At 32.7% G+C, this 541,317-nt stretch overlaps 5 protein-coding genes across 7 annotated transcripts; 2 read left to right on the top strand and 3 right to left on the bottom strand.

The window, feature by feature from the left end:
• Positions 1–1,862: 1,862 nt before the first annotated feature.
• Positions 1,863–65,409, bottom strand: LOC114332812 (protein takeout). 3 transcript variants are annotated; one of them, XM_050657431.1, is made up of 5 exons: positions 65,281–65,409; positions 18,547–18,778; positions 9,214–9,347; positions 8,979–9,131; positions 1,863–2,069 (listed from the first exon to the last, which is right to left on the bottom strand). In XM_050657431.1, the coding sequence occupies exons 1-5, from the start codon at positions 65,336–65,338 to the stop codon at positions 1,918–1,920; spliced, it is 729 nt and encodes a 242-aa protein (XP_050513388.1). In that variant the 5' UTR covers positions 65,339–65,409; the 3' UTR covers positions 1,863–1,917. The 3 variants fall into 3 exon arrangements, with proteins under 3 accessions (XP_050513388.1, XP_050513387.1, XP_050513386.1); XM_050657430.1 differs by lacking the exon at positions 65,281–65,409 and adding an exon at positions 63,121–63,243; XM_050657429.1 differs by lacking the exon at positions 65,281–65,409 and adding an exon at positions 39,647–39,879.
• A 37,687-nt stretch (positions 65,410–103,096) lies between these two features.
• Positions 103,097–159,848, top strand: LOC114332813 (uncharacterized). Its single transcript, XM_028282591.2, has 6 exons — positions 103,097–103,191; positions 126,632–126,721; positions 131,262–131,400; positions 136,480–136,613; positions 141,884–142,033; positions 156,581–159,848. Exons 1-6 carry the CDS (start codon positions 103,122–103,124, stop codon positions 156,730–156,732), a joined length of 735 nt encoding a protein of 244 aa, XP_028138392.1. The 5' UTR covers positions 103,097–103,121; the 3' UTR covers positions 156,733–159,848.
• Positions 159,849–166,618: 6,770 nt separating this feature from the next.
• Positions 166,619–197,908, bottom strand: LOC114332814 (tetraspanin-1). The gene is made up of 5 exons (XM_028282593.2): positions 197,525–197,908; positions 184,222–184,446; positions 182,894–183,070; positions 175,270–175,494; positions 166,619–167,132 (listed from the first exon to the last, which is right to left on the bottom strand). The coding sequence occupies exons 1-5, from the start codon at positions 197,585–197,587 to the stop codon at positions 166,827–166,829; spliced, it is 996 nt and encodes a 331-aa protein (XP_028138394.1). The 5' UTR covers positions 197,588–197,908; the 3' UTR covers positions 166,619–166,826.
• Positions 197,909–227,573: 29,665 nt separating this feature from the next.
• On the bottom strand, positions 227,574–228,100 carry LOC114332815 (bolA-like protein DDB_G0274169). The gene has a single exon (XM_028282594.2). It carries the CDS (start codon positions 228,021–228,023, stop codon positions 227,667–227,669), a length of 357 nt encoding a protein of 118 aa, XP_028138395.1. The 5' UTR covers positions 228,024–228,100; the 3' UTR covers positions 227,574–227,666.
• Positions 228,101–228,861: 761 nt separating this feature from the next.
• LOC114344508 (neurogenic protein mastermind-like) lies at positions 228,862–457,904 on the top strand. Its single transcript, XM_050659776.1, has 12 exons — positions 228,862–229,629; positions 271,886–272,093; positions 332,512–332,800; positions 343,341–343,624; positions 355,515–355,826; positions 358,245–358,526; positions 441,283–441,607; positions 441,693–441,962; positions 445,178–445,501; positions 447,497–447,709; positions 453,510–453,763; positions 457,431–457,904. Exons 2-12 carry the CDS (start codon positions 271,899–271,901, stop codon positions 457,725–457,727), a joined length of 3,045 nt encoding a protein of 1,014 aa, XP_050515733.1. The 5' UTR covers positions 228,862–229,629; positions 271,886–271,898; the 3' UTR covers positions 457,728–457,904.
• Positions 457,905–541,317: the final 83,413 nt, after the last annotated feature.

Raw genomic sequence — 541,317 nt, forward strand, 5'->3', positions numbered from 1 at the left:
AAATTTTACAAGATGGACATGAAAGAAGAATAATTAAGCTATCTTATGGTTATACTAAAAAGAAATAAAATGTATGGACCTAAGTACGGTGTGGGCGGAAAGTGAGACTTACATGAATTTTATTTAAAAGTGATTTAAACATGTGTAACTAATACAATTTTCCTTATAAGATGCTCAATTTTGCACAACTTACCTTTCAAACTTCTTACTAAACGATGTTTCATTCAAAAAAAATCTCAAAAATTTAATTCAAATGCTACGAAGTCTTAAAAAATGTAATTTTTGAAAATTTCGTAGGTTTACAGAATTACCACCACTTTAAGACGGTATTACTCAGGATTAAACAGAGTTATTACAGTTTTATAGATGATTTTTTAAAGCTTAGGATGTAATCTTTAAAATGTACTAATCATTTTACTTTAGAAATGAAATAAACTATTTCTTTTTGAGAAATTTTAGAAAGACAACAAAAATGTAATACAAAAACCGAAAATTTCAAGCTAAAAAAATGTTTATACAAAGTGATCAAAACTTTTTTCTGTAAAACTTACCTAAAATACATTTAATAATAAGCTTCAACAATAATAAATGTTTAACAAAAAAAAAATTTTTTAGCTCTAATACAGTATGTCTGCCTAACTTGAAACCTATTGATAACTTTTTTATTATCAGTTTTATGAAAAAAAGTTATTCTTTATAAAATACTCTGCTTCATATATACTCCAAGACGAAATTATCAAATATAAAATTTTATTAATTTGATACGAGATATATAAAAAAAATATGAATTTCACTCAAGAGTAAAGTACCTTTATATTTCACAATATCGAAAATTTTTGTTAAGAAAAGTTGTTTAGAATTAAAAAATATGTTTCAGTGTTCAATTACATCCTTCTAATTAAAATATTGTGAAAAATAAAGGCACTTGAAAATTCATATTTTTTACATACCTCGTATAAAATTGAAAAAGTTTGATATCTGATGGTTGTATCTTATATTTTAGACCAGGTAGAGTATTTTATGAAAAATACCTTTTTATCGTGAAAGTGATAATAAAGTAGTTATCATAATTGTAATAAAATGATGATGGGTATCGGTAATTTGAGAAAAAATTGAAAAACAATTTTTTTCGATTAGAATGATGTAATTGTATATTAAAACATAGTTTTTAATTTCAAACAACTTTTCATAATAGCAAATGATATTGTGGAATATAAAGTTACATTACTCTTTAACGAAATTCATATTTTTGACATAACTCGTATAAAATTGATAAAATTTGATATCTGATGGTTGAGTTTTAGATTTTTAATTATCCAAAGCATTTTATGAGGAATAACTTTTTTTCGTAAAATTGATAATAAAAAAGTTTTCCATGTGGTTCGTAGCTACGCAGACATACACTGTATTACTGTATAACAGCTTCTGTATAAGAATTGTCAAATTGCAATGCCATATTTGGATTCAGCATAATCAAAAACAAAATAGAAACATATTTGATCAAAGTAAAATGATGAATTCAACGATATTTTTAAAATATTTATACAAAACATTTGTTATTGTTTAAACAATTAATAAACAATTAGCGGCAAAATCTGTGAGTAGAACTTTTTACTTTAGCATGTATACGCTAGTATAAACTAACAAAAAAAGTTTTAGAAAAATATAAGCTTGTTTGAATTTTTCCGAAGCAATGAATGTTTTCGTTCTAATTGCACTCCAATATAATAGATCTTTTAAATAATGCTTCCATCTCTTTCTCTCTTTCGTAGGCATACATGGTTATTCTTCAGAAAGTAAGTCTTCACAAGTTGAGGCTATCGGAAAATTAAATTCTTAAAGGTAGAAAAGAAAGTCGAATATATTTTTTATTGCTTATCTAATTATTTAATAAAACTACACCTCTACAAACAGCAATTAGTCTAATATCAACTGGTGGTATGGAATCCTCTTGAAGATCGCAGACGCTATGGAACGACCAATAGAACGAACTGTCTCGCTAATGGCAGGTCCGAATTCTTTTATCACAGCTTCCCAATTTTCGTTAAGAAATTTATTCATTTGGTCACCTACAACATTAATACAAGTAAATCAAACAATACAAAATTCAACGACAAGAAGCAAGGATGAGTGTCTGTGGATTACCTATTCACTTTAGAACAAAAAGTATACTTAGAACGCACACTTCCACTTAGTATTTAAAGATCTACAGAAAGCATATGACAACGTTTTGTGTGATAAAACTATGGAGAGCAATGGGAAGGACAAATATAACACCTATAAGTGCGTTCGCGGATACATGTCGGCGACTACCCAAGTAGCACAATAAAAACATTTTAGTTTTATTTAGGGTTTATAAAGGTCTTATTGTGGTAAATAAGAAGATAAGGGTTTTAAAGTTACCTTGTAGATATACTGCCAGAACTTTAAAACAGTTAAGTATTTGTCACTAGTTTTAAAGTATCTAATAAGAATATCAAATAAAACTAATTATTCTTAATAGATAATGTATCTTATTGTAGTTTTAAAATGGTTTATTCTCAGTTCACTTTAAAACTAATCAGTTTTATGAAGAACTTCTGGACTATTTGGTTTTATTAGATTCTAGTTTGTGACCTTTTAGTTTTATTGCAGTTTTAAAGATTCTCCTAATATGGCTAATAAAACCTATTATTAAAACTACTTGATCTCAAGACTATTATGTCAGTAAATCATATGCCATAAAACTATTTTTTAGTTTTCTTTAAAGTTGCTTTCTTAAAAGCCATTATTAGGCTATATTAAAACCAAACGCTCTTAACTGAATCAATTTGGTTATCGTAAAGACTAAACTATGCTCTATGCTTCTTGTTAGAAACAATAAAACTAAACTCATCCCCTCTTCTTTCATGTCCAGAATGGTCGGCTGTTTGTTTTTGAGCGAAACAGTGGTGTAGTTTGTTGTAAAAAGTGGAAGTACAGTTAGTATGGAAAAAATAAGTCGCAAGTACTTAAAATATAAACTAACTGGTCATTACGGTTTATTTTTCAAAGAATACAACACACACAGCACTACAACGCCTCGATTTTAAGGTTAGATTAAAACCAAACGGTTTTAATTCCAATGCAACCTTGCTTTTATGTAGGATATATGCTCTTGCAAAGGTATAAAATAAAACCATTTGATCTTAACAATTCTTTGTCGATAGACTAAATAGTTTTATTTGGCTTTCGGCTATATTGCTTTCTGGAGATGCTGAAAGCTCTGATAAATTACAACATAAGGCTTATATAAAAATTATAAATAAGCGACTTAAAGACATAAATTCGATTGATTTTAACATTAAAACATTAAAATTGTAGATAAAATTATGTTTCTTTCAAATTAATATTTTTCGGATTTCAATTGTTTTATTATTATTATGTTTTAATCGCCAAAAGTCAGAAATTTTATGGCGCTTGAGTTATTTAGACCTATTTTTGCTATACCCTATTCCACGAACATACGCCTGTTTTGGATTACTTCGACAACGAATATTTTACTGTGCACAATAAGAAGAACGAAAGTAAATTGCAAATTACATTGTTGTTTATTGGAATAATTATTAGCGCCATTTACTTTCGTACTTCTTATGTTGCACAGTAAAATATTCGTTGTCGAAGTAATCCAAAACAGGCGTATGTTCGTGGAATGGCCCATAACATTATCAATTAAGTTGGGTGCGCAAGTGTTTTTCTACCTTGACAGTCCGAAATAACCAAGTATGTACCTAGTTTTTATTATTTTATGGTTACAAATACGTATCTACCTACCATAACACATGTAACAATTTGTTGGCTTATTTGGAGTATATGGGTTTAAAGTTTAAAGAATCATTTAATATGGTAAATTGTCTTTAAAAGTATCCATTTAAGAAACTTGTTTAAGTTTGCAATAAAACTGCCTGCACTTAAAGTGGCAAGTTTGGCCAGGTGGTTTCTGGGAGAATTCAAAAGCAGCCTTAAATATACTTAATAACGTAGATTAGATGGCCAAACAAGGCTTATCAATGCCATTCGTTGGACCGGAACCCTTTCGAGGCATTGCAAAGGCAGTAATAAGAATGGCTACAATGAAGTAGCTAACTTAAAAATATCTGAAATAGTGAAGGAAGTCACCAGGACAAAGACAAGCGAAACAGTTTATTACAGAACATTTGTCAAAATTTACGGCAGACCAATAAGAAAGATGGAAGGATTTCAAAAACCTCATGGATGGATAAAATTACTAACGTGGAAGTGTTAAGAAAAAGAATAAAGAATGAAAATAGGCAAAAAGAACAAATGAAGGAAAATATACATAAGATACATAATGTATACCATTGATATTAACATTTGTAGACTTTGGAAAAGCGTTTGACTCAGTCCAGCATATATCCATATTAAGAGCTCTAAGAAGGTGCAGTATTGGTCATATGTTCACATAGGTACATATTCTTCTTCGGAATATATAATAGCACACCAGCTGCAGTGAGAATGTACTAAGGCGACACAAATACATTTCCCTTAGAGAGGAGTATTAGGCAAGGAGACACCATCTCTTATTAACTATTCACCGCTTTATGACCCAGGTGGAATCTTGGAAAAGCAAACTGGGAGAAGTTATCTGAACAACTAGACCAGACCTTGAGCTGGGTCCCTCAAACCAGCAAACATTACGAGAGGTTTGTGGGTGCAGTAATAAGCGCTGCCAAGGAAACCATCCCTAGGGGGTATCGCAAAGAATATGTGCCTGGATGGACTGAAACATGCGAAGACTTATACGCGAAGTTTCTCGAAAGTGGTGACCGAGAAATAGCCGACGAGCTTTTACACATCATCGATACAGCTAGACGCCAAAAATGGATAAAGACTGTCGAAAACCTTGACTTCAAAAAATCAAGCCGGCAGGCATGGTCCCTGTTGCGGAAAATTGGAGGAGCTAACCAGCTGGAATCCAGAGAGTCTAAAATGTCTCCTAACAAGGTTGCCCCCCAAATAGTATTTCTATTCAGAACTCCACGAGATCGAACACATACTACCAACGTGAAAAGAGACTTAAGGGCATTAAAACAAATGAACAGAACGAACTCCGAATATTCAACAAGAATACTTATTTCTGAAATCACACATGCGCTGCAAGAAATGAAATCAGGTAAAGCACCTGGGTTTGATGATATCCATCCTGAGTTCTTGATACACAGTGGTGCATACACGAAACAATGGCTTGCAATGTTCTTTAATGATATACTTCAGTCAGATTCCTTTCTCACTTAAGCGAACAAAGATAATTGCAATTCCGAAACCGGGCAAATCAAACGATAAGCTAGAAAACTACCGCCCCATAGCTCTACTCAGCATGGTATATAAACTATTAGAAAAGCTTCTCCTCAACAGAATTAGTCACAGGATACTAGAAAATGTCCCCACTGAACAAGCTGGCTTCCGCCCTCATCGAAGCTGTACGGACCAAGTGGTTTAACATTAATTTTAATCATTAACAACTTTTATAGAAGCTAGTTTTCAAAAGAAACAAAAGACAGCAACAGTATTTATAGATCTAACAGCAGCATATGATACTGTTTGGAGACAGGGATTAATATATAAACTGGCCCGTATTATCCCCTGCAGAAAGATAATTAACCTCATTGACAACATGCTGACAAACAGAGCCTTACAGGTTATGATGGGAAAGGAGACGAGTAGACAGATGAAACTTAACAATGGCATTCCACAGGGTTCTGTCCTTGCCCCTTTACTTTTCAGCCTCTATATTGCTGACATGCCTGAAACCGAATCTCGAAAGTTTGGATATGCTGACGACTGGACCCTTGCAACAAGCCACCAATCTTTAGAAACTACAGAAATCACTCTCACGAATGACTTATCCATCCTCAGCGAATACCTTAAGAAATGGAGACTACAACCAAGTACTACAAAAACTGAAGTATCACCTTTTCATCTCAACAACAAGCTGGCAACCAGAGAATTGCGAGTGTATTTTAATAAGAAGCTGTTGAAACACAATAAATACCCGAAATACCTTGGGGTTACTCTAGATAGAACGCTCACATTCAGAGAACACCTGACGAAAACAGCAGCAAAATTGAAAACACGCAACAATATAATACAGAAACTCTGCGGCACTACATGGGGGTCCACAGCATCAACTTGAAGATCCTCTGCTCTTGGCCTGATATATCCGGTGGCAGAATACTGTGCACCAGTGTGGCTAAATAGCAGGCACACCCACCTGGTCGACACCCAACTAAACCGTGCTATGCGTATGATAACAGGCACAATTAAGCCCACTCCTACAATGTGGCTACCTACCCTTAGTAATATAGCACCACCCAACCTACGCCGCGAACATGCATTGGTTAAAGAACATAACAAAGTAATGGACAGTCGCCAGCTTCTAGTCCACAACGACATCCTCGATATTATTGGAAACCGTCTCCGATCCAGGTTACTCCCTCTACAATCTGCTCAAGCGCTGCATCAATCCAACTTTGACATAGATACCCGATGGAGAGAAGATTGGGAAAGTAAGACAGATCCGCATTACCATAGTCTACCGGACATCATAGGAAAACCTAGCGAATTTCGTCCCCGTAAGATTTGGGCAGCCCTTAATCGAATTAGAACAAACTGTGGAAGATGCGCCGACTTCCTCTACAGATGGGGTAAACTTCCCTCGCCTTCTTGTGACTGCGGCGCTGCAAGACATATGATCAGTCACATTGTTCAGGACTGCCCACGCAGAGCATTCACAGGCAACCCTATAGACTTTGTAATGGTTGGGAAAATATTAGGGAGAATATGCAGTAACATAACTGAGGAGTTTCTGAACAACTTGTCCTTATTGCAGATGGGGTAGATCATGCTTGCCACGCCAATTTCTTCAAGATATTCAGAGCTCGTGTGCACGAATTAGCCTTAAAATGAACTTTTCCAAAACACAATACATGACCAACCAATCTTGTAATTGCCAAAAACATCTCAACTAATGGTACGCAAATTGAACAAGTGTGTACGTGTAAATATCTGGGCCACGGCATTAAATTAGGAAGAGACAATCAAACAACAGAGTTAAACAGAAGGATAGAAGTAACATGGACAACTTACGGATAATTGAGGGAAATCTTTAGATCAGATATTCCCATGTGCTTGAAAAGGAACGTTTTTAATCAGTATGTACTTCCAGTTCTAACATATGGAGCAGAAACATTGACCCTTACCAGAAAAGTAATTAATAAAATACAAGTGCGACAGAGAACAATGGAGAGGTCTGGTATATCCCTCATAGATCATCACCATCAGGGGCGTTACAGCTCTTTATGAGCCAAAGCCTTCTTCAGAACAATCCTCCATTCGCCCCTGTCTCTGGCAACTTTTCTCCATGCTCTAATTCTAATAGATATCGGTCTTCCTCTTGTTCGTTGTAATATCGGTCCTCTTCGGTAAAAACTTTTCTGACTATGGCATCTTCCTCTCTCCTGATTACATGCCAAATCCATCTAAGACGTACTACCTTAATGAATTTTACAACGTCAGGTTCTCCAAAACTTGTATACAACTCTAAGTTGTAAGGCCTGCGCAACAAACCTTGTTCTTTTATTCCTTCATATATTCTTCTTAGGATTTTTCTCTCAAAACGTTTGAGCAGTTCTTGGTCATTCTGTGTAAGTGATTAAGTTTCTGAACCATAGGTCAGCAGTGGTCTTATTAGTGTTTTGTGGACAGTCAATTTAATTTTTCTAGATATTTTTGAGGCCACCTGTTTTCCTAAGCCATAGTAACATTTATTGGCAAGCAGTATTCTTCTTTTAATTTCTTCACTGACATTGTTGTGTTTAGTTAGCAGCGAGCCTAATTATCTGAAGGTGTCGGCACCTTCCAGTTCTAGGTGGTCAATTATCATTCTTGTCGTTGTCGGGTTACCCTACATTACATATTAAGCGGGCTCCACACTCTCGGCGAAGTTACTTCGCCAAAGTTGACCGAAGTCCGAAGTACCTCTCTACACACTCGTTATACTTCGCGAGGAAGTGCGATACCGACAAAGAGCGGTGCGATACCGACAAAGATCCCTTTGACTCGGACGCGCCAGACCGACAGAGAATGGAAGTAGAACGAAGTGAGGCAAAGTTACACAAGGTGGCCGTCTACACTCTCGTACTTGTTGAACCTCGATCGACTTCGGCGTGAGTGTGGTAAAAATTTGGAAAGGTTCAACCATTCACTTTCCCCCGTCGTACGCCTCTAGTAATTGACAGAAACGTCTGTTTAACATAATTTAGTAGTTTGTACAGTACCTGTACTTCCTGCCAAGTATGAAAAGGATACATCGAATAGTTTTAAAATGCTGGGCAAAAATAGTATTTAAATTTTTAGATAAAACACCCTGTAATTCAGTAAGGAACCAAATTTTATTTAAGTGTTTTAGGTTAAATCTTCGTATTTTGTGCTAAGGTTTCTCCAGTTACTATATGGACAATTATTAATGAAACACCCTGTATAGTCTACATAATATATAAATATATAGTATAAATTAGAGAAGATTATCTATCTAGAAGTCTGTCGTTATAGTGTATTATATAAATTGTGTTTAGCAGTAAATGGTTGACTTCAATTAGTACGGTCGTAAATATTATTAAATTTATTTGACTTGGCCCATTGTTAAGACCGGTCCGGAGCGATAAGCGAACGAGGTAGACAGAGTTGGTCTTTTGACAATTAACACTGACTAGACGGTACTCCTATAATAAAACAAAGGATATTTTACCAGGAAACATATTTAAATTTTACCTGAAATTGAGCCTTTTATACTATTATCGCTTAAACCCAGGATGTTTATAGTCTTACTAATTGAAGTTAACCATTTACTGCTAAACAAACTTTACACGAAATGTTCCGAAAAGTGTTGAAAAAATTACACAATTTTTCCATGAAGACAGTTAAAGGAGTTGATTACTAACCCAATGCTTTATCCCCGTTAAAGAGGTTATCCAAGTGAACTTTTAAGTCTTTTACAACGAAGTCTAAAGTGTCTTTATCTGCCAAGTCAAAAAAGTCTTCTCCGCCAATGTTATGTAGAAGAAAGTTTGCATTGTATTCATATTCACCATTAACTAAAACAAAATTTGATGTAGGTAAACTATAATACTAAGCAATTTTTCGTAACTAATAAATGAGAAGAAAAAGAATATTTACATGCTACAATGTTAAAATCTCCATTTCCTTCAATTCTCAGTACCAGAATTTTTCCTTCGATGTCATATTTTCCTAAAAGTTTTAACTCTGGGATTTTAATTCTGATGGAAAGTTTTTGGGCTTTGGTATCAATTCTGAAATAAAAATGCAATAAAATAGTAAGGTTGACATTGTTTTAGTATTAAAATAAACAAAATTGATATAACTCTTTTATGTTGTACAGTGTGTCCACGGAAGGGGTGCCCAAGAGGAAAAAAAATTTTTATTTTCAATGCTAGCGAAAAATGTTATTCTTAATAAAAAGTTTTGCTTGTTCTAAAACCCCATAAAACTAAATAAAATCAAGTTTATCAAAACCTGCTTAATTTTGTAGCCAATTATATGACCCGTGTTGAGCTGCCCCCCCCCCACTTGCAAAAATTAAAAAACTAATAGTCCTGTTTTTGAGCTATTTATGAGCTCTCATATTCCGCAAACTAAAAATTTTGAGCTCGTTCCACTGAGCAGGAATTTAATACTTTATTGGGGAGGCTGAGTCAGCCCCCCCCCACTACTTAAAAATAGGAATATTGAATCGTTTTTTGCGACAGAATTACGAGCTATTTATGAGCTCTTGAAATTATATAGTTTCGATTTTTGAGCTCATCCCCTTCACCCCCCAAACAACCCTTTAATTGATTTAACTTAAGAGAAAAATGCTGAGAAAACTTAAAATATATCGTATTGCGGATTTAATTCCTATAGCGTATATACTCTAAGAATAAACTATTAAATCACGTGCATTTCGATTATTGAGCTACAACCCCTTCGCAAGAAAACCACCCTATCTTCCCGGCTTAAGAGAAAGTTGTACTTAAAATGCATTAAATTAATTATTTGGCGACTACATTCATTTAATAATTTATAAGCTTTCAAATTACGCACATTTAAATCAGTAAATTGCAATTTATTTTATATAGTGCAGTCACTGAAAGTAAAAATCAACGATTATCTTCAATTTCGGTGAACCTTCATCGATTTTTACGAAAATTGGTCAGTGGTTAGAGGATACCTCAAGAAACAAAGGTGACATGGTACCACCTTGCGCCTTTACCCTGAGGGTGGATACTGGGGGTGGATACCCTGGGTTGAAAAATTATTTTATAAAAAAATAACTGCACAAATCTATAAAAGAACAAATTATAAGCAAAATTTATTATATAAAGTTATTAAAATAAGTCAATACTTATTAAGTTATTAAAGATCAAAAATTTTAATTATTCGTGAAAAAAAATGCATGTTTTGAAGCGGTTTTTTCGTAAATCACTGAAAAACTTTAAGTTTTTACAAAAAAGTTATTAGTAGTTTATTCGTATAGCTTATATTCTAAGAATAAACTCTTAAATCACGCGCCTTTCGATTATTGAGCTACAACCCCTTCGCAAGAAAAACATACCATATTCCCGGCTTAAGAGAGAGTTGTACTTAAAATAATTTAAATTAATTATTTGTCGACTAGATATCGTTTAATAATTTATGAGCGCGCAAAATATACGCATCTCAATTATTGAATTGCCATTTTTTTTCTATAGTGCAGTCACTGAAGGTAAAAATCAACTATGACCTTCGATTTCGGTAAATCTGCATTCATTTTCACGGAAATTTGAATAAAAAAATTGAATGAAATTGCTCATTTTTGATAGGTATTTCTAAGTACTTTGACAAGTATTTAATACCTAAGTGTTATAAAATGCATATCTTTCCCGTTATTTAAGCTTGAATCCTTAAATTTGAAAAGTCGCAGAAAAAATTATACATTTAATTAGCAATAACTTACTTTAAATTAACATTAAAGGATTTTTCAAGTAATCAATTTATTATATTTTTTATTAGCTTCAATTTTAGTGATGAACACTTTTCTGTAAAAACTTACAGTTTTTGAGTTATTTATGAAAAATCGCTTTAAAGCATGCATTTTCTTTCACAAAAATTAAAATATTTGATCTTTAATAACTCAAAAAGTATTGATTTATTTTAATCACATTATATAACAAATTTTGCTTACAATTTGTCCCTCTCTCGATTTGTGGGGTTATTTTTAATAAAGTAATTTTCACCCCCGAGAAGAGGTGACATATACCCCAGGTTAAAACCCCAAGTTGTTATTGTTAATTCGTGAAAATGAATGGAGATTTACCGAAATCGAAGGTCATAGTTGATTTTTACCTTCAGTGACTGTACTATAGAAAGAAAATGGCAATTCAATAATTGAGATGCGTATATTTTGCAAGCTCATAAATTATTAAACGATATGTAGTCGCCAAATAATAAATTTAAATTATTTTAAGTACAACTCTCTCTTAAGCTGGGAATATGGGATGGTTTTCTTACGAAGGGGTTGTAGCTCTATAATCGAAAGGCGCGTGATTTAAGAGTTTATTCTTAGAATATAAGCTATACGAATTAAACTACTATTAACTTTTTTGTAAAAACTTACAGTTTTTCAGTGATTTACGAAACCGCTTCATAACATGAATTTTTTTCACGAATAATTAAAATCTTTGATCTTTAATAACTTAAAAAGTATTGACTTATTTTATTAACTTTAAATAATAAATTTTGCTTTTAATTTGTTCTTTTATTGATTTGTGCAGTTATTTTTAATAAAATAATTTTCACCCGCGAGAGGGGGCGGTATCCACCCTCAGGGTAAAGGCGCAAGGTGGTACCATGTCACCTTTGTTCCTTGACGTATCCTCTAACCACTGACCAATTTTCGTGAAAATCGATGAAGGTTCACCGAAATTGAAGGTAGTCGTTGATTTTTACCTTCAGTGACTGCACTATACAAAATAAATTGAAATTTACTGATCTAAATGCGCGTAATTTGGAAGCTTATAAATAATTCAATGATATGTAGTCGCCAAATAATTAGTTTAATGCATTTTAAGTACAACTTTCTCTTAAGCCGGGAAGATAGGGTGGTTTTCTTGCGAAGGGGTTGTAGCTCAATAATCGAAATGCACGTGATTTAATAGTTTATTCTTAGAGTGTATAAGTTATAGGAATTATATCCGCAATACTATATATTTTAGGTTTTCTCAGCATTTTTCTCTTAAGTTAAATCAATTAAAGGGTTGTTTGGGTGTGAAGGGGATGAGCTCAAAAATCGAAACTATATAATTTCATGACCTCATAAATAGCTCGTAATTCTGCCGCAGAAACCGATTCAATATTCCTATTTTTAAGTGGTGGGGGGGGCTGAGTCAGCCCCCTCCACTAAAGTATCAAATTCCTGCTCAGTGGAACGAGCTCAAAATTTTTAGTTTGCGGAATATGAGAGCTCATAAATAGCTCATAAATCAGGGCTATTTGTTTTTTGATTTTTGCAAGTGGGGGGGCCAGCTCAACACGGGTAATTATATGTAAATCCCTATAAATTTTTGCACTAAGTTCGAAATTGTAACAATAATCTAGTGTTACTGAGCTACAATGTAGTTTAGTAACTGTCAACTCCAATGAATAATATGCGAATTGTCATTCTTTTCGACAAGACAATGTTAAGCATCCAACAAGTAATTACACTTTTATAAAAAAGAACTTTTTATAATAAAACGTTTTTATTATTTATAGGAGAGAATACATATAAAATAATTTGTAGGCAGCCGATATGTGAAACAGTTGTGCATTTAATGATAGAAGTATATAATTTGGACCACATATACTACACATATAAAGGTACAAATTTAGATATGAGGCCATCTCAGATTTTGCCTTTTACAAAAATGGCGGGCATTCAAAATGGCGGCTATACATATGTGACTAAAAGCACCATAACTTTTAAACGAAAAGTCCAACTTCAACCAAATTTGGTATATGGGTTTTTTTTTTATGAATAAGATCAAAGTCTTGAACCGGAAGAATCGGTTTACCAGAAGTGTGTTTTTCCTGATTTTTAAGTAAAAATATGTTGTTTTTTTTTCAATTTTTCACCCTGTATGTATTAATTATTCAAAAAGTTAATACCGTCATTGAAAAGACCGTAAAAATATTTTTTGGGAAATATTTTGAACTTTTTAGTTATGTTAATTACCATTTAATAAATGCATAACGTATCTTCACATGTACCCATGTGCGGCAGATTCGTGCAAATATTATAAGAATTATTGTGCATTTAACGGTAGAAGCATATAATTTGGACCACATATACTACACATATAAAGGTTCAAATTTAGATATGAGGCCATCTCAGTTTTTGTTCCTTTTACAAAAATGGCGGGCATTCAAAATGGCGACTATACATATATGTCTAATAGCACGATAACTTTTGAACGAGACGTTAGATTTCAACCAAATTTGGTATATAGGTTCTTTTTTTGATAAATAAAATCAAGATCTTGAACCGGAAGAATCGGTTTACCAGAAGTTGTGTTTTTACTGTTTTCTGATGTAAATTCTTTCACACTGTATATATATAAATTTTTCAAAAAGGTAATACCGCCACTGAAGTATGTAAAAATATTTTTTAGGAAATATTTTGAACTTTTTATTTATTTTAATTACCATTTAATAAATGCATAACGTATGTTCACATGTACCTATGGGCGGCAGATTCATTTTGAATGCCCGCCATATTTGTAAAAGACAAAATCCGAGATGGCCTCATATCTAAATTTGAATCTTTGTAAGTGTAGTATGTGTGGTCCAAATTATATGCTTCTACCATTAAATGCACAATAATTCTTATATTATTATTTGCACGAATCTACCGCACATAGGTACCTACATGTGAAGATACGTTATGCATTTATTAAATGGTAATTAATATAACTAAAGAGCTCAAAATATTTTCTCAAAATATTTTTACGCTCTTTTCGAAGCCAGTATTACCTTTTTGAAAAATTAATATATACAGATCCGTCGACGCATCATAATGGCCAAATCGGCCACAGTCTAACTCGCAGAAATATGGAAGAACACTGATATAAAAAAACATAAAATTACTCCTAGTTCGAACATTGACATTTATTATCGTCACCTACGCTTCAGAAACATGGACAATCAGAAAAGCCAATTCAAAGAGTATAATGACATTTGAAATGTGGTCCACTGTAGAATCGTGTGCATACCATGGACCGAACATCGCAACAATAATTCAATGCTAAATTATTCCAATAAACAACAATGTAATTTGCAATTTACTTTCGTTCTTCATATTTTGCATAGTAAAATATTCGTTGTCGAGATAATCCAAAACAGTCGTATATTCGTGGAATAGGGTATGAAACTTAACATAAAAACCAGACTTACCACAACTATCAGTCAAATAGTCCATTCTTTCACGGTTTTTGCTCTAAATTTTAAAGAACCGCTTGGATTGACATGAAATTTGGCGTACACATAGGTAACAACTTAAAGAAAAAAAGTGAGATTGTGCCGATGTGTGCTTTTGCCCTGGGGGTGACTTTCACCCCCTCTTGGGGGTGAAAAAATATATGTCCAAAATAAGTCCGGAAATGAGTAAACTGACTAATTTTAAGTAACTTTTGTTCTATAGAGCTTTTTCGCCAAGTCAACACTTTTCGAGTTATTTGCGAGTGAATATGTTCATTTTTCAACAAAATAACCACATTTTTAGACGGTTTTTCGCAAATAACTCAAAAAGTAAGTACTTTGTCGAAAAAAAAACGTTCTTAGCAAAAATATATCCTATAAAAAAGTGAAAAAAATGGTGTACACGTTAGGTCCCTGGATCTCGTAGAACCAGAGTTATAGCCAATGAAAAATAGATTCATATTCACCAAATTTCAAATAGAATATTTCGACGTGAATTATCCAAAAAATTAAGCACTTTTTGGGAAAACCCATTATAACTTTTTTAAAGTGTTTAAAAAAAAGCTTTATTTCTGTTTTTAAAAAAAGTTTCTAGCATTAAATTTAAGCAAGTTACGCTCAAAATAAAGTTGGTCCCTTTTGTTTTTGCAAAAAAAAAAATCGGGAAGACCACCCCCTAATTAGCAACTTAAATGAAATTAATCGTTACCGCTCCACAAATTATTTTACTTATGTTGTGTTTATATGATCTGTAAATTTCATCGATTTCAAGTGCTTATTTTTGAAAAAATTTGGTTTCAAAAAAAATTTTTTAAAAATTTAAATTTTGAAAAATATGCTTTTTTCCAAAATAACTTAAAAATTGATAGAGATACCAAAAATCTGGAAAAACAAAAAAAGTCAGATTTGCTTTTCTGAATATCATGTATTTTTTTGTTTTTCTGTTAGACAAAAATTGATTGAGATTTGGTGTTTCTAAATTTACACACATTCGTAATCAGTGACTCGTTCAACCCCTTTTAACTACAGCCGTTTCAATAATAAGGACTTTGAACCGATGAAACTTACAGATCATATAAACAATATATACACGAGTCAAGAAACTTGTGAAGTCGTAACGATTCAGTTCATTTAAGATACTAATTAGGGGATGATTTTCTCGATTTTTTTACCAAAACCAAAAGGTACTAACTTTATTTTGAGCGTAACTTGTTTAATTTTGATGCTAGAATTTTTTTTATAAAACAAAAATGAAGCTTTTTTAAACACTTTAAATAAGTTGTAATGAGTTTTCCCCGAAATGTGCTTCATTTTTGGTTATTTCACGTTAAAGTATTCCATTTGGAATTTGACGAATATGAACCTATTTTTTATTAGCTATAACTCTGCTTCTACTAGGTGTAGAGACGTGATATATACACCATTTTTTAAATTTTTTACAGGCTATATTTCTGCTAAAAATGTTTTTTCGACAAAATACTTACTATTTGAGTTATTTGCGAAAAACCGTCTAAAAGCGTGGTTATTTTATTGAAAAAATGAACATATTCACTGCCAAATAACTCGAAAAGTATTGACTTAGTGAAAAAACTCTATAGAACAAAAGTTACTTAAAATTAGCCAGTTTATCCATTTCCGGACTTTGTTTGGACGAATATTTTTTCACCCCCAAGAGGGGGTAAAAACCACCCTCAGGGCAAAAGCACATATCGGCACAATATCACTTTTTTTCTTTGACTTGTTAGCTATGTGTATGCCAAATTTCATGTCAATCCAAGCGGTTCTTTAAAATTTAGAGGTTTTGCAATATTTTACCGTTAAAGAACGGACTAAAAATATACTAAGATATTTTGTGTCATGGAACTAGAAAAAACGGTTGAACGAATGATAGTTAAAGGCAACGTACCGGGCAAAAGACGATGGTCAGACCAAATAAACGGCATGAGCGGTTACTCATTATCCGAAGCAAAACAACATGCACACGGAAGAAAAAATTGAACAGAAAGAGTCAAGCTAATTAAATGAATCCACTACCTCCTTCTTTCCTCTTTTTCTCGTAGCTCTACAACCCGGAGTGGACCTTGGCTGACTGCACCACTAGTTTTCATGATAGTTGGATCAGTAGGTAGCCCCATTGTTCTTAAATCTGACCATATGCTATCTCTCCATCGCATTCGAGGGCGTCCTAAGGGCCTTCTGCCTGTCGGGGCTTCCTCACAGATTAGCTTGATAAGGCGGTTATTAGAGAGTCTATGGACATGGCCTGCTCATATTAGACGTTGGAATTATTTAATCTCTTGGACTACGTCGCTAGCTCTATGCATTTGTTTAACCTCGGCATTTGTTCACTTTACTACATCCTTGCGAAGGAGAAAAGATAGAGGAGGAGGATGTTAAATATTATAAAATTGTGGTCTCTGTATCACAAATGCTTCAAATTTCTCATGTTTTTCATATCATTGTGTTACTTGATTTGATCAGACGAATGGAGAAGCAGTATACTGGTACCTGTTTACAAAAACAAGGGACGTATACAACAATGTACAAACTACAGGGCTATAAAACTGCTTAGCCACACTATAAAAAATATGGGAAAGAGTAATTGATAGACGGATACGTGAAGAGACCGAAATATCCGAGAATCAATTTGGCTTTATGCAGGGCAGATCAACAACAGATGCAATTTTCATTATAAGGCAGTTGATCTAAAAATACAGGAGTAAAGAAACAAACGCTCATATGGTATTAATTGATCTTGAGAAAGCATGTGATAGAGTTCCTCGAGAGATTCTGTGGTGGGCACTCAATAAGAAAGGAGTCCCTGGTGAATATGTAAATATTGTGAGCGATATGTATGAGGGAGTAACGACTAGTGTTAGGACAGGTGTGGGAGAGAGTGATAAATTTCATGTGAAAGTAGGATTGCACCAAAGCTCTGTGCTTAGTCCGTATTTATTCTCATTAGTTTTGGACCAGATAACAGCGAAACTACAGGATAACATTCCATGGTGCTTAATGTACGCTGATGATGTCGTGTTAGTAGCAAATAGTGAAAGAGACTTAGAACAAAAACTGGAACAGTGGAGGCAAGCTCTCGAGGAAAAAGGTTTAAAACTTAGTAGGACAAAACAGAGTATTTGGAATATTCATTTAAAGATGGAGTTACTACAAATTAAATGGTATCTTTGCATGGTGAACTAATTGTAAAAAGCAATAGTTTTAAGTACCTGGGATCGGTATTACAGAGTAACGGAGAAATAGATGGAGATGCATGCAGTAGAATTAGGGCTGGATGGATGAAGTGGAAAGAAGCGAGTGGTGTGTTGTGTGACAGAAAAATTCCAATGAAGCTGAAGGGAAAATTCTATAAAACAGCCATAAGACCGGCTATGATGTACGGAACTGAATGTTGGGCAGTGAAGAAGAAAGAGGAACAACGAATGCATGTGGCGGAAATGAGAATGCTTAGAAGGATTGGTAAATGGGATTGACATTGATATGACCCAAGATAGAATTGTGTGGAGAAATGCAATTAGGGAAGCCGACCCCGCATAGGGATAAGACAAAGAGAATGATGATGTGTTATTTGATTTGATCATAATTTTTTTTCATTTACTTTAAATGTTTTGGAAAATGCGGAGATGATAGTTATAAATGAAAATATCAACTGCTAATAATTTATCAGATGTGTACAAATGTCGGTGAATTTATTGTTACAATTTCCAGCCACACCTATATCAGGTCGGCCCCGGTTGTCACTACCGAACGCAGAGAATGATCGAGAGAATCCGCGTTGTTTGGAGGGATTACTGGAATTTTCTACAAGGACAGAGTCGGATCGTATTTAAGTAGAATTGCTCAGATGTTGTATTTGTTAGGTGAAAGCTTTGTAAAACAAATATTTATAAATTAAATTTTTAGTAAAATGTTTGTAGATAAATTAAAAATAAAAACTAATAAATTAAGTATTTAAATTAAAATAAAGACTAATAAATTCAGTAAAAAAAATTTAATACTCACTTGACTTTTATTAGTTCCGTTGTATCCAGTCCATGGACTTGTACATCTTTCAAAAATATTCTGAGTCCCTGTCCAGCATTAACATTGATCTGTGGAATTAATAGTGGTATCATATTAGGTATACCAAATTTCCGGTCACCTTTTAGAATACGTGGTAGGGCCTCTTTTCCATGTTCCAGACAGCATTTCTCAAAATTTGGGGCACTAATCGAACATGGTTTTATATAGGAAGCTAAAATCAAACTAACATGAATGCCTATATCTTTCTAACATGTAGGTATTTCTCATAAAATCACAATGCCATCTGATGATTCATACACCAATTCCAGAAGCTAAATATAGAATTCTGGAAGAACAATTTGAAGAAATCGAGGTATTATAAGATAAATACAATTCGTTTAACCTCCACAAAAATATCAAAGATGCAGCAGGCCTCTATAAATCAAAAAGGCCGGGACACTTAACAGACGCTCAAGGAAATCCAAAAGTTTATATTGAAGGAATAAAAGCAACTTGGATATAAACTACGTGAAAATGACAGTTAAAGTAAGTAAAAAGGCAATAGTAGTGTATGAGAAAAACGATGGTACCCGACCACCTATTCTCGAAGCGGAGGTAGAAGCTGATATAAACAACATTAATAAGGAAAAAGCCGCAGGGATAGACGACTTCTTCACAAAATTTTTGAAAATTAGGGACAAAGACGTAGTAAAAAGACACCTTGATGTTCAGCAATATAACCAATATCCAAGAAAAGTGGAAAAATATACCAAGCAGTGACTCAACTTTCATAACAATATTTCATAAAAGCCCAATGTGAAGAAATGTGAAGACTATCGAATAATAATCCTTACAAGCCATCTGCTGAAAACTTTTTTAAAATTAAACATAAAAGAATATACAGGGTGTAACAAAAAGGCAAGTCATAAATTAAATCACATATTTTGGGACCAACAATAGTTCAACTGAACCTAACTTACCTTAGCAAAAATGTGCAAATAAAAAAGTCACAGCTCTTTCAAGTTACAAAATAAAAATTGATTTTTTCAAAACTATGTCAAACTGAAAACTATTAGAGATTCTTTATTGAAAATGGACATGTGGCATTTTTATAGCAAGAATATCTTAAAAAAGAAATAACAGTGAAATTTGGGCACCTCAAAAAAATTTTATGGGGGTTTTGTTCACTTAAACCACCCAAACTTATGTATACGTTCCAATTAAATTAATTTTGTGGTGCCATTAGTTAAACACATTGTTTTAAAACTTTCTTTGCCTCTTAGTATTTCTTCGATAAGCGAGTTTTTATCGAAATGCGGCTTCTTTTTAATATGATTACATAAAAATTTTATGGAGGTTTTGTTCCCTTAAACCCCCCAAACTTTTATGTACGTTCCAATTATATTATTATTGTTACCATTAGTTAAACACAATATTTTAAAAACTTTTTTGCCTCTTACCATATTTTTGATAAGTTAGTTTTTATTGAGACGTAGCTTCTTTTTCATCATGTGTCAAAATAAACCTACAAAATGTAAATGATAAATAAATTTTACGCCCTCCGTGGCTCAGTGGTAAGGGCGGCTACCTTTGGTTCGAAAAATCCGAAAGGTCGTGAGTTCGAATCTCACCAGGGTCAGAGATTTTTCGTTTATTATAAATTAATAAATGAAAATAGTTTCTGTCCTTGTGGGATCGGTACTCACCGAAGGGACCGCAGACGTTCGGATACAATTAGCATCTCTTTGCAAAGACAATGACGTCGACTTTGCAAAGTAACAAGACACTTACTCAACACACACACTACACATGACACTAGGTACCTAACTGTAAAAATTTACCGTACCTACCATGCCAATGGCCATTAGTTGTTGAGGCATTAGCTAAATAAAAAAAATATATAAAAAATAAATTTTCATAATATTATAACCCGGTCTCTATAATTTTACTTTGCTATTTACAAATCTGTTGTGGATGTTACAAATGTTCAAAACATTTCAATAAAAACTGGCTTATCGAAAAAAAAACTAAAAGGCAAAAAGTTTTAAAAGCATTGTGTTTAACTAATGGTACCACAATAATGGAACAAAAAGTTTGGGGGGTTTAACGGAACAAAACCACCATAAAATGTTTATGGGTTGCTAAAATTTCACTGTTATTTCTTTTTTAAGATATTATTGCTATAAGAATGCCACATATCTATTTTCAATAAAAAATCTATAATAGTTTTCGATATGTCGGAAAAAATCGATTTTCATTCTGTAACTTCAAAGGTCTGTAACATTTTTTATGTTCACATCTGTACTCAGTGCCGCGCCAGCACGTGTTAGCGCCTGTGTGCAAAACATTTAATGGCGCCCAAAAATACAAATTTTTTTTTAAAATCGTCTCGTTAACGCTCGATTTCATAATATGGTGTTAAAGTGGACTTTAAATTTTAAGTTGGTACCTTTATCAATGGAATTGTAGTGAACTTTAGTTAATGTTCACTTTAAGTTGATTATGAAATCATTTATGTGAATAAAAATGAAAAATTATTTAGATATTGTACTAAACATTCTCATACATGCAACAGGAATATAAACTAAGTTAAAATAATTAAGTAAAAATAAATCTCTGGCGTAACAACATAAAAAACTAAAGATACATAACAGGTACATACATAACAGGTAAACATGAAAATAAATATCTATTTCAGAAAAATAAATATTGACTATAGAGATGACAGATAAATTATTTGTCAACCGCTCTTGACTGATGGTCGAACTTAAATAATGTTAAGTTTTAGTTTAGAAAGAGATCGTTCAGCAGTGGCAACAGATATGGGCAGAATGCGAAGAGCTATGTTAAATTTGGGTAAACTTAAATTAATTCAAGTATTATTTCAGTTCTCAATACAAGTACTATTCCAAAGATGCAGAGACGTCAATTGTCAATTGTGACAATAGGTAGGGTAGGTGGGGTAAAGGTAACCATTTTCAAAATTTTCATCTCTAGTGAATCTCCTAATGCTTGAATTGGCACAGAGTATAGATGAAAGTGAAATTGATACATTTTGTAATCATATTAGGCAAATGGAAATTCTTCAATATTATTTTTGTAGTGTTGATAACTTTTTGAAAAAAAAAATGTAAATGCGTACCTTTGCCCCACCCAATGGGGCAAAAGTACGTATGTGCGTACTTTTGCGGATTTGAGACATTTTGCAATTGAGACAAAATTAGCTGATAGAATGTCAAGCTCAACTTGATATTCACTTTGAAGATTGACTTGAAACATGCATTTGCCAAGTCTACCTCACTGAGGGCAAAGGTACGCACTGCGAACGTTTGCCCCATTTCAACGTTGGCAGTGCGTACCTTTGCCCCATTTGTGTGAGTACTTTCAACATGCCTAACCAATATTAATATCTGAGTTTGAAAGATTAAGAATTAGAATCAATTAATTTTTAAGAAAAATTAGATCAAAAGGTACAAAAATAATTTTTACCTCATTTTTGTTGTTGTGTTCGCCCTGATTGCGCCAAAGTTTCTCATCCAATGCTACTGAGTAGTACAAACATATGTCACAAGATGTTGTCGCCAACATATAAGAAGTTACTGAAAAATGTAAGTGCGTACCTTTGCCCCGTGCGTACTTTTGCCCCCACCTACCTACGCATGTCTGGTTGTTAATGAGATAGCGTTTGATCAACTACAGAACTCCAAAAATAATGTAAATACTAAAACAAGCAGAAATTAACAACCAAGATCTGAAATTAATTAGAAACATTTACTGGAATCAGACTACAAACCTCAGAGTTGAAGGTGAACACACCGAATACGTGAAAATCATGCGTGGAGTGAGACAAGGCTGTATTTTGTACCCACTAATTTTTAATCTCTATCCTGAAAGAATATTTATCGAAGCTTTGAACGAAACTGAAAAATAAATATCTACTAAACGAGTACCTGCTAAATAACATCAGGTATGCAGATGACACCAGAATATTTGCGGACAACCTAGAAGACCTGCAAGACAAAGGCTATGATCATTAGCAAGAAAAAGATAACAGAAGGGCAACTCTAAATCAACCAAACCCCTGTAGAAAGAGTGACGCACACAACTACTTCGGCACCATAATAAATGAAGAATGGACTATCAACCAAGAAATAAGAGCGCGCATTGGAAAATCTAAATCCACCTTCAACTTCAACTGTATGGGGGCCTTAAACCGTAGGGAGGACTCTGTCCATTTTTATGGTATTGAATCGTGGACCTTGAACGAAGATATGTACAGAAAATTGGAAGCTTTGTGATGTGGCTATACCGTAGAAATCTTGAAATCCCGTGGACTGACCGGGTCACAAATGAGGAAGTCCTCAGATTAATGAAGAAGTACCGAGAAGTACTGGCCACCATCAAATCTCGAAGTTAGAATACCTTGCTTGATATTCTGAATCACGATCTTTATCCGAATGTGTTATATCACATAAAGCATAACTAATTTCTGACAAATTTTTTTATAGTGGATTTAAAGCATCAATTCTGCTGGACCAGCGTGCATTAAATAAATGCTTTAAAGCCAGACTTGCACAGTGTTTTTATGATATCCTAACGTTTGGTAGAAGCTGAAAAAAAAATGGGTAAGTGTTATTTTGACCCGCATAAAATTTTTGTGAAAACTCTAGTGGCGCCCCTTAATTGCTGGCGACTGTGTGCGCCGCACACATTGCACACGTGGAGCCCTGTCTGTACTAAGGTAAGTTAGGTTCACTCAAACTATTTTTGTTTCCAAAATATGTGATTTAATTTATAACCTGCCTTGTTGTTACACCCTGTATAAAAGTGAGAAGAATACACGATAAACTCATAAGAGAAAAAGATAAAAGGCAACTGAAAACAACTTAGCAAAATCAGACAAGCAATGGATAAGATGAGAGACAATAAATTACTAGGAGATGATGGACTAGTTATCAAATCGCTCAAGAACGACAAATAGCCCAGTCGGGATAGCATTTGACCTTGCATGCTGAGCTGCCCCAAATTTTATTTTTCTAATCTTTAGGAAGGGTCAATATTAGTATAAATTTAAAATCTCGACTGAATTCCGCTGTTGCGTTAGCCGCCATCTTGATTTTAAACGAGAACAGTTTTTGCTCAATATCTCCGCCATTTTCAATTTTTGACAAAAAGTGTAGAAACTGAAATTGTTGAAAATGCGATTTTCTATAATTTCATATATTATAATTTTTTTCGTGTGGTCGATATTTTCCGAGTTATGAGGGGAAAATAGCGACAGTTGTAGCATAATTATTGAATTATTAAATTATCTCGTTTATTATTAGTTTTACAACAAATATAATATACCTATACAAAAATGAAGAGAATTAAATTTTGTACAATTTTGACGCCGTACTTTTTTTGATAAAATCAATATTTAAGGTAGTACGTATGTGATAAAGGTGCGAGCGTAAGACTTGATTGATTTTGTAGCAATTGTTTTTGTTCAATATCTCCGCCATTTTCAACTTTTCGACAAAAAGTATAAGAACTGAAATTGTTGCAATTACGATTTACTACAATTTTTCGAGAGAACCAGTGGCGGGTCTACAAGAGGGGAAATGGGAAAATTCCCCCCAACAGGGTCCAAAATTTAAAAAAAAATTGATGAAACATCACGATATATTAGCTGACATAAAACTTAAAATATCGACAGACAAATTCAACCAATAAAACCCGCTAGTTAATAAAATTAAGTGAACTTAATGCATATAATGTCTTTTATGTCTTTTATATATTTAGTTTGGTTGATGTTTCATTGGAAGTTGCAAAAATTGTATAAAATATAATTCTCTTTATTTTTGTTTATGTACAATTATGTCGTAAAGTTAATAATAAATGAGACAATTCAATAATTATGCTTCCCCTCCGCTTCCATTATTTTCCCCCTTAACTCGGAGAATATTGATCGTATAAAAAAATTGTGCCAAAAAATTGTAAGAAATTGCATTTCCAACAATTTTCTTACCCACAATTTATGTCGAAAAGTTGAAAATATCGGTGATATGAAGCAACAACAGTTCTCATTTAAAATCAATATGGCGGCTAATGCAACCGCGGAATTCAGTCGAGATTTTAAATTTACACTACTATTGATCTCTCCTAAAGGATAGAATTATAAAATTTGGGGCAGCTCGGAAACAAAATTTAATTCAATAATTATGCTCCCCCCACCACTTTTTACTATTTTCCCATGTAACTCGGAAAATATCAACTGCATGAAAAAAATTGTTAAAAAGAAATTGTAGGAAATTATATTTTGAACAATTTTAGTTGAAAATGGCGTAGATATTGAACAAAATCAATTGCTATAAAATCAATCCGGTCTTACGCTCGCGCCATTCCCGCATACGTACTACCTTAAATATTAATTTTAGCAAAAAAATTAAAGAAACCAAAATTGTGTAGAATTTAATTCTCTTCATTTTCGTATAGGTACATATTTGTTGTAGTACTAATAATAAACGAGATAATTCAATAAGTCAATAATTATGCTCCAACTCTCACTATTTTCCCCTCATAACTCGGAAAATATCGACCGCACGAAAAAAATTGTAATAAATGAAATTATAGAAAATCGCATTTTCAACAATTTCAGTTTCTACACTTTTTGTCAAAAAATTGAAAATGGCGGAGATATTGAGCAAAAACGGTTCTCGTTTAAAATCAAGATGGCGGCTAACGCAACAGTGGAATTCAGTCGAGATTTTAAATTTATACTAATATTGACTCTCCCTAAATACTAGAAAAATAAAATTTGGGGCAGCTCCTAATGCAAGGTTAGGCCTGTTATTCGTCTAACCCGACTGGACTAAAAAAGGAAAGCCCAAAAGGAGATGGTTGGATGACGTGGAAGACGACCTGAAAACCATGAATATAAGACAATGAAGGAGAAGGGTACAAAAAAGATCTGAATAGAAGGACGAAGGACATTGCCAGACAGGCAAAGACCCATCCAGAGGTTATGATGCCTAAAGAAGAGATATTAATTAAATATATAATATTAAGTTACGAATTTTAATTACAGATGGTAAGCAGGAAACCCATTAAGAACGCCCGGCACGGCACAGCCCGGCACAGCACAGGCCGGCACGTTCAAAAACCCATTTGTAACGGCCGGCACGGCACGGCACGGCACCGGAAAAATGATCATTTGCCATGGAGACCTCGTCGGAAGAAGAGGTTATAATAGTAAGTGAAATTTGTACTGAGATTGAAACAGATGAAAATGCAAAATTACGATGGAAACATCGGCTTTGGGTTCACGATATATTAAAAAAAGAAGAGAATATGGCGATTTTTATCATCTTTTCCCGCATAAAGATGATCCGAAATTTCTCAAATATTTTCGAATGTCTCAAACCAAATTTTATATTTCCATAAGTATTTCAAAACAATCAACGCGCTTTCAATTAAAAAATCAACAATATATCTGCTTACTACTAACAATTATGACGCACTGGCGCCGACTGGCCGTTCGACTGACCGCCGAGCTGGCCGCTCATAATAGTCGGAGGGATAGAAGCGGATTTTGTGCGTGATAAGTAATATGGAAAAACTATACGGGGATATGTTGAATTGGTTGTGTACATGACTTTCACCAACGGCCGGAAACCAGAGTTGGGGCCGAAGGTAGTTATAAGGGGTCAAAGTCGCGGATTTTATTATTTTTTTATGATGCTCATGATCGAGATAGTGCACCAAAATTTGGGAATAAGTAGGTCATGACGTAACTAAGTAAAATCTCTAGGGGCGTAACGCTGCGTGGCCGACAAAGAGGTTGGGGGTAGGGGTGAATATAAAAATTATAAAGGGTTTTTTGCGACGTTCGTGATAGAGATAGTGGACCAAAATTTGGGAATAAGTAGATCATGACATTACTAAGTAAAATCCCCAGAGCCGGAAACCAGAGTTAAGGATGAGGGTAGTTATAAGGGGTCAAATTCGCCGTTTTTATTATTTTTTTTGTGACGCTCATGATCGAGAGAATGCACCAAAATTTGGGAATAAGTAGGTCATGACATAATTAAGTAAAATCTCCAGGGGTAGCACGCTGCGTGGCCGACAAAGGGGTGGGGCAGGGGTGAATACAAAAAATATTAGGGGTTTTTTTGCGACGTTCGTGATTGAGAGAGTACACCAAAATTTGGGAATAAGTAGACCATGACATAACTAAGTAAAATCCTCAGAGCCGGAAACCAGAGTTGGGCATGACGGTAGTTATAAGGGGTCAAAACCGCCGTTTTTATTATTTTTTTTTGTGACGCTCATAATCGAGATAGTGCACCAAAATTTGAGAATAAGTAGGTCATGAGGTAACTAAGTACAATCTCCAGGGGTGGAACGCTGCGTGACCGGCAAAGGGGTGGGGGTAGGTGTGAATATAAAAAATATAATGGGTTTTTTGCGACGTGCTAGATTGAGATAGTGCACCAAAATTTGGAAATAAGTAGACCATGACTTAGCTAAGTAAAATCCCCAGAGCCGGAAACCAGAGTTGGGGATGAGGGTAGTTTTAATGGGCCAAAGTCGCAGTGTGTATTATTTATTTTTGGGACTCGGCACAACATTTGTCCCCCACGCAGCATTCCGCCCCTGGAGATTTTACTTAGTAATGTCATGATCTACTTATTCCCAAATTTTGGTGCACTCGATCACGAACGGCAAAAAAAACCCCATATATTTTTATACTCACCCCTTCCTACCACCCCTTTGTACCCCAAGCAGCGTTCCGCCCCTGAAGATTTTACTTAGTTACGTTATAACCTACTTATTCCCAAATTTTGGTGCACTATCTCCATCATGAGCACCACAAAAAAAATAATAAAAACCGCGATTTTACCCCTTATAACTACCCTCGTCCGCCACTCTGGTTTCCGCCTCTGGGGATATTACTTAGTTATATCATGGTCTACTTATTCCCAAATTTTGGTGCACTATCTCAATCACGAACGTCGCAAAAAACCCCTTACATTTTTTTATATTCATCCCTGCCCCACCTCTTTGTCGGCCACGCAGCGTTCCACTCCTGGAGATTTTACTTAGTTACGTCATGACCTACTTAATCCCAAATTTTGGCGCGCTATCTCGATCATGAGCGTCACAAAAAAAATAATAAAAAACGGAACTTTGACCCCTTATAACTACCTTCCTTCCCCATTCTGGTTTCCGGCCCTGGGGATTTTAATTGTTTATGCCATGGTCTACTTATACCCAAATTTTGGTGCACTATCTCAATCACGAACGTCGCAAAAAACCCCTTATATTTTTTATATTCACCCCTACCCCTACCCCTTTGTCGGCCACGCAGCGTTGAGCCCCTAGAGATTTGTACTTAGGTACGTCATGACCTACTTATTCCCAAATTTTGGTGCACTATCTCGAACATGAGCGTCATAAAAAAAATAATAAATTCCACGACTTTGACCCCTTATAACTACCCTCGGCCCCAACTCTGGTTTCCGGCCGTTGGTGAAAGTCATGTATACAACTAGTTCAACATATCCCCGTATAGTTTTTCCATATTACTTATCACGCACAAAATCCGCTCCCAGCTCTTAGACTATAATGGGTTACGTTGCATTTAAAACTATACAAATGAATTTGGACTGTCATGTGCCGTGCCGGGCGTTCATAATGGGTTTCCTGCTTTAAGCAGGAAACTCAGTCCAAATTCATTTGTACAGTACTATCCGTTGCAAGATAATTCGGATGGAATTCCCCAGATTAAGAGACTGGGCCGATATCAAGCACAAAATGACTGTAGTCACTTAATGCTGTAACGAATAGTCACCCTTCGTCTTTCGTTACATTAGGTTTAATTTTATTAAATTAAATTAAATCAAAATTAAAATTAAATTCAAATTAAGATTAAATTCGAAATATCTTGCAACTCATCATCATCAGTAGCTCGACAACCCTTTTTGGGTCCTGGCTTGTTCTAGGATTTTCCGCCATTCTGTTCTGTTCCTTGCTTTGTTCTTCCAGTGGGTAATCTCAAGTGTTTTCAGATCTTGTTCCACTTGTTCCATGTATCTAAGTTTGGGTCTTCCCTTTGACTTTCTCCCTACTGGTGTTTGCTTCATTATGTGTTTTGGTGTTTCGGTCTCCAACATTCGTTCAACATGGCCCGTCCAGCGCAGACGTCCGATCTTTATGGATGTTATGACGTCGGGTTCGTTGTATGCTGCGTATAGTTCAAAATTATATCTTCTGCGCCATACGTCATTTTCTTTCACCCCCTTATATATGTGTCTAAGGATTTTTCGTTCAAACGTACATACCTAATAAGTTCTCATCGCTTTTCGTCAGTGTCCATGTCTCTGATCCATATATAAGACCGGTTTTATCAGGGTTTTGTATATTTTGCATTTGGTTTTTCTCGTGATGTTGTTAGATCTTAGATGTTTAATGAGTCCATTATATGTTTTATTAGCAATATGTATTCTTCTCTTAACTTCTTCGCTGACATTGTTATCTGCGGTAACTAGTGAACCTAGATATGTAAAATTTTTTACGCTTTTCTTGCAACGAATAGTAGTTTTAAATGTAACGTAACCCATTATGAGCGGCCAGCTCGGTCAGGCACAGTCCAGCACGCAAAACGGAACTGCCAAAATTCTCCGAGGAGAGTAAAATCCGTTGAAGTCGAACGGCCTGAACGGCCAGTCGGCGCCAGTGCGTCATAATAGTTGGTAGTAAGCAGGTTAATTTTTTAATTGAAAGCGCGTTGTTTGTTTTGAAATATGGAAATATAAAATTTGGTTTGAGACATTCGAAAATATTTGAGAAATTTTGGATCATCTTTATGCGCGAAAAGATGATAAAAATCGCCATATTCTCTTCTTTTTTTAATATTTCGTGAACCCAAAACCGATGTTTCCGTAGTAATTTTGCATTTTCGTCTGTTTCAATCTCAGCACAAATTTCACTTACTATTATAACCTCTTCTTCTGACGAGATCTCCATGACAAATGATCATTTTTCCAGTGCCGTGCCGTGCCGGCCGTTACAAATGGGTTTTTGGACGTGCCGGCCTGTGCTGTGCCGTGCCGGGCGTTCATAATGGGTTTCCTGCTTAATTGTTATAGAATAAGAGCCGCTATAGGTGAAATTTCTTAATCATTTTAGGCACGATGGGACCCTATAACTTAAATAGTAGAACCTAAAAACAAACGTTTGAACACTGTGCCGTCACTTTTCAGTGGCACATGCGTCGACAGTGGCGCATCAAATTTTCCATTTATGGACGGGAAAAATAAATTAAAAGTTACCCTCCCTTACTAACAGAATTAATTTTTTTTACTTTTTAAGTTCTATGTGATTAAGACATAAGATTCATCGTAATTTTAACCCACCACCCCCTTCCCCCTGCCCCCACCATCAAAACTTCATTTTTCGTTTTTATTTTTTTTTGGTGAGTTGCAATGAATTTTAAAATTTCAAAAAATTCACACGCACAGCTGAGGCTTTTATAAAACATGTCTATTTTTTATAGACCTATAGGTAGAGTGTACATAACCTCAAAAAATTAAAAGACATTTTTTTTTTCAAAAAAGCGTATAACTTTTTTTGAGAAATAGCTGCAGGTCTAATTTTTTCTTAATCTTGTGTGTTTTATCAAACACTATATTTTTAATTTTTTTCAGATTTTTCCGTAAGGCTCCCCACCTTCAAGAATCCGAAAAACTGTTTTTTGGGAGATTTTGGGGGATTTTCCGTATTTTATAGACTTCATAATATATCAAATCAATTTTGTTTTTTGAGGTTATATGTAACTTGAAGTAACTGAGTCCTTTAGAATATTTAAAAATCAGAAAAACACGTTCAAACCCCCCAAAACCCCCTTAAAAAACAGTTTTGTGGATTTTTGAAGGTGACCAGCGTTACAGAAAAATCTGAAAAAAATTAAAAATATAGTGTTTGATAAAATACACAAGACTAAGAAAAAATTAGATCTACAGCTATCCCCAAAAAAGAGTTATATACTTTTTTCGAAAAACAAAATTTAAAAAAATTTTTGAGGTTATGTACACTCAACCTACAGGTCTATAAAAAATAGACGTGTTTTATAAAAGCCTTAACTATGCGTGACAATTTTTTGAAATTTTAAAATTGATTGCATTCCACCAAAAAAAAAATAAAATCGAAAAATAAAGTTTTTGATGGTGGGGGCAGGGAGAAGGGGGTGGTGGGTTAAAATTACGATGAATCTTATGTCTTAATCACAAAGAACTTTAAAAATGAAAAAAATTAAATTCTGGTAATGAGGGAGGGTATTTTTTAATTTATGTATCCCGTCCATAAGTGGAAAGTTTGATGCGCCACTGTAGATGGCAGTAGATGCATGTGCCACTGAAAAGTGACGGCACAGTGCTCAAACGTTTTCTTTTAGGTTCTACTATTTAAGTTATAGGGTCCCGTCGTGCCTAAAATGATTAAGAAATTTCACCTATAGCGGCTCTTAGTCTATTAGTATACAGAAACACGAATAAGTATTATTAATCATTAATAATGTTTGTATTTTGACAACGGCATCCGATTTGGACGCCAAAACGCTAATAAAATCATTTTTTTAGTAAATTTGTGGCGTATTTCCCATTAAAAATAGTTAATATGAATAAGTCACTTTAATTGTTTGTTCGTTACACAATATCTTTGGATATGAGATTGAAAAAGTGACATCACTAAACCAAATTTATTATTATGGTTGACTCCTTTAACGCATATACAATTAATCACACGTTAATTTATATTATAATGACGCAACAAAGGTGCCATCACAGGATATAACATAATTCATAACTACTAAGTAATTATTTTAACAAATGGTAAAGGATTTATGAATTCGCTGTAGTTTAATCTAACTTATATAGGCCTGGATCCCCCGTAGTTGATTAATAGCAAGCTGAAAATTTGTTAATAGCTTAACGGTGTCTAGTCGGACAAACTTTGAAGTACAGGAACACTGGAACAGGAGAAGTTTTAAGTGAGGAACATGATTTTAATTGTGGAACGTGTCATCCTCAAAAGTTTATGTTTGTGAAAACAAGCAGGTTGTTTTTACGTTTATTCAATTGCAAACTTTATATAATATATGAAAAAATGTTTGTCCGACACATATTGTCCGATAAAAATTGTCCGACTAGACACCCTTAAGCTATTAACAAATTTTCAGCTGGTTATTAATCAACTTTTTGGGTACGCGGGATTCAGGCCTATAGATATTTGAGGTAAAATAATTACAAAACTTTATCTTTTTAAAACATAAAAAAACTTTAAAATAACGATCGCAAAAAGTTTTAAAATTAATTTGTCTCTTTGAAAACTGCAAAATAAAGCAAAATCGTTCATGTAATTGTTTATACACTAGTAAAAATGAAAGAATACCCATGAACGATCACATCAATCACTTATTTTGTATTTGCTATCTCTTTCTATAACAAATGGTTGTTATTTATAGAAAAAGACAGCAAAAACAAAATAAGTGATTGATGTGATCGTTCATGGGTATTCTTTCATTTTTCCGACTGTAACTATTGTCAAAATTAACCTAAGTATTTGTTATGGCCCCCAAGGGTGTGTATTTTCTGTAACAAACTTTCATCCCATCTTTCCCTCAATTATTTTAAAAGTTATTCTATTTGTTTCACCAAGAGATAAGACCTTTTTTGCAATACAGCCAGAAAAACATGTAGACCAGGGCGCATCTGTAAAAATATTAGTACATTAGGAAGTTGAGAGGTGACTCAATTTTTTTTGCAGAAATTGCTTGAAAATAACTCAAATAATAATATATGAGTTATCCTCCCTCTCAAAATGGTCCGGAACATTGTTTAAATAATCAAAATGTCAAAAAATGAAGGGAAAGTTCGATTTTTCTCTTCGTTTTTTGATTATAACTTTAAAAGTATTCATTTCAAAGAAAAGTTGTACTGAGATAAAAGTCGCATAATTAAATTTCCTATAATATAGAATTGATTAAAAATTTAGAAAATAGTCACCCTTTTTGCAAAATAGCAATAATTGCGAAAAAACATACAAAAACAAGTATTCGCATTTTACGTTTTTCAACCATTTGTGTTACACTTAGGACCTTCATATTTAACCCAGAAAAACTTTATGATACAGTTAAATAATACTGTAAATTTTATTAAGATCGGTTTAATAGATTTTGCAATATAAATTTTGCAATCCAGCTTTCGCAAAAAAAATTCATTTTTTCAAAATGTTACATGACTAAAAATAAAGCAGATAGTTGAAAGTTGAAATTTTTTTTTGTTTATAGAAGTGTACTGTACCTTTCATTTGCAATTTGCAAAATTAAAATAGATTAACTACCACGGCGTCAGGAATTTTTTTAAATAAACATTAATTATTGTGATACGCGCAGGACAGCGGATAGTTTGCTCTGATTGGGCATTCCAATGACCTTTGGTAATGATTGATACATTTTAATTTTTATTACATTTCGATGTAAATTAATAAATTTGTTTTTTGCAAAATAAAAACACATACTTTATCCTTTGAAATAACACTTTTTTCAGCAAAAACTTTCTTTGTTCATATATTTTAACTTAAAGAATAAAAATTTATTATTTTTAAACATATGCAATTGTTTAAACAATATTTCACAAACAATAATAAAATTAGTTTGATTTTTGTGGAATTAAAATATTAAAATACAACAAAATATAGAGTAAGAAAATAATATATTAGATAAAGATTGGAAAAAATTTTAGTGGAAATCAATTTAGTGTGAATCGAACACCTCTGTCCTGCGCGTAGCACCAAAAATTAATGTTTATTTAAAAAATTTCCTGACGCCGGCCGTGGTAATTATTCGATTTTAATTTTGCAAATTGCAAATGAAAGGTACAGTACACTTCTATAAGCAAAAAAAATTCAACTTTCTATCTGCTTTATTTTCAGTCCTGCAACATTTAAAAAAAATGATTTTTTTTGCGAAAGCTGGATTGCAAAATTTATTTTGAAAAATCTATTAAACCGATCTTAATGAAATTTACAGTGTTTTACTATATCATAAAGTTTTTCTGGGTAAAATATGAAGGTCCTAAGTGTAGCATAAATGGTTGAAAAACGTAAAATGCGAATACTTGTTTTTGTATGTTTTTTTTTTCGCAATTATTGCTATTTTACAACAAGGGTGACTATTTTTTAAATTCTTAACCAATTCTATATTGTAGTAAATTTAATTACGCTTTTGTTATGTCAGTACAACTTTTCTCAGAAATGAATAGTTTTAAAGTAATAATCAAAAAACCAATAAAAAATCGAATTTTTCCTTCATATTTTGACATTTTGATAATTTAAACAATGTTCCGGACCATTTTGAGTGGGAGGATAACTCAAATATTATTATTTGAGTTATTTTCAAGCAATTTCTGCAAAAAAATTTGAGTCACCTCTCAACGTCCATCTCAAAACAGATGCGCCCTGGATTAATGAACAAGTGGTAATTCTACGCATACCACAAGTTTAGGAGTTAGATTATCAACATGCATAAAAAAAAGTGAACAAAAATTTTTTACATTGCAAAACCTTTCTACAAAATTATGGTTAGGTACTTTTGATTTATAATAGTCCAGGATGTATCGTCGCCCCCGTTAGGTAAATTATTTCGATTAGTTCTTTTTTGCAAAAACTTACTCAAAAATAGGTCCTTGTTTAGTTTAAACAGTTTTTTTTAAACAAATTCAAAGAATCAATATTTTCACTTTGGACAATTTTTTAGATTCTTTGGGTCATTCTGAGCAAAATAAGGTCTTTTGAGCGAAATTTATATTTTTTGACATACCTACCTCGTATACTATTAATAAAATTTTATATCTGATGATTGTTTTTAGAATATGCAGAACTTTTTATGAAGAATAATTTTTTTCGAAAGATTAATAATAAAAAGGTTTCCCATAATATGTAAAAAAACATATTATGGTTCGAACCATAATATGTCCCCTAAGTTGGTACCATAATATGGTTTTTTACATATGGGGGACATATTGTACATATATATACTCGTTAATGTGAGTAAAAATATAACTTCTACTATTTTGCCACAAAAAGATCCCATTTCCTATCTCCCCAATTCAGGAGTGTTCTCGAATTCATTCTTTTTAAGACCAATCGATATATCTGAACTGATCCAAACTATCAATAGTATCAAAAGCAAATCATCCTGTAGTACTGATGGACTATCCATAAAAATCTTCTCAAATCTCACAGAAAATGTGTTGGAAATCCTCGTCTCACTAATTAATGATTCCTTTGAAAGAGGCAAATTCCCAGAGTGCCTAAAGATAGCCATTATTATTCCCCTTCATAAGGGTGGTGAAAAATCTAATGCTTGCAACTATAGACCTATTGCCTTACTACCGGTACTTTCAAAAATTATTGAGAGACTCTTAAAAACCCTGTCTTATGTCCTTTCTCATTGATAACAACATCTTATCACAAAATCAGTTCGGCTTTTTAACTAATAAATGTACCACGGATGCCTTGTTTTCTGTGCTTCATGAGGTTTACCAAGCACTAAACAATAATCTTTATACTGCCACTGTTTTCTGTGACTATGCCAAAGATTTTGATTGTGTAAATCACGACATTTTGATTAAAAAACTAAATTTCTATGGGAGTCGAGGTATTTCTTTGAATTGGTTCCAATCTTACTTGAATAATAGGAAACAACTAGTTAGAGCAAATGATACTGACTCTAGTCTCAAAAACATTGTATGTGGAGTACCACAAGGTTCAGTATTGGGTCCTCTACTGTTCCTTATCTTTATAAATGACATCACTAACTTAAAAATCGATGGAAAAATTTTTCTTTTTGCTGATGATACCAGTATCACTTGGAGCAACTCAACTATTGCATCTCTTCATGCAACTATAACTTCTGATTTGCTTACGATAAAAGCCTGGTCTGACTCTAATTTACTCTCTTTTAACGTGGATAAGACAGTAGCATTATCCTATAAAAGTGCTCTTCAACCCCTGCTTGTTAATAACAGCCAGATCTCTACCGTTGATTCTGTAAAATTTCTTGGTATTTTTTTAGACAGCAACCTCAAATGGTCCCTTCATATCGATTTGCGCCTCAGCCTGCTATGCTATAAGATCTGTTTCGAAAGAACTCAATTTATCATCTTCTAAACTAACATATTTTTCTTTGTTCGAGTCTCATCTTCGATATGGTCTTCCTTTTTGGGGTTCTAGTACAGCTGCCCAGTTAGATGTTATTTTTAAATTACAAAAAACAGCAATAAGGTATCTGTTTGGCCTCAGAAGAACAACACATTGTAGAAGTTACTTCAAAGATCACGGCATTTTAACCCTTACATTTTTATATATTTTAGAAACTGTTTGCTTAATTCGTAAACACATGCATGTCTTTGCAGCAAGGCCTCGTCATGACTACTCCACCAGAAATTCAAATTTTGATGTCTATTTACCGATCCCGTCCTCTGAGTTAGTAAAGAAATCTATATTATATTCCGCAAAAAAACTATACAACTATCTTCCTTTACAACTCAAATCTGCAACATCTTTCCCCAAGTTCCGTAAAATGACAAAAGCTCATCTATCTAAAAGACCATATTATTCAGTAGAAGAGATTCTTAATGACTAACTAAGAAATTACAGTAATGTACAAATAACCAAACTTATCTATATTTGGGTGTCACATGCAGCAGCTTAAACTTATTAGTTCCTATGTCTATAAATAGTTTACTTTGTTGTATATTCACTTTGCAATTTCTATAAATTGTTGCAATATATCGATTTTGTTTTTTTTTCTTTACTTTATTAACTTATATTTTGTATTTATGTATATATTTTTTATATTGACGATTTATCAAATTTCAGAAAATTGTATTTATTATTGTTATTGTTAGATGTTATTTATTTATTTTTTTCTGACTTTAATTAAGCTTTATCCATAAAATTTGTATTTTCAGTGACAATAAAGCATATTTCTATTCTATTCTATTCTATATACAATATGTCCCCCTAAGTTGGAACCATAATAATATGATTTTTTACATATTATGGAAAACTTTTTTATTATTAATCTTACGAAAAAAAATTATTTTTTATAAAAAGTTCTGCATGTTCTAAAATCTAAAATACAATCATCAGATATTAAATTTTATCAATAGTATACGAGGTATGTCAAAAAATATTAATTTCGTTGAAAAGTAAAGTAACTTTATATTTCACAATATCGAAAATTCTTATATATATAATTATGCACAAATGTATAATAAATCAACTTACGTATACTGAACTTATGTGAAATCACCCCTGCCAAGAAAAAATCCAGGAGAAAACAACCGAAAAAACCTTGCAAATTACTTGAAAAGCAAACTGTGTCGCTCTTTTTATTTTTTTTTTTTTTTTTAACAGAAATGAACTTAAAATGTAAATGAAAGCCTCTCAGTCAAACTATTGTCCACAACCACAAGGTGATATGATCCGTATGCACGCCAATAGTGAATATAAAATTCTTAATTGTATGTCAAAAAATGCGCAATACCTATCTCTTAAAACCTACCAAATTTCATTTGCCTATCTCAACCGGTTTTAGAGCAATACATAAATTATCAGTTTGTAAGAAAACATTCAACATCCCCTATCTCGGAAACGAAGCATTTGTGGATATATGTTTTTAAAGCAAACGGTCATTATTTTTTCACTCAGAATTACCCCTTAAAGTTTGTCGCACTTATTTAGAAACACCCTGTATTGGTGAAGCATTGCTAGTTGTTAAAGTAGGTATCTAACTTTTTTATTATCCGTCATAAGCGAATGAATAAAAAAACAGAATGTTAAGAAAACCTGAGGCTATAGTTGGGTTTTAATTTCAGTATTTTATAAATGCTAGAATATTCCACAGAGTGTGGTGAATATTATTACAGGGATATTGTTAAAGAATAAGGCTATAAAATATTAAAAAACTCACTTAAATCGGACAACATTGTAGGAAATTCGAGACATCAAAACTGACCCATTTCATAGGGTGTCCGTTTCTCTGAACGTGCAGTGTATATACAGGGTGCACCAAACCTCTGGTTTTCTTTGATTACGGCTAAACTATGGGATATACAAAAAAATGTTTTTTACAAAACTAATGTATGTCAAAACCGTCTATAATTTAAAATTATTTTCGATTATACAGGGTGAGTCAGAACGACGGTATGAACCAAAGTTATATTTTTTTAGATGGAACACCCTATACTATGTTAAATCATTTTTGAATATAGTTTTTGAAAATATGAAAAATTTTTTTATAAGGTCTTATAGGCCTAAAGTTAATAATTTTCGAAATATTTACATTTTTATTGAAAAAAATGGTAATATTACAACCTTTCTTCTGGTATAAGGTTGTATGTAATACATAGCATGTTTGGTTTTGTAAATATTTAAAAAAGAACTATAGATTTTACGTTTGGTGGATATTTTATATCGGTGATAGTTTTAATTAAATTTTTTTGCAAAAAAATATAATCTGATTTTAGAGACAAACACTAAAATATCAAAGATAAAAATAAAAACGTAATTTAAGATTAAAATAAAAGGTATGCAAGTGCAACTTAATTGAATTTAATAACTTTAAAATTATGTTACAAACAATCTTTTACCATACTAATAAGTAATTAATGTGGAAAAATTAATTATTAAATTAAACAACCAATTTTAAAATCTACCCTAGAAACTTTTCTACCCTAGTAACTTTATTGTACCCAATTTTGTTAGTTAAATTGTATTTAAGAGTAAGATCAGTTAATTTTTTAAACTTTTAAACTTACTAATAATTTTAAACTTTTTAAACTTTTAAACTTTTTAATTTACCTACATCATGAGAACGTATAAAGTATGCTTTGAAACAAATGAACTTTATAGAAGTATATTATGAAGTAAATAGTATCTATGTAGTCGTCTCACAAAAGCTGGTAATAATTTCTCATGGTTTTAATAAATAATTGGCTGATACATCATTTAACATTAATTTGTTTCAAAGCATACTTTATAATAATTATATTCTCAAGATGTAAGTAAATTTAAAAGGTAAATTATAAGTTTAACTGATCTTACTCGTAAATACAATATAACTAACAATTAATTTGGTATAGGAAAGTGTGTGGTAGAAAAGTAGATATCAAATTTGGTTGTTTATTTAATTTATAACTAAGTTATAGTAACTAATTTATGCATTCATTAGTATGGTAAAATATTTTTTGTAAAATAATTTTAAGTTATTAAATTCAATTGAATTGTACTAGTATACCTACGATTTATTTTAATCTTTAATTACGTTTCTATTTTCATATTTGATATTTTGATGTATGTTTCTAAAATCAGATTATAATTATTTTTTTTGCAAAAAAATTTTTTAATAAAAAATCCGCAAAAACCTAAAATTTATAGTTTTTTTTTAAATATCTACAAAACGAAACATGCTAGTTACATACAACCTTATACCAAAAGAAAGGTTGTAATGTTTACTACAAAAAGCAATACTAATATACATGGTATCCCATTTAAAAAAAAAATGAGAAAATTTTGTATTTGCAAATAGTGATCACACTGTATATTTTATGGCTATATGTTAATTTATTTAAAAATAACAGTATACTAAAAAAACTTTGACAATGTCATTTAAATTTTTAATACCTTGAAAGCCTAATTTACAGCCTTTTGAATATTACCATTTTTTTCAATAAAAGTAAATATTTCGAAAATTGTAAACTTTAGGCCTATAATACCTTATATAAATTCTTAATATTTTTAAAAAAATATTCAAAAATAATTTAATATATATAGGGTTTCCATTTAAAAAAACCAAATTTTGGTTCGTACCGTCGTTCTGACTCACCTTGTATAATCGAAAATAATTTTAAATTATAGACGGCTTCGATATACATTAATTTTGTTAAAAACATTTTTTGTATATCTCATAATTTAGCCGTAATCAAAGAAAACCAGAGGTTTGGCGCACCCGGTATATTTGATAATGCACATAATGTATAATAAATCAACTTACGTATAGTAAACTTGTGGGAAATCACCCCTGCCACGAAAAGATTCAGAAGAAAACAGAAGAAGAATTTCCCGTTCATGTTCGTCGATAAAACCTTGCAAATTACTTGAAAAACAAACCGTGTCGCTCTTTTTATAGGAAACAGAGATGAACGTAAAATGTAAATGGAAGCCTCTGAGTCAAACTATTGTTTTGTTTTACCTGATAAATATTTCATTACCTCAACTGGATTGTGGTCGACTACAAGGAAAATAATATAATCGGATATTTTTAATCTATATGCTAATTAGGAAAATTGGTTAGACGATTATTAGAACCTGTAGAATCTTATGGCTTAATGAAAACTCATACAGAGCGGTACATTTTTTTTGTTAGATATATAATATCGTACATCCCGTTCAAAAGTCTCAAAAAGTTTCATTTTTGTGTTTATCTCACCAACAAAATGCACGATGCATCATTAGTCCAGGAACCGAAGCTTTTCACCTCGCAATTGTTACAGAATGGATCGATTTGCTTGAACATTTGAGAATAAGTAGTGGATAGTCCAGGGATTAAAATCTATATGATGCCGAATGGCGCTTTTACTATGGGGATGGTTGCCACCCCATCTCGGGGGTGGAAATTTTTTATTATATTTTGACTACAAAAGTTGATAAAAACGTTCATTCTAAGCAAAAAATGTTCTATACATTTTTTTGATAAAGTTAATAGTTTTTGATTTATTCGCTATCGAAAGCGTTAGTTTTATATCGACAAAATCAATGTTTTTCGATAATACTCATTTACGGTTCACTCAATTTTTGACGTAGAAAAATTTTTTTCAAACCAAGTTCTTGGGAATTAAAATACCTACAATTTCATATTTAAACATTTTTTCGTATTTCTGATGCTAATCTTTCTATTCTGAAGAAAATGGCATTTTTTACCAAACTACAAAAACTCCAGTTATTTTAAAACTAATCATTGTAAGCCAGCCAAACTTCTAGAATTTATTAATAATACATAAATAAAGAAGAATTAATAAGGCCAATGACTAAAAACACCGCTAACTTACATTATTATGCTTCCAATTGGATTTCTCCTTTTTCTTTCAAAAAAATATATTGATTTTTTAACCGAAAATGTTTTAGAACGTCTTAGAAACGTCTTAGAACGTTTGGTAAAAAATAATTTTGTAGGTTTTTACAAGATCTATAAACCTATTAATAATAAATCTTTTTAAAATCCTCAGTCACAAAAGAGATGACTTTGAAAGGGTTGGTAAAGGTGGTTTTTGCATGTTATTACAAGATTTAATTGTCAATAGCTCACTCAATTTTTGCCGTAGAAAAAAATTTTTGCAAACCAGGCTCTTGGAAATTAAACAAGCTACAATTTCATATTTAAACATTTTTTAGTATCTCTGATGCTAATCTTTCTATTCTGAAGAAAAGTCCACTTTTTCCAAACTACAAAAATTTGTTATTCGCTTTTAACTCCATTTTTTTAAAACCTAATCATTTTATGCCGATCAAACTTCTAGAACCTATTAATAATACATAAATAAAGAAGTCCAAATAAGGTCAATGAATAATTTTAATTAGGGTGGTGATTAGGAGGTGGCTTCCGATCACTTTTTCGCTGAAAAAAATAGGGACTGACATTCTTTTCATTATAAATCACTTAATTTTTGAGCTAGAGACTTTTTTTTATTTCTGGAGATAGATATTTTTAAATACTTTAAATTAGTTTTAACAAGTTATCCTCGAAAAATGCATAGTTTTCCCGTCTTTTGACTTTGAAACTACAATATTTAGCATTTGACGAAGAAGAGCTAACATATAATAAAGTATAGCTCGATTACTATTGGTCTTAAAGAAAATTAAAAAACGGTTTTGTTTATTTTTTTAAAATGTACATTTTTGTTAAGTAAAGTTGTTTTGATAAAAACTTTTTGAATTATTAGCAGAAAACCTATTAAAAACATTGATTTTTTCGATATAAAACTAACACTTTCGATAGCAAATAAATTGAAAACTATTAATTTTATCAAAGAAATGTATAGAACGTTTTTTGCTTAGAATGAATGTTTTTACCAACTTTTGCGGTCAAAATATAATAAAAATTTCCACCTCCAAGATGGGGTGGCAACCACCCCCATGGTAAAAGCGCCTCTCAGCATCATATAGATTTTGATCCTTGGACTATTCACTACTTCTCAAATTTTCAAGCAATTCGATTCATTCTGCAAAAATTGCGATGTTTTGTCCTATTTGAAGCTTCATTACTTGGACTACATCTTTTTCCTCAAAAAACTGTAATATCACAACCTTTAAAATATTTCAGAAGATGGAGCAAACCGATGTCACAATTAAAATTTAAAGCTCATGGTCCGGTAAAAACGGCGTAGAATAGGTTACACCCCAGACGAGCGACTGTGCCAGCCACTCTACATAAGAACCCACAGTAAATCATCGAAAACTACTTTTGTGGATCCACAGCGTAGCGCTGCAGCGTGGTCCGTTTGGTTTTGCCCTAATAAGCACAGTATTATCACACAAAAGGTGCGCTAGGGGAGGGACAACACTTGGAACATACTGATAGGTCAAAATATCTTGGAGTCATACTAAACCGGTCAGTAACATAATATGAATTCAACTGTCAGGGTACAATACAAAAGATTACTACGAGAAACAACCTTCTCCGAAAACTTGCAAGGAGCATGTGGGGTGCAAACCTATAGGTCTTAAAGTCCCTGCTTGTCCCGTGTGGGGTAGATCTAGACACGCCCAACAAGTCACCACTAACCGCTACATTAAATGAAACATGTAACATGAAACACTATTCCTCTATCGCCACCGTACCGGGCAACCGGATTCGCATCGTCAGAAGACCAGAGGTGCATCTCGCAATATGTGGAGAAGTTCAGGTACTCTCCATATCTAAAAGGCACCAATTATGTATACGGGTTTAACGAACGGCCAGGAACCAGCCGGCTTAAATCAAAGAACAGTTTATGAGAAACGTCAGCATCGAAACACCAGAACTGTTCCCCCTACACCCACAACCTAATCGAATGAACCTGGACTGGAGAACCTGGCGAACGCTCAACCGCGTACGCACCAGCGTTGCCCCTGTAAAACAAAACCTCATTAAATGGGGTATAAAGTCAGATAACGACACACTTTATGAATGTGGGAAGATACAGAATGTGGAGCACTGGAGAATATGCAGACTTTGCTCATCATAGTGCACCCTCAATGATTTATGGCTCGCAAATACAAAGGGTGTAGACGTAGCCCGATACTGGGTAGAAAAACTGTAGTCGGATCCAGACTCGAAAAAGAAAAAAGAAAAGTATGTTTTCGATATTGATGAGCGAGACTGGTCTTGGTCTTGCGGTCTTGGTCTTGGTCTTGCAGCAAAACCAAGACCCAGACCAAGACCAAGACCAAGACCGCCTTTTGGTTGCAAGACCAAGACCAAGACCAAGCTTGCAAGAACAATACCAAGACCAAGACCGAACCTTGCAAGACCACGCAAGACCAAGACCAACCTGCAAGACTCTTGCACTTTTTTGAGAAAAATTGGTTTTTATTATTTAACTTTATTTTTTTAGTTCAATAATATATATACTGACATTGTAAGAAACCTTAAACAATATCGAATTTTTAAAATACATAATATTTTGGTTATATTTTTAAGTCGTTTTGATTAAGTCAAACGGTTTGCATTTTCTCAACCTTCAAAGTGTCCAGAAGGCAAGTTTTCAAACGGCGATAGTTCAAGGACAATTGAAATTACTTGTAAGACAAAAAATGTAATTATAGATAGGGTAATCCATTAAAAAAAATGTAATTAAAAACGGTTTTTATGTACCAGTAGTTTTCGCTTTTTTGTCTAATAAAAATACTGACGCTTATTTCAATTCTTTTCGCATAATCGAGGAAAAATGTAGGTTAAAATTAATACAAAAAATATCATAATAGATTTTGAAAAGGGATTCACAATGCTGTGAAAGCATTGTGGCCTGAATAAAAAATAACTGGTTGTAGATTGTAATGTGTCAAGCTTGGTATCGCAAAATCCAAAGCTTAGGTTCAGTTTCTGAATATAATGACAAAAATTCCGATACTGCGAAATTTTTAAAATTATTTTTTGGATTAATTTTTTACAATCAACGAAAGCTGGAAGTTGAATTATTTGTGAAAATCCCGGATGACAAACGTGTAAAGAATTTTACTGATTTCATAGTTGAAAACTATTTGGAAGAATCTAGGTTTTTCCCAGAAAGGGCCAGTAGTACAAATAGTATGTGCCGCACTTAAAATGCATGCGCATCATTTCAGTGTGTTTTAAATTCTAGTTTTTACTACCCACATCCGAATATTTTCAACTTTTTAAATGTCATAATGGGTATTCAACCCAAAAATATGTGAAAATAAAAAGTGCGAATACCTCGTGTTACGAGAGCAATGTAGTTTAAATAAAATTAAAGAACTGCAAGATAACAAATTACAGAATTAAGCGTTTATAACTCCCCATTAGGTTTAGTTATTATGTTATAGTATTAGGTCTATAAATAGGTATGGTAAATATGTACGTATTTACTAAAAAGTATGTTTTAGTTAGTTTATAAAAAAAGTTAATTATATTAAATAATGATTAAATAGAGTAAAAAATATTTGATTTTTGTATTCTCTTAAAAAAATTTAATTTATGTTCTTAAATTTGACCCTCGTAGGATAAATACTACAGTGTTCGAATGAAACGAGCAGATCATTATCTGTTAACAACTATAAACCGTTTATCCCTTTTCGTAAAATCCGTGAATTGAAGGTCCCCGACCATTTGTGGCACCTTTAAGAAGCTCTTTTTCTTTAACATTTTATTAAAATACAGGGGCAATAAACAGTAATCCAGACTCAAGACGTGGTCTGAAGGCAGGCGGCAGGTATCCACAGCATGCAAAACACAGCGTGACACAACCGAAGGCCGGTAATTGCAACAAGGGTTGTAAATGCAGGTTTTTCCTACTGATAAACATTACCATTATAAAAATATACTCTAATCTCTTTATGTAGAGAGAAATAATTAGGTCATTAGGTGAATGTATAATGTTAAAATTGGTATCCGTTTGAAACTACATTCTAGATTCTGTTAAAATTTTAAAGCAAAAAATATAGTTTCATTCTTCACATCTTTATTTATTTCAATGTACATTTTATTCGAAATTGTTTGGTTCAAATTATTACTACCAAAAAAGCAAGACCAGCAAGACTCTTACAGCAAGACCAAGACCAAGAACAAGACCGGGTAGTGCAAGACCAAGACCAAGACTGCCTTTTAGCTGCAAGACCAAGACCAAGACCAAGCTTGCAAGAACAAGACCAAGACCAAGACTAGCCTGGTCTTGGTCTTGTTTTGCTCATCACTAGTTTTCGGTGAGAAACGTATTAAAAAAAAATAATTTAAAAAGCGACCACACACCATTAATATTTTTTAACGTTTCTATTTCCGCTTCTTTTTTCAGGGCATCTTTTTCCACTTGCATTCTTCTCCTTATGTCTTCATTTGTTATTCTGTCTCTTCTGGTGAGACCACATCTTCTCCAGTATTCCATTTCGGTTGCCAGAATGCTCTTTTGGGTTTTTTTGTTTATGACCCAAATTTCTTTTGCATATGTCATGATGCTTCGTACTATTTTGTGGTATATCATTTTTTTTTGTTTTTCCCTTGATGTTCTTATTCCAGATTACATTATGGAGTTGTCTGATGCAAGATCTTGTTTGTCCCAATCTACTTTTTATTTCTGCTTCTGTTATTTCGTTTTTCGACATTATAAAACCCAGATATTTAAAATTCTTCGTTCCTTTTATTTCTATTTGTTCTTCTATTTCCAAATTTTTGACGCCTTTTTCCGATATTGCTAAGTATTCAGTTTTCTTCATATTTATTTCTAGTCCCACCTTTTTGTATTCCTCTTTTAGTTTTCTTACCATGTAACTGATATCCTCTTCATCTTGAGCTATCACCACCTGATCGTCTGCGAAACGTAATGTGTAGAGATAATCGTCCCTTATCGGTATTCCCATACCCCTACAAGCCCTACATTTTGTCTTCCAAGTTGTTAGTGCCTGTTCTAAAAATTATGGAGAAATCTTACGACTAGGTCGAAGCGCGTGAAGCGACATTCTGAGTGAAATAAAAAAATGTAACAGAAAAAGATAAGAACTGAAGACGCGATTTAACCCTACGTGAACTACAGTAAACGCAATTTGAAATAGAGAAACTCCTCTCAAAATTTTGTGTTTACGATCCTTGAACAAATAAATATGGTTATTTATGGTGAGCGTTGAGTGACATGGATTGGTGGTACAGGTATACATTTCAAAAACCCTTTCAGCTGGGCAAACCAGGGAATACATCAGTGTCGTCGTAATTTTGTGGTCTAATTACGTTGGGTTTTAATCTTTATCATTGTGTGAATTAACCAACTACTAATATTTTTAACGGCCCCACTGGCGCGGTGTAATAAATATTCTTGAAAGTAGGATGTCCAACCATGTGTCTGACCCATCTTATCACAAAGTAAATATTACTAATTTTACAGCCCTGTGGAGTTGTACTGTGCTCTCTGTCATTCTCACTATTATATATGTTACAGTTCAAGTTGATTATCCAGTTGGAGTTGACTCCAACTAGTTGGAGTCGACTCTAACGGCTGGTTTCAGTAAAGGTTGATTATAAATATAAAATGAAGATTTATATTCAACATTTACTAGTAAAAGTAGACTCCAACTAGGAAAAGTATACTCTTCCCAATGCCATTTAGTAAAAGTTGATTCTGATTCACACAAACAGCCGATTCTAGAAATTAAATTAATGTTACTGAATATGTTCAAGTTAGTCTAGGCTGTATCGTCGTCCCCGTTAGTGAAATTACCGATTCGAATTTTTTGCACAAACTTACTCAAAAAGAGGTCCTTATAACAATCTACTGGGTGCCAGGCAGTACCTTGATCGATAAATTGTTTAAACAATTTTTTTTAGACAAATTCACAAAAATAATTTTTTCACTTCGAACAATTTTTCTTTAGATCATTTGAGTTATTCTGAGCAAAAAATGGTATTTTGTGATTTTTCTCTAAAATTGATTGTTGTCGAGTTATACGCGATTTAAAATTTGAAAAATGCAAAAATAGCCATTTTCAAGGCTTAATAACTCAGTTAAAAATTATATTAGTCACCGAAATTGACGAGAAAGTCACCGAAAGTCACGAGAAAGTCTGAAAGTCACCAAATAAAATTTTAACGACCCCCCTACAAGATACTGAAGAAATTTTTGACAACAATGAGCGCTAGGAGCGTATTGACGCAGCTATCAATGTGAGTGCGAGTGAGATGCACCATTGCACCATTTTGACATTTAAAAATTCAAACTTCTGTCAAACCACAAAAACACTTTTTTTGTAATTTATTGCTCACATGTCATCACCATGACAAGGCGAAAGTTCTTCTTGTGGTGCTTTCTCCTTTAGTGGAGGTTAGCGACTACACTGGCAAATCTGTCTCTGTCCAATGCGGCTCTAAACAAAGATGTTGAATCAAGGCCGGTCCAGTCTCTGATATTTCTAAGCCATGAAATCTGGCGCCTACCGGGACCCCGTTTTTCTTCAATCTTACCCTGGATGATCAGTTGCGTGGGGCGGTACTTTTCGTTTCTCATTATGTGTCCCAGGTAGCTAACTTTTCTGACTTTAATGATTTTTAGCAGTTCCCTACCTGTACCTATTCTCCTCAGAACATATTCGTTGGTGGTGTGGGTTGTCCAAGGTATTTTCAAGTCACTTCTATAAAGCCAGAGTTCAAAGGCGTCCAACTTGTTCATCAGTATTGTGTTGTGTCCAGGCCTCCGTTCCATACAAAAGTATTGACCACACATAGCAATGCAGAAAACGACATCTAAGGCTGATATTAATGCTACTGTTACAAAATAAGCTTTTCATTTTGATAAACCTCTGTCGGGCTACCTGTATTTTCGCTCTTGACTTCTTGTTTATAATCAAGTTGATTGTTGAACCAGCAAGCAAGATATTTGTACTGGCTTACGTATTCAAGCTGTTGGTGTTTCACATATTTATTGGAAGAGGTAAATTTTTGTTCCTTGATATTTTTATAACTTTGGTTTTCGCAGTATTGATCTTCATCCCCATTTTTTCACAACTCTCAGTATCCCTATCCAACAGTATCTGCAGACTATGGTCCGAATCAGTCATTAATACTGTGTCATCTGCATAGCGGATGTTATTTACTCTCTGACCGTTTATCCTGATTCCTTCTGAAGAGTGCGATAAAGAGTTCGCAAATATTACCTAAGAGTAGATGTTAAAAGTATGGGTGATAGCACACAACCCTGTCTAACACCTCGTTGTATTTCAATTGGCCTTGACGTATTACCATTGGTCTTTACGATTGCTGCCTGATTCAATTAAATAGCCTCTATAATTTTAGAATCTCTTTTGTCGACTCCGATGTTGTTCAATCTTTCTATCAAGGTCTTGTGCGTCACCCTATCGAACGCTTTTTCAAAATCTATGAAACAGATAAAAAGGTGTGCTTGCTGATCTTTGTATCTTTGTGCCAGAGTTTGAAGACAGAATATTGCTTCTCGTGTCCCCATACCTTTCCTGAACCCAAATTGTTCTTGACCGGTGACCTCATCACATTTTTTATAATACAGTAGAATCTCGGTTATCCGCCATAAACAGGCCGACGGAAGGACGAATAAGCAAAAATGGCGGATAATAGGGAGCGTTAAATGAAACACAAGTTGAGCCCTTGATGATTTCCAGTCTCCGATAGGAGTGGCACAAGAAGAAGAAGAAGAGAATCAGTTTAATTTTGACTGACATTGGACATTGTACATAGAATGATTTAGGATGAACGAAAAAAACTAGCGATTTTCATCTGCCTTGCTGATGTATCTCGTTTTGTTGCTGCCAATACTCGCCCTCTTGTAGCATCATAATATCGACAGTTCTTTCTTCTTGTTGCTCGGAATGCTCGGCTTATTTTATATCATCTTAAAAAATTTTTACTCATTCTTTAATATTTTCAAAGTTATATAAATTTGAAAAAAAAATTATTACTTAAATGGAGCGGCGGATAAAACGGAACGGCGGATAAATGAAGGGCGGATAACCGAGACTCTACTGTATATTCTGTTCTGTATGATACGCAAGAAAAGCTTTAGAATGTTATTTAATAGACTTATAAGGCGGAATACCTGGCATAATTTGGCATTCTTCTTTTTAGGTAGTAGTATGAAGACTGACTGATTCAAGCCATATTTTAGGGATAGTCCCTGTATTGTAAACATTATTAAATATAGGCTATTGATTATATTCAAAATAAGATAGCTAAAAGGAACTACAACGTTAACGGGGTTTTATTATTTGATATGGTCAATGGACATCTATATATGAAAAAACCGCGGAGTGCTACTATTTAAAGGGGTGCGTTTTTGAGAAATGGGTGAATTAGTCCCTGGGCACAGGTTACATTAGGGTGAGTTCTATGCACTTTTGGTACAAATACGTCTACATAAAAATTGTTCCTCGTTAAATTTTCTATCTAAATATAACTTTTTAAAGTCAAAGATACTTTTCTTTTACAAAAATATATTCAAAAGAAAAAGCACAAAGAAATCCAAAAGAAAGAAATTTTGTTTCTTGTCCCATAACTTTTGTCCACGGGGATATAGGTATAGACATTGCTTCACAGAAAAAAAACTTACATATTTTTTCTTTAAAATGATGTTTTGTAGAGGTCATTAGGATTTACAGTTTTCGAAATATGATTTTTTAAAGTTCGCCACTCACAGCAATTTTGGGCAATTTTCCTTGTTATTTCGCAAATATTGTTCTGTAACTTTTTTCTACGTAACTTTAGGTATATGCAATGGTACACGTAATAGGAATAGAAATCCATTACCTTTAAAATGGTCTACTGTATAACGTTGTACGACTTTTTTTTAAAGAGATTATGGTTTTTCAAGGTTTTATTTATATTATATTATTACTTTTAACGATTTTTTTATAATATAATATAAAAATAAAATAAAATTATTATATAATATATTATATATTATATAATACCTAATATAAAAAATATTATCTTTTACATTTTTTTACGATTGTTTTTGAAATTTCTCATTATAATTTTTTTTGTACATGAATATACTATCTATATATTGCGCAACAAAGAGGGCTTACTTTCTGTTCTTTAAAATGGTGTATCATCTATATTTAAATACATAATGGAAACCGAGTGATTCTTTGATATTTTCTTCCCTGTATTATTTAAAATTATTTCTTTTCCAAAAATTTCATAAACATTAGTTTTAAAAAACATCACTTTAGTTAAAATTATTATTACGTTGACATTTAAAAATTTTTCAAAATCAAAGTCCATCTCTTCGTTAGCATTAGCTTCAATATCTTCCTCTGACACCTCAGTTATCTTAGAGTTCCCACAATTAGTACCCATGCACATGCACCCTTTGCAGAATATTGAACAACTTATTCCTATCTTCCTACAACCGCAGTTTTTTGTACATCCTTTGGTACATTTACATGCTATTTTTTCAAGCAAAGCTTGTGGTGCAGGAGCTTTGACAGTAAATATTGGAATTAATCCATATTTTGAAGTTTGCCCTGCCGAGTCAAGTGGATCCAAAGTATTACCTATAAAAAATAAGATTCAATCATAACACACAATCACATAAAAAAGTTATAATGAGGAATTTAAAAAATAATCCTAAAATCAAAAATCGTTGCAAGTACTTATTACAATTTGAAAAAGCATATCTTATTCAAAAAAACCCTAGAATTTTTTATAATACACCATTTTAAAGTAAACAGAATAAGCTTTTCTTTATTATATAATATATACCATATAGAAAAAAAAGTTATAGTGGGAAATTTAAAAAATAATCGTAAAAAATATAAAACTCGTTAAAAGTATAAAGTCTTGAAAAAGATAACTTCTTTAAAAGAAGTCGTACAACATTATACTGTAGACCATTTTAAAGGTAATTGATTTTTATTCCTCTTACATGTATCATTGCATATACGTAAAGTTACGTAGAAAAAAGTTACAGAACAATATTTGCGAAATAACAAGGAAAATTGCCCAAAATTGCTGTGAGTGGCGAAATTTGAAAAATCATATTTTAAAAACTGTAAATCCTAATGACCTCTATCAAACATCATTTTAAAGAGAAAATATGTAAGTTTTTTTTCTGTGAAGCAATGTCTATACCTATATCCCCGTGGACAAAAGTTATGGGACAAAAAACAAAATTTCTTTCTTTTGGGTTTCTTTGTGCTTTTTCTTTTGAATATATTTTTGTAAAAAAAATTTTAAAAAGTTATATTTAGATAGCAAATTTAACCAGGAACAATTTTTATGTAGACGTGTTTGTACCAAAAGTGCATAGAACTCACCCTTATGTAACCTGTGCCCAGGGACTAATTCACCCATTTCTCAAAAACGCACCCCTTTAAATGGTAGCACTCCGCGGTTTTTTCATATATAGAGATTCATTGACCATATGAAATAATAAAACCCCGTTAACGTTGTAGTTCCTTTCTATAGTACATAATCAATAGCCTAATAGTCCAAGAAGAAGGTCTAAGTTTTCTCGTTGATTAACTTCAACAGCTCAGCTGGTTTTTCATCTTTTCCTACAGATTTGTTGTTTTTTAGTTGACGTAGAGCATATTCCAGTTCGGACTTCAGTATTGGAAGACCTTCGTCGTTTTCGGTATTTAATGTAGGAGGTTCTCTGATGTGATAGAAGAGTTCCTTTATATAGTCTTCTCACATGTTTATTTGTTCTTCAGGGCTTGAAATCAGTTTTCCTTCTGCGTTGATTAGATTATTTAGTCCTTGTGAATATGTCGTGCCTGTGAATTCCTGAGTTTCTTATACAGATGGAAGTCATCATGTTTTTTATATAAGTTTTCGATTTCTTCACATTGTTCTGTTATCCATTTTTCTTTTGCAATTTTAATTTTTTGTTTAATGGTTCTATTTAATGCTTTGTACATTGCTTTGTGCTGTTTGAATTTTCTTCTTTTATCCATTAAATCGAATATTTCCTCTGTCATCCATCTTTGCTTCCGTGGTCGCTGTTTTGTGAGCATTTCAGTTGCCGTTGCAAGGGCGAGTCTGATTTCCTCCCGAAGGCGAAAGTTAAGGATGTTTAATTATATGAAAGTGTGCTAAAAAACAGTGCGAAAAATTAAAAGCCGTTTAAAATACATTGTTACTTCAGACACACTTTAAGCCCTTCATGTACTGCTATCTATATTTACAATTTTCACACAATAAAACCTTTACTTACATAATATGAGATAAAGTAGATAAAATTTATTTTTGTGAATTTAACAAAAATTGGTTAAACAATTTTTCGACCGCGGTACCGCGTGACACCCTGTGTATTTGTTATAAGGATTGTTATACGGATGTATTTCTTTGAGTAAGTTTGTGGAAAAAATCGAATCAGAATAATTAACCTAACGGGGACGACGTTACAGACTCTACTAATAAGTAGTTAAAACGGTCAAACAAAGAAACGCACACTCATCAAAAATACACTTGAGATTCTCGTGTAATCAACATTTACTGAATTGGTCCAGGAAGAGTCAACTCCAACTAGTACAAGTTGATTTAAATTTTTAAAATCAACTTTTACTGCTCGTTTCAGTTGGAGTTGACTCCAACTAGTTGGAGTCGACTCTAACTGAGAATCAACTTGAACTGTAACATATATATTATTATCTATTTTTGCCGACGTCTAAATTTTTAAATACCTGAAGCTCGTATCAACACGCGCTTCGACCTAGTCGTCAGATTTCTCCATTAAAATGGAGAAATAAGTTGGTTACGTTGGGCATCGCTGTAGTAATCCTTTTGTTGTTTTGAAGTTAGCAACTAAGTACAGTGGAACCTCGATAACTCGGATTAATCGGGACCGCGGCCGATCCGGGTTATCGAAAATCCGGGTTAGCCGGAGAATATGGTAAAAATTAATAAAATACGGTATACTTACAGATAAACTCTGTTAGAATTGAAATAACATGAGATATATATAAATATGCACAGTACCTACAGATTTTAATTACTAAAAACACGCAAACACAAACCTAAGCAAACGGAAGCGACCAATACTACAATACTGTATTCATACAGTCACAATCGGAACGATGTTTTGTTATTATGTATTAAGAACAGTGAAAACTAAGACCATTGATTAAAAAAGAATTTTTTAAATAGTCTTTCTTAAACAATGCTAACACAGTTTGAAATAAAAAATAAAGGAATAATACAGACAGGTGCCTGTTGTTTCTGCCGGCTTGTGCCATGAGCCATTTTTACTATCGTATAGTTCAAATTACACAAATACACATTATCTCTCAAATATTATATTACATACATACATTTTTATTGTTGAAATGTTTATCTGATAATTATCTATTTTGATGGAAAATAAGCCACAATTAAATTGAAAAAATAATTTTATTAACATTTCGACGCCCAGAACGGGTGTCATTGTCAAAATACAAAATATGTACTGAAAATCAAAATGTTTATCTGATGAAAATCGGTCCGGGATAGCCGGACTTCCGGGTTATCGGGGGCCGACTTATCGGGGTTCCACTGTACCTTGTTTGCGATTTTTATATTTACTTCATTTCCACTGTATATGTGGTAGCAGATATACATAGTATATACATAGTATATACATAGTAGCAGATTTGGTTAACAGAATTAGCAGAGAATTAGCATTGTATTACTAGTATTAGCTAAATGAAATTTACTTATTCGTTAAATCGATATATTAGTTTCTTTGTTCTTTGTGGAGCTGTGCCACCCGCTAGTAATATTTGCAAGTATTTTCAAAATTTACCAAATATTTGGAAAAATTTTAACGGAAATATAAAATAGTCCATTACGGAAAAAAACGTATAGCGTCGGTATATTAAAAATCTATCACAATTAAAGAAATTTTAAGAAACTTACTCAAATTAGCCTAACAGCTAAACAGTTAGATTACGTAATTATTTTGTTTATATGACTTGTTTTTGTCTCATTTGTAATTTTCAGTTCAAGTTTTTGTGACCAAAGGCGATTTATTTGTAAGAAATATCCATTTCTTTTTCTTCTTTTTATACACTGGCATTTGTACATAGCTTTAATAAGATTCAGTGTCACCATTAATAAACTGTACTCAGATTATAAAATACAAGTATTTTAGGAATCAAGAAAGATGTAAATTAACAATAGAACAATATATTATTCAGAAAGTCAAGACAGCAGGCACGAATATGAATATAATTTATGAATATAAAAAAATTGATGAAGCTGTAGTAAATTTCACCCCACACCCCAACAGAATTATACTCCCGCCCACGGATAAACCAGAACATCCTCAACATAAACTTTATACAAGTTTATGCTCTAACTGCGGACAAACCAGGTAGCGATATTAAAAATTTCTACGAAGATATAGACAACATTTTAATACTCATTAAAACGCAGGAGGTTACAATTATAATGGGAGATTTAAACGCAAAGTTTGCAGAAGAAAAAGTAAAAGAATGTTGAGGATGGCACAGTCTTGGAAACAGAAACGAAAGAACTGCAAAAGAGAAGACCATACACATGGAAGTTACCAGCAGATCAAAAAGAGATAATTGTAAGAGACCAAATAGACTACCTATGTATTAGTTAGACAAAGATAGAGAAACGCAATTATATCAGCAAAAGCATATCCGAGTCCCGACATAGAATCAGATCACACACAACCCTGTAGTGACCAAAATAATCGATACAAGTAAAAATTAAGGAACCCACTCATAGGACAACAGAACAAATTCTGCAAGATACTGATACGGATAAAAAATGGTTACTAATAAAGACAGAGTTAGATCTAGAAATTCTTACACCAATCAGATACAAAAGGAAACAATGTATGACGTAGGAAATTTTAGATTTAGTGGAAAACAGACGTCAACAACACAGAGATACTATCAGATGTATAAAAAAGTACATAAACAGACAGAATAAAAAAAGAGTGTGTGTACTTTGTACGCACGTAAAAAGTTATACTTCTATTATATGATTTCAACGAAATCAAAATACTTTAAACAGTTTCTCTACTACTTTCCAAAAATTTTTATTAAAACAATACCAAAAATTAAAAAAATAAAAGAATAAAACACACACAAACACATTGAAAAATGCCACAAATGATTTCTGAACAATAATTGTTGCCAAAAATTTTAATTAAATACGTATTTTCTGAAAAAAATTATATAATTAATAATATACTTACAATCATAAAATCTATAAAAAAAATAAAAAAAACAACTTGCTTGGGGCTTGAACCCACTTCACGTCTATCGCGCCGTACGAATGTCGAAGCGATTTTCCACTGGACCACCTTTGCGTTTACGTCATGTGGGAATATACACAAACTAAACGTTTACACCATAAACTTTTTGACATTTTGTTTATTTAAATGAATTTAATTAAATTATTAGTTTGATTTTTGTCGAATTAAAATACAACAAAGTATATAGTAAGAAAACGATATATTAGATGAAGATCTGTAGAAAGTTTGTTCGTAATCAGATTATGTAAATTAAAGCATTGTCTACTAATAGGTAACTACATTATTTTTTTACATTTTCCAAATAGATAGGTATGAAGATAATTTTTTATTGGAATACAACTAAAACATTTAGAATTACGTACCTGCGGCTTTTCAAAACTATTTAAAAAGTCACTATAATTATAAATTTGATTTTATTTCTGTCCTCACAACAATAAAAACTAATATATACAATATTTTTGTTTACCGATAACCTCCATATTGACAGATCATTTCAACACCCAATCAGAGCCCGTATAACGACTAATACCATACTGTCGGTGTGCGCATGAGCCCAAATTATTAAAATTTCACCCTCAATGAAATCGTGCCTAAAGAAGTATAAATTCAAAAATTTAGCAAGCCAAAGCAGAATGGTAAACGAACAATGCGCAGAAATATGTGAATGCCGTAATAGACTTAGAGATTGAACACTCACAAAAAATTCAAATAAGTAACTCACAACAATAGAAAAAAACCGGGAATACTGAAAGATACAAATAAGAAACTAGAGTTGAATACTAACGAAAAATTAAAGATATGGACAGAATATATCAATTATTATTTTTTCAAAGATAATAAAATAGAACAGATGGAAGTAGAAGTAGAAGATGGTGTGGTTTTAATGATATTAAAAGAGGAATTTAAAATCGTATTAAAAAACAGCAACAATGACAAAGCAGTAGGTCTAGACCAAGTTCCACTTGAAAGCATAAAACTTAGATGATGAAACCTTAGACAGTGTAGTAGACTTAATTAACGCAATATTCAAAGCAGGACATTATACCGAAACTACTTTCAGTGGAGATTCTCTCCAACTTTTGCGCTATCCCCAAAAATACAGTGACTGCACTAAAAACATTAAAGACTGCACTAAAAACATTAAAGACTGCAGTGAATATAGAACAATATCAATAATAAGTCATGTTTTCAAATTATTTTGAAAAGAACGCATGGTCCTTTAGTACTTTAAATAAAAAACGAAATACCAGCCAATGAGATAATATACATTTTAGGAGACATGAACGCAAGAGTCGGTAACGTAATTATACCAGGAATAAAGCAACGATTGAATGAAGACAACAAAAATGAAAATGGAGAACTACTTGTTAACTTTTGCTCTCAGAACGAATTTCGGATAAACAATACGTTCGTCAGACACAAAGATTAACAAAAATATACATTCCAAAATACAAGAGAACACAGATCCGTTACCTATTGATTATATATTGACAAACAGAAACATCCACCACTCTCAAGTACTAGACATACGATATTTAAGTGCAGCTAATATTGGAAGCGATCACAACCTAGTACTTGGAAAAATCAGAATATAGCTACAAAGAAACAGGAAAGAAGACCCTGTTGAATGTGAGACAAGAATAAAGGTGGAACAGCTACGAGACTTGTCAACACGAGATCTATACCAGAGAAGACTGCAAAAAGTACTGATTGAAAACTACATAACACCGAATGAAGATATAGAAGAGAGTTGGATTAAGATCAGAGATAATATCAAAATGGCAGCAACGGAAGCACTTGGAGAACGTAAGATAAGTAAACATATACGAAAGAAAAGGGGAACACCATGGTTCTGTGGAGAAATAAAAATAAAATGCCAAGAAAAAAAGAAAATCTACCTAGAATACAAGTCCAAAAGAACGAGACAAACATATGGAGAATATAAAAGAGTACGAAATGAGTTAAAGTCAATAGTAAGAAGGAAGAAAACAGAACAGTGGGCAGCATTTTCAAAGAAGATGGAGCACGACTTTTATGGGATGCAAAAGAAAATGTGGAAAATGATAAGAGGTCAAAGAGCAGAGATGAAGGAATTGATAGAAGTAAAATATATTGATACAAATACATGGACAACTTACCTAAAAAACCTCTATCAAACAGCTAATCACGAAGAACTGGAAACACCCGGATTAGAATCGAATGAGCAAACAGAAATTAAAGAGGAAGATATAAAGAACGCCTTAAAAAAGATGAAAAATGAAAAAAACTTCTGGGAAAGATGGAATAGCTAATAAACTTTTAAAATACGGAGAAGATAGACTTCACAAAAGAACTGAATATCCTTATAAGTAAAATAATAAATACAGGAAGAATTCCAGAAGAATGGAGAACCACTCAAATGATAGCGTTATTTAAGAAAGGTGATAGGGCAGACCCCAGTAACTAAAGAGGGATAAATTTACTGAGCATTATACTGAAACTCACATCAAAAATACTTATGGAGAAAATAATGGCGTGCATAAATATATCGGATGAACAACAAGGATTTAGAAGTGGAAGATCATGTAACGAGTAACGATGCAGTTTTTGTGATAAGGCAAAAAGCGGAGAAATGAAAGTCAATGGAATAATAACCGAACCCAGAGAAACAAACACAGTTTGACATATTATGTCATGTTACTGTTTAACATAGTGTTGGATGCAATAATAAAACAAGTGAAGAAAAAAAGAGGGTACAAAATGGGCAATAGAGTGATAAAAATACTCTGTAACGCTGATGACACCGTGTTAGTAGCAGAGTGCGAAGACGACCTACAAAGATTATCGCACGAGTTCAACATTAACGCAAAAGAAATGAATATGAAAATATCAGCCCAAAAAAACAAAAAGCTTAGTAATTGCCAAAGAACCAATATGATGCAAATTGCAGTTATACAATCAAATTATACAACAAGTAATGACTTTCAAATATCTGGGAATTAATCTATCAGCCGACAACAATATCGAAGAAGAGATAAAAGACCAAATAATTAAAGCCAGTAGAACGGCTGGATGCCTAAACGACACAATTTGGAAAAACAAACACCTAAGATTGGAAACAAAGGCCCGAATATATAAGTCAGTTACTAGGTCAGTTATGACTTACACGGCCGAAACAAGACCAGATACAAGCAAAACACGAAGACATCTGGAAACCAACGAAATGAAGATCTTAAGAAGGATTGCTGGAAAAGGACTACAGGATAGGGCAAGAAATAAGGAAATCAGACGCATGTGTGGGGTAGACAATATAAATACCTGGGTAAAGAACAGAAAAGAAGAGTGGAATGAGAACACAAGCAGGATGTCTGAATCAAGGATAGTAAGAATAGTAAGGGACAAGTCACCGTTAGGCAGGAGAAGTAGAGGACGCCTAAGGAATAGATGGAATGACAACTTAGGGGCAGAATCAAAGGCACCGTTGAAAAAAAAACAGGCAGTACTGCCTATATAAAAGAAGAAGAAGAAGAAGAAATAAAAAACTGAAAGAAGGTATGGTACTCAGTTTGGATTCAGAAACAGACTAAGAACCAGACAGGCGTTATTTGCTCTTAATGTGATAACTCAAGATGCATGGATGTGAATGCGGATGGTGCATATTTGTTACGTTGATTTTGACAAAGTAAGACATGAAAAATGAGTCCAAATTCTATACACAAAAACATAGACAAAAGAGACTTAAGAATAATAACATACCATTACTGAAATCAAAAAGCATAAAGAGCTCTTTGTAAAAAAAGGGGCAAGTTTCCACGATTTTGCTGGGTTATGGAAAAATCATCAATACTGTATGATCAATGGTATAATCATTTGTGTGCTAGAAGTGATTGATTATTTCTGCAAAAATCACTTGGAATCGTTGCATCCTCTTGCATCAGTCTAATGTCAGCTTTTTAGCCAATTCACTCAGCGATTTTTGCATTAAAATCACCCATAAATATGGAAACACAAGCAAAGACCAATTGTCCCATCTATAATAACATATTCGACTATGAATTTCTGTTTATTTTACATAACAATATTTCTGAAAACATTGTTGCTCATTCGTTATATTTATTTATAAAATATCCTTACTACTTCTGATGCAATTTTTATGCATTGCGCATACCTAATAGAATGCAAAATAAAAATTCTTCCGTCGTACAAATTCATTTTAGATGTATTCTTGAAAACGTATTCATGACAGAAAAATCTAATTAATTTTTATACATATTATATGAGTCCCTTATTATATGAAACCCTAGGTCCAGGGTTTCGCAGATGATATCGTAATAGTAACTAGAGGAAAATTTCCCAGCACTGTTGCGTATCAGATGCGATATGCCCTTCACTACATAGAGAACTGGTGTCTGAAAGAGAACCTCTCCGTGAACCCTTCTAAAACTAAACTGGTAGCCTTTACAAATAAGAGGAAGCTTACTGGACTGAGTGAGCTGAAATTATTTGGAGAGGTACTGGAAAGAACCAATGAGGTTAAGTATCTAGGGGTAACCCTGGACTCGAAACTCAATTGGAATATTTATATTACCAATATAACCAATAGGGCTAAGCGACTCTTCTGGAACTGCAGACGAGTTGTAGGTAAAACCTGGGGATTGAAACCAAAGGTGATATGTTGGTTGTACACATCATTGATACGACCGACAGTTACTTATGGGTCAGTACTCTGGTGGAGAAAGACGGCTTTGCAATCTTGTGTGACCACTCTCACCACCCTACAAAGACAAGCGCTTCTAAATATAACAGGAGCCTTGAATAGTACAGGAACGGCTTCATTAGAGGCTATCACAGGTCTCCCTCCGCTGGAATTGTATATTTCGGCGGTAGCCTTTATGACCATTCTGAGGCTCAAAGCAAACAATACTTGGAGGCCAAATTATGTATTGAATAGCCACACAAACATTACTGGGGCTATACTTGAGGAATCCATCTTTATGATGAACTTAGATATGATGACACCAGAACTAATCTTCACTGAGAAGATTAACACAATTATACCATCTAGAGAACAAAAAGTCCCAAACATTAATGGAGACTTAATATGGTTCACTGATGGATCTAAAACTGCCCATGGTACTGGATCAGGAGTCTTTGGGCAAACATGTAACTATAATAAATCTTACAGCCTAGGTCAACATACAACGGTGTTCCAGGCTGAAGTTTTTGCTTTGGTGGCATGCATTGATGAAATCATTGTTGAGGACCCTAAAGCTAAGAGAATCAACATTTACACAGATCTGGCTGTATAGAACCCTCTCACCAAATCAAAACTGGTGAGAAACTGCAAAGTTCCCCTCAATAACCTGGCAAATGACAATAAAGTGTCTTTAATATGGGTGCCGGGTCATGAAGGGGTGCATGCGAACGAACGAGCAGATATGTTAGCGAAACAAGTCTCGAGAAAAACTTTTGAAGGCCCAGAACCTTTCTGTGGCATCACTAAAGATGCTATGAAAAACGAGATTCAGAAATGGCTGATAAAGAATCATCAAAATAAATGGAGAACCACTCAAAGGCAAATCCAGACTAAAAAACTAATCAAGAATATTGATAAAAAAACTCTCGAACAGTTTGATGAACCTCAATAAACGAGAGATCAAAACGGTCACTGAAATGGTGACTGGACATTGCCGTTTAAGAAATCACCTATACAAACTAGGTAAGGTGAATGAACCATGGTGGAGAAAGTGCGAAATGGAAGAAGAAACTGCCATACACATACTATGCCATTGCAGTGCGCTAGGTTATGTAAGGCAAAACTTCACTGGTCAAATGAGGTTTGAACCAGAAGAGATCCTAAAACAACCAATAAGAAAACTGTTGGCCTTCGTTGAGGCCACAGGACTTATTAAAGTTTAAGGAGAATAACAGGGTTTGGTACAAAGGTCTTATGACCAAGTGCCAGAGACTAACGAGTCTCGCCTGAGTTAAGAAGAAGAAGAAGAGAAGATACATATTATATGAGAAAAAAAGTGTTTGCCACACATGTTTATATCCTGTTGAAAAATACAGACATGTTTTAGATGTCACCCAAAATTAACTTTTATGTAACTAGTTCAGAGAAATAAGGAAAAAATATCCTGTTGGTGACACAATCCCCTCCAGGCCGAGACCAAATTTTTTTATTAGTATGGACATCTACAATAATAACCTGTATGTTTCCTGCAGCCGATTTTGATGATATACATAGTTATAAATAAATGAAAATCAAAAACGGTAAATTTTCGCTTTTTTCTTCTATTACCAAAAAGTTAAGCATTTTAAACAAATTTGAGAGTAAGAAACTCATAAATCGCATAAAAAAACTTTAATATGGCGTTCGCTCAATATGTCTATCCTTATTGGTTGCTTGGAAAATTGAAAAATAAATCATAAATTTTGAATTTTTATAAATATTCATAACTTATGTAAAAATTAACTTAGAACCTTCTTATTATACGGAATGCTGAGACTTCTGGTGCTTAAATCATACCCTAAATTTTAAAGCAATTGGTAAAATAATTTAAAAGTTAATTAATTTGTTTATCCCAAATCAATTTTATTTGCAACACTATCAGACACAAAATAATGAGGTTACAGTAATACTTTGGATAGTTTACGAAAGAAGAAGATTTACACTATTAATTTAATTAAAAAAATTATATACTGTTATTAAAAACAAAAAATAATTCTAAATAATGCAAAATTATTTTGCAAGAACATGTGAATTACAAAAAGGGGGGCTAAGTTCGTTCTTAATTGCCATAGGACAATCATTTTTCTTTCTAAATGTGTATAAAAATTCAGTCTTTCTAAATATGAAAAAATAATTTTTCTACGGGTGACGGTTAAAAAGTTATTCTAATTGTTTATAAGTAAGCAAAAAATCGACATGTTTTTGCAAAATAATTTTACACTGTTTAAAATTAATTTTTGTCATTTCTTTTAATTAAGTTAATAGTATAAATGTTCTTCTTTCATAAACTGTCCGAAGTATTACTGTAACCTTATAATTTTCTGACTTATAGTGTTGTAAAAAAAATGAATTTGGGATAAACAAATTAAATAACTTTTAAACTATTTTACCAATTGCTTTGAAATTTAGGGTATAATTTAAGCACCACAAGTCTCAGCATTCTATGTAATAAGAAGGTTCTAAGTTAACTTTTACATAAGTTGTGAATATTTAAAAAAATTCGAAATTTATGATTTAATTTGCAATTTTCTAAGCGACCAATAAGGATAGACGTATTCAACGAACGCCATATTGAAGTTTTTTAGACGATTTATGAGTTTCTTACTCTCAAATTTGTTCAAAATGCTCAACTTTTTGGTAATAGACGAAAAAAACGAAAATTTACGGTTTTTATCTTTACTTGTTTACAAGTATGTATATCATCAAAATGGGCTGCAGGAAACATATAGGTTATTATTATAGATATCCATACTACTCAAAAAATTTGGTTTCCACCTGGAGGGAGAGGGATGTGTCACGAGAAAAATCTTATTTCTCTGAACTATATAGGTTATTCTTTATATCTATATATGTATATACAATTTATTGTCTGACGTAACTGAGGTTTTGAAACACGCTTAAAACTATTGAGTAATCATTAAGTTGCTTTAATAATGAATAAATATTAATCATTTATACTTAGTAAACTGTAAGTTAAATTGTTGTTGAAGATAGAAAAAGAAAAGTGTTAGGAAACAAAAGATTATAAATAAATATCGATTATTAAAAATGAAGCACTACATCTAGAAAATAAAGAATATCTGAATAACATGAAATAAATTGTTAAAAAGAATGAAATAATTAAAAAAGAAAAGCATTATATTAAAGGATGAAATTAAATTTATAAATTAAAGGATAGAAATTATAGAAAACAGAAATCGGAGAATGCATATTTCTCTTACATCATAAATGACAATGCATTTATAATAATAACTAATCTCCCTATGAATAGCAAATAAATAAAATAATAATAATAATAATAAAAACAAAACTTACGAATTTTTGCATAACTATGAGCAAACAAAATACAAGATACAAATGTGATGCTTTGAATATTCATCTTTAAACAGGAAAGCTTATCTAATAAGCCTAATATCACAGCTTCTTTATATACCAATAAAATTAATAAAAAAAATCATAATGAACATTACCACCGTGGGTTTTTAATTATTTTGGCGCAAGGCACAATTAGTCAATGTTCTGAAGCCGCTCCCGTATGAAAAAAATCCGATTCAGTTTCTTTGCGAATTCCTGTTGTCCCCTTTTACTTTGGACAAATTAGGAAAAAACAAGGAAATGTTATGTAACAGCTATTTTATTGCTTGAATCGAATCTTAAGATTGCATATGTTATTAATATAGGTATGTAAAGTCCGTAGAAAGTGTGCTATTTTATTTATAAACAAATTAGCGCTGCCAATTTTTTTTCAATTATTACTCTGTAACTCAGAATTATTAACTTTAAACCAAAACACCCAAATAAAAATTCACTATAATTTAATTCTGTACGGAAATATTTTTTCCGATTTCCTTTGATAAAAATGTTCCTCGAAAAATCCGGGTTCTCCCAACAAAATCTTTAATTTGTAAACTAAAAGTGTAGGAAAGTAATTATTTATTAGTAATTAAATATTTTGATGACATATAAGTATTTTTGGAGTAGAATATATTTCCGGAAGCCGGCGACAATCTAACAACTAGTTTAGCAACAATTAAATTGTTAATTACAAATTTACGGTCACAATAATTACCATAATAATTATGATACACCACAGTAACTCTGATTTTTGTATAAAAAGGCACTATACCTATTTAACGCACTTTAAGGCACTATACCTATTTAATGCTCTTACACAATTGAAATTGCACTATTTGAGCGGCCTCAGGAATGTTTTAAAGTTATAAATAATTTTTTGGCTTATAAACAAATATCTCGGCAACTGGCAACTACTCAATTAAATTAAGAAAATGGTATGACGCGGCAAGACGCTTCTTTTAAAAGAAAAAAAATTGAATGACGAGGAGTGGTTTCTGAAATACAACCGATTTGCGACGAAGTTATAAACAATAGTATGGTAATCTTCGAACCATTACCTTTTTATTTCGGTCCTCTTTCTACGTACAAATTTTTATTTCTTCGCGAGACTCTTCGCGTGTTGATAATAAATTATAAAATTTTAATATGTATAATATATGTAGGTATATAATAGTATATAATATTATGTGTAAGTGCGACAGAGACGTATCATATAGTGCGAAGCTCGGTAGCAATCATTAACTGAATTAAATATTAACACTTCAGATGCAGAAATATTTTATTGCTATAAAATACAGTAATGCTTAAAGTAATAGTTCTCCTAATAAAACAAACATTTATGCCTGGTTGCACCAACAGATCTTAAGCTTAAGACATGCCTTAAGCTCAGCTCTTAGATCAATTTTCAGCTTGTCACAATGGATTGCCACGTGGATGGCATCTTAAAATTCGTCTCAGTTAAGACGTGTTTAGATAAGAATCGAAAATTATGGTGCAAAGTAAGTGAGACTTAAAACACTCCTATCTATAAGCTGAGCTCGGATAAGCTGGAGCTTAAGATTTGTTGGTGCAACCAGGCATTATTCTCCAATGACCATTGGTCATCTGGGGGGTTGGCCAGAATATGAAACATTTTTTTTTCTTATAAAAAATATTAAATAAATGTTGAAACTTCAATTTAGGTACTCGGCAAACTCAAAAATAATAATTTACATATGAGTTTTCGCATTTTTCATATTTTAAATCGCTTATAACTCGAAAACCATCAACTTTGAAGAAAAATGAGACTTTTTTATTTATAATGATCCAAAAAACTTAAAATATATTTTCTGACTTGTTTAGAGGGGACATTTTTGAGTAGGAATCCGTAAGGAAAACGAATTTTTTTTTCATACAGGAGCGGTCTCACAACATAAACTAATTATAATAATTCAGTAACAAACTATTTTATGGATTTGCATTTATCTTGAAATGATTTTTATAGCCGTCTATTGAATATTTTATATGCACTATTAGAATAATTATTGCTATAAAAGCAACACGTGAAGTATCGTTTAGCTTCTTTACACAATTTCGTTGTTTTGCCAACATTCAAAATTATTTTTAATTATTTATACTTACGCAGACTTAGGCCGTAATCGAAGACACTGACAAACAAAATAACCAAAACTGACTTCATAGTGATAGAAATGTCACAAAATGTTCAATTGTCTTTCAGTTTTATTTATATAAGAAAAATGCCATAAAAACTCAACTTACAATGAATAATTGGGCCATAATTGATACCAAGGTGCTAGATTCAGGTCCATGTGACCACTTATTTCAATTAAATTATTACTTGAATTACCTAAATTATGATATATTATAAAATTATTGCTACTTTATATATCGATAGTATACTATTATCGTGACAATTATATCCAGGCAAGATTCTTTATTGCCATAATTTAAAAATAGAACAATTTCACTACTTTTTATAGTCAACAGAACACAAGTTGTTTCTTCGTGAAAATTTCTATTTTTTTGAAAACATTTTTGGGAGTAAAAACTCTTCCTATTCCTCAGCTTTCCCTTTTCATGGGTTGTGTTCCTTACTCTGTGAGGATCACAGACTCATTAGCATGATGAGTCACACTTTAAAGAAATTCTTAAGGCCATCGGTACATAATTCGCAAATATTTTACGGGTATCCCTACTTTTTTTGTCTTTACACGGCAAATTATGTGTAGTAAAATTCACACTGGTATGGATATGTAAACATTACTAGAATGTCATTCTATAGTATTTTTACTACAAAAGCGATATTACGTAGGTCAAAATTTTTGACGTAAGAGAACTGTCAAAACATTAGAATGTGATTTTTCTTTATTGCCATGTTTATAATAAACATGGCAATAATGAAAAGTCACATTCTAATGTTTTGACAGTTCTCTTACGTCAAAAATTTTGACCTACGTAATATCGCTTTTGTAGTATAAATACTATACTTGAAAATGTCATCATTAATTTAAAGAAATGGTTTTTGAATGTTCTTGGATAACTGTTATTTTTATAATTGCAAATTATTAATTCAGTTAATAAATGTGATAATTTTTTCACTAACTATGTATTCAGTGATTGTAATAATTTATATGTACAACAAAAACTAATACTCAATCGAGAAAAGAGGAAAAGTGTTAAAGTGATTTTTTAATAATATATTGTTACTATGGAACGCTTACAATTTTGAACATCTTTTGAACACAGAATATATTACCCTGATGTATTCTCTCCTTGGATCTTGCACAAATAATACACAATAAATAACTTTTTATTAAGTTCACGTCTTAAATCAATTATTTATCAAATACACTATATATCAATATTATTTAATCAACAACTCAAAATATTCCCGATGCCATGTCAAATATTTAAAATTGTCACTGATTGTCACTGTCTGACTGACAGTATGCTGATAATATTCTATTCGACTGAGTGCGTTGTATGACAAAGATAGATATGGAAATATTACCACGGACATTAATTTTTTTCGAATCCTGAAAAAACCAATAAATATTTTTGAAAAATTTAAACGCAGAATGAAAGACTATATTATTACCGAGGGCCGAAAGTCCCTTAGAATAAATAAAAAGTTTATTTTGAATGAGATATTTTAAATTTAATATCACACTAAATTTTCTCTTAGTTTTTCACCGCTGTAACTTATTAAAATAAACATTATAGAAGTTCTCCGGGACTTTCGGCCCTCGCCAATAACGTAATCTTTCATTCTGCGTTTAAATTTTTCAAAAATACTTCTTAGTTTTCTCAGGATTCGAAAAAAATGAATCCCCATTTGAATAGCATTGCAGCCGAAAATACGTACCCATCCTCTTAAAAATACTACATCAAAGAGTATACAAAAAATGTGAATGGGACATCAGCAGTGATTCTCGGTTCGGGTTTATGCAAGGTTTAGGAACAAGAGAAGCAATAGTAGCAACACCGGTGTCGGAAAGTTGGTCGAGAACACTTCGTCGACTGAAAATTGAAGAGCTTGGGACCAGAAGGGGACAAACCACAATTTCGTCAAAAATGAGTTAAAGTGGAAATCGCATACTTTAAGATCATATTAATATTCCAAACAGAAAATTTCAGCTGTTTTCTCATAGATGGCGCCGCTGTAGTAAGTCCCGTTGTGTCACCATTACTCTATATATTGCAACAGAAGGAGACAAGCCACAGTAGTAATCAACATGGCGGCAGAACATTCCCGTGCATGTAAATGGAAAATAGACTTTTCTAAGTTTGATTCTGAACACAGTTACCAAGATCCGTTTTTAAATGAAAGCGAAGATGACAAAGACTATACAGTACGGAAGTAGCAGCGATTCGGAAAATATAAACTCAGGAACAGTAAGTTTATTAAATGTGTGGCTTGTCTCCTTATGTTATATTCTTCGGACCTAAAAATATTAGGATTGTTGTAAAGGTTTTTTGTGGGTTATCCCTTTTTAGTAAAACACCTACTTTATTGTAGGAAAATGAATGGGTTTATACCCCACAGACTTCTGGGGGTCTTTTGCCAACTCCAGAAAAGAAGGCGCCTCCTAGATGTAGACACAAGGATACCCAACGACATAAAAAAATTAAGCGAAAGACTAAAAGAAATCTAGGTTACGCATGTATAAATACAAAAGGAAAGAAAATAGAACCACAAAAATTAGATGCACCTTGCGGTTGCACAAAACACTGTAGGCAGAAAACGGTGCTTGTCAATAGATTCTACCAGATACTGAGAATACTGAACCACTGGAAGACATTGAACATTTGGACGACTTTTCAGATATTAAAAATATTGACAACTGAATTATTTTATTGTTGGGCTTTATGTTCATTTTTTAGAATATAATCTTTTATACAAAAGGAAATAAGCCTCATCTTTTTTCAAAAAATGTTCAAAAGCTCGAAAACCATTATAGTCTAGTAAAATAAAATTACACTACATGTAAATCAAAATGTAAATTCGTACAAGTTGAAACAAATTTTATATTAAAGTTTAGGTGGGTACCAAAGATATTTTCAAGAAAGTATCCAAATCATACAAGGGGATCATTGTTTAAATAATTAAAAAGGGGTCATTTTTGCAAAAACTTACTTTTTTAACTGCTGAGGTCATTAAATTACTAATGAAGATGTACAGGATTGTTTTCTGCAAAGTTGAAGGGTAAATTCTTCACATAAGACTTACAAAATTAAATTTGACCGCCTATTTATTTAAATAATTATACATAAAACTTTAAAAACAAATTTGCAAAAAATTATTTTTAGCGTTTTAAATAAGCACTATAAAATATCTTATTTTACAGAAGAAGTTGCGCTATGTTATCAGTATTAATAAAAAAAAATGGTCCAAAAATATTTAATATTTTTTGAAATACCTATTGAATTTGTTTTTAAATGTTACTCTATTTTCAATTGCAAAAACGCGGATGCTGTCAAAGAAATATTCACCTGTATTAAATCTTATTATTTTTATCTTTTTGTATATTTTCGACAAATGTATTGATAAATTCAAATTTCAATTAAACTTCCCCCTAAAATGGCATTTGAAAATTATTCAAATTTGTTTATAATTTGTTTTTTTAATAACGTCGCGGGGATTAAATATTTTGAAATACCGTTTCGATAATTGGATTCCTGGGAATTTTTCACTAATTAACAAATTTTTTTGTCTTTTTTCCCTCTTCTTTTTTTTTCTTGGAGTTATATTACTACGGGCCCATTTAGGGTTAAATTTTATTAAGAATGTCGAATCTCTGAGTTGTAGATTCTAGATCTAAAAATATTAAGATTTAACTAAAATCTCTTAAATAAAATGTGGCTACTTACTGAGTTACAGGGTGTTTTATTTAAAAATTTAAAAATTAATTTTACCAAGTATTTTCAAACTATTTGACGTATCCTTATCATACTTGGCAGAAAGTGTGGGTACTATACAGTCTACTAAATTGTGATAAACAAAAGTTTCTAGCTACTACCAGAGGCGTACGACAGGGGATAAATAATGGTTGACCCTTCCCAAATTCTACACCACTGAGGGAGTTACTATTTTAGCGAAATTTTTCGATTCTCTAATACTTTCTATGTAAATAATATACTCTTTACTGGTAACGATTAAGTCATTAGTTTTCGAGATATAGGACGTTAAAAATGAAACGGCATAGTTATTTTGATTCATTCATTCATTCGTTTTAAGCTTCCAATATTTCTTAAACTGATGACTTTATCGATACCAATAAAGTTATTTACATACAAAGTATTGGAGAATCGAAAAATTTCGCTAAAATAGTAATTCACTCAGTGGCGTAGAATTTGGGAAAGGTCAATCATTCACTATCCCCTGTCGTACGCCTCTGGCACTAGCTAGAAACGTTTATTAATCACAATTTAGTAGGGTGTATAATAGCTACACTTTCTGCCAAGTAGGATAAGGATACGTCAAATAGTTTTAAAGTACTTGGTAAAAATAATTTTTAAATTTTTAAATAAAACACCCTGTAACTCAGTAAGTAGCCACATTTTATTCAAGAGATTTTAGTTAAATCTTAATATTTTTAGATCTAGAATCTACAACTCAGAGATTCGACATTCTTAATAAAATTTAACCCTAAAAGGGCCCGTAGTAATATAACTCCAAGAAAAAAAAGAAGAAAAGACGACAAAAAAATTTGTTAATTAGTAAAAAATTCCCAGGAACCCAATTATCGAAACGGCATTTCAAAATACTTAATTCCTGCGACGTTATTAAAAAAACAAATTATAAACTAATTTGAATAATTTTCAAATGCCATTTTAGGGAGGAGTTTAATTGAAATTTGAATTTATCAATACATTTATCGAAAACATACGTAAAAATAAAAATAATGAGATCTTAAGCAGGTGAATATTTCTTTAGCAACAACCGCGTTTTTGCAATTGAAAATATAGTAACATTTAATAAACAAATTGAATATCTCAAAAAATATTAAATATTTTTCAACCAACTTTTTTTTACTTAATACTGGTAACATAGCGCAACTTATTCTGTAAAAAAAGATATTTTATAGTGCTTATTTAAAAAGCTAAAAATATTTTTTTGCAAATTTGTTTTTAAAGTTTTATATACAATTATTTAAATAAATAGGGGGTCAAATTTAATTTAGTAAGACTTAATTTTTTCTTCAAATTTGCATAAAAAAAATCCCATAGACCTTCACTAATAAGTGAATTACCTCAGCAGTTAAAAAAGTATTTTTTTTGCAAAAATAACCCCTTTTTAATTATTTAAACAATGATCATCTTGTATGATTTGGATACTTTCTTGAAAATATCTTTTGTACCCACCTAAACTTTGACTTTTTTTATTTTATTAGGCTATTAAATAAACATTTGTGTTACTTTTCTTGTGTATTTAATAACCTATTTCCAAACGATTATGGGCCTTACTTCCGGGAAAGATGTAAAAATTGGATTTCAGGATTTGAAAATAAGTTTAAAATAATGTTTTCTCCAAAATATTGTTTGGTGGCATGTCCCCTTCTGGTCCCAAGGTCTTCAATTAGTCGACAACATTTGGTCGACAAATAGTTGGTCGAATGCACAATTCATCGAATGTACAATTCGTCGACGAACATTTGATCGAATGGATTTTTCGTCGACAAAGACCCAAAGGGAATACATGGTGGAAACACGCCAATGTATAAAGTCATTTTCTTTATACCATATCAAAAAAAATTATTTTATAAATTGCCAGTCCTATGCCTTGGATAAAGTGTGAAGGGAAGTTTATTCTCACGATTTCTTTACTTTTTTATTGATATTGACTGATTATTGCACTCGAAAACATTGTACGGAAATGCCTCGATTCCCTAACAATTTATTTACCTCAGCATCTCGCATATTTCATCTTGTCCGCAAGTGCCTCCTAATTTGACTTGTCCGGAAATGCTCCGTTCGCAAGTGCGCCGACACCAAAAATAAGACCGGTACAACATCACTAATTAAAATATCGGTTTATATTTGCTGTCTACTCTCCCACCGCAGCCAATTTTTTCATTAAATTAAAAATAATTAAGATTTAAAAAAAATAACAAAACCCCAAAAAAATAAATTCAGATATTAGTCTGGGCTGATTATCGGAGAATAGGCCATTTTTGGGAAAAGTTATTTACCAGCAATTTTATTGCTGGAATCGAAACTTATAATTGTATATATTAATAATATAGATATGCAAAGTCCGCAGATAGTGTGCTACTTTTTTTATAAACAAAATGGCGCCCGAAAATCGCGTTTTTTTCAATTTTTGCTCTATAACTCCAAATATTTTATCTTTAGACCAAAAACACCCAAATAAAAATTCACGGCAATTAAATTCTGCATAGAGACGTGTTTTTTCCGATCTACTGCGACGAAAACTTTCCCCGGAAAAAGCGGGGTTTTCCAACAAAATCTTTAATTTTCAACTAAACTTTTAACTAAGTAGTTGTTAATCAATAATTAAATAACTTGGTAACGTAAAAGCCCTTTCCGAATATATTATAATTCCAGGAGCCGATGGAAATATAATGAACAGTTTAGCAACAAATGAAATGTTAATTAAAAATTTACAGTCGCTATAATAACGACAATAATTATGATACATAAGAATAACTATGATTTTTTCATAAAAAGACACTATACCTATCGAATATATTTTACAGAATTGAAATTGGACTATTTAAGCGGCCTCAGGAATATTTTAAAATTATAAACAATTTTTTGGCTTATAAACAAATAGAATATCTCGAGAAATATTAAACTAAATTAAATTATGAAAACGGTGGTCGAAAAAAAAAGTTTAATTATGACGAGTGGTTACTGAGACACAACCGGTCAAAGTTGACCGAAATTTACGGCAAAGATATAAACAATAGGATCATAATTTTCAAACCATCACCTTTTTATTTTTGTCCTCTTTCTCCACACCAATTTTCATATCTTTAAAATCCTCATAACATATATTATTATAATAAAAACTATCGATAATACGCGTGAAAATTGCCAAAAATAGCAAAATTCCAATCAAAAATTAGGTTGGAGAAGATGTAACCCTCAAAGTTCAAAATCGGTATACGTTAAAAAAAATGCATTTTCTCGGCTTCCCATGGAGCAATTTCCTTCATTCTTTTTTTGTTCCCAAGTAACTCGAGTAGAGCCATCGAACTAACGCATTATTAAATGTCAAACTTGCTTTTTTTTGTTATAATAAGTTAATTTATTTATTATAATACAATATTTTAATTTGTTTAAATAAAAATTGTTTAAATAATTATACAGCTTTCAAATGAGAATATTTATGTTTTTAACTTTAAAAGGTACACTTGTAGTAAGTTTATCTAAAAAAAAGCCTACAACTGGCAAAAATATGTAATTTTCTGTTCTTATAAATAAATTAATCTATTATAACAAAACAAAAGCAAGTTTGGCCTTTAATAATGCGTTAGTTCGATGGCTCTACTCGAGTTATTAGGGAACAAAAAAAGAATGAAGGAAATTGCTCCATGGGAAGCCGAGAAAATGCATTTTGTTAACGTATACCGATTTTGAACTTTGAGGGTTACATTTTCTCCAACCTAATTTTTGATTGGAATTTTGCTATTTTTGGCAATTTTCACACGTATTATCGAGAGTTTTTATTATAATAATATATGTTATGAGAATTTTAAAGATATGAAAATTGGTGTGGAGAAAGAGGACAAAAATAAAAAGGTGAAGATTTGAAAATTATGGTCCTACTGTTTATATCTTTGCCGTAAATTCTGGTCAACTTTGACCGATTGTATCTCAGGAACCACTCGTCATAATTAAACATTTTTTCTTTTAAAAGAAGCGTCCTGCCACTGCCTTTCGAATACCGTTTTCACAATTTAATTTAGTTTAATATTTCCCGAGATATTCTATTTGTTTATAAGCCAAAAAATTGTTTATAATTTTAAAATATTCCTGAGGCCGCTTAAATAGTCCAATTTCAATTCTGTAAAGTACATTAGATAGGTATAGTGTCTTTTTATGAAAAAATCATAGTTATTCTTATGCATCATAATTATTGTCGTTATTATAACGACCGTAAATTTTTAATTAACATTTTAATTGTTGCTAAACTTTTTATTCAATTTCCATAGTCTTCTGTAATTATAATATATACGGAAAGGGCTTTTACGTTACCAAGTTATTTAATTATTAATTAACAACTACTTATCTAAAAGTTTAGTTGAAAATTAAAGATTTTGTTGGAAAAACCCGCTTTTTCCGGGGAAAGTTTTCGTCGAAGTAAATCGAAAAAAAAACACGTTTCTATGCAGAATTTAATTGCGGTGAATTTTTATTTGGTTGTTTTTGGTCTAAAGTTAAAATCTTTGGAGTTATAGAGCAAAAATTGAAAAAACACGATTTTCGGGCGCCATTTTGTTTATAAAAAAAGTAGCACACTATCTGCGGACTTTGCATATCTATATTATTAATACATACAATAATAAGATTCGATTCCAGCAATAAAATTGCTGGTAAATAACTTTTCCTTGTATTTTGCTAATTAGCCCAGAGTATATGTATAATACAATATTCCAGTTAACAAACTAAAAACCAATAATCCGTCCTTTGTCACCATTAATCCCTTTATCCTAAACATAAATAACAGGTTGTCGACGAAAAATCCATTCGAACACATGTTCGTCGACGACCACATGTACATTCGATGCATTGTGCTTTCGACCAACTGTTTGTCGACCAAATGTTGTCGACTAATTTTCTGTCGACGAAGTGTTCTCGACCAACTTTCCTAGACCCTAGCAACACAGGTACTTGTCCAAAATTGTTACGATCAGAGGAAGGACGTGTTCCTATGCTTTTTAAATTACGAAAAGCGTTTGATCGTGTCCAACACCACAAATTAATGCAGATCCTCAAGAAACTTGATATAGACCAAAAAGACATAAGATGCATTAAAAACTTGTACTGGTATTAAACGGCACAAATAAATATAGACAATTCTATATCCAAACCCATACATATAAGAAGGGGTGTTCGACGGGATGTATGCTTTCCCCTCTTTTATTTAACATTTACTCGGAAGCCATATTTCAAAAGTCTTTGGAAGATGCAGAGATGGGAATCAAAGTGAATGGAGTATTGATCAACAACATGATGGTGTCTTAATTTGTGACAACATAGTCGATCTTCAACAACTTGTCACTGTAATCGGAGGATACAGTAAGCGAATGAGATTAGAGATTAATACCAAAAAGACCAAATTCATGATCATCTCCAGAAACTTGGATGCACTTGAAAACTCCACCATAACACTGAATACCAAGTCCATTGAAAGAGTGAGAAAATTTAAATACCTGCGAACGTGGCTTTTTGAAGACTGAACATCAGACAGGGAAGTAAAATGTCGCATTGAGCAAGCTTGACAAGCTGTCGTAAAATTCAGCTGCCATGACCTTAGTTAGAATGAGTTAGTTAGATGGCTCTACTCGAGTTACTTGGGAACAAAAAATTAAAGAATGAAGAAAATTGCTTCCTAGGAAACCGAGAAAATGCATTTTTTTAACATACCGATTTTGAACTTTGAGATTACATTTTGAAGATGAAGCGCTCGGCACAGTGGAAAGGAACAAAAAAGAATACTCCATTGTGGTGGACAAATGACATTGCTAATGCAGTAAATAACAAGAAACAAGCGTATCAAAAATGGCTGCAAAAAAATGACCCAGATGATAGACGAACGTATGCAAGATCAAACAGAGAAGTAAAAAATCTAGTAACGAAAGCAAAAAATAATTCCTGGGAAAGTAAATGCGAAGAGCTCAACAAATATATAGGGTCAACAAGATCAAGAGAAGCATGGAAAACGATAAAAAATCTGAGAACAAACAGAAAAGAGACTAGTAGAATAGATTTAATAGAAGAAAGATCTTGGATCGAACATTACTCGCAACTTTTGACTGAAACAAGACCGCAATTCACGAACATCAGTACAACAACATATGAAGTAGAATACGATGAAGACGATGAAATAACAGTACAGGAAGTCGAGAATGCAATACGAACTCTAAAAAATCGAAAGTCATGCGGACCACAAGGAATACCGAACGAATTACTAAAACACAGCCCACAGTATTACGAGAATTACTTGCGTATGTTTTCACCTTATTCTATAAAGGTCATGATTTACCACATGAGTGGACAAAAGCACACATTAACAATATATACAAAAAAGGAGATAGAAAAAATTGTTCAAACTACAGGGGGCTTGGTGTCATAAACTCACTCTCAAGACTCTATGGAAAAATAATAAAAAATAAAATTGAAAAAGAGATGACAGATGTAGAAGAACAAAATGGCTTTCGTGCAGGCAGATCCTGTATGGACAGCATATTTTCTCTAAAGCAAGTTATTGAGAAAATATTAGCCCACAACCTTTCCACCCATATAGTTTTTATTGATCTGACAAAGGTATACGATAGTGTACCCTTTCAATGCTCTGGATAGCAATGGAAAAACAAGGAATAAGCAAAAAAATATACAAGCAGTACAACAGCTTTACAAAAATATGACGGTAAACATTAAAACTAGAAACAAATTAACGAGAGAAATTCCTATTAGTAAGGGCCTAAAGCAAGGCTGCTGCATAGCACCTACATTCTTTAAAATATATTTAAATGAGGCACTCTCACTGTGGAGAAGAAAGTTCTGCAATATGGGCATCCCAATCGATGACGATAGAACAATACACTTCGCTGACGACCAAGCCATTCTAGCTGAAGACGAGAGTGATATAGACTATATGCTCAGAAAACTGGAAGAGGAGTACACTAAGTGGGGCCTTACAATTAATATACAAAAAACCGAGTACTTAGTTGTAGGAGAAACACCTGAACGCCTACAAATTGAAATGGGAACTATAAATCCAACAAAAGTCTTCAAATACTTAGGAGTCCAAATATCTTCAAAAGCAGGGAGTAACGACGAAATACATTCCAGGATTGGCCAAGCAAGATCAGCCACCAGACAGCTACACGGACTATTGTGGAGTAATAAAATAACAAAAGAAAATAAAAGAAGAATGTATAAAACAATAATAGAAAGTATTGGGTTGTACGGCGCTGAACTCTGGGAAATCAACCAAAGAAACAAGTCAAAAATCAAGGCGATGGAAATGAACTATTGGAGACGATGTTGCCGACTCACTAGACTTGATAGGGTGAGAAACGAAGATATTAGGAGACAAATGGAAATCGATCTAGATATAATAGACACGATCGAAGCCAAAAAGACTTAACTGGTATGGACACCTTCAGAGAATGCCTGAAAATAGATGGCCGAAAAAAATAGAAAAATGGACTCCACCCACAAGAAGAAAACGAGGTAGACCAAGATGATCCTGGAGAGAAGATGTCGAAGATGCAATGACCGCCAGAGACTTAAAAACTGAAGATTGCTTCGACAGAAATCGCTGGAGATTAGGATGCGAGAAGCGGCGACAGCTGTAGAAGACTCGCTTATTATATTTATTATAGATTACATTTTCTCCAACCTAATTTTTGATTGGAATTTTGTTATTTTTGGCTATTTTCACTCGGAATATCGATAGTTTTTATTATAATAATATATGTTATGAGTATTTTAAAGATATAAAAATTGATATGGAAAAAGAGGATAAAAATACAAAGGTGATGGTTCGAAAATTATGATCCTATTGTTTATATCTTTGCCGTAAATGCCGGTCAAATTTGACTGATTGTATCTCAGGAACCACTTATCACAATTAAACTTTTCTTCTTTTAAAAGAAGCATCCTACCGCTTTTTTTCCAATTCTGTTTTCATAATTTAATTTAATTTAATATTTTCCGAGATATTCTATTTGTTTATAAGCCAAAAAATTGTTTATAATTTTAAAATATTCCTGAGGCCGTTTAAATAGTCCAATTTCAATTCTGTAAAGTACATTAGATAGGTACAGTGTCTTTTTATACAAAAATCATAGTTATTCTTATATATCTTAATTATTGTGGTTATGATAGCGACCGTGAATTTTTAATTAACAATTCAATTGTTGCTAAACTGTTCATTCAATTTCGATCGGCTTCTGTAATTATAATCTATACAAAAATTGCTTTTATATCACTAAGTTATTTAATTATTGATAAGCAATTACTTGTCTAAAATTTTAGTTGAACATTAAAGAATTTGTTGGAAAAACCCGCATTTTCCTGGGAAAATTTTCGTTGAAGTAAATCGGGAAAAACAATTCTCTATGGAGATTTTAATTACGGTGAATTTTTATTTGAGTGCTTTTAGTGTAAAGTTAAAATCTTTGGAGTTATTGGGACCGTGCAAGTTCGGCAAAGCGACCCCTATTTCTACGCTCTGTACTTTTATTCGCACTGTTAATTATATTGGCCAATTATATTAGTCCTGGTTATTGGATAATTGTCAAGGCCATAGTCCAAAAAAATAATAAGAAGAAAAAATAAGATGCAGGTTATGTTATGCAAACGAAAACAATTGTATGTAGTAAATAAAATTAGTTATTAAAATGCAGTACTGCAAGCAAAATGCAATTAATTAAATTTACCTTTATATAATAATTGCATAGGTATCATATCAATATTGTGGAGCAATATATAATTTTTCTGCTTCAATGACAGAAGGTATGAAATATACGTCAATTTGACAATTTCAATTCGTATTGTGGATTCGTAATTGTGTATTTAAGATAGTTGCAATATTTCTCCGCGACTCGAGCACGGTCGTTTCTCGTTTCCCCTTCCAAGTACTTGCACACCGCGAATAGAGCAAAAATTGAACAAAACACGATTTTCGGGCGCTATTTTGTTTATAAAAAATGTAAAACACTATCTGCGGATTTTGTATACCTATATTATTAACATATACAGTGAGCACGTAAATGTTGGAATAAATTCATTTTCTCGAGAATGGACGATTTGGGAAAAAAATCCCGAAACAGGTCAATTTTTATTTTTAAATTACGACTTTTTGGCATATATGTCATACTAGTGACGTCACCCATCTGGGCGTGATGACGTCATCGATCATTTTTTTAAATAGGAATAGGGGTCGTGTGATAGTTCATTTGAAAGGTAATTTAATTCTCTATTCAGTAATATAAACATTTACATAACTATTTACACAGGGTGTCTAAAAAAAAATTTTTAAATTAATTTTATTGACATAAAAAGAAGAATGCATGTAATTTTTATTTAGTCCAAAATACATTTTAAGGTTCTTAGAACACAGAAAAAATGTTTATTTAAAAAATAATCATTGCTTTTCCCTTAGATCAAATGTTCAAATGTAAAAAAATTAAATGTTCAAAAAGAGGAAGGTGAGTGGGCGGCTAAAATGCTAAAACGATATTTATTTGTTAAATAAACTTTATTTTCTGTTTTCTGATAGCAGTAAAATGTATTTTGAGATAAATAAATTACACACATTCTTCTTTTTATGTCAATAAATTTAACTTAAATAATTTTTTTTGGACACGCTGTATAAATAATTATGTTAATGTTTATATTACTGAATAGAGAATTAAATTACCTTTCAAATAAGCTATCACACGACCCCTATTCTCATTTAAAAAAATTATAGATGACGTCATCACGCCCAGATGGGTGACGTCACTAGTATGGCACATATGTCAAAACGTCGCAATTTAAAAATAAAAATTGACCTGTTTTGGGATTTCTTTCCAAAATCGTCCATTCTCGAGAAAATGAATTTATTCCAACCTTTACGTGCTCACTGTATAATCGTAAGATTCGATTCCAGCAATAAAATTGCTGGTAAATAACTTTTCCCAAAAATGGCCTATTCTCAGATAATCTGCCCAGACTATATATTCTTAAAGTAATAAATGTCCCCTGTATCTCTGTACAATGATACCATCACACTCTCTCTCCATGCATTGGGTATCCTTTTTTCCTCATAATATATCATACTTATCATTTGCAACAAAATGTCAACCGCTTCCTCTCCTAGAACTCATCCTATACCCGCTCTTTCTCTGCCAATGTGACCATTCAAATATTCGTCTCCGATAAAACACTTTTCGTCTAAAGTAATCTCAAGCATCTCATAATCCAGAGCACTCTAAAATTCTTCCTTTTCCTGTTCCTCACATCCTACCTATGGGGCGTAGGCTAGGCACATATGATGTTCACGTTAGCATTGCCTGCATTCAGTTAGAGTTGGACACTCATTATATTATCACTTCTTTTGGTTACCCTTACAAGATGATCCTTCCACTCGTTGTCCAAAATAATACCTACTCCATTTCTGCCATGACCTTGGTTTTTTTAACAATCTTAATTGTTTTTTTTTAATGGCATAGGCATTAGTCATTCAGCCAGTTGCAATGGATTCTTCAGTCAAACAAATACAAAATCCTATCCCTAATACAAAATTAAGGGATAACTAATAGAAGAAAATACGATAAGAGGTCACTTACTCCTCGTCTAGGGACCCATCAGTACATTGAATGGTGCATACCTACATATTAAATTTGATTAATTTTTTATAGATGAAGTTTGAATGCTGTTGAAACTTAGTGCATTAAAAAAATATATTATCAAGATCACCCAGTTTTCCGCAATGTTTGCAATTATCGTCTTCAATCATTTTTATTTTAAACAGATGACTTGGATAGCACGCACATCATAATTGTTAATAACTTTGTTATTTGCATGCAATAAAACTATTTGAAATTATGACAACAACTAATGAGTGTACTAAATCTCAACTAGATCAGATCAAATAGTTTGTTGTTCAATTAGTTTATCCCGAACAGCGATTATTTTTTAAACAACTGCAGCACTCGTCCATAAAGTTATTATGATGGCCCATAAATTATGAAATCAGAGGTAGAACACGCCATAAAAAATGCTAAAATTAGGAAAGTTTGTGTGTTTGAAAGCTTACTTACTTACTTAGTCCTAAGCCTTTCTACTTTTAGGTGTAAGGCTGGTGGAGTTGAGTTTGGAATTGTAGTCTCCATGCTTTCCGATCTTGCTTTAGGTTTCTTGCACTTTTCAATGTCAATCCTTTATTCTCGAATTCTTTCCTCATTTCATCTACCCACATAGCTCTTGGTCTTCCACTTTTGTTTTTCCCCTGCACTCTCGTTTCGAAAACTCGTTTTGTTAGTCTCTCGTTCGACATTCTACACACATGCCCGGACGATCTAAGTTGTCCCTCTACTATTTTTCATTGATTGGTTCTAGTTATATTGTCTGATTGTTTCGTTTCGTATTTTGTCTGTCCTCTTTCTGTGTTGCTAAAGCTAATAGATGAAAATAAAAAAATGTAAAAAAAAATTTTTTAGGAAACGCTTTTATTTAGTTACGAGTGACTAAAATTAAAAATATTATAAAAAAAATCAACTAAAAAGCAAAAAATAAAAAAAATTCAAACACATTCGTCAAAGAAAAGCGTGGGGCGGAAACCGTTTATTCGATGAAGATGCGCCCCACGCTTTTCTTTAACGAATGTGTTTGAATTTTTTTTATTTTTTGCTTTTTAGTTGATTTTTTTTATAATATTTTTAATTTTAGTCACTCGTAACTAAATAAAAGCGTTTCCTAAAAAATTTTTTTTATATTTTTTTATTTTTTACTTTTTAGTCTAAAGGCCGCGTCCCACCATCAAATAATTTGATCAAACTGGTTTGAGCAAACTGAAAGTGACAGTTAGTGACGTCACATCCTGAGTGTTCATTGTGGATAATAATGAAACATTTTAATTTTAAATAAAGTACAAACAAGTTAGACAACTCAATACAAAAAATTTGATCAAACTAGACTGATAGTGAGAGCACAGATTTTTAGAATTTCAAAAAAACTGCAATTGTGACGTCACTTTGACGTACTTCCCGAGTTTGCTCAAACTGTTTGATCAACATATTTGATGGTGAGACGCGGCCTTAACAGTTTTCAAACATTAAAATATATCATGTTTATTAAAATATATGTATAAAACATAACATGATTAACAAACATGAAAATTAGTCGGAATCGGCAAAAAAATTTAATCTCTATTGTTTATTTATGAAGCATAATGTAAACAATTAACGTAAAAAGCGAAATTATGTATAGTTCGTATAACTAGCTACAATCTCTAAAACTTTCAAGTTTCTTCATTGTAAAAAACAAGGGAATTTAAGCATTTTCCATTAAAATCGTGTTTTTTATTTAAACAATTTTTTATTTAAACATAACATTTTTTTATTGACTATTCGTGTATTGTTCCTGCGAATGCATATGTCTGCAAATTTTCATTCATTTTCATTGAAGAAAAGGCAGTCAAATTAACGTCTAAATATTTGACACAAACGATTGAACTAGAGAAAAGTGTTTAATAATAAATTACATACATTCTTCTTTTTTGTCAAATAATTTAATTAAAAAATTATTTTTGGACACCCTGTACAACTATTTATATAAATTTTTATATTACTGAATAAAGAATTGAAATGATCTTTCAAATGAGCTATCGCATATCCCCTATTCTCATTTAAAGAAATCATCGATTACGTCATCACGCCCAGATGGATGACGTCACTAGTATGACATATATGCCAAAATATCGTAATTTAAAAATAAAAATCGACCTCTTTCGGGATTTTTCCTTAAAGTCGCCTTTTTACGAAAAAACGAATTTATTCCTTTTATTTGCATCGTACTGTACAAACAAATATACAGTAGGAAAAATGAAAGAATACCCATGAACGAACATATAAAACACGCTGTATTTTCCTGTCACCGTGTCACAAAGAAAATTGTCCAACGCAAGTACATGTAATAATAATTCTTACATGTACTTGCGCTGGACAATTTTTTGTGTGACACGGCGACAGGAAAATACAGCGTGTTTTATATGTTCGTTCATGGGTATTCTTTCATTTTTTCTACTGTATGAGTGTTCAAAATTTAAAACATTATTGTTTATTTATGACGCATAACGTAAACAATTAACGTAAAAATTGAAATTATGTATAGGTGATCTCATTAGCTACAATCCGTAAAAGTTTCAAGTTTCTGCATTGTAAAAAACAAGTGAATTTAGGCCTTTTTCCATTAAAATCGTTTTTTTTTTATTTAAACAATTAATAAACATAAACAAAAATTTTTTGTTGTCTATTCGTGTATTGTCACCGCGAATGCATATGTCTGCAAATTTTCATTCATTTGCATGGAATAAAAGGTAGTCAAATTAACATCCAAAGATTTGACGCAATCTATTGAACTAAATAAAAGCGTTTAATAACATAAAAGTAGTAGTAAAACTTTTTAATGCAACATATAACACTGGAGTAATTCCCACAGACTGGCTCAACTCCATTTTTGTCGCAATACCTACCTAAAAACACAAATGCTCAAATTAATTAGCCTAATGAGCCACACTCTTAACCCTTTAATCGGCAAAATAGAAATAGGGGGTTCAACTATCTGAAAATTTTGGTTCGGAGCAATTTTCCATTCGTGAAACACGAATGGAAAGTTAATTTTTTGATATCGTTATTGACTCAGCCACAAAGTGAAAAAGAAGAATGTACGGCCGGTATATCGTTCTACAGGAAAAAATTAACTAGTGCTTTTTTATTGCTTATAAAAACATTTAAATTGTTATTAATATAAACTTAAATTAGAGAAATTAGAAAGAAATACATTAACGACGGACGTAGTAGTCTTTCCAACAATTCTTGGCACCGGAATGACATAAATGTAGTTGACATTTCAGGCAGAAAGTGTGTGTTTCTGATTTCTTGCAGTATTTGTAAGCCTTTTTACTACCTGGAATCCATTCAGGAACATGATCTACTCCATCGTAACATACGTCTTCAACAGGATGCGCTGCCTTTATACCAGCTTTAGTACTATTAGTAGTGAGCGGTGAATTTGAATGTCGACCAATGGGTCTTTTCTGAACAGAAGAGCACAGAGCTTGAGCAATTTTTACACGAAATTGGAATAGTCTCATGTTTTTTCTTGTGAAGCTCCTTCTCTTTTGAAATCTGTTTTCGCAGCATCTTCATTATATGATCTGATACAAAATGAACGCATTTGTGACAGCCATATCCAGAAAATGGTAAAGGATGCGTTTTATTACATCCATTGTTTTAATGCGCAATTCACTTCGCCCCATATGAGATTCAATGAGGTCAACTCCAAGAAAGAAAAAAAAATAGTATTACATTGTGACTTTTCGTGTTTGATTAGCATGCCTGTGCCAGTGAAGCCCCCCGCACTATTTGTGGTCCCGTAGCTTCTACAGTTGGTAACGGGGATCTGGGTCTTTTCTTTGGTTTGAATTTAGTGGTTGTTGCTAGTTGTGTGGAAGTTGATGCAAATTTCTTCTTTTACTGTTGCAATTTCTAGATCGCGTCTAATAATATTATTTGCAACATACCATGGGGCATTTGTGATTATTCGAAGAACCTTCGACTGGAACCTCTCCAAGATTTCGATATTGGAGTTTGATGCAGTACCCCAAAGTTGGATCCCGTAACTCCATATTGGCTTCAAAATTGCTTTGTAGACAAGTACTTTATTTTTCATCGAAAGTGATGATTTGTGACCAATCAGCCAATAAAGATTGTGTAATTTGAGTACCTGGTACATGTTATGCGTAATGAGAGATTCAACATACTTCAGTTGATTATACAGGGGAAAATCCAGGGCAAGAGAAGTGTAGGAAGGAGACGAATCTCGTGGTTGCGTAACTTGAGGGAATGGTACGGATGCACATCAACCGAACTATTCAGAGCAGCAGCATCTAAGATCAGAATAGCCATGATGATTGCCAACCTCCGTCGCGGAGATGGCACATGAAGAAGAATTTGAGACCAAGTTGTTTACGCTTCATAAAAATGTGTGTTCTCCAGTTTAATCTTTGGTCCAGGTGCATTCCAAGGTATTTGACTGTTGCTTACTGTTTTAGTTGGTGGTTGTTGATATATACAGGCGGGCAGTGACCTTTACGGTTTGTGAAGGTAATATGAATCGTTTTTTTTTCATTTGTTTGAAAACGCCACCGTTTTAGCCAAGTTTGCATTTTGTTGAGGCTGGTTTTCAAAAGTTCAGAAGCTATCAGTGGGTCCTGATGTACTGACATCACTGCTGTGCCATCTGCATATGTAGCTGTTGTGGTTTGAAAGTTTGTTGGTAAGTCCGCTGTGTACAATAGGTATAAAACTGGCCCCAGAACACTGCCCTGTGGAACTCAGGATCCAACTGGAAATAGAGACGTGCGCTCATCTCTATGTTGTACAAAAAAGTAACGGTTATGGAGGTAGAATTTTAAAATTGGGAAGTAAGTGAGAGGAAGCATTTTTTAAATTTGTATAGAAGGCCTGTGTGTCAGACTTTATCGAATGCTTGAGAGATGTCTAGAAAGGCGGCAGTACAGTACATTTTGTCTTCCAATGCTCGATTAACAGTTCTGCATATCCGATGAACCTGTACTATGGTTGCGTGTTGGGATCTGAATCCAAACTGGTGTGCAGAAATTAGTTCTCGATCTGATATGAGTGGTTGAATTCTTGAGAGTATCAGTTTTTCTAGGATCTTTGACACTATCGGCAGTAAGCTTATGGGTCGATATGATTTGACATCTTCCAGAGGCTTACCTGGTTTGGGAATTAGCATAATTTTTGCGACTTTCCAGAGGAGAGGGAAATAGGCAGTTCTTAATACTGCATTGAATAATTGAGTGAGCTACACAATTCCTTTCCTGGGTAGTTGTTTAATAATTTTACTGGTTATAAGATCGAAGCCTGGGGACTTTTTCGATTTAAGATTTTGTATTATTTTGATCACTTCATTTACCTTAAACTTTTCCGGTGGAAGTTCTAACTGGTATGGAAATTCTAAAAATTGTTGGATGGATGCTTCAAAGTTTTGATTATTCTCAGCAGGGAAAGGTTGAAAGACGTTTGTGAGATATTTTGCAAACAATTCTGATTTTTCTTTATTGCTTTTGGCCCATTCGCCGTTTTCTGCGCGAATAGGAGGGTTGGTTGATTGAGGTCGTTTAAACTTTTTCGTAGCCTTCCATAGATAATAGTATGTACTTTCTGTTGCTGATAGATTGCTAAGATATTCTTTAATCCCATCGTTTTTGTATTATTTAGGAGAGTTTTGAGTTGAAGTGTAGCCTGGTTGAGTCTAGTTTTGTCCTGAGGCGCGTGCGTTCTTTGCCATGTTTTTCTTAAATTTCGTTTCTCTATGATTTTTTGTCTGATTATGCGTGGTAGCTCTTGTTTATTTATAGATTGCTATTAATCTACTTTTTTTTGGTACTCGGGATCCAGGCCTATAACTACACCGACAAAATATCGATATAACGATAGTATTAAAATTAATTCGCAATTCAAAAGTTCTTAGGAATGGAAATTATAAAAATGTTTCTGTTGCGAGTGATCGCACTCCGCGTCAAATTACACATTAAAAAAAATTAAAAGAGGAACTTATTGTAAAAAATTCGGACGGCCAACAAAACTTCCGAATAAAGTATATTAATGGTGTGCCAAGAATAGTCCAAAATTTAAACTGAACAATCCCAACAGCTTTTCAACTTGTAAAGAAGATTTATTATGCTACTATCAAAATGTGCGTGGAGTGAACAGTAAATTGAAGACTTTTTTGGCTGCTGTTGTGTTTCTGAATTTGATATAATTGCTATAAGTGAAACTTGGTTAAATGAGGAAGTATCCAGTAATGAATTATTTACTGATGATTACGATGTACATCGAAAAGATCGTAAATTTGATTTAGTGGATAAAACAAAAGGCGGTGGCATTTTGCTTGCAATAAAAAATTTTATAAAGTCCGAGGTAATGGATACTTCACCATTTGATCTTCAGTTTCCATTAATTGATATGTTAGTTATTAAATGCAGCATAAGGTATATCGTTTTTTATGTAATGGTATTATATATTCCTGATAAGTTAAGTTTATTAGATTTTGAATTTTTCTTTGAATCTTTAGAGCAACTTGATTATTTGAATGATAATTTTGTGATTATTTTGGGAGATTTTAATGCGCCTAAATTTATTGAGAATGACATATCGGATAGAAAAACTGCAGCAATTTTAAATTTATTTAATACTAATAACTTGGATCAATATAATAATATAAAAAATACACTTGAACGAATACTTGATTTGATAGCATCCAATATAAAATGTACTGTGTCTCACGATGATTTGCCTCTTGTAGCTGAGGATGATCATCATCCGGCTCTACTAATAAATTTTAACAACATATTTTCTAAAGAAGTAACGTTTATTCCAAATTCACTTGATAAAGCTTATAATTTTAGGAATGCAGATTTTGTTAACTTATATTCAAGTATCCTACAGAGTGATTGGAGTTTTATCGAATGCTGCGACGAAGTAGATATTGCTGTACAAACTTTTTATAATAAAATTTATGACATTTTTGATAAGCATATTCCGGTTTACAAAAATCATGCTCATAAATATCCACCTTGGTTTGATTCCGAGATTATAAAAAACATCAAACTAAAAGTTAAATTCCGACGCAAATATAAAAAATCTAAGATTCATTCCGATTTTATTGAGTTTAAAAGATTACGACGACTAATAAAATATCAGGTCAAGGTGGCATATGACAATTACTTGGAGGATATTCAAACAAATATTTCTCAAGACAAAACTAAGTTCTGGTCTTACATTCACTCTAGAAATAAATCATCACGAATTCCTGGAAACATGAGTTTTGAGGGAAGTGATTACAAAGATCCGCAAGCCATAGTGAATGCTTTTGCGGAATTTTTCAGTAGTGTTTATTTAGTTTCTGATGATGAAGGTGGTTGCAATTATCCAATAAACCCATATATGACATCAATTAATTTTCAATCGGTTACAGAGGATGAAATAAATGCTGCTATCAGAAAGTTAAAAGATAAGATGACATCAGGCCCTGACAAGATTCCCTCGTTTCTTATTAAAGATTGCGCTGGTGCATTTGTCATACCTTTAACCAAGATTATAAACTTATCTATACAACAAATGAAGTATCCAGAACTATGGAAGGAAGCAAGGGTGTGTCCGATATTTAAGGCTGGGGTGAAGTCAGAAATAGAAAACTATAGGGCTGTCTCTATTTTATCTAATTTTTCAAAGGTTTTCGAAATCGTATTATATAATAGGATCTTATCTTCTGTTCAACTTTATATTTCATCTCATCAGCATGGGTTTGTTAATAAAAGATCAACTGTAACCAACTTGGTTTTTTTTACCCAATATCTTTCTGAAGTTATTGACGATAATGGCCAAGTTGATGTTATATATACCGATTTTTCGAAGGCTTTTGACAGAATTGATCATGAAGTATTACTTAGCAAGCTCTCAACATTTGGTTTTACTGACAGTGCTCTTTTATTGTTAAAATCGTATCTTCAAGGAAGGATGCAGTTTGTAGCATATAATGGTTATGTCTCAGAAAAATATCTTGCTGCGTCTGCTGTGCCTCAAGGTTCCAATCTCGGTCCATTGCTCTTTCTACTATTTATTAATGACCTTCTTGAAAATATTTCATGCGAAAAATTGGGCTTTGCTGACGATTTGAAAATATTTTCTACTATTAGGGAGCTGGATGATTGTAACCAACTTCAGCAGAATATAGAAATATTGGAAAATTGGTGCAACAGCAACAAATTACAACTTAACACAAAAAAATGTAAAGTAGTCACTTTTTCTAGGAAATCAAGTTTATTTGTATTTAACTATAGTTGTCACGATAGAATATTAGAAAGGCAGAACACGGTTAAGGATTTGGGTGTAATTTTTGACACAAAACTCACTTTTGTGGAACATATGTGTGTTAAAGTTTCTGAAGCGTTGAAGGCTTATGGGTTTTTAATTCGCAATTGTAAGTCATTTAATAATATAAAGTCATTAACATTGCTATATTATACTTATGTCCGCTCTAAACTTGAATATGCCAGTATTGTATGGAGTCCTTTCTATGATTGTCATAACATTGCAATTGAAAGCGTTCAGAGAAAATTTCTAAAATTTTTAATGTTTAAAGTAAATGGTCTTTATCCGGCTAGAGGTATAGATAATAATTACTTGTGTGATCGTTTTAGTATGTGTAGTTTAGAATTAAGAAGAAAAGTTGCATCTTTAATTTTTTTGTACAAACTTGTTAATAATGCAATTGATTGTATTTCAATATTACAAAACATTAATTTTAATATTCCAAGGTCAAATTTAAGAACAAATGTATTATTTAGGTGTACAAGAGCTCGTACAAATATTCTATGTAAGGCTCCTATTAATGTAATGTGTAGAAATTTTAATGTTATTGGTAAGCATTGTGACATTTTTTCATGTTCTCAAAGGAACTTTATAAAAGTAGCTATTGAGTGTCTGAAATAAGCACTAATTTTTTATTTTATTTTATTTTATTTTTTTTTTATTAATTTATTTTCTTTTTCGGTTTGAATTTATATTAATTTTAGTCTAACTTGTATTATTAATGTTATTTTTTTTGGTACTACTGCTTAAATCTTACCTATAGGTGTTATAAATTATGTAATATTTTTATCATTGTCCTGTAAATGGGAAACTGTTGGGCAATAAAGCTATTATTATTATTATTATTAAAGCTATTATTATAACGAGAAGTCAGACAAGGTTGATCCCCAACACTGTTCAATATTTACTCCGACCAGTTATTTAAAACGGCACTTGAGCGCCAGCTATATGGAATAAAAATCAACGGAGGACTAAAACAGACAGAAAATATTGAAGGTTTCCACATTCTGCTTGATTGTATTCACGAAGTAGGAGAGGAAATGGGCATTAAAACAAACTCAAACAAAACCAAATTTTTAGTATTTAGCCGTAACCCACATCCAGATGCAGAGCTTCAATTAAATGGGGTCTACCCCAAAATCCCGACAGCCAAAATCCCGACGGCCAAAATCCCGAAGGGCCAGAGTCCCGACAGGCCAAATTCCCGACACGCCAGGATCCAGACATGCCAAAATCCCGACAACAAAAATCCCGACACATGTTGGAGTGTACCAGTGGCGACGCGTGACTTTTTCTGAATTGTTACCAAAACCAGATGCAAAAAATCTTATTTAAAAAAATGAAGATATGGCTAAATGTATATATACACTCACCGGCACAAAATTCCGCCACCCAAAATTTTTGATTAAGTTTGACAATCTATAACTTTATTATTTGTACTTCTATTTTCAAGATTATTGCTCGAGTTTGTAGGTACATGTATTGATGTCAATTGCTATTATTCCGGTAACAAAAAAATTTTGCTTAGATGGCATTATACGGGGGTGAATGTAAGCGTTGTTTTTTCTCCTAACTTTAAAAAATTCTGTGGAAAAATTGGAGGGCTGATTTTGTTTCATACTCCTTTTGTATCATCCTGGAGGTATCACTAAGTTCTTGTTTTTTGAATTATCTGAATATCTCTTTTCTTGTAAGAGCTGTAATTAAAAACACTGCTTTGAAGGTTTATTTAATTAAAAATATCAAACGCACTAAAATTAAAAAAACAAAACAAATTTAACAACAAAACAAAACAATTCAATAGCGGTTATGTCCACCTCTTGCAGCAACTACTGCTCACAATATGTTTAGCATCTAATAAAGATGTGTTTTCCTTGCCTGGGAAATGGCACGATATTCCTCTACCAGGGCCATAACTGTACCAAATTTTCTGGAGGCCTAGGATGACGGCATTTATTCATCCCATAAATGCTCAATATGATTGAGGTCTGGGCTGCATGCGGGCCATTCTAATCTTATCAATCCAACCTCAATTGTATGAGTCAATCAGTGCTTTTATTTACAAAAAATGGTACAGCTCTTACAAGTAAAAAGATATTCGGATAATTCAAAAAACAAAATGTTGATGATGCCTCCGGAAAAATATGACAGGACTATGAAACAAAATCAGCTATTCCATTTTTCCACAGAATTTTTTAAAAATTAGGAGAAAATACAACGCTTCCTTTCACCCCTGAACAATGGCATGCAAGCAAATTTTTTGTTACCGGAATAATACCAAACAATATGAATACATGTACCTACAACTGGTGCAAGAATCTTAAAAATCGGAGCACAAATAATAAAGTTATAAATTGTCAAACTTAATCAAAAATTTTGGGTGGCGGAATTTTGTGCCGGTGAGTGTAGCTTCAATAATATCATTTTGTATATCACTTAAAACTCTCGAAAAAAAAACAGATGTTTCTAGATGTTGACAAAACATCTAGAAACATCGATTGTCAGAGTCGTCGCACTCAAAATGACCACGAAACTCTAGTTCTTGTTTGGCCCAAAAACATACAGTATCTATTATAAGTGTGCTAAGGATATCATATCTATTTTTTTTAACAAATTCATTATGTTTAGCAATATTTGCTTTAAAAGCTTGGTTAAGAGAACTTTTGATTTTTGTTTTGCCAAACTGAATCAAATTGGGTATACATCTTACATGTAGGTAACGGAGAAATTTCATGTATCCTTTTTAAAAATCTAACACTATTTAAATCGTGAACCTGGTCCATTCATTTTTCTGTAGAAACCAGAAGACATGGCCAACAATACAGTATATTTTTCTTGCAACCATAATATAACCAAGGATTTTCATTGTACCAACTAAATTTAAAATATCGAACTACTTTTGTGGATTCCTTTTTTAAATTGTTTAAGAGAATTACTTTTCAAGTATTTGATCGATTAAGAAGCGACACTCATCCATGGTTAACTGCACGCACACTTTTTATAGGTACTGTCACCAATTTTAAATTTGGTAACAGCGCTACTGATACACAGCGCGCTTATGCCGTCGCTTCTTCAAAATTTTCAGTCACTAGCCGGTCCAGAGCTCCAGCGTGGGTATATAACCATTCTAACCAGAAATGAGTCTGGTAACAGAGTATAATAAAGTGCAACTGAGTCACATAAACTCGCCAATATTTTCATGTCTACGAGTAGTTGGCTATTTACTGAGCTAGGTACTATTACCACATAATATAATAATATATTTCTATTGGTAAAAATATTGGTAAATAGAATTATTCATCGTCATAAAATATTTATTTACAAGATTTTTAACTGTTACCAATGGTAACAGTGGTTACATGGACGCTTCGCCAGTGGAGTGTACAGAATAATTTCAGAATTTCAAAAAGAATAACAACAAACCGATTATCAAGTGGAATATGTACATCTTGGGGAACCTGCACCAAAACAGAAAAAAAACAATTGGAAGAGAAAACACAATAATGACTGTTTTTAATAATCGTCCAAATAGACCGTTTTACATTTTCTTTTAGTAACTGTATAGTATTATAATACGATACAACTTAATTGTATTTTTTAACATAATTAGATTTAATACACAAATTGTTTGGCAGCTCACTGTAAGCTTTAATCCAATAAAAAATACTTTGTTTTGGTCAAGGTTTAATAATTTCTTTTTTAACATTATTTATGTAATTATTACATTAATTTCTCGTTTTTTATTTGTGGACATGTGTTTTTATTTTTTATTACTAAACGAAAGTATTCAGGTACCGTTTAATATGAACTAATTTTCTAAATAAAATTTCTTAACATATATTAAACTATTTTTCTTTTTTGCCAATATATAGTTCAATATATAAATCCTCAATTCAAGTTTACTTTCATATAATAGATATTAACAAGTCGCTACAAATGTCCATTTCAGTAAGTATAGCTTTTAAATTATAAAACGAAGCGTTTAATAATTTTTTCTTTTAAAATACATATTAATTAATACCCGTACTTATTAGTAAATAATTAATTTTTCAATTCATTACTCTATGTATGATTTGGTACTGCATTTGAAAAGGGAACAATTAATATTCAAAATGTGGTGGTCGGGATTTTTACTTTGCGAGGATTGTAGGATGTCGAGATTTTGTTATTAATATGTCGGGATTTTGGCGTGTCGGGATTCTGGCATGTCGGGATTTTGGCCGTCGGGATTTTGGCTGTCGGGATTTTGGCTGTCGGGATTTTGGGTGCCACCGAATTAAATGGAGTCCAAGTTGAAAAAGTTCACAAAATGACACATTTGGGGACTGTCATAGGGACGGACCAACTAGATCCCGACATAGAAATAATATGCAGAATAGCAATGACTAAAACTACTTTTATGAAAATGAAGTAATTTCTTTGCAATAGTCATCTCAGTTTCAAGAGTATCAATCATGAACAGAATTGAAGCATTGGAAATGTTGATTGATATACGGATGCTGAAGATATCTTGGACAATAAGAAAAACTAAAGAGGAATTACTAAGGAGGGTCAACAAAGATAGAGAATTGCTAAAGAGTGTTAATCATCGGAAAATATCTTAAATAGGACATATTATTATGTGAGGGGAAATCGATATATAATACTGCAGCTGATCCTTAAAGGCAAAATAGAGGGCCGTAGAAGCTAAGGAAGAATAGAAGTTTCTTGGTTAAAACACATTCGTGAATGAACTTAGATATCAAATGCAGGACAATTATTCCAACGTCGGATAATTCTGATATGGCACGTGAAGAAGAAGAATGTTGTCTAATTTTTTTGTATTTATGGCAATCCTTTTATGCGTTAAAAAAGTAAAAAATACCTTTTGTTTTCAACGAAAAGAAGAAACGATTAAGGAATGACGTTTCACTGTATTTTTGAGTAGAATGGAATTTTATAATGTTCACTTCTGCCTAATGAAAAGTAATTAAACGCAGGTTTCGTTTCCACAAACTTTATATTTTAACTTGATCCCAATCTGGCCCAAAACACTCCAGAGACCTGTTCTGAAAATTTCATTCTTTCTTTGAATTTCTGTAACACTGAATATTAAGAAATGTATTCTTTCATTTCGCAAGATAATTATCCAGTCTACATTTTTTGATAGAACTAATTTTATGATAAAACTTACCGTTTCACTGAAAATCACTAAAAACTATATTTGGTGACCTTTGACCCCGCGTAAATTTTTTAGCTCGAGTCGGATTTATGAGGACTTTTTAGATTTTATTTATGATGGTATTTTGAACAATCCTGCCAATTTTCAGCTTGATGGTAATTTTTGTAGCCTCGGATGTGTAAGTTGACCGTAGTAATATTATAGTCTCACGGATTTCAAATTTGCAACCCTCGGGAAGATCTACAGTCTTTGGGTGTCGGCAAGGTTTGTATTGTTTGACATTTTATTCACTTTGTCCACTTTTTGCTTTTTGCAAAACTGACTTTAGTTTTTAGTCCAGGGTAATAAGGTTTTTTCCATGACACTTCAACAGCCAGGGTACTGAAGCGTTTTTTCGACAGGTAATACCTATAAGAATAAATTGTAACTGTTTCCTGCGTATAATATGGCGGCCATTTTTATTTATAGAAAATTTAGTGTTAAAAAACAGCCTTTTTTCCTTTTTTCAAATCAATGGAAAACAGTGAAACTTATGGTTTTTTTAGCACACACTTCGTAGGCTATTAATTACGTATTTTAGAAAGGAACTACAACGTTAACGGGGTTTTATTAATCTCTAACCTCTAAATATAAAAAACCGCGGAGTGCTACCATTTAAAGGGGTGCTTTTTTGATAAAGGGGTGAATTAGTCCCTAGGCACAGGGCGAATTAGGGTGAGTTCTTTGCACTTTTGGTACAAACACGTCTACAGAAAATTTGTTCCAGGTTAAATTTACTATCGAAATATCATATCTGAAGGTCAAAAATATATTCAAAAGAAAAGCAAGAAAAAACACGAAATATAGGTATTAGCATTTCTCTAGAGAAAAAATACTTCCATCCTTCCTCTTTAAAATGACGTTTGGTAGAAATCTCTAAGATTTATAGTTTCCAATAGATGATTTTTCAAATTTCGCCACTCACAGCGATTTTGGCCCATTTTCCTTGTTATTTCGCAAACATTGTTCTGTAACTTTTTTCTACGCAGATTTAGGCATATGCAATGTTGAAATTTATCAATATTGTACGAGGTAAGTTAAAAAATATGAATTTCGCTCAGGAGTAAAGTACCTTTATATTTCACAATATCGAAAAGTGTTATTAAAAAAAGTTCTTTGGAATTAACAATTATGTTACAATATTCAAAAACATTCTTTTAATTGAAACAAATAAAAAATTTTAAAATTTTTCTCAAATTATGGATATCCTTGGATATCCTACGGATATCTTGTTTAAAAATAGTCCTAGAACATTGTGCAATACACCATGTTAAAGTAAAGAAAATAAGCTTTTTTTTGTTATTTCACAATGTATTTACCTAAATGTACAAGAAAAAAGTCATAATGGGAAATTAAAAAAATAATCATAAAAAATATCAAAAATCATTAAAAGTATAAAACCTTGAAAAGCATAACTTGCTTAACAATAGTCGTACAACCTTATACAATAGACCGTTTTAAAGGCAATTAACTTCTTTTTCTACTAAATGTGTGATTGCATATAATACCTAGAAATGCGTAGCAAAAAGTTACAGAACAATGTTTCCGAAATAATGGGGAAAATGACCCAAAAATGCTGTGAGCGGCGAAGTTTAAAAAATCCTATTTCGGAAACTTTAGATCCCAAAGACTTCTACTAAACGTCATTTTAAAAAGGAGGGATGAAGGTTATTTTTTGCTACAGCAATACCTATACCTATATTTCTGTGGAAAAAAGTTATGGGGCAGAAAACAAAATTGCTGTCTTTCGTGTTTTTTTCTTGCTATTCTTTTGACTATATTTTTGTAAAAAAAAATATTTTTGACTTTAAGATGTGATATTTCGATAGTAAATTTAACCTGAAACAATTTTTCTGTAGACGTGTTTGTACCAAAAGTGCATAGAACTCACCCTAATTCACCCTGTGCCTAGGGACTAATTCACCTCTTTCATAAAAACGCACCCATCTAAATGGTAGCACTCCACGGTTTTTTCAAACTTAAAGGTTCATTGACCATATGAGACAATAAAATCCCTTTAACGTTGTAGTTCCTTTTAGCTCTCTTATTTTGAACATAATCAATAGCCTATCGAGAGCATATTAAAAGCTTTAGAATGGCGTATTACAAAGTTTGATATACTCATTAATATAATTGCGACAAAAGGTCAAAATTGCAAAAAAAAATTATTTCGCAATAACTATTGTAAAAATCAGTGTACAGCTTTAAAATTTTTGTCAAATGAGGGTTCTTTGGTGCTTAATATGTGACAAAAATTTCAAGGCGATTCATTCAATTGTTTAAATTTTATTCGAATTGCTTATCCCAGAGAGCTTTTCCTTATAAACTTTTTATTTTTTTATATAACAAATTATTTATATTTATTACAATTTTTTATCAATTATTATATATGCTACGGACAATGATGTAAATTGGCCATTGACGTTAAAGACCGGGCATTGTCGTGAATGTCCATTTCCCCTGGTTATTAGCGACAATGCCCGGCCATTAACGACAATAACATTAGTTATTGACATAGATATGGCCATCTCTGTCAATAATGACAGAATGGCCAAAAGCAAATGGCCAATGTTGATAAATAAATAAAATTAAGTATGATGTCCTATTATTTTTATTTTATCGTACTACATACGTAGTATAGTATAATAGATAAAGTTATAGGATCGTGCAAACATTTTTTTTTCAGATTTCACTTTTTTTCAAAAAGCAAATAAAAAAAACATGTCGGAAGTATGTACGTACGTATGTACGTACGTATGTACGTACGTACGTATGTCGCCACCTCCCAGCAAAATCTACCAGACCGATTTCGATGAAATTCGGTATGAGTAAGTTTAAGAGAATTTTGTCGAGAAACTAAGCTTTTAAAAAAAACCTTTCAAAGGGGGGCCGAAATAGGGGGGTTATTTAGGGCCCATTTTTGCAAATTTTGACCGAAACGAATGAAATTTAACTCAAAGTTAGCTCATCGATAGGTAAATAGAAATACAGAATTTGACATTTCCAAATTCAAAATGGCGGCCAAGATGGCCGAACGCCCACCCGACACATTTCCCTACCTATCCAAAAACTTGTTTAAGATAAGTTTAAGTTGAAAAAGCCGTTATATAACCTAAAGATGGGGCTATAAGAAGAATATTATCGTCTTTCAGAAAAAGTTATGGGTTGCCTATATTTAAGGGATCAAAATTTGACATAACTTTGAACTAGATTTTCTCAAAAATAGCTCCAAGGAATTTGAATGACATTAGTCAAATTTCTTAATTCCCCATAGGAGGGGAGTTATGAATTTTTTATAAAAAAATATTCGAGTGCCCGTAACTTCCTTTGTAATAGAAACTAAAATTTTAAATTGTGCAGAAATATATGGTACTTTATTATCTATTATTACAATAAATTTTACCCAAAATATGGCTTCCGGTTGAACCGGAAATGAAAAAAAATCTTAATTTTTTTAGATATGCTTTATATATTTTTACATATTTTGAAAGAATGCAAAATTACCTTTCCAATGACATAAAACTAGTTGCTGTAGCTCAAAAACACGAAAAGTTACAGTAAATAGAAATTTTGCTATAATCGTGTGTGTGTCCTCTCTCACGCGATCATAGTAGAACATTATTATAGGGCAGTCAATGAGGGTATTTGGCTCCGAATTCCATCCTACTACATCAATGTACTTGATATTTTCGCAGCAAGTAGGGAATAGCTCAAGAAACAAAATCTAATCTATATACTATGGCGCTTTTATCTTGGGGCAGTTCCCACCCCTTCAAGGGGGTAGAAAATTTGTTGGTCTAGTCAAAATAAGCACGGAAGTGGCTAGAGAACCTCTATACTTTTTTTTGAGAACTCAATACTTTTTGAGTTATGCGTAGTTGAAAATTGGCCATTTTCATTGAAAAATGACACCTTTTCGGACGGTTTTTTGTGAAAATCTTAAAAACTATGCATAGAACTAAAAACACTATATAAAACATTTTTTAGATTATAAATAACAAAGAGATTCGTTTCTTCGTAAATGTTCTATTTATAATACAAAAAGAGATATGGTAGGTGAAAAGAGTTTGTTTTTTGGTGCATGCTCAAGTTGGTGTATTAAACTTGAAATAACAGAGGAACGGTAGGTTTTAGGTGTATAATGCTACCAACGCCTTTTGTAGAGTTTGAAAAGGCCTTTAAAGTGAGCACCGTTAAATGTCGGTGACATTCAATCTAAGCGAGATATGGTGCAAAAAAATATATGACTAATGTACTTTAAGGAAAAATGAGAAGTACATACATTTAACCCCTCATCCACCAGAATTTAAATGCATTATTTTTCTTCTGCAATACCTTTTAATATAGTGTTATTTCTACTTTCAAAAAGTTGAACGGGTTTAAAATGAATGGTTTTTGTAAAAAATGTGATAAAATTATAGAATGCATTTTTAAATTTTTTAAAAAATCTTCCTTTTTCTCCATGTAATTCGAAAATAACAATGTTCCATCCCCGAAAAGTGGTGGGAACCGCCCCCATGATAAAAGCGCCGTAGTATATAGGATAGACTTTGAATTAGGAGATTGGGCTACTCCCAAAATTTCATTAAATTCCATGCAGTAGGATAGAATTAGGAGGTAATATCTTGTCCTTAATCTCGCACATTGACTGGCGTAATAGAAATAGAATGAAATGCAAATATTGTAAACTATTAATTTCTCAGAAAAATGAACTTATTTGAAATGAAAGTAAGGCTATAATATTCTACTGATTTATGCAATAATCTATATATATCTAGTGTGTCCCCGAAATATGGCATCGAACATTTTCTCAAATGCAGGAATTAATGATGCGTAGAACCATAAAATATTTTCAAGTATACAAGGTGTTTCTAAAATATCAAAATAACGAGTAACTTTGTTCTTTTTATAGAATGCCAGTATCTTGTACGATAACGATAATAGATCGGTGGTACGATAAAGTTCTCGGGTGACCCTTCCGTCCACCATTTTTTTTTTTATATATATAAGATAGCTTTTGAAGGATAATCATTTTTATTTTAACAAGATATTGAACCATGGCATTTTGTAACACTTTTACATAAATTTACTACGAGTAATTTTAGCACGAGCACAGAAATGAAGCAAATAATAAACATAAACTATCTTTTAGTCTAAATTTCAACATTGACCGATTTACAACGGGCATTGTTGACATTGACCGGGCAATGATTAAAATGTTATCAAGAATTTAAAATTATCATCAATGTCCAGTTTCTATGGACAATAATTTTAATATCCGGCCATTGTCAGCAATGACTAATTCAACAGACCATTGTCGATATTGACCGGTTATTAACGTTATTGGCTGGATTTACGTTATTGCCCGTAACATACATATATACATAACATTATTTTGGTAGTTGTGCACCTAAAACATTATAAAAAATAGATTTTTTTGAAAAAAGTTATTCAAAAAGCTTATAACGAAAAATTAGCAATACTTTAGCATAATTATTTATTACTAATAAATGCATTTTTTATTCACTTTTTTAAACCAATTTGAAAATTTAGCTCATGCTCTTTCATTTGACACCAGTAGAATGGTTCTAAAATATTTTTTTCTGACTTGTTATTGCAAAAAAAAGCTCTCTGGGATAAACAATTTGAATAAAGTTTAAATAATTGAATGAATCTGAATTGAATGAGAAATTTTTATCACATATTAAGCGCCAAAGAACCCTTATTTACAGAAATTTTAAAGCTGTTCACTAATTTTTAAAATAGTTATTGCAAAAATAATTGTTTTGCAATTTCGACATTTTTTCGCAATTATATTAACAATAAATGAATCCCTTATTTATGAAAGGCCTCATGTCACTTTTTTTCAAATTTTCGTTTAACTTATATATAAAATGATAACCCATATATTCTCACATCGTTTGCTTATGAAAAGCCTCATGTCTTGTTGTTGTTCCTTTATCAGATATATTAGTTTAAAATTTTTGTTTATTTATGAAAAGCCTCATGTCAATGACAAGGGGCTTTTCATAATAGGTCTGGATCCCGCGTATGAAAAAAAATTTGATTAATAGCAAGCTGAAAATTTGTTAATAGCTTAAGGGTGTCTAGTCGGATAAACTTTGATATATGGGAACACTGGAACAGGGGCAGTTTTAATTGTGGAACAGGTTAAAATTTTGGAACGGTCAGACCACGAAAACGGCACATGTATTTTGTCCGACAGAACAGATTTAAACTCTCCGAACAGAGATTAAACTCTCATGCAAAAATCAGACTGCTATTTATCACCTGTCATAATTCCTGTCATTTGACATATTCTACATGTTCCACTCATTAAAACGCCCATTTGGTGATTATTGTTTATTTATGAAAAGACTCATGTCAATGATAATTTGGTATAATTGCTGATAGTGAAATGAAAGATAACGTAGTAGATGTTGTAAGAACGAGTGATAGAATGATGTCAGTGAAATTTGTAATTGATAAAGAGGTATTGAATGTTGTGTGTGTGTATGCTCCTCAAACAGGTCTGGGTGAGAATGAAAGAAGAGCTTTCTATGATCAATTGGGAGACATACTGAGTGATATTCCAGCGGAGGAGAAAGTTATAATAGGAGGTGATTTCAATGCACATGTGGGCCAAGCCAAGACAGGATATGAAACAATACATGGGGGATTAGGCTTTGGAACTAGAAATGAAGCTGGAGATGACATGCTAGAATTAGCAACAGCATTGGATATGGCGATTGTTAACACATTCTTTAAAAAGAGAGAAACTCAACTTATTACCTACAAAAGTGGACAACATCAATCCCAAATAGACTACTTCATGATAAGGAAAGAAGACATACGTGAATGCAAGGACTGCAAGGTAATAGTTAGTGAGACAGTAAGCCAACAACATAAGCTGCTTGTTCTGGACATCGAAGTAAAAAGCGAAACTAAACAAAAATATCGGAGAGGACCACAAAAAATCAAGTGGTGGATGCTAAAAGATGAGAAGGAAGGTCTATTCAGGGAAAGAATAGTAGAAAAAATATGTTGGAACATGAAAGGAAGCCCTAACACAATTTGGAGAAAAATGGCCAATATTATTAGAGAGACGGCTATTGAAATACTTGGGAAAACGTCAGGAAAGAAGTTTGAAGATAAAGAGACTTGGTGGTGGTCAAATGAAGTACAAGGAAACATAAAAGAGAAGAGAAAATTATATAAAAAGTGGCAAGAAACCAGATCGGACATAGATCTTCAAAACTATATGGTCGCCAAAAAGGAAGCGAAAGTAGCAGTAGCAAAAGCTAAAGCAGAAGCGTATTCAAACCTATACGATCAACTTGATACCAGGGAAGGCGAAACGAAGATATATAAAATAGCCAAACAGAGAGCAAAGAAAGCAAAAGATTTTAATCAGATTAGATGTATCCGAGATGAAAATAATAAAATACTAGTTCACGAAAGGGATGTCAAAAAGAGATGGAGAAAGTACTTTGACAGCTTATTAAATGAAGAATTTGACAGACAGCCTGTAGAGTCAACGGAGACAGTAGCAGCAATGGTCACCAAAATAACCAACAAGGAAGTGGCTCAAGCGCTTCAAAAAATAAAGAAAGGAAAAGCGGTAGGACCAGATGATATTCCTGGGGAAGTATGGAGAGCATTGGGAGAGACAGGAACAAGGTGGCTAGCAGGTCTATTTAATAGAATTATGGAAGTTGGACAAATGCCAGACGAATGGAGAAGCAGTATACTGGTACCTGTTTACAAAAACAAGGGAGATATACAACAATGTACAAACTACAGGGCTATAAAACTGCTTAGCCACACCATGAAAATATGGGAAAGAGTAATTGATAGACGGATACGTGAAGAAACCGAAATATCCGAGAATCAATTTGGCTTTATGCAGGGTAGATCAACAACAGATGCAATTTTCATTATAAGGCAGTTGATGGAAAAATACAGGAGTAAAGAAACAAACGCTCATATGGTATTCATTGATCTTGAGAAAGCATATGATAGAGTTCCTCGAGAGATTCTGTGGTGGGCACTCAATAAGAAAGGAGTCCCTGGTGAATATGTAAAGATTGTGAGGGATATGTATGAGGGAGTAACGACTAGTGTTAGGACAGGTGTGGGAGAGACTGATAAATTTCATGTGAAAGTAGGATTGCATCAAGGTTCTGTGCTTAGTCCGTATTTATTCTCATTAGTTTTGGACCAGATAACAGCGAAAATACAGGGTAACATTCCATGGTGCTTAATGTATGCTGATGATGTCGTGTTAGTAGGAAATAGTGAAAGAGACTTAGAACAAAAACTGGAACAGTGGAGACAAGCTCTGGAGGAAAAAGGTTTAAAACTTAGTAGGACAAAAACAGAGTATTTGGAATGTTCATTTAAAGATGGAGCTACTACAAATAAAATGGTATCTTTGGATGGTGAAATGATTGTAAAAAGCAATAGTTTTAAGTACCTAGGATCGGTATTACAGAGTAATGGAGAAATAGATGGAGATGCATGCAGTAGAATTAGGGCTGGATGGATGAAGTGGAAAGAAGCGAGTGGTGTGTTGTGTGACAGAAAAATTCCAATGAAGCTGAAGGGAAAATTCTATAAAACAGCCATAAGACCAGCTATGATGTACGGAACTGAATGTTGGGCAGTGAAAAAGAAAGAGGAACAGCGAATGCATGTGGCGGAAATGAGAATGCTTAGATGGATGAGTGGAGTGACAAAGAAGGATAAAATTAGAAATGAGTATATTAGGGGAAGTCTAGGTGTGGCACCAATTGATGCCAAAATGAGAGAGCATAGGTTAAGATGGTTTGGTCATGTTCAACGTCGAGACGTTAACCACCCAATACGAAGAATAGCTGAAGTGCAGATTCCTGGAAGGAGTAGGAGAGGAAGACCAAAGAAGAGCTGGGGGGAGACGATAAGGCAGGACATGTTGGTAAAGGGGATTAACATTGATATGGCCCAAGATAGAATTGTGTGGAGAAATGCAATTAGGGAAGCCGACCCCGCATAGGGATAAGGCAAAGAGAATGATGATGACTCATGTCAATGATAAGGGGCTTTTCATAATGTATAAAATGGCAATTAATTTTAGCTAATTGTATTGTCTTGAAATGTTTTAATAAAGTAATATTAATAATAAATAAACACGGTGTAAATTCATCCAACAATCAAAACTTTCCCCGTAAAACAACACTTTTTTATGAAAGGCCTTTTGTCAGCTATTTTCAATAATAAAAAAAAATAATATTTATTTTAAAAAGTGTAACTAACATGATTTATTTTGAGTTTTAAGGTCCTTAAAATGTTTCGAAAAATCAGAAAAGTATAAAATCGTTTTTTATAAAACTTATACAGTTTCTTCTTGTTTCTCAAAATTTACATTTTGTGACAAGAGGCCTTTCATAAATAAGCGATTCAAATGAGTATATCAAACTTTGTAATACACCATTTTAAAGATTTTCCATGCTCTCAAAGATGTGTGTACTAAAAAAACCATAACTTTCCTGCCTTATGTTGCACAGTAAAATATTCGTTGTCGCCATAATCCAAAACGTATATTGATGGAAAAAACTCTTTCTTTTCTTTTTGTCCTTTTGATAATCCTTTTATGCATTAAAAAAGTAAAAAATGGCTTTCATTCACAACGAAAATGACCAAGAAATCATTAAGGAATGACGTTTCCCTGTATTTTTAGGAAGAATGGAATTTTCTAATGTTCACTTTTGCCTAATGAAAATGCAATTAAAGGCAGTTTTAACTTCCACAGAACTCGTCATACTAATAGCTAAAGTCCTTAAATATAAATTTGAGAAATTTCCAATAAATTTTTCAGTCATTGTCACGGTTTTGCCATTCACACAACAATCGTTAAAATGTTTACCGTGTTTTTGGCTTTGTTTGTTTTTTCACAATCGGCTTCCTTTATTGAAGCTGTCCATATACGTAAGTAGAAAAAATATGTGTGTTTTACTAAGTGAAATCTAAAACTTTTTACTTAATATTTTTTATTACATATTATATTTTAATTTACAATCTGCTTCATCGAAGCTCTAAGTAAATAATTTAAGTAATTAATACGTGAGGGAGAAGCTGCCCTATGGCAACGGTTCTATTATATTTTTACATTAGATCATAATATACTTAATTTATTATTGCCCGGTTGCACCAACAGATCTTAAGCTAAAGTCGAGAATACCATAAGAATTAATATAATATAATTATAATATATTACAATAATACACTAAGCACCAAAATTAACGCACCACCTTAAAAATGGGACATTTTTGATGTCTCGTATTTCCTAAACCTGTTGTCCGATTTTAGTGAGTTTTTTGGTATATTATAGCTTTGCTTTTCAGGAATATCAGTGTAATAATATTATTGCTAAAGAGGTAAGTGTCATTGTATACCGGGTGTAACAATGATAGTGTGTTTTTCCCGCAAAGTTTGGAACACCCTGTGGATAATTCTAGCGTATATAAAATATTGAAATTAAAACTCAACTGTAGCCCTAGGCTTTCTTAACATTTTTCTTTTTGACTCATTCGCTTATGTTGGATAATAAAAAAGTTAGGTACTTTAACAACTAGCAATGTTATTCATCAATACAGGGTGTTTCTAAATAAGTGCGACAAACTTTAAGGGGTAATCCTGCTTGAAAAAATAATGACTGTTTGCTTTATAAACATATGTCCGCAAATGCTTTGTTTCCGAGATACGGGATGTTGAATTTTTTTCTTAAAAACTGACGATTTATTTATTGCTCTAAAACTGGTTGATATATGCCTATGAAATTTGGTAGGTTTTAAAAGGTAGTTATTGCGCATTTTTTGACATGCAATTAAGAATTTGATATTCACCATTGGCGTGTATACGGGTATAAACATTTTAGATACATCCCGTATGCACACCAATGGTGAATATAAAATTCTTAACTTCTAGTCCTTACAGCTAGTCCAGAAAGCCACTGCGCATCCGATAGGAAAAATATTCTGATTCGGATTTTTTGCACAATCTTACTCAAAAAATCTTACCTTTTAACAAATTTGCATGTTGCCAGGGCCAAAAGGTGGTCAACAATTTTTTAAACCGTTTTTTTTTTGTTTTTTTCTTAAAATTATGTTTTTTCTATGGAAAAAGTTTTTTAAGTTTTTTGGATCATTCCAAACAGAAAAGGTCTTGGTGACTTTTCTTTAAAAATGATAGTTTTTGACATATAAGCGATTAAAAATTGAAAAATTGCGAAATCGGCAATTTTTAACCCTCAAAAACTATGTGAAAAGCTGAAAATTTGAATATTGCCAAGGTAAGTAGATATTCTTTAAACATCGATTGATGAAATCCCGAAGAGTTTTTTGCAATACAATATTCAAAACTCCTTTGTTTTTTAATTGCTAATCAAGCGTGCGCGACACTATTTTCCACCGACAGTATGGTGCAAATGAAAGGAATAAATTCGTTATCTCGTAAACCGGCACTGAGGAAAAATCCCGAAACAGGTCGATTTTTATTTTTAAGTCATGATATTGTGGCATATATGGTATACTAGTGACGTCATCCGTCTGGGCGTGATGACGTAATCGATGATTTTTTTAAATGAGAATAGGGGTCGTGTGGTAGCTCATTTGAAAGGTTCTTCAATTCTCTATTCAGTAATGTAAACATTTACATAATTATTTATACAGAGTGTCCTTCTACTTCTTTTTTTGTCAAATAATTTAATTTAATGAAAATTTTTTGGACACCCTGTATAAATAATTATGTAAATGTTTATATTACTGAATATAGAATTGAAGAGCCTTTCAAATGAGCTAGCACACGACCCCTATTCTCATTTAAAAAAATCATCGATTACGTCATCACGTCCAGATGGATGACGTCACTAGTATACCATATATGCCACAATATTATAACTTAAAAATAAAAATCGACCTATTTCGGGATTTTTCCTTAAAGTCGCCGGTTTACGAAATCACGAATTTATTCCTTTCATTTGCACCATACTGTCGGTGGAAAATAGTGTCGCGCACGCTTGATTAGCAATTAAAAAACAGAGGAGTTTTGAATACTGTATTGCAAAAAACTCTTCGGGATTTCATCAATCGATGTTTGAAGAATATCTACCTACCTTGGCAACATTCAAATTTTCAGTTTTTCACATAGTTTTTGAGGGTTAAAAATGGCCGATTTCGCAATTTTTTGAGTTACTAAAGACCTTTTCTCTTTGGAATGATCCAAAAAACCTAAAAAAACTTTTTCCATGCAAAAAAATTATTTTAGGAAAAAAACAAAAAAAAACGTTTAAAAAATTTTTGTCCACCTTTTGGTCCTGGCAACATGCAAATTTGTTAAAAGGAGTCCTTTTTGAGTAAGATTGTGCAAAAAATCAGAATCAGAATATTTTTCATAGCGGATGCGCAGTGGCTTTCTGGACTAAGCTGGATCCTAAAAAAACTGATACGACTCTTAGTAAGTTTCGATCATTTTGAGCAGTGTATTTGATTGGTCTGACATTATTTTATACATATTTATTATGGCAGACAAATAATAAAATAAACAAGCAACAAACAACTGATGTTAATTCATAAATTGTAATAATTATTATTAAGTAGTCCAAGTAATGAAGCTTAAAATAGGAAAAAACCTCGCAATTTTTACAGAATGGATCGATTGCGATTGGATTGAAAATTTGAGAATAAGTAGTGGATAATCCAAGGATCAGAATCTATATGAGGCCGAAAGGCGCTTTTACCATGGGGGTGGTTGCTACCCCATCTCGGGGGTGGAAATTTTTTTATTTTATTTTGACCCCACAAGTTGGTAAAAACATTCATTCTAAGCAAAAAACGTTCTATACATTTTTTTGATAAAATTAATAGTTTTCGATTTATTCGCTATCGAAAGTGTTAGTTTTATATCGAAAAAATCAATGTTTTTAATCAGTTTTCTGCTAATAACTCAAAAAGTTTTCAACAACTTTGCTAAACAAAAATGTATCTTTTGAAAAAAATAAACAAAACCTATTTTTTAAATTTTCATTACGACCAATAGTAATCGCGCTATACTTTATTATATGTTAGCTCTTCTTCGTAAAATGCTAAATATTGTAGTTTCAAAGTCAAAAGACGGAAAAACTATGCATTTTTCGAGAATAACTTGGTCAAACTAATTTAAAGTATTTAAAAATATCTATCTTTAGAAATAAAAGAATAGTCCCTAGCTTAAAAATTAAGTGACTTATAATGAAAAGAATGTCAGTCCCTATTTTTTCAGCGAAAAAGTGATCGGAAACTTCCTTCTACTCACCACTCTAATTAAAAATAGTCATTGACCTTATTCGGTCTTCTTTATTTGTGTATTATTAATAGGTTCTAGAAGTTTGACCGGCTTAGAATGATTAGTTTTTTAAAAAAAATGGAGTTAAAATCGAATAACTAACGAATTTTTGTAGTTTGGTAAATAAAGCACATTTCTTCAGAATAGAAAAATTAGGACAAAAGATACGAAAAAATATTTAAATATAAAATTATAGCTTATTTAATTCCCAAGAACTTGGTTTGCAAAAATTTTTTTACGGCAAAAATATTCAAAATATAATAAAAAATTTCCACGCCGAGATGGGGTGTCAACCACCCCCATGGTAAAAACGCCTTTCGTCATCATATAGATTTTGCCCCTTTCCACTAGTGGACTATCCACTACTTATTATCAAATTTTCAAGCAAATTGATCTATTCTCTAAAAATTGCGGGGTGAAAAGCTTCTGTTCCTGGACTATAAGGTCTAAATTTTGATATTACATATTTTGAATTCCTGCATTTTGTGAAGAATATATAAATAATAGTTTTTGCATAAAATAGGGTTGCTGTTATTATTTTTATTATTATTAAGGAATAAAACAAACGACTTAACTTAATCTGACAAATTTTAAGATTTGGCAGTGACAGTGACAGAATGTAAATAATAATAAATATTTATCCTTCAAAATACACTGTTCAATTTTCTACAAAATACGCTTTAAGAGGATCGGTACGTATTTTCGGCTGCAATGCTATTCAAATGGGGATTTATTTTTTTCGAATCCTGAGAAAACTAATAAGTATTTTTGAAAAATTTAAACGCAGAATGAAAGATTACGTTATTAGCGAGGGCCGAAAGTCCCTGAGAACTTCTATAATGTTTATTTTAATAAGTTACACGGGTGAAAAAACTAAGAGAAAATTTAGTGTGATATTTAATTTCAAATATCTCATTCAAAATAAACTTTTTATTTATTCTAAGGGACTTTCGGCCCTCGGTAATAATTTAGTCTTTCATTCTGCGTTTAAATTTTTCAAAAATATTTATTGGTTTTTTCAGGATTTGAAAAAAATGAACACAATGCCGTGGTAATATTTTCCAAATCTGTCTTTGTCTTACAACGCACTCAACCGAATATAATATTGTCAGCATATATTGTCAGTCAGACACTGACAATCAGTGACAATTTTAAATATTTGACATTGCATCGGGAATATTTTGAGAAATTGATTAAATAATATAGTGTATTTGATAAATAATTGATTTAAGACGTGAACTTAATAAAAAGTTATTTATTGTGTATTATTTGTGGAAGATCCAAGCAGAGAATACATCAGATATATCCTGTGATCCAAGTATTTTGTTGTTAGAGATGTTCAAAATTGTAAGCGTTCCAAAATAACAACATATTATTAAAAAATCACTTTAACACTTTTCCTCTTTTCTCGATTGATTATTAGTTTTTGTTGTACAAATAAATTATTACAATAACTGAAAACATAGTTAGTGAAAAAATTATCACATTTATTAACTGAATTAATAATTTGCAATTATAAAAATAACAGTTATCCAAGAACATTCAAAAGCCATCTCTTTAACTTAATTATGACATTTTCTAGTAGAATGACATTCTAGTAATGTTTACATATCCACACCAGTGTGAATTTTACTACACGTAATTTGCCGTGTAAAGACAGAAAAAGTAGGGATACACGTAAAATATTTGCGAATTACGTACCCATAGCCTTAAGAGTAAACAGTAGCAATCAACAGGTAGCAACAAAATATAACTTCGGGAGATAGTATCATAAACTTTGGCAACAGTGGTAATCTTTGACATTATCTAAGATTAATATTTTGATAATATCATAGTCGCGCTAAATGGAAGTAATAGAAAACGATTTTATTATTAATAAATAGATATTTATAAAAATAAACCAAAATGGGTGAAAATTTTATGTTAAGATAGGTATTTAGAAAGGTATTTGCATGAAATATCTAATAATAAAACAATAATAAATAATCATTTTTTGTTGTGAAGCGAAACAAATTTCGATTTTCGCATAATTTTGGCACGGTTTTTAATGGACTTTTTTTTCTTGAAAGGTTTCACTTTATTTTTCGTTTGATTTACTTTTTCCATTTTGTTGAACTATTGATAATATTTTTAGAATAAAAAAACCTCCTAAAATTTTATATACTCGCATTAGAATTCGAAATATTTTTACGTAAAATATACTTACCTACCTACATGTAACTAAAACTCACAATTAACAACAATCTATTCTTTCAAAGAGGCCAACAACTTATACAACAACAAATATATAATAAATTAACTATCAATAAACACTACTTTCCTATGAAACAACAATAACGAATTCTTAAATTAACACACTACTGCGCTGAACAGATATCGATAAAGATGACAGAACAGATTAAAGAAAATCTGACGCAGGTTTGTTAAAATGACAGTGATAATTTCTCTATGTTGCCTAATTAGTTATTTAGTTATAATATGTTCGATTTCTTGTTAGAAATAAAAAATTTTAGTAGTTCCAAGATTACACAAAATCTAGGCATGGGATAAAAAAGTTTATTTGAAGAAACTTTTTTTTTCTTCCTAATGGCGGTACAGGCTCCTTTTTTCAATATTTTATTTAGTTATAGAGTAATTTCCACGTACTAAAATATTTCTGAAATTGGGCTCTGTACCGCCATTCTTTATTATATTACGAATATGTGTGCCAAATATCTCGACAAAATATTCAAAATTAGAGCCGCAATCTTGGAACGCGTTGTTGCTACCTGTTGATCGCTACTGTAGCCTCTAAGAGTCGTATCAGTTTTTTTACGAACCAGCTGTACACTGTACATCCCTCCAGTTTGTCAAAGTAATTTGGGTTACTTTCATTTAATTTCACCTTCCATTTGTTGAGCCATGTTTCCAATTGGTCAAGGTGGTTTTGCAGTTGTGCAAACACGATAATTGGGTCCTCATTGACAGTGATTATGGTGGTGTCATCGGCGAATGTTGAGATTTGGGTTGTTTCAGTGCTTGAGATATCTGCAGTAAATAATATGTAAAGGAGAGAACCCAGGACTCTCTTAAGTTGTGCTCACTACGGAGAGCAATGGATTGTATCCTCGCTCCGACCCTTGCTCCCTGGTATTTATATTCGTAATTTTTGTGATTTCTCGCATTTAAAAAAATATATTTATTTTACATAGCGATCGATAATATAGTTTCGATCGCTATGTAAAATACATACATTATTTTAAATGCGAGAATTCACGAATATAAATACCAGGGAGCAAGGGTCGGAGCGAGATACACTCCATTGCTCTCCGTAGTGAGCAAACCCTTACCCTTACCTGCGGTAAGCCTGATTTAATGGGAAAACATGTGGAAGTTGCTATGTTATATTTTACTTGAACATAGGTAACGATCTTCAATGTAGGATTTCATAATTAGGTAGTAGGGGGTTGTAAGAATGCTTTTGAGTTTGTATAAGAGTCCAGTATGCCATACTCTGTCAATTACCTTTTCTATATCTAAGAATTATTCCACTCTGCATATTTTTTTCCTCAAAAGCGGTAAGACTTTTTGTTATAATTCTATGAGTCTGTTGTGTTGTGGAGTATCTCTCTCTAAAACCAAACTCGTGTATGGATATTTCTACATATATACTCCATCTAATTTACTTACCGTTGCACGTCATCCGCGTCATATCCCGTGACGTCACATGATACCAACACGAAATATTTAGGCGGTAGGTGTGTTCTTTTTTAGAATCACTTTGCAGAGTACACTGGCATTACAGCCACTAGACATATTTTATTATATACGCGTAGAAATAATATTTAAAGAAATACACAATAATATGTTTCATTTAATTTGTATAAATGGCTTATAAAGCGTTTTTTATGAAGCACATTTGTTTGGAATACACTGTAACTATAATCGAACGAAGGTGTTATTTTGGCATAAATTGGTAACATTTATTTGACAGTTGCAGTGATGACACTTCATATTTGTTTATATTCTTTACTATAAGTATTTGTTTCATTATATTTACTGTTTTTATTATGTACTTTAACGTAAGATTATAACTTAATTCTTGTTTTCTATTTCTAAAGTTTTTATTTATTTACATGGAATATTAATTTGTTTTGCTGTATAATCTACTTCCGCAAAAATTGTGTGATGTATTTGATTTAAAATGAATTCAAGAATTTTTTGTAATTGGGCAACAATGTCAACTTAAATCTCTAACGTAGATAATGACGTGCAACGGTAAGTAAATTAGACGGACTGTATGTTAATGTCCTTCTTTAGTCTATCAAGTAGTGATTTTGGACATTGTCAGCAACAGGCTGATTGGTTGATAGGATCATGTTTTATTTGGAGGTTTTCCCGGTTTGTGCATCATTATTATTTGCGCAAATTTCCATGTGATTGGAGAATATGTCAGTCTGAGTGCACTATTGTATATTGTAGAGTTAACATGAGCAATGCTCTTGTCGTAAGATTTTTCAGTATTAATCCTGTTATTAGGTCAAACCTTCTCACACACCTTATGGAAATTAGGTCCCAGTGGATTTCGTTCATACTTTGGGGAAATACTCTTTGATGCATCCTGATAAAAAGTTCTCATGGGCACAACTCAATCGTATGAAGGATTTTCAAGGTATATAGGCACAAACTTGGAAAATTATAAAAAATACTGGGTATTCCAATTCCCTGAGTTACTGGTTATCTGGCAACATGTAGAAGTTTGGATCAAGGAAAATTACTAGTAGTCTAGGATTTTTTCCTGGCTATCCAATGGCGACCTTTACTTTGATCTTGACCTTCAACGGACGTCATCTTCTAGAGTTTCGAGGGTTTTCGGCATTAAACCGGAGCACCTGGTTTCCAAGGTCAATGATAGGCGCTCCTGGAGTTTAGTGGCTCTTTGGTACTACATTAATGCAAACGGATTAGTTATAGGTTTTTGGGGTTGCTGAACACGAATACGTGATCAGGACAGACACAGGAGCACCTGGTGCCTAAGATAGATTATCTTCTGAAGTTTCGGAGAAATCAAATGGATTACTCTTAGGTTTTTAACTCCAGAAGATAACCTGTCTTAGGCACCAGGTGCTCCTGTGTCTGTGCTGATCACGTATTCGTGTTCAGCAAATCCAGAAAACTATAACTAATCCGTTTGCATTAATGTAGTACCAAAGACCCTCGAAACTCCAGGAGACCCTTTCATTGACATTGGAAACCAGGTGCTCCGGGAGTCGGTTCTGGTGGCATATGCGTGTTTAGCGACCCTCCAGTAATTCATATGCATTAATTACATGCCGAAAAGCATCAAAACTCTAGAAGATGACGTCCCTTGCAGTGGCCCTGGCCACCACGTCCTCCGAGGTCAATTCTGATGGCATATTCGTGTTTAGCGATCCCAAACACCCATGAGTAATCTGTTTTATATCAATTTAATGCCGAAAACCCTAAAAATTCTAGAAGATGACGTACGTTGAAGGTCAAGGTCAAAGTAAAGGTCGCCATTGGATAGCCAGAAAAAAATCCTAGACTACTAGTACTTTTCTTTGATCCAAACTTCTACACATGTTGCCAGATAACCAGTAACTCAGGGAATTTGAATACCCAGTAAATCTTATAATTTTCCGAGTTTGTGCCTCTATATCTTGAAAATCCTTCATACGATTGAGTTGTGCCCTTGAGAACTTTTTATCAGGATGCTTCAAAGAGTATTTTCCCAAAGTATCAACGAAATCCACTGGGACCTAATTTCCATAAGGTTTGTGCGGGGTACTTTAGGTGCTTTGTGGTTATTGCATTTTTATATTTCTTCTTTCACTTCTAATGGAATAAATTATCTTATTGGATGCATCATAGGACAAGCACTATCCAGGAAGTCTCAAGTTTCCATCGTTATTATTATCTGGTTGGTGTTCTTTAAAAATATCAGCTAAGTATTCTGCAAATGTTGACGCTTTTTTTTGTGTGATATTCTTTAAAACCCGTTACCTTTCTTAATTGGTGGGTGGTGTTCTTTAGGTCTCTTTAAGTGTTTTGTTGCCTTCCATATTGAATGATCTTCTTTAGACAAGGTACTAATATAGTGTTCAAATGTGGCACAGCGTGCATCGTGTAGCGCTGATCTTAATTGTCTGGTTAGTAGATTATATTCGCGTTTGTTATTAAGATTTCGGCTTCTTTGCCATGTACCTATTGCTCTTCTTTTTTCGTCTATTAGTTGTCTGATATAATTCGGAGTTAATATTAAACACGTTACTTTATTTTGTTGTTTCACTTTTATTTCTTCGTAAATTTCTCTCTATTTTATTTTTTGGGTAAAACTTTTGATTAATTATATTTATATTTCAATCTATATATTCAAGGGCGGATCCATGGAGGGGGCTAAGGGGGCCATGGCCCCCTCCGATAATTTAAAAAAATATAAATTTAAATACTTATTTTCAGTTCAAATGTTTTTTTATTTCAAACGCATATAAGTATATGTACAAAACAGGGGATAAATATGTTTTCTGGACTAGAATTGAACAAAGGCAGTAACGGAAGCTTCAAGAATGACATAGGATGTTTTATAAATCAAAATGTCGATAATTTTACAAAGTGCCAATTGTTAGAATGACCTTGACAGCCTTGAAAAATTCGTATCAATTGTCATATTCTATACACACAAAGAATAAAAAAGAAATGAAGCGTTACTTGGGTCACTAGCACTTAGAACAAAGGAGTTGGTTGATATTTTCGCACAGTCAAAAGGAATTGTTTTACAAGTATTGCGTTTTATTTTTGTAATGAAAAATATGGTCACAATAAAGGGATGACAGCCTAAAGCCTTGTCACGAAACCTTTAACATCTTTCGCCAAACTCATGAGCAAAGACGGAGCCATACAAACCCATGAAAGAACATCATACCGCAAGGAGTGCATTCAGGTTGAGCTGGATTTTCTACAAAGTTATCGCAGCACTCAAAAGTCAGTCATTAACCAGATAGACTCTCAGAGGTCTAAACAGATACAGAAAAAATAAAGAAAGATTACGACCAATAGTAGGGTCTATAGTGTTCTTGGCTCGACAAAATATTCCTCTAAGACTAAGAGACCATCGTCATGATAGGCTTCTGCTTCTGGACGTAGATGCTGTACCTAGCAATGAGGGGAATTGTTAAGGTTTAAAATCGCATCAGGAGATAAGCCACAGCATCTTCCTGAGCAACTTACACTATAGCACCAATCAAAATCAATCAGGTTCAACGTGCAAATTATTTACTCTGTCATATTTGACCAAACGACCGACGTATCCCACGTGGAACAGCTTTCTTTAAATTTGAGATGCATACACAATAACAACATTTGTGAAGACTTTGTCAAGTTCATTGACGCTTATGTGAACCTAAAAATAATTAGGACAAATCAAGAAAGAGGGAAATAACGAAGCCTGACCGGAGAAGCATTGGAAAAAGTAGTATTAAACTTGTTGAAAGAACTGCACTTGGACCCGAAGAAATGTGTAGGAATCGGTACTATGGCAGGAAAGGTGAGCTTTCAGCCACTTCTCACACACGGTAAAAGTGTGTGAAAAGTGTCTTAAAACTCACTATTGTAAATAAAAGATATATTTATATTTATAGGACCTTCATATTTCTCCTAGAAAAATTTTATGATATAGTAAAACAATACTATAAATTATACAGAAAAACTTTATGATATAGTAAAACAATATTATAAATTTCATTAAAATCGGATTAATATATTTTGCAAAATAAATTTTGCAATCCAGCTTTCTCAAAAATAATCATTTTTTAAAAATGTTGCAGGACTGAAAATAAAGCAGACAGCTAGTTGATTTTTTTTACATTATTCTATATTATAGAAGAATACTGTACCTTTCATTTGCAATTTGCAAATTTAAAATGGGTTAACTACCACGGCGTCAGGAATTTTTTTAAATTAACATTAATTTTTGGTGCATCGCGCAGGAAAGCTGAAACGTTTGCTCTGATTGGGCATTCCAATGACCTTTGATAATGATTGATAAATTTTTATTTTTACTACATTTATTTATTTACTACATAAGTTTATTTATTGCAAAATAAAAACACATACTCTGTCCTTTGAAATACCACTTCTTTTAGCAAAAACTTTCTTTGTTCGTATATTTTAACTTAGAGAATAAAAGTGTATTATTTTTAAACATTGCAATTGTTTAAACAATATTTGACATACAATAATACAATTAGCTTGATTTTTGTGGAATTAAAATATTAAAATACAACAAAATATAGAGTAAGAAAATAATACATTAGATAAATATTGGAAGAAATTTTGGTGGAAATCAACTTGTGTGAATCGAACACCGCTCTCCTACGCGTAGAACCAAAAATTCGCTAATGTTTATTTAAAAAAAATCGTGACCTGTAGTTAACCGATTTTAATTTTGCAAATTGAAAATGAAAGGTACAGTATTCTTCTATATGCAAAAAAAAATTTAACTAGCTATCTGCTTTATTTTCAGTCGTGCAACATTTTGAAAAAATGATTTTTTTTGCGAAAGCTGGATTGCAAAATTTATTTTGCAAAATCTGTTACACCGATCTTAATAAAATTTACAGTATTGTTTTATTATATTATAAAGTTTTTCTGGGTAAAATACGAAGGCCCTAAGTATAGCATAAATGGTTGAAAACCGTAAAATGCGAATACTTGTTTTTTATGTTTTTTTCGAAATTATTGCTATTTTTCCACAAGGGTGACAATTTTTTAAATTTTTAACCAATCCTAATGGTAGGAAATTTAATTACGTAACTTTTATGTCAGTACAACTTTTCTCTAAAGTAAATACATTTAAAGTTATAATCAAAAAACGAGGAAAAAAATCGAATTTTTCCTTCATTTTTTGACATTTCGATTATTTAAACGATGGTCCGGACCTTTTTGAGTGGGAGGATAACTCAGTTATTATTATCTGAGTTAATTCCAAGCAATTTGTGCAAAAAAATATGAGTCACCTCTCAACGTCCATCTCAAAACAGATGCGCCCTGGACTATTTAGGATTTCAAGGTTTGTCTATTAGTTCAGTTCATTCTGTCAGTATTTTTCGTGATTTTTCTCCGTTTTAGTTCATGTACATTTTTATTTCATTTTCTCAGTTGACTCAGATTGTGAGTACACGGAACCAACTTTCGTTGGATTTTTTCCTAGACGAGTAGACGACATGTAACTGCATATTGTATGGTCCCTTTCATTTTCTTGATTCGTCGTCTCCTTGCCTTTTAAATTGTAAAAGGCAGAGATAAAGGAAGTAACCAGAAATTGGTACCACGGAACGGAATGTTTCAGATTTATGGATCTGGGACTTCTCATGTCTTTATATTTCTATTGTTATGTTGCCTGCCCACGGTGTTCAAGAGAAAATCTAAATAAAAGTTGATTGAACCCCCTATTTTTTTACTGTTATGCTAGCAGTATCCCTTGTAGATCAAAAATACGTCAAAATTAAAATCGGCTACGGGGCACTTTTTTGCGCATGCGTAAAAGAAGATTTTTTCCATTTCTTTTTCTGTTTTTTTATTTTTCTTTATCTGTATAATCGGATCTTCATATATTTTAATATGGGTGAGTATGTATATGATACGTGTACACACTCACACATATACATACAGACATACACACACAAATATACGGGGTGTTGAATAGTCAAACGGACCAAAGGAAACAATGGGGAATTCTTAACTGTTGAATTCCTGCTTCCCTAATTATTTTAAATCAAAAGTCATGAGAAACTATTTGTAGAGAGGACTGAAATCTGTATTAAAAACAAATGTTAAAATTATTCTACGAATTAAACACATTCTAAAATTTTTTCAAAAATGTAAAACAATTGTCAGAGTATTATTAGTCCAATCGACCTCTAAAAGTCAGATTTGACCTCTAAAAACCATACGAACTAGCTGAATTTTGCTAAGAATATGAATTTTGGTACCCCAAAAAAGCTGTAAAAAATTGCCACTCCTACTCCCGGGCTTCCCCCTAAAACCACCCGTCGTAGAGGGGGAAATCGAAAACTTCATAATACCAAGAATATGTTTACGCCGTATAAAAAAATTATAAACAAAGTATTGGATTTTGAACAAAAATGTTTGTTAACATTTTTTGTGCAGAATGAACCGTTCTTTCAGAAACAACGCTTGAAGCGACCGGCGATTTTAAATGTCAGTTACGCCCGCGAACTCAATTTTTTAAATAGAATTTGTATCAACTGGACGGTCAAAATTGGATATCTTGTGATCAGAGCGTCCTTTTGACAAAAATCCAAATGCGTTTTAAAGATAAAATATGTTCAGCTTTGGTGTCTAATTTTTGCATTTTGTAGCAAATGAAGTCAGTTTCTGTATAGCTGTTAAAGAAATAAACATTACTTTTTTTGCCACATTTTTTATTATTCTCATGAGATCAATATAATTTATTATTTCCATTGGCTGGTCGCTTTGTATTTTTCATTATTAGAGCACAATCTGCAAACCTTTAAAAATTCTATTTTGAGTTTTGGCAACGAATATGAGGCATTTTAAATATGCCCTTCTTCTTCTTCTTCTTAGCCTTCTATCGTCCACGTTTGGACATAGGCCTCTCCCAACTCCTTCCATCGGTCTCTATCCTGAGCAACATATTTCCAATTCGTTCCGGCTACTCTTTTAATATCATCAACCCATCTCATCTGTGGTCTTCCTCTCGGTCGTTTACTTTGGTAAGGTCTCCAATGTTGTATCGTGGCATTCCAACGTTGGTCTTTTTGTCTAACAGTGTGGCCTGCAAAGCTCCATTTAAGTTTGGCAACTTTTGTTGTTATGTCCTCGACTTTTGTTTTTGATCTTACCCAGTCGCTCCTCTTTTTATCTGACAGTCGTATACCTAACATTGCTCTTTCCATAGCTCTTTCTGTTGTAGCTAGTTTATTCATATTTGCCTTGGTTAGGGTCCAGGTTTGACACCCATATGTCATGATAGGAAGGATGCACTGGTTGAACACTTTGGTCCTCAAATATTGATGTATTTTGCGGTTCTTAAGTATCCAACCAAGTTTTCCAAATCCTGCCCATGCTAGTCTTGCTCTCCTATTAATTTCCGCACTTTGGTTTTCTTTGTCAAGTTTCAGGATTTGGCCTAGGTAGATATATTCCTGGACTTTTTCTATCTCACTGCCATTTATAGTTATGCGTCTGGGGTCATCTGTGTTTGTCATTATTTTTGTTTTCATCATGTTCATTTTTAGACCGACGTATTGGGAGCTGCCTGCGAGTTCCTCTATCATAATTTGCAGTTCCTCGAATGAGCTCGCTATAATCACAATGTCGTCAGCGAATCTGAGGTGATTTAGCTTCTTGCCATTAACGTTAATGCCATAGGTTGACCAATTTGTCGTTTTGAAGACGTCTTCTAGTGCTAGGTTGAAAAGCTTTGGCGATATTACGTCTCCTTGTCTCACGCCTCTCTTAATAGGGATGGGCCCTAAATATGCCCAAACACGCTGAATTTAAACTTTCACGTTACAAGCGATCTAAAACGTTGAAAACTGCTTCTGTTCGATGACACAAGTAAGTTTCTAGAAATTAAACAACTTTAGATACAAATACCACTCACGTCTTTCTTCGTGAAAGCATTTTCCCTGGCGTGAGATAATTTGTAATGTTATAATTTAAATTTAGCGTGTTTTAGGCATATTTCAAATGCCTCATAGTGCTCTACTCTAATAATGGAAACTCCATAGCGACCAGTTAATGAAAATAATAAATTATCTAGATCTCATGAGAATCTTAAAAAATGGCAAAAATCGCATAACATTTATTTATTTAACATTTATATAGAAACTGACTTTATTTTCTCAAAATGCAACAATTGGATATCAAAGCTGCAATTTTTTTTATATTTAAAACGTATTTTTATTTTTGGTAATAGGACACTCTGATCAAAAGATATCTAATTTTTACCCTCGATTTGATACAAATTATATTTAAAAAATTGAGTTCGGGCGCTTAACTGACATTCAAAATCGCCGGTTGTTTCCAAAGGGTTGTTTCCAAAAGAATGGTTCATTCTGCACAAAAAATGCTAATATTTTTGTACAAAATCTGACATTTGTTGTTTAAAACATTTCTTTTATACGACATAAACATATTTTTGCTAATATGAAGTTTTCGGTTTCCCCCTCTACGAGGGGTGGTTTTAGAAGGAAGCCCGGAGGTAGCAGTGGCAAACAGGTCTGAATCTTTTTGGGGTCCCAAAATTGATATTCTTAGCAAAAAAACAGCTTGTTCATAAGATTTTTAGAGGTCAAATCTGACTTTTAGAGGTCGATTGGACTAAAAATACTCTGACAATTGTTTTATATTTTTGCAAAATTTTGGAATGTGTTTAATTCGTAGAAAATTTTAACATTTGTTTTTAATACACATTTCAGTCCTCTACAATTTAGACCAGGGCGCATCTGTAAAAATCTTAGTACATTTGGACGTTGAGAGGTGACTCAAATTTTTTTGCAGAAATTGCTTGAAAATAAATCAAATAATAATATTTGAGTTATCCTCCCTCTCAAAAAGGTCCGGAACATTGTTTAAATAATCAAAATGTCAAAAAATTAAGGAAAGATTCGATTTTTTTCTTGGTTTTTTGATTATAACTTTAAAAGTATTCATTTCCGAGAAAAGTTGTACTGACATAAAAGTTGCGTAATTAAATTTCCTACCATATAGAATTGGTTAAAAATTTAAAAAATAGTCACCATTGTTGCAAAATAGCAATAATTGTGAAAAAAAACATACAAAAACAAGTATTCGCATTTTACGTTTTTCAACCATTTATGCTACACTTAGGACCTTCATATTTCACCATGAAAAACATTATGATACAGTAAAATAATACTATAAATTTCGTTAAGATCGGTTCAATAGATTTTCCAAAATAAATTTTGCAATCCAGCTTTCGTAAAAAAAATTCATTTTTTCAAAATGTTACAGGACTGAAAATAAAGCAGATAGCAAGTTGAAAATTTTTTTGCTTATAGAAGTGTACTGTACCTTTCATTTGCAATTTTGCAAAATTAAAATCGATTAACACCACGGCGTCAGGAATTTTTTTAAATAAACATTAATTATTGGTGCTACGCGCAGGACAGCGGATAGTTTGCTCTGATTGGGCATTCCAATGACCTTTGATAATGATTGATATATTTTAATTTTTATTACATTTCGATATAAATAAATAAATTTGTTTATTGCAAAATAAAAACACATACTCTATCCTTTGAAATAACACTTTTATTAGCAAAAACTTTCTTTGTTCATATATTTTAACTTAAATAATAAAAGTTTATTATTTTTAAACATATGCAATTGTTTAAACAATATTTCACAAACAATAATAAAATAGTTTGATTTTTGTGGAATTAAAATATTAAAATACAACAAAATATTGAGTAAGAAAATAATATATTAGATATAGATTGGAAAAAATTTTGGTGGAAATCAACTTGTGTGAATCGAACACCGCTGTCTTGCGCGTAGCACCAAAAATTATTGTTTATTTCAAAAATTTTCTGACGCCGTGGTAATTAATCGATTTTAATTTTGAAAATTGTAAATGAGAAGTACAGTACACTTCTATAAGCAAAAAAAATTTCAACTTGCTATCTGCTTTATTTTCAGTCCTGTAACATTTTGAAAAAATGAATTTTTTTGCGAAACCTGGATTGCAAAATTTATTTTGCAAAATATATTGAACCAATCTTAATGAAATTTACAGAATTGTTTTACTGTATCATAAAGTTTTTCTGGGTGAAATATGAAGGTCATAAGTGTAGCATAAATGGTTGAAAAACGTAAAATGCGAATACTTGTTTTTGTATGGTTTTTTCGCAATTATTGCTATTTTGTAAGTAGGGTGACTATTTTTTAAATTTTTAACCAATTCTATATTGTAGGAAATTAAATTACGCAACTTTGATGTCAGTACAACTTTTCTCGAAAATGAATACTTTTAAAGTTATAATCAAAAAACGAAGAAAAAAATCGAATTTTTCCTTCAATTTTTGACATTTTGATTATTTAAACAATGTTCCGGACCCTTTTGAGAAGGAGAATAACTCAAATATTATTATTTGAGTTATTTTCAAGCAATTTCTGCAAAAAAATTTGAGTCACCTCTCAACGTCCATCTCAAAACAGATGCGCCCTGGACTAATTAGTTTCTTACGACTTTTGATTTAAAATAATTAGGGAAGCAGGAATTCAACAGTTTAGAATTCCCCATTGTTTCTTATGACCCGTTTGACTACTCAACACCCGGTATATTTGTGTGTGTATGTGTATGTCTGTTTGTATATGTGTGAGTGTATATACATATCATATATATAATAGTCACACATATTAAAATATATGAAAATCTGATTATACAGATTAAAACAAATAAAAAAACAGAAAAATAAATAGAAAAAATCTTCTTTTACGCATGTGCAAAAAAGTGCCCCGTAGCGGATTTTAATTTTGACGTATTTTTGGTCTACAAGGGATACTGCTAGCATAACAGCAAAAAAAATAGGGGGTTCAATCAACTTTTATTTAGATTTTCTCTTGAACACCGTGATGCCGTTTATAATTCTTCTATTTTCTGTTTTGGTGTTAATTGTTATTAGTTTTCTTAGCATTACGTGATTGCTTCCTGTGTTTATCGTGTTTAACAATACAGTCGAACCCGGTTATTAGAGTACCGCTTATAGGAATATCCCGGTTTATGGAATATAAATTCGAGGTCCCGAAACGTTTCCATTTACTCCTTATTAAATTTATCCGTTTATTGGAATATGATTTAGTAAGATCGTACCGCTTTATAGAATATTCTTCGTGTCAACGAATAAATTTTTACCTACAATTTCCTAAAACTTTAAATTACGTCTGGTATTATGGATTGTCGACAAAGACCTCGAAGGCCTATAGTGCTGTTTAATATATTTTTAGGGTTTGTCAAGTAATAAACTTTATTACTTTGTTATGAGTACGAATTCAATCTTTCGCCGACACAGGTGATAAAATAATTTCATTTGTCTGAAAATTTTACATATAATAAATATATACAGGGTGTTTCATTGGGAAAGTAACATACGTTGACTGTAGAAAGAGGACACTTAGGCGGTCTCAAAAATACCATACTTAATGGGTCTTACTCCGTTACTAACAGAGATACTGGGTGTTTTATCTATTTTGCCATTTTCTTATTTGGTTCATAACCTTTTAACCACACCGTATATTTATTTTATATTTGGCACGCAAATATCATTTAAGATGTACAATAAATTAATTTATTTACAAATGTAAAAAATTCAGGCCCGGATTAAAAAATATTAGAAAAATTTTCCGACCCAGAAACAACACCCTGTACATTAAATTTTTTTAAAATGGATTTTTTAGTTGAAAAGAGGATGAAAAACTAAATTTAGTAGTATACTTTTAATGTTGTTCTGAAGCTATTTCCTTGTGGCATTTTTATGATTAATTATTTATATGGGAAATAAGCCACAATTAAAATGAAAAAAATTATTTTATTAACGTTTCTTATTTATATACTTTTAAAAAATTTATTTATATACTTTTAATTTTCGGCAAAATGATTTTTCTCGTCAAATTTTGAATTTGAATTCTGAAATTATGTGAATTGCGAGAGCTCTAAGTAGAAAAAAAATTAAATACAACTTACAACTTGTTAACCGTACTGTATATTTATTTTATATTTAACACGAGAATATTTTTTTAGGTGTCCAATCAATTATTTTATTTACAATTATAAAAAATCCAGGTCCGGATTAAAAAACATTGTAAAAATGTTCCAACCCCAAAAAACACCCTGTATATTAAATTTTTTTAAAATGAATTTTGCATTTGAAAAGAGGATGAAAAGCTAAATTTAGTGGTATACTTTGAATTTTCGGCAAAATGATTTTTCTGATAAAATTTTGAATTTGAATTCTGAAATTATGTCAATAGCGAGAGCTCTAAGTAGAAAAAATTAAAATGCTACTTAATTGTAATTAATACCATTATTTAATCTAAATTGGTAAAATTTTAAAACATTTCAGTGTTTTTTTATTATTTGTGACAAATAGTTTATGGCGAACATTAATCTTTAAATAATGAATAAATAATAAAAAGTCAATAAAGAATACATCACTTTAATCAACAAAGTATCTAAAAATTATAACAAAACAGAGAAAATGTGCAGCATAACTATTCAAAACTAAAGTACTTATTCAAAATTACCACCATTAAAAATTATCGTTATGTGTCAAAATGTTAATATTTTACCAATTTAGATTAAATAATGGTATTAATTAAAATTAAATCATATTTTAATTTTTTTTACTTTGAGCTTCACAATTCACATAATTTCAGCATTCAAATTCAAAATTTTACCAGAAAAATTATTTTGCCGAAAATTCAAAGTATACCATTAAATTTAGTTTTTCAGCTTCTCTTTAAATGCAAAATCCATTTTAAAAAAATTTATTATACAGGGTGTTTTTTGGGTCGGAACATTTATACAATATTTTTTAATCCGAACCTGGATTTTTTTTATTTGTAAATAAATTAATTGATTGGACACCTAAAAGAATATTCGCGTGGTAAATATAAAATAAATATACAGTGCGGTTGACAAGTTGTAAGCTGTATTTCAATTTTTTTCTACTTAGAGCTCTCGAAATTCACATAATTTCAGAATTTAAATTCAAAATTTGACCAAAAAAATCATTTTGCCAAAAATTCAAAGTATACCACTAAATTTAGTTTTTCATCCTCTTTTCAACTGAAAAATCCATTTTAAAAAAATTTAATGTACAGGGTGTTCTTTTTGGGTTGGAATATTTTTCCATTTTTTTTTATCCGGACCTGAATTTTTTACAAAATTGTAAATAATTTAATTTATTGTACACCTTAAACAATATTTGTGTGCCAAATATAAAATAAATATACAGTGTGGTTAAGAAGTTATGAACCAATTAAGAAAATGGCAAAATAGATAAAACACTCAGTATCTTTGTTATTAATGGAGTAAGACCCATTAAGTATGGTATTTTTGAGACCGCCTAAGTGTCCTCTTTCTGCACTTAACATATGTTACTTTCCCAATGAAACACCCTGTATATAAAAAATTTTTAGAAACAGCTAATCGGCTATCCTAACCGCTCGTAGGTAAGAAGTTTTCTGAAGGGTCAATCCAATGGAAATTTTTCTAATTTTTATAATTTAGGGCCACAACTGATTAGTAGTTTATGTAACAAAAAAAAACAAGTACAATTACCTATTATTTTTCAAGACAAAATAAGTAACTCTTTTATATGTATTTTAATAAGAAAATATTTACACATCTATATATTGTATACATTTCATATTAATTCCTGTATGCATCTACATTATATAATGCAATTTGGTTTTTAATAAATAAGTAGGTACCTAATAGTTACACTACTGTATTATTGACATAAAAAGACCTAAAACCATATACCATATACATGTTAACATAGTATGTACTATCATTACGTATATTCGGTACATTTATTTCGGCTAGCCACCAACTATCGGTTATTAGAATGTCCCGGTTATAAGAATATTTTTGCTTGGCACGAAGGCTATTCCAATAAGCGGGTTCGACTGTACTGTATCTAATATTAGGAATATTTCGTTTTTATCGTTGCTTAATATATAGACTTTTTCATTCTTTGTGGTCCCATTTGGGCTTTGCCAAGTCCATGTTCTCTTTTCTGGTTTTTTTTAAGAACATATGGATTATATATAGGTTGTCTTCTCTATTATTTCTTTCTCCTAATCCAAAGAGTCCGATTAAAATTTCGTTTTGGTTTCCTTCTTTCCCTATTTTTGCCTTGAAATCAGCCGTTAAGATAACATACATAACTCCATAGGTCTAAATAATTTTACATGTAAAACGTTGGTTAATTTAAATTTCTATAAATTACTCTTTTCGATATATCCTTATATCCTGCATCATTTTGCAGGATTTGCATCTCCTTTGTAAAATAGTTGGTGACCACTTTTAGTTCCATGCATTGCTCACCTTTTTGTCGTACTTATGACAGTACATACTGTCATTGTCCACTTTATTTCCTTAATTTCTTCTGTCATAGGGAACTTGCATAAATTTTTAAATATTAAAATAATATTAAAAAACATAAGGTAACATGATCTTAAAACGCTTGCATGCGAAAAAAACAAATATTTTTAACCCGTACGCTAATTACGGCGCTTTGAAAATGCTATAAAATTCAAATATCTTAGGAGGCTCTTGAACGTCCTTCTATTGGTCTGACGTCAGAGGCCACAGTCATCTACGTCTACGATTAGGTATTACGGGTGTATTACATTTTAATCGTATTTAAATGGATATTACCAGCTATTATTTGTATTCTTGCATAGTTCTACAATCAGTTTATTTACTTTAAAGTGAATTTTATAAATCTTTAGAAATAACTAATGTGTTTATAACGTATAAGTATTATTACTCACGAGGGGTTTTCAAAAGAAAGCGATTAAGTACAACAGTTCATTTTAATCGACTTTAATTGAAAATTCCTACGTATTATTTATGTTCATCTTATATATTGTAAGTAGTTCCCCAATGAGCTTAGTTTCAAACTGAAATTGGTACCATTATATGTATTATAGTAAACGGTTTTCCCCGTGGGTTTCATCTACCTAACTCTAATCGAAGGATTTCGTATATCCTGGAAAAGATTACGGTGTAATTTGCATAATAATAAAGAAACTAAATTTTTATGAAGTTTATTATATTTGATTGTAATGTTTATTAGTACCTACTGGAGCCTTTCATTATTGTGTTCAAAGCCTTCTGAGAAAAGATTATGGTGATTAGCAGACGTACCGATAGCCAACAAAACCCTTCTTTACAAAGTTAATAATACGCATAAATAAGAAGAATCATTATTGTAATTTTACAAGTTAATATCTTTATCATCTCAGCTTATAATACTCACACAGCATCCCTCGGTAGACCGCAAGCTATAGTAGAAACATGACTGTAGACCGCATACTATAGTAGCACCAATACTTTTTAGTTACTCTTACTTTTATTACTAAGTCTTGTGTATTTTTAAGTTACTTGTTTCTTTTTTCAACACAAGAAACGACAAAAGTAATTTCATAAAAAAAGAACTTTTTGATGCATCCAGGTGCATACAGGCACTATACAGTACTTATATTGCGCAGATTTGTTTTCCATTTTGATAAAGTATATTACACACTAAATACACTAAACTACACTAAATACAATAACATAAATACCGAGCAAACGTCACAGTTATTCGACACGCACAACTGGCAATGGCAAACTGCATTCAAAGCAAACGGGTGAAAACGATAAATGTGGCCTGTGACGTCAGACCCAAGCTCGCGCTTTTGAAGTTTTTTGAAACGAAAATTTTAGGCGCGGAACTTTGATCAGATGTTGTACGTACACTATTCATTGTTAAGACGTAATATTTTGAATATAACATTTTTAAACATAAATTAACAATTTTATGCAAAAAAATTTTTAGTGCAAGTTCCCTATTCCAACAACTTTTCTTCTAAACTTAGTGTACGTATATTGAATGTGGATGGTTTATGTGTAAGTTTCTATTGTTTCTTATCGAACTTCTGTCTCTTCAAAACTCACGATATATAATACAGCATATTGCAGTGTTAAATGTTTTTCAGTCATATAGAATATTATGAATTTACCACACTTCGCCTAACAAAGTGGAGATATTTGAAATGTTATGCAACAGGTAAAAGAGTTAAAAAGTATGATAGATTATGAACATAGCATAACAAAAATTTACAGTAAATAAAATAATAAAAAAGAAACAATATCAGTTATTTACGTTACCTACAAAAGTGTATTCTTGATCCACGTCCTTATGACTCACATAATTAATATATTCAATATTTTAAGTTTTTATATTCATATCTGTTTATTTTTTAGCACCCTATCTGAAGCCATGTCATAAATCGTATAATTTTAGCGCTTGTGCCATGGAAAATGCCAACTACGCCATTCCATTTTTACTTAAAGGTAAGCATGGTTATATACCTACATCATCAAAAGTAATAGGCTTCCACTATGTTGTTGAGCTGATTTGATTTATTTATTTATTTTTTAACTTTATTTTAATTGAAAACACTCAATTTATTAGTATTTATTTTATTTTATAAAATATAAATTTTAAAAGTCCGTTCCACAAAAATTCTCTCTTATATACCAGTACGCCTCTGTTCTGCAACCTTTGATTGGAGGGCGACGAACTCTCTGATACGGGTTCCAGACAGATGCAAAATAGTTTTCCAAAATGCATTTCAAAGTGATGAAAAATGATCAATTTGTAGTTCAGAAATTCGAAAAATAAAATATAAAATATAAAAATAAAAAAATAAAAACGAATGGGATAATTCCCCTCAAGCAAGACGTCTCTATCAGTTTATTCCAAATTTAAATAATATACCAAACTATTTTAACCCAAAAAAAGGATTAATACATTTCCTTACAGGGCACGGTCCGTACCCTACATACCTGCATAGATTTAATTGAAAAAATGATGAATACTGTGAATGTGGAGAAATAGGCACACCAGAACACATATTATTTAATTGCGAAAGCCAAACAAATACCTACACAAGAATTACAAAGAATGAGAAGAGACCTTGTTGGCATAAATATAGAACATATAATACAAAATGAAGAATTATATAATACAATAAATAATTTAGCGGACATAATATCAAAGAAACAATTAGAATTATATAATACCAGACGAAGAAGAAATTATAAAATAAAAAATTCAAATTATATATACAAATATGGAATAAAATAATGGTATAACTAAATAAATATTTATATAATAAAAAATAAAAAATTTAAACTTAAGAATTAAAATTAAAAAATAAAAATTAAAAATTAAAAATTAAAAATTAAAAATTAAAAATTAAAAATTAAAAATTAAAAATTAAAAATTAAAAATTAAAAATTAAAAATTAAAAATTAAAAATTAAAAATTAAAAATTAAAAATTAAAAATTAATAATTAAAAATTAAAAATTAAAAATTAAAAATTAAAAATTTAAAATTAAAAATTAAAAATTAAAAATTAAAAATTAAAAATTAAAAATTAAAAATTAAAAATTAAAAATTGGAAATTAAAAATTAAAAATTAAAAATTAAAAATTAAAAATTAAAAATTAAAAATTAAAAATTAAAAATTAAAAATTAAAAACTAAAAATTAAAAATTAAAAATTAAAAATTAAAAATTAAAAATTAAAAATTAAAAATTAAAAATTAAAAATTAAAAATTAAAAATTAAAAATTAAAAATTAAAAATTAAAAATTAAAAATTAAAATTGTTCTGAAGCTATTAAATATTTTCTTGTGGCATTTTTATAATGAACTATTTTAAATGGGAAATAAGCCACAATTTTACCAAAAACATGAATTTATTAACGTTTCGACGCCCAATTCGGGTGTCGTTGTCAAAATACAAAATAATTTTATTATTTTTTACTTTTCTTTACTTCAATAGTTTGCATCAAATCTTTAGAAGTTAATTTGACTGACTCTTCTTTAATGCAAATGAGTGAAAGTTTGCAGACATATGCATTCGCGGGAACAATACACGAATAGTCAATAAAAAAAATTTTAAGTTTATTAATTGTTTAAATAAAAAAAACGACTTTAATGGAAAATGCTTAAATTATTTTGTTTTTTGCAATGTAGAAACTTGAAACTTTTACGGATTGTAGCTAATGATATGAACTATACGTAATTTCAATTTTTACGTTAATTGTTTATATTATGCTTCATAAATAAACAATAAAGTTTCAAATTTTGAACGCTCATATTATATTTGTTTATACATAAATCGGCGTTTATACGTGTCAAATTTCAATACGATACGAAACAAAACTTCAACCAAAACTCGAATTAAGAAAATTCGTGATTTTATCGTAGTCTTATAAAAACCACCGGTAGAGACGTTTTGTGCTACAATTAACATTAGAATTTGTTTTGTCGTATTAATTAATTAAACGCTTTTCTTTAGTTCAATCGTTTGGGTCAAATCTTTTGACGTTAATTTGACTGCCTTTTCTTGACTTACTCGGGCGCCATTGTAACGGGTAGGTCTTTCAGGATGACAGATTCCGTAAAACACAAATTAAAAATAAAGTAAACATCAGGTAAACATTAAAACTGGAAACAAATTAACGAGAGAAATTCCTATTAGTAAGGGCCTAAAGCAAGGCTGCTGCATAGCACCTACACTCTTTAAAATATATTTAAATGAGGCACTCTCACTGTGGAGAAGAAAGTGCTGCAATATGGGCATCCCAATCGATGACGATAGATTGTACACAATACACTTCGCTGACGACCAAGCCATTCTAGCTGAAGACGAGAGTGATATAGACTATATGCTCAGAAAACTGGAAGAGGAGTACACTAAGTGGGGCCTTACAATTAATATACAAAAAACCGAGTACTTAGTTGTAGGAGAAACACCAGAACGTCTACAAATTGAAATGGGAACTATAAATCCAACAGAAGTCTTCAAATACTTAGGAGTCCAAATATCTTCAAAAGCAGGGAGTAACGACGAAATACATTCCAGGATTGGCCAAGCAAGATCAGCCACCAGACAGCTACACGGACTATTGTGGAGTAATAAAATAACAAAAGAAAATAAAAGAAGAATGTATAAAACAATAATAGAAAGTATTGGGTTGTACGGCGCTGAACTCTGGGAAATCAACCAAAGAAACAAGTCAAAAATCAAGGCGATGGAAATAAACTATTGGAGACGATGTTGCCGACTCACTAGACTTGATAGGGTGAGAAACGAAGATATTAGGAGACAAATGGAAATCGATCTAGATATAATAGACACAATCGAAGCCAAAAGACTTAACTGGTATGGACACCTTCAGAGAATGCCTGAAAATAGATGGCCGAAAAAAATAGAAAAATGGACTCCACCCACAAGAAGAAAACGAAGTAGACCAAGACGATCCTGGAGAGAAGATGTCGAAGATGCAATGACCGCCAGAGACTTAAAAACTGAAGATTGCTTCGACAGAAATCGCTGGAAATTAGGATGCGAGAAGCGGCGACAGCTGTAGAAGACTCGCTTATTATATATATAAAAATAAAGTAAATACATTTAAGATAATTATATACAGTTTAAAACAAATAAAATAAAATACGATTCCATCTTCTGCACAGGAAAAACAATGTAAAAGTTTATTACAGTCGTCCGATCATAATAACAACATTAAAACAATACGATAAACAATATATACAATAACAATCTCGCTACGTTAAATCAACGTAGCCTGGAGACACCACATTTCACTGCAATGCAGTCACTCGTTCCTCGCTACTACCGCTTACTGCGATAACGGCCGTGGCAAGACTCCACGTCACTACTGTGGTGTCCGCCTAAGCATAGTTCCACCTCAATATACGGTGCATCTTTGCCAAGCCAGCTAATGCTAGTTCAACACGCTAGCAGCAGCTGTCGAGCCATTGTTAGTTCAATACGCTAGCAATGACTGATTTTCTCATTCTCCTGGCTCGCCTTAAATATGCTCTCGATACCACTACTCCTTCGATTTCCCCCAGCGGTGATGGCGGAAATGATTTCCAACACGGATACTCCTCCGGTCGTCTCTGGTAGATCAGCTCATCGCTTGCCGTTGGCATCATATCGTTACATTCTTCTTCTTCTTGTGCCACTCCTATCGGAGATTGGAAATCATCAAGGCTACGCTGACTTTGTTTACAGCTGACCTAAAAAGTTAATTAGTGGTGCAGCCAAACCACTCTCTCAAATTCCGCATCCACGACATTCTTCTACGGCCTGGATTCCGTCTTCCTTCTATTTTTCCTTGCATTATATTTTGAAGTAATGCTTATTTATGACCTCTCATCAGGTGACCCAAATACTCGAGTTTTCTTCGTTTTATCGTTACATGGTACATCCTTAATCTCTGACTTTTACAATTTATAAGACAAGAGACGACGAATAAAGAAAGCGAAAAGACTCTACAATATGCAATCACATTCCGCTTTCATTCGTCTAGGAAAAACAGTCCGAAAAAAAGTTACTAGTACTCAAATCTGAGTAAAGATAAAAGTGAAAAGTTTATTCGTCGTCTCTTGTCTTATAGATTGTAAAAGTCAGGGATTAAGGATGTACCAGAAAGAAGTTCCAACAAGAAAAGTTTTCAGATTGAAATAATTATTTATTATTATTTTAATAAATTTTGTACCTGGGACTTTTCGCTTTTCTTTAAGAGATGTCGCTGCAGCGCCCCAAAAGTAGATTTTAAACTATTTTTGAAATTCCACATAAATAGACGATTTGGTTTCGTTTCGATTCAGAGGTGTGCACGCAGCCCCACCGATGACGTCGTAAGACAGAAACAGCTGTCTAGAGATTGTGCATCGCCTCTGAATCGAAGGGAAACATAAACTATCTTTTTTCAATTCACTTTTAGTTATTCTCGATTGTTTAATAAGAAATCTACAAATTTTATTTATTGAAGCTAACAAAACATTATTTTAGGCGATAGAAAACTAGGCTTGCCTCCATTTTCTCCAATGGAAATACCGCTAATCGAAATTAAAGGAAGCGGTGATTTTAAAGTATCTTTAATAAATATTAAAGTATATGGACTGGAAAACGTCAAGCCTTTGGTTATAGAGTAAGTAGTATTTCTGACATAAAAACTAGATTTTATATATGTTACAGTTCAAGTTGATTATCCAGTTGGAGTTGACTCCAACTAGTTGGAGTCAACTCTAACGGCTGGTTTCAGTAAAAGTTGATTATAAATATAAAATGAAGACTTATATTCAACATTTACTAGTAAAAGTAGACTCCAACTAGGAAAAGTATACTCTTCCCAATGCCATTTAGTAAAAGTTGATTCTGATTCACACAAACAGCCGATTCTAGAAATTAAATGTTACTGAATATGTTCAAATTAGTCTAGGCTGTATCGTCGCGCGCGTTAGGTAAATTACTCCGATTCGAATTTTTTGCACAAACTTACTCAAAAAGAGGTCCTTATAACAAATCTACTGGGTGCCAGGCAGTACCTTGATCGATAAATTGTTTAAACAATTTTTTTTTAGACAAATTCACAAAAATAATTTTTTCACTTCGAACAATTTTTTTTAGATCATTTGGGTTATTCTGAGCAAAAATAGTTATTTTCCTAACAAGTGCAGAAAGTCATACTTTTCCACACGCGACTGCAGTTTGCCGAACGACGCGAAGCGGGAGTTCGGCAAGCAATCGAGTGCGGAAAAGAGACTTTCTGCAAGCGTTAGGAACAATATTTTTCTACGAGTCTTTAAAAAATGACCAAATCTTAATCAATTAATTTAATTAATATGAAAACACATACACAAATTAATTCTTTGACAAGGTTGTCAAAACCAAACTTTCAGCATAATTGGTTAGCATGACGACGATCTTGGTTTCCATGACGACGATTCAAAACCACTGTTATTGTCTACTGATTTGACTTTCGAATATTATGTCAAAATTATTTTATTTCAACGAATTATCGGGTTAATTTCATTAAAACATGAACACAATAAGATATATTTGAAATAAATTAGTAAATAATATCTCAATATGAGTTTATTGTATGTATTATAATTACTTTAAGGCCGTATTAACATGTCTAAATTAACACGCGTGCGGAAAAGTAAAACGTGTGCGGAAAAGTAAAACGCGTGCGGAAAAGTAACACGCGTGCGGAAAAGTAAAACTTTCTAAACTAAAACGCGTTCGCGAAAGTAGACATTTTTGCACGCTCGTAGAAAAAAGGTATTTTGTGATTTTTCTCTAAAATTGATTGTCGAGTTATACGCGATTTAAAATTTGAAAAATGCGCAAATAGCCATTTTCAAGGCTTAATAACTCAGTTAAAATCCATTATTATGAAAGTCATAAAGTGACCAAATCAAAGTTTATAGCCCCCTCTACAAGATCCAGCAGAAATTTTTGTCACTATTTTATTACTAAGCTTTATCTTTAATTATTAACAATAAGCGCCAAGTGCGTATTAGGCGGCCGTCAATGGTGAGTGCTAAAGAGATGCACCATTCCAGCCGTCCAATGGTGAATCTCACTCGCACTCACATTGACGGCCGCCTCAATACACGGTTAGCGCTCATTGTTGATAATTAAAAATAATATCTTATTAATGAAATAATGACAAAAATTTCTTCAGGATCTTATAGAGGTAGCTTTAATCTTTGATTTTTTTTAGTTTCTGACTTTCATAATATATATCGTATGGCATTTTTGCCTTTCGGACAGTTCCGGCGCCAATTACATCTTTAACCCTGTTTCAAGTAACTAGTGTCGATGTACACTAGCCCAGGGGGACCGACGGCTTAACGTGCTCTCCGAGGCACGGTGAGACGGCTCGTATCATTTTTAGAAATGAAAAATTGTTTGTCTTTGGCTTGGCTCGAACCCACGTGCACTGGCGTATGAGGCCAGCGATTATGCCGTTACTCCACGGCCGCTCGCTAGACTTTCACAATAATTATCTTTAACCGAGTTATTAAACCTTGAAAATGGTTATTTTGGCGTTTTTCAAATTTTAAGTCGCTAATAACTCGACAACAATCAATTTTAGAGAAAAAAAGGCCCAAAGGATCTAAAAAAAAATTGTACAAAGTGAAAAAATTACATATTTTTGCGAATTTGTTTAAAATCATTGTTTATCGCCAAAAGTCACTAAAATCATTCATTATTGTACTCATTTGCCCTCATTTTCGGTAGTAAAGTAACACTTTGTTGTATTGAAAGAAGAATGTTACTTTACCTGCCGCGATAATTAATCAAATTAACCGAGATTGAATGTAAGTGGTTAATGGCAGCAATCGATTATTTATTTGAGTGAAATTAAAATGTATTTACTTTAATTATTAAAAATATTGTACAAAATTTATCTTATTATTAATAAAATTTATGTCAAAAAGTAAAATTCTGTAGTGTTTCGCAATTATATTCATACAAAATAAATCAAAACTTTACAGATTTAGTAATTAGGTAGGTATTATACAATATTGATAACTATCGATTAAACATCAATACCGGCCATCGTGCAAAAGTCATCTGTCATTACTGTCATTACTGTCATACGAATTTTTTATTTCGTCTAAAATAAAAAAAATTCCTCAAAGTTGTAAGTAAGTGTTAAGAGGAAACATTAGCGATCAACAGGTAGCGAAAATGCGTTCCAAGATTGCGGCTGTAATTTTGAATATTTTTTCGAGGTATTTGGAACTTCCAAAATCAAGAATCTAATCACCAACATATATTTTTCTAAAATACCCAGACAGGTCTGCTTCCACGCGCGGTCAAGACAGAACTACAAGTCCGATTTGGTTGAGATTTTGACATATGTCATCTAGAAGAATGTATTATACCATAGTATATTTTTTCATAGAGGTATATATTAACATAGAGTGAGCCTACCTTCCGCGCTTCCTGACGACAAGATCTCATGGACTGGTTTGCGGCATCTCTTTCTAACACATTGTATCGAGAAACTAAGATGGCACTAAGTGTGAGTATAGGTACGGAAGGGGAGGACAACTGTCGCTGCTTTACTATGCGTAAGAGTGAAACAGCACTAATCCAAATAAAAAAGATGGTGTCCTCACTTCGCTCTGAATGACACTCTCTCTATGCTTATACAGAGTGGCCCAAAAGTCTGGAAACGGCCAATTATCTCGTAAATTGTTAGTCATAATTGTACAAAATTTGAGGTACACCTATTTTGGGATACGGAGTTTGCATATTTGATATTTGCAATGTTGCCAGATTTGCCGTTTCTCTTATATTATTAGTAACTTTGGTTTTTCAAATTCATCACCCTGTATATTCAGTCATAATTGGAATCTCCTATTCAATACGAGTTCAACCATATGTAACACTTATGATTTTATGTAGTCTGGAAGGTCTTAAATACATAAAACAGTGCAAAATATGTAGATTTTAATAAATTTAAATATTTAAATGTAGAATGCTGTGATTTTGACATTTGTTCAACATTTACATTATTAACTAAAACTGACAGTTGTTGTGTTTTGAAAAGTTCTTGCAAGATAAATTGCTTCTCCAAAATGGCTCTTAATGAAAAAGAACGAATTACTATTCTAATGATGAGAGGATACGGTGACAGAAAAAGATTCTGTGACAGCTTATTGTGAAGTAGACAACTTGTTCAATGATACTTTCCCACACCGTTCTCCTATTCATAAGGTGACGGTACAAAAAACTGTAAAGCGATTTGATGAATCTGGAGAAATAAAAGATGGATACCGATCAGGTAGACCGAAAAGAGTTATGAATGACAACAAAACTTTAGATATAATGCAAAGTTTTATTGAAGATTCACATACATCCTCACGCAGGGGTGCATAAGTACCTACGACCTACATGATGTAGGTTGTTCTTCAGTCTTACGTGAATTACGTAAGAATAAATTTAAACCATACAACATTAACTTACTGCAAGATTTAAGTGAAGATGACTTCGATCGTAGATTACAGTTTACTGAGGTAATGATGGATAAAATTGAAAATGATGAGAATTTCGTTAACAGAATATATCTTTCCGATGAAGCAACCTTTACACTGTGTGGAAGTGTAACACTTTAAGGTGCTGGAACGACGTAAATCCACAATGGATGCGTGAAAACCATATTCAAAGACCACAAAAATTAAATGTATGGTCAGGTATAGTAGGTAGGTACTCAATTAATTGGGCCATTTTTTATCGAAGGAATAACGTCAGATAGTTACGAAATGTTACTTAAAAATGAAATTGTACCTACACTGAGAAACTTGTTTGGGGCCAATTTTAATCAGACATAGTTTCAGCAAGATGGAGCTCCAGCTCATTTTTATGTAAATGTTCGGCGTTATTTAGATGAGATATTTCCCGGACGATGGATTGGTAGACGAAGTAGAATTGAATGGCCTCCACGTTCACCTGATTTCAATCCTAAAGATTATTTTTATTGGGGATACTTGAAAAATTCAGTTTAAAAAACTAAACCATCAAGTCTTGCAGAGCTAAAGCAACGAATTATCGATGAATCTCGAATAATTTCTAGAAAATCATGGAGAAATGTGGTAGACGCATTCTTCCATCGATTGGGGTACTGTCAACTCACAAATGGAGCACATTTTGAAAACTTGATAAAGTAACCATTATGTTAAAAAATGTTGTAATCTATCAATTGTTACGTTTTTGTAGTTGAAAATAGTTAGTATTAAAAAATTTATTGGGACAATTAGGCGTTGCCAGACTTCTGTTTTATGTATTTAAGACCTTCCAGACTACATAAAATCATAAGTGTTACATATGGTTGAACTCGTATTAAATAGGAGATTCCAATAATGACTGAATATATAGGGTGATGAATTTGAAAAACCAAAGTTACTAATAATATAAGAGAAACGGCAAATCTGATAACATTGCAAATATCAAATATGGAATCTCCGTATCCCGAAATAGGTGTACCTCAAATTGTGTACAATTATTACTAGCAATTTACGAGATAATTGGACGTTTCTAGACTTTTGGTCCACTCTGTATATAACTCTATGAGTATATTTCTGTTGCGATAGTTGCGCCATATGGCGGAGAGGCTAAGTACTTATCGGACCACATATTTTAATTTTAAATGATACTTAACAAACACAAATTCATGTTATCTTTATATTTATTTTTAAATAATTTTCAGTGTCGACTTTGAAAAACGTAAAGCACACGTTCTAAGCACGATACCAACGTTAATCATCATAGGAGAATACAAAATTGAAGGCCACATTCTTATTTTTAGTCTTAACGGAGCAGGACCTGCAAACCTAACTTTAAGTAAGTACTAGTTCAAATAATCATCATCAGCAACGGGGTTACAACTCTTCGTGAGTCTTTGCCGCATTTACTGTGCTTCTTCTTCTTCTACGGCACTACAGCCCAAATTGAGCCTTGGCCTCCTTTATTTTTTGCCTCCATCCTTGCCTGTCTGTGGCTGCTCTTCTCCATACACGGACTCCTAAAAGGGCTTGTGCGTCGCTGTTTACTGTGTCTTCCCAGCGCTTTCGTGGCTTCCCAACTGGTCTCTTTCCTTGCATTCTAGCATTCAGTGCTCGTTTTGGTAGCCTATCCTCTCCCATTCTTATCACATGTCCGGCCCATTGCAATCTTTGTAATCTAATGAAGTTTGACAGGGGAGTTTCCTTATAAAGTTGATAAAGCTCGTTGTTGTATCGACTTCTGAAGATTCCGTTTTCCCTCACAGGTCCTAGTATTCTCCTAAGTACTTTCCTTTCGAATGTGTCGAGTTTGTTTTTGGATGTTTCTTTCAGCACCCAGGCTTCACTGCCATAGCATGTTATTGGTCGTATTAAGGTTTTATAGATTCTCATCTTTGTATTTCGGTGGACACTTTTAGACCGAAATATATGGGAGAGGGCAAAATAAGCTCTGTTTGCCTGCGTTATTCTCTTCCGTATTTCTCCATCTTCTGATCCGTCGGCATATATTTCTACTCCCAGGTATGTAAACTTTTCAACCGTTTCAATGTCATCTTCATGTATGTTTTCTGGGACTATATTTCTTCTCGTCTGAGTCATTATTTTTGTTTTTTCTGTGTTAATTTCCAGACCTAGTATTTTTGTTTGTGTTTTTAACTCTGCATATGTTTCCTGTGCTCCTGTTGATGTTCTACTCATAATATTAATATCATCAGCATAAGCGGCCAGTTGAACCGTTCGGTTGGTCAGTAGATTTCCTCGTCCAGTTTGCATTTGCCTAACCGCATACTCCAGTGCCAGGTTAAACAATGTTGGGGTCAGCCCATCTCCCTGTTTTAGTCCCTGCGAAATGTTAAAAAAGTCTGTCCGGTGGTTTTGTATTCGTACACATGCCTGAGTTTCATCCATTGTGGCTTTAATGAGTCTTATTAACTTGTGTGGTATTGCCAATTCAGCCAATATATAGTATAGTTTGTTCCTTTTGACTGAGTCGTATGCCTGTTTGAAGTCTACAAACACGTTGTGAACATCAACATCGTGTTCCCATGCTTTGCTCAAGATCTGTTTCACTGTGAATATCTGATCCAGTGTCGATCTTCCCCGTCGGAAGCCCGCCTGATACTCTCCAATAATATTTTCTGCTAGTGGTTGGAGCCGCTGGTTTATAATATACGTGAGGACTTTATATGCTGTACATAGTAGAGAGATTCCACGGTAGTTTTTGCACTGGAGTTTGTCTCCTTTTTTATAGATCGGGCATACTATACTTTTCTTCCAGTCGTCGGGTATTTTCTCTTCTTGCCATACGTCTTTGATGAGCGCGTGGATGTGACTTGCTAGATGGTCGCCACCTACCTTATATAGTTCTGCTGGTATTTCATCAACTCCCGGAGCTTTATTGTTTTTCTGGGCCTTAATGGCTTCGAAAACTTCCTCTATGGTTGGAGCTTCTACTCCATTCTCTTCTACGTAGATCATACCCATTTCATCTTCCATGTCTACTTGAGTTCCAAGTAGTGTCTGAAAATAATGCTTCCAGGTTTCTGTGACTTTCTGTTGGTCACTGATTATTTGCCCACTTTCATCTTTACATAGACTTGTTTGAGGTTTATACCCACTTTTTATCTTTTTTAGGTATGCGTAAGCCCCTCTAATTTCGTTGTTTTTGAAATTTTCTTCCATTTTTTCTATTTGTCCATTTTCATAGGCTCTCTTTTTATTTCTACATGTCTTGTCCGCTTTCCGTCTTGCAACTTCAAATAATGTTCGTCTTTCCCGTGTTCTTCTTGTTATGTACATTTTGTGTGCTTCATTTCTTTCCTCTATTGCTTGTCTGCACTCGTCATCAAACCATGCTGCTCTTCTCTCCCTTTTCTTGTTTCCCAGGGTGGACGCTGCTGCTGTCAGTACTGCTGTTTTGATATTTGTCCATTTGCCTTCTATGGAGTGCAGTTCTAGCGTCCTTAACTCATTTGCGACTTCTTGTTCGAACTTCTCTTTACATTCCTGAACCTTCAGTTTTTCCAGGTCCAGTTTGTTTGTTCTTTGTTGTCTTTCGTTTCTTTTCCTGTTAACTCTGCATCTAAATTTGGTTTGTACTAAAAGATGGTCTGATCCACAGCATGCTCCTCGTCGTGTTCTCACATCGGAGATACTACTGGCTGCCCTTTTGTCTATCAGCACATGGTCAATTTGATTGGTTGTGGTTCCATCTGGTGAAATCCATTGCATTTTGTGTATGCCTTTATGTGGGAAGCATGTGGAACTTATAACCATGTTTTTACTGGTGGCAAAATTTATCAAAAACTCCCCATTCTCGCTTGTTTCATTGTGCAGAGAGTGTTTTCCTATTGTGCCATAGAACTGCGGTTCCTTGCCTATTTTAGCATTTATATCACCCATTATAATCTTGATGTCATTTTTTGGCGCATTATCATATACTATCTCCAGCTGTTGGTAAAAGCTTTCCTTTGTATGTTGCTCTTGATCTTCTGTTGGACAGTGAATGTTTATCATTGTTACGTTGAAGAAATGGGTGCGAATTCTCAACTTACATATCCTTTTACTGACTGTGCTACTGCATTTACTGTGCTACTATTTCAAATTGTCTCACTCCCATTTTCTCCAGATCTTCTCTGATTGCATATTTCCGCATTTTTCCAGGCCATCCTATAGACCTTCTCCCATCTGGCTTTCCCAAAACACATTGTTTATAAGGTATAGTCGGTTCGCTAAACTCAGATGCAACTGACTAGATATTTTAGTCGATATTTTTTTGTTTTCTGCCAATTTTGCAAAAATTTTCAAAATTACTAACTATTTAGTGATTATTAACTATTTAGTAATTATTTTTTGCCAATTTTACTAAAATTGGCAAAATTACCGACTAAAATATCTAGAAAGTTGCGTCTGAGTTTAGCGAACAGACTATAATTGTCGTTACTGTGTGCCACATGCCCTGCCAATCTGAGTGTATTGGCCTTTATATAATATGAGTGAAAATAATTTCGACCACGAGTCAGTATTCTGTTAACCAAGATACAGTAGTACCAAGCGGCGCCGCTAGGAGAACACTCCAATAATGCGTCGCAGATTACTTTAATGAAACGTGGTCATTTTGTACTCTAAATCGAGTAAGGTATGAAAAATAGAAGAAAATAATCGTTTTCGTTTTGATTCAATTCGAGTCTCTTGGCATCCACTGACACAGTGTTTCGGGGTCTACCCTTTTTCAAAGAGGCTTTCCAAGGAGACTGAATTGAACCATAACGAAACGAAGAAGAACTGCATATATTAAAATATTTACAACGGAGTGTGGTTGGACTGAGACTGTTCTCAAACGGGGAATGACGAAATGAGTGAAAATAATTTCGACCACCAGTCAGTATTCTGTTAACCGGGATACAATAGTACCAAGCGGCGCCGCTAGGAGAACACTCCAATAATGCGTCTCAAATTACTTTAATGAAATGTGGTCATTTTGTACTCTAAACCGAGTAAGGTATGAAAAAGAAAAGAAAATAATCGTTTTCCTTTTTGTTGGATGCCAAGAGACTCGAATTGAATCAAAACGAAAACGATTATTTTCTTTTATTTTTCATACCTTACTCGGTTTAGAGTACAAAATGACCACGTTTCATTAAAGTAATCTGAGACGCATTATTGGAGCGTTCTCCTAGCGGCGCCGCTTGGTACTATTGTATCTCGGTTAACAGAATACTGACTCGTGGTCGAAATTATTTTCACTCATTTCGTCATTCCCCGTTAGAGGACAGTCTAACCACACTCCGCTGCAAATATTTTAATATATGCAGTTCTTCTTCGTTTCCTTATGGTTCAATTCAGTCTCCTTGGAAAGCCTCTTTGAAAAAGGGTAGACCCCGAAACACGGTGTCAGAGGATGCCAAGAGACTCGAATTGAATCAAAACGAAAACGATTATTTTCTTTTCTTTTTATATAATATCTTATTATATTTTCCTTTCCGAAGAGCTAACCTAGCTAATTATTATATTTGGGCCTCCATTCGTTTGTCACGCTGTCTCTGCAAGGACCATATACCATTCAAAGGATTTTACGTTCCCACACCAGCAATTTATTAAAATGTCTTAAAATTATCTAAAGAATCTCCTGTCTTCTTTTGTCGGCAGAGTTTTTGGACACCCTGTATATAGCAATTGAATCGTGTATTTCAGAAAGGGGTCAAGTGACAAATCTTGATAAAATGAGTGCAAAAAAATATTTTTTTCTTAAGCAAATTAACAAAATACATTTTTAAAAAATACAACCCTTTTTGACAAATACTCCAGGTTGTTAGGTATAATTTTTATTTTATATAAAGTGATTGTTTGTTGAATGTAAATAGTGTGTAAACTTGATTTTCTCAAAAGTAGATAGTTGTGACTCCTTTCTGAAATAAACGATTCAATTGATGGCAATTTAAAAACTAAAGTTGATGTGTTTTAAATTTTTTTTAAAAGTCGCCTGTTTCTGAAATAATGAATTTATTCCATATTTTTGCATCAAACCTTATAGACCTGGCTCCCGCGTACCAAAAAAAGTTAATTAATAGCAAGCTGAAAATTTGTTAATAGCTTAACGGTGTCTAGTCGGACAAATTTTGATGTACGGGAACACTGGAATAGGGGAAGTTTTAATTGTGTATGTGTCCCATGTATTTTGTCGGACAGAACATCTAATTGATTTGTTACCCTTTCATTAAACTCTCATGCTAAAATCAGACTGCTATTACTAACCAACATGATTCCTGTCATTTGACATGTTCTTCTTGTTCCACTCATTAAAATGCCCAGTTGGTGATAAACACCAGTCTGATTTTTGCATGAGAGTTTAATGAAATGGTAACAAAGCAATTGGAAGTTCTGTCCGACAATATACATGAAACGTTTTCGTAGTCTGACTTTCCAAATTTTTAACCTGTTCCACAATTAAAACTTCCCCTGATCCAGTGTTCCCATACATCAAAGTTTGTCCGACTAGATACCGTTAAACAATTAACAAATTTTCAGCTTGCTATTAATCAATTTTTTTTTGGTTCGCGAGATCCAGGTCTATTATATTTACATGTTTTTATAGACATTTAATTTCAGCTGATGGTCTCTACACGTACGATTTCGAATGGATTTTAGTAAAAAGACACGGTGTAGATCACGCCAAAATAGTTAAAAGCAATTTCGACTACAAACTAAAACATATCAAATACTACTTTAAAGATATCATAAAAGGAGATAGTGCTCTTAGTAAGTAAAAAATTTACATTCTAAAGTTATTTCTATGTCCATATTTTAATACTAGGGTCATTTGTAAAATAAAATTTCTTATACCGCGCCGCTGAGAAAGAGTGCGTCATGCTGGGAGAAATCTGGCAACACTGCCTTACACATCAACTCTCCCTCTCTATCACCCCATCACTTTCGTCTCGCTGTATTGCTCTGTATCGGCCTAGCAGCCTTTGAAAATGGAGGTCTTAGTCGCTGTTACAGCCAATGTCATTGAATGGGGTGTGAAAGTTAATGGAATTCTGATAAATACAATCAGATATGCAGACGATACAGTTATTCTAAGTGATGATATGAATGGATTACAACACCTTTTAAATGCTATTGACACAGTGGGAAGAGAGTTTGGCCTAAACATAAAATGTTCAAAAACAAAATACATGGTATTTAGCCGTTTGGCCCATCAAGATTCACGGTTATATGTTGATGGTCATATAATTCAAAGAGTATCCAGATACAGAGATAAAATGTAGAATCGAGATAGCCCGCACGACATTTTTAAAAAAGAGGTCATTCTTCTGTAATGATAACTGGCAACTTCAACTTCGAAAACGCATGATTAAATGTTACATTTGGTCAGTCCTCTTGTATGGTGTCGAAGCATGGACATTAAAAATATCCACCATTAATTAATCGTTTGGAGGCCTTTGAAATGTGGCTGCACAGACGTACACTGAAAATACCATGGACGGCTATGCTGACAAATGTGGCAGTCCTTAAGAGAGCAAATGCTGCCCGCGAGCTGCTTAATAACATCAAATATAGAAAGATGGCCTATTTTGGAACGTAGTAAGGGGAGACCGGTATAATATTCTTCAACTTATTATGATGGGTAAAATCGAAGGACGCAGAGGAATTGGTAGAAAGCAAGCCTCTTGGTTGAAGAATATCCGGGAGTGAACAGGAATAAAGAAAGCAGAACAACTATTTAGAGTAGCTCGAGACAGAGACAGTTTCGCCATGTTATTCGCCAACGTCAAGGGGACTTGATAGGGCACGTTAAGAAGAAGAAGAATAATAATTGTGGTTTAGTCCCACATAAACAATATTTAAATTAGGCATGCCACAACAAAACATTTTCAGAACCTTTTGTGTTAACTCTACATACAATTGTTTCTTCTGAGTGATCGCTCTTTAATAGACACATTTTAGACGTCTTTAGACGTCTTTAGACGTCTTTGCCTGTCTGGCTATGTTTCATAGATATCATTCAGATATCTCTTGTTACTCCAGGGAAATAAGGCAAAAAAATACAGTAAAACCTGTGTTAACGGCCACCTGCCAACATCGGCCACCTGTCCTAACAGCCAGTTTAAAAATTTCCCATACCAATTATATGTAGACTACAAAAACTGGCAATAGCGGCCACCTTTCTATATCGGCCAATAGTTCTTTCATTTTTAGTGGCCGTTACTGACAGGTTTTACTGTACCATGTTCGGGACACTTGAGCAGCCAGGTTGCAAATGGGTTTTTTGGGTACTATATACCTAATACATTATACATACAAAAATGCCCGTCACAGTTCGGACGAGAAATTTAGTTATTAACAAATAAGTGTCAAAAATAGCAGTTTTTTCGTTTAAATCGTTACGGGTAAAAATAGGGTAATTATCTTATTTATACCGTTATTCTTTTAGTAGATGAGCCAAGGTTTAAAATGGCAGTTTTTGAATTTCGGTTCGATCATTTGTTGCTTCAGAAATTGCAAAATAAGACTAAAATTTTGAAAATAAAAAATTGCTATAACTTTTGTGAAAATGACCTTAAGACTTTCATATTGCACAAAAAGTTGAGACAAACAGTCCATATAATGCACAAAAAATTTTAAGACGATTCGTCAATTAGTTTAAATCTTATTCAATTTGTTTATCCCAATGAGCTTTTTCTTCGCAATATTGTTGTTCAGAAAATAGTAATGGAATTAAATTCTGTAAAAACCACATGAAAGAAGAAAAGTCATGTTTTCAAATTATTTTAAAAAATCATTAAAAAGTTATTTTTATCATTCCGAAAACATTTTACTAAAGTAGGGTCATTTTTAGTTCACAATTTGAATAACTTTGTTAATATTGACTGTAGATTAAAACTACTTTGGAATTTGAAAATCTGGTATTTTTATACGAATTTTCAAAAAAACACTTTTTGCCTACGTTAATTACAGTCAAAGTTAGCCACTTTTTTTTTAATTGACAGCTACTTTGTTTATAACAATTAAGTAACCCAACTAGCGCCATTTAGAAGTTGAAGGTATATAGTTTATGTGTAAAAGTTTAAGTAAACTTTAAACTTCAACAGAGTTGTTAATAAAGCTTTAAAAATAACGTTCTAACGAAATCGATTTGTGGTCGGTGGAAATGAATTATGTATTAAAATCCGTGCACTCAAAAAATGAAACTGATTCTTCAAACATATGCTGCGGTTAACATCTCCAGAGCTTATTGATGGATGTTGATCATAATTTTTTTAAATTGTATGTACTCGTAGTCTTGTAGAGTACGTTATGTACGTAAATCCCCAACTAACATTTCAAAATGTTAGGGGGGCTTCCCCTTATCACTCAGGGATATGAAAAATAGATTACGGCCGATTCTAAGACCTACCGAATATACATATATAATTTCATAAAAATCGGTCAAGCGGTCTCGGAGGAGTATGACAACTAACACTGTGACAGGAGAATTTTATAGATGTAAATATATAGATGGGTATTAACAAATAGGGGTTGGTGATGGAAAAGTGTAAATTAAGGGTTGTATGTATTTTTTAATCCTACATCATATAAAATTAAGATAGACAATTTTGTCCAAAAAAATTTAAAAAAATGTCAGGGGGGCAACCACCCTTATAACTTATGGGTATGAAAAATAGATTAAAACCTATTCTCAGTCCCATAGGATATACTTGTAAAATGTCATAAATATCGGCCAAGCCGTTTCGGAGTAGTATGGTAACTAACACTGTTACAGGAGAATTTTATGTATATTGAAGTAACTGTGAATTAAATAATAAAAGTGGCTAACTTTGACCGTAATTAACATAGGTGAAAAGTTTTTTTTAATTTGTGTAAAAATACCAGCTTTTGAAATTCCAAGGTAAATTTACTCTACAGTCAATATTAACAAAGCTATTCCAATTGTTTCCAGCCAAAAATTTCTCTACTTTAGTAAAATGTTTTCGTAGTGACAAAAATTACTTTTTAATGATTTTCTTCGATAATTTGAAAACAAGACCATTGTTCTTTCATGTGGTTTACACAGAATTTCTATATACCTAATTATTATTTTCTGAACAATAACATTACAAAAAAAAGCTCTTTGGGATAAACAAATTGAATAAAATTTAAACTAATTGACGAATCGTCTTAAAATTTTTTGTGTAGTATATGGACTCTTTGACTCAACTTTTTGTGAAATATAAAAGTCGTAAGGTCACTTTCGCGAAAGTTATAGCAAATTTTTTATTTTCAAAATTTTAGTTTTATTTTGCAATTTTCGAAGCAACAGATTATCGGACCAAAATTAAAAAACTGCCGTTTTAAACATTGGCTCATCTACTAAAAGAAGAATACTATAAACAAGATATTTAATTATCCTATTTTTACCTGTAGCGATTTAAACGAACAAACTGCCATTTTTGACACTTATTTGTTAATAACTAAAATTCTCGTCCGAACTGTGACGGGCATTTTTGTATGTACTATAATGTATTAGGTATATAGTAACCAAAAAACCCATTTGGAACCTGGCTGCTCAAGTGTCCCGACAAAAACCTTATTTCCCTGGAGTATGTGTCCTTCTTCTCCGTGTTGTAGGGCCTTCCTTTTTTTCGACTTCGTATAGTCTTCCATTGTAATATTTTCTTTGTTGTTTTTGCATCATCTTATCTCTGGACATATCCCAGCCATGACAGTCTTTGACTTTTCACAAATCTTACAGTATCATGACCCTCATTTAATTCATTAACCTCGTCGTTTCTCCTGATTCTCCATGTGCCGCCTTCATCTTGCACCGGACTTTATATATACTTTTCTCAGTATTTTTCGCTCGAATGTTCTGAGTTGGGATTCATATTTTTTCGTCATTACCCAGGTTTCACAACAATAGGTTACTATGGGTCTAATCAATGTTTTGTATGATTCATGTTCGTAAAATTATGTGGTTTCCTTTACTGGTTCGTACAGTGGTGACTGTATACAGGGTGATTGATTAGTAGGGTAAAGCTCAATAGCTTCGCTATAGTAATAGATAGCAATAAAAGTTAATAACAAAACTTGTATTCAACTTTGAGCTTCACATTACAAAATTAGTTAGAATGTTACAGGATGTTCGATAACACAGTGGCAGACCTAACTTATGTTTTTCTAAATGGAACACCCTATATGTTATTTTATATTCGAAATCCTGTTAACTTCTCCATCACAAAAATATAAAGGTTTCTAATGTTATACAGGGTATTTATTTATAACCCATTTTGAATGAAAATCGTAACAAGTTCAACACCCTGTATAAATAAAAATAAGCACAACAGCAATGGTTTATTAATGCCATATTTTTTATTTATTGTCAAAATTTTTAAAAATTATTGATATTGCTAATTTTCTTTATATCAAATACAGGGTGAGTCAAAAGGCAAGTACATTATTTTCTCAGTAATGTTAAATGGAACACCCTGTATTTTATATCATTATTGAAAAGTAACATTAACGTACTTTAATCTTTATGTAACATTCCCTATGCCCAAATTTATTAGTTTTCGAGATATTTTCATTTTTCAGAGCAAATTATTTTAGGTGTTTAAATTTATCTAAATTTTAAGTAAGCCATGACTGAATTGACAATTGAAGATTACCGATTATCAATCCGGTAATCAATGTAACACTGCAGCAAATAAAGAAATAAAAATAATTTATTAGTAATACATTTTACAAACAAAAACACAACCACTACATGCAACATTTTTGAAACAATTAAAAACTATCTTTTTATGTAAATGTAACAAATAAACAAAGAAAATTAGTAATAAATTTTACAAAAAAAACACACAAACACAAAATACAATATTTTGTGAAGACAATTAAACACTATTTTTGTATGTAAATGTAACAATGTAACAAATAAAGAACGAAACATAATTTATCAGTAATACATTTTGCAAAAAAACATGGTTGAAAAAATTAGAAGCTACTTTTAATAAAATATTTTTAATATTTAATTACATAAGGTGTTCAAAAGTATCTCCTAACACATTTATGTACGCCTAAAAACGATCATTGAATGAGCTACTTACTCTACGAAGCATTTGTAAATTAACACATCGAAATACACTTTGTATTCTATTTTTCATCTCATCCCTTGTTGTTGGAGGTATTTTATAAACTTCATTATTAACGTAACACCAAAAAAATCAGTCCAGTTTATTAAATTCTGGTGATTTGGGTCCGCTACTGGTCCATTGAAAAATGAAAATATCTCGAAAACTAATAAATTTAGACATAGGGAATGTTATCTAAAAATTAAAGTACGGTAATGGTAGTTTTCAATAGTGATTAAAATACAGGGTGTTCCATTTAAAATTACTGAGAAAATAATGTACTTGCGTTTTGTAAATATGGCATTAATAAACCATTGTTGTTTTGCTTATTTTTATTTATACAGGGAGTTGAACTTTGAAAAGGGTCCATTGAAAAATGAAAATATCTCGAAAACTAATAAATTTAGACATAGGGAATGTTATCTAAAAATTAAAGTACGGTAATGGTACTTTTCAACAGGGTGTTCCATTTAAAATTACTGAGAAAATAATGTACTTGCGTTTTGACTCACTCTGTATTTGATATAAAGAAAATTAGCAATATCGACCATTCTTGAAAATTTTGACAATACGTTAAAAAATATGGCATTAATAAACCATTGTTGTTTTGCTTATTTTTATTTATACAGGGAGTTGAACTTGTTACGATTTTCATATAAAATTGGTTATAACTTTGTAAATACTCTGTATAACGTACTAAACCTTTATATTTTTGTGATGGAGAAGTTAACGGGATTTCGAATTTAAAGTAAAATATAGGGTGTTCCATTTAAAAAAAAAAACATAAGTTTGGTCTGCCACTGTGTTATCGAACACCCTGTAACATTCTAACTAATTTTGTAATGTGAAGCTCAAAGGTGGGTAAAATTTTTGTTATTAACTTTTATTGCTTTTATTACTATAGCGGAGCTATTGAGCTTTACCCTACTAATCAATCACCCTGTATATACTTTTCTCAGTATTTTTTTCTCGAATGTTCTGAGTTGGGATTCATCTTTTTTCGTCATTAGCCAGGTTTCACAACAATAGGGTTACTATGGGTCTAATCAATGTTTTGTATGATTCATGTTCGTAAAATTATGTGGTTTCTTAATACCTATACTCGTCCAATTTACTTACCGTTGCACGTCATCCGCGCCATAGCCTGTGACACGATACCAACAAGAAATATTTAGGCGGTGGGTGTGTTCTTTTTTAGAATCAAAATGATTCTAAAGGGGAACACACCTACCGCCTAGATATTTCGTGTTGGTATCGTGTCACAGGCTATGGCGCGGATGACGTGCAACGGCAAGTAAATTGGACGAGGTATATTTGTCGTTCGGTGCGTAATAGGCGCCATCAGTGGTGACTGTATAATAGCCACTTTACACGATGCAAGTACAGTGGAACCCCGTTAACTCGGATTAATCGGGACCGCGGCCGATCCGGGTTATCGAAAATTCGGGTTAGCCGGAGAAAATGGTAAAAATTATTAAAATATGGTATGCTTACAGATAAACTCCGTTATAATTGGCACACAGACACCAGACACTTGTAAACCACGTTCGCGTTCCACACATACAAAGCGTCGTCGAGAGTCTCATTTTTAGCTTTCTTAGCTTTGCACCGATTGTCCAAACTGTCTTTTGTTATCATTTTGAAACAAAAACAACATTTTAAGTTTTATTGCCATTACGTAGACAAAAAATCCAAACACAAAATCTGAATATATTTACGCGGAACGAACAATGAGACTTTACTACACACACACAATACCGTCTCGCAACGAGAACGAACTTATGTTATTTAATAAGAGTGAAGACTAAGGCCATTGTTTGAAAAATAATTTTTTAATAGTCTTTTCTAAACAATGCTAGACAGTTTCAAGTAAATAAAGGATACTACAGATGCCTATTGGTTTCGATAACACGAGAATGAGCGTTGTCTGTCATGCCAGTTATATTATGTATCAAATTACACAAATACGCATTATCTCTCATTGTATAATGTGTTTGACATTGAAAATTGAAACGAATGAACTACATAGGAATTCGCTAAAACGACAAATTTTTACGAAGTTTATTATGATAAATAAAATTAGCCTGAAAAATATAAGATATTATAGTATTCGAACAATATGTTTATAAGGAAAGATAAAAGAAAATATTTTAAGATGTTGAAAAGAAATTGGAAAATCCAGCATAAAGGACATACATTTTTATTGTTGTAATGTTTGTCTGATAAAAATCGGTCCGGGTTAGCCGGACTTCCGGGTTATCGGGGGCCGACTTATCGGGGTTCCACTGTAATTGCGAAATTTATTGCACAAGTTCTTGCAGCAAGAACTTCTGCAATAAGTTGCAACTAGCTTTCTGCAATAAAGTGATTACACGGTGCAAGTAATTACATAAACTGACCAGTGGCGGCTCGTCAGAGAAGGCAAGGGAGGCTCAGCCTCCCCATAAATTTTTTACACACTCTACACTGTTTTGTTTATCATGAATCGCGAAAACAACAAGTACAACTCTCACTATTATACAACGTGTAAATTCCATATTATCACTAATAGTCCAGGGTAATAAGGTTTTTTCCATGACACTCGAGCAGCCAGGGTACTGAAGCGTTTTTTCGACAGGTAGTACCTATAAGAGCAAATTGTAACTATTTCCTGCGTAGGATCTGGCGGCCATTTTTATTTATAAACAATTAAGTGTCAAAAAATGGCATTTCTTCCTTTTTTTTTCAAATCAATGGAAAACAGTGAAAGTTATGGTTTTTTTAGTACAAATATCTTTGAGATTATGGGAAAAGCTTTAAAATGAGGTATTACAAAGTTTGATATACTCATTTATTGTTAATATAATTGCGAAAAAAGGTCGGAATTGCAAAAAAAATTAATTTTGCAATATCTATTGTAAAAATTAGTGTACAGCTTTGAAATTTTTGTCATATAAGGGTTCTTTGGTGCTTAATATGTGACAAAAATTTTAAAGCGATTCATTCAATTGTTTAAATTTTATTCAAATTGTTTATCCCAGAGAGCATTTTTTTACAATAACATAAGTCAGAAAAAAATGACGTTAGAACCATTCCACAGGTGTCAAATAAAATAACATGAGCTATATTTTCAACTTGGTTTAAAAAAAGCGAATAAAAAATACATTTATTAGTAATAAATAATTATGCAAAAGTATCGTAAATCTTTCCTTATAAACTTTTTATTTTGTTATATAAGAAATTATACATATTTATTACAATTTTTTATCAATTATGATATAAATAACATTACTTGGTAGTTGTGCACTTAAAACAGGGTAAAAAAGGTACTTTTTTGGAAAAAGTTATTCAAAAAGTTTATAAGGAAAGATTTACGATACTTTTGCACAATTATTTATTACTAATAAATGCATTATTTATTCGCTTTTTTTAAACCAAGTTGAAAATACAGTTCATGCTCTTCCATTTGACACCTGTGGAATGGTTCTAACGTCATTTTTTTCTGACTTATGTTAGTGCAAAAAAAATGCTCACTGAGATAAACAATTCGAATAAAATTTAAACAATTGAATGAATCGCTTTGAAATTTTTATCACATATTAAGCACCAAAGAGCCCTCATTTGACAAAAATTTCAAACCTGTACACTAATTTTTACAGCAGTTATTGCGAAAATAATTTTTTTTTGCAATTCCGACCTTTTTTCGCAATTATATTAACAATAAATGAGTATATCAAACTTTGTAATATGTATGTCATTTTAAAGCTTTTTCCATAATCTGGAAGATATTTGTACTAAAAAAATCATAAGTTTCACTGTTTTCTATTGATTTGAAAAAAAAGGGAAAAATGCCATTTTTTGACAGTTAATTGTTTATAAATAAGAATGGCCGCCAGATCCTACGCAGGAAATAGTTACAATTTGTTCCTATAGGTATTACTTGTCGAAAAAACGCTTCAGTACCCTGGCTGCTCGAGTGTCACGAACAGGGTATATTTTTGTCTTATTACCCTGGCCTATAATTATCCATACGTACGGAGCATTAGCATTAGAACGCATGATCGCGTCTCAGTTTTATTACATATTATTGTAGGCAGGACCCTGGGTTATCCTGAGATGCATGAACGGAGCACGGAGCCGAGAAGCCCAGCAGTCTCCGTTGCTAATGCTCCGTGCAGCGCAGCAGGCGTTTAAGGAGACCCGGTCTCCTAACAGTGGCATCTACGGTGCCATCACATGCTGCCCGGAGATATACCAAGGGAGGCAGAATAGCTTCTCGGCTCCGTTGCGTGGTTGCGTGCGTCTCGGGACAACGAATTTTAGGGTCCTGACTAAAAATACATAATGAAAAATCTAAAAGTGCGAATTTTGTTATGAAATTTGGTATGTGGGGTTATAATAATATTTGGAACAACTTGCTCAAATAACTTTTTCCGATATCTCTAACTCAAAGCAAAATATCGGTAATTTATGGTGTTTTTGAATTCGCAGTAGGCCGCGGTTAGAATTAAAAAAATTCAGTTGAGTATCTTAAAAAATTTGAAGCTTCATTATGTATGGACTGCAAAACTTCCAATCTGTATTTATTTTTATATGCGAGGTATTTATTTACAAATAGATGGAATTGTTAACAAATAAACGACACAAACTTTGGTATTAAACTTTTACAATTAGACTAACTATTTTTAAAATGATATGATATCATGAAATTATGAATTAGGATGATATTATGAAATGTAAATAAAAAATGGTCAAAAAATGGGGCCTTAAATTACATTTTTTGGCGCAATTTTTTGTTAGTGCAAATTTGTCTAGATCTTTTACAGTTAGGTATAGCCTCCCCTTTTTACTTAGGTTATGTTGTTTTTATAAATTAAAAATGTAATTTTTTGAGTAGAGTTATCAGATATATTAGATTAAAAATGTTAGATTATAATTTGAGAAAATTATAATATGTATTATCTATAACAAAATCAATTAATACCTAATGCAAGTATACCTATAATACATTAGTCATTTACAAAAGGAAACAAGTTGTTAAATACAAAAGAAATAAAAATAGAATAGTTTCTTTATCCCTATGTTGCATAATTAAAGTTATCCACCAGAATAATGTTATCTGTGAAGCGTGAAATTGGTAAAAAGTTCCTCTAGTTTTGTCAAAAATTGTTTAGTTTGAAATTTAGGATGACAGAATGTCAAAACAAACAGTGTAGCCTTAAAAGTTACTAAAAATATAACCAAATTGCAGAAAAAATTGCATGAAAAATAGGACATGTTCTATTTAGCTGCAACTTCTTGCAGCAAGAAATTGCTGCAAGAAGTTGCAGCTTTTCTGTGCAATTCGCGTATGACACGATGCAATTTCTATTGCTGCAAGAAATTGTGCAATTAATTGCGCAATTAGTTGCATCGTGTAAAGTGGCTATATGGGTGGACAGAAATATCTGAAACCGCCAAGGTAAAGCCGATCAAAATTTTGGTTACGCAATGTTGTCAGATCAATCGGGTTTCAAAGGTTTTTCGGTTTTTTATTTGTTACCTGTTTCACAGTAAAATTTATAACAATTCTATAATGCTTCTACTTTTTTATTATGAATCGAAATATTAGACGTAAAAAATAACAGTGTATAATGGTGAAATTCCTGTTGTCAATTATGTCAGTTAAATACAAATAAGGAATACTAGGTAATCATTGTTTATTGATAACTTCAACCAACAATCGTCTATTAATGTAGAAAGCTAAAGTTCTTACATATACCTAGTATTTTTACTGCAAAAGCAAGATTACGTAGGTCAAAATTTTTGACGTATGAGCACTGTCAAAACATTAGAATGTGACTTTTCATCATGGCCACATTTATGTTATTACTTGTCACAGATAATTTTCTTTGTTTTTGTTTACTATAAAAATATTATCTATAATTATTTATTCTAATTAATGATGTCAATTGGTTTTCATCACTTGCCGAAATATATTAATTAGCAACAATATTATCATAATGTAGGTATCATCATTAAAGTAGATTATTTCACAGCTCACAGCATAATAATTGACCGCAACCAGCAACACTGAACTGTCATTTAGTCCATTCTTTCACGGTTTTTGCTCTTAATTTTAAAGAACCGCTTGGATTGACATGAAATTTGGCATACGCATAGCTTACATGTCAAAGAAAAAAAGTGATATTGTGCCGATGTGTGCTTTTTCCCTGGGGTGACTTTCACCCCCTCTTGGGGGGAAAAAATATAAGTCTAAAATAAGTCCGGAAATGGATAAACTGACTAATTTTAAGTAACTTTTGTTCTCTAGAGCTTTTTCGCCAAGTCAACACTTTTCGAGTTATTTGCGAGTGAATATGTTCATTTTTCAACAAAATAACTACATTTTTAGACGGTTTTTTGCAAATAACTCAAAAAGTAAGTATTTTGTCGAAAAAAACGTTCTTAGCAAAAATATAACCTGTAAAAAAGTAAAAAAAATGGCCTACGCGTTAGGTCTCTGGACCTCGTAAAACCAGAGTTATTGCCAATGAAAAATAGATTCATATTCATCAAATTTCAAATAGAATACTTCGAAGTGAAATGTCCAAAAAATTAAGCACTTTTTGGGGAAAACCCATTATAACTTTTTTAAAGTGTTTAAAAAAAGCTTTATTTCTGTTTTCTGTAAAAAGTTTCTAGCATTAAATATAAGCAAGTTACGCTCAAAATAAAGTTGGTCGCTTTTGTTTTGGCAAAATAAATCGGGAAGGCCACCCCCTAATTAGCAACTTAAATGAAATTAATCATTACCGCTCCACAAATTATTTTACTTATGTTGTTTTTATATGATCTGTAAAGTTTCATCGATTCAAAGTGCTCATTTTGGAAAAAATTTGGTTTTAAATTAAAATTTTTAAAAATATTAATTTTGAAAAATATGCTTTTTTCAAAATAACTTAAAAATTGTTAGAGATACCAAAAATCTCGAAAAACAAAAAAAGTCAGCATTGCTTTTCTGAATATCATGTATTTTTTTGTTTTTCTGTTAGACAAAAATTGATTGAGATTTGGCGTTTCTAAATTTGAATACATTCGTGATGAGTGACTCGTTCAACCCCTTTTAACTACAGCCCTTTCAAAAATAAGGACTTTGAACCGATGAAACTTACAGATCATATAAACAATACATACACCGGTCAAGAAACTTGTGAAATCGTAACGATTAAGTTCATTTGAGATACTAATTAGGGGTGATTTACCCGATTTTTTTACCAAAAAAAAAGGGACTAACTTTATTTTGAGCGTAACTTGTTTACTTTTGATGCTAGAAATTTTTTTTATAAAACAAAAATGAAGCTTTTTTTCATTTTTGGTTATTTCACGTTAAAGTATTCCATTTGGAATTTGACGAATATGAAACTATTTTTAATTAGCTATAACTCTGCTTCTACTAGGTATAGAAACGTGATATATACACCATTTTTTTAAATTTTTTACAGGCTATATTTTTGCTAGGAATGTTTTTTCGACAAAATACGTACTATTTGAGTTATTTGCAAAAAACCGTCTAAAAGTGTGGTTATTTTGTTGAAAAAATGAACATGTTCACCGGCAAATAACTCGAAAAGTATTGACTTAGTGAAAAAACTCTATAGAACAAAAGTTACTTAAAATTAGTCAGTTTATCAATTTCCGGACTTAGTTTGGACAAATACTTTTTCACCACCAAGAGGGGGTGAAAAGCACCCCCAGGGCAAAAGCACATATCGGCACAATATCACTTTTTTTCTTTGACTTGTTAGCTATGTGTATGCCAAATTTCATGTCAATCCAAGCGGTTCTTTAAAATTTAGAGGTTTTGCAATATTTTCCCGTTAAAGAACGGACTAATTTGCGTTTGAATGTATGAGTAGCGTACGAATGTCTAAAATATTTAATTAAAATTATTATTTTTTGGAATATTGAACTTAAATATGTCTTTTAGAAAATTTATATTATTGATATTAATATCTAAATGTTTTTGGATATTTAATTAATATATGTAATTCTAAAATTCTCAATGTAATCGCGATTAAGTTTTTCTCATTAAAATACCATGTGGACGCTTATATACAAGATCGGGCAGTTCCGTGTTGGTGTCGTATTTTACCTGTGCTACACAAATTTCAATTCTAGAGTTGATGTTATGGAATATCATTATTTTCGTTAACATTAACAAATATTTTGGCATATGATTAATATATTTCGGCAATTGATGAAATCCTATTGACATCATTAATTAGAATAAAGAATTATAGATATTATTTTTATAGTAAACAAAACCAGAGAAAAATATCTGACAAGTAATGACATTAACGTGGCCATGATGAAAAGTCACATTCTAATGTGTTGACAGTGCTTTTACGTCAGAAATTTTGACCTACGTAATCTTGCTTTTGTAGTAAAAATACTATATGTATACATAATTGATTAATAAATTGTTTTGGATTATATTTGTAATACGATTTTAATCTATATCTAATAATAATTAAACGCAAGTTATCATTGATCTGATGACTGTTTTTTAAATGCTGCCTTTAATTTCCTCTCCGATATTTTTATTTCTCCATATTGTTTCAACTTGCGGCTCTGTTTGCTCTGTTTACTTGATCTTCCACTTCTGTTTTGAGCCTGTCGTAGCTAGATTGTGCGATACCTAGATATTTAAACTCCATTACTTGTTCTATTATCTGATCCTCAAGCTCTTATTTACATCTTTGTAGATTTGCTGTTATAACCATGCATTGTGTTTTTCGGGGCAATTATCGGGGCATGCATCGGGGAAATTATGATATTAAATTTTCTGGTGGTTATATGAAATTGGTACAGCATACGTTGTAAACCATCTTCACTTTAAGAGATTAGAAATGCTTGGTCTGCATGGCAGATTATTTTAAGTTGTTTTTCTTCCATTTGGTATCCTTTTTACTTTTTTATTTTTCCATGATCTGGTTGAATAATAGAGGACTATTATTCATCTTGATCAGATACGATAGGGGGATAAAATAGGGCACCAATCCCCCTATTTTATCCCATTACCAGCTTCAATTGGGTGAGTTAATTCTCCTTCTACTTTTATTTTTATTGTGTTGTTCTGGTAGATGTATTCTGCTAATGATATCTATAATTTCATTCAGTTTGTTTGTTATGTTATTACATTGGATGCTAAGTTTAATGTTGATGTTGTTTTTAGGTGATAAAATAAATAAGGTGTTCAACGAAAACTGGGAAGTTGTCGACGAAGATCTGAGAGACTCTATTAAAAAGACTCTGTTGATTATTCACAATGATCTCTTTGCAAAAGTATTCACCAGAATACCCATACATCAATTATTTTTAGAATGATTAAACTAACAACATGTTTTGTGTAATAAACAATACATTAAGCGAAAGTAGAATGATAACAATTCATTGTGAAAAACCTTTTTGTATCTACTTATAAGGAATTTGCCCAGTTTATATTATTATATTGTATTAGTAAAACGAATTAACTGCTTGTTCCCACATAACAATGATGTTCGCATCATGTTCAAAGCATATACTACCAACATTCGACGGAGTATATTCTTTTTAGAATATTCATAGTACAAGCATAGCATGTACCATAAAAAACATTCTAAATTTCATGTTCTTTGCATATACTTCAAAGAATATTCTCGTACCGAATATACTGAGCACATTCGTGTACGTAGTATCTTGGAATATTCGTAAAAGTATATTCTTGGGATGTTCTTAACACATACTTGTAAGTACCTACCTATGTACCTACTTTTAAAATATCTTAAAAAGAATATGTATATATATATATATATATATATATATATATATATATAGGAAGAATAATGTTAGCCTTACAGATTATCAACTTCGTTATTTTTAGAATAATTAATAAAATGTATGTATGTAGGTATCCTCGATGAATTCATTTCTTAAAATTGTTTTTCTACAACCGTGTTAAAAATGCAATTTTTAGCACTTCATACGAGCGTTAAAAATGCTACTTTAAGGCACTAGTGCTTTAAAATTTTTATGGCACTGCAGTTTGTATTGACCGTATAGGCAATTTTGATGTAATGTCAAAAAAATGTAGAAATGGAATGTCAGTCAAGTTCAAGTTTTTGTAGATATTGTCCTGTAATTACGTTTGTAGAAAAAATATTGTATGATATGCGTGTTAAAAAGTACATTTTTAAGGCACTCATGTGAATTGCAGAACTCGCTTCGCTCATTCTGCAAGCTTTCACATGCGTGCCTTAAACGTGTACTTTTAACACTTATATCATAAATACCTATTTAATTGTATGGTAAAAAAGTTTAAACATTATTTTGTATTAAATGAGAAAAAATTTCGTTTTCATAAATTTGCCATAGTAAAAGTTTTTACATCGTTGGAATTTAGGTAGTACATTCAATTGCTGTTTATAAAAGGATATATAGTATTTTTACTACAAAAGCGATATTACGTAGGTCAAAATTTTTGACGTAAGAGAACTGTCAAAACATTAGAATGTGACTTTTCATTATTGTCATGTTTATTATAAACATGGCAATAATGAAAAGTCACAATCTAATGTTTTGACAGTTCTCTTATGTCAAAAATTTTGACCTACGTAATATCGCTTTTGTAGTAAAAATACTATACCACCCACCATGTTAATCACCAGATCGTAAAAGATTGGAATAGTGCAAACGGAAATGACCCTTCTCATTCTACTTGCATAAGAATAGGAACAAAGGTTTTATGAAAACGCAAACATTAAACAGCCACAGTGCAGAGGAATTTTGTATCTAATATATGCTGTGCTGTGTTAGGATGAAGACGAACGACAAAATATACTAAGAACTAGGACTAGGAACATACATAATCCCTTTATTTTGTTTGCGGTGCTTGAAAATATTAAATTCATTTTGGTAACTCAATATTACTTAAATAGTAGGTAAGTACATAATATATAAATTTTAGTTATAGTTTAGTTCAGCTAAATATTATATAATATTTATATTTAGGTATTATTTACAGCATGTTTATTTTGATATGCACATAATACCTAAATATAATAATCTATACCTATATAATATTTATATAACTAAAATGTATAATATGAACCTACTTACTTTTTAAGTAATATTGTAAAAAGTACCTACTAACTACATTCTCGTATGCAATTTGAATATGTAAATATGATAGTTGGTAGAACCTAGGATGAGATTAGGTGATGCTGAAAACATACTTCTGAGCAATATAGCTTGGAATATTCTTAAAAGTATATTCTTCCCTTATACTAAAAAGATGTGCGGTAGTATATTCTAAGTATATAAATAGAAGGTTTATAGCACTTCCTTGGAATATTCTAAAAAGTATATTCTTGGTATATACTAAAAAGAAGTGCGGTAGTACATTCTAAGTATATACATATATAGAACGTTTAAGTACTGTAATGTAGTATATACTCAGCATCTGCTCTGCACATTCCTAATGGTAATTCTCAGCATATACTTTTTTTGAAAAGTATGTTCTATGAATCTACTAAGAACATGAAATTGTTATGTGGGTTATGGTAGGGGAGCCCAAGCAGGGATCCCTTTTTTGCAGTTACTCGAGCGCGTCAGGTTATTAGATGGGTAGAATCCTTGTACCCTGAAAATGTACATCTACCATATATTGGCTCTTAATGCAGGGAAGTTCGTTAAGGAGGAGGCCGAAAAAAAAATTATATCCTTAGAAAAACTTGAAATCGTCAGATTAAGATAAGGTAAGTTAAGTACACGCAAAACAGTGTTTATTTAAAAAATCTGACGATTTGAGCAGGGCGTAAGGAAATAGGTGAGTCCCAAAGTTTCACAAGAAAAAAGCGAATATTTCGCGAAATGAAAGACAGATCGAAAATCTAAAAAATACGTACTCAATATTTTTCAAAAATCTATCGAATGATACCAAACACGGCTTCCCACGGAGAGGTGTGGGGAGTAAATTTAATATTTTAAATACGAATCCCGCGATATTTCGCGAAATGAATGAACATCAGATCGAAAAACTGAAAAATACACTTACATATTCAATATTTTTGAAAAATCTATCAAATGGCACCAAACACGACTCCCCACGGAGGTGGGGTGGGGGGTTACTTGAAAATCTAAAATGGGATTTATTGGGATTTGGATCCCTTACGTAAAAATAACTAACTTTTATTCGAGACATTTGTTCGAATTATGGATAGATATATAAAATTACGTTACAATCTAAAAAAACGATTGTTGGAAATGGAAAATTAAATTAAAAATGGACAAGTCCCCACTAAAATGCAAAACTTTACTTAACTTTTTTTAACTTTTCACACCCCAATAGGTTCCCAAAGCGCTCGAGTGACTGCATATTTAGCATACTTTGCTCCTCTACCATTAGTTTTTATTAGAAATTGTAACAACCGAAAATATTTATTATAATAAAATTCCAAATGAGTCCATAATGTCGTTTTAATTCCTGCTCAATTCTTATCTTTGCATCAAAGTTAGCAAAACCACCACTGTAGATATACTGTTGCATCACTGGTTTCATAACTAATAGGTTCCAAGATGTGCGTGAATACTTTCTTAAATTTGAACAAAAATATGGAATAAAATGTAACTACACTTACCCAAAAAGTAAAACAGCCTACATACGTCCCGGCCTGACAACCTGATACGACAGGTCGCCTCGACCATTCTTGTTGGGTTTACCTCTACACACGTCTTTACTTAGAAATCCACGAGGAAAAAATTTTCCTGTAGTTGGCTGTATATCATTTATTTTTATTACATAAAAACATAAAATCCTTTATAAAAGGTACATTTGTTAAAATCCCTATGCAGGACTACATCACAGAACAGAACTAGTTTTCGATCGGATGACCGATCATCATCAGTGTTTACGTGAATCTAACATGCTAACCAATAAAGTTAGAGACAGCGGCGGCCTGCCAGGTGAAGTAGGTGAAGGTGATCTTCACCAAAAAATATAATCAAATTGAGACAAAAAAAATAAAAAATATAAGTAGCATTATTATATCTAAATACTGAAATTAATTATAAACCTATTTTTTTAATTAATCCAAAAATTAAAAAAGAATTTTAATATGTAATCCAAAAATTAAAAAAGAATTTCAATATGTAATCCAAAAATTAAAACTGTAGGTCCTTGACGGTCAGATACTGACCTGTGTCATTTGACTTCTATGACTCGAGCAGTTAGATGAAGACGTAGATGAAATTTCGGTTCCCGGCTGCACAAGCGTCAACGGTTGTCATGGCAACGTGACGTCATCATATCGGCACTGGTAGTACCCAAATTAGCAAGTGCAGATGAATTTAAAAATAAGTCCACCGTATTCACCTAGTGAAATTTTAGTTGGATGCGTGCTATGATGGGCAGTATTCCTTTTTTCTTTTCGGAAGATGGAAGACCGCAAATCAGTTCAGCTGGCTAAAGGCTTTTTATGAGATTTAAATGATTTTGAGTTTACATTTTTAGCAGTTTTTATCGACATTTTTCATATTATAACAGATATTTTATATGACGTTCTTAAAAAAAACGTCCCTAGATATTCATTTTTGTTTAAACTAGATAAAAAGGACTCATCAATTAATACGTCATAAAAGAAACGAATAATTTTTTAATTCTGTTTTTGACAAAGCAAGCACAATGACCGTTATTAATACTTTGAAAAGATCTATAGGTGTGATGATGGTATGAGCACGAATGCAAATTCTACCCAATTTTTCTATTTAATATATATATATATATATATATATATATATATTTTAATAAAAATGGATGTACATTTTCAGGATTGTGATGAATTAAAATTCTTTGTGAATTGTGATTGTGATGAATAAGCTTAGCAGATACAACAAAGTTTGGGTCATACAGTTTGATCATTCCTTCCGACACTTTTCAAAATTTATTTTGAGTTTTTGGCAAATATTTACTAAAATTCAAAGACTTAAAAGAGAGCTCTGCCTTTTTTATGCTGACGGAAATTTAAAAAATGGTAATTTGCAAGAAATGGCTATAAAATTACAACCAATTAAAGACATTGTTACAGAAGCCTATAATTTGTTTTGTTTAATTCAGACAATTCCATCGAATACCGTATCTGTAGAAAGAGAAGTTTTTCGTGCTTAAAAAGGCTAAAAACTTTTAGTTTGACTGTTATCGCACTCATAGAGAACTATTATATAAACTTTGCACAAGCATCCTTTCTACGAAGATATATCATTGATAGATTTGCTTCCATAAACGATCAAAAACTCGACTTGATTTATAAAAATTAATTAAGTCAGTTTTATTATTCTATCTAATACATACACTGCTTTTTTGTTTAAGTATCTCTTCATCCTCGTCTCTAATATAAGTGCCATAAAAAAATTTTCAAGTTGTTAGGGCCCTAAACTCTAAACATTTTTTAAAGCATTTTTAATGAGATTTGGGCGCGTCATAGGTATAAGTATACCGAAATTTCTTTTGGGTCCGGCAGACTTTCCTCATCTTCACCACTTTTTTAGGCCACGAGCCGCCGCTGGTAGAGATGGTACAGAATAGCATTTTTCGGTAATAGGTTGGAACCAAACCTATTGCAAACAAATACCTATTCCAGAAATCTAATGCGAGTTTCTGATTCCGAGGTGAAAATACGATATATTGATCGCTCTAGCTTGTTCCTAGTTGTGCCACTATTGTTTGCGCTGCATCAAATTTAAACGATGAAACTAGTGGGTACCTATAATTTTGTATTTTTAATCTAGAGGATGTATTTAATTTGATTTTTAAATATATTTATATTTCTTACCGTGTTTTTCCTACAATTCGTAAATATATATAACAACTATTAAAACAAATTTTTCTTACATGTAATTATGGGTTTTTAAATTACCTACAGTCGAGGTTTATTCAGAATTAGTTTATGCAAATGGAAAATGAAGACACTAAGTTATTACAGAAGATAGGATCGATTAGATTATAGTCATATAAATAAAAACATAATGCGAAAGAGTCAAAATTTTAACAGTTTTAAATGACAACTATACCCGCCATAAATTATAAATCTGTTACAGCCGTATCGACCTGAAATTCTTTTGAACCCATCACATTAAACAGATGTGAGATGTTGGAATCGAAACAGATGCCGCCGATTCGTTTCTCTATGGTACCTATTCCGAGAGATCAGTTCAAGTTTCATTTCAAATCTCTTGCCCGGTCGTTCCGGAAAGTGTAAACTACGAACGGCCGACGCTAAAATCGAAACCGATGCCGTCAAAGTTTTGTCACTTGTAATACGTGGAATAGTCGATTGAAACATATTCCGACGTACCCGCTCCAGTTCCATCATGCCATCCTTAATCGAAACGAACGTAACCGATGCGTTCTAAGTGGATTACTACGCTACGGTCCGGTGGCTCTTTCGATGTCTAAATGGCTGTGCTAGTGCTAAAACCTATTCCGAGCGAGAATCCAGTTCGAGTTTATTGTAAATTGCGGATTGCGGTCGATGCGACGCCCGCCGTTGGAATCGAAACCGATGCCGTCGACTATTTGTCACTGGTGCGTGGAATAGACGATTGGAACCTATTCCGTGGTACCTGCTCCAGTTCCATCGTGTCATTTTTACACCAAAGTAAAAAATATTTCGGTAAAAACCCGAGCTCAATGGTACCTAGAGCATGAAACATTGGATATTTTAAAGATCCATGTTTAATTTCACATTTTCTTTCTATGTTCCTATGACGGCTTAATTGTAAAGGGTTTTTACCCAAATATTTTTTACTTTGATGGTTAGCATGTTAGATTCATGTAAACACTGATGATGATCCTTCATCCGATCTAAAACTAGTTCTGTTCTGTGATGTAGCCCTGTATAGGGATTTTTAACAAATACATATACCTTTTATAAAGGATTTTATGGTGTTTAATTAGATCACTAAAATTTATAGTCCGACACGACGGGCTGTTCGAATACCACTGCTACCCGATCCAATCAATGCAATTTTCAAGCCAAGCGGTCAGTCTGACTGACCGTTTTTTGTCGTGTGACAAACCTACACACGCTCCAACGGTCACACCCAACGTTATCAGACCCACAGTCAGGTGCTCAGGTCGGGACGTGTGTAGGCGCTTTAACCAGATACGTGAAAATTTATAGTTTTCTCCTTTTAGTTTTGTTGAATTACTGTGTATAATAATTAAATCTATTTATCAGAATATAAGCTGCTTTTATCCCTTCGTTTGTTATTTTAAACAGTTAAAAAATTGCCAGTTGCCAGTTGCCAGATGACGCTAGTCACCTACTCCATAAACGTGGCACTTCGGTCAGAGAGCAGCAGGCCTACGCCTTTCTGATGATGACTCCAAATAGACTCGAAAATCGTCGATTTAGAGTGCTGGTCTGCGCTCCCTGTTCTAAGTGAAAAATAGTACAGTTTTGCCTTCGCATTGCAACTGAATAAAAATGGAATTTTTATTTTATAGTTAAAAAATTTGTCATTTTTTGTGGATGAAAAGTCGATAAATTGAATATTTACTTAAAATATTGCTTGTTAAATTGATTGTAAGTATCTACATATGTACCACTGGATAAGGAAATAAGTCAATACTCGCAATCTTATAGTTTGTATGTTATTTATTAGATGTTACAATCATGGGGCAACCGGTTTCGAAGCTTACATTTTATGCTTCATCTTCAGGCCCAGTACATATATAGTCTTCACATATACAAACTACTAGCTAAAATTAACAAAAAGACAAAATGTACATACATATAAAACATAAAAACAACTATGTCTAGGTTGTGACTAAAAACATACAATAAAGCAAACCAACTGTGGAGTATTGAACTTAGTGTTCCATAGATTGTATATTGGGACTTTCTGTTATTGGGAGTCACCAGTCTGATGGAAATTGCTTGGTATATAATTTAATATATACTACCATCAATCCTTAAGGGTTGATGGAGTCTAGACAAGAGGGTATAAATGATCAAAATACACATAAGGTTTTTTTGGTAACAGGTATGTACTTACATATCAGTATTTGGAACTGTTCTACAGCCAACGATATTATTCCGGAAGTCACCAGCCCCATCAAAAAGCAGACTAGTTTAATTTTAGAATCTTGTGTTGCAAATGATGGATTTTTTGTAGCTACAGTTGGTTTTTTGTCTCAAAAATTTTTTCAATGCAGTTGTTTTTATTTTGTGTTTAATTTTTGCGGTTTTATTTTGTTTAAAACACAAAAAAAACACACAACACAAAATTAAACACAAAAAAAATTAAACACAAAATAAAAACAACTGCATTGAAAAAATTTTTGAGACAAAAAACCAACTGTAGCTACAAAAATCCATCATTTGCAACACAAGATTCTAAAATTAAACTAGTCTGCTTTTTGATGGGGCTGGTGACTTCCGGAATAATATCTTTGGCTGTAGAACAGTTCCAAATACTGATATGTAAGTACATACCTGTTACCAAAAAAACCTTATGTGTATTTTGATCATTTATACCCTCTTGTCTAGATTCCATCAACCCTTAAACACGTAAGGATTGATGGTAGTATATATTAAATTATATACCAAGCAATTTCCATCAGACTGGTCACTCCAAATAACAGAAAGTCCCAATATACACTCTATGGAACACTAAGTTCAAGACTCCACAGTTGGTTTGCTTTATTGTATGTTTTTAGTCACAACCTAGACATAGTTGTTTTTATGTTTTATATGTATGTACATTTTGTCTTTTTGTTAATTTTAGCTAGTAGTTTGTATATGTGAAGACTATATGTACTGGGCCTGAAGATGAAGCATAAAATGTAAGCTTCGAAACCGGTTTCCCCATGATTGTAACAACTAATAAATAACATACAAACTATAAGATTGCGAGTATTGACTCATTGCCTTATCCAGTGGTATAATGGACTCGCATTGGCAACCCTTTTATCATCTACATATTTCTTTTTGGTGTATGTTAGCTGCTTTGGGAAAGAAAAGTGTTTTTAATAACAAAGAATAATTTGTAATGAAGCCAGATCAAGCTGTTGAAGCATTGAAGCTGTTGTTCTTCATAATGATGGGCGTTCCATTCGATATATCGAAGATATGCTTGGCATTCCGCAAAATACATATCTGATGCTTTACAAAGATTTGAAAAAAACTGGTTCTTACTCAAGAAAATCCATACAGGGAAGACCAAGGTCAAAAAACGCTGTGTAAGATCGATTTCTTAGACTGGAAACTGATAGATGTTCACGGTACCATAATTTTAACTGATACCGTACGTCGAAAATTAAGGATTCTACATATTATCATCACTCATCGTTTCCGGCACGTAGCGTAGTCTCCGAAAAACCTGATTTTACAAAGAGATGTCTGATACCATACGCTCCGGACAGTATGAATTGTTCATATTTAAAACCATTAAAATCAATATTTTCGGAAACTAAACGCTACGTGCCTGAAACGGTGAGTGCATGATAATATGTAGAATCCTTCAGTGAACAAAATTTATCATCTTATTTACCTGCTTCAGGCCCTTTATTAGACGGGCTCTTAAATTCTGTCGTGTCATGCAGATTAGCATATGGAAGATTCTAGAAACGTTCTGTTGCTTATTGCTTAGCTCCTCGAGTACAGTTTGGTGGTGGAGGTATACTGATATCGGGCAGCATTTCTTTGGAAGCACATACTGATCTTGTTATGCTAGGGGCAGGTAGCCTTAATGCTGATAGGTATAGGTACATTAGGGAATATTTGTAAGAACATGTGTTACCTTATATGCATTTTGTAGGCGAAATATTTTTCCTAATGCAGGATAATGCTCGGCTGAGACTGATAATTTGTGGAACGACTTAGGAAGTTTGAAACTGTGGTAGCGTTAGAACATGCGCTGATAAACGAATGGGAAGAAATACTGCAAAACGAGATTGTTGCTTTGGCCAGTCTATGCCAGACAGAATGAGAGCTGTTATTGGAGCTTGAGGAGGAAATACTCTATTTTAGTATCGATATTATAGAAATATTTTATGGTTTTGGATATAAAATATCTCACTCCAGAATAAAAAAAATTGTAAATTTTTGTGTGTTGTTACACTAGTCAATATTTTGATTTTTTTATGGATTGATATTTAATGTACAATAAAAATAATTTATCTTGGAGTTTAGCGTATATTATACAGATAGCGACGAATCAATAATTACAACATTCTTAAGATATTTTTTATTTTACAAAAGTCAATAGTATAAAATAAAATACTTGTCCTAAAACTAAAAATAGTCGTATAAAACAACACAGTTAGTAGTTTATTCATAGTCTCTTTTACTTTAAAGCGTTAATTCGCATTATCGCCTTTACCACAACATTGAATCTACAGCATAGATTTGATCGGGTCTCAAGTACCCAATAAACTGCCATCATACCCTCTCACTCAGCTTATAATTCTGAGAAAAATTACCAGTAAGGGCATAAGTTTCATTACTGTACGCCCCTGTATCAGAGTTAGATCTTTTGAAGGTTGTAGTGGCCGATGTTGTAATATCTGGATCTTGCTCGGCGTTGCGGGCGTTGTCGCGGCTTTCTTGATTATGATGGTATATTCTTGTGCACGTCACTATGGAGCTTAGAAGAACTGAAAACTCCACGAGGACTACTACCAGCCCGATGCCCAGGAAAGCGATGTAATGGTCGCGGTACCAGCGCTCAAGAGGCTCTTTACAACCCTAGAGGAAAACAAAAATAACGTCAGAGGTAAAAATAAATATATTACAAGATAAATATTTACAAAGGTAAAAGAAAAACACAGACATCAAAACACCTAGAATTAATCTAAGAATACTAAAAGAAGCTGATATGTGACAGCAGTTCAAAGAACAAATACACAAGGAAGTCCAGAAAGTAGAATAACAAGAACAACTTAACGCTACAGAAAAATGGAGAGTGTTAGAGAAGATCCTGAGCAACATCATACAACAACTGAAGGGCGATACATGCCCTAAAAGCAAACAATCGATAACACAAGAAATAAAGTCATTGATATCAGAAAGAAGGAAATACAAGAATAAAAACGAACAACAATACAAAGACGTAAATAAAACAATCAAACAAAAAATCAAAGAAGCGAAGGAACTGTGCAGAAATAGAAAGATTAGAAAAACAACATGACAGCTTGAACATATAGAAAAAACTTGAAGAACCAGCTGACATATTTGTTCCGGGTGTCCTAATAAGAATGGCTCTCGGCTATATCATAGGAATCGTTTATAGTACCACTTTGAGAAAAAAATATTTATAACAAAAGTTGCCTCGGGAAAAGCCTGGAAATTATTTTCATAATTGTAGGTCCACCGCTAGAGGGCGTAATTGATTATCAAAAATTAAAAAATCAAAATATTACAAAATTTACCTAACGAAAGGGCACTGGAAATCCAATCATCGTATTCATCATAAAATTCTGCGCATATTTGATTTCACAAGTTTAAGTCTACCTTTGCAAATAAGAGGTGGGGGTGAGTGGGAACCTTCTTATGAAAAAATGGCTGTAAGTCCGGTTCTGCTAAATAGAATTTTGCATACTTGGTCTTATTGAAAAGAGCTCTTTTTAGCATAGTTTTCTTTGAAGAATATTAAGTAAAAGTATGCATTTTTAACCCTGTATTACAAAATTAGACTAAATTAGCAACATAATACCGAAAACCGCATGTCGATACCTTTTTTCTATCTCGAGATATCTTAAGAAACGTGTAAATTTTAAACAACTGTTAATGTCACCGGTAAACGAAGTTAAGGAAAAGTAGTGTGCTATGGAAAAAACAAAGAAACATTTTCCAGATGTAAACGTATATAATTAATTAAAACAACAATAAGACAAACAACGCTATAAAATATAATAAAGAAATAAAAGCAACTACTTATACTTAGTGACGACCTAAATGTTCAAATTGTTGCCCATCATATTCGATGCAAGCATGTACTCGTTCAAGAGTAGATTGAACAGCATTCTCAATGTCTGCTTTCGCAATGCTTTTAACGGCGTTTCGTATTCTCTAGATTCTAATCTAGATCATGATTTCTCGAGTAGTGGGCCTAGCGGCACAAACAACGTCTTTAATCCGTCTAAATATCCGTTAATAAAAGTTTAAAACAGTTAAATATGTTGCTATTTAATCTACTCTTGAAAGAGTAAATGCTTGCATCGAAAATGATGGGCCACAATTTGAACATTTATGCAGTCACTAAGACTAAGTAAGTAGTTGCTTTTATTTCTTTGTTATATTTTATAGTGTTGTTTGTCTTATTGTTGTTTTAATTAATTATATACGTTTACATCTGGAAAATGTTTATTTGTTTTTTCCATAGCACACTACTTTTCCTTAACCTGGTTTACCGGTGACAGTTAAGATATCTCGAGATATAAAAAAGGTATCGATATGCGATATTTCGGTATTATGTTACTAATTTGGTCTAATTTTGTTATACATTATTAAAAATGCATACTTCTATTTAATATTTTCCAAAGAAAACTAGATTTCTGAAAACAATCAAATAACACTTGCTAGCTTGCATATTACTTACTAGGCTATTTCTAAAATAAGACACTTACATTGAAGAAAAAGAGCTGTTTTTAACAAGACCAAGTATGCAAAATTCTATTCAGCAGAACCGGACTTACAGCCATTTTTTCATAAAAAGGTTCCCACTTACCCCCACCTCTTATTTGCAAAGGTAGATTTAAACTTGTGAAATCAAATATGCTCAGAACTTTATGAAGAATACGATGATTAGATTTCCAGTGGCCTTTCATTAGGTAAATTTTGTAAAATTTTGTTTTTTTTTTAACTTTTGATATTCAATTACGCCCTCTAGCGGTGGTCCTACAATTATGAAAATAATTTCCAGGCTTTTCCCGAAGCAACTTTTGTTATAAATATTTTTTTCTCAAAGCTGTACTATAAAAGGTTCCTGAGATATGGCCGAGAGCCGTTCTTATTGGGACACCCGGTACAAAAAAGGAGTACCTATTGGAAACACAGGGCCTATTTTACCACTAGGCCCATGAGGCACCTGCCTCGGGCACGTATTTTAATGGGGCCCGTAAAATCACAAAAAAAAACATTTTTATTACAATAACAAAATAAATTTTCAAAATTATTTCATTTTACGAACAGGAAATGGTAAAAAATGTTTAAAATAAGAGTTAAAATTAAACGATGTTTAATTGTTTAAAATATAAATTTTATTTATTGTTAATAAAAATTTAAATTTCTGATGCAACTATATTTCTATTAAATAATTAATAAAGTTTTTTTTAATTTCTATTTAAGAAAGTTATTATTATTAAATTATATTCAGGTGTCCGAAAAATTGTGAAGTGCTTCGGGCCTGATTTGAAGTAAAATAGGCTCTGTGGAAACATAATGGACAAAAACAACAAAATAATAATTGAAAGTGCAGAGGAAATAAATGTGAAGTGCATAGATAAGAAGAATTTAATATAAAAAGAGCTATTTGAAGACGACCAAAGAATGGAGGTCGAGGTAGAAACGGACCTACAATTCCGAAAGGGGAAATTGAAAAAGCCTTAATACGTTTAAAAAATGATAAAGGGACCGGATCTTCTTCTTCTTCTTCCTTCTTGTATGTAGGCTTTAAAGCCTGTTTCTTCTTCAATATTAGCCTCCTAAATTATTTAAGTTATCGCACCATCTTTTTCTTGGTCTGCCAATACTTCTTCATCCATTTGGTGACTTATCTCGTGCTATTCGTACTATTATCCTCTGCCATTCTACTAATGTGTTCGTTCCACTCCTGTTTCCATTTATGTCTTCTGCATTGCATGATCTTCTTATGTTTTCGCTTCTCTCCCTATCCAACAGACTTTTCCCTAATATTCGTCGAAGTATTTTCATCTCTGTTGTTTCTAGTAGTCGTCTCGTTTTAGATGTGCCAGGTCTTGTCTCCGCCGTGTATGTCAATATAGGTCTAATTGCTGCATTATAGATTCTTGCTTTTGTGTCTTGTCTTAGGTGTTTATTCTTCCAGATTGTGTCATTAAGGGATCCCGCCGCTTTACTTGCTTCTAAGCTTTGTTGTCGTACTTCCTCTTCAACATCTCCGTAACTGGTTATATCTATTCCCAGATATCTAAACCTTGCTTCCTGCTTTATTATTTTCCCATCAATTTCGATTTTACATCGTAGTGGGTATTTAGATGTTGTCATACATTTGGTCTTTTCTGCTGATATTATCATATTGTATTTCTTGGCTGTTGTATTGAAGATGTGAGTTAATCTTTGGAGATCGTCTTCTGTCTCGGCGATTATTGCGGCATCGTCTGCATAACATAATATTTGGATTTCTTTGTTCCCCATTCTGTAACCATGACCTTTACGTACTGCTTCTATTATTTCGTCCATTATTATATTAAAAAGCAGCGGGCTTAATGCGTCACCTTGCCTAACTCCGCTTTGTACTGGTATAAACTGCGTTAGTTTTCCATTTATCTTTGCCTGTATTCGATTATGAAAATAGATGTTTTTGATGGTTTGTATAATATTGACTGGTATGTTTCTTCTATACAGTAAATGTAAGAGGTCTTCGACTTGGATGCGATCGAAAGCATTTGTCAGGTTTTTAAAATATAGATATGCTGGTTTATTGTACTCAATGGCCTTTTCTGTGATTTGTCTCAGTACAAATACGGCGTCTACGCAGGATCTTCCGGATCTGATTCCTTGTTATTCATCTGATAAAGTTGTTAGTTTATTGATTTTGTTGGTTAGGACTTTTGTGGGTAGCTTAAGTGCAGTGTTCAGTAGATTTATACCTCTATAATTGTTGGGGTCTTTTTTGTCTCCTTTCGTGAACATTGGTCTCATTATGCTGTTTCTCCATGTGTCTGGTATCTTGCAGTGCAATATTAGTTTTTGTATAAGTTTTGTCATCTCTAGTAAAGTAAGTATCAACTAATGTGGAAAATATCATGGATAAAATACGTAACAAATACGGATACATTAAGGAAGGTGAAAAAAGAGAAAGAAATATTCACTGAAAGAAAAACGTGCGACTTTGGTCACATACTAAGAAATGTAAAATATGAGTTGATGCGATTGGTTATACAAGGAAAAGTGAAAGGAAAAAAGAGGACTGGGGAGACGACACACGTCCTGTTTGACAAATTTGCAGCTGTAGCGGTAGTACTGTACCAGTAGTACTGTAGTATTTACAAATGTTTCATATAATGTAAGTGTTCCAGTGTAAGTTAACCGAAGAAATTGAGATTCGTCGAGGTGTGCGTCAGTACTGTACCGGTAGTACTGTAGTATTTACAAATGTTTCATATAATGTAAGTGTTCCAGTGTAAGTTAACCGAAGAAATTGAGATTCGTCGAGGTGTGCGTCAGTACTGTACCGGTAGTACTGTAGTATTTACAAATGTTTCATATAATGTAAGTGTTCCAGTGTAAGTTAACCGAAGAAATTGAGATTCGTCGAGGTGTGCGTCAGTACTGTACCGGTAGTACTGTAGTATTTACAAATGTTTCATATAATGTAAGTGTTCCAGTGTAAGTTAACCGAAGAAATTGAGATTCGTCGAGGTGTGCGTCAGTACTGTACCGGTAGTACTGTAGTATTTAAAAATGTTTCATATAATGTAAGTGTTCCAGTGTAAGTTAACCGAAGAAATTGAGATTCGTCGAGGTGTGCGTCAGTACTGTACCGGTAGTACTGTAGTATTTACAAATGTTTCATATAATGTAAGTGTTCCAGTGTAAGTTAACCGAAGAAATTGAGATTCGTCGAGGTGTGCGTCAGTACTGTACCGGTAGTGCTGTAGTATTTACAAATGTTTAATATAATGTAAGTGTTCCAGTGTAAGTTAACCGAAGAAATTGAGATTCGTCGAGGTGTGCGTCAGGGTTGCGTGCTTTCTCCACTACTATTCAATATATATAGCGAAACAATATGTCAGGAAGCGCTCCTAGAGCAAAACATTGGTATGAACATTAACGGAGAGTTAATTAACAATATACGATACGCTGATGACACGCTAATAGTAACAGATAACCTAGCAAATTTACAGTATTTGATGGAAAACGTAAACACTCATACCAATAAGTATGGTCTAAAACTGAACATCAAAAAGACTAAATTCATGATTGTAACAAAGAAGCTATAAGTACACCAATGTGAATTTAACCATAAATAATCAGCCAGTTCAAAGAGTTACGTCCTACACATATTTAGGGGGTTGGTTCACTGATACTAATGACCAGACAAGATAAATCAAGAGGCGAATAGAGATAGCGAGACAATCGTTGGTCAAAATGAAAAAGTTCCTATGCAGCCGGGACATAAATGTAAACTTAAGAACGAGAATGTTAAGGTGCTATGTTTCCTCCTTTCTGCTGTACGGCATGGAAGCTTGGACACTGAAAACGATAAACATCAAAAACATTGAGGCATTCGAGATGTGGTGCTACAGGAGACTGTGGAAAATACCATGGACAGAAAGAGTAACAAATCAAGATGTTTTGCTGAAGACGGGGAAGGAATGCGAAGTCACTAAAACCATACAAACGAAAAAACTGGAATATCTAGGCCACATAATGAGAGGAGAAAAGTACTCTCTGCTAAGACTCATAATCCAAGGAAAAATCTCGGGAAAGAGAAATGTGGGACGTAGGAGGATTTCCTGGTTGCGAAATTTAAGGGAGTGGTATGGGTGCAATTCAATGCAGTTATTCAGAGCTGCAGCCAACAAAGTTAAGATTGCTGTGATGGTAGCCAACCTCCGATAGGAGACGGTACTGCAAGAAGAAGAAGTGTTCCATGACTGGACTGACAGAGATGACATGCCATTGATGGATGACATCTATCTGCAACACACAAGACCGGACACCATTGTTGTCATGATGTATCTTAAGTGATTTAATAAACCTTTAACATCCATCCCATTTTTTACTGTATATAGACCAGGGCACATCTGTAAAAATATGAGTACATTTGGACGTTGAGAGATGATTTTGCAGAAATTGCTTGAAAATAACTGATATAATAATATTTGAGTTATCCTCTCACTCAAAAAGGTCCGGAACATTGTTTAAATAGGTAATCAAAATGTCAAAAAATGAAGGAAAAATTCGATTTTTTCTTCGTTTTTTGATTATAACTTTGAAAGTATTCATTTCTGAGAAAAGTTGTACTGACATAAAAGTTGCGCAATTAAATTTCCTACAATATAAAACTCGTTAACTATTTTAAAAATTGTCACCCTTGTTGCAAAATAGCAATAGTTGCGAAAGAACGATAAAAAAACAAGTATTCGCATTTTACGTTTTTCAACCATTTATGCTACACTTAGGACCTTCATATTTTAAAAAGAAAAACTTTATGATAGAAGAAAACAATACTGTGAATTTCATTAAGATCGGTTGAATATATTTTGCAAAATAAATTTTGCAATCCAGCTTTCGCAAAAAAAGTTAATTTTTCAAAATATTGCAGGACTGAATATAAAGCAGACAGCAAGTTTATTTTTTTTACATATAAAAGAATACCGTACCTTTCATTTGCAATTTGCAAAATTAAAATCGGTTAACCAGTACGGCGCGTCGGGAATTTTTTTAAATACACATGTTTTTTGGTGCTCCGCGCAGGACAGCGGATAGTTTGCTCTGATTGGGCATTCCAATGACCTTTGATAATGATTGACAAATTTTAATTTTTAGTTCATTTCGATATAACTAAATAAATTTGTTTATTGCAAAATAAAAACACATGATCTGTCCTTTGAAATAACACTTTTTTGGCAAAAAATTTCTTTGTTCATATATTTTAAGTTAGATAATAAAAGTTTATTATTTTTAAACATATGTAACTGTTTAAACAATATTTCACAAACAATAATCAAATTAGTTTGATTTTTGTGAAATTAAAATATTAAAATACAACAAAATATATTGTAAGAAAATAATATATTAGATAAAGATTAGAAGAAATTTTGCTGTAAATCAAATTGTGTGATTCAAGCACCGCTGTCCTGCGCGTAGCACCAAAAATTAATGGTTATTTAAAAAAATTCCTGACGCCGTGGTAGTTAATGGATTTTAATTTTAAAAATTGCAAATGAAAGGTACGGTATTCTTCTATACGTAAAAAAATTTCAACTTGCTATCTGCTTTATTTTTAGTCCTGCACCATTTTGAAAAAATGAATTTTTTTTGCAAAACTTGGATTGCAAAATTTATTTTGCAAAATCTATTGCACTCGTATTAATAAAATTTACAGTATTGTTTTACTATATTATATAGTTTCTCTGGGTAAAATACGAAGGTCCTATGTGTAGCATAAATGGTTGAAAAACGTTAAATGCAAATACTTGCTTTTTATGGATTTTTCGCAATTATTGCTATTCTGCAACAAGGGTGACAATTTTTAAAATTTGTAGCCAATCCTATATTGTAGCAAATTTAATTACGCAACTTTTATATCAGTGCAACTTTTCTAGAAAGTGAATACTGTGAAAGTTATAATCAAAAAACGAAGAAAATAATCGAATTTTTCCTCCATTTTTTGACATTTTGATTATTTAAACAATGTTCCGGACATTTTTGAGTGGGAGGATAACCCAATTATTATTATAGGAGTTAATTCCAAGAAATTTCTACAAAAGACTATGAGTCACCTCTCAACGTCCATCTCAAAACAGATGCGCCCTGGACTAATAGAGTAAAATGAGCCTTCATGATCGCCAAGGTCTTTAATGGACGCAGACGAAGAAAAATAAAAGAAAAACTGAAAGCAATATTCTAATTATAGATGACACTCAAAAAGTCAGTAAACTTAATAAAAACTTACCATAGTGTATCTAAATCCTTCGTGTCTGTTTCTATCCAGAGCCTGGCATAATGCTTGGCTTACAGGTTCTGGGTTTAAATAAGAATCGCTTTTGTTTTCGTTGGAGAGTTTACAGCAACTCAGAGGAACCGCCAGTCGAGGGAGCAACTCAGAGGGACCCAGCAACTTCATTCTCCAGAAAGAAGTGTCGTATTCTTCGGAATATTGAACACCACAGCAGTGGAACTAAAACCAGCATTTTAGGGTGAGGCAATAGTTAAATTATTGGCAAAAAAACACATATTAAATTTGTATATGGTTAAGTAGAGATCTGGTAATAGTACATAATATGAAAAATGTATAATTTACATTTTTATGATATGAAAAAATACTCAGAAGCAAAAAAGTTTTAAAAACACTGTATCTAACTAATGGTACCACAAGAAAAGTTTAATTGGAACGTACCTAAACATTTGGGGGGTTTAAAGAAACGAAACCCCCATAAAATTTATATGTAAACATATTAAAAAAGAAGCCGCATCTCGATAAAAACTGGCTTATCGAAAAAATATTAAGAGGCAAAAAAGTTTTAAAAATATTGTGGTTAACTAATGGTACCACATTAATAATTTAATTGGAACGTACACAAAAGTTTGGGGGGGGGGGTTTAAGGTAACAAGAACCCCATAAAATTTTTATGGGGTGTACAAGTTTCACTATAATTTTTTTTTTCGTAGTTGTTAATGCCGTAAGAATGCCACATGTCCATTTTCAATAAAAAATCTCTAACAGTTTTTGATATATATTGGAAAAAAATAATTTTAATTTTGTAACTTCAAAGGGCTGTAACTTTTTTTATGTGCACATTTGTACTAAGATAAGTTAGGTTAAATCAACCTATTTTTGACCCCAGAATCTGTGGTATAATTTATAACCAATATTTTCGGGACACCCTGTATATTATATATTTTACAATATTTACAGTCGGAAAAATGAAAGAATGCCCATGAACGATCACATCAATTACTTATTTTGTATTTGCTATCTTCTTTTATAACAAAAGTTTGTTATTTATAGAAAAAGACAGCAAATACAAAATATGTGATTGATGTGATCGTTCATGGGTATTCTTTCATTTTTCCGACTGTAAGTTATTTTAAATCCTTATAAGGTTAAAATCACAGCAATTTAAAGTACTTTTATTTAATTAATAAAGATTGTCGATCTCTTGTTCATTTTGGAAAGAAAGGTTTTCGATATTATAAACCAAACCAAAGTAAAAATAAAATACCATACAAAGTAAAAAAACCTTATTTTAAACCTCTAAGAATGAGTAAAATTTAGTGAAGTTAAAACAGTAGGTATAAAAGCAGTTATAGTCCATGGGCCATGGCTGTTAAGTGCTCAAAGTCCACAGAATTTCAGAGTGTATTCCTATGTATCTTGATCCGCTGAATTCGAATTTCAAACTTGGTTTGACGTAGGAAGTAACGGAAATTTGGTATGGCCATTCCACGAACATACGCCTGTTTTGGATTACTTCGACAACGAATATTTTACTGTGCAACATAAGAAGTACGAAAGTAAATGGCGCTAATAATTATTCCAATAAACAACAATGTAATTTGCAATTTACTTTCGTTCTTCTTATTTTGCACAGTAAATTATTCGTTGTCGAAGTAATCCAAAACAGGCGTAAGTTCGTGGAATAGGGTATATAAACAATTTGGTATAATGCATTAAATTCTTCGTCTTGGATCCTACAATACGACTGTCACTTGTTTTGCTATAATATAAAGTTTTACTAGCTAAAAAATTTATAAACAAAATTATATGTACCTATAGTACGTTCTTTAACAGTAAAATATTGCAAAACCTGTAAATTTTAAAGAACCGCTTGGATTGACATGGAATTTGGCATACACATAGCTTACATCTCAAAGAAAAAAAGTGATAGTGTGTCGATGTGTGCTTTTAGCCTAGGGGTGAATTTCACCGCCTCTTGGGGGTGAAAAAATATATGTCCAAAATAAGTCCGGAAATGGATAAACTGACTAATTCTAAGCACCTTTTGTGCCACAAAGTTTTTTCACGAAGTCAATACTTTTAGAGTTATTTGCGAGTGAATATGTTCATTTTTCAACAAAATTACTACGTTTTTAGACGGTTTTTCGCAAATAACTCAAAAGGTAACTATTTTGTCGAAAAAACCATTCGTAGCAAAAATATATCCTGTGAAAAAGTGAGAAAAAAAATGGTGTATAATATATTAGGTCTTTATACCGAGTAGAAGCAGAGTTGTAGCTAATGAAAAATAGATTCATATTCGTCAAATTTCAAATCGAATGTTTTAACGTGAAATAAAAAAAAATAAAGCACTTTTTGGGGAAAACTCATTACAACTTTTTTAAAGTGTTTAAAAAAGCTTTATTTTGTTTTATAAAAAATTCTAGCATTAAATGTAAACAAGTTACGCTCAAAAGAAAGTTGGTCTCTTTTTCCTTGGTAAACAAATCGGGAAAATCAACCCTTAATTAGCATTTCAAATGAACCACTTCACAAGTTTCTTTACTCGTGTATGTATTGTTTATATCGGAATGGGACGTTTCGATGCCGCCGGTTCATCGCCGGCCGTTTCGATGCCGCCGGTTCATCGCCAGTCCATTTCATCGCCGTCATATCTCGCATTTGATAGAATTCCTAATTAATACTAAAAATAACTAATAATTGTAACTGTCGAAAATTCGGAAATATATCAGATAGCGATTAATTGACTGGCTATGAATCGGCCGGCATCGGCATCGAACCGGCGGCATCGAAACGGCGGCGATGAAACGTCCTAGACCCGTTTATATGATCTGTAAGTTTCATCGGTTCAAAGTCCTTATTTTTGAATGGGCTGTAGTTAGAAGGGCTTGAACGAGTCACTAATCACGAGTGTATGCAAATTTAGAAACACCAAATTTTAACCAATTTTTGTCATACAGAAAAATAAAAAAATACAGAATATTCAGAAAAGCAAAGCTGACTTTTTTATTCTTTGAGATTTTTGGTAGGTATCTAACAATTTTTAAGTTATTTTAAAAAAAAACAGTAAAATTAAAAATTTTAAAAATTTTACTTTAAAACAGATCATATAAACACAGCAGTAATTAAAGTAACTTGTGAAGAGGTAACGATTAATTTTATTTAAGTTGCTAATTAGGAAGTGATCTTCCCGACTTTTTTTGTCAAAACAAAAGGAACCAACTTTATTTTGAGCGTAACTTGCTTATATTTGATGCTAGAAACTTTTTTTATAAAAACAGAAATAAAGCTTTTTTAAGCACTTCAAAAAATTTGTAATGAATTTACCCCAATTTTTTGAATATTTCACGTTGAAATATTCCATTTGGAATTTGACGAATATGAACCTATTTTTGATTAGCTATAACTCTTCTTCTACTAGGTGTAGAGACCACACGTATACACCATTTTTTGGCTTTTTTACAGGCCATATTTTTGCTAAGAACATTTCTTTCGATAAAATACTTACTTTTTGAATTATTTGCGAAAAACCGTCTAAAAACGTAGTTTATTTATTGAAAAATGAACATGTTCACTCGCAAATAACTCGAAAAGTATTAACTTGGTGAAAAACAGAACCAAAGTTGCTTAAAATTAGTCAGTTTATCCATTTCCGGACTTATTTTGGACATATATTTTTTGGTCAAAATTTTGGACATATATTTTTTGGTATTTTGGACCCCAGATCAAAAGCACACATAGGCACAATATTACTTTTTTCTTTGATATGTTAGCTATGCGTATACCAAATTTTATGTCAATCCAAGCGGTTCTTTAAAATATACAGCAAAAACCGTGAAAAAATGTATTAATAATATGCCTTTTTTAATAAAGAATATCCGATTAAAATTATTATAACTTTGCTATAAATAATATGTATTTTGATTAAAATTAATATAAGGTTTAATTTTAATGTTAGTAGTTTTTCCTTTAATTTGAGCTATTATCATTGGATAAATTTCTGTAAGAACTTTATTCAAGTATTGCTAGTCACTGGTAGCAAAAGAATTTCTACTTTCATAAAACTTACCGAGTAACTTTTCCGAGCAAATTCCCAAGAAATCCCGTACATAATGCATTCAAAATATGTTTTTACCAACCGAAAACTTGTACCCAGGAAATCTCGGGTGGCAAACATTCAAAAGGTGTGGTTTTATCTACCTAATAGAAACTTCGCAGTTATCCCCGCCAACGCCCTGGAATTGGCTTCTTCTTCTTCTTCTTCTAATGCTGACTCCATTAATGAAGGTTGGCTATACCCATTGTAAATTCGTCTCTATCTTCTTCTTCTTCTTAGGGTGCCTGTCCGTTCCGAACGTTGGCGATCATTCTGGCTATGATGACTTTGTTAGTTGCTATACGGAATAGTTGTGTTGAGGTCTTTCTATACCATGCTCTCAGGTTAGCATCAAGGATAGCAAGCCAGGATATTCTTCTTCGTCCTGGGGCCCTTATTCCTTCAATTTTACCTTGTAAAATGCACTGGAGTAGCTCGTATCTGCCTTGATTTCTCATTATATGCCCCAAGTACTGCAGCTTACGGCCCTTCACTAAATCTGCGGTTGTGTTCATCCTCCGTAGTACTTCTTTATTGGTGACTTTGTCTGTCCATGGTATCTTCAGGATCCTTCTGTACAACCATAGCTCAAAAGCTTGAAGTTTCGATAGAGTTTCCGCCTTCAATGTCCACGTTTCTACTCCGTATAGAAGCACTGAGTGCATGTAACGTTTAAGGAGCCTTATTTTTGTTTTTAGAGTGATGGCATGGCTCTTGAACACAGAGCTCATAGTCAAGAATGCACTCTTTGCCTTTCCGATGTGACATATAATCTCTTGAGTATTGTCCCACGACTCATTGATTCCCAAATAGTTGTATTATGAGACACGTTCAATTCTCATTTGGTTCACATACAGATTTACTCCAGTTATGTTTTGCTTGCTGATGATCATTAGCTTGGTTTTGCTGGTGTTTATATCTAGTCCATATGTTCTACTGGTTTCAGATATTTTATTCATTAAGTTTTGCAGCCCTTCTATTGTATTGGAAAACACTATTGTATCATCTGCATATCGCAGGTTACTGAGCTTGACTCCACTTATTGAGATGCCTTCATCAATATCTTTTAGAGCCTCTATCTTCTGCTTTTCTAAAAAGCATCTGTGTATTTAACCCGGTCCAGTCGCGAATGTTTTTTAGCCAGGATATTTGTCGTCTACCAGGACCCCTGTTGGGGTCTACCAGGATCCAGGATCAAAATACAGAAGAGTACACTTTGAAACTCCGCGGATTTTGATCGGCCACGAAACAGCACTGGCGGCTGGACTATTAGACAAAATAAATATTGTATTTGATGATCAGGTTATGTATTAATGAGTGATGAATAAATGACACTGTGTATAATAGGGGAGTGCATTTAGAATTTCACTTCGGAAAAAATCAAACAAGATAAAACTTTTTGTAATTTCATTAAGAAATGTTTAATAAACAACATATCAAAAAGTTCTACTCGAGAAGTGGGTGCTTCATTTTTTATTAAACAAATGAACAGCGAAATTAGATGTTTTTTTAAATAACTACAAAAATATAATTTTTAGAAAAAAACTGACTTGAAAAATTCAGAAAATTTTACAAAAAAAAACCTTATATAAAGATTTTTCTAAAATTAAATCTCTAGCTTCTGTAATTTTTTATTTATAACGCTAAAGTCACCCTTCTCACACACATTGGCGCAGTGTAAATTAGCGTTGGAAGAATTGCACGGTTGAGTTTTTTTAACGTAATTCTTTAACTAATGGATCAAAAGAAATTTTACAAATTGGACATGAAAGAAGATGAAATAAGCTATCTTATGGTTGTAATATAAAGAAATAAAATCTATGGACATAAGTACGGTGTGGGCGGAAAGTGAGCCTTACATGAATTTTGTTTAAAAATGATTTAAAAATGTGTAACTAATACAATTTTACTTATAAAACTCTCAAATTTGCACAACTTACCTCTCAATAATCTTACTAAACGATGTGTTATTCAAAAAAAATCTCAAAAATATAATTCAAATAATACGATGTCTCAAAAAATGTAATTTTTGAAAATTTCATAGTTTTACAGAATTCCCACCACTTTAAGACGGTATTACTCAAGTTTGAATAAATTTAATAAAATTTTTTTGCTATTTTTTTAAAGCTTGGGATGTAATCTTTAAAAATCACTAAATTATTTTAGTTTAAAAATGAAATAAACAATTTCTTTTTGAGAAAACTAAGAAAGATAACAAAAATGTAATACAAAAACCGAAAATTACCAGCTGAAAAAATGTATATTCAGAGTGATCAAAACTTTTTTCTGTAAAACTTACCTAAAATACATTTAATAACAAGCTTCAACAATAATAAATGTTCAACAAAAAAATTTTTTTCTTTAGCTCTTATACAGTATGTCTGCGTAACTTGGAACCTATTGATAACTTTTTTAATATCAGTTTTACGAAAAAAAGTTATTCTTTATAAAATGCTCTGCTTCGTATATAACATAAGATGCAACCATCAAATATCAAATTTTGTTAATTTTGTACGAGGTATGTCAAAAAATATGAATTTCACTCAAGAGTAAAGTACCTTTATATTTCACAATATCGAAAATTTTTATAAAAAAAAGTTGTTTGGAATTAAAAACTATGTTCCAATATGTAATTATATCGTTCTAATCGAAAATTTGTTTTTTTTTTAATATTCTTTCTAATACATTTTAATTTTTAATATTATTGTGAAAATTATTTGTTTATCTTTTTTCTTAAGAATGAAATTTCATATTTGTTTGATTTGACTCTACTTGTTTTTCATTTAAATATCCGCTATTTTGGATACGCCATTTTGAAATTTAAATTTTTAATCTTTAATTCAGATTCAACAACCTGTTAAAAATAAAGACAATAAATGTTTTAGAAAAATGTTCTTTTTTATGTTCTTTTTAGAAAATCCGCATTTTTGATCCGTCATTTTATAGTTTATAATGTTAACATTTAAGTTAGGTTTATCAAAGCTCTCAAAAATAAATATATGTAGAAATAAATGCATTTTGTAAAGAAATTATGATTTTACAACTATTTTTTCAGTTATCCGCCATTTTTTACCTGCCATTTTATAATTTAAATTATCAAAATTTGGTCCAGGTTCAGAAATCTCTCAAAAATATCCACATATATGTAAACAAACACGTTTTATAAAAAAATCGGATTTTACAACTACTTTTTAAGAATTGTTAGGAAAAAATCCGCCATTTTTAATCCGCCATTTTGAAGTTGCAAATTGTATTGTCAGATTCGGGTTCAGCATAATCAAAACTAAAATAAAAACATTTTTATCAAAATAAAATATTGAATTCACCCATATTCTTAACATTGTTTATACAAAACAATTGTTATTGTTTAAACAATTAATAAACAATTAGCGGCGAAATTGGTGAGTAGAACTTTTTACTTTAACATATTTATAAACTAACAAAAAAAGTTTAAGAAAAATATAACCTTGTTTGATTTTTTAGGTGAAAGGTGAATCATACCATACAAAAAATAAATCTTACCGAGGCCTGTGCCAAGTCTACTGCGTTAGTAAAGTCTTCATTGATTCCATAATTTCTCTGTATCGCTTGCGTTAATTCGTCTATCTCGACTCCAAGTCCCATACAACTGGGCCATATCGAGGCTATGGCAAAAATGGCACATTCTCCTACTAGAACTATCATCACGAGGCAGAAATACTAAAAATCAAGAAAAAAATAATTCTCAGAAGAGAACACTGAAAACTTTTGTTTTCTAGACGTCCACAAAATTTATTATAGTTGTTCCATTATATCTTTGTGCAAACGTCATGATTCAGTTACATACAAGTTAAATCGAAACATCATTAATATTTACTGTCAATGTAATAATTAGGAAATGGCTATTATCGGTGGACGTATTTTATAAAGATATATTGTACATTTATGTTTAACTGTGTTATAATATATTTAACAAAACATAACTTTATAAAATTAATACAACATAAGTTATAAATTCCAATAAACACAACAAATGCGCTAGTGTCGCTGTCACTGAAAATGGTAAACGTCAAAATTCATAATAAACAAGGTATCAAAGACGTGCCGTATTGTTTATCCTTGTTTAAATTATTGTGGTTTCTATGGACAAGCGGTTTAATTTTGCGATACTAGTTTCTCTGAGTAAAAAAGGGACATAGTAAAAACAGTAAGTCATTCGTGAATAATTTCATGAATTTATTTTTACAGCGGCTGTAAAAATAAATAAAACCCTTATACATCCATTGTTAACATATGTATCGGACACATGGACCATCTCCAAGGCAGATGAAAATCTTCTACTTATATTTAAACGAAGGATCCTGAGAGGAATATTCGGTAGCATTTGTGAAAATGGTGTTTGGAAGAGGAGGTACAACTACGAAATGTACCATAGATACAAACATATAATTGGTGGTAAAGACGTAGAGTCTCTTATAAAAATAGGAAGACTAAGATGGGCAGGACATCTAGCAAGATCACAGCAGAACAACCCTCCTAGAAGAATCCTTATGTCACAACCTGTGGGAAGTAGAAATAGGGGTAGGCCAAAACTCAGATCGAAGGATGGTGTAGATGAGGATGGTAGAAAAATAGGCGCAGCAAACTGGCAACAGTTGGCAATGGATAGAGCTAGCGTAATAGACTTGGAAAGGTCGAGGCTCTTTTATAGGGCTGTAGCATTATTGATAATGATTGATGATGATGACAAAAGGTATTGGGTTATTCTTTGGTGGTGGAAACACCAATGGTTATTCTTTGGTGGCTGTCTTATACAGATTTTAGGTAAAACAAAGAAACGGATACAATAAAAACATAAATAATTCACTTACCACACTTAACAAATAATAATTGTGGAAACACGATGCCCAACACCCTAATATGCCAGCAGACGCTATGACTACCCCAACTAAAGCAGCTCCTAGAGCGATATAGTGTAGTAAGGGGTACGGAAATGTGGAAAATGGTCCTGTGGGAGCTAGAAGTCTCGACAACAGTACACGCTCGTTGTCAAACAGTACTAGCGTCCCTCCTACTATAAGAGTAAAGCCACAAATCTAAAAAAAAAAAAATTTATTACAGTACAATCATCTGAAAAGTATATCTGAAAAATATATAATTTTTCCCAGTATACAGTCTTGTTTTGAAAATGATTACAAAAGTCTTAAAAATGGTTTGGAACTATTTCCAAATGAATGAACGTTTAGTATCTATTAATGAGAATTTACCCTTGACAGGTAAAGAAAGGATTAACAACTGTCGTCTGTAAATACAAAGTACGATTGAGATCGAGCTGTGCCGAGCGTAAGTTGCAATACGTGGCGTCAATGCTGTGTCGTTCAGAGAACTAAATTTAATAATAAAATATATGTACGTGCTGCCATCCATTCAAAGAATTGTTAAACGTTAGTTTACACAATCGCCACCTATTTTGACTGCGGCGGCGGCGTGCTAATACCCCCTTAACTGCTTCGTTTGAGCGAGTGCATGATGGACGCGTTTCTGTGCGCACAGCACCCAAATTTATAGCTCTAGTACGCATATGTTTTCTTATTGCAAAACTATAATTTTTAAAATATATAAACATTTTCAATTTCTTTGCAACACGAAAATGCAGCAGCTGCATAATACTCTGGTTAAATCGGAGAGTGCAGGAAGAGTCTATACCGGTTTCGGAGGTTTTCCCCCTCATCAGTAGTCCCATATCCTCATCTCTCCGATTTCCCCTGGTATCATACTTCGGGCCTTTCCGAATTGCAAAGAACGAAATGTCACGGATGTACTAGAGCCATCTACCGAAAAAAAAGTAAGTTATCAATCGAAGTAGCACAGAAAACGAAAATAAATATCGTTTCCATACCACCAGATTGACAACAGGTGGAATACTTTCTTTGCATTTTATTATGCAGCTGCTGCATTTTCGTGTTGCAAAAAATTGAAAATGTTTATACATTTTAATTAATTTACTCTTTTGTTGAGTACTAAGGAATCTTTCTTGTTGGAACTGTGACCACGCTGAGCAGATGGGTTGTGAAATATTTAAAATTCTCTCATCTTAATTTCCTCGGCATCCTATCCTGTATGATTTATAAATTTTGAAAATCTCAGGATGTGTAACCAAAGAAAGTATTCCACCTGTTATCAATCTCTGGTGGTATAGAGACGATATTTATTGTCGTTTTCTGTGCTACTTCGATTGATAACTTACTTTGTTCTATAATTTTTAATTTTAATTAAAACATTATACGTTAAAATAAAATTATTTAGGGATTAAAATAAAAAGGACTTAGACAAGGTGACCCTCGATCAACTGAGTTATTTAATCTAGTTTTGGAAACAACTGTAAGGAACAGCAGAATAGAAACACAATAAACGATCTACCGTAACGAGCATCAATGCATGGCCTACGCTGACAACCTTACACTGCTAGCAAAAACTAATACCGAATTAAAGAAAATCATGAGAAGATTAGTCAGAGAGGCAAAAAAATTCGGCCTAGAAATAAATGAAGAAAAGACGAAGTATATGGTGCTAGGCAACACAGAAAGAGAACCTGAAGAAATGCTAAAGTTAACAGCGTTCGATGGAAAAGAATATAAATTTAAACGAGTAAAGCAGGTTACATATCTAGGTGACATAATAGATGAAAAAGGACACGAGCAAAATGAACTAAAGCACAGGATAGCTAAAGGTAACCGAAAGGTCGGCAGTTTAAAAAAATTATTAAAGTCAAACTACGTATCAAGAAAGACGAAAATCAGAATATACCAAACTGTAATAAGAGCAACAGTCACCTAGGGATGTGAGACATGGGTACTAAACAAAACAGAAGAAGAAATAATAGAGAGGTGGGAACGCAAGGTACTGAGGACTATTATTTTTGGGGGGAAAATACGACAGACAGTTAGCAAATAAGAACTAATCAAGAATTAAGGAAGCTTTACAAGGAACCAAGTATAACAAGATACACATCTATATTATATTCTGCAAAAACACTATATAACCATCTCCCGCTACAACTTAAATCTGCAACATCTTTCCCCAAGTTCCGTAAAATGACAAAAGCCTATCTATCTGAAAGACCATATTATTCAGTAGCCTTATGTATAATACCCCAGGCTGTGGGTGAAAAATAGGTCGATTTCAGGATAGAATTCAGGAATTTTTGAAACCTATCATGTGTTGTAAAGGACGATGCCAGGAATAACTTCTACTAAAATGTAACCAAAAATATTTTGCGCTTTTTTTTAAAAACGCAAAAACCTACAATTTGAGCTATGATAAGTTTAATTTCGTTTATTGGTTATTGCAAAACAGCCTGCGAAAGGTCCAAAATGGCCGTTTTTTACAATTGCATTATTTAGTGTACAAATAATTTTTTTATTTTTTAAAGCTTTGAAATGAAGATCTTTTAATTCCAAACATAAAAAAATTGTAAAGCCAGATTAACGAATTTGTTGCTTATATATTAAACAAATACAGTGGTAAATAGACTGTATATTATAATGGTAATATTATTAAATTGTTTTCTGTCAAAATGTAATACAAGTTACGTAAAAACTTTCCGAGCGCGCGGATTTGAAGCGAGCCGGGCGATTTGCAAAATTCGGCCGCTCGCAAAAGCACCGATTTTAAAAATAATTTTTAATAATTAAATGTAATTATATTTTATAATAATTTTTATTTTAAGATAATATAAGTCTTTCTTTAGTCAATGACTGTAAAATAATTTCTTAATTTTTATAAATAAAGGCACTACGATTTAAGAAAAAAAAAACAATTTGCAGAAAATTTTTATTTTTTTATAAATCTTCGTTTCGTCTTCATCAACAATAATCTGTAAGTTAGAAACTCAAAGGATGTACAGGGCCGCTTCAGCTCTAAATGTTTATAACGAAATTTGCCCCCTTATTTTCAAACCCGACATTTAGCCCGGCTTCAGTTGGTCGTAGAAATTTTTTATTTTTTTATAAATCTTCATTTCATCTTCAGGAACAATAATCTGTAAGTCCAAACTCATAGGATGTCCAGGGCCGCTTCAGCTCTAAATGTTTATAACGAAATTTGCCCCCTTATTTTCAAACCCAAAAATTAGAGGTTTAAAAATGTTTTACGCATTTATTTACATCAGAATATGAAAATTTAACTCTTTAGACGGAGATTGGATGTTTTACCAACTCTCTTTTTTTTTTCAAAAAGTTATAGCCTTCGACATTTGACCTCTTGGGATAAACAATTTATAATATCTAAGCAACAAATTCGTTAATCTGGTTTTACAAATTTTTTTGTGTTTGGAATTGAAAGATCTTCATTTTAAAGCTTTAAAAAATAAAAAAAAATATTTGTACAATAAATAATGTAATTGTAAAAAACGGCCATTTTGGACCTTTCGCAGGCTGTTTTGCAATAACTAATAAACGAACTTAAACTTACCATAGCTCAAACTGTAGGTGTTTTAATTTACTACAACTTTCAATCAATATCCTAAGCTGCAAAATTAAAAATCTTTAAAAATTGCAAATTTAACAAATGAAAATAGCAATAGAAAAAAAGCGCACAATATTTTTGGTTACATTTTAGTAGAAGTTATTCCTGGCATCGTCCTTTACAACACCTGATAGGTTTCAAAAATTCCTGAATTATATCACGTGTTTTCACCCACAGCCTGGGGTATAAGTAGAAAATTTTGACCTATATTTGATTGTCATATATGCAGCAGCTTAACTTATTAAATTTCTTAAGGTAGATTATGCAATTTGAAATTTTGTTAAATTTTGCAATAGATTGTTATTGTTTTTTGTTTCACTTCATTATTTTTTATTTATATTGACGATTTATATAATTTTAGTAAATTATTAGTTTATTGTTTTTATTTATGACTCTTGTAATCTTTTTCTATAAAATTGTTAAATTTTCCATGACAATAAAGCATATTTCTATTCTATTCTATTCTAAGTATTTTTGGAAAATTTAAACGCAGAATGAAAGGTTACATCATTACTCATTACCGAGGGCCGAAAGTCTCTTAGAATAACCAGTTTGTTTTGAATAAGATATTTGAAATTAAAAATCACACTAATTTTTTTTTCACCCCTGTAACATATTAAAATAAAGATTATAAAAGTTTTCACAGACTTTCGGTACTCGGTAATAATGACTGCGTTCACCAGATGCAAACACATTCACAAATGTTTGCGCTTTGATTCTAAACTTGTTGACAGCGAACTGAACGGATGGTTGTTTAGGTTAAAATTTGACATTTTGCTTGCTTGGTTTGAACGTAACCTAAAATAAATTTTCTCAATAAATACGTTTTTGAATTTATTTTTTTTATTAAAGGAAAAAAGAAAATTTATTTAATAGATAATAACGTAGCAGAATGTCTTCAGTAGCCTTTATTTTATATATAAAACCCTTATCAATATATTTTACAATATATACAATTTAAATTCCCGTCATATTTCAACACGTTTGCAAAGTTCAACTTAAATATCTTATGTTTGCAAAAATGGCGACCGCTTTCCAAACATGTTTGACGTTAGCAAGTCGTTCAGAACCATAAAGCGCAAACTGATTGCCAACGTTTGCATCTGGTGAACGCGCCCAATGTAATCATTCATTATGCGTTTAAATTTTTCAAAAATACTTAGGTATGTCTCAGAATTCAAAATAAATGAATGCGTTAGGACCGAAATTTTGAGCTTACGCCCTTAAGTAATTAGTAAAGCGGTAATGATGAGTTTCATTTGGGGTGCTAAATAGGGGGAGATTTTCACAATGTTTTTACCAAAAATTTAACTGTATTTTGAGCGTAACTCGCTTAGTTTTAATGCTAAAAACTTTTATAAAAATATGATTTTTCGACCAAAAAGTGACTTTTCACGTTGAAATAATATTCGATTTGGAATTTAATGAATAAGAACAACTTTACATGGGCTACAACTTTGATTTTACTGGGTCGATAGGTTTCACTTTTTTTATAAGCTACGTACATTTTTGCTAAGAATATTTTTTTCGAACAAATATTTACTTTTTGAGTTATTTGTGAACAGCTGCCTGAAAACGTGTTTGTTTTTGTTCGGTAAACAAAAACAGTAAACATTTCCACTCATAAATAACTCAAAAAGTATTGACGACTACTTCGGTGGTGACACTGGAAATTACACGGTATCGCCGTACATATTAAATATGAAATTTTCATGTTTATTTACCGGGCTATAAACATAACACACATAGGTTTTTGTTACATATGTCGCATTTAGTAATTTTTTAAAGGAGGCCCCATTTCCCATTCTGCAAGGGGGGGCGACGGAGTTTGTTACGCCACTGCAAACCTATACAGGATGTTTGGTAAAGAATGGGCCATACCTTAACCTTAGATTCCTGAGCATAAACTAAGTTGATTTAAGCTAACTTACCTTAGTACGAAAGTTGATAATAACCGAAATACAGGGTGTCAAAGTTAAACTTTAATTTTATTTATTCTTGAATATTTTCTGACAGACATGGGATAATACGAAATTTGGTAAGCAGGGGTTTTTGGCATGAGAAATCTAAATTTTCCACCAAAAATGATGTATTACCCAGAGGGCGCCACATACGTCTTTCAGCGCTCATTTAATACGTTCAATTTTTTTTCTCCCACTCTACATACTTTTTGAATCAAAATTTTTATTCTCCTAATATTTTTTTAATATTTTAAATATGCGATCCAACATAATTTTGCATAATATCATTGTAGTTAGACCCGAAAAATAAACTTGAAACCATAATAATTGTTCCAGTTCTCATATTTTTGTCATTGCACATATCGTAAATTACATTGCAATCGTAAATTACATTTAAAGAAATTTGCGATATATTTTTGTAGATTTTTATGGTTTTAAGTTATTTTTCGGGTGTAACTACAATGATATTATGCAAAAAATGATATTGCCTCGCAGATTTAAAATGTGTTTATTATTAGAAATAGTAGATAATAAAAGGTACAAATAATAGTAAACAAACTATTTATTTTAACCGAAAAACCGTAATATTACAATATACAAAGAAATTAAGATACGTGTTTCTACAACGAGATATTCTTCTAGACTACTGTATCGAACGCAGAACTAACACTAACGTACAGTTCTGGCATTCACATCCCTTGTAACATGTGCAATTTTAGGTAAAAGTTTATCGCCCTAATGCATTCGGAGAATTGGCCCAGCCATGAAGAGAGACCCCACATGTGTATTCTAACACTTAACAAAAATAATAAAGTTGAATTCCAACATCCCCTCGCAACTAAAATTATTTTTGAATTAGTCAAACAGACCCCCTTTACTACTTAAGTACTCTAACTTAACCCTATTCAGCGGTTTAGTCAACATATCGGCTATCATATCCTCGGTAGGACAATACCTAAAGTTAACAACCCCTTTTTCTATATAACTAATTCCGGCTCTAAACCCACAAATTCGTTTATAACCTGTTTTAAGCAAATTGCTTCCTGACATCCTTCAGCCAATCCTATGTACTCTGCTTCAGTTGATGATAGAGACACGCAATTCTGTTTTCTACATCCCCAATTTATAGGCGAACCCCGTAATAAAAATATATACCCGCTATTTGATTTTCCGTTCCCCTTGTCTTCTGCCCAGTCAGCGTCTGCATAGCCGTATAATGCACTATCTGTCCCTTCTTGTCCTAAATTAAGCTTTTTATATTTACTTTTCTTTAAATATCTTAACACCCTCTTTGCTTCGTTCCAATCTACTTCATTTGGATTTTTATTCTGTTGGCTTAGTATGGTGACGCTTGCCAATATATCCGGTCTAGTATTTACCGCAATGTATAATAAACCATCAATCAGTTGTTGATATATTTCACTGTTTTTCACCGGCTTTTCTCTGCTAGGCTTATAGTATCCAACATCCAGCGGTATATTGAACTCTTTTCCATCTTTCATCATAAACTTGTTCAGCAATTTGTCAATATAACTGGCCTGATTTAAACTACATATCCCTTTATCGCACATTTCAATCTTCATACCTAAATAATCTTGTAATAATCCCAAACTCCTTATATAAAAATTACATTTTAGTTTCTCTTCAAATATATCAATTATTTCCTGTGAATCCTTTGCTGCTATTAAAATGTCATCCACGTATATAAGTACGTAAACCCTTTCATGATTTATTACCTTGATATATAAATATATATCAATATTGCTTTTACAAAAAATTTTCCGTAATGACGTGATTTTCTCTTGCATAGCTTGCTTCCCTTTTTCACTATCACTTCTTTCAAGCGCTTCTTTAAAGTTTCTTGGTTCTTCTTCTTGGAATTTTGTCAACTTTGCTACGTAGCGCTCAGGTGGGATACCTTTATTTATTCTGCTAGATCTACGATCACCTGAATTCTCTATATCGAGATCTGTATCTAATTGATAGTTAGAATCACCGTCATCGTCATGGGATTCTTCCCAACTTAAGCTCTCATACGTGTTAGATGTGTCCGTAGAATTTTCTATTTCCTCCGTGTTTTCAAAATTTGCAACCTCTCTGTCTTCTACGTCGTTTGGCTCTATTTTTTCCCGTTCCATCATGGACCCAATGGATATTTCCTCACTTTTTGCCTCCTTTTTCTCGACGCATATATTTCTCTTGGAAAACACCACACTACGGCTAATTGTAATACGTTCTGTATCTACATTTAACAATCTATACGCTTTTGATTCATCAGAGTAACCTACAAATATCAGTGACTCACCTTTTGGATCAAATTTATCCTTCATTTTTTCTTTGGGAATGTGGCTATAAACCGTAGACCCAAATATTTGCAAATTCGACACATTCGGTGTTACTTTATGCCACAATTCATAGGGCGTTTTTTCTTTCGACTTAGTAGGTAATCGATTTTGCAAATAATTGGCTGTCACTATCGCTTCCCCCCAAAATTTCTTTGCTAAACCCGCATCGATTAACATGCACCTAGCCATTTCAACTAGAGATCGATTCTTTCTTTCTGCAACCCCGTTTTGTTCTGGAGAGTACCCCGCTGTATATTGAATTTTTATACCTTTACCCTTTAAAAATTCCCTTAAATTATTATTTACGTACTCGCCACCCCTATCCGACCTAATTACTTTTGGAACCCTACCTAACTGATTACTCGCAAATTCTATAAACTCTTTTATACATTTTACCGCTTCATTTTTATGATTTAATAAATATATAGTTGTATATCTAGAAAAATCATCAATTAAAGTCAAAATATAACGTTTACCCCCTGGAGTAACAGTCTTCATGGGCCCGCAAATATCCGAATGTAATAAGTCAAGAATATTAAATGTATTGCTATGAGAAAATTTTGGAAAACTCTTACGTAAAATTTTACCTTTCATACAGCATTCACAAGTTTCCCTAATCCTACAGTCTGTCATATCAATCCCGACTGCCATTTTCTTTTCCATTAAGTGTTTGACTGCATCCATGTCCCTGTGTCCAAACCGTCTATGCCATGCATGTTGACAGTTGCTGGAGTGCTCCACAGCACTCAATCCATGGTCCACAGTTGAAAGCTTGTATAAGTCCGGTGAAGGCACCGCACTCGCGACGACTTTTCCCTGTAAAGCGATTTTACACTCGTTTTTATCGAATTGCACATTATGTCCCGCACTTGTTAGCTTTTTCACCGAAAGCAGATTTGAGTCTAATCCCGGCACATACAACACTTCGTCGATTTTTAAATTTTCCACTCCCGATCCAGTCACGCACTCAATAAGTCCTGTTCCTATACCCTGAACCTCGGAGTATTGCCCTTTCTCCGCCAAACTTACAACACCTTTTCTGCTACCGTCAAATTGGGTATAGAATCCTTTGTAATTAACCATGTGGCTCGAAGCTCCTGAGTCCACATACCACGAAGCAGAATCCCTTTTTCCGTCCCTTGAGCTATAATTGACCATAAAACATGCATCATCAGTACCTTCAGTGACTTTATTGGCCTTTTCCTTCTTAAACGCTTTGTACTTAAAGCAATCTCGTTTAAAATGGCCCTTACGGTTACAAAAATAACACTGCCTTGCTTCTGCCCTTGGAGTACCATTATTTTTGTTACCCTCGTATACTGACTTCATCACCGACTCCTCCTGATTTCTTCCCAAAGCTCCCTGACGTCTCCTGTACTCATCTATTAATTTACTCGTAACAAATTCTAGAGTAAATTCATTCGATGGCCTACTTTCCAGCGCTGTAATCAAAAAACTGTATGAGTCTGGAAGACTTCCCAGCAAAATTCCTGCTGAGAACCTGTCCTTAATTTCTTCCCCTAAGGCGGCCAGTTTATTCAACGATTCTAGGAATAAACTAATGTGTGCTTCCATATCACCATTCTCCTCTAGCGATAGCCTACAGATTTGCTTTAACAAAAACACCATACTAGACAAACTTGATTTCTGATGATACTCCCTTAGCGCTATCCACGCATCGCGCGCGAATTCCCTGTTCCGGATATGCACTAATTGATTAACGTCAACAAGTAAGGCTATAGTTGACAAAGCCTTATCATTTTGTTTTTTCCAAGAACTGCTTCGATCTGCTTCTAATGGTAACTCACTCGAAACTATTTCCCATAGATCAGCATTGATGAGTAACATTTTCACTAAATAACTCCAAGATTGATAGTTCTTGCCGTTCAACTTTTCGACGTTATATTTCGCACTCTCCGCCATTATGTATTCGGTTAACAGGAAAATTTCGCGACTGTACACTTTTAATTATTATCTTAATACAGGTGAGCTAACAACGTAACTGAGCCCAGAACCTATTAGAAATAGTAGATAATAAAATGTACAAATAATAGTAAACAAACTATTTATTTTAACCGAAAAACCGTAATATTACAATATACAAAGAAATTAAGATACGTGTTTCTACAACGAGATATTCTTCTAGACTACTGTATCGAACGCAGAACTAACACTAACATACAGTTCTGGCATTCACATCCCTTGTAACATGTGCAATTTTAGGTAAAAGTTTATCGCCCTAATGCATTCGGAGAATTGGCCCAGCCATGAAGAGAGACCCCACATGTGTATTCTAACACTTAACAAAAATAATAAAGTTGAATTCCAACATTTATCTCTAAAACGGTTGAGTTTAGCGAGATGAATGTAGTATATATGTTACAGTTTAAGTTGATTATCCAGTTGGAGTTGACTCCAACTAGTTGGAGTCAACTCTAACGGCTGCTTTCAGTAAAAGTTGATTATAAATATAAAATGAAGATTTATATTCAACATTTACTAGTAAAAGTAGACTCCAACTAGGAAAAGTATACTCTTCCCAATGCCATCTAGTAAAAGTTGATTCTGATTCACACAAACAGCCGATTCTAGAAATTAAATGTTACTGAATATGTTCAAATTAGTCTAGCCTGTATCGTCGCCCCCGTTAGGTAAATTACTCCGATTCGAATTTTTTGCACAAACTTACTCAAAAAGAGGTCCTTATAACAAATCTACTGGGTGCCAAGCAGACCTTAATCGATAAATTGTTTAAACAATTTTTTTAGACAAATTTACAAAAATAATTTTTTCACTTCGAACAATTTTTTTTAGATCATTTGGGTTATTCTGAGCAAAAATAGTTATTTTCCTAACAAGTGCAGAAAGTCATACTTTTCCGCACGCGACTGCAGTTTGCCGAACGACGCGAAGCGGGAGTTCGGCAAGCAGTCGAGTGCGGAAAAGAGACTTTCTGCAAGCGTTAGGAACAATATTTTTTCTACGAGTCCTTAAAAAAGTAACACGCGTGCGGAAAAGTAAAACTTTCTAAACTAAAATGCGTTCGCGAAAGTAGACATTTTTGCACGCTCGTAGAAAAAAGGTATTTTGTGATTTTTCTCTAAAATTGATTGTTGTCGAGTTATACGCGATTTAAAATTTGAAAAATGCGAAAATAGCGATTTTCAAGGCTTAATAACTCGGTTAAAATCCATTATTATGAAAGTTGGAAAGTGACCAAATCAAAGTTTATAGCCCCCTCTATAAGATCCAGCAGAAATTTTTGTCAATATTTTATTACTAAGCTTTATCTTTAATTATTAACAATGAGCGCTAAGTGCGTATTAGGCGGTCGTAAATGGTGGGTGCTAAAGAGATGCACCATTCCAGCCGTCCAATGGTGAATCTCACTCGCACTCACATTGACGGCCGCCTCAATACACGGTTAGCGCTCATTGTTGATAATTAAAAATAATATCTTATTAATGAAATAATGACAAAAATTTCTACAGGGTCTTATAGAGGTAGCTTTAATCTTTAATTTTTTTTAGTTTCTGACTTTCATAATATATAATATCGTATGGCATTTTTGCCTTTCGGACAGTTCCGGCGCCAATTACATCTTTAACCCTGTTTCAAGTAACTAGTGTCGATGTACACTAGCCCAGGGGGACCGACGGTTTAACGTGCTCTCCGAGGCACGGTGAGACGGCTCGTGTCATTATTGGAAATGATAATGGTTTGTCTTTAGCAGGGCTCGAACCCACGTGCATTTTTGTATGAGGCCAGCGATTATGCCGTTACTCCACGGCCGTTCGCTCGACTTTCACAATAATTATCTTTAACCGAGTTATTAAACCTTGAAAATGGTTATTTTGGCGTTTTTCAAATTTTAAGTCGCTAATAACTCGACAACAGTCAATTTTAGAGAAAAAAAGGCCCAAAGGATCTAAAAAAAAATTTGTACGAAGTGAAAAAAATTATTTTTGCGAATTTGTTTAAAATTATTGTTTATCGCCAAACGTCACTAAAATCATTCATTATTGTACTCATTTGCCCTCATTTTCGGCAGTATTGTACTCATTTGCCCTCACTTTGTTGTATTGAAAGAAGAATGTTACTTTACCTGCCGCGATAATTAATCAAATTAACAGAGATTGAATGTAAGTGGTCAATGGCAGCAATCGATTATTTATTTGAGTGAAATTAAAATTTATTTACTTTAATTATTAAAAATAGTTTACAAAATTTATCTTATTATTAATAAAATTTATGTCAAAAAGTAAAATTCTGTAGTGTTTCGCAATTGTATTCATACAAAATAAATCAAGACTTTATAGATTTAGTAATTAGGTAGGTATACAATATTGATAACTATCGATTAAACATCAAAACCGGCCATCATGCAAAAGTCATCTGTCATTACTGTCATTACTCTCATTCGAATTTTTTATTTCGTCTAAAATTAAAAAAAATTCCTCAAAGTTGTAAGTAAGTGTTAATGTTTTTTATGATTGACGATACAATTTTGTACGCACCACCTCAATACTCTTTATCGAACGCGTCTGTTCCTCTGCTCGTAATATCAGACTCGTTCGATAAAGAGTCACTTTACTGACTGACTTTACTGAAATTGGTTAAACAATTTTTCGACCGCGGTACCGCGTGACACCCTATGTATTTGTTATAAGGATTGTTATACGGATGTATTTCTTTGAGTAAGTTTCTGCAAAAAATCGAATCGGAATAATTTACCTAACGGGGGCGACGTTACAGACTATACTAATAAGTAGTTGAAACGGTCAAAACAAAGAAACGCACACTCATCAAAAATGCACTTGAGATTCTCGTATAATCAACATTTACTGAATTGATCCAGGAAGAGTCAACTCCAACTAGTAAAAGTTGATTTAAATTTTTAAAATCAACTTTTACTGCTCGTTTCAGTTGGAGTTGACTCCAACTAGTTGGAGTCAACTCTAACTGAGAATCAACTTGAACTGTAACATATATACCTTTTTTAAGTAAAAATATTAATAGAATAAAAGTTTTGATTCAAAAAGTATGTAGAGTGGGTAATAAAAAAAATTTAGCCTTCTAAATAAGCGCTGAAAGGCGTATGTGGCGCCCTCTGGGTAATACATCATTTTGGTGGCGAATTTAGATTTCTCGTCCCAAAAATCCCCCTCTTACCAAATTTTGTGTTATTATCCCATGCCTGTTAGGAAATATTCATGAATAAATAAAATAAAAGTTTAATTTTAACACCCAGTATTTCGGTTATTATCAACTTTCGGTTACTATCAAACACCCTGTATATACCTACCTATGTAAATATAGATTTTAATAAAAAAAATACTTACCAATAACAGAAAATTAAAAAAAGCTAAAAGAATTTTACTGCCAACCAGGGATAAAACAGCCATTTTTCTTCGATTATCTTCACCGATATCGTCCACAAAACCTCCCCGAAACAATGCACCGACTATTTCCACTACATTCGTCCACCTTTCTACCGAGAAAAACAACGCGTATTGCAGTCAATGAATCAAACGGATTAAAGTGATTAAATGACACATATCTTTATTAACGTATCGCCCTAAGTTTATTGTCGTTATTAATGGGACTAATTCGTCATTTATTAGTAAGTCGAATCAGAAGTGGTTCATAACAACGAGGAGACACTTGCACTTGCATCCTGGACTTTCCCAGCGATGTACCTACTTCACTCAAGATTTCCTGTCTTTCTCCAGACGTCTCTAAATACTCTGGGCTAATTAGCAAAATACAAGGAAAAGTTATTTACCAGTAATTTTATTGCTGGAATCGAGTCTTATTATTGTATGTATTAATAATATAGGTATACAAAGTCCGCAGATAGTGTGCTACTTTTTTTATAAACAAAATGGCGCCCGAAAATCGTGTTTTTCAAAAACACTCAAATAAAAATTCACTGCAATTAAATTCTGCATAGAGACGTGTTTTTTCCGATTTACTTCAACGAAAACTTTCCCCGGAAAAAGCGGGTTTTTCCAACAAGATCTTTAATTTTCAACTAAAATTTTAGATAAGTAATTGTTAATCAATAATTAAATAACTTGGTAATCTAAAAGCCCTTTTCATATAGATTATAATTCCAGAAGCCGATGGAAATTGAATGAACAGTTTAGCAACAATTGAATTGTTAATAAAAAATTTACGGTCGCTATAATAACGACAATAATTATGATGCATAATAATAACTATGATTTTTTCATAAAATGATACTATACCTACTTAATGTATATTACAGAATTGAAATTGGACTATTTAAGCGACCTCAGGAATATTTTAAAGTTATAAACAATTTTTTGGCTTATAAACAAATAGAATATCTCGGGAAATATTAAACTAAATTAAATTGTGAAAACGTTATTCGAAAAACAGTGGCAGGACGCTTCTTTTAAAAGAAAAAACGTTTAATTAGGACGAGTGGTTCCTGAGATACAATCGGTGAAAGTTGACCGGAATTCACGGCAAAGATATAAACAATAGTATCATAATTTTCAAAACATCACCTTTTTATTTTTGTCCTCTTTCTCCTCACCAATTTTCATATCTTTAAAATACTCATAACATATATTATTATAATAAAAACTATCGATAATACGTGTGAAAATTGCCAAAAATAGCAAAATTCCAATCAAAAATTAGGTTGGAAAAGATGTAACCCTCAAAGTTCAAAACCGGTATACGTTAAAAAAATGCATTTTCTCGGCTTCCCATGGAGCAATTTCCTTCATTCTTTTTTTGTTCTCTAATAACTCGAGTAGAGCCATCGAACTAACTCATCATTCAATGTCAAACTTGCTTGTGTTTTGTTATAATAGATTAATTTATTTATAAGAACAGAAAACTCCATATTTTTTCCAGTTGTAGGATTTTTTTAGATAAACTTACTACAAGTGTACCTTTTAAAGCTAAAAACATAAATATTTTCATTTGAAAGCTGTATAATTATTTAAACAATTTTTATTTAAACAAATTAAAATTTTGTGTTTTAATAAATAAATTAATTTATTATAACAAAACAAAAGCAAGTCTGACATTTAATAATGCGTTAGTTCGATGGCTCTACTCGAGTTACTTGGGAACAAAAAAAGAATGAAGGAAATTGCTCCATGGGAAGCCGAGAAAATGCATTTTTTTTAACGTATACCGATTTTGAACTTTGAGGGTTACATTTGCTGCAACCTAATTTTTGATTGTAATTTTGCTATTTTTGGCAATTTTCACATGTATTATCGATAGTTTTTATTATAATAATATATGTTATGAGTATTTTAAGGATATGAAAATTGGTGTGGAGAAAGAGGACAAAAATAAAAGGGTGACGGTTTGAAAATTATGATCCTATTGTATATATCTTTGCCGTAAATTCCGGTCAACTTTGACCGGTTGTGTCTCAGAAACTACTCATCATAATTAAACGTTTTTTCTTTTAATAGAAGCGTCCTGGCGCTGTTTTTCGAATACCGTTTTTACAATTTAATTTAGTTTAATATTTTCCGAGATATTCTATTTGTTTATAAGCCAAAAAATTCTTTATAATTTTAAAATATTCCTGAGGCCGCTTAAATAGTCAAATTTCAATTCTGTAAAGTTCATTAGATAGGTATAGTGTCTTTTTATGAAAAATCATAATTATTCTTATGCATAATAATTATTGTCGTTATTATAGCGACCGTAAATTTTTAATTAACAATTCAATTGTTGCTAAATTGTTCATTCAATTTTAATCAGCTTTTGAAATTATAATCTATACATAAAGGGCTTTTACATTACCAAGTTATTTAATTTATTAAATTTATTGATTAACAATTACTTACCTAAAAGTTTAGTTGAAAATTAAAGATTTTGTTGGAAAAACCCGCTTTTTCCGGGGAAAGTTTTCGTCGAAGTAAATCGGAAAAAACACGTCTCTATGCAGAATTTAATTGCAGTGAATTTTTATTTGAGTGTTTTTGGTGTAAAGTTAAAATCTTTGGAGTTATAGAGCAAAAATTGAAAAAAGCACGATTTTCGGGCGCCATTTTGTTTATAAAAAAAGTAGCACACTATCTGCGGACTTTGCATACCTATATTATTAATATATACAATCATAAGATTCAATTCCAGCAATAAAATTGCTGGTAAATAACTTTTCCCAAAAATGGCCTATTCTCCGATAATCAGCCCAGACTAAAAGTATAACATAAATATAGGTTTGTGCATTTAAAAAATATGAGAAAATCGTAATGTTTTTTGTAGTTCGCCCTGTAAACAAGTATTCGTCACGACCATCAAGTTAGCAGAGCAAAGTCAACAGAACACAATTATTCTTATACCATAATTAAGTGTAAACTAAATGCAAATTTAATGTTCCAAGAAAAAATTTATTGCTCTTCTTCTTTAAAATTTATCGCATGTTCTACTAACTTGATAATCAAGCTAGCAGAACACTAGTTCAAAAATTTGATAAATCATTTATAATTGAATGCCAAAGTATTCTCTGAATTAAATGCTAATTTAATGTTCCAAGAAAAAATGTATTTCTCTTCCTTTTTAAAAGTTATCGCATGTTCTGCTATATTGATAATCAAGCTAGCAGAACAGTAGTTCAAAAATCTATTGCTCTTCTTCTTTAAAAGTTATGACATGTTCTGCTAACTTGATAATCAAGCTAGCAGAACACTAGTTCAAAAATTTGATAAATCATTTATAATTGAATGCCAAATTATTCTCTGAATTAACATCTAATTTAATGTTCCAAGAAAAAATTAATTGCTCTTCTTCTTTAAAAGTTATCGCATGTTCTGCTAACTTGATAATCAAGCTAGCAGAACACTAGTTCAAAAATTTGATAAATCATTTATAATTGAATGCCAAAGTATTCTCTGAATTAAATGCTAATTTAATGTTCCAAGAAAAAATTGATTGCTCTTCTTCTTTAAAATTTATCGTATGATAATCAAGCTAGCAGAACAGTAGTTCAAAAATCTATTGCTCTTCTTCTTTAAAAGTTATGACATGTTCTGCTAACTTGATAATCAAGCTAGCAGAACACTAGTTCAAAAATTTGATAAATCATTTATAATTGAATGCCAAATTATTCTCTGAATTAACATCTAATTTAATGTTCCAAGAAAAAATTAATTGCTCTTCTTCTTTAAAAGTTATCGCATGTTCTGCTAACTTGATAATCAAGCTAGCAGAACACTAGTTCAAAAATTGATAAATAATTTATAATTGAATGCCAAAGTATTCTCTGAATTAAATGCAAATTTAATGTTTCGAGAAAAAATTTATTGCTCCTCTTCTTTTAAAGTTATCGCATGTTCTGCTAACTTGATAATCAAGCAAGCAGAACACTAATTGTTCAGCTAATTGTTCTGCTAGTTTGAAATCAAGTTAGCAGAACATGCGATAACTTTTTAAAAAACAGCAATAATTTTTTTCTTGGAATACTATTTTTGTATTTAATTCAGAGAATACTCTTGTATTCAATTATAAATGATTTATCAATTTTTGAACTAGTGTTCTGCTAGCTGGATTATCAAGTTAGCTGAACATGTGATAACTTTCGAAGAAGAAGAGCAATAAATTTTTTCTTGGAACATTAAATTTGCATTTAATTCAGAGAATACTTTGGCATTCAATTATAAATGATTTATCAAATTTTTGAACTACTGTTCTAATAGCTTGATTATCAATTTAGCAGAACATGCGATAAATTTTAAAGAAGAAAAGCAATAAATTTTTTCTTGGAACATTAAATTAGCATTTAATTCAGAGAATACTTTGGCGTTCAATTATAAATGATTTAGTAGAACATGCGATAAATTTTAAAGAAGGGCAATCAATTTTTTCTTGGAACATTAAATTAGCATTTAATTCAGAGAATACTTTGGCATTCAATTATAAATGATTTATCAAATTTTTGAACTAGTGTTCTGCTAGCTTGATTATCAAGTTAGCAGAACATGCGATAACTTTTAAAGAAGAAGAGCATTAAATTTTTTTCTTGGAACATTAAATTTGCATTTAATTTACACTTAATTATGGTATAAGAATAACTGTGTTCTGCTGACTTTGTTCTGCTAACTTGATGTACGTATATTCGTCAGTGGTTTCTCTTAAACTCTATTTGAAAACTGGGACATATTTTTTAATTTATTGTGTAAAACGAATAGTTATTTCAAAACCCGTAAACCATTATACAGCTGCATCATTATGCTAGTTCAATCAGAGAGTGCAGCAAGCACCTCTACCGGTTTCGAAGCTTATTAGTCTCTCATCAGGAGGCAGATATGCTGCTCTTTCTGACCCAACTAGGACAAACCCCGGCGTGCAGTCACGGATTGCAACGAACGAAATGGCAGGGATGTCCTAGCGGCAACTGCTAGCAAAAAACTAAGTTTTCAATCTAATAGCACATAAAACAACATCTAAAAATGTTATTCTACATTCTACCAGACTGAAAACAATGGTAACCTTCTCTGGTAAAACCTTCGAGGCTTCTACAATTTGCAAGCCATAACGGATGCTGAGACTAAGGAAGATGAGGGAATTTTACAATTTATAATTCACGTCCCATCTGCTCAGCGCGGTAAAGTTCCAACGAGAATGGTTCCCTTCGTACTCCAATCAGAGTAAACATGTAAATCAAAAATGAGTAACCATTTTCAATTTCGTTGCAACACGAAACTACAGCCGCATCATTATGCTAGTTCAATCAGAGAGTGCAGCAAGCACCTCTACCGGTTTCGAAACTTATTAGTCTCTCATCAGGAGGCACATATGTTGCTCTTTCTGACCCAACTAGGACAAACCCCGGCGTGCAGTCACGGATTGCAACGAACGAAATGGCAGGGATGTCCTAGCGGCAACTGATAGCAAAAAACTAAGTTTTCAATCTAATAGCACATAAAACAACATCCAAAAATGTTATTGTACATCCTACCAGACTGAAAACAATGTGCCTAATGATGAGAGACTAATAAGTTTCGAAACCGGTAGAGGTGCTTGCGGCACTCTCTGATTGAACTGGAAATAATGATGCGGCTGTAGTTTCGTGTTGCAACGAAATTGGAAATGGTTACTCATTTTTGGAACCTTACCGCGCTGAGCAAATGGGACGTGAATTATAAATTGTAAAATTCCCTTATCTTCCTTAGTCTCAGCATCCGTTATGGCTTGCAAATTGTAGAAGCCTCGGAGATGTTACCAGAGAAGGTTACCATTGTTTTCAGTCTGGTGGGATGTAGAATAACATTTTTGGATGTTGTTTTATGTGCTATTAGTTTGAAAACTTTTTTTTCGAATAGTTATTTATATATTCGTTCTTTATATACAGTGTGTTTATTTCATGAATGTCGGATAACAGATGGACAAAGCGAATAATACACTGGAGACCAAGACAAGAAGCATATCGAAGTAGAGGTCGTCCGCCAACCCGATGGACTGATGACATAAAATGGATCGACAAAAATTGGATACAAACAGCACAAACCAGAAATGCATGGAAAATATTGAGGGAGACCTATATCCAGCAGTGGATAGATCCGGGTTGAATGACAACGATGATGATGTTTATTTCATAGCAATTCGAAAATAGAAGTAAGCATAACTTGTTATATACCTTGTATAATAGTAATGTGAAGTATTGTAAGAACAGCGATTATAAGAGGAATTTAAATATGTGAAAACATATAGGGTGTCCCATTTAAAAAAAATGTATGTTTGCTTTACCACGTAGTTATTAATCACCTTCCACGTAGAATTCGGCATATTATCCAAACCTGGATATTGCCTCCATTTTTTCTAAATAATTTTTTGGATATTCTGTACCATAATAAATTATAAAAATAAAGACCTTAGTTTGTAAAAGTTATATTTAAAATCCCTAAAAAAAGGGGTTACGTCACAACACAACGTTTTCGGAATCAATATTCCATCATCAGTGTTATCACCTTGAGCTTACAATTCAGGAATTTTAAAAGGAGATTTGTAACCATTACAGTAAGTTTAATTTCCTGAATTGTAAGCTCAAGGTGATAACACTGACGATGGAATATTGATTCCGAAAACCTACTGCTGTGATGTAACTCCTTTTTTAGGGATTTTAAATATACCTTTTACAAGATAATGTTTTATTTTTGTGATTTATGGTATACAGCCAGTTACAGGAAATTTTCACAGAAGAAGACGTACAAAAACAAATATTAAAAATCTAGGAAACGGAAAAGTAACAGTGGAATTAATAAAATACGGAGGAAGACAAAGAACTACATAAAAAAATTAACCAGCTAATACAACAAAAATGGACAAAACAGGGTACCAGTCGATTGGAACACAGGTATTATAGTACCTAAAAAAGGAGATCGGGAGCACCACAATATAATATTCTGGTAAATATATTAAACAGGAGACTTAAATCATGCGCTGAACGAAGATTACGAGCATACCAGAACGGTTGCAGACCGGGAAGATCGACGATTAATTCCATACATACAGTGGAGCAAATAATTCAAAAATCGAGAGAATACAACAAGCACAAGAAATGCACCTAATATTCATAGATTTCAAAACACTTTTGATACAATCAATCGGACTAAAATGATGAAGGAGTTAGAGAATGTTGCAATCCCAGAAAAATTAAGACATAACTAACAGTGAGCCTAAAGAACACCAGAGCAAGGATCAGTTTCAACGGAACAACTTCTAAGGAGATCAATGTAAACAAAGGCGTCAAACAAGGTGACTCTTTCTCCCCAACACTATTTAATCTGATCTTGAAAGTAATCCATAAGGACAAACTTTGCAAACAAAAACATTATTAAGTAGAGATCAACTTCAACTAGTAGCATATGCAGATGATCAAGTCATCATAGCGAAGACGAAGATGACACTTATAAAAACAGTTGGAAAGTTAGATAACGAAGCGAAGAGAATAGAACTAGAGATAAACCACCAGCACAAAACAAAATACATAACGATAGGGAAGGATGACACAACAATTCAGAAATATCTAATAACACAGAACCATAAATTATTTTATAATTTAACAATAGAAATCTGCTGAGAAGCAAGACTCCTGAGTATAATATGAACCTATATAAGACCTTAATAAGAACTGTTGTTACATACAGCGCCGCTTTATCCATTAGGCAATATAGGCAGTGGCCTAGGGCGTCAAAAGCAAAAATATACAAAAAGGTACATGTTGAAGGGCGGCTACTAAAGAATTGCCTAGGGCGGCAATTGACCTAAATGTGGTTCTGGTTACATATGGGATGGAAACAACGACGATTAACAAGAAAGTGGAAGATAGACTTCTTAAATCTGGAAGAAGAATAATGAGAACGATACTTGGCCACAACGTAACAAGAGAGGGAGAATGAAACTGAGAATAAGAATGAAAACAAATGCCGAAATTGAAGAAAAATTAAAGAGAGATAATTAGTTACATACATAAAATCAACCCAACGCAAATACGGGACATTTAGACGTCCAGAGAGACTTTTTCGGGACCCCGGGACAAACCGTTAAAAAATGGGGCAATCCCGTTTTGATACGGGACGTTTGGTCACCCTACTCTATAGACACATATAAAATTGGCCTGGTTTTTTGTTGAGCAGCGAAAAACACCGGATTATATTTTCTACACCTATCTTATCAAGTCCATTAAACGTGCGGACAAGTGTACCATAAAATTAATAATCCAAACGAGCCGCATTATTAGCACTTTCTAAAAAATTGACACGATCAACGACCCGCCAAATCCATTACATCCACAATCCTTCACACCATTCACAGATTCGCCGTACCACACGACTACACAGGAACAACGAGCTACCACTCGAAACGGACACAATAGAATGAAATGTTGTAAAGTTTCCAAGTATGAAAAACGTGAAAAAGCATGAAAGAGCCAAAACAGGAAGGAAACGGCAATTAGTGGGACCAGAACCAGAGCACAACGAGTCGAGTGGGGTTGGAATTATTGAAGCTAGTGTATGGTATGATGGATACCTACCTACGTGTGTGATGGTGCGATGGTCGGTGGTCAGCCTAGACATGGTTTCCAAAATATTAGAGAGGGGACCAATGGTAGCGGTTACTGTTACCATTGATGAAAAACTACCTACACGTGTAGGTAGTTATTAATCAATGCTGTTACCGAAAAATGTTATTAATTAATGAATAATATGTATTTATTATTGAAAAATCAGTTAATAAATGGACCAAGAGTCGAAAAAAAAATCATTTTAAGACGGCTGATTCTTTCATATATTGTTCCCTATGCTTCCTCGAACACCGTACCGGCCATCTGGCTACTGATACAGGTTGCGTTCATTACTGCGCAGCACACTTGTACAGCCTAAACATATCGAATTTAAAATTATTGTAAGACGAAATTTTATTTTTGTCATTACTTTTTAAACAATATTAGAAATATGAACTGTAATTGCCAGACATTTCTGTGGTTTAAAAAGCAATGACAAAAAAATTTTTCTTCCTAAAATAATTTAAATTCAATATACAGGGTGATTGATGAGTGTGATAAAGCTCAGTAGATCCGCTATAGTAATAGATAGCAATAAAAGTTAATAATAAAAATTGTGGCCAACTTTCAGCTTCACATTACGAAATTAGTTAAATTGTTACAGGGTGTTCGATAACATAGTGGCAAACCAAACTTATGTTTTTTTAAATAGAACACCCTATATTTTATTTTATATTCGAAATCCTCTTAACTTCACCATCACAAAAATATAAAGGTTGTTATGTTATATAGGGCTTTTACAAAGTTATCAATTTTTTTTATGAAAATCGTAACAAGTTCAACTCCCTGTATAAATAAAAAAAGCACAACAGCGATGGTTTATTGGTGGCATATTTTTTTGTTGATTGTGAAAATTTTTAACAATTGTTGATATTGCTAATTTTCCTTATATCGAATACAGGGTGAGTCAAAACGCAAGTAAATTCTTTTCTCATAAATTTTAAATGGAACACCCTGTATTTTATATTACTATCGAAAAATATCATTACCGTACTTTAATTTTTGTGCTTTTTGTATAAAATAGCCTTCTGAAATTTGAAAGAAACATTATGAGAACGATACTGGGCCACAATGTAACACGTGAGGGAGAATGAAACTGAGAATAAGAATGAAAACAAATGCCGAAATTGAAGAAAAATTAAAGAGAGATAATATAGTCAGATACATAAAATCAACCCAACGCAAATACGGCACATTTAGACGTCCCGAGAGACTTTTTCGGGACCCCGGGACAAACCGTTAAAAAACGGGGCAATCCCGTTTTTATACGAGACGTTTGGTGACCCTACTCTATAGGCACATATAAAATTGGCCTGGTTTTTTATTGAGCAGCGAAAAACACCGGATTATATTTTATACACCTATCTTATCAAGTCCATTAAACGTGCGGACAAGTGTACCATAAAATTAATAATCCAAACGAGCCGCATTATTAGCACTTTCTAATATTCCCTATGCCTAAATTTGTCAGTTTTCGAGATATTTTCATTTTTTCAGAGCAAGTTATTAATTAGGGCGTTCTATTTAAAATTACTGTGAAAATAATAGGTTTGTTCTAGCATCAGTTTCAAACGGTTTGAAACCATCAGCGAATAGTGGACCAGCGCGAGTAGAGGGGATAGCACTGGTGACTGTATTATGTTCGATATAAAGAAAATTAGCAATATCAACCATTTTTATAAATGTTGACAATCAACAAAAAAATATGGCACCAATAAAATATTGCTGTTGTGCTTATTTTTGTTTATACAGGGAACTGAACTTATTACGATTTTCATAGAACATTGGTTATAACTTTGTAAATACCCTGTATAACATAACAAACCTTTATATTTTTGTGATGGGGAAGTTAAGAAGATTTCGAATATAAAATAAAATATGGGGTTTTCCATTTAAAAAAACAAAAGTTTGGTCTGCCACTATGTTATCGAACACGCTGTAACATTCTAACTAATTTTGTAATGTGAAGGGCAAAGTTAGCTACAATTTTTGTTATTAACTTTTATTGCTATCTATTACTATAGCGGATCTACTAAGCTTTTTCACACTAATCAATCACCCTGATTTTGTGTTTACCTGTACAGGTGTGCTGCGCAGTAATGAACGCAGCCTGTATCAGCAGCCAGATGGCCGGTACGGTGTTCGAGGAAGCATAGGGAACAATATATGAAAGAATCAGCCATCTTAAAATGATTTCTCGAAAACGTTGCTAGTAGACCAAAAGTACCTACTCTAGTACAAATGGTTGTATCCCCTTGTTGTTTTTGAATTGTCCATGCCTATGTGTCTCCGTCATTAGACCAGATAGAATGACAAAAAATGAGGTATCGAATGAAAGCCTATAATACAAGGATGGTATTAGAGGTGAGAAAGACCTCAGACTTCCGGTTTTAGAATTTGCAGCAGGAAGTTCAGTCTTATAGTCGCTGAAATAGTACAAGCGATATATTATTCGACGCAAGTTAGTAAGACGAGAATTTTTTCTACTTTCTTTGCTTATAACTTTAAAACGATTTATTTTGGAACAAAGTCATATAGAAATTAAATAAAGATAATTAAATTTTGTATGACATACGACTGGTTAAAAATGTCTTAAATTATTACCCTTTCTGCAAAATAGCAATAAATACAAAATAAGGGGGCAAAATAAACCTGATTTTGTTCAACGTTTTTCAATCACTTTAGAACCTTCGTAATTCGCAAAAAAAAATACTTATAACATATTTAAACTGTCCACCAAATTTCACTAAAATCGACCTAACAGATTTTGCATAATAATTTTGCAATCTAATTTTTTTAAAAAAGATTAAATTTTTTAAAAACTTTCTGAACAAAATGTAGATCATTTAAAAGTTTCCTAATTTTTTTTTTTTCAAATAAACAAGCGCTCTACCTATCTAATACACCTTACAGAATTAAAATCGGATTATTTAAACAGCCTCAGCAATGTTTTAAAGTTATAAACAATTTTTTGGCTTATAAACAAATTATAGTCCATTCTTTAACGGTAAAATATTGCAAAACCTCTAAATTTTAAAGAACCGCTTGGATTGACATGAAATTTGGCATACACATAGCTAACAAGTCAAAGAAAAAAAGTGATATTGTGCCGATATGTGCTTTTGCCCTGGGGGTGGTTTTCACCCCCTCTTGGGGGTGAAAAAATATTCGTCCAAATAAAGTCAGGACATGGATAAACTGACTAATTTTAAGTAACTTTTGTTCTATAGAGTTTTTTCACCAAGTCAATACTTTTCGAGTTATTTGGAAGTGAATATGTTCATTTTTTCAACAAAATAACCATGCTTTTAGACGGTATTTCGCAAATAACTCAAATAGTAAGTATTTTGTCGAAAAAACATTCTCAGCAAAAATATAGCTTGTAAGAAATTTAAAAAAATTGTGTATATATCACGTCTCTACACCCAGTAGAAGCAGAGTTATAGCTAATGAAAAATAGGTTCATATTCGTCAAATTCCAAATGGAATACTTTAACGTGAAATAACCAAAAATTAAGCACATTTCGGGGAAAACTCATTACAACAAGTGTTTAAAAAAGGCTTCATTTTTTTTATAAAAAAAATTTTTAGCATCAAAATTAAACAAGTTACGCTCAAAATAAAGTTAGTCCCTTTTGGTTTTGGTAAAAAAATCGAGAAAATCACCCCCTAATTAGTATCTTAAATAAACTTAATCGTTACGACTTCACAAGTTTCTTGACTCATGTATATATTGTTTATATGATCTGTAAGTTTCATCGGTTCAAAGTCCTTATTATTGAAAGGGCTGTAGTTAAAAGGGGTTGAACGAGTCACTGATCACGAATGTATGCAAATTTAGAAACACCAAATCTTAATCAATTTTTGTCTAACAGAAAAACAAAAAAATACATGATATTCAGAAGAGCAAATCTGACTTTTTTTGTTTTTTGAGATTTTTGGTATCTGTAACAATTTTTACGTTATTTTGAAAAAAAAAAAGGATATTTTTCAAAATTTAAATTTTTAAAAATTTTACTTTGAAACCAAATTTTTTCAAAAATAAGCACTTTGAATCGATGAAACTTACAGATCATAATATAAACACAACATACACAACGTAAAATAATTTGTGGAGCGGTAACGATTAATTTCATTTAAGTTGCTAATTAGGGGGTGGTCTTCCGGATTTTTTTTTCAAAAACAAAAGGGACCAACTTTATTTTGAGCGTAACTTGCTTAAATTTAATGCTAGAAACTTTTTGTAAAAACAAAAATAAAGCTTTTTTTAAACACTTTAAAAAATATATAATATATTTTCCCCAAAAAGTTCATAATTTTTTGGATATTTCACGTCGAAATATTCTATTTGAAATTTGGTGAATATGAATCTATTTTTCATTGACTATAACTCTGGTTCTACGAGATCCAGAGATCTAACGCGTACACCATTTTTTTTTTTACTTTTTTATGGGCTATATTTTTGCTAAGAATGTTTTTTCGACAGAATACTTACTTTTTGAGTTATTTGCGAAAAACCATCTAAAAATGTGGTTATTTTGTTGAAAAATGAACATATTCACTTGCAAATAACTCGAAAAGTGTTGACTTGGCTAAAAAGCTCTATAGAACAAAAGTTACTTAAAATTAGTCAGTATACCCATTTCCGGACTTATTTTGGACATATATTTTTTCACCCCCAAAAGGGGGTGAAAGTCACCCCCAGGGTAAAAGCACACATCGGCACAATATCACTTTTTTTCTTTGACATGTAAGCTATATGTATGCCAAATTTCATGTCAATCCAAGCGGTTCTTTAAAATTTAGAGCAAAAACCGTGAAAGAATGGACTATTAGGGCTGTCGCCAGGGAGAGGGTACAACGGCCTCCTTTATTTAGATGGTCTTACCCAAGATTTTATAATATATTTTGACCCGTAGAAAATTTTTTGGGTAACAGTTGATCCGGATGTCGATAAGATTATTACAAACAAAGAACTTGAGGCCATAACAGAAATTTTTCGCAAAATAAAACATTTTTTTGTATTTCTTGGTTAATTCTAAGCAAAAAATGTTTTTACAAGTTTTTTCGTAGGATACATAGTTTTCGAGATAAAACTCTCTAAAAATCGAAAAATTGCAATTTTTGATCCAGAATAACTTTTGATTAAAAAATAAAATAGCAATTCTGCTTGCAACATTTGAAAGCTTAAGTAAAATTATACCGGTTTTAATTATTTGCATTGCTAAAAATTAATTTTTTGATTGTTAAACAAAGCTATTTGTTTATAAGCCAAAAAATTGTTTATAATTTTAAAACATTGCTGAGGCCGCTTAAATAATCCGAAATTAATTCTGTAAAGTGTATAATAGTGTATAGGCTATTGATTATGTACTATAGAAAGGAACTACAACGTTAACGGGGTTTTATTATTTCATATGGTCAATGAACCTCTATATATGAAAAAACCGCGGAGTGCTACCATTTAAAGGGGTGCGTTTTTGAGAAATTTGTGAATTAGTCCCTGGGCACAGGTTACATTAGGGTGAGTTCTATGCACTTTTGGTACAAACACGTCTACATAAAAATTCTTCCTCGTTAAATTTTCTATCTAAATATAACTTTTTAAAGTCAAAGATACTTTTTTTTACAAAAATATATTCAAAAGAAAAAGCACAAAGAAACCCAAAAGAAAGAAATTTTGTTTTTTGTCCCGTAACTTTTGTCCACGGAGATATAGGTATAGACATTGCTTCACAGAAAAAAAACTTGCATATTTTCTCTTTAAAATGATGTTTAGTAGAGGTCATTAGGATCTACAGTTTTCGAAATATGATTTTTCAAAGTTCGCCACTCACAGCAATTTTGGGCAATTTTCCTTGTTATTTCGCAAATATTGTTCTGTAACTTTTTTCTACGTAGCTTTAGGCATATGCAATGGTACATGTAAGAGGAATAGAAATCAATTACCTTTAAAATGTTCTACTGTATAATGTTGTACAACTTCTTTTAAAGAGGTTATCTTTTTCAAAATTTTATACTTTTAACGAGTTTTTATATTTTTTACGATTATTTTTTAAATTTTCCATTATAACTTTTGTTTCCACATTTTGTTATATATTATAAATAATAAAAAAGAAACCTTATTCTGTTTTCTTTAAAATGGGGTATTATAAAAAATTCTAGGATTATTTTTGAATAAGATATGCTTTTTCAAAATGTAATAAGTACTTGCAACGATTTTTGATTTTAGGATTATTTTTTAAATTTCTCATTATAACTTTTTTATGTGATTGTGTGTTATGATTAAATCTTATTGTTTATAGGTAATACTTTGGATCCACTTGACTCGGCCGGGCAAACTTCAAAATATGGATTAATACCAATATTTAGGTACTGTCAAAGCTCCAGCACCACAAGCTTTGCTTGAAAAAATAGCATGTAAATGTAAGGATGTACAAAAAACTGCGGTTGTAGGAAGATAGGAATTAGTTGTTCAATTTTCTGCCAAGGGTGCATGTGCATGGGTACTAATTGTGGGAACTCTAAGGTAACTGAGGTGTTAGAGGATGATATTGAAGCTAATACTAACGAAGAGATGAACTTTGATTTTAAAATTTTTTTAAATGTTAACGTTTAAATAATTTTAACTAAAGTGATGTTTTCTAAGACTAATGTTTATGTAATTTTTGTAAAAGAAATAATTTTAAATAATACAGGTAAAAAAATATCAAAGAATCACTCGGTTTCGATCATTTAAATATAGAGGATACACCATTTTAAAGAACAGAAAGTAAGCCCTCTTTATTGAGCAATATATAGTATATTCCTGTAAAAGAAAGAAAAAGTTATAATAAGAAATTTCAAAAATAATCGTAAAAAATGTAAAAAAATAATATTTTTTTATATTAGGTACGAATTATATAATATATAATATATAATATATAATATATAATATAATATTATATTATATATACTATATATAATATATAATATATAATATATTATATAATAATATTATTTTATTTTTATATTATATTATAAAAAATCGTTAAAAGTATAAAACCTTAAAAACTTGAAAAACCATAGTCTCTTTAAAAAAAGTCGTACAACGCTATACAGTAGACCATCTTAAAGGTAATTGATTTTCATTCCTATTACGTGTACCATTGCATATACCTAAAGTTACGTAGAAAAAAGTTACAGGACAATATTTGCGAAATAACAAGGAAAATTGCCCAAAATTGCTGTGAGTGGTGAATTTTGAAAAATCAGATTTCGAAAACTATAAATCCTAATTACCTCTACTAAACAACATTTTAAAGAAGAAATATGTAGGTTTTTTTTCTGTAAAGCAATGTCTATACCTATATCCTCGTGGACAAAAGTTATGGGGCAAAAAACAAAATTTCTTTCTTTTGGGTTTCTTTGTGCTTTTTCTTTTGAATATATTTTTGTAAAAAAAAAGTATCACTGACTTTAAAAAGTGATACTTAGATAGGAAATTTAACCAGGAAGAATTTTTATGTAGATATATTTGTACCAGAAGTGCATAGAACTCGCCCTAATGAAACCTGTGCCCAGGGACTAATTCACCCATTTCTCAAAAACGCACCCCTTTAAATGGTAGCACTCCGCGGTTTTTTCATATATAGATGTCCACTGACCATATGAATAATAAAACCCCGTTAACGTTGTAGTTCCTTTTAGCTATCTTATTTTGAATATAATCAATAGCCTATAGATAGGTAGAGCGCCTCTTTATAATGTAAAAAATTAGCCAACTTATAAATGGTCTACTTCTTGTTCAGAAAGTTTTTAAAAAATTCGAACTTTTTTAAAAAAATTTAGATTGCAAATTTATTATGCAAAATCTATTAAGTCGATTTTAATGAAATTTGGTAGACGGTTTAAGTATACTATAAGAATTTTCTAAGCGAATTATTAAGTTTCTAAATGCCACCAAAGTGGTTAAAAAACATTGAAACACAGTAGGCTTATTTTGCCCCCTTATTTTGTATTTATTGCTATTTTGCAGAAAGGGTAATACTTTAAGACATTTTTAACCAGTCGTATATCATCCAAAATTCAATTATCTTTATTTTATTTTTGTACAACTTTGTTCCAAAACGAATCGTTTTAAACTTATAAGCAAAGAAAGTAGAAAAAAATCGATGTTTTTCGAAATTTTTAAATGTTTAAATTGTTTTATTAATTTTCCGGGCATATTTAAGAAGGAGCATAAGTCAATTATTATTATTGAAGTGTTGTCACCTAACTTTATCTGCAAAAATCCGAATGCCACCTCTCACATCCAAAAATAGACGTTTTTTCACAGATCAACCCTGGTCTGGTCTAAAACTGTTAGTACAGATTGGTCGGCTTTTTCTTTGCTGTATGTATTGAGCGTGCTAATGGGCTATGTATCTACATATTAATGTGGAATTATAAAGGTGGAATCATAATTAAGATCTTTCCTATCTCTCTTTGTTTGCTATTGTATGTATGACAATATATTTAAGATATTCCACCTTTACGCACTATATACCAGTTTTTCAACACTACAATCTTGAGAAGGTTTTTGCCTTCTTAATGGCCCTTTATCATTTCAAATGTACCGACACTCCTTTGATTCCTACGTGTTACTAAATTGCCGTCTGAAATAACGCGCCCAACTCTAATCACTGAAAATTATGTTAAATTCTTAATTCCTCATGCATGAAAATAAAGGGGAAATGTGCATAGTGAATAATTTTTAGCTCATGAGTGGACAATTTGTTCTACTTAGAGCATAGTAATTTTATCACTCACCGGCAGCATTAGTGGCACATCTCAAAAATCAATTGTATCAATTTTTATAATTGAATTTGAAATATCTTGTAACACGACTGGCATAACATTAAGCCTCATATTTTTTATTAAATTACGGATGTCTGACTATACGGATTTCATTTAATTTTATTCACAAGTTGCAGCAATAGTGGCACTTCTCAGTTATGTCAGTATAGAAAAGTGATTCCCAAAGTGGTCTATATCGACCCCCAGGGTTCGATAAAAACCTGCAAAAGTGGTCTACGCGGGCAAAAAAATTGGGGGTCTATAAAATGAAAATGGGGTAAATGGCAACAAATTTCAACAATTGTAGACCAAGTAATGAAGCTTAAAATAGGACAAAACCTCGCAATTTGTACAGAATGGATCGATTTGCTTGAAAATTTGAGAATAAGTAGTGGATAATCCAAGGATCAAAATTTATATCATGCCAAAAGACGCTTTTACCATGGGGGTGGTTGCCACCCCATCTCGGGAGTGGAAATTTTTATTATATTTTAACCGCAACAGTTGGTACAACATTCATTATAAGCAAAAAACGTTCTATACATTTTTTTGATAAAATTAATAGTTTATTATTTAATATTAGATTTATTCGCTATCAAAAGTGTCAGTTTTCTGCTAATAACAAAAAGTTTTGGTTTTATCAAAACAACTTTACTTAACAAAAATGTACCTTTTGAAAAAATAAACAAAACCGTTTTTTTATTTTCTTTAAGACCGATAGTAATCGAGCTATACTTTGTTATATGTTGGCTCTTCTTCCTCAAATGCTAAATAGACCAGAGCGCATCTGTAAAAATATTAGTACATTTGGACGTTGAGAGGTGACTCAAATTTTTTTGCAGAAATTGCTTGAAAATAAATCAAATAATAATATTTGAATTATCCTCCCTCTCAAAAAGGTCCGGAACATTGTTTAAATAATCAAAATGTCAAAAAATGAAGGTAAAATTCGATTTTTTTCTTCGTTTTTTGATTATAACTTTAATAGTGTTCATTTCCGAGAAAAGTTGTACTGACATAAAAGTTGCGTAATTAAATTTCCTATAATATAGAATTGGATAAAAATTTAAAAAATAGTCGCCCTTGTTGCAAAATAGCAATAATTGCGAAAAAACCATAAAAAAACAAGTATTCGCATTTTACGTTTTTCAACCATTAATGCTACACTTAGGACCTTTATGTTTCACCCAGAGAAACTCTATGTTACAGTAAAACAATACTGTAAATTTCATTAAGATCGGTTTAATAGATTTTGCAAAATAAATTTAGCAATCCAGCTTTCATTTTCATCAATTCATTTTTTCAAAATGTTACAGAACTGAAAATAAAGCAGATAGCAAGTTGAAATTTTTTTGGCATATAAAAGTATACTTTACCTTTTATTTGCAATTTGTAAAATTAAAATCGATAAACTACCACGGCGTCAGGAATTTTTTTAAATAAACATTAATTATTGGTGCTACGCGCAGGACAGCGGATAGTTTGCTCTGATTGGGCATTCCAATGACCTTTGATAATGATTAATACATTTTAATTTTTATTACATTTCGATATAAATAAATTTGTTTATTGCAAAATAAAAACACATACTTTATCCCTTGAAGTAACACTTTTTTTAGCAAAAACTTTCTTTGTTCATATATTTTAACTTAGAGAATAAAAGTTTATTATTTTTAAACATATGCAATTGTTTAAACAATATTTCACAAACAATAATAAAATTAGTTTGATTTTTGTGGAATTAAAATAATAAAATACAACAAAATATAGAGTAAGAAAATAATATATTAGATAAAAATTGGAAGAAATTTTGGTGGAAATTCAATTTGTGTAAATCGAACACCGCTGTCCTGCGCGTAGCACCAAAAATTAATGTTAATTTAAAAAATTTCCTGACGCCGTGGTAATTAATCGATTTTAATTTTGCAAATTGCAAATGAAAGGTGCAGTACACTTCTATAAGCAAAAAAAAATTCAACTTGCTATCTGCTTTATTTTCAGTCCTGCAACATTTTTAAAAAATGAATTTTTGTTGCGAAAGCTAGATTGCAAAATTTCTTTTGCAAAATCTATTAAACCAATCTTAATTAAATTTACAGTGTTGTTTTACTATATTATAAAGTTTTTCTGGGTAAAATATGAAGGTCCTAGATGTAGCATAAATGATTAAAAAACGTACAATGCGAATACTTGTTTTTGTATGTTTTTTTTTGCAATTATTGCTATTTTGCAACAAGGGTGACTATTTTTTAAATTTTTAACCAATTCTATATTGTAGGAAATTTAATTACGCAACTTTTATGTTAGTGTAACTTTTCTGAGAAATAAATATTTTTAAAGTTATAATCAAAAAAACCAATAAAAAAATCGAAGCTTTCCTTCATATTTTGACATTTTGATTATTTAAACAATGTTCCGGACCATTTTGAGTGGGAGGATAACTCAAATATTATTATTTAATTTATTTTTAAGCAATTCCTGCAAAAAAATTTGAGTCGCCTCTCAACGTCCATCTCAAAACAGATGCGCCCTGGATTAAAATATTGTAGTTTCAAAGTCAAAGGACGGGAAACCTATGCATTTTTTTGAGGATAACTTGTTGAAACTAATTTAAAGTAATTAAAAATATGTATCTCTAGAAAAAAAATCTTTAACTAAAAAATTAAGTGACTTATAATGAAAAGAATGTCAGTCCCTATTTTTTTCAGCAAAAAAGTGATCGTAAACAACCCCCTAATCACCACCCTAATTAAAATTTATCACTGACCTGATTTGGTTTTCTTGATTTATGTATTGTTAATAGGTTCTAGAAGTTTGATCGGCTTAGAATGATTATTTCTAAAAAAAATGGAGTTAAAAGCGAATAACGAGTTTTTGTAGTTTGGTAAAAAATGCCATTTTCTTATTTAATTCCCAAGAACTTGGTTTGCAAACATTTTTTTGCGGCAAAAGTTGAGTGAGCTATTGACAATTAAAACTTGTAATATCATGTAAAACCCACCTTTACCAACCCTTTCAATGCACCTCTTTTTGTGGCTGAGAATTTTAAAAGGATTTAATATTAATAGCCTTATAGATCTTGTACCTACAAAATTTAAAAATAAAAAAGTTACGGTTAAAAAATCAATATATTTTTTTGAAAAAAAAAAGAGAAATCCAATTGGAAGCATAATATCTAATGTAAGTTAGCGGTCTTTTTAGTCATTGGATTTATTTATTCTACTTTATTTATGTATTATTAATAGATTCTAGAAGTGTGACTCGCTTAGAATGATTAGTTTAAAAAAAACTGAAGTTTAAAGCGAATAACGAATGTTCTCAATTTTTTTTTTTAGCTCCATTTAATTTACAATCTGTTATCACTCGTAACAATAAGTAAATTTTATGACAATAATTAGAAGAAAAAATGACTTATAGGAATTCTCTCCAGTGGGAGGCTTCCTTTAACATATAATTAACAAAGTTAATAATGTAGTGGTAAATGTTAATTAATTTTATTTAAATCTGTTTATTAAGTCTGTAGGCTTAAAACGCTTTAGTCGACGGACTTCATCGTTGACATTAAACAGTTCGCGCACTAAGTCATTAGAGTGAGCACTAGTTTTGTTTTTGTATTTTTCACTGTACTTTGTGACTTCAGTTTTTATGGATTGAACTTGGAGGTCTTTTTCTATTATGTTGTTCGAAACATACCACGGAGCATTGGTTATAATTCGAAGAACTTTGTTCTGGAATCTTTGTAGGATTTCTAGGTTTGAATTGCTAGCAGAACCCCAGAACCCCATAATTGAATTCCATACGTCCCTATTGGTTTCAGTACGGCTTTATATATTAAGATCTTATTTGTGAGATTTAATTGTGATTTCCTGCCAATAAGCCAGTAAAGTTGTCTTAGTTTGAGACCCAATTGTTTTCGTTTTGTAAATATATGTGTTCTCCATGTTAATCTTCTGTCAAGATGTAAACCTAAATATTTGACTTCATTTCTCTGAGTAATCATTTGATTATTTAATAACACTGCTGGACATATACCTCTTCTTAGTGTAAAGGTAACATGGATTGATTTGGTCTCATTAACTCGAATTTTCCATTTTTTAACCATGCTTGGATATTATTAAGGCTGGCTTGTACATAAGTTTCTTGAGGCAGTTACTGGATCATGATGTGAGGCGAGTATTGCAGTGTCATCTGCGAAGGTTGCTGTTATTGTAGTTCTTGAAGTTGGTAGATCTGCAGTAAAAAGCTGGTACAACATTGGTCCTAACACGCTACCTTGCGGTACTCCTGATTTTATTTGGTATAATTCTGAATATTCTGAATGGTATTTAACTGAATAGAATCTGTCAGATAAGTAAGACTTTAGAAGTTCATAATATGGATGAGGCAATAGGTTTTTTAGTTTATAGAGTAGACCTTTGTGCCAGACTTTATCGAACGCTTGGCTTATGTCAAGAAACGCTGCTGAGCAATATCGCTTATTTTCAAAGTCGTTGCTGATATGTTTTACTAATCTATGGACTTGCTCTATGGTTCCATGTTCTTGTCTAAACCCAAACTGATGTTCTGGTATGAAATTTTTGCTATCTAGTATTGGCTTGATGCTTTTCATTATTAATTTTTTCTGCACTTTGGAAAGCACAGGCAGTAAACTTATTGGCCTATATGATGTTAATTCCTCTAGTTTTTTTCCTGGTTTTGGGATCATAATTATAACTGCCATTTTCAGTTGTTGCGGAAAATAATTTAATCTTATTATTGCATTAAAAATTTGTAATATTGCCTTTATTCCTTTCTTTGTTAATTTTTGTAGTACCTATCCTACCCGTTATCAGATCATAACCAGGAGCCTTTTTTAGGATTAATTTCTTTCATTATTACATCCTTAACTTCATTGTACTTAAATTTCGGTATGGGCAGCTCCATTTGGTAAGGTTCATTTAGTACTCTATTTATTTCGTCCAATTCTTCAGGTGTTGATTCCAAGCTGTTTGGTTGAAAGAATTGTGAGAGATAGCCACCAAAGGCATCTGCCTTCTCCATCTTATTTCTTGCCCATTTGCCATTGTTTTTTCTTATTGGTGGTATTGGTGTCTGAGGACTTTTTAGTTTCCTTGTGGCTTTCCATAGTGAGTAGTCGGTGGCTTCTGTTGGTGTAAGCTCTTCTAAGTATCTTTGTATAGAATCATTTTTTACTTCAAGTATTATTTTTTTTAGTTCCCTTGCTGCTTTATCAAATTTATTTGTATTGCTCACTGTTCTGTTTTGTTGCCAATTTCTTCTTAGCCTTCTTTTCTCTGAAATTTTTTCTTTTGTAGTTTTATAGTTCTCAATTTGGTAAAAAATGCCATTTGCTTCAGAATAGAAAGATTAGCATCAGAGATACGAAAAAATGTTTAAATATGAAATTGTAGGTAATTTAATTCCCAAGAACTTGGTTTGCTAAAATTTGTTCTACGGAAAAAATTGAATGAATCGTAAATGAGTATACCATCGAAAAACATTGATTTTTTAGATATAAAACTAACACTTTCGATAGCGAATAAATCAAAAACTATTCATTTTATCAAAAAAATGTATAGAACATTTTCTGCTTAGAATGAATGTCTTTATTAACTTTTGCAGTCAAAATATAATAAAAAAATGCCACCCCCGAGATGGGGTGGCAACCACCCCCATGGTAAAAGCGCCTGTCTGCATCGTATAGATTTTGATCCATGGACTATCCACTACTTATTCTCAAATTTTCAAGCAAATTGATCCATTCTGTACAAATTGCGAGGTGAAAAGCTTTGGTTCCTGGACTATTGTAAGAAACAGTTTCCTTTAGGAAATTTTGACATTAAAAAATTACAGAAACATATTGTACCTATTATTAATATAATTAATATCGTCGGTCTACAACTGCTTTCACTTGATCTCTGATCATTTTATAAGCGTCTCACACGTTCTACAGTGTGCGTCTCGCTCACTCCAGAGCTGTGAGTCATCTAAGTTCGCCACTCACACCATTTTTGAGTCAATTTTCCTTATATTGTTCTATGCAGTTCTAGGTATATGCAATGGTGCGTTTAATAGAAAGAAAAATCAATTATCTTTAAAATAGTATATTGTAGTAGATTCTAGGACTAATTTTAGATAATATGCCTCTTCAAAATTTTCTACTTTTAACGATTTTTGATAACTTTTACAATTTTTTTAAATTCCTCGTTTTAACTTCGTTCCTTATACATTTAGGTCTATATGTTACCGGCCAAACCCGATTTCAGGACAAACTAGTTTGGCCTAGCCTAGGCCAAACTAGTTTGTCCTGAACGCGTTAGAATAAACTAGTTTGACCTAGGCCAAACTAGTTTGTCCTAAAGGCGATAGGATAAACTAGTTTGGCCTAGGCCAAACTGGTTTATCGTGATATTAATTAATACGGGCACTGCAGGACCCACTACTAGTACGGCCTAGTACATAAACATTAACCGGCCATAAACATTATAGTATACCTACAAAGCCAAAATAAATAGATAAACTGAATAAAATACTCTGTAAATGGAAAATAATCGTTTTTATTAAAACGATAATGATATGTCGTTAAAACTAATGGACAATTGGTAATACAAACAATCATATAAAAAATAATCAGTGTTTTTTATAAAAGCAATATGGGATAAATACCTCAATACCTACAATACCTACAATACCTACAATAAATACCTCAACTGTAAAAATATTTATTTTTCCATGTAGCTACGAGAGGTTCAGTTGGATCAGGACAACGTTTTGTCAAATGTAGCTGCAACAAGAACTCTTCCACAAACAGATGCAAGAGCAAGGAGGCAATGATAATCCGCAATTATAAGTGTCACCAAAACACTCTATGGAAAAATAAATAATTTTTACAATTAAGGTATAATTATTGCTTTTATAAAAACACTGATTATTTTTTATAATATGATTATGTACTTGTATTACCAATTGTCCGTAATTTTAACGACGAGTCATTATCTTTTAATAAAAATGATTATTTTCCAGTTACAGAGTATATTATATATTATAAAGGCCTTATTAGTTTATCCTGCAGTGTTCGTATTAATATCAAAATAAACTAGTTTGGCCTAGGCCAAACTAGTTTGTCCTGAAATCGGGTTTGGAGGGTAGGTAACATCATCATCAGTGGCGTTACAGCTCTTTATGAGCCAAAGCCTTCTTCAGAACAATCCTCCATTCGCCCCTGTCTCTGGCAACTTTTCTCCATGCTCTAATTCCAATAGATATCGGTCTTCCTCTTGCTCGTTGTCCTATCGGCCCTCTTCGATCAAAAACTTTTCTGACTATGACCCTTGAAGGGTAACATAGGTACATTGCTAAATAAGAAAGAAAACTTATTTCTGTAAGTACTTTAAAAGAAGTTTAACCAGAAATAAAAAAAAATATCCGTAAAAGTTAGTGAAAGTCGTTGTAAGCATCGCACTTGGATGAACCATATCTTGGTTACCGTTAGTGTAATATGTTGATTTTTACCCTTTTTTGCAAAATAATTCGTTATTTTGAGTTCTGAGTGATACCAAAAAGTCAAAAATCGTTAAAACTAAAAAAAATGAGAACGCTGCCTCGAGAAACTCATAATAGACAGTATCGTCGCCCCCGCTAGCGAAATTTTCGAGATTTTTTTGCACAAACTTACTCAAAAAGAGGACCTTATAACATATCCACAGGGTGCCGGGCGGTGCCGTGGTCGAAAAATTGTTTAAACATTTTTTTTTTAAACAAATTTGCAAAAATAATTTTTTCATTTCGAACAATTTTTTTTATATAATTTGGGTCATTCTGAGCAAAAAAGGTCTCCTGTCATTTCTCTCTAAAATTGATTGTTGTCGAGTTATATGCGATTAAAAATTTGAAAAATGCGAAAATGGCTATTTTAAAAGCTTAATAACTCGATTAAAAATTGTTATTTTGAAATTCAAAATGTGACTAAATCAAGTCCCAAACCCCTTCTTCAAGGTCCTGAAGAGATTTTTGTCATTATTTTATTGCAAAGCTGCTATTTTTAATTATTAACAATTAACGCTATAGTCCAACTGTATCGTAGCCCCCGTTAGCGAAACTATTTCGATTAGATTTTTTTGCACAAACTTACTCAAAAAGAGGTCCTTATAACACATCTACAGGGTGCCGTGCGGTGCCGTGGTCCAAAAATTGTTTAAACAATTTTTTTAAACAAATTCACAAAAATAATTTTTTCATTGCGAACGATTTTTTTAGATAATTTGGGTTATTCTGAGCAAAAAAGGTCTCTTGTGATTTTTCTCTAAAATTGATTTTTGTCGAGTTATATGGCCATTTTCGCATTTTTCAAATTTTATATCGCGTATAACTCGACAACAATCAATTTTAAACTATCTAAAAAAAATTTCTCGAAGTGAAAAAAATATTTCTGTGAATTTGTTTAAAAAAAATTATTTAAACAATTTTTCGACCACGGCACCGCCCGGCACCCTGTGGATATGTTATAAGTAAAGACCGGATTATATGTTCCTGTTTTGACTGAAATATGTGCATATATATGTCTGAAATATGAGTAAAATATGTTGAAAATATTCCCTAAAAGTTTAAAATATGTTCCAAATATGTGGAATATGTGAAAAATATTTTAAATTAAGAAGAAAATGTGCATTAAAAAATGTATAAAAGTTTTATTAAATAACGGTAAGTACATATGACAAAATTAACCTAAATATACGAATGTATACCTATCTAGTACCTATTACTATTACTTACGTTTCTACATTTTATTCCTTCTTATAAAAACAATTCACAATTTTTTAAAATATTTTCAATAGTAAAATTATGTCGCCTATCCGTTAGTAGTAATTTGTATGTTGAAAATCTTTGTTTAACATCAACTGATGTGATTGATGCAAATTTTATAACTTTAACAATCTCCGCATTTAAATTGGTAGTGACATCAAAATCGTCACAAATAATTTGGTTTGCTTCCTGTAATAATAATTTTAAATCACTATTTTTCTGTAAAGTTTCAATCCATTTTTTATTTATTGATTGTCCAATTTTTCCAGAAACTTCTTCAGCGTTTTCCTTAAATTTCTGAATTAAATTAAGGGACTCTTGTAGTGGAAACGATTCTGTTTTCTAAAATTGATTTGCATTTTAAAATCGCACCAATATTTGTTTCTTCAAAACATAAAATTAGTTCTTTTATGGGGAGAAAATGTTCCGCATAAAAACAGGCAGCTTTTAAATATGTTCCCCAACTTGTGATTATAGGCTCCGGTGGCAAAGGAGTATTTGGAAATTTTTCTTTATATATCTGAATCCTTAAAGGCGATTTTAAAAATATTTTCTTCACGTTACTAATTAAACTATTAAATGTAGGAAATGAATTTCGAATTTCTTCCGCCACTCTGTCTAAAAGTCTAAACCATGCGCCAAACACGTCACATGAATTAAATTGGGATATAAAACTTTTAGTTGTTGGCAAGATTTGACCATGTATGACGCAGCATCGGAAACCATAAGCAAGATTTTGTTAGCTGGAACAATGTCGGGAAGGAAAAAGTTCATGATTGCATCATTTAAAAACCTAACCATTGTTACATGGTTAACTGTGTCAAGCTGTTTACAGCCAAAAATATGTCAAAATATGCCAAAATATGTTAAAAATATGCCAAAATATGTTAAAAATATGCCAAAATATGTCAAACGGTCGAAAATATGTTCAAACCATCAAAATATGTTAAAAAACCGAAAATATTCTAAATATGTAAAATTAAGTTAGTGTCAAACGCCTTTAATTATCATAATTCGTCCACATCCTGAAGCGTTTGATTGTATCTTTGATGGTTTTCGATATGCAAAAAACATATAATCCGGTCTTTAGTTATAAGTACCTCTTTTTGAGAAAGTTTGTGCAAAAAAATAGAATCGGAATAATTTCACTAACTGGGGCGACGATACATCCTAGACTATAGCGCTAATTGTTAATAATTAAAAATAACAGCTTTGTAATAAAATAATGACAAAAATCTCTTCAAGACCTTGAAGAAGGGGTTTGAAAAGTGATTTGGTTACTTTTTGAATTCCATAATAATAATTTTTAATCGAGTTAGGTATTAAGACTTGAAAATGGCCATTTTCGCATTTTTCAAATTTTTAATCGCATATAACTCGACAACAGTCAATTTTAGAGAAAAATAACAAGAGACCTATTTTGCTCAGAATGACCCAAATTATCTAAAAAAAAGATTGTTCGAAATGAAAAAATTATTTTTGTGAATTCGTTTAAAAAAAATTGTTTAATAGTAGTTATTTTCCTAACAAGTGCAGAAAGTCATTCTTTTCCGCACGCGACTGCAGTTTGCCGAACGACGCGAAGCGGGAGTTTGGCAAGCAGTCGAGTGCGGAAAAGAAACTTTCTGCAAGAGTTAGGAACAATATTTTTTCTAAGAGTCTTTAAAAAATTACCAAATCTTAATCAATTAATTTAATTAATATAAAAATACATACACAAATTAATTCTTGGACAAGGTTGTCAAAACCAAACTTTCAATATAATTAGTTAGCATGACGACGATCTTGGTTTCCATGACGATGATTCAAAACGACTGTTATTGTCTACCGATTTGACTTTCGAATATTATGTCAAAATAATTTTATTTCATCGAATTGTCGCGTTAATATTATTAAAACAGGAACACAATAAGATATATTTGAAATAAATTAGTAAATAATATCTAAATATTAGTTTATTGCATGTATTATAATTACTTTAAGGCCATATTAACATATCTAAATTAACACGCGTGTGGAAAAGTAAAAACCGCGTGCGGAAAAGTAACACGCGTGCGGAAAAGTAACACGCGTGCGGAAAAGTGAAACTTTCTAAACTAAAATGCGTGCGCGAAAGTAGACATTTTTGCACGCTCGTAGAAAAACAATTTTTCGACCACAGCACCCTGTGGATATATATTATAAGGACCTCTTTTTGAGTAAGATTTTTCCCAATTATACCACCATCTATCCACAGTTCGAAAAAATGTCTTGAATAAATGTTGCGTACTTTTACGTAAGGAATCCAAATCTGCAATCAAGACTGGGGGTTTCCGTTTAAGGTTTTAAAGTTACCCCCACCCCACCTCTAGAGGGTGGAGTGGGGGGGGTCATGTTTAGTGTCATTCGATAGATTTTTGAAAATTATTGAAAACGTATTTTTAAGTTTTTCATTCAGATGTTTATTTCGTGGGGCAACCGCGCTATATTTGCTCTTAATGGGTTGTTAAGAAGTAAAAATATATCACGAAGAGCAAAACTAAGAACTTACAAGACCGTAATAAGGCCGATAGTAACGTATGCTTCTGAAACATGGGTCACAACAAAAAAACATCAAGAGTTGTTATTAGTTTGGGAGAGGAAAATACTGCGCAAAATCTTCGGTGGGAAAAACTTAAATGGACAATGGGTAAGAAGAACAAATAAGGAACTAACTGAGCTCTATCAAGATCCTAACATACTAGCAGTAATTAAGGCGCAAAGACTTAGATGGTTGGGCCATGTGCAGAGGATGATTCCATCTAGAATTCCCAGAATGGTACTATCTAGTGCATTGGCAGGGAAAAGACGAAGAGGAAGACCGAGGTCACGATGGAGTAATGGAGTTAGAGAAAATATGAGAATTAACATAAGGAACTGGGAAAGAAAAGCGACTGACAAAAGGGAGTGGAAAAGAATAGTACATCAAGCCATGGGCCTACTAGGCTCGTAGTGCTTACATATTATTATTCAGATGTTTATTTCGTGAACTATTATAATGAACTGTTACGATGCTGTATAATGTATACAGTATCATAACAGGTACCACAAGTTTGTTGTATGATAGGTACACTTGGATATCAGTTAAATTGTAACCCAGACAGTCAAGGTGAAATTCGATCCAGAATCAGAGCCGCTTTTAGAATGATGTCAAAGGTATTATGTAACAGAGACCTAAAATTGGCATTAAGGATCTATCTACTTCGCTTTACATGTTCTCAGTCTTACTTTATGGTGTCGAGTCTTGCACTGTGAATAAAACTGATCTAAATTGAATCTTAAAACTTGACTGAATTGTCTTGAGGCTTTCGAAATGTGTTGCTATAGAAAAATTTTAAAAGTTTATTGGGTGGAGATGATTTGAAACTTTACAATACTAGAATGTCTCAGCAAGACTACTCTAATTATAAAAAGTGTCAAGAAGAGTAAGTTGGAGTATTTTGGACATATAATGAGAGGTCCCAAATATAGTTTATGACAAAATATTAAGCAATGAAAAATAGCAGGCAAACACAGTCCGGGACAAAGAAGGACTTCATCGTTAAAGAACTTTGGAGGTAGATTGGTATGGTATTGATACAAGCATGCTATTTAGGGTGGCAGTGAATACAATTAAGATAGCTATGATGATAACCAACATTCTAAAAGGACAAGGTACATAAAGAAGAGTACATTACAGATAAGAAAGATAACTATTAAGAAACTTTATTTACAAATCAACAGAATAACACATTTATACCATAATTTACTCTTTTCCACAAATATTCAAATTTATACCAATTTTATTTGCCAAAACCTCCAAGGCATCGAGGACTAGGTTCTACAATCTTTTTACTCTTCTCCCATTCTTCAGGTGTTCTAGCTTCTATAGACAATGCATGTACTCCTCCATTCAACTCTTCCTTTAAAACACTCGTTACTGCTCTGTGTCTCTTGATCAAGGGAAGATCTTTGAACTTTTCAGAGACCACCACAACTTTAAAATGGGTTTCGGCCCCTTTCGGGACGTTGTGCATGTAGGATTCGTTGATTATTTGTAAATGAACGGTTTCTAGCTGTTTTTCTAGTTTATTCTGAATTGAAGTGGCTATTTTGTTACCGGTACTCATCTTTCGAACCGTTGTCAACAATTTTAACATCTCATTTAATAATAATTTTTGTTTTGTAACTTCAAATCAAAACTAAGAAACTAACCTAAAATTACATTATCAGATTTCAAAAGTCAAATCAATAATGTATTACTGTTTGCATAAGTAATAGTCGACTTGAATTTAAATATTTCAAACTGTCAAATCTATATTACTGGTTGCATATCTAACAGTAAAGTAGATTAGTAGATTTGTTCGCTAAAAGCTTGCATAATATTTTGCATTTTGTTTTCTTTTTTTTTTTATATTTTAAACACATTAATGAACAACAACGTTATAAATCAAGTTAAAATGCGACAAATTAGGTTTGAATCATTAGGACATCTTTCAGAAACTCGATATTATAGATTTTTTGCCGACTTCTACTCCGTAAATTCTGCAACCTGCAAATTCGATCGGTATCAAAATCAAAAATCTACAAAATTATTATCAGTAAAATTTAATAAAAAAATTTTGTCCTGGGAAAAGTACAAAATGTCAAAAGGTAAATCCTGGTAAAAGGACAAAATTTTTGTCGTGGAAAATTATTATCAATACCCAACTATAATCTAAAGGTTATAAAAATTTCAAACATAAGTTAATTAAAAATCTAATTTTCAGTACACCAATAATTGCGCCTCAATCCTTTATAAACATCATAATGAAATAGAAAATTATTGTTAAATAATTATTATAATAATTAATATTTTGTTGATCAGTCCACAGTAAATGTATATAATTAAAAATACAGTTATTAGTATTGGTGGTTGCTAGCGCTCATTTAAAAAATTTGTTTTCTTTCTGTCTGTTTATAATTTGACAGGTGGCTGCACTGGCACGCTATGAAGATGGCCGCGATCTCCCAAAGACGAAAGTTGTGATGTCTGTTCTGCTATTAAAAAAGTGATTGTGAAACTTCATTGAGAAATTTTATTGCATTATTAAAGCATTGTTAGCAAGAGAACGTATGCAGATTAGCTGAAGGATACAGAAGTTTCATTTAACATTATGTGTAAAATCTAGGGAACAGTGTCTCAGTGACAAAACACTGTTTATAACCTGTTTACAAAAAAATAAATATATTCGAATTCTCATATCAGTTTGTGAGTTAAAAATAAAGATAGTTAATTGTGGAGCCGTACGTTGATTTAGTGCGAAATGCGAATGATATTGGGTTTGCGTCAAACAACCTGTTAAATAGTGCACTGAACTTATTGTTTACAATTTTTTTCAAAAATCCTGATCCCACTTGGCAATCAGAATACACAATTCCAGTTGAAATGAAGACTAGAAAAACTCACTTGGATAACGTTCAATGACCAAGTCGATCTTATAGACTTCGTGTTGACGAATTAATTGTTTTAAACGACTTTTATGAAAGATTTTTCGTTGAGGTTATGTGCAGTTACGGGGTACTGTGAATTGTCGGGATTTTGTGCGATGTGATGGGACAGTGACTGGTCGGCAGCGACACGCTGGATCGAGGGATCCCTGGTCCAGGGGGTTGCTTAGACGGCGGTGGGAACGTTCCCCCGGGGCCCCCCGTCGTCCCCCAGCCCCCAGGACTGTCCGGTCTTCATAACAGTGAAGTTACTCCTAAGCAGGCCTTAGTGGAAAGGTAAGCCAAATAATATTGTACTCTCATTCATTATGTAGAAAAAATCATAAAATATCCTCTAAATCAGGGGTTCTCAATCTGTGGTACCTATATGCTACCAGCAAAAACGCCGTATCTGCAGAGACATCACATTTGAGTAAAATCGATTTTAGTTTAAGAATTCGTATACATTTACACAGGATAAGGCATAAGACGAGGTGTGTTTAATGTGTTTTGGCTTAACTTACGTCATTTTTACTAAGCAAATAAGATAGATAGGCACATTTGGGTTAGAAAAAAGTAAAAATTTCATTTTTTTAGATTTTTGCAGATACGGCGTTTTTGCTAAGCACGGCAGTATGTACCACTGATGGTACCTATGTATCATGTGCGGTGGTACACAAAACGCAGAAACACAGCCAAAATCCAGCATATTTGTATTAATTAGATTACCTACATCCATAGGTACTTCAGTTAGGTGGTACCAAAAATAATTCCAGTCGAACCGACTTATTAGAATACGGCTTACAGGAATATCCCGCTTTGAGGAATAGAAATTTGAGGTCCCGAATCTTTTCTACTAGCCAACAATGATCGGTTATTAGAATATCCCGGTTATAGGAATACTTTTGCTTGACAAGAAGGCTATTCCAATAAGCAGGTTCTACTGTATAATAATTTTGTGGTACATGACTCAAAAACATTGAAAACCACTGCTCTAAATAATAGTATCGCCTACTTTCTCTATAACAAACACTGGTATTACGAGATTTTGCTTATAAGAACCTAACATTCGTTTTCGCACCTAACATTAGGTGTCCCATGAAATTCCTATTGAACTATAACCAGGGGCGGTTTCTCCATTGGTTCACTTGTGCAGTGAACACCCAATCAAATTTCATTAAAATACATATTTTTAAAAATCTCATAAATATCATTAAAATATTTTTTCTTATTAAATCTCATAAATATCATAGTATCATTAAAATATAACTGTATTTATTAATCACATAATATATTTGCACAACACCGCTACGCTAGATGCACGTGGTAAGTGCAGAATTCAAATTGAACCCAGCCACTATACAGTAACCCTATAGAAAAACGAAAGCTCTTAAATCCGTGAACCAGCGATTCTCCTATCTTAAAACATTGAGGATTTGTGCACTGCACACAGAGACCGGGGCGCCAGGAGGAGCGTTTCGATTCACAGTTTGGCATTTTCTATTGTGGGAATTTATTAAATACAATATTGGTAGGTAGTTTTTTTAGGATGGAGCCTTTTTCAGTGAAGTTTATAAAAGAAAATGCAAATAGTTTTGAAAATCGACTTCTTATAAAAAGAATGTACTAACTTAGCCGGAGATAAACTTGGTACAAGAATGTGCAATAAGAAACAAAAAGTTTAAACATTGTTTTAAAGTTGAACAATATAGAAAAACTTCGTGATTATGCGGGTGTGATAAACTACATTCTTTATTTTGTTTTCCATGTTTAGTGTTTTCAAAGAATAAAACTATAATTTCAATCTCGGTCTTTGGATGCTGTTAAAATAAACGGATTTTTAAACAGTTTTGACAAAGCCATTTCAATATTCATAACTTCTGCGTCCACCTTCACCACCGAAGAAGCGCCATCATTCAGTAGGTATCATATTCTGCACAAAACAAAAAAAGTGTGTGACATCCTGACTAATCGGGTCAAAGATAGGTTTCATTTTAAAGAACATCTTTTGGCGAGGCCCCAAAATTTTTTCGCCTGCGGCGCTTATTCACCATTTGTATAATTACATTCTTTAATTGAACACCCTCCTTAAATTACCACGAGCCGCCACTGACTATAACCCTCTATAATGATGCATATTTGATGCACTAAAATGATTAAATGACTAAAATCTGTGAACACAGGTATTATGACCTAACATTCATTTTCGCACCTAACATTAGGTGTCCCATGAAATTCCTATTGAACTATAACCCTCTATAATGTAATGAGACATATTTAGTCATAAAAAGGGACAATGAAATCAAAGAACATGTTTCTTTACATGTTTTTGGAGGTGTCCCATGAAATTCCTATTGAACTATAACCCTCTATAATGTAATGAGGCATATTTGGTCATAAAAAGGGACAATGACATCAAAGAACATGTTTCTTTACCTGTTTTTGCTGAGGGCCAAAAACATGGTAATGGCTGTAAATAAATACCCCCAGCTGCCTGTATACAGAAATGACTAAAATCTGTGTGCTTATCGAGGCCAGTGATGTAATAAACTCCACAGACTATCAGCTTTTTCCTGTTTATCCACCTACTCTTTTTCAAAAGCACCATTCAAACAATGTTGAGCATCTTATATTGCTCGGAATGACTTCACTATAGGAAGTTAATGTCTTAGAAAACTACATATTCATATGTATGCACAATATTATTATAGTCTGATATAACGAGATCAACTTATAACGAGGTAATTAGTCTGCCATTTCAGTTCTTGTTTTAGAGGGAGTCTACTGTAAGTACTAGTCTTTTTCTCATTTGTTCTGGTATTTACGAACCCTTTCCCATATCAGTTGGCCTACCACAGATTGAAAAGAAAATCCAATTTTAGAGAACAAAAACAAAAGTTCAGCATAAACTTCAAAGGTTTTAATTCATCAAACAATCATTTTAGATTTCCATAATTATAGAAAATATTTTTTAAATCAATAAAAACGATTAATTAAAAATAATAAAAACAAATTAAAAAAAAATGTATAAAATATCGTCGGTGATATGACAATACCTCCTATCTGCTTTTTCGTGAGTTTTTTAAGAGAGACGAAAAACCTTTTTTAGGGTCACCTCCTGTTTTCATATTATGTAAGTTTTGACTTATTATACAGGGTGTTTCATTGGGAAACTAACATACGTTGACTGTAGAAAGAGGACACTTAGGCGGTCTCAAAAATACCATACTTAATGGGTCTTACTCCATTAATAACAGAGATACTGGGTGTTTTATCTATTTTGCCATTTTCTTATTTGGTTCATAACTTTTTAACCACACCGTATATTTATTTTATATTTGGCACGCAAATATCCTTTAAGGTGTACAATAAATTAATTTATTTACAAATGTAAAAAATTCAGGCCCGGATTAAAAAATATTAGAAAAATGTTCCGACCAAAAAACAATACCCTGTAGTTTTTTTTTAAAAGGATTTTTTAGTTGAAAAGAGGATGAAAAACTAAATTTAGTGGTATACTTTGAATTTTCGGCAAAATGATTTTTCTGGTCAAATTTTGAATTTGAATTCTGAAATTATGTGAATTGCGAGAGCTCTAAGTAGAAAAAAAATTAAATACAACTTACAACTTGTTAACCGCACTGTATATTTATTTTATATTTAACACGCGAATATTCTTTTAGGTGTCCAATCAATTATTTTATTTACAATTATAAAAAATCCAGGTCTGGATTAAAAAATATTGTAAAAATGTTCCGACCCCAAAAAACGCCCTGTATATTAAATTTTTTAAAATGGATTTTTTAGTTTAAAAGAGGATGAAAAACTAAATTTAGTGGTATACTTTGAATTTTCGGCAAAATGATTTTTCTGGTCAAATTTTGAATTTGAATTCTGAAATTATGTATGTGAATTGCGAGAGCACTAAGTAGAAAAAAAAATGAAATACAACTTACAACTTGTTAACCACACTGTATATTTATTTTATATTTAACACGCGAATATTCTTTTAGGTGTCAAATTAATTATTTTATTTAAAATTATAAAATATCCAGGTCTGGATTAAAAAATATTGTAAAAGTGTTCCGATCCAAAAAACACCCTGTATATTAAATTTTTTTTAAAATGGATTTTGCATCTGAAAAGAGGATGAAAAACTAAATTTAGTGGTATACTTTGAATTTTCGGCAAAATGATTTTTCTGATAAAATTTTGAATTTGAATTCTGAAATTATGTCAATTGCGAGAGCTCTAAGTAGAAAAAATTAAAATGCGACTTAATTTTAATCAATACCATTATTTAATCTAAATTGGTAAAATGTAAAAACATTTCAGTGTTTTTTTATTATCTGTGACAAATAGTTTGTGGCGAATATTCATCTTTAAATAATGAATAAATAATAAAGAGTCAATAAAGAATACATCACTTTAATCAACAAAGTTTCTAAAAATTATAACAAAACAGAGAAAATGTGCAGCATAACTATTCAAAACTAAAGTACTTATTCAAAATTACCACCATCAAAAATTACTGTTATGTGTCAAAATGTTAATATTTTACCAATTTAGATTAAATAATGGTATTAATTAAAATTAAACCATATTTTAATTTTTTTTTACTTTGAGCTTCGCAATTCACATAATTTCAGAATTCAAATTCAAAATTTTACCAGAAAAATTATTTTGCCGAAAATTCAAAGTATACCATTAAATTTAGTTTTTGTCATCTTTTCAAATGCAAAATCCATTTTAAAAAAATTTAATATACAGGGTGTTTTTTTGGGTCGGAACATTTATACAATATTTTTTAATCCGGACCTGGATTTTTTTATTTGTAAATAAATTAATTGATTGGACACCTAAAAGAATATTCGCGTGTTAAATATAAAATGAATATACAGTGCGGTTGACAAGTTGTAAGCTGTATTTCAATTTTTTTCTACTTAGAGCTCTCGAAATTCACATAATTTGAGAATTTAAATTCAAAATTTGACCAGAAAAATCATTTTTCCAAAAATTAAAAGTATACCACTAAATTTAGTTTTTCATCCTCTTTTCAACTGAAAAATCCATTTTAAAAAAATTTAATGTTGTTTTTGGATTGGAATATTTTTCCAATTTTTTTTAATCCGGACCTGGATTTTTTACAATTGTAATAAATTACTTTATTGTACACCTTAAACTATATTTGCGTGCCAAATATAAAATAAATATACAGTGTGGTTAAAAAGTTATGAACCAATTAAGAAAATGGCAAAATAGATAAAACACTCAGTATCTTTGTTATTAATAGAGTAAGACCCATTAAGTATGGTATTTTTGAGACCGCCTAAGTGTCCTCTTTCTGTAGTTAACGTATGTTACTTTCCCAATGAAACACCCTGTATAGTAAATACATAGTAGAATTTACTACAAAACAAGTCAAAAAATATCTTATAAAAACAGGAGGTGGCCCTAAAAAATTTTTCGTCTCTCCTAAGAAACTCACGAAAAAGCAGATAGGAGGATTGTCACACCACCGAGGATATGTCACATTAATAAAAGAAAAAATGTGAAATATACTACTTACTGAGTGACATCTCATTTATTTTTAATTATATCCAAAATTCTTCAAGGCATAGTTTTTACAGGGCTCTGACAAAATTTGTGTGTAAATAACTCCCATATTTCTTGCAAGTTTTGCTTCAATTGCTTCACAAAGTTCCTGTCATACTTTATTGATACAATGTACCAAAAGGCCATTGACCGAAGTCTTTCAGCCAATTTACACAATTAATATACATTAATACAGTATATGTTTTTTGTTAATATTAATACAATACAATAATTAAAAAAAATATATTTGTATGTGGCAGTAATCACAATATCACTGACAATTAGTTACAATACAGATGATGATTTAAATTGAGTTGTTTATTGTCTTGATGTGTAGCAGATTTCTTCAAAAAGAGTTCTTCCTGGACATCTACGGGCACTGTCCTCTGGTATCTTCACAATGTGGGGCTCAATCAAATTTTTGTTATTGTCATTAATAAAGAGATATTTAAACAGCTTATTGAGTCTCTCATTAATAGGTTCAATTTCAGTTTTCTCGTACAGCATTCTGTTTGATGGATTATGAAGTGGATTATCAGGATGACGCATTCTAATAATTTGTCGAAGGCTAGTTGTTTCAGCCACTTTTATATTATTTTTGGCAGGACCTTTAGAATTATAGAAAATTGCAGAACCATACTCCAGCATGGGCCTGCAAATCATTTTATAAATATTGGCTGCTGTTTCAATCGTAATTCCCTCATTCTTGTATGTTAAACTTCTGAAGTGTTTAAGGTTTTGTATTTTTTTTGGTTTTTATGTCATTTTTCCTCTGGTTTTAACTTTTAAGATAATTATGAAAAAATCAATGTATCAACCTTAACACGTTTAATTGCCGTGTGAATCACGCTTGCTTCGCAGAGACTGTTATACTGTATGGACCATGGCTCAATCGGCCCAGAGACTCTTTAATATTATATACATTACAGCATTCAATTTGTTAAACTGAAACCTCATAAGTCAAAATCTACAACATTTTAGGAAAACAAGAAAACTTCGCTACTTAGTATGTACATGTTTTTTCTTTCTCTTCTTTCTTTTTTGTTATGAATGGAGACAAATGGCCAAAGAAAATGATGAAGAATGATAAAGAAGCAATAAATAAATAAAATTATTCTACATAAAAAGATGAACAATATTATTAAGTACCGGGTGTCCACTTATATTTTCCCCCATTTTAACTGCCAATAACTTCTAAACAGCCATTTAAATATTTTCCATCTATATAAACAAAAGAAAGTCGTGTTAGTTACCAACACATAACTCGAGAACGACTGAATAGATTTTTATTAAATTTTCCACGTATATTCGATTGGACTGAGAATAGGTTGTTATTTATTTTTCATATCCGTACGTCATAACAGGGGCTGCCCCCCTAATATATTTTTTTATTTTTTTGGTCAAACTGTTTTTTCTTAATTTTGTGTGATGTGGAAGGGAGAGGTAAATACAACCCTAAATTTTCACTTTTCTATCTTCAACCGTTATTTTTTAATAGCCATCTAAATTTTTGCATCTTATATATAAAAATCAATTGCTGTTCGTGTGTCTCGCTAAAACTCGAGAATGGCTGGACCGATTTGGCTAATTTTGATGTTGAATTATTTGTAGAAGTTCAGGGAAGGTTTATATGGTTTTATATAGTGACTTTAGTTGCTACCAAAATTTTTACATCTATATGTATGCTCTTTTTACAGTGTTTGTTGCCATACTCCTCCGAAACGACTTTACCGATTTTTATAAAATTTGGCAGGTATATTCGACCGGACTGGGAGTAGGTTGTTATCTATATTGCATACCCGTACCTGATAAGGGGATTACCCATGACGCCATAACTCTCACAATAATGACGTGAAAATACGAAATTAAGTAGGTAGACAATTCCGAACAGAACCGTACTAAAATTTTTTCTCTGGCGCAATCAGTGTTCAAAATGTGTTTTATATTAGTAAAAGTTTTGTCTGAATGGATTGAATTATTATATCGCTTTCAAATACGAAAAGGAAAATGGCGGATTTTTGAAAAAAACGTTGACTTTTTTTTAATGGAACACCCAGTATATTTTTTTGTAAATTGATAGAAAGGTCATTCACCTATCCAGCGATATAAATTTTTTCAAAATCGGTTGTCAAATCACTGAGTAATTAATTTTTAAAATAAGAGGTGCAACGTGGATATCACATACCTAAATAACATAACTAAGCAAATTCATATTCTGTATGTGATTTCCACATTGCATCTCTCATTTTAAAAATTAATTGCTCAGTCATTTGACAACCGATTTTAAAAAAATTTATATCGTTGGATAGGTAAATGACCGTTTTTTTCAAGTTTTTTAGGTAAATGACCATTTTTTATATCGCTTTTAAATAAAAATGGCGGATTTTTGAACAAAAATCGTTGACTTTTTTTATTCAAACGCCCAGTATATTTTTTTGTAGCTTAAAAAACGGTCATTTACCTATCCAGCGATATAAAAATTTTTTAAATCGGTTGTTAAATGACTGAGCAAATAATTTTTAAAATGAGAGATGCAATGTGGAAATCACATAACATAATATTATTATCATTTTCAAATAAATAAAAAAAATAAATAAATTTTGCTTAGTTATATTATTTAGATATGTGATATCCACATTGCACCCCTCATTTTAAAAATTAATTACTCAGTGATTTGACAACCGATTTTGAAAAACTTTATATCGCTGGATAGGTGAATGACCTTTCTTTCAATTTACAAAAAAATATACTGGGTGTTCCATTAAAAAAAAAGGCAACAACGTTTTTTTCCAAAAATCCGCCATTTTTTTTTCGTATTTGAAAGTGATATAAAAAATTCAATACATTCAGACAAAACTTTTACTAAAATAAAACATTTCAGCGAAAACCGCATTTTTCTATCTTAAGCCGTTTACAAGTTATAGGCAGTTAAAATGGGGGAAAATATAAGTGGACACCCGGTACATAAGGCAGAGGTGTTTCTAGTTATAAAAATTAAAAGTACAGTAAACCCTCAATCGAACGGACCTCTATTTAACGGACTTCGTATATAACGTACAAAAAATCTAATCAAATGTAAAAAAAATTTTGAATGCAAAAAATATGCGAAGTCCAATTCGGGAAGAGAAATCAGCAAGGACAGGATCTCAGCATTACGTTGTGCTAACGCCGATGGATTGCATGGATTGACTGCTATAATTTTGGCAAATCTTGTAAACCTAGAGTTGTCAAAGATATAATGCATCATCTGCCCATTTCATATTATAGCTCTGATAAGGCATGGTTCACCACAGACATTTTCAAAAATTGTTTTTTTAAGAATTTGTACCTGTAGTGAGAAAATTTCAAATTGAGAAGAATTTGTACCTGTAGTTAGAAGAAATTGAAAATACCGCCGAAAGAGGTGAAATGTTTATCGATTTTAGACAATGCTCCTGCTTATTCTCCTGCCAATATTTGACATTCAGAAGATGGCAACTTTAATTGTATGTCTTTGTCAAAAAATATATTGCTTATTCAACCCATGGATCAGTGAATAATTTTGGCAACCAAACGAGTACCTATATTGCAGAAAACTTTTAGATGAAGTAGAAAAGTAAAAAAAGTAACAAACAAAATGTGATTCCTTTTTTAACTTACAGATTTGTACACTGTATCTAAATACAATTCATATTTTCAAAAAGAAATTTTTGATTGATTTTAAACCTATTTTTATATAACGGACTTTCGGCTTTAACGGATATCTCGTCCCCCCAATTAGTCCGTTATATCGAGGTTTTACTGTACTCTCGAAATATTAAGAAAATTAAAAATATCTCAGAAAGGAATGAATTTAGGTACTTAGAGGGAGAACTTTATAAAAATGAAAGAATATCATATAAGTAAATGAAATACTTATTTTGAAAAATAAAGTCTAGGGTTGTAGGTAAGTTTAAAGAATATGGGAAAATTGTAATTTTTTTTTAATGAATACTTATTTAGTTTGGAAATGTTTATTCATTTTTAACTTATTTAGTCCTTCTTTATATACTGTTGTGATCTTGATTATTGATATGAGATAATATTCTTATATGTCACTTAATTTAATCAATGTATTAATACTAATCCAATTAATTAACCAGATCACATATCAATATGTTTTCAATCTCAGGGCGAATTATAAATTAATTACTTACTTTCGTGGATTCTAAATATTTCTTAATGGTTCCTAATCGGGATAGAAAAGAAAAGAGTAAAAAAAATACACATATGGGTTACAATTATAATCAAAATATTTTTTATTTTATTTAAAAGGCAATCAATGCTTAATATTTGCTATTTCTTATTATTCTTAAAACATAACATTTACAAATGGGAATCTTATTTCCTTTTGGTTTTCAATTGAAAGTTTTTATTAACATTTAACTATTAGGAGTTATTAGGAACAACTCTATTTAAGTTTGATGAAGCTTTTCTGATATTATTGATTATGTTATTCAATTTTTTATGTGGAATTTAATGCGAAAAACCCATACATTCATGTCCAAACAAATGAGACTGACCTTTTCCTGGTGAACTGAAAATGTCCTCACACAAGACCCGTTTCCTGCTATCCTTGGCTGCGATCAAACCTCGTCCTGGCTTCCAGTAGTGTTCTCCTTTGAAAAACTAGCTCGAATAGCTCTCGTTCCTGCTTTTGTCGTGATGCTGTGTTCTACCTTTTTTGAAACTGCTATCAGCTACCGGGACACTCTTGGCTCAAGGAGGTTCTTTTAATCTCGACCTGGCCTACTTCTCGTTCCACGATAGATACTCCACACTCACGGAACTATACCGGCTTTCTCACTCTCCGTACACTACCGTCTACTACTCGACTTCACTTATCGACAGCTCAAAACATTCTGCCCTCACTTTCTCATTCATTCACCTACTTTCTAAATATCCCTTCCAGATTCACAAATCAATCTTCCACCACCAACTCTCATTCGTAATATTCCTCAAAACCAATTTTTAATCTTTCTAAATATGCTTAATGGATTTCAAAAGAAAATATTTAATTCCCATTCTAAAATACTTTCTAACTATTTACAAATTTTAATGACCTATTCTCTCTTTCAAATGAGTCTTATTTAGCATAGGCTAATGATCGAAACCTTCCGCGAAAAACGATAATGAACTATCATCTATTTCAATGAGTTTTATTTAGCATAGGCTAATGATCGACCTTCCGAGAAGAACGATAATGGTACGCGTCATTCACTTTGTTTATCTAAGCACATTGTTCCGAGTTTCGTACGCTTATTCTAATCACTTCTTAAAATTAAATATAACAATTTGTTGTATACAGGTTGTTCTAAATTTATATGCCCGTGGTTGAGAAAATTGAAAATATTTTATATTAAATTGAATTCTGTTTATAATTATCAAATTTTAATTTTCATATCACATAGAAATATAACAAATTCCCGCCTTGTATTCGATAAAATTTATCTGCATTTTTAAATAAATTTTCTCGAGGCAAAACCAACTCCCTGTATATTTCCTTACTTTAATCTACGTCTTATACCCCTTCTTCTTGTATTACTCTAATTAGTCCCACCTGTAGAGTAATTGTTTCCTTATTTTCAGTGTCCTCATCCTGTGTTAGAGTGTCGGCTATTATGTTGTCTTTCCCTTTTTCCCATATCAATCTTCTGTCTTTTTCCTCAGATTTTTCACATACTTTTGCCGTGTATTCTGCATCCTCGTTTTCATATGCCTCCTCTTCAAATGCCACTGTTTCGATCATATCTTTTTCGCTTTCATTTGTTATCTTTATTTCTTCTTCTCCTGAGCTCATCTCTTCTTTTGAGGAATCCCAGTTTTCTTTTGCTTTTGATACTCTCAATTTTTCTTCTTCTGGGCTCAACTCTTCTTTTGAGGAGCCACAGGTTTCATTTTCTTTTGTCTTTTTCTGACTTTTTCTCCCTTTTCTTCTTTGTCCTTGCTTCGTTGCCAAATTAATTTCCACTGTTTGTTCTTTACCTGATTCGTCCGTATTTTGTTTCTCCTGTTCCTTGTCCTGTTCTTCTTCTTTTTCTTCTGTTAGATTCATCGTATTATTTTTAAAATCTATCACTACATGTTTTTCTGCCAATTCGTCAACTCCTACTATCATGTCATGTGACATGTTTGGCATTATTACACATTGTAGTGCATACATCTTCTTACCCAGTCGTACTATTACTCGTATGCCTTCATTTATAGTTGCCAATGTCCGTTTGTTTGCGCCCACTAAATTTACCCTAGGTATTTTGTAAATTAAATTTGTTAAGTTAACTTCTTCTATTAGTTTTCTGTTGACCAATGTTATTTCAGATCCAGTGTCTATCATAATTTTAATTGGTTTCTCGTTGATAAATCCATCCACAAATTTTAAATTAACTCCATTTTTCTTTTCGTTGTTCCTTGCCAATTTAATAAACTCCTTGGGGTTACAAAAGATTCCTGTTTGATTTTTGGTTTTTAGTGAGCGCCGTCGTGAAAAAACGCCGGTTGCTCATCGTTGTTTATATTTTCGTCATAATGTCTCTCTCCGTCATATTCATCTGTCTGGGTATTATTTACTTCTCTTCTATTTTCTCTTGGTCTGTCGGATCTGTTTCGGTTTTCTCGATATCCCTGTTCATTTTGTCTACCATTATTTCTGTTTTCTTGATTTGAGCGTGTGATGTTTCTATTCTGGTATTCTCGATTTCTGTCCTCATTCCATTGCCTATTTCTTTGTTCATAATTTCCTCTTCCGTTGTCTCTATTTTCGTTTTCCCTTCTGGGATTAAAATCTCGTCTTGTATAGTCCCTCCTATTTTGATTTCTATCTCTGTAATCCTGTGTTTCTCGGGGCCTGTAATCTTCTCGTGACCTTCTTGATTTTCTTTCTCTTAAACGTGATTCTCTTATTTGTAGGAATTGGCATAAACTATCTATGTCTTTGTAGTTTTGCAATGTGATATGGTCTTCCAGCGTTTCTTCGAAATGTCTTGCAATCAGTTCGACTAATTGTTCCGATGAGTAATTATATTGTAAATGTTTTGCGTTATAGTAAATTTGTAATGCATATGTCCTTTCTGATATACCCATCCTATCATTGTATTTCCCATTTTGCAATTCCTTGTTAATTTCCAATTGTTGGACTTTTCCCCAGAAATAATTCAAAAATTTTTGTTCAAATTGTTGCCAACTGTCAAATTCTTCTTCTTTGCAATCGAACCATAGGCTTGCTTCATATTTTAGATGGTTTCTGATAGTTTCTTTTGCTGTTTCGAAATTTCCGATGTGCTGTATTTTCTTTTTCAGGCTATTTATGAACGGCACTGGGTGTAATCTTCTTACATCCCCGCCAAACCTTATCTTCACGTCATCTGTGCTATGTATAACCATTTCTCTTCTTTCTCCGACATTTTGTTGAGTATTGATTTCCGCAATCTTTCTTTCCACTTCTTCTATGTCTGCTTGAATAGCGTTTTGCAACTTGTTTTCCAAACTTTCCATTTCTTTTTTCTGGCAATTCGTTATCTCCTTTATTTTATTTTGAATTTTCATTTCTTGTTCTTTCATGTGATCCTTAATTTTCATTTCATACTTTTCTATGCGTTCCTCCATTTTCTTGTTGTTCTCTTCTATGGCTTGTTTTGTTTCCTTCAGATTTTCTTGCATTATTCTTTTTGTTTCATCCATTTTCTGTTGTGTTTCATCCATTTTTTGATCCATTTTTTGTTGTGATTCATCCATTTTTCGATCCACTTTTCGTTGTGATTCATCTATTGCTTGTTTTGTTTCTCTTTGATTGTCATCCATTTTTTGTGACTGGAGTTGCATAAGTTGTAATATCTTTTCTAATTCTGATGGTTCTTTTTTTTCTGTTTCCATGATTGTCGTGTCTAAAATATCTTCTTGGTCTGAATGTTCTTTTTGTTTTTTGTTGTCTTTGCTTTGGCTTCTTGTCACAGACATTTGTTTTCAAGAAGTACTGTCCCCGCCAAATATGAAATTTTACTAGTATGTTACCAAGACGACTTTTTCTCACCCAAATATTATAAATTGTCAATAAATATATCAAATGTAAATATCGTAAAAATAAAATATTAAATCATTTATGTAAAATTTGTACCTAAAGAGATCTAAAATTTTATGTTATCAAATGTAAGTATCTCACTTTTTACCACAGGCATATAAATTTTCAAATACCGGCTTTACTCTTTCTATCCTTCAAATTTGCCACTAGAAATACTTTACAATGCCCCACGTTGGGCGCCAGTTGTTGTGATCTTGATTATTGATATGAGATAATATTCTTATATGTCACTTAATTTAATCAATGTATTAATACTAATCCAATTAATTAACCAGATCACATATCAATATGTTTTCAATCTCAGGGCGAATTATAAATTAATTACTTACTTTCGTGGATTCTAAATATTTCTTAATGGTTCCTAATCGGGATAGAAAAGAAAAGAGTAAAAAAAATACACATATGGGTTACAATTATAATCAAAATATTTTTTATTTTATTTAAAAGGCAATCAATGCTTAATATTTGCTATTTCTTATTATTCTTAAAACATAACATTTACAAATGGGAATCTTATTTCCTTTTGGTTTTCAATTGAAAGTTTTTATTAACATTTAACTATTAGGAGTTATTAGGAACAACTCTATTTAAGTTTGATGAAGCTTTTCTGATATTATTGATTATGTTATTCAATTTTTTATGTGGAATTTAATGCGAAAAACCCATACATTCATGTCCAAACAAATGAGACTGACCTTTTCCTGGTGAACTGAAAATGTCCTCACACAAGACCCGTTTCCTGCTATCCTTGGCTGCGATCAAACCTCGTCCTGGCTTCCAGTAGTGTTCTCCTTTGAAAAACTAGCTCGAATAGCTCTCGTTCCTGCTTTTGTCGTGATGCTGTGTTCTACCTTTTTTGAAACTGCTATCAGCTACCGGGACACTCTTGGCTCAAGGAGGTTCTTTTACTCTCGACCTGGCCTACTTCTCGTTCCACGATAGATACTCCACACTCACGGAACTATACCGGCTTTCTCACTCTCCGTACACTACCGTCTACTACTCGACTTCACTTATCGACAGCTCAAAACATTCTGCCCTCACTTTCTCATTCATTCACCTACTTTCTAAATATCCCTTCCAGATTCACAAATCAATCTTCCACCACCAACTCTCATTCGTAATATTCCTCAAAACCAATTTTTAATCTTTCTAAATATGCTTAATGGATTTCAAAAGAAAATATTTAATTCCCATTCTAAAATACTTTCTCACTATTTACAAATTTTAATGACCTATTCTCTCTTTCAAATGAGTTTTATTTAGCATAGGCTAATGATCGAAACCTTCCGCGAAAAACGATAATGAACTATCATCTATTTCACTGAGTTTTATTTAGCATAGGCTAATGATCGACCTTCCGAGAAGAACGATAATGGTACGCGTCATTCACTTTGTTTATCTAAGCACATTGTTCCGAGTTTCGTACGCTTATTCTAATCACTTCTTAAAATTAAATATAACAATTTGTTGTATACAGGTTGTTCTAAATTTATATGCCCGTGGTTGAGAAAATTGAAAATATTTTATATTAAATTGAATTCTGTTTATAATTATCAAATTTTAATTTTCATATCAAATAGAAATATAACAATACAGTGTGTTTATTTTATACTGTAAGATCAGCGATTATGACAGAAATCTAAATGTGGGAAAATATAAGTACAGGGTGTCCTATTTAAAGAATTATATTTGCTCTACCACATAGTTATTAATTACCCTGTAGAATTCGGCATATTATCCAAGCCTGGACAATATTATTTTCTCTAAATAACTTTTTTGGATGTTCTGTACCTAAATGAAATTATCAACCTACTAACACTAAAAACTCACCCTATATAGATTTCATTTTACTTTAATTTAGTGATGGGTTAATTTTTATTTTCTTTGTTGTTTTCTTAATATCTACTTATGGATGGTATACTAAAAATATTTCAGTGGTTTTTCAATTTCTTGTTTTCATAAGAGTTTTGCAAATAGTCCTCAAATAAAAACATTTTTTAATCACCAAATTTTGACATTGCTTTAATAAACAATATTGATATCAAAAAACTTTTGAGGACAATTATTTTATCATTAAATTTAATTTTTATTTTGGTGTTACTGTCTCCTTGTTTACGTTTTAATTAAAACAAAGATAAGGCCTGTGAATGAACTGGCAATAAAATTGATTTATCAACACATATCCATTTTATGTGTAGATTATATTTTAATATTGAAGTAAACTTTTAAAGAGAGCCAATTTTGGCACCTTAAATTAATTAAAACCTCTGTTTATGTATAACTGCCATTTTTATATAAAAATAGCTGTTATAGTCCAGTCGTCACAGATTTGACGTAGAAAAATCGTAGAAACGAGCAGAATTTTGTTGAGAATATCGATTTTGGGACCCCAAAAAAGATGCAACAAAGTTTGCCACTACCAACCAGTGGCAGCTCGTACCACTTTAAGAAGGTAGTGCCAGAATTCGGACTGCCGCCAAAATTTTTAGTCACGGGTTCACGATATTGTCGAAAAAGTTATAAAACAAAAATTAAAAAAAAATAGGCGCTGATACTTTTACCTTATGTATCTTATGTATTGTTATGGTCTGCTTCTTATTAATTTTATATTAATTATTATTTATTTGATTATTTATTTAATTTTCGCAAATCATACATTAAAAATGAATAAAAAATCTCAGGGTGCCTTTTTATAATATTAAAAAAATGTCTAAATTATCTTACGTTATACTTATCTTCTCTCGTGGTTTCAGTATCTCTTAGTTGATCCTAATCGGGATAAAATAGGGAAAAAAAATAAAGCAAAATATAAAATAAACATACAGAATTTTGTCTTTTATTTATCAAAATCAATACTCTAAAAATCTATCAAATCTAAAACCTGTGGACACAGATGTCCGAATGAAATTTTTACCACTTAAATTTATTATAGTTAAAAAAAAAACAATTTATCGGTTTGTTCCCGATGACTTTGGTAAAACAAACTAAACAAAACAAATTTATGTATTCGCAAGATTACCTATATTTCCTATTTACTTTTTGAAATATTGGAATTTTAATTCATATGCTTTTTACTCAAACTTTTAGTTTCCGAACATAAAAATATCTTTCACATAAATTGACTGACCTTTTTCTTCACTCACTCTGATGTCTCCTCGTGACCCAAAACAGCTCTCCCTCGTTGACTATGTTAAAGGCTACTCATCAAAGCCCTCTCCGTTCTCCAGCTTCAAAACTATCAGCATACCAGCACCAATTCTCCAACAAGCCAGGCCTCTTTTGACCAATACTCGATTCAAACAGAACTCCAAAAATTCTCTGCTCTCCTTCTCACAATAATACAGAATCAAAGAGGTATTTCGTCTCATTTTGATCTGTCTCTCGTTCCACTTTTCAGCACTATTCTCCACTATCAAACAACCACCGGTACTTGCTAACTATCTATCCACGAAAACGTCGAACTGCTCCTCAGCGATGCCAATAACATACTGCCTTCTTTTTCAAATTCACTCAACATTCAAACCACTTTTCCCCTTCCAAATTGCCAAGAATCAGAAACATTTCTCTTTTCCATTCGACAAACAAACAGTCATTTTCAAAATTATTCCGACCATCCTAATTACTTTCGGGGAACTCTTCAACATTTACTCGGGGTGAAACAAAGATATTAAAATTCCAAACTTTCTTTTAAACCATTTTTCTAGAAAATGATAATTACCTCTACCTGTGGATTCTATAGTTCCCGTAATAAACAATCTTTTTCCATTTTAAATCTAAATACATCGTCCTTTTCACTTTAATTATTCACAAAAGTCTTTAATGGTTCATCGGAAAACTCATTAAAAAAGAAATCCACTTACATCCAAACTAAATTCTAATAAATATTTACAGATCAATATACAGGGTGTATCAAATTTATGTGCCCGCGTTATTTAAAAAAAAATAATTTAATTTTCATTTTGCCTTTGATTGATAAATTGAAAACACAATAGTATATTTATCTGAGGTGCCAAGAAATTGTTCAAAATTTATCAAAACAGTTCCGTAAATTCATTAACAATAAAAAACTCTCAACTTACAACCATTATTTACTGCTAAAATTACTAAAAGGGCCGGTATTTCAACAGCTACTTAAGCTTTTGCTTAGCTAAGCCTGTGTCAAAAGTTAAGGAAAAGCTTAAGGTGGGTGCCGTATTTCCATCATTTCCTTAACTAAACTCGTCCTCAACTGTCAAGTTAATTGGATTGGTACCTCTGAATACGTCAAAATGCCAGAACTAACTGTTCTGAGGTAAAAACCACTACTGTCGACATTTAATTTTATCTTGTCATCTCTATCTGTCTCGTTCATTTTTACTTCACTTAATTTTGTGTACATGGTACATGTGTTGTTAGTATATTGTCTATATTTTCTCTGGTTATGGTTATATTATGTTTTATTGTTATTTTGCATAAGCAATAGAAGATCCGTCTTTGTAATTTTGTTTATTGGATATATTTCTTAAAATGTCAAATTGGAATGTAAGTTTACTTTTGTAAAATAAATATACCAAGCATTGTAGAAATAAATAGATACTTTTCATGTGCTGCAACCTTTCAAATGGAGTAACAATTTTATTTTAATAATCGTTAATAATCCAATAATAACGTTATTACGCAAAAGTTGGTTTTTAGAATAGCTCTAGAATTATTAATCTATAGAAATAATCTTAAAAAAAAACAGAAAACTAATTTTAAGCAAAGGCTTAAACCAACTCCCGCGCGGGCTTAAAATTATTTGGTTTAAGCTTATGCTTAAGCCTGAAATTGAAGTGGAAATACAGGCATCTAAGCTTAAGCTCAGGCTTAAAGTAAGCTTTGGCTTAAGTGCGGTTGGAAATACCGGGCCTTTGTATTATTTTTATAATTTTGTAAATAGAGACTAAATCGTAATACAAGCTACCTATTTCATTATTTACAGACATGCACAAAGTTACCACTTTTAAATGATTAATTGTCATAAATGTCACTGAATGTTCATTTTTGCGTAGTAAGGAAGGGCATCTGACGTAATGCTTGACGGGATATTATTAAAAATTATCGGGTATAATATCACAAGAGAGTGAGAATAAATTGAAAATAATGCGACAGTTTTTCGAAAATTTGTTGTCTGGCAATAGACACGAGAGCCCGCAGGGCTTGAGTGGCTATTGCCCAATGACAACAAAGGGCCTAGCCGGGTAAGATGATGAAAAGTGCCCCCAACTCGATACGAATTCCATATAGGTCACCATTTAGCATATGTAGTGAAATTCACTTTCTGAAATTTTTAGCCCCCTAGGTGGTCATGTGACCCACCTAGAGCCTAATTAGGGTTTTTATGTTTTTATTTTTTATCTTAGCCGCATCGAGAACTGAAGAAAAATAACTGAGAGATGGAAAGAACTAGCATTGGACAGGAGGAGATGGTGAGAGGTGGTGAAGGAGTGTATTATAAAAAGACTGAAGGGTAATTAAATAAAATGTATAAGTTTTATAAGTTATGTAAGTTATATTAAGTTATTTATTAAATTATTTATGTAGTCAGAAATGTAAACATTTTAGCCCTAGGCCTACAAGGCCTGTTGCGCTTAATAAATAAGCATCGAGAACTAGCGAAAAACTTTAAATAAAAAAGTTGTAAGATTTAAAAAGTTATGTCCGAAAATTTTTTTTTAATTTTTGGAGGGAAATTTAAATTTTAGAACGATTTTAATATTTTAAATGAGTATAAAAAAATAACTAAGACATTCGTTTTCACGAAAAAAATATATAACTTGTATTTTTGCATAATGTTTCACCCTGAATTCTTTTAAATTTTTAAAATTGGTGAAACGCACCTTTAAAAATAAAAAACCGCATTTTTTCGGATTTTTTTTTTCGTTTTTTGATATAATTTTATACATATTTTTCAAAGAAGGTAACACCGTCACTAGAATAGGTAAAAAACTGAAAAATAATTGGGGTTTGTTTAATAAAAATTTTTTGTAACGCCATGCATTTTCAAGATACAGGGCGTTGAAGAAAACAAAATTTTACACATTTTTTACGATTTTGCCGAAACTACTGGCAACATTGTAATAAAACTTGGCGGGTTTTAAGAGGTAGTTATTGTGCATGTTTTGACATACAATTAAGGATTTGACATTCATCATTGGCGCGCATAAGGGTAATGGTCTGAACTTTTCAAAGAAAAAAAGATAGTACGCCACTGACATATTTCAAATTAACAATCATTTTTGAATTCCTCTTTCAATTTGCGATAAAAAAACGATGTTCTAATTTTTTCATAAAACATTTTTCGTAAGTTTTGCTGTAAAAAATAAAATATCTTAACGCTTCCAAAGTATTTGAATTAGTTTTTATAATGGATGTACGAGTTTATGTAGATGTAGAAACTTCGAATACTTTGTAATGAGTTAAGCTGTTTTATTTTTTGAATAAAAATGGCGCGTCGTATGAAAAAATAGGTAGATAAATTTTTTGTCACAAATTGAACGAAGAATTTAAAAACGATTGTTAATTTGAAATATGTCAGTGGCGTACTATCTTTTTTCTTTAAAAAGTTCAGACCATTACCCCTATGCGCGCCAATGACAAATATAAAATTATTAATTGTATGTGAAAAATTGAACAACAACTACCTCTTAATACTGGCCAAATTTTATTACAATGTTGCCAGTAGTTTTGGCAAAATCGTAAAAAATGTGTAAAATTTTGTTTTCTTCAACGCCCTGTATGTTGAAAATGGATGGCATTACAAAAAAATTTATTAAACAAACCCCAATTATTTTTCAGTTTTTTACCTATTCTAGTGACGGTGTTACCTTTTTTGGAAAATATGTATCAAATTGTATTAAAAAACGAAAAAAAAACCGAAAAAATGCGGTTTTTTATTTTTAAAGGTGCGTTTCACCAATTTTAAAAATTTGAAAAAATTCAGAGTGAAATATTATGCAAAAATACACGTTATATATTTTTTTCGTGAAAACGAATGTTTTAGTTATTTTTTTATACTCATTTAAAATTTTAAAATCGTTCTAAAATTTAAATTTCCCGCCAAAAATTAAAAAAAAAATTCGGGCATAACTTTTAAATCTTACAACTTTTTTATTTAAAGTTTTTCGCTAGTTCTTGATGCCGCTGAGATAAAAAAAATAAAAACCCTAATTAGGCTCTAGGTGGGTCACATGACCACCTAGGGGGCTAAAAATTTCAGAAAGTGAATTTGACTACCTAGGCTACCATCTTACCCGGCTAGGCCCTTTGAGTAAAAATGAAGCATTATTTTCTTATTTATTCTTACTGTCGTGTGATATTCGTAAGATTATTTTTTAATACGTATATTGTGGATATTTCTTAAATGTGACAGTTGTCAAAAGTAGGAAACTGGTTGCCATTAAACAGAAACAATCTACTTCTTCTTCTTCTTGTAGTTTCATGACCTCCACCTCTTAGGTACTTGGCCAGTCCTCGTATTTAGACTAACTGGAAGGGAATCCTCTTTTCAAAGGGTCTGGATTTTTCCATATTCCCTTCTTTAAATTCATTGTGATATGATTTTCAAATAACTATTTTTATTTTATATTTTAATTTGAAATATTGTTAAAAATTGATTGATCTTTCTTAAGGTTTGGTCATTAATATTATGTAGGAGATTCTGTATTGAAATGGTTAAAAAAATTCTATCAGTAATTTTTTATAGTAGATAATTACACAGGTTTACAAAAAATAAATAAATTATGGACTATTTGACGAAACCATATGACAAGGGGGTTTTTGGGGTCGCTGATCACGAATCCGGGGTCCGTTGATCTCTATCACATCAGGTAAAGGTCATTTCAAGGCCAAATCAAGATAAATCGACAGTCGCTCTGAAAAAGTATATTAGGGGGTTTTTGGGGTCGCTGATCACGAATCGGCGATCCGCTGACCTCTCTCACGTCTAGCTCAAGGTCGAATCAAGATGAATGGACACAATCGCTCTGAAAATGTATATTAGGGTTTTTTTGGGGTCGCTGATCACAAAACTGATTTGACCTTGAAATGACCTTTACCTGACACGGTAGAGCTCAACTGACCCCAGTTTTGTGATCAGCGACCCCAAAACCCCCCTAATATACTTTTTCAAAGCGATTGTGTCGATTTATCTTGATTTAACCTTTAAATGACCTTGAGCTAGACGTGAGAGAAGGTAGCGGACCCCGGATTCGTGATCAGCGACCCTAAAAACTTCCTAATATACTTTTTCAGCGCGATTATCGATATATCTTGATTTGACCTTGAAATGACCTTTACCTGATGTGATAGAGATCAGCGGATCCCGGATTCGTGATCAGCCACCCCAAAAACCCCCTTGTCGTATGGTTTCGTCAAATAGTCCACAGTTTATTTTTTTTTTGTAAACCTGTGTTATTCTCAGTATAATTTTAATCTGATTGGACAGAATTAAGCACGTGATCAAAAATCTTACTATTAATTGGAAGTTAAAATCATTAAAAAATAATCGCTGTTACTTTTTATTTCTGTAGCTTTCTATTGGTCAGAATCTCCTATGAATGAAATAATCATCATAATTGTAGCTTGTTGGTATGATTTTTAGATGTTTAGTGGCATGTTAGGCTCTGACGACTAGAATACATTTTGAAAACAATTTTTACTTTTTCACAAATTTTTTAACACCAAAAAATATTTGTAGTTGTTATTCTTCTATAGATAAATATTAGTTGTATGGTGCCTGTCCTCGCTAGTACAAGAAAAAAAACAGCAAAAAACAACGATTACTTGGCACATGTACGTTTTTTTTAATTGTAAAAAGGTATACATTCGAAGACAAGTAACAATTGGATGTAATTAATAATTCATAAATGGTCGAGTCACGTGACACGTGAGTGACATTCATTTCCTTCAGCTTTGCTTGGTTCTGGCTGTGGTGACTGCCTATGTTTGTGGATGTATGTGTATATCTACATGTATGTTACGTTAGATACTCTAAATTAAAATACTAAGGACAGTCAGATCATAAACGTGCTGCGGAAGGGGTATTTTTTATCAATTTATCGAATTCCAAGATAAATCGTAATAGTCTGGGCAGATTATCGAAAAAAGGCCATTTTTGGGAAAAGTTATTTAAGTACCAGCAATTTTATGGCTGGAATCGAACCTTAAGATTGCATAATATATTAGTAACATAGGTAGGTATGCAAAGTCCTCAGATAGTGTGCTATGTTGTTTATAAACAAATAAGCGCTCCGAAATCTTCTTTTTTTCAATTATTGCTCTTAATCCAGGGTAATAAGGATTTTCTCGGGACACTCAAAGATCCAGGTAGCTGACTACTTTTTTAGTTATTGTAGACCTATAGGCTGTAGCCCTATAAGCCAATGTATTGTTGCGGGATACGGGCAACAATACATTGGCTTATAGGGCAGTCCTTACAGTAGGGATCCTGGCCTATACAGAAAAATGCAGGCGGGTGTGGGGTAATACTGCACTTTGGTTGCATTGGTGGTGTATTGGCTAAACGTGCAGGAGAGGGCAGGGTATGGTGCTGATAGAAAAGGCATTCAGGCATCAAATATCCAAAAATCTTTTCAGGCCATAATAATGAAAAGACCTTCTCCAAACGAAATAAAAACTTATACTGAAATGATGGCATCTCCTGAGGTAAAATGTTCCGGAAGTAAAATGAGCCTCCATTCGGATCTCCGGGTGAGGACTATCTCAGGGGGAACACCATTGCAGGTTAGAAAAATCAGGATAGGGTCTTGGAATCTTGGTAGTCTTACAGGTAAGAGTCTGGAGTTAGTGGATGCGCTCAAACGAAGAGGAGTTCAAATTGCTTGTATTCAAGAAACTAGGTGGAAAGGACAAAGGGCGAAAGAACTAGGTGATGGATATAAATTGTGGTATGTAGGGAGTAGTAACACTAGAAATGGAGTTGGTATAATTGCTGATAGTGAAATGAAAGATAACGTAGTAGATGTTGTAAGAACGAGTGATAGAATGATGTCAGTGAAATTTGTAATTGATAAAGAAGTATTGAATGTTGTGTGTGTGTATGCTCCTCAAACAGGTCTGGGTGAGAATGAAAGAAGAGCTTTCTATGATCAATTGGGAGACATACTGAGTGATATTCCAGCGGAGGAGAAAGTTATAATAGGAGGTGATTTCAATGCACATGTGGGCCAAGCCAAGACAGGATATGAAACAATACATGGGGGATTAGGCTTTGGAACTAGAAATGAAGCTGGAGATGACATGCTAGAATTAGCAACAGCATTGGATATGGCGATTGTTAACACATTCTTTAAAAAGAAAGAAACTCAACTTATTACCTACAAAAGTGGACAACATCAATCCCAAATAGACTACTTCATGATAAGGAAAGAAGACATACGTGAATGCAAGGACTGCAAGGTAATAGTTAGTGAGACAGTAAGCCAACAACATAAGCTGCTTGTTCTGGACATCGAAGTAAAAAGCGAAACTAAACAAAAATATCGGAGAGGACCACAAAAAATCAAGTGGTGGATGCTAAAAGATGAGAAGGAAGGTCTATTCAGGGAAAGAATAGTAGAAAAAATATATTGGAACATGAAAGGAAGCCCTAACACAATTTGGAGAAAAATGGCCAATATTATTAGAGAGACGGCTATTGAAATACTTGGGAAAACGTCAGGAAAGAAGTTTGAAGATAAAGAGACTTGGTGGTGGTCAAATGAAGTACAAGGAAACATAAAAGAGAAGAGAAAATTATATAAAAAGTGGCAAGAAACCAGATCGGACATAGATCTTCAAAACTATATGGTCGCCAAAAAGGAAGCGAAAGTAGCAGTAGCAAAAGCTAAAGCAGAAGCGTATTCAAACCTATACGATCAACTTGATACCAGGGAAGGCGAAACGAAGATATATAAAATAGCCAAACAGAGAGCAAAGAAAGCAAAAGATTTTAATCAGATTAGATGTATCCGAGATGAAAATAATAAAATACTAGTTCACGAAAGGGATGTCAAAAAGAGATGGAGAAAGTACTTTGACAGCTTATTAAATGAAGAATTTGACAGACAGCCTGTAGAGTCAACGGAGACAGTAGCAGCAATGGTCACCAAAATAACCAACGAGGAAGTGGCTCAAGCGCTTCAAAAAATAAAGAAAGGAAAAGCGGTAGGACCAGATGATATTCCTGGGGAAGTATGGAGAGCATTGGGAGAGACAGGAACAAGGTGGCTAGCAGGTCTATTTAATAGAATTATGGAAGTTGGACAAATGCCAGACGAATGGAGAAGCAGTATACTGGTACCTGTTTACAAAAACAAGGGAGATATACAACAATGTACAAACTACAGGGCTATAAAACTGCTTAGCCACACCATGAAAATATGGGAAAGAGTAATTGATAGACGGATACGTGAAGAAACCGAAATATCCGAGAATCAATTTGGCTTTATGCAGGGTAGATCAACAACAGATGCAATTTTCATTATAAGGCAGTTGATGGAAAAATACAGGAGTAAAGAAACAAACGCTCATATGGTATTCATTGATCTTGAGAAAGCATATGATAGAGTTCCTCGAGAGATTCTGTGGTGGGCACTCAATAAGAAAGGAGTCCCTGGTGAATATGTAAAGATTGTGAGGGATATGTATGAGGGAGTAACGACTAGTGTTAGGACAGGTGTGGGAGAGACTGATAAATTTCATGTGAAAGTAGGATTGCATCAAGGTTCTGTGCTTAGTCCGTATTTATTCTCATTAGTTTTGGACCAGATAACAGCGAAAATACAGGGTAACATTCCATGGTGCTTAATGTATGCTGATGATGTCGTGTTAGTAGGAAATAGTGAAAGAGACTTAGAACAAAAACTGGAACAGTGGAGACAAGCTCTGGAGGAAAAAGGTTTAAAACTTAGTAGGACAAAAACAGAGTATTTGGAATGTTCATTTAAAGATGGAGCTACTACAAATAAAATGGTATCTTTGGATGGTGAAATGATTGTAAAAAGCAATAGTTTTAAGTACCTAGGATCGGTATTACAGAGTAATGGAGAAATAGATGGAGATGCATGCAGTAGAATTAGGGCTGGATGGATGAAGTGGAAAGAAGCGAGTGGTGTGTTGTGTGACAGAAAAATTCCAATGAAGCTGAAGGGAAAATTCTATAAAACAGCCATAAGACCAGCTATGATGTACGGAACTGAATGTTGGGCAGTGAAAAAGAAAGAGGAACAGCGAATGCATGTGGCGGAAATGAGAATGCTTAGATGGATGAGTGGAGTGACAAAGAAGGATAAAATTAGAAATGAGTATATTAGGGGAAGTCTAGGTGTGGCACCAATTGATGCCAAAATGAGAGAGCATAGGTTAAGATGGTTTGGTCATGTTCAACGTCGAGACGTTAACCACCCAATACGAAGAATAGCTGAAGTGCAGATTCCTGGAAGGAGTAGGAGAGGAAGACCAAAGAAGAGCTGGGGGGAGACGATAAGGCAGGACATGTTGGTAAAGGGGATTAACATTGATATGGCCCAAGATAGAATTGTGTGGAGAAATGCAATTAGGGAAGCCGACCCCGCATAGGGATAAGGCAAAGAGAATGATGATGTAGACCTATAGGCTGTTTCCTGCCTAGAGTTCGCGTCCGTTTTTTAATTATTAACAATTTATTGCAAAAGTCGCGATTTTTTCGATTTTTTGCACTCCATTCAAAAACTAAATGGTTGACATAAAATTATAAAATTCAGTTTTTTAGAACATTGAAAAACCTTCAAAATGTCGGTTTTTGAAAGTTAAAAAGTTAATTTGTTGCTACGCAAACTGCAAGATAAGTGAAAATCGTTATTTGTTAATAACTTTTACTAAAACTACCTTAAAACTTTAGTGTTTCACTCAAAGTTGGATATTGGGGTACTTAACAAACCCTCAAAATTTGAGGCTGATCCATTAATTAGTTTAAGAGTTATTCTATTTGTTTATCCCAGACACCTTTATTTTGCAATAAGATAAGACAGAAAATAATGAAGATAGAGCAATTCTGAGTATGCCAAATGAAAGTAGAAGAGTATCAAAGTGTATTAAAAAAAGATAAAAAAAATGATTAACATATTCAAAAATCATAATGCCAAATTTTTAAAATTTTGTAGTTTATAAACATTTAGAATAACTTTAAAAATGTTGTCCGTAGGAACAATCTTTTTATATATTCGAAAAGATAGTATTTTAACACGAATTTTCACTAGTAATACCACTAGAGGTCAAATTATTTCCGGAAATTTTCTAAAAATATTCATGATCAAAAAAAAATTTCCGGATATTAATTTGACTTCGCGTGGTATTCGGTAAGAAAATTCCACACCAAATTTGCATTTGATAATCCAAAGCTGCATGAACAGATTAATAGCGCGCCATAGCTTTGTCAGCAATTATTTAGGCTTTCAAATTCGTAATTTCTACTCATTGTAGTTGCATGGGAATACCATTTCAAGATAGAAAATAGTATATTCTTCAATTTTACATAAGTTTTGAGTAACTACAAGTGATAGAAAATTATTTTTTGGCGTTTTATTTTAAATTATGTAAACAAATAAAAACCAGTCTGTCAAAAATGTTCTGTTATTGTAAACGTCAAAAAATTTCCACTATAATTCGCTGTTGGGTACCCCACGAGCAAAAAATTTCCGATAAAATACCTCCGTTGCCATGGTGATCTGTCAAAATAACGTATTTTGATTGGTTCAAAATTACAGGTGTGGAATTTTCAAATAAAAAAATTTAGCCTGAGCTCATTTGGGACAAAGTTATATGTTTTTTTAATTCACAGCTAATTTGTTTATAATAATTAAGGAATCTCATGAATGCCATTTTAAAGAAGGGGATTTGTATTTTTTCTTAAAAAATTTGCACAAACATTATACCTTCACAGCACCCTCTACGATTTTTCAAACATGTAGTGCAAACGATTACTAGGGGAACTTACAAATCCAGCGAGTTAAAATACCGAAAAAGCTATTTTAAACGAATATAATTTACTGTAGCTCCGGATCCACTAAGTGGATTTTGATCTTTCTTTTTTTAATTGGTATGTAATTTTTACGTACATTACAAATATGAAATTTGTTTGCAAATTTATTAATTAATAAACAGTCTAATTTGTTTAAACAATTCTTGAAAAAATATTTTTTTTACAAAAATCTATTTTTTTAATCATAGTATCATTAATGATCACAGAAAAAGTTAAAGTACACTTTAATAAATAAATGATTTTTATTAGATAATTATTTATTGAAGATAATTTATTTATTAAAGTATACCGTAACTTTTTTTATGATTAATAGGGATAGTATGATTAAAATCATGGATTTTTGGGAAAAAATTATTTTTTCAAAAATTGTTTAAACAAATTAGACTGTTTATTAATTAATAAATGTCTAGACAAATTACATATTTGTAATGTACAAAAAAATTACATACAAATTAAAAAAAGAACGATCAAAATATATTCAGTAGATCCCGAGATATAGAAAATGATAGTAGTTTTAAGTTGCTTTTTTTAGTTTTTGAACTCGTGCATTTGTCGGCTCCCAGCTCCCTCTTCACTTACCACGACTAGTCACCAATTAAACTACATTTTTAAAAATTCGTGTAAAATACCAGCTTTTCTAATATGTAAAATGGCTTTTTCTACAGACAATATGTTTAAAGTTATTCTAAATGTTTTTAAACTACAAAATTTCACAAATTTGGCATTAGGATTTTTGACTATATTAGATAATCTTTTTATCGTTTTTTAGTACATTTTGATAGTATCAGTTTTCTACTTTCATTTGGCATACTCAGAATTGCCCTATCTTCATTATTTTCTGTCTTATATTATTGCAAAATAAAGGTCTCTGGGATAAGCAATTAGAATAACTCTTAAACTAATTAATGGATCAGTCTCAAATTTTGAGGGGTTGTTAAGTACTCAAGTACGCGAACTCTAGGCAGAAAACAGGTAGGTTTTCATCCTATAGGTCTACAATAACTAAAAAAGTAGTCAGCTACCTGGATCTTTGAGTGTCCCGAACATGGTCTATTTCTAAGTTATTACCCTGGTCTATCTGTACCTCCGAAGATTTTAAACTTTAAACCAAAAACACCCAAATAAAAATTCACTGTAATTTAATTCTGCACAGAGATATTTTTGTTCTGAGTTCCTTCGACGAAAATTTTCCTCGGAAAATCCGGGTTTTCACAACAAAATCTTTAATTTTTAACTAAAACTTTAAAGAAGTAATTATTTATCAATAATTTAAATGCCTTGGTGACATAATAGTTATTAAAGTACCAAGGGTATTATAAGGATAATAACGCTTGAGGTCAATGGTGTATATACCGAGGTCCTTTGGCCCGAGGGATATACGTTGACCGAAAGCGTTATTATCTATAATACCCGTGGTGCCTTCAACGTTTAATGTCCGACTAAATTGATATACCTGGCTGATACCTTTTCTCGCTCAGGTGGTGATGATACTAATTTTGAAATTGTAGAGCAAGACATGCATTCTTAAGTAGATTTAATCGATTACTATGAGATAAGTCCAAATAAATTTGAAAAAGTCCGTATTGAATCAGAACAGGATTTGGAATTAAGAGAGTTGTCAAGGGTATTATAAGGATAATAACGCTTGAGGTCAATGGTGTATATACCGAGGTCCTTTGGCCCGAGGGATATACGTTGACCGAAAGCGTTATTATCTATAATACCCGTGGTGCCTTCAACGTTTAATGTCCGACTAAATTGATATACCTGGCTGATACCTTATCTCGCTCAGGTTGTGATGATACTAATTTTGAAATTGTAGAGCAAGACATGCATTCTTAAGTAGATTTAATCGATTACTATGAGATAAGTCCAAATAAATTAGAAAAAGTACGTATTGAATCAGAACAGGATTTGGAATTAAGAGAGTTGTCAAAAGTGGTTAAATCAGGATGGCCATTAGAAAAGCATAAACTTCATGAAATCATAAAACCATATTGGAATTTTAGAGACCAAATATCAGAAATGAAAGGGGTACTGTTTAGAGGAGAACAAATTATAATTCCCAAAAATATGTCTAGGGAGATGTTGGACAGGTTACATTACAACCATTTAGGAATTGAAAAAACTATTTTAAGAGCAAGAGACCATGTAGTTTGGTCATTTATTAATAAAGAGATAACAGATCTGATAAAGAATTGTCCAGCTTGTTTAACTTATCAAAATTCCAATAATGTTAATGTTAATACCCAAAGAAATTGCAAGAAGACCATGGGAAATAGTGGCTGTTGATTTTTTTTATTTTGATAACAAACAGTATTTGTTACTTGTCGATAGTTTTTCAAAGTACCCAGAAGTAAGTTGTTTGCATAATAATACCACCAATGAAATGGTTATTCATAATCTTAAAACAATTTTTGCAAGACATGGCAGGCCAGATGTTATCTTTTCGGATGGTGGTCCTCAGTTCACCAATGGGTACATTCAAAAGTTTTTTAAGGAATGGGAAATTATTCACAAAACTAGTTCACCTAGATACCCACAATCAAATGGGTTTATTGAAAGATATGTGCAAACCTACAAAAAGATGTTTAAAAAGATTTTGTTTGATCAAAAAGATATGTATGTTGCTTTATTAGAAATTCGTAATACACCTATCAGTCATTGTATACCATCTCCTGCAGAGCTGTTATTTGGCCGTAAGTTAAAAGGTTTTGTCCCTGTAAGTGATTCACAGCTGCAGCCAAAATTTGATGTAGAGAATGTAGAACATGCCTTCAAAAGGAGTCAGATGAAAAGTGAAAAATATTTCAATAAGACGGCTAAGCATTTACCGTTGCTATCACCTAATGATAAGGTTATGGTGCAATTAAACTCAAGGAACTGGGAACCTTGGGTACTACTCGATATTGATAAAAAGAGACCAAGATCATATTTAGTTAGGATTGATAGGAATGGTAAATGTTACAGTAGAAACCGAAAGTATTTACACAAATTTACGAAAAATAATTTTATATCAGATTCACTCTTTGATGAATTGCTGGAGGACTCCTTATCTAAAGGGGGCCCTCCAACTGTTCAAAACCAAGAACAGCTAACCATTGATGAGGGAGCACTCGACAAATCTGAGTTAAAAAATGATCAGGTAGAACCAGATTTGGTTGAGGAAAGAGAACATAATATTGGAGGTGATCAATATGTAACGAGAAGTGGTAGGATGGTTAAAGCCAAGCGTCCACAGACCCGCATCGTACGCAACGGATTTTAGTTTGCCTTACAATGATTGCCGATAATACGATCCGTTCGATGCGGATCAGTGGACGCGGTTACATAAGTTTCTGTACAAGGCAAACTAAAATCCGTTGCGTCCGATGCGGGTCTGTGGACGCTTGGCTTAAAAAACCACAATATTTGAAATAGGTATTATTGTCAACAATAACAATAAGTTTGATTAGGTTAGAAAGTATAAACATAAATATATTACACTTATATAGTAATTAATTATTAAGCAATTATATTACGAAAGGATGTTAATTAACTAAAACTACGTTCAATCTTTATGATTGTTGTTTATTGAATGAATTGACAAGCTCTCCCTAGCCCCTGATGCCTATGCAACTTACTATATTCTAAGGTGCAAAGTGGTGTGCATAGTCAACTCACAACATAAATTATTCTTTATTAAAAAAAATTGAATGGATTTTGAATTAATTAGTTTTCAAATAAGTACATTTACCAGCAATAGTCGTAACGTAATTATGATAACTATAGTTTTACTTAGGCCCGGTTTTTCAGTGAACGGTTAAAATTTTGGTTAGCTAACCTAGTTTAAATTTTAACCAGTATTTTAACCCTCATAGCTTTTTTCAGTGCTTTAAATCAAGTTAAGAAAATCTCGGTTAGCTAACCACTTTTTTTCTTCTGTTGGCAGTAGTAACTGTACGTGAGCATGTGCAATTCGAGAAATAATGAACAATTTGACAGAAAAATAAATACTTAAAAGGCAATTTCATAACCAAATTAAAAAAATGATTAATGCAATGCAATATCAAGTTCGGAATCTTTGTTTAGTTCATAACGTCTACCTCGGTTTCATAACAGAAGAGAATTAGAATTACTGGGACGATTTAGACTTTTCTTCCGATTTTGTTTGTCAAAGACCACGGTCTTATCACTATTAGAACAGATTGACCAGGGGCCTGATTCTAATTCATTTCGACAGTCGCAATTTCATTTCGACACCGCCATGACAGCCGGAGAGTATAGCGATTCTTGGGGATATTAACCTTATCATGTTGAGACTGCTCAGAATTTGGGTTGGCGCTTCGGTTTCTTGGATTTTGTTGATAGTCTGGGAAAATTATCGAAAAAATACCATTTTTGGGAAAAATTATTTACCAGCTATTTTATTGCTAAAATCGAATCTTAAGATTGCATATATTAGTAATATGGGGTATGACAAGTCCGCAGAAAGTGTGTTATTTTATTTATAAACAAATTAGCACTCCTAAATCTTCTTTTTTTTTTCAATTAGTGGTCTGTAACTCCTATAATTTTTCCTTTGAGCCAAAAACACTCAAATAAAAATTCACCGTACTTTAGTTCTGCACAAAGTTATTTTTTTTTCCGATTTCCTTCAACAAAAATTTTACTCAGAAAATCCGAGTTTTCCCAAAAAATCTGCCATTTTCAATTAAAATTTTAGGGAAGTACCTAATTATTTATCAATAATTAAATAATTGAAGACATGAAAGATTTATTATAGTAGATTATACAGAGGGGCTAAATTATGGAATAAATTCATTTCTTTAAAACGGACGATTTTGGAGCAAAATCCCGAAAGAGGTCGATTTTTATTTTTAAATTACAATTTTTTGGCATATATTTCATACTAGTGACGTCATCCATCTGAGCGTGATGACGTAATCGATAATTTTGTTAATGGGAATAGGGGTCGTGTGGTAGGTCATTTGAAAGGGCGTTTAATTCTCTATTCAGTAATATAAACATTAATATCATTAGGTATTTATACAGGGTTGCCAAAAAAAATTTTGAATTAAATTAATTGGCGCAACAAGAAGAATGTATGTAATTTATTTAACTCAAAATACATTGTACTGCTGTCAGAAAATAGAAAAAAAGGTTTATTTCACAAATAAACATTTCTTTTCGCTTAAATTAAATCACAAACAGCCTCCCTCCTACCTATTGGCAGTTTGAACTTTTAATTTAAGCTAAAAGCAATGTTTATTTGCAAAATAAACATTTTTTTCTATTTTCTGACAGCAATAGAATGTATTTTGAGTTAAATAAATTACATGCATTCTTCTTCTTGCGTCAATTAATTTAATTCAAAATTTTTTTTGGCCTCCCTGTATAAATAATGATATTAATGTTTATAATACTGAATAGAGCATTGAACGCCTTTGTAAATGAGCTACAACACGAACCCATATTCCTATTTAAAAAAATAATTACGTCATCACGCTCGGATGGATGACGTCACTAGTTTGAAATATATGCCAAGAAATTTAATTTAAAAATAAAAATCGACCTGTTTTGGGATTTTTCTCTAAAATCGTCCATTTTAGAGAAAATGAATTTATTCCATAATTTAGCCCCTCTCTGTATATCAGGAGACCGGCGACAATCTAACCAATAGTTTAACAATAATTAAAATGTTAATTAAAAAATTTCGGTCGAAATAATAACCAGAAAGATTATGATACACCAGAATAACTATGATTTTCATATAAAAAAGCACTATACCTATTCAACGTACCTTACAGGATTGAAATTGGACCATTTGAGCGGTCTCAGGAATGTTATAAAGAAACAATTTTTTGGCTTATAAACAAATAGAACCCCTCAGAAAATATTAGATTAAATTAAATTAAGTTAACGCTGTTGAAAAGAGCACGGCTTCTGTGTCCTTTTCGAAGAAAAACAAATTGAATTGCAAGGAGTGATTCCAGGTATAACCGGTCAAATTTGACCGGCATTTGCGACAGAGTTATAAACAACAGGATTTTAATCTTTGAACCATTAGATACCTTTTAATTCCGGTCCTCTTTGTACATACAAATTTTCATATCTTCAAGACACTCATAACAAAAAAGATTTATGTCACTGTCACCAAATTATTTAATTATTGATAAATAATTACTTCCCTCAAATTTTAGTTGAAAATTAAAGATTTTGTTTGGAAAACCCGAATTTTCCGAAGAAAATTTCCGTCGAAGGAAATTGGAATAAATTATCAATGTGCAGAATTAAATTACTGTCAATTTTTATGTGAGTGTTTTGGTTTAAAGTTAAAATTTTCGGAGTTATAGAGCAATAATAAAAAAAAAAGATTTCGGAGTGCTAATTTGTTTATAAACAAAATAGCACACTTTCTGTGGACTTTGCACAGCTATATTATAGTGTAGGAAACAAAGGTTGAACCTTGCAAAATGGACACAAGTCCGGTTTTATTTTTTTTCTGGTATATCAAGGGGTGCTTATTATAAGACTAACTTTTTCTGAAAAAATTTCGCCCCGGAACCTCCCTTTTCACCCCTTTAAAGGGGGTAATTTGTGGTTTTTGCGGAACGTAGCCCTTCCTGTAACTTTTACAAAAAAATTCTTTTATAGAAATATGAAGAGGACTATATTTTCTACGATTTATTTCCAACACCATCTCTCTATCATCCACCGTTTAGCGGCGGTGGCGCCCTAAAGTTGACAAGTTTTTAAAAAAGATGTTTTTAAAAAAAAATATATTTTTCCCTAACTATAACGGAAATTAAGAAGAAATCCTGCGGCAATTATTCACAAATAATTGACTGATTTTTTGGTATAGGTTTTACTTAAGGATAATTGCCCTTTTTTTAATTACAGGGTGTTACATTTTAAAAAACCTCTTTTTATACCATCTGAACCGTTTATGCTAGAGTAAAAAGGCTTTCAGCGATTACCCATGTACTGGTGCTATTTACAAATTTGTATAATGCACCCCCATTTTTCCCCGGAACCACCCCAAAAAAAAGAAGAATTAATAAATAAATTGATTTTCTTGGAATCCTTCACACACAATGCCCTTTATTAATATGCTTCATACATCATTTTGTGGACGTTATTATTACCCATGCATGGACACTAAAAGCAATTTCCTAGTGCAACCCCTTAAGCAAAAAAAAAATAAATAAAATGGGGGGCTGAAAATTTTTTTTGTTTTTTGCTTTTTGATCCATATGGGCATATGCTTCATCAATAGTGCTTTTCAAAAATATATATGGTTATTGCAACATCTCTGCGAAAACCACCCCTATCCTTGAAAATGTACTGCAGAAACTACCCCTATCCCTTGGCGAGCATGTTTTTACGATTTTCTCATTACCTATGTATTATTTTTAAACAAAACTTATACAAGGTTAAAGACCACTATTTACTCTAAAAATTATGTCCTATTCATTTTTTCGTATAAGCAACGGTTACGGCACAGTGGCGCCGTAAACCTCATATATGCTTTGGCGGGCTCCAGTTTTTGTTTTTTTTCGTCATCTGTTCGTTTTATTGATAAAGTACTTATGCAAAATAAAACAACACAGTGTAACCTACAAATTATGACTTATGCACATTTTACATTCTTTGCTCCCCAAAGCCACAGTGGTGGCCCAAAATAAATTTTTGCATATTTTCGCCACCTACATGCATTTTATTGCATTAATGCTACCTTAACAGCACAATATTTACCCTTAGGTGGTCGCTACGCAGTGGCGGATCCAGGGAGGGGTGATGGGGGTGAACACCTCCCCCCCTCTCAAACCAAGTCATATTATATTCAAAGATTATAAAAATATTCATTTATTTTTATAGAAATTTAACCAGTTGGCACCCCCCTCTTAACGATGCTGGATCCGCTACTGTCGCTAAAGCATAAAAAGTCATTCTTATAAAAATAATATTAATATTATATAAGTATTTCTATAAAAAAAATGAATATTTTTATAATCTTCAAATATAATATCACTTGGTTTGAGAGGGGTGGGGGTGATCGCCCCCATCACCCCTCCCTGGATCCGCCACTGCTTAGCGACCACTTAGGGGTGAATAATGTGCTATTAAGGTAGCATTAACGCAATAAAATGCGTGTAGGTGGCGAAAATATGGAAAAATTTATTTTGGGCCACCACTGTAGCTTTGGGGAGCAAAGAATGTAAAATGTGCATAGGTCATGATTTGTAGGTTACACTGTGTTGTTTTATTTTACATAAGTACTTTATCAATAAAACAAACAGATGACGAAAAAATAAACAAAAACTGGAGCCCGTCAAAGCATATATGAGGTTTACGGCGCCACTGTGCCGTAACGGTTGCTTAAACGAAAAAAATGAATAGGAACTAATTTTTAGAGTAAATAGTGGTCTTTAACCTTGTATAAGTTTTGTTTAAAAAAAATGAATAGGTAATGAGAAAATCGTAAAAACATGCTGGATAAGGTATAGGGGTAGTTTCTGCAGTATATTTTCAAGGATAGGGGCGGTTTGCGCAGGGATGTTGCAATAACCATATATATTTTTGAAAAGCACTATTGATGAAGCATATGCCCATATGGATCAAAAAGCAAAAAACAAAAAAAAAATTTTAACCCCCCATTTTATTTATTGTTTTTGGCTACAAGGGTTGCACTAGGAAATCGCGTTTGGTGTCCATGCATGGGTAATAATAACTTGCACAAAATGATATATGAAGCATATTAATGAAGGGCATTGTGTGTGAAGGATTCCAAGAAAATCACTTTATTTATTAATTCTTCTTCTTTTTTGGGTGGTTCCGGGGAAAAAATGGGGGTGCATTATACAAATTTGTAAATAACACCAGTACATGGGTAATCGCTGAAAGTCTTTTTACTCTAGCATAAACGGTTCAGATGGTATAAAAAGGGGTTTTTTAAAATGTAACACCCTGTAATTAAGAAAAGGGCAATTATCCTTAAGTGAAACCTATACGAAAAAATCAATCATATATTTGTGAATAATCTCCGTAGCATTTCTTTTTAATTTCCGTTACAGTTAGCGAAAAATATATTTTTTCTAAAAACATCTTTTTTAAAAACTTGTCAACTTTGGGGCGCCACCCTTGCTAAACGGTGGATGATAGAGAGATGCTGTCGGAAATAAATCGTAGAAAATATAGTCCTCTTCATATTTCTATAAAAGAAATTTTTTGTAAAAGGTACAGGAAGGGCTACGTTCTGCAAAAACCATAAATTACCCCCTTTAAAGGGGTGAAAAGGGGGGTTCCGGGGCGAAATTTTTTCAGAAAAAGTTAGTCTGATAATAAGCACCCCTTGATATGCCAGAAAAAAAATAAAACCGGACTTGTGTCCATTTTGCAAGGTTCAACCTCTGTTTCCTACACTATTACTAATATAGGAAATCTTAAGATTTGATTTCAGCATGTCCAGCAATAAAATAGCTGGTAATTAATTTTCCTTGTTTTTTACTAATTTTCCCAGATTATTACCTCACATCTTTCATTGAGTTATGATTCATGTTGTGGACATTCTCAATTATTATATTTCTAATTTAATACTATTCTATCTAATTCCTCAAAACAAGCAAATTTCAATTAAACCCAGCTATATTATAATACCTTTTGATTTAGTTTTCCTTGCAAGAAATAAACAAAACACATCTAAACTAAACCTAACCTCGCTTTTGGCCATTCATTCGTCTCCGTGTCAAATAATTTCGACAGTCGCCATATTGAAAGCGACTTGTTTTTGGTCGAAATTTGATTTAGAATCAGGGCCCTGGAAATAAGAAGTCAGACTCTTTGGCAAATAATTAAGTATTTTGCTGTGTAGACAAATATAAAATAATCTTCTTAAAATATTACTAGGAATCATGCATTAAATCCTGTTACAGTAAGTGTAAACATAGGTACCTGTTACAGTTATATTTAAATATATTTCCTTATAATTCCTTCCTACATAATAACGATAATAATTTATAATTTCAATAATAATAATTTTCTTATAATAATAAGGAGGTATTAAAATACTTCCCGCGATGAAAGAAAATAACATAACCCAACTAATCCCTTCTGTCAGGCAGGTACTCAAAAAAATAAACATATGATTCATTCACTGCACCAATGCGCAAGCGTAACCGCAAAATTCGGAGTTAAACCATCTAACGAGGATCGGTTAAAATCTGGTTAACTTAAACGAGTTTAAGCTCTAACCTAGTACTGAAAAACTGATTATCCATGAATATTTCGGTGACCAAAAAATAAATAGGTTAACCCAGCACTGAAAAACCGGCCCTTAGGTTGTTATTTGTCAACTTGACAGTATTTAACTAGTTATTTAAATTTAATACCCTAGGGCGTTATTTTTCAAAATAATGCCCTAGGGCGTTATATCATATTTAACTGACTTCGAAATCATGTCATTATTTGTCAAATAATATACCAGTCGGACATTAAAGCTTTTTTGTAGTAGATTATTTTTCCGGAAGCCGGCGACAATCTAACAAATAGTTTAGAAACTGTTAAATTGTTAATTAAAATTTGATGGTCGCAATAATAACCAGAATAATTATGATACAACAGAATAGTTATGTTTTTCGTATAAAAGACCACTATACCAGTCTAACGTACTTTACAGCATTGAACTTGGACTATTTGAGCGGCCTCAGGTATGTTTTAAAATTATATAAACAATTTTTGGCTTATAAACAAATAGAATATGTCGGCAACTATTAGATTAAATTAAATTAAAAAAACGGTGTTGAAAAGTATTCGTCAAGACACTTCTTTTAGAAAGAAGAAAAAAAGTTGAATTGCGAGAAGTGATTCCTGAGATACAACCGGTCACAGTTGACCAGCATTTGCAAAGAAGGTATCAACAATAGAATGATAATCTTGAACCATTACTTTTTTACTTAGGTCCTCTTTCTACATAGGTACAAATTTTCATATCTTCAAGAGACTCATAACATATACAATTATAATAAATTAATGATCGGTATTACGCGTGGAAAATACCAAAATCCTAATAAAAAACTGGCATTTCGAACATTTGAACATATGAACATTTTAATGTTCAACCTTTCAAATGCCAAAGATCTAATTAAAATTTTTAATTTGTTTCAACAAATATTGTTTCAATAATTATGCAGCTTTAAAATGAGAATATTTAGTCCAGAAAGCCACTGCGCATCCGCTAGGAAAAATATTCTAATTCGGATTTTTTGCACAATCTTACTCAAAAAGGACTCCTTTTAACAAATTTGCATGTTGCCAGGACCAAAAGGTGGTCAAAAATTTTTTAAACGTTTTTTTTAGGTTTTTTGGATCATTCCAAACAGAAAAGGTCTTTAGTGACTTTTCTCTAAAAATAATAGTTTTTGACATATAAGCGATTAAAAATTGAAAAATTGCGAAATCGGCCATTTTTAACCCTCAAAAACTATGTGAAAAACTGAAAATTTGAATGTTGCCAAGGTAGGTAGATATTCTTTAAACATCAATTGATGAAATCCCGAAGAGTTTTTTGCAATATAATATTCAAAACTCCTTTGTTTTTTAATTGATAATCAAGTACCGACAGTATGGTGCAAATGAAAGGAATAAATTCGTTATTTCGTAAACCGGCGACTTTAAGGAAAAATCCCGAAACAGGTCGATTTGTATTTTTAAGTTATGATATTATGGCATATTATATGGTATACTAGTGACGTCATCCATCTGGGCGTGATGACGTAATCGATGATTTTTTAAATGAGAATAGGGGTCGTGTGCTAGCTCATTTAAAAGGTTCTTCAATTCTCTATTCAGTAATATAAACATTTATATAATTATTTATAAAGGGTGTCCTTCTACTTCTTTTTTGTCAAATAATTTAATTTAATAAAAAATTTTTGGACACCCTGTATAAATAATTATGTAAATGTTTACATTACTGAATAGAGAATTGAAGAACCTTTCAAATGAGCTACCACACGACCCCTATTCTCATTTAAAAAAATAATCTATTACGTCATCACTCCCAGACGGATGACGTCACTAGTATACCATACATGCCACAATATCATAACTTAAAAATAAAAATCGACCTGTTTCGGGTTTTTTCTTAAAGTAGTCAGTTTACGAAATAACTAATTTATTCCTTTCATTTGCACCATACTGTATACACATGCAACAGTGGAAAATATTGCCGCGCACGCGTGATTAGAAATTAAAAACAAAGAAGTTTTAAATATCATATTGCAAAAAACTCTTCGGGATTTCATCAATCGATGTTTAAAGAATATCTACCTTACCTTGGCAACATTCAAGTTTTCAGTTTTTCACATAGTTTTTGAGGGTTAAAAATGGCCGATTTCGCAATTTTTCAATTTTTAATCGCTTATATGTCAAAAACTATCATTTTTAGAGAAAAGTCACTAAAGACCTTTTCTGTTTGGAATGATCCAAAAAACCTAAAAAAACTTTGTTCCATGCAAAAAAAAATAATTTTAGGAAAAAAACAAAAAAAAAACGCTTAAAAAATTTTTGACCACCTTTTGGTCCTGGAAACATGCAAATTTGTTAAAAGGAGTTCTTTTTGAGTAAGATTGTGCAAAAAATCCGAATCAGAATATTTTTCCTAGCGGATGCGCAGTTGCTTTCTGCACTAATTTGTATTTTGAACGTTAAATGGTACACGTGTGGGAAATTTTTCTAAAAAAAAGTCCATGCTTGACAGGAAAAAATATGTATGTAGTTTTATTTTGTTAATAAATATATTTTCATTCGGATTTTGAGTCTTGCGCAATACTAGCTTATGATAGCTTCCTATAGCCCGGATTACACGTGGCTAGCTTTTCAAGCTAGGATAGCAAGCTACACACCTGGCCAAAAAAATCCGGACACCTTAAAAATGGGTCATTTTTGATGTCTCGAATCTCCTAAACCTGTTGTCCGATTTTAGTGATTTTTTAGTATGTTATAGCCTTTTTCTCTAAGAATATCGATGTAGTTTGCTGTAGAGGTAAATGTCATTGTATACCGGGTGCAACAATAATATTGTGTTCTTTCCTCAAAGTTCCGAACACCGTGTGGAATATTCTAGCATTTAAAAAATATTGAAATTTAAACTCAATTGTAGCCTTAGCCTTTCTTAACATTCTGCTTTGTGGCTCATTCACTTATGTTGGTTAATGAAAAAGTTAGGTACTTTGACAACTAGCCATGTTCTTCATCAATACAGGGTGTTTCTAAATAAGCGCGACAAACTTTAAGGGGTAATTCTGCATGAAAAAATAATGACCGTTTGAATTATGAACGCAAAATATGCTGCAAATATCTGCAAATGTTTCGTTTCAGAGATACGGGATGTTGAGTTTTTTCTTACACACTGACGATTTATTTATTGCTCTAAAACCGGTTGAGATATGCAAATGAAATTTGGTGGGTTTTAAGAGGTAGTTATTGCGCATTTTTTGACGTACAATTATATATTTTATATTCACCATTGGCGTGCATACGGGTCATATACCCCGGTCATATACCCTGTATGCACGCCAATGGTGAATATAAAATTTTTAGTTGTATGTCAAAAAATGTAAAATAACTATCTCTTAAAACCTACCAAATTTCATATGCATACCTTTACCGGTTTTAGAGCAATAAATAAATCGTCAGTTTGTAAGAAAAGATTCAACATCCCGTATTTCGAAAACGAAGCATTTGCGGACATATGTTTATAAGCAAACTGTCATTATTTTTTCATGTAGAATAAATCCTTAAAGTTGGTCGGACTTATTTAGAAACATCCTGTATTCAACCACTCTTCAACTTTTTCTATAACTTTGTCGTTTATTATTGTCACGGTTTCTTCGGAGTGCATGACTTTTGTTTTGTTTAAATTCATTTTCAGTCCTATTTTAGAAGATTCTGTGTGTAGTTCTAAAAGCATGGTTTGCAGTTCTTGTAGGTCAGTAGCTATCAGGATTATGTCATCCGCAAATCGTAGATTACAGAGTTAGCGGCCATTGATGTTTATTCCCTTATATTTCCAATTTAGATTTTTAAACACGTCCTCCAAAACTAAGGTGAACAGTTTGGGTGATAGAGTGTCTCCCTGTTTGACTCCCCTGTTTAATGGTACAGGGTTCGTGTATTCATTTTCATTTAGGTAGTATGTAGCTGTAGCTTGGTTCATAGTTTCTTTTATTAAGTTAATATATCTGCTGTCTATTCTACAATTTTGCATTGCGTTTATTACGGCCGTGTGTTCTATAGTGTCGAAAGCTTTTTCGTAGTCTACAAATGCTATAAAAACTGGAAACTTGTATTCGTTACTATTAAGCTACTTGTCAGGATCTAATTACAAAGATAAATTACAGTAAGTTTTTTTTGGGAAGTGGGAATCTTCTCAAGACCGTATGGGAAGGTGTCCCAGGTATGTCGGATTCAGTCCGTCCTATCTGTATATTGACGGGCCGCCTACGGACTCAACCCACCCCCTCTTTCTTCAACCGACGGGTCTGGAACCTTTCTTAGCGAGCATATCTGACCCGTCGACCCTACGCATAGCTTCCCTCTGGCACTCCCAGCGTGCATTCCATGGATTGGTTGCCCCCCTCTCCCGAGGTCAGTTTCATCTTCTTTTTCTTGGATATGCATACGGTTCTTTCAGATAGGTAGTCCTTTAATTATGTTGGACATATATCCCGGAGCCCCACATTCGACTATTTTGTCTACAGTAAGTTACCGAAGGATCTCTAAAAGAAAAGTTTCTGGTTTTCTGTTGTAGTGTTAGTCTAAAAAGTGTATTTTTTTATTTCCAGACTTCGTCGTCGCATGGAGGGCTACCGTAGAAGACAGAGCGACTGTATGCCGCGGTTCGACCAATCGTTCACCGGCCACTGTGAGCAAAATATGCAAGACACGCTGCAGCTGAAGCAGCGCTACTTGGACGCAAAGGCGAAGAGAGTACCTAAGACCAAAGCCGAGAAGAAGCACCAGGATTCGTCGATTCAAAGTAGTGTACATGTGGTGAGTACTTTAAGATTATTCAGTAGATTGAAAATACTTGACTGAGTTTTCATCTCATATCTTTTTTTAATTCGATGTCCAATCTATTGAAAAATTGTGTTTTTTCGTCATTTTCAACGAAAACTTCGTTTATAAATTTGCAAAGTCTGTGTGTTATTGCGTTGCCGCCCCTGCAATACTTAGAGCAGATTTATCGATGGATTCATATGTAGTTTTTTCTTTTGAATCCAAATCTGAAAACGGCATTTCGATATCTCTAACCGTCTTCGAGATAATCGACCTCAAAGTCTAAAATGTGACGTCACAATCCTTTTATTTTCTGCCGACACACTAAACGTCAGCTGAAATCGTTGCTAGTAAGTAGGCTAGTTTTTTAATCTGAATTTGTTAAGCAAAGCATAGGTTATTTACATTATTTGAGTTTGACACTTCGTGAATGCCAAACTAAATTTTAAATAAAGTATTAATAAAATATCAACGACATTTGATAGTGAATTTAATTATTATATAAAAAAAATGCGATGTTCAAAAATACAATTTGAGTATATTTTGAAAGCAATCATTTATTAACAATTTTAAAAAGGTTTATACGAGTAGACGGCCTCCCCTTTAATGGGAGTACCTAATGATAAATGGACTGTTCTATTTGTTATGAAATGAAAATTGTTATTATAGTCGGTTTACGCACAGGTAAAGATTCCCGGACTAAACTGTACTTATATGAAATGTTGTTTGGAATAAAAAATTATGGTCTGATATGTACAATTACATCCTTCTAATAGAAAAAAATATTTGAACATTTTTCTCAAATTATGGATACTAACAACATTTTCATTTATAACTCTTTTATTTTTAATTTGACGAAGAAAAGTTATTCTTCATAAAAAGCTCTTCATGGTCTAAGATTTATGATGCAACCATCATAATATATAAAATTTTATTAATTTTATACGAGGTATATAAAAAATATGAATTTCGATCAAGAGTAAAGTACATTTATAGTTCACAACATTTAAATTAGAATGATATAATTGCACATTAAAACATAATTTTTAATTCTAAACAACTTTTCATAATAGCAATTTTCCATATTATGAATTAAAATACGTAAATAAACAAAGTTTTCGTTATGATAATGCTCGCATTTTTAGCTTGTTATTTGTTTATTTGCAGTGTACGCTTAAAGTAAGCATTTTACGAATAAACCACAAGAATAACTTTCGTCTTCAATAAATAATCCAAATTATTATAAACATTGATTTCGAAACGAAATAAAGGAATTTTTTATAATTTGTTTAAAAATTTTTCAGTTTCTTTTGGATTACTAACTAACAACTCGAGCGCGCTAAACTACCCAAACTGTGCACACTCTAGTTAATTCGAGCGGCGTTGTACTTTATGTTGATATAATTTTTCACACTCGAATGCAATCGATAATTGAAAATAGTAATGTGAAAGCAAAAAAACAATCGTTTTATTGATATTTATCATTTACATGGGATTGTAAGCTATCTCTCTCTCTCTCTCTTGTCGTTTCCCCATTACTGAGGATCGTGATTTCTTCCAATATTCCTAACAATGTTTCTCCATTGGTCTCTATCTTCAGCTGTTCTAAGAGTTTCGCAGAATGAGTTTCCAGCTGAATGCTTTATTTGGTCGGACCATCTAGTTGGTGATCGTCCTCTTGATCTTCTCCCCGGAACGTTTCCAGAAACAATTAATCTCTCCAAACTGTCGTCACCTCTGCGAACCACGTGACCAAAGAATTGCAGTATTCGTTGCAGACATATTGTGGACAGCCCTTTTTTAATCTTGAGTTGGTTTAGAATGGAAACGTTTGTCCTATGAGCTTTTCAAGGTATGCGCAGCATTCTTCTCCAGCACCACATCTCAAAGGCATCAATTTTTTGACGCTCGCATGCGCGAAGAGTCCAAGTCTCTGCTCCGTATAGGAATATGGAGAATACAAGGGCATTCACCAGTCTCATCTTGATATTTTGAGAGATACTTATATCTGTGTTTCCAAACTTTAGTTAGGCGACTCATCGCATTTTTTGCCATACCAATACGTCTCCAAACTTCTGCTTCACAGTTACCATCGTTAGTTATACTAGACCCGAGATAGACAAAGGTGTTTACTATCTGGTATTCTTGTAACATGTTAGTCAGTTGAATAGTGTCGAATCTGTCAACCACCATTATTTTTGTCTTAGCTTTATTGATTTTTAGACCAACTTTATTGCTTTCGTACTCAACTCTTCGCAGGAGATCAAACATTTCTTGCTCATTAGCTGCTATAAGTGTAGTGTCATCAGCAAATCTTAAATTGGAGATTTTCCTACCAGCTACTGTTACTCCATCGGCCCATCCTTCTAAAACCATCCTCATGATATGTTCACCATAAATGTTAAATAGGTCAGGTGACAACACGCATCCTTGTCGAACACCTGTCTCGGTCTTGAATTGGTTTGAGAACTTATGATCTAGCCGTACTGTCGCTATATTGGACTGGTACAGATTTTTAATAAGTGTCACCAGGTGCATTGGTGCGCCGATTTTTATTAAAATTGACCACAGATTTATTCAGCTTACACAATCAAATGCATATAATCATAGGTACTTGAAATTCTCTAGACTTTTCAATGAGTTGTCTCAGGTTCAGGATTTGTTACCTTGTACCTTTACCTTTTACAAACCCCGCTTGTTCCTGAGGTATTTGGTAATGTAGATAGGTTTTTAATCTGTTTTTGACGATGTGTAACAAGATTTTACTAGCAATGTGTTATTATTTGTAAGCTATAACACTTACTTATTCAACTATAAAATATAATCCTTTTCCTACTTATCTCTTCCTTGTGAGCCGCTTTCTGACAAATTTGCGTATTCATATTCTGATTCGCTCATTTTTCAATACAATGTAAGTATAAAAGTATATCACGCTTCTGCGCAGTAATAGTCCATTCTTTCACGGTTTTTGCTCTAAATTTTAAAGAACCGCTTGGATTGACATGAAATTTGGCATGCGTATAGCTTACATGTCAAAGAAAAAAAGTGATATTGTGCCGATGTGTGCTTTTGCCCTGGGGGTGACTTTCACCCCCTCTTGGGGGTGAAAAAATATATGTCCAAAATAAGTCTGGAAGTGGGTAAAATGACTAATTTTAAGTAACTTTTGTTCTATAGAGCTTTTTCGCCAAGTCAACACTTTTCGAGTTATTTGCGAGTGAATATGTTCATTTTTCAACAAAATAACCACATTTTTAGACGATTTTTCTCAAATAACTCAAAAATTAAGTATTTTGTCGTAAAAAACGTTCTTAGCAAAAATATAGCTTATAAAAAAGTAAAAAAAAATGGTGTACGCTTTAGGTCTCTGGATCTCGTAGAACCAGAGTTATAGCCAATGAAAAATAGATTCATATTCACTAAATATCAAATAGAACATTTCGACGTGAAATATCCAAAAAATTAAGCACTTTTTGGGGAAAACCCATTATAACTTTTTTAAAGTGTTTAAAAAAAGCTTTATTTCTGTTTTTACAAAAAGTTTCTAGCATTAAATTTAAGCAAGTTACGCTCAAAATAAAGTTGGTCCCTTTTGTTTTTGCAAAAAAAAATCGGGAAGACCAACCCCTAATTAGCAACTTAAATGAAATTAATCGTTACAGCTCCACAAATTATTTTACTTATGTTGTGTTTATATGATCTGTAAGTTTCATCAATTCAAAGTGCTTATTTTTGAAAAAATTTGGTTTCAAAATAAAATTTTTTAAAATTTAAATTTTGAAAAATATGTTTTTTTTTTTCAAAATAACTTAAAAATTATTAGAGATACCAAAAATCTCGAAAAACAAAAAAAGTCAGATTTGCTTTTCTGAATATCATGTATTTTTTTGTTTTTCTGTTAGACAAAAATTGATTAAGATTTGGTGTTTCTAAATTTGCATACATTCGTGATCAGTGACTCGTTCAACCCCTTTTAACTACAGTTCTTTCAATAATAAGGACTTTGAACCGATGAAACTTGCAGATCATATAAACAATATATACACGAGTCAAGAAACTTGTGAAGTCGTAACGATTAAGTTCATTTAAGATACTAATTAAGGGGTGATTGTCTCGATTTTTTTACCAAAACCAAAAGGTACTAACTTTATTTTGAGCGTAACTTGTTTAATTTCGATGCTAGAATTTTTTTTTTATAAAACAAAAATGAAGCTTTTTTTTAAACACTTTAAATAAGTTGTAATGAGTTTTCCCCGAAATGTGCTTCATTTTTGGTTATTTCACGTTAAAGTATTCCATTTGGAATTTGACGAATATGAACCTATATTTCATTAGGTATATCTCTGCTTCTACTAGGTGTAGAGACGTGATGTATACACTATTTTTTTAAATTTTTTGAAGGCTATATTTTTGCTAAGAATGTTTTTTCGTCAAAATACGTACTATTTGAGTTATTTGCGAAAAACCGTCTAAAAGCGTGGTTATTTTGTTGAAAAAATGAACATATTCACTGCCAAATAACTCGAAAAGTATTGACTTAGTGAAAAAACTCTATAGAACAAAAGTTACTTAAAATTAGCTAGTTTATCCATTTCCTGACTTTCTTTGGACGAATATTTTTTCACCCCCAAGAAGGGGTGAAAACCACCCCCAGGGCAAAAGCACATATCGGCACAATATCACTTTTTTTCTTTGACTTGTTAGCTATGTGTATGCCAAATTTCATGTCACTCCTAGCGGTTCTTTAAAATTTAGAGGTTTTGCAATATTTTACCGTTAAAGAACGGACTATAAACAAAATACGTTCCAACAAAAAAATGATCGTTCATCACATCGTCCTTCCGATTATTCCAACAAAAATTGTGATCGTCCAGTGACAGTCTTGTGACGATTAATTCGGTAATCTGATAAATGCAAGTACATACTACTTGGGCTGACCTATGCACTTAGATCGCTATTTACATTAAAAATAAATTGATTTTTTTTGCCCGGCCTTTTTCAAAAAAATTGTGAATTAATGGGTTAATAACAAAAAAAATGTTACGGGGCAAAATGGGAATGTATTTTAGTCAAGCTGTCAAGACACTACACACTACCCATCCTTCAGTTTACTGCAAATATAAGTATCCACAGTAGATGCAACCACAATATTCATCATCTTCTGATGAGTCAGTGTCCATCTCGTTTTCTTCTTGAGTTTTCTTTGATTTTTTTTATTAGTTTCAGTTTTAGTCAGATTCTTCTTACAAAGTTTTAATGCTGTAAAATAGTGGCAATTTAGGGGAGCGGGGCAAGATGGGATAATATCCCGTCTTGCTCAGCCGCTTTGCCCCAACAGACATCATTTCAAATAAAATTAGTAATTTCTAACGTAAAAGCTATAAAACGGTTCGCACCACGCAATATTAAAATTCAGTAACATATCTGTCATATTTGAATGAAAAACGTGATAAAACTTGCTTACTCATCTTATAGCACTTCTATACTATTAATATCACCAAAATTTTTAACAAAAGAAAAGAAAACGGATTTTATGTCTTTAAAGAAGCAAACTACATGATTAAAAGTTTCCTTCTGTTGACTGAAGTGAGTCAACCCACGTTCGTTCGAATGGCGCTATTGCCGATATTATGACGACTGTAAGTGATGCACACCAATGCCTTTCCCGTTCTGCCCCAAGCCTCGTTTTGCCCCGGTCTCCCCTACAGCCATTTGAAAGTGACCTTTTTCTCAAATGTGATAAGCAAATAGAATTATTTTAAAACTACTCGACCAATCGGGTCCATCTTTTGCAAATAAGTATAGTAACTACATAAAAACTCACATTGTGAAATATGTTTTAAATATTTGTATTGTTTATTTTAATAATTATTATAAACAATTGAGATATGTCAGTTAAAAAATAGCGGCGAGTAATTTTTAGAATTTTCAATGGCTTTTTCGACTTCGTTTCCAGAGTTAAAGTTTTTTTGTCGAGTTTCATTCATTTCCTAACAAATTTTTCAAATTTTTCTGATGTAGCCCACCGCCCCAGCCATTTATTATCATCGTAACGACTCCCCCGATGGGTGATTCGCCGCGCAGCCCCTGGCCATGACTCGATTACACCTAATAGAATTTCGACCTGGATCAACAACACACACACATACACACATACTCTCGCAACAACTACGAGTCCGGTATTGATCCCGGTCCTGGTGTATAACCAACCGTTTCCAGGAGGAAGCGGTGGCAAAGCCGGGATGCGTTCCACTCGGAGCGTAATGAGGGGAGAAAAGACTTTCTTTGAGTATAAATCGAGAAGAAAAGGGATGTATAAACAGCGGAGTGATTTTCATCCATTCTTTTAATCCACTGTTCGAAAAAAGGAGGTTGATACTCGAATCAATAGTAAGCAAGTTACGCTCAAAATACAGAAGATCCTTTTTTTGTAAAAAAATCGGGAAAATCACCCCCTAATTAATTAGCATCTCAAATGAAATTAATCGTTACTGTTTCACAAGTTGCTTTACTCATGTTTTATTTAAATGATCTGTAAGTTTCATCGGTTCATAGTACTAATTAATTTATTTATTTTAATTTAATATAATTTTAATTAATTTTGAAAAAAAAAGAATGTGTGTGTGTACTTTGTACGCACGTAAGAAGTTATACTTCTATTATATGATTTCAACGAAATCAATATACTTTAAACAGTTTATTTATATTTTATTTAAATATTAAACTAATTTTAATACTCACTACTTTCCAAAAATTTTTATTAAAACAATATCGAAAATTAAAAAAATAATAGAATAAAACACACCCAAACACATTGAAAAATGAAACAAAGAAATGATTTCTGAACAATAATGTTGACAAAAATTTTAACTAAATACGTATTTTCTGGAAAAAAATATATAATAAATATACTTACAATCATAAAATGTATAAAAAAAAATTAAAAAAATAAAAATTTGCATTGGGAATTGAATCTGCGTCTATAAGGTTGTTAGATTTTGAACTAAACGTTTTAAACTTTTTTGACAGTTGCTTATTCTCTTAGTTTAATTAAATAAGTTTGTTTCTTGCGGAATTAAGATATTAAAAAACAACAAAATATAGACTAAAAAAGCAATTTATTAGATATGAAGATTGGTAGAAATTGTATTGGTAATCAAATTATGTAAATCAAAGCATGTAGGTCCTAATATTTTATTACAATACTGAAACATTTAATATTACGTACCTGTTGCTTTTACAAACTATTTAAAAAGTCACTACAATTATAAACTTGCTTTTTGTGTCTGTCCTCACAACAATAAAAACTAATATACTACATACAATTTGTTTACCCATAACCATTGACGTATTAATAAAATAATCGACATATTGAACAATTGTTGACAGGTCATTGTAATTACCCAATCAGAGGACGTATAACATTTAAGCTGCGCCGGGTACTAAGATTTTGATGATTTCGCGCACATATAAATTTACTCCCAACGCGCCTAAAGAAGTATAACTTCAAAAAAATGCTTTTCATTATAATAATAACTTAAAAATTATTAGTGATACCAATAATCTCAAAAGATTAAAGAAATGTAGGTTTGGTTTTTATGAATATTTGGGATTTTTTGTTTTTGTGTATGTCAAAAATTGGTTAAGATATGGCTGTTCAAAATTTGCCCTTTCAACTACAGCCCGTTCAAAAATAAGCGCTTTGAACCGATGAAACCCACAAGTTACCTATATAAACAATACATACACGAGTAAAGCAACTTGTGAAGCGGTAAGAAGCTAGGACAAATAATCCCGGACAAAAAATCCCAACAAATTATCCCTGGACAAAAAATCCCCACAAATAATCCCCGGACAAATTTAATAATCCCCGGACAAAGAATCCCCACAAAAATCCCGGACAAATAATCTCCACAAATTTTTTTGGACAAATTATCCCCACAAAAAATTCCGGACAAAAAATCCCCAAGAAATATTTGCTACCGAATAGTTCTATAAAAGTTTTTGCCTATAAAATGTTTTTCAGCCTGTGAAACCGCTTTTCGACAGGAAAATAATGATTAGCAATGAAGATTAAGCATGAATTGTAATTTCGATTACCAAATTTTGAATTTCAATTCCATGCCGAAAACTTCAAATTTTACGTGACAAAAGAGACTGATGTTTTTTCAAAAATCGTGGAAGATATGGAGAATGAGCTAAGGCTGTTGGAATCATGTTGAAATTATTCTCTTAAATCTTTTGCTCACTCTGCTTTGAATAACTGTGTTCAAAACATTGCCTATTAGTGATGATAACTTTGGTCCTGAAAACGATAATCTTGATTGTAATGCAAAAAAATGTTCCTTTTTGTAAAGGACACCGCACACATCTTATGGAAAATATAATGTCACTCAAATGCAATAAAATTTCTCTACTACTAAATATCATTGCGCCAAGTCTGAATTGTTTATAATAAAGGAGTAAATTGTAAATTTCGATAAACTTTAAATCCAATTTACGCCGTTATTATAATTATCGGCATGGAATTGGAACTATTGCTTAATGTTAATTGCTAATCATTATTTTCTTGACAAAAAGCGGTTTCATGGCGATTGGAAAATTTTTACAGAACTATTCGGCAGCAAATCTTTCTTTGGGATTTTTTGTGGGAATATTTTGTCCAAAAAAATTGTGGGGATTATTTGTCCGGGATTTTTTGTGGGGACTATTGATCCTGGTCCTGGTGTATAACCAACCGTTTTGAGGAGGAAGCGGTGGCAAAGCCGGGATGCGTTCCACTCGGAGCGTAATGAGGTGAGAAAAGACTTTCTTTGAGTATAAATCGAGAAGAAAAGGAATGTATAAACAGCGGAGCGATTTTCGTTCATTCTTTTATTTCACTGTTCGAAAAAAGGAGGTTGATACTCGAATCAATAGTAAGCAAGTTACGCTCAAAATACAGATGGTCCTTATTTTTGTAAAAAAAAATCGGGAAAATCACTCCCTAATTAGCATCTCAAATGAAATTAATCGTTACTGCTTCACAAGTTGCTTTACTCATATTTTATTTAAATGATCTGTAAGTTTCATCGGTTCATAGTACTAATTTATTTATTTATTTTAATATAATATTATTTTAATTAATTTTGAAAAAGATGCTTTTTTTATAATATAATTTATAAATTGTTAGTTATATTAAAATCCCAAAAGATTAAAGAAGTGTAGGTTTTGTTGTTATGAATATTTTGGATTTTTTGTTTTTGCGTAATATTAAAATCCCAAAAGATTAAAGAAATGTAGGTTTTGTTGTTATGAATATTTTGGATTTTTTGTTTTTGCGTATGACAAAAATTGGTTAAGATATGGCTGTTCAAAATTTGCACACTCGTGATTTGTGACTCGTTTGCTGGTATGTTATTGTATTCCTTCAATTCTGCCATTTCTTTCCGTTGGTTTCTTATGAATCTCCGTATTTGTTTTTGTGTTCCGTAGAAGTCGTATTATAAATAAATAATTTTAAAAACTTTATAATTATTCGAGCTCTTTTTTAGATAAACGATTAGTATTTGCTTTAATCCACATTACCTCCTTCTTATTATAGCTATCATTTTATTTACGAAAAAGAAACCTTCGAAAAATATTGTTCTAATTTCACGTCTGCCTATTAATGATAAAATTGTTTTTAAACCTTGAAAAGTTTATCGCTGCTTTACGGTAGAACATCGGCTATTTAAAGAGGTGTATAAGGAACGATATATTTATATGTAATACATATTCATTTTTCTATACAATAAGGGGCTGTCCATTAATCACGTGATGCTCAAAAGGGGTGGGAGGGGTTCATAAAAAATCACGAAATGTCACAATACACGTGATATAGTGGGTCTTAAACCTCACCATGTATCACCGAGGGAGTGGGGGGGGGGGTTAAAAAATGCCAAAAAAACCACGTGATTAATGGACGACTCCTAAGCTGTTCTTACTTACTAACGAGCTCATTTTTCAATTTCCAAACTCTTTCAAAACAAAATTTGAGTCTGTTCTTAACTAGTACTACCAGACTTCAGCTATAGTATGTTTTTAAACCAAAAGGGAGTAATTTCCCGCGCCGTAAAGCTTGTTTGTAATTGGTTCAACCTCAGGCAAGTTTACTCCACTGTTATCAAATTTTGACACTAATGACATTTTTAAAATTCTGACACTATTGGCATTTCATAGGTTAATTAAGTTCAGCGATTTTTTGTATTTTCTGCGTTATTCCTTTAATGTTTAGATTTTTAGTCTGTTTTTATATAAAAAACATTTGTTTTTAGATTAGAACTCTTTAGCGACGTATTAGTATAATATAACATCTATGGATTACCGTCAAAGGCCGATATGATCAACCAAAAAAGAAGATGTATTTGGTAATATTTCTAGTTACTTTCTTAGGTGTGAATCTGTCTTTTTAGTTTACTCCTCTTGGTTTAAAAACAAAGCTTAGTAAAGAAAAAAGTGGCACTTATAAATTTTTCATAATCCTACAATCTATCGTTTTTTTATTTTATGAGTTTTTTGAAGTGGGCCTGCTTTGGGTCTTCCACTGTTCTCCATTCCAGTGTTATTTTACTATAGTGTTAAGGGACACTATACTTTTTAAAAGACATTGCAATCCATTCTAGTCATGCTCAATATAGCTGTGCCATGTACTTACGTGTCTGATGGTATCTATCAGTTTTCCATTGATTTTTACATCATATTCCAAGTTGTGCAAAGCACGTTTAAATATTATATCAGATTATAAATTAAACAACAGTGGGAACAGCACACAACCCTGTCTGGCTCCCTTTAGAATTTTACAATGTTCTGTCGACTTCCCATTAATACGAATGGTTGATGTTTGATGTCAATATAATAATTTTTCAATGATCCTGACGGAACTTCCAATTCGTATCCTGGGGATTAATGTTAACAAGAGATTGTGTTAAATTTGTGGAATAAAAAATACTACTTTTCATACATCAACTTTGGTGTACCCATACGAGTCACAAAATCTATGAAACCACGATAAATTGTTGCGTTAGAAATATTCTAATTCCGCAGACAATGTTCGTGGAATCTCAGGTAAATGACGACATTTTTTACCTTTAACTACCTGCTACGATTTATGTCGAAGAAAAGAACGTTATTATTATTATTGTATGTGGTTATAGCAGTGTGGCGAATGCGGAATAGAAACTTGAGGAAAGTGCAAGATGCAAAATTTGTTTCAATCTTGGTACGTTCTCCTCCAGTTGCCATCAAACGAGTTTACTATAATCTCGCGAGGAAAAGGTCAATTGCACTGTAGTTCGTCGTTAAAGAATCACTGAGCTCCAGTAAATCCCGGGTTTTATTATAGGCCAGGGTAATAAGACAAAAATATACCCTGTTCGTGACTTCAGCAGCCAGGGTACTGAAGCGTTTTTTCGACAGGTAATACCTTCTTCTTAACGTGCCCTATCAAGTCCCCTTGAGGTTGGCGATTAACATGGCGAAACTGTCTCTGTCTCGAGCTATTCTAAATAGGTGTTCTGCTTTCTTTATTCCTGTCCACTCCCGGATATTCTTCAACCAAGAGGCCTGCTTTCTACCAATTCCTCTGCGTCCTTCGATTTTACCCATCATAATAAGTTGAAGAATATTATACCGGTCTCCCCTTACTACGTGTCCAAAATAGGCCATCTTTCTATATTTGATGTTATCAAGCAGCTCACGGGTAGCATTTGCTCTCTTAAGGACTGCCACATTTGTCAGCATAGCCGTCCATGGTATTTTTAGAATACGTCTGTGCAGCCACATTTCAAAGGCCTCCAAACGGTTAATGGTGGATATTTTTAATGTCCATGCTTCGACACCATACAAGAGGACTGACCAAATGTAGCATTTAATCATGCGCTTTCGAAGTTGAAGTTGCAAGGTATCATTACAGAAGAATGACCTCATTTTTAAAAATGTCGTGCGGGCTATCTCGATTCTACATTTTATCTCTTTATCTGGATCTAGTTGTTCAGTAATATGGCAACCAAGATATTTAAAACTGGGTACTCTTTGAATCATATGACCATCAACATATAACCGTGAATCTTGATGGGCCAAACGGCTAAATACCATGTACTTTGTTTTTGAACAGTTTATATTTAGGCCAAACTCTCTTCCCACTCTGTCAATGGCATTTAAAAGGTGTTGTAATCCATTCATATCATCACTTAAAATAACTGTATCGTCTGCATATCTGATTGTATTTATCAGAATTCCATTAACCTTCACACCCCATTCCAAATTATGCAGCGCTTCCTTAAATATTCTATCTGAATACAAATTGAACAACAGTGGGGACAGTATACAACCCTGTCTGACGCCTCTTTGTATTTTGCATATTTCTGTTGATTTTCCATTTATGCAAGCTGTCGCTGTTTGACGCCAGTATAATTTTTCTATGATTCGTACATCTTGACTATCAACTCCTTTATCCTTTAGTATTTTAATTAATTTGTGATGTTGTACTCGATCAAAGGCCTGCTCATAGTCAATAAATACAGCAAAGACGTCTTTCCTTTGATCTCGGCATTTCTGCAATAACACATTTAGTGCAAAGAGTGCGTCCCGGGTTCCCAGTCCATTTCTGAAGCCAAATTGTGTTTCATCCTGGTCTTCTTCACATTTATCTCTGATTCTACTGTGGATGATACGTAGAAAGATTTTCAAGGTGTGGCTCATAAGGCTTATCATTCTATAGTCGCTACAGTTTTTCGGACGTTGTTTTTTTGGTAGGGTTATGAATTCGGACTTTAACCAATCTTCAGGGATATCACCAGTCGAATAAACATCAATGAAAAGTTTGACTAGTATTCCAATGTTTTCCTCATTTATGAGCTTTAACATTTCTGTAGGTATGTTGTCGGGACCAACGGCTTTATTGTTTTTTGCCAATTTTATAGCATGTTGTATTTCTGATTTTAGTATTTCTGGTCCTTCACCTTCATCTAAAGTGTCCAGTTCTTCGGGTCTATCATCATTATACAGTTCATTTATATAATTATACCAGGTAGTTCGGATTTCGTGTTCGTCTATTATCATTTTTCCCGACGAATCGGTTATAGTATGTGGAGTTTTCTTATAATAAAGACCAGCTACTTCTCTAACTTTTTTAAACATATTAAACGTATCATGTTTTTCATTCAACTTTTCTAATTCCTTGCATTTATCCTCCATCCATTTTTCTTTAGCTACCTTTATTTTTTGTTTAATTAGTTTTTGTTTTTCTTTGTATTCTGTTTTGTTATCTTTCAGTTTTCTTCTCTGCTCCATCAATTCCAGGATTTCATCAGTCATCCATTGTTGTTTTTTGTGCCTCTGCATCGTTGTCGTATATTTTTCCATTACTTTCCAGGTAAGATCTTTAAACGTGTTCCATATTTCTGTATTGTTTTCATTTGTTGAATTCTTTAGCTGCTTATTCAGGTTATTTTCTATTAGCGTTTTGTTGGATGCTGATATATGTAATTTTGGTGTTTTGGGGTTTTCTTCGACTTTTTTGAGCTTCACTTGGATGTCAGCTATTAGAGGGTTATGGTCTGAACCGATATCTGCACCAGGATATGTCGTTGATCTCTTGACACCATTCTTAAATCTCTTGTTTACTAGAATATAATCTATCTGATTTCTAATTATATGAAGCGAGTTATCTCCTGGTCCCTTCCATGTATATAATCTTCTTTTGTGTAATTTGAACCATGTATTTGCGATTATCATGTCATGTTCTTGACAGAACTGGTATAATCTATCTCCTCTTTCATTGCTCTCCCCTAGTCCATATCCACCTATCAGGTCAGATCTTCGTCCTTGACCAATTTTCGCGTTAAAATCTCCAATAATATATGTGATTTCGTTCCTTTTTAGATCGTTAAGTGTCTGTTTTAATTGACTATAGAATGATTCAACATCATTGTCATATTTCTTTTTTGAAGTAGGGGCATATATCTGGATAACATTGACATTAAATGGTTTACTATTTAATTGGAGTATCGCTAGTCTGTCATTTACAGGTACAAAATTTTTTACATATTTCTTGAATTTAGATGTTATAAATATGCCAACTCCATTCCTATGATGTACGTCATCTTCTACACTTCCAGAATAGTATAGTGTGCCTTCATTTTGTTCACATGTTCCCGCTCCAGGCCAGCGGAGCTCACTGATGCCCATTATATCAATTTTTAAGCGTTTAACCTCTTGAACTAAGTTACTGAGCTTGCCTGCTGCATAGAGGCTTTTAACATTCCATGTGCCTAATCTGATTGTACTGCTAGACATCTTTAAAGTTGTCGTACTTTTTAAATTGTAGGGGTTTCGTGTGGTGACGACCGGGAAGGCCCTACAGTCTGGTGCGCACCCTTCCCTGCCGGATCTTGGTTTCCGAGATCCATGATCAGTAATACTCTGATTATGTTTGGATTGCGCCATGTTAACTTTACTCGGGAGTAATACCTATAGGAACAAATTATAACTATTTCCTGCGTAGGATCTGGCGGGCATTTTTATTTATAAACCATTAACTGTCAAAAAATGGCATTTTCCCGTTTTTTTTCAAATCAACGGAAAACAGTGAAGCTTATGATTTTTTAGTACAAATATCTTCGAGATTATGGAAAAAGCTTTAAAATGACGTATTAGAACGTTTGATATACGCATTTATTGCTAATATAATTGCGAAAAAAGGTCAGAATTGCAAAAAAAATATTTTCTCAATAACTGTTGTAAAAATTAGTGTACAGCTTTGACATTTTTGTCAAATGAGAGTTCTTTGGTGCTTAATATGTGATAAAAATTTCAAATCGATTCATTCAATTGTTTAAATTTTATTTAAATTGTTTATCCTAGAGAGCATTTTTTTGCAATAACATAAGTCAAAAAAAATGACCTTAGAACCATTCAACAGGTGTCAAATGAAAGGGCATGAGCTACATTTTCAACATGGTTTAAAAAAGTGAATAAAAAATGCATTTATTGACACCTGTGGAATGGTTCTAACGTTATTTTCTTCTGACTTATGTTACTCTAGGATAAACAATTTGAATAAAATTTAAACAATTGAATGAATCTCTTTGAAATTTTTATCACATATTAAGCACCAAAGAACCCTTATTTGACAAAAATTTCAAAGTTGTACACTAATGTTTACAACAGTTATTGCGAAAATAATTTTTTTGCAATTCCGACCATGTTTCGCTATTACATTAACAATAAATGAGTATATCAAACTTTGTAAAACGTCATTTTAAAGCTTTTTCCATAATCTCGAAGATATTTGTACTAAAAAGACCATAAGTTTTCCTGTTTTCCATTGATTTAAAAAAAAAGTCAAATGCCATTTTTTGACACTTAATTGTTTATAAATAAAAATGACCGCCAGATCCTACGCAGGAAATAGTTACAATTTGCTCTTATAGGTATTATCTGTCGAAAAAACGCTTCAGTACCCTGGCTGTTCAAGTGTCATGGAAAAAACCTTATTACCCTGGACTATTAGTCCAAGTAATGAAGCTTAAAATAGGACAAAACCTCGCAATTTTTACAGAATGGATCGATTTGCTTGAAAATTTGGGAATAAGTAGTGGATACTCCAAGGATCAAAATCTATATCATGCCGAAAGGCGCTTTTACCATGGGGGTGGTTGCCACCCCATCTCGGGGGTGGAAATTTTTCATTATATTTTAGTCGCAAAAGTTGGTAAAAACGTTCATTCTGAGCAAAAAACGTTCTATATATATTTTTGATAAAATTGATAGTTTTCAATTTATTCGCTATCGAAAATGTTAGTTTTATATCGAAAAAATCAATGTTTTTAATAAATTTTCTGCTAATAACTCCAAAAGTTTTCGTTTTATCAAAACAACTTTACTTAACAAAAATGTACCTTTTCAAAAAATAAACAAAACCGTTTTCTTAAATTTTCTTTAAGACCAATAGTAATCGAGCTATACTTTATTATATGTTGGCTCTTCTTAGTCAAATGCTAATACAGTAAAACCTCCGTTAACCGAAACATCGTTTAACCGAAATGGCTAAGAGTTTCGATAATTTCGTCAATAAAAATGAATTTAAAAAAAGCTATACAATTAAGGAAAATTAACATGTTTAGAGTGTTTTTTTTAAGAAATCTTCTATTTTCTTTTTTGTTTTCTTTTGACAGCGATGTTTTGCAGCTATATCTCTCCAATACCATGTAATTTGATACAAATAGAATACAAAAAACAATGTTATTTTTAACCGAAATTCTTGTTTTCCGAAACGGCCTTCCCCCCAATTGTTTCGGTTAACGGAGGTTTTACTGTATTGTAGTTTTAAAGTCAAAATACGGGAAAACTATGCATTTTTCGAGGACAACTTGTTCAAACTAGTTTAAAGTACTTAAAGATACCTATCTCCAGAAATAAAAAAATTCTCTTGCTCAATAATTAAGTGACTTACAATGAAAATAATGTCAGTCCCTATTTTTTTCAGCGAAAAAGTGATCGCAAGCAACCCCCTAATCACCACCCTAATTAAAATTAGTCATTGACTTTATTTGGTCTTTTTTATTTATGTATTATTATGTAATAGGTTGAAGAAGTTTGACCGGCTTAGAATGATCAGTTTTAAAAAAAAATGGAGTTAAAAGCGAATAACGAATTTTTGTAGTTTGGAAAAAAATGGCCTTCAGAATACCAAGAATAGCATCAGAGATGCGAAAAAATGTTTAAATATGAAATTGTAGCTTATTTAATTATTATCAAGAACCTGGTTTGCAAAAAAATTTTCTACGGCAGAAATTGAGTGAGCTATTGACAATTAAAACTTCTAATAACATGTTAAAACCACCTTTACTAACCCGTTCAAAGTCACCTCTTTTTGCGACTGAGGATTTTAAAAATATTTAATATTAATAGGCTTATAGATCTTATAAAAACCTACAAAATTATTTTTTACCAAACTTTCTAAGATAAAAAATAAAAAAGTTACGGTAAAAAAATCAATAAATTTTTTTGAAAAAAAAAAGGAGAAATCCAATTGGACGCATAATAATGTAAGTTAGCGGTGTTTTTAGTCATTGACCTTATTCATTCTTATTTATTTGTATATTATTAATAGATTCTAGAAGTTTGACTGGCTTAGAATGATTAGTTTTTAAAAAACTGGAGTTAAAAACGAATAACGAATTTTTGTAGTTTGGTAAAAAATGCCATTTTCTTCAGAATGGAAATATTAGCATCAGAGATACGAAAAAATGTTTCAATATAAAATTGTAGGTTATTTAATTCCCAAGAATTTGATTTGAAAAAAAAATTTCTATGGCAAAAATTGAGTGAATCATAAATGAGTATATCGAAAAACATTGATTTTTTCTATACAAAACGAACACTTTCGATAGCGAATAAATCAAAAAGTGTTAATTTTGTCAAAAAAATGTATTGAACATTTTTTGCTTAGAATTAATGTTTTTAGGTATCAACTTTTGCAGTCAAAATATAATAAAAAATTTCCACCCCGAAGTGGGGTGGGAACCACCCCCATGGTAAAATCGCCTTTCAGAATCATAGATTTTGATCCTTGGACTATCCACTACTTATTCTCAAATTTTCAAGCAAATCGATCCATTCTGTAAAAATTGCGAGGTTTTGCCTATTTGAAGCTTCATTACTTGGACTAAGGAGGTTTCCGGTCCAATGAATGGCATTAATGAGCATTGTTTAGCCATTTCATCTGCTTTTTCATTTCCCTTATGACCTCGTGCCCAGGTACTCAGGCTACCGTAACCTTGCTACGGTTTCCTAGTTTATTTAGGACACACGCAATCCCATGCTAGCTTAGAATTGACCTCTACAGAATTGAGTACCTTAAGCGCTGCCTGACTATGGCAACTGAACGGAACGTTCTTTCCTGTTTTTCTATTTCTTCCACGCAGTTGTGGATTGCCGTTATTTCGGCCTGAAAAACTGTGCCATCCTTAGATAGATTTACCGGGAAATGTATCCCTTCATTTGTCTCTGCTATGCCGGCTCCCACACCTTCCAATGTTTTTGAATCATCAGTGTTCCAGTCCAGGTAGCAGCAGCTTGTGTGAGACACCTTACTTCCAGTCTTCCTTGCCTTTTATAATATATTAATTGTGAACTTATTGTCAAAGCTATATCTCATAGCTGTTGCATCGATAGATTCCCATCACAATATCTGCTTTTAGTTCCTCGATTAGCTTTCTGTTGTCAGCACCATGCACTTGGCTTATCTGTCGCTGACTATCCATTAATCTGTGCATCACTGATTTGCCTTCGCCCTGTATAAAGATATGAACTGGTGGTAGATTCAGCAGGACTTCCAACGCTGCTGTATTAGTAGTTTTTATGGCCCCCGTAAGACACAGGCATACTAGCCTTTATGTATTACCTAGCAGCCTTATTACTCCCACTTGATGCGTCTTTGTCCACCACCTCACCGACCCATAGGTTATCGTTGGTCTATAATTACGGTGACCATATGTACTTATTTAAGTAGGACAGTACTTATTTTTAAATATTGTCCTAATGTACTTTAAAACCTTTCCAAGGACACGCAAATGTACTTATTTTTTCTAAAAAATGAATATTTTTATATTTTACTATGTACTTTTAAACAAATTTCTTTGTATACTGTTTCAGGTATTGCAGCTTTTGTGTCTTGATGGTTTCCAATATTTCCATTCTTTTGTTGACTCTTCTCATGACTTCGTTGTTTGTGACAGGCTCGGTTCATGATATCTTCAGGTACCTTCACCCACAGTTCAATTGCTTCCAACTTTTGACTATGCTTCTATCATGTAAAGCAGAGTCGAGAAAACATAACACCTTGCCAGCCTAACTCTCAAGTCTTAATTATTTCAGTTCTCTTACACAAACTACCTTTCTCATTTTATTGAAGTTTGTTCTTGTCCTCTCTATTCGAACTTCGATTTCTTTGGAATAATCGTTTGTGTGATTAATTATTGTGCCAAGATAGTTGTAGTTTTCAACTTGTTCTAAAGTTTTACCTTTAATTGTCAGGCTTTTATCATTATTTTGGGTTTTTGATATCCTCATAAAGTGTTTAGTTTTCTTGATGTTTACTGATAATTCATATTTTTCTCCATACTTAACTATCTTGCGTTTTGGAGGTCTTGGAGGTTGTCCGCTATTATGATAGTATCGTCTGCATACCTATCTAATGTTGTTAATTGGCGTTCCAATTACCTTTATTCCTGCTGTTCCTCCCTGAAGAGCTTTTTTCATAATTTTTTCAGAGTATGCACTGAATAGTAGTAGTGACAATACACGCCCCTATCGCACTCTTCTTTTAATTTCGAACTCTTCTGATGTGTGTTCATTAATGCGTATGTGTGCCTGCTGTTTATAATATAGATTTGTTATAATTCAAAGGTCATTGTATTGTAATTGTTTTGCTTTGAGGACGTCCATTAGCTCTTTGTGGCGGACTTTATCGAAAGCCTTGTTGTAATCTATGAAACAGACGTACATATCCTGGTTCACATCCAAGCATCTCTGGATTAGTATGTTGAATGCAAACAGAGCTTCACAAGTACCTACGCCTCTACGGAATCCAAAGTGGGTTTCTTCAATATCCATATCAAGTGTTTGGTAAATGCGTTTATGAATGATCTTTAAAAACATTTTAAGTGTATGAGACATCAGGCTTATGGTGCGGTGGTCGTGCACAAAACTTCACTGCACAAGTGAAATATTTTTACACAAAATGTGTAACCTACCTAGACAACTGGAGTACAAATTTTCATGAATTTAAACTATTCAAAAGGATAGATCTAAGAAGTGAAATAACATGGAACAATGTTTGTTATTCTCTCGAAACTTTTAAATTGTATATCAAGGCAACCATGTTAAATGTAGATCAACTCTTTGACGAACTGGGAATTTTGAAAGACGTGGCTACAAGTGAAAAAATTGCTGAGTGGAACAGAGAAGAAAAAAATAGTCAGGATCGATTACTTGAAGTTTTTAAATGTGTAGATCAATTGAAACTGAAAAACTTACAAATATTATGCGAATTTATGTTTTGTCTTCCGGGTACTGGTCCGGCTATCGAGCGTTTATTTTCTGTATTATTGGACGTCGGAAAAGTCTCAAATGTCCATATCCACTCTCAAGGCAGCGATGCTGGTGTACGCAAATTTTGATGAGACTTGTATGAAATGTTTCATTTACTTTAGTCTAAGCCGGACCTTCTTAAATTAATGTTAAGTTCAGAAAAATATGAATGATGCAAAAAACCGGAAGAAGATGAGGCTATTCCAGGTCCCTCATCTAAAAACTCATAATTACAGGCTTGCAACTTTTTCAAAGTTAATATAATGTGTTATGTTTAGTTTAATTGATATAATTTTTTATGTTTAGCTACAGAGTTGATTTCTTTTTAATGCCAAAAAGTTATATTTGTCCAATAACAAGATACATTTTGCGTTTTTGATACATTTCTGTTTTTTGTACTTTTTTTTCTTTAAAAAGATATGGTTACCGTATCTATAATATAATCCTTGTGTATGACCATAGAGTCATTTTGGGGTTAAGCTCCCAATTGTTACCGCACATTCTTCTACATTTCATTCGCCTTAAGTATACTAATTAAACAACACGTTCAAAACTACTTGTTCTAGCGAAAAACGTTTTTAATATACAGTGAGGACGTTTGAGTTGGAATAAATTCATTTTCTCGAGAATGGGTGTCTGGAGAGAAATCCCGAAAAAGGTCGATTTTTATTTTTAAATTAGAATTTTTTGGCATATATATCATACTAGTGACGTCATCCACCTGGGCGTGATGACGTAATCGATTACTTTTTTAAATGAGAATAGGGGTCATGTGATAGCTCATTCGGAAGGTTATTCAATGCTCTATTCACTAATATAAATATTAACATAATTATTTATACAAGGTGCCCAAAAAATTTTTTTAATTAAATCAATAGAGACAAAAAGAAGAATGTACATATATAATTTATTTAATTCGATAAATAAATATTATTTTTCGCTTAAATTCAATATTGAAAGCTGCCATCCACCTGCCTCTTAGAAGTTTGAACATTTAATTTAAGCGAAAAGCAATGTTTATTTTTCAAATTAACATTTTTTTCTGTTTTTTGACAGCCGTACAATGGCTGTTGCATTAAATAAATTAGATACATTCTTCTTTTTACCTTAATTAATTTAATTCAATAACATTTTTTTGGACACCCTGTATAAATAATTATGTTAATGTTTATATTAGTGAATAGAGAATTGAATAACCTTTCGAATGAGCTATCACACGACCCCTATTCTCATTTAAAAAAATAATCGATTACGTCATCACGCTCAGATGGATGACGTCACTAGTATGATATACCTATATGCCAAAAAATTATAATTTAAAAATAAAAATCGAACTGTTTCGGGATTTATCTTCAGAGTCGCCCATTCTAAAGAAAATGAATTTATTCCAACTCAAACGTCCTCACTGTATATTAATTTATTTTATATTAAATATATATCTCCAATATCTTTCCGATTACTTTATCCCATGTCTGTCTTGGTTTTCCTTTTTTTTTTTTGTTTTTTAATGTTTTTGTTTCCCGCACTATTTTCACTAGTTTAGTATCTTTCATCCAGTATAAATGACCCCGCCAACTCAGCTGTCTCTATGCTATAAACTCCAATGTGTATTGTATTTTCAGTTCCTTCCCTTCCAGATTTCTTTGTTTTTTAACACTTTTTCTTTTTTTTTATCCTTTTGAACTTATTTAGCGGAAATAGCAAGCGATTGTAACTTGGTATTGTGCAAAATCAGAATCAAAACACATATATTTGATAACAAAACAGCAGAATACACCACCAAGATTAAAGTCGAAAGCTTACAGGACGACTCCCCAAGATACCTATTCCAAAAAAGACTAACGGAAAGAAGCAGAAACACGTATATCACAATATCACAGAAAGTGACGGAGCCATGAATTGAATAATGATATATGCATCAGAAATAAGACCCGATACAGCCACAACACAAAGACTACTGGAAACGGCAGAGATGAGAGTACTGAGAAGAATTACAGGAAATACACTGAGAGATCGAAAAAGCAGCGAAGATATTGGAAGACAATGTAACGTACAGTGTATAAACGAATGGACACTAAATAGAAAAAATAATGGAATAACTACATAACCAGAATGGGGGAGATCTGTGGTCAAAATAGCAAGAGATAAATCACCAATCGGTAGAAGTATCGGCCGAGCGCGCAAAAGATGGAGTGAGACAACCTTCCATAGAGGTATCAATCCGCCAATGAACAAACAGAATTGCTTCTAAAGAGGAAAAAGAAGAACTTATTTAGCGTTGTGGTTTCATAAATCATTAATTCTTTTGTTTATTTATCTCTCGCTAAGCTTATTATGTTACATGATAATAGCAAAATATGAAAAAGAAGTTATTATAAGGTGTATTCGTGCTCTTTTGTATGCCGTCCCACAGTGGTTCCAAATGCCAAAAACGTGGTCATGAACCTTTATAAGCGTATATTGTTTATACATTTTGGAATTACTTTCGTTCTTAGGGGTTTTTGGCATTGCTGATTACGAATCTGACATTATTTTTTCTGAAAAACAAAATGGCTGATCCAACATGGCGGAAAGAAATTGAAAGTATCAATCAAAACGCAATTTTTTTTGTCAAATTTGGTAATTTAAGGTCGTTGACTACAAATCTAACATTACTTTTTATTAAAACAAAATGGCGGATCCAATATAGCCGAAAGAATTTCTAAGATTTCATTTTAAATGCATGTGTGTTTAAAAATTTATATTATAAGGGTTTTTTAAAATTGCTGATTACCAATACATTTTGATTATGAAGTACAATATTCAGAACCTATTACTTATGTACAACCGCCCATAAATACTCCACAATCGCCAGAATCATGTAATATGCGTCATTTTCCACTTTTGTATTCAAACAAATGCCAGCAATGCATAGGCAGTTATAGGCAGCTAAACCAAAGTGATTATGTATCTTCTTACAATATATTTTAAGACTAATAAACATTAGTCGCAGAATTATGCAGAATTTTGTACTTTTTGAATGTATCTTTACAAAATTTTGATTATTTCAAGTATATTTTCACTATTTATGTAGTAACAAATTTAAGGCATTTATTGTTACTAACACTTAAGTTAACTTACATCTTACATTACTACATACTTAAAAAAGAAGAATCTGCTTTATAGCGATAAAATTGATAAACCACAAAACGTTTTACAGCGTTTTCAATATACGCGTTCTTTTAGACTTTCTCTGCCGGCCAAAATAACCTCGGACATGGCTCACTTGTTCCTGAGCTGTGAACCACAATACATCCAGTCTGATCCTTATAACTGCGTATTACGACTTTACGATAGTATGAGAAAACAACTGTAAACATGAAAATCCCTAGATAGGGACGTTTTTCTTCGCCTCATGACCATGTTTTCAGCATTTGGAACCACTGTGCGTCCCCCCGTCCCTGATCCTTTAAAAGCAACATTTTAATGGGGTTCTTAATAAATTCTTACAAACGATAAAAAACGTTTCTTATCCTCATCTCGAACAGCATATTATCACAAACAATGTGCACCACGTGCAGTTGGCGGCCACCCTCCTAGACACCTTGTCCTCTAGGAGAAGATATTTCTCATCAAGCAAGGCTAGGGCGTTCGGTTCCGTTGTCGACTGCCGTACGGCACGTCAACCCACTCGCCCCCCTGTCGTTCCGACTCTCTTCTCACTCCTACCATTGGCTACTCGTTGGCCTGTGCCTTGTATACCAGTGCCATCGGACATGCCGATGTTCCACCGATATTCCGATGCGGTGCCATTGGCCGTGGCGACGTTGCCGCTTGCTCTTACCATCCGTGAGTTAAAGAAATTTGAGAGAGCATCAATCGCCCGTGAGGTTTTTCTTTGCATCAGTCTTGTGAATGGAAAATGCAATAAGGCAAACTGACGTAGTCTATTTATGAAAGTAATGTGCTTTTAGTTTTCTTTAAAATAAAATTTTTAACTGAATTTTAAATTTTCAAGGTTTAACAAGTTAATCCATTTAAAAACCCAAAAAAATGTGAAGAAAAATTATATACCTATGTCCATTGGAAAAAATGTTATTCTAACTTAGTCAATAAACTATCGTGGTCCCAGGTATTTATGTGAACAGAATCTAACCATGTACCATTCAGAAAAAGAAAAATTACATCAAATTGTTTTGAGGACTTAATAAAGACACAAGAGGGAAATAAGTCACTAACGTTTTTTTGTATACAAAATTACTGACTTTGTTGCTTGTTTTGGCAGCAATTAATGACAGAAGATAAAGAGTACTCCTCGTTAAGATAGGCAAAATGCCCTCACTCCCTGAATTAAAAAATAAGACAGTGTAATTTTAACCTTTCATCCCCTTTCCCCATCCCCCGTACACCAAAAACGTCATTTTTTCGTTTTTAGTTTTTAGGTGAGATGCAGTTAATTTAGAAATTTCGAAAAGTTCACACGCATAGTTGGCTTTTACAAAACATGTCTATTTTTTATAGACAAGTTGGTTGAGTGTACATAACCTCAAAATGAATATATTTTTTTTTTTCGAAAAAAGCGTATAACTTTTTTTTGGAGATGGCTACAGGTCTAATTTTTTATGTTATGTATTTTATCAACCCGGTGCGCCACCTTCAACAACCCGAAAAACTTATTTTTAGGGCTTTTTGGGTTTGTATAGGTTAGCTGTATAGAATTTGAAGTAACTGAGTCCTTTATGACATTCAAAAATTGAAGAAACAGGTTCAAACCACCCAAAAATAATGTTTTCACGGTTTTTAAGGGTGTTTTGTGATTTTTGCGCGGAGTTAATCATACACTCGGGTGCAAAAAATCGATCCACTTAAAAATTTGGTCATTTTTGATGCTCGAATTTCCTAAGTCTGTTGTCCGATTGATTTTTTACCATGTTATAGCCTTATTCATTAACAATATCGCTGTAATAACATTGTTGTTAGACAGGTAAACTGTCATTGTATACTGGGTGTACGAATCAAACTGTGTTTTTTTCTCAAAGTTCGCATCACCCTGTGGACTATTCTAGCATTTCTAAAATACTGAAATTAAAACCCAACTATAGCCTCAGGTCTTCTTAACATTCTGTTTTTAGATTCATTCGCCTATGTTGGATAATAAAAAAGTTAGGCACTTTAACAACTTGCCATGTTCGTCATCAGTACAGGGTGTTTCTAAGTAAAAGCGACAAACTTTAAGGGGTAATTTTATATGACAAAATAAGGACAGTTTGCTTTATAAACGGTATGTCTGCAAATGCTTCGTTTCCGAGATAAGGGGTGTTGAAATTTTTCTTACAAACTGACGATTTATTTATTGCTTTAAAACCAGTTGAGATATGCAAATCAACACTTTTTTGACATACACTGAACCAAAAAAGTACGTAAATATAATGAAAAAAACATTGATTCAAAAACGAGGAGCATTAATTTTCGTCCAAAAATCAGTATCATTGGTCCAATGTAAGTAGATACATTAAGTAATGCTCAAAAACATTAATTTTTATAAATTAGTACGTTAATCCAATGTACTTTCTAGTTAAGAATCAATGTATCGGTACATTGAATCAATGTATCGGTACATTGAATCAATGTATCGGTACATTGAATCAATGGATCGGTACATTAAATCAATGTATCGGTACATTAATTCTTAACTCGAAAGTACATTGAATGAACGTACCAATTCATAAAAATTAATGTTTTTGAGCATTAGTTAATGTATCTACTTACATTGGACCAATGACACTGATCATTGGACGAAAATTAATGCTCCCCGTTTTTGAATCAATGTTTTTTTCATTACATTTACGTACTTTTTTGGTTCAGTGAATGTCATCTTCGTGTATATTTGTATATATCATACAAATAGTTAATAAGTAAACAAAATGACGACTTAATAGCTACATAAATATTATAAATATAGGTTGAAGCAACGATTTTTTGCCGATTCTCAAACTAATGTTAAGCAATATCTATAAGTTTAAAGAAAAAAAACATATATTTTTAATTAACACAAACAACTTTTTATAATGTAATTTGGAAAAACTGAATAACTAAATATAACAGAAATTGACTCTTCTTATAAAATATATAAACATATATTTATATTATATAAAAAATGTATACCTGATATCGTGAAAATAAATACATCTACAATAACATCTCCATAAATACAACATCTCCCTGGGATTAATTATCACCACCCATACAAAAAACAAATGGTTGAATGGCATTTTTCTTTGATTTCAAAAATCTAATATGATCTTCGACTTCTTGCTGAGTCTTCCCGATGTAAGAATGATTACTGGAAATCTCTGATGGTATATTTTATTAGTTCGTACAAAATATTGATGTAGAACCCAAAGAATAACTGCATGTTAGCCATCTACAATTTATATTAATAATTATTATAAAAAAAATAAATCTAAATAGTGAACATAGTTGTATTTTTGAGTATCACTTTTTTTATAGAATTACATTTTAATATAAATTTTATAGAAATGTATTTTAATTTATCCTGAAAAAAATTGCTAGAAGTTGAGATGTTTACTTTTACTTTGACAGATACTACCGACTGCAAGAGTTAATAATATTTTTCAATTATTTACAGTTTAATCACCTAAAGATTTAATTTACTAATCTTTTATAAGATTATACCATTTAGAAATATTTTCAAATGGTTCATATTTTCTTTTACTTATGTGTCGAATTAGCTTTTGAAAAATTTACAGACAACAAAAATTAATTAATACTAAATATGCAGGATTGAATAATGAAATAGGTACTTACATTCCGTAATGTCTTCATGGGTAATCTTTTCAAATAAAAATTTATTTGTTTTATTCCTGATATGACTTTCGCACCGAAGAAAGGAGATAATTCTTTCGAAATTATTGCTGTCCCATCCATCAATAAGTACATTTCCAAATGCCACTCCAAAGTCCATATCAATCTGCAAAAGTGGAAATAAAAGTACTACTTATTTTAATAGAAATCCAACAAAATAATTTATAAATAGTTAAAAATATATGTAAATACATACCTTAGAAAAATCAACCAAATCACTAGTGCCAAACACCGCTCCTCAGAGTCTGCAAGGTGACTGTCTGCTAGGAGGCTGCAACTGTTGTCACGTGATTTTTTACACCAATAAAAACACTTATAGAGTTTTAAGAAATGTATCGGTTTATGTACAAGATCATTGCTACAATGAATTGATCATTGATTCAGGTATATTACATTAATACAATGATTGCGTTACATCAAAACAATGTATCGAGTTATTAATCAAAGTCGAAAACATTGATTTGATGTTACGAAAACATTGATTCAATAAACGAGTTCGTAATTTAAAGAACACTGTACATTAGTGCAACGTTTTATATTCATTAATTTAACCGCATAATCCTGATGTATAATTTCATATATACAATGAACAAATTATTAGTATTATGAAAAAAGTCATTGGATAACTAAAAAGATTCATTGGAATAATGATTCTATTCATTATTTTTTAATGAATATAATTACATTGTAATAATGAATATGGTCGTTACTTAATGACTACATGTTTGTAGTATTAACGAAATTTTCATTGAATCAATGTAAAAAAAGTCAATGATTGGCGTTCATTGGTACTATGTACAATATTTTTTTCAGTGTACCATTAAGAATTTAATATTCACCATTGGCGTGCATACGGGTAATATGATCGCTCATAATACCCGTTTGTGCGCCAATGGTAAATATTAAATTCTTAATTGTACACTGAAAAATGTGCAATAACTACGTCTTAAAACCCACCAAATTTGATTTGCGTATCTCAACTGGTTTTAAAGCAATAAATAGTCAGTTTGTAAAAAAAATTGGTATCTCAGAAACGAAGCGTTTGCAAACTGTCATTATTTTCTCATGTAAAATTACCCCTTAAAGTTTTGTCGCACTTATTTAGAAACACCCTGTACTGATGACGAACATGGCTAGTTGTCAAAGTACCTAACTTTTTTATTATCCAACATAAGCGAATGAATCTAAAAACAGAATGTTAAGAAGACCTGAGGCTATAGTTGGGTTTTTAGAATAGTCCACAGTGTGATGCAAACTTTGAGAAAAAAACACAGTTTGAAGCGCACACCCAGTATACAACTACAGTTTACCTGTCTAGCAACAATATTATTACAGCGATATTGTTAATAAATAAGGCAATAACAAAGTAAAAAAATCACATAAATGGACAACGGGTTTAGGAAATTCGTGACAACAAATTAACAACATTTTTAAGTGGATCAATTTTTTTGCACCTGAGTGTATTTATATTTTTTAATCATATTGTTTGAGATCGCTACAACCTAAATGAATTTTTTTATTTTTTATGATTAAAAAATATGAGCGCAATTTTATGCCGCTACCTACCCCCTACCCAAAAAAAGTATTTTTCCGCAAATCACCAGGAAATTTTGACATTCCTGTCAAAATTTCTTGAAGAAAAAGTCAGGACTTCCTTACTGTAAGAAAATGTCATTTCCTTACTGTAAGGAAATGATATTTCCGTACAGTTGTTAGTTGATATTTACTTTCGAGAACACCAGCAATTAAATTTATAAGCGTCAAGTTTGACAATTCAACCTCAATCCGTTTCCATAGTAACCCAAGTAATTTTATTAGGAATTTCAAAGCACCATTTATTTGGGAATAAAATTATCGCGTTTTTTTTAAATCAATCAATATCTGTCGAATTTTAAACGATTTGCGGAAAAATAGTATGTTTACCTCGTAGGAAAAGCCACATTCCTGGACTCTGTGTTGCTAAGTCTCGGCTTGCGCCTCGACTTAGCAATCTTCACAGTCGTCCAGGAATGTTAAGCTTTTCCTACCCGGTAAACAATGTACTATTTTTTCGTTTTTATTTACTTGTTTTTTAGTTGGGATGTAATCAATTTCAAAAAATTCACAAGCATAGTTCAGGCTTTTACAAAATATGTCCATTTTTTAGACCCGTAGGTGGAGTATACATAACCTCAAAATGCTTTTTTTTCAAAAAAAAAACGTATAACTTGTTTTAGGCGATGTCTGCAGGTCTAATTATTTTATATATTGTGAATTTTAACAAAAATTACATTTCTAATTTTTTTGAAGATTTTTCCGTCACTTGCGCCACCTTCAAAGGCAAGAAGAACTAGTTTTTTTAGGGGTTTAGGCGTTTTTGAGCCGAAGATATAGCCTATTTTATAGACTTCAAGACACATCAAATGAAGTCTTTCTTTGTAGCCATATATAATTTGAAGTAACTGAAACCTTTAGGACATTCAAAAATTGGGCGAAGCACGTTCAAACTCGCAAAAAAACCTATGTCCTAAAGCAGCGGTTCTCAATCTTTTTGTGTCATGTACCACCAAATACTTTTTATTATTTTTGGTACCACCTAACTGAAATACATATCTAACTAGGTGATCTAATTAACTATAATAGTGGTGCTGATTTTGCGTTTTGTGTACCACCTCAAAAAATGAAATGTACCACCAGTGGTACATGTACCACAGATTGAGAACCGCTGTCCTAAAGGACATAGTTACTTAAAATTATACAGTGCTAGTCAAAAGTTCGTACCCCCCTCGTATCTTTTGAACGGTTATACCTACAATAGTGAAATTTGAAGGGAGGCAATAAACTGTGACCGATAATTTTAAATGGGACCTTATGGCAAGTGATACCTCGTTTGAAAGGTATTCAAAATACCTATTCAGTCATACTAATTTTTTTGGGTTTTACTAGTTGATTTTGATGAATAAATTAAATAAATATAATATTGTAGTTTCGCATTTAATTAATAAAAATTCAAATGTCCGCCTATGGTTTTTTTGTCAAAGTTGACGTTTTTAAAATCTCTAGTATTTTTTACGTCAACGTCAACCTTTTTGACCATTATGTGAAATTTTGAATTTTTATTAATTCAATGCGAAACTACAATTTTATATTTATTTCATTTATTCATCAAAATTAGTATGACTGAATAGTTATTTTCAATACCTTTCAAAGGTATTGAAGCCATAAGGTCCCATTTAAAATTATCTGTCACAGTGGCGCTGTGAAGTCATCTGTCATAATTACGTCACCTGTCATGACTAGTTAAGAAGCTTACGTCCGTTTATTTCCTCCGTCCAAATTTCACTATTATATATGTATAACTATTCAAAAGATACGAGGGGGGTACGGACTTTTGACTAGCACTGTATAATATAATCCATAACAAATCCTTGTTTTCATCTATTTTGTCTATAAAATGGGGAAAATTTTCCCAAATCTGGAAAAAAGTTGAAAATATATAGGTCTGGATCCCGCGTATGAAAAAAAAAGAATGTGTGTGTACTTTGTACGCACGTAAGAAGATATTCTTCTATTATATAGGTAATTTAAACGAAGTAAATATACTTAAAAGGTTATTTGTATTTTATTTAAAAATTAAACTAACTTTCTTATCTACCACTTTCAAAAATTTTTTATTAAAATAACGAAAAATAGAAAAAAGTGTGAATCGTCCGGGATTGGAGCCCGCGACCTTCCGTTCTCTGTCCCACCGCTCTGCCAACTGCGCCATCGAGCCACTTGAATTGACGCGTAAGTTTCGGATATAATTACACAACACGGCGACAAACTGTAAAAATGTTATGTCTACATATTTTATTATTTTACTACAGGGAAACACAAATCCAAAAACACAAGAATTATAATAAATAATACATTTCCTAAAACCACTAATATATTCTTTTAATGACTTATTTGCACGGTTACAGATACATACATACCTATCTTGAAAGATTAGCAATGAACTACATACTGTCAGTGTGCGCAGGCGCGTGGTTGATGTACAATTTTACCCTCAATCGATTCGCCGCTAAAGAAGAATATCTTCAAAAAGTTGATTAATAGCAAGCTGAAAATTTGTTAATAGCTTAAGGGTGTCTAGTCGGACAAACTTTGATATATGGGAACACTGGAACAGGGGAAGTTTTAATTGTGGAACAGGTTAAAAATTTGGAACGGTCAGACCACGAAAGCGGCACATGTATTTTGTCCGACAGAACAGACTTAAACTCTCATGCAAAAATCAGACTGCTATTTATCACCAAATGGGCGTTTTAATGAGTGGAACATGTAGAATATGTCAAATGACAGGAATTATGACGTGATAAATAGCAGTCTGATTTTTGCATGAGAGTTTAATCTCTGTTCGGAGAGTTTAAGTCTGTTCTGTCGGACAAAATAAATGTGCCGTTTTCGTGGTCTGACCGTTCCAAATTTTTAACCTGTTCCACAATTAAAACTGCCCCTGTTACAGTGTTCCCATATATCAAAGTTTATCCGACTAGACACCCTTAAGCTATTAACAAATTTTCAGCTTGCTATTAATCAACTTTTTTTTCATACGCGGGATCCAGACCTAATAGTTCTTGATAAAATTCACAAAATCAGAAAAATTAAACCTGCAGAAATCTCCAAAAAAAGTTATGCGCTTTGTTAAAAAAAAAGCATGCTGAGTTTATGTTTTGTAAAAGCCTCGATTATTCGTATGAATTTTTTCGAAATTTTTAAAATCAATTGCATTCCACATAAAAAATATAAGAAAAATTGACGTTTTTTTATTATTTTTTTTTAATGAAAAAAATTGGATTCGAGGAGTGAGGGCATTTTGTCTATCTTAACGGGGGGTACAGACATGCACATTTAGTTTTTTAGAAGGATTTTAAAATGATTTTATTAATTTAATTTCAGTGATTCAATGTTCATATAACTCGTAAAGTCATACTCTGCTTTACTGTTAGTTCATTATACTAAGACATATTATTAAAACTTTCAACTGCACACTTTTCCTTTTTTATATATATAATAATAATGAGCAGAAAATGTCTTCTCTCTAACGAGCAAGGTATAAAAGTAGGTAGATTTCGATTCTATAATAATCGTAATTGAGTAACAACACTTTCCGCAACTCGGCGATGCTTTCACTGGCTCCACCCGCGGAATCACCTAAACTCTAAACAATCCTTTTTATTGGATCAATCTGGTGATAAACGAACGACTAAAAATTCATAGAAACCTAAAAAGAGAATTTCGAACGTGTGGCAACAGCGCATAACTTGTGCCAATATCGTCGAACGGTTGAAAGTGCATCGCCGCCTACCGCTATTCATTGTTACATATCGATTTCCATGGGCGTGCCCGATCTATGTAATAGAGGAATTTGCAGGTATAACCGAGAGTCAATAATATAACCTCTTCAGCCCCAATAAACAAGTTTTTATTATTTTAACAATATTTTCTATTTTCTCTCCTCATTTGTGAAAACAATAAACGAAAATCTATAAAAACTATAGGTTTGTTCCAACAAGAACTTTTAGACGGTCCAGAAACCGTCACGAAACTACTTGTACCGTTTGTTGTGCGCATGTTCGTAATTGTATCGCCCAGTTATCGTCCCATGACGGTAATTTGGAAGCCGATGTTGGAACGGTTACCTGACTGATAACTGATTTATCTATCAATATTGTTGTTGTTGTTATATCCAATGATAAAAGCTAAAGACGTGTGCCGTAGATATATTAATATTATGTGACACATGACAAAAGCTAGAAACAAATGACAATCAATGAAAAACCCTATTTCCCGATTACTGAAATGATCATCACGAAACCGTCACTAAAAGATCACAATTCTTGTTGGAACAGTGGGAAGGACGATCCGATGACGATCATATTTTTGTTGGAACAGATTTTGTTTACTGCGCAGGAGCGTTACCGTTTCGTGATGGTTCTCGGTCGTGTTGGAACAAACCTAATAAAAAAAATATTTGACAGACATAATATGACAGGTCCAGCATAATGGACATCAGGACTTAGCTTTCATAATTTAAATATGAAACTGAAAAAACATTCTGGTTCAGGAGAAATACACATATACATTTTGCATTTTGTACAAAAGAATCTCGTCTTCTTAGTGCATCCAAGAGGTTTAGGCAACGCGATAAGAATTTCTATTGCTGACAGAGAATATTGGCAAATGGTCATTACTGGTTTTTCTCACATCTATAGGCGCTAACTGGAAAACTGTAGATCTTTTTACAGGAATTATGGGCACTTCATCTTCAGATGTCTCCAGTTCTCTTGAAATAGACGCACTAGCTTGTCTCCCACTTGCAGGCTCACCACCTAGAGCTAATTACATTCCAACATACAGCTTAAATTCCTGTAAATCCATTTCCTTTGATCATTATCACTATCTTCACTGACGAAAAAATCGTTATCTGTCAAAATAGCCTCCAATGCACTTCCCATCAATATCCTTTTACTATCTGTAACTAAACTTAAAAAACGTGAGTATGGTAACATATTTTGCTAACTAAGTCCCAATGTCCAAAATGCTGGACAAAAAGTTTAGAGGACCGCTAACGTGTCCAGTTGTAATTATTTTCAAATATATATTTACCACAAATACGTCCAATCATCAAGCAACATAGATTAAAAACAATCAATACTTTAAAGTACACAAAAACACTACAACTTACTGTATTTTTGTAAAAGGTTTCACCACATGTAACAACAAACTACCGAAGTAGGCGCTGTTGTCAAATTTTTCAAACGAGTAAATTTGACTGATAAATAGGAAGTCCAATATGCTGCAATATAGGAGGCAGCGATCCCCAACCCGAATAGTCACCGTGTAATAAATTAGTAAACATTGTCCAGCTGGCTGGACCTATGGACTGAGGAGGATAAACTAAAAGGGGTAGTTTCCTGGGTTGGCTGTATACCATATAGTTAAAAAACTCTAACCTGAAGTAAAACCACTTCTATGTAAAAGGTATATTTAATAAAATTTTAAAAATCCCAATGGATTAAATAAAATAGGTTCATTCAGAACGTTTTCGGACCTATCAGTCCATCATCAGTGAATCTAAAATAGACTAAGTAATCCCATCATATATACTTGCTAACTAGCCCCAGAACCAAACAATGGTTGTACTTATAATTCAATCTACATTATAGTGTTGTGAAATTGGAAAGGCTAAACGCCGATGTTAAAATAATACCTCCGGGAATATGGAAAGAATATAAACGAGAACATTTTTCTCTAAAATTGATTGTTGTCTATAGTTTATTTTTTAACCAGGTGGAGTAAACTAAAAAGACAGATTCACACCCAAGAAAGTCACTAGAATAATAACCAAATACATCTTCTTTTTTGGTTGATTTAGTCGGCCCTCAACGGTAATCCATAAATATTATATTAAATTAATATGTCGTTAAGAGTTCCAAAAACAACTGCTTTTTATATAAAAGCAGACTAACAATCTAAAAATTAAAGGAATAACACAGAAAACACAAAAAGCGCCGATACAACTTAATTATATATAGACCGGTCACTCTAGTAGAGTATAGGTCGCTCAGATTCATGAGCTCTTTTAATCCATTTCATGCGGTGGATTGGTCCGCATAAGTCCTCTTCATTATCCGTTATAGATTTTCGTGTTTTTTTGCTTTCTCTGTGATCTGTTTCCATTCTTTCCTATTCTGTATTTTCTTTCTCCAGCCTGTAATTTCCATATTGGATATATCCTCTCGCAGTTGATATTCCCATCTTATTTTCGGTCTTCCTCTAGGTCTGTTTATTACTGGCGTCCAATTTGTTATCTGTCTAATTAGTTCATCCGCTCCTCTTCTTTGGATGTGGCCAAACCATTTTAGTCTTTGTGCTTTAATGAATCTTACTATGTCTTCTCCTTCCATTAGATTTCTTATTTCGTGATTCATCAGAATTCGTATTTCTCCTTGATCTGTTTTGATTGGACCATGTATTCTTCTCATAATTTTTCTTTCTATTATTCTCAGTTTTTCTTCATCTTTTTTGTAAGGCACATTGCTTCTGCTCCATAGGTGATGACTGGTCTAATTGCCGCTCTATATATCTTTGTCTTTGCTTTCTTGCTCAGGGTTGTATCTTTAAGTAGCTTGTGGTATTTCCAGAATGCCCTATTCCCTGCCTTAATTCTTTCATTAATATATATGCTTCTTCTGTTTTGGCCATCTACTGTCACTCCTAAATATTTAAAGCAGTCAACCCTTTGGCATACATTATCACTTATTCTTATTTCTTTTATTCTATTTACTTGGTCTTGATTTCTCGTACTTATTAAGTATTTTGTTTTTTTCTGATTAATTATTAACCCCCTGATTTTTGCCTCTCTTGTCAATGTTAGCAATGCATCTTCTAGACTTCTCTTGTCACGGGCTATCAACCCTAGGTCATCTGCATACCCTATTATTTGTGTAGAGCTTTGTATTATTGTCTTTTTTGTTAGCCCTGTGTTTTTAATTACTCCCTCCAAGGCTATATTAAACAGCGTTGTCGATAGGCTGTCACCATCCACTGTTTTAACCTTTGCTGTTGAGTCCTTCATTGTCATTCTGGTCAATCTTATCAATTTTGCAGGTATATTCATATTTTTCATTTCTTTTAATAGCTGTTTTCTGTAGATGCGGTCGAAGGCCTGTTGGAAATCAATAAACAATATGTGCAATTCTATGCCATGCTCGTAACTTTTTTCGATTGTTTGCGTTAAAACGTGGATTGCATCAATTGTTGATCTCCCTTTTCTAAATCCCTGTTGATACGGTCCTAGGTTTTTTTCTGTGTATCTGGTTAGCCGATTTCTTATAATTGTTGTCATGATCTTATATGTTGTATTTAATAGCGTAATTGCTCTATAATTGCTGCAATTAACTTAATTAACCTATGAAATGTCACTAGTGTCAAAATTTGATAAATGTCATTAGTGTCAAAATTTTATAACAGTGGAGTAAACTTGCCTGCGGTTGGACCAATTACAGACAAGCAATACAGCGCGGTAAATTTGAATCACTCCTCTTGGTTAAAAAACAAACCATAGTTATACGCGATTTAAAATTTGAAAAATGCGAAAATGACTATTTTCGAGGTTAATAACTCGGTTAACAATTATTATTATGAATGTCAGAAAGTGACCAAATTTAAGTTTAAAGCCCCCTACAAGATCCTGGAGAAATTTTTGTCATTATTGTATTACTAAGCTGTTATTTTTAATTATTAACAATGAGCGCTAAGAGCGAATTGAGGCGGCCGTCAATGTGAATGCGAGTGAGATGCACCATTAGAGGGCCGGAATGGTGCATCTCTTTCGCACTCACCATTGACGGCCGCCTAATACGCGCTTAGCGCTCATCGGTAATAATTATTAAAAATAACAAATTAGTCATACAATAACGACACAAATTTTTTCAGGATTTATTCACTTCCTGACTTTAATAATAATAATTTTTAACCGAGTTATTAAGCCGTGAAAATGGCTATTTTCGCGTTTTTCAAATTTTAAATCGCGTTTATATCGACAACATTCAATTTTAGAGAAAAATCACGGGAGACCTTTTTTGCTCAGAATGACCCAAATGATCTAAAAAAAATTGATCGAAGTGAAAAAATTATTTTTGTGAATTTCTTTAAAAAAATTGTTTAAACAATTTTTTGACCACGGTACCGCCTGACACCCTACGTATTTGTTATAAGGACCTCTATTTGAGTAAGTTTGTGCAAAAAAATCTAATCGGAATAATTTACCTTTACGCGGGCGACGATACAGCCTGGACTAAGTGGGATCTAAAGACTTATTTTTTTCTTTGATCTACATACTTTTTATAAGCCTTTGAAAATGCGTGCTGCCACTGCCCTGTCCGCACAACACCGCACTTTGTTGTAGAAGTTTGTGTCGCCTGTTGCCATTCTCATTCTCATAATACATAATCCGAATCTTCAATCGTAGTTTTTAGATCGAAGTAGGTAGGTAGGTAGTTTGACTTGCATCTCGGGACAACAAGTGAGGGTCCTGAGCACAAGCGTTTATAGCCGATACCTAGGAGCACTGTCGCGCTTAGGGTACGGCCGAACAGGCGATAATTTACGGCGCCGTAAGAGCAGTAAGCGAAAGGCCACACGGACGATAATTTAGGGCGCCGTAAGAGCAGTAAACCTAACGAGGCATTGGTTGACTAACCAATTGTAGGTGAATAGGAGTTAGGGTGCGTTCACTAACGGAGACCAAAGGATGGTATCCTAGCCTAGAGCATGGTATCGTACTCTTCATATTCGCGAATTCTCGCATTTAAAATAACGTATTTATTTTACCTATTATCGAAACTATATTCTCGATCGCTATGTAAAATAAATACATTATTTTAAATGCGAGAATTCACGAATATGAAGAGTACGATACCATGCTCTAGGCTAGGATACCATCCTTTGGTCTCCGTAGTGAACGCACCCTGAGTCAACCAATGCCTCACCAGGTTTACTGCTCTTACGGCGCCGTAAATTATCGCCTGTGTGGTCTTTCGCTAAGCGATGTAAAATGAAGCGGCAGTAGCTGCAGTAAAAAGCATGGCCAGACGGGGATGTAAATTACGGCGTGTCGCGAGATGTAAATACACTGTTTTGTCCATGACACAGGTCCATTCGTTTGCGACATGACGAAGATGGGCCCGTTCGATGTTGGTGCGCGATATATTACATCTCAGTCTGGTCATCCACTACTCTCACCGTGGGACCCATTTTCGCGCTTCATTTAACGGCTCTTACGGCGCCGTAAATTATCGCTTGTCTGGCTTTAGCCTTATGCGGATAAAAAAAAAAGGCGAATAGGTCTTCCCCTGTATATTTGCACAAGTATGGCATTATTCACGAATTATTTTTTATATTACGTCTCTTTCCTACTCACATAAACTAAAATGATTAATTTAAGCCGCCTGTCCATACACAACACCATGTATTGAACAAAGACAGCCATAGAACGATGGTTGGTGATTGATTTATCTACTGACAATAGGACTTTTCGACGCTTCTCATTTGTTTCGGGTTTTTGTCATATGTCGTATAATCCGGGTATAACATTAATATACGACATAATAATATGACAGAAGCACAAAACAAATGAGAAGCGTTGAAAAGTCCTATTGTAAATTTTGTTTTGGCAGTGTTCGATTTATTAGGTTAACAGTTTATTTATAGGGCATTCCAACATGCTGTCAAAATTAAATCAATATGGGGACTGGGAGGCAAACATAAATGTTATTCTATCAGTTCTTAGTGTGTTTTAGATCATTTTAGTTGCGTTTCTTTGTAATTTCGTTTTGTACGAGGATTTTTAACATTTTCACTAGAAGAATTAATCTAAAAAGATAATATGCCTCACTTCTGTTGTGTTTTGAAGTGCAGAATGCGAAGTATTCATGATAAAGTTCAGTTTTGTTGTATAAAGGTTTGTTATGTTATACATGGTATTTACAAAGTCATAACCAATTTTATATGAAAATCGTAACAAGTTCAACTGACTGTATAAATAAAAATAAGCACAGAAGCAATGGATTATTGATGCCATATTTTTTTATTTATTGTCAAAATTTTCATAAATGATTGATATTACTAATTTTCTTTATATTGAATACAGGGTGAGTCAAAACGCAAAAGCATTATTTTCTCAGTAATTTTAAATGGAACACCCTGTATTTTATATCACTATCGAAAATTACCATTACCGTACTTTAATTTTTATATAACATTCCCTATGTCTCCTTTATTAGTTTTCGAAATATTTTCATTTTTCAGAGCAAATTATTAATTACAGGTCTAAATCTTTCCAAATTTTAAGTAAGCCGTGACTGAATTGTCTAAAACTGACAATTTACGATTACTGATTATCAATCTGGTAATAAATGTAACAATGTAGCAAATAAAGAAAGAAAAATAATTTATTAGTAATAAATTTTACAAAAAAAAACCCGGCCACAACAGACAACATTTTTGAAACAATTAAAAACTACTTTTGTGTATAAGTGTAACAAATAAAGAAAGATAAATAATTTATTAGTTATAAATTTTACAAAACAAAGACACAAACACAAAATACATCATTTTGTGGAAACAATAATTAAAAACTACTTTTGTATGTAAATGTAACAAATAAAGAACGAAAAATAATTTGTCAGTAAAAAATTTAACAAAAAAGAAACATGAACACAAAACACAACATTTTTGAAAAAATTTAAAGCTACTTCTAATAAAATATTTTAGATATTTAATTACATAAGTTGTTCAAAATGACCTCCTAACACATTTATGCATTATGCTTGCCTAAAAACGGTCATTGAATGAGTTACTATTACTTACACTACGAAGCATTTGTAAATTAACATTTCGAAATACACTTCGTATTCTATTATTCATCTCATCTCTTGATGTTGGAGGCATTTTATACCCTTCATTCTTAAAGCAACCCCAAGAAAATCTGTCCAGTTTATTAAATTCTGGTAATCTGGTTAGCCACGCTACTGGTCCATAGAAAAATGAAAATATCTCGAAAACTATCAATTTAGACATAGGGAATGTAGTATACAAATTAAAGTACGGTAATGGTACTTTTCAATAGTGCAGTGGTTCCCAACCTTTTTTGTCTGACGACCCACCTTCTGGTGTTTTTTCATATTCGCGACCCATCCCTCACCCATGATGATAGCAAAAACTAAGAAACACTGTCACTGTACGCTACACAGCTACTGTAAGAGCCACGCCGCGACTCACCTGAAATCCGCCCGCGACCCACTAGTGAGTCGCGACCCACCGGTTGGGAAACGCTGCAATAGTGATATCATATACAGGGTGTTGTATTTAAAATTACTGAGAAAATAATGTACTTGCGTTTTAACTCACCCTGTATTAGATATAAATAAAATTAGTAATATCAATAATTTTTAAAAATGTTGACAATAAATAAAAAAATACGGAATCAATAAAACATTGCCGTTGTGTTTATTTTTATTTATACAGGGAGCTGAACTTGTTACGATTTTCATATAAAATTGGTTATAACCTTGTAAATACCCTGTATAACATACCCAACCATTATATCTTTGTGATAAAGAAGTTAACAGGATCTCGAATATAAAATAAAATAGAGGGTGTTTCATTTAAAAAAAAAAACATAAGTTTGGTATGCCACTATGTTATCGAACACCCTGTAACATTCTAACAATTTTTTTAATGTGAAGCTCAAAGTTATCTACAATTTTTGTTATTAACTTTTATCGCTATCTATTACTATAACGGATCTACGGAGCTTTACCCCACTAATCAATCGCCCTGTATATCGGAGTTAAATCCGATTGAGCATGTATGTATATGACACTTTAAAACATCGAATTCGGAAAATTAAACCTAAACCTGAGACACGCGGAGGGCTAAGGATTGCAGCACATGATAATTTCAAAATATTCGATATTTTTGTCATGGGTGTATAATTTTCGTCAAAACATTACATAAAATTTTTTTCCGTCCACCGTCCATTTATGATCAATTTTAACACCCTCAAAATCATTGATTAATGACCCCTATTAATGAATAATTTTCTATTAATGAACGATTTCATTATAGGCAACACAACATGCATTGCTTGCATAAATTAATTAAACGCTCTGTGATTGGCAGTGACCTGTGGTGTAGGCAACCAAACATATACCTATTTATATTCCCACTAAAAAAATTAAAATCAAGTAGCCAAAACTACCACTAAGGAAAATTAAACTTTGAATAAAGTTAATGAAACCTGAAAAAATTGTTATTTATCGTTAAGAAAATAAAAATTTAAACTAAGATATCTTTATTTCTGAAAAGTACGGTCGACGGAAAAGTTTTGTAAAGAACTCGTGAATTAAAATGGCGATTAACAATCTCGAACATTAACGCGCTCGCCCGCTAACGCGTTAAAATATCTCAATTGTTAATCGCCCTTATTAATACACTTGTTGGTTAAATAACTATAAATCAATATTATTTATCACATTTTGTAATAATGATATTAATTTACTCTTCAGCTATAAACGCTTGTAGTCATTTGGATCCTCATTTGCTGTCCTGAGATGCAAGTGTCTCCATTCTCCCTTCGGCGCTCCGGTGCGGTGTCATAGCATAGCGAAACTTTGTTTTCACGTTCATTGTTCGCCCTCGTTCATTTTCGGCGACGACCCGAGACTAGATCCGTTCCGATATTGCTCTCTACTACACCGACTCCTCCCGAGCCTTCTATTAAGTATTATTCTAAACATTCAGGGGCGGCTCGTTGCGAAAAGGGTGAGCGAGAGAGTTTGATGACGCGTTTTCTAATAAAATTGAAGTAGGGTTGTTAAAAAACGAAAGCTCGATTTAATTCGTAAATGTTTATTTATTTTTTTATGAAATCGATTTAAGGGGAACGGAACAAAATGTGTTTTAAATGTATTCATTTTTTTGAATCCTGAGAAAACTAATAAGTATTTTTGAAAAATTTAAACGCAGAATGAAAGAACGCTTCTTTATTACCGAAGGCCGAAAGTCCCTTAAAATAAATTAATAAAAAGTTACTTTTGAATGAAATATTTTCTATTAAAAATCATCATTAAATTTTGTCTTTTATTTTCACCCCTGTAATTTATTAAAATAAACATAGAAGTTTTCAGGGACTTTCGGCCCTCGGTAATAATGTAATCTTTCATTCTGCGTTTAAATTTTTCAAAAATATTTATTAGTTTTCTCAGGATTCGAAAAAAATGAATACATTTAAAACACATTGAAAATTTTGACATGCGTCAAAATTTTGCATTTTGTTCCGTTCCCCTAAGTTACGCAATTACACATCATGAGATCAAATAATATTTTAACATACCCCCTCTGTGGCTCAGTGCTAAGAGCACCTACCTTTGGATCGAAAGGTCCGACTGGTCGTGAGTTCGAATCGAATCTCACCAGGGTAGAGATTTTTTCGTTTATTATAAATTATTAATGAATGAAAGTGGTTTCTATCCTTGTGGGATCGGTACTCACCGGAGGGACCGCAGACGTTCAGATACAATTAGCCTCTCTTTGTAAGGACAATGACGTCAACTTTGCAAAGTAACAAGACACTTACTCAAATCACACACTACACATTGCACTAGATACTTAACGGGAACAATCCACAGGACCATCACCATGCCAATGGCCATTAGTTGTCGATGCTTTAGCTAAATAAAAAAAATATTTTAACATAAAAGTTCTACAAGCTGGTCCTCATTTTCCGTGTTTTTTCATGACATTTTTGCATGCCATTTTGAAGTATGGTGCCTTTCGTTTTGTGAGCATAAACTTTGAGTTGTGGTTCAAACTTATATTAGAAGAAGAAATGCAAAGAAAAATAATATATTGTAAAATCTTAAAAGATTATCTTTTCGGCGCTCGTCTAAACGTTTTCTGCTTTACTCCGTACCATGTCGTCGCTTGGCAAGGCACTGCTTTTTCTCACAGTTTTTTTTTATAGAAATCAACAGGTTATATGGTTTACATGAGAACATTTCTGTTGCATAACTTAATTAGTATAAAAAACATCAGCGGACGATTTTTTCTATATTTTTATAACTATTGTCGTATTACCTTTGTTGATACGTGCTTGATGTGACAACGAAGATGATTGTAGTACGTCTAGTAGCTTTTAAAACATAATAAAATGGTGTAAACGTGTTTTAGTGAACTTGGAACATTACTTTTTATTTCGAAATGGTATATTATGCTCCATTTCGGTTGATGTATGCACTTTGTCGTTTTTATTCCAATTTGATAACCATTTGCAGGATTTTTTTTATATTCCTTATATTTCTACAGGCACTATAGATTTATGACATGAAATCGTTGCATTTGTGTGGTCCCCCTCCCTAAGCGCTCCTCCTCTAAGCTCCAGGGGGATGAGATTCCCGGAGTAGACTGTTCACATGTTCCTTTTTTGTTTCTTTTTTGAAACATGACTGCCTGTGACTTCTTTGGGTTTAATGTGTGGTTTCCCAGTCTAGACAGAACATATACGAAACGAGGACGTGTGAAGCAGGACGAAGGTGGAAGATGTAATTGGAAGAATTGCGCAAATGAAATGGAACCGGGTAGGACACTTGGCATGGCAAAACAACGACAGGTGGACGAGAAACATTGTACATTGGAGACCACGCGAACACACTCGTAGTACAGGAAGACCACAAAAACGATGGCTAGACGACATCAAAGCAAAAGTGGCACCAAATAGCACAAAACAGAGAAGAGTGCAGAACTCATGAGGTGTGTATGCAAACAGGCTGAAGAAGAACCACGTGCAAGAATACCAGATAGTAGACAGTTATCTCAGATCTAGCATAAAGCTTCATTTACACTTGCCAAGTTTACTGGCTGAAAGTACTTGCGGCCACTAAACTTGTCATGAGTAAACAAGAGGAAAGTGCTAGCAAGTGCACTTTAGTGGAGTTGCCCTTGTTTACACAGAGCAAGTTTAGTGCAACTGCAAAGCAGAAATTCGGAGCCTAGGCCAGGAACGGAAGCTTTTCACCTCGCAATTTTTACAGAATGGATCGATTTGCTTGAAAATTTGAAAATAAGTAGTGGATAGTCCAAAGATCAAAATCTATATGATGCCGAAAGGCGCTTTTACCATGGGGGTGGTTGTCACGTGCCACCCCATCTCGAGGGTGGAAATTTTTATTATATTTTGACCGCAAAAGTTAATAACAACATTCATTCTAAGCAAAAAATGTTCTATACATTTTTTTGATAAAATTAATAGTTTTCTATTTAATCGCTATCGAAAGTGTTCATTTTGTATAGAAAAAATCAATGTTGTTGTATAGAAAAAGTCCTTGGGAATTAAATAACCTACAATTTTATATTGAAACATTTTTTCGTATCTCTGATGCTAATCTTTCTATTCTGAAGAAAATGGCATTTTTTACCAAACTACAAAAATTCGTTATTCGTTTTTAACTCCAGTTTTCTTAAAAACTAATCATTCTAAGCCGATCAAACTTATAGAATCTATTAACAATACATAAATAAATATGAATGAATAAGGCCAATGACTAAAAACACTGCTAACTTACATTATTATGCTTCCAATTGGATCTTTCTTTTTTTTTCAAAAAAATATATTATTTTTTAACCGTAACTTTTTTATTTTTTATCTTAGAAAGATTGGTAAAAAATATTTTCGTAGGTTTTTACAAGATCTATAAGCCTATTAATATTAAATCTTTTTAAAATCCTCAGTCGCAAAAAGAGGTGACTTTGAAAGAGTTGGTAAAGGTGGTTTTTGCATGTTATTACAAGATTTAATTGTCAATAGCTCACTCAATTTTTGCCGTAAAAAAATTTTTGCGAACCAGGTTATTGAGAATTAAATAAGCTACAATTTCATATTTAAACATTTTTTCGTATCTCTGATGCTAATCTTGCTATTCTGAAGAAAAGGCCAATTTTTTTTCCAAACTACAAAATTCGTTATTCGCTTTTAACTCCATTTTTTTTTAAAACTAATCATTCTAAGCCGGTCAAACTTCTAGAAGCTATTGTAGCGGTTATTTACTGTAATAACTTATAATTACAGAGAAACAAGCGGTTCGTATTTATATACGATTTTATTTATATAACAGTACAGACGAATTTATTTTTTACAGACTTTACTGTACAACTTTTAGCTTAAAACTAACTCTATTTACAAATATGTCCTATTTATATATGCGATACAGATATTCCAGAAATATCTATATATCTCCAGCTATGTCCATGTGACCGCTTGCACGTCATCGGCGCTGCATCGGCGTATCTCGAAACATCGATAGTGTTCTGTCTGTGCGGAGACGGGAGCTGGTATACGAGGGTAGGTCAATAATTATTTTGTTACACTGCTCCCCTCTTAAGATCTGAGCGTCCCGATCAGCAACTCTAGATGGCCCAGGATGGCGGAATCTACAGGATTCTCCAGCTCTGCATACACCCCTAGAAAAGAAGTAACAGTCTACTGTCTTTGAAGGGTATGACATCTTCGGGTTCATGCAACACACAGTAATCCGTACGCCAGTTTCTCTGAAGATCACTTCCAGCATGCTTCTCACAATCTTCCAATCCAGATTTTCTACTGCATGGCCAATTTTTGGTAAAGCCAAATCTTTGATGTCATAATTACAGACCATTTTCTTCAAATTAGTTAGAGCACGCCATATGTTCTCGTAGCTTGGCGTGTCCGTATAAGACTTCCTGGTCACTATATACAGCAAAGATCGAGGACCATCTTCCAATCGCAATACTCTTCCAATTTTAGGTTGTTGATTCCTTAACTCGTCCAGGCGGCCGAACTTTCTATTGAATACGGACGAGATTCCTTTAGTCATCTCGAGGTCTTGTGCAACACAGTGGGCTAGAGAGACGTTTTCTGGAACACCAAACAGATCTTGCTGAACTTCTGTGGTCACGCCGAATCTAGCACTCTTTCTTTCTGCGTAATTTGACATAAATTCCTTAAAACTTGGCTGTGGTGCATCTTTCATCTCCTGTTGGAGGACTCGGGCTTCCTCTGTTTCATTTGAGCCAGCATATGGTGCAAGACGATTTATGTGAATAACTTTTGGTTTACCGTTTGGTAACTTCTTAATTCTGTATATTACGTCATTTATTTTCTTCTTAACTTCATACGGACCTTCCCATTGTCTTTGCAGTTTAGGACACAGGCCTCGACGACGTTGTGGATTATAAAGCCAGACAAGATCACCTACTTCGAAGCTTTCATTCTTGCAGCGAGAATCATATTGATCTTTCATTCTGTCACTGGCTATCTGGATGTGTTGTCGGGCAAGTTCATGAATGTTGTTCATTCGTAACTTCAGGCGGTCTACGTATTCTTCGCCTGCAACATATTCCTCGGAAGGTCTGCAGCCAAACTCTAGGTCGCAGGGCAAACGAACTTCACGACCCAACATCAGGCAGGTTGGTGTTTGACCTGTAGTTTCATTCACGGCCGAGCGGTAGGCCATCAGGAATAAATGAATGTGTTGGTCCCAATCTCGCTGATGTTCAGATACAACTTTGGACAAGTGTTTACCCATCGTTCGGTTCATCCTCTCGACCATTCCATCTGATTGAGGATGCAGGGGTGTTGTTCTGGTCTTATTGGCACCAATCAATTTACAAACGTTTTGGAAAAGAGCTGACTCAAAGTTTCGCCCTTGGTCGGAGTGGATCTCCAAGGGAACACCAAATCGGCTGAAGAATTCTTTAACAAGTACCTCTGCAACGGTAGCAGCTTCTTGATTTGGTAATGCATAGGCCTCGGTCCATTTCGTAAAATAATCCATGGCTACCAGGATGTATTTATTTCCAGCATCAGTTTCTGGAAATGGACCTGCAATGTCGATTGCTACTCTTTCCATAGGACTGCCAACATTGTACTGTCTCATGGGTGCTCTCTTTTTACCAACTGGACCATTACCGGATGCACACAGTTCACATTTCTGGCACCATCTTCTTACATCATCTTTACAGTTCACCCAATAGAACCGTTCTCGAACCTTTTGCAGAGTCTTCGTAATACCAAAGTGTCCACCTGATGTACCGTCATGCAACTGACGCAATACTTCTGACACTTTACTTTTAGGTACAATCAACTGAAGCTTAGATTCTGTACCATCATCGTTCTCAAAGGTTCTGTACAGAAGATCATCTTTTAGTATCAGGCAATTCCATTGGCTCCAGTAGGCCTTGACTTCCGGACTACATGCACTAATGTTTTGCCAACTAGGTCTCTCACCTCGACGCATCCAATCCAATACTCTTTTTATACATGGATCGTCTTCTTGGGCTTCTTGTAACTGTTGTGGCTGCCATTGCTCATTAACGACGGTAGTTCGTCTCACAGGGCAAAGCTGTTCATCTACTTTAAGCCGGTGATTACAACTTTCACTGCATGGCCGTATCGAGGAAGCATCTGTATTTGAACCAACTCTTCCAGCCCTCTTCATGCGTCTCTTCGGCATCGTGTCACGAATCACCCTCCGTACCATTTCCACCAAACGTTCATCTTTTCTCTTATCGCCTTTTTCCACGGTTATTACTCGATTATTTCGTGAAGCTTGGCTAGCTGCTTCATGTTCCAAGGCAATAGCAAGTGCTTCATCTAAAACTTTCGGCCTTGCTAGTCGTAAAGCTTTCTGTAGTTCATTATCTTTCAGCCCAATGACGAAGGTATCTACTGCAATTTCTTCTAAAACGCTGTCTGGCACCTCTGGATAAGCCAACCGCACCACACGAGCCACATCTGCTTCAAATTCTTGCAGATTCTCACTTGCTCGTTGACTTCTACTTCGCAGTTGTGCTTTGTATACTTGTTGTAGATGGGCATCTCCATAGCGTTTTTCTAGACGAGTGAACAAGGTCTGGTAACAATTTTCTTGACCCTTGGGAATTGACTTTAATATATCTGCAGCATCACCTCGTAAAGCAGCAGTCAAGGAAACAGCCTTTTCTTGTTCGGTCCAATGATTGGCGGTCGCAATAGCTTCAAATTGTCTAAGATATATGGACCAAGAGGACTTTCCATCGAATGGTGGTAATTTGAATCTCATATGCGACGTTTCGTCTCTCGGTAGTTCATCTTTCACCACAGGATCTAACGCTGCTGCATTAACTGATGGTTGTACTTTTGTATCGGTTATCATGCTCTCTAGTTGTTTGATCTTTTCTTCTACGGTCTCTACACTTTTCTGCATCTTATCGAATGTTCTAGAAACTTCTTCAAATTTCTCGTCGTTCTGTCTACAAACTTCTTCAAGTTTTTCGTTGTTTTGTCTACAGACCTCTTTAAAAGTTTCATCAATCTTTTGAGAAACACTTTCGAATCTTTTAGCAACATTTTCGAATTTATCGTCGCTTTTTCTAGAAGTTTCATCGATCGTTTCAGAAACAGTTTTTAATTTGGATAAGATTACTTGTTCTGCTGACTGGAAGTGGAACGTCTCTGGGTCATCTCCGTTCTTCGTGAGGACATCCTTGAGTCGTGCTTGTAGGACTATCTTGCACCCACTGCTGTCTAATTCGTACTCTTCTAATTGTTCACGGAGCTGTTTTATGGTCAGTTCTTGTAGCAACATCTTTGGTCGGCACACACGTACTTTTCAAAATGTCTTTCCGAATACCGAACAATTAACGCACTCCGATTATTCTCGACGAATAAAGTTGAAAAGTCTTTTTTTTTCACTTTTCATTTATTTACACTCCACACCGTTAACACCACTGTAGCGGTTATTTACTGTAATAACTTATAATTACAGAGAAACAAGCGGTTCGTATTTATATACGATTTTATTTATATAACAGTACAGACGAATTTATTTTTTACAGACTTTACTTTACAACTTTTAGCTTAAAACTAACTCTATTTACAAATATGTCCTATTTATATATGCGATACAGATATTCCAGAAATATCTATATATCTCCAGCTATGTCCATGTGACCGCTTGCACGTCATCGGCGCTGCATCGGCGTATCTCGAAACATCGATAGTGTTCTGTCTGTGCGGAGACGGGAGCTGGTATACGAGGGTAGGTCAATAATTATTTTGTTACACTATTAATAATACATAAATAAAAGAGACCAAATATGGTTAATGACTAATTTTAATTAGGGTGGTGTTTAGGGGGTTGCTTGCGATCATTTTTCGCTGAAAAAAAATGGGGACTGGCATTCTTTTCATTATAAGTCACTTAATTTTTGAGCTAGAGACTTTTTTTTATTTCTCGAGATAGATATTTATTTTTAAATACTTTAAATTAGTTTCAATCAGTCATCCTCGAAAAAAGGCATAGTTTTCCCGTCTTTTGACTTTGAAACTACAATATTTAGCATTTGACGAAGAAGAGCCAACAGAACGTTTTTTGCTTAGAATGAACGTTTTTACCAACTTTTGCGATCAAAATATAATAAAAAATTTCCACCCCCAAGATGGGGTGGCAACCACCCCCATGGTAAAAGCGCCTTTCGGCATCATATAGATTTTGATCCTTGGACTATTCAAACAAATCGATTCATTCTGTAAAAAATGCGAGGTTTTGTCTATTTGAAGCTTCATTACTTGGACTAATATTTGTAAATCAAGTTCTGTTGTTAATGCTTCACTCTCAGTTTTGTTCATTTCTCAGTAAATCTGCCTCCTCCCTCGTATCGACAACTTCCAGATGAACTCTTAAGTACGTTAAAACAGTAGGTTGGTGTTTCTTGTTCATGGCACTTTTAAAAACAAAGACAGTAAATTATCTATTGTGCTATAAAGTTATCAGTGCATAAGTTTTGGTGTCACGAACGCTCGTTGAGTAACAGTTGCATAATTTGAACATTTCCAAATTGTTCTTAGGTTACATTTTATTCATTCAATTTAAGTTGAAGGAGGAGATAATGTATTCGACAAATTTTGACAGTCGAAGAAAAATAATAAGATCTTTTTTCTTTACCTATCAGTTGTCGCTTTAAGCTTCTATTTTTCACTATGTCATTTTCTTATCAGAAGAAGGAATATATCTATCTTTATAAACAAAAAATTCCAGGCGGCAGCCAAATAACTACAAAGATTTTAAAAAAGTTATCAGTTAGTTCTACTAAAAATAATCCCCCTTCTATAAATCTTCTAATGTTGAAAATATGTAAGTTAATTAAATCGACATAAATCCTAATTAAATAATTTTGCAAATTTTTTAGGTTCCAAACTCTAAGAATTTGAGCTGGTTAAACTACATTTACAAAAATTTATGTAAAATATGTAATATACCTATTCCCAATTAAAATAGGGACAAAAGAGACCGGCCTAGAAATAAATATTCAAAAGACAAAAAAACTAACACAGAAGAACTAGAATTTCAAAGAATAGTAAGAAGAAACAAAACTTACCACAATAATTATGATACATAAGAATAACTATGATTTTTGTATAAAAAGACACTGTACCTATCTAATGTACTTTACAGAATTGAAATTGGACTATTTAAGCGGCCTCAAGAATATTTTAAAATTAAAAACAATTTTTTGGCTTATAAACAAATAGAATATTTCGGGAAATATTAAATTAAATTAAATCATGAAAACGGTATTGGAAAAAGCGGCAGGGCGCTTTTAAAAGAACAAACGTTTAATTGTGATGAGATGTTCCTGAGATACAACCGGTCAAAGTTGACCGGCAGTTACGGCAAAGATATAAACAATAGGATCATAATTTTTAAATTATCACCTTTTTATTTTTGTCCTCTTTCTCCACACCAATTTTCATATCTTTAAAATACTCACAACATATATTATTATAATAAAAACTATCGATATCACGAGTGAAAATTGACAAAAATAGCAAAATTCCAATCAAAAATTAGGTTGGAGAAAATGAAATCTGAAAGTTCAAAATCAGTATACGTTAAAAAATGCATTTTCTCGGCTTCCCATGGAGCAATTTTCTTCATTCTTTTTGTGTTCCCAAGTAACTCGAGTAGAGCCATCTAACGAACGCATTATTAAATGTCAAACTTGTCAAACAAAAGAAAACTACATGTGTACCTTTTGACGTTAAAAATACAAATATTATCATTTGAAAGCTGTATAATTATTTAGACAATCTTTATTTAAACAAATTAAAAAATTTTGTTATAATAAATAAATTAATTTATTATAACAAAACAAAAGCAACTGTGACATTTAATAATGCATTAGTTAGATGGCTCTACTCGAGTTACTTGGGAACAAAAATAGAATGAAGAAAATTGCTTCATGGGAAGCCGAGAAAATGCATTTTTTAACGTATACCGATTTTGAGCTTTGAGATTACATTTTCTCCAACCTAATTTTTGATTGAAAGTTTGCTATTTTTGGCAATTTTCACTCGTAATATCGATATTATAATAATATATGTTATGAGTATTTTAAAGATATGAAAATTGGTGTGGAGAAAGAGGACCGAAATAAAAAGGTGATAGTTCGAAAATTATGATCCTATTGTTTATATCTTTGCCGTTAATGCCGGTCAAGTTTGACCGATTGCATCTCAGGACAGGAACCACTCATCACAACTAAAAGGTTTTTCTTTTAAAAGAAGCAACCTGCCCCTTTTTTCCAATACCGTTATCATGATTTAATTTAATTTAATATTTCCCGAGATATTCTATTTGTTTATAAGCCAAAAAATTGTTTATAATTTTAAAATATTCCTGAGGCCGCTTAAATAGTCCAATTTCAATTCTGTAAAGTACATTAGATAGGTACAGTGTCTTTTTATACAAAAATCATAGTTATTCTTATGTATCTTAATTATTGTGGTTATTATATATTTTTATTTAACAATTCAATTGTTGCTAAACTGTTCATTCAATTTCCATCGGCTTCTGGAATTGTAATCTATACGAAAAGAGCTTTGATATTACCAAGTTATTTAATAATTGATAAACAATTACTTATCTAAAATTTTAGTTGAAAATTAAAGATTTTGTTGGAAAACCCCGAATTTTCCGGGAAAAATTTTTGTCGAAGTAAATCGGGAAAAACACGTCTCTATGTAGAATTTAATTACGGTGAATTTTTATTTGGCTGTTTTTGGTGTAAAGTTAAAATCTTTGGAGTTATAGAACAATAATTGAAAAAAAACACGATTTTCGGACGCCATTTTATTTATAAAAAAAGTAGCACACTATCTGCGGACTTCGCATACCTATATTATTAATATATACAATCATAGGATTCGATTCCAGCAATAAAATTGCTGGTAAATAACTTTTCCCAAAATTGGCCTATTCTCTGATAATCTGTCCAGACTAAGATGGAAGGAAAACACCATAGTGCCCATCCACAAAAAAGGAGACAAAGCAAAATGCGCGAATTATAGAGGAATTTCACTCCCGAACATGGCATATAAAATCCTCTCAAACATCATTCTTAGTAGACTAACCCCTTATGCTGAAAATGTTCTAGGAGAATATCAAGCCGGTTTTAGGGCAAACAGATCAACAATAGATCAACTATTCACGCTGAGACAGCTTCTAGAAAAGGGATGGGAGTATAACAGACCCATACCCCATACACAATCTCTTCATAGACTTTGTATTAGAGAAAGACATGAGGTCAGCCGAAATAAAAACAGAATTGCTATCGGTTCAAGGTCCCAAGCTAATACTAGCATAAGCAGATGACATTGATCTCGTTTGTGGGACTCCATCCTATCCATAAAAGACATTTTCAACAAGGCGGAAAGAGCAACAAGTGAAGTAGGGCTGCAGATTGATGAAGAGAAGACGAAATATTTATATGTGTATAAATAGAACGACACGAAGAGACAGGATAGGACAAAATGTGACGGTCAACACCTTCAATTTCGAAAGAGCACAACGTTTTAAGTATTTGAGGGAGGGGGGCATAGTCACAGCTAGTGATGTAAAATTTCCGGGAAGATTTAAACGCCGGAAAGTTTCCGGAAACTTTCCGGGAATATTGGAAACTTTCGGAAACTTATGGAAATATTTTATTTTTCTTGTTAGCCTATTGTATGTTAGTGGGTATTGTATGTATGTTGTATGTCTATTGTATGTTAGTTCTGTAAAAATGTTTTCTTTATTGTTAATAAACTTGGGATGGTTGGTTAATAATTTGTCTATACACTGCTTAGCTAATATATAATGCTCTTTACCAGTGTTGCTTTGTCCTGTTAAAAGAATCAAGTAAGTTTGCAGCATAGTGCACAGGCTTCACTGCCATTTTTTTCTTCTTTTTTTTTCTAATTTAGATATAAGCATTCCTTTTCCTCGGGCTTACTGATTGGAAGTAATGGAATATTCCCGGTAAAAATATTTGCTATGTCCTTAAATGCCTCGACAACTTGGGATATTTTAAACATATTGCCTTCCAATAAAGTAATCCATTTTACAATTATTATTGGTGTTAGCACAACTGCTACTTTTTGCAACTTTATTCAAAATATTTCATCATCCAGACAGTTTTATTTAAAATTCCGTGAAAATTTTAAATTTTCTCCCTCTATGACCATAAGCATTTTTGTAAAGCACTTTCAAACACAATAAGGCTATTTTACAATAATTAAGGATTGAAACCGATCTAGTTTTTACAGGAAGTTTTAATGATATAACTTTATTGTAGTTTTGAAGCTAGATTGTACTAAATCGGGCAAGAGATATATGTGGGAATTAGTTACCTTTTTAACAATTTCTTTTTAACATGCCTCAACATTTTTAAGAGAATGTAGGTTCATCAAATCAGACACCAGCAAATTTAATCTATGAGAAACACAGGAATATGCTTCAATAAAATTAGATTTGTTTTTTATCGATCATTTTGCCTTTGGCAAAATGATCCATTGGGCTGCATTGTCTGTAACAATCCCACAAAATTTTTCTGGCCGACTTCCTTTATATTATATTATGTACTATTTATTATTTCTTGTAAAAGATATTCAGCTGTGTGCTTTTCACAATCTGTAAAAAGTGTTAAGTATACACATTACTGGTTCAGGTGTTGTCAAAGCAGAGTTTAGACACCGCTATAAATCGCAGCAATTTATCGATATGAATCGAGTTGTTTCAATTTATCGTTGAGTGTAAACTGTACATTGCAGCGATTTATCGGAATTGGGGGATTGGAGTTGATATCGGATTGCATCAATTTATTGTAACGATCGAGTTGTTTCAGTTTATAAGGCAGCGTTTAGACACAGCGATAAATCCGTGCAATTTATCGATATCAATCGAGTTGTTTCAATTTATCGTTGAGTGTAAACGGTACATCGCAGCGAGGTATCAGGTTTGGAATTGGATTGGAGTTGGTACCTATCGGATTGTATCAATTATTGATTGTAACTATAAAGTTGTTTCAGTTTATAATCAATCGCGACAATATATTGCAGCTTCTAAACAGCTTTATCAAAATCAATGAATCGTAGCAATTTATCGTCACAATAAATTGCTCGCATTTATCACGGCGTCTAAACGCCACTTAATTGATCGCAACAATTTATCGCAGCGTCTAAACAGCTTTAAAATATCAATAAATCGTAGCAATTTATCGTCACGATAAATTGCTCGCATGTGTCGCGGCGTCTAAACGCCCTTAAAGTTAATAACAGATTGGTTTCTTATATTACCAGCCATCACACTGAATGCCTAATGTAAATGCTTTATATTCTCAAAAAGTTCTCGGAAATATTATGGAAAGTTCTCGGAAACATTCTCGAAAGTTCTCGGAAATATTCTCGAGAATTTTCCATTGAAAGTTTCCGGGAATATTCGCGGCCAGGAGAATATTTCCATTTTTTATGGGCGAATATTCTCGGAAACTTTCCAATGTTCGCGAATATTCGCTTGGAAATATTCTCGACTCACATCACTAGTCACAGCTGACAACGATGTTACTGAAGAAATAAAAGACAGAATCCAATGGGCAAATCGCTGTCTATTCGCACTGGATAAGCTTATAAAATCAAAAAATCTTACAAGAAGATCAAAGATCAAAATCTATAAATCTATCGTCAGACCAGTACTAACATATGGATGCGAAACGTGGACCATGACCAAAGCAAACGAAGAGAAGCTCAGACGTTTTGAACGAAAAATACTTGGAAACATTTTCGGATCTCACCACGACATCACCACAAACCAGTATAGGATCAGAACCAATATCGAATTAAAAGCACTCTACAATGACACTGATATTGTCCAAGAAATTAAATCACAAGGACTAAGATGGGCAGGCCATGTGCACAGACTTCATAACGAGATACTTGTAAGACTCGTATGGCAGGAGATTCCTACAGGCAAAAGACCACTCGGACGTCCCAGAATGCGATGGAGACATCCAATCAGATCTCCGAAAAATGAACATCCCATTTGACCCTAGGTTGATGGAAGACCGAACAAATTGGAAGAAAGTTGTACAGTCAGCCAGGACCCACCCAGGGTTGTAGCGCTACGTGATGATGATGATTATTTTTAGTAAATTACCATCATTTTTAAGAGGCCGTTAGGATAATGAAAGCACTATATTTTTGTGAACGTTCTTTATGTTTCTCTGTACCTACATATCTATTAATTAACAAATCTTGTTTTTCATACATTACTTATTTTTCTGAATGACTGCGGACACAGTGTTGTGTTCGGAAGTGATTTTTCCGCGATATCGGCAATGTGGATTGTACGAGGAATTTATCGCAATGTTTTTGTATCAATAATGACGTAAGATACACAAGCAGTGTCACAGTAATTGTCCGTATTTAATTTACACCGATATACATGTATTTTATCTTTATAGTCGAGTCAAATTCGTTTCAGAAAATAAATAGTGGTAAACATGAACTGCAAAAATTCGATTTGCTCAGTGCAAGACCTTCTTTTGAAAATATACAGTGAGGACGTTTAAGTTAAAATAAATTCATTTTCTTGAGAATGAGCGACTCTGGAGATAAATCCCGAAACTGGTCGATTTTTATTTTTAAATTAATAATTTTTTGACATATTTATACATTTACTTATATCATATTAGTGACGTCGTCCATCTGGGCGTCAGACGCGGATACGGGGGGGTCAACGGGTACATGGACCCCCCTATTGTATTTAGTCTATAAGTATTTTTTTATTATTTATTATTTTTTCTCTTAACTCTAAACTTTCAGCGATCATATCAGTACAACACTAAATTACACGACAACCGCTTCCAAAGATTTGAAAGAAGCCATAAAATCTAATAAAACACCCTTCTCTGAAAAATAATCTGCAGGCGCATTTGTTTGGGTACCGGTGGAACCATAAACAACGGAAATATTTTTCTCAATTCAAAGAATAACAAAAATGATATTTTAAAATGCAAATACATTACACTGGGTATAAACCTTATCTCATGAAAAGTCACATTTCAAATTTGAGATACAATAAAGATATAAAACTTTGTATTTTACTAGATAATCCGTGCGTACCTACCAATTGATGGTAGAAAGGTTAATCTTTATGGTAAAGAACGACCAGTGAGATCAATAGTCGTGAATTGTCTATCAATCCTTTTGATACCGTAGGTATCTGGGATTATATAGTGTATTTTATCCTAAGAGTACGTGTGGGTCGTATGGCTAAATCTGGAAAATATAATATTTGACATTTGAGGTAAGTCTGCCCCCCCCCTATTATGAATTTCTAGATCCGTGCCTGCTGGGCGTGATGACGTAATCGTTGATTTTTTTTTAATAAGAGTAGGGGTCGTGTGATAGCTCATTTGCAAGGTTATTCAATTATCTATTCAGTAATATAAACATTAACATAATTATTTATACAAAGTGTCCAAAAAAACTTTTTCAATTAAATTAATTGAGACAAAAAAAAGAATGTAAATTACATTTTACTGCTGGCAGAAAACAAAAAAATGTTAATTTGAAAAATAAACATTGCTTTTCGCTTAAATGAAATGTTCAAACTGCTAAGAGGTAGGTGGGTGGCAGCTTTAATATTGATTTTAAGAGAAAAACAATATTTATTTATCAAATAAACGTTTTTTTACCCTTACATACATTTGTCTTTTTGTCTCAATTAATTTAATTAAAAAAAATTTGTGTACCCTGTATAAATAAATATGTTAATGTTTATATTAGTGAATAGAGAATTGAATAACCTTTCGAATGAGTAATCACACGACCCCTATTTTCATCTAAAACAATCATCGATTACGTCATTACTCCCAGATGGACGATGTCACTAGTATGATATACATGGCAAAAAATTATAATTTAAAAATCAAAATCGACATGTTTCTGGATTTATCTCCAGAGTCGCCCATTTTCGAGAAAATGAAATTATTCCAATTCAAACGTCCTCACTATACAGGGTGTCCAGAAACTCTCCCGACAAACGAAGACCGGAGATTTTTCAGATAATTGTTTACACCCGAAAAATAAACATAATAAACCCATAACAATTTAGTCCTGTCGCCAGGGGGGGTACAACGGCCTCCTTAATTCAGATGGACTTATCCAAGTTTTTTTTATATATTTTGGCCCGTAGAGCACGAATTTTTTGGGTAACAGTTGATCCGGATGTCGATAAGATTGTTATAAACAAAGAACTTGAGGAATCACATAACAGCGATTGTTCGCAAAACAAAACATTTTTTTTTATTTTTTGGGTGATTCTCAGCAAAAAATGGTGTTACAAGTTCTTTCGTAAGATGCATAGTTTTCGAGATAAACGCGGTTGAACTTTCAAAAAATCTAAAAAGTGCAATTTTTGAATCCGAATAACTTTTGATAAAAAAATAAAATAGCAATTATGTTTACTGCATTTGAAAGTTCAAGTCGAATCCTATCGGTTTTGATTATTTGCATTGCTAAAAATTAAGTTTTTATTTGTTAAACAAAGCCATAAACACATAGTGTTTCCCGTGTCCAATGCATGCGTTTTAATGTACGTAATCTACGTAGAAATTGTATGTATGCGCGCCTACTCGTTCGATTTCAAATGAGAAATGCATTGAAAACATCATTCAATCACTATGTGTTTATAGCTTTGTTTAACAATAAAAAAATAAATTTTTAGCAATGAAGGTAATCAAAATTGATATAATTTTACTTGAACTTTCAAATGCAGTAAGCAGAATTGCTATTTTATTTTTCAATCAAAAGTTATTCGGGTTCAAAAATTGCAATTTTTCGATTTTTTGAAAGTTCAACCGCGTTTATGTCGAAAACTATGCATCCTACGAAAAAACTTGTAAGAACATTTTTTGGTTAGAATGACTCAAAAAATAGAAAAAAATGTATTGTTTTGCGAAAAATCGCTGTTATGTGATTCCTCAAGTTCTTTGTTTATAACAATCTTATCGACATCCGGATCGACTGTTACCCAAAAAATTCGTGTTCTACGGGTCAAAATACATAAAAAAAACTTGGGTAAGTCCATCTGAATTAAGGAGGCCGTTGTACCCCCACTAGCGACAGGACTAATTGTGCCAGTTCTCATATTTTTGTCATTGCATCGCAAATTCCATTTGTAGAAATTTGCGATACATTTTTGGAAATTTTTATGGTTTTAAATTATTTTTCTGATGTAACTACAATGATATTTAGTTCAGAGAAATAAGGAAAAAAAATATCCTGTTGGTGACACAACCCCCTCCAGGCCGAAACCAAATTTTTTGAGTAGTATGGACATCTATATTAATAACATATATGTTTCCTGCAGCCGATTTTGATGATATACATAGTTATCAACAAATGATGATCAAAAAACGGTAAATTTTCGCTTTTTTCGTCTATAACCAAAAAGTTAAGTATTTTAAACAAATTTGAGAGTGGGAAACTCATAAATCGTATAAAAAACTTCGATATGGCGTTCGCTGAATATTTCTATCCTTATTGGTTGCTTAGAAAATTGCAAAATAAATCATAAATTTTGAGTTTTTATAAATATTCATAACTTATGTAAAAATTAACTTAAAACGTTCTTGTTACACGGAATGCTGAGAATTCTGGTGCTTAAATGATACCCTAAATTTCAAAGCAATTGGTCAAATAGTTTAAAAGGTATATAATTTATTTATCACAAATTAATTTTTTTTTGTTACGCTATAAGTCAGAAAATGATGAAGTTACACTAATACTTTGGATAGTTTATGAAAGAAGAAGATTTATACTATTAATTTAATTAAAAAAAATGACAAAAAAATAATTGTAAATACTGCAAAATTATTTTGCAAAAACATGTGAATTAAAATAATGGGGGGCTAACTTCGTCCCCAATTGTCGTAGGACAATTGTTTTTCTTTCTAAATGTGTATAAAAATTCAATCTTTCCAAATATTAAAAAATAATTTTTCGACGGGTAACGGTTAAAAAGTTATTCTAATTGTTTATAAGTAAGCAAAAAATCGACGTATTTTTGCAAAATAGTTTTACACTGTTTAAAATTACTTTTTGTCATTTTTTTTTAATCAAGTCAATAGTATAAATGTTCTTCTTCTATAAACTGTCAGAAGTCTTACTGTAACCTCATAATTTTTTGATTTATAGTGTTGCAAAAAAAATTCATTTGGGATAAACAAATTAAATAACTTTAAAACTATTTGACCAATTGCTTTGAAATTTAAAATATAATTTAAGCACCAGAAGTCTCAGCAATTCGTGTAATAAAAAGGTTCTTTAATTTTTACATAAGTTATGAATATTTATAAAAACTTAAAATTTATGATTTATTTTGCAATTTTCTAAACAACCAATAGGGATAGACATATTCAGCGAACGCCATATTGAAATTTTTTAGACGATTTATGAGTTTTTTACTCTCAAATTTGTTTAAAATGCTTAACTTTTTGGTTATAGACGAAAAAAGCGAAAATTTACCGTTTTTTGATCTTCATTTGTTTATAACTATGTATCATTAAAATCGGCTGCAGGAAACATAAAGGTTATTAATATAGATGTCTATACTACTCAAAAAAATTGGTTTCGGCCTGGAGGGGGATTTGTCACGAGAAAAATCTTATTTCTCTTGACTAATTTTGCAAAAAATTATGTTGCCTCGCAGACTTAAAATGCGTTTATCTCGAAAACGGTTGAGTTTAGCGAGATGAAGGTAGTATACCTTTTTTATGTAAAAATATAAAAAGATTAAAAGTTTTGATTCAAAAAGTATGTAGAGTGGGTACAAAAAAAAATATAACCTATTAAATGAGCGCTGAAAGGCGTATGTGGCGCCCTCCGCGTAATACATCATTGTTGGTGGTGAATTTAGATTTCTTGTCCAAAAATACCCCCACTTACCAAATTTCGTGTTGTTATCTGTTGCCTGTCAGTAAATAATCAAGAATAAATAAAATAAAATTTTAACTTTTGACACCCTGTATTTCGGTAATTATCAACTTTCGTATTAAGGTAAGTTAGCTTAGATCGACCTATTTTAACCTCAGAAATCTAAGCTTAAGCTACGGCCCATTCTTTACGAAACACCCTGTATATCGGATCCTCACATTTCCTACAAACGATTCCTAGAATACGTGTTCATTATTTATTATTATTTATGTTTTACGAAATCAGTCAAATTTCAGACGAATACTCAATAAAAAATACAAAATTATCTCGAGTTTTTATTGCAAATAAAACAATGTTTATTATCTACTTTAAAACCGAATTTGCTGTTATCTTCCCGCACTATAAACAAAATAGTTTTCGTCACCGAAGTAAAAGTCAATCAGTTACCGTGTGTAATTACTTCAGTTTCGTACAAAGTGCCACCACAATTGGAAACAACAGCAACTTCGGCCTCACGCTCCGTTCCGATCGACCTCACCAGCCTCAACCTCGATTTTTCTCGTCATGTTGCAGCAACAAAAGTTCCTGAAAAGATCCGCCGACGAGCTGGACCCCGGCGGGGCTCCCAACGAGAGTTTCGAACCGCCCGTGAAGCTGCAGTGCTCCAACGAAGGGCTCACCAAGTTTTCCGTGGAGATCGTCCAGCAACTGGAGTTTACGACCTCGGCGGCCAGCTCCCAGCCCCAGCAGATTTCCACCAACGTCACCGTCAAGACGCACGCCAATGCGTCGGTCAAGAGCGACGTTTCGTCCCCCAAAGCCAATCCGGATCATCAGAAGACCACTTCCTCCTCAAATATTGGTAAGTTTCATATTTTTATTTATACAGGGTGTCCCCGAAAATAGTGCGTTCCTTAAAGGTATAATCCTAAAAGAAGGCACAATGTAGAGCAAAAAAGTCTTATAACATTTTTTTCTAAATTGATCCATTTGACCAAAAAACGAAAATACATTTTAATATGTAAATTGAAGTCTGGCAACAACGCGCAACTCAAAAATTTAAAGATTAAAAAAGTAGGTTTGTAGGTCAGTTGCATCTTCTTCTTCTTCTTCTTCTTTTTGTATAGACATGAGTCTGTCTGTTTTTTCAATGTGCCTCTAGTAAGTTGTCGTTCCATCGTTTTCGTGGTCTTCCCACTGATCGTCTTCCTATTGGGGAACCGTCTCTCGCTGTCCTGACTACCCTATTTGTTGTCATTCGGCTTATGTGGTCATTCCATTCTATTCTTCTGTTTCTTACCCAGTTATTAATGTTATCCACCTTGCATCTCCGTCGTATATCTGTACTTCTAGCTCTGTCCCATAGAGTCTTACCATCGATTTTTTGAAGGGTTTTCATCTCCGCTGTTTCGAGCAATATTTTTGTCCTCTCTGTGTCGGGTCGTGTTTCTGCCGCGTATGTCATTATTGGTCTGATAACTGTTTTGTAAATTCTGCCTTTCATTTCTTTTCCGATATTTTTCTTTCTCCATATTGTGTCATTCAGGCAACCTGCGGCTCTATTCACTTGATCTTCCACTTCTGTTTCGAGTCTTCCGTAGCTAGATAGTGTGATGCCTAGGTATTTAAACTCCATCACTTGTTCTATTATCTGACCTTCCAGCTCCAATTTACATATTATTGGATCTGCTGTTATAACCATGCATTTTGTCTTTTTTGAGGAAATTAACATGTTAAAGTTTCTGGCGGTTATGCTAAATTGGTGCAGCATACGTTGTAAATCATCTTCAGTTTGAGAGATTAGTATTGCATCGTCCGCATAGCAGATTACTTTAAATTGTTTTTCTCCCATTTGGTATCCTTTTTTAGTTACTTTTTTATTATTTCGTCCATGATCAGGTTGAACAATAAAGGACTCAAGGAATCCCCCTGTCTTATCCCATTGCCGGCTTCAATTGGGTCAGTTAGTTTATCTTCCACTTTTACTTTTATTGTGTTGTTCTGGTAGATGTTTTCTATCGTTTTAAGTATTCCCAGAGTAGTCCAGGGTAATAAGGTTTTTTCCATGACACTCGAGCACCCAGGGTACTGAAGCGTTTTTTCGGCAGGTAATACCTATAAGAGCAAATTGTAACTATTTCCTGCGTAGGATCTGGCGGCCATTTTTATTTATAAACAATTAAGTGTCAAAAAATGGCATTTTTCCCTTTTTTTCAAATCAATGGAAAACAGTGAAACTTATCGTTTTTTTAGTACAAATATCTTTGAGATTATGGAAAAAGCTTTAAAATGACGTATTACAAAGTTTGATATACTCATTTATTGTTAATATAATTGCGAAAAAAGGTCGGAATTGCAAAAAAATTAATTTCGCAATATCTATTGTAAAAATTAGTGTACAGCTTTGAAATTTTTGTCATATAAGGGTTCTTTGGTGCTTAATATGTGATAAAAATTTTAAAGCGGTTCATTCAATTGTTTAAATTTTATTCAAATTGTTTATCCCAGAGAGCATTTTTTTTACAATAACATAAGTCAGAAAAAAATGACGTTAGAACCATTCCACAGGTGTCAAATGAAAGAGCATGAGCTATATTTTCAACTTGGTTTAAAAAAAGCGAATAAAAAATGCATTTATTAGTAATAAATAATTATGCAAAAGTATCGTAAATCTTTCCTTATAAACTTTTTATTTTGTTATATAAGAAATTATATATATTTATTACAATTTTTTATCAATTATGATATAAATAACATTACTTGGTAGTTGTGCACTTAAAACAGGGTAAAAAAGTTAATTTTTTTGGAAAAAGTTATTCAAAAAGTTTATAAGGAAAGATTTACGATACTTTTGAACAATTATTTATTACTAATAAATGCATTTTTTATTAGCTTTTTTTAAACCAAGTTGAAAACATAGTTCATGCTCTTCCATTTGACACCTGTGGAATGGTTCTAACGTCATTTTTTTCTGACTTATGTTAGTGCAAAAAAAATGCTCACTGAGATAAACAATTCGAATAAAATTTAAACAATTGAATGAATCGCTTTGAAATTTTTATCACATATTAAGCACCAGAGAACCCTCATTTGATAAAAATTTCAAACCTGTACACCAATTTTTACAGCAGTTATTGCGAAAATATTTTTTTTTGCAATTCCGACCTTTTTTCGCAATTATATTAAGTATAAATGAGTATATCAAACTTTGTAATATGTCATTTTAAAGCTTTTTCCATAATCTCACAGATATTTGTACTAAAAAAATCATAAGTTTCACTGTTTTCCATTGATTTGAAAAAAAAGGGAAAAATGCCATTTTTTGACAGTTAATTGTTTATAAATAAGAATGCCCGCCAGATCCTACGCAGGAAATAGTTACAATTTGTTCCTATAGGTATTACTTGTCGAAAAAACGTTTCAGTACCCTGGCTGCTCGAGTGTCACGAACAGGGTATATTTTTGTCTTATTACCCTGGCCTAGAGGTACCTCTCTCGAGTATAACAAGTGGATAACGTCCTTTAATGTGACCCTGTCAAATGCTTTCTTAAGGTACACGAAACATAAATATGCCGGTTTGTTGTATTCCAACGATTTCTCTTGTACTTGCCTCATTATAAATATAGCGTCAGTGCATGACCTTCCCGACCTAAAACCTTGTCAATTGCATCTGGTAGGTAAAATAATGTAAATGTCAACCAAGGCCATATCCATTATTTTGCAGGTATACGATGTCAACAACCCCAAAAATCACACCTCAAAGTAAATAAACAAGGGGTTATTAGGTTAAATTGCCAGTCACCGCAAGTTCTTCTAGGCTACGTTGCCATGCCATTCAAAGGGCCTAGCCGGGTAAGATGGTGAAAAGTGCCCCCAACTCAATTTAAATTCCATATAGGTCACTTTTTAGCACATATAGAGGAACTCACTTTCTGAAATTTTTAGCCCTCTAGGTGGTCACGTGACCCCCCTAGAGCCTAATTAGGCTTTTTATGTTTTTATTTTTTATCACAGCCGCATCAAGAGCTAGCCAAAAACTTTATTTAAAAAAGTTGTAAGTTTCAAAAAGATCTATATGAAAAATTGTTTTTTAATTTTTTGGCGGGAAATTCGAATTTTTAGAACAATTTTAAACTTTTAAATAACTCTGAAAAAAAAACTAAGACACTCGTTTTTATGAAAATCAATTATAATATGTATTCTTGCACAATATTTCACCCTGAATTTTTTCAGATTTTTAAAATTGGTGAAACGTACCTTTAAAAATAAAAAACCGCATTTTTTCGGTTTTTTTTTTCTTTTTTTGATACAATTTTATACATATTTTTCCAAAAAGGTAACACCGTCACTAGAATAGGTAAAAAACTGAAAAATAATTGGGGTTTGCTTTATAAAATTTTTTTGTAACGCCATCCATTTTTAAGATACAGGGCGTTGAAGAAAACAAAATTTTACACATTTTTTATGAGTTTGCTGAAACTACTGGCAACATTGTAATAAAACTTGGCGGGTTTTAGGAGGTAGTTATTTTGCATGTTTTGACATACAATTAAGGATTTGATATTCATCATTGGCGCGCATACGGGTAATGGTCTAAATTTTTAAAGAAAAAAAGATGGTACGCCACTGGCATATTTCAAATTAACAATCAATTTTGAATTCCTCGTTCCATTTGTGACAAAAAATCTTTCTTCCCATTTTTTGATACGACGCGCCGTTTTGTTGCAAAAAATAAAATATCTTAACGCTTCCAAAGTATTCAAATTAATTTTTATAATGGATGTACGAGTTTCTGTATGTAGATATACTAGAAGTTCGAATGCTTTGTAAGGATTAAGATCTTTTATTTTTTAAATAAAAATGGTGCGTCGTATGAAAAAATAAGAAGAGAGATTTTTTGTCACAAATTGAACGAGGAATTCAAAAACGATTGTTAATTTAAAATATGTCCGTGGCGTACTATCTTTATTTTTTAAAAAGTTCAGACCATTACCCCTATGCGCGCCAATGATGAATATCAAATCCTTAATTGTATGTCAAAACATGCACAATAACTATCTATTAAAACCCGCCAAGTTTTATTACAATGTTGCCAGTAGTTTCAGCAAAATCATAAAAAATGTGTAAAATTTTGTTTTCTTCAACGCCCTGTATCTTAAAAATGGATGGCGTTACAAAAAAATTTTATAAAGCAAACCCCAATTATTTTTCAGTTTTTTACCTGTTCTAGTGACGGTGTTACCTTTTTGGAAAAATATGTATAAAATTGTATCAAAAAACGAAAAAAAAAACCGAAAAAATGCGGTTTTTTATTTTTAAAGGTACGTTTCACCAATTTTAAAAATCTGAAAAAATTGAGGGTGAAATATTGAGCAAAAATACACGTTATAATTTATTTTCGTAAAAACGAGTGTCGTAGTTTTTTTTTCAGAGTTATTTAAAAGTTTAAAATTGTTCTAAAAATTCGAATTTCCCGCCAAAAAATAAAAAAAAATTTTCATATAGATCTTTTTGAAACTTATAACTTTTTTAAATAAAGTTTTTGGCTATCTCTTGATGCGGCTGAGATAAAAAATAAAAACATAAAAAGACTTATTAGGCTCTAGGGGGGTCACGTGACCACCTAGGGGGCTAAAAATTTCAGAAAGTGAGTTCCTCTATATGTGCTAAAAAGTGGCCTATATAGAATTTAAATCGAGTTGGGGGCACTTTTCACCATCTTATCCGGCTAGGCCCTTTATGAAAATAAAAATTCACTTATATGGAGAACAATGTAATTTTTTTCTTGGAAACTGTTAACTTTAGAAAAAAAATGTTATAGGACTTTTTTGTTCTAAATTGTGTATTATATCCATACCTTAAAGGAACGCACTATTTTCGGGGACACCCTGTATAATTCTTCTTCTTCTGGTTCCTATCCGTTTCGGATGCTGGAAATCATATTGGCAATCATAAGTTTGCTCGCTGCGGTCGAAACAGTTCCGTTGAAGTTTTCTTAAACCATGTTCTCAAATTCCGCAGCCATGATATTCTCCTTCTACCGGGTCCTCGCTTACCTTTGACTTTACCTTGCAACATGGACTGCAGCAGGGAGTAACGGTGCTGATTTCTCATAACGTGTTCGAGATATTGCAATTTTATGGTAAACGCAATCTCCGGTTCCTTCTTCATTCTTCCTAGAACTTCCTTTGTCGTGATCCTTGCTGTCGATATTCTCAGCATTCTATAAATACAGGGTGAGTTTTTAGTGCGGGATCGGTCGATAACTCCATTACGGTATAAAATATCGAGAAAAGTTATTTAAAAAAAATGTAGGCAATGATATTCTCCACGCTTGGAAAATATGTCCATTTCTACAGGGTGATCAGTAACTGCGTGGTATATCAAATATATAATTTTTTAAATGGGACACCCTATATATTTTTTCATATTTATATTCCACTCATAATTCTTGTTCATATAATATATGGTTTTGCATTACTATACAGAGTATTTAACAAGTTATGACCATTTTTATTTCGAAATCACTATGAGATTAACACCCTGTATATAAAGAAGTAATTCGTAGACAATAATTTGTTTTATGTAATAAAATAAACAATATACTGTAGTTTTTAAATTAAGTCCAATTCACATCATTGACGAATATTAGTATACAGGGTGAACTACAAAACCAAATTACGATTTTCTCTATTTTTTTAAATGGATCACCCTATATTTTATTTTTCAACATTATTGTATTTAATATACTCTTTCATTTTTATATAGCATTCCCTATATCTAAACTGATTACTTTCCGAGATATTTTTAGTTTTCTTCAAATTTCGGGAATACATTCAATTTTTCTAGTAGAAATAAGTTAGTATTGAGTGATAATTAAACAAAATTATTTTTATTAGATAAATAACTAACACAAAATATAAACCATAGCAATATGCAGTGAATATACCAATAAATGTGATATTAAGAAATTATCATATTTCCCTAATATACAAGAATCGTAAAATTCCTACAAAAAAACTTTGTATTGTATATAATAATATAACAAGATTATTTTTATTCAATAAATAACTTACATGAAACATAAATCAAAACAATATACAACTGATGTAACAGTTTTTAGATTGGTATATCAACAGCATTCTAAGCCAAGAATTTTTTAGTAGAACATTCATTTTTATAAGTACTTTTAAACTACAAAACAAAATTACGATTTTCTCAATTTTTTTTAATAGATCACCCAATATTTTATTTTTTTTTGAAATATTGTATTTATGATACTGTTTCATTTTTATATAGCATCTCCTATACCTAAACTTATTAGTTTCTGAGATATTTTTAATTTTCTTCATTTGCCGGGAATACATTCAATTATAAATATAAATAACTTAACAAATAAGTATTATGTAATAATATAACAAATATTTTCATTCAATAAATAACTAACAAAAAAATAATAAACCATAACAAAATTTAATGAATGTACCAATTAATGTGATGTTAAGGATATAAGTCTAAAGTAAATGTTGAAAATGACCACTTTCAACGTCTATGCAATTTTGTAACCATATTCAAATGACCGAGCCACATTTCTAGCATTTTTAAGTCAATATTATTAAAAGCTTCTTTTATTCTATTTTTCATATCATCAAGCGTTGTTGGATGCTTCTGGTATACAAGGTTTTTTTATATAGAATGCTGTTGATATAATAATCTAAAAACTATTAAATTAGTTGTATATTGTTTTGATTTATGTTTTGTGTGAGTTGTTTATTAAATAAAAATAATCTTGTAATTTTATTATACACAAGATACCTATATTTTTTTTGTAGGAATTGTATGATTCTTGTATATTAGGGAAATATGATAATTCCTTAATGTCACATTTATTGATACATTCATTGCATATTGCTATGGTTTATATTTTGTGTTAGTTATTTATTGAATAAAAATAATTTCGTTTAATTATCATTCAATACCAACTTATTTCTACTAGAAAAATTGAATGTATTCCCGAAAGTTGAAGAAAACTAAAAATATCTCCGAAAGTAATAAGTTTAGATATAGCGAATGCTATATAAAAATGAAAGAGTATAATAAATACAATATTTCTGAAAAATAAAATATAGGGTGATCCATTTAAAAAATAGAGAAAATCGTAATTTGGTTTTGTAGTTCACCCTGTATACAAACATTCGTCGATGATTTCAATTAGACTTAATTTAAAAATTACAGTATATTGTTTATCTTACTACATAAAACAAATTATTGTCTATGAATTACTTCTTTATATACAGGGTGTTAATCTCATAGGGATTTCGAAATAAAAATGGTCATAACTTGTTAAATACTCTGTATAGTAATGCAAAACCCTATATTATATGAACAAGAATTATGAGGGGAATATAAATATGAAAAAATATATAGGGTGTCCCATTTAAAAAATTATATGTTTGATATACCACGCTGTTATTGATCACCCTGTAGAAATGGACATATTTTCCAAGCGTGGAGAATACCATTGCCTACATTTTTTCTAAATAACTTTTTTCGATATTCTATACCGTAATGGAATTATCGACCGATCCCGCACTAAAAACTCACCCTGTATGTATTATACACTCACCTGCACATAATTCCGCCAACCAAAATTTTTGATTAAGTTTGACAATCTATAACTTTATTATTTGTACTCCGATTTTCAAGATTCTTGCATCATTTTGTAGGTACATGTATTGATGTCGTTTGTTATTATTCCGGTTACAAAAATTTTTTGCTTATATGACATTATACGGGGGTGAATGGAAGCGTTGTTTTTTCTCCTAATTTTAAAAAATTCTGTGGAAAAATTGGAGGGCTGATTTTGTTTCATACTCCTCTTGTATTATCCTGAAGGTATTACTAAGGTTTTGTTTTTTGAATTATCCAAATATCTCTTTTTAGGGCAGTCAGTGAGAGTATTTAGCTCCGAATTCCATCCTACTACATCGATTTACTTGATATTTTCACAGTAAGTAGGGAATAGCTCAAGAAACAAAGTCTGCCCTATGCCGATGTGCGCTTTTATCTTGGGGGTGGTTCCCACCCCTTCTGGGGGATGAAAAATGTTTTGGTTAAAATAGCCACGGGAAAGGCTAGAGAACCTAATTTTAAGCAAAAACTGTTCTATGATTATTTTTTGAAAACTGAATACTTTTTGAGTTATTCGTGGTTGAAAATTGGCCATTTTCATTGAAAAATGACACCTTTTCGGACGGATTTTTGCGAATACCTTAAAATCTATGCATCTAACAAAAAAACTATATAAAATATTTCTGTAGGTTATAAAAAAACAAAGAGATTCGTTCCTTCATGAATCTTCTAGTTAAAATGCAAAGAGGGATATGGTAGGTAAGAAGAGTTTGTTTTTTGCTGCATGCTCAAATCGGTGTATTCAACTTGAAATAACAGAGAAACTGTCGATTTTAGGTGTATAATGATACTAACTTTTGTAGTGCTTGAAAAGACCTTTAAAATGAGCAATATTAATTGTCGATTACATGCAAACTAAGCGAGATATTCTGCAAAAAGTTAATGACTAATGTATTTTAATAAGAAATGAGAAGTATATTTAACCCCTCATCCATCAGAATTTAAATACATCGTTTTCCTTTTACAATACTTTTTATTATAGTGTTATTTCTATGTTCAAAAAGTTGGGCTGGATTAAAATGAATGGTTTTTGAAAAAAATAAGATCAAATTATAGAGCGCATTTTTAAATTTTCTTAAAAATCTTCCTTTTCCTCCATGTAACTCGAAAAATATAAGAGATACGAAAAAACGATACCACACAAAAATGTAGGGCTTTGTCAGATAAAAATTTCCTTTTTATTTTTCATTACTGTATCTCTTATCATTTTCAAGTTACATGGAGAAAAAGGAAGATTTTTAAGAAAATTTAAAAATACGCTCTATAATTTGATCTTTTTTTTTCAAACACCACTCATTTTAAACCCGTCCAACTTTTTGAACATAGAAATAACACTATAATAAAAGGTATTGTAGAAGGAAAACCATGTATTTACATTTTGGTCGACGGGGGTTAAAATTACTTCTCATCTTTTCTTAAAATACATTAGTCTTAAAAATCATTATCAATGTTGTTTGCAGCATATCTCGCTTAGTTTTATTGTAATGGACCTTTAATATACTTGATTTTAAAGGTCTTTTCAAGCACTACAAAAGGTATTAGTAGCATTATACACCTAAAATCGACCATTTCTCTATTATTTCAAGTTGAATACACCAATTTGAGAATGTACCAAAAAATAAACTATTTTCACCTACCATATCTCGTTTTGTATTATAACTAGAAGATTTATGAAGGGAAGTGTCTCTTTGTTTTTTATAACCTACAAAAATGTTTAATATAGTTTTTTTAGTTAGATGCATAGTTTTTAAGGTATTCGCCAAAAACCGTTCGAAATGTTTCAATGAAAATTGCCAATTGTCAACCACGAATATCTCAAAAAGTATTGAGTTTAAAGAAAAATTATAGAACAGTTTTTGCTTAGAATTAGGTTCTCTAGCGAATTCCGTGGTAATTTTAACCAAAAAATTTTCCACCCCTAAGAAGGGGTGGGAACCACCCCCAAGATAAAAGCACACATCGGCGTAGGGTATACTTTCAATTAGGAGATAAGTAGAGGCTAGGCCCAAAACGTCATTAGAATCCATGCAGTAGGATAGAATTCGGAGGTAAAAGTCGGGTCCATCGATATTTCGCCCGTCGGCAAATTCAAAGATAATATTTTTGTATGTTATGAAATTCGAGTAAACCGATGTCCCTTTATCTAGGCATATGCCGGTATTTTTACAACCCGGTTACTCATCGTAAATCAATCAGTTTAGCACTTAAAAATTTATACTTGGGGATTAGTACAGTTAAAATTGTTAGACAATTATACTATTAAGCAATATAATTGAAACTTTTTTCTACTTTGAAGGACAAAAAAGCGAGTTCATTAGCGGAACGTAATTCAAAATTATTCTGCAAATTACATTTGATACAATATTTGATTAAAATATATCATTTTTGATGGTAAAAAATATATTAAATACATATATTAATTTGTCTGGACTAAAGGTGGTAAAAGATGGTCTGGAGTTATATTCTTGTTTGAATTTGCCGACGAGCGATAGATATATGGTGTCAACACATAATATCCTATTCTTGCTCCCATTGATTGGAATCACCAGTGCTATCCCCTCTAATCGCGCTGGTCGACTATTCGCTGATGGGTTCAAACCGTTTGAAACTGATGCTAGAACAAACCTATTGTTTATGTGTATGTTGGATTATATTTTTCTTTCTCGTGTTTATCTCACTGCACTCTTTTTTTCACGTTTCATTTTTCCAGGTCTGGACGTCGGCACTTTGGTAGAATGCGTGAAGCAGGAACCCGACAACGATTTCGCCGACTTGGACCAATGCGCAGCCGCGCTAGAAAAGGATGCCGCCGCGAACGGAGGCGCCGGCTTCGGGGGATTCCCCGATCTGATCGGTGACGACACCAACGACGAGATCATCTCGTCGGCCACCTTCAAGGATCTCATCTCCGATATCTCGAATTATCACGACTACGAACTCATGAAAGACTTCGATTTCGAAGACAAGCTCGACATCAAGGTCGAGGATATCAAAGTAAGTCACTTTTTTATTATTAGTCCAGGGTAATAAGGATTTTCTCGGGACACTCAAAGATCCAGGTAGCTGACTACTTTTTTAGTTATTGTATACCTATAGGATGAAAACCTACCTGTTTCCTGCCTAGAGTTCGCGTCCGTTTTTTAATTATTAACAATTTAGTGCAAAAATCGCGATTTTTTCGATTTTTTGCACTCCATTCAAAAACTAAATAGTTGACATAAAATTACAAAATTCAGTTTTTTAGAACATTGAAAAACCTTCAAAATGCCGATTTTTGAAAGTTAAAAAGTTGATTTGTTGCTACGCAAACTGCAAAATAAGTGAAAATCGTTATTTCTTAATAACTTTTACTAAAACTGCCTTAGAACTTTAGTGTTTCACCCAAAGTTGGACATTGGGGTACTTAGCAAACCCTCAAAATTTGAGACCGATCCATTAATTAGTTTAAGAGTTATTCTATTTGTTTATCCCAGAGTTAAGCTTATCTTATTTTGCAATAAGATAAGACAGAAAATAATGAAGATAATAATAAAATAGTTTCAGAAAATAAATAACTTTATCTACTGGAGTCCCTGCAGTAATCAGTACCAACAAATCAACACCTTCACCAACTACAATTGTTGTGTTGGTTGCCTTAAATTTTTCAATTGCTGTCTCAATTATAAGGACATCTGCGTCATTTTTAGCTTGTTTCACTTCAATATTCGCTGCTGTTAATTTGTCAGTTAACATTTCAGCTTTCTTTCAGCTTTCTTCTTGCGGTTTATGGAGCTCCAAAAAAAAATTATTTGTCTTGGTAAATACCGATACTTAACTTTTGTAAAAAATACGCGAAACAAGAAACAAGTACAACTATCATGTCTTCCTCCAACATCAGCATCTGCTTTTCAACATTTGTATCGAGTATATTATCAAGTTGAAACATGGCTAGGCAATGAACTGAATCCAGAAGACTGGGGTTGGAAATTAATAGATAATACTCTGGAACCGATTAAAACCTTACTCCCGCACCTGCTCCAGAAAAACTCCTTAACACTATTTTTTGCAATTGCAAAAAAGGTTGTAGTGCCAAATGTGGATGTAAAAAAGTCGGGTTGCTGTGTTCTCTAGTGTGTACCAACTGCCAAGGTCAGTCTTGCTCAAATGTCCAGTTTAGTACAACAGAGGAAGACTCCTGTGATTTTAATGAAGAGACCAATGACTAAGTCACATTTGAACAATTTCTGAACATCCAGCAAGAGGAAGAGGAAGAAGATGAAATCGAAGAAGACTTGACCGTTGAAGTAGACTTTCAAGAATATGAATCTGATTAAAATATCTAAAGAAATCAAAACAATAGTTAACCCAATAATCAATAGCAATATCAATAATCAATATCAATAATAAGGTAATATCTAGAACTTGACCGGTATTGTTTCCTTAAATTATCCTAAAATTGTCAAAACAGTTAGTGGAGTAGGCCTACAGGGGAAACCACGGTAAAAAAAAAACGCGCCGAGTACACTACCTCACAGGTGGTGTGGAAACGTGTGCATATCATGTATAATGTGACTCTTTGAATCGCGATATCTCAGGAATGGCAACTCTTAGGAAAAAAATAGTAAGGACTATTTTTGTAGAGAATTTTAAGATCTACAACTTTGGTTTAAGGTTTTTTTTGATAAAACTTACCGTTTTCGAAAAAAATCCAAAAAATCTCAAATTTTGACCTTTGACCCCGAATAACTTTTGACGCACACATGGGATCGATGGGGACTTTTTAAACTTTATTTGTTATGGTATACCCTAGCTCTCCACCAAAATTTGGCTCTCCGGCAATTTTTGTTATTTGAAATGTCTATATAGACCGGGTTATGATAGTATCAAAATGTATTAAAAAAAGATAAAAAAATAATTAACATAGTCAAAAATCCTAATGCCAAATTTTTAAAATTTTGTAGTTTATAAACATTTAGAATAACTTTAAAAATGTTGTCCGTAGAAACAATCTTTTTATATATTCGAAAAGATATTATTTTAACACGAATTTTCAAATAAAAAAATTTAGCATGGGCTCATTTGGGACAAAGTTAGCCATATGTTTTTTTTTAATTCACAGCTAATTTGTTTATAATAATTAAAGAATCTCATTAATGCCATTTTAAAGAATGGGATTTTGTATTTTTTCTTAAAAAATTTGCACAAACATTATAACTTCACAGCACCCTCTACGATTTTTCAAAAATGTAGTGCAAACGATTACAAGGGGGAGTCTACAAATCCAGCGAGTTAAAATACCGAAAAAGCAGTTTCAAACGAATATAATTTGCTGTATCTCCGGATCAACTCAATGGATTTTGATCTTTCTTTTTTTAATTGGTATGTAATTTTTTCGTACATACCAATTAAACGTACATTACAAATATGCAATTTGTTTATAAATTTATTAATTAATAAACAGTCGAATTTGTTTAAACAATTCTTGAAAAAATATTTTTTTTACAAAAATCTATTTTTTTAATCATAGTTTCATTAATGATCACAGAAAAAGTTAAAGTACACTTTAATAAATAAATGATTTTCATTAGATAATTATTTATTGAAGATAATTTATTTATTAAAGTATACCTTAACTTTTTCTATGATTAATAGGGATAGTATGATTAAAATCATGGATTTTTGGGAAAAAATTATTTTTTCAAAAATTGTTTAAACAAATTAGACTGTTTATTAATTAATAAATGTCTAGACAAATTGCATATTTGTAATGTAAAGAAAAATTACATACAAATTAAAAAAAGAACGATCAAAATATATTCAGTAGATCCCGAGATATAGAAAATGATAGTAGTTTTAAATTGCTTTTTATAGTTTTTGAACTCGTGCATTTGTCGGCTCCCAGCTCCCCCTTTACTTACCACGACTAGTTACCAATTAAACTACATTTTTAAAAATTAGTGTAAAATACCAGCCTTTCTAATATGTAAAATGACTTTTTCTACAGACAATATTTTTAAAGTTATTCTAAATGTTTTTAAACTACAAAATTTCACAAATTTGGCATTAGGATTTTTGACTATATTAGATAATCTTTTTATCGTTTTTTAGTGCATTTTTATAGTATCAGTTTTCTACTTTCATTTGGCATACTCAGAATAATCTTCATTATTTTCCGTCTTATGTTATTGCAAAATAAATGTCTCTGGGATAAACAATTAGAATAACTCTTAAACTAATTAATGGATCGGTCTCAAATTTTGAGGGTTTGTTAAGTACCCCAATACCCAACTTTGGATGAAACACTAAAGTTCTAAGGTAGTTTTTGTAAAAGTTATTAACAAATAACGGTTTTCTCTTATTTTGCAGTTTGCGTAGCAACAAATTAACTTTTTAACTTTAATGTTCTAAAAAATTAAACTTTGTAATTTTATGTCAACTATTTAGCTTTTGAATGGGGTGCAAAAAAAAACGAAAAAATCGCGATTTTTGCACTAAATTGTTAATACATAATTAAAAAACGGACGCGAACTCTAGGCAAGAAACAGGTAGGTTTTCATCCCATAGGTATACAATAACTAAAAAGTAGTCAGCTACCTGGATCTTTGAGTGTCCCGAACATGGTCTATTACTAGCTTATTACCCTGGTCTATATGGTCTGTTTTTAAACCAAGAGGAGTGATTCAAATTTTTTTACTTACGTTTTTACTTAGTCCTAAGCCTTTCTACCTTTATGTGTAAGGGTCGTTAACGTTAACAAGTGTTCTGGTTCTAAATAAAAATAAACTTTAAAGTGTATACAGGGTGTTGCAGACTAATTATTTTTCCAGGCTATATCTCTTACACGAATAGAGATTTTCGAATGGGACAAAAACTAATATATTCCATTTGTAATACGCTCTAATACGGCATAGAGAAAATTATCCCCTAAATATGCATCCCGTAGTTACAATCCCTAACTTAATTTTTTTAATAGCACCCTGTACATTCTTTTATAGTTTTAGATGTGGTCTTCTATCGTCTATTCAACAGATTTTTTAAAAATAAAATCGGTTCGTAAGTAATCAAGAAAATAGTTTATTTTTGTTAATTATTTGTCCCAGACTAATTTATCCAGCCTATATCTCTTAAACGAATAGAGATTTTCGAATGGGGCAAAAACTGATCTATTCCATTTTGTAATACACTTTATTATGGCGTAGAAAAAATCATCCCCTAAATATTCATCCCTTAGTTACAACCCCTCAATCTATGTGAATTCGATGTTTTGACCAAATGTCTTAAATCGGCAAAAATTAAAATGCATTTTAAAGGTGAAGAGTGCAGCTTTTGTATGCAATTTTTGGATTTTGCCGCAAGTGAAGTCCGTTTCTATAAAGCTGTTCTATGATTCTCATGTGATCATTAATGTTTATTACTTCCAATTAACCGGTCTCTATGGAATTTTCATTGTTAGAGCCTAATCTTCAGAACCTACATGTAATTTTGATTTTGTGTGTTGGAAACAAATATAAGGCATTTGAAATATGCCTAAAAAACGCTGAATTTAGCTTTCGTATTTCAAATGATCTCATGTTGCGGAAAATGCTTCCACGAAGAAGTCAATGGAGAGAATTTGTAGCTGAATTTGTATAATTTCGAAAAACGTCGGTACTTGTGCAATCGAATAGAAGCAGTTTCTTTTTTTAGGTCGTTTGTAATGTGAAAGTTTAAATTTAGCGTTTTTTAGGCATATTTCGAATGAATCATATTTGTTGTCAAAGCTCAAAATCGAAATTTCTTGTTATAGATTTTAAATATTAGGCTCTAAGAATAGAAATGTCATATTGACCGGTCAATGGAAGTAATAAGTTTGATTGTTCTCATGAGAATAGCAAAAAAGCTTGTTCAAATGATTAAAAACTTGCCGGGCCGGCTAATAATCTTTTAAAAAAGTGTGTTCGTCAAAGTCAGTGTTTGTAATGTCCATAGTTTTAAATATTTTATAAAATTTCTACCCTTTTGAAAAAATACCAATGGACTCCATAAATGGAATTAAGAAGAACCAGACAAAAGCAGCTATATCACAGAAAGAAGCACATAAAAAATTAACCAATACATCTGGTATCATACAGCCGTAAAATAGTTTGATACAATTTTCAATACAAAAAACATACATAGATAGTAATATTCCCATTACAACTAAGTGAACGAGGTCCTGTTTTTAAGATGATGCCATTAAATATATTATGTAAACATGTTAACTTGCAAACCTTTTTTAATTGATATCTTATCGTTTTGTTTTTGACAACAAACAATAAAACCTTTTTTTGGCAGAGGATGGGACCCCACTATTTAACATATATAAACAAACAAGATTGTGAGTATTGGTTTTGTTCAGTTCAATGATGGATTCAGACGAGGAAAGTCTTCTTTCTCCTCAGAATGTATAATAAAATGTAAATATAAATAGAGAAAATATTGCTTACCGTATTTATTCTATTCGATAGGGCTATCTTCTTTAAAATCAGGAACAAATAATTCAAAGATCTCGTCCCACGCTTTTCCTTTCCCTATAACTATACCCTCGGGTTCTTTTATCCCATATAGCCCATTCTTTTATCCCATATTTTGGAATTCAATTAAAAATCTTTCGGAATCAAAATTTATTTTACGTGCTCACCGTGTAAACTCTCGTCAATACTTGTGGCAGCTACAAAAATTGTCCATATTATAACGATCAGATGGACAAGAGGTCATGAAGGCTGAACCAGAAGGATCAGGACGATATTATCCTTAGATGGAATAAGGAATGACCGAAGATGGAAAGGTCCAATCGTTTACATTGACGAAACAAAGGCCACGTTGGTCAGTCGGAAGAGATGTGGGCGTGGTTCTTTGGGTTGGGCTTCTGTTACAATGAAAGATGTTAAATGAATAAATAATGATATGCGAATAGAGCTAATGAAACGACGATAGACAAAAGGTAAATAGATAATATTAACTGATGGTTTGACTCATGGACTCTAAGAAAACGTAAATACTGAATACACAAACTAAAAAACAGAGGGCGCCAGGTATTTTGACCAATAAATACTCAAAGGAACAATTAACGATACATACACAACAATAGAAAAATTAGCAACACTGCTACGACAAAACAACATAATATTTTACTCTTGAGCTGTAAATAATAATTAAATAAAAAGCGACATTGCACACTTTAATAAAACATTTATTAAAATACTCAATGAAATCTCTTAATACTCACATAATATTATATGCAAATGAAACGTAAAAACGTCAACCACCAAAATAAAAATTACACAATAATCATTTAAAAATGGTTAGCAAATTGCGTATAAATTGGTGTATTCACCAACACCGTAAAACTAACAAAATACGAAATGTAAAATGTAAGTGAACGAATAACTCTTATTCACAACAAAAAAAATAAACTGAATAGTTACCCAAAAAAAATTAAAAAGTCGATACTCTAAATAAAACTTAAAATGCTTATCGTTCACTTACAACAAAAAAATAAAGAGCTCTTTGTTTATATATATAACTCTAATAATACTCTAAGGTACTCAAAAAAATTTACTTGATGAAAATGTCTTTTATTTAAATATTAAAAATAAAAAACAAGTGACCGGCATATACGTAAATGTCACTATTAACACTAAATGAGCTAAAACTGTAAGTCAATGAACTTATCCCACGGAAGAAACACAAACATAAGGTCCTTGCTCTGGACACGCGAGAAGACATCTCTAAATACGTAACTTACGTGAAACAGATGTAGGGGATGCCCTTACAGGCATTCCTTATCTAGGCCAGGTCATATATTTACCCAGCGGCAAAGTCGAAATAAAAGGAGCGACAAAGAATAGCTTTGGCCACAGTGTAATGTGGATTCAGATACTAGCGATAGGTGGTAACTGGGACTTGGGACCAGCCCTGTGAACAAAATTAATTATTCACAGCGAGTGTTCTATGAAGAAAAAGGGTTTTTTAATGACTTACCAGACTAGTCCAGGCTGGTCCATCACAAAACAACTAACATTCACCACATGACTCAAACAACTCAACTTACTGCAACAAAGTTTAACTCACGAATGCCCAAAATTCACAGATTTCTGCTTAAATAAGACTGACGGCTTGGGGACGCGAGTTTGTCAACGGTCCCGAGAAACATCCAAAAAAGAGCCTTAATAACATGCATCGGCATAGTCGTCAAATGTCTCAGAACTATGATTCTCCAATGAGTTATGGCTATTAAGGGATTAAGTGTTAATGATTTTTTCCAGTTATAGATACCAATTCCCACGTTTTGGGTATAAGGTATACACCAATTCCGAGTGTGAAAATAGACGGGTTTCATGGGGGGAATATGGCATTCGAATGCACATATGTTTTTCTGAGAAAACACGCGGATATAGGTGCTAAGGTCTACAGGCAATTAATTAGAAGCCGTGAAGGTATGGGGGACCGGATTAAAATCTACACTGGGAAAACTTAAACGTTACAATCTGAATGGGTTTTGCCACTAGTGGGCGCCACTAGCAGTGAGGCTTGGCGACTGTGGCTGGCCACAGTCACTCGTCTGGGGTGCGAAGTCCACTTCACACAAGAACCCACGGTAAATCATCGGAAGCTGCTTTGTGGATCCACAGAGTAGCGCTGCAGAGTGGTCTGTCTGGTTTGGCCCTTATTTAAAAAAATCATCAAATTGACGCGGGCGGGGAAGTCCCGGAAATATCCAAATATAGGTGCATAGAAGTGAAAATATTGACAAATAAAAGATAGCAAAAATGCCGATAATATGTAATTAATATTTTTTGACAGGCTTTTATAGACTCTTTTTGAAGAATAGGATCATATAAAAATTATGCTAAATGCAAAAATGGTAACAATATTTATATAAAATGCACCAAATAAGTACCGAAATTCAAAAACGACATGTCGACCTATTTTTGCATATTTCGTCTATTTAAACAGAAAATATTCCTCCTTTTATTATTTACCATACCTAAGCATTATGCTTAGAAATACGGACTCTAGTTATCAGTTAGCTAATAAATTTATTAGCTGGATTTAATGCTTTTACATTTGATAAAATAACAAACATGATTCAGAATTCGGAATTCGAAAACCCGGACTCGGACGATAAGTTATGACGTGGTCTGTCAGACCGATCGATTGAGTTCCCCTTCCACTTTCCACTGTAAGGTACTCAAATCACAGACGGCAATTTATTAAGTACTATTCACGCCAATTAAGAAGTCGCGATAGTGAAAATTGAAGAACAAGCATTTTCCTACAACTTTGAATCTTTCAAAACAAAATGAGACATAAAGTGGGAAAATCATGGAGCATGAAGATGATAATGGAGGTTTTGGCTTCTGAGACTTGCACAGAAGTGAAGATTCCTCCGAAAAGTGTATCAGAAAATAAAACAAAGGCAACCAAGAGTTCCCATCGAAGAAAGAAAAAAGCCTCTGTAATAAAAAATGTAAGTTATTTTTCTTCAGGGATGTTAAAAACTTTTGGTTTATTATAATGTGCTTTATATTGCTTAGTATTATATACCTATATAACCATTTTTATAAAATCTTCCCTTACTACTACCACCCTACATACTTCAAAATTTCCTATTACAAACTCAAAATACCTACTAATTGTTATTTGTTATATTCACCAACTTTTGAGGTCTATGGGCAAAAATTGTCCATCGTGACTATAAAGTTTAAGGGGTGCTGAGTAATGAATTAATTCGCCGAAGGTCACTAGATATAAGTCGTGAAGCTGATAGGTGACAGTTATTAGCAAGTTTCTTTTATATTAGTCATAGGTCTTAACGATAACGTATATATGGCTATCAAAACATTTCTAAACAATTTTATTTAGCAGATACCATGAAATTTATTATTGTTCATTGTTTTATACTATTGGAAATTGGAACTATGTACTTGGATATAAAAAAAATTAATTTCATAGGATTTAATAGGCCAAAAAGTAAAATTATGAAGGTGTCTCCTCATTCCTTGAGCCCTTGTCAGGACCTGGTGACACCTAAATATTGTTAGCTTGCTGTCTCTATTGGTTGCGATCTTGTGCCATGTAGGTATTTTCCGACCAAAGTCTTCATTTGGTCTGCCCGTCGCGTGGTGTGAGAGATCTTTCTCTCGGTCTTTGTGTTTGACTATCTTTCCTTCTAGTACCAATAATTCCATAGTCCCCGTTCTGGCTATGCGATCGAAGTAATTTAGGTATGTTAATTTAGAGTAATTTAGAGTCCAATTCAAATGACTTTGGAACAATTATTACACGATGGTTGCGTTAAATAAAAAAAGCACTGACACAGTGCTGTATACAAACTTACATGTGATGACTGCCCAAAAACTTACATCGGTCAGACTCGTAGAACCTTTAACAAGCGTATACCAGAACACCAAAAGGCTTTTAATAATAGAAAAACAGATTCTACGTAAGCACTTCATCTTCTAGATTCTAGATCAGATGTTCTCAATCTGTGGTACATGTACCACTGGTGGTACATATCATTATTGGCGGTGGTACACAAAACATAGAAAAAATTAAAATAGTAGTACTTAGTAAGTATTGATAATACAATTTAAAAATATAGGTGGTACCAAAAATAATAAAAATAACTGTAGGTGGTACATCGCTCAAAAGGGTTGAGAACCGCTGTTCTAGATCATAATCATTCTTTTAATCATGATCATCATCATTCTCTTTGCCTTTCTTGCATTTCTCCACACAATTTTATCTTGGGTCATATCAATGTTAATCCCCTTTACCAACATGTCCTGCCTTATCGTCTCCCTCCAGGTCTTCTTTGGTCTTCCTCTCCTACTCCTTCCAGGAATCTGCACTTCAGCTATTCTTCATATTGGGTGATTAAAGTCTCGACGTTGAACATGACCAAACCATCTTAACCTATGCTCTCTCATTTTGGCATCAATTGGTGCCACACCTAGACTTCCCCTAATATACTCATTTCTAATTTTATCCTTCTTTGTCACTCCACTCATCCATCTAAGGCCTAAGCATTCTCATTTCCGCCACATGCATTCGTTGTTTGTCTTTCTTTTTCACTGCCCAACATTCAGTTCCGTACATCATAGCCGGTCTTATGGCTGTTTTATAGAATTTTCCCTTCAACTTCATTGGAATTTTTCTGTCACACAACACACCACTCGCTTCTTTCCACTTCATCCATCCAGCCCTAATTCTACTGCATGCATCTCCATCCATTTCTCCATTACTCTGTAATACCTATCCTAGGTACTTAAAACTATTGCTTTTCACAATCATTTCACCATCCAAAGATACCATTTTCTTTGTAGTAACTCCATCTTTAAATGAACATTCCAAATACTCTGTTTTGTCCTACTAAGTTTTAAACCTTTTTCCTCCACAGCTTATCTCCACTGTTCCAGTTTTTGTTCTAAGTCTCTTTCACTATTTCCTACTAACACTACATCATCAGCATACATTAGGCACCATGGAATGTTACCCTGTAGTTTCGCTGTTATCTGGTCCACAACTAATGAGAATAAATAAGGACTAAGCACCCAGCCTTGGTGCAATCCTACTTTCACCTGAAATTTATCAGTCTCTCCCACACCTGTCCTAACACTAGTCGTTACTCCCTCATACATGATACATATCTCTCACAATATTTACATATTCGCCAGGGACTCCTTTCTTATTGAGTGCCCACCACAGAATCTCTCGAGGAACTCTATCATATGCTTTCTCAAGATCAATGAATACCATATGAGCGTTGGTCTCTATTCCTGTATTTTTCCATCAGTTGCCTTACAATGAAAATTGCATCTGTGGTTGATCTGCCCTGCATAAAGCCAAATTGATTATCGGATATTTCGGTATCTTCACGTATCCGTCTATCAATTACTCTCTCCCATATTTTCATGTAGTTTGTTTTATAGCCCTGTAGTTTGTACATAGTTGTATGTCTCCCTTGTTTTTGTAGACAGGTACTAATATACTGCTTCTCCATTCGTCTGGCATTTGTCCAACTTCCATAATTCTATTAAATAGCCCTGCTAGCAGTGCTAGCCAACTTATTCCTGTCTCTTCCAATGCTCTCCATACTTCTCCAGGAATATCATCTGGTCCGACTGCTTTTCCATTCTTGATTTTTTGAAGCGCTTGAGACATTTCCTCGTTTGTTATTCTGGTAACCATTTAACCATTGCTGTTACTGTCTCCGTTAACTCCACAGGCTGTCTGTCAAATTCTTCATTTAATAAAGTGTCAAAATACTTTCTTCATCTCTTCTTGACATCCTTTTCGTGAATTAGTATTTTATTTAGTAGAATTACATCAGTAGATTACTATTTAGTAGAAGACAAACAGGTCCCCCCTACTTAACTTATTCGGTTAAAGTGTATGAAGTGTAGACGCATAGTAAAAACACACCACTTGAGAAAGGCAGTCTGCCGAAACCGCTGTAGTGACATTAATTTATAATAAAGTTTATAATTCTAATACAGTTTGTGGAAGTAAAACAAAACGAAAACAAAAGTTTTAAGTATTTTATTATTAGATAAAATTAACTTCCATCAAATAACGTTTGAATCCATCACTTATCCAATAAGTTTCTTTAATAAAGGTTCTTCCTTGATTGTGGTGAATAAAAATAAGGATCAGGATGATGAAAATGAAGCTAAGCAGTTAGAAATGATGTGCAAATCAAAAAAAGGATCTAATTTCTGCCGTTTTTGTGGGATTATTTTGCTGTTTTATCCTGTATTTCCCAGTTGATGTACCTCCTAGCATACAATTCTAGTATTCTATTAGGCACGAGTGCAAAATTTTTCGATTCACGGTACCAGTAAATGTTGATGCTGTTTTACAATAATACGTATTATTCCAGAACATTCCCACGTCTCAGGAATCCAAAACCACGACGTCTAGCCCTCTCCTGCAACAAAACAACCCCCGAATGCCTTCCTACCCCAGTATGGACTTTACTAAGACTGAGCTGAGCCCGGCCGCACAAACCTTGAAGCAGATGGCGGAGCAGCACCAACACAAAAACCAAATGGGGCTCTCCTTCACCGCCGCGAGGTCGCCCTACGGAGAGTTCCAGTTCCAGGGCAGCGATTACGGCAGCCCGAACTCGATTCACAAGAACAGCCCCACGTTCCCGCAGCCTGACATGATCAAACAGGAGATGATCTTCCAGGTAAGAGTTATTTTTCACCAATTAGAATACAATAGACTCCCTCTATAACGAGAACTGAAATGGCAGACCAATTACCTCGTTATAAGCGGATCTCGTTATATCAGACAATAATATCGGGCATACCACCACTACTGAAATGTTTTGATGCCTCTTACGTAGTTTATTAGGTGTCGATGGTCGATCTCAACAATGAAACTTGGCCATCGTAAATTGTAAATTTCCTACAATATTAAATATCGATCGATAGATAAACAGGAAGGAAGAAGTTTATTACAGGCGGTGTTTATTACAGCACTGACATCGATAAGCACACAGATGTTGGGCATTCCTGTATACAGGCAGTTGGGGTATTTATTTATAGCCATCACCACGCCAAAGACAGGTAAAGAAACATATTCTTCGATTTCATATTTCCTCGTTATAACCAAATATGCCTCGTTATAGAGTTAAATAGGAATTTCATGGGACATCTAGTGTACCTCGTTATAAGCGAAACCTCGTAATACCCGTGTTCGTTATAGAGAGAGTCCACTGTATTCGTGCAGTCAATCAGGATATTTTGCTCCGAATTCTGTCCTAATGTATCAGTTAACTTGATATTTTCAAAGTATGTAGGGAATAGTTCAAGAAACAAAGTCTACCCTATGCCAAAATGTGCTTTTATCTTGGGTTTTCACCTCTTCTCGGAGGTAGAAATTTTTGTCTTTATTTTATTACTAAACTGTAACAATGAGCGTTAAGCGCGTATTAGCCGGTCGTCAATGGCGAATGCGAGTGAGATCCACCATTAGACGGCCGGAATTGACCATATGAAACAATAAAACCCTGTTAATGTTGTAGTTCCTTTCTAAAATACACTATCAATAGCCTATAAGCGGGATACGGTACAAAAAAGATTGATCGCTCATATATTTTAAGAAAAATTGAGCAGTATATTTAACCCCGCATCTACCAGAATTTAAATAAGTACATCCTTCTACAATTAGACCAGGGCGGATTTGTGAAAAAACGTCTATTTTTGGATGTGCGAGGTGGAATTCGGATTTTTGCAGATAAAGTTAGGTGACAACTTCAACAATAATAATTGACTTATGTATGCTCCTTCTCAAATATGCCCGGAACATTAATAAAAAAATTAAAATATTTAAAAATTTCGAAAAACATAGATTTTTTCTACTTTCTTTGCTCATAACTTTAAAACGATTCATTTTGGAACAAAGTCGTTGGGAAATAAAATAAAGATAATTGAATTTTGTATGATAAACGACTGGTTAAAAATGTCTTAAATTATTACCCTTTCTGCAAAATAGCAATAGATACAAAATAAGGGGCAAAATAAGCCTGTTTTTATTCAACGTTTTTCAACCACTTTGGTTACACTTAGAACTTTCGTAATTCGCTTAGAAAATTCTTACAACATACTTAAATCGTTGCAGAATAATTTTGCAATCTAAACTTTTTTTTTTTTTATTTTTTTTTTTTTTTTATTTAATGGCATAGACATTAGTCATTCAGCCAGTTGCAATAAACAAAATACAATCCTAATCCTAATACAAAATAAACAGAAACAATATAGTAACACAATAAATAATACAATACAATAATAATACAATAAAAACAATAATGGAACTCTGATAAAGTGATAAAACATTTATGACAAAAAAAAAAGATTTTTAAAAACTTTTTTTTAAAACTTCAAATTTTTTAAAAACTTTCTGAAGAAAAAGTAGACCATTTAGAAGATTGCAAATTTTTTTACATATAAAGAGGTTCTTTACCTATCTGATACACTTTGCAGAATTAAAATCGGATTATTTAAGCGGCCTCAGCACTGTTTTAAAGTTATAAACAATTCTTTGGCTTATACAAATACAGTGAGGACGTTTGAGTGGGCATAAATTCATTTTCTCGAGAATAGGCGTCTCTGGAGATAAATCCAGAAACAGGTCGATTTTTATTTTTAAATTCTGTTTTTTTGGTATATATATCATACTAGTGACGTCATCCACCTGGGCGTGATGACGTAATCGATGATTTTTTTTTAATGAGAATAGGTGCCGTGTGTTAGCTCAATCGAAAGGCTATTCAATTTTGTATTCACTAATATAAACATTAACATAAATATTTATACAGGGTACAGGGTTTGAATTAAAAAAAAAATTTGAATTAAATTAATTCCAATATTTAGATTACGTCATCACACCCAGATGGATGACGTCACTAGTATGATATTTTGAATTACGTTACAACTAGTTTGATTCAATTTTGTCAATCAGGGGTAGTTTTCACCCCTATAAATAATACAAATATATCGGCATAGGGTAGACTTTGAATGAGGATGGAAATCGGAGGTAATATCCTATTTTTTCTCTCGTTGACTGGAATATATACTTTAAGTTCCGTATGTTCATGACTTAGGGTAACGAATACGACATGAAACGCAAAAATCCCGGCATATACAAGCAGCAGTATTCGCCGTATAGTAGCCCGAGTGCGAGTAGTCACGGCAGTCCGGGATATTTGCCGCGCAGTAGTACCGGACCGACGAACAATTCCGGAGCTTTCGGAGGTGGTACTCCTCCGAGACCTCCTTCGGGACCTGGCGGTGGAAACAACCAAAATTCCGGTACCACCAACGTTCAAATCAACCAAGCGCAGCAGTTAAATATCAGTCAACAGAACCATGGACATACCATACAGGTAAGTGATTTTTGTCCTACTTTTCCATTTATGAAAGCCATAACTGCGAAGGTTGTATATTTCCTCCAATATTGTAACCTATTGTTATGTATGTAAAACTATAGAAACTGACATTGTTGATAATGTGATTTTCTATAATTTCGTTTATTATAATTTTTTCGTGCGATCCATATTTTCCGAGTTATGGGGAAAAATCAGTGACAGTTAAAGCATAAATTATTGATTTATTGAATTACCTCGTTTATTATTTTTTTACAACAAATTTTAACCTATACAAAAATGAAGAGAATTAAATTTTGTACAATTTTGATCTCTTTCATTTTTTTGATAGAATCAATATTTAAGGTAGTACGTATGCGGTAAAGGCGCGAGCGTAAGACCCGATTGATTTTAAAGCAATTGTTTTTGTTCAATATCCTCCCCATTTTTAACTTTTCGACAAAAAGTGTAAGGACTAAAATTGTTGCAATTACGATTTACTACAATTTTTCGAGAGAATCAGTGGCGGGCCTAATAGGGGGGGGGGTAATGGGAAAATTCCCCCCAACGGGGTCCAAAATTAAAAAAAATTGTTGAAATATTAAAATATGTTAGCTGACATGAAACTTAATTATCGACAGACAAATTCAACCAATAAAACCCGCTAGTTAATAAAATTAAGTAAACTGAATGCACATAAGCTATTATTTATGTCTTTTATGTACTTAGTTTGGTTGGCGTTTCATTGGAAGTTTCAAAAATTGTATAAAATATAATTCTCTTTATTTTTGTTTATTTACAATTATGTCGTAAAGGTAATAATAAATGAGACAATTCAATAATTATTCTTCCCCTCCGCTTCCACTATTTTCCTCCTTAACTCGGAGAATATTGATCGCATAAAAAAATTGTGGAAAAGAAATTCTAGGAAATTGCGTTTCCAAAAATTTTAGTTCCTACCGTTTATGTCGAAAAGTTGAAAATGGCGGAGATATTAAGCAACAACGGTTCTCCTTTAAAATCAATATGGCGGCTAATGCAACCGAGGAATTCAGTCGAGATTTTAAATTTACAGTACTATTGATCACCCCTAAAGGATAGAATTATAAAATTTGGGGCAGCTCAGAAAAAAGATTAAATTCAGTAATTATGCTCCCCCCACCACTTTTTACTATTTTCCCACTTAACTCGGAAAATATCAACCGCATGCAAAAAATTTTTAAAAAGAAATTGTAGAAAAACATATTTGGAACAATTTAAGTTGAAAATGGCGTAGATATTGAACAAAAACAATTGCTACAAAATCAATCAGGTCTTACGCTCGCACCATTATCGCATACATACTACCTTAAATATTAACTTTAGCAAAAAATGAAAAAAACTAAAACTGTGTAGAATTCAATTCTCCCTATTTTTGTATAGGAACATTTTTGTCGTAAAACTAACAATAAACGAGATAATTCAATAATTATGCTCTATTTATATATATAACTGTCACTATTTTCCGGTATAACTCGGAAAATATCGATGGCACAAAAAAATTGTAAAATAGGAATGATAGAAAATTACATTTTCAACAATTTTGGTTGTTATACTTTTTGTCAAAAAGTTGAAAATGGCGGAGATATTGAGCAAAAACAGTTCTCGTTTAAAATCAAGATGGCGGCTAACGCAATGGCGGAATTCAGTCGAGATTTTAAATTTACACTACTATTGACCCCCCTAAAGATTAAAAAAATAAAATTTGGGGCAGCTCCTAATGCAAGGTTAGGCCTGTTATTCGTCTAACCCGACTGGACTATAGTATATAGGGTGAGGCAGATAAACGGCCTATTAGAAATATCTCGAGAACTAAAGGCAACAGAATCATGAAAATTGGAATGAAGGGATTTTGAAGAGTGATCTACATATTTAATTAAAATATTTTCATCTATTTGTTACTTCCGGTTATACCGGAAGTTGCTTATAACTTCGTTTTTTTAATGGGACACCCTGTATATTTTTACATTTTGAATTTTTACATTTGAATTCTCCTCGATGTTTTTTTTCTTAAAATCTAAGGTTTTGTTATGTTATACAGGGTAGATTAAAATATAATTATGTTTTTTTATTAATTTCGTAGCAACTTTCACACCCTTTAGAATTGTAGTAGCTTGACATCAAAAACTCTGTTTATGTTCAAGTGATTTTTAATATAGTCTACTATTGTTAAAAATTATTAGTATAGCTAAATATTGAATTTTAGTATACAGGGTTGGTCGAAACTCGGAATGAGTATTTTCTGAGTTTTCTTAAATGGAATGTAAGATGTAAATGTATTATAGTATTGTAATGAAATGATATTTTATGATACTTTTTTATTTCTTAAGCATTCCCTATCCCTAACTGACTTAATTTGTGCTTAATTGTTAATCGGATTAACAGTGTTAACTTCGTAGGTATTTTGATAGCTCAACCATTATTGGTAATTTTTAGGATCAGTCTAGATTATTGTGTATTTATTTCCGAAAAATTATTTGTGATTGAATATTTTCACGGCCAACGTAATGAAATTCACGTATTTTTTGTTGCCTAAATCCTGATCTAGAAATAAGATCGAGAATAGAACAGGCCAGAAAATCTTTCGAAAAATCAAAAAACTGCTTTGTGATTCTCGAATAAATCTCGAAATTCGACTACGTTTATCCAAATGCTACGTCTGGTCGACTCTTCTCTATGAAGTTGAGACATGGACCCTTAAAACATTAACCATAAATAAGTTGGAGGCCTTTGAAATGTCGATCTACCGGAGAATTCTCAAAATTTCGTGGACATCGCATACCTCTAACGAAGAAGTGCTGCATAGAATAGGCAAGGCAAGAGAACTTTTCAACGCAGTGAAAGTTAGAAAAACATCATATCTGGGCCACAAATTACTGAGAAATAATAAGTACCAATATGCTCAACTTATAGTGAAAGAAAAGATCGAGGGAAGGGAAGGACTAGGAAGGAAAAGACTATCGTGGCTCAGAAATATCCGACAATGGACAGGGCTAAATTTTGAACAGCTAATAAGAACAGCTGAAGACAGAGAAGGGTTTGCAATTGTAGTAGCCAACCTCCATTGAGGAGACGGCACTTTAAGAAGAAGAATTTTTTGTTGCAATTAATGTTTGGCTTGAATCACCAATAACTCACAAATTAAAGCAGTTAGGTATAGGGAATGCTTAAGAAATAAAAAAGTACCATAAAATATCATTTCATTACAATACTAAAATACATTGTGTTCCATTTAAGAAAACTCAGAAAATACTCATTCCGGGTTTCGACCAACCCTGTATAATAAAATTCAACATTTAGCTGTCCTAATAATTTTTAACAATAGTAGACTATATTAAAAATCATTTAAACGTAAATAGAGTTTTTGATGTCAAACTACTACAATTCTACAGGGTGTGAATATTGCTACGAAATTAAAAAAAAAACGTAATTATCTTTTAAACTACCCTGTATAATATTACAAAACCTTATATTTCAAGAAAGAAGACATCGAGGAATATCCAAAAATGTAAAAATATACAGGGTGTCCTATTTAAAAAAACGTATGAGCAACTTCCGGTATAACTGGAAGTAGCAAATAGATGAAAATATTTTAATTAAATAGATCATTCTTCAAAACCCCGTCAATCTAATTTGCATGATTCTATTGCCTTTAGTTCTCGAGGTATTTCTAATAAGCCGTTTATCTGCCTCACCTTGTATACAGTGAGTTTACGTCATAGCGATATCAAAATAATAATGGTTATAATTCGTTAAGTACCCTGCGTAATACTGTGAACGTTCATATTGTAAGAAAAGCGATTATGACAGGAATCTAAATATGACAAAATATACAGACTGTCTTATTTAAAAAATTGGATGTTTGATTTGACACTGTAATCGCACTGTAAAATTAAGACATATTATCCAAGTCTGGAGAATATCATTGCCTAAATTTTTTCTAAATAACTTTTCTGGACATTCTGTACCATAATGGAATTATCTCCCAATGCCGCACGAAAAACTCACCCTGCATACAGGGTGGGCCAAAGAAAAGAGTTTACCTCGATATTTGACAGTAGTTATTAGATTTTAAGGAAATGCCGAAACAGGTCGATTTTTATTTTTATATTGATATTTTTTGCCATATATTTCATACTAGTGACGACATCCATCTGAGCGTGATGACGTAATCGATGATTTTTTTAAATGGGAATAGGGATCGTGTGGTAGCTCATTTGAAAGGGTGTTCAATTCTCTATTCAGTAATATAAACATTAATATCATTATTTATACAGGGTAGTCAAAAAAATAATTTTTGAATTGAATTAATTGCCGCAAAAAGAAGAATGTATGTAATTTATTTAACTCAGACTACATTGTATTGCTATCAGAAAATACAAAAAAAATTGTTTATTTCACAAATAAACATTTTTTTTTCGCTTAAATTAAATCAAAAACAGCCTCCCACCTACCTGTTGGCAGTTTGAACATTTAATTTAAGCGAAAAGCAATGTTTATTTGCCAAACAAACGTATTTTTTTTTTCTATTTTTTGACAGCAATAGAATGAATTTTGAGTTAAATAAATTACATACATTCTTCTTTTTGTGTCAATTAATTTAATTCAAAAATAATTTTTTTGGCCACCCTGTATAAATAATCATATTAATGTTTATATTACTGAATAGAAAATTGAACAACCTTTCAAATGAGCTACTACACAACCTCTATTCCCATTTAAAAAAATTATCGATTACGTCGATTACAATTGGCCTAAACATAAACTGTTCAAAAACAAAATACATGGTATTTAGCCGTTTGGCCCATCAAGATTCACGGTTATATGTTGATGGTCATATAATTCAAAGAGTACCCACTTTTAAATATCTTGGTTGCCATATTACTGAACAACTAGATCCAGATAAAGAAATAAAATGAAGAATCGAGATAGCCCGCACGACATTTTTAAAAATGAGGTCATTCTTCTGTAATGATAACTTGTAACTTCAACTTCGAAAGCGCATGATTAAATGTTACATTTGGTCAGTCCTCTTGTATGGTGTCGAAGCATGGACATTAAAAATATCCACCATTAATCGTTTGGAGGCCTTTGAAATGTGGCTGCATAGACGTACACTGAAAATACCATGGACGGCTATGCTGACAAATGTGGCAGTCCTTAAGAGAGCAAATGCTGCCCGCGAGCTGCTTAATAACATCAAATATAGAAAGATGGCCTATTTTGGACACGTAGTAAGGGGAGACCGGTATACTATTCTTCAACTTATTATGATGGGTAAAATCGAAGGACGCAGAGGAATTGGTAGAAAGCAAGCCTCTTGGTTGAAGAATATCCGGGAGTGGACAGAAATAAAGAAAGCAGAACAACTATTTAGAATAGCTCGAGACAGAGACAGTTTCGCCATGTTAATCGCCAACGTCAAGGGGACTTGATAGGGCACGTTAAGAAGAAGAAGATCGATTACGTCATCACCGCCGATGGATGACGTTACTAGTATGTACCTATAAAATATATATCAAAAAATTGTAATTTAAAAATTAAAATCAACCTGTTTTGGCATTTCCTTAAAATATAATAACTACTGCTAAATATTGAGGTGGACCCTTTTCTTTGGCCCACCCTGTATAATATAATGAAGATTAAATGAAAAAAAAGCCGTTAAGAGAAAGAAAAACACTTTTAGAAACATAACTTAGTCAAGAGCTGTGGATAAATTTAAACTATTCAAAAAGAAATAATTGAAGGAAAAAAACGCGAGTGGGGAAAAAATGTAAATGTTCTCAAATAATGTAAAAGTAAGTTAATTAAAGACAAGGCACGTTTTTCCCAGAAGATTTCTGCTTTATAGGACAATGCGTTAACGGATTTTTTCATAAATGAAAAACTTTCCGAAATAAATCGTGGAAAATTCCCATTTTCGGCGTTCTAAAATCGATACTACGGGCCCATTTGCCATGCAACGTTTCATTGGTTTTGACGCACTTTCTTGTTTTTTATTGCAATTAGGGACTTGCTTCGTGGAAATTAATTGAATAGAAACTGAAAATGATGGGCAGAGAGAAGGCGGGTGATAATATAACACGATCGATAAGCAATCAACTGCTAGGAAAGCCGATTGCCTTTATGACATTACTGATAGATTTCAATTAAATCAGTGGTGTACATCTGCCGTAACTGGATCCAGATTTGAATTGTTGCGTAGGTAATTGTAGGAAATAAAGAATTAAATGGTTAATAATAAACAACGAAGAAAATGAAGAAAGAAGAGAACAGGAAGAAAACACAGAAGAAATAACAAACGAAGATATAGAAACAGCAATAAAGAAACTTAAAAATGGGAAATCTCCTGGACATGATAGAATAACACCAGAAATGCTGAAATATATGGGACTGGAAGGTAGGAAACTGCTCAGAGAAAAATATGCAATGAGGCATGGAAGAAAGAAGAAATACCGTCGGACTGGGAGATGGGAGTAGTACTGCCCATACATAAGAAAGGAGATACCAAAGAATGTAACAATTATAGAGGAATTACACTACTATGTACGGCACTGAAAATGTACGAAACAGTATTAGAACAAAAGCTGAAGAATATAATAGAAACGACACTAGAAGAAGCCCAGAGTGGTTTCCGGAAAGGACGAGCGGTGCAAGATCACATATTCACACTTAAGCAAATAACAGAAAAAACACTACTGACTAAAACTAAAGCGTACATAGCCTTCATCGACCTAGAAAAAGCATTCGACAGAGTGAAAAGACAAACAATATGGAACAGTCTAATTAGAAGAGGGATAGATAGAAAACTAATAGAAGCCATCAAAAGTTTATATAGAAGGAACACGAGTTATATAATGCATAAAAATATGAAATCGCAACAATTTAAAACATCTGAAGGTTTAAGACAAGGAGGAGTCATGAGTCCTACACTCTTTAACATCTTTATGGACGAAATAATGAAAGAATGTAGGTTACCGAAACCTAGAAAGAGTCGGAATATCAGAATGTGCATTTTCTGATGATGTTGTTATGGCAGATAAAGAGGAAGATCTAAGAAATAACTTACAAACATGGAATGAGGTATTAAATAGGCACGGGATGAAAATAAACACACGCAAAACAAAGATTATGGTAATAGCACAAGAACAACCCGTATTAAATATCCAAATCAATGGAGAAACAATAGAACAGGTAAACCACTTCCAATACCTGGGAGTAACAGTGGAAAACAACACAGAGATATAGAAGACAGGATTAACAAAACGTCTAAGATATTCCATGCAATTAATAACAAATTTTTAAATAAAAAAGAAATATCCAGAAAAACCAAAATAACTGTCTTCAACACGATATACAGACCAGTACTTACATACGGATGCGAGTCTTGGGTATTAACACGAAGAATGAAGAGTAAGATCCAGGCACTGGAAATGAAATACCTAAGACGAGTGAAAGGAGTAACAAAAAGAGACAGAATAAGAAATATCGATATACGAGATGAGCTCAAAACTAAACCACTCCTAGAATACATCGAAGAAAAACAACTGAGTTGGTGGGGCCACATGAAAAGAATGAGAAGAAACATACCAGTAAGACAAGTATGGGAAGCAAGAATACAGAAAAAAGAAACAGAGGAAGACCAACAGAAAACTGGGATACAACTATTGCGAAGATTATCCAAAAGAAAGGGAAAACCGTAGCAGAAGCAAGCAGACTGGCGCAGGATAGAAAACAATGGTCAAAGTTTGTGCACACGTGAATAGACATTAGTCCCGACACTGAAAAGTAAAAGGGACTTTAAAGACTTATATTATTATGTATCACTTTATCAATCAAAGATAGAGTAAAAATTTTAATTTTTTAATATAACGCGGGCACATAAATTTGATACACCCTGTATATTGATTTGTAACTATTTAGTAGAAGGTAGCTTTTACGCAGTGGGTTTCTCCTTAATGAGTTTTTCCCTGAAGACTTAAAGACATTTGTAAATACAGTGAAATGAAATGACAATTTATTTCGGATTATAATTTAAAAAGATTGTTTGTTACGGGAAAGGTAAGATCCACAGGTAGCTGTAATTATTAGTTTTTAGGAAAATAAAGGTAGAGAGATTTGGAATTTTAACTCTGTTTGTTAAGCACAAGAATATTTGTATAATTTCCGGAAAGTGATTAGGATGAGTAGAAGTATTGTTTGAAAGAATGCCTGGGTTTTTCGAATGAAAAGAGAGGAATGTGGAAAGAGAAATGTTTCTGATTGGCTTGGCAATTTAGAATGGGGAAAGGGAAGTTTGAATGTTGAGACAGTTTGGAAAAGAAAAATTATTGTGTGGTCGGCATCCAAGAAGGGCAGTCGAAAAGTTTTCGCGGATAGTTCAGAAGCAAGTACTAGTGGTTTTGTTTGTTAGTGGAGAGTAGCTGAAAAGTGGAACGAGAGACAAATCAAATCGAGAAGAAATACCTCTTTGATTCTGTAAAGTCCAAGAAAGTAAGTTACAAGATTTATCGTTATTAAAATTATTTGTGACACCAAGTAAAAAAGATACTTGGGTCTCAGGAGATTATTATTGAGAGAAAGAGAGGAGAGAGTTTTGGAGTTTATTGAACGAGTACTGGTTAAAAGCGGCCTGGCTTGTGTTTTGGAGAAATAGTTGCTGGTATGCTGCTGGATTGATGCTGAGAACGGAGAGGGCTTTGATTGGTAGCCTAACATAATCAAAAAGGAAGAGCTGTTTGGGTCAAGAGGAGACATCATTGTGTGTGAATCAAAAAGGTTAGTCAATAACTTATGTGATAGATGTTCTTTACAATCAGAAGTTAAAATCTTTGCGTAAAAGCATATGAATTAAGGTTCCAACATTTCAATAATTTAATAGGAAGTATAAGTAGTTTTGCAAATACCTAAATTTGTTTGTTTAGCTTATTTTATAAATGGTATCAGGAACAAAGCGATAACTATTTGTTTAAATTAGATTAATTATATGGTAAAAGTTTCATTTGGACAATAATTATGCCCACAGGATTTAATTGATAGATTTTCAGAGCATTGCTTTTGATAATAAAGGTATTTGTATGTGCTTATTTATGATTTTTCTATTTATTTCCTTTTCCTATTTGATCCCGATAAGGATCAACTGAGAGATACTGAAGCCACGAGAAAGGATAAGTATAACCTGAGATAATTTTAGTTAATTTTTATGAAAAAAAGGCACCCTGAGATTTTTTATTAATTGTTTATGTATGATTTGCGTCAATTCAATAATTAATTAAATAAATACTCAATTAAAATAAAAGTAATAGAAAGCAGATCATAACAATATAATATGGTTAATTAATTAAAGCCGTAAAAAATGAATTGTATATGATGGTAAATCAGAAAAAATCGATGGGCATAATTTGTCAATAACACTAGTCAACAAAAAAGAAAAAAAAAGTTGCGACTGATGTTAAAATAGCTGTATCGGGAAGTTTAAAGCATCCTGATTACGAATTCAAACACCAAAATTTTCCATCACGTATATATTTTGAGTTATAGAAATATTAATATTTATTATAAAAATACTGGTTAACGCGTTTTCCCTACATTGAGCGAACGGGGCTTTAGTCCCATGGCAACGCTCAATGAAAAACAAAACCTTGGCCGACGCTGTGAGTTTTAATTTGATTGTCATAATTTTCTTCGCTTGAATAAACGGCATAATACTCAGCCATCATTTTAATCTACCCCAAACGAGCAGATACCTGCACCGAATAGTGATTCTAGGTCTGCTCACCATGGCTGTTCCAACCCATTAGTAAATCTACAGTCTACAGTCCGCTCTCCGCCCCCAAAATAGAAAAGGAACAGCCCAATTCAAATACTTATGTACTATATATACAATTTTAGAACTAGAATAAAAAACTATGGTAACTCTTTGGTACACAAATTTTTTGCAAGCGCTGATTTCCTTTTATATTCTGTATCAGTTTCTCTCATGAGGAACCAACAGTAATCTCCTATCATTGCTGAATCCCATCTTCCCTGGTAGCGTTGCTCCATTGTGAGAATATCCTGGTGGAACCTTTCTCCTTTCTCGTCGCTGACCGCACCCAAATTTTCCGGGAAAAAATTTAAATGGGAGTGCAAAAAGTATATTTTTAGAGACATACGACAGCCCATTTTGCAGTAGTTTTTAAGTAGTTCTTCTACAGCATTTTGGTAATCTTCTACTTTTTTGTTTCCCAAAAACTCGGAAACAATTCTTTTGAAAGATCTCCACGCAGCTAACTCAATATCATTTAATTTTTCATCAAACTGTTGATCTCTTAGTAGTTTTCTGATGTGTGGTCCAACAAATACCCCTTCTTTCAGCTTCGCGTCACTTAATTTAGGAAAAATTCGTTTAAGGTGTTTAAACGCATGTCCTTCTTTATCTAATGCTTTAACGAAATTTTTAATCAATCCCAGTTTAATATGTAACGGAGGTAACAGAACGTTTTGGGATCAACGAGAGGTATATTCTTAATGTTAGCTTGACCTGGAATATATTGATCTCTTGGAGACCATTCTGTAACTTGGTAATGGCTCTGTGTTGCTCTACTGTCCCAAAGACAAAGAAAACAGCAAAATTTTGTAAATCCTCCCTGAAGACCTAGTAATAATCCGATGACTTTTAGGTCACCACATATTTGCCACTTGTATGTAGCATAGCTTATTGCATTTAGGATAAGCTACATACTCTCGTGTGTTTCTTTCATGTCAACTGTATGCGCAAGAGGAATAGATGGTCTTCTGTTGCCATTATGGAGCAGAACTGCTTTTAGACTTGATTTAGAAGAATCTATAAACAAACGCCATTCTTCTGGGTTATGTGCAAATCCTAATTTTTCCATAACCCCATTTGGATTAACACAAACACACATTTTATCCTGCATAGTGAAAAACGAGGATAGCTCCTGGTTACGGTTCCTAAATGTTGTAACTTTGGTTCCACTGGCTAGTAAATTCCATTGTTTCAATCTAGAACCTAAGAGTTCAGCATGTTCTTTGGACAAGTGAAGATCTCGAACTAAATCATTTAATTCAGCTTGCTGGATGAAATGAGGTTCTCTTTCGTCGCTTTCGGGTAAATAGGAATCGCCCCTTTCTGATGCATCATCGGGTTCACTTCTATCGTCATAGATTTCTAAATCTTCCTCCCAATTTGCCGGGGGTTCTGGAACTGGTAAATTTTCGCTATGCACAAACGGTTTTATTGCTGACGGAATATCTGGATATTCAATTTTATGTTTGCTCTTTCTTGAAAATCCAGACACTTTTGTCATGCAGAAGTAACAGTTGTTGAAATGACTTGTTGGTTCCCGCCAAATCATCGGAACTGCAAACGGCATGGAAAAGCGTTTGCCATTTAACCAATTACTTAGATTTGCAGCACAGGTTTGGCAACATATGAGAGGAGCCCATTACCGATCTTGATCGCCAATAACACATCCAAAATACTTATGGTAAGCTACTTTTGCCTTCTTATTAATTATCCTTTTCTGCGATTTAGGAGTAAACTGACCACATATATGTAACAAAAACTATCCGCGGGGTTAACACAACCACGTTTCTGGACTTTGGACATTTTTCACTTTGGATACTTTCACTTTTCGATATAACACCACTATGCGCACTAAACCAATACTGAGGGGGTGATTTAGAAACGAGCTGCTTTTATAGCCGTTCCATACTTTTAGCATTTTCTGGAAAACCCAAAGGTCAACAAACCACGGCGAAATTCTCGTACATGGGGACTCATAAAAAATAAATGCGGCTCAGAGGAATAAAGACATTTGGAAATAGGTTTAGATAGGTAGGTTTGCCGATTAAGGATTGCCTTTGGTTTATTTTTTATTTAATGTGTTATTCGTAGACATTACACATCCCAGTGTTGCCAAATTAAGCACAGTTTTTAGAAAAAACGTGAATTTGATAATGACTGTTTTAAAAAAAAATTATCAAAATACTGATCTTTTTTTAATCATAACTCAAAAATTTTACGTGTTAGGAAGTTTTTACCATCATATTCGTGTTCAGAGAGCAAAAATTAACCAAAAACAGCATGTGGCATTCCAGTCGCATTTTGAGTGTAAACTAGTGTAATTATTATCAGCACAAAAGAGAAGTGTAGACGCCGTATTTGTACTGAAACAAATCACAGAAAAGGCCATCGAGTACAATAAACCAGCATATCTTATGTTTTATAGACCTGACAAAGGCTTTCGATCACATCCAAGTCGGAGACGTCTTACACTTACTGTATAGAAGAAACATACCAATCAATATTATACAAACCATCAAAAACATCTACTTCCAGAATCGAATACCGGCAAAGATAAATGGAAAATAACACAGTTTATACCAGTACAAAAGCGGAGTCAGACAAGGTGACTCGTTAAGCCCACTGCTCTTTAATATAAAAATGGACGAAATAATAGAAGCAGTACGTAAAGGTCATGGTTACAGAATAGGGAACAAAGAAATACAAATATTATGTTATGCAGACGACGCCGCATTAATCGCCGAGACAGAAGAAGATCTCCAAATATTATAAAGTGCATATAGTGCATAAAAACTAAATTTAATTACTCGCTTCAGTTTTTTGCGTAGACAATTTAATGACATTAATTTTGAAATAATTATATCGAAATTTTTGTTTTGAAAGTACGAGTTCCTAAAAATTTCTAAATAATTTCAAAATTAAAGTCATTGAATTGTCTACACAAAAAATGGAAGCTCCATTAAAGCTCTTTTCAAATGTGCAAACGGGTTTTGAAAATTTCAATATACAGGATGTTTCAAGGTCACAATGGATTTATAATTTTGTTTATTCCGGACTTGGATTTTTCTTGGGATTAGTAGTTGGGTGGTTTGGGTTCTAAATGTGACATATCTGTACCAAATATCAAAAAATATACAAGGTGGTTCTAAGGTTATGGGTCCAGAAAGAAATGGGCAAAATCCATAAAACACCCTGTAACTTGGTTATAAAGTCGGTGGAGCAATAAATTTAGTATGTCTAGAACCGCCTCATTTACCTCTATTCACCATTCAAGTATTTCCGTTTCCCAATGAAACACCCTGTACACAACTTCATCTTGATTGCGACCCGCAAGCTGTGGCAATAGCTACTATGTGGCCCAGAAAAGAAAAAGGTTGAGTATCGCTGATTTAAACCATCTTTGCCTGTAATCTTTTCGTGATTGGGCTCTTTCTTTCGTTTCTCATCATGTGTCCCATATATCTCACCCTCTGTGTCTTTATGAAGCGAATGATGATGCTTGTGTTCTGTATACAGTTCATCTAGCTCCCTTTTTGTCCATCGCGTCCAACCTTACACCGTGTTTTTGCCTCCATCTAGCTTTAAACATTATCTCAGTATTTCTTAACGTAACTCTTTTTTTCTTCAAAAATATGGTATAGGTATGTAAATTTCAGAGTTGTAATGTGACGACACGTGCAACGGTATTTGTTTTGCGCTTACTATACATCGATTTTAGTAATTATTGTTTCTCATAATCTCATAAATTGTTTTGATATTTATATTTTCACGTAACATCGAAATACCTCGTATAAAAATCAGACCGCAGCAGTCACGATGAGGATGAAATTACTGAAACTGTTGCACGTGCCTATGTAAATTCGGATCTATTTTTAGACGGAAGATATAATGAGAATGTATATTCCAACCACTCATTGTCGAACTATAACCATTTCCAGATATTACGGAATATTCACTTATATGGGAATTTGTCTACGCTCTTTGCGTCCTGTTTTTAGTCGTTTTACGTAAATTCTAATATTCTATTTAAAGATTTTTTACGGCTTCATTTCCGTCGTTCCATCTCCTCTCTTGTCGACGATCGATATAGATGTCTATATTTTAATTCTTTGTCGACTTGAATCACTTTTGGACTTTTGTCCCTGCGTTTTATGCGTTGTTTTTGTTCCACTCTTCTTTCCTTCCAATTCTGTCAAACGCTTTCTATAGGTCTATGTAGCATATACAGATACGAAAAAAAAATAATTTAGGTAAAAGTTGGGGCACAAATAGTACCATAATTTAAAAATGTTTTCAAATATACAGGGGCGTGCGTATTGACAGGGTGACATAAACTTATGCTTTTTTAAATAGAACACCCTGTATATTTTTACATATTTCGATTCTCCTCAATGTTTCCTTTCTTAAAATGTAGGGTTTTGTATTATTATACGAGGTGGTTTAAAAGATAATTAATACTTCAACAAGGAAAATTCCACCAGGAAAAAGTTTTCCTGTAGTTGGCTGTATACCATGTAATACAAAAAACAGTAAATCCTCTATAAAAGGTATATTTAAAATCCCTAAAAAGGGCTACATCACAATCAGAACTAGTTTTCGACTGGTTTACCAGTCGTCATCATCAGTGCTTACGTGAAGTTTACATGCTAACCACCAAGATATAATATTACAAAAATATGTGGGTCAAAGCCCTATATCCGTGGTCCGTTAAGGAAACATCGGTTAAAGATGCCAAATAAATAGTATAAAGGATTTACTGTTTTTTTTTATAATTAATACGTGTTTTTGTTAATTTCGTAGCAATATTTACACCCTGTAGAATTGTAGTTACTCGACATCAAATTTCTATTTTACGTTCAAACGATTTTTGATATAGTCTACTATTGTTAAACATTAACAGTATAGCGAAATGTTTAATTTTAGTATACAGAGCGGGTCGAAACACGGAATGAGTATTTTCTGAGTTTTCTTAAATGGAACACCCTGTATTTAAGTATTGTAATGAAATGATATTTTATGGTACTTTTTTATTTCTTAAGCATTCCCTATACCTAAATGCTTTAATTTGTAAGTTATTCCTGATTCTTTAAGCCAAACAATAATTGCAACCAAAATTACGTGAAATTTTATTAGGTGGCCGTGAAAATATCCAATCAAAAATAATGTTTCGAAAAAAAAATATATAATAATATAGCCTTATCCTTAATTTATTAATATTGGATGAGAGATCCAAATACATTCGTAGTTAAGGTTGTTGGTGCTTAAAATATTAATCAAACATACAAAATTCTCTCTAGTTGGCTATGATACAAAATTTGCTTAAACATTTGACATTATATTATTTATATAGTTTCAGTTGATTTGTTACCATTACTAATATTAATTTTTCTAATGAGGAACTGATTAAAATGGCTTTGTGTTAGGAGAGTATAACAAAAATGAGCTACTTGCAATACAAATGTATCATCAGCAATTCCCTGATAGACGACAACCAAGAAGAGAAACTTTGAAAGTACTCAACAGACTAGGTAGGTACTTAGATTGTAAGAACGGTTGTACTAATAATATGCAGATCCTCAGTGACACTAAGGATTACATTTAATTCCTGTTTTCTTCATTTACAATAGTTTTTGTTTTTTCAGATTTATCATAATCTAAGTGTCCAGTTCATTGAAACCGTTTTAGTATATTTTCAAACTTTTCTCTTCTTGGTTGTCGTTTATCAGGGAATTTCTGATGAAAAATTCTTATTGCTAGTAGCACATTTTTGTTATACTCCACTAGCACAAAAATCTTATCAGTTCCTCATTAGAAAAATTCATATTAGTAATGGTAACAAAGCAACTGGAACTATAAAAATACTATAATGTCAAATTTTTAAGCAAATTTAGTGTCATAGCCGACTAGGTAGAATATTGTATGTTTTTATTAATATTTTGCGCACCAACAATCTTAACTACGAATTTAATGGGATATCTCATTCAATATTAATAAATTAAGGATCAGGCTAGATTATGATTAATTTTTTTTCGAAAAATTATTTTTGATTGAATATTTTCACGGCTACCTAATAAAATTTGACGTAATTTTTGTTGCAATTAATGTTTGGCTTAAATAATCACGAATAACTTACAAATTAAAGCACTTGGCTATAGGGAATGCTTAAGAAATAAAAAAGTACCATAAAAATCATTTTATTGCAATACTAAAATACAGGGTGTTTCATTTAAAAATACTCATTCCGAGTTTCGACCAACCCTGTATTCTAAAATTAAATATTTCGCTATACTGTTAATGTTTAACAATAGTAGACTATATCAAAAATCGTTTAAACATAAAATAAAAATTTTATGTCAAATCACTACAATTCTACAGGGTGTAAATGTTGCTACCAAAACAAAAAAGGTAATTATATTTTAAACTACCTCGTATAATATTATAAAACCCCATACTTTAAGAAAGGAAACATTGAGGAGAATCCAAAAATGTAAAAGTATACAGGATGTTCCATTTAAAAAAACATAAGTTTGTGTCACCCTATCAATACGCACGCCCCTGTATATTTGAAAATATTTTTAAATTATGGTCCTATCTGTGCCCCAACTTTTACCTAAATAACTTTTTTTCGTATCTCTTACGACAAACGAGTAATTGGACTTTGTCACACTAAGGCCCCACCCTGTATGTATCACTTTGTTCTGATCTACCATCTTCTCACTCATTTGTCTTATGGTGAATATGAGATCTAATGTGTTTCTATTCTTTCTGAATTCACATTGTGTGTCTTCTAATGTTGGATCTATTTTAGCCCTTATTATTTTCTTTACTAATCTTGCAAATACTTTTCCTTGTATACTTGATATGGTTATTCCTTCCTCGACAGATGGTACAGTTTCTTTTGTCTCTCTTCTCATGTATTCAGAGTCGCAACTAGAATTTTTCTGTGCTACCTATTTACCATTTTGAGTCCTTAAAATTTGGATTTTAGTTTAATTTAAAGTACTAGGGCTGGCAGTGCCAAAGATTTAGGTATCTGTATCTAAATATTTTTCCTACTATGTATTTTTATATATTTTTTACTTTATATGCCCTGCAAGAGGGGTGGGGTTTAACCCCAAAACCCCCTGGATGCGCCACTGTATGTATTGGTAGTAAAATGTCTGTTTCCAGTAAAATGGTATTTTCGCTTTATTCATTATGCCGTTCATTTCCTGTAGATAATCTATTCCTTCTCTTCCTTTCTTTATCATTTTTGGAGCGATGTTATTCTTGTCCGCTGCTTTACCTAGTTTAACCATATCTACCTCTTTTTTATGTTTTCTATCTCTTGCTCTTCGTTTATGTCTCTTTTTTATACTTCTATGTTTTCCGTATACCTTTATGTTAGCTCTTTCAAATATTCTCGCCATCTCTCCATTATTTTTGCATATTCTGTTATTATATTTCCGTCTTTATCTTTTATATTCGTCGTTGTGTGTACCTTCTTTGTTTTAGTTGTTTTAGAGTACCTACCATTAAAGATATTTTTTATTTTCCCGTAGTTTATTGTCATTTTCTGCCTAAATTCCTCGCGTGTCCACTCTTTGACTTCTTTGATTGTTATTTTGAATTCCTTTCGTGTTTGTTTATAAGTTTCACAATCCTCAGGTCTTTTTGTGCATAAGTATTTCGTATTTTTCTTTTTTCTTCATTATTTTTGCTTATATTTCCTGTTTACCATTAAATTCTTCTCATGTTTATATTTGGTATTTTTGTCTTGCCGCACCTTTCTTCTGCTGCGAATGTGCTTTTTTCCAATCTTCCCATTGTTTCCTCTAGAGTTGTGTTCCTTTCTTTATCTTTTAATGTGTTTTCCTGGAATATTGTTCTGTATCTTTCGTCGTTTAATTTATAGCTTTTTATTTTTTCATTTACCTTTTTTCTCATCTTTTCTTTCTTTTGTTCTATTGTTTTCAGTGTCATGATTATCAAGTAGTGGTCACTTTCAGTATCTGCCTCTCTTTTTACCGTTGAGTCTTGTACTATACTCCATTTATTGGCGCTCACCAGACAATACTGTATTATTGATTTTTCGTTTATGTTTTCTGCTATTGTTGTTTATTATTTGTGTATGTCTTTATATTTAAATTTCGTGTTTGTTATGACCAGTCTGTTTTCTCTACATGTTTCCTTTATTCTTTCTCCGTTTCTGTTTACTATCCCTTTGCCTTCCTTTTCTATGCATTCCCCTAGTGCTAGTCGTTTGTTGTTACTTCCATCTCTGCCATTTAAGTCGCCCATTATAAAAATATTCTCTTCCGTATTATCAATATCTAATTGTAGCTCTTTAAAAAATTGTCTTTCTCTTCTTTTCTTGCGTCCTCGTTTTCGCGGTAAACTATTATTACTGACCATGTTTCGTCTTTCGTCAATTATATTTTGGTACTGTTAGTATTCTCTCATAATTTTCTTCTATGTACAATACCAGTTAACTTAACCCACTCGTTCTTTGCCCTGTCATGTGTGCATAGGCGTAACCAGGGGGGTTCTGGGGGTTGTAACCCCCCTCATTTGGTTGTACTCGGAGCTCTATACGCTTAACACCATTACTATTCCATACCCCCAGTGACCATCCAGTAGTTGTAATCCCCTCCCCCCTTAGAAACATCCTGGTTACACCGTTGCCTGTGTGTCTACTGCTGACCAAAGTAGCCAGTATCCTTTATGTATTTTCTTTATGGTTTTTACTTTTGTATTGATTTGAGTTATTCAAAATATTTTATTTTTTCTTTATCATTTCCTCAACCAGTTCTGCCTCTTTTCTACCCGTTCTTTATCCTGCTTTTTGTCGTCCTATTTTCATTCATTTTTGTTTTTGTATTTTGGATTCCACATTCTTGTCCCTAATCATCCCCTTGTTCGTCATTGTATTTGGTTTCTCTTCTTTATTTGCTTTCAGTTTTTTGGGGTACTTTTTCCAGGGTTTACCTGTTTTTTATTATTGTAGGATAATTTTTTCATTATTGTAGACCCATTTTCACTATTTTTCATTTATCTCCATCTTCATTATATATCCTATCTTCGTAGTGTTACCTTTATTCTGTTCATCCTTCGTCATTTTTCTGATCTTGGCTTGTATTTCCCTTTCTTTCTTTGTTACATCAGACTTTATGTAAATCTTAATATCTTTTAGTTTGTTTTTGCTCTTAAATAATTTAACCTTGTCTTCCATGTCCTTCATTTTAGCTATAGTTATACACTTTTTCTCCAATTCGTTCGGCTCTTCCCAGTTTGTCGTGCTGTTTCACATTTGCTTCAAGTAATTTCTACAGTGACTCTTTGACCGATTGAGTAGCGCTAGTGTTTAGGTCTAGGCCCTTTAGTACTATATTGTTTCTCCGTTTGTTTTTCTTTATTCTTTTATTTGCCGTTTTAGACCCTTCTTCTTATCTAGACCCTTCATTTTGATTTTCAATGTTTTGATGTGCTCCAGTGTCTCTTTCTGTTCTTTACTTGTATTTCTTATTTCCATCATCATATTCATCGATTTTTGTCATAATTTCTTTCATCATTTTTATTATGTCTTCATTTGGTTTTGTGCTGTTCATTGGGACCTACTCGTCATTTTGCTTGTCTCAGGTATTCGGCTGTTACTTTCCTATTCATTTTCTGAATCTCCGTCTTGAATTCCATGTTTTTGTGGCATTCTTATTAATTTTTTTGATGGTCTAACCGGAAACTGATTCTTTTTTTTTATTATTTTTTCTCTTTAAGCGGAAACTTAAATGTTACGTCTATGGCTTAAATCTAATTTACTTTTATCAACTTATCTCTTCCATCTCCCTCAAGTTGGTAGCTTCTTTTGTCCAAAACTTGCGAGATTTCTCTAAGATACAACCATTAGCATTTTTTTTTACCCGGAAATATTTCCAATGTACTGAATTGATTCCTCTTCTCTTAGGACAGTAACCCTTCGAGGAGCATTGTCATTAGCAGCTGAATATACAGTTGATTGGTACATCGCCGATTAGCTGGAATGCTCAAAATAACTGAAAATGTAGGAGTAGTTTCCGGAGTAACAATGTAATCAGTAGAAAGTGGGATTTTTGTACATTATTGGCAGGGCCGGATTCAGAATGTTTTCAAAATCGTCTTTTCGAATGTTGACCAAGCAAAACACGTGATAAGTGCTCGTGTATCGCATTCAATAGAGAGTCTCCGCCTTCCTTTATTAATTCTGCGATAATGTTGTGTAATCCAGGTGACTTGTTGTTTTTCAATCTGGTAACTGTTTCTTGCATTTCAGCTACTGAAGGGGGTTTGTTTCTTCGGTATCGGTTTGATCCAGTATAATTCCATCATATAGTGGATATCCGTTTTTTTTATCCATTATGTTAATGTTATAGTATTTCACTATGTTGAGTTACTACTATCTCCTTCTTTATGAAGGTTTCTGTTGGTTTATTTAGTTCTTTCTTTTCTTGGAGTTCTTTTTCTATGTGTTCTCCTTTCTTTCTGCGATGTATTTTCTTCTCTTCCCTCCTTAGCATTCTATATTCCTTCTCTGCCTGTCGTGTTCTATGTCGTTGTTGTAGTCGTTGATATGCACTATTTTTTCTCTTTGTTATGTTACGACACTCTTCATGGAACCACTGCCCTTCAGTTGATTTTGACCTTTTTTTGTAGATCCAGGGTCTCTTTGGCAGCGTCTTGTATGATGTTTTTACACGCTTCCCATTCCTTGTTTATATCCTCGTGCTTTTGTCTGTTTTCTAGCCTTTCTTTTGTATTTTGCCTTTTTGCTGTTGTCTGCAAGTTTTTTATTTCATATTTTTCTATTTTGGATCCCTTTTCTTTTTTAATGTTTGAGATTCTGGCTTTTATTCTACTTTTCACTAGGTAGTGATCAAAGTCTGCATTTGCCCCTCGTCTGCTGCATACGTTTATTAGGTCTTAGTTAAGTCTAGCGTCAATAATAACATGATCACTCATGTTTACTGTAACCCCATCTGGAGATCTCCACGTTCCCTTATGAATATTTTTTCGCTGGAAGCATGTGCTGTCAATGACCATGTTAAGGGAAGTTGCTAGATTTATTAGTATAATGCCATTACCATTGGATACTTCATGGAGGCTGTGCTTACCCATAGTTGGTAGGTATTGTTGCTCTTTTCCTATTTTTGCGTTGAGATCACCATAAATAATTTTGATGTCATTCTTTGGGCATGAATGGTATGCAGCTTCTAGTTCTTCATAGAACTTTTCTTTGACATCGTCTTCCTTTTCCTCTGTAGGGGCATGTACATTTAAAATGCTTTAATTAAAAAAAGTTCCCCTTAGTTTCAGGATACACATTCTAGGACTCATAGCACGAAAGTCTCTTACGAGGTGTTTATCTTTTTTATTTATAATAAAGCCAGTAACTAGTTTAGCGTCGCAACTATAGAATATAATGTGGTGTCTTTTGTCAATGGTGCCAATCCCGGTCCATCTCATTTCCTGCAAAGCTGTTATATCTATGTCATATCTATTCAGTTCACCAAGCAGATTTTGGAGAGCTCCCGGTCTGTATATGGATCGGATGTTCCATGTCGCCCTTCTTAAATCATGTACCTTTTCCCGCGCAGTCGTGGTCGTTTTCTTTCCTTGAACATTCGTAACATGTGTGTTTTCTAGGATAGGGTTGTTAGCCCTACGCCCAACCCCCTTTTCGGAGGACCATTTCTCCCTTGGTTACCCAATCTCCGGTAGTGTTGCCCAGGTTTACCGTGGCCCACCCGTGTGATTAAGTCACACTTCTTGGAGGTGAGGATAGGAATTGAGTAGGAGTGGCTAGAGGTGTTACCAGGAAGCAACACCTTGTATTTCGCATCATTACTCCTTTGAACCCCCTTTTCGAATGCTGACCAAGAAAAACACGTGAGAAATGTTGAGAAACGGTAAAATATGTAATTAAACGTGATAATGTGTTAAATTAGATACTGAAAAGCCCAAAGTTTTCTACTTTTCAGCTTCCAAATACGTGCTAATATGGTTGCGGTGTATGGGCGTTTAAGACTAGAAAAGAGACGTGTGTAGTAAATTTCACGAGGTAGTTGACTATCCTTAAAATATTGGACAGTCTTGTCATACAGAGAAATGTTTGATACAGAATAACATTGGCAAGAACAACATCAGTAAAAGAGGTATTATTATGTATTTATTATGTACTATGACTATGTTTACATACACTATGTACGTATATGGTGCTATGTAAACCGATTTTGCAAAGACCTTTAACAATGTCAATGTTTTTTTTCATGTAATACCTTTTTGAAAACTTTATGGACTAATTATTCTCTGACTGGATCTCTGAAATAATTTCATGTAAGCCAGAAACTTTTCAATAGTAAGCTGCCTTGATTTCTTCTTCTTCATGTATCATGTCTTTTCAGAACATTGGTTACTCTCATAGCTATCTTAATTTTGTTGACTGCCACTCTCGCAATCTCGAAGTTGTTCAACCATGAAGTTTTTTCCGTCCTGGAATGCGTTTTCCTGCTATTTCCCTTGCTGAATATTTTGTAGGAACCTATATTTGAGACCTCTCATTACATGCTCGAGGTCCTTCAGCTTTCTCTTCTTGACCATATTTATAATCTCTATAGTCTTGCTGAGACGTTCTAGCATTATTGAATTTCGAGTCTTCTCTGCCCAAGAATCTTTAAAAACTCTTATATAGCATTTCGAAAGCCTCAAGGCGATTTAGATCACTTTTATTCGCAGTCCAACACTCAACACCATAAAGTAAGACCGAGAACACGTAGCAGCGAAGTAGGTGGATCCGCAATATCAATTTTAGGTATCTGTTACATAATACCTTGGATATCTTCCTAAAGGCGGATCTGGCCTGCGCAATTTTGGATCTAATTTCACGTGACTTTCTGCGTTACAATTTAATTGATATCTAAGGTAAACAATTTGGTCAACTTGCTTAAATTTGGTGCCTTTTACAATATATAGACGGTTTTATATTCTGTTATTACGAGTATTTTGCTTTTGCGTATGTTCAGATCCAGAACTGTCTTCTTACAGCTCCCAACGGCACTGTCAAGTAATGTTTACATATCTTCTTGAGTAGAAGCTAGGAGTTTTGTGTCGTCCGCATATCACAAATTATTGATAGTTTCATCGTTCACAATAATTATTCCTTCTTGTTTTTTAGAAAGTACATTCCTGAAAATTCTTTCGGAGTAAACGTTGAAAAGTAGGGTGCGACAAGAGGCATCCTTGCCGTACTCCTCTTTTAATATTAAGAGCCTGTGATTCCAAACCGCCTCCTGCTAAAATTGATGTTGTTTGATTCAAATACACATATTATGCAAACTACCATTCTTTACCATCTACCCAATGTCTCCTAGAACTTCGACCAATATAGAGAGCTTAACACGATCACATGACTTCTGTAAGTCAATAAAACAACAGAACATGTCTACAGATATATCACGACATCTTTGAGCAAGTACATTCATCATTGAGAAGAAGAAGAATGTTTTTAATAGTTTTATTTTGGAGAAGAAAAATGTTATTGATATTCTCAAAATTCCCTTTGATAGTGGTCCACTTTTCTAAACCACTTGTCGTTTCCATATCAGAGAACATATTATTTTAACTAAGAACCTCAGTTTACAGTTAAGACATTTTTTTTATTTTTATTACCTCCAGTCAAATTAAAATTGCCGATAAAGATATTAAAGAAAATGACTATCCAAAGAACAACGCCTTTTTTTAATTTTAGTTAGGGTTCCATCTAAAATTTTCTCTTATAAAAATACTCCAGGGAAATAAGGTTTTTGTCGGGACACTTGAGCAGCCAGGTTGCAAATCGGTTTTTTGGGTACTATATACCTAATACATTATACATACAAAAATGCCTGTCACAGTTCGGACGAGAATTTTAGTTATTAACAAATAAGAGTCAAAAATGGCAGTTTTTTCGTTTAAATCGCTACAGGTAAAAATAGGATAATTAAATATCTTATTTATAGTATTCTTCTTTTAGTAGATGAGCCAATGTTTAAAACGGTACTTTTTTAATTTTGGTCCGATCATTTGTTGCTTCGAAAATTGCAAAATTAAACTAAAATTTCGAAAATAAAAAATTTGCTATAACTTTCGCGAAAGGGACCTTACTACTTTTATATTTCACAAAAAGTTGAGTCAGAGTCCATATACTGTACAAAAAATTATAAGACGATTCGTCAATTAGTTTAAATTTTATTCAATTTGTTTATCCCAAAGAGCTTTTTTTGTAATGTTATTGTTCAGAAAATAATAATTATATAGAAATTCTGTGAAAATCACATGAAAGGACAATAGTCTTGTGTTCAAATTATTGAAGAAAATCATTAAAAAGTAATTTTTGTCACTACGAAAACATTTTACTAAAATAGAGTCATTTTGGCTTGAAAACAATTTGAATAGCTTTGTTAATATTGACTGTAGAGTAAATTTACCTTGGAATTTCAAAAGCTGGTATTTCTACACAAATTTAAAAAAAAACTTTTCGCCTATGTTAATTACGGTCAAAGTTAGCCACTTTTATTATTTAATTCACAGTTACTTCAATATATATAAAATTCTCCTATAACAGTGTTAGTTACCATACTACTCCGAAACGGCTTGGCCGATTTTTATGAAATTTTACAAGTGTATCCTGTGGGACTGAGAATAGGTTTTAATCTATTTTTCATATCCATAAGTTATAAGGGGGGTTGCCCCCTGACATTTTTTTTTTATTTTTTTGGACAAAATTGTCTATCTTAATTTTATATGATGTAGGATTAAAAAATACATATATATATATATATATATATATATATATATATATATATATATATATATATATATATATATATATATATATATATATATCGGTTTTAAAACGTTCTCCTACGTCTTCCGATGCCTAGTCGCCATTCACTTCGGTCCATCCAAAGGTCTTCATCCAATTCTCTTTCTCTCATTTCTCGATTTATGCCTTCTCTCCAACTCAGGCGGGGTCTTCCTCTTTTTCGTCTACCATGAGGGGTCCACGTTAGGATTTGTTTCGGGAGTCGTTCTTCGGACATTCTTTGTACGTGTCCATACCATCTAAGCTGTTTGGTACTAATGTCATCTACTATTGTGTGTTTCACATTCATTATTTCCCTAATTCTGTTGTTGGTTACCCTTTCTAATCTTGATTTTCCTGCTGAGCGCCTCCAGAAATCCATTTCTGTTGCTTCAAGTTTTCTCTTGTATCTTTCTTTTATTTGCCATACTTCACTGCTGTAAGTGATTATACTCTTAACAATTGTATTGTATATTCTATGTTTGTTGTTGTTTGATATTGACTGGTCCCAGAGGATGCTATTAAGAAGGGTAATTGCTTTTCTTCCCTGGTTGTTTCTTTCTTCTATCGTCCGGTCTACGCTTCCTTCTTGTGTGATGGTCATACCAAGGTATTTATATGCGTCGCAATGTTTAATAATTTCGCCATTCCCCAGTGTAAGGTCCTGCTGTGTCCCACCGATACACATATATTCGGTCTTCTTTATGTTTATTTCCAAACCACCTTTTTTGTACTCCTCTATTAATTTCCTTGTCATATATTCTATATCATCGTAGTCTTGCGCTAGTACAAGTTGGTCGTCTGCAAATGACAAAGTGTATATTGTATTGTTGCTGATCGGTAATCCCATGTTTTTGCATTTGCGTTTCCAAAGTTTTAGAGTTTGTTCGAGGTAGATCTTAAATAATGTCGGTGAAAGGCAGCACCCTTGTTTTAGGCCTTTGCTAATTTGGAATCCTCTCGATAGCCTGCTTCCAACTTTCACCCTTGATGCAGTTTTGGTATACAATTGTTTCGTCGCTGTTATTAAATTTGCGCTTATATTGGTTTTCTCTAATGCTTCCCATAGTTTGTTTTGTGGGATGCTATCATACGCTTTTCTTAAGTCCACATATAACAGATGCACCTCCTGGTTGACGGCCAGTTTCTTCTCAATAATCTGTGTAATACAAAACAGATGGTCAACCGTTGATCTCCCTGCCCTGAATCCTGCCTGTTCTTCAGCTTCTATATCTTTATATTCGTTTTCGATTTTATTTTTAATCAGTTTTCCGTATATTCGGCTGATCGAGTTCGTTACAGCGATGCCTCTGTAGTTGTCACATTGATCCCGTCTGCCTTTTTTATGTATGGTGGATATCCATGATGTCTTCCATTCTTCTGGGATTTCCGCTCCGTTGATGCATCTTTGAAAGAGTTTAGCCAGGTTTTCATATAATTTTGTTGTGCCATATTTTATTAGTTCAGCTGGTATGTTCCCTGGTCCTGGTGCTTTGTTATTTTTTAAGAACTTACATACTTCTTCTACTTCTTTTGTTGTTACCCGTAATGGTGAGGCTAAGATATTTACATTGCTGGTATCACTGTTATTTAAAAATTCCGCTCTGTCCTCATTTAGGAGTTTTTCAAAATATTCGTCCCATTGATCCGGTGTGATTGCTGATATTATATCTCTTTTCTTTTCCTGTCGTAGCGATTTTAATACTTTCCAACTTTCTGTACTTCTCCGTCCTCCTAAATGTGTGTTAATCATGTTACACTTTTGCTCCCAAGCCTCATTCTTCTTTTGGCATATCATTTTTCGCACTTTAGCTTGGACCCTCTTGTATTCTACCTTATCGGCGTCGGTCCTTGTGTTCAGAAATTTTTTATACTTCTCTCTTTTATTTTTAATCTCTTGTTCTATTTCTTCGTCCCACCAATACGGAGTTTTTCTGTGGTTTTTTATTTGGAGTCCGAGGGCCTCTGTTGCTGCTTCCTGAAGAAATGTTTTTATATAATGATAATGCTCTTCATTGCTGGTAAATTGCATGGTTTCTAACTTTTTATCTAATCTACTCCTGTATAAATCCCTCACGCTTTCTTGTTCTAAGCTGTTTAGGTTGTATTTCTTTTCTGTTAATTTTTCTATTTCCGCTGCAGCTTCTTTTAAATCTCTTGCTCTATCTATTCCTATTGTGAGCTTTGTTTTTAATAGATGGTGGTCACTGCCGCAAGTGGCTCCTCTGTATACCCGCACATCCTGTACAATCAATTTAGTCTTTTGTCTTATGATTGTATAGTCTATGATTGATTTCAGCCCTCGGGTATTTTGTGTCCATGTATATTTATGGATATCTCGGTGTTGGAAGAATCCGTTTGTGATTTTCATATCATTTTGTTCGCATAAGGCTATTAGCCTAGTACCATTGTCATTTATAGCTTCTTCACCATATTGGCCTATGACTTTATTGTGCTGTTTCTTGCCTGTTCTACTGTTTAGATCCCCCAAGAATAAAAAATACATACAACCCTTAATTTACACTTTTCCATCACCAACCCCTATTTGTTAATACCCATCTATATATTTACATCTATAAAATTCTCCTGTCACAGTGTTAGTTGTCATACTCCTCCGAGACCGCTTGACCGATTTTTATGAAATTATATATGTATATTCGGTAGGTCTTAGAGTCGGTCGTAATCTCTTTTTCATATCCCTGAGTGATAAGCAGAACCTTAGCATATCCTACCATTTTGAAATGTTAGGTGGGGATTTACGTACATAACGTACTCTACAAGACTACGAGTACATACAATTTAAAAAAATTATGATCAAAATCCATCAACAAGCTCTGGAAATATTAATCGCAGCATATGTTTGAAGAATCAGTTTCATTTTTTGAGTGCACGGATTTTAATAATTCATTTCCACCGACCACAAATCGATTTCGTTAGAACGGTATTTTTAAAGCTTTATTAACAACTCTGTTGAAGTTTAAAGTTTACTCAAACTTTTACACATAAACTGTATACCTTCAGCTTCGAAATGGCGCTAGTTGGGTTGCTTAATTGTTATAAACAAAGTAGCTGTCAATTAAATAAAAAAAGTGGCTAACTTTGACTGTAATTAACCTAGGCAAAAATTGTTTTTTTGAGAATTCGTATAAAACTACCAGCTTTTCAAATACCAAAGTAGTTTTAATCTACAGTCAATATTAACAAAGTTATTCAAATTGTTTATGAACTAAAAATGACCCTACTTTAGTAAAATGTTTTCGAAATGATAAAAATGACTTTTTAATGATTTTTTTTAAATAATTTGAAATCATTACTTTTCTTCTTTTATGTAGTTTTCACAGAATTGCTATTACATTACTATTTTCTGAACAATACTATTGCGAAAAAAGCTCATTGGGATAAACAAATTGAATAAAATTTATACTAATTGACGAATCGTCTTAAAAATTTTTGTGCATTATATGGACTGTTTGTCTCAACTTTTCGTGCAATATGAAAGTCTTAAGGTCATTTTCACAAAAGTTACAGCAATTTTTTTATTTTCGAAATTTTAGTCTTATTTTGCAATTTCTGAAGCAACAAATGATCGAACTGAAATTCATAAACTGCCACTTTAAACCTTGACTCATCTACTACGAGAATAATAGTATAAATAATATATTTAATTACCCCATTTTTACCCGTAGTAATTTAAACGAAAAAACTGCCATTTTTGACACTTATTTGTTAATAACTAAATTTATTGGCCGAACTGTGACGGGCATTTTTGTATGTATAATGTATTAGGTATATAGTACCCAAAAAACCCATTTGCAACCTGGCTACTCAAGTGTCCCGAACATGGTATATTTTTGCCTTATTTCCCTGGAGTAAAAATCAACGTTTTTAAAGCAAAAATTATGTTCTTATGCCGGCCCTGTGGCATGCTTAGCTGTGTCTGTGTCTATATTTATACCAAAATATCGAACTGAAGGAAAACACAATCGATAAGAGACTTATTTAAAATCTTACTTAACATACTTCTTTACGAGTCAACGAGACTGAAGTACAGTCAGAAAAAAAAGGAATTTTAAGTACCTACCGGATGTAACATTCCAAATTCCTTGTATTTAGTGATAGTCTTTTGTCACACTATTTACATTCTTTACTGACTTTATTTCTACTGATTTACATTCACTGATAAAATGATCTTTTAGCTTACATTACCAAAATTTGTTACGAAAAATAAGTTTTTTTGTGTGAGCATTTTTCAAATTGTATTTTATAGCCCAGTAAATGACCGTTTTGGAGTGTAATTTTCAGGGGTAACTTCGAATTGCATGAAAATTTGGATTTAGGTTCTACTTACCCCTCCACTTCAAAGTTGAATTTGCGCCATTGGTTGCTTTTACTTGGGGGGTGACAGCCACCCCTTCTAGGGGGTGAAAAAACGCTTTTTTGTAAGTCATTACTTTTCGAATTATTCGCGAATGAAAATGTTTATTTTTCGGCAAAAAAAACTGCGTTTTCAGACTGTTTTTCGCAAATAACTCAAAAAGTAAATATTCTATCCAAAAAAATATTGAAAAAAAAATGATTAACATTTTTTAAAGTGTTTAAAAAAATCTTTATTTTTGTTTTTTACAAAAGTTTCTAGCATCAAAATTAAACGAGTTAAGCTGAAAAACGTTGGCCTTTTTTTGTAAAAAAATCAAGAAAATATCCCTTTATTTAGCACCCTAAATAAAATTAATCGTTACCGCTTATGTATGTGTATATATTGTTTATAATATGATCTGTAAGTTTGACCGGTTTGAAGTGTTTATTTTTGAAAAAATTTGGAAAGATTTCCTTTTTCAAAATAACAAAAAGTATTAGTGATACGAAAAATCTCAAATAGTAAAACAAATGTAGGTTTTGCTGTTATCAATATGCTACACGGTGTTCAAGAGAAAATCTAAATAAAAGTTGATCGAAACCCCTATTTTTTGCTTTTATGCTTGCATTATCCTTTGTAGATCAAAAATACGTCAAAATTAAAATCGGCTACGGGGCACTTTTTTGCGCATGCCTAAAAGAAGATTTTTTCTATTTAGTCTAGGCGCCAGAGGGGTCACCGTGTCCTTTTCAATTCTGATGGACAAACTCAACGGTTTTTATGGATTTTTGGCTGCTGATTACGAATTTCGAGGGTGGATTTCGATCCGAGTGGTCAAAAAATTGTTATAAACAATTTAATTGTTTATAAATTGTTTATAAGGCTCTACCTCATAAACTAAAAGAGATAAAAAAGAAAGTTTCAAATAAAATTTGTTCGTTAATAAAAAACGAAGAAAAAAACGTTTACTAAACTTAAATCCAACAGTTAGAACTCAAGATATTGTAAAATTAGTGCACAATGCAAATTGCAAATTGCAAAATAAGTATTTTTCGAAACTTTATCGATCGTAACTCAGCTTCTACGCATGCAAATGAGCCTTAGAGGGTATGATTTTAAAGTTTCATTAGTAGGCTTTCAAACAAAGTTAGTTAAATTACTTTATCTTCATTTGTTTTAAAGTTATACCCGTTTGAAGAAATAATTTTCTTAAAAAAATTGTACATTAATTTGTTTATAAGTGTTTCAAGTCAATTTGAGCTGTAAACATTTATACTGTAATTAACAATAATGATAGAAGAATTCAAAAGGAACATTTTCAGCTTTTTAAAATGTTCGTAAGTTTATTTTTGGTCAAGATATCGATATTTTAATGGCGCGCTATGAGGCGCAAAATCGGCTCACAGTCAAGTATGTAAGTATTTTTCGACGCTTTATCGATCATAACTCGGCTTCTACGCATGCAAATGAGCCAATATGTGATATCCATATAAAAATGGATTGAGTTCTTCTACAGCATCATCATTGCATATAAAACGAGCATTTATGTTTTGGCGACATACACACAATTGACGTGCCTTGATGATGTTGCAAAAGAACTAGATCCACTTTATACGAATATCATATAGATAATTAGACTCTGAAGCCCCAGAAAGTTTTAGTTTTACTGCCTACAAGAACCGACGTAGTACCACCATGTAACTGTAAAAATTGCTCTAAGAACTTATGCAGATGTAAAAAAGCTGAGATTATCTGTACATCTCGATGCAGATGCATGAAAGATAATGTTTGTAAAAATAGTATTAATAAATAATATCAACTTACTTTTTAGTTATATTTCTGAAATATTAGTTTTTAATTTTTTTTTCTCATTTAGTATACTTACAAAAAATAGAAGACAAAGTAAATAGAATGAAAGGTGATAAGAGGTACAGTACGATAATTTAATTATAAAAATTATATGTATCAAATATTTTACCTGTTTAACTATTTCTATAGGGTAAAAAATAACCGAGATACAACCGAGATTGTAGAAACGTTTAAATCTTAAATTTTGCTGTGGGAACCATGCAAACGGGGCCATTTAACCTTTTATTTTTAAAAAAGTAAGGTAAGGGGTTTAAAAGATTAGGTTCAACGTGCTTAAATAGCACTTGGAAATAACTTTCAAACAGTTTTTAGATGAACCTGATATCGTAAACACGAACGGAGTTATTAAAAAAACAACAATAACATTTTTTGGAAAAATTTTTTAAAGGTTAATTTTGAAAAAATTTTGGTGCATAAATTTTAACGCTATCAACATGTTCGGGGGCTCATTTGATAGATATTTTTAAGTACTTTGACAAATGTTTAATAAGTTTATGTTATAAAATGCATGAATTTCCCGTTATTTCAGCTTGAATACTTAAGAGTTTTTTACTCGCCAAAAAAAATATACATTCAATTACCTCTAACTCTCTTTTACTTAACATTAAAAGGTTTTTCTAGTAAGGGGTTTGTTTCCTTTTTTATTAGCTTTAATTTTGATAATAATAACTTTTTTGTAAAAACTTAAAAGTTTTTGAGTTATTGATGAAAAATCGGTTAAAAACATGCATTTTTCTCAAGAAAAATTAAAATCTTTGATCTTTTATAACTCAAAAAGTTTTGATTTATTTTAATAACTTTATATAACAAATTTGGCTTAGAATTTGTCCCTCTATCGAATTATGGGGTTATTTTCAATAAAATAATTTTCACCCCCGGGAAGGGGTGGCATCCACCCCCAGGGTAAAAGCGCAAGTTGGCACCATGTCACCTTTATTCCTTGAAATATCCTCTAACCACTCACCAATTTTCATGCAAATAGATGGAGGTTCAACAGAATCGGAGGTAATAGCTCATATCCACCTTCAGTGACTCCACTAATGATGTTCCACCAGAATCAATTAGATTTGTTTTCTGTCTCCGTCTTAGTTCACCTGTGAGGTCTTTAAGTTTCTTATGTATTTACATATGTATTGCGTTTTATCAGCGTATATCGTATATCGTCTTTGTCTTGTGTTAAAATCATTTGAAGCAAAAATTTCGTTTCTCGGAAATGTTAAAGTCCAGAGTCTAATAATTTACTCAAATTCTCCGCAGATTAAAAGCAAGATACCTGTTTAATCCCTTGTCCGTTCCAAGCACTCTATTAAAGTTAGCAATTTCATACTAGGACCCTTTCGAATGATAAAATGATAAATCGTCTAGTCCGAAGAGACCTTCACTTTTCCCCCGATCCTTTCGTCCTGGCTCGCTCTAATAGCACCCCACAAACGAGGCCATCATTCACATGGTTTTAGATGTCGGACAGTGAGAATCGATCCTGGCTCTACGGATTCGAAAGATTTAGGGGATTTTTTTTTCGACATATTGTCGCCATTTTTAACTAAGATGGTTACATCTTGTGAAATTTTCTCCCAAAGTAGACCGATCAAATAAAATTACAATACATGTAAATCAAAATGTAATTCCGTACAGGTTGGAATAATTTTTTTATCAAAGTTTAGGTCCAAGCAAAAGATTTCAAGAAAGTATATGATTCATATGAGGGGATCATTGTTTAAATAATTAAAAAATTGGTAATTTTTGCACAAAATTTACTTTTTTAACTGCTGCGGCAATTCTTATTATTATTAAGGATTTTACAATTTTTTCCTGCAAAGATGAATACACAGTCTTTCACATGAGACTTACTAAATTAAATTTGACCCTTAATTTATTTAAATAATTGTAAATCATCAAAGTTGAAAAACATTTTTCCAAAAAAATATTATTTGCAATATAAATAAGCACTATAAAATATTTTATTTTGCAGAAAAAGTTGCGCTATGATATTTCTATAAATTGACAAAAAAATTGGTTGATAAATATTGAGTAATTTATGAGATATTTAATTTGTTTATAAAAAATTACCATTTTTTCAATTGCAAAAACGCGGTTGTTGCCGATAGAGTATACAAGTTTTTAAAGTCTCATTTATTTTACTTTTATGTATGTTTTCGATAAAATGTATTGACAAATCAAAATTTCAATTAAACACCCCTCCAAAATGGCGTTTGAAAATTGGTGTAATTTGTTTAAAATTTATTTTTTTAATAACGTTGCCAGGATTAAAAATTTTGAAATTATGTTTCGATATTCGTATTTTTGGTAATTTTTGACATATTCACAAAAGCATAAAAAATTTCTAGAAGCTTTTTTGGCCGAGACAGCTTTTCCGAGTTTAAAAATTCATAATTTGTTTATTTATCAATCTTGACATTTAAAAGTACGTAAGTACATCTATTATCCTTACTACTTAACAATGTCATTTATACACGTAATAAAAATTGTAGATATTTTGAAAAATTATGATTTTCGTAGCACCTTAAATGAAAACTTCTTGTCTGAAAATTGACGGAGGAGTAGTTTCCAATATATACGTTAATAATGGGCCAATTTCAATGTTTTCAACATTTTTTTCTGTTTTCTGTCAGCAGTAGAGTGTATTTTGAGTTAAATAAATTACATACATTCTTCTTTTTGTGTCAATTAATTTAATCCAAAATAATTTTTCTTGGACACCCTGTATAAATAACTATATCAATGTTAATATTACTGAATAGAGAATTGAATAACCTTTCAAATGAGCTAGCACACGATCCCTATTCCCTATTTAAAAATAAGTGGTGGGGGATGTGGAAGGGAGGGGGTTGACAAATGACAGATGTATGTACAGTAAAAATGTGTCCCCTTAGATCAAAAATCGACCTATTTCATTTCCTTAAAATCTAATAATTACTGCCAAATATCAAGGTGGATTGTTTTCTTTGGCTCACACTGTATATATTTTAATATTCTACACAGAAAAAAGTCTTTAACAACTTTTTAATGCTAATTCAGTATTATTTTTTTTTATTTTTTTTTATAAAAATCTTTTGTCTCAATTTTTATTTATCACATCTAGAGAAAAAAAATTGAAAAAAAATTGTTTATAACAAATTGACGAATATTTTTATTGTTAGAAGTGTCATTTACTGTGTCAGTTACTATTTTTATAAGCTACCATAAACTAAAAAAAAAAATAGTTTGTCCATTATTAACGAAGGTATTGCGAAGTACTACTGCACCACTCTTCATATAAAAATTTTTCAGTAAAGGTCGCTAAGAAAAACATTATTTTTTAAAATATTCTAAAATTTTAACTCTATGTATAAATGACATTGTTAAGTAGTAGGGTTGATAGATGTACTCATGCACTAAAATGTTAATATTGATAAATAAACAAATTATGAATTTTTAAACTTGTAAAAGCTATCTAGAAAAGCTTGGCAAAAAATGGATCTAGAAATTTTTTTCTTTTGTAAATGTGTCAAAAACTACCAGGAACACGAATATCGAAAAATAATTTCAAAATTTTTAATCCCGGTGATGTTATTAAAAAAACAAATTCTAAACAAATTACACCAATTTTCAAACGCCATTTTGAAGGGGTGTTTTATTAAAATTTTAATTTGTCAATACATTTATCGAAAATATACATAAAAGCAAAAAAAATGAAAACTTAAAAAACTTGTATACTTTATCGGCAACAACCACGTTTTTGCAATTGAAAAAATGGTAATTTTTTATAAACAAATTAAATATCTTATAAACTACTCAATATTTATCAACCAATTTTTTTGACGATTTATAGCGATATCTTAGCGCAACTTTCTGTATAAAACAAGATATTTTACAGTGCTTATTTATATCGCAAATAATATTTTTTTGGAAATTTGATTTTTAATTTTGATTTACAATTATTTAAATAAGTTTAGGGTCAAGATTGTGTCTTCATCTTTTCAGAATTGCCGCAGCAGTTAAAAAAGTAAATTTTGTGCAAAAATTACCAATTTTTAATTATTTAAACAATGATCCCCTCATATGAATCATATACTTTCTTGAAAATATCTTTTGCTTTGACCTAAACTTTAATAAAAAATTTATTCCAACCTGTACGGAATTACATTTTGATTTTATTTTATTTTATTGGGCTAAAGTAGGATATTTGTATCAGGGTGGCTTGAATTTGCGTCTAGAAATATCACCAGCGTCTTACATATTCAATTCACAGTTTCACAGGTTTCACGTAAAAATCTTATGGGTACAACAGGCGCGGATAAAGAGGGGATCTAAGCAGTGGCGTAGCTGAAAATTGGGGACCCCCCGCGACAATGTTTGTGGGCCCCCGTATTAAAAACATTTACTAAAATAAACTGCGCGTCATAGAAAACGGGCACCCTAAAAAATGGGTCATTTTTGATGTCGCGTATCTCCTAAACCTGTTGTCCGATTTAAGTGATTTTTTGAATATGTTATAGCCCTATTCTTTGTCAATATCACTGTATTAATATTTTTGCAAAACAGGTAAATTTTCATTATATACCGGGTGTACGAATCAAACTGTGTTTTTTTCTCAAAGTTCGCAACACCCTGTGGCATATTCTAGCATTTATAAAATACTGAAATTAAAACCCAACTATAGCCTCAGGTTTTCTTAACATTCTGTTTTTTGATTCATTCATTTATGATGGATAATACAAAAGTTATGTACTTTAACAACTAGGCATGCTCTTTATCAGTACAGGGCGTTTCTAAAGAAGTACGACAAACGTTAAGGGGTAATTCTGCATGAAAACATAATGACCGGTTGCTTTATAAACATATGTCCGCAAATGCTTCGTTTCCGACATACAGGATGTTGAATTTTTTCTTAAAAACTGACGATTTATTTATTGCCCTAAAACCGGTTGAGATATGCAAATGAAATTTGGTGGGTTTTAAGACGTAAGAACATTTTTTGATCTACAATTAAGAATTTTTTATTCACCATTGGCGTACATACGAATAATATGATCGGTCATATTACCCGTATGCGCTCCAATAGTGAATATAAAATTCTTAGTTGAATGTCAAAAAATGCGCAATAACCATCTCTTAAAACCTACCAAATTTCATTTGCATATCTCAACCGGTTTTAAAGCAATAAATAAATCATCAGTTTGTAAGAAAAAATTTAACATCCCGTATCTCGGAAACGAAGCTTTTGCGGATATATGATTATAAAGCAAACTGTCATTATTTTTAATGCAGAATTACCCCTTAAAGTTTGTCGAACTTATTTAGTCCCTAAAACACTTTAGACTTATAACACCCTGTACTGATGAAGAACATGGCTAGTTGTTAAAGTACATAACTTTTGTATTATCCAACATAAGCGAATGAATCAAAAAACAGAATGTTAAGAAAACCTGAGGCTATAGTTGAATTTTAATTTCAGTATTTTATAAATGCTAGAATAATCCACAGGTTGTTGCGAACTTTGAGAAAAAAACACAGTTTGATTCGTACACCCGGTATACAATGAAAATTTACCTGTTTTGCAAAAATATTATTATAAAGATATTGACAAAAAATAGGGCTATAACATATTCAAAAAATCATTTAAATCGGACAACAGGTTTAGGAGATACGCGACATAAAAAATTATCCATTTTTTAGGGTGCCCGTTTTCTATGACGCGCAGTTTATGTGTAAATGACAATATTAGTTTGGCCTTTCTTTAATAAGTCTTCATCGGTTCGTGTTAATAGATTTTTTGGGAATAGACATGAAAACCTACCTATTATAACTTCATGTCTCTTAATCCGACAAACCTAAACCTATTAGTAAGTTGTTGCAATATTATATCTAAATTTACATTGAAAACATTAACTTTAAATGTTTAAACTTTAAAGTTAATGTTTTCAATGTAAATTTAGATATAATATTGCAACAACTTACTAATAGGTTTAGGTTTGTCGGATTAAGAGACATGAAGTTATAATAGGTTTTCATGTCTATTCCCAAAAAATCTATTATCACGAACCGATGATTATCACGAGTTTTTTCAAAAAGTTGAAAAACCGTAAACTCTGCCCTTGCAGATTGCAGAAGTTTTGATGTTGGTTGAATAAAGTTAAGTATTTTAGATTGAATAGTAATGTTAACGGCAAATTCAAAATTATTCATATGCTCTAATAATGCATTAGCTTCTAATTTTTCATAGTTTTTTGATAACAATGAAATTTTCGTTAAAGATTTAATTACTTGTCGGAAAGCTCGACGCAAAGCCATAACAGCATCATGTCTGGATGACCACTGGGTTTCACATATTTTTAAGGTTGGCAAACGCGATGAATCCAAAGTGATAATAGTACATAAATATGTAGTACATTCCATCTTTTACTTGCACTAAAAAAACATACACTCTCTTAATTATGTCGTAAAAAAACAACTCCTGTACACCAGCAACGGCATCATTCAACACTAGGTTCAGATTATGGGATGCACATGAAGATAGGAAACTGTTTTTTCAATGTCAGTTATGCGCCTTTGTACGCCTGAATATACACCACTCATTACGCTTGACCCATCATATCCCTTTCCTCTGCAGTTGTGTACGGAAAGGTGCTTTGATTATATAAATTTTAAAATTTCATTTACAGGACCTTCTGCACTTCGGTCTAATATGCAAATAAATCCCAAAAAACTTTCAACAACTTCTGCTTTGGAAGGTAAATTATTTTCATCGCAAGTTATTTTTACATACCGGAAAATAAAACTAAGCTGATCGTGTTCTGAAATAAACCTTGAGTGGTATCAAGAATTATTGAACAAAAACAATTTTTTTTTAATTAAATTTATTTGTTTTCAGTTTCTTGAGCCAGCAAATTTATAACTACGTTTTGTATTTGGTGGCTCAAGTAATTTGTTTAAGTTATTGTTTTTATCTATTAATTTAGCTATAACAGGATCATACTTAGCTAGTAAAAGATCCACCGACAAAAAATACCTTTTTGGGATTCACTTTCATCTAAACTACCAACATGTCCCCGAAACACTAAATTGCACCTTGCACCCGGAAAGAGTAAAGTTTGTTTAGCAGTAAATGGTTAACTTCAATTAAAACATCCTGGGTTAACCGATAATAATATAAAAGGCCCGGTTTCAGGTAAAATTTAAATATGTTTCATTTACATATTTCAGCTAAAAATTTTGTGGATCCTTTGCTTTATTATAGGAGTACCGTCTAGTCAGTGTTAATTGTCAAAAGACCAATTCTGTCTACCTCGTTCGCTTATCGCTCCGGACCGGTCTTAACAATGGGCCAAGTCAGATAAATTTAATAATATTTACGACCGCACTAATTGAAGTCAACCATTTTCAGCTAAACAAACTATAAATTTACTGTTTTAACACTAGAAAGTCTGGGTTAGCATACCTACCTAGAAAGCCTGAAGGGATCATTTTGGCCCCAAGTTCTTAAATCAATAAAAATTCAGTTTAAAGAAACTATATCAACTCTAATAGACGATAAAATCTGATTTGATTTTTTAGTTTCATTCTTTAACACGTTCGCTGCATATCAAAAACATTCGGAACACCATACAATGTGCAGTTTTTGAAATTTGCCACCCATTGCCTTGTCACAGCCGTGGTACTGATTATAAGTACATATGATTTCCTTTACAAAATATTTTCAAGTGACATTTTTTCGTTTTTGGATAGAAACAGTGCTGGTTGTTGTATAGAACTGGTGTTGCTGGGTGTAGTACCATATTTCGGAAGGCAAGGTATGGAGCCCATAATTATTCACACAGTCGAAAATTAAACTTACGAAGACTGAGTCTACGTCCATCCACTTCTTTATAAATAATCCATGCATTTATTGCTCCTAAGTCAAGAGTATAATAAAACATGCGCATAAACCATTGTCTTGTAACCACTTTTGTAGTATAAAGACGCTCCATTTGGTCCTCTACACTCTACACCAGTGGTTCCCAACCTTTTCGGCCTACCGCCCATTTTTCCAAAAACAAAATACTTAACGCCCCCCTTAAAAAACTCTTCCATTCTTAAAATTAGTAACGCACTTTCATTCACAATTGTTTTACCTTTTTTGGGTCAAAGGCTACCTTAAATATGATTCGACGGCCCCTTAACTAATCCAAGCAACAACAAATTAAAAAAAAATGTTTTATTCAAAAATACAGTATTCATGTATTGATCAAACTTTAACTTAAATACATATCATAAAAAACAATATAATAATAATATAACATTTTTAATGAGAAGGCTGAGCTTGATGTAATGATAGTAATCTGTCAATATTTGGTTCCATACTTGTCATCAGCAATCTTAAATCACCGCGCTCCACTATGGACAGTCTATTTCTCTTCTTTGTTAATAAATTGCTGACTATGCTAAATCCTCTTTCGGCTAAATACGATGAAGGAAAGGCAATGAAAAACTTCTTTGATGCAGCCCATAAAGCTGGATATAATACTGAAATTTGACATTGCAGCCAAAATTCTTGATATCCATTTTTAAATTTCACTTTTAACTCTTCATTTGTTGACAATTCTATCAATTCCTTCTGTAGTCTATCTATTCTGCTGTTTCTAAACTTGAGAACGGTTCTAGCACCCAATCTGGAATAATCAGACCAAGGATATCCTGAAATCTATTCCTAAAATCTTCTTGAAGTGCTTCCAAGTGCTGGCAATATACCAGAATGTCTTCATCATTTGTCTCCACAGAGGAAAGATTTTGAAACTGATGAAATTGTCTCCGACCCAAATTTTGCCTATACAAATTAAGTTTTGACACGAACGAGGAAATAGTTCCTTTTGCTTTGATCAAATTCAAATTATCACCTTGTAGCTGTAGGTTTTGTTTCATTAAATTTATCGTATAAATCAGTTAAATAAGCAATATCGCTCTTAAATTTTAATAAATTGTCTCTCAAAAAATCATCTTTGCTTTCAAAAAACTCTAAAACTGAGTCAAAGAGATCATAAAATCTTTTTAGACAGGTACCCTTCGAAAGCCATCGAACTTCTGTGTGCAACAATAAACGATTAAAATTCTCGTCGTTTTCATCACACAGTTTTCTAAACAATCTATCATTGAGAGCACTGCTTCTGATCTTGTTAACTGCAGTAATTACATATTGTAGTGAACAATGAAGGCGATCACTAAGATTTTTTGCAACTAAATGCTGTCTGTGAATTACACAATGCACGGCGAGTATATTTGGTACCGCTTTTTTCAAATATGCTATCAGTCCGCAGTCCGCGGTGTCGTCCAACCATTGCCGGAGCACCATCTGTAGCAACAGTTATGACATTTTCCAGAGGTATACCTTTATCTGTAAAATAGTGTTCCAGAACATCAAATATCGATTTGCCTTTAGTATCTGTTTCCAGTGTTCTTACAAATAACAGTTCTTGACAGATTTTTTCACTTTTTATGAAGCGAACGTACGCAAGAAGTAAAGACTCATTGTTTGGCAGAGTTGATTCATCAAGCTGTAAAGAAAACTCAGTAGTCTTTAAATAATCAGTTAGAGAACGCTCCACATCCTCAGACATTTCGTCAATTCGTCTCTGTACCGTATTATTGCTTAATGGAATTTTTTAAATAATATCAGATGCCGGCTGGTGCAGTACAGTCCGCAAAACTTCACTTACAGCTGGCAGTATTAATTCTTCGCCAATAGTATGGGGTTTTCCTGATTTAGCTATAAGTAAGGAAATGATATCGGCAAATTGTTATGGAAGCTACCTACGCCTAAAAATTTGGGCACGGTACTTAAAGAAGAAGAAGAAGGAAATGTTATAAGAAGCACGTAGCCCATCATCGTCTTGCTTTGATGCTGCTGAAAAGATACTAGCTAAAGTTTTTTTTTTTTTTTTTTTTTTTTTTTTTTTTTTTGTTTTTTTGGCATTGACTTGGGTGTCATTTAGCCAGTCACAACTTTTTTTTTTTTGTTTTCTGTTCATACATAAGGAAGGCAATGAGGTCCTTAGAGTTCCATAGCAAACTCTTCTACAGCTCTCTACTCAGTTCAAAAGCTGGCCGCTATGGACTGTCCAAGTTGCTCACCACATTTTCCATTATGTATCTTCTTCTTCTTCTTCTTCTTCTTTTTTCATATGTACATAATATACCAAATTATCAGGATTAACAAGTTTAGAGATTAATTTTAGTTTCACAGATAAATTTCATTAAACAATCATATATATTCTTGCTGTTCAGAGACAATAGATAGGATACATTGAAAGGTGGAAAAACATTACATTTTATTAAATCTTGGATTAAATTATATGTGCATGGAATATATTTTGCGCACTCAAAGAAAGTATGATTTAAGTCACCAACCTTCTGACATTCTGTACAAAGATTTGAATCAAAAACTTTAATTCTTGCTAGATGTAGAGGGAAACATGCATGCCCAAACTTCATTCTAATTAATGTTGTTATATATCTTCGAGGTACTACGTAATTTTTAAACCAATATATATTTGGAACAGAAGGTTGAATCAGTGAATACTGAGATTTGGATTGTTTACAAAGATCTCGCCATGATTGACTCCACTGATTTTTAACTCGATGCTTAATAGTGTTAACTAAGTCAGATATGCAAAACTTACGATTATGTGAAGTACCATATTCAATGGCTTTTTTAGCCAACCTATCAACATATTCATTATGCGTTAGTCCTATATGAGCCTTAACCCATAAAAAGTTCACTCTTCTTTTATTTTTATGAATTTCAAAAAGGATTTTCTTAATTAGTAGGATATAAATATTTGAATTGTTATTGGGAAAATCTATAGTTTGAATAGCAAGAAGAACAGAAAGTGAATCGGAAATAATTGTTGCAGATATATCTTCTGATTCTTTAAAATATTGCAGGGCCTCATAAATTGCTATGGCTTCAGCACTGAAGATAGAAAAATCATGGCCTAACTTAAATATTTTTTCTGTTTTAGTAGCAGGTATGAAAAAGGCACATCCAGTGCCAACTAACGTCTTAGATGCATCTGTATATATATTTATAGAATCTGGCCAATTATCTAAGAATGTTCTTAAGATGTTAGAGCTAATATTACTGTTTTCATGGTAACTTGGTTTTACTAATTTAACTGTATGTAAAAAAGAATGAAAATAGAATAGAATAGAATACTTTATTGGTATAGCTTTACAGCTGCCATCATAAAGATGGATATACACGTCAGATATACAACACAATATAGTCACAGACACATAATCAAATACCTATACATACACTTAAATTTTAGATTTAACATAATGTACATTGATAAATATGAAAATTATTAATATTAGACAGAACTCATAACAGCAATCTAGTTGCTAAGTATTCTTCTACACTGTAGAATGCATGTTTACATAGTATACTTTTCACAACTCTTTTGAATTTCACCGGATGCAAAGATCTAACTTCATTTGGAAGATGATTATATAGCCTGACCCCCACATAATCTGTGGACTTCTCAAATTTGGATAGTTTGTGACCAACAGTAACAAACTGATTGGCATTCCTAGTTGAGTATGCATGTAAATCAGAATTTCTCTTGAATGAATGTAAATTATGCTTAATATACAATATGGATTTCAAGATATATATGGAAGGCAACGGTAAGATATTGTTATTAATGAAAACTTGCTTACAAGTATGCCCAAAAGGAATATTGAAGATAAGTCTAATAATTCTCTTCTGTTTAATAAACACTGTGTCTGATTTTGTGGAATTACCCCATAACGTAACATTATAAGTAAGGTGACAATAAACCAAAGAATAATATACATTAATGAGAGTTTTAATACTGAGTGTTCTCTTCAACTGTACTAAAGCATAGAATGAACAATTTAGTTTCTTATTAACATATTCAACGTGAACATCCCAACTCATAAACTGGTCCAAGAATACACCTAAAAATTTTATGTCTGGAATATTTACAATTTCAGGAATAGACACAACTGGCATATTTCGTTTGCATCTAAAATGTATATACGATGTTTTATCAATATTCAGTTGTAGCAAGTTTTGTGTACACCATGTTTGGAATAATCTGATAACCCTTGACACTCTATTTTGAAGCTCTACGTATGTATGTGCTGATACAATCACAGATGAGTCATCTGCGTACATTACAATGTGGTCATGAGTAATATGATCGGGTAGGTCATTGACAAAAATAAGAAATAGCAGTGGTCCCAACACAGATCCCTGCGGCACTCCTACATCTACACTGAAGATGTCTGACCTTTCCTTGTTTAATTCAACATAGAATTTCCTCTCCAGAAGATATGAGTTCAATAAATTTAACATGTTACCTCTTATTCCGTGGACATACAATTTGTTAAGGACAAATTCAAATTTAAGACTGTCGAATGCTCTGGAAAGATCAAAGAAGATACCCACTACAAGAAGACCATCATCAAGGTGCCTATAGACAGATTCCATAAATACTTCAGTAGCCCCCTCTGTTGATCTTCCGGATCGAAAGCCATGCTGTTCTGAACACAGTGCATTATTTTTGTCCAAAAACTGTATGATCCTAGTGTAGTAAGCTCGTTCAAAAATTTTTGAAATTACATTTAACAAGGAAATAGGTCTATAATTATCAATACAAGTGTGATCGGATTTTTTATATACTGGAACAATTTTACTTAATTTTAGGTTTTCAGGAAATTCACCTGTGTTGTATACTAGGTTAATTAAATATGCCAGCGGTTCTGATATAACATCCTTGATGTGTTTGATCATTCTTGTGTTTAATTCATCATTTCCAAAAGAATGTTTATTTTTAAGACCACAAATAATATCAAGAACCTCATCAGATGTTACTGGAAAATAAACAAAACTGTCTATAGTCCACCTATGTGATAAAGTACAGTTTTGAGGGTTATTGTCAAGCCTATTTTTTAGTGCATTATTTCTGTCATTGAAATGGCATGCAAAATATTGAGCTAAATTTTTATCATCTGATATTAGTTTGTCTTCAATTTTGAGTTTAATTTTATTAGTACTTTGCTTTCTCCCTATAGTTTTTGTTGTGAAAACAACAGTTATTTACATTAATTTGCTTTTATAAAAATATCTCTCTGTAAATCTGTTGGGACAATCTGTATTGTGTTTAAAATATTTAATTCTCTGAAAAACTTGAGTGTAGCGTTGTGTGTTTCATAAAATATACATCTGCATTTTTTATAGTTTCGGGGTAAAAGCAGGTAATTTTGCCAAAGAAGTGTAACATGTGTTTGGCCCTTTTCAGGGCGAATGGTGTAAACTAAACTATCAAAGATAATAGTGCAGAGATTTGAATAGAATTTCAGCAGTCTCTTTCTGATGTCAGAGATGAACACTTTGTTCGCTTGTGCGTCTCTTTTCGCCGTAAAAATACTCTCTCCGCAATAATTAATAGATTAAAAAGACTCTTACGTTCTCTCGTTCGCTATTAAGACTATAATTTATCGTTAAGCCGCTTATTTGTCAAAATCGTTGTTGTTAATAAATGTTTTGTTCGCCGAATACCCTTATTTATCGCTAATACACAACCCTTTCTATCGTATTAATTAGCACCTTTAAAACCAGACCAAATCAAATTATTCGAACCAGTTCTCCTAAAAGTTCACTATTTTGTTTATATCGAAGGACGGGACATACGGGTGTGGTCCTAAAATATTCACCTATGTCCAATTAGGCAAAAGGTAATAATTAAACCATTTTTGCCACGGTGGGGTGAGATTGAATAAAAACTCACACCATTTGATGGTCTACATCGACCCGGATTTTTGTTTGGTTTTCGCGTTTGTGCCGCTTTTTCGGACATTTTTGTGTGTAATACCTCTACAAGACTTGTTAGTTCGCGTCGCGATAAACTCTAAGTGAAAGGAAGTGAAGTTATTGTGTGTGGTTAGTAGCTGCCACCTGTTGCTTTATCAATTGGACTAATTTGGTGAGATTTTTCCATTTTTTAAAACTTTTATTGCTGATCCAAGGTAAACTCTGCTCAAAGACATTTTACGGTCAAAAACACTTTTGTAGACATTTAACGTAGACGCTGTATCTCTCTGTGAAACTTAGACTCTTATTCTCTCGCCGCGCTTGTTAATTGACAAAAAACTCTCCAGTGTAATTTAGATTTTGCCGCGTATCGATAGACTCTCTCTCGCCGTGTGTTCAATCGAATTCGGGATAGAAATGGAAGACCTCAAGAAAAAAAGGACGCCTTTGAAGGCTAAAATTACAAGGATCGAAAACTGGCTCTCACAAAAGGCTAGTACGGAAAAGGATGCGCTACAATTTCAATTTCGGCAAACAGAATTAAAAACCTGTTTTTTAAAATATGAAGAAATAATGGATCAGATAGACGAGATTGATGAAGCCGGTACTGAAGCAGAAGACAGGGTAACAACTGAGCAAAAATATTTCTCTATTCTCGCGGGCCTACAGCGTAAGATGGACGAGTTATTGTTGGGCCCCCCTCCTCTCAGATCAAATAGCACTCAGCCAACTGTGGCCACTGCTAAGGTTAGGCTTCCGGAGATCACCATGCAAACGTTCTGCGGGTCATTCTCTGAGTTCAACTCGTTCTACCAGCTCTTCGAGACGCTAATAGTGAACAATGAAGAACTCAATAATGTGCAACGATTTATTTACCTTAAATCGTTCCTGCGAAATGAACCCCTCCAGTTGATCGACAACATCGAAGTTATCGACGAAAATTTCGATATAGCTGTAAAAACTCTTAAAGATCGTTACGAAAACAAATCGCGAGTGATTAGCTTACACATTCAAAAATTGTTAAAGGCTCCATCTCTAGTTAAAAGTAATTCAAAGGCGTTACGCGAATTTTTAACTCTAGCTCAGCAGACGCTGCTCGCTTTGAAAAATATGTCCGTACCAATTGAGCATTGGGATTTACTATTAATTGAAATATTTTTACAAAAATTAGATTTTTCTACACATAGGGCCTTTGAATATGATATTGGGACAAAGACCTTACCTACCCTTTCACAGTTTTTTAAATTTCTCGAGAAAAAGTGTGATATTCAGGAAAAATTAAATGTTTCAGATCATGATAAAAAGGTTAATAACAGGTCTCAATCAAAAACATCTTTCTTCTCATCAGTTGACCAACCATCACACTCTTTCTCTGATAATAATTGTACTTTTTGCAGAAGTAATGCTCATAAGGTTTATCAGTGTAATGATTTTAAATGCCTCTCTTTACAGGAAAAATTTAATTTTGTAAAAGGTAAGAAACTGTGTTTTAATTGTTTGGGTAGTAAACATTTCTCTCAAGATTGCGGCTCTACTCGATCATGTACTTTGTGTGGGGGTCATCATCACTCATCCCTCCATGGAACCTCTGAAAATGTCTCTTCTTCTAGGAACATCAATAGGCAAGCTCTCTCTCGTGAGCGCAATGCTCAAAATTCTCAAGGTGCTTCTCGTGTTGTCGCTCCCATATCTACTCAGCATTCTTTTAATAATCGCAGCCAAAATGAAGCTTCTACTAGCTCATCCAGACCTCCTTTAGATATGCAAAATTCTCCAGATTCTCAGGCAGCCACATCTCTCTCAGCTTTATCAGTTAAAACTGATGTATTGTTGGCTACCGCTTTAGTAACCGTTTATTCGAAAGACGGCAGACCCATGCATGCCAGAGCGCTCCTAGATAATGGGAGTCAACATTCGTTTATCTCTCGTGATTTGGTTGAGAAGTTAAAACTCATCCCTTATTTTAAACAGCTACAGATATCAACCATATCCGAAAACACCTCACTCTCAAACGAAATGTTAAACTTAGAATTTTTCCCCTATAATGTAAATGACAGAAGTTTTAAAACTTCTTTCGCTGTACTCGATAGTATAACTTGTAGGCTTCCTAGAGCTACTATAGATAGAAGTAAAATAAAAGTCCCACAGGATCTCACTCTCGCAGATCCCTCGTATTCTGTTCCGGGTAAAGTTGATTTGCTTCTAGCTGGTGATATCTATAGTGAATTATTGACGGATGGATTTATACGGTTAGGAAAAAATCTTCCCATTCTTCAGAATACTCACTTAGGCTATGTTATTTTTGGTACAATTAATCCTCAGGTTTTTCACCGTAATTCACATTTGGCTATCTCTCAATCAAATGTTTCTCTCTTTGTTCAATCCGAACCCGAAGAAAATCAGTTGGATAAGTTGCTTCAACAATTTTTCGAAATTGAAGAAGTTCCCCTCGTTAGTAAATTAACTCCCGATGAAGAATTAGCGGAACAAATATTTAGCAAAACTACTCTTGTGTTACCTTCAGGTCGCTTTCAAGTAAATCTTCCATTTGTCTCTGAAAACGCTAATAAAATGTTAGGTGAATCCTTTAAAATGGCCTTTAAAAGATTTATGAAATTAGAACATAGGCTCTTAAAAAACGAAAGTACATACGCTCAATATAAATCTTTCATTAATGAATATCTTCTTCTCGAACATGCGAAAATAGTGCCTCTCTCTCTAACCAACGAAAAGTTAGAAAGTAAATATTTTCTACCGCATCACTGTGTGTTTAAGGAAGAATCTTTAACAACAAAGCTTAGGGTTGTTTTTGATGGTTCGATGAAAAGCTCTAGTGGTTATTCGCTCAATGATATTTTACTCAAAGGTCCTACTCTTCAACCGGAACTTTTTGACATTTTGCTACGGTTTAGATTGTATTCCTTCGTTTTTACAACGGATATACAAAAAATGTATAGACAAGTTAGAATAAATCCTGCTCAAACCTCTCTTTTAAACATTCTCTGGCGTGACTCCCCTGAAAAAGACATTGAGTGTCTTGAATTGCAAACCGTCACGTATGGAACTAAAAGCGCTAGCTTTCAGAGTACTCGTTGTTTAATGGAACTGGCACAAACTCATCAGACTAAGTATCCTTTGGCCAGTGATGCTCTTCAAAATAGTTGTTACATTGATGACATTCTCTATGGCGCTAATGATGTACAGACTCTCCTTAAAGCTCATAAGGAAATAACTAGTTTGCTTGGAACCGCTTGTATCTCTCTCCATAAATGGTGTTCTAACTCAAACTTGTTTTTAAAAAATATCTCTTCTCTCTCTTCGAACACTTCTTATGTAATAGCTCCAGATAATGGCTCCAATAAGGTTTTAGGTTTATGTTGGAATCCTATTCTTGACACCTTCTCAATCTCTCTCCCAAATTTTACCCTAAAGGACTCATACACCAAGAGAGAAGTACTGTCAATGATTGCCCAAATATTTGATCCTCAAGGCCTAATTAACCCAGTTACAGTTGTCGCTAAATTAATTATGCAAAAAATTTGGATTTCCAAAATTAATTGGAACGATAGCATAGATGCAGATACGTTGCATGAGTGGCTAAATTTTGTTCGCAGTCTCTCTAATTTTAAGGATTTAAATATACCTCGGTGTCTCTTTTTAAGTCAAGAAATCACTAGTGTTGAGATTCACGCATTCTCGGATGCAAGTTTAAAGGCTTATGGAGCTTGCATCTACCTACGTGTGATTTATAGATCAGAACAAGTATCTTGTTCACTTTTAGCATCTAAGAGTCGTGTCGCTCCGCTAAAACCCTTGACTCTCCCAAGATTGGAACTCATGGGTGCGCTATTGTGTAGTAAGCTCACAGCAAGGATTGCTAATATTATTGAAGAAAAACTCTCTCGCTTAGACTCTATAAATATGTGGTCGGATTCAGAAATTGTTCTCGCTTGGCTTCGTTCGCATCCCTCTCGTTGGACTCAATTTGTAGCAAATAGGGTTGCACAAATTTTAGATAATTCTCCTAACGCTCATTGGAGGCACGTACGATCAAAAGAGAATCCTGCCGACATACTCTCCCGAGGAATGCTACCCGCTGAAATACTTAAATCTTCTTTGTGGTTTCATGGTCCTCAATTTTTGAATCAATCTCGGTTGGATTTGTTGAAATACAATCCAAAAGTTTATACCTCCAAGTTACCCGAAGAAAGGAAAGTAACTCTTCACATTCGAAATGATCAAATAGATTTTTTCACCTCTCTTTCTGATAGGTTCTCTAATTTTTCAAGGTTTGTAAGAACTTTAGCATTTATATTCAGGTTTGCCAATAATGCCAAATCGCCTTCTCATAAGTTATCAAATTCTCTTGAAGTAAGCGAACTTCAAAACGCTGAACTGAAGATTGTTAAGATGCTTCAGTATTCTTCTTTCTCGATTGAGATTTCTGAGATTAAAAAAGGTAAAACTCTATCCAATAAGTCTATTTTACGCTTAAACCCCTTTTTGGATGAAAATGAAATGCTGCGTGTAGGAGGTCGCCTTGGTAACTCAGACGTTACATTTGATCAAAAATATCCTCTTCTCCTTCCCTCAAAAAATCGTGTAGTACGTCTCTTTCTTCAGAGAGAACATATCAGACTTTGTCACTCTGGTCCTCAAAATACTTTATCTCAAATTCGACTTAAATATTGGCCTTTAAATGGACTACGTGAAGTTAAAAAGGTCATACACCAATGTATGGTTTGTTTTAGGTTTAATGCCAAACCCGCTATTCAGATTATGGCAGATTTACCAAAGGAACGTTTGCAATCCTCTCGAGTATTCGCTCATGTCGGATTAGATTTTGGCGGGCCCTTTCAGATCAAAGCTTCCAAACTCCGCAAAGCTCCTTTGATAAAATCTTATATTGCTCTTTTCGTTTGTCTATCGACTCGAGCTGTTCACATTGAAGTCGTGTCCGGCCTTTCTACAGAGACGTTTCTTCTCGCTCTAAAACGTTTTATTAGCCGTAGAGGCCTCCCTCAGACTATATTCAGTGACAACGCCACGAACTTTTTGGGAGCTCGTAATCAGTTGTTTGAACTTTATAAGTTTTTAAAAGAAAAAGAAAACTCTCGCTCTATTAATGATTTTTTGGCATCATCGCATATTCGCTGGAAAACCATAGTTCCTCGAGCCCCTCATCATGGTGGCATCTGGGAAAGCGCTATAAAGAGCGCAAAGCATCATATCCGTAGACTCATGGGTGATATTAAGCTCACTTTTGAAGAATTTACCACTGTTCTCACTCAAATTGAAGCTGTGCTCAACTCTCGACCGCTTTGCTCCCTCTCAAATGATCCCTCTGATCTAACCTATCTGACCCCTGGACATTTCTTGATTGGACAATCTCTTACGTCATTTCCTGAAAGGGATGTAATCCACATTCCCGAAAATAGATTAAGTTTATGGCAACATCTCTCTAAACTCCAGCAAATGTTTTGGAAAAAATGGTCAATTGACTACTTGAACAGACTCCAAAATCGCCCTAAATGGTTTCTTCCTCATAAGAACCTAGAGCCCAACGATCTCGTCTTGTTGATTGAAGATAACACTCCTCCTCTTTACTGGGCTCTAGCAAGAGTGATTGATGTCTTTCCCGGAAAGGATGGCCGAGTAAGAGTTGCATCGGTCAAAACTAAAGATGGAGTCTTCAAGCGCTCTATTAATAAATTGTGTCCTCTACCAAATGACTGTTAAAATTAAGTTAAGTTTAGTGTTTTCGCTTAAGAACATTGTAAGTTGATTTATGTTAGGTTAGGTTTATGTTAAAGCCAGTGCTTCAACGCGGGGGAGTATGTTGTGAAAACAACAGTTATTTACATTAATTTGCTTTTATAAAAATATCTCTCTGTAAATCTGTTGGGACAATCTGTATTGTGTTTAAAATATTTAATTCTCTGAAAAACTTGAGTGTAGCGTTGTGTGTTTCATAAAATATACATCTGCATTTTTTATAGTTTCGGGGTAAAAGCAGGTAATTTTGCCAAAGAAGTGTAACATGTGTTTGGCCCTTTTCAGGGCGAATGGTGTAAACTAAACTATCAAAGATAATAGTGCAGAGATTTGAATAGAATTTCAGCAGTCTCTTTCTGATGTCAGAGATGAACACTTTGTTCGCTTGTGCGTCTCTTTTCGCCGTAAAAATACTCTCTCCGCAATAATTAATAGATTAAAAAGACTCTTACGTTCTCTCGTTCGCTATTAAGACTATAATTTATCGTTAAGCCGCTTATTTGTCAAAATCGTTGTTGTTAATAAATGTTTTGTTCGCCGAATACCCTTATTTATCGCTAATACACAACCCTTTCTATCGTATTAATTAGCACCTTTAAAACCAGACCAAATCAAATTATTCGAACCAGTTCTCCTAAAAGTTCACTATTTTGTTTATATCGAAGGACGGGACATACGGGTGTGGTCCTAAAATATTCACCTATGTCCAATTAGGCAAAAGGTAATAATTAAACCATTTTTGCCACGGTGGGGTGAGATTGAATAAAAACTCACACCAGTTTTATTTACTATACTCCACATAGTTTTTTGTTTATTATTACTACTTACAATTTGAAGATAATTGAATTCCCTTTTCTTTTCAGCAATAAGATTATTGTATTCCTTCTTGGTAGCTTTATACTCATTCCAGATGTTACTATTATTAGAGTTTTTAGCTTCATTAAATAGGTTTTTTAATTGTTTACTCCTAGCATATATGTCATGATCAACCCAACCTTTACTTTTATGCACGTCCTTACCTATTTTACTTTTAAGGGGACAGTTTGAAGTAATAGCAAAGTTTAAAGTATCCATAAATTCGATAAAAGCGTTATTAATATTACTTTCATTGTATACCTCGCAAAAACCAATCCTCATTAAGTCTTGTTTTAGGATGTCTAAATTATTATCATTTAAACACCTAAAACACTGCTGTTTTATATTAGATTCCATCCTATCCTGATTACGACCTACAACAATGTCAAAAATAATGGCAAGATGGTCACCCATATTGGGTTGATTGACTTGACAAGTATGATTCATAGTGATATTATTAGTAGCAATGTAGTCAATTTTTGTTTTTGTTACTTTATTGTTATTCATGAAAATACGTGTTGGTATATTTGGGATATTAAGAGACAAACCAAACGATTGAAAAAGATCATCTAATCGAAGTTTTTCATTGCTCTGAATTAAGTAGTTGATATTAAAGTCTCCACAGAGATAAATTTTATCAACACGGTTGTGAAAATGACCTAAAATATTAAAACAATTATTTATAAAAGAATCTAGATTGCTGTTAGGCGTTCTGTACACATTAATGACTAGAAATTTACAGTTACTGATTAAAATAGTCACAGCACAACATTCAAAGCTTTCTTCCTCAGAGAATTTACGGCAATCAACGACTGAGACTGCATACTTGTCTGTCCCAGATTTAGATAAAATAAGAGTTCCACCATGTATTTTATTTTTTCTAGTAAAATGGGTTACTAAAGTGTACCCTGGGATATAAATAAGATTAATATTATCCTCATTACACCAGTGCTCCTGAATACATAGAATGTCAGGTTTTTCAGCATTAGAAAAAAGCTCAAGATTTAAAAGTTTGTTTGTTAAACATTGTACATTAACCGAGATTAACTTCAATTTAAAGTCATTTACTATACGTGAAATAGTTGTATTGCTTGAGGACCCACCTAATGCGACAGCGTCCTCCTCATCTTGAAAAACGAGACTAATGCTCCGCTGGGCCAGATTTCTCGCTTCCATGCATTCTTAATTAAGTCTCGTCTAATGGTCACTTTCATGGATGCATATATGTCAGGTTTTTTGGACTGATGGATTTCGCATTTTACGCCATCTAAATGATTTTCCAGGAACTTTTCTAATTGCTCCGGTTTTGTATCAGGCTTTAGGCGAGTCACATGTAGGTTGATCATTTGTGGAACAGCCTCAATGTTGCAAGGTGACTCGGTACTTCCAACTAAGAACTTCCTCTTTTTTCTATGAGCTACCTGTGTCCACGCACCGTTGCTTGAAGACTCTGAAAGAACCGGAGCATTATTTTCAGTGTTCAACAGATTATGTAAAACAGTTTGAGTTTTGGCTTCTTGCATTGCGGCACTCATTTGTCTTGATGTAATGTATTTTTTTTCATTTGGCACTTCATTTCCAAAGTTTGTCGATGTTGAGGATCGCGCTAGCGTTCCGTCTGCAGGAATTTTAGTCACTACTAATTCAGTTTGTTTACTATTAGTAAGGTCATTAACATTTTGTAGTTGTTTATCATCTTTACCAGGGGAAGTCCAGTTTTTTCTTTTGTCAACGTTAATTACCTTGAATTCAGGTTCTTTAGTTTTTTGTTTTACTTTTTCTTCAAGGAGCTCGTTAGTTCTTTTTAACAATTGATTATTATCAAATAAAATTTTATATTTTTCCTCTTTTTCACTTAAAATTGTTTTTAGAAAATCAATTTCCAACTGTAGGATATGTGCATTTACCTCTTGAGTATGACTTACTGAGTTTCCTTTGGGATTTTCAGATTGTTCACATGTCTCACATACAATTCTAGTATCACATAACTTTATACATTTCTGCTTTTTTCTTGATGAACAAGATAAATGAAAAATACTTCCACATTTTATGCACACTATAACGTTAGTAGTTTTCTGGCAACATTTGAATGCTTTTTCCTTAAAATTCTCATCATTTACAGAGAGGAGTAATTTCACGTGCGCATCGTTCGGCGCCATCTTGGATAACTATAAATCTTCGAGTCCAAAACTATCAATCATGTTATAATCACAGTCAAAATTTAACAGATCTCGAAAAGCCTCGCAAAGGGGAGGAGAGTTCTTTAGCTTCCAGTATTTATTAGTTAAATCCGCTACATTCAGCTTGTTAATATTTTGGTAAAGACCGATATTTAGGTAACGAATTTTCATTAAAAATTTCTGGCTGAGATATTTCCTTCTATAATTGAGTGGAATTTCTAAAGCTTCTACATGTAAAGCTTTATTTGGGGTTGATTTCATAGCTCCCAAACAGATACGGAGTCCTAAGTTTTGTACAACGTCTACTTTGTTTAAAATATGTTTAGAAGCTGAGCCATATAGAATACTACCATAATCAATTATAGATCTAATATATGATCGATAGAAAAGCAAGGAAGTTTCAACATCAGCTCCCCACCAGATCCTTGAAACTGATTTAAGAAAATTTAGACCCTTATTACATCGATTTATCATAAAGTTAATATGTAATTTCCAAGTCAATTTACGATCCAAAATCATTCCCAAATACTTAATGGAAGAAGCAAATGCATAGTCGTAGCCATTAAGTTTTAAATTCTCTATTTTTGGGATATTATGTCGAGTGAAAATACAGACAGTAGATTTATTTTGAGCTATTTCGAATCCGTTTTGATTGAACCATAAATTAACACAACATTGAATTTGTCCTAAGGTTTGAACCGAGTTATCATAAGTTTTGGCCTGTGAATACAGGAGAAAATCATCAGCATATTGTATTATTTGAAATTTAAAAATGTCAGTAGGGACTTTATGCAAATCCGCAGTATACATATTAAACAAAAGGGGACTCAATACTGATCCCTGTGGTAGTCCTAAATTATTATATCTAGGGCCTATCAGTTTATTATAATTAGTTCTTAGATATATCTTTCTGCAGGAATAAAAATTATAAAGAGCTTCAGCCAACTGAGGCGGTATATGAAAATGTTTTATCAATTTTTCACTTAAAATGTCAAGACTGACATTGTCATATGCACTTTCAATTACTAAGCATATAGTAGGTAAATAGGTGTTGTTGGAAAATGTGTTTTGAATATCTGTTACTAGTGTAGAAAGTGCGTCTAAAGTACCATATCCTTTTTTATAACCAAACTGAAAATCTGGAAGAAGTTTATTTTTTTCTACCCACCATTCCAACCTGTGTTTTATCATTCGTTCTAGAGTTTTCAACATACAGGACATAAGAGAAATCGGTCTATATGACTGAGCCAAATTTGAGTTTTTACCTGGTTTTAATATTGGTAAAACAATTACATCGTGAAATTGATCAATAACTGATTTATTGCTGATTACACAATTAAAAATATCTAACATTAGAAGTTTGGCAATTTTAGGGAGATGTTGAATCATTGGATATTTAATATTATCAAATCCTGGACTCGTGTTTTTTCGATTTTTTAGAACATATTCTAGTTCTGTAATATTAAAAGGTTCTAGTAAAAAATGGCTTTGCTTTTCTGGAATATAATTATGAGTATTAGGTGGTTTAACAGATGGCGGAGCAATTTTATCAAAGATTTCATCCTCTAAGGTGTTATCCAAATTGTATGCATTTGGAATTGATTTTCTATTTAGTTTTCTGGCTTGCTTCCACAACGTTGTAGTTGGAGTATTTTTGTTTAGAGAAGACACAAAATCTTTCCAACTCTTTTTAGCTATCAATTTTAGATTCTTCTTAGTTTTAGCCATGCTAGCTTGACACTTTATATAATTATTAAAATTAGCATTTTTTTTATATTCTGTCAGTGCTTCTTGCCTTTCTTTAATAATTGTATCACATTCTGTATTCCACCAAGGTGGGGAACAACGAATTTTATTTTTAAAAGTTTTATATTGCGGGATTGAAATGTGCGCAGCATGATTCATACTATCTATTAGAAAGCAATATTTATCAGATGTACTGTCCATTTCGTAAACACTATTAAAAAAATTTTCAACTGAGGTTGTGTATAGAGTCCAATTGGCTTTTCTAATGTTCCACTTACTTCTGGGTATAAACTCTTCAGTTGTAGTACTATCTAATATTTCCATATTGATAATAAAATGGTTAGAGCCTAGTGTGTCAGAATGTATGTACCAGTGGATTTTATTAGCTATGTCAGGAGTAACAAAAGTTACATCAATTGCTGAACTATTTTGATCTGGTCGAGTAATAACAGTAGGCTCGCCATTATTTATTACGATAAGGTTGAAATCATCTGCAGTATTAATAAGCTGTGTTCCAACTGTGTCATTGTAACTAGATCCCCAAATAGTATGGTGAGCATTAAAATCTCCTCCTATAATTGCTGAATTATTAACTTGCGAGAAGATGTTTGTCCAATCATTTATTGAACTTTTACTTTTAGGTGGTCTATATATAGATAAAATATTCAGATCCTTTGTTTTATATTTAATTGTTACACCACAAACTTCTATTTCCGTGTTAAAATTAGAGTTTAAATTTAATTCACTAAAAGTAATTGAATTGTGGATAAGAATAGCTACACCACCGAAGCCATCATTTCTGTCTTTTCTAACCAAATTATAATTTTTAAAATGATAACTAATATCTTTTTTGAACCATGTTTCACTAATTAGGAGGATGTCTATACTTTTATTATTTAAATAATGCATTAAACTACCTTTGTTTGATATAGCAGATCTGGAATTCCACTGACTTATTTTTAAATTATGTTGTATTGACATTATGAATTAATTATGAACTGTTCTACTTCTTTAATAATTATTTTGTTGTCTAAGGTTTTTATGTCTTCTACTGTATGAATATTTTTTAAAAAGTTTATTATAAATGTTGCTACAGATTTAGCTAGTTCAGTTTTATTTTCGATATTATTATTCGGTGTATAAGAATTAGTTGGCAAAGGTTGAGACGGTCCAAAAGTGAAGGGGAACATCGGTTTATGAGATGTTGATTCTAAAATAGGTGAATTTGCTTTTCTTTTCTTTCCTGAGTGTTCATTTGAATTATTTATATTAGAGTTTGATTGAGTCAAAAATTGAGATCTATTAATTTCTACAGTTGGCCGAGTCGGACCAAGATTTTTATCATTATTATTAATTGGTAGGGATGGAAATTCTTTTTCATTATTATTTAAACAAGAGAAAGAGTTGGGACTGATGAGTGCCGAAAAGGAGTTTTCACATATTAATCTAGCTTCCACAAAAGTAGTTTTTTGTTCTATCATAATATTCTTAATTTTCTTTTGTTTTTCATAAAATGGACATTTTTTTGATATTGTCACATGTTCGTTATTTTTGCAATGTATACAAAACACACTTTTTTCGCAATGATGGTCTTTATTTTTAATTTCACCGCACTGTATACATAGTTCCTGTGTACTTCGGCATTGCCCTGAAACATGCCCAAATTTTAAACACTTATAACATTGAACAACTCGGCCAAAAAACTGTTCAACAGAAAAATATACTCTATTAAAGGCAACATAATTCGGTAAAATATTGCCTTCAAAAGTTATAATTATAGTTTTTTTGTCCACATATTCAATTTTATCTTCTTTTTGTACCCTACGCTTAGTCCTATATATACTCAAAACATTAGAAGGAGTTTCGATGTTATCCATGAGATATTTCACATCATATCTAGTGTCAACGTCTTTCACCACACCTTTTATTTCTAGTAAATGACTAGGAATATATGCTTTCAAATTTTGTTCTTTAAGTGAGCTGTTATTGACGAGGTTATTTGCCTCTAACCGAGAAGTAAGCAAAACTTTTACACGGTTCCTACCTATACTTTTAATTTCTCGAACATTCGTTAACTTTAATTTTTTAAAAATAAGGTGCCCAATCGTCATTGCATGTAATTTTCCCAAATTAAGATCATCACCAATCCTTTCAATGTAAACCCAAATATTATCAAGATTATACTTATCTGAAAGCAAATTGAATTGTTTAATCTTCGGTCTCGCATTTTGTCCATCATCTTGCATATTCAATTCCATTTTACTAATAATATCACCATTATCCGCAGTCACTCGCGTCACAAGAGACGTCCCTGACTCACTTTTATCCCCCATTTAGGGGGAAATAAGTTTTAAACCACTATATACTGAAATGTTTTTGTTTATAAACACTAAATTAATTATTAACCACTACTTTATCTTCCAAAAAACACCAAAACTTTTATCTTTTACAGGAGCAGATCAAAATATCAACATCGCTAGCTAAAGTTGGACGTTTGAAATGTTGTTTTTTGAGCATTTCAAAATATGATAAATTTCTGTCTTTTCTGTCGGGATGTATTGTGGTCAAATGTTCTTGTAATCGTGAAGGTTTCATGGCTTCATTTGAGAAAACTCTCTGGCAAATTAAACTCATTGCCACATTGGTAATGCCTTATTAGAAGGCGACTGAATAAAACCATACTTCAAATATTCGACATTGTATTGTCTGCACTTTTTCTTTGGATCGGACATACTGTAGGTATATCTGTAAAAATAAATATGCTGTAGCCACCGCTTTGATAATTTTAAATAATAAACTTTTAAATATTTGTTGCCACACAAAACATGCCACAAGTAAATAAATATACACTGAGAGAAGAATTTGAGGAAAAATTACAAAACAACTTATTAAAAATTACCATACTGTACACATATTATAAAAATAACTTTATATTCAGTAAATAGTTTATTTTTGGCAGTCTATGATCAGATTACTATTCAGTATAGTAAATTTTATTAAGATTTTTTGTACTTTTTCCCCAATTCTTCTCTCAGTGTAGGTAGGTCCTAATTAACTTTTTACTTTGATCCAGTTTGTGCAAGTTGGTACTTTTTGAATATTTTACAATAACTATACATATAAGGAAACAAATTTAGATTTATTACATTTTTACAAATACCTCGTAAATTACGATAGGGAAAAATAATAAAGAATTATAGTAAGTGATATAAATGCCACGTAGATACTTACCTTTGTGACAAATATGTATTACAATAAAATATATTTCTAATAAATGCACTGCAACTTTCTGCAAATAACACAAAGAAAATTCACCACCCTGCTTTAGCGAAACAATCTCGAATGATTAAGTTATGCCTGACCATGCCGCTGCGCGAAGGAGGAGCCAAAATTCACTTAAAGCAGAAAGGTTCTACTGGAAGTGGAATTATACTAACCAAACTGAAACGTTCGACTGCAACGTCGAAATTGTTGCAGTGTTGGACTGAGTGATAAATAAAAAATTGCACGGTGCATAACCAAAATGCATTTTGTGCATTTCGTTTATATTTTCGGATTCACCTTCTCTATTTCTGTGTGAGAAGCGAAAAGCAAAGTTATTAGAAGCAAAGAAGCAATGAGTTACTTTAGGGGGGCGGCAGCTGTTCCTCAACGCCCCCCAAATTTTCCTTGGACCCAAAAAGCCCCCTTATCTCTCTTCAACGCCCACCGGTGGGCGGTACCGCCCCCGTTGGGAACCACTGCTCTACACCAACCCCATATATGGTTTGTTTATAAAAATATACTGTTTCAGGAAGTTTTTTCCACAGACAGCAACATCCACTGATTGATGTAACGAGCTCAACAAAATCACATTTTTATCACTCTTTCATTGGTATTCAGTAAGGGTTATTTTTTGTCGCTCTGGAATTTAAGGGTAATATATACAATCAGTGCTGTTTTTGTAACACTACAGGTTCCGGTACGCAGTGTTCCGGGGGGTCTGGGGGGTGTTTATAAGGGGGTCCGCCCCAGAGAAAACTTTTTAAATTTAGCCTCAATAAGGGCGTTTTAAAGCTATTTGGGAGCAAGAAAAAAAAATTAAGGAATTCGTCTATAATTTTGTTGTTTTTTTTTATTTTTTGTTCTCTCTCTATTCTCTATTCTCAATTCTCTATTTTCACACTTTAAGCTTAGAAAATCTTTCTTTCTGTTGCGATTCAAAGTACCCACAAGACTTGTTAATTTCTTTTGCAATGCCTTGGCCAATTTCAACGAAGTGAAGTAGTTATCTATCGCAACATTTTTGCATTTTCCCAGTTGATTTTCCATTATCCTCAAAACAACGTGTTCGTGTTCACCAACAATTGTATCAGTACCAGTATAAGGGTAAGCATTTATAATAAATAAACAACAAATATACATAATTAATATAACTTTATCTATCCGACAGGAATTTGAAAGAAAGGCTCGTCGAATTTCCGAGAAAACGATAATAACTTACACAGGGCCAATTTGGCCCCTTCAGAATTCTATGGTAGATTTGTTAGAAAAACCATTTAATAAATTTAGTAAACAATATTTTTTTGGGTTAAATAAGGCTTTGTATCATAATATTAAAGTCAAAAAATATAAAATTATTATTGCCTCGAATAAAAAAACTACAATAACTTCAATCGCAACAGGGACCAAATTGGCCCTTCCGACTTTCTAGTGTTAATGACCTAAAACGCGCGTTAGCATGTAAACGGTCTCAAGTAAAATGTACGTAGTTGTAATCGCGCGTTATCAAAATGCGCGTTAAGCGTCTGTCATGTGAACGGGCTCTAAGTGACATCTGGCTTTTTTTTATTTCGCACAATATCAACTGTATAATTAAGTATTACTACGAATACTACATATTTTATGTAGTGATAGATCGGTGTTATTCGCCTCTGATGATACAATTTATAAAATTAATAATGTTCTGTGTTGAATCACATTTTAATATCAGCCGCTACGTCACTAGTAAGGAATCCAAGGCACACTTAATCGGTGTATGAATACCTACTAAACGTTGTGCAGAGATAAAGTACAATCAACACTGCTATAAACAATTTCTTTGCTGTTGTTCTGGAATCATTGGCGTGCTTCGGATGTTTGGATGATAAAAAATTAATCACCGAAAGATTATTTTTTAACCCTCATGGTTATCCACCACAGGGTCACTGGAGACCCCATGCCTAACTTGAAAGTGTTTTTCTCCTAAAATTATTTTATTTAAAATTCTAAAAAAAGACTTTTCCTAATACAACTCCCGTTTATCTGCGACTCTATATAAAAACTATTTTTAATATTAATGAAAACGTATTTTATAAACTAGATCTATGTATTATCTTTACTAATATAAAATGTAATATAAAATATATTGTTTTGAAGAAAAGAATTATTCCCAATAAATACATATAGCAATTTATTATTATAAGCAGAAATACAGTGCGTCCATAAAGTAACGCATAAATTCATTATTAGCTAAATAAACAACATTATTAGAAATTCCCGAAACAGATCGATTTTTATTTTTAAATTACAATTTTTTGGCATATATATCGTACTATTTTTTTTTTTAATTAAATTAATTGAGACAAAAAGAAGAATGTATATAATTTATTTAATACAAAATACGTTTTACTGTTGTCAAAAACCAAAAAAAAATGTTAATTTGACAAATCAATATTGTTTTTCACTTTAATTCAATGTTAAAACTGCCACTCACCTGCCTCTTGGCAGTTTGAACATTTCATTTAAGCGAAAATCAATGTTTATTTTTCAAATAATTTTTTTCTGTTTTCTGGTAGCAGTAAAATGTTTTTAGAATTATATAAATTACATACACTTTTCTTTTTGTGTCAATTAATTTAATTTAAAAAAATTTTTGGACACCCTGTATAAATAATTATGTTAATTTTTACTTTTTACTAACATTCCTATAGATGAAACCCTAAATATTCTGGAAACGAAATACAGTATCCAGCAAAACCACCTATCTCTCATTAAACATTGCATGTCCAACACTTATTTCATCTTCCAAAATCAATTCTACAGACAAATAAATGGTGCCCCAATGGGCTCACCACTCTCTCCAGCTCCAGTAATTGCTAATATCTTTATGGAAGATTTCGAGACCCGAGCACTATCCACATCTAAGCTCAAACTCACATGTTGGCTACGATATGTTGACGATACATTCTTCATTTGGCCCCACGGCAGGGATGCTTTAGTGCCTTTTCACACCCATCTGAATGGTATACATCCCAGTATCCAGTTCACGATGGAGATGGAGACTGACTCATCCTTACCGTTTCTCGATGTTCTTATTAAGAAGAACCAATCCCAAGGTTTTCATCACTCTGTTTATCGAAAACCCACCCATACCAACCGCTACTTGCATGGCAACTCTCATCACCCATCTTCTCAAATTAATTCAGTCATTAATACTCTTGTCTCCAGATCGATACGCCTTTCCGATGATGCAAGTAGATCTACTGAACTCTCTTCTTTAAAACAAGCCCTCATCCAAAACGGTTACCGCGAAAATCACATCGATAGGAGCATCCATAAACTTCAATCTCCCGCTCAATCCCAACCCAAAGAGTCAGATCTTGATCATACGAAAGCTTTTCTTTCCTATATCAAAGGTGTTTGTGTTACTGACAAAATCGACAGAATTCTTAAACCACGAGGAATAAAAACAATATTTACCCCCTAACAAAAAGTTTCATCTCTTGTCCGATCCGACAACATTCCAAATGAACAACACGGAGTTTATGAAATTCCTTGTGCAGACTGCCCCCGATCTTACATATGACAAACCAATCGTAGAATCCAAAATAGGATTTATGAACATTCCATATCTGTTCGCAATTCCGATTCAGTTTCAGCCCTAGGTCAACACCATCTTCATACAGGTCACAAAATTGACTTTTAATACTCCAGAACCATAGCCCCATCCGCTTCTATAAACCAAGGATTATCCGAGAAGCCATAGAAATCGAAAAACAACCAAATTGTCTCAATAAAAGAGATGACGGCATCCGTTTATCTTCGACTTGTAGACCCCTCCTAAAGAAAACATCGTCCGCTCCATCTACCAATCCAATTCCCGCCATCAAAAATCTTCGCGCCAATCCAAATCCCGCTCCGAATAGTCTTCGCGCTAATTCCCACTCCGCCACGTCAGTCCACGGTATAAATGACCGCCCCAGCGTTCAACAACAAAATTATTGCAGTGAGTAGTAAAGTAGTGAATAGTGAGTGTAGTGTCTGGAGTGATAACGAAATATTTACTTTAGAAAAGGTGGTCGATATGGGCTTGAGAGAAGAGCAAGCACTGAATCGTACTTTGCGTACGGCTCTCAGGTTTTAGTTCAGAGAAACTGGGTCGTGGGACGTTTAGGGGAAAATGGGGATAGCTAACTACTAAAATGAAAGGGATACTTACAGATGTCCTTAACTATTGAAAAACAGAAATATTTCTAATCACTCTATCATTGGATTGAATCTATAAGGATTTCGATAAGACAAAGCTCTTCTTTATCTAAAACTTTTCGTTGTGGTTAATAGGGATGGTCACAAGCTCGGGCTTATATCGGCTCGGCTCGTTTGACGACCCGAGATTCGAGCTCAAGCCGGTTTGTTTCTTGCGAGCCCAGCTTCCAGCCGAATCAAATTTTTTGCAGCCGAGCCGAGCTTTCCTTAACGAGCTTGTCAATATTTCAGCTAATACTTAATACTGTTTCTAATTCATTTATTTCTGCCACGACTGATACTTTTGTTTAAGAATAAGTAATTCACACTACAAATATGTATTTTCAATACACAGTGTGTCCGTAAAATATGGAATAAATTCCAGCCGAACCTGGCTCGGCTCGAAGAGCCACGACCTCAACCTGCAGCTCGAAGTTCAAGCCGAGCTTCTATCTCGAGCTCGGCTTAAGCTTGTCAAAAGCTCGGCTCGAGTCCATCCCTAGTGGTTTAAATCCTTCCCAAAACATACTTGATAAATCTTCAAATGACTTCCAATTTACTGGACAAAGAAAAAACTAGGGGAATTGCTGAATATCGAACCAAAAAATCGCATGCTGAACAAACAGGGCAGTCTGCATCTCAATTAAAGACATTCCATAAAATATACATCACACCATTACCAGCAAAGTTCTTTAGTGCGCATTAAATGACGCCATAATTATTATAACGTGGAAAGCACACCCTCGAGAGCCGACTACAGAACATCAGGCGATCACCATTAGGTTATTAATCACCTCACAGCAACAAATATAACACTATCACATCAGATCAACCTAAATCCCAACTAAATGGACATCTTTCGTGGACAAAAATATGGCTTTTGAAATTTCAACGTGACGTGGGCCAACGTGTTACCCTTTTTTCTCGTAATGATTTTTGACTTGTTACACTTTGGAACTGGTGTATCGGCATGTATGTCTAAATTGTCAATAAATATGAATGAGTCAGAGAAAATTAACTTATTAGAAGAATTTGATCTCTGTCTCTTGTCGTTTCCCCATTACTGAGGATCGTGATTTCTTCCAATATTCCTAACAATTTTTCTCCATTGGTCTCTATCTTCAGCTGCTCTAAGAGCTTCGCAGAATGAGTTTCCAGCTGAATTCTTAATTTGGTCGGACCATCTAGTTGGTGATCGTCCTCTTGATCTTCTCCCCGGCACGTTTCCAGAAACAATTAATCTCTCCAAACTATTGTCACCTCTGCGAACCACTTGACCGAAGAATTGCAGAACTCGTTGCAGACATTGTGGACAGCCTTTTTTTAATTTTGAGTTCGTTTAAAATGGAAACGTTTGTCCTATGAGCTGTCCAAGGTATGCGCAGCATTCTTTATCTTAGAGTTTAAGTCTCTGCTCCGTATAGAAATATTGAGAATACAAGGACAATCACTAGTCTCATCTTGATATTTTGAGAGATAGATCTGTCTTTCCAAACTTTAGTTAGGCGACTCATCGCATTTTTTGCTATACCAATACGTCTCCGAACTTCTGCTTTACAAATACCATCGTTAGTTATACTAGACTCGCTATAGACAAAGGTTTTTACTATCTGGTATTCCTGTAACATGGTAGTCAGTTGAATAGTGTCGAATCTGCCGACCACCATTATTTTTGTCTTAGCTTTATTGATTTTCAGACCAACTTTATTGCTTTCGTACTCAACTCTTCGCAGGAGATCAAACATTTCTTGCTCATTTGCTGCTATAAGTGTAGTGTCATCAGCAAATCTTGAATTGGAGATTTTCCTACCAGCTACTGTTACTCCACCGGCCCATCCTTATGACATGTTCACCATAAATGTTAAATAAGCCAGGTGACAACACGCATCCTTGTCTAACACCTCTCTCGGTCTTGAATTTGTTTGAGAATTTGATACCAAGAACAGGAAGATACCGGAAGAATTTGATACCAAGCAACAAAAACAAAATTTTTATTTAATTTACTAATGTTTTGTATCTTGAGAACGATTTCCGAAGTGGATATCGAAACGTCAAATAAGCTTAATTTTAAAGTAAAATTGTGGCTTATTTCCACCAAAAGTAGTACATTTCAAAGAGTTCTAATGTGCTTTTCCGTGTGAAATAGATAGACAATTTAATAAGAAGTGTGTTTTATTTTATAATCTACAACCAGCTTCAACGTTAATAATGTTCGTAGTATATTTTAGAATGTTTGCGCATTCTTCTGTATTCCCCAATTTTAAGTAGTAACTGCACAATAGCTCTAAAATTCTATATTAATTTTAGAGATCGAGTGCAATTTGTTGCAATTATTTCATGAATAAAACTGTTCAAAACCAAAATTTTATTGTAATTTATTTATGTAAGCACAAATTAGTACAATTAAACACACAGTTGTTATAAATATTAATTTGACGGTTGAAAGTCATCACTTTTATAATTTTTAAAATATTAATTGTCATTAATGTCACTGAATGTATTTTTTCGTAGCAACGAAGGGCATCTGATGTAATATACTTGACTACGGGAATTATCAAAAATATCAAAAATTATCGGGTATAATAGCACAAGAGCGTGAGAATAAATTGAAAATAATGCGACAGTTTTTCGAAAATTTGTTGTCTGGCAATAGACACGAGAGCCCGCAGGGCTCGAGTGGCTATTGCCCAATAACAACAAATTTGAGTAAAAATGAAGCATTATTTTCTTATTTATTCTTACTGTCGTGTGATATTCGTAAGATTATTTTTTAATACGTATATTATGGATATTTTCTTAAATGTGACAGTTGTCAAAACTAGGAAACTGGTTGCCATTAAACAGAAACAATCTACTTAAAAAATTCTATCGGGAATTTTCTACAGTAGATAATTCTCAGTTAGTCCTGTCGCCAGGGGGGGTACAACGGCCTCGTTAATTCAGATGGACTTACCCAAATTTTTTTTATGTATTTTGACCCGTAGAACACGAATTTTTTGGGTAACAGTTGATCCGGATGTCGATAAGATTGTTATAGACCAAGAACTTGAGGAATCAAATAACAGCGATTTTTGGCAAAACAAAACAATATTTTGTATTTTTTGGGTCATTTTAAGCAAAAAATATTTCTACAAGTTTTTTAGTAGGATGCACAGTTTTCGAGATAAACGCGGTTGAACTTTCAAAAAATCGAAAAACTGCAATTTTTAAACCCGAATAACTTTTGATTAAAAAATAAAATAGCAATTCTGCTTAGCGCCTTTGAAAGTTCAAGTCAAATTATGTCGGTTTTGATTATTTGCATTGCTAAAAATTTATTGTGTTATTGCTAAACAAAGCTACAAACAACTAGTGCGTGAGTGATGTTTCTATGATTTCTCATTTAAAATCGAACGAGTAGGTAGAATAGGTACTAGTGCAATCAAGACTATTTCTACGTTACATGCGTTAAAACGCATGTAAAAGCACGGGAAACCCTACGTGTTTATAGCTTTGTTAAACAATAAAAAAATAAATTTTTACCAATGCAAATAATCAAAACCGATATAATTTGACTTAAACTTTCAAATGCGGTAAGCAGACTTGTTATTTTATTTTTTAATCAAAAGTTATTCGGGTTCAGAAATTGCAATTTTTCGATTTTTTTAAAGTTCAACCGCGTTTATCTCGAAAACTGTGCATCCTACGAAAAAACTTGTAGAAATATTTTTTACTTAAAATGGCCCAAAAAATACAAAATATTGTTTTGTTTTGCCAAAAATCGCTGTTATTTGATTCCTCAAGTTCTTGGTCTATAACAATCTTATCGACATCCGGATCAACTGTTACCCAAAAAATTCGTGTTCTACGGGTCAAAATACATAAAAAAAACTTGAGTAAGTCCATCTGAATTAACGAGGCCGTTGTACCCCCCCTGGCGACAGGACTAAGTATAATTTTGATCTGATTGAACAGAATTAAACACGTGATCAAATATCTTACTATACGATTGGAAGTTAAAATCATCAAAAAATAATCAATTTAATTTAGATTTATGTAGCTGTCTATTGGTCAGAATCTCATATGAATGAAATAATCGTTGAAATTTTCCCCCGCCAAAATATTATCGCGCGCCATTGTAATAACATTGCGATATGATTGCACTTTTGAGTGTATCCAGCCCAGCCGCGAGTACGTTCACTTGAAACAAATTAAAGAGAGTACTGTTATCCATTTTGTTCTATACTCTTTCTACAGTTTTAATACGAGCCGCGAACATGAAATCCATTTTTCAACAAACCGTAATAGACGTGGAATGTTCAGGGGGGCGACAGTTGCTGGATTTGATGACGTTGATGGGTTTTAATTAAGGGATGGTTGCTGTTTCGGATTATTCGGGTAGGGCCGATGTGGAATTCGCGATCTATGACTTGAGAGTGAGAGTAATGCGTGAGAGTAATGCTATACTAAAGGTATACCAATGAAATGAAATGCTGGATAATATAAAATAATTTTGACGAAATTTTCGATTTAATAAAACATATCGAGCAACTTCACCCTGCCTCTCTTTAGTCATATTATTATTCCTCTCAATTTAACTATTTTTAATGGCAAATAAGCCACAATTTTACCAAAAAAATGATTTTATTAACGTTTTGAAGCCCAAATCGGGTTTCGTTGTCAAAATACAAAATACTACTAAAATAAACAAAAATGTTGTTGCTAAGTAAAAAAAATCTTCTAATAATTTATTTAATCTGACTCATTTATATTGGCAATTCAGATGTATATTGTACATTTTAAAGTAAAGACTTTAAAATGATATCGCCAATATTTATGAGTTGCGTTCCTGGGACGACTTTACTAAAAGATAGTTCATTCGATTACATGAAATCAATCCCAACTCAAGAATATCCGTCACAAAAAAATCATAGCATGTGATCTGTCTTTAAAAAGACAACCAAATGCAACGATGACAGTAAAATTCTCGCGTTAAAGATTCCATAGTAAATCACGAGGGAAAACCAGGAAAAAACCTCGTGATAGTATCCCGACATCGTAAGTATTTGGTCTTACATTTAATTTACTTTCAAAAAACTAATACCAAATTCTGACTTTAATATGTTTAAATTATAAATAATATTAATAATACATAGATATACGATAAGTAATACTAAAATATAAAATTTGTACTGACTCGCTATGTTATTGACTTACTAATCGTGGTATTTTCTTTCTATTGACTTCCTCTTTCAGTATGGGTAACCACATCCTACTGCATTGATTAGTAAGTCAATAACATATCGAGTTAGTACAAATTTTATATTTTAGTATTACTTATTGTATATCTATGTATTATTAATATTATTTATAATTTAAACATATTAAAGTCAGAATTTGGTATTAGTTTTTTGAAAGTAAATTAAATGTAAGACCAAATACTTACGATGTCGGGATAGTATCACGAGGTTTTTTACTGGTTTTCCCTCGTGATTTACTATGGAATCTCTAACGCGAGAATTTTACTGTCATCGTTGCATTTGGTTGTCTTTTTAAAGACAGATCACATGCTATGATTTTTTTGTGACGGATATTCTTGAGTTGGGATTGATTTCATGTAATCGAATGAACTATCTTTTAGTAAAGTCGTTCCAGGAACGCAACCCATAAATATTGGCGATATCATTTTAAAGTCTTCTACTTTAAAATGTATAATATACGTCTGAACTGCCAATATAAATGAGTCAGATTAAATAAATTATTAGAAGAATTTTTTTTTAGTTAGCAACAACATTTTTGTTTATTTTAGTAGTATTTTGTATTTTGACAACGAAACCCGATTTGGGCTTCGAAACGTTAATAAAATCATTTTTTTTTTTGGTAAAATTGTGGCTTATTTCCGATTAAAAATAGTTGATTATAAAAATGCCACAAGGAAATAGCTTCAGAACAACATCCTCTCAATTTTCTTTGGTTTTCTTTAATAACTCTTTTTTGGATACTATCTCTAAATCCAATTAGAGTAACGTGCAATAAAAATGACGTGAGCTAATTCTGGATAGTTCCCAGGAGTTGACTATATACCATATGAAGAGTGGAGATATATAACGGGCGAAGTGACAAAAATACACAATCGAAAAAAATGAGTTTTTATCAGGAAACGGGACACTATACTTAACGGCGGACGTTATCTGTTGAATTTACTTAGAGCTGTTTCCAATGCAACTGTCACTTGGCCCATAATACAGGTTAACGGCATTGTTGCATAGACCATTATAATGAAAAAATCAGAAATATTGATTTTTTTGTCACTTAGCCCGTTATATACAGGGTGTCCCGAAAAGATTGGTCATAAATTATACCACACATTCTGGGGTCAAAAATAGTTCGATTGAACCTAACTTACCTTAGTACAAATGTGTTCATAAAAAAAGTTACAGCCCTTTGTTACAAAATGAAAATGGATTTTTTCAATGTATCATTCTTATAGCAGGAACATCTTAAAACAAAATTATAGTGAAATTTGTCCACCCCATAAAAATTTTATGGGGTGGACACATTTTAATAAATGCGCTAATCAAATCCTGTTGCTGTTATTCTCTTTCTCTTTGTTGAAATACAAATTTGTTGGTTGCATTTGCATTTTTTGTTGACATTGATTTCGAAATAAGAAAGGGACAAGAAACGGTCCTTCTCTAACCCTAATGTTTGCAACCCGTCATTACATTACGAATCCGAAAATTGTTCGTGGAGCGAAAAATCCTGAACATGTCCAGGATACGTTTACGTTGACGCCTGCGCCTTGGAAACTAATCCCGAACTTACCTGGATACATTTGGGTTGTACAGCGCGAATACTGCTAATAGCAAGCTGAAAATTTGTTGATAGCTTAAGGGTGTCTAGTCGGACAAACTTTGATGGACGGGAAAACTGGAACAGGGAAAGTTTTAATTGTGGAACAGGTTAAAAATTTGAAACGTCGGACTACGAAAACGTTTCATGTATTTTGTCGGACAGAACTTCCAATTGATTTGTTACCCTTTCATTAAACTCTCATGCAAAAATCAGACTGTTATTTGTCATCTGTCATAATGGGCCGTTCAAGTATTGCGTAACACAGGTTGGGGGGAGAGGGGGTCAAAAATCTTCATAATTGCGTTACGTATTAGTTGAACGCCCCATTACGGTTCGTTACATAGGGGGAGGGGGAGGGGTCAAAAATCTTCAAAAACCGCGTTATGTAATACTTAAACGCCCCCTAATTCCTGTCATTTGACATGTTCTGACTTATTAAAATGCCCAGTTGGTGATGAATACCAGTCTGAGTTTTGTATGAGAGTTTAATGAAAGGGTAACAAATCAATTGGAAGTTCTGTCGGAGAAAATACATGTGCCGTTTTCGTGGTCTGACCGTTCCAAATTTTTAACCTGTTCCACAATTAAAACTGCCCCTGTTCCAGTGTTCCCATATATCAAAGTTTATCCGACTAGACACCCTTAAGCTATTAACAAATTTTCAGCTTGCTATTAATCAACTATTTTTTGGTACGCGAGATCTAGGACTATTTATGTATTTTTACGATTTTAATTTAAAAAATGAACTTCCCCCCGCTGCGCTGTTATAATTTGAAACGGACAATATCAAAAAACTTCTTTCATACCAGTAAACATTATAAACAGTTTAATAAAAAAATAATCGAGGTAATAACATCCCTTAAAAAAAGTTTGGTGAGTGACTACCTATTTTATCTCACAAGAAAAAGCAACTTTTGGTGACTCTGTATACACTATGAAGCCTTTTACAAAACGCACACAAGGTCTTTGTCTTCTTTGCACTAACGGTAGATCCTTTGAAAAGCAGCAATTCCTTTCGTCCATTAAAATTTGCCAGACTCTTCGCATTCTACAACGCGAAATTGGACTTCTTCTTCTTACTAACGGTCCATAAATTTAGTATTTGTTTATTATGAGGAAGTAAGTACTCGCAATTGGAGGTGGCTCAAGCCGTTCCTTTTAATGATTCTATTTCTTGACGATGGTTTATTACTCAAAATCTCGATTTTTTCGTTCGTCTTCACTTTAAAGATTCTATTGCTGTAAATAATACTACATTTCGGTATCATTATTTTGCAGAAAAAATACTATTAACGTTAGAATAGAATACATACTTTTTCTAGAAAAACTAAATCTAAAGAAACTAAGCTAACAAAAATTGCACTCGGGGGGTGCCTGTAGAAGTGAAAACTTAAAATTGTATTGAAATAATTATTATAAGTATCTATGTATTAATTTGAGATAAATAAAATTAATGATTTTTTGTGAATATTGATTAAGGTGGTATGACACAATGTTAAAATTTATATAGTTTTTAGGTACAATTACCGTCACTATTTCAAAACCAATCTTCAACTTAGGGGTATGTACGTGAACTGTAGACTTTCTATTTTAATAGTATCTAGTTAAAATTTCCAAAGAAAGCAGTATATTTTTTATAACTGTACTTAAAGGAGTCCATGTCATAACTTACTTAGTAACTTGCTATAAAAATTCGTTTTGCATAATAATTTTTGAACTTGGGTGTAAAATAACTACCAGAAACGATTAACTATGCAAAAAGCTTTATTTTAAACAAAATTTCATTGTCCATACTGCCATAATTTTTAAATTAACTGTACCTAAAAGTAAAAATTTTAGTTAAAAGCTGCAATCTGGGGATTTTGTTGAAATTACAGAAATAAGTTGGCATTTTTCTGGTGATAAATTAGTTCCGCTGTCACTTAATAGATGAGAAGATGAGTTCACGTGTCATTTAGTAGATGGCAGCAGTGATGTATTAAATGGAGACAGATGCGCGTTTGCCGGATTTTAAGAAAATCTGCAAACAATTGAAAACGAGTTTTGTAACCACGGAAATACGATGAATCACGCGGTTTTGTTTAGTAAAGTGGCCCCACCCCCTCCCAGTACACATTTTGGACCTTGTTTGACTTTCACTTTCAATCATGATTGTATAACGTCACAGTGTCTTAACAATACAAATAAACATTTTTTATGCTTAAAACCGTGACGTTATACGAATGGTTGAAAGTTAAACGAGGCTCAAAATGTCTCAAAGTGTTTACATTACTAAATTTATTCTCTGTGATAATAATGTGTGTTAATAATCTCGCATTCCTTGCCCATTGCCCATTCTACGTAAGACCTTAACATTAGTCACATGACCCATCCACGAAATTCTTAAAATGCGACTGTAATACCACATCTCGAATGCCTTGAGTTTTTTTAAAGAAGCTTCGGAAAGAGTCCAGGCTTCTACTCAGTATAATAATCTAGAAAATACATAGGATCTGATAATAGAAATTTTGTTAACAAGTGGTAAATGTGACTTCTGAAACGAGACTTCATCATTATGAACGCTGATCTCGCTTTTCCTATGCGTTGTTTTATTTCACTAGAGTGGTCCCATTGACTGTTTATGTAGGTACCAAGGTATGTGTAGCTGTCCACTCTGTCAATTGGTTGTTGGTTAACCAAAAGCCGTGTATGTAATATATTTCGCTCTTAATGACTACCATTACTTTCTTTTTTTTTCGTATTGAAATTAAGTCCATGTTCACTACGTATATCTTATATGCGCGACATTATTCTTTGCAAATCATCTAGGCTATCTGCAAAAACTACTGCGTCGTCGGGATATCTAATGTTGTTTAGATCTATCATCTAATTCAGTTTCCTCCAAGATGGTTATGATGAGTATGTGAGCTTATCATGTTGTATTCTATCAAATGCCTTTTTGTAGTCGATAAAACAAATATATAGGTACGTCACAGTTGACATATCTGCACCTCTGCATAAGAAATTGGACAGTCAATAGAGCCTCTCGGGTGCCTAAGGGCAAGGCATTGCGGAATCCAATCTTTGTCCATGATACTTGTTCTTCGTATTTGTTATATATTCTGCCGTATATCACTTTTAAAAATGTTTTAAGTAAGTGGCTCATTAAGCTAATTATTATTCTGCCTCGCATATTGAAATGAGAAATGAAATGAAAATGTGAAATTTTCCGAGGAAAAAACTTCTCTTGTTGATAAAACATTCAATATGAAAAAAGTTTGTAGTGACGCTGTTTTTCAATTGACTTACGTATTTTACATTTATTAAAAATACTAATTTTATACTCGATCTTCATTCTGAGAATTAGCATAATTCTTTTTTGGTCATTTAAATAGGCACTTATTTGTATTTCAAATAATTGCAAATTTCTTTAGTTTGAAATCAATCTTTTTGAACAGGTAAAGAATTACGAATTGCCGTCTGTAAATACAATATTAAATAATAAACTATTTCCAAATGAATGAACGTTTATTATCTATTAATGACAATTTACCCTAGGCAGGTAAAGAAAGGATTAAAAACGGTCGTATGTAAATACAAAGTACGATTGAGAGCGAAATGTGCCGATCGTAACTTAGAGTGCGTGGCATCAATGCTGTGTCGTTCAGAGAACTAAATTTAATAATAAAATATATGTACGTGCTGCCATCTATTCAAAGAATTGTTAAACGTAAGTTTACAAATTCGCCACCCATTTTGACCATAGCGTACTAATACCCCCTTAAGTACATGTAGATATTTATTATTCTTTGAAATTATATAAGATTAATATCAATCTTTTTATGTACATTGAAAACGTTGTGCATTTTTGAATGTTTTAGAATGTTTAGACGATACCTAATTTCTCACGAATCGTTTTATTCAGTAGAATTTCCATTTGTAGTATGGTAAAATAGAATATTCATTTATTGCGCCATCGCCATCATAATATACAATTATTTTACATTTATACAGGGTGTAACAAAAATACAGGTCATAAATTAAATCACCTATTCTGGGACCAAAAATAGTTCGAATGAACCTAACTTACCTTAGTACAAATATGCACATAAAAAAAGTTACAGCCGTTTGAAGTTACAAAATGAAAATCGATTTTTTCGAATATATCGAAAACTATTAGAGATTTTTTATTGAAAATAGACATGTGGCATTTTTATGCAGGAGTATCTTAAAGAAAAATTATAGTGAAATTTGTGCACCCCATAAAAATTTTATGGGGGTTTTGTTCCCTTAAACCCCCCCCCCCCAAACTTTTGTGTTCGTTCCAATTAAATTATTATTATGATACCATTAGTTAAATTCAATAATTTTAAAACTTTTTTGGCTCTTAGTATTTTTTCGACAAGGCAGTTTTTATCGAGTTGCGGCTTCTTTTATAATATGTTTACATAAATATTTTATGGGGGTTTTTGTTCCTTTAAACCCCCCAAATGGTTGTGTACGTTCCAATTAAACTATTACTGAGATACCATTAGTTAAACACAGTGTTTTTAAAACTTTTTTGCTTGTTTGTATTTTTTCGATAAGGCACCTTTTATCGAGATGTGGCTTCTTTTTTAATATGGTTCAAAATATACCTAAAAATGTAAATCATAAATAAATTCTCCTATTATTATTAAGTCTCTAGAATCTTACTTAGCCATATACAAATATGTGGTGGATTTGACAAATATGCAAAATATCTCGATAAAAACTGACTTTTCGAAAAAGTACGAAGAGGCAAAAAAAATTTTAAAACATTGTGTTTAACTAATGGTATTACAATAATAATTAAATTGGAACGTACACAAAAGTTTGGGGGGGGGGGGGGTTAAAGGAAAAAAAACCCCATAAAAATTTTATGGGGTGTCTAAATGTCACTATAATTTTTTCTTAAGATACTACTACTATAAGAATGCCACATGTTCATCTTCAATAAAAAATCTCCAATAGTTTTCGATATATTGGAAAAAATCGATTTTCATTTTGTAACTTAAAAGGGCTGTAACTTTTTTTATGTGCACATTTGTACTAAGGTAAGTTAGGTTCAATCGAGCTATTTTTGGTCCCAGAATATGTGATTAAATTTATAACCTGTATTTTTATTACACCCTGTATATTTACATTAGAAGTAATACCTAGTTTACACTTACGAAAATCAACTTTTATCCGTAATTTTAACAACACGTGCTCTTTATATTTTGTAAACTACGTATACACGGCAGAAAAAGCATATATTCGTAGAGTAATAGAACTAGAAAAAAACGCTGGACGGAAGGGCCGCCCGAGAACTTTATCGTACCGATCTATTATCGTTATCGTACTAGATACTGGCATTCTATAAAAATAACAAAGTTACTCGTTATTTTGATATTTTAGAAACACTTTCTGTACTTGAAAGTATTTTATGGTTCCACGCATCACTAATTCCTGCATTTGAGAAAATGTTCGATGCCATATTTCGGGGACACACTATAGATGTGTAGATTATTGCATAAATCAATGGAATATTATAGTCATACTTTCATTTCAAATTAGTTCATTTTTCTGAGAAATTAATAGTTTACAATATTTACATTTCATTCTATTTCGATTACGCTAGTCAATGCGCGATATTAAGAACAAGATATTATCTTCAAATTCTATCCTACTGCATGGATTTTAATGAAATTTTGGGAGTAGCCCAATCTCCTAATTCAAAGTCTATCCTATATACTATGGCGCTTTTATCATGGGGGCGGTTCCCACCACTTCTCAGGGGTGAAATATTTTTATTTTCGAATTACATGGAGAAAAAGGAAGATTTTTAAGAAAATTTAAAAATTCATTTTATAATTTGATCACATTTTTTACAAAAACCATTCATTTTAAATCCGTTCAACTTTTTGAAAGTAGAAATAACACTATATTAAAAGGTATTGCAAAAGAAAAACAATGCATTTAAATTATGGCGGATGGGGAGTTAAACGTATATACTTTTCATTTTTCCTTAAAGTACATTAGTCATATATTTTTTTTGCACCATATCTCGCTTAATTTGTATGTAACCGGCATTTAACGGTGCTCGTTTTAAAGGCCTTTTCAAACACTACAAAAGGTGTTGGTAGCATCATACACCTAAAACCTACCGTTCCTCTGTTATTTCAAGTTGAATACACCAATTTGAGCATGCACCAAAAAACAAACTATTTTCACCTACCATATCTCTTTTTGTATTATAAATAGAACATTTACGAAGGAACGAATCTCTTTATTATTTATAATCTAAAAAATGTTTTATATAGTGTTTTTAGTTCGATGCATAGTTTTTAAGGTATTCACAAAAAATCCGTCCGAAAAGGTGTCATTTTTCAATGAAAATGGCCAATTTTCAACTACACATAACTCAAAAAGTATTGAGTTCTCAAAAAAAATATAGACCAGTTTTTGCTTAGAAATAAGTTCTTTAGCCACTTCCGTGCTTATTTTGACCAACAAATTTTCCACCCCCTTGAAGAAGTGGGAACCGCCCCAAGATAAAAGCGCCATAGTATATAGGGTAGATTTTGTTTCTTGAGCTATTCCCTACTTACTGTGAAAATATCAAGTACATCAATGTAGTAGGATGGAATTCGGAGCCAAATACCCTCATTGACTGCCCTACAATGATGCTCTCCTATGATCGCGTGAGAGGGGACACACATAAGATTATAGCAAAATTTCTATTTAGCGTAACTTTTTGAGTTTTTGAGCTACAGCAATGAATTTTATGCCATTGGAAAGGTAATTTTGCATTCTTTCAAAATATTTAAAAATATACAGGGCGTATCTAAAAAATTAAGATTTATTATTTATTTCCGGTTCAACCGGAAGCCATATTTTTGGTAAAATTTATTGTGATAATAGATAATAAAGTACCATATATGTCTGCAAAATTTCAAATTTTAGTTTCTATTAAGAAGGAAGTTACGGGCACTCGAATATTTTTTTATAAAAAATTCATAACTCTTCTCCTATGGGGAGTTAAGAAATCTGACTAATGTCATTCAATTTAACGATAGGATATCAAAAATATGTCAAAAAATAAAAAAATTCCTTGGAGCCATTTTTGAGAAAATCTAGTTCAAATTTATGTCAAATTTTGACCCCTTAAATATAGGCAACCCGTAACTTTTTCTGAAAAACGATAACATCCTTCTTATAGCCCCATCTTTAGGCTATATAACGACTTTTTCAAATTAAACTTATCTTAAACAAGTTTTTAGATAGGTAGGGAAATGTGTCGGGTGGGCGGTCGGCCATGTTGGCCGCCATTTTGAATTTGGAAATGTCAAATTCCGTATTTTTATTTACCTATCGATGATCTTACTTTGAGTTGAATTTCATTCATTTCGGTCAAAATTTGCAAAAATGGGCCCTAAATAACCCCCCTATTTCGGCCCCCCTTTGAGAGGTTTTTTTTAAAAGCTTAGTTTCTCGACAAAATTCTCTTAAACTTACTCATACCAAATTTCATCAAAATCGGTTCGGTAGTTTTTGCTGGGCGGTGGCGACATACGTACGTACGTACGTACGTACATACTTCCGACATGTTTTTTTTATTTGCTTTTTAGACTCAGGGGGACTCAAAACGTCGAAAAAAAGTGAACTCTGAAAAAATTTTTTTTGCACGATCCTATAACTTTATCTATTATACTATACTACGTATATAGTACGATAAAGTAATATTATACTATACTACGTATATAGTACGATAAAGTAAAAAACAGATGGAAACAGATGCCAGTAGGCAGTATACGATACGTATTATATACCTCGCCGTAACGCTGACGGTCGCAAAAATCTGTCGCGAGTTCACTGATTTTTCTCCAACCAAAAAGAAGTGCTATATAATATACAGTAACCGCCATCCTACTAAATACATAGGAATATTGAGCTATTACAGTCCTGGACCCTTCACTTATTGCAATGTTTATTTTTATGTCTAGTGACGTTTAGAACATCAGAAAATGTAGAGAAAACTGAATAATAGAAAGTTGACAAATAATAGATCAGCTGTATTTGACGTTTATATTTGTCATTTGTAATATTCTTGGTGTTTGAATAAAGTTATTTTAAAGCAGAGTAACAATACTATTAATGCAAAAGATAAAAAAGGGTTCAAGGCAGGTTTTGTTTATATTCGATTCAGAGTTGGACTACCATCTCCATATAGCAACTATTTCAGCATCCTTATGCATCATCAGTGAAGTTTATGCAGTCACAACTCTGAAGGGAATATAAACATTCTGCCTCTTTTAAGGCAAACCATCGCGATGCAATGAACCCACCTTTTGAGACGCAATGTAGCGACATCTCTCGTATTACGAGGAAAACAACGAAAATCCCCAGATACAAAGTTTACTACTTTTTAAACAATTAGAATAATTGAAATAAAAATATAATAAACAATATTTTAAATCTAAGACTTTTCGTTAATAAACTGCTTTCTGGCTGCATCCCATATCTCCGGATTTTACAATATATAATCACGTAGAGACGACGAAAATAGGAGAAAGCAAATAGAGGACACTTAGGCCGCGCATTTACCTTCTCTTCGTCTAGGAAAAGGACCGAAAGACAGTTTCTAAATACTCAAAAACTGAGTAAAATGAAAAAGATTAAAAAGGGTTCAAGGCAGGTTTTGTTTATATTCGATTCAGAGTTGGACTACCATCTCCATATAGCAACTATTTCAGCATCCTTATGCATCATCAGTGAAGATTATGCAGTCACAACTCTGAAGGGAATATAAACATTCTGCCTCTTTTAAGGCAAAACATCGCGATGCAATGAACCCACCTTTTGAGACGCAAATCAGCGACATCTCTCGTATTACGAGGAAAACAACGAAAAGCCCCAGATACAAAGTTTACTACTTTTTAAACAATTAGAATAATTGAAATAAAAATATAATAAACAATATTTTAAATCTAAGACTTTTCGTTAATAAACTGCTTTCTGGCTGCATCCCATATCTCCGGATTTTACAATATATAATCACGTAGAGACGACGAAAATAGGAGAAAGCAAATAGAGGACACTTAGGCCACGCATTTACCTTATCTTCGTCTAGGAAAAGGACCGAAAGACAGTTTCTAAATACTCAAAAACAGTAAAATGAAAAAGATAAAAAAGGGTTCAAGGCAGGTTTTGTTTTTTTATCTTTTTCATTTTACTCAGTTTTTGAGTATTTAGAAACTGTCTTTCGGTCCTTTTCCTAGACGAAGAGAAGGTAAATGCGTGGCCTAAGTGTCCTCTATTTGCTTTCTCCTATTTTCGTCGTCTCTACGTGATTATATATTGTAAAATCCGGAGATATGGGATGCAGCCAGAAAGCAGTTTATTAACGAAAAGTCTTAGATTTAAAATATTGTTTATTATATTTTTATTTCAATTATTCTAATTGTTTAAAAAGTAGTAAACTTTGTATCTGGGGCTTTTCGTTGTTTTCCTCGTAATACGAGAGATGTCGCTAGATTGCGTCTCAAAAGGTGGGTTCATTGCATCGCGATGGTTTGCCTTAAAAGAGGCAGAATGTTTAGATTCCCTTCAGAGTTGTGACTGCATAAACTTCACTAATGATGCATAAGGATGCTGAAATAGTTGCTATATGGAGATGGTAGTCCAACTCTGAATCGAATATAAACAAAACCTGCCTTGAACCCTTTTTTATCTTTTTCATTTTACTCAGTTTTTGAGTATTTAGAAACTGTCTTTCGGTCCTTTTCCTAGACGAAGAGAAGGTAAATGCGTGGCCTAAGTGTCCTCTATTTGCTTTCTCCTATTTTCGTCGTCTCTACGTGATTATATATTGTAAAATCCGGAGATATGGGATGCAGCCAGAAAGCAGTTTATTAACGAAAAGTCTTAGATTTAAAATATTGTTTATTATATTTTTATTTCAACTATTAATGCATTTTTTTTATATGGAAAAACAATTACATATTTTGAATAGTTTCTTGACAGTAACATGACAGGGATGAAAGTCATATCTGAGAACGGACCGGATTAGCCCATAAGCTAAGAATTAGGTATCCATCCATGTATCTAGTAGCGTGGCGCTTACTGTATATACTTACACATAATATACAGGGTGTTTCATTAATAATTGTCCATATAGTAACTGGAGAAACCTTAGCACAAAATACTAAGATTAAACCTAAAACACTTAAATAACATGTGGTTCCTTACTGAGTTACAGGGTGTTTTATCTAAAAATTTAAAAACTATTTTTGCTCAGCATTTTAAAACTATTCGACGCATCCTTTTCATACTTGGCAGAAAGTGCGACTACTATACACTTTACTAAATTATGATAAGGAAACGTTTCTAGCTACTACCAGAGGCGTAAGACAGGGGATAGTAAATGGTTGACCCTTCTCAAATTCTACGCTACTGGAGGAATTACTATTTTAGTGCCATTTTTAGATTCTCCAATACTTTCTACGTAAATAATATTCTCTTCATTGGTAACGATAAAGTCATTAGTTTTCGAGATATTTGAAGTTAAATATGAAACGGCACAGTTATTTTGATTACATTATGATAATATAATATGATTCATATCATTAAAATTTAAAAATTATTTGTACCCAGTACCTTAAAACTATTAGGCGTGTCCGTATCATACTTTGCAGAAAGTGTAAGTACTGTACACCCTACTAAATTAAGATAAATAAACGTTTCTAGCTACTACCAGAGGCGTACGACAGGGAATAGTGGCTAGTTGACCCTTCCCAAATTCTACGCCACTGACAAAATTGCTACTTTAGTGTAATTTTTTGATTTTCCAATCCTTTTTATGTAAATAATATACTCTTCATACGTAACGATTAAATGATTAGTTTTCGAGATATTTGAAATTAAAAATGAAGCGACACAATACATTAACAAAAATAGCTGTGCCGTTACATTTTCAACTTCAAAGATCTCGAAAACTAATGACGAATTATCGTTTCGAATGAAGAGTATTTTCGTAGAAAGTATTGGAGAATCCAAAAATTGAACTAAAATAGCAATTCCCCAAGTGGCGTAGAATTTGGAAAGAGTCAAGCCATTCACTTTCCCCCGTCGTACGCCTCTGGTAATAACGTTTTTGTGGTAAATTAATGGTTTTAACTCAGTAAGGAACCACATTTTATTTAAGTGTTTTAGGTTAAATCTTCGTATTTTGTGCTAAGGTTTCTCCAGTTACTATATGGGCAATTATTAATGAAACACCCTGTATACATATTGAATCTCGCAATAACGGTGACGGTCGCAAATATCTGTTCATGGCTTTTCACCATCCAAAAAGTGCAAAACGTCGCTAAAGAAGTTTTCACTTCAAATATCAACATACAAGGACATTGTTTATTGGAAAAATTTATCAACGATTTACGGGATCGTTCCTAGTGAACGATTCGTTTAGTATCAACTCACCTCTACTTGCAAAACTGCAACTATGCAACTCTTCTATTCTTTGTTTTCCCACGCTGTTTGCGCTGGTGGGAGCAGAGTAAAAGAGATGCAAAATGACAGACAACCCGCACTTCTATTATACTCTTTTTTAAATCATAATATAAGAGGTTTATAAGGGTCCAAATCTTTTTTTAAAGTATTTTTTTATAGATTCATTGACAAATTTACCAACAGTTTTCAAATTACTTTGTACCGAAACGTCCAGTGGCATACATGTAGTAAATTTTATACAGGAGTATACAACTTGTCGCCACTGGTTTTGTTCTTCTTTTTTTTGTAGACATGTATGTCACTGGTTTTGTTCTTCTTTTTTTGTAGACATATATGTTTTATATTCATGTCTGTTTTTTTAATGTGCCTTGTAAGTTGTCGTTTTCGTGGTCTTTGCACTGATCTGACTGATCCCACTCTCGCCGTCTTTAGTCTTTACTACTCTATTTATTGTCATTTTTGTCAATTAGTATTGTCAATTGACAATTATTGTCGTCATACTCTATTAGTCTATTGTGTTCATGGCGTACTCTCCACCTTGCATCTGCGCGTTATGTCTGTACTTTTAGTTATGCCCCACAATATCTTACACCATCGATTTTTCTAAGGATTTTTATTTCCTGCTGTTTTGTTCTCTTATCACTCCCATTGCCAGCTTCAATTGGGTCAGTTAATTTTACTTTTACTTTTATTGTGTTGTTCTAGTAGATACTTTCGATCGTTTTGATTATTCCTAGAGGTATCTCTACTCTCTTGCGTACAGTAGTGGATAACGTACTTTAATTTTACCCTGTTAAATGCCTTCTTAAGGTCCACGAAACATAAAAATGGCGGTTTGATGTTAATCAAACCGCACTCTTGCACTTGTTTCATTAAAAATAACGTCTGTGCATAATCTTTCCGACCTAACACCTTGTTGTTCTTCTGCTAGTGATATAATTTCATTCAGTTTGTTTGTTATCATTTTGGTTGTTAATATAAATTAATTCCTCTGTAATTATTTGGGTGCAATTTTTTGTCTCCCTTTTTAGAGAGGTATTATGATGCTTGATTTCCATTCTTAGGGTAAAAACATGCCGAAGATATATGGATGAGCGCGGTGTAGGTCGCGATCGCGGTCGAGGTTTACATCGATGACGGACAGAACATACCGAAGATACTTTCCGTATCCTGTTTGGGCATCGACATCGCTGTAAACCGCTATGATAGGTCGCAAGGGTGAACGGGTGACACATCCTTGGTATGTGCGATCTCCTAAGAAAATGAAGGTTTGTTTTGATATCGATGTAGCGACCGCGATCGCGATTTACACCGCGCTCATCCATGTATCTTCGGCATGTTTTTATCCTTAGGGTATTCTGTTTTGTTCTGATATTTATTTTGATAAGTTTTAATAGTTGTTTGGTCAGATCTGCTCCTCCGTGAAGTATATTATGATGATTCTTATTTTACATAGATAATACTAGGCTATGGTCGCTACCTGCTTCTCCTAAATTGAGGCATCTTTCGTCGATTATTTTTGATTGATTTGATTCTCTGTTGGTTACAACATACTGTATCATATTTTTTACCATGTAAACCAAATTTATGACAATATTGGAGAAAAGACGTATATTTGGATCACAACGAATCCTAAAAACGATTAAAAATTAATAAATTTTTCTTGTTTAAGGTATCTGCTGGCCAACATGTTCACCTCACTGGCGATATCAAGGGCAACGTCTCTATCGCCACCCAGCAAGGTATGCACTTCACCCAACAATCATCCCAGAGTAACTCAAACCAGAATCAACAAAGCACAAACGCCAATCAACCCAGTCCGATGTCGAATCCCCAACATCAAAACTCACCCATGTCCAACGGAGTTCCTAACCAGAGTCCGATGGGACATTCGGCAGGAAATCAGATGTCTGGAGGCAACATGCAAATGTCTGGAGGACAGATGGGGCAGAATATGCAAGGACCTGGAGGGATGTCTTCGTCTGGTAATATGGCAGGTAAATATCGCTCCTCTTACTGAAACATATTTGACCTTATCCCAAATTGTCATTGCATTCAATTATTTAATGATTATTTGTTTAGGAAATGACAATATGAGCAATAATATGACAGGACCCGGTAATATGGGTATGCCCAGTAGCAACATGGGACCAGGAAATGGAGGAAACGGTTTAGGAGGCATGAATAGCAATATGGGTGGATCCGGTGGCCTGCCCGGACCTATGGGTGGTATGCAGCATCATCCTATGCACAACGTTGGAGGCATGGGGGGCCACAACGATACCTATTCCATGTCACAAACACAGACCATCAACTTCACTCAACAAACGCTCAGAAGAGCCGGAGCTCAAGGTAAGAGTTTTGCAAATTTAATCTCTCTTGGACCATCACTCCTAGTGGAGTATTGGGGGCATCTGCGTTTCTTGGCCGATGGTGTAAGACGGCTGGTGGCCAGCTCAACCCATCTTCTTGTGTTTATTCTCTGGTTAATCTGCGTACCAGTTCCTTCCATTCTCCTCTGTTTCTTGCTTTGTTTTTCACTTCCCCCCAACTTAAGCCGATTGTGTTGTGTTCTCTGGTTACTACTTTCTTCCAGGTATTATCTGGCCGTCCCCTCTTCCTTGTCCCCTCAGGTTGATATTCGAGTGCTTATCTTGTGATGTTACTATTTTTAGGATCTTTCCTTAACGTATGGCCGATCCATTTCCATTTCTTCTGTCTAATTGTTGTTATTATGCTGGTTTGTTTCGTTCGTTTCCATAGTTCTCCATTCGTTATTTTATTATAGTGTAGTCACTGAAGGTATTAATTCACCTCCGATTTCGTTGAACCTCCATCGATTTTCATGAAAATTGGTGAGTAATTAGAGGATACCTCAAGCAACAAAGGTGACATGATGCGAACTTGCAGTTTTACCCTGGGGGTGGATGCCACTTCTTCTAGCGGGTGAAAATTATTTTATTAAAAATAATACCATAAGTCAATAGAGGGACAAATTATAAGCAAAATTTGTTATATGTATAAAGTTATTAAAATAAATCAACAATTTTTGAGTTATTAAAGACCAAAGATTTTATTTTTTCTTAAAAAAATACATGTTTTAAATCGGTTTTTCACGTATAAATCAAAAACTATAAGCTTTAACAAAAAAGTTATAATTACTGAAATTGAAGATAATAAAAAATTAAATACATTTCTCACATAAAGAACTAAACTAATGTTAGTTCAAAGTGAGTTATTGGCAATTGAATGTGTATTTTTTTCGACGAGTACTCAAATCTAAGTATCCAAGCTTAAATAACGGGAAAACGATGCAATGTATAAAATATTCCTGCTAAACATTTGTCAAAATACTTTGGAATACCTATCAAATGAGCTTCAGAACAAGGTAATAGCGTCAAAATTAAGCAAGTTATAATGAATATAAAAGAACCGTTTCGAATTTTTTAGGAAAAAGTGAAAAATAAAACATACGCCATTTCCACAAAAATTAAAATTTATAGTAATATTTACAAGAACTTCTTTATATTAGCATGAATAATGTTTTTGATAATTTTGACCGGTTTAGAAAGCATATTTTTGAAAAAAAGATATAATTTAAAAAAATCATAATTTTTAAAATTATTGTAATTCTCAAATTCTTTTGATAATAACTCCAAAAATACTCAATATACGTAAAAAATTATATAATACCAAATTTTAGTTTTTTCTGTGCCAAATATTTTACCTGTTTTACTATTTTTATGGAGTAAAAAATAACCGAGATAGAAACGTTTAAATCTTAAATTTTGCTGTGGGAACCATGCAACCGGGCTCATTTAACCTTTTATTTTTAAAAAAGTAAGATGTTTAAAAGATTAGGTTCAACTTGCTTAAATAGCACTTGGAATTAACTTTCAAACAGTTTTTAGATAAACCTGATATCGCAAACACGAACGGAGTTATTAAAAAAAAACAATAATATTTTTTGGAAAAATTTTTAAAAGATAAATTTTGAAAAAATTTTGGAGCATAAATTTTAACGCAATCAACATGTTCGGGGGCTCATTCAATAGATATTTTTAAGTACTTTGACAAATGTTTAATAAGTTTATGTTATAAAATGCATCAATTTCCCGTTATTTCAGCTTGAATACATAGAGTTTTTTACTCGCCGAAAAAAATATACATTCAATTACCTATAACTCACTTTCAGTTAACATTAAAAGATTTTTCTAGCAAGGGGTTTATTTCATTTTATATTAGCTTCAATTTTGATAATAATGACTTTTTTGTAAAAACTTACACTTTTTGAGTTATTGATGAGAAAGTGGTTTTATTTTTATTCTCAAGAAAAATTAAAATCTTTGATCTTTAATAACTCAAAAAGTTTTGATTTATTTTAATAACTTTATATAACAAATTTTGCTTGAAATTTGCCCCCTATCGAATTATGGGGTTATTTTTAATAAAATAATTTTCACCCCCGAGAAGGGATGGCATCCACCCCCAGGGTAAAACGCAAGTTGGCATCATGTCACCTTTCTTCCTTGAGATATCCTCTGACCACTCACCAATTTTTATGCAAATCGATGGAGGTTCAACGAAATCGGAGGTAATAGCTCATACCACCTTCAGTGACTCCACTATTAGGTCAGTAAATTTTTAGGATCTTTCTTAAGAACCGATTTACAAAAGTCTGTAGCCTCTTTGTTGTGCTTTCGTCGTGCTTCCAAGTTTCTGCTCCGTAGAGTAATATACTTTTTACACAAGTATTGAATACATTGATTTTTGTTGACTCTGATATTTCACTTGTTTGCCAGATTTTATTCAACGCGTTGAAGGAGAATTGTGCCTTCCTTATTCTTGCTTGTATGTCTTTCATGCATCCTTCTTTTCTTTTCATGATTGATCCCAAATAAGTGACTTTCTCTACTTCTTCAATTTCTTTGTCTTTTATTTTTATTTTATTAATTTGCGGGCTATCATTTTTTAAGATTTTTGTCTTCTCTGCATTTATCCGGAGACCAATCATGTCAGAGTACTGTGTTAACTTATCGACTTTTGTTTGCATGTGAGTTCTGTGTTCTGTTAACAGTCAGACGTCGTCAACAAATTCAAGATGTTCAGGCTGATTAAAGAGTTCCATCTAATGCCTGTCCGATCATCTGTTACTTTCCTCATAATCCAGTCTACCAAGATAAGGAACAAAGTGGGAGATAAGATACAACCCTGTTTAACACCGCTTTCAATAGCTATTTCTTCTGTGATCTAGTCCCTCGTGTTCTAGTCTAGCTTTATACCCATCATAAAACAGTTTGATCAGGTTAATAGTTTTTGTTAGTAGTCCATACTGTCTTAAAATTTTCCACATTTGTTCCCTATTGACTCGGTCGAAAGCCTTTTCAAAGTCGATAAAACTTACATTTATGTCTTTCTGTCATTCATTAGCTTGTTCTAGGATGATTCCTAAGGTGCATAATGTGATCTATAGTGGAGCGTTTCGCACGAAAGCCTGCTTGGTTTGAAAGATTTGCCTGCTTGCAAATTTAGTAACGTGAGCCAATATCTATTATCGTATTTTGCAGGAGTACCAAATCCAATGGGACCGAACGGTCCAATGGGCCCCTCTCCGTCCGGACCTAATGTGGGTAACCAGCCCGGTCCAGGACCGGGTATGGGACCTCGTCTGATGACGGCGCAATCTTTAGAACAACAGAAACTGTTGCACCAGCAGCAGATGTTGCGCGCACAACAGCAACAAGCCGCGATGCAACAGCACATGGTCAGACCACCTCCACCAGACTACAAGACCAGCGCGGGCATGATGCAAGGCATGCAGCCGCGGTACGCCACTCCGGCGCCTCCTCCGAATATGAGGAGAATGCCCATGCAGCCTATGCCTCCCTCGGGTAAGTGTTTTCTTTTTTTTTTACATTCTATTGTAACTATTGTAATTTCTATTTACTTGTACAATTGGTACTTAAAATACATTTAGTCCAGTCGGGTTAGACGAATAACAGGCCTAACCTTGCATTAGGAGCTGCCGCAAATTTTATTTTTTTAATCTTTAGGGGGGAGTCAATAGTAGTGCAAATTTAAAATTTTGACTGAATTCCGCCATTGCGTTAGCCGCCATCTTGATTTTAAACGAGAACCGTTTTTGCTCAATATCTCCGCCATTTTCAACTTTTAGACAAAAAGTATAACAACCAAAATTATTGAAAATATAATTTTCTATCATTTCTTTTTTTTACAATTTTTTCGTGCCATCGATATTTGCCGAGTTATAGCGGAAAATAGTGACAGTTATATATAAATAGAGCATAATTATTGAAGTATCTCGTTTATTGTTAGTTTTACGACAAAAATGTTCCTATACAAAAATAGAGAGAATTGAATTCTACACAATTTTAGCTTCTTTCATTTTTTTGCTAAAGTTAATATTTAAGGTAGTATGTATGCGATAATGGCGCGAGCGTAAGACCTGATTGATTTTGTAGCAATTGTTTTTGTTCAATATCTACGCCATTTTCAACTTAAATTGTTCCAAATATGATTTCTTACAATTTATTTTTAACAATTTTTTTCATGCGGTTGATATTTTCCGAGTTAAGTGGGAAAATAGTAAAAAGTGGTGGGGGGAGCATAATTACTGAATTGAATCTTTTTTCCGAGCTGCCCCAAATTTTATAATTCCTTTAGGGGAGATCAATAGTAGTGTAAATTTAAAATCTCGACTGAATTCCGCGGTTGCATTAGCCGCCATATTGATTTTAAAGGAGAACCGTTGTTGCTTAATATCTCCGCCATTTTCAACTTTTCGATAAAAACGTTAGGAACTAAAATTGTTGGAAATGCAATTTCCAACAATCTCTTTTCCACAATTTTTTTATGCGATTTATATTCTCCGAGTTAAGGAGGAAAATAATGGAAGCGGAGGGGAAGCATAATTATTGAATTGTCTCATTTATTATTAACTTTACGACATAATTGTACATAAACAATATATACAATTTTTGAAACTTCCAATGAAACACCAACCAAACTAAGTACATAAAAGACATGAATAATAACTTATATGCATTAAGTTCACCTAATTTTATTAACTATCGGGTTTTATTGGTTGAATTTGTCTGTCGATAATTAAGTTTCATGTCAGCTAACATATTTTAATATTTCAACATTTTTTTTTTAATTTTGGACCCCGTTGGGGGAATTTTCCCATTCCCCTCCTCTTAGACCTGCCACTGGTTCTATCGAAAAATTGTAGGAAATCGTAATTGCAACAATTTCAGTCCTTACACTTTTTGTCGAGAAGTTGAAAATGGGGAAGATATTGAACAAAAACAATTGCTTTAAAATCAATCGGGTCTTACGCTCGCGCCTTTACCGCATACGTACTACCTTAAATATTGATTTTATCAAAAAAAAAAAAAAATTAAAAAAATCAAAATTGTACAAAATTTAATTCTCTTCATTTTTGTATAGGTTAAAATTTGTTGTAAAAGTAATAAACGATATAATTCAATAAATCAATGATTATGCTTTAACTGTCACTGTTTTTTCCCATAACTCCGAAAATATGGACCCCACGAAAAAAATTATAATAAACGAAATTATAGAAAATCGCATTTTCAACAATTTCAGTTTGTATATATTTTGTCGAAAAGTTGAAAATGCGGAGGTATTGAGCAAAAACGGTTCTCGTTTAAAATCAAGATGGCGGCTAACGCAACGGTCAAATTCAGTCGAGATTTTAAATTTATACTACTATTGACCCCCCTAAAGATTAGAAAAATAAAATTTGGGGCAGCTCCTAATGCAAGATCAAATGGTATTCCGACTGGGCTAATTGGCAGACAAACTCTTGATAAAATATTGATTCCTTTAATGTGGTTTTGTAGGGCCAATGATGAGATCAAACATGTATATGATGCAACAACCTCAACAACAAGTACCACCGCAGCAGATGCCTCAGAGGGCAGCCTTGTACGCCAGGCAGCAAGGCCCGATCGCTGGCATGGAATCTATGCAACACAACACGGAATGGAGGCATTTGTTGATGAGTCAGCAGCAGAATTCCAGCTTTACTTCTATGAGACCCCAATTCCAGCAAGGTAACGAAAAATAACCGATGTTTTAATAAATTTCTGATTAATAGTGCAAACCATACAGGGTGATTGATTAGTGTGGTAAAGCTCAATAGATCCATTATAGTTAGTGTGACCGACTAGCCCGAAAAATCCGGGACATGGCCCGAATTACGAAGTCTTGTCCCGGCGTCGCGGACAAGGCTTTCGGGTCATCCGAATTTTCAACGTTTTGGTAAAATTCCATTTTGAAAATTTGAATACGTTATTTTTCCAAGAATTCACATCAAATCGAATTAGTGGGACGAAAAAGTCGACAATTTTTAGGGTGTAATATTTTAATAACACATCCAAAATGCATACATTTTTACATGTTGGTATTATAGTTCATCTCAAGACAAATAGACCAGGGCGCATCTGTAAAAATATTAGTACATTTGGACGTTGAGAGGTGACTCAAATTTTTTTGCAGAAATTGCTTGAAAATAAATCAGATAATATTATTTGAGTTATCCTCCCTCTCAAAAAGGTCCGGAACATTGTTTAAATAATTAAAATATCAAAAAATTAAGGAAAAATTCGATTTTTTTCTTCGTTTTTTGATTATAACTTTAAAAGTATTCATTTTCGAGAAAAGTTGTACTAACATAAAAGTTGCGTAATTACATTTCCTACAATATAGAATAGGCTAAAAATTTAAAAATAGTCACCCTTGTTGCAAAATAGCAATAATTGCGAAAAAAACCAGACAAAAACAAGTATTTGCATTTTACGTTTTTCAACCATTTATGCTACACTTAGGACCTTCATATTTCACCCAGAAAGACTTTATGATACAGTAAAATAATACTGTAAATTTCATTAAGATCGGTGTAATAGATTTTGCAAAATAAATTTTGAAATCCAGCTTTCGCAAAAAAAATTCATTTTTTCCAAATGTTACAGGACTGAAAATAAAGCAGATAGCAAGTTGAATTTTTTTTGCTAATAGAAGTGTATTGTACCCTACATTTGCAATTTGCAAAATTAAAATCGATTAACTACCACGGCGTCAGACATTTTTTTAAATAAACATTAATTATTGGTGCTACGCGGAGGACAGCGGATAGTTTGCTCTGATTGGGCATTCCAATGACCTTTGATAATGATTGATACACTTTAATTTTTATTACATTTCGATATAAAGAAATAAATTTGTTTATTGCAAAATAAAAACACATACTCTATCCTTTGAAATAACACTTTTATTAGCAAAAACTTTCTTTGTTCATATATTTTAACTTAGAGAATAAAAGTTTATTATTTTTAAACATATGCAATTGTTTAAACAATATTTCACAAACAATAATAAAATTAGTTTGATTTTTGTGGAATTAAAATATTAAAATATAATAAAATATAGAGTAAAAAAATAATATATTAGATAAAGATTGGAAGACATTTTGGTGGAAATCAACTTGTGTGAATCGAATACCGCTGTCCTGCGCGTAGCACCAAAAATTAATGTTTACTTAAAAAATTTAATGACGCCGTGGTAATTAATAGATTTTAATTTTGCAAATTTCAAATGAAAGGTACGGTACACTTCTATAAGCACAAAAAAATTTCAACTTGCTATCTGCTTTATTTTCAGTCCTGTAACATTTTGAAAAAATGAATTTTTTTTGCGAAAGCTGGATTGGAAAATTTATTTTGCAAAATCTGTTGAACCGATCTTAATGAAATTTACAGTATTATTTTACTGTATCGCAAAGTTTTTTTGGATGGAATATGAAGGTCCTAAGTGTAGCATAAATGGTTGAAAGACGTAAAATGTGAATACTTGTTTTTGTATGGTTTTTTTTTCGCAATTATTGCTATTTTGCAACAAGAATGACTATTTTTCAAATTTTTAACCAATTCTATATTGTAGGAAATATAATTACGCAACTTTTATGTTAGTACAACTTTTCTCAGAAATGAATAGTTTTAAAGTTATAACCAAAAAACCAATAAAAAAATCGAATTTTTCCTTCATATTTTGACATTTTGATTATTTAAACAATGTTCCGGACCATTTTGAGTGGGAGGATAACTCAAATATTATTATTTGAGTTATTTTCAAGCAATTTCTGCAAAAAAATTTGAGTCACCTCTCAACGTCCATCTCAAAACAGATGCGCCGTGGACTAAAATATTATTTTAAGAAACAAGCTACAATAGTAAGAAGTAAGCAACATAAAAATGTTCTGAAGCTGTTTTCTTAGTTGTAATGATTATTTTTCATTCATAGATATTCTGACCAATAGAAACATACAAGAATAAAAATTACAGCGGTAACTTTTTTCGATAATTTCCCATCGTCAAGTATTACATCAGATGTCCTTGTTTGTTTCGCAAAAATGAACATTCAGCGACATTAATGACGATTTATGTTTTACAACTTGTCAAATAGTACACCATGGACAGATTTAGCAAATATTCACATGAAGATATCAATAAAATATTACTTAAAATGATTTAAAAAACAATTTTATTCATGAAATAATCTTACCGAATTACATTTGAGCTTTTAAAAATTATCGATTTGTGACACTTTGACATAATTTCACTCCTCTTCAGGTCGTGGAATTAAAACTGTCAAAGTGTCACTCGGGATACAAATCGATAATTTTAAAGCTCTCGTGTAATTACTACTGATAAATACATTTTTATATTAACCCAAGATTATATTTACAAGGAAATCCAACATCAATTTATTTTCTAATTTTTCTTTTTTGAGAACAATTTTCGGATTGAAAGTCGAAACGTCAAAAACAAACAAAGATGTAATTATCATTACAACCAATTGTGGCTGAATCCCATCAAAAATATCATTGTCAACATAAAAATGTTAAACAAAAAATAAAATGATATTATTTAAAGTTCAGAATTAAAAAAAAGGCCCGATTTTCATTGAAAAGTCCCGGATTTCGGGATTTTTTTTCAGGCTTGTCCCGAATTCGAATGAATTGGAGTTGGTCACACTAGTTATAGTAATAGATAGCAATAAAAGTTAATAACAAAAATTTTAGCTACCTTTGAGCTTCAAATTACAAAATTAGTTAGAATGTTACAGGGTGTTCGATAACACAGTGGCAGACCAAACTTATGTTTTTTTAAATGGGGCACCCTATATTTTATTTTATATTCGAAATCCTGTTAACTTCTCCACACAAAAATATAAAGGTTTGTTATGTTATGCAGGGTATTTACAAAGTTATAACCAGTTTTATATGAAAATCGTAACAAGTTCAACTCCCTGTATAAATAAAAATAAGCAAAACAGCATTGGTTTATTATTGCCATATTTTTTTACGTATTGTCAAAATTTTCAAGAATGATTGATATTGCTAATTTTCTTTATATCAAATACAGGGTGAGTCAAAACGCAAGTACATTATTTTCTCAGTAATTTTAAATGGAACATCCTGTATTTTATATCACTATTGAAAAGTACCATTACCGTACTTTAATTTTTAGACAACATTCCTTATGTCTACATTTATTAGTTTTCGAGATATTTTCATTTTTAAATGGACGAGTAGCGTGGCCACCCAAATCACCAGAATTTAATAAACTGGACTGATTTTTTTGGGGTTACGTTAAGAATGAAGTTTTTAAAATACCTCCAACAACAAGGGATGAGATAAAAAATAGAATACAAAGTGTATTTCGATGTGTTAATTTACAAATGCTTCATAGAGTAAGTAGCTCATTCAATGATCATTTTTAGGCGTGCATAAATGTGTTAGGAGGTAATTTTGAACACCTTATGTAATTAAATATTTAAAATATTTTATTAAAAGTAGCTTTAATTTTTTCAAACATGTTTTTTTTGCAAAATGTATTACTGACAAATTATTTTTCGTTCTTTATTTGTTACATTGTTACATTTACATATAAAAGTAGTGTTTAATTGTCTTCACAAAATGTCGTATTTTGTGTTTGTGTGTTTTTTTGTAAAATTTATTACTAATTTTCTTTCTTTATTTGTTACATTACATAAAAATGTAGTTTTTAATTGTTTCAAAAATGATGCATGTTGTGGTTGTGTTTTTTTTTTTTGTAAAATGTATTACTAATAAGTTATTTTTATTTCTTTATTTGCTACATTGTTTCATTGATTACTGGATTGATAATCAGTAATCGTCAATTGTCAATTCAGTCATGGCTTACTTAAAATGTAGATAAATTTAGACATCTAAAATAATTTGCTCTGAAAAATGAGAATATCTGGAAAACTAATAAATTTGGATATAGGGAATGTTATAATATAAAAATTATGCCTGGTTGCACCAACAGATCTTAAGCTCCAGCTTAGCTAAGCTCTACTTATAGATATGGCCTCCTTGAGTATTACTTACGTTGCACCATAATTTTAGATTCTTACCTTATTATCAATTATATCTACTATTATATTATGGTATTCTTATTGTAATATATTATAATTATATTATATTAATTCTTATGACATTCTCGACTTAAGCTTAAGATCTGTTGGTGCAACCGGGCATTAAAGTACGGTAATGTTACTTTTACTGAGAAAATAGTGTACTTGCGTTTTGACTCACCCTGTATTAGATATAAAAAAAATTAGCAATGTCAATAATTCTTGAAAATTTTGACAATAAATAAAAAAATATGGCATTAATAAACCATTGCTGTTGTGCTTATTTTTATTTATACAGGGAGTTGAATTTGTTACGATTTTCGTACAAAATTGATTATAACTTTGTAAATACCCTGTATAATATAACAGACCTTTATATTTTTGCGATGGAGAAGTTAACAGAATTTCGAATATAAAATAAAATATAGGGTGTTCCATTTAAAAAAACATAAGTTTGGTCTGCCACTGTGTTATCGAACACCCTGTAATATTCTAACTAATTTTGTAATGTGAAGCTCAAAGGTGGCTAAAATTTTTGTTATTAACTTTTATTGCTATCTATTACTATAGCGAATCTATTGGGCTTTTACCCACTAATCAATCACCCTGTGTAGAACTTTAAAATGAATGTCGACTCGATTCAAATTCTCTGTTAACCCAGATATGAAAATATCAAAAGGCACTGCTAGGAAAATATTCCAACATGCGATTCAGAGAACCTATATGAAACGAGTCTGTGTACTCTAATAGAGTATGGCCACAGAATAAATAACCACACAGAAGCGAATCTGACTGTCGTTTCCATTGATTTTGTTGGGACCGAAATATTTGACCTTCTGCACCAGTTACAGAATAGAACTTGATGTTCTAAGGAATAGACCATTCCAAATTAGGTAATATTTTTGACAAGTAGTTATTAATTAAAAATGAAATATAAAATTTAACTATAAAATATAAATAAAATATAAAATAAAACATATATAAATATAACATTTAATTATAAACAACTGTCACGTCAGTCACAAAAGTGAGGTTGCACCAGTTACGTTGACACATGAGCATGAAAATTATGTTACCGTTTTCGGCAGGAGTTTCGCTTCTGTGTGGTTATTTATTCTGTGGTATGGCATTAGTAAAAATAGAAAATAGACGGTTTCGTTTTGATTTAAATCTGTCTCCTGTCATCCCCCGATAGCTGCTATTTCCAGGTCTACCTGTTGTCAAGGAGGCTATGCAAGAAGACAAATTTACATCAAAACTTCCGTAGCTTTTGATGTAAATTTGTCTTCTTGCATAGCCTCCTTGACAACAGGTAGACCTAGAAATAGCAGCTATCGGGGGATGGCAGGAGGCAGATTTAAATCAAAACGAAACCGTCTATTTTCTATATAGAACTTTCTATAACCCGTATTTTAGGTTTCGGCATGAATACCAACAACATGCAGCAGATGTCTGCGTTGCAGCACCAACAACAGCTCCGAAACCAGCAGGCTATGGTATCCGGCGGAGGTGTGGTCGGTAGCCAGGCTGGTATGGGACCTGGCATGAGCCAGGCTCAAGTTATAGGCCAGGCGAACAATCCCATGGCCCAGATGAATAATATGAATCAAGCTATGCTGCACATGCAACAGCAGCAGCAGCAACATTCGATGATGCAGCAAAATTCACACGTAAGTTTAATTAATTCACTAACGAACTATTTGGTGCAGTAATTACCTTTTTTTAACATTTATTTATCGATAAAAATCAGAATGCAACATAACTGGGACGTGGACAAATTAAATGGTGACCCCCTTTAAGATGCTGTTAAGGTGCAAAATGACCTCATTCCAAAAATTCAATTTTTTTTATTTTTTTACGTTCTATGTGATTAAAAAAACTCAGCACAATTTTAGCCCACTATCCCCAAAACGTATCTTTCACCAAAACGTATTTTTTTCGTTTTTGTTTTTTTTTATGTGTTGCAATCAATTTAAAAATTTCAACAAATTCAGGCTTTTAAAAGAGGTTTTCATTTTTATATACCCGTAGTTTGAGTGTACTAAGATAAAAATCCACAAGGAAAAGAAACAGTTTTCCTGTAAGATAAAAATGATTTTTTTCGAACTTTTTTTGGTGATACAGGTCTATTTTTTTTTATTTTGTTTATTTTATCAAAAAATATATTTCTGATTTTTTTTTCATATTTTCCATAAGGTGCGCTTCTTTCAAAACCCCGAAAAACTTTTTTTAGGGCTTTTGGGGAATTTTCTCCATTTTATTGACTTCAAAATATGTAGGTTAAATCAAGGTTTTTTATAGATTATATATAATTTCTCCTCTAGGACACTCAACAATTGGGCTTTAAACCTTTAAACATAAAAACATGTTTTTTAGGGTTTTTGCTATTTTTTGCGGAGTTAATAATATTTTTTGACATCGATACAACCCGAATCAATTCGTTTATTCTTTTACGTTTTCTATCTTTAAAATATAAGACCCGGCGTTTGCCTACTCCCTAAAACGTATTTTTTTCGTTTTTATTTATTTATTCTTTTTGGTGGATTGCAATTAATTAAAAAATTTCAAAAAATTCGCACGCATAGTTGAAGCTTTTACAAAAGATGTCTATTTTTATAAACCCATAGACTGATTTTTCCATAGACAAGGTTTTATGGATTTTTGCGAGTTTTGAAAAAACATGGTTTTTGGGAGCTAAATTGTTTCGCCCAAATTTTGAATGTCTTAAGGATAGGGTTACCATACGTCCGGATTTCGTCCGGACAGTCCGGATTTGAAATACATGTCCGGATTTTTTTCTTTGCTAAAAAACGGATCTATAAAAAATAGACAAGATTTTCTTTTTTTCTTTCACCCCTTCCTATACCCTTTCAGGTGTCGGATTTGGGTTTAGCTTAGCTACATATTTACCCATCTCTTCCATTCTTTTCTGTCTTGTGCTATTAGTTTCATTTCTTCTAGCGTTTTCTGTTTGATTTTTCCTGCTTCTACTATTTGCTGTATCCATTTTTTCCTCGGTCTGCCTTTTTTCATTTTTGTAATATTCCTTGTTTCGTGAATTTTCCTTGTTAGTCTACTAGGTTTCATTCTCATCAGATGTCCATACCAGTTTAATTGTCTCTTTATTATTTTATTCATTATTGGTTCCTGTTTAGTTATCCCTCTTATTGCCTCATTTCTTAGTCTATCCCATTTGGTCTTTCCGGCTATAGCTCGTAGATGTCTCATCTCAGTTGCATTTATCCTACTATTATGCTTTTTCTGTAAAGTCCAATTTTTGTTTCGTGGGACAATTCTTTTTTCCTCAGAACCGGCGCTAGTGCGTAGTAAAGTTTGTTTGATTTTTTAGTTCTGTTTGTTATTTCGAGGTCTATTTTCCCATCATTGGTAATTATACTTCCAAGATAATCATATGCGGTAACTATTTCTAGTTGTGTATTTTTGCATTTTATATTTACTTCATTTTCTTCTTTTTCGCCGATGGCCATTATTTTACTTTTCTCGACGTTTATTTCCATTTTTAATTTCTCTATTTCTTCTGTCCATATGTTTATAAGTTTTTGCATTTTTGTCACGGAATCTGCTATAAGGACTATGTCATCCGCATACAATAAGGCTTCTATTTTTATTGGCTGTAATCTTAGGTATACTATTGTTGTCTGTATTTGGTTCGTTCTGTCTCCAGTATTTATAGTCAATTCATTCATGACTATTATGAATAGTAGCGGCCTAAGACTGTCTCCTTGTTTGATACCTCTTTCCCAATTGAATTCTTCAGATCTTTCTCCTGTTATCTGTACACGTTCTTTTACTACTCTGTATATACTTTCAATTATTATTATCAGTGTAATTGGTACTTTCATGTTCTGCAAACATTTCCATATATATTTTTTCTTTCTATAGAGTCGAATGCTGCTCTTAGATCTATGAATGCTAGAATGAGCTTTCCCCCCCGAGTCAATACTTATTTTTATTATATTTCTAATGATGTAAATGTTATCGTTCATCTGTCTTTCTGGTCTAAACGCTGCTTGTTCTTATCCCAGTTCTTTTCCTACCTCTTGTCTTAGCCTTTTCTCTACTATTTTCGTGTATATTTTAAAACATACCGATAATAAACATATTGCTCTATAATTTTCGCAGTTGACGTGTTCTTCCTTTTTGTATATTGGCAGTATAAGGTTACTTTGCCAGTCTTTTGGGATTTGCTGCTTTTCCCATGCCTCTTTGTATATTTTCAACAACCAGTTTATCCCTTCTTCTCCCATGTACTTGACCATTTCCGGATCTATGTCATAATCCCCTCCAGCTTTACGTATTTTTACGTTTGATACTTCCTGTATTACTTCTTCTCTACTTATTTGCTCTAATTCTTTGTTCTCGTTATCTTGATATGTTTCATTTCTATCATCTATTGTTTCATTTCTAAATTTGTTTTTATAGTATTCTTTCCATACTTTAGCTATTTGTTCTGGATTTGTTTGGATTTGGTTTGTTGTATCCCTTACGGTTATTTCTTTATGTTTTCCTTTCTTCATATGTCTGATTGTTGTCCAGAAGCTTCTATTGTTTGTTACATAATTTTCCAGTAATTCTTCTCCAAACTCTTCCCACGTCTTTGTTTTTGCTTGTCTTATGGTGTTTTTCGCTAATCGTCTCAGCCTTTTGTATTCTTATTTATCTTTTTCCAGCTCGGTTTCAATGTATTTTTTCCATGCTATTTTCTTTTTCTTCACTGCTGTTTTAACTTCATTGTTCCACCATCTCGTTCTTTTATGGTGTGACAAGATTTTTAAAAGCCACAAATATGTATGGGAGGGGGTGATGGGATAAAATTGCGCTGAGTGTTATTATTTAACACGTTGACGGACTGTGCGTCAAATGTATAAGCAAGTGTTGTGACACTATATGAATTTTGCAAAGTAGAATAGGGAAATTGCTGAATTTCTTTTAGCGCTTATAACTTATATAGCTTATTGTATCTAAACATGTGGATGATGACCATGAATATCGTGTCACATTTCATGCATCTGTAGATGTAATGTGAAAAAAAATCTACTGATTTTTTATCACAACTCGGTATTTTAAAAATGTCGTCTATAGACGTTGTGTCACATTACATCAATGTAAATTAGACGTCTATAGACGTTCTGTCCATCAACGTGTAATCACACAGAACGCAAAAAATGTGAAAAAATTAAATTCTGAGAGAGGGGACATTTTTCCTATCTTAACGAGGGGTAGATAGGATACAGCTTATGCAGGAAAAAAGGAATATAAAATATATAAAAGAAGGGAAATTGTTGTAGACATAATACTAACCTTGTTTTGTTCTAGATGGCCATGTCGAACCTCCACCTGCAGCAATCCCAGTCCATATCCATATCGAACCAGTCTCTTCAGCAGTCCCAACAGCAACAGAACCTCTCGCTCGGCGGACAGATGAACAGCATCGTCCCTTCGGCCAACTCGGCCCAAAACTCACAGAACGCGTTGGCTTCTGCTTTCAATCCTCAGGCGGATTTCAATTTCGAATTTTTAGACAATTTAGCCGCCGCCGATGGCACCACGTTCTCCGATCAGGAACTGCTCAGTTCTTTCGACAGTGACCCCGGGTTTAATTTGGATTTTTAAACGGTTAGCATCCTTTGAAGATATTGAAATGCGTCTTGAGTTGGTTTTTCCGCTCTGTATGAGTACAGCACGTGCATGGTGCATCTTTCCATAAAAGCTAATAGACCAAGAGGCAGCGCAAAAATCTCTTTGAATTTACTAAAGCTACATTTTTCACAGTTGATTACTGTGAGTGTGTAGAGAAACATACTGCTGTCGGTCAAGCGAAACGTAGAACAGGGGTTACTGAGAGGGTATCAAAGTTGCTCTCGTACGAAGGTAATAATTTCCATTTACTAAGGCTGAAAATCAGTACACACATTCTAAATTAAATATAAATAAAAGTTATTATAGTGGGTCAGCTGTATGACGGGACAGAGCCGGTCGGTCGGCCCCAATGATCAATTGAGGAAATCTCGCAGTTTCTTCGTCCAGCATGGATTTACTTGAAATTTTCACAGGAGGTAGAAAATAGTCGAAGGATCATTTTATGTATCATGCCGCTATCATACGCTAAAACCTTGGGGGTGGTTGCCACCCCGTCTCGGGGGTGGGAATTTTTTATTACATATTAACCATGTAATTCGATGGAAAAAGTGATTCTAAGAAAACAATGTTTTTTACATTTTCTTCGTAAAACTAATATTTTTCGAGTTATTCGCGCTTGAAAATAACAATTTTTAGACGAAAAAATCGACTTTTTTAGAGGTTTTTTTGAGAATACCTCTTAAAATATGCATTTAATCAAAAAAACTAGATATCGAAAATGTATCTTTTAGTAACACAAACCAAATTCTTTTCCTACAATATCTTTAAGACCAATACAAACCGATATACGGCATGTTAAATGTTAGCTTTTTTCGTCAAATGCATAATTTGAAATATTCAAAGCCAAATAATAGGAAAAATTTGCATTTTTTTGAGGAAAACTTAAATAATCTTTTTTCAAGTATACAAGTAGACCTTTCAAAAAAAAATAATAAAGAGTTTCTAGCATGAAAATTAAGTGACATATTCAAATGTCGGTATCTGCTTTTCTCTACGAAAAAATCAGTGAAAACAACCCCCTAACTACCTTCCTAATTCAAAATTGGTCTTCACCTTTCTGTAGTTCCTTTTATATTTATATTATCAATATACTCCAGGAGTTTGACCTATTTAAATGCCTAATTTTGGAAAAATTGGAGTTAAAAGAAAAATTGATTTTTTGCAATTTGGTATTTTTTACCTTTTACTTCAAAATATCTCCGAAAATACTGAAGATACGAAAAAAATTGATTAACTACTAAATTGTAGCTTTTTTAATGACTAAAATTACCCTTTGCATAGATTTTCATTACAGTGAATAGTTAGCCAGATATAGCTGTTTAAAACCTCTATTTACCAGCAAACACCCCCTTATTCGAGCCCTTTAAACCCGCCCCAATTAAAAACTAAATATTACGGAATTTAATTTACACAGTCTTATAGCTCTTTAAAAATCCTACAAAATCATTTTTGAAGAAACTTTTTATCGCCAAAAATATATAGAATATTTTTCGAGGTATTCTCAAAAAACCCTCTCTCGTCAAAAAACTGTTATTTTCAAGCGCGAATAACTCGAAAAATATTAGTTTTACGAAGAAAATGTAAAAAACATTTTTTTCTTAGAAACACTTTTTCCATCGAATTACATGGTTAAACCGTATGAAAGCGGCATGATATAGAAAATGATCCTTGGACTATTCCCTACCTTCTGTGAAAATTTAGCCTTAGTAAATGGAAATAATTACCTTCGTAGGAGAGCAACTTTGATACCCTCTCAGTAACCCCTGTTCTACGTTTCGCTTGACCGACCGCAGTATGTTTCTCTACACACTCACAGTAATCAACTGTGAAAAATCTAGCTTTAGTAAATTCAAAGAGATTTTTCAGCGCTGCCTCTCCGTCTATAATATTAACACATAAATGTTGCTTTTACTGCAGATTTTTTACGAATATTTATAATAACAGCGACATAACCTCAAAATAATAAATTTTATAAGGTCAGGTCACCGTTTTTACATAGACATATAATACCTAGACTGCGCGCTGCAATCTAAATCTGTTCCCCCAGTGTGACAGAGAAAAGTGTTTGTAAACAGGGTATGCATCTCTTGCTAATCGACTGGGTTTATCCAATGTCATTGGGTTTATGTGACTTTCCCACTGCTGCCGATTAGATACATCCCGTCGATTAGAAAGAGATGCATATCCAATTTACAAACACTTTTCTCTGTCGCACTGGGGGAACAGTTTTAGATTGCACCGCGCAATCTATTCTGCGTTCCGCAGTCACTTTGCAGTGTGGGAAGCATATCCCAATATACAACTTATGGAACCTTGCAGCTCAGTGTGGCCGGTTTTAAGCAGACGAACTTAAAGGCCGTCTAAATCTAAATAGAATATTCCAGAAGTCCAAAACATCTTGATTTGAAAATCTGTGGGTTTTATTATTTTTAAATAATTCATAGATAGGTACTCTGCGTTCCGCAGTCACTTTGCAGTGTGGGAAGCATATCCCAATATACAACTTATGGAACCTTGCAGCTCAGTGTGGCCGGTTTTAAGCAGACGAACTTAAAGTCCGTCTAAATCTAAATAGAATATTCCAGAAGTCCAAAACATCTTGATTTGAAAATCTGTGGGTTTTATTATTTTTAAATAATTCATAGATAGGTACTATGAAAGATATTTATACGATATTAAAGATATATTATCATTTGAATATTAGTTATAATTAGCCTGTGATTAATATTATATTTAATAGTTATTTATAATATAAGTGTTAAAAGTACAATTTTAAGGCACGTATGTGAAAGTTTCACAATTCACATGAGTGCCTTAAAAATGTACTTTTTAACATGTGTACTTTGTACGCACGTAAGAAGTTATACTTCTATTATACGATTTCAACGAAATAAATATAATTTCAACAGGTTATTTGTATTTAAAGATTAAACTAATTTTTTACTTACTACTTTCCAACAATTTTTATTAAAACAATACTAAAAATAAAAAAAGTTAGATAACACACGGATTCGAACCAGGGACCTCTCGATCTCCAGTTGAACGCGCTACCACCGAGCTAAACTCCCTTTGCTTTGACAGCTTACAAGATTTCTCATACATACTGACAAATTTAATAGACCAAGTGAGGTATAAAAACACTTTAAAATTTATTTAATATAAATATTAATATCTCTTGGCAACACTGTTCTTCATAAGAGTCTGTACTGAAAGGTGACCGTGGAACGCAGTATAGGTATTATTATAACTATGGTTTTTTATGTCTATGGTTTTAAAATATGTTATGTGATTCTGCGCATTACATGCTAAAAAAGTACTTTTTTATATTTTTATGCTGGTACATGTACACATGTGCAGTTAACCTCAATGTTCTTCTTTTTCTTGTAACAATGTTTTAACCTCATTTTCCCCAACATTTAATCTACTTAGTTTTATCTTTGATATTTGATGTTACAACGATATATTATAATATGATGGATAAGAAATCTCTATTATTATCTGCTGCTTCTATTGCAATATTTCTAAAAAGAAAAGTTACTATTAAAAAACCAACGTGACGGTATAACGAAAATAACCTAACTGCGCATGCACGTGTACTAATAATTGGTATCAAATAGGACATGTTCTAATTTGTATAACATTTTTTGTTAACAGATTTTGTTTTCTGTTTTACATTGTGACAAAACTTAGTATACCATTTTCTTTTTTAGTATTTTATAGTATTGCCGAGGAACCGCAAAGCGAGCGACGCCTGGTGGCGAATTTGAAAAGCATCAAGTCTAGGAAAACATTGACTTTGTCATTAATTTGTGTACATATTTGCGGTCAGTTTATGTTGTAATTAACAATGATTTCGACTTAAAAAAACTATTGCAATGTTCCTCAGTATTCATTCCTATTATACTCTACTAGGTCTGGATCCCGCGTATGAAAAAAAAGTTGATTAATAGCAAGCTGAAAATTTGTTAATAGCTTAAGGGTGTCTAGTCTGATAAACTTTGATATATGGGAACACTGGAACAGGGGCAATTTTAATTGTGGAACAGGTTAAAAATTTGGAACGGTCACACCACGAAAATGGCACATTTATTTTGTCCGACATAACAGACTTAAACTCTCCGAATAGAGATTAAACTCTCATGCAAAAATCAGACTGCTATTTATCACCTGTCATAATTCCTGTCATTTGACATATTCCACATGTTCCACTCATCAAAACGCCCATTTGGTGATAAATGGCAGTCTGATTTTTGCATGAGAGTTTAATCTCTTTTCGAAGAGATTAAGTCTGTTCTGTCGGACAAAATAAAAGTACCGTTCTCGTGGTGTGACCGTTCCAAATTTTTAACCTGTTCCACAATTAAAACTTCCCCTGTTCCAGTGTTCCCATATATCAAAGTTTATCCAACTAGACACCCTTAAGCTATTAACAAATTTTCAGCTTGCTATTAATCAACTTTTTTTTCATACGCGGGATCCAGACCTATACGTAATGACGTAAACTAACCAATGCCAAATCACACATTTTGTTAATTTAACGTTTGTATTAAACGTAGTATTTTTTTTAATGTTTAAGGGACTGCAAAATTAAATAAATAAATAAATAAAATGTAGTATATATATTCTGTACATAGAATGTACATTGTTATGCAAAATATTCCGACCACCTCATAATTTCCAGAACACAATTATTATAAAATAAATTCACCTACTTAGTTTCCAGTTTTTATTTAATTAAAAATTGTTATATGTTGGTGTAAAATAAATTGTACTGTACCTATTAACTAAATTAAAAACAAAATTAGAAATTCTAAGATACTGCAAGCGCCAGTTAACTGGCGAGACGCATTGCACAGTGGCTTATGGGATGATCGTCAGTCTCAGTGTCGTTGTGCGTATTCGCTGTCGCCAAGTTAACTGGCGCTTGCAGTAGATTAATAATTTTTAAAACGTGGTATGATTATCGGGGGCCAAATTTTTTTATGCAAAAAGGTAAAAACAAATCAGTAGTTAGCATCAAATTTTAATGAATTCATACAGATGAAACATAATTTTGAGTCGTCTTTAACCTATAAGATCTCTTAGTGGCAAAACTTAGTGGTTACTTTGGCAAAACACTCGTGTAAATGATTTTAATTTAACGTTTTAGAACTGTGAGGTCAAATGATAAAATGAATTGTTTTCCTAGAGTTTTCGTCCATCTTTGAAATTTTGAGCGGCCTCTGTCGGAATTTAATTTTGCGAATAGTCTAAACCAGGCTTAAGCATATCCATACGACATTGCTAATTTACAGTATTCCAATGTAAAAATGAAGGTGTAAACTATTCAGTGACAGAGTATAGTAAAATTCAGTGATGCAGCTGTACAGGGTATAGTAAAAATTTGTTCAACGACAATTACGAATATATCGTCTAATGAAAACACCAGAAACCAGTTCAGGGCGCATTTAGTTTTATTTACTTGCCTGTTCTATCGAGACAGAGCAAAAATTGTTGATACTTTTTTTTATATTATATAAATATATTATATATTTTTGTACATAATTTATATTTACTGTGGTTTATGTTTTTTTATGTATTTCCATTGTTTTCTTGTCGTCACTTATTTTATATATATTTTTTTCGATTCTTGAAAACTTGAATATTATGAATATTCTCAAATTATATAATATCAAAAATTTTCTAACGCAATATACGATGGAAACAGTCGGCAAAATCTTCAAGTTATTTGACAAAAATAATACATACTAACAAAAGAAGCAGAATATTAAGTAATGACCGAAAATACTTTATAAGTATATTCTTTGTCACTGATATAACATTTTTTGAAACAAACGCAACGTTGGATGTCAATGTCACTTACATCTGTCAATTGTCAGTGATGATGTCAATTCTTTTGGAAAGCTAGAGACCATAACAATTCACAGAAGTAGACTGTGTGGATATCTTTGTATTCGTTTCTACATTATATCAGCTAGTAAAATATTCTGAAATCTTTTCAAAATGCCGACTGTTTCTAAACTTTTAGGAATCTCAATTTGCGAGATTATATAATATTTTTAATATTTATTTTCGATTATTCAATCGAGTTTTAGATGAACTAGCCAAATAAATCGTTTTTACCATCACTGGCATGTTGAAAGTGGACAAAATTACTGGATTTTCAAGCAAATTGCTGGTAAAGGTGAATTGACAGGCGGGTTTGGAATTAATAAAAGACATTTCAACGTTTATGTGAAAAGCTCTCCATTGGTCACAAAAACAAGTATTTTTGTGCCCTTGAAGTCATTTGTGTTCTCATTTAATCTAATTATATGTTTGTTTCATCAGTGTTTATTGTATTTTATAATATATTGGGGTTTTATATAACGTTTTAGACACGCCTACATTTCAAAATGGCAGCTGCGACGTGTCATTTGTCAAATATTATGTCACTTGTCTACGTTCTGCATCATTGTTCTCTCATATGAACGTTGAGATACAAATATAATTTTGTGTTCATTATTTTAGGTTGTAGTGATCGAACTTCTTTAATTTAACAGCGATAAGTCACCAAATAAGTGTAATGTTCAAAGAGTTATACGAAAATTTAGAAAAAAGACTGATTTTTAAATAATTTTAAACCTTTTTGAAAATTCAGTAATTTTTGCGATCATTTAGATTAAATAACATTATGATACAGATCTTAGCTAAAAATTTGGACTGATCAAACTCAAAGAGAAATAGATTTATGCAGTTTTCTGGTAAAACATTATCAAATTTTTTCTTTGTGGAATATAAATTTTTGATAAATATTTTTTTAGAATAGGTACCCCACAAATTACCTCAAACTTTTACTCTCTGGAAGTAGAAACATCAAACTAAGTTTTTTATTATGATTTATTCATAACATAATAGTTGATCAAACATGCTTGCATTTATTACGCTTTTATATTCGTGTTTCATGGAGTTTTCTAGTACATATATTCAAAATATAGCATTTCTACTATTCGCGGTGTGCAAGTACTTGGAAGGGATACGCGAAACGATCGTGCGCGAATAGCGGAGAAATATTGCAACTTTCTTAAATAATTCATATTGTCAACTGAAATTGTCAAATTGACGTACATTTCATACCTATTGTCATTTAAGAAGAAAAATTATAATTGCTCCACAATATTGATATGATAAGCAATTATTATATAAAGGTAAATTTAATTAATTGTATTTTGCTTGCAATACTGCATTTTAATAACTAATTTTATTTACTACATACAATTGTTTACGTTTGAATAAAATAAGGACCATATGATTGGCCAATATAATTAAAAGTGCGAATAAAAGTACAGAGCGTAGAAATAGGTGTCGCTTTTCCGAACTTTCACGGTCCCAATAATAAAGTTGTTTGGTTTGATTAACAAAACGCCAGAAAATAGGCGACCAATATTTATTGCACCTAAAATCAAAATACTTTACTCATAGACATAATAAGACTTTTTATCGCTTCTCATTTGTTTCGGGCACTTGTCATATATGTCGTATAACATTAATTAATATATCTACGTCATACGTTATTGGTATATACTGTTATGCTCTGTATTTTCTCTCTGTTATGAGATTGATCAGCATATTCTTATTTCGATTAATTAATTAATTATTTTAATTATTACTTATGGAAAATAAAACCAAAATTAAATAAAACTTTCCAATAAAATTTATTCTCAGGGCTAAATTATATTAATATATTACCTTTAGTTTGTGGCTTCTAGTATCTCTGGTTGCTTACTTCATCCAGGACAGAACAAAGAAAATAAATATACTCAATGTCATATAAATTCTATAAATATTATTTATTTATCCAATATACCATAAATATAAGATTTAAATGTATGCTAAAACTCAATTTTGTTGCAACTATTTCTTATCTAACCTCTTATCTCCTTTTTTTAACAAAATTTTCATTTAAATAATTCGTTAGACTGTTCTTACTATTATATATAAAAAAAAACAAAATTTACTTTTCACCTTTTGAATAGATTACTTATTTCTTCTCTGAATTTATGAATGACTAAATGATGCTGTAGAACTGTTCAATAAAAAATAAACAAATATGGCATGTGATATAAAACAACTCTCTCCTTTTCACAAATAATCTGACTAACCTTTTTTTCTCTTCTTTACTTCTTCTCTTGGATTGTGTAGTCCTCGTTTCTCCCACACGTGCTCCTCGGATGCTGCGACGATCCTTCTCGTCCTTACTGCTTCACAAACAAACAACATCACTCGCTGGAAATCTCTCCTCAGTTTTCTCTCTGCTCGATATCTTGTGCAAATTGATACCAACCGGCTACTCGTTCCAGACAGAAACAGGAATCTCTTCGGACACGAGGAGATTGAACTTCTCAACTCGATCAACGATTTCGTTTCAACACGATTCTGCTTATACGATGTGAGCTCGTTCGTAGAGGGGATATTTATAAATTCGTGAGCGCCAGTAGTGGCAAGTATGTAAAAGTTTACCGGAAATTTGACATAAATGTCAAAGTGATTAAATTAAAATTAAAATTAAAAACATTAATTATAAAAAATATTAGTTGGTCAAAGCTGTGGTATATATTTTTACCTTAAATATACTTACGTTTTAAATACTGAATTTACGTTTTTTTAATGTTCCGTAATATGTAATTATAAATTATTCTATTAATCTTAGCGCCATCTACATGATAATTGTGAAAGTATCCGAAGTAATAAATTAATATTTCATCAATAGAACGTCAAAATGATTAGCAAAATCTTAAAAAAATCTATTACAATTTAATTACTTTTTAGCGTTGTAAATATTAAGCGATAACAATTAAATAATAAATTTAAAAATTACCGGTGAAAGTTCAATTAGTAATCCGCCAGGACCGACACCGGCGAAGCTCAGAGCGTATACGGCCACCAACTTCACCACTTTACACAGACTTCTTACTTTTCAAAAATTGGACTGCTCTCTTCAGATCTTCACTACACAGTGAAACTTTTTTTCTCCTCAAACTCAGACTCCAACACTCTATTCTCCCTCCATCCGTCTCTCTCGCCAATCACAAAACATCCTCTCTACACATTACATCCCTACTTTCATTTCTTAAGAACAAATTATTTTTGTATACAACTTTTCCGTTTCGTCAAATTCCAGGAGATACCAAAATTACTTTTGTGTTTATACATGCTATAAAAAACCCGATATTCTAAAACTCGACAATTGTGTTTATCGTCTTTCCTTCTAAGAAGCATTTATAAACGTCCTATTATTCACTTCAAAGCGAATACATGTACTTTCTAATCCGACCGTATTAATTGTATAAGTCCGTTCATAGAATCATTAATACTGAACGATTTTCACTTTCCACCAAACACTGCTTATGACTAACTAATACTATTTACAATTTTTGACCATATACAGGACGATGAAAATCTATGATCTCGTGGTCTTCGACATAAATTAATTTTCTAAATTTTTCCCATAAAATTATATAACAATACATACCAATTATACATACTAAAGACGTTTGACATAGATAAATTAATATTATTCGACATATGACGAAGTGCCCGAAACAAATTAGAAGCGATTAAAAGACCTATAAGAATAGACAAGGCATACTGAGCAAAATAGTGTAACGCGCGGGCAGTCGATCGGTGGTCTATCTATATCTTTTTACCTAGCGATCCCGCCCATGTGACAGATAAAGATGACCACTCAAAGTGAATATTGGCCAATAACGTTCTTGATATTGGCGTTACACATCTATCCACAGTGCGGCCCATAGCTTACCTAGTCTATTCTTATTATGACTATGACTTTACTACATTGTAAATCACAGTAACGCCAGAAAATATGCAACCAATATTTCATTGCACCCTAAATAAAAACTAGCATTAATAGTCCAGAGAAATATAGTAAAAAAGTACCTGGTAAAAAGGCCAGGTCTCTAACAAGTTTTTTGAGTTTTAAGGACCTCAATAACCAAAACCTCTATGTTTCCTGTAGTGGGTTCGGTGGATTTTTAAATTTAACAATTTAAGGCCAAAAATGCGCCATTTTAAGAACTTTTAGACGGAGAGGCAGCGCTGTAAAATCTCTTTGAATTTACTAAAGCTAAATTTTTCACAGTTTATTACTGTTATTGTGTAGAGAAACATACTGCAGTCGGTCAAGCGAAACGTAGAACAGGGGTTACTAAGAAGGTGTCAAAGTTGCTTTCCTACGAAGGTAATTAAATCCATTTACTAAGGCTGAAAATCAGTACACACATTCTAAATTAAATATAAATAAAAGTTATTATAGTCGGTCAGCTGTATGACAGGACAGAGCCGGTCGGTCGGCCCCAATGAATGTACAGGGTTATTCACTATATTTTGACCCCCTTGTAAACTGCTTTATTTACAGAATTAGAAAAAAATGTAAAATACAAAAGTTCGATTTTTTAATTATGATTTTTTGACATATATATCGTACTAGTGACGTAATATATCTGGGCGTCATGACGTAATCAACTATTTTTTTAAATGAGAATAGGGGTCGTGTGCTAGCTCATTTGAAAGGTTATTCAATTCTCTATACAGTACTATAAACATTAAGATCATTATTTATACAGGGTGCCCAAAAAAATTTTGAATTATTAAACAATTAATTTAGTAAAAAAAAAATTTTTTGGAGACCCTGTATAATTAATCATGTTAATGTTTATATTACTGAATAGGGAATTGAATAACCTTTCAAATGAGCTGGCACTCGACCTCTATTCCCATTTAAAAAATACTCGATTACGTCATCACGCCCAAATTGATGACGTCACTAGTACGATATATATGTCAAAAAATCATAATTTAAAAATCGAATAACTTTTGTATTTTACATTTTTTTCTAATTCTGTAAATAAAGCAGTTTACAAGGGGGTCAAAATATAGTGAATAACCCTGTACATTCACTGGGGCCGACCGACCGGCTCTGTCCCTTCATACAGCTGACCGACTATAATAACTTTTATTTATATTTAATTTAGAATGTGTGTATGTACTGATTTTCAGCCTTAGTAAATGGATTGAATCACCTTCGTAGGAAAGCAACTTTGATACTTGACCGACCGCAGTATGTTTCTCTACACAATCACAGTAATCAACTGTGAAAAATGTAGCTTTAGTAAATTCAAAGAGATTTTTCAGTTTTTTAGACTATTTTGTCTACCATCAAAAAGTAAAGCATTTTGAATTGATTTGGAGGCAATTATTTCAATAAACACGTTTGAAGCTTTAAAATGTTGATTTACTTGATTTACTTGAAAATTTAATGTTGATTTACCAATTTGTTAGAAAACTGCAAAAAATCTAAAAAAATTAATTTTTAATAAATGTTAATGACAGTTGTAAAAATGAAATATTACTGATCCCATTGCAGTAAACATACAGGTTTGTATAAAGTGATGGGCCTATTTTGCCATGCTCAACTGCAAGAAAAATTTTTTTATGTGATGATTTTAATCAGTCCATATTTTTAACAATTCTCCGTTAATCAAAAGTGTAATTCTTAAAATAAGGAAACCGGGAATCAATTCTTAGTAAATAAATGAAACATACTGTATATATACATTTATTAAGTACAAGCAATGTTGAAATGGTTTCGTCAAATCACTTTCGACACACATATTATATGATATAACATAAAGATAATGTAGGTAATATTTTAGATGAATTTTTTGATGAAAAAAATGTAGGCGATAGCTAATTTGAACTTGAAAGTTTCGATATATCACTATTATGAGATGTAGATCGTTTAAATAATCTAAATATAAGGAGTTGTTCCATTTCTAATGTCGCTTTTGGAAGAAATGAAATCGGAAAATATTTTTTACAGTGTAATGTTAATTTTTTTTCACAGTGTACATGTTCCGCACTGAAATCGTTACTTCCACGAATAGTCCAAGAGGCAGCGCTGAAAAATCTCTTTGAATTTACTAAAGCTAGATTTTTCACAGTTCATTACTGTGATTGTGTAGAGAAACATACTGCGGTCGGTCAAGCGAAACGTAGAACAGGGGTTACTGAGAGGGTATCAAAGTTGCTTTCCTACGAAGGTAATTAAATCCATTTACTAAGGCTGAAAATCAGTACACACATTCTAAATTAAATATAAATAAAAGTTATTATAGTCGGTCAGCTGTATGACGGGACAGAGCCGGTCGGTCGGCCTCAGTGAATGTACAGGATTATTGACTATATTTTGACCCCCTTGTAAACTGCTTTATTTACAGAATTAGAAAAAAATGTTAAATACAAAAGTTATTCGATTATTAAATTATGATTTTTTGACATATATATCGTACTGGTGACGTCATCCATTTGGGCGTGATGACGTAATCGACTATTTTTTTAAATGGGAATAGGGGTCGAGTACTAGCTCATTTGAAAGGTTATTCAATTCCCTATTCAGTAATATAAACATTAACATGATTAATTATACAGGGTGTCCAAAAATTTTTTTTTAATTAAATTAATTGTTTAATTAATAATTCAAAAAAAAAAAAAATTGGACACCCTGCATAAATAATGATCTTAATGTTTATACTGTATAGAGAATTGAACAACCTTTCAAATGAGCTAGCACACGACCCCTATTCCCATTTAAAAAAATAGTCGATTACGTCATCACGCCCAAATGGATGACGTCACTAGTACGATACATATGTCAAAAAATCATAATTTAATAATCGAATAACTTTTGTATTTTACATTTTTTTCTAATTCTGTAAATAAAGCAGTTTACAAGGGGGTCAAAATATAGTGAATAACAACCATTTACATTCACTGTGGCCGACCGACCGGCTCTGTCCCATCATACAGCTGACCGACTATAATAACTTTTATTTATATTCAATTTAGAATGTGTGTACTGATTGTCAGCCTTAGTAAATGGATTTAATTACCTTCGTAGGAAAGCAACTTTGATACCCTCTCAATAACCCCTGTTCTACGTTTCGTTTGACCGACCGCAGTATGTTTCTCTACACACTCACGGTAATCAACTGTGAAAAATTTAGCTTTAGTAAATTCAAAGAGATTTTACAGCGCTGCCTCTCCGTCTATAAGTCTATACGGGATTTTACGACCGATTATAGTTACAATTACCACCTTCGAACCATTTCTTGTTCATATATTTATTTAACTTCTATTTCCAAATACTTTCTTAGCATTATTCTATTTCTTTTTTTAATAGGACTTTGGTTTGTTGTATTGGACGTGACCTATCTAGTACCCGAGATACTTTTATTTGGATCGTTGGTACCAGTTTGTTTTTAATAATATCAAGATACTATCGGCCAATATGTTTTTTTGTCAATTGTCAATTTTTCATCAGTTGTCATGTGTACTTTTAATCTGTCATTTGTCGTTGTCAAGTTGTCATGTTACTGATTTCTTTTATTTTTTGTTATTTTGTTAAATTTATGTCATATTCTTTTCTTTTTCTTCTGATTTCTCATGTTTCTTTTTCTTATGATATTTGTATGTCATAATTTATTTTTATCTTAATATTTTCCCTATTTTCATTGATCATTCTAATTATACTTTCTTTTTTGCTTTCATTAATCATATGCTTCCGGTAATCTTGGCATAGACGCCTCTTTTTTGTTAATTCTGTCATGTTATCTATATTATATTCTCTGAATTTTTAGGTTCCTGTTATCTATTTCCTTTCTTTGCATTCCTCATCTACATTTTAAGTTATATTTTTTATTGTCAAGCCCTCTTTAAATTGCAAACCATTTAGTTGTATCATTCTGCCTCTTCTTATCTGGTTAAACCTATTCTGGACCTATCTACGATCATTTTTGTACAATAATTTTAATATTTAGTTTATTTCTATCGTTTTCTCATTTTCCCCATTTTCGCTGTCCATGTCAAATTATTATTTCTTTTTTTGTTTCATTAATCTTGAACTAAAAACACTTTTTTCTTAAATTTTGTTGGGCTTACTTAGTCTCCCAATTTTCAGATTCCTGTTGTCTATTATTTATCTTCTTTTCACTATTCATCGATATCTTTAAGTTGCCATTTGTCATCGTCAGTCTCTAATTTTTATTTCCTACTATTTATTATCACCATTCTACCTCTTCTGATCCGGTTAAACCTATTTATTATATCGTTACATTTTTGTTCTGGCGTATATAACGAAAAAAAAAACTAAATTTTGAGTTCTATTACAATCTAAACTAATAAAAACATTGATACGTTTTTGTTTTTTCCAAAAAGCTACTATTTTAATATATAACTAGTATGTTCGTTTTAAATGATATAAAGGAGTTACAACAGTGACTTTTCCTGTTAATAATTCAGTACGTGAAGAAATCGAGAATCTTTGTTCAAAACATTATTTGTTCTAGAATGATTTATTGGGTGAAGATCACAAAACAAAGTATGTTGCGCCCAAAACTAGTGAACCAACAATTCAAGAGAAATGAAATTGTGATAATTTTATCTATTGCGTCTTGTATTGTTGGTTGCCCATTTTTGGGCGCTTGATTTTTAAATTAATAGGAAAAACAAAGTATTATATTATATTATGTAAGTAATATTTCGTGTATATCCGTTTTTGCCAAGTTACCTATATTTTGATGATTATAAATGACACAATGAAAAAAAAACGATTACTTTAAAAATTATGACTCACTGTGGTAGAATATAGTTTCGATTGCTTTATATGCTTTAAAATAGAACATGCTGAAAACTGTATAAAATGAAATAACATTTCTCTCTTCAGTTGACATTCTTCCAGTTTGTACATTCCAGTGTTTTGAATCATTTTCATTTTTCCAGTCTCTACCAGTATTTTTAATACCTTGACGTAACACATTGCGGTCAGTATTTACTCTCGGTTTTGTTACATGGACATTTTTTAACTATCTTTCGAAATTAACGCCATACGAAAAAAAAATTAAAGAGTCATTATGTTATGGCCTAATGTGGCAACGGTAAAACTGTTACCAAGAAAATATTTCATCTGCGAGTTGGTATAAGTACAGTACTAGTAAAAAATTAGACACTTGCATTTTGAATGTTTTTTTTTTAATTTTGTAGGTGTTAAGTGGTTTAAATGGGAGGAAGTGAACATTAATAATATTTAAAACACTAAAAAAGTAATAATTGGAAAAATAAGTAACCCAAAAGAAAAAATAAAATATTAATTGCCTACAGTTGGCTGTTCTTTAGATTTAGTATCGGGTATTACCTCCCCTACATCTGCGGAAGATGTAGTCTGTGTGTGTTATTAGGGTATATGTTCCCATTCTTCATTTAACGCTATTTTGACTTATTCTTAATCGTTTCTGGCAATGGTTGCCAATTTTTAACCTTTTTCCCTAAAATAAGTACCAGTACTACAAGCGGGTCAATCTAAAACGGGAATTCCGACAGTATTTAGGTAGTCTATGACGATTCGTGCAGTATGTGGACGCGCATTATCCTGCATAAATAATAAATTATCCCCAATGAAAGGGGCGTAGGGGACAACATTGTCCTCCAGACACTGTCATATACAGTGGTGTTAAAAAGTCCTGCATCACCTAAGCGCCTTAAATTTTTTGAGGTTTAACACAAGTTTTTTGTATCTTTTCGCTAATTCATTTTAAGTTTGTGCTTGTAATTAGCATTATCGGTATACTTACTAATGTTTTTTTTTTTAATTAATAGCTCAAAATTCTACAGAAAATATTAAAATAATCTGATTGAGGGGATTTCCCATAATCCGAGAAAATTATGAGGTGATTATTAAGTCGTTAAAGTACTATTAAATTGAATCTTGACAATTTGCCACATATTTTGACTATATAAACACTGTAGTTACCCTAACACATTTATTCGCTCTTTGATTTTTGATAAAAAGGTCAAAATGTCATCCCAGACCAAACAAACTAAATTATCGAACGAAAAGCGTTTTGAAATTATTTTTCACCATAAAAACGACAAATCTAGTCGCGAAATAGCATCCGTAGTAAACTGTAATCAATCTACAGTAATTAGAGTCATTAAGAAGTATGCTGAACAAGGAAAAATCGACGACAGACCGCGTATTTGGTAAGGTGATGCAGGACTTGTTAACACCACTGTAAGTCTGTCTGCTGTTAGAGTTCCATGTTCGATGAAAATCAATTCAGTGCGTCCGCGTCCGTTGAAAGAAATACCCGCCCATACCACAACACCTCCGCCATCAAACGGCGTTCTGGGTAAAATACAGAAAGGTGCAAATCGTTCTTCATCGGGTCCCCTCCATACACGTTCGCATCCGTCTGGATATCGTGTGGGACTCACCAGAAAACATTTTAAAACTCCATTGCTAAACAGTCCAGTCTCAGTGATCATTCGTAAATCTCATCCTGTGAGCTCGATAAGCTGCTGTTAATTTAGGGCATGCGAACAAACCACTTTCATGCAGGACTATTCTTACAGTTCGTGAAGAAATATGAGTTCTCGACAGTGGCGTAACAAAATCTGTCGGGGCCCCCCCGCAGAATTGGCAATGGGGCCCCCTTTAAAAACTACTAAATGCGACATGTGTAACAAAAACTTATGTGTTAAAGCCCAGTAAATGAACGTGATATACGGTGATACCGTGTAATTATCAATGTCACCACCAAACTGGTCCAGTCAATACTTTTCGAGTTAATTACGAGTGAAAATGCAACACGTTTTCAGGAGGTTTTTCGCAAATAACTCAAAAAGTAAGTATTCGTCAGTAAGTAGTAAAAATGTAGCTTATATAAAAATGAAGTCTATCGACCCTGTAAATGTAAATTTTTAGCTTATGAAAAATTGTTCTTATTCGTCAAATTCCAAATCGAATATTTCAACGTGAAACAACCAAAAAATGAAGCACCCCAAATGAAACGAATCATTACCGCTTTGCAAATTACTTAACTTTTTTTTATATGACCTGTAAGTTTCACCGGTTCAAATTGCTTATTCTTGAATGAGTTTTATTTGAAAGGGCTCTAACGAGTCATTAATCACGAGTGTATGCAAATTTTGAATAGCCATGTTTTAAACAATTTTTTCTTACAGAAAAACAAAATAAAACCAATATATTTAGAAAAGCAAAACCTACATTTCTTTAATCTTTAATACTCAACAACTGAATAATACTCACTAATACTCAAGACCGATTTTCGAGGGGACTAAGAACTTTTTTATGATACATGCATAGCTTAGGTTACCTCACACTTTACCTCGTTCAGCATAACCCTTACTACCGTTCAGCACAAAGCTAAAAACATTTTTCTTTCAGTAAGCGGGATATGTGTTTGAAACTAAAAACATTAAATTTAAACTGCAAATATTTAAATTAATATTATTTTAATTATTTCTCGAGGGGCTCTCTGGATCCGTCCTTGCTAATACTTTTTATATTATTTTTAAAAAATGGCATTTTTCTAGAATAAAAAACTTTTTTTACTATAAAACCAAATTTTTCCAAAAATAATCGAATATAGGTATCTACAATTTTATTAGTACATAGGTACATACGATACATTGTATCTATCTGATGGGCAACTTCATTTTCAATATCTAGATACTGCATTGATTAAAAAACGTTGCGTATGTATGCGTAAAATAATATAACAATAACACATTTTTACATATGCAAGCTTCATGCTGCGGGGGCCTCTGTTACGCCCCTGGTTCTCGAGCTTCCAACAAACTACTAGCGAGACCATTTGAAGCTTAAGAACGGTGCTGTAATGTGTAAATTAAAAACAAACGTTTATCACGCTGATCTCTACACCTTTTTCTGCCTGCTCCTGATATAGTGTTTTCTCCAGTCTGTCAAGAGCATCATATACGGTACGTTTGGCAATATTTAAAATTTGCAGTATAAAGCATACTGCAACCATGTTCATGTAATGCCATTACATAAACTTTTGCATTATTTTCGGGTGTCATACTAACACGATTTGAAAACACTAATGAAAAGTGATATTGTCTACACTAATGAAGAGTGTATCAGTATGTAACGTGAAACTTAAAATTATACAATGACAAAATTAAAAAAACATACAAAATGCAAGTGTTTACTGAAAAAGTGTTTTCAGGCCTTTAACATTAGAAAGGTAGAAGAATTTGATGCTTCTAGAACAGTGAAAGGGACATTAAAAGATATATTTTAACTATTCAATGATCATGAGATACTTCCAGACTAATAAATAATTTTATATTAGTGTATACATTTCAAAAATCAAATGAAGGAAATATGTCAATTTTTAATAAAACTGTTGCAGTAATTGCGCAAATAAAAGCATTTTCTTGGTACCTGAAAAAATCTAGTTTTAAAAGACATTTTCTTAATGGAAATCAATAATTTGGAAAGAGTTTATCAGTTTACGACAATCTTTTACGTAACGAAATGTATTTTTTTGTTTTAAATAAACACAACTTTTTAACAATGGTGGAGTTGATGCATGCAATAAAAACATTATTTCATCAATAAATTGATCAATTATTAATAATTGCTTAAATGAAGTGGAAGAAATTAAAACAAGTAAAATTAATGACTATCAATGTTCCAATCTCTTTAAAGTGCATGAGCCAGTAACATTATCACTGCGCTCATTCTTGCCATATTTAGCTCTCTTTAGCCAATTTAGCTCTCTGTCCAGGTACATGAAGCTTTTTGAATTCTGAAGGGTGATACCATTTATTTGTTTGTTGGGTTTTGTTGGGGAATACCATAATTTTGTTACTACTCTTATTATTCTATTATATATGGACTCCTCATCATTACTTCCTATTTCAATTCTAATTAACTATTTGTTTTCATCTAAGCTTTCAGTTTTCTTGCTTCCATCTTCAGAACTACCTCCATTTGGATCCCAACTGTTTGATTTTTTATTGTAGTCATTCTTGTAGTCTATTCACAGAACCTAAAACCAAAAAATTATAAATTATTTCTAAGATTTCCATTAAAAGTCTATATTCTTCTCATTTTCTATGAGAGAGTAAAATTTAGGTGCCCCTTATTCATTATCTTGGACATTGGACCACATCACAAGTTTTATAAAAAAATATTTGATAAAATATTTGCAACATAAACTTTTGGCAGGTTTGAGAAAAATATATTTTAAAAATGAACAAAATTTAAACTTTTCAATGAATGTAATGTGAGTTGCATACATTTGGCACGTTGAAGGTTGAATTTTTATTTAGTGAACTCTTATTTTTCGTAAACTATGTGTTAAAAAGTGATAAAATGATGATTTTTATGAATTAATTGAATTTATATAAGTAATGTTTTCGGCATGGCTATATGCACAATAATTAGATCCAGCTGCTATCATTTAGGTCTTTCTATATTTTCTAAATTGACTTCTTTATTCGTTTTCTATCTTTGTCCACAATTTACTAGAGCTGTTGGCATATTTCTCACATTCCAAAAAGTTTTAGCGCTAAAACATTTTGTGATTCTTGGCCTGCTGAACAATGTTCTTCTATTCTGCCCTGTCGGATAATTTCCTTGGGGCTTCCATCTCTGTATTACTTTTACAAATCTAACAATATCTGCGCTCTGCATTAGTTCATCCAGCTCGTGGTTCATTTTAATTCTTCACGAACCATGGCTGCATTGAATTGATCCAAATATCTCCTTTAGTATTTTTCGTTCAAATATTCTCGGTTGATTGTCATCAGTGGTAGGGTAGAGGAGGTCCACTGTTCACATCCATAGGTGACCACTGGTCTAATTACTGTTTTGTAGATTCTAAGCTTAGACTCAAGGCCGCGTCTCACCATCAAATAATTTGAGCAAACTTGACGTACTTGAGGAAGTACGTCAAAGTGACGTCACAATTGCAGTTTTTTTGAAATTCTAAAAATCTGTGCTCTCACTATCAGTCTAGTTTGATCAAATTTTTTGTATTGAGTTGTCTAACTTGTTTGTACTTTATTTAAAATTAAAATTTTTCATTATTATCCACAATGAACACTCAGGATGTGACGTCACTAACTGTCACTTTCAGTTTGCTCAAACCAGTTTGATCAAATTATTTGATGGTGGGACGCGGCCTTCACGATTCAGTAACTTACTTTTCATTAAATCTTTGTATGTATAAAAGCACTTATTACCGCTAAGAATCCATACTTGTATTTCTTGACTGGTGTTGTTATTGTCATTTATTATTGAGCCTAGGTAGGGAAAAGTGGAGGCATATTCGTAAGTATGGTTGTCTACCTTCAGATTCTCATATCGATTCGACTTTGTGCACTCCATATATTTTGTTTTACTTTATTTTATATACAGACCAAACGCAGCAGCTTCCCGTTTCAACTCTATAGCTTTTTTGCTTAATACCCTTTTGTTGCGACTTATTACGGCAACATTATCCGCATATGCGCATATTTGCTTATATCTTGTATCAATACATCCGTTTATATCCAGTTTTCTATTAACAGCTTCCAAAGTTAGATTAAAAATTGTTGTTGATAAGGCATCACCTTGCCTAACTCCATTTTCAATATCAAATGCCTCTGTTATATCTCCATCTATTCTCAGCAGGGCTTTGGAACCCACAAGTCATTCGTATAAGTTTAACTAACTTATTGGGTATCCCTAACATAGATAGTTGCTTTAACATCTTTTGTCTATCTACTCCATCGAACGCCTGTTTGAAAATATACAAGTTGTAAATGGTACTGTTAATTTACTTCATATGACATGAATCCATTATGTTTTTTGTGAAAATTATTTGCACATCTTTTAAACCAGACAGACACATCTGGTCAACAGGGAATCTTACAGTATTAGATTTCCTTGTATTTAATTTCTTATTATTGTTTATCATAATCATAACATTGTGGTTGACTCTTGTAGCTTTAACTTCGGACTATGACTAAGACCGTTGATTGAATACCCGACTGTTGATTGGTATTCAATCAACGCTAAGACACAGACCATATTATGCATATTAGCCTTGGTGATATATGTAAGGTGTACAGGCAATCCTAATTGTTGTGTTCATATAGTTGCCATGAAAACATCTTGAAATTGACAAGTTTTTATTGATTATAATTTTTTGGGATGAAAGAAAATATAATAAATACCTAAGTAATCTAGGGGCAGTGCTGTTTCATGGCCGATCAAAGTACGTGGAGTTTTAGACTGTATTTTTATGTATTTTGGTCGGCTAACTTCGGATTTCAAACTTACTGTTGTGTCTGAAGTGACGGGAATTGGTTATCAACATTTTAATTGTTTAAATGATTATCATTGCTAAACTAACTATTATAAATCATTTTTATGTTCCTTAAAAAAACTTCCCGATTAATTTTTGGTAAATCTTGATCCAATAATAATTAGAACTGGATATATTGCAAAATTGGTGCCAAACATTGCAACTGATTTTTATATAAAAGCAGACTAAAAATCTAAAAATTGAAGGAATAAGGCAGAAAACACAAAAAATCTCCGATATAATCTGTGAAATACCAATAGTAGTGTCAAAATTTCATAACAGTGGAGTAACCTTGCCTGAGGTTGGACCAATTACAAACAAGCATTACGGCGCGGTAAATTTGAATTACTCCTCCTGGTTTACAAACAGAGCATAGCATTAGATAGCTACATACATAATCAACTCGAGTGCAGAATTTGGTTAACTTAGATAAGGAAGTTACAGAGAAAAAATGAAGAGTTCACATAACATTTTGTTTTTGCTCTCCTGAAAAGTTTGCTATTTCAGGGTTATGGCACTAATGAAGTAGGGGTGCGATATGTCTAAATATATTTTTACGCCTAGAGCCGTTTTACATGACCGAGATTTACTTTGAAACTGACGTTGATAACTACCATGAAAAATTATCTAATAAAAATATTAGATGTAGGTAAAATACAAGATTTACTCTGAAATTTTCCATGATAATTTTCAATATAAAAATTTAGAACCTGTTCTATATTCTAGAAAGTTTTCAGAGTAAACTGCGCGAGTTTCTGCGCAGAACGTTAAATAACGCGGTGGTGTTTACGATAACATAACCTTTATAATTACAACACGTGCTGATTTGTTCATTCAGTAAAGTATCTTTGATGTATAACCTTCAAATTATTATTTTTGCACAAGAATTTACTTCTCTAGTTCTCTGTTCAAATATATTACTAAAAGTAAAAAATAAACAAGTGAAAGTTGTAACTTATAACCTTAAAATGTCATTTCACATTTTTTCTTTTCTTATGTTATCTCTAACTTAGTTTCCTTTCATCAGTGGCCTTTTATTTATAACAAAATTGTATTTAATGTCAGTCACATTCCACACTACGCATGCGTTTCACAACAATAATTATGTTACGATTTAACTGTAGGTGTAAAACAAGGAACAATGGAAAAATTGTATAATTTTACTACATAGATTTTCGTTATTATTCTTGAAATAATTTTCGAAGTAAATCTCGGTCATGTAAAACGGCTCTTACGCCTGAAGTAGAAGCCACAGTTAGAATGCAGTGTTGGTCTTACGACGCTCAGCGATGCCGCTCAGGGCAAACCGGCAACGTGGTCGGCCGTTTTCCCGTAAGAAATACATTGCTCTATACTACCTGCGCTGCATTCTAACTGTGGCTTTTAGTATAGAACCGTATAATAAATTTACTCAAAATGCAGCCGCGTTACAAGTGAAAAATCAATTAACATCGTAATTTTGCAATGCTTTTCCACTAATTTTGCAATATCTCCGGTTCTAATTATTGGAACAAGGTGTACCAAACATCATTTTGTAGGTTTTTTTAATGGAACAAATTGCATTTTGTAAAAGTTATTTATATTTGCTAATTTGCGAATTATAATCATTTAATTAAACAATTAAATTGTTTATAACAAATTCCCGTCACTTCCGACACAAAGCAAATTTGAAATTCGAATTCAGCGGGTCAAAATACATAATAGTCCTTGGGCCCACGTATAAAATTATTATTTATGACCATACCGTCGAAACTTTTTGTACTTGTTATTTGGGTGGAGTCGGACAAATTTGGAGCTTGGCGCATTATGGTAGTGTGGCGTTTGTCTGACAAGCTGTCACAAATTTGTCAATTTTATACAAGAAAAAAATTTATAACCACATTGGTCATTTTATTTTAATCAATGGTTTTTATCATATAAACAGCGAAAGCAATTTTGTCGGACAAAAATATTGGGCCATATGACGCGTCGGACACGCTAAATATGTCAAACTTATGAAAATAATAACTTTATTACCACATGGCTAATTTTAACAGAATCTACCATAAAAGATTTTTACAATAATGTGATAACTTTGTCGGATAATTTTCACGGGGCATATGCGCAGTCGTATGCGCCGAAGATGTCAATTTCCTGGATTTTTTTATTTACAACCATTTTTCCGACAAAAATAGGAGGTTATAAGTAATTATATTCTAAATCAAAAAATCTAAGTGTCCGACAAAAATATTCGGGCAAATCGACAGTCGGACAAAAAATTTAATTTCTATTAGTAAACTATACTTTTAAACTATGCGGGGTTCGTGCATCCCTTATCTTCAACCATTTTTACGACAAAAGTAGTAGGTCACAAGTAATTATATTCTTAAACAAAAAATTTAATTGTCTGACAAAAATGTTATGGCAAACGAACAGAAAACTTAATTCTTTTAGGTTATCGACGCCATTAAGAGGAGGCATTGTCAAAAAAAATTTTAAAACAGTTTTTCTCGGTTACTTTTAAATCTTTAGCTGAAAATTGGTACACACACTAAGTACAACATTTAAAACGGCGTGACGTAGAGTTGTACCCAAAATTTCCAAAAAAATTTCCGACAAGAGGGAAAATTTTGATCTGAAAATTTGTGTACATACTCCTTGAACAATGACAAACATCGTTCTGTAGTTTCTTCTCTCGAATTTTCAAAAAAAAATCCGCCACGAGGGAAAATTTAGGAAAATTTTTTGAAAATTTTGGACCCATTATTTTTTTCCGACAAGTGATCCAATATGCATTAAACATGTAAAAAAACAGTACAAAATAAAGATGACATCTGTGGTACTAAATAAAAAAATTCCAGGAAATTGACATCTTCAGCGCATCCGACTGCGCATATGCCCCGTGAAAATTGTCCGACAAGGTTACCACATTATTGTAAAAATCTTTTATGGTAGATTCTGTTAAAATTAGCCATGTGGTAATAAATTTATTATTTTCATAAATTTGACATATTTAGCGTGTCCGACGCGTCATATGGTCTAATATTTTTGTCCGACAAAATTGTTTTCGCTGTTTATATGATAAAAACCATTGATTAAAATAAAATGACCAATGTGGTTATAAATTTTTTTCTTGCATAAAATTGACAACTTCCTGACAGGTTGACAGACAAACGCCCCACTACCATAATGCGCCAAGCTGCAAATTTGCCCGACTCCACCCAAATAACAAGTACAAAAAGTTTCGACGGTGTGGTCATAAATAAAAATTTTATATGTGGGCCCAAGGACTATAAGAATACACTCTGAAACTCCGTGAACTTTGATCGGCCACGAAATAGACCTGACCCGTAGACTAAAATGTCCATGTACGTGTACGTATTGATTTTTTTATACCTGTGTGTATTCTTTTCGTAATTTTTTATATGTACTTAGAAAATAAAAATTGTTATATATTATTCTAATTTTTACAGACATACAAGAGTTTATAATGAGAAATATATTCCATGTTTTGTAGATTTATCATAAAATACAGGTGATTATATATATCTAATAAATATATATAAAGATGATTAAATGTTTATTTTACACCCACCATTTATTTTCTTCTTCTCCAAAGAACAGGCAGGCTTCAGGGCAGTATATGGCACAAATCACCATTTGCATACCATGAACAGTGCCGGTTTATTAACTGGGCGCATGGGGCGGGCGTCCAGGGGCCCGTTCCTTTTAATTATAAAAAAAGAATGTGTGTGTACTTTGTACGCACGTAAGAAGTTATACTTCTACTACATATTATGTGATTTTTAAGGCAATACCAAAAATTTAAAAAAATAAAAGAATAAAACGCACACAAACACATTGAAAAATGCCATAAAGAAAAAATGATTTCTGAACGATAATAATTGTTGGCTAAAATTTTAAATACGCATTTTCTGAAAAAAAAATATATAACAAATATACTTACAATCATAAAATGCATAAAAAAATAAAAACTTGCATCGGGAATCGAACCCGTGAGTTTCGGGGCGCTTTGATTCGTAATCGAAGCCTAGACTCACCCGTCCAATTCCACATTATTTGTCATGTGGAAAAATAGGGTAACTGAACGTTTTACTGTTTGGCAGTTGTTTTGAATATAATTAAATTATGTAGTATAAATTTGAAGAAAATATTAAAATATAACAAAACAGTAAGAAAACAATATATTAGATGAAGATTGGTAGAACTTTTGTTGGTAATCAAATTAAGTATGTAAATCAAAGCATTACATACCTACTAGATAAATAAATCTACGCCAAAAAATCATAATTTAAAAATAAAAATCGGACTTAATTTGGGATTTCTCTCTAAAATCCCCATTCTTGAGAAAATAAATGTACAGTAGAGCGTCGATTATCCGAACGTCGATCAACCGAACGACCGTTTATTCGAACTATCGCGTCCCGCACTCGAATACCGAGCAAGCGTTAGTAATTGACGCTTAAAATATCTTCAATTTTCTTCAATATTGTATCCAAAAATAATTATGTTGTTGCAAAGACTGCACTTTTTTGTTTAGTTGCTAGTTGTCATTATCAAGATATAAATATATATGTAGGTATATAAATATGGCTTTTATTCACTTGTGGATAAATATGTATGACTATAAATATGTATCAATATATTGTAGTTCGATTATCCGAACAAATCGGTTTTCCGAACACCTATGTCCCCAATTAGTTCGGATAATCGACGCTCTACTGTATTTCAACCTAATCCAAATGTATAATTACAATATGATTATAATAAAAACTACTTACCAAATTAGAATGAGTTTTCCTTGTCCAAAAATATAGGTATATGAAAACTATTTAAAAAGGCAGTATAACTATTAACTAACTTTTGTTTGTTGTTTCTTTTCATACAAATTTTAAAACGCAACAACTATAAATAATCAAACTACAGCTGTACCACAGCCGCCATATTGAATAATTTTTGACATGTCATTTGAACATCCAATCAGAACAAAGTTATAATGCGCATGCGCCGGGATCATAGGTTTTAACATAAAAATTCACCCTGATATCGCCGGTAAAGAAGTATAACTTCAAAAATAAAGTCGCTAAATAATCTACATATTTCCGAAAATAATCTCATACGCAGATACGCCAATACACTGCAAACGCCTATGTTCTATTGTTACATCTTTTCACGCTCACAGTTTCGTAGCCTAGCCCCACAGGGGCCCCGTGTCAATGTTTGTGGCGGGGCCCTTTTCCAAAAACTGCAGAAAGTTGTCAGAAAGATGTCTCAAATTGTAGTGAATTTTGCATGTGAATCCAGCTTGGAAGCAACTAGTTATTTCAGAACGGTTCAAAGTATCTACACGTTTTCTTCTTTGAAGCTTTGAAAACTTTCTTTTGAGAAGGCGAGGATATCTCAAACATCTACTATACAAGTGACCTTCAAATAATAAAGAAAATAACATTTTTTTCGAAGAAGCAGGTGAAAGTCAAATCATTTTAAAGGGACAAGAGATATTCAGAATTAAAGTAGGTAGGTATTTAATGTTATATGCGACAATGTTATTCAAGATTTTTTAAAGTGAATTGAATGTTACAAGGATGTAACATCAGCTTTTAGATGTTCTTTTACGCTAGATAAAGAAGAAGTCAAGACGTCAATTAATACTTTATGCGAGAAATATAAAAAAGATGTGTTGATGAAACCAAAGAGAACTTGCATAATGAAATTACCCACTTTGTAACGTTATGCCAAAATATAAATAAACATACATTTTATGAAAAATTTGATGTCATCCAGGATGTAAAGGCAACTTTTCCTAATATTTTAATTTTAACTGCAAATTTATTTGGCGATACTTAATGCGTCAGGCGAGCGGTCTTTTTCGGCTTTAAAAGAATAAAAACATATTTAAGGTCAAATTTGGGTCAAGAAAACCTAGACGCATTATCACTATTGTATAAATATAGAGAATGAAGAACTGGAGAAACTGAAGTGTGATAATATAATTATATGGCAGTTTGCGAATGCCAAGTCAAGAAAAAAAGTGAACTAATTTTTGTCTTTATGTATCTTTTAGAATATGTTTTTTGTTTGTCATGTGTTGTTTTGTGAAACTTTCTGTTTTTGATTTATGTTTTTAAATGTATTTTTTGGATTATTTTTTATAATAATAGTTTCTCTTTTATACCGCTGACGCGGATTTGGGATTATAGCAGGGTAGTCTGCTATATCTATGACCTACGGTATACAAGGAGGTAACAGAGCCAGTGCTACGCTTTTACCGCCTATTATTACCCCTGGTTTTACCCAAGGTACTCATTTTATTTAAGACTGAGTCGACCTGGGGCCTATAGACATTTTAAAAATGTCTAGTTGTTCTTGCCGACGGTGACGTTGGGATTTGAACCCCGACCTACCAGCACGCGAGTCAAGCATACTACCGCCTGAGCTACGCCGGCCCGGGATTATTTTTTACGGTTGCTATTCTTCTTACTTGTTTAAAAAAATATTTTATGGATTTGTTTTCTTGTTAAAAAAAAAACTGACAACGAATAGCAATGAATGGGGCCCCTAAACCTCCAGCGCCCAGGGCCCGAAGTTAGGTTAAACCGGTACTGACCATGAAGATATTAATTGAAAACAGCATGGAGTACAACATACCACTATTTCTTGCATTTGTCAATTACGAGAAGGCTTCGACCTTGTGGTATACGACCACACGAAGACAGAAAAATTCAGCTTAGGTCGAGGAGGAGTAAGGCAAGCAGACAATATTTCACCAAAATTGTTCACAGCAGCTCTAGTCAATATTTAAGAACACTCAATGGCACGATATGAGCTATTACCTCCAATTTCTTTCAACCTCCATCGATTTGCATGAAAATTGGTGAGTGGTTAGAGGATATCTCAAAGAACAAAGGTGACATGGTGCCAACTTGCGCTTTTACCTTGGGGTTTAGTGCCACCCCTTCTCGGGGGTAAACATTATTTTATTAAAATTAAACCCATAATTAGAAAGGGGGAGAAATTCTAAGCAAAATTTGTTATATAAAGTTATTAAAATAAATTAAAACTTTTTGAGTTATTAAAGATCAAAGATTTTAATTTTTCGTGAGAAAAATGCATGTTTTTAGCCGATTTTTCCATAACGTAAACTATAAGTTTTTACAAAAAAGTTATTATTACAAACATTGAAGCTACTAAAAATGAAATAAACTCCTTGCTAAAAAACCTTTTAATGTTAAGTAAAAGTGAGTTATAGGTAATTGAATGTATATTTTTTTCGGCGAGTACCCAAATCTAAGTATTCAAGCTTAAATAACCGGAAAACGGTGCATTTTATAACATAAACGTATTAAACATTTGTGAAAGTACTTGGAAATATCTATCAAATGAGATCCCGAACAAGTTGATAGCATTAAAATTTATGCTCCAAAAATTTTTAAACTATCTTTTAAAAATTTTTCCAAAAAATGTTATCGTTTTTTTTTAATAACTCCGTTAATTTTTACCTAAAAACGATTTAAAAGATATTTCCAAAGGCTATTAAAACACGTTGAATTTAATCTTTTAAATCCCTTACTTTTTTTTAAAAATCAAAGGTTAAATGGCCACGGATACGTGGTTCTTGCAGCAAAATTTAAGCTTTAAACGTTTCTATCTCGGTTATTTTTCACCCTACAGAAATAGCAAAAAAGGTAAAATATTTAATATAGAAAAAATTAAAATTTGATTAAATATAATTTTTTGACATATATTAAGTACTTATTTTTGGAATTATTATCAAAAGAAAATGAAAATGCCGATAATTTTAAAGATTCTGATTTTTTTAAATTATATCTTTTTTTCAAAAATATGCATTCTAAACCGCTGAAGATTGTTGAAATCATTACTTATGCTAATACAGAGAAATTCTTGTAAGGATTACTATAAATTTTAACTTTTGTGGAGATGGCGTATGTTTTATTTTTCACTTTTTCCTAAAAAATTCGAAAGGGTTCTCTTATTTTCATCGTAACTTGCTTAATTTTGATGCTATTAACTTCTTCTGGAGCTCGTTTGATAGGTATTCCGAAGTACTTTGACAAGTGTTTAACAGGTACCTATATTTTATAAAATGAATTAACATTAGTTTAGTTCTTTAAGTGGAGAGTGTATTCAATTTTTTATTTTCAATTTTGGCAATAATAACTTTTTTGTAAAAGCTCAGAGTTTTTGAATTATACGTGAAAAACTGCTTTAAACATGCATTTTTTTACCAAAAAATAAAATCTTTAATCTTTATTAACTCAAATAATTACATTAAAAAAAAACTTTTTTATAATAAAACGTTTTTATTATTTATAAGAGAGAATATAAAATATTTTGACAATATAAAATGCTTTAAATTCCAAAAATTACACTATAATAAAAAAAGAATGTGTGTGTACTTTGTACGCACGTAAGAAGTTATACTTCCATTATATGATTTCAACGAAATAAATATACTTTCAACAGGTTATTTGTATTTTATTTAAAGATTAAACTAATTTTTACTTACTACTTTCCAAAAATTTTTATTAAAACAATAAGAAAAATAAAAAAATTAGAAAACATACGGGGATTCGAACCGGGGACTTCTCGATCTCCGGTCACGCGCTCTATCACTGCGCTATACTCCCTTTGCTTTGACAGGTTACAAGATTTCTCATACATACTGACAAATTTAATAGACCAAGTGAAGTATACAAAAATACTTTAAATATACTTACCGTAAAATGGGGTGACTTTGACAGATTTTGTACTTTAATCCTATAAAAATCATATTTTCAATTTTGCTACATTTTTCTATATGCAAATATGTTATGGGTTTAGGCGTCTACTTTCAGTAGCTTAGATTATAATTACAAGAAAATAATCATGACTTAGAAAAAAAAAAATAAAAAATGCCTTTGGTCAAGTTCACCCCATCTGGGGGGAAGTTGATCGTATATGCATTTTGCCTGTAAAATTATTTTTCTTGTAAGTGGGGTTAATTTGACCGTTTTTTAAACCATTTTTCTTAATTCGTTATATCGGTGGATTAAACAACCCTTGGAATATTAATTCTTTTTTTTTAATTAAAAATGAATTCTTAGATATTTATAAATTTGAATCGTTAAAAATAATTTTAAAAATTATACAGGGTGGCTGAAGTATATCACAATAGATATTTTTCTATGTTTTCGGTCAAATTCACCCCAGCGGTCAAAGTAACCCCATTTTACGGTACTATTATTATAAAATATCTTATTCCCGAGGAAGACAAATCCAAAGACACAAAAATTATAATAAATATATTTACTCAAAAAACCAATAATAATATATTCTTTTCACGAACACCTTATTTGCGCTACATAAAGATGTAGCGACTAACATCCCAGGCAACCAAACGACGTTTTTATAACGTAGATAACACGTCATAAAAATGACCAATTAACGTGTTTCTACGACGTAGTTCTGACGTTGAAAATCACGTGTATTTGTCTCATCGATTTGGCGTCATAATTGTGACGAATTTAAAATGTCAAAAAGATGACGACTTTTACACGTCGCCGTCGATAAAGTCAAGTCTGTAATACTTTCAAAAAGTGACCTCTTTCTCTTTCAGATGTTGCAAAATAGTATAAAAAATAGGTAACATGAAAATGTAGGCTAAAAATTAATTTAATTAAACTCGTTAACAGATAATTAGTTCATTAACAGAAAATAAACATAGCCTCAAGTAGTTGACAAGAAGAATTACTGCATTAAACTAACTCACTGAGCAAAAGCGAATAAAAATCTCCTAATTAACACGTTTCTTCAACTAAATATCTCGACGGAAAGTCTTATTTTATCACACAAGACACAAAGCACAAAAACAGTAAACGAGAAATTTCTTACGAACAACGTTATAAACTAAATTGTGTTTGAAGTCGAAACAAATAAGCTTTTTAAGCTCCTCCCAATTTTGTGACGTCAGACTTAGGCTGCCTGAAATTAAAACGTCTTTTAACCGTATTTTAACGTCATTAAACTTATGTATTTAAAATCACCTACAAAAGACGTCTATATGACGTAATGTTAAAACACGTGTATATATTCAACCAAAACTGACGTTTTCTCGACGTTATATGACGTCACTTGGTTTCCTGGGATACTGTCGGTGTGCGCAGTCGCCAGGGAATGTAAAAATTCATCCTCGTGCCTTAAGAAGTATAACTTCAAAAAGTACTTTTTATAATAACACGGTTTTGTTATATACCTACTACAGTGCCGGATTAACCATTAGGCAAAGTAGGCAGTTGCCTAGGGGTCTCGGCCCCAAAGGGGGCCTCGTAGGGCCCAAACCGAAAAAATAATAATTAGAATTAAATATAAACTATAAATCATATATGTTAAAAATTCAAATATCGCGCAATACCATAAACTCGGTTTCACACGGTAATGCAACCAATGCAAGCTTGCAATTGCAAGCTGCAACCATAGAAAATGCACGTGATGAAATAGAAATAGCTGAAGGAAACATAGCTTCCGTAACTGAAGAAGATGAAAAAACAATGACAGTTATATTCCAGTTTAAGAAAAGAACCAGAAACCGAAACTAAGTTAGAAATTGAAGTTAAAGGTAAATTGGGCTCAGAATTCGGAAACAACATAGGATTCTGGAATACCATAACTGAAGAAATATGGAAATTTTTGATTGGGAAAGGTTCTTCAGAATGTAAAAATCTTGATGGAAGTTTTTCAGCATCAAAAAGAAATTTTGAAGGCATTACAAGATTTTTCACACAATCTATGTTTTTTTGAAAATATATCAGTGTAACAAAAATTAAAAGAGATTGGCTAACGTACTCTCCCTCAAATGGAACTGTTTACTGCTTTCCATGTATTCCTTTTCGCGAACATGGCGAACACTCATCGACAGGCAGCGCCTTCATGATCGAATTGACAGCTCTTTAGATCTCAAGAATGAGATTACTGGATTTAAGTACTGAAAAGAATAGTATAATCTGTGGTTGTTTCTATCTTCTCTCGGATTAGCGTTTAGACGTGATATAGAGATCCTTTTGTTCACAAAATAATGGGAACTACTTAGGCATTTTAGAGCTACTTGCAGGCTACGATCTTTAAGCTCTCATTTAGCTAAGTATGACAATAAGGGCACTGGAAAGCCTTCTCACTTATCTTTAAAGATCTGGGAAGAAATAATAGAAGTAACGAGAAAACACATTTTGAACACAATTGTTAAAGAAATAAGTATCGATTCAATACCAGCTTTGGATCATATTGACCAGTTGATTATTTATTGAGATATGTAAATCCAGCTGATGGTAAAGTATATGAGGGTTTTCTCACATTCATACCCATTAGTATTCATACTGGAGAAAATCTTTCTTTTGCTGTTTTAATCGTTTTAAACGACTGTGGCATTGACGTAAACGACATGAGGGGACAATCATTATTCAGCAAACAAGTCAGGAAAATACAATCGTATCCAGGCTTATTTATCTCAGATTAACCAACTTGCAATAATTTACATTCCTTTTGCCGCACACTCACTTAATTTAAAATAATAAATGATGGTTTTGCTTGTTTTCGATTCAGAGGGTTGCACACCCGCTAGACAGGCTGTTTCTACCATTTCAGGCGTCATCAGTAGCTTTTGTTAGCGTGCACACCTCTGAATCGAAAAATAGCTCCACCATCATTTTAAAGGGAATCTGAAAAATAATTCAAATTTCCCATTAGATGCGATACAGCGACATCTCATAACAAATTCATGTCTCAGATGCAGAATCCACCAATTTAATAAAAATTAAAATGGTAAATAGTAATTTAAACCTGAGACTTTTCGCGTTGAAAGTTCTTACTGGTACATCCTTAATCTGCGACTTTTTCAATTAATAAGACAGCAGACGACGAATATAGAAAACGAAAGGGAAACGATCACATTCCGCCTTCATTCGTCTCGGAAAAAGACAGCAGAGGAACTTTCAGTACTCAAACCGAGTAAAGGAAATAAAATAATAAATGATGTTTTTGCTTGTTTTCGATTCAGAGGGTTGCACACCCGCTAGAAAGGCTGTTTCTACCATTTCAGGCGTCATCAGTAGCTTTTGTTAGCGTGCACACCTCTGAATCGAAAAATAGCTCCACCATCATTTTAAAGGGAATCTGAAAAATAATTCAAATTTCCCATTAGACGCGATACAGTGACATCTCATAACAAATTGAAGAGTCACTTAATTTACTTGGAGTAGCTGCTGAAGAGCTGTTGAAAGTTGGATTGGAGAAATATCGTATTTTGGGTTTGTTCAGTCCGTGTACAACTTTTTTTTCGGCCAACCGTTGGAAAGTTATGATAAAATGCTTAACTGAAATTTCACAAAGCAATCCCATTCGCCGTGATCTAGTCATTAAAAGAGCAAGCAGCATTAGATGGAGGGCAAGGGCTTACGCAACAAGAGCTTTGTCTAAAGGTTACAACGTATTTAAATCTGCTGTGGATTCTCTTGCTGAAAACACTAATCAAAAGGATTAAACAGTTCAAGAGGCTAAGTGTTTGTTGAAAGAAAAGTCAAAAAAAGAAACATTCGTAATGAATTAGTTTTGGGTATCAATTTTAGAACACATTAACGCTGTCGGTAAATCATTACAGAGAGAAGAGATTTAACTTAAAACTGCAGATGGAGAATGGAGATTGAGGGGTTAACCGAGGTAGTTTTGGAGGGAGAAGGCAGAGGCCTTAAGGGGCTTCATAGATTGGGTTGCCTAGGGCCCTCAAGATTCTTAATCCGGGACTGTACCTACAGGACACAACATGTTTCGAAAGAATAAAATATGAATTTTTAGTAGATGTATTAACTGTTAAAATTATAATTCCAAAAATTACACTATTATAAAAAAGTACTTTTGATTAAGTATTTTCTATGGGAAATAAGCCACAATTGTACTAAAAAATGAATTTATTAACGTTTCGAAGCCCAAATCGGGTTTCGTTGTCAAAATACAAAATACTATTAAAATAAACAAAAATGTTGTTGCTAAGTAAAAAAATTCTTCTAATAATTTATTTAATCTGACTCATTTATATTGGCAACTCAGACGTATATTATACATTTTAAAGTACAAAACTTTAGAAGTAGAAGACTAAAATGTATAATAATAAGTACACTTCTGGCCAAAAAAATGGGACACCTTAAAAATGAGTCATTTTTGATGTCTCGAATCTCCTAAATCTGTTGTCCGATTTTAGTGATTTATTTAATATGTTACAGCCTTATTCTCTAAGAATATGGTTGTAGTAATAGTGTTGCTGAACATGTAAATGTCATTGTATACCGGGTGTAACAAGAATACTGTGATTTTTCCTGAAAGTTCGTAACACCCTGTGGAATATTCTAGCATTTAAAAAATATTGAAATTAAAACTCAATTGTAGCCTTAGCCTTTGTTAACATTCTGCTTTTTGACTCATTCACTTATGTTAGATAATAAATAAGTTAGGTACTTTGACAACTAGCCATGTTCTTCATCAATACAGGGTGTTTCTAAATAAGTGCGACAAACTTTAAGGGTTAATTCTGCATGAAAAAATAATGACAGTTTCCTTTATAAACATATATGTACGCAAATGCTTTGTTTCCGAGATACGGGATGTTGAATTTCTTCTTACAAACTGATGATTTATTTATTGCTCTAAAACCGGTTGAGATATGCAAATTAAATTTGGTAGCCTTTAAGAGGTAGTTATTTCACATTTTTTGACATACAACTAAAAATTTTATAATCATCATTGGCGTGCTTACGGGTCATATTACCTGTATGCACGCCAATGGCGAATATAAAATTTTTAAGTTGTATGTCAAAAAATGTGAAATAACTTCCTCTTAAAACCTACCAAATTTCATTTGCATATCTCAACCGGTTTTAGAGCAATAAATAAATCATCAGTTTGTAAGAAAAACTTCAACATCCCGTATCTCGGAAAGGAAGCATTTGCGGACATATGTTTATAAAGGAAACTGTTATTATTTTTTCCTGCAGAATTAACTCTTAAAGTTTGTCGCACTTATTTAGAAACACCCTGTATTGATGAAAAACATAGCTAGTTGTCAAAGTACCTAACTTTTTTATTATCTAACATAAGTGAATGAGTCAAAAAGCAGAATGTTAAGAAAGGCTAAGGCTACAATTGAGTTTTCATTTCAATATTTTTTAAATGCTAGAATATTCCACAGGGTGTTACGAACTTTCAGGAAAAAACACAGTAATATTGTTACACCCGGTATACAATGACATTTACATGTTCAGCAACACTATTACTACATCCATATTCTTAGAGAATAAGGCTATAATATATTAATAAAATCACAAAAGTCGGACAACAGATTTAGGAGATTCGAGACATCAAAAATGACCCATTTTTAAGGTGTCCCATTTTTTTGGCCAGGAGTGTACTTTTGATAATACCACGGTTGTTTAAAATGTTATAAGTATATTATAATAATTAGTACATTCATTTAAGCAATTCACCTCGCAATTCTAAAGGCATTCATGGATTTGTTTGAAATTTTGACAGTATCTCAAAAATGATATGCAAATAACAAACCTGACTTGGTGCCAATGTATGCTTCCACCCCGGGGGTGAATGCCACCCTTTCTCATGGACGGAAAAAAACACGTTTTTCAATAGTTTCACGCGAATAACTCGAAAATCACGCATTTTCAGGAAAAAATCATCCTTATTAAAATTGAAGCTTATAAAAAGACAAAGAAACTGGTTAGTTTCAATTAAATTTGTAAGATAATGTTAAGCAACTTATGAGTCATTGAAACGATTTTTTTGTTTTTCGTAAATTTATGCAAATATTTGAGCTCAAATAACGTATAGGGGAGTCAAGATAGAACGAAAACATGCATTGTTTCGGAATAATTCAAACAAGCTTATATTTTTCGAAAACTTTTTTTGTTAGTTTATATACATGTTAAAGTAAAAAATTCTACTCACAGATTTTGCCGCATTCAACCATCACAATAAAATTTTATCAATGGTATGTCAAAAATATGAATTTCGTTAAAGAGTAAAAGTACCTATAGGTATCTTTATATTCCAGATTATTAAAAATTGTTATTATGAAACGTTATTTCGAATTAAAAACTATGTTTAAATATACAATTATTACGTCCTTCTAATTGAAAACATTTTTTTTTTCAATTTTTTCTCAAATTACGCGATACCCATCATCATTTATTACAATTATGATAACTATTTTATTATCAATTTTACGAAAAAAAGTTATTCTTTATAAAATGCTCTACCTGATCTAAAATCTTATGTCTGTTTTAGACTATAACATAAAATGATATAAGAAAATGGTATAACAAAAACTTACATGAAATTATTGTGTACAATATTAATACAAGAAGTTTTGTGTATTACATTGTCACATTTTGGTATCAAAATATGTTATGTGATTCTGCGCATTACATCCTAAAAAAGTACTTTTTTATATTTTTGTGATGGTACATGTACTGTTAACCTCAATTTTCTTCTTCTAATTTTCTTTTAAGAATATTTTAACCCCATTTTTCTCAACATTTAACTAGTTAGTTTCATCTTTGATATTTTATATTACAAAGATATATTTTATATGATGGATAAGAAAACTCTATTATTATCAGCTGCTTCCATTGCAACATTTCTTAAAAGAAAAGTTAAACTTAAAAGAACCAATGTGACAGTATAACGAAAATAACCTAACTGCGCATGCCTGTGTACTAAAAATTGATATCAAATAGGACATGTTCTAATTTGTATAACATTTTCTGTTAACAGATTTTGTTTCCTGTTTTACATTGTGACAAAACTTAGTATACCATTTTCTTATATCATTTTATGTTATAGTCTAAAACAGACTTAAGATACAACCATCAGATATCAAACTTTTTCAATTTTATACTAGGTATATAAAAAAATATGAATTTCGCTTAACAGTTAAGTGCCCTTATAGTGCACAATATTTCAATTAGAAGGATGTAATTGAACATTGAAACTTAGTTTTAATTCCAAACAACTTTTCTTAATAACAATTTTCGATTTTGTGAAATTTAAAGGTACGTTACTCTTGAGTAAAATTCATATTTTTTGACATATCTCGTATAAAATTAATAAAATTTGATATCTCATGGTTGCATCTTAAATTATATACGATGCAAAGTAGTTTATAAAGAATAACTTTTTTCGTAGAACTGATAATAAAAAATTTATAAATAGGTTCCAATTTACGACGACATACTGTATAAGAGCACAAAAAAATTTTTGTTAAACATTACTTATTGTTGAAGCTTATTATTAAAAGTATTTTAGGAAAGTTTTACAGAAAACAGTTTTAATCACTTTGTATAAACATTTTCTTAGCAGGTAATTTTCGGTTTTTGTATTACATTTGTTTATCTTTCTTAATTTTCTCAAAAAGAAATTGTTTATTTCATTTCTAAAGTAAAATAATTTAGTGCATTTTAAAGATTACATTCCAAGCTTTAAAAAAACACATATAAAATTTTAATAAATCTGTTCAAACTTGAGTAATATTGTCTTAAAGTGTATCATTTGAATTAAATTTTGAGATTTTTTTGAACGAAACCTCGTTTAGTTAGATGTTTTTAGCGTTTATTTGAGAGTTTTATTACTAAAATTGTATTAGTTAGTTATAGCATTGATTATAGACACGGTACATTATAAATGTAGGTGAATGTTATATAATATTATGTTACACAAATATAAATTGAAACCTCTTGGCTACGATGTTTAATTAAATTATGCAATATGAATGAACTACAAAAGCAATATGTACGTATTAAAGTATACGTTTTTTCTTTATCAAATTTTTAAATAAAATAAATATGTAGTAAATATTTTTAGGGATAAATACCGTTTATTATTATTATATAGGCAAAAAATATATATCTATGTATAAGTTAAATAGTTTGGGTTTAAATGACAAATATTGTATAGACTGTACTAAAAAAAATATATTGTATATATGTATAAGTTAAGTAGTTTGGGGTTAAATGAAAAGTATTTCGGTATACGATACGTAAAAGTTGGAAAAATATTAACTCATTCAAAAACTTACGGTTTTTTATTTTTTCTTTGAGCGTTGAGTCGCTCTTCTGGTTGTAGATTCTGCTCTGGATGCTCTCTGGCTCTCCTGGCTCTCCTGATTCTGGTTTCTGATCTGGAAGCTGTCCGGCTCTCCCGCTTCTGGTTTCTGATCTGGAAGCCATCCGGCTCTCCTGCTTCTGGTTTCTGATCTGGAAACTGTCCGGCTCTCCTGCTTCTGGTTTCTGATCTGGAAGCTGTCCGGCTCTCCTGCTTCTGGTTTCTGATCTGGAAGCTGTCCGGCTCTCCTGCTTCTGTTCTCCCGGGCCTAGCGTCGTCTATCTGCTACTGGGTTCGTTTAGTGTGGACTGTAGTTGTAGGTGTGTCGAGTCCCTTGGTTGCTACGAAAAAATACATTCAGTGACATTAACGACAATTAATCTTTTAGAAGTTATAAAAGTGACGATTTTCAACTGTCAAATATTTATAACAACTGTGTGTTTAATTGTACTAATTTGTACTTACATAAATAAATTACAATAAAATTTTGGTTTTGAACAGTTTTATTCATGAAATAATCGCAGCAAATTGCACTCGATCTCTAAAATTATTATCGAATTGTTGCCCTCGTGACACTTTGACATAATTTCACTCCCCTTCGGGTTGTTAAATTAAAACTGTCAAAGTGTCTCTCGGGAAAAATTCGATAATTTTAGAGCTCTTGTGCAATTACTACTGATTATTTCATTCATAGGAGATTCTGACCAATAAAAAGCTACAGAAATAAAAATTAAACTAATAATTTTTGATAATATCCCGTCGTCAAGTGTATTACGTCAGATGCCCTTCGTTGCTACGAAAAAATACACATTCAGTGACATTAATGACAATTAATTTTTTAAAAATTATAAAAGTGATGACTTTCAACCGTCAAATATTTATAACAACTGTGTGTTTAATTGTACTAATTTGTACTTACATAAATAAATTACAATAAAATTTTGGTTTTGAACAGTTTTATTCATGAAATAATCGCAACAAATTGCACTCGATCTCTAAAATTATTATCGAATTTTTGCCCTCGTGACACTTTGACATAATTTCACTCCCCTTCGGGTCGTGAAATTAAAACTGTCAAAGTGTCACTCGGGAAAAATTTGATAATTTTAGAGCTCTTGTACAATTACTACTGAAAATTAGTCAAATACCTCGAATTTATAAAAGAAACAATGACGGTAAAATTTATGCCATGTGCGTCAAAATTAATATTAATCGTAGCCCATGTAAAATTAACTTTATTTATGGTCCGACAATACGTTCCAAAAGTTTGAATTATTAATTACATTTTGAAAAAACTTTTTTTAAGTAAATTTCTTTTTTTTTTTCGATTTTTCTACCCAAATACGAATACGTAATGGAGAAGTTGCGAAGAACTCGAATATAAAATAAAATACAGGTTCCATTTAACAAAACATAACTTTGATCCGCCACTATGTTATCGAACACCCTGTAACATTCTAACTAATTTTGTAATGTGAAGCTCAATGTTGGCTACAATTTTTGTTACTAACTTTTATCGCTATCCATTACTATAACGCAGTGTTTCCCAAACTTATTTTTCCGTGGCCCGGTTACTTTTGTGCTTATCCTTCGTGACCCACTATTTTTTTGCATACCCCTTTTACTTTTGAGAAGTATGCAGTTATTTCTGGTTAACTAAAAAGTTCACGTTTGAAGGAAAAGATGTTAATTGTATCCTCAGGTCCGGTTCCACTTCCAAGCGGTTCCTATATTTATTTTTGAGGAAAACTAGTGTTGAAAACTCTGCGTCACCCTTATAGGTCGTAACAAAAGGAATTAGAAACTTTATTGCTTTTAAAAAATATATATTTTATAAAGACAGCCAAAAACCTATCAGTGGTTTTGCCAAATATGTCTTTAAGTGCCCTAATCACACGATAGTTAAATTACTGACTCAATAGCTAAATCCGGAAGTCCTGTCTCGGATTCTACGTCCATTATAAATGTATTTCTTATCCATGCTTTGTTGCTGTGGATGGCAGAAAATATTCCTTCAGATTTGCCTCCAGTCCTAGCAGGTGTTGCTTGAAAGTCGCTGGAATATCACTCGGCAATGAATTCACGTTATACTCTTTTTGTAGCTTTGTAATTTTGCGGTTCCGCGCGGCGTGTCCACAAATTAAGTGTTTTTTGTTACAGCTTCCACCTTCTCTTTTATTTTAAATACTGTTACATTGCTATCTAGTAAGGTCATCATTAAATTGTTCAAGAGGTCAAAAATATCACAAAGAAGGCTGCCTTGATTAACTAATTGACATCATGAAAACTGTTTTTAAATTGAAATATTGCATCCCTAGCCGTTGGTGGATGTTGTTCTAAGAACATTGAAATTTCTTCATTCAATTCAATAAGTCTTTTAAAAACATTTCCTTTTTCTAGTCAACGCACTTCGCAGTGTAAAAGAAGATGTTCATGTTCACTTCCCATTTCTTTGCACAAAGCAGAGAATACTCTTGAGTTCAGTGGGCAAGATTTTATGAAGATAAGTTTTACACACTCTTGCATAGATTTGGTTAAAAACAGTGGCATTTTTTTGACAGCTAATGCCTCTGTGGGTGCTACAATGCACCCAAACACATTCTGGTGCTACAGCTTTGATCCTCTGAAAAGCCTGCGTCAGTCAGAGCGCGGTATTAAAAAGCAAGATGTGAAACGGCAAGACGACCCGGCATTTTGCGTCCGTGGGCCGGTACCGGGTCGCGACCCACCATTTGGGAAACGCTGCAACGGATATACGGAGCTTTACCTCACTAATCAATCACCCTGTATAATAGCAGTTCAATATTGCATTGTTAGCTAATTCTAAGCTTTTCTGAAAATTTCAGGTACCTAGGTAGCCTAGAACTATTTTTAAAACGGAGTCCGTGTGACAAAATTTGCGGAGTCCGTGACACAGACCAAGCCAAGTATATAAAAACGTTTTAATAAAAATATTGATTTATGTTAATAACTTTATACAGGGTGAGTCATGAGGAACTATACATACTCCTACCTCGTATGGAGGCTCCTATCCATCCATCCATCCAATGGCACTACAGCCCAAATCGAGCCTTGGGCTCCTTCAATAAGCTTCTCCAATCATTTCGATTTACCGCTGTTCTTTTCCATGAACGCGTTCCCAGGAAGTTCCTGGCATCCTCATCGACCTCGTCTTCCCATCTCTTTTTAGCTCTTCCAACCGGTCTTCTTCCCTGCATTCTTGCATTCAGCAATTTTCTGGGGATTCTATTCTCATGCATGCGGACCACGTGCCCTGCCCACCGTAATCTCTGCAGTTTAGTGTGTTGTGCTAGAGTTGGTTCGCTGCCTAGAGGCTCCTATGGGGAATAACAAATGACCATTAAAAAGTGTCTGCTCCCATTGTGTAAGAATATACAGGGCGAGTTTCGCATTTTGACAGAAATTTGTATTCGTCTTAAGTTTTGAACGGTCAGATCGATGTACCTCTTATTTTGGTCAATCATTACACTATTACCACCTAATCAACTGATTTATTCAAACTAGAAAAAAATCAGGCCCGGCTTTAAAAAATCAGTTCGTTTGGGTCTTAGAAAAAATTTCACCCTGTATAAGCTTTTTGAAAACTCTAATATGAATTTTACAAATTAGACAAATAGACAATTAAAATGGCATATTTATTTTTTCCCCACATGATTACTTAATTTTTTATAAAAAAATCAAATTTGACTATGAATTAAAAGTTTGGTAAAGTGAACCATAGATTTAAAAAAATTAACTTTTATTACAAAAATTAATTTTTTTAAACAAATATTTAATTTATGTTACCACCCAATCAACTGATTTATTCAAACTAGAAAAAAATCAGGTCCGGCTTTAACAAATTAGTTCGTTTGGGTCTTTGAAAAAATTTCACCCTGTATACGCTTTTTAAAAAGTCTAATATGAATTTTACAAATTAGACAAATAGGCAATTAAAATGGCATCTTTATTTTTTTCTCTACACGATTACTTAATTTTTTACAAAAAAATCAAATTTGACTATGAAAAATGAAAAGTTTGGTAAAGTGAACCACAAATTTAAAAATATTAACTTTTATTACAAAAAATATTTTTTTTTGAACAAATATTTAATTAATGTTACTACCCATTCAACTGATTTATTTAAACTAGAAAAAAATCAGGCCCGGATTTAAAAAATTAGTTCGTTTTGGGTCTTAGAAAAAATTTCACCCTGTATAAGCTTTTTGAAAACTCTAATAATAATTTTACAAATTAGACAAATAGACAATTAAAATGGCATATTTATTTTTTCCCCAGACGATTACTTAATTTTTTATTAAAAAATCAAATTTGTCAAAATCGGAATTTTAACCTGTAAATAAAAAAAAACGAAATCACGGTTTAACTCGCTACAACTCTGTTCCATTTTAATATTTTTTTTTCTGAGATTTTTACAGCACACATCTCTTAAGAATGTGAAGACTATGAAAATTTTTGTAGGCTTTCAGTCTTCTTCTCGTAAAAGTTATGAATTTTTTAAAATAAAAGGTGCAGTTTCGTGAATTGAAAAGTTAAATAGCAAAAATTAAGTGAAAAAATTTAAAATTTATCTATTTGATCACTTCTATGTCAAGAGTCCAAAGAGAAGTGTTATGGGGAGTTTTACATCTAGACGTGTTATAAAAAAAAATGGTGAAACTTTAATTTTAAGAAAAGCGTTGTTTAATTTTTTTTATTTTTATGGTAAAATTGCGATTTTGACAAATTTGATTTTTTAATAAAAAATTAAGTAATCGTGTGGGGAAAAAATAAATATGTCATTTTAATTGCATATTTGTCTAATTTGTAAAATTCATATTAGAGTTTTCAAAAAGCGTATACAGGGTGAAATTTTTTCTAAGACCCAAACGAACTAATTTGTTAAAGCCGGACCTGATTTTTTTCTAGTTTGAATAAATCAGTTGATTGGATGGTAACATAAATTAAATATTTGTCTAAAAAATTAATTTTTGTAATAAAAGTTAATTTTTTTTAAATCTATGGTTCACTTTACCAAACTTTTAATTCATAGTCAAATTTGATTTTTTTATAAAAAAATAAGTAATCGGGTGGGGAAAAAATAAATATGCCACTTTAATTGCCCATTTGTCTAATTTGTAAAATTCACATTAGAGTTTTCAAAAAGCGTATACAGGGTGAAATTTTTTCTAAGACCCAAACGAACTAATTTTTTAAAGCCGGACCTGATTTTTGGCTAGTTAGAATAAATCAGTCGATTAGGTGGTAATAGTGTAACGATTGACCAAAATAAGAGACACATCGATCTGACAGTTCAAAAATTACGACGAATACAAATTTCTGTCAAAATGCGAAACTCGCCCTGTATATTATTAAACAATGGGAGCAGACACTATTTAATGGTCATTTGTTATTCCCCATAGGGGCCTTTATACTAGGTAGGAGTATGTACAGTTCCTCATGACTCACCCTGTATAATGTACCTCTATCGATTTATGGTGCTATTTTTAATAAAGTAATTTTCACCCCCGAAATCATCCACCCCCAGGGTAAAAACGCAAGTTGGTATCATGTCACCTTTGTTCCTTGAGGTATTCTCTAACTGCTCACCAATTTTCATGAAAATCGATAAAGGTTCAACGAAATCGGAGGTGAAAACCTTCGGTGACTGCACTATTACAAGATACAGTTTCTATGATACATTCGTTTAAAACAAAAACAAAATAAATCGCTACAATAAAATTTTCGTTTTTCTTTTGAAGGCTATGTACAGTTACCTCACAGTTTTAGTTTAACCTATTTATTATAAGAAATATACCTACTTTAAAATTCATAGTGTGTTTTGTTGAATTTTTTTGAACATTATTGACAAAGGTCATGCATAGGGAGCGGATTTATATGCGAGGAATTTTGATTAAATATGCGCATACATATGCAGTAAAAAATTATGAAATATGCGCAAGATATGCACAAAAATTTTTAAAAATGCGCATATTGAGAAACCAAATATTTATCTACAATGAAATGAATGTATCGATTTTCCACTATCTTGATTTTTTTATGGTATCGTTGTAAATTTCGGGTACATAATTTTTTTCAATGAACTTTCATCGGGCACCCTTTTCTTGCAATATATTTCCAAAAAACCTTTAATCATGGGATTTTCCAGTTTTTTTAAATCCGACTTAAATTTATATTGTTCATTGGATGAAGTCATCAACGATTGTCTACTGTCAATGGGTAACTGATCAAAACTACTTTCGATTTGCTCATCTTCTTGCATTTTGACTTATGTAGTTCTGTCCCGACCTGTTGTGTAACCGAAAATTTTCGCTAAGGTGTTATCTACGACAATAACACATACTTTTTCAAATTGTTTAAACTTAAAATGTTGAGGAATCAGCCAAATATTATTTATTAAAGAAGAAAGAGGAAGTAAGCAATCTTAAACTCACCATTCTATTACATGCTTTGCAGAATAATTTCCATTGGTGTAAAGAAGCTGGGGATAGATCCTGATCTGGGAATAAACCAGGCTAGAATATTTCGGCATATTGCACTATTCACAAACAAAAGTACTTTTAAACAAAAACTAAAACATTCTCATTGACTGACTAAAGGTGACTAATCGTACTGATTTAAGGGATCTGCTTTAAATCTTATTTAAATTTCCGTTAGAGAATCGTAAAACTATGTTTAGAGGTGTAAATATTCTCTTAACAATAGGGTATTTAACATCCTACAATCATTTTCAAACTTTCCCACAATGTGCGTCTAGTACGCTGTCACATTATGCGTTTTGATCGAATGCGGTGGAAACGCATCCGTTTCCAACGCAACCGGACCTATCTGCCACACTATGCGTTTAGTCTGGTGCAGTTTGTAAGCGCGTGGCGATGTCTCAAAACGCATCCGTTTCCAACGCAAGCGGACCGACCTGTCCCACTATGCGTTTTGACTGGATGCGGTGGAGACGCATCCGATCAAAACGCATAATGTGTCATCGCACTAAAGATCAGGAGTTTTCTAAGAAAAACCGAAAAGATAGTGAATGAGCCGACTTCAGGTAGTTCTCGAAAAAATATGGCAGCATGTGCGAGGGAATATTTTGTTTCGAATTAAAAAATTTTAAAATTTTTTTGTTTGGACAAAAATGGCACATAATATGCAAGTTTCTTCCAAAATATGCAAAATTTGGTAAAGTTCTCAAATATGCGAAATATGCAAGCAATATGCATTTAGCATAAAATCCGCTCCCTAGTCATGCACATTTATGCGCATATATCTTACGTTTGAATGCAATATTATATTAACAAGCGTAATAAAGAAACCATATACAGGGTGTCCCGAAAAGAATGGTCATAAATTATACCACACATTCTGGGGTCAAAAATAGTTCGATTGAACCTAACTTACCTTAGTACAAATGTGCTCACAAAAAAAGTTACAGCCCTTTGAAATTACAAAATGAAAATCGATTTTTTTCAATATATCGAAAACTATTAGAGATTTTTTATTGAAAATGGACATGTATAATTCTTATGTCAGGAACATCTTAAAACAAAATTATAGTGAAATTTGTCCACCCCATAAAAAATTTATGGGGATTTTGTTCCCTTAAACCCCCCCAAACTTTTGTGTACGTTCCAATTAATTCATTATTGTGGCACCATTAGTTAAACACAACGTTTTTAAAACTTTTTTGCCTCTTAGTATTTTTTCGATAAGCCAGTTTTTATTGAGATGCGGCTTCTTTTTCAATATATTTACGTAAAAATTTTATGGGGGTTTTGTTCCTTTAAACCCCCCTAATGTTTGTGTACGTTCCAATTAAACTATTATTGTGGTACCATTAGTTAAACACAGTGTTTTTAAAACTTTTGTCTCTTAGTCTTTTGTTCATAAGTCACCTTTTATCGAGATGTAGCTTCTAATTTTCAGATTATTAACAGGTCTCTATAACCGTACTTAACCATATACCGGGTGATCAGTTAAGGGTAGCGAGCGGCCATATCTCATTAGATATTGGTCGTATAGAATTGAGAAAAAAAAATCATGATAAAAGTCGCCAAGAGAAATTGCTGGAAATTATTTTCGAGTTTGTCAAACGTCCGCTAGAGGGCGTAACAACCAACACATAGTAGAAAAATGCGATTTTCATAGAATTTTGTCTAATGAAAGTTTATCGATGATATCATTTTCATATTAACAGACCATTTCCCTACATTTTTTGTCTAAAACGTTTTGTTCTATCTATCAAAATAAAGCGGTGGGAGAAGTTCAATTGTTTTTTTAAACAAACCAAGATTTCTTCCGTTTCTTTTGACCGATTTTAGCAAACTTAGGCTCACATAAAAGAGCATAATTTGCACTACAAAACGCTTATTTGGTTTTTAATTTTTGACGTTTGCTGTCGCCGCTAGATGGCGTTAACTGAAATGGTAGCAAATTTTTGAGCTTTTTTCAAAAAAAAACAAATGTAATGATATATTAATTTTTATATATTTTAAAAGAGGATAAATTTCTCTATAATTTAATGAAAATAATTTATTATCTACCTTTTTTTGAACCGTTGATATTGACCAAAATATAATTTTATTACATTAAAAAATGTCACGCCACTGTTTTTTATCAAAATAAAAATCCGTTTCATAATCTCTTATGAGTTGCTAACAAAAAGAACCTCTTGACTTTTTTTCGTTAGACAAACGGTTTTGGATTGAAAAAATAAGATATGTTTACATGGGGCGCCCATATCTCGAAACATACTAATTTACATATTTGGAAAAAAATCTTAATAAAACTGTCCAACAACAGCAAGAGCAGTAACACTAAAAACAAGAACACAGAACTTTAAAAATAAACGTTAAAACTAAATTAATAATTTTGTCGTAAATGTTCAAAATGTTGTCCGTTATTTTGAATGCACTGGTCCAATCTCTTCTGGGTGGAGTTGACAGCTGCCTCAATTTCCGCTCTTGGTATAATATTTATCGCGTTTTGAATTCGGACTATCATGTCTTCTCGAGTAGTTGGTCGAGTTTTATACACTAAATCCTTTATTCGGCCCCATAGATAAAAATCAAGGCAGGTTAAATCAGGGGACCGTGGTGGCCAGAAAAATAGGCTGCCTCTACCAATCCAACGGTTATGAAAATGCCTGTTCATAAAATCTTGCACATTTCGAGAATAATGTGCCGGGCATCCGTCTTGTTGAAACCACATGTTTCTTCTTACTTCTAAAGGCACGTTTTCTAAGAGTCCTGGTAAATCGTTCAATAAAAAGTTCAAATACATGTCACCGGTTAGATTGCCATTAAATATGTGCGGACCGATAATAGTACCATTAATAACACCGCACCAGACGTTAACGCTCCATCGACCCTGCTGATAATCTTCACGTAACCAGTGTGGATTAGTGTCCGACCAGTAATGCATGTTATGCAGATTTACCTTGCCATTACTGCTAAACGATGCTTCATCTGTCCATAATATTTGTGACAAAATAAGACGGTTTTCCCTAATGAAGTCTCTAAGCCAGTAGCTGTAATCGAGCCTACGTTCAAAGTCAGTCTCTTTTAAGGATTGATGAATCACGACGTGATACGGATGCATTTTAAAATCCATTAATATTTTTTGCACTGAGCCATAGGATATTCCTAAATATCTGGAGATCTCTCTTATGCTTAAATGGGGGTCTGCATGAATATAAGCCAACACATTTATAATGTTATCTTCTCTTCTTACTCTACGATTTCTTCTCAAAGTTGGAGTTGGTTGCACTTGGCCATGTTGCCTTAAACGTAAGGCTAAACGACGAAAAACCATTCTCGAATGCCGTCTACGGAGGGGATAACGCAGTGCATACTGCCTAGAAGCAATCGCCGCATTTTCAAAACATTGAAAATAAATTCTCAACATATCAAAGGCTTCTTCATTCGTAAAAGGCATGATTTGTTGTAAAAATACTTTTTACATAACATTAAATTAGATGTCAATGGCAGGAACTGTCAAAATAAATATCAGCGTGATTGACAATTTGGTGTTTTCTTTCATTTTATTTTCAGTTTCGTAGATCATGGCTTGCTTCGCTTAAATGCGATGTTAGTTAAGTTTGATTTTTAATTTAATTTATGAAATAATAATAATTATTATTAATAAATTATGAACTAATGCATTCTCTCGCTAATTAAATAATTATTAATGATAAAAATAATAGGTAATAATTTTATTATTGTGAGATGTAATATTTAAAAATAATTTTGAACCTTATAATTATCAGTATGTAAACCTATTTTATTTTTTCAATCCAAAACCGTTTGTCTAACGAAAAAAAGTCAAGAGGTTCTTTTTGTTAGCAACTAATAAGAGATTACAAAACTGATTTTTATTTTGATAAAAAACAGTGGCGTGCCATTTTTTAATGTAATAAAATTATATTTTGGTCAATATCAACGGTTCAAAAAAAGGTAGATAATAAATTATTTTCATTAAATTATAGAGAAATTTATCCTCTTTTAAAATATATAAAAATTAATATATCATTACATTTGTTTTTTTTGAAAAAAACTCAAAAATTTGCTACCATTTCAGTTAACGCCATCTAGCGGCGACAGAAAACGTCAAAAATTAAAAACCAAATAAGAGTTTTGTAGTGCAAATTATGCTCTTTCATATGAGCCTAAGTTTTCTAAAATCGGTCAAAAGAAACGGAAGAAATCTTGGTTTGTTTAAAAAAACAATTGAACTTCCCCCACCGCTTTATTTTGATAGATAGAACAAAACGTTTTAGACAAAAAATGTAGGGAAATGGTCTGTTAATATGAAAATGATATCATCGATAAACTTTCATTGGACAAAATTCTATAAAAATCCCATTTTTCTACTTTGTGTTGGTTGTTACGCCCTCTAGCGGACGTTTGATAAACTCGAAAATAATTTCCAGCAATTTCTCTTGGCGACTTTTACCATGATTTTTTTTTTCTCAATTCTATACGACCAATATCTTATGAGATATGGCCGCTCGCTACCCTTAACTGATCACCCGGTACAAATATGTGGTGGATTCGACAAATATTCAAAATAGCTCGATAAATACTGGCTTATCGAAAAAGTACTAAGAGGCAAAAAAGTTTTAAAAATAATGTGTTTAACTAATAGTGCCACAATAATAATTTAATTGGAACGTACACAAAAGTTTGGGGGGGTTTAAGTGAACAAAACCCCCATAAAATTTGTATGGGGTGCACAAATTTTACTTAATTTTTTTTTAAGATATTGCTGTCGTAAAAATGCCACATGTCAATTTTCAATAAAAAATCTCTGAGAGTTTTCGATATATGAAAAAAAATCGATTTTCATTTTGTAACTTCAAAGGGCTGTAACTTTTTTTGTGTGCACTATTGTATACAGGTAAGTGAGGTTCAATCAACCTATTTTTGACCCCAGAATCTGTGGTATAATTTATGACCAATCTTTTCGGGACACCCTGTATACCTATCGATTTATCTCAAACACTGTCAGCTAAAGTCTGGCGATTGTATAATTTTTTATTTAACATAATATATGTAGACTAATTGGCAACATGAACAAAGCACTGTATCGATTTTAATTAGAAGCGGTGGATTATCTAAAGGGCTATCACTCATGCATGCACAGATTACAAATTTACGCTTCGACAAATTTTAAAAATTTTAGATGAGCCGGCGCGTGCAGATATTTTCAAGACCATAGCGCTTTAGAAAATCCATTACCTCTACCTCGTTTCTTCTTCAGCCTGTTTGCATCCACTCCTAGACAAAGGCCTCCCCATGAGTTCTCTGTTTTGTGCTATTTGGTGCCAGTTTCTCCCCACATCGTTTTTGTGGTCTTCCTCTACTACGACTGTGTTCGCGTGATCTCCAATGTACAATGTTTCTCGTCCACCTTTCGATGTTTTGGCGTGCCACATGTCCCACCCAGTTCCATTTCATTTGCGCCATTCTTCCAATTACATCTTCCATCTTCGTCCTGCTTTGCACGTGCCCATTTCGTATATTATGTTCCCTCAGAGATATTCCTAACATAGGGGAAAGTCGCCTATGATGGCATAGTGAGTGTATTTTGGAACGAAGTCCACTTATTCTGAAAACTGATGTATTAGTGTATGCTAGATAGTCGGTTTGCAGTTTCATATAAATTTTATGGTGCTCTGATGCTTTTTGTGAGAGTAGGAAAATTATACATTTTTCGGCAAGTCCCGAAGTAATATTACAAAAAATTAAAATTTAGAATCCAGTACTTACAGTAAATAGAAGAAAAGATTAAATAACGCCTTGAATATATTTTTTAGACATATTATGTTTGTTGTGTGCGTTATTTTGAAGTTATCTTTCGATTTAACATTTTTTCTCTTCTTTTAATGAAATGTCGATTTTTGCCTATGATGGCACACTTGGCAGGGTATCCAATGATGGCATAGGTATGCCATCATAGAAAGTCCAGAAGAAAAGCGTTTATAAGCATCCATTATTCACTCCAAAAATACTAATGATGAAATATCTTCTAAATTTGTTTTTTCTCCAAAAAACGCCAAATTCCTCAAGGCACCTTCAAATTAGGTAGAATAGAATTTCCGATAAAAAATTGTGTTAAATATCTTGGGACGTATTTGGATCGTAAATTGTTATGGAAGGATCAAATTCATTCTATTATAAAGAAATCAGAAAATTCTATGAATATCCTTAGAGCTTTTTGTAGAACCGGTTGGGGAGCTGACCCGAATATTGCATTGCTATTCTATCGCTCAATGATTCGACCAATTTTCGACTATAGTTGGCATTTATATGGGTCTGCGTCAACAGGATATCTTAATAAAGTTGAAATCCAAAGGAATAAATGTTTGAGACTCTGTCTCGGTTACTTAAAATCGACTCCTATTACTATTATTGAGATTGAAGCTAAGGAACCACCACTTACTCTACGTAGACAGTTTTGTACAGATAAGTTTGTAGCTAGAGCTATCTCAAAAAACGTCAGCTACTTAAGGACTATTCGTAACTTGAATATATTAAATTTAAGCCATAAATATTGGTGTACTAAAAAAACCCCCATATACGTTGAAAGCTACAGGAAGTTGACAATGAATGAAAACCAAATGTACAAAAATAAAATACCTTTAATTTACACTAAACCTCCTGAAACTCTCTTTTCCAAGGTAATACAAACAAACTACATGGATTCAAACCTTCCAGGCAATATTATCAACAAAATAATTAAAGACAGGTGGCCTATGTTTCAATATATTTTTACTGACGGCTCCAAAATTCAAAATAAAATCGGATGTGCAATATATCACTGGAATTCTGAATACAAAGAATCATGCCGATTGCCTAATGAAGCTTCAATATATACTGCCGAATTATCAGCTTTATTACTTGCGTTAAAATATAATATAGCCTCTGTTGGTATGGACAATTATATCATTTTCACCGACTGTAGAAGTATTGTGGACAAACTCACTTCTATCCAATCGGCAAAAAATCAATGGCTCCAGTACACGTTGGGCCAACTAGTTGGCCAATGAGTTGGGCCAATAAGTTGGGCCAAGTAAGAACAGTGAATACATGGTGATTACACGTTGGTGGAGTTATCAGTCTGCATTAACCTTTCTTAGTGGATAAACAAAAAACAAACTGATTATGGATATGGATGTGGAGACTGTAGCAGCTGCCTCAATTAATTTGTACAATGCGTTCAATGCTTATAGAAAAGTGTACCAAACAAGAGTGATTAAAAAACAATGGCGCAAACGACGGTGCTTTATATTCATATTAAAACACAACCTTAAAATTAATATTTATAAACAGTATCAGTATTGTGAGAAGAGAAAACAAATATGTTAAACTCAACGACAACAACGTGTTCAGTGTTCATAACCAAACAGCTGTTTGGCAGATCGCGCAAGTCCCAAAAATCCTTTGATTTGTGCACCAAATACCGACAAGATTCGGTTTGTAGACCAACGCTGACCGCCAATCGCAAACTCATGCTAAGTGGTCCTGTACACGTTGGCCCAACTCCTTGGCCCAACTGATTGGCCCAACGTGTACTAGCCCCATTAATAAACCACATTGAGATAGAAATTAAGAGTCTATATTATGATTTTACTTCCTCGGGCAGTTCAATTATTATTTGTTGGGTGAAAGGACATTCTGGAATATTAGGAAATGAAGAAGTCGACAAATTAGCTAAATCTGCAGCTTTAACCAAACAAAACATAAGCAACATACTTCTACCAGTAACCGATATAGATAATATCAGTAAAAACCATTGCAAACAAAATTGGCAACGTGTATATAACCAAAGTACAACGGGAATAAATTTTAGAAATTGCCAGCCACTAATTTCCAATGAGAGATGGTTTAAACAAGAATCAAATAGGCTATTTATAAAAACAATAAACAGAATGAGGTCAAATCACGCACTAACCCCAGCATACAAACACAGCATAGGTATCAGTGATAACCCATATTGCACCTGTGGTGGAATGGGAGATCTACAGCACCTCATATTGGAGTGTGGACTGTACAGACAAAATATTAAAGTAATGTATGAAAAGCTAATTGATCTAAATTGTCCTTTACCTGTCAATTTAAACGAAATTCTTTTTCCAAAAAATAAGCAGACGTTACAATGTCTTTACGAATATGTATATATATATATATATATATATATATATATATATATATATATATATATATATATATATATATATGAAAGGAAACGGCGATTGCATTTTATTTCACTTCGACCACCACCGATATTCTACACGACGTGTTTCGAGCTCATGTCAAGCTCTCGTCAGGAACATCTAGGTGGATGGTCGAGGTGTAAGAAAATGCTTTTGGCCTTTCTGGTAATAATAAAATAACCAGACTTCAGTACACTTGGTACGACATCTATATGAATTAAACGAAAAGATTTCTCTGATATACAGAAGAAATCCTTTCCGTAGCGGACGCGAAAATGTAAATTTCAAAGTCTTCATAAAAGACGATGAACGACAAAAGACACCTCTTTGTGTCACAGATTTGTCTACAAAGCCACGTTATTCGCTACACATTCTTCAATAACGGAGAAAAACCGTGATATGAAAGGAAACGGCGATTGCATTTTATTTCACTTCGACCACCACCGATATTCTACACGACGTGTTTCGAGCTCATGTCAAGCTCTCGTCAGGAACATCTAGGTGGATGGTCGAGGTGTAAGAAAATGCTTTTGGCCTTTCTGGTAATAATAAAATAACCAGACTTCAGTACACTTGGTACGACATCTATATGAATTAAACGAAAAGATTTCTCTGATATACAGAAGAAATCCTTTCCGTAGCGGACGCGAAAATGTAAATTTCAAAGTCTTCATAAAAGACGATGAACGACAAAAGACACCTCTTTGTGTCACAGATTTGTCTACAAAGCCACGTTATTCGCTACACATTCTTCAATAACGGAGAAAAACCGTGATATGAAAGGAAACGGCGATTGCATTTTATTTCACTTCGACCACCACCGATATTCTACACGACGTGTTTCGAGCTCATGTCAAGCTCTCGTCAGGAACATCTAGGTGGATGGTCGAGGTGTAAGAAAATGCTTTTGGCCTTTCTGGTAATAATAAAATAACCAGACTTCAGTACACTTGGTACGACATCTATATGAATTAAACGAAAAGATTTCTCTGATATACAGAAGAAATCCTTTCCGTAGCGGACGCGAAAATGTAAATTTCAAAGTCTTCATAAAAGACGATGAACGACAAAAGACACCTCTTTGTGTCACAGATTTGTCTACAAAGCCACGTTATTCGCTACACATTCTTCAATAACGGAGAAAGGATTTTCCGCTACGGAAAGGATTTCTTCTGTATATCAGAGAAATCTTTTCGTTTAATTCATATAGATGTCGTACCAAGTGTACTGAAGTCTGGTTATTTTATTATTACCAGAAAGGCCAAAAGCATTTTCTTACACCTCGACCATCCACCTAGATGTTCCTGACGAGAGCTTGACATGAGCTCGAAACACGTCGTGTAGAATATCGGTGGTGGTCGAAGTGAAATAAAATGCAATCGCCGTTTCCTTTCATATCACGGTTTTTCTCCGTTATTGAAGAATGTGTAGCGAATAACGTGGCTTTGTAGACAAATCTGTGACACAAAGAGGTGTCTTTTGTCGTTCATCGTCTTTTATGAAGACTTTGAAATTTACATTTTCGCGTCCGCTACGGAAAGGATTTCTTCTGTATATCAGAGAAATCTTTTCGTTTAATTCATATAGATGTCGTACCAAGTGTACTGAAGTCTGGTTATTTTATTATTACCAGAAAGGCCAAAAGCATTTTCTTACACCTCGACCATCCACCTAGATGTTCCTGACGAGAGCTTGACATGAGCTCGAAACACGTCGTGTAGAATATCGGTGGTGGTCGAAGTGAAATAAAATGCAATCGCCGTTTCCTTTCATATCACGGTTTTTCTCCGTTATTGAAGAATGTGTAGCGAATAACGTGGCTTTGTAGACAAATCTGTGACACAAAGAGGTGTCTTTTGTCGTTCATCGTCTTTTATGAAGACTTTGAAATTTACATTTTCGCGTCCGCTACGGAAAGGATTTCTTCTGTATATCAGAGAAATCTTTTCGTTTAATTCATATAGATGTCGTACCAAGTGTACTGAAGTCTGGTTATTTTATTATTACCAGAAAGGCCAAAAGCATTTTCTTACACCTCGACCATCCACCTAGATGTTCCTGACGAGAGCTTGACATGAGCTCGAAACACGTCGTGTAGAATATCGGTGGTGGTCGAAGTGAAATAAAATGCAATCGCCGTTTCCTTTCATATCACGGTTTTTCTCCGTTATTGAAGAATGTGTAGCGAATAACGTGGCTTTGTAGACAAATCTGTGACACAAAGAGGTGTCTTTTGTCGTTCATCGTCTTTTATGAAGACTTTGAAATTTACATTTTCGCGTCCGCTACGGAAAGGATTTCTTCTGTATATCAGAGAAATCTTTTCGTTTAATTCATATATATATATATATATATATATATATATATATATATATATATATATATATATATATATATATATAGTTCAGCTCAACAGGCCTTAGGGGCTCAAGGCTTCAATTGTTTTCTTCCATTTCTTTCTGTCTTGTGCTAGGTTTTTCCAATCTTGTACCCTCAGCGACTTCAGATCTTCTTTTGCAGACTCCAACCATCTTCTTCGGGGGCGTCCTCTTTTTCTTTTTGTACCAGCCTCCGTGTTTATTAGTTGATTGGGAACTCTTCCTTCTTCCATTCTTGCTATATGCCCAAGCCATCTTAATCTTTGAATTTTGGCGAGTGTTGTTATTTTTGGTTGTCCATATATTTGCATTATTTCTTCATTCGTTCTTCTTCGCCAGATATTCCCCTCTTTTAAACCTCCATATATCCTTCTGAGGATCTTTCGTTCCCATCTATCTAATTTTACTTCCATATCTTTATTTAATGTCCAGGTCTCGCTAGCATAGAGTACCGTAGGTCGGATAACTGTTGTATATATTCGTTTTTTTGCTTTTCTGGATATTATCTTCGACCTCAGTATCTTATTTAGACTTCCAGCACTCTTACTACCTTTTGCCATTCTTTTTGCTATTTCTTGGTTCTCTTCGTTCCTATTTGTTAGTGTTACTCCCAAGTAATCGAATTGGCCGACAATTTCGAAGTTATATTCTTTACTTGGGCTTTGTATCTTAAAGGACTGTCCCAGATGATTTTCATTTCCCTTCATCACCATATATTTCGTTTTCTCTTCGTTTATTTCTAAACCATATTCCTTGGCTGTTCTTTCTAGTCTATTGAAGATTTTTCTTAATTCTGCAGGTCTCCTTGTTATTAAGGTAATATCATCTGCGTATGCTACACATTGATGCCTGTGATGATAAACTGTGCCTTTAGTATAGATATTGCATTCTCGTATAATCTTCTCTAAAATTAAATTGAAGAAATCTGTTGATAACGGGTCACCTTGTCGCAGGCCTCTATTGGTGATAAAGCTATCCGAAACCCGTCCTTATATCATAACTTTACTTTTAGTGTCACTAAGTATGCATTTAGTCAATCTTACTATTTTTGGTGGAAATTCAAAATATTCTAGCGTTTCATATACTTTACTTCTTTTTATGGTATCGTATGCCTGTTTAAAATCAATAAATAACATATTTAATGTTAGGTTGAATTCATATGAGCTAGATTTACGAATATGTAACGTCCTGTAAATTTAAATTTTAAATAGGCTTAGATAATAAAATTATAAAATTGTAAAAGTATCACACAAAATTGAAAAATGTATCCATTAATATAGTATAACACTCTTTAAATTTAGATAATAAGTAGGCTTAGATATTAACTTAAAATTGTTATTGTAATACCATACAAAAAAACACAAATAGTCTGGCTAATTGGCTCTGTCAAAGCCATTAATAAAAAAAAATCTTCTAAATCTGAAATTAAAATGCCAAAAGCTAATGTGCGTGGACCTTCATTTGCACAAAACATAAGGACCAGTATTGTAAAATTGTAAACCTCTTGTAAACCAGAATATGAAAAAAAGCGAAAACGTGGGAAGAACGGTATGCTCAATTCTACTCCAGACCTGATTTAAGCTCAGACAGAAGTAAGAAGAAAAAGCAATTTAATAAAGAAAAAAACTGCCAAGAAGGGTCACGAAGAAAGTTTTCGTGGAAAAAATAGCAGTTAAGAAGAAGAAGAACAAGCGGAATTCTGGAATAATCTTAAATACGACAACCCTGATGTCGATTGTTTGTATTGTAATGAACTGTACTCCATATCTAAATCAAAAGAAATATGGATTTCGGTGTCAGACATGCCATTCATGGTGCCATGCATAATGTGCGGATGTGGAAAAAAGTAAAACAGTTTATACTATGGGAATTGTGTTTATAAATAATATTATTTTTTGCTTAATAACCTTTTAGTTAAGTTAGTAGAACATTTTTTTTCTTTTATGGCCTTTGGGAACTGCGCCCATTTAGCCAGCAACACTTCTTGAAATCGACGCCTCACCATACACCAAGACCATTACGAATCCATCTCCTAATCCATTACAAAAATAATCCAGGGTAGGTAAGGGAAAAAAATGAATGTGTGTGTACTTTGTACGCACGTAAGAAGTTATACTTCTATTATAATATAATTTCAACGAAATAAATATACCTACTTAACAGTTACAATACAAAAAATTCAAAATAATTACCAAAAATGAACCAAAACTTAACAATGCCAAATATTAAAAAAAAAAAGAAAAAATATGAATCGTCCGGGATTTGAACCCGCAATCTCGCGATTTTTTGTTCTCTGGTCCAATGCTCTACCAACAAGGCCATCAAGCCGCATGCTACTTACCTTTCAGATATACATAATTATACATCACGGTGACAGGTGAAATATAAAAATAGATGTTTTATTATTTTACGCCCAAGGAAGACAAATCCAAAGACACAAAATTATAATAAAAAACCTTTTAAACCACCTTTTTCAAATTGCGCAAGTTGTATTATTAATATTAATGTTAATAAATGAAATATAAATATTTTGACGTTTCACAATTTGACAATTCACTTTTAACTGCAGTGCCTTAAAATTTTTAAAGCACTAGTGCCTTAAAGTAGCATTTTTAACGCTCCTATGGAGTCCTAAAAATTGCATTTTTAACACGTTTGTAGAAAAATATATTTAAAAACACTAATATATTCTTTCCACACCTTTTCTGGACTGATCCATCCATCCAATGGCACTACAGCCCAAATCGAGCCTTGGCCTCCTTCAATAAGCTTCTCCAATCATTTCGATTTACCGCTGTTCTTTTCCATGAACGCGTTCCCAGGAAGTTCCTGGCATCCTCATCGACTTCGTCTTCCCATCTCTTTTTAGGTCTTCCAACAGGTCTTCTTCCCTGCATTCTTGCATTCAGCAATTTTCTGGGGATTCTATTCTCATGCATGCGGACCACGTGCCCTGCCCACCGTAATCTCTGCATTATATCTCTGCATATATCTCTATTATACCTAATTCGCCAGTTGTTATTTTCACTTATTGGGCCCAGTATCCTACGTAATACTTTTCTTTCAAACACATCTAATGCATTGGCAGATTTCTGTGTCACCACTGGACTGATACATACATAAATTAAAACATTTTGAAGTATAACTTCAAAAATATAATATGAAAACTATTAGGCAGTATAACTATTAACTAACCTTTGTTGTTTCTCTTCCCACAAATTTTAAAACGCAACAACCATACATAACCAAACCGTCAACCGTCCAAACCACAGCTGCGCTACAGCTGCCATATTGGATAATTTTTGACATGTCGTTTGAACATCCAATCAGAACAAAGTTACAATGCGCATGCGCCGGGATCGTAGGTTTTAACATATAAAAATTCACCCTCATATCGCGCGTAAAGAAGTATAACTTCAAAAACTTTTCGCACCCAGATCGTTCAGGGTGACTAACCACATACTAAGTAGGGATACGGGGTATTATTAATTTACACGACTAATTTTATAATCTAAAGTTTCAATTTACACGACTTAACATAATTTAGAAGAATCCTAAAGATTGACGGTTTGTTCAAAGCTAGTAAGTTCATCAGATTATATGGGGGATAAACGTTTTCTTGCAATAGCTGCATATTCAACAAATTTCTTTTTGTCACATACATATTTGTCACATGCAAAAAATATATGATCCAAGTCACTCATTGTATTGCAATTTTCGCACAAATCCGACTGTATTATATTGATTTTATATAGATGTGCGGGATAACAGGCATGGCCAAATTTTAGTCGAGAGATAGTAACAATATCGTGTCTTGAAAAATCTAAATTTTTATGACAATAATCTGTCGGGATTTTCGGATGTAAAAGAGTGTACCTTGTCGGACAATTTATACAGTATTGATTCCATTGAAGTTTCCAGTTATCATGTAATCTTTGTTTTGATTATAGTAGAACATTACGAATTTATTGAAGTTATACTTTTTTACGATCGAGAGTGAAATTTTATAATGCCGGGCGCATGCGCACATAGACAGTATGTATTTCGTTGCTAATCTTTCAAGATATGTATGTATTAGCGCTGTCAGCGCAAATAAGTCATATTATATCATATAAAAGGATATATTAGTGTTAAGTTAATGTATTATTTATTATAATTTTTGTGTCTTTGGATTTGTCTTCCTCGGGAATAAAATATTTTATAATAATAGTAAGTATATTTAAAGTATTTTTGTACACTTCACTTGGTCTATTAAATTTGTCAGTATGTATGAGAAATCTTGTAACCTGTCAAAGCAAAAGGTATATAGCTCAGTGGTAGAGCGTGTGACCGGAGATCAAGAGGTCCCGGGTTCAAATCCCGGACGATTCATATTCTTTTTGTTTTTATATTTTTGGTATCGTTTTAATAAAAAAATTTTAAAAGTGGTAGGTAAAGAATGTTAGTTTAATATTTAAATAAAATACAGATAACCTGTTAAGTATATTAATTTCGTTGAAATCATAATAATAGAAGTATAACTTCTTACGTGCGTACAAAGTACACACACATTCTTTTCTTTTTAATTTTTGTTGTTATTTTTCGTAATAAAACATAAAAAATTAAGTTCTTTTGTTTTAAAATAAATGGTGTGCCATCATAGGAAACGTGTGTCACCTATGATGCCATACTTGCTAATTCAAAAAAAAATTAAAAGCGTGCAAAAAACGTTCAAAATCAATATTATATTGTACAAAACTTAAAATGTAGCTTAAGTTCGAATGACTTGGCACCACAAAAATGTTTAGAAAATTTTAAATACGCTTAAAAAATTGAATTAAAGTTAGGTATGCCATCATAGGCGACTTTCCCCTACCTAGCTCGTTCGATCGCCCTCTGTGTCGTCCTCAATCTATTGGCTGATATCTCTATAAGTGTCATCGTCTCCATTCCATAGGTCATAACTGGTAGAATACAACTGAAGACCTTAAAGCAACAACGGTACAAGCCACAAACCATACATACTCATAGACGTTTCACGACCATGTTAATCTTCCGGATCGAATTAACGCCATCTCTTGATTGGAATGGGAACTAAATTGACAAATTTTAGTTACGTGGGAATTTCAAATTATAAATTTTGCGGGATTTTTGATGAAATTTCGCAGGAAATTAAAACAACAGAAAGTCAATTCAATGTTTTATTCAATATTTTACTGAAAACTTTAAATGTTCCAATTTGTTTTCAAAATGCCAAACACTACTGCCATGTGTCACGTGAAAGCACATATTGAGTTGAATGAAAATTTTTGAAAGAATCTTGTAGGATGATTGTTTAGATAAATATTACCTTATGGTAGGGGAGCCCAAGCGGGGATTTTTGCAGTTACTCGAGCGCGTCAGATTATCATATGGGGAGAAACCTGGTACCCTGCAGATGTACCTTTACCATATATTGGCTCTTAACACAGGGGAGTTCGATAAGGGGGGCCCGAAAATAAAATATATCCTTAAAATAACTAGAAATTGTCAGATTAAGATAAGGTAAGTTAAGTACATGCAAAAGAGTGTATATTTAAAAAATCTGACGATTTGAGCCGGGCGTAAGGAAATGGGTGAGTCCCAAAATTTCACAAGAAAAAAGCGAATATTTCGCGAAACGAATGACTGATCGAAAAACTAAAAAATATGTGCACAATATTTTTTAAAAATCTATCGAATGATACCAAACATGACTTCCCACTGAGAGAGGTGGGGGGCTAATTTATTATTTTAAATACGAATCCCTCGATATTTCGCGAATTGAACATCAGATCGAAAAACTGTAAAATACACTTATTCAATATTTTTGAAAAATCTATCGAATGGTACCAAATACGACCCCTCACGGAGGTGGAGTGGGGGGTTACTTTAAAATCTTAAATAGAAGCCCTTATTTTTTATTGCAGATTTGGATTCCTTACATAAAAATAAGCAACTTTTATTCGAAAGATTTTTTCGAATTATGGATAGATGGCGTTATAATCGAAAAAAACGATTGTCGAAAATGGAAAATTAAATTAAAAAATGGCAAGCGCCCACTAAAATGGAAAACTTTACTAAACTTTTTTTGGTTTTAGTACCTACTCTTCACAACCCAATAGGTCCCCATAACGCTCGAGTGACTGCACATTTAGCATACTTTGCTCCCCTACCATTATAATCTTTAACAAACTTCCAAAAATATATGGGCCCGAAATGTTGATGACACACTTGTCTATTGGAATAAACTGTTTCAGGATCTATTATATTGTTTTTTAAACGTGGAGAAACACAACACGGGATGATCAATGTAAACTAAAAATTCTACTCATAAAAACGGAGAGGAGGTTAATACAACTGATTAAAATTGTGATTAAATCTAATTAAAAACGTAACACCACTATAATAAAATAATTAAGCAACAAACTGTAAAATAAAAAGTAAATAACAAAAATTAATTTAATTGTCAACTGTCAGTTGTTAAATATGACAAGAGAATTGACTGACAGCGACATCTCTGGATTGGAATGATAACTAATTTGCTGTCTTGACCTTGACAATTTACGTGAAACGTCTATGAGTATGTATGGTTTGTGGTACAAGCCATGATACTATAAATAAAGAGATAGTATTTTCCCGTAGCGCAAATACGTCCGAGCTCGCGCATTGGTGATGTAACTGGAGACCGGAAGTTGAATTTGAATTCTTGTTAAAGTTAAATGGGATTTGTATGCATTATGTGATGAAATTATTCAATTAGCAAAATAAAATTAAACTTAAATGTATTCGAAAAAAATTTAGTGTCGAGATTCCAGTCGAAATAACTGTCAAAGATAAAATATGAAATACAACCGCGAACAATTCAAAGTAATCGGACATTACGAATGATTACGAACCATTACGAACTTGCCGGTCTCCAGTTACGTCACGACTTCCGGATGTGCAATATATATATATATATATATATATATATATATATATATATATATATATATATATACTCCCAGCGTATGAAGTGAGCCACATATCAAAAGAAACTGCGGTTGAAGTGAGGTCCTGTACAAAGTGAGGTCCAGTATACGGACCTCACTTAGTCAATCAATGTAAGACTTTTTCGTAGACATGTACTGATAGCCAACACTGTTTTTTTACAAAAAAAAGTGGGACCTCACTTTGTATGGTCCACATCAATTTTTAGTTCAGAGATTTTCCGCATAGAGGCGCTGACTTTGGCGTATATTTTCTAACCATGTATATTCTATGCCCTGTTGAATAACTTACGATACACATAGTGAGGACCATACAACTGGCAACATCTGTTCAACCCATCTTTAAAACAGTGGATCGTCAATCGTCGCATAAATTCAAACAGTACAAAAATGTTTAATACTTTAATCCTTTTTGAGAGCCTAGGCGCAAAATTTCGGTCGAGTTCTTTTTAAACGCATTTATTTTTTTCGAATCCTGAGATAACTAATAGGTATTTTAAAAAAATTTAAACGCAAAATAGAAAACTACATTATTCAAGAGGGCAGAAAGTCCCTTATAATGAACAAAAAGTTTCTTTTGAATGATATATTTAAAATTAAAAATCAGACTATTTTTTTTCACCCCTGTGACTTATTAAAATAAATATTTATAGAAGTTCTCAAGGACTTTCGACCATGGATAATACAGTAATATTTCTTTCTGCGTTTAAATTTTTTAAAAATACTTAAGCTTTTCTCAGTATTCGAAAAAAATGAACGCATTTAAAAATAATTCGAGCGAAATTTTTGCGCATATGCTCTCAGAAAGGCTTAAAATACTATAAATTTTTGTAATCAGTATTTCAATTGTTATTTATGATATAAGTGTTAAAAGTACACGTTTAAGGCACGCATGTGAAAGTTTGCAGAATGAGCGACATCGAGTTCTGCAATTCACATGAGTGCCTTAAAAATGCACTTTTTAACAGACATATCATGCAATATTTTTTCTACAAACGTAATTACAGGACAATATCTACAAAAACTTTCCATTTTTATATTTCCTGACATTCCATTTTTATATTTTTTTGACATTACATCAAAATTGCCTATACGATCAATACGAATTGCAGTGCCATAAAAATTTTAAAGCACTAGTGCCTTAAAGCAGCGCCGGATAAAGGGGCGGGCGAGCCGGGCGACCGCCCGGGGCGCCAGAATTTGGGGGCGCCAAATTTTGAGAGACGCTGATATATAAATATAATATTTACCCCCCTCCGTGGCTCAGTGGTAAGAGCGCCTGCCTGTGGATCTAAAAAATCCGAAAGGTTGTGGGTTCGAATCTCACCAGGGTCGGAAATTTTTCATTTATTATAAATTAATAAATGAATATAGTTTCTGTCCTCGTGGGATCGGTTCTCACCGGAGGGAACGCAGACGTTCGGATACAATTAGCGTCTCTTTGCAAAGACAATGACGTCGACATTGCAAAGTAACAAGGCGCTTACTCAACACACACTACTTACACATGACACTAGGTACCTAACTGTTCAAAATTACCGTACCTACCATGCCAATGGCCATTAGTTGTCGAGGCATTAGCTAAACAAAAAAAAAATATAATATTTTTTACATTCATTATTTTTTTGGACTTTATAGATTATCTTTGGACTAAGATTACTCCTAAGACAATTAATATTAAATAATTGTAACAATAAGAAAACTATTTCTAGCTCACAAAAATTCTCTAATAAAAATAATGCAACCTAAAAATTGTTATGGCTTTTAAAGGTCATTTGTCAGGTAGTAATACCATCACTTTTATGGTATTACAATGTTATACATACATACTTAAAATACACGAAGATCAGATTTACGAAGTATCAACAAATTTATGAATAGTCAGTGATATTATTATACTGCTGCTTGTCATTATAGCCTCAATGGTTAAAGTTAAATAGTTTTGTCTTTCTGTTCTGTAAAGTTTGCTTTATCAACATTGTCGTGTGTCCGTGGGTGTGTAATTTGAAATAAAAAAAAACAAACCAGGTATATCTATATGAATTAGAATTGACAAGTTCTTTTTCATAATATGAATATATAGAAATTTATTTCGAATACTTTGTACGCGTTAAGATGTTTCACTTTTTGCATAAAAACGGCACGAACGACGTATGAAAAAAAGGAATAATAGATTTTTGTATATATCATAAATTGAACGAGTAATTCCAAAATGATTTGTTATTTGAAATATCTCAGTGGCGTACTATGTTTTTCTTTAAAAAAATTCACACCATTTCAACAGTAGATATAAAATTATTAATTTTATGTCAAAAAATGCGCAATAATTACCTCTTAAAACACATCCAATTTCATTTGCATATCTGAACCGGTTTTAGAACAATAAAGAAATCGTCAGTTTGTAAGAAAAATGTCAACACCCCATATCTCGGAAACGAAGTATTTGCTGACATATGCTTATAGAGCAAACTGTCATTATTTTTTCATATAGAATTACCCTTTAAAGTTTGTCGCATTTATTTAGAAACATCCTGTTTTTTCTTGACCACCCTGGATTTCCATAGTTTTTCCTGTATTATTTCACTTGACCGTTATTTTCATTCTTTCTGTTTTTCCAGTCCTGCAGGTTTCTTTTCTAATATTGCTTCGTCCATTTTATCTCTAAAAGATTTTCGGGGTCTGTCTCTCTTCCTTCTTATATACTCGATAGGTTATAATGTTAATATAATGTTATATGTTACATACATTTATATTGCAATTCAGTTTGCTCAATTTTCCTCCCGAAAAATTCCCCAACCAATTCAACCTATAAAAATTTTCCCATGTGCTTTCAAATTACCCTAAAAATGGGCGAAAGTACCCCAATCTGGCATCTCTGATTCGTCGCTCGTTGTAGACGGCGTCGGTGTATATTGCGTTGTCAATTGGGATATTCCCAAAACTCCCAAAAGTGATGATCCTACCGATCTACCGACATGTCCCTAGGATCTATCGAGTTTAAAAAAATATCCAAATGACATATTTTACTTAAGAGGAAACAGTAGCGATCAACAGGTAGCGAAAACGCGTTCCAAGATTGCGGCTGTAATTTTGAATATTTTTTCGAGATATGTGGCACACGTATTCGTAATATAATAAAGAATGGCGGTACAGAGCCCAATTTAAAAAATATATTAATATGTGGAAATTACTCTGTAATTAAATACAATAGATATTAAAAAACGAGCCTGTACCGCCACTAAGAAGAACAAAAAATACACTTTCTTCAAATAAACTTTTTTATCCGATGCCTAGATTTTGTGTCATTTTGGAACTACTAAAATTTTTTATTTCATTAGTAGTTCCAAAATGACACAAAATATAGGCATCTGATAAAAAAGTTTATTTGAAGAAAGTGTATTTTTTTGTTCTTCTTAATGGCGGTACAGACTCGTTTTTTTAATATTGTATTTATTTACAGAGTAATTTCCACATATTAATATATTTTTCAAATTGGGCTCTGTACCGCCATTCTTTATTATATTATAAATACGTGTGCCAAATATCTCGAAAAAATATTCAAAATTACAGCCTCAATCTTGGAAAGCGTTTTGGCTACCTGTTGTTCGCTACTGTATCACCTTAAAAATAAATTCGATAAACCAATTCATCATTTATTGCCATCAAAAAATTTCAGTAGGTAGTATTTTTTAACACGTTTGTATAATACCTTTCATTTCCTAAGAATTATGTATTATTTAAAAATTACATAATGGAGATTCCTAATCGTATTTCGGTATTCACATTTCATACAAGAGTCTCAAAGTACTCATGTATAAACAATTTTTAGATGATTTTGGGAATATCGATTTCAAGCAGATCACATACCTTTTTATGTAAATATTCATGTGTTTCATAAAAGCTGATGTGACACTTTCGTCCAGTTCTTTATTAGTAAATAAAAGTTGAATTATGGTTGTTTGGGTTAATAATTACTTCGCATATTATTTATAATACATATAGTAGGGGAGCAAAGTATGCTAAATGTGCAGTCACTCGAGCGCTTTGGGGACCTATTGGGTTGTGATTATTAGGTTCTAAAACCAAAAAATTTAAGTAAAATTTTCCATTTTAGTGGGGACTTTCCATATTTTAATTTAATTTTCCATTTCCAACACCCGTTTTCTCCGATTATAGCGCCACCTATCCGTAATTAGAAAAAACGTTTCGAATAAAAGTTGCTTATTTTTACGCAAAGAATCCAAATCTGAAATAAAAAAAGGAGTTCCTATTTAAGATTTTAAAGTAACCCCCCCCCCCACCTCCGTGGGGGTCGTGTTTGGTACCATTCGATAGATTTCAGAAAAAATATTCAGAAATTGTAGTGTATTACCTATAAGCAGTTACCGTTAAGCCGGGTCCAGACTATGTAACAAAACATGTTAAATAACAAAGTTTTGTAACTTGTTACAAAATTTTAAAAAAACAAGTTTTAAAACACAGTGTTGTATAACATTTTTCTGGTTATATAGCATGTTTTATGTTATCCAACAGATGTCGGTAAACATCAAAGAAAGTTATAAAACCGCACCGCGACTGATCTACACCTAAAAACATGTTATTGAAACATTCTCTGGCATAGTACCTACGCGAGCAGCAACCGTTGGAGTCATACCGCCTTGTTCATTCTGGAGTGATTGTGCTAGATTTTTCTTTGCTCTGTTCACGTAGGGTCATTTACGCGATGAAATTGTCGAAAGAACTGACTACTCATTTAATTGAGCTATTTCGTAAGTAACGAGTATTATGGGATTGCTATGGGATGAGCTACATTTATTGATTTAAAAAACAAATAAAAAACACGATGAATAGACTGAAATAGAAGTGAAAATAGATACAGAAACTGTAGTTAAAACTAATGCACGTACGCCTATAACTCAAGCCAACAAAAGAAAAGCAGTACGCGGAACCTTAACAGCAAATCGGTGCAAATCAACTCTAAATTTGACATAAATACTATTCTCTACAGAGCAGAGTGTTCAGACATAAAACCTGTAACATTCACTTCATTCGCTACACAGATGCAGACTGCTTCATCAGCTACTCAAACAGGCACTCAATCATACAATATATCTGAGCCTTTCTATTCCGTCCACTACACCTACATCCGCTACTTCTCCAGCTACACCAATTCAAACAGACAGTGACACTCAATCATGAACAGGTGAAGACGATAATACTGAGGAATTAAATTTTACACAAATGTTATACTTCCTCTCTGAAACAATGAGTAAAAAGTTTAAAAAATATACTTTGCTAATAATATAACTGTTAATCTTTCTCTTATTGGAATTGCATCTCGAAATGTCTTTCCTGCCTATTTTATGGCCGATGTCATTTATAAGAAATTCAAAATCAGAACTTTCTATTCTTAAGAAGTTTTTAAAACTGCCATCACATTTAATGTCTCCTGTCGATGGGTCTATGTTATCTCTTTCCAGATCAGCTAAAAGAGCTGTACCACTACCTATATTTTGCTCGAGCTGCTAATGAAGGACACATCCAAAATATTAATTTAACACGCCGGTGTCGCCTCCACAATATTACACAAGCTGCTGTTGCTATGAAGAGATCCTCCATACTTATATGACGCAATTCTATATACTACCTAACCTACCAGCTATCCATCTAAAATGCTGCAAAATTTATGCGCATGTTGTTATTTTGTTTTTTGTTATATAGTCTGGATACTCTTGCTATATTATACCAAGTTACATAACAAAGTTGTACAACAAATTTGTTGTACAACTTTGTTATTAGCATGTTTTGTTACATAGTCTAGACCCGGCTTTAGAAGTTCCCCGTTTCAGGAAAAAATATTGTCTTAAGAGCGATAGCCTAGTGACCTAGTGGGTAGACCTCGGATCTCGGATTCGTAAAGCAGAGGTTTCGATTTCAAATCCGGGGTGTGGATCTCCGATTTTTTTATTTATTGTTACTGCATTCATGTCTGTAGACAATGTTGCAATCTATTATGAGCACAATAAAAAAATATAGTAATAAAATAAATAAATATTTCAAAAAAAAACAAGAAAAAAATACAATCACTTTAAGCGAAACTAAACAATACGGAAGAAATATAACCACTGGATTCGGAACTGGATATGGAACTGGATAATATTAGAAAACTGATATTATAATATGTAAGCAGTACGAGCCTAGTAGGCCCATGGCTTGATGTACTATTCTTTTCCACTCCCTTTTGTCAGTCGCTTTTGTTTCCCAGTTCCTTAAGTTAATTCTTCTCATATCTTCTCTAACTCCATTACTCCATCGTGACCTCGGTCTTCCTCTTCGTCTTTTCTCTGCCAATGCACTAGATAGTACCATTCTGGGAATTCTAGATGGAATCATCCTCTACACATGGTCCAACTATCTAAGTCTTTGCGCCTTAATTACTGCTAGTATGTTAGGATCTTGATAGAGCTCAGTTTCCCACCGGGTGGAACAACAACTCTTGATGTTTTTTTGTTGTGACCCATGTTTCAGAAGCATACGTTACTATCGGCCTTATTACGGTCTTGTAAGTTCTTAGTTTTGCTCTTCGTGATATATGTTTACTTCTTAACAACCCATTAAAAGCAAATATAGCGCGGTTGCCCGACGTAATTCTCTTTTGTATTTCTTCTTCACAGTTAGGATCTCTTGTGAAGACAGTTCCTAAGTACTCAAATCTCTAAACTTCTTCGAATTTATACTGTGTTCCCTTCGCTGTTGTCATTGTTATGTATTGCCCCCGAACGAATTGCTTATTTGTTCATTCCATATACTTTGTTTTTGCTTCATTTATATACAATCCTTTGGTTGCTGCCCTCTCCTCGAGTTTCATGACTGTTTCTATAAGTTCTATTTTGCTCCTAGCCAAGATTACCAAATCGTCTGCGAATGCCAAGCACTGATGTTTTTTGTGGTAGATCAGACCTGTTCTATTAATGTTTGCTTCCTGTATAACCTTTTCTAGTAATATGCTAAACATTATAGACGATAATGGATCACCCTGCCGCAGTCATTGTTTGACCTCAAAGCTTTCTATTATAGTATTGTTTATCTTGACTTTATCATACTGATATATCATACTGATATTGTTTAAAAACACTAATAATATTGATATAAAATGTTAATCAATTTTATTTATTGTTATAAGAATCAAAGGTAAATATGATTAGGCGAATGAAGCCTTAGGTTTCGCAGTCAATATCCCAACCACACACACATGTTGCAATCTATTTCAATACGGTTTATAATACAAACTATACACTTAGTATTAAAATAGTCCGATATATTTTTTTAGTTGAGGACACTTGTTCACATTGCATTGTTTCAGGATAAGGTGAAATATCTTCAATAAATGGAAAAAAGCATGTATGTCATATATTATAATACTTTCTATACTCTTAATATGTAGTCTCGTATAAATTTGTAGTGACATGATTTTAAGTATAAGAACAAGAAGCTTGCAACAATTTTCAGAGAAAATAGAAAACTAAAACTATTTTAAAATGATTATTCGAAATAAAACATATATGATCATATTCACTGTATTTGCCATCTAGTGGAATAACTGTAAAATTAAGTCAGTAAAAAAGGTACATTAAGTTTAATTAAATTAAGTAAATCATCTTGTATACTAAAATTAAGGTTGGAAAATTGTCGTTTCAAAATGAAAATCGACAGGGGCAAGAGTACCTATACTAAAATACACTCTGTATAGATAATTATGTCAATGTTAATAATACTGGATAGAGAATTGAATATCGTTTCAAATGAGCTAGCACACGCCCCTATTCCCTATTTAAAAATAAGGGGTGGGGGAAATGGAAGGGAGGGGGTTGACAAATGACAGATATGTATGTACCGTAAAAACTGTGTTCCCCTTAGATCAAAAGTCGGGCTTTTATATTTATATGTTAAGTTCAATATAAATTTCACATAACTGAACTATCACTGTATCCTCCATTTTGATTATTATTGTTCTCAACTAACGCTATTTTCAAAATTCTTGCTTTCCTATCCATCTTTAACGTAAATTATTAAAAAATATAAAACTATTTCTTTATTAACGCTAGTCTCCGATAAGGCTACCGTGATTTAATGCTGAGGTACTAAAATGTTATAAGATTAACAAACAGTAAGAGTCCACATCCTTCTTATAACTACAAGTGACTGAAACAACGAAACAATAATAATTCTTACTGTGTTATACAGAAAAAGGCAGTAGAAACGATTAATCTCATATTTATCGACAACACTGTATGGTCCTCACTTGATGAGCTGTAAGGAAATATACACGTAAAGTTGTCCTCACTTTGTGCGCATAACGAAAAAGTATATACAGTCTCACTTTAATAGCTGCGTGTAATGGCCTCACTTGGGTGGCAATATACTTGAACAATACGGGGCACATATACGTAATCTTTTTTGTGTATACTCGTCATTTTTTAATTGCTATTTACTTGTCAAGGTCACTATGAAGAGTTGAAACGATTATGTCTACGTTTTCTACCGGTCCTCACTAAGTGCGCGTAATGTCAGGACCTCACTTTGATATCTGTGCATAAATATATATATATATATATATATATATATATATATGTATATATATATATATATATATATATATATATATATATATATATATATATATATATGTGCAATATATCTTGTTATTTATAGTATCATAGTACAAGCCACAATCCTACTAAAAATGAGGTATATCCATTTTTGAAATGATTAGGTTCCTATCTACCTACAAAATAAAAACTACAGCTTTTGATTCATAGATGACGCCACGAGTTACAAATATCCTTGTTACTTTAATTCCGAAATTAACTATTTTAAGTGGAACAACGGTACTAGCCACCACAGTACAAAGCAGGCCCTGTTATGTATTGTGCTAGCCACTAGCCACCATATTTTGATAATGGCCGCTTCAAGTAGTCCAACAGCTCCACAAAATTCGTTATATTATGAAGATTCTGATAGTGATTCTGATTCGTATTTTGAGTCTGATGATAGTGTAGAGACAAAGACTATATTGAAAGCAATAGTGATAGTGAGCACTCTTCAGGTTGTGAACCACAGGTGAGTAAAAAAATTTGTGGCATGTCCCCTTTTTACGTAAAATTATTGTGGCTTAAATATTCTTTTTTTATTTGCAAAAAACAATGTTAATATAATTTCTTAATGCTAAAATACCATAACTACCTATTACTACTTTCGTAATATTGCAAAAAAAATAAATCATCCTTGCTTTGTATGTTATAATGTCGATTTAACGTCAAGTTGTGGCTTATCCCCTTATTGTCTTAAAAATTATTACAAAACTTTTATGCCTAATCCTTGGATTATAACACTATTTTTGGTTGCAGGCAAATGCATTTTCTGCCAACCAAACAACGATTTGCTTGACAGTCGCGGTGCTCTTACCACGCCGGAGAAAGCCCCTTCTTCAAGATGGCGCCAGACAAACCTTGAGAGACAGACTCGACATAAGAGAAAAATTAGACGAAATTTAGGCCATAGCTATGTAAGTAAACGGCAAAAACAAGTACCTGACAGGGAAATCGGACCTCCGTGTAAGTGTAGTAAGAAATGTCGAGATGCTTTGCAAGGAAATGAAGCACAAATCTTTGATGCGTTTTGGAACTTGGCTGACTATGATAAACAAAATATTTATCTTTTTTCTCCAATTAAATCTGTTCCAAAAAAAAACGAACCTACCCCAAAAAAACCAAAAAACATGTATCGTCGCGAAATGTTTCAATACAGTACTTTGTTAAGGTCAAGGGTATAGACGTAAAAATATGCAAACAAGAGTTTCTTGCAGTTCATGGATTGCAAAAATCAAAAAAAAAAGAATTCAACTTTTATGCGAACAAATGAAGGAAGGTGCTAGTACTCCAAAAGCAGATAAACGTGGCAAACACCAGAACAGAGGAAATAAAATTAATGACTGTGATCGTGAAAACGTAAAAACACATATTAAATCCCGAAGTACACCAGTCATTATAGTAGGCAAAAGAATCCAAATAAAGTGTACTTAGATCATGACTTATCGATTTCTGCTCTTTATCATGATTATTACCTGGAATGGTGTAGAGATAGGAATGCCAATTGAGTAAAGGAAAGTTACTACAGAAACGTTTTTTGCAATGAGTTTAACATTGGATTTAAATTACCCAAAACGGACACCTGCAAAACATGTGACTCTCTAAATATTCAGATTAGAAATGTGGCCAATACAGGAGCATCAGCAGACAGCTTAAAGACTCAACTTGATCTACACCATCGAAGGGCCGAAGCGTTGCAAAAAATCCTGAAAGATGAAGTAGAAAATGCTAAGAGAACAAAAGACACACTTATCATCAATTTTGATTTACAGCAAGCTCTACCTGTACCTTCGTTGACAGTTGGTCCTGCATTTTATTTACGTAAAATCTGGACCTATAACTTAGGAATACATGACTGCGTTGAAGATATGGGATATATGTATATGTGGCCCGAACATTTGGCAAAACGTGGAAGTGATGAGATTGCTAGTTTTATATAAGCATTTTAAGGAAAATCCTAGTGAACATAGGAAGCTTGTTGTCTATAGCGATAATTGCGCTGGACAAAACAAAAATTGGACCATTGTATGTTTGTGGCAGCAACTAGTTAAAGAAGGCGTCTTTGATACAATAGAACATAGATTTCTAGTAGTGGGACACACGCATCTTCCTTCTGATCGTGACTTCGCACTTATTGAAAAGCATAAACGTCGTTATTTAAATCAAGTTTATACGCCTGCTGATTGGTATCAAGCAGTCTTAAAATCAAAAAGAAAAAATCCTTTTAACGTAATTATTCTGCAGCGGCAAGATATTTTGTCGTTTAAGGACTTACAGATCCAAAATATTACAAAAAAGTCTCAAACCGAAAATAAAGAAAAACTTAATTTCAGTAAAATCTGCACATTTAAAATTGTTCAAGAGACTCCTAATGTTATGTTTTATAAACATCTTTGGAACGAATTATTTAAATCTATCAATATTGACAGGAGAGGCGTAAAAACTAAGTACAGTAAACCTAAGTGTACAAGATTTAAAAATCAAATATGATGCACCCATTCCATTAAATCCAAAAAAATATCTAATCTTTCGATGCTTCTTCGGTATATACCACCTATTTACCAGGATTACTATAGAGAGATTGGTGTTGTTGAAAATATGGGAACAGAGAATGACTTAGATTTAGATAATGAGATAGAACATTTGGATGATTTTAGCGATCTAGAGAATGAAAATTAAAGTGATTTTAAAACAATCCTAAGTATAGAATTACAATTTGTTGTGTTTTTCTCGTTTAGCACTATATATAATTTTTAATGTTATAATAAGATACCTATTTTACAACTTGTTATATTCATAATTTTTTTGTAATAAAGGTGCAAGCCACATTTTTTCGAAATTTTATTATTTTTTTTCCTACAAAAACAACTTTTTTAAAATTAGCTTAGCGTTTCAAGGATAGTAGATATACAGTTTTCAAATAAACCAGTTTACTGAATTTCTAACCTATATTTGGTATTTCAGGATTTGATTAAAACCTTTATAGTTGATTTTCTCAAAAACTTACTTTTGTGGCATGTACCGTTGTTGCTCTAAGGTCTTCAACTGTTGAATACCCTTTTCTTTAGATTTATTGGTATCTTTTTGTTTTTCAACACATCACCCCTACTGCTGCCCAAGTCATTCAGATTCTTCTAGTTATTTATGCCGTTTGATTCTGTTTGCCTAGTTTGATCGTGTGACCTAGGTATATATGTTACGGTCAATGATGTAAATTGAACACTGACGTTAATGGCCGGGCATTGTGGTGAATGTCCATTTTCCTTGGTTATTAACGACAATGCCCGGCCATTAACGACAATAACCTTAAATATTGGCCAATGTTGTAAAAACTTAATTTGTTTAATGAAAAACTTTATTAATGAAAAACAATGTTTTTCATCAATAACCGGTCAATAACGACAGTGGCCAGAAGCAAATGGCCAATGCTGATAAATCGATCCCTCAGAAGCCAATCGGTGTAAGCCAATAAGTGTTTAAAATGAGATACTAAGATATTTCTGAAAGTAGTTGCAGAAATATAAGTAGTTATTAAAAACAAATAAAACGTCTTTATTTGTCATACTATGGGTAACATATTCATAGATACAAACAAGGAAATAATAATATTTTTATATACAGTATGGTGCAAATGAAAGGAATAAATTCGTTATTTCGTAAACCGGCCACTTTAAGGAAAAATCCCGAAACAGGTCTTTTTTATTTTTAAATTATGATATTTTGGCATATATGGCATACTAGTGACGTCATCCATCTTTATGTGATGACGTCATCGATGATTTTTTTAAATGACAATAGTGGTCGTGTGCTACCTCATTTAAAAGGATATTATTTCTCTATTCAGTAACATAAACACTTACATAATTAATTATAAAGGGTGTCCAAAAAAATTTTTTTAAATTAAATTATTTAACAAAAAAAAAGAAGAATGTATGTAATTTATTTAATTCAAATACATTTTACTGCTGTCATGAATCAGAAAAAATGTTTATTTCACAAATAAACAATGGTTTTTCTCTTAAATTAATGTTTAAACTTCCAAGAGGCAGGTGGCTGGCGGGAGCTGGCTTGATCATTGAATTTCTTTCTATTGTAGCAAAACAATGAGTCACCAGCCGCAAGGCGTAAGCCGAGAAAAGTCTTAAGCTGAAGTTTGTAAAGTAAACTTGTATAAATAAATAATAAAGTCGTATATAAATACACGAACCGCTAGTTTTATTGTAATTATAAGTAATTACAATAATCACGCTACAGTTGGTGTCGGTGTTCGGTAAACTTAGTGCGATATAAATAAGTGAATTACAGAGAGACTTTAAAAGACTTTTGAACTTTATTCGTCGGGAATAACCGGAGTGCGTTAATTGTTCGGTATTCGGAAAGACTTTAAAAGACTTTTGGACTTTATTCGTCGGGAATAGTTAAAGTGCGTTGATTGTTCGGTATTCGGAAAGACTTTTAAAAGACATTTTGGAAAGTACGTGTGTGCCGACCAAAGATGTTGCTACGAGAACTTACAGTAAAACAGCTCCGTGAACAGCTAGAGGAACGGGATCTGGACAGCAGTGGGCTCAAGATAGTCCTACAAGCACGACTCGAGGAAGTCCTAACGAAGAACGGAGATGATCCAGAGACGTTCCACTTCCAGTCAGCAGAACAAGCAATCTTATCGAAATTAAAAACTGTTTCTGAAACGATTGATGATACTTCTAAGATAAGCAACGAGAAATTTGAAAGTGTTTCTCAAAAGATCGATGAAACTTCTAGACAGAACAACGAGAAATTTGAAAGTGTTTCTCAAAAGATCGATGAAACTTCTAGAAAAAGCGATGAGAAATTTGAAAGTGTTTCTCAAGTAATAAAAGACGTTTGTAGACAGACCGACGAGAAATTTGAAGAAGTTTCCAGAACATTCGATAAGATACAGAAAAGTGTAGACGACAATAAAGAAATGCTAGAAGAGAAGATCAAACAACTAGAGAGCATGATAACTGATACAAAAGTACAACCATCAGTTAATGCAGTAGCTTTAGATCTTGTAGTGAAGGATGAAACACCGAGAGACGAAACATCGCATCATATGAGATTTAAATTACCACCATTCGATGGGAAGTCCTCTTGGTCCATATACCTTAGACAATTCGAAGCTATTGCTACCGCCAACCATTGGACCGAACAAGAAAAGGCTGTTTCCTTGACTGCTGCTTTGCGAGGTGATGCTGCAGATATATTAAGATCAATTCCTAAGGGTCAAGAAAAATGTTACCAGACCTTGTTCACTCGTCTAGAAAAACGCTATGGAGATGCCCATCTACAACAAGTATACAAAGCACAACTGAGAAATAGAAGTCAACGAGCAAGTGAGAATCTGCAAGAATTTGAAGCAGATGTGGCTCGTGTGGTGCGGTTGGCTTATCCGGAGGTGCCAGACAGCGTTTTAGAAGAAATTGCGGTAGATACCTTTGTCAATGGGCTGAAAGATAGTGAACTACAGAAAGCTTTACGACTAGCAAGACCGAAAGTTTTAGATGAAGCACTTGCTATTGCCTTGGAACACGAAGCAGCTAGCCAAGCTTCACGAAACAATCGAGTAATAACCGTGGAAAAAGGCGATAAGAGAAAAGATGAACGTTTGGTGGAAATGGTACGGAGGGTGATTCGTGACACGATGCCGAAGAGACGCATGAAGAGGGCTGGAAGAGTTGGTTCAAATACAGATGCTTCCTCGATACGGCCATGCAGTGAAAGTTGTAATCACCGGCTTAAAGTAGATGAACAGCTTTGCCCTGTGAGACGAACTACCGTCGTTAATGAGCAATGGCAGCCACAACAGTTACAAGAAGCCCAAGAAGACGATCCGTGTATAAAAAGAGTATTGGATTGGATGCGTCGAGGTGAGAGACCTAGTTGGCAAAACATTAGTGCATGTAGTCCGGAAGTCAAGGCCTACTGGAGCCAATGGAATTGCCTGATACTAAAAGATGATCTTCTGTACAGAACCTTTGAGAACGATGATGGTACAGAATCTAAGCTTCAGTTGATTGTACCTAAAAGTAAAGTGTCAGAAGTATTGCGTCAGTTGCATGACGGTACATCAGGTGGACACTTTGGTATTACGAAGACTCTGCAAAAGATTCGAGAACGGTTCTATTGGGTGAACTGTAAAGATGATGTAAGAAGATGGTGCCAGAAATGTGAACTGTGTGCATCCGGTAATGGTCCAGTTGGTAAAAAGAGAGCACCCATGAGACAGTACAATGTTGGCAGTCCTATGGAAAGAGTAGCAATCGACATTGCAGGTCCATTTCCAGAAACTGATGCTGGAAATAAATACATCCTGGTAGCCATGGATTATTTTACGAAATGGACCGAGGCCTATGCATTACCGAATCAAGAAGCTGCTACCGTTGCAGAGGTACTTGTTAAAGAATTCTTCAGCCGATTTGGTGTTCCCTTGGAGATCCACTCCGACCAAGGGCGAAACTTTGAGTCAGCTCTTTTCCAAAACGTTTGTAAATTGATTGGTGCCAATAAGACCAGAACAACACCCCTGCATCCTCAATCAGATGGAATGGTCGAGAGGATGAACCGAACGATGGGTAAACACTTGTCCAAAGTTGTATCTGAACATCAGCGAGATTGGGACCAACACATTCATTTATTCCTGATGGCCTACCGCTCGGCCGGGAATGAAACTACAGGTCAAACACCAACCTGCCTGATGTTGGGTCGTGAAGTTCGTTTGCCCTGCGACCTAGAGTTTGGCTGCAGACCTTCCGAGGAATATGTTGCAGGCGAAGAATACGTAGACCGCCTGAAGTTACGAATGAACAACATTCATGAACTTGCCCGACAACACATCCAGATAGCCAGTGACAGAATGAAAGATCAATATGATTCTCGCTGTAAGTATGAAAGCTTCGAAGTAGGTGATCTTGTCTGGCTTTATAATCCACAACGTCGTCGAGGCCTGTGTCCTAAACTGCAAAGACAATGGGAAGGTCCGTATGAAGTTAAGAAGAAAATAAATGACGTAATATACAGAATTAAGAAGTTGCCAAACGGTAAACCAAAAGTTATTCACATAAATCGTCTCGCACCATATGCTGGCTCAAATGAAACAGAGGAAGCCCGAGTCCTCCAACAGGAGATGAAAGATGTACCACAGCCAAGTTTTAAGGAATTTATGTCAAATTACGCAGAAAGAAAGAGTGCTAGATTCGGCGTGACCACAGAAGTTCAGCAAGATCTGTTTGGTGTTCCAGAAAACGTCTCTCTAGCCCACTGTGTTGCCCAAGACCTCGAGATGACTAAAGGAATCTCGTCCGTATTCAATAGAAAGTTCGGCCGCCTGGACGAGTTAAGAAATCAGCAGCCTAAAATTGGAAGAGTACTGCGATTGGAAGATGGTCCTCGATCTTTGCTGTATATGGTGACCAGGAAGTCTTATACGGACACGCCAAGCTATGAGAACATATGGCGTGCTCTAAGTAATTTGAAGAAAATCGTGTGTAATTATGACATCAAAGATTTGGCTTTACCAAAAATAGGCCATGCAGTAGAAAATCTGGATTGGAAGATTGTGAGAAGCATGCTTGAAGTGGTCTTCAGAGAAACTGGCGTACGAATTACTGTGTGTTGCATGAACCCGAAGATGTCGGATCCTTCAAAGACAGTAGACTGCTATTTCTTCTTGAAGGGTGTATGCAAAGCTGGAGAGTCGTGTAGATTCCGCCATCCTGGGCCTTCATCTAGAGTTGCTGATCGGGACGCTCAGATCTTAAGAGGGGAGCAATGTAGCAAAACAATGAGTCACCAGCCGCAAGGCGTAAGCCGAGAAAAGTCTTAAGCTAAAGTTTGTAAAGTAAACTTGTATAAATAAATAATAAAGTCGTATATAAATACACGAACCGCTAGTTTTATTGTAATTATAAGTAATTACAATAGTCACGTTACACTATAGTGCTTTGTTCTTTTTTTAGCACCCGGTGTTCTCAAAATATTTTTCGCTTCATCTTTCACTTATTCTGCTATTGTATTCGTCACAGTTTAAAAATGATTGATTGTCATTACGTTTTGACTTGACTATTAAGTTTATATAATAATTATTAACCTTCCGTTACTCGCGCCAATTTTTTGTGATCCGTGCACCGTGCACCTGTGCACCGTGCGAAGGCCGGGTCCAAAAATATGGGTCAGAAATATTAAAAAAAAAATTTTTTGCAAAATTGTGTACAATTATTTTATCTAATTAATATATTGATCATATAATTTTGTAGATATGCGTTTCTCGTAATCCATATCTAAATATAAGTAGACAAATATATAAACATTGAATACACGAAAAGAATCTTAAATTACCTTACTAATTAAAACTATCGATGTCTGATTTAAACACAAAAATTTTTGCACAAAAACTCACACCCGATGTACCGCACCGTGTTGCCTAGTAATAAAAGTACAATATTCTTTTTTACACTGCACATGGACTTCACCCACACTTGACTGATTACTGAAGAGGTATATGTAACAGCAATTAAAAATCTCCACTAAAATCAGCGTTACAGGAAGTTATTTAACGGGCTGGTCTCACACACCGTGTGCGAGTAACGAAGGGTTAAAACGAGTGCGCACATCGTTGATATCCATGACAACACTTATTAAATAAATTTACGAGTAATTTCAGCACTAAAACAATACACAATATACACACATGAAGTAAACAACAGTAAACCTAACCTACACATAACCTATCTTTTAGTCAAAATATTGAACATTGACCGATTAACAACGGGCATTGTCGACATTGGCCGGGCAATGATAGAAATGCTATCAAGAATTTAAAATTATCATCAATGTCCAGTTTCTATGGACAATAACGTTAATATCCGGCCATTGTCGACAATGACCAATTCAACCGGCCATTGTCGATATTGGCCGGCCAATAACGTTATTGGCCGGATTAACGTCATTGTCCGTAACATATATACTCTTCGACACTTTCGATCTCACTTCCATGTAAGTCGATTGTGATATCTTGATTTGTCATCACTTCATCACTTTTGTTTTATTTAAGTTCGTTTTTAAACCGACTTTTTCAGATTATTGTTTAAGCTCCTTTAGCATGTACCCGGCAGCGTATTTCCATTTACGTGTCCATTTCAAGACATTGCGGTTTTGAAACGGACACCGAAACGGTGATACATAAATATCTAGTTTCAAAAAGGTGTTGATTTGAAAGCGCCAACCCCCGAAATGTGCACGGGTTTGTACCGAAACATGTGGCGTTGGAATTCTACAAACAAGTGCATAGAACTAATAGGTCTATTATCATTTGCCGTCTAATTTGTCGCAACTAAAAACTCCATCAAATATTATATCATTTATTTGTGAAAATAATATTATAAGATCTCGAAAAATCCGTGTATGTATGATACAGCCTACATCGATCGCTCGACGCAAAGATAGAGGCTTACCTTGTAGTGGAAGAATTCAATTAGGCAGACCTACAAAAGCAGAATCCCAAAAAAGGAAACATAATATTTCATTAAACATTAAAAACAATGAATCTGTTGCAAGAAACATTAATACTATTGTTATAATGTACGTTTGTAAAAAAAATTACTTTCAAATAAATGTACCTATTTGTGTTTCATACTACATACTTCAAACATTTTTACACCATTAGGTATAACAAACCGACTCCTTACTACCAATACCTCCTATATACCAATTTTATGCAAAATGATATATTTACATAAAAACATTATGATTTTTCCCTCGATATCTAGCCTTCCTATTGTATGTTGCTTAGAATTAATCATGAACTTGGTTTTCTTAACGTTCATTCGTAGTTCATATTTTATACTGACTTGATGTAATATATTTAGGTACTAAATCGTTGCAGTGCTTTTAAACTGTCTGCAAAAATAGCGGTGTCGTCTGCGAATCTTATGTTTTTCAAGATTTCTCCGTTTATTGATATAGGTACCCTATTCTTTCTCTGATATTCCTTCATTAAAAATAGCTTTAAAAATAGCTAAATATAAATATGTTTGCTGAACAATAATTGTTTAGCTGAAACTAAAATATGTTTTTAATATATCACTTTTAGTACCTACCTATATTGTTGTGCATTACTACAAAATGTATACGTATCGTAATAGTTTATTTTGACAGGATATTTTGGCACTACTTTGAGTTTTTTGAACAATTATAAAGAAAAAAAGAAGGTAACTTTGGTAACAAAAAACAAAATTGTTTTATTTCCACAGATCCAATGAAGATAATTTGTTATTCTGCAGATAGGCGCTATTTGTGATAAAGAGTTCAAATAAAATACAATAATATTACAACTTAACACGTATTTGTGATAATTTTACGCGCGAAGTTCTTTTACAAACCAGTGCGCATTTCAAAATTAAACGTCTTGAAATGGACACGTATTTGAAAGCAGATATTCTCCGCCGTTTACGTGCCGATTTCAAAACTACCCGGTCTTGAAATGAACACGGAAACGTAAATACGCTACCGGGTGTGCCAATAAGAATGGCTCTCGGCCATATCTCAGGAACCGTTTATAGTACAGCTTTCAGAAAAAAATACTTATAACAAAAGTTGCCTCGAGAAAAGCCTGGAAATTATTTTCATAATTGTAGGTTCACCGCTAGAGGGCGTAATTGAATATCAAAAATTAAAAAATCAAAATTTTACAAAATTTGCCTAATAAAAGGGCACTGAGAATCCGATCATCGTATTCTTTATAAAATTCTGCGCATATTTGATTTTAAAAGTTTAAGTCTACCTTTGCAAATAAGAGGTGGGGGTAAGTGGGAAACTTGTTATGAAAAATTGGCTTTAAGTCCGGTTCTGCTAAATCTAATTTTGCAAACTTGGTCTTGTTGTAAACAGCTCTTTTTCGTCAATGTAAGAGTTATAATTTCGAAACAGCCTATTCAGTAATAAGCAGCTAGGAGGCGTTATTTAATTATTTTCAGAAATCTAGTTTTCTTTGGAAAATATTAAATACAAGGATGCATTTTTAATCATATATTACAAAATTAGATCAAATTAGCAACAGAATAGCGAAAACCGCATGTCGATACCTTTTTTCTGTCTCGAGATATCTTAAGAAACGTGTAAATTTTAAACCTAACCGTTACTGTCACCGGTAAACGAAGTTAAGGAAAGGTAGTGTGCTGTGGAAAAAACAAAGAAACATTTTCCAGATCTCAACGTATATAATTAATTAAAACAACAATAAGACAAACAACACTATAAAATATAACAAAGAAATAAAAAAACTACTTAGTGACGACTTAAATGTTCAAATTATTGCCCATCATTTTTTATTCAAGCATTTACTCTTTCAAGAGTAGATTGAACAGCAGTCTCAATTTCTGCTTTCTCAATGCTTTGAATGGCGTTTCGTATTCTCCAGATTCTAGATAATGTTTTCTCGAGTAGTGGGCCTAGCGGCAAAAACAAGGTCTTTAATCCGTCCCCATAAATAAAAGTCTAAAATAGTTAAATCTGTTGCTATTTAATCTACTCTTGAAAGAGTAAATGTTTGCATCGAAAATGATGGGCAACAATTTGAACGTTTAGGCAGACACTAAGACTAAGTAAGTAGTTTCTTTTATTTCTTTGTTATATTTTATAGTGTTGTTTGTATTATTGTTGTTTTAATTAATTATATACGTTACATCTGGAAAATGTTTATTTATTTTTTCCATAGCACACTACTTTCCTTAACCTCGTTTATCGGTGACAGTAAGTTATGTTTAAAATTTACACATTTCTTAAGTTATCTCTAGATAGAAAAAAGCTACCGACATGCAGTTTTCGGTATTATGTTGCTAATTTGGTCTAATTTTGTAATACAGGATTAAAAGCGCATACTTGTGTTTAATATTTTCCAAAGAAAACTAGATTTCTGAAAATAATTAAATAACGTTTCCTGGCTTGCATATTACTTATTAGACTGAACTGTTTTCAACAAGACCAGGTATGCAAAATTCGATTTAGCAGAACCGGACTTACAGCCAATTTTTCATAAGAAGGTTCCCACTCACCCCCACCTCTTATTTGCAAAGATAGACTTAAACTTGTGAAATTAAATATGTGCAGAATTTTATGAAGAATACGATGATTGGATTTCCAGTGCCCTTTCATTAGGTAAATTTTGTAAAATTTTGATTTTTAAATTTTTGATATTCAATTACGCCCTCTAGCGGTGGACCTACAATTATGAAAATAATTTCCAGGTTTTTCCCGAGGCAACTTTTGTTATAAATATTTTTTTCTTAAAGCTGTAGTATAAACGGTTCCTGAGATATGGCCGAGAGCCATTCTTATTGGGACACACGGTACATTAGTTCTTCAGTATTGTTGCTTATGAGTAGGTATTATATCATCGGCAAATTTTAGA

This window comes from Diabrotica virgifera, chromosome 8 (assembly GCF_917563875.1).
Source record: "Diabrotica virgifera virgifera chromosome 8, PGI_DIABVI_V3a".
NCBI lineage: Eukaryota > Metazoa > Arthropoda > Insecta > Coleoptera > Chrysomelidae > Diabrotica > Diabrotica virgifera.

What these genes read in the sequence shown, in the direction of transcription:
- LOC114332814 (XM_028282593.2), bottom strand. Translation starts at nt 197,587, where the DNA reads ATGGCTGTTTTATCCCTGGTTGGCAGTAAAATTCTTTTAGCTTTTTTT. An exon ending in TTTTTAATTTTCTGTTATTG is followed by an intron (nt 184,447 to 197,524) that starts GTAAGTATTTTT and finishes TTTTTTTTTTAG; the next exon opens with ATTTGTGGCTTTACTCTTAT. An exon ending in ATTATTATTTGTTAAGTGTG is followed by an intron (nt 183,071 to 184,221) that starts GTAAGTGAATTA and finishes CTTGATTTTTAG; the next exon opens with TATTTCTGCCTCGTGATGAT.
- LOC114344508 (XM_050659776.1), top strand. Translation starts at nt 271,899, where the DNA reads ATGGAGGGCTACCGTAGAAGACAGAGCGACTGTATGCCGCGGTTCGAC. An exon ending in CACTTCCTCCTCAAATATTG is followed by an intron (nt 332,801 to 343,340) that starts GTAAGTTTCATA and finishes TCATTTTTCCAG; the next exon opens with GTCTGGACGTCGGCACTTTG. An exon ending in TTCGTCTGGTAATATGGCAG is followed by an intron (nt 441,608 to 441,692) that starts GTAAATATCGCT and finishes TTATTTGTTTAG; the next exon opens with GAAATGACAATATGAGCAAT.
- LOC114332815 (XM_028282594.2), bottom strand. Translation starts at nt 228,023, where the DNA reads ATGTTAAAATTGTTGACAACGGTTCGAAAGATGAGTACCGGTAACAAA.
- LOC114332813 (XM_028282591.2), top strand. Translation starts at nt 103,122, where the DNA reads ATGTTTACCGTGTTTTTGGCTTTGTTTGTTTTTTCACAATCGGCTTCC. An exon ending in TATTGAAGCTGTCCATATAC is followed by an intron (nt 103,192 to 126,631) that starts GTAAGTAGAAAA and finishes TTTATTTTTTAG; the next exon opens with CACCCTATCTGAAGCCATGT. An exon ending in AAAAGGAGATAGTGCTCTTA is followed by an intron (nt 142,034 to 156,580) that starts GTAAGTAAAAAA and finishes TGTTGTTTTTAG; the next exon opens with GTGATAAAATAAATAAGGTG.
- LOC114332812 (XM_050657429.1), bottom strand. Translation starts at nt 39,722, where the DNA reads ATGAACGGGAAATTCTTCTTCTGTTTTCTTCTGAATCTTTTCGTGGCA. An exon ending in ACGGAACTAATAAAAGTCAA is followed by an intron (nt 9,348 to 18,546) that starts GTGAGTATTAAA and finishes TTTTTATTTCAG; the next exon opens with AATTGATACCAAAGCCCAAA. An exon ending in TAACGGGGATAAAGCATTGG is followed by an intron (nt 2,070 to 8,978) that starts GTTAGTAATCAA and finishes TTAATGTTGTAG; the next exon opens with GTGACCAAATGAATAAATTT.